Source organism: Dermacentor andersoni, chromosome 6, assembly GCF_023375885.2.
Source record: "Dermacentor andersoni chromosome 6, qqDerAnde1_hic_scaffold, whole genome shotgun sequence".
NCBI classification, from domain to species: domain Eukaryota; kingdom Metazoa; phylum Arthropoda; class Arachnida; order Ixodida; family Ixodidae; genus Dermacentor; species Dermacentor andersoni.
The window spans coordinates 159,269,562-159,846,277 of record NC_092819.1 but is presented as its reverse complement, the minus strand read 5'-3'; the positions used below and the strand labels follow the sequence as shown (position 1 = coordinate 159,846,277).

The 576,716-nt window shown below is 46.8% G+C and overlaps 1 protein-coding gene, 1 long non-coding RNA gene and 1 pseudogene across 2 annotated transcripts; 2 read left to right on the top strand and 1 right to left on the bottom strand.

Moving 5' to 3' along the window:
* The first annotated feature begins 183,537 nt into the window (after positions 1 to 183,537).
* Positions 183,538 to 189,423, top strand: LOC126526685 (uncharacterized; annotated as a pseudogene).
* Positions 189,424 to 303,485: 114,062 nt separating this feature from the next.
* On the top strand, positions 303,486 to 304,603 carry LOC140218843 (uncharacterized). The gene has a single exon (XM_072288566.1). It carries the CDS (start codon positions 303,526 to 303,528, stop codon positions 304,366 to 304,368), a length of 843 nt encoding a protein of 280 aa, XP_072144667.1. The 5' UTR covers positions 303,486 to 303,525; the 3' UTR covers positions 304,369 to 304,603.
* Positions 304,604 to 492,668: 188,065 nt separating this feature from the next.
* LOC140219019 (uncharacterized) lies at positions 492,669 to 502,607 on the bottom strand. Its single transcript, XR_011895305.1, has 3 exons — positions 502,538 to 502,607; positions 501,261 to 501,397; positions 492,669 to 496,188 (listed from the first exon to the last, which is right to left on the bottom strand). It is a non-coding gene; the product is annotated as an uncharacterized lncRNA (long non-coding RNA).
* Between the last annotated feature and the right edge of the window lie 74,109 nt (positions 502,608 to 576,716).

Here is a 576,716-nt window from a genome sequence, read left to right as displayed (position 1 = left end):
GAGGAGGGGCTTATTAGGGAATGCTGAAGCGATTTCCCTGCTTCTCAAGGTGGGTATGATGAAAAATGAAATGATACGCACACTACAAGAGACAGATACACAGCCTACACAAACATATAACAACATGCACGTAAATATCTCATTAGTACGATTGTTTCATACGATTTTTTTAAGTATCTTCGTTGTGCGAGATGCACAAGCGCCTTTACTTAATCGGCTAAGGATGTGTCGTAGCGAAAGGGTTGAAAGCCTATGCTGAATGTTCAATGCAAGAGCTTGGGCTGCTGTTTCTTCCTAACAACCGGCAAGCCCAGATTAAGTGGACTATCTCTTCTCGCACGGTTGCAAGCAAGGAACGATGAAGCTCTTATCTGCTTGGTTTAAAACATGCAGTATTTAGCACTTGGGAAATTTAGCAGAATGCGGTGTGGACGTGCGTGGTCGCGCTTACTGAAACCACCGTGATGGCGCAGTTGAGAGCTGACCTCCGCTGGCGCGGTGGTCTTTCAGATGCGAAATTGATGACTCACCTTTCTCAGGTACTCGTTTCGGAAAGCTGGAGCGCGGAGACCACGTGCACCGCAGTTTTGTGGGTGGAGCTTTTACTGAATTTATAGGTTGTCACCAAAAATAGGGCATCTAAAAACAAATGCAACAATGGTATTGTGGCATCGCAGACGCACGAGGCCATGATCCCAGGGCTTTATTTTTTTCCTTTCTTCAAGTCTAACGAGTTTCCGTTGGGGCGGTAGTAATTTGGTCGAAAGCGTTCTTCAATATTTTCGAGATCAGTCTTGTAACAATAAAGACAATCTCCGAACTTGTTGCCATCCCTATTGCTGCGAATTTCTGTGAAATCAGAATGTAGGGGCAATCACTACAAGAATTGGATGTTTTTATTTTTTAATCGAGGAAATGTGATGTAATTTTACCGCAATTGCCGGGTCAAGCAAATGACGTGCGTAAACTACGAATCCTCAACTATAGGCGCATATATATTGATACATTCATATTGCGTGTTTCTTCCGGCCGATGCACGCGGGCGCCCCGACGAAGACGACGAACGCTCTCGGGCTCTCGAGCTGTCGGCTGAACTGGCCAGAACTGCCGTTACCCTTTGTAAATATACTTTGTAAATAGTCTCCAGGCTTAATTCTTTGTTCGCGTAACAATATAACCGCACGGTGTCTTTGTGCCCCGAAACTCACGAAAGGCGTTGGTATTGTTATTGGAGGCTCCGACATTACTTTCCGCTTTTTCCGGCTATTGATTTAATGAATTGTGAACCCTAGACTGAAGCTCGAGTGCAAATGATGCTGCGCCTGCTTTCGGCTCCGCCTTTCATGCACGAATCGATGCCAATGGCAGTACTTGCGATCTATTTGAAAGAGTATGAAAGGGTAGTTCTGCGTCATTTCACGGTGATAGGCATTTGGCCTTGTAGGAACGTTTCCAGGGTTGACAAACTTGCCGCCAAATGCATTTGTGTTCCGTACAATTTTGAGGTTTTCTTTCTCACGCTCTGCAGAAAATTTATATTAAATGTGCCAACGCAATCCACGGGCTATGGGATACGCCATAGTTTTGCAGTTTGGGGGAAAGAGCTTGGCGAAGGGGGAGAGCTCTGGGCTTGGACATAATGTCGACCACTGAATTTCTTATGTTTGTAACGTGAGCGGGGGGGGGGGGGGGGGGGGGCTAAAGCGAGTTCTATGTAAAGTAAAATTAAAACAGCTTGTTGACTTTCATTTCTGGATAAGGAGAGTACATTCGTACAAAAAGATCGCTGAATCAAATGTTGCTTGCGTAGGGGCCTAAATTAGGTCAATAACTATTCAAGTAGTAATTGTGGTTTTAACCTCTCTACCCAAAGCTTTAGATATGCTAAAATATACAAAAAAGGTAATGCACAGAGCATGAACTTACGGGGAAATTATGCACGCTCACAAGGAACACAATATTACCAATAAATATTTAATAACTACTCGTAGCAAACAAATAAAAAGAACTAATCATAAGGCAACTAATTAGCAGTGTGGAAGATGAGAAATTTTACAGGGTCAGGTTGAGCGGCAATATCAGGATGCAAGCTGTTCCATTCAATGGTGTTGCGGAGTATTAACTAGAGCGCATATTGTAACCTGGAGTGGGGTACGCACTTGATTTTCATATGGTCGTCCCACCTGGGTAAGATACCAGACGAAGACTGAAAGAAATCGCCATAAAGGAAAGTACGATGATCAAGTTTGTGAAACACGTGAAAACGAGCTCATTTGTGGGGAAGTGACAGCGCTTGTATATCGGCACATTCCCTTTAATCATGAAGCGCTAGTGTAAGAAGAATATTCGGTAAAGATGTAGCGAGCATGCCCTGATTCCCAATAGATTCAATGCCACTGACAATGCATGCCTGACTCCGATCTCATATTTGCCGACGCGTACGCGAGCTTCGGACTGATTAGTGTAGTTAAGAAAATTCACGTATGTTAACAGAGCACGTCTTAAGCTGCGTTTGGTGATCGCAAGCGATTATGAGCTGCAAAGGTGTAGTAAAGGCGATGGTTCCAGTTTAAGTCGTGATGCCAATGAACGCTAAGATACTCGTAGGTTGTGACAAGTTCCACAATATAAAGTTTGAAAAGGATACGAAGTGGGGCATCGGGTGCGCCGGTTGGTTAAATGCATAAATTTAGTTTCAGTAAGATTTAGGGCCATTAACCAGTGCATATACCACGTGTCCTTGAGTCTAAATCATTTTGGAGAGTTACTTGATCATTATCACAACCTACGTTACGAGAATGCACACGATCATCGGCAATAAGACAAATGCAGGGATGGAGCACAGGTAAGTCAACAATATAGAAATTAATATATAGAAATTATAATCAATAATTGTGCTATCGGATTATACTTATAACCTGACTGTATAGCTGTCCGGGTTGACGTTAGCATAGCTGCTCAACGAAAAAAAATATTTTACAAACATGGTGCAATATATGATTTCACAACCTATATGTGGTGTTCGGTCACCAGACCATTAACAACGTAACAACGCAGGTCCCAATATTATATCGCGCACCGTGTTTTTCAAGTCTTTATTTTCGTTGAACAGCTTCGCTAACGTTAGCTGGGACATGCGGTATTTTATCGCGCATTTGTTGGCCAGAGATGAAAGTGAAAGTCGGTATAGTATTACTAACTTGTAGTGCGTTCAACTCTCCTGGGTAGACGTTCCTATATTAGGACGCGGACAGTAATTGTTTTGAAGGTAATTTGAGAAGTTCGCCAATTATTGCGCATATATGTTATGATCGGTTGCTAACAAATTGCTACTAAAAAATCACCGCCCAAGCACTCCGTACAGACGGTTAACCAGCGAAACTGAAGCGTGCGGCCCCGGTGTTTATCACTACCTTAAACCCGACGGTTCATTAAACAACGACTTGGTGGGCTCCCGGATCCTCGGCCCGCAGCTGCTGCTTGCGCTTGGCTGCACAGAGTCTGTTCTTGTGTCCTGGCTGCAGCAGCTTAACCGAGCTGCAGACAAGCTTGTTCCCGGTTACGCGCGCGGCGTTGCTGACCGAAAGCTGCCTTGCTTATGACCAGTACGCATGACGCAAGGCCTACCCATTTCGGAGCTGGGGTGCTATGCAGGATGCGCCGAGTTTCTCGTTCACCCGAGTTTTACCCGAGTTTGCTCGACGGCAGTCAGTGAACGGAGATAGCGTGAAACGCGCAAAGGCTGCAGGCAAAAAAATATGTAGACAAAAAGCCGCGTATGACAACATGAGCGCACCCTGCGCGGCACGCTGCTTCCACGTTTCAAGCGCAGACGGCTGCAAAACGAAACTCGCCAGCGCCGCGTATTGTTATCAACGGATTATCGCAACTTAGCGATACCGTGACTGTCCCGCTGTCTGTCTGCAGACTTGCCGTGAGCCGCTTGCCACGCCTTTCCCGGGCGCGTCAAGGGCGTGCCTCCTCTTTCGGCAACTATCTTTATATCCTCGATCGAATGCGAACAGGGTACATGCAGCGCATTCTTGCACCTACGCTTTCGCTCAAACGAATACGTTAAAATACAACAAATAAAATAGCGAACATTTTTATTTCTTTAAGTGTCTGTTTTTCGTTTTGAATGCTAGAAATTTCTGATGACAAACGGAGATCGAGCAAATTATTAAATTTTGCACTTCTTACCGCGAGTGGCGACAGTGAGGCGAAAGCTTAGAAGCGGATACATTGAAGCGGGTCGCACGCACGAGGCAGTTCATACGGTGAGAAGTCGCCTAGCGGCGCTACAGGGCTATTCTCAATAATGTCAGTGATCACCACTCTTTCTCTATTAGGGCAATAGAAACGCAGCGCCGTCGTACGGCTGTTCATCGCAAGCGCCTTAAGGCCCCCGCTTTATCAACTAAACACGATACACTAGTCATAAATACGGGAGCAACGGCTGTCGATGCAAAATGGTGGTCCGTAGTGCCCGTAGTGACGCAGTTTAGTGAAAATGTACCAGTTTATCTTTGTGCGCAAAGGCTCGGCGATGCATTGCGAAGAAGTGCGTGCTTCCCATCGACACAATTCATCGCTTGTCATCGCTTGCCCAGTGAAAGTGCCTCTGAGCGCATGTACGCAGTATTTGAGTGTTTTGTGCGCACCAAGGTGCTTGCGGATTACTTATGCTGGAGCCAGCAGCGATCGCAGAAGGATATCGTAACGACACCGCAGCAATCGCATTTTGGCAGGTGAAGGCTCTTGTGTGCGGCTATGAAATGAGACTTCGAACTGAGGAAGGTGGTGGAACTGTTGAGTGCGCAGTGCTTGTGATGAAGAAATGCCATTGCACTGGGTCTAGAAGAGCGAGCGATTCTCGGACGCTGATCGTGTTTATGACGTTGTGGCTCCGATATATCACCGATGACAGAGCAGCCATCTCAAACGACTGCTGCGATACGCACTCCTCAGCATCGTCGTCACCCTCGGCGCATCGACGCTGTGCAAGCAGCTACAGTGACGTGCCGATAATTATTTACTGTGCGCTACGTCGCCACAATGCAGGCAATGAAACCGTGCTGTGGGGCCATCTCAGCCCGAGAAGCCAGCGACAGTCAACGCTTTGTTTTTGATAGTAGTGCCCAGTACATCACCGATGACAGTGTGTTGTGCGTGTTTTATGTCGGTGGTGAATATTGTTGATGCCTCTCAGCTCGGCACCGCGTCACTGTTGCCAAAAGATAAGTTGGGCGTGGCCCAACCGTGGTGGGTGCGCGCACAAGAGTTACATGCCTCGCGCGGGGCGTGACCTCTGGCTTTGATTGACAGGCGAACTCGTGCTAAACTCGTACATCGCGAAACCCCCTCCGTGTTCAACTCGGGAACATGGCGGCGGCAGCAGCAGCCTGTGTTATTGCAGCCAGCGGCAGCAAGCGTCAGTATGACCGTCTGGACCCGTTCGCGTACATGACCGCCGTGGAGTTTCAGCGTCATTTTGGCCTGTCGAAGCCATCAGTGCGCTGGCTGTGTGACGAGCTAGGCGAAGACTCTCGTCTGTGGAGACAACGTGGCGGGCTTCATTCGCTCACCGTTGAAGAGCAAGTCCTCTGCGCCCTCCGTTTCTACGGGACTGGGAGTTTTCAGGGAAGCGTCGGCGCCGAGCGTTACATTGGACGTCATCAAACTATTGTGAGCCTCTGTGTCAGAGATGTCTGATGCGCTTATTGATGCGGCAGTGCGGAAGCGGTGGCTGCCTTTTCCGAAGACTGCGGCTGAGCGGGCATTTATTAAAAAAAACGCTTCTTCGCGGAAACATTACGAACGTAGTCGGGTGTGTCGACGCAACGTACGTAGGAATTAAGGTGCCTTCAATGTCAGCGTTACTGTGATTAGCATTGAAGCAAAGTCTAGACGCACCATATTGCCAAATTTGTCACTTCTCTGTAGCCGACTTAAATTTTGTGTTTCCGACGTCACACATGCGGCAGCCTATGATACTGACTTTTTCGCTGGTTGCTGACTTTTTACCGATTGTTCTACTTGTCTCAGGGTGCCTTCCAAATGGCTCACTTCTTTGGGGAAAGAGGTTAATGAAGTATAAATAGATAAATGGATGTCACAAATTGTGTGAAGTACCCTGTGAATGCTAATCTCATAAAGAACTTGGGTTTTTTTATGAGATTACTTAGTACTTAGTACAAGTTACTTAGTATGCATAATGCTGAATTTTGGTCGTGCGTCATCTATCGGCCACACCATGAAACAGCAAGGCATTGCACAATTTGTTGCAGTGCGAGATGCGGATGTCGCGCCAAGCCGGTTGTGCCTATGCATTTATGGCAAAATGAAAATGCATTGAGAATCTTTGTGTGCTGGCTTGCATGAAGAAAATACTTCAGAGTGTTTGCTGTGTTCACTGTTGGTGCATGTGCCAGTGGTTCAGTGTATTTCTTTTGGGGGGGGGGGAGCGTTATTCTGTATGGACAAATCGTATATTTTCGTCTCATAATAGGGCTCTAATTCTTCAGCAGTAGAACAATGCAGATCTAATGCTCTGCAGAACTCGGTGTGCGTGAAGATGTTGTGAACCACCAAGGCGAAATTACATATCGGGAGAAATGTGGTGCAGATGCCAATGAAAAGTGGGTCTTTAACCCGCCATGATAAAAATAAAGATTGCAGAGCGAATAGACCTTTTGTACAGCTTTAGAGCAATGATTACACAAACTGTGACATGCTCAAACGTGTAAAAGCTTGCCGCAATGTGAAAGTAGGATGCGCAATATGCAGCATATTTTGGCATTGAACATGTCTTGTAAGTGCTATTTTTATTGTGAGCCTCAAGCCTCGCTGTCACGCCTTTCCCTCCGGCACTCCCTTTACTGAAACGCAGCACTGTCTTTCTATTGGTGTCATGATGATGATGGTAACGGCAGCAGTAAGGCTGGTTAATGCTTGCCCCTTTGATTCCTGCGAGTTGAGTGGTACAGAATATGGCACGTGCATACACCTGTGCAGCAAAATTTTATGCTTGTGGTGATTTGTTGGAAAGCTAATTCGTGTTGGGACATTTCAAAGATGTGCGCCATTGTGGCTTAATAACTAGATCATTGGTGAGGTTGAAGACTCGTTGTATCGGTATAGAACCTTGAAGCTGAATTGCACAATTCGACGGGACACAAAGAAGAGAAATACACACAGCCGAACGCTCTGCTGTGTGTGTTACTCTTCTTTGTGTGCCAACGAATTGTTGCGCGGTCCAACTTCAAGTAGAGCATTGCGCCTCTTTGGTGCAGGACTGAGGAAGAGAAATACACACAGTAGAACGCACTGCTGTGTGTGTTACTCTTCTTTGTGTGCCGTCGAATTGTTGTGCGATCCAACTTCAAATAGAGCATTGGGCCTCTTTGGTGCAGGACCGAGGAAGTGTGAGCTATTCGACACCATGCCAGTGCCTTGCCACACAATTATGGAAGTCTGAAGGTTTGCAAACAAAGCTTTGCTTTCAAATCCACCTGCTCATGTAATACAAGCACTGATTGAAAGAACCATCATACAAAAATAATGGTGAAATGAATGGCCTTTGAAAATTTGTATGTTGACACTAATGACATAATAGGTGCCATAGCAAACTCGACAGTTGTACTGGACAGAGCACTTTGTTTCCTATGTGAAGCACAAGCTTTCATTACATGCTGTGCAGATAACCAAGCTCAGTTTGTTTTAACGTGGTACACAACATTCACTGTAATCTGTTCTTGATTATGGGAATATTTGGTGAGAACTATTTACAGCCCCTCATAGGAAGTGTGGCCAGCCAGCTTTGCTTGGGTGCCTTTATAGATTTCTGTTCTTGATCATTGTGTGCTATCAAGTTACTAAAGTCTATGTATGCAACCAGTGCAAGGCATTACGTGATTCTATAGTCTGATACAACTTTAGGAGGCCGCAGAATCTGCACTTCAACGGCAGGTGAACACAAGCCTGCACCAATGGGCACACACTCTACACTGACGTCATGCCGCTGGACGCACTAATACCCGCTCATTGGAGAGGGACTATTTCTTTAGACGTGGAGGCAATCGGCTGCTGCGCTTTGGTCATCTGAGCGGGGCCTCTCCTGTCTTGTGAAGTTGTATCGGACTAGAGGATGCCGCTTTTCATGCAACACAAAAGGACAAAGTGTGCAATTATTTGGCCTATGAAATGGATACATCACAAGTGAGCTATGCATGCGCTTAAGCTGTGTGAAAATTAGTACATGCAAATATATGACATTGTTAAAGAATATGTGGTATCGAACGTGCATGTAATGGCACGTGTAAATCGGGGAGTGTTGCATTCATGTGCACAGTCTATAGGTGATAGCATTATTAAGGTCATGCCGTTTCCTGTCTTCTCATTGTGAAATACACACACCGTTCATTTTGTGGCTAATCAATACCCACTGTATTCTTGCACATAGAAAGAACAAACAGCACAATGATGTATATGCTGCAGTAGTGTCTTTTTCATTTACACGGTCCAGGTTGTCTTATGTGTTTGCCCATATTGAAGAGACATCAAGTGCATGTTACAAGTGTCCCAATATGCACAGCACAATGTTTACTGCAATAATTTTATTTATGCTCTTGAATAATAAACAAAATAATAAACTGAAAGCTCCTTTATAAGGTGTGTTCTGGGGGCTCGACTGGAAAGCAGTGAGTGCACTGATCCTACTGTTGCAGAGCAGCCCTCTGGACCTTGCCACACTCTCAAGAGCATGTGCCTGGCGCTCGCCTACTGCCACCAGGCGGTTGAGTGCCTCCAGCAGCAGAATGTTTGGCTGCAAAAAAAGTGGATTGTTGGAATGAATCAACCGCATATAAACCATTATTTACAAATAAAAATGCTCATTGCACTATTGGTACTAACTGCCCTTGACTGTGGAAGCCTTTAGTGTATGCATAATAAAACAATTTGTCCGGACAACATTGCTTTATTTTTCATAACGGGTTGTATTTTTCAGAGCCAATTGTAATGTTTATTAGTGTGCCAACAGCTGACGTGTCCTCGAACCTTCACGAGTCTCTACTGTCAGCACCACAAACCTACTTTTGTTCACTTCAAAATCAATGGCGCTCCCTACAATCCCGTCTTATGCGAGCTGATTGCATCCTATGCCTACAAACATCATATTTTTGTCCCATTACGCAATTTTCTACCATCCTCGGCTGCAGTTCTCTCTCCTTGACATCCATTCTGTCACGCTTATGTAATCACCTGTTATAAATTGGCAACAAGTGATTGAAGATGTGCATGGCCTGCCCACCGATTCCATTTTTTTTCTTAATCTCAACTAGCATATCAGTTGCTACGGTTTACTACGCCACTGTCTTCCTGCCTTAATGCTATCTCCAACAATTTTTGTTACTTCGCTTTCTGCACAGTCCTCGACTTCTCAAGTTTCCTTGTTTACCTCCAGGTTTATGTCCGATATTGCATAACCGGTAGAATGCAACGATTCTAAACATTCTTCAAGGATATCGGTAACGTGGCGATCACGATTCGGTAATGCCTCCCATGTGCTGTTCAACCCATGAAATTTTTGTATAAGTTTCCTGCTTTATATCAGTACCTGCGATTGATATTTCACCTGGATAAAGATACTCTTCCATGGATTCTGCGGGCTGAATGTCACTGATGAACTTGTGTTACATCACCAAGTTAGTGAAGGTTACCTTTATCTTTTCCATATTTTCGCGGGCCCACGTACATGTAAAAGCACGAACACTCATTGGCTCTCAATGCCTTTTTTAAACTGGAGAATATTCAGTTCGTTACTACGAAAGTGACTTAATCCGTGCACTATTATTATGCTAAATATGAAACAGTAGAAATATACTTATCTGCAGTTTGTCGATGCCTCCGTCACTGTGTTGGTTGCGAGATCCATCGTCGGCACCACCTCCTTGTCGCATCGTAGCTATATCGGCTGTCTTCCTTTTGCACACACTATGCAATATTCGTGACACTCGCAGTCACGCAGAGTGGAGGAACTCAGCGCACTCACAGAAGCAGCACCGGATAAGTTGTTTGTTCAGGATTGTGCCGTGAACAGTAAGTACGAGTTGCGATCTGTAAAATCGCCTAAGCTATTCGCAGTCTTTCGGGGTGCACGGAAAGATTGCTCACGGAGGAACAGAACTATCCAAGAAATAGTGGTCATCGTCGAGCCTGATGACTACGTTGCGCACTGCACGCTAGTTGTACGAGTTTGTTTGCACTGGGCACGGAGGAAGGAAACTAAGGAGAGGCCCTACCCCCTCCGCGCGCTAGGAGAAAAGTGTGGCGGAAATGACGGAGTAGGTTCTCATTTTTTTGCTGCTTTTTTATTTATGTTTTTGTTGTATGGCCACGCCTTTTGGGCCACAATGGCGGCGTTGTTATGGTTTTGAGCGCTCACACGTGTTGCTCTGGTAGGTTTCGGGCTGTGGCAAAGGCGCTGAGTGGGCGGGTTTGCGTTAGTCACCGTGTCTTGTTGCGCTGTGTTACCTGCACCGTGCTCTGCCAGATGTTGCGCGAGCGCGCGACACCACGCGCAGCGCGGCGTGGTTTCGCGAAAGAGGTAAACAAGAGAGGAGGGTGGCCCAAAAGGCGGAGCATCGCCATGAGCAACGCCAAATTCCGGCTTCACTTTTGCTTCACAAAGAGTGACGTCAGGGCCTCTCCTTAGTTTCCTTCCTCCGTGGCACTGGGCCTCTTCGATGTTTAGCCGCCATGCTCGCCCGATGAATGTATGTGATGACGCCACCACAGCGTTCCCTCGTGGTATAATGTGAAACGTACTAAATTACAAATTAGTCGAATACACATTCAGTGTACATCTTGTAAGCTTTAAATTGCTTTTAAACCACGTTAAACTAACTAATAATATTGTAATAAATTCATTTGTTTTATAACTCACTTGTGCGTGTAATGCACTTGGTGGAACGACAAACAAGTGAAAGAAGGCGCGACCATGCACCGACGGTATGATCACGTGATCCCCAGTTTGTCGACCGCCCAGAAGGCAACGCCCAAGGAATGATAGCCACCCAGAGTGAATCTAGATAAACCAATGAAACTGGAGGCTTCTCGAAAGATAATCTGTGTCTGGGTACCATTTGTGCTTTCATCTTGGGGTGTCGCCAGAGCTCGTGAAGATCCCGAGTTTCGCCAAACTCGGCGCATCCTGCATAGCACCCCTGGAGAGAAATTACTGCGCGCACGCTCATCTTCGACGGAGAGCAATGACGTCACTACTGGCGCAGCTAATCCAACACCACCTAGGTAGCACAAGGCCTTTTCATTCCAACCTATGACGTGATGTTTCTTGGCCCTACCGCTATAGAATCTAATGGGGATGGTCGCGAGCAGGCAGCGCTGATTGTGACGTCACCGCTTTCACCACGCCAGCCTTGTCAATGGAAATTTCGGGCCAGGTATCGCGACGTCATGGATCGGAGTAAACAGGCCTTGTGCCATCTAGGTAGCATTGGCTGATCGCGCGCCTCGCTTTCTCAATTTATTTTCGCGCATGCGCATGGGTTTGCGCCGGATGTGTTTTCCACGTACAGGCGACCGACAGACAGACGAACGGTAGGACGGATGAATCGGCTAGCCATATAGTCACCAAACTGCGAGCTGGGCGAGTTGTCACAGGGAGACGTGCCATACCTTCTGGAGTGTGTGCAAATTAGTTCCTGATTAGCCAGCTTTGCTGTTGCCACGTGTTTGTTACTTTCGTTTTCCCGTGCAAACTTGAGAGGACGGTTGTTTCCTTTCCAGCGTAGTTTTCTACTTATTCTGTTTCTTTGGAAATCAACTGTTAGTTGCGAGTAGCGCGCGTGTTTGTCGCTTCTCTCTTTCTCTTCTGCGTCTTTTTCGCACACTTTTTCGTTAACATAGCCATATACAGCTTCGCTGTAGGAGATAAAAACCGTTAAAATATTCGCTGAAATATTTTATTATGTAGAGCTGCTCCTAGGCTCAATAAGTATATACATCGTAGCTGCTTGTACCATGTTTCATGATGACGTGGTAGAGGCAGTGTTGGTGTCGCATCAGTTGGAGTTAGCCTGAAATGCTTAGGCGGAACTCGTTCTGCCTGGGCATGTGATATGTTCCTTCTGTTCCTACTGAAAATATGTATTCCCCATAACTCCCATATCCAATACCTTGCCGATGACAAATAGTAAAACTGGTTTTTATAAAGCATCCTATATGTTTCATATCGGGTTATTGGATATGAAAGTTTCAGGCAAATGTTTTAACGTGTCACCAGACATTGCTCAACTCCGTGTCTGGAACAAAGGTAATCAACAATCGTAGAACTCAATTATTGATTACTGTGGACCCTTCAAGGTACCCTATATCTTCACAGCTCGCGCGTGTGAAATATTTCTTTCGTAAACTGTGTTGCAGCGCTATTCTGGCCGTTTCAAACTGGGGGCATAAACGGATAAATGGTTTTACTTTGCCGATCTCACCACATGAAGCACAAAGCGGGGAAGCCTATCATCACTAATAAAGAACCAAGTTTCAGTGTAAGCGAAATTAGTGTTAATGCGATATAGCAAGCGAGCTTCTTCGCTAGCAAGTCTTTTAAATCCACAGGCTTGATGTTGAGTTAACGAGGCAGCCGAAAATAATCAGAGTATCACGGCGGTGTACAAAAATACGTTAATGGCAAATAGCAGTCACAAAACTCCACGAGTCGGGAGAAAATGCAGAAATGCTATATTACCCCTGTCACAAACGTCTAACAAGGTATTTATGTATAAATGTTCCATGTATGAACGTGACCCGCTGAACTGTTTATGGAAGCCAATCTTTTATGCCAGCCATATTCACACACAGAAAAGAACTCATGCTTTGGAGGAGCCACCAAAAAACGAACATATTTGCAAATCTTACATGCGCTATGTTTGCTGATTGTTTCGCAACAGCGGTTTTCGACATAACTGATCATTGTCTAACCTCCTTTTGTCGCTGAGCACCTAGGTTTGGTGCGTTTTTAGAGCATGTTTTTATAGCGTCCGCAGAAACAGTCACAATTTATTCGTGTCCTCTGTGAGCACACGTCATGTTCTCCCAGAAGTGTCATTTGTCACGCCCTCCAGGCAGCCTGCGTGGTTTCTTCTTCTACAGAGCAATCGTTCGCATTTGCAGCCAAGCACCACAGCCCTTCATTGCTTCTCTTTGCAGTTTCAGCGGCTCTTTGAGAACAAAACACTGAGATTTGTTGCTATAGTTGTACTTACGGCGTACAACGAAGTACTTCTGCGCAGTAACGAAAGGAGAAAAACGCACAAATTGTATCCCTACAAAAAGATGTAAGCTTGTCTTTCTGTAGCCACCGATTTGTTACTTCGCAAGTAATCTCGATGGTCTAATTTCAGTTTTCACGTCAAGATGACAAGAAGTTAGCGCTATCGCTCCTTTGGTTTACTAAGCACGCTACCCTTCAGTGTACTATGACATAAGAGGTACGTGAAATGCTACACGGCCCGTTCATAAGTTAAATGGGCCAGTGATTGGTCGAGAGCGTCAATCTGCTGATCATCAACATCGACCATTGTGGAGAAACTATTTCGCTCTTGGTACCGTGAGCCCACTCACATTTCACTGCTGGCGGTGGTGCAGAAATCAGCAACTGCAATGCGATAGTTCATAACCTTATAGCGATAAGATTATAGATTATAGAATATAGCGATAAGGAACGGGACTTAGCAAACGTTACTGGCGCGGTTGGTCGGTAAAAGGCTTTGTCTTCAAGCTTTTCTCCACTGAAATCCTAGAGCCAGAGGGAAGGGCGAGTGTGAAAAGCGAAGACAGCCGTCCAATGTGCGTTGGTGGATGGCACAGAACCACCGGTTATAATCAGTAGTTCGCTACAATGTCTCTTATAGCCTGAGTGTTCCTTTAGGAGAGTAAACATATTCAATCAATCAATCAATCAATCAATCAATCAATCAATCAATCAATCAATCAATCAATCAATCAATCAATCAATCAATTAATCAATTGGTCAGTCAATTAGTTGAGTAAACGATAGATCGCACTTGGTAGCGCATGCTTCTTTTCTGTAGGTTTATAGCTCGATCGAATATACGAGGAATTTCATTTCTGGAAAAACCAGAGAGCCCATGAGTTTAGGCACCTTAACCTGCTACTCTAGGCTGATGAAGGAAAATGGGGAAACAGACGGATGAAGGATGTTGATGAAAACAGTGTTGGTGCGATGAATTCTTAAGCCAACACACAGCAGCGTACTTCTATCAAACCACTGAGTACAGTCCTCTGTCGTGTTCAAGTTGCAGCAGGGCTCATAGTGTACAACATGCACGATGAGGTCAAGCACCCGGAATAAAATTCTCTGGGAGTCGTCTTTCATCGACGATTTCGATACAAAAGTCTAAACTGCGTTGTTCAATTGTGTGTGTGTGTGGGCAGACGAAGCATGTATGTTCTGTTATCTCTGGTACACGGTAGTTGTTGCAATTTCCTGCTGCATGTCATGGTGCGAGTGCGCACAGTACCGTGTAAATCCAACACCAGGTCGTATTCTGTGCATCAACCTTGCATCGCAGCGTTTTGTTTAATGTGGGATCAAATTCGTAATCGGCCGTGCGGAACTCAGCAACGATATCATTGTTGTGCGCAATACAGGGAGAAATAGCTCCATGTCACACGTGGAAGAAGACAGTTTGTATAAAGCCAGGTTTAACATACACTGACACTAAATGCGTGTGCCTGTGATCTTTTCGCACATAATTGTTCATTATATCGAGACTTGTCCATCTCCCCACTCCTCCATCAGACCAAAGCCTGCCTTCCGTTTCCGTGCGTTTTCATTCAGTAAATTGCAGTCTAAAGAACGCACCCTTCTGCCTATTCTCATTGTCAACCCTCGTACCTGCTATATTCTTCTCCATTTCCCCTTCCCTTTGAGCCGATGAGTAAGATGAGTACTACTATCTCTGAGCCAGCCTCTATGCTTTTATTGTAATAGATTCGCACGTTCGCCTTCAATGAGTGCATCGCTTAATTGGTTAGCTCGTAATCACAAAATGCCCCCGATATAAAACGAATGACCAATCTCACGTAGCTGGGTTTGCGAGCCATGGGTTCTGCACCCGAGAAGCTTTCTTAAATGAACAGTACAGTAGGACATTGCTTTGCTGTTCGACGTTCCTTGCGATTTCATGCGTCTCGCAGACAGCAGTAGCATGGAGTTGCAAGCATTGAAACGGTATGCGCGACGATAAAGACGCAAGTATTTGTTGAGGCATTTATGGGATGGCACCATGAGTTTCATCGTACGTCCAGCATACGAACTGCTTGCCGCAATGACAAAGAAATGAATGGCAAAATAAGTTACGTGTCTGATGGGGGTATTTGCACCAGATTCCCAAGCGCAACTGCCCGATGCTTTATCCATTAGGCGACACACACTGCAACACACATCCATCTCCGGACAAAATAACGACATGAACATTCCTTCCATCGTGCATGCGATCGCTTTCAGAAGCTTCACACGTGCGTCGCGTCGCAAAGAAATTCGCTTATAACGTGAGAGAGTGATGACTTTAAATTAAACCTCTATTTCTCGCTATGAGCTCAACAACCTTATTCCAGCACATTTTCCTTGAACAGATCCAGCACTCACTGATTGTGTGCCGCGAAACGTTCTTGGTCTTCTGCAGACGTCACTTGGGCCAGCTAGGCCCAACCACAAATAGTTCGGCACAAATAATTTCGGCTCCGGTGAGTACGTTAGCAATTTCGGAACTTGACTTTCCTTGTGCCCTGCAGTGCAAGTGAAAATGATGTTCTAAATGCATTGTCAATTTAGGATTTTCGCTTTGTCTTTGTGTAATGTGTCCAGCTTGATCTGTGGAAATATCTCGCTATAGTGGAAAAATATGAGCGTTGGGTGCAACTATATATAAGTGTAACTTTGTTGGTGTTATTGGTTGTCCTAATACATTGCTTGGGCAACTGTTAGGAGTTTTCTGCCCGCTCTACTGAGGTGGGTGCACATGTTCTCCATAGGAGCAACGATAACATTCTCGCCACGATCCTGGATGGCGATGCGATCGTGAGAGTCACTGAAGTGTGGACTCCATGATCGGGAGTTGTTTGACACCAGAGTACCACAAGGTTGTTAGCATCTGTTCTCTGCTATGTGTCGTCGTTAGATAATACCTTGCGTAACATTGTTTCCCTTGTGGCAAAAAACATGTGTAACTTTTGTGAACGCGTGTAGGCTAATTTATTAGTTCCTAATTAAACTTCCAACACTCGTCAAAGAGAATCTAAGTAATGGAAGATTCTAAAGATAATGTAGTATACAGATTCATCCTAAACGTAAATAACGGGATGATATGTGCGTATTAAACACACTATTAAACACACGCGTATTAAACCTGGGTGCGTCTAGGTTATTGTCCTTACTTCTCTTTCGCTTTTAAAAGTCGACTGTCTGTAAGCTTGATTTCGCTTTCAGTTTTGAAAATCACCGCGGTAACAATGAAGCGAGGAGCGATGCTTCTGTCAAAAGTACTGAAAGCACTAAAGAAATGTGCAGCTGTACGCAAGCAATAGAATGTGTCCTTTATCCGCTGCACCGAGCAGGGTGGCCTACCTGTACTGCGCAATTCTTGGATCTGCAGTGGCGATAAAGATTTGTTTGACGCGTGCATGTGTAACCTCTACCATATTCGGCCGGGAAAATAGTGAACGCGATGCGAAAGGCGACTCTTATCAATACACGTAAAACAGCGAGGAACGAGGAAGCAAAAAGGGCCCGCTAACCATAAACGGTGATTCAATGCCCGATGCGGAAAGTTTTCTTCGCGCAGATTCGGCGACAAACCACCCACTTTGCGACAGGGCCTATTGCGGTTTCCACATCTGTGGCAACGTGGAAACCACGTCCCACAGGCGAAATGTACCTTTCTCTGCGAAGAAAACAACAACATGGCGTCATGCACGCCTTCCTTCTTAGGACTGAATCCTCAGAGAGAGACAAAACGAGTCAGACAAGATCCCCGCCGATGGGGATGGCTTGGCTCTCGCTCCTTGCCTACGCTCCCAATTATTTCTTTTTGCCACCTTCACCATTCCGACTGTATGGATGCTTGCTTGAGCTGGGCGTGGCTTTTAGGTGGCGGACGTGGCGCGTCATAAGTGGTGATCTCACCGAAGCTTCGCCTCTTGAAAAACAAGCGTCATTCGCCCTGCAGCTTTCGTGCCTTGATGCCTTTTTTTTTTTTATTGGCTTCTTGCGCTTTGCAAACCGTGCTCCTTATTATGTGTGAATGGAGCATCTGCAATCGATAATACTTTCTCCTCAACACACATTGGAAACTTTTATTGCCGTAATTCGACATTTCTTTGTTCCTGAAAAGCTTCGAAGTTCACGAACTACAATTTTGATACACGCTACTTCTTTCGTAAACTATTATAATGATTTAGGATAAGCAAATAAAGTGTAATGATAAAACAGCACGGAAACCACTGCAATAGGATGGAAAGGAGGGCTAGTTGGTACATTAATACTGGAAAAACTTCGGGTGCTCTAAACACACAGGATGTAGAAAAGGAACAAACACCACGGACGCTCGGTGTGGTTTATGGTGAGTGTTCCTTTTCTACGTCCTTAGCAAAACGAGAAGAACGTGAAAGCGGAAGCCAACGATTTGACAAGTGGACCTGTGTTTTTTCAAAGCGACATATGCTTTCCTCGGCATAGTATATACAGGGTGTTTCAGCGAACACTTTCAAAAGTTTCTAAAGGTTGCCTGTGGCAGATAGCTCAATTCTAGTTGATGAGCCGGTGTATTCAAAGCGGCGGACACTACGTGCTCAAAAAATTGAAATGCACAATCGACTAATTAACAAGAATTTACTAATTACGTTTTAGCTGATTACCTCACGACCCATATAGCAATTTACAAATTCTAGCAGTGGACTTGGCAAGACGGATCCACTTGGAAAAAATTCTCAGGATGAAACCAGTTTCGAGATATAAATTCCCGAACTTTGCTGCTAAATACATTGGCATTCCCGTTACTTATGAGCTTCAGTGCATGATACGACGTTGTGTTAACGAATTAACTGGAACACCATTTCTATCAAGAAACTGGAGTCATCTTGAAAACTCATTCCAAGTAGATCCGCATTGCGAACTCCACGGCTAGAATTTGTAAACTGCAATATTTGCCATATTATTATTAGTTAAAAACTTAATTAGTGCTTTTTATTAATTAATCGATATCGATATCAATTTATTGTGGAAGTATTTTCCGCCCCTTTGAGTATACCGGCTCATGAACTGGAATTGTGATATCTGTCCCAGGCAACCTTCAAATATTTTGGAAAGTGTTCGCTTGGAACACCCTGTATAGGCAGGGCTCTTCTAAAGACGAGAGGGGCTAAGGCGGGTGGATGCGGCAATGGTTTCCCTGGACTTGTATGTCCTGTGCGTTTAGAGCGGTCAAATTCTTTCTAATAATGAAAACCACATTAGTTCATTTGCCTTTATAATCAGCGGGAATTTCTCACGTGGGCATAAAAAAGTTCACAATGTTTATTCGGAATGTTTTTTCATGGATGTCAGAGAGCCTGCCACGTCTTACAAAATTCATGGAGTGTGAAAATTGCAGGGTCTCAATACCGTGCAGCCGTCAGACTAAGTGCCTATCAAAGCTGGGACCATTAAAATTAGTAGCCTTCTCTCAGCAAGAAGAATAAAGTCAATACCTAGAAGTCGCTTTTAAGATCTTTTTTTCATATTCATGAACTGACGCATCAATCAAATAAATTAAAAGCACGGTTAAGCGCTACTGTTGCTCGTTTAGCCCCTCGTATCCTTTACAGATTGTGGGCTGGATTCTAGAATAATCGCAAGCTGCAATTCAAATGAAGGTCTTACGAGTGACCAGGAAGGACCCTATACTACTCTATGAAAAAAAAACACTAAGATGACAAGAATAACGACAACGACAGGAGAACTGGAAGAGTGCATGCTTCACAGATGTTAGTATCTATGTATGCTGTATACGTAGACTCCGTTTTCTGTGAATGCTATACATGTACAGTTTGTTTTGCGGGTAGATGTAAGAGATTATCACAGTTATGTATGAGTGTGCACAGCAATATATGTGTAAAATGATTACACGATCGAGACAAGAAGTATGCGGCGCCGTATTCATGCGCCAGCATGTTCTTTTCACGATATCAATAACAAATTGTCATATGAACAAAAAAGTCACAATTTCTTTCGAAAGGCGAAGCAATGATTTTGATACCGAATTATTAGACAGATCTAAGAAGTAAAGCTAGTGGGTTTTTTTAGCTGCGTAAACTGCTGTTAACGTTTGCTTCCTAACTAAATTAACAAACACCGCTATGACTGGTGTCAAATAAACCATGAACACATCTCACTCGGTCACTTCGGACAATTGATGTCAGTAAGCTGGCGTGATGAAAAGCGGCAGCAGCGGCGAGCGAATTCCCCCTCCAACTCTCGCTTCAACGCGAGCTAGGAGCGTGAGAACACAGTGCACAGCAATCTATCAGGTATCTCAGGTCGACTAGCCATCGAACCCACTGGAGATTACCTCCACGATATGACGCGCGTGGCCGCATTAATCCGCTGCAGCTGCAGTGGAAGAGATGGGCACTAACCTGCCCCTTTCCCCCTGCTATCGCGCGCACATCTCCCCGCTCTCCTCCTGGCGCACGTGAGAAGACGAGCGCACCCTCCCCGCCTTCCTCCCTTGCGAGCCCGAGAAGGCAGCGCTGCACTAAGCTACCATCCTTCTCGGGTCACCCTCGCAGGCTGTGGCTCGCACCTACAGCATACGGCGCACGGCAGCGATGTTACCACTGTTGGACTTTATACGGAATATCACTGGGACTACGACGGCAAAACTTTGCCTGAAGTTTCCATATAATTTATTTCCCAATCAAAGAAAAGGAAAAGGCTGCTAGGATAAAGACAACAACGTCTGCACAATGAATAATATAAAAAGATTGCCCAGCAAGAATAAAGATCACATGATGGCAGCTCCAAAGCCAACACAAAGACCCACATATGCCTAATGCGGGGCGGAATCATCGTTCAGGATACATAGGAGAGAGTGGTTAAGCCTATTAGTTTCATAACGAACCGCAAAAAGGGAAAAAGAACAAAACTCAATGGAAAGCCTAACATCATATCGCTAATCGTGTTCACATAGCACATCTTTTTTTTTAAAGCAATGCAGCTTAACAGGCTGAATGTATACAGAAGGTGCGCGAGTTCTTTTAAGTCTTATTGGTCTAACCAAGCAAAAGGGATCCCAGAGCTTGTCTCCAAGGGGCCTACACTTCGGGATTTTACAAAATATGCTTCAATTAAATTTGGTGTTCACTACAGCTGTGAAGCAGAGAATTTCATTCGTTCCGTAGTGTTGGCCTATCCTAATCAGTCCTTCCTTTACAGTCAATGACAGGTGGTCGATTGTGGTTCTTCATCAGAACAAGTTCTCATTCCTCTCAACGCGACAGAGGGTCAATTATCTCGAGGCTAATGCAAGATGACTGCCGTTTACAAGTTATCAAGTATGCATGGTGATTACATGTTCATGAAGACTCTATGGGGCCGATCGAATGACGCTGAGGTGTAAAAAAACGCAGAACCCATCTCACGATTACTGTCGACGGTGATGCCTTTGGCATTGAATCAATATAGCGACACAATGTATTGCTACTATGGAAACAAGTTATATACGAGGCACGTACTGCAGCGGGACTCCTCTTTCACACTACCCTAAAAACACTCAGCGCCATCTAGTGCCGCCACCACTACGCCTGCGCATGGCCTCCGAAATGCATGGCGCGCCGATGTGTGCGAACTCTGAGGAATGCGCCATGCGGCCACCGCGCGCCACTGTCGTGCCTCTCTCTGGACACACTAAACCATCTAGTGGCACTCCTGAGAAATCTGCCTGTGGCCTCTAAGAACGGAAACATGGTGCGCCGGTGATTTCGAAAGCTTCGAATTTTTTCCTCGCATGCTCCATCCTCAGTCGCACATACTGAGTGGCCCGAGTTGGGGACAGGTTCATTGCAGAACGGCAATGTACACATTGCATTCATGGGACCACTCGGTAATGCGCTGACGTTAAAGACGTTTGTTGAGACAAGGCTCATAGAACGCGAGCCCTTGCCAGGGTAAAAGCCAGTCTGCTTCATCGCTGCTGCTCGAGAGAGAGACTTCGTCTTCCTCTGTGCAAAGGTGCCACCAAAGGGCAGAGGTGGCACCTTTGCTGAAAAGTTGAGTAGTGGCATGAAGTGCTTGAAGGTGAACGAGGCAAAAGAAGAGGTGTTGCAAAACGATGCAGGTATAGCGCGTTCAAAGAAAGCCGGCTCAAGGCATTTAATATGCAATACATTGTCAGAAGCCTTTACAAACATCGGCAACGTCTTTTCGTTGTGACTTGAGACAAGATTGGCTCTCATGTACTGCGGCTGAAGAGAGCGTCAAGTGGTGCCATACCAGCGCAACACATAGGCCGAGTCTCCGATCGTGGAATTTAAAGAGTGTTTATATTCACGAGCTCTGGTCGGTGTTCCAAGAAAGCTGGAGCGCAGATTGATCAAGTACTGGACGTACTGCTGATGTTTTCAGACGTGGTGATGGGTTTAGGGCAGATGAATTCATCCGTCAGATGCATAGGTATGTCGTATACGATATGGCCAGGAGAGCAGCAGCGGTCTTCCTTGACAGCTGTGCGGAGCCCCAGAAGGATACCAGTAGAGTAGGAGACCCACTGATCAGGAATGCCATGAGCCACGAAGCCAGTGGGCGTTGAGACAGGTCTACCAAGTTATTGCTTTGCAGAAGGTAGGACATGGTCTTGAGATGGACAATGAAGAGACGGCTAGTGAGTTGTTGAAGGAGCTAGGACTCAAATTTCCGACCCTTGCCGATGATTACCTCCGTGAGAATGCCGAAACAGGCAATCCACGTAGAAACGAGGGCCGAAGCGGTGGTCTCGGCAGTAATGTCCTGCAACCACGTCGTCTTGGGCCACCTGGCGAATCTATCTACGATGGTCAGAATGTAGCGGAACCCTTTGATGTCGGCAAGCGTCCTACTATATCGATACGGATGGAGGCAAAACGCGCATCGGGAACAGCTAACCTTACGAACGAGGTTTAAGTGTGCCGATACACTTGGCATTGTGAGACAATTGGTACTGCCAGACAGCCTGACAGTTGCCTAGCCCAATTGCCAACCTAGCCTGTACACTCCTGTATATTCCTGGATAAAAACAACAGACTTGTCTAAGGCCACATGGGACTGTCCTGTGGCTTTAGACAAGTACTGATTTTTTATCCTTAACGCGTTTTGGTAATGTGGGGCGAGAGTATCCGTCATCCACAAGTTATGGTCTGATGGCTCACTGCAATTTTTAGATTTATGCCTGTTCTTAGGTGATCATGTATGTTGGTCGTATAGCCTCAGAGCCTAAAGGCGCTGTTGCCATATGATTCTGCGCAGTCTAAGTTCGTTAAGCGGGGGATCGCTAAACTTTGCCTGGGATCCGCTATCTGGAAATCGTGCCCACATGTAATGCGGAGAAGTTTTAACATTTTGGACACACTTGCGCGGTCTTAAAAGCAATAGCAGAAGGCCTTCTGTGTGAAACAAACCAGCCCGTTCCAAGTTGAACACCGGGTGGCTAAGCAGCCGAAGAGTGTTGCCATATTGCCTCGACTATCCCACCACCTGAAAAAGGCAGCCAGCAGGCACAATGCGCCGACTGTTTCTTCCGCTCCACGCGAGCTGGCTGGACCTTGCCCCAGAATCTCTTCTGAGGAGAAGAAAGGACCCGAAGGTCGCGGAAAAAGCACGTTCGGGAGCATGTAAAATGCGTGGTCGGCGTTGTATACGAAATTCCGCTGCCTTGTGGAAAGTCGTATGTTCCACAAACGGGACGTTGTGTTAACGATCACGCATGGGAACATGAACTATGAATTGAAAGTAAAGGTAATCCGCATTTGCCTGCGCATTGTCAAGCTTGCATGTCTGTTCCAGGCTTCTGGAAAATTAAATCTTGGGTAAAAGCCAAGGTACCACTGTCCAGGAGTTGATGGAAGCTGTCTATATATCTCTTAGAGGGAAGGGCTGCGTAAATGACACACCTATTTTTTTAATGAATAGTGAGAAGTATTTCTTGCGCAGCTCGCTCTAATATGTGGTGGTGACAGTGCGATTACATGTTTCGTGCATGTGCGACTTAAGACATATATTGATGAACGACGAAGAATAAAGTTAGTTGAAAGTTAGCGCTTGTCCGCATCCCATACTACGTCCTTGTCTTGAATTCCGCACAGTCCATTTATTTTCTGCTAGTAATTCAGTGATGGTCGTGACCTTGGAGGGAAGAGAACAGATACCACTGGCATCAGCCAAGGCATTCAAAAACAGCAAGGCTAGAACGCCTAATTCCATTTTGGCTACGTTATTGATCAGGCCATGCAATGTGAGACGCTCAAACAGGAGGTGAAGGTGTAGTAGCTGTTCGGAGGGCTAGGCACTAGCGACCAGGATGTCGTGCTTGTAGGCAAACACGAACAGCAGGGCTCAAAGAATAACATCTATGAAGCGTTGAAAGCTTTTCTCGGAATTTCCAAGGCTGAAGAGTATGTAGCAGAATTCGGAAAGCCCGAATAGGTTGATAATAGCTGTCCTAGGAACATCTTCTGGAGAAAAGAGAATTTGATAGTATCCCTTCTCGAGGTCGAGCTTTGAGAATATTGTGCTTACACAGAAATCCATTGTGAAATCTTATATGATAGGTACATAGTAGTGGCCTGGAACCATTGCCAAGTTTAGCGCACGGTAACCCCCACATGGCGTGCTGCTCGCACTTCTTTTTGTAACCATGTGCAAGGGTGCCAACCAGCTTATTGATGACGGGGGTGCAATTCCGATGTCAACGATGTGCTCGGTCTCCTGAGGTTCAATTAAGAGCTTTCCAGGAGCCAGACGGCGTGGCTTGGCATAGATCGCTTGGTCGTTAGTGACGACACGATGAAGGACGTTATGCTTCACAGGCTTAGTCCAGCCTGGTACAGCGATGATAGACGAAAACTCCCCGAGGAAATCCCCGTATAAAGCTGAAACTGGCCCATGAAGAGTAAAAGCAAACGGGTAAAGGTGAGAAGTACCCGTTATTGAGGGACATGTGCTGCAGTCCAGGATTTCGTTTGGGGCCATGACAAACAGAAGAGAGAAGTGGGAAAGTATTCTGCTAGCGTGGCTGGCGAAGGGGATGAGGAAAATTCAATGCAACGATGGGCGGCGCCGGCCAAGGCTTACAATCAGCGATCTGCGTCGGTACACAGCAATGCTTGCAGAATTCTCCGCTTGAAAATGACAGATGGGGAAAGCGTGCGGTCGACAGAATTTGCGGGCAGGACACTGACCTCGACGCCAGTATCAACAAGTAACTTGAGTACACTGATGGTGTCGGTGACGTAAAATAGGCGACCTGATGTGTCGAGACAACCACTCATCGCTTTTGGTGGTCACTATCGTCACTTTCCGGCCAGGCACACGGGTATGCGAGGGCCGTGAAGAAAGCGAGCGCTGCGTTGAGGGGTGACTGAGCGGTTGGGAAACGGAGAACGAGTGCGACAGATGGTGTGGCAAGTGTAGCATCGCATGGAAGATCCAGAGCACAAATCGCGATCAACATTTTTCTGGTTTGCAGAAGCATAGAAGCACCAAGTTCTCGGCGGCTGCTGATGTCTTGGCGCAGTGAAATAGTCTCATTAGGCGGGTCGGAGGACTAAGAGGGACCGTGCGGCAAAACCACAGAAACTTCAGGTACAAGCACCTATGCAACAACTCATGCGGCAGGAGATGGTCCAACAACTTGCATGATTAGGCAGCTACACAGCAAAATGCGACAGGGAGACGCCTTACGCTGTGGTCTGGCCAATTTGCACGGGCACTGCTAGATGCTGAAAGAAAAACCCCTGTGTGAGCTGCTGGTCAAAGGTTGCTACTCGATATTCAACAGGGCCTCGGAGATAAGCTGTTGCAGACGCTTACGTTCGGGCAGCATTGTGTGCTCGAGGACAATCGCCTTGAGAGTGTCTTACCGTTTGTCATGAGTGGATTGGAAAGGACATAGCAAATTTCCAGCGTGACGTTATTTTGGAGGGAGGACTGGGATGTGGGCAAAGCGAGCTTGTTGAGAGGTGAGCCTGTTGAGAGGTGTGGGTGGGACAGTCATTTAGCTTGCATGAACCAGACTTATGTCGCGTCGAGAGAGGAGGTAGACGAACGATGGCCGCTTTAGGAGTCGGTGGACATGATGTGGGGCTCACGGTTTCTTCGTTGGAGGCGTTGTGTTCAGCGATTCCAGGTCACCATCGTAGATACGAGACTAACAGAACACGAGCCCTTGTGGGCGTTAAAGCCAGTTTGCTTTATTGCTGCTGATAGAGAGACTTCGTCTTCATCTCTCCAAGAGAGCCACCACACACTCATTGAAACGCGGCATATGCCCAGTGCACTTGTGGCTGCAGTCTCATAATACGTGGGGTTGTCGTTCAGGTACTCTTGTGACATGGCTTTGATTCCGCCTAGCATCAGAGAAACTTAAGAGACCTTTTTCGTCATTTTAGAGTAGTACACTTCTAGTGACACACACCTAGTTACCCAAATTGGCTTCAAATGCATTCATTGAAGAGCGGCACACATCTAATGGCACATACGCAGAGACCCAAGTTGGCATCGAAGAGGTTCACTGAAAACCAGCACAGACCGAGTCGCACATACTCAGAACTCTAAGTCAGCGTCACGGAGTCTCTTGGAACAGCGGTATCTACCCAGTTCCGCGTCTATAGTGTCCCATGCCAGCGTGAAAAAGGTTCGTTGAAAAGCGGCAAATTTGTATACGTTGCCACATACTCAGTGACCCAACTTAGTCCGATGGTTAGTTTAGAGCCATGTTGCCTCAGCACAGCAGCGCGATGCGCTGAACATTCGACCACTGATTAGCCATTGATCCAGGCAGGCTGAAGGATGGTTAGATAGAAACCTACAAGCACACATCGTTACATAAATACATAGATACAAACATAGATAGATGCATAGCATCCGTAATGTGCTTGAAGTACCCTAAAAAGGCTAACGCATTAAAAAAGAAACAGCCAGCGGGCACTTAGCTTGTATGGAAGTACGTGAAGCACATCTCATGTCCAAGCGTCATGATCATGCTTCTTTTTAGCCTGCTAGCGGGTGCCGAGAAAGTTGCCGCGACCCATCTGAGCAACCAGCGTGCCACTTGCGAGCACGATGAAATCCACTCGAACCGCAGACTTGAATGAGCGTAATCCAATCCGCCTTGTTAGTCGTCGCAACGAGCAGGAACGCGCCCACCAATCACCGGCCGCTGAACGCCCAGTTTGCTAACCTTGTTTGCGGGCTTGGTCGGCGCCTCAGGGCAACTTCGTTTCATGTCCTTTGCGGCGGCTGCGTTCGTTACATTACAGTGTATGGGGCCAGTGCCTGCTTTAGGCTGCGTTCTCCGCTCTTATCTTTCTCCACCGCCTTCCTTTTGCTTTGCCTTGTTCTTGTCTTGCAGTGTACTTGTTTTTTGTACACTCTACGTCTCTAGCAGTTGGGTAATAAAGAGTTGATCGGCTATCAAAACCAAACAAGTTCTGATAATGTATCACTGTAGCATCACTGCAAAACTGTTCGCACTGAGCTCAAGTTTCGCCACGCCTGCAGATCCTCAAACTATGACGTGATGGAGCACCGGATGCATGGATAAGTATGAGCAGTACGAGCAATTTCATCAAATGAATCGCAACCTAAGAATTCTGTGCAGGCACCGGCACCTACCTGTACATTCTGGACCTCTCCACATTTAATCATAGTAACCCTGAGACTGCTATCCTGCCTAACTAGGCGTTTTCAGGCAGTATTTTACAAGAAGCTTGATATTTTTTCACACTTTATGTTCTTTATCTTCTGTCCTCTGTTTCAGTAAGAAAAATAAATATACAGTATCATATCTCAGAGCACAGAAACACTTGAAGAATTCTTCCAACTTATACTGTGTAGAAACAGAACTGGATCTAACTTCTCAATACAAACATTTCCCACTTACTGCAGTCATTAGAAAGTTAATTATTCAGTTTTATTTATTTTAGCTGTTGACAGCGATAATTATCATATCACTTTGTGTCCCCTGGCCACATAACTTACTTGCGCAGGTGGCCTTCGCGCAGTTCCTAAATTAAAGAAAACCATAAAGTTTAATTTTGGACACCATGTATACTGAAGCAATGTGTGAGACTGGGATGCTTGGTTATTCACTATAAGTACAGTGGAACAGGGGACGGAGAACAGAAATAAGGGATTAACGAGCACAAGCACTGCCTTCCAACTGAGGGTTTAATATTAAAGGGGATATATATATATATATATATATATATATATATATATATATATATATATATATATATATATATATATATATATATATATGTATATATATATATATATGTGTGTGTGTGTGTGTGTGTGTGTGTGTGCGTGTGCGTGTGTGTGTGTGTGTGTGTGTGTGTGTCCTGTTCAAATAAACCCTCAGTTGGAGGTCAACGCACATATTCCTCCTTTCCCGTACTCCGTCCTCTTCTCGCATTACTTAAAATTCATAATATGCAGTGTTGATCTTATCTATATGTTTACAACGGAGCTGTTACACGCTACCTTATGGCGGTTTGTGTGCGTAGGCAAAAATTATTGCGATCACCCCAGAGCAAACAGACCTAAAGCGTACAACCTATCGCCGGATATACCTCAGCTGCGTTTAATCGCGAGAAGTGTCAAAACGTAAAGTGATAAAAAATCTCCTAAGAAAAAAAAGTAACACAGGAATAGACAATATTTAGTATAGATTGCGGTTTGACATCGCGCGCTCTATAGGCAAACCCCGTAACCTTATCTCAGTTCCCTTCCACCCGTGCAATGGGTAGGCCACGTGCAGTGAGGACTCCAGAAAAACAGCGCGCCTACGAAGAACACCTTCGTGAACAGGAGCAGGAATGTGCACGGCAACGGCGGGCGGCGCATAATACAAACGAAGGTCCTGCCGCCAACGCCAAGGCTATGCACCTTTGTTTGGATCACCACCCCCGACTCCACTCCCACCGTAACTGTGTGTGATTTCAGCATAGACTTGTCTCGGCCAGACCGAAAGTGGTTCGTGACGTTTCTCTTGAAAAGGTTCGGCATTCAATGTTACACAAACATGTGTGTGTCCCCGACGTGCTACCGGTTGTGTATAGACCTCACATTGGGCAAGAACGATTCCCGTGTCGCCAAAGAGCAACAGGCCGTATATCATAGCGACCATAAAGCGATATGCAACTCGGTGACCAAATAATAAATCCAAGAAAGCAAACAACGCATGGTTAAAACAAAAAAGAAAGCACTGAGTGCGCAATTTACTAAAGGAACTGAACAATCATGAAAAAACGAAATGTATTATCATATGTGTGTTCTTTTCAATCAACAGATTTATTATCAACATATTTATTACCATATATATAACTCCGCCGGCCATCCCCCTTAACAGAGCGGAATTGCTCGGAATTTTTTCCGTTTAAGATATGCTAGTATTACAAGTCATACTTCAAAACTATAATTCAATTTTTTTAAAACAATATAAGTTTACTAATGAGAAGAGAGTGACATTTCTTTCTTAGTTGTCCATATCCTGCTTCCATGGAAGAGGATTACGAAATAGTGGACGATCCACAAACCATGACAAGGCTTGATTTTTTCCTTCGGTTCAACGAAATAAGTTAAATTAAATATCTGAACATAAGTTGTTGTTGGCCTAGTTGGTTGTTGATGCCTCACAAAGTCACGGTAGAGCTAATAGCAAGTGACTTTAGGCCCCTACAAGGCAACGCGAAACGTTCACTTAAAAGTGCATGGGCACAACTTGAGAGCAAAGCAAAATAAAAGAATGACATCTCGCTTCCAGATAGACAAACAGAAGTAGTATTGACACAATCAAAGGGTCCTTTCGTGATATAGAAAGCTTTCAAAAGCCTAACAAATCATTTGTGAGCGCATCACCACTGGTGTTTGTTCGAGCAACGGTGTAAGCGCAGAAGACGCCGTTGCCCACAAGATGCGGTTCACGCGCGACAGATCCTACATTGGCCGAACAAGCCGATGTTTGCTTGACATTAGAAGGGTGATGATTTGGGCTAGTTGGTTTTCCAGTTTACATCGTGTGGTACAGCGCGAAGAAGGGACAAAGGACGCAAGGACAAGCGCTTGTCCTCGTTTTTTTTTTGCGTCCTCTGTCCATGCTTCGCGCTGTACCACACAATCTAAACTTGCTTGACCGTCTCGGAGAGCATCATGATCATCATCATGATCATCATGATCATCATCATCATCATCATGATCATCATCATCATCATCCTATCATGTGCACCTGCTAAAGGGTTCTGTACCTCTACTCCGTTCCATACATAACAGTCAACGCTGTGGAAACTACGCAAGATGTTGGGTCAGGAAAGTTATCACTCCGCACGTTCCGTTTATGCTCGGCTGCGCGCCAACAGCGTTCGCGCGTGCGAGCACGCGCGTGAGGCTCCTCGCGACGGGTTGCAAATAAAAAACCCGAAAAAAAAACAAAAAAAATCCAACTTATCAAAAACAATGCATTAGCAGCCGTTATACAACAGTGTGATTATTCATCAGGATTAAAACTTGTTTCATTCAATACTGAGCCTATATAAACAACAGTTCCGCACAGTTGTGGTCCAAAAACGTCGAACTATATCCAAGCGCAAAACAAGCCACTGCGAAAAGGCTCTCCAGCCTTCACAGCGTTGACTGCTACGTATGGAACGGAGTATAGCAATTTATCTCAAAATATGCCGTTGTCAATCCATCCTTGATAAGTGCACAATTTGAGAAATATATAAACAGCGAACAGAACGCGTGATACCAGCGAAAAGTACTTCATTCATTACATGGAAACTCCTGCATCGGTGTGCCTTCTGTATCCCTGCATAGCTTTCAGATTAGCTATATGTTAAAAATGCGCAAGCCTTTTACAACGACGCGTGTGATGTGTGTGTCTTTCTCTGCGCCGATGCCATGTTTTTTTTTTTTTTTTTATCTCCTGCGCTGTATCTGACTTTTTCTATATATTTTGCATTCCCTCCAATAGACCACTGGTTGTCTGTCAGCGCCTTGTCTGCTGTGCTGTCACCGCCCCGTATGAAGCGCTGCTCATTGCCATCCTAACTCATCTAGAAGCCAGAGACAGTAGAAGATGTACAACACAAGTTACACGGGCAGAAGGCAAAACGCGTGAAGACCCCAGCTGTCTAATAAGAAACAGATATTGATAACACTACGCTGGCGTTGTCCACGCTTACTGAGGGAATTCGGAATGCCATGTGTGGTGCCGTTTGGAGCCGGGTGACACAACGGTAGCCCCTCGATACTCGCGCTCTTTCTACTACGTTTATTCCTTACAATGGAAGGTAAATCCTCAGAACAGGAAGCGAAGAGGAGGATATTATGCTTGAGACCTGTCGCCAAATCGGCCTCGTGGTCGAGGCGCAGGCATGGCTACAAACTGAACCACATTAGCAATTCAGATGGCGGAGCACCGACGTTTCACCCGATTTCGCACAAAGCTCCTCGGAGGTGGTTCTGCGTTGCCCAATGTTTGGTTGTCTGAAGAATAAAGTTAGGGCATCGGGGCTTGGTATGATCTGCAAGCAGTGTCGCTTTATTTTGTTTGCACATTCTTTGTACTTTCATGTATCATGCCTTCATTCATATCGCTTGTGTTTCAAACCTAGTGCAATATAACAATGCATTCTCATCAGCTTCAACCAGGTTTTAAAAAATGCAACAATTTCCGGCACAGCTGTAAGGCCTCCTTGAACTGACCACAGCGTGTCTTAGATTTGTGCAATTTCTTACTATATATATATATATATATATATATATATATATATATATGTATGGTTGTTTTGTTCTAACATGTTCAGCAATCCCTTCTGAAAAACAGCTACTGTCTTGCCTTTGGACGCAAATTTCTCGAACATATGGACCTCTCCTTCATCAGAAGTCGCAACGTCGAAGTGGCAAATTATAAAGATTCACTAGAACATCGTGTATTGCTCCACGTTGAGCATACTTGTAGGTTGCTAAATCGAAGCATCAGCTTAGCATTAGATCGCTACCAAATTAGAGATGAAATTTCCTGAAACTTGTTAAGAATTTGTTTTGATGTTGCTGTTAAATATTGTCTTACTTTGCGCTCTCTGGTCGGTGTTACCCATTATGTCACCATTGTTACAGTATTTACATCGCACTTTGTATGCGAGCTTCAAGGAACTCAATGAGTGCGGTGGTGACACAGAAAGCACGGGAAGGTGTATAAGTTTACTTTCCCTCACATGTGTGCACATCACTATTGCGCGTGCTTTCCCGTTCAACATGTTCTGCATTCTGCCGCAACTCCCGTAGCATTTCAAGACCAGCATGGTAGTGTACTTATTGACTAGCTTGCGAGAATCATTCAGCACTTAATGAAGCACGCTTCCAATAAAATATATGATCAATTTGTGCACACGGAGCTGTTTCTGAATTATCGTGCTGGTGCTCTGAATTGCTCAGAGAAATCAAGTCAGAGCTCCTGATTGCCTTTCCTATGAACTATGTTATTGTTCCGAAACCCTGCTACCGTGTAATCTGGAATGAGACACACCCAACAACGTTTCGTCACACCATTCTACAATACTCAGACCTTACAAAAGAATTCAATCTGACAATTTCGCGATTGATATTTCGACTCCTGTTTAACGGCGCACGTATATATTTTGCTTAGGTGAATGCAGATAATGTTTTGTGGCATTCTGTATGGAATAAAGGATATTCTTTGTGTAAAAAAGTGGGTCACGTTGATATAAAGGCTGTGCTCGTAACGTAGGGTGATAATATGTAATTGTGGGCCAAATGTGACAAGAATATATGCGTAGGAAAATCAAATATTCGGCATCTGTCAGGTTTCTTTTTTCTCAGTGCTCCGATCGGCGAAATATCGGACATTCATTATGCATCTGGAAGCACACTGTCCGCGTCCGCCATCATCCCTGGGACGTAGTTCGAATGCACCCTGAATGACCTAGTGCGGCTCGGCTCGGCGATATTAAGGATTTTAATATGAAACTGACGCCTTGATCGTCCCGCGAATAATGCAGAACTAACATCACAGTGCACCCACGTATCAGCGAAGCCACACCCGCTGGTCTTCGCCACCTAGATTATTCGTTCCAAGGACATTTCCAAATTTAGTGCTGCTATGAAACCGCGAAACTCTGAAACTATATTACCGTAGCTCTTTTCGCGGTGACGTGCGCTCCGAGATGAAAAAAAAAAAAAGCCAGAATTATCGGTCTTACGCTCCAGAATTTTCTTTCTTTTTTTTTCATGAAGCCTGTAAGACAACCTTGCGTCGCGTTACCATCCTCCAAATTTGTTGAAACCCAGGAAACCACGTCTCATGGAAAACATAGAAGCTCGGGTACAATTGCTGTTCATCGAAGCCGGTAAATCTACATTCCCCTTACTAATGAGCACTGTCGCTGTGTTCACGTTCGATTTGGGCTTCGAGCATATGAACATAAATTCCCCGAGTCGGGCTGCGTATCGGGCGTTGGGCACGTTCACTCTCGCTCACGTTTATTGCGCTGCTTATTTTTCTCGCCAGCTTGTTTTCCTTATTATGGTGCAGGCGCTCAAATATTGAAGCCTCTGCTGTTAACGGGTTCTCCGTTGTCGAGCACAGCACACTCTATAGTCACACTGTATAGCGCAATGTCTAACTACCAGAGCCAAAAAAAAAAGGAAGATACGCACAAAGTAAAGTACGGAAAACGAACGTACGTACCATTGAACAGCGCACTGCGAGGTGAAGCAGCGACAGTTTGAGGATGGGCTGTGTGGGCCTTGTCTATCTCTATGCCGTTAGTGAACTGGTTTGAACAGGTGTAGAGTGATTAGCAGCAACGCGTAACAACGTGTGCTCTAGCATTTCTTTTTCTTGAATGACAATACCTGCTATGATGAACTTTTCTTGTCTGTGTGTACATTTTTCCAGGGAATAAACTAGATTACACACACTGCATCTCCACGCTCAGACAAACTTGCTAAAGCACTTTTTCTTTCAGTAGGAGTCAAAGTTTAAATTTTGTCGTAATCACGCTGTCATCGCAGCAGTTTTGTTACCTTTTTCTTTTTTTTTTTTGAAAAGTGTTTAGAGCGAATTGTGCGCCGGAACCACCAGTGATGTGCTTATTTTTCGCATGCGAGATAATTTTTTCAATCAAGTTGATTTAAAATCCCCACGTTGTGCATAAAACAGCACCGGTTTCAATTAACGTTTGACAAAAAATAGTGGCACCCATATAGACTAAACAGGCATTCCCGTTCCCAGGCAGTTCATACGGTAGCAATCGTTGCCCTCGAGCGCAAATTTAAATAAGGCTGATGGTGACTCATTAGAAAAACAGGCACCAGTCAATGAGATGGAAAACTTCATCAGCATTGGCCGCTGTTTGTCATGCGGAGTTCATTCAATTCGCTAATTATTTTGTGTCAAACGCCAAAAAGAAAAAATTGGAGGACGCTTAAGCTTCGCCTTCAAGAGTGGAACGTGAGAGCGTTCCCGTCGACCCGCCAAGGGGTGTAAGACAATGGGCTACGGCGCAGCGATCACTTACGAGGCGCCCCGCATCGGACGCGGTGAGCGTCGAGCAACGGAGCGTTCGGCGCGGCAACGAAACGTGCGCCTGAGCAAGCGGAACGAACCAAAGAGCTCGGTGTCTCGGAGCCCCGGAGAAACGATGCACGCCAGCCAAACGTCATGATCGGCACGGGCAGAGAGATAGGCAGACAGTGATCTAAAGAATGGAAGGACGCTTGATTCTGCAACCCGTGAGGGAGCAAGGGGAAACGTGGTCAGGGGAGAGGAGTCCGGGACGCGACGCGCCTTGCACCTGTCCCCGCACAACCCCAATGCGCGCGTGGCGCGCCACCTGTCGGGGCAGCGCCGTACATTGAGAGGAGGGGGTCTTCTGTGTTTGCCGCAAAATCGCTCTGCTCAAGATGGCTCCACCGCAAGATGGCTCCACCGGATTAAAAAAAAAATCCGCGTGTTGATAAAATTGCATAAACAGGCCTGGAGTGTGGCCTGATCCCGGTGACCAGAACCGGTAACACACTCCCTCACCAGAGCAGGATTGGCCACCCTGGTGCAGTACTTGGCCACAACGTCCTATATGAACGCAACAATCAAACCCCGGCCCTCAGTCCCCAGCAGCTGCGAAGCAACTGACCACGGCGACGGTCAGACCTGCGACGCTGCAGAGGGTGCTAAGAATCCCTGGCTCCGGACAGGCCACCATTGGAATATCAACCTGGCAACGTTTAACGCTAGAACGTTATCTAGTGAGGCGAGTCTAGCAGTGCTATTGGAGGAATTAGAGGGCAGTAAATGGGATATAATAGGGCTCAGTGAAGTTAGGAGGCCAAAAGAAGCATATACAGTGCTAAAGAGCGGGCACGTCCTGTGCTACCGGGGCTTACCGGAGAGACGAGAACTAGGAGTCGGATTCCTGATTAATAAGAACATAGCTGGTAACATACAGGAATTCTATAGCATTAACGAGAGGGTGGCAGGTCTTGTTGTGAAACTTAATAAGAGGTACAAAATGAAGGTTACACAGGTCTACGCCCCTACATCCAGTCATGATGACCAGGAAGTCGGAAGCTTCTATGAAGACGTGGAATCGGCGATGGGTAAAGTCAAAACAAAATACAGTATACTGATGGGCGACTTCAATGCCAAGGTAGGCAAGAAGCAGGCTGGGGACAAGGCAGTGGGGGAATATGGCATAGGCACTAGGAATAGCAGGCGAGAGTTATTAGCAGAGTTTGCGGAACAGAATAATATGCGGATAATGAATACCTTCTTCCGCAAGCGAGATAGCCGAAAGTGGACGTGGAGGAGCCCGAACGGCGAGACTAGAAATGAAATAGACCTCATACTCTGCGCTATCCCTGGCATCATACAAGATGTGGACGTGCTCAGCAAGGTGCGCTGCAGTGACCATAGGATGGTAAGAACTCGAATTAGCCTAGACCTGAGGAGGGAACGGAAGAAACTGGTGTGAAGTGATCTTAAAGAGAATGGAAGAGAAAAGTGCAGTGCCGTAACTGTCTCTCACAGGAGGACACCTCAACAGCACTGCACGGGGAAAGGGGTGTGGGTAAAAAAAGATGAAGAGAGAGGAAAGGAGAAGGCGGGAGGGGCCAACCCTCGTGTGCTCGGGTACGTGGTGTCGCAACGCACCAAACGCCTGCGGAGGCAGGCGCCCCTGCGGGGTAAGAAACTGGTGCAGAAGAAGCCGATCAATGAGTTAGCGGTGAGAGGGAAAATAGAGGAATTCCAGCTCAAGCTACAGAACAGGTATTCGGCTTTAACTCAGGAAGAGGACCTTAGTGTTGAAGAAATGAACGACAATCTTGTGGGCATCATTAAGGAGTGTGCAATAGAAGTGGGTGGTAACTCCGTTAGACAGGATACCAGTAAGCTATCGCAGGAGACGAAAGATCTGATCAAGAAACGCCAATGTATGAAAGCCTCTAACCCTACAGCTAGAATAGAACTGGCAGAACTTTCGAAGTTAATCAACAAGCGTAAGACAGCTGACATAAGGAAGTATAGTATGGATAGAATTGAACATGCTCTCAGGAACCGAGGAAGCCAAAAAGCAGTGAAGAAGAAACTAGGAATTGGCAAGAATCAGATGTATGCGTTAAGAGACAAAGCCGGCAATATCATTACTAATATGGATGAGATAGTTGAGGAGTTCTATAGAGATTTATACAGTGCCAGTGGCACCCACGACGATAATGGAAGAGAAAATAGTCTAGAGGAATTCGAAATCCCACAGGTAACACCGGAAGAAGTAAAGAAAGCCTTGGGAGCTATGCAAAGGGGGAAGGCAGCTGGGGAGGATCAGGTAACAGCAGATTTGTTGAAGGATGGTGGTCAGATTGTTCTAGAGAAACTGGCTCGAGCTCCTTAACGCTGTCGCGTTAAAAAGAAAACATCAAGCCTAACTTGTTTCAGCGCTGTCATGAACGCCCTCTACCTTAATATAGCAGTGGGAGGCTACAACAGAACAACGGTGAAAGCAGCAGCTATGTGTGGTGCTATGCTGTCGAGCGGACAGTTTCGTTCTCCCGTGCTCTAAACGAGATGGCGGATCGCGCTTTGCTGCAAGTCAATAGATGGCGCTTGACATTTTGAACATCCCCGATTTTCCTACACAATCTACTTGTACCTGTTTTCAAAAACCGATTGATCGGCGAATACGAGAAGCTGACACTCATTACAGCGATAGGCGTAATAATGACAGAATCGACCGTCCCTAAGAAGGCCAGTTGCGAATGGTACTAGGTTGACGTTTTGTGGTTACGGGCTTCAATGCCTGGGCTAATGGCGTGCTCAGTTGCAAGTCGAATTTAGGGCTCGAGAAACTGCTGCACAGGATAACCTGTCGGCGATTTGCGCGGCAGGTCGTCATCTTGGTTTCCGAATTGTGTTAAAGCTACTCTGTGTAGCACCACCATATTACAGCAAAAGACAGAGCCGTATCAAGCATATCAAGTTTGCTGTCCCACAACAGACCAACTAGAATTTCTGGTTCTTCAGTCATGACAGCTCTTTCATCTTCATTTATTTTATGGTACTTAGGAGATGTCGCCTTTAGTTGGCACCCGCTCCTCTTGTTGACAACTGGAATCTAAATTAGAAGAAAGAATTAAGGCATTAAAACTAAAGCTCAACTGAAAATGATATTAACGCAATGTGCATTCACGTAAGTACACTAATTCCACACTAAAACTGAAAGTCAACTTCAAACCCCGCAACACAAAGTCCAGTCACATAGGCGAACATAGGTAAATACAAAGACAGGTCGCATAACTGCACTAAAATCAGCGCACATAAGAAAGTACGGACTAGATTCAAATGAAGGTACATTATTCCATTCATTTAATTGGTAAGAGCCGGGTTTTTCAAGAAATCCCATAGCATGAGGTTATCGCATTTAAACACTCTATCCACTCGTTTCCGAAAATATTGCTCACTTCTAAAAATCTTCGATGGGCCAGTAACGCTCGTTTTGCGATGAGTATGTTGGCCAAGGACCTAAGATCTTACTGCGGATGAAGTGTCTGCGATTTAACGCCACCAAGTGACAGGTAAGCGCCTATGACAATATCTCCTTATCTACGCATTGTTTGCCTTAATTTATACTATATACGATTGACGCCTTCGAGTTGAGTTATTCCTTAACTTCGCATTCGAAGTTGAGGAATAACTTGCAGTAGAGCCCCGCTGGTAGAGCCAATTTAGGGCAAACACCTCCAAGTGGTTCCCCTACATGGCCACTGAGGCATTTTTTCATATTGCTCGGGAATTCAATGTCCATGTATACCCAAAAGAGCCACGAACTTATGTCTGCTCGCACGTCGCCCATCGGACGGCGACGCTCCAGCACTTCCTGTTTGCGTGAGGCCCATGCGCATGCCACTGCAGTGCATTCAGGCTTCGCTAGATTTTACGGTGAAGACTGAACCTTTCATATCGAGTCTAGGAGGAGGAGGAGGAGACAAAGGAGAGGAAAGACAGGAAGGTTAGCCAGTGTAAGTACCGGCTGGCTACCCTGTGCTGGGGAAAGGGGTAAAGGGAATAAAAGGAGAAAGAAGAAGAAGAGGGGAAAAAAATGGAAACCAGAAAATTCACACAGTAACGCGAAACTACGCGCTACAACATTCAAAGGCGGTCGCACAATTCGCATGTCCTTAAGAACTTCAGCAAAGCCCTTAAGGCCTTGAGTGCCGAAGCCCGTCTGGATCAATGTCCTAGAGCTTTTTCCTCTGTAAAGGGGCGATTGTCAAGTTTTTCGAGAGCGGTCACGAGCACTTTTCTTGGCACTTCGTAACGGGGACAGTCACAAATGCATGTCGAGTCTACGTTTACTTAGACACAAGGGTAACACCGAAGGATGGTAACATACAAACACTGACTTGGCTCAGTCGTGTTTTCGTACTTTCGTGTATTATTTTTCTTGTTCCTCTTGTTTACTCAGCATTTCACTTCCCACAAAACCGTGTTCGATGCAGATTCCATGAAATAACGCGATAACTGTTCTCTCATTCGAAATATTGCTTTTCTTCTCTTCTGAACGATCGCTTGTGAAGTAGTCTAGTCTTTAAAGAGTGCAAATAATTATCACTCTCTCCCTTTTTCCTCTTTCTATTCCCCTTTCTCTCATTGTAGGGTAGCAAACCGGGTGCTGTTCTGCTTGACCTTCCTGCCTTTCCTGTCCTTGCTTTCTCTCTAGCACCCCTATTTGCATTCCATATCCTGCGACGAAACTTACGGTCTACCTACAATTAATTTTCAATATTTCAGAGAGTAAAGTTTGAAACAGAGCAGCGTTGCTAATATTAGGGGTCATTATGCTTGTTTATGTATACTATAACAAAAGCATCGCAACAATCAGCCCATTATTTGTTGCCCTAATTGTTGCGTGTAATCATCAATGGCCTCCCGTAATATATTTCGATGTGGCAATCAAAAGGAAATGATAATGAAACGAAAACCTCCCTGCCTCCAATAACTCTCAAATTTGCACACGCATTATTTACTTGCTAAAGCCGCGCCAAAATACAAATATGCAGAGCCGTGATTTCTTGCCTTTTCTCTGCTTGTTGCCAAAAGCACATTCATAGTAAAAAAAGCAAAAGCAAAGAAAATGTGCGACGCTGTGGCTACAGCGTTAGCTTTATCTTAAGCCGTATCGTCGTCAGAGACAAACTGCATGCCGACGTGAGTCCTCTAATTCATCGGACCCCGGCACTGGTGCGAAACACACCACGTAGCTTAAAACTGCGTCACTGGATTTGCCTCGGGAGAGCATCCTCTGAGTGTCATGTCGACGTGCTGTGATTACCCAATGGGTCGGCTCTTAGGAAAGTAGCCTTCGTTTACGCCAGCAGAATACCGTCTTTCTCCGCTATTATGATGCAGTGTATCGCCGTTAGGCTGGCACATCTGTGACCAAATATGCACTTTGAAGTGTGGCCCTTGGGCATTTCTTTGTCGAATGTAGTTCGTGGAAGACAACATTTACATGTTTGCCGCGTTTATCATGAGGCAGTGCTTGACAATGAATCCTTCGCTCGAATTCACTGAACAATTTTAGTCTTGAAGAACAGAAGCAGGAGTAGCGCAATGAAGCTGAACCTGACGAGCAAGCGAGCGTTAAGCGCAAGATATACTCCGGCGTAACGCGCGCGCGCGGCCACGCGCGTCGCGGTTAAGCGACGTCGGTGAAAAACGCGCACTCTACAGTTCGGCGTCACGGCGTAGCCGGCGTGCCCAGGTGCGCTTGGCGAACTCAACGCCGCCGGCGCGGAGATAGAGCGTGTTCTATTTCACGCGGCTGACGCTAGACCAGAATGCACTGCGCGCTGTAGCGGCAGCGAGCAGAAGGCAGAATGGCGGCCTGCGGTGCGCGTACTGACAGTGCGGCTGTGGTTTTTTCAACATCCGTGTCTGATGACAGTGCGAGTGAGGACGCCTGCTTGAAGCGATTCGCAACCATCCATGTGTATACGATGTGATGAAACGCATGGACTACCGCGACACAGAGCGGAAGAACAACGCGTGGGAAGCTATACGAAAGCAGTGTGGTCTCGCCACAGGTAAGCTGCATTTCGCAGCTCCTGTACTAGCTGGTGGTAGTCGCCGAGTTGAGGGCGCTTGTCGAATAGCTTTCGTATGTACATGGTCCGCTTCTGTTTTTGACGTAGCCGACGTACTAGCAATATGAGTGCGATGTTCTGGCTTCCAGGACAAGTTAACGCCATGCCGCAAAAGTTTTCGTTTTATGCGCGAGCCGTGAAGTTGCGCTCCCGGACGCAGAGATGGCGCCAGCCTCGCGCTGCGCGCGCACGCCGAACTGTAGAGGAAGCAAATTTCTTGCACCCCTGGCGTCGCTAGCGCAGCGTATCCGACTTCGCCTGCCGCGGCCTGGCGCGCCGAGAACGTCGGACTATTGGCCTCGAGCTCCACCACTGGAAAAGCTGGCGCCACCGTCGGCGTGACGTGCTAGGAGGGATCACGTGGACATAGCGGCCGCGTCGGCTGCTTCGGGAGCGCCGAAGCGAGCTGAAAACGAGTTTAAATTCCCTCGTACGCTGCGGTCCTCATTTAGAGGCGAAATTTTCCCGCTTCGAGTGCCTCCTTTACAACGCTTGAAAGCACTGCAATAGGTAGTGGCTGCCTTTGAAGGCGCGCAACATGGTAGGCTACTGCTCGGTGCCGCAGGGCCGGACGCACGTAACGGAGGCCGGTGTCAGCCTTATTCACACGTAGCCGCAGGACAAGAAGCTGCGTGAAGCTTGGCTCGCGAAACATAAAACCGGCAAACAGTCATCGGCTACAACTCGGGTATGCAGCAAGCACAGACACGAGGAAGATTTCTGCTACGGCGCCAGGTCTGCGATGTTGGGAAAACGCGCACTGAGACGCTCGCCCGAGTCCGCTGCCCGACTAATGTCATGACGGTTTGGTCTATGAACTTGTCGATGCTATAGATACTGGCAAGTTCAGTGGAGTGGAAAGGCAGCGGTAAGAAGCACATTTAAAAAAAGCATGGCATATGGTCATGTTTGTGTTATGGATTAATGCAATGGATTACGAAAAAGGAGCAGCGGGAAATTGCACGCTGGGAACACCGATAAACATATAGTGCGACGCAACTCGAGAAATAATAGTAAAAGGTCAAAGAATTTAGAAGAAAAAAAAAAAGATTGAATCGTCGCGACGGCACATCGCAGTCCCCGTAGGCGTCGAAGTCTCTACAATGAAATTATTTTTGAACAGCTCTGATAGCGCCCACGCAACAGTGGTTGCTTGTATACTGTCAAATGCTCATATTCTGCGGCCTAAAGCTCATGGCACGGTGCGAAAACGCGCACGCGCGAAAGCGAAACAGTGCGCGGACAAGCATGCAGACGCGCAGTCGGTCGCTGCGAAGCCGTGCGATCGCTGCATTGAGGGTTCATTCTATTACGCACCATTTAGTTATACAAACACTATAAGAACATATTTCACATAGTCTGCTCACAGCGTTTACCTACCTTTCACGCAAGAAGCCGGTTCGGGAGACTCCATCACGGCGACCGCGCGCAGTGGCGTTCACTATACGTATTCGGTAAAGAGATGGCGTCTGTAAACGATTCTGTGCTTTCAGTTTGCCCAAGATTTTTATTTAGACAGTAAAAAAACTTCTCTCGTTTCGAAAGTACTTACAGAAATGTCCGGGAGAGCTCCCGCGTGGTGTTTTCAGAGAGCGCTGACAGCAAAACCTATGAGGAGCGCGCCGCGCGATCCCTCATACTACGCCAGCGAGGCGCTTCCGATAGATGGCGACTCCGTAACTCCTCGGCACCAATATCTTGGCCTTTAGTGTTTCAGCTACTCTACATCTTCACTTAACATTCGCCTGTTCGCGGCACCCAACCTGTACTCACTGCGACTACTTCGCAATCGCGCCCGTCGTAAATGAAGACACATGAGTCGAAAGCTCCCGCGAACTCTCGAGATCAATCTCGAAATATACATCCCCTGTGGCACAATTAGCTAAATTCGCCTTAGTTGCTGCAAACTTGCTTGCGCAAGAAGCACCAAATCAAAAATATCGGCGCTCTAGAAAACATTTACGCATTTTACGGCTCTCATTTCTCCCCTGTGGTGAAACTATTACCCTTAAGGTTGCGGAATTTCGTATCGTACACCATCGTGAGCTGAATGCACGTCTGGTGTGATATATGTCTTACGTGATAACTGTGTAATAATTCTTGCGAGATGCTGCACATGCTCACGTATATGAGAGGAAAATTTCAGCAGCAATAGCTAATAAAGTTAATTTCATGCAGCGTTCGTGCCGTGTGTCGCAGCTATTGTCATATTCACTTGCCAGTTGCCACAGAATGCTGCCAAGAATCAAAACCTCCTTGATCCCCACCAAATGTTTTATATTACCCCTTAAGGGTGAGCACGTCAGCCATAAGATAAAAGAATCACCCATTAAACACACACATATGAGCGAAAAAGTGGTTAATACACTGTAAACGGGTTGCCGTTAAGGCGCAAATTTTCAACTGGATGGTCAGTACATCTATCCTATTTTAAAATATCCACGAGGTGTTCAGAGCTCGTGTCATGACGAATTCCAGTAGCCAGTTTGTTGTGAGTATAGAAACGGCTTTGTCTTGAAATGAGAGCAGGATTAGGATAAACGTGTTCATCATTTTTAGTTGCGTTCCCCGTGAGATCCTTAATGTTGACGCGTATGTTGCAGGCAGTTAGGCGTAGCGCTGATGGAAGGGTCTCGTTTTTATGCGAGGTCATGTCATTTTTCACAACGTTTGAAAACTACTAACCGAGAAATTTTTGAACGATTGCATGGAATAACGTGTTTTATTTGGGCCGCATCGTATCGAGGAAAACTCTGCCTATAAACAGTGAAGCGCGGAACGAGGCAATAAAGGAGAAAAAGAAAAGAACAGCTTACTTGAAAGCCTGAAAGCATGAGAAATCCAGAACAGTCAGGAAAGCCACCCAATCACATATCTCGTTTGCTGATTTGCTGACTTCTTTGTGTAAAAAGGTGAAGATGAACTTGCTTACAATGTGTTGGCCACGGTGGTAAAGTGGAACAGGCGGCCAAACGAGCACCGCCCGCGTGACTCCGCACGTCTGGAGTTTCTCAGGAAGTCGCCAGGTGGCGATGCGGTCTTTTAGGCTTAGAACAGCACATTGGAGGTTTTCGGGTGCGCATTTAAGTACGGTGATTTTTTTTATATCGCTATTTTAGGCATGCAGCCGGCTTTACAAGCAAAATTAAATGCACAACGCCGTACAGAGTTTAGGATTTGTAAAGAGGTGTAGGCGATCGACATGACTCGCATATGTCGCCGATGGGTTGCGACGTGCACCGATTTCTTCCAGAAGCATAAAATATACGTGAGTGTATACACTATGAAAATGTTTAATCCGCAAGTCATTGTGGGCAGTATTATGGTCTTGGAGATAGCTCCCGTAAGCACTTCAAATAATCTGTTCCTTATCCCACGGCAAGCGTTCTATGTTTATGTTGTTGAGCCAGGGTCGCGTAAATTCGTACGCTAACTTTCCGCAACCACTCTAGAACCGTGTCTTCTAAACCCACTCGGTTGTAATGGCCAAAGCACTAATGAAAAGTCGGCGACGGCAGTCAACGCCAGCAGACGTCCATCTGTCCAGACGGCGATGACTAGACAGAGAGGCGTCGCTTTAGACTCGCGGCTGACACTCTGGGGGACTACGATAAAGCACTCCTCCCTACAGTTTTCGGCCAAGCTTTCCGATATTGCTAATTACGAACAAGAAGAAACAACGCGACGCATGCTGAAGGCAAAGCCATGCGTGGCAGTCGTCGTAGCCGTGGCACATTGTCACCCAACGGTGGTTTCGGCTGCGCTTTAGCGACCGCTCGTCAACATTTGCAAAGTTTCTCACACAGCGAGGGGGCATGTGATGTCGGAAGCAAATTCGGCTAACAATGTCACATATGTTCTCCTGCCTGTGAATAAATAATATTCTTTGCAGTCCCGTGCTTTGAAACTGACAATGCGTTCCTGAGCGACTCAGCGTCATTCTTCGAGGGATAATTGATGCATCCGGTTGACACGCACTACAGCGGTAAAATTTGTTCTGGCAAGAAGCGGGCTCTGTGATTGCATCGCAGTCAACTATGTTTGGATGCCTCCTTAACCAGCGTGAATCAAGTGGCCATTCATTTTGTCAATGATCCTTGGGTGGGGCGAAAAGAAAGAAAATTTCTATCACACCCGAAGTAAACTACGCACATAGTAAATGACGCATCTGCAGTCATGCTGTATATGCGAATCCATGCTATCAGTCTGGTTTAGAGGACAAAAGTTATTCCGCGCCATCTAACATTTCTCTGAACCTTGACACGGCGATGTGAACTGCTTTACGAAACAGTGGAGGACCAGACGACGACGAAGTTTCCCTGCTAAGGTGGCTGCTCACCGCTCCTGTGAAAAATCTCGCCTTCCGCGTAAATACGTTCCATACATCAAGAGATTGGACCCCAAGACATCTGAGGACGCCCCGGATGCTCATGCGCAGTCCGGTTTTTTGACATTCAGCGAATGTCACCCCATCGGCCCTGCAGCTGAGTTGTACACTGGGACTAGGCCTAGTGCCTCCGGTGACGCGCTGGCGGCGGTAGATTCGCCGGCGCCGCTCGTCACGACGGCGTTACCGGCCGCACAATTGACACCTGAGCCTGGATCCCAGCTCCTGGTTCCTGCTCCAAGTCCTTCGGCTACAGCCCACCCATCGCCTTCCCAATATGCACATCAGACCGTGAGTGATCTGCCCTCAGGGCGGAGCCCGGCGATGGCTTCCCAGACACCGGTCGGGAATGGGACTCCAGTTGTTGTGCATGATGAAACGAGTACTGCTATGGACTTGTCTTCTGCGCTACCATCTGTGCCGTCGGCCCCCCGTGGTTCTCAGAAGCGTCCTTCGGAGCAATCTGCACCAGATTCGTGTTCGGCCAACAGCGGCTCCCAAGGCAAGCGTTCCTGTCTAACGACTGACCACCCAGTTGTGTCGACACCGGGCTCAGTTTGCTATAAAGCAACCGTTAAAGCTCTGGCCCCCACAAGCCTCACGGAGATTCCGAACAGGATTATTCAGGCGAACCTAGACGCTTGTCTTGGCACCACAGGCTTCCGCGGCTTCACGGCCCGGAAGAAGTCAAATACCATCGCTGTGTGGCTGCCGACATTGGCTGCTGTCGAGCGTTTGCAAAGGCTTCAACGTCTCTCGATAACGAGCGAGGTCACCGTGCCGGTCCAGGTGTACCTGGTAGAGGGCTCGGATCTACAGCGCTGTGTCGTTTACAACGTTGACGTTGGCGAGGACCAAACTGCTCTCCAGCGTGAGCTCTATTGTCCTACTCACCGTGTCATTCAAGCGCGTTACATGGGAAAGGGGCGCTCTTGCATCGTCACCTTGCAGGGCTCACCAACTCCCCCAGCCCGCCTGTACTACTATGGCTGCATTCTACGACCTCGGCCATATAAACCCAGTGTCGTCTATTGTTACAAATGTTTCCGACCGGGCCACATGCGCCGATCCTGTCCATTTACAGCGCCAGATGAAGCTGTATTAGCTGGCGCAGTGTCTTATCGATGTGGACTCTGCAAGACCGACGACCACGAGATCACTTCTCCAACTTGTCCCACAAAGCAAAAGGCCACTCAGAAGGTTCGTCGCGGGATTCCTAAGCAATGGCCTCAGCATGCTGCAACACAACCAGTGCTGACATCTAACAGATTTGCGGCGCTCCAGTGGGATGACGACGACTGGCCAGAGCTTTCCGAGCCCGACCCGCCTGCACCCCATTCCCAACAGACTTACAGTGACAAAGTTCGCAAAGACCGCCGTCGCCCGCTGGTTATACAGAAGCAGAGCGGGCCGGAACATCCGCGTGATGATATGGCAGCAGTTGACAATCAAATTGCCCGCCTTTTAGCGGAGGTATCCAAGCTCCGACAACACCGTGAACTACTTGCGCGTCGGCGACGTGCAGTGGAATCTCACACCACTACAAGTATCGATTCCGCTGCATCATCGTCTCTGTCACGCCCCGCTGTATCGGTCGCAGAGTCTACCAGATCTTCAGCTCCGTTGCCGGATAACTCTACAACATCTCTTTTGCGGTTCATGGTCAGCCAGTTATACAACCTGACATCTGTGATTTTGCAACGTCTGGACTCGTAATCAAAATGGCGGGCACAGGTGTTTGTGGCGTGCTTCAATGGAACTGTAGAGGGCTCTCCACGAAAGTGGGGGAGCTTAAATCCCGTCTACGTAGGAACAAGTTGCAGGTGTGGGCCCTGTTACTACAGGAGACCAACGCCTTGCCTGCCATTCCGGGCTTCAGTGGATACGTGTCTCCTTCGATGAGTGACCATCGCGTGCACACAGCTGCCCCTCCAGGAAAGGCGGCAGTGTATGTGGATACGCGCTATCCCCAGGTCTGCCTTTCTCTTGAAAACTGGTGTAACTCATATCAGGAGGTAGTGGCAGTAGCTGTGAAGTTACCCAAGGCAACTGTTGTGGTAGTGTCATACTACATAAGACCAGCCGGTGGCTCTTCTTCAAGAATTAATCTGGGCTGGTTGGTGAATGTCCGTCGCCAATACCCAGCGTGTCCTATTTTAGTTGGTGGTGATTTTAACGCCCCTCACCCAGATTGGGGGTACCCTACTTCTAGCCCTCGAGGTAGGCGTGTGCGGGACGCCTTCGCGGATGCGTTGTTTGTACTACTGAACCATCCCGATTCAGCAACGCGAGCTGTGGCTCAAGCTCGACGTACAACATACGCACCGGATCTTACGTGGTGGTCGGGTCCCGGCTCTCCCACTTGGCACCTGGAGCCCGACTGCTGGGGTAGTGACCATCACCCTATCATCATCGGCCTTCATCCTTCGCAGGCCCGCCGATTGCGCCGCAAGTGTTCTGTGGTCAACTAGGACAAATTTCGCACCGTTCTCCAAGATACCTCTGTGGACTCGTCACCACTACTTGTTGACCGCATACAAAGCGCGCTCAATGAAGCTACAACCATCAGCTGGGTAGACGTCGATCGACCGGCACCCGATATCGGCCTGCTCAACTTGTGGGCTGCTCGCAGACAAGCTGAGCTGGCAGCATCCCGAGACCCCACTTCTGCACAAGCACGTACAAAACTGAATTTCCTTACTGCTAAGGCCCGCAGATATGAACGCGACCTCTCGCGGAGGCACTGGCATACGTGGTGTGAGCGGTTTTCATCCAAGACATCGAATGCTTCTCTCTGGCGAACCTTCCGTGCCATGGAACACGGTGGCCGCCGTCCAGACGCGGCAGCCACAGCCTGCTTCGCTGCTGGCTTGTCGCCGGATGATTTCGCCAGAGAAGCAGCCCGGAAGTTTTTCCCCCAGTACGACGTGTTGCCTCAAACAGCCAATGGTGCTCCCTTGGCAGGCATTCCGACACATATCGACAGGTTAGCATCTACAGCAGACTCCGAGGGGATTGCAAGCTCTTTCACCATGCCTGAGTTGCTTGCAGCGATAGATGGTACCAGTCGCAAGACAGCACCAGGTCCAGACTCTATAACTTATGAGGCCTACAAGAACCTGAGTTCCGCTGTGCTGCCTCAACTCTTCGACACCATTAACAAGGTATGGCTAGATGGCGTTGTCCCTCCAGGCTGTAAGTCAGCTATTGTGATCCCGATTCCGAAACCAAGCAAGCCGCCGACTGACCTTGGCAACTTCCGACCCATTTCCCTAACATCAACGTTGCGCAAGCTTGCTGAGAAAATGCTGGCCACACGAATGTCGTGGTGGCTAGAGCACCACGGTTTCTACCACCCTGCTCAAATTGGCTTCCGTCCATCCATAGGTACTGAAGATGGGCTGGCTGTCTTGGCATTCTCGGTTTTATCGTCAACTCGTAGCCACAGTGTCCGTACTGTCCTCGCTATGGACGTCGAAAAGGCGTACGATAACATCAGTCATGCTGCCATCTTGGCTTCAATTGACATGCTGCATTTTCCCCCTAGAGTACGGAATTTTGTGAAATCTTTCCTTGAAGACCGACATCTTGCGATTCGCCTCAGTGGTAACGCCGTCGGCTCATTTGTCCCTCTTCGTGGCGTACCCCAGGGATCTGTATTGTCACCTACGTTATTCAATATTGCTTTCATCCCGCTTGCATGGCGCTTGCACGATGTACCCGACATAAAGTTCTTGTTGTACGCTGATGACATCACGGTATGGAGCACTCATCAGGACCTGCAGACTCAAGCCGCTGCCCTTCAATCAGCTTTAGATATCACGGCGACTTACGCCTCTTCGGTCGGCCTTAGGCTTTCCGTCAGCAAATCTGCTTACATGTCAGTCGCCAATCGCTGGGGCCGGCGTAAACTCTCTGGAACACCCATTCGTCTTCATCAATCCGGAACCCCTCTTCTACAATGTTCAACTATAAAAATTCTGGGTCTGATGGTACACGAGTCGGGAACCGGAACTGCTTGGCTCTCCAGCGCTAAAAAGCAGGCAATTCAGACGTTGGGTCTGATTAGGCGCATTGCTCCTAAAATGGGCGGCGCCCGCTCATATGTTGCGCGACAATTGCTGAAGGCGGTAGTGCAACCACGCCTTATTTATCAAGCCCAATTCCAGCATTTGACGAGGGCACAATGGGATCGCCTTGAGGCTGTTAATCGCGAGGCAATGAGGGTCATCACTTGCCTTCCCCGCATCACCCCGATCGTGGCTCTCCAAGAAAATGCACAGCTCAACACACTAGATGAGCTGGTGCAGCAGCGACGTGATGCTCGCAAGCTTAAGACCAGCCTTTCACACGCACCGTGTGCTCTCAGGGCTTACGCTTTCTTGAACTCGCTTCTACCACCACCATCGCCAGTTCTTCCTCCCTGGAGTTTTGTACAACTGAGTGATAACAAGCCAACTGATATACATCGCCCGACATCAACTCACGCGGCGGCGTCGCTTCGTGACCGAATTGTAGCTCAAGATGCCCACCTGCCGCTTGGCTCCATCGTCCTTTACGTGGATGCAAGCATTAAGGGCTGTGAAACAACCACTGCAATTTATTGCCCATGCGCACCTGCCCTTAATAAGACGACCCGGTTTCAAGTCCAAGAACCTCCTTCCTCCTTTTGTGCTGAGCTCCTTGCTATCCGAAAAGCGTTGTGCTCTGTAGCCGCCTTCCCCATGGTCCCCACGGCCCGCATCGTCATCCGCACTGATGCCCTCCAGGCGACGCGGCTTCTGCGACGCGTCAGTCGCAGCCCTGACATATGCCAAGAGATCCATCTTCTGGCGGCACGCATCCCGCAGCCAATATCTGTCGAGTGGATCCCACGCGACCTTCTAAGCTTCCAAAGCCGTGCGGATTCTGCGACCCGTCTAGCGACCTCTCCATCGTCACTGCCTCAACTCTTTCACCTAGATGATGCCACCCTCCTTTTAACAAGAAAGGAGCACCTCCGGCGCCGCACACGTGCTCTCATACCTCCGTGTGCGGTAAACCTCCCCCGCGGTCTTACCCGTGCAGAGGAGGTTGCGCTTCGGAGGATCCGGGTCGGGGTAGCCCTCACTCCTGCCGTGACTAGGAAGTGGCCGCACTTTCGCCCGCTATATCCTCGTCCTGAGTGTCCACTCTGCAAGTCGCGAAATGTTGAAGCCGACATCCACCACCTGCTGTGGGTTTGCCCTGCACTCAAACCGACGAGGCTCCGGCACCTCGCAGCAGCGGGACTCTCGCCGCATAATCTGAGCCATTACACTGCTTGGACGCAGGGACCGCATTATCGGTCCCTCTTGGACTTCATTAAGTCAGCAAATCTTTTTTCATTCATTTAATCATCCTTATTCACCCCCATCACATACCCTTGTATGCCCTGAGGCATTTATCCTCGCATTAAAAAAAAAAAAAAAACAGTGGAGACATAACACTTACTTACGCTGCAGTAAACTCTAACTACCATGCTCCCACCTTGCGTAAACTGGCGGAAATGCAAAAGCTGTCGCGAAATGCTTGGAACATTGATGGATCGGTGCCGTTTGGCTACCTCTCCTATTCTACCACTGTCTTCTTGTCAGTATAAGAACCTGAATTTGAATTAATTTCATTCAAAGAGATAACTCCCCACTGTTCAGATGGAACTACAACTATACAGGTACCCCTTCGAAAGAGTTTAAGGAACCTGTTCAACAACTTGCATAGGCGGAATGTGGAGATTGAGTTCTCGCTATGCTTGCACGTGCCTCAAAGTTACAACCCTATTTTATCGTCGTCGCCAGTTGCTCGAATTCCTCGAATGACAGACCTTGATCTGTTGAATAAGTAAATCCCCGATATATATTTTGCCAATTAAGCGATGCGTATGCGTGTACCCTAGCTCCCAGTTGCAGTCAAGCTGCCCCGCCATTACTGCAGGGCAGCTGAGCGAAGTGAGATCCCTTGCATGATCCGCGGTACGTTTGTGATGTTGCGATACTCAACAATATTTCGGTACGTCTTTGGGTCGTTATTATTGCTTAAATAAACAGTTCAGCCGTTCGAGGGGAAGACTTTGAATAGTTCTGTCGGCCAAACCTATTCCGTGAATTAACGTTTGAGCGATATGCTAACCGGTTGAGGCGTGCCAAATGCCAGACTCTTGGTGTGATGTTGACTGCGCATATCAAGGTGGAATGTCGGACGTTTTGTAGTAATGGTGGCGTGTACGGTAAAGTTAAAAAAATACGCTATGTTACCAGTGAGCCATCAAGCTATAATTAGGGACCCGGATTGGTAAGCCTGCGTCCTGGTAAAAGCACCGCATCAACGCTCTAAAGATTGCAACCGCCGATGCCGCCCAATGACTGATTCGGCAATCTCGTCGCGGTTTTAATCTGCCGGTACCTGTATCGCACAGTTTTAAGCAGTATCGCAGTGTTTTAAGCTGTAGAGCTATGGGGGTCCAAACAAAAAGCGAATTGTCGTCACACTGTGGGACTTGGGCTGCGTTGCACAGCACTAAAGCGACACGCCAGCGGTGCCGCATTACACGAAACTCGGAGTCTTTCTTTTTTGACATGCAAAAGAAGCGTTATACGCCAGATAAAACAACGTGCTGCATGTACTCTAATTCTGCCTCCACGTACCATGCCGTACTCTACCATCTCCAGAGAAATACACTACTTGCACTGCAGTGCATTTGGAGTATGAGTGCAGAACATTTGCAGGCTGTTTCTTTTTCATCATTATGAGCTCTTTCCAGTATCCGCTATCTACTGAGGGCAAGCACTTGCATGCGTGCATTGGCCGCCTCATTCGCGTCGAGCAACTACAAACGAGGGGCCGAGTTTATTCTGAAGAAGAGTACAGCCTCGACGGGTTTGACTGTCACACGTATCTTTATGGTTAGATCACTGTAGCGGCAATTTCGTACCGCATACCCGTACGGCTATTTCTGCGATACATGGGGTACGTATTCGGCGGCCAACGATAAAACCCCTTCAACAGTAGATTTTGGCGCACCTTAAAAATCTTGTTTCCATGCTTTCTTGTCGCTAAAGATGGAGAAGGAGCTGGAGCCTGAACGTCGCAGTCTGTACGTTGAATACGCGTCAGTAAATGAAAGATGTGTTATTGCTACACGTGACCAGATGGGTGTGCGCTAGAGAAGGGTCAATAAGAAGCTACATAAACAACGCAAGCAAAAAAAAGTACCACATGCGCGCCAATAGAGACTCCCTTTCAAACGATACCTCTGCAGAGAGGCGAGAGCGGCCGTGTGCTTGTTTTCCATCAAATTTAGTTGAAGTGGCGGCCACTAGAGGGGCCATTTACTGGAGGGATGTCCACTGGAGGCCGTCTCGCTATTCAAAATGAGCTGCAGGATTGACGGCGCAAGCTTGCTATGCCAGGCTTTCGCAAGTTTTCAGGTGTCTTGCAAGAAATCATCCTTATATTTTTGCAGTGTATACTTCATTTTACTAAATAGGTGCTCTCTATACGGGGAAGAAAAAAAAAGGCCCTCAAGACCGAAAGACGCGATACATGGAAACCTTATTTGGAAAGGGCAATACGAAAGCGCACGCCTCCTCAGTCGACTGTGCGACCCACGAAAGTGCAAGAATGTGATAGATCGCAAGTACGGGTGGGATCGCGGACGAGAACATAATCAAGGTATGGGGATCGAGATCCGACAACGAAGTTTCCTCGCAAGGAAGAGCGTCAACTCCTCGGGCTTACAAACACTGACGGGGGAATGGCGGCATAAAAGCAGCGACACAGACATGGAAAGAGTGACAAATTGAACAGGGGTAAACCCCTTCATGGGGATTCCACCACAGGCCGGGCTGTCACCGACGAAGATGAGCTCATCAGGGCGACACCGTAAGCGCCGGCGTGCCACGTGACTACGACGCCCCAGGGACAGCGGCTCCTTCCTCCGTCGAAGGATCCACGGCGGGAGAAGTGCAGATGTCCCCAAGACGCAGTCGCAAAAGCATCAGCAACGCAATTGTTGCGCATCCGTGCAGGTGGGGAGACGGCTCAGCGATTGGGATGCCTGACCGCCAGCTTTCGCAATAAGTGTGTTTGGAGCGTGTCGCCGGCGTAAAGCCCCGTAACGAGAAACCATAAATGAAGCGACTTTGAGTTTAAATGCGATGCGCAGTAAACTTAGGCTCAGCCTTGAATAATTTCATATGTCTTATTTTTTTTTGCTCTTTTGTTAGTTCGATTTCGATGGCAGAAGCGTTGTATGAACATTCTGGGAATACGCGAAAGGAAACCTTGATGGAAGTTGGGCGAAAGTTGCCGCTGGTTTAATGGCTTCTGACACCTGATGAAGGGATGCGCTGGTTCGGAGAAGTTTCTCGAGATTAAAACCCACACGCGAAATGTCATCTTAGAAGCATAAATCACGATCCGTAAAAAAAATTCTGCGAATGCTCCAGCGTGCTGCATTAGGATGACGGGCGAAAGGACGCATCTATTTTTACTGTTTTTGCAAGCAGAAACTTTCATCTTAACTCAGATACTTTGCTATTATTCATTCCAAGCGGAGAGACGAGCACATAGATGAACTATGTGTGATGTTTTCTTTGTTGGCAAATACCGGATAACTTTTTGTAGCATGTAAGGAATGACATCATTGTTATTTATTGTTTCCTAACCTACTGCTCGTTGTAAACTTCTCATCAATCTAGAAAGAAAAAGAGGGTCTACAGAAAGTTCAGCTTGAGCGCAAATATAGTCTTTCTTGAAACAAAAGAATTATTCACATCTGTTGCGATTGTAACCGATGTGAATTCGGTGGAATGTAGCTTGAAGGGTACCAGTCTCGTACGAAATGGGGCTTGGCCCGTATCATCATCATCATCAGCAGCAGCAGCAGCAGCAGCAGCAGCAGCAGCAGCAGGAGCAGCAGCAGCAGCAGCAGCAGCAGCAGCAGCAGCAGCAGCAGCAGCCTAGTTACGCCCACTGCAGGGCAAAGGCCTCTCCCATACTTCTCCAACTACCCCGGTCATGTACTAATTGTGGCGATGTTGTCCCTGCAAACGTCTTAATGTCATCCGCCCTCCTAACTTTCTGCCGCCCCCTACTACGCTTTCCTTCCCTTGGAATCCAGTCCGTAACCCTTAATGATTTTAATATCGATCTTTTATTGCTTGATTGTAATCAACAAAGAATGCTTGATATTTTTTTCTCGTTTGGTTGTGAAAATGTAATACATATGCCAACTAGAGTGACAGACATGTGCCATACTTTACTAGATGTGTGTTTTACAAGTTACAAAAAAGATGATGTGCAAGCAGGTGTACTAATAGCTAATATTAGTGACCACTTACCTATTTTTATGTTCTTTAAACCCTACTGTACACCACAGAGTCTCTCCAAAACATGTGCACCCATTACATACAGAATCGTTAATGAAGCTAAGACCACAATATTTAGAAACTTAGTAGCAGAAACAAGCTGGGCAGATATTCTTCAACTATCTGACCCCGTCGCAGCATATGACGCCTTTATTAAAACAATTACTGAGCTCTACAATCAAGCCTTCCCTACCGTAGAAATCAAAAAGTGTAAAAAAGCCAGAAAGCCATGGATAAATGCCGACCTTCTAAAAAGAATTAGGGAACGTGACAGACTATTTGCCTCTTTCATCAGAACGAAAAATATGGACTGTTTGACTGAATACAAACAAATTCGTAATAAATTAAGCTCGGATATTAAAAAAGCCAGGACTAGTTATTACGAACATAAGTTTGCTGATATCTGCAACAACCCTAAACAAATATGGAATACAGTAAACCAGCTAATGTCCAACAACAAAAGAGACGGCATCTCTGAACTCGTTATAAATGGAGTGCCTTACACAGGGGCGTCGCTTGCTGACAAACTTAATGAGCACTTTCTTATATCAGGGGCTTCAAGTAAACCTCAGGCAAGTAATTGTGATTTTACAACGTATATCACGTCCAACATCCAAAACTCAATCTTCATGTTTCCCACTACAGAATTAGAAATCTGCACAGTAATCAAAAACCTAAAAAATAACAGTGCATGTGGTGCTGATGATATTAAAGTTCAACCTATAAAATCCATCAGTCACATGATTAATCAGCCACTTATGCATATATGCAACCTGATTTTGAGTACCGGAATATTTCCAGATAAATTAAAAATTGCAAAAATCTCTGTCATACACAAGGGAGGTGATAGAAATGACATAAATAATTATAGGCCAATTTCAGTCCTACCAATCCTCTCGAAAGTAGTTGAACAAGTTATAAACATCAGGCTACTAAACTTCTGCAAGCGAAACGATATCATCGCCGAGCAGCAATACGGATTCCAGAAAGAGAAATCTACTGAAATGGCGCTAATAAAAATTAAGGATAAGATAATAGACAACTTTGAGCAGAAAATATATACAATAGGTGTTTACCTAGACTTTAAAAAGGCATTCGACTCCATTAAGCACCCTGTTTTACTGTACAAGTTATATAAATATGGCATTAGAGGAACGGCTCTCCATTAATAAAGAATTACCTCTTAAATCGTCACCAGTACACGAATATTACGAATGCAAAATCCAGCTTAGGTCAGATACATTATGGAGTTCCACAAGGATCAATCCTCGGGCCGCTGTTATTTCTGCTCTATATAAATGATATAATTAACGTGCCCTCTACACCAGAAATAATAATGTACGCTGATGATACCAATGTATTCTTCTGCGGACAAGACCTAAAAGTCCTCCAAGTAGAAACCAATGTATGGCTGGAAAATTTGTCCACGTGGCTCTACGGTAATGAATTAGAGTTAAACACTAAAAAAACTAAGTACATTATATTCCGCGCTCGTAACAAGTGTATAAAACAAGAAATAGTTATCCAATTTCGTGATGAATTTATCGAACGTGTACCAACACATAAATTTCTTGGTGTCATCTTTCACGAGCACCTTGACTGGTCACCTCACATTGAAAAAGTTCGCACTGGTATATCTAGGTCCATTGGTATCATGTATAAAATAAAGAGCCTTTTGCCCATCTGGCTAAAGAAACAACTATACTACACATTGGTACATTCGCGTTTCCACTATTGTCTTCTTGTCTGGGGCACAGCACCTAAAACAAGCATAGAAAACATATATTTATTACAAAAGAAATTTTTGCGCCTAATAGATAATGCACCATACCTTAGCCACACTGCCCCACTGTTTAGAAAACATCAACTGCTTACACTGTGGAATGTTATAAACAAAAAGATAGCGTTAGCTAGTTACCTACAAATGCATTCCGATCCTACGGCTTTTTTTCAACAATATCTAACGAAAACACACACCTACAACACCCGGCACATATGTTACAATAAGGAAAAAATACGTACAAACTACGGCACCCAGAAACTTAGCTACAGAATTTCCAGTTTTTTAAACGATCACCATCCTGCTGTAAACATTATCCAAGAAAGTAAATCATTCAAAGCTTTAAAAAATAACATCACTATGTATCTATTGTCACTGCAGGCATAACCCCTCCTTTTGTTTTGTTTTTTTCTGTTATCTCTTACATCAATTTTCCCAATTGTACATAAATATTCAATATGAAATAACTCTCGTCTCAATGTTACCGACCACTCTGTATTTCCATCTTGTTTAGTGTTGATTTTATGCGCTGAATGTCTTGTGCTCTCGAATGGGAGCAAGGGCACAGACTCCTTGTCAGGCAACCACTTGCCTTTTGGTCTGCGCCCTAGGCAACTGTACCACGTTGTCTGAATAAACTCTTTGACTCTTTGACTCTTTGACTATCGGTTATCTTCCCTCCTCATTACATGTCCGGCCCATGCCCATTTCTTTTTCTTGATTTCAACTAAGATGTCATTTACCCGCGTTTGTTCCCTCACCCAATCTGCTCTTTTTTTATCCCTTAACGTTACACCTATCATTCTTCTTTCCATGGCTCGTTGCGTCGTCCTCAATTTCAGCAGAACCCTTTTCGTAAGCCTCCAGGTTTCTGCCCCGTAGGTGAGTACTGGTAAGACACAGCTGTTATACACTTTCCCCTTGAGGGATAGTGGCAACCTGCTGTTCATGATTTGAGAATGCCTGCCAAATGCACCCCAGCCCATTCTCATTCTTCTGGTTATTTCAGTCTCATGATCCGGATCCGTGGTCACTACCTGCCCTAAGTAGATGTATTCCCTTACCACTTCCAGTGCCTCGCTACCTATCGTAAACTGCTGTTCTCTTCCGAGACTGTTAAACATTACTTTAGTTTTCTGTAGATTAATTTTCAGACCCACCCTTCTGGTTTGCCTCTCCAGGTCAGTGAGCATGCATTGCAATTGGTCTCCTGAGTTACTAAGCAAGGCAATATCATCAGCGAATCGCAAGTTGCTAAGGTATTCTCCATCAACTTTTATCCCCAATTCTTCCCACTCCAGGTCTCTGAATACCTCCTGTAAACACGCTGTGAATAGCATTGGAGATACCGTATCTCCCTGTCTGACGCCTTTCTTTATTGCGATATTGTTGCTTTCTTTGTGGAGGATTAGGGTGGCTGTGGAACCGCTATAGATAGCTTCCAGTATCTTTACATATGGCTCATCTACACCCTGATTCCGTAGTGCCTCCATGACTGCTGAGGTTTCGACTCAATCAAATGCTTTTTCGTAATCAATGAAGGCTATATATAAGGGTTGGTTATATTCCGCACATTTCTCTATCACCTGATTGATAGTGTGAATATGGTCTATTGTTGAGTAGCCTTTACGGAATCCTGCCTGATCCTTTCGTTGACAGAAGTCTAAGGTATTCCTGATTCTATTTGCGATTACCTTAGTAAATACTTTGTAGGCAACGGACAGTAAGCTGATCGGTCTATAATTTTTCAAGTCTTTGGCGTCCCCTTTCTTATGGATTAGGATTATGTTAGCGTTCTTCCAAGGTTCCGGTACGTTCGAGGTCATGAGGCATTGTGTATATAGGGCGGCCAACCTTTCTTGGAGAGTGTTCCCACCATCCTTCAACAAATCTGCTGTTACCTGATCCTCACCAGCTGCCTTCCCCCTTTGCATAGCTCCCAAGGCGTTCTTTACCTCTTCCGGTGTTACTTGTGGGATTTCAAGTTCCTCTAGACTATTCTCTCTCACCTTATCGTCGTGGGTGTTACTGGTACTGTATAAATCTCTATAAAACTCTTCAGCCACTTGAACTATCTCATCCATATTAGTAACGATATTGCCGGCTTTGTTTCTTAACGCACACATCTGATTCTTGCCTATTCCTAGTTTCTTCTTTACTGCTTTTAGGCTTCCTCCGTTCCTGAGAGCCTGTTCAATTCTATCCATATTATAGTTCCTTATGTCCGCTGTCTTACGCTTGTTGATTAACTTAGAAAGTTCTGCCAGTTCTATTCTAGCTGTAGGGTTAGAGGCTTTCATACATTGGCGTTTCTTGATCAGAGATTTTACACAAAGCGGGAAGGAAGACGAAGTGCTTCTCTTGCGGAACACATCTCGCCCGTCTCTGTGTTTTTCTGGACTTCTTACTGCACCTGTGGGGTCTACCGCCCCCTCCATCGCGGTGATGGATGTACAACACCCCGAGGATCCTCCCGGTTCCCGTTCACCCGTGGACATCGGTTCGAGGAAGCTAGGAAATACGTCGAGTGGTAGCGAGGACACAGAGCTGTACTGCGCATCAGGTGACGAGTCCTCGGAAGACAGCTTTCGACTTGTCCAGTACCGCAAGGCCAAACGAAGAATTATCAACTCATCTTCGGCGTCCAGCTCGAACACTGTGAAAACAGCTCCTCAGCGATGGCCTCACTCCATCCTGTTTGTGCCACAGAACGCTACCGACAACCTGCGCGTCCTCAACAGGCAAGCTCTCTCCGTGTATCTAGAAAACACCGTGCCAAATGAGATCAAGGATGTTAGGATAAGCACTAGGCGAAACATCCTGGCAATCGATGGGATGAACCCGAGTGCACTGACCATACTACAACATGTAACGCAGCTGGGAAACATCAAGGTCCGATCCATCGTGCCAATGAATGGTTCCACAATAACAGGAGTCATCTATGACATTGACAATGAAATATCTAATGCAGACCTCCCAATTCTCATAAAACCAGCAAGCGAACACAACGTGATTGTGCATGTTGGTCGCCTCGGCAACACACGTTGTGTGAGGATAACCTTCAAAGGCGACTGCCTTCCACCCTACGTGAAGGTCGGCCACTTTCGCCACGAGGTTCGACCATTTATTCCAAGACCAATGCAATGCTTCAATTGTCAGAAGATTGGACATGTGAAGGGTGTTTGCAGAAATTCGGCCGTGTGCCGTCGATGTGCCGAACCCCACTCAGAAGACAACTGCAGCGCAACCACGTTGAAGTGTCCTAACTGTCAAGGTGATCACTGCGCCTCTTCCAAAGACTGTCCCCAGATCAAGAAAGAGATCACCATTCATAAACAAATGGTGAGAGACAACTCTACCCACAAAGAGGCCGCTGTGAAAGTACGGCGAAGACGACGTCACCGACGAAGGTCTTCACGGCGCAAAACATCAAGCTTTCAGGAAAAGTCACCTCGTCAAGCATCATCATCAGCGGACGTTTCCAGCACTCCGAACACCGATGTTGGAAGGGAGAAAACTGCCAGATCTCTCTCCACAAAGGAATGGCCGCCACTTCCGCGTACACGACCGCCAGAAGAGCCGCAGAAGAAGCCGCCTCCAGTACAGCAAGGTGCTGTATCCGACGAGTCGCGGAAAACGGATGAGCAAGTGATAGCACTTATCAGGCCTTTAATGAATGCCATTCGCGTGCTGCTAAGCAACATGCACACACCGTCTGCCAGAAGTGCACTTCAAGTACTGGACGCTCTGAGTCCGGTGCTTGCAACCCTTGAGTAGATCATGGCTCCACAGCCACGGTCTTTTAGGGAAGAGGTCCGACAAGCAGCTATTTTTCAGTGGAATGCCCGCGGACTCAGAGCGCGCCTTTCGGATTTCCGTCGCTTCGTGTACCCCAATATGTTTCCCATTATCGTCATTTGCGAGCCGAACTTATCGAACAAAATCAGGCTTTCTGGATATGAATCATTTATGTCGTCAGCTGTTTATGAAAACAGTAAGGTTTTGGTGTTTATTCGCCGTGACCTCACCTACACTCATCAGCCTGTACCACCTAATGACAGTAATCAACATATATGCCTAAACGTAAGGAAAAAGAATCTGGCCTTTACTTTTGTTGGCGCCTACATATCTCCGTCAAGTCGATTTGATTACAAAAGACTACGAGACATCCTTTCCTCAACTTCCATTCCCTGGGTCATCATTGGAGATTTCAACGCCCATCATACCCTCTGGGGAAGTCCGATCATCAACGCAAGAGGCAGAGCTCTGGTATCTTTCGCCTCCAGTAATGAACTTTGGCTGCTGAATGATGGAAGCCCTACGTTCTTACGTGGTTCCACGTACAGCAGCTGTCTTGACTTGGCTTTCGTCTCACGAAGCCTAGTCAGACGTGCAGGTTGGTTTGCGGACATAGAGACGCACGGAAGCGACCATATCCCCACGTACATCAAGATTAGAGGATTGACCGCCTCCAAAATACGGGATACGATCCAAAGAGTGGACTGGCCTAAATTTCAGTCTATTATGGAAGAACGCTGCGACGCCAATCCATCTTTCGACTTGGAAGAGGCAATCAAGAGCGTGGTGCAAGACACTATGCGTACTCTAACATGCTCCTCGAAACCTAATGATTTTGATGTGGAACTAGAACGACTTCGAGCAATCCGACGACGTGCTGAACGAAGATACCGACGTACGAAAACAATGGACGATCTACGGACCGCCAGGCGCACGCAAAAGAAGATACAGCGCCGGTTAGACAAGCTCGAATCGCAACGTTGGGCTGCTTTCTGTGAGTCGCTAGATCCACGCAAGCCTTTATCGCAACTATGGAGAACGGTGCGCGGACTGCGGACACTTCCCGTACAGCGATTCCCATTCAAGGCGCTTGCCCTCTCTCAAAAGAGATCGGAGATTGACGTGGCAGAGGATTTCTGCGCCAGATTATCCGGCCAACTCACAGCTACCAACATTCGATCGCCTTCGAGCAGCTGTCCGCCACCACGTGATCACCGGTTGGATCTACCATTCTCGATCCACGAACTTAAGGCAGCATTAGCTTTGTGTAGCCACACATCAGCGCCAGGACCTGACGGAATTTCCTACCGAGCTCTGTGTCACCTGGGGGAGCGAGCGAGAGGAGTTCTTCTTGAGGTGTACAATGAATCCTGGAGAAATGGCACGCTACCAACAACCTGGAAGACAAGTCGCCTTGTTCCACTACTGAAGCCTGGCAAGTTGCCGTTGGAGCTCTCATCATATCGCCCGATCGCTTTGGCGAGCTGTATAGGCAAAATAATGGAGAGGATGGTCCTAGGACGCCTGGAGTGGTACTTGGAGTACCACAACACCTACCCAGATGCCATGGCGGGCTTCCGACGTGGTCGGTCATCGATCGATAACGTCGTCGACCTGGTGACCTCCATTCAACATGAGAAATGGCGTAAGCGTCTCTGCGCATCCTTATTCCTCGACGTTAAAGGGGCGTATGACAACGTTACGCATGAAGCCATCCTCTCTGCTCTCGCAGAGGTAGGAGTGGGTGGTCGGATGTTTCAATGGATACGGAGCTATCTATCCATGCGATCCTTCTTTGTAAGCACCGAGGAAGGCCATACTTCTCTACATAATAGCTACCGTGGCGTCCCCCAGGGCGGTGTACTTAGCCCCGTGTTATTTAATCTAACACTAATTGCTCTCCTTGAGCACGTGCCAACCACAGTCAGGCTATCAATGTACGCGGATGACATCTGCATATGGACATCTGCAGTAACACGCCTACAGTTGCGAGCGAGAATTCAGAGAGCCGCCACACAAACTGCTATCTAACTCCGTAATCGAGGCCTGGAAATTTCTTCCGACAAATGCGCACTAGTGCCATTTACGCGCAAACCTATGGCAAACTACAGCGTAATGATAAATGGCCAAATAATACGACGGGTCCGATCGTACAAGATTCTAGGTGTCATAATCGACAGGGACTTGTCATGGAGCCCACACATATCATACGTGAAAAAACGGTTGACAGGCTTCTGCTACCTGTTCAAGTTTTTCGCTGGCAAGACCTAGGGAATGTCGCCTAGTGCCATGTTACAACTGTACAGGGTGCTCTTTCTAGGATTTCTGCGATACAGCTTGCCAGCAATAAACAACACAGGCAAAACGAATCTACGCGCAATACAAAGTCTTCAGGGTCAAGTGCTCCGGATCTGTCTAGGCCTGCCTCAGAGTGCTTCAACATTGGCTACGATAGCAATCGCTAGAGACCACCTTGTCAAGACCCACATTGAAATTGAAGTACTCAGGACCCATATGAGGCATCTAGCCAGGACTCCTCGTCACCATTTAGCCTCTCTACCAACGGACAGGCCACACACATCTTTCAGCCAAACGATAACTGCATATGTTGAATCATTGCCAGCGTGTTTCACTCCGGCTGCGAGACCTTCGATCCCTCCATGGTGCCTCGCTCAGCCAAAAATCAACCTCGCAATACCTGGTATCTCGAAAAAAGCTGATCTGTCATCGCCAGCCCTTAGACAGCTCACGCTACTATATTTGTACGAGAACTACCGTGACTCTACGCACTGATGGATCTGTCCTTCCAAGCAGCTCCGCGGCGGCAATCGTCATACCAGCGAAAGCTACAACAATTAAATTTAAGACGACCCACGCGACAACATCGACGACAGCAGAGCTCGCAGCGCTCTTTACTGCCCTTCATCACATTGGTGATGAACCGCCACACAAATGGACAATATTCTGCGATTCGAAGGCAGCCCTGCAGTCTCTACTGTCACCTTTACGACGCGGACCGCACGAACAGCTAATATTCCATATTACAGAGACGTTACACCATATAAGTGATGCAGGCCATGAAGTAACCTTCCAGTGGCTTCCAAGTCACTGCGGGATTATCGGCAATGAACGGGCGGATCATGCTGCCCGCTCAGCCCATACTGAGGAGCGCCACGTCCCAATTCCTGTTTCTAGAACTGACGCGGCACGGAAGCTCCACCTACTTGCTCGGCAGTGCACCGCATCGCAATGGAATGAGCCACATTTAAGAAATACGCGACTGTACTCACTTGATCCAACATTAAGTCTTCGAGCGCCATCACAGCTTCGCCGTAGAGACGCCACGCTTTTATATCGACTTTGGTTGGGCGTTGCCTTCACTAAAGCCTATGCCTTCCGCATAGGGATGACCGACACACCAACCTGTGACCACTGCGGCCAGGAAGAATCAATTGGCCATATTTTGTGCGCCTGCCCGCAGTACAGTCCACAGAGGGCATGCCTTAGCCACGAACTTGACCGACTGGACGACCAACCGCTATCCGAAAAAAGAATTCTAAAACATCGAAAGGACCTACCTTCACAGAAGAAGGCCGTGCAAGCGCTTTTGCGCTTCTTGCAATCTACCGGCCTGTGTGAACGACTTTAACTGGAGCGCCTTTTGTGTGTGTGTCTCCATGTGTGCGCGTTCCTTTTTTTTTATTCTTTTTTTTTCGTTTTCCTCTCTGTCATCTTTCTAACCCCTATCCCCCATCCCCAGTGTAGGGTAGCAAACCGGAGACTCATATCTGGTTAACCTCCCTGCCTTTCCTCTTCATTCTCTCTCGCTCTCTCTCTCTTGATGAGATCTTTCGTCTCCTGCGATAGCTTATTGGTTTCCTGTTTAACAGAGTTACCACCGACTTCTATTGCGCACTCCTTAATGATGCCCATAAGATTGTCGTTCATTGCTTCAACACTATGGTCCTCTTCCTGGGTTAAAGCCGAATACCTGTTCTGTAGCTTGATCCGGAATTCATCTAGTTTCCCTCTTACCGCTAACTCATTGATTGGATTCTTATGTACCAGTTTCTTCCGTTCCCTCCTCAAGTCAAGGCTAATTCGAGTTCTTACCATCCTATGGTCACTGCAGCGCACCTTGCCGAGCACGTCTACATCTTGTATGATGCCAGGGTTCGCGCAGAGTATAAAGTCGATTTCATTTCTAGTCTCACCATTCGGGCTCCTCCACGTCCACTTTCGGCTAACCCGCTTGCGGAAAAAGGTATTCATTATCCGCATATTATTCTGTTCTGCAAACTCTACTAATAACTCTCCTCTGCTATTCCTAGAGCCTATGCCATATTCCCCCACTGACTTGTCTCCGGCCTGCTTCTTGCCTACCCTGGCATTGAAATCGCCCATCAGTATACTGCATTTTGTTTTGACTTTACCCATCGCCGATTCCACGTCTTCGTAGAAGCTTTCGACTTCCTGGTCATCATGACTAGATGTAGGGGCGTAGACCTGTACAACCTTCATTTTGTACCTCTTATTAAGTTTCACAACAAGACATGCCACCCTCTCGTTAATGCTATAGAATTCCTGTATGTTACCAGCTATGTTCTTATTCATCAGGAATCCGACTCCTAGTTCTCGTCTCTCTGCTAAGCCCCGGTAGCACAAGACGTGCCCGCTTTTTAGCACTGTATATGCTTCTTTTGGCCTCCTAACTTCACTGAGCCCTATTATATCCCATTTACTGCCCTCTAATTCCTCCAATAGCACTGCTAGACTCGCCTTACTAGATAACGTTCTAGCGTTAAACGTCGCCAGGTTCATATTCCAATGGCGGCCTGTCCAGAGCCAGGCATTCTTAGCACCCTCTGCAGCGTCGCAGGTCTGACCGCCGCCGTGGTCAGTTGCTTCGCAGCTGCTGGGGACTGAGGGCCGGGGTTTGATTGTTGTGTTCATATAGGAGGTCGTGGCCAGGTACTGCACCAGGGTGGCCAATCCTGCTCTGGTGGGAGAGTGCGTTACCGGTTCTGGTCACCGGGATCAGGCCGCACTCCAGGCCCGTATAGACCAACTTCAATATGTATATATATAGTTGGAAAAGAACAGTTGTTCGCAACTGTACGGAGTTCTAGATGTATATATATATATATATATATATATATATATATATATATATATATATATATATATGCCCAAGACACAGTAGATAACTTTGTCTTGACAGTGCATAAGCGCATCGGGGGCCCCCTATGCCATGTAGGTATTTAAGCAGAACGCCTTACCGCTTCCTTTATTGGCTGACGAAGGCCGGACCCTGGCCGAAATGTAGGAAATAAAGTATCGTTTTTTTTTTTCATACGTGCGTCCTCAACTTATGAGTGCCTGTGAAAGAAGCCCGCGAATACACGCCAAGTCCCTCGAACGGCCAATCAAGCGGAAATTTTGTGTGTATTCGTGGGCTTCTTTCACGATCGGAAAATCACTTTTATGTAACATGTATTGAGATCAAAAATGCTGTATCGAAAGTTTTTCATGTTGGTGTAAAATTTCCTCATTGAAACTCTTGAGCTAATTATTACATTTATTATTTATTATTATTTATTATAACATAATTATTTGGAATAATTATGTAATTAGACGGAGCGCAAAAAATAATCTATCTCCAAGCGACGGCGAACAAGAGAACCTTGGTTCTGTCCAGCTACCCAGCATTTCTAAATTTTTAAGTCTTGGTGCATGATAGTTGTCACACCTTGTATATGTGTGAAAACTGGCTGGCGCAGTGTGAAGTAGCAGGCCAAGGGCATGCTCCTACGGCAACCTCTCCACTTTTCGTCTCATTAAACCTTCTCTCTCTCTCCAGCGCATTAAAACATTTTAACGGATGCATGCCCTAACATGTATTATTTCTAAACATAGAATTTCATACAATTACTAGACGGAACTGTGACGCTAGTGTGCGCGGAAGCTGCAAGCAGGGAAGTTCAACCAGAATGGGGATCACGGATAGTACTTGGATTTCCTTAAACTTCTGGCTTTAAAAGGCTTCGCGACTTTGCAATGTGATCATTTTTAAAAAAGTACTGCGTTATAAATAATTATGTGAACACAATTAAGGTACTCCGACGACAGCATTCGCACACAGGAACCCTAGCACACAAGCCCGATATTGAAACTATTGGTTCACGGACGCATGCATAAGCGAAACCACTAAAATTAGCAGCGTATATGTTTACTTGCAGCGTCTTGTTACCATGTGCATTTAAAAAAGTACAAATTGCTTTGAAATTTGGGCCACTTTAGGCTCAGCTAAAGAGCAATAAACGAAGCAACTTTGAACATCTGAAGCCCCAAGCACGAAGATTCCCATTGTGGCTGAACAATCACAGCAGTAGAGTTCGCTCTAAAAGATGTAGGATACACTATGTTACCTATGGTTTAATAGACACCACCAGAACTGCGACCATTCATACCTTGATACGATTTTTGGCTGACAACGGACCGCGTGGCCTCTTCTTAAATGCGTACGCATTGCCATGCTGACCCAACCAGTAAACCCGTCCGTCCGTCCGTCTGTCACGTAGGACGAACCGCTGTAAAGAAATTTATGTGTAAAACAAAAATTCGAAAGCAAGAGCGTTGGCGGTGGGGAGTTTCGAACATTGGACCCCGCGCTCAGAAGCCGAACGCCTTACCCAGCGGACCAAACCATCTCTTTTTTTTATTTTCAGCTTGGCTAAAAGCCTAAATAGGGTTTTGTGATGGCTGGTCACACTCGTGTTGTATGTGTAAAGCATCCACGATTGACATCGCATCTTCATTACAGTCTTATACATATCACGTACTTTCACGGCTATTTCAAAAAGTATTCATGCACTAATAGGCCTCTCGCATCACAGTGTCTATATGCCAACAGACAACGCCAGTCTGCATGCAGCACGAGTAAAAAGACGACGTCCATCTAATGAAAATCCCGTTCAGGCGGTAACAAATGTATGCCATTTGGAATGAGGGGTAGGCCTATCTTTGGAGTTATCTGTAATATATCCCCAAAGAATATCAACATATTACAATCAATGAAATGATGTTAAATAGATTCACATTTGTTGCACAAAGAGCATCTGCTTCTCCAATCCGACTTTCCTCTAACCTTGAGAGAGAAAAGTCAAAGGAAAGACAGGGAGGTTAACGAGAGATTATCTGCGGTTGGCTACACTGTACTGGAGGAGGGGCAAGGGGATGGGATAGGTGAGAAATAGAAGGATAAAAAAAAACACACACGCACGTACACACGAAATGTTTCTGTGGGCTCTGCCACGCAGCCCGCACAGGCGGTCCTAGTGTTATGCAGTGTCACCGTACAATCCTGCGTCACACAGTGCAGTGACAATTTGTGAGAAAGTCCAGTGTCTTTTAAATACCGCAGCTGATAAGGGTCGCATCGAGTCCGATAACGTTGATAAGTTTCGATAATAATTGATAAGGATCAGATCAGGTCTAGTAAGGTTGATAATGGCCGATAAGGATCGGATCAATTGTGATAACGTTGATAAGAACCGATAAGGGTTGATAAGGTTAGGATCAAGTTCGATAAGGTTGATAACAGCCGATAAGGGTACGATCTAGTCCAAGGTTGCTAATGACCTACCTAATGGGTTGATAAGTGTTTATAATGGTCGGATCAAGTTTATTAAGATTGATAATGACACTGGAGAGCGATGAGATGGGCAAGCGGCACAATGCTTACGCATACTTGGACAACTCCTGCGGGGTTTTCGCGTGAGTTTCTCGCTCGATCACATACGCTCGGTGCAAGAAAGTACGTCGTTAAAGCATCATCTACTTCTATCGGTGTCAACAGAGGTAACATCATTCCTATTTCTTGCATCAGAACGTAACTGCGTGCCTCATCAGTTCTCTCTTTGCTGCGAAAGTAGCTTACCAGGGAAACACAAGAGCCCAACTTTCTTTTAGGCCCTGGGCACTTCGATAAGGTGCCTCCACGTTCCATTCATCTTGTCCATCGGTGCCACCTTAAGGCTATTGGCACTCGACAGATGCCGCTATAGCCATCTTCGCTTCGTGGCAGAAACACTCCTCTCTCAAGGCTCCTCTCTCAGTGCCTATCTCAGGTTCACGCCGCCAGAGGCACGCAGAAAAAGTTGGCCTCTTTCAAAGCCGTAGTCGCAGTGAGCACCGTCTATCGAACAACGCCCCCACAGGGCAGGCCCGCGTTGGCGTTTCGTTGAGCAAAAGGACGCACGGCTCAAAGCGTTGATACGTTTAGCAGAGCACATTTTTATCGCTGGCGCTCTTTTCGTTTGCCGACGCCGCAAATACCCAACCCTACACCCGAGCAGTAGGAGGCCGTGCTGATCAGTTCGGACCCTCGTAACCAGCAGCAACTGGTGCGGCGGGGCGCGGGAGACAGCAAGAGCCGCAGGAGCCCTGGACTAGGTGCGCCTCCCGCACAGGAAGAAAGACACCTGCTTGTGGCTTCTTTTTTTTAATAAATCCTTTTCCTCCTCCTCCTCCTAGAGTTCATGCCCGGCTCTATTGCCTCGAATCAATTGTCTGCTTTCCCACCGGATCGTTGCCGGTTTTTTTTGGCGAGCAGCCATGACAGCTTCCTCCCCTAGGAGTGGCTTCTGATTATTTGTTCAGTCTGCCTGCCTCCCGTGGCACAACCTTCAAATGACGTCCCAAGTTTAATATCCCCACGTTTACCCTGCTGCTGAGCACGATGTTGTGTGTCCGATTCCGCACCACGGCGGCCACATTTCAATGGCGATGCGATCCAGAAGGGCTTTTGTACATATATTTGGACGCGCTAAATAATTCGAAGTATAGCGCTTATAAACAGAAGGCCTCCACTGTATACGGCGAACCTCAAACCCACACTGTTGCATTGTGACGTCAAATCCTACGATGCAATCAACTATGTTAGCCAGCTTCACTGCATTAAGTTCCACAACACTATAACTAAATACTCACTCTCTATTTATATTTCTGTAGCTTAAGTTGTGGGGTTCTACGTGCGAAGACCACGATCTGATTATCAGGCGTCCCGTATTTGGGGACTCCGGAAATTTCGGTTACCTGGGGTTCATTAACCGGCACCTAAATCTAAGTACACGGGCATTTTCGCATTGCGCCCCCATCGAAACAGTTCGAGACAATCTTGATCTGTAATGTAGGCTATTTTCAAAGTTCATAACCGTTGAATAAGTTTGCCTTAATATGATCTATCGGCTACACTAACTTCAGACATCTTGCAGCTCTTATTAACGTTCTGTTACGGCAACCTTGCGCCTTGACATGCGCCTTTTGAGCACCCAGTAGAGATTATTTCATTTTTTTTTAATTTCCCGTTGGCCTCCTAATAAAGGTATTTCCGTGCGAGTAATAGTTTGCACTTTCATGTGAAGAGCCGCACGAGCCATGGAGGTATCTGCTTAATGCGCCATGCGCACCTCCTTGGATAGGCTGTCTGACAAGCACAACGTTAGAGAAAGCTGTTAAGGAATTTACCGGCTTATACCTAGAAAAGCCGTTTACACCAATTTTGGAATACATTACGCGAGCAGTCGGAACTACGTAGAGTAAACTGCAAATTGTTCTTGGAAACTGCCGTGGGATTATCGGGCATGAATGATTCCATTTGCCTTAGAAAACAGGCGGGAATAGCTTGAACAGACGAAACAGAACCAAGAATATCCCCACGCATGAGAGCACCGTCTTCCACAGCAAAATAATCTCGAAATTGGCAACATTGAAAACCACCGAGAACGGGTCACAAAAACCGAGACGGCACTAGAAGAAACTGAATGGTACTCAAACAACGCACCAGTTCGGTCGCTGCTTTTTGCGTGCATTGCTACAGGAAGTACGGATGTTTCCAGCCCAATGCGCAAAGGGCGAAGAGTATGGAAGCATACCCAACAAAAAGCGTAACGATTGCTATCGCGTCCAATTCGAAGAGGGGTGAGGAATCCTCTCCGATCGCATGGCATCGGTTATAACATGTTGCATCTGCTCGCGAGTCGTGAGGAGCTTACCGCATCTCTCACAATATAATCCCAATGGAACGGTGGCTTCACGCCGGTCTTAACACCAGGAAACTCTGAGAGGAAGGTTTGGAATTGGAGTATATGTCCTAAACTTCAGTAAGGCAACGAAGGACGAAGTGTTCATTCTTCTAATAAGGCTCTCGAGGCAGTCATTCAGTGCATTTTCCTTGGCCAAGTAGCCCGGCTAATGCAATGATATCTGCACAGGAAATGAACGGATCAAGTGCATTGTGCGGGCCGTCCCAATTTGTGAACGCAAATTTAAGTACATTTTGCGATGAATGCTATGTTTTAACAGCTTGGACACACACAACTATGCAGAGAAAAGCGACAAACGTACCGTCAAAAGACGGTAGCATTAAACAAATATATTAAACGGCACCAGAGTTATTAAGCAGGAAGGGGAGTTACGCAGAACGCGTAATTTTGTCCGATTTTTGTATAATTTGATGTTGTTAACTAATATTATATTTTAATTATTTTACCGGCCGAATTCATTGGTTTGTTTATATTGACGATACAATAATGAACTTTTCCATTTTTTTATATTTATATTATTCGGATTTATTCAATTTGTGACGTCACCTCAATGTCCGATTTCCGAGAGCGAGTGCATGTGCCACAGTCATTCGCCACTACTAGTAGCACTCGTTCTGCAACAATAACTACTACCGCTAATAAGTAGAGTAGGCAGCAAATAGAAAACTGGAGTATCAGAGAGAAAGAAAAATGTAGAAATACAAGAGTAGCATAGTCTGTGCCAAGGCAGCACAAATGCAGTAGACGGTGTCTCCGAACAAAACCACGAAGCGCATAGTCAACATCCTGGAGTTGAGAGAAGAGTTGTTTCATATCTGCCCTTGCTACACTTTTCCCCTCAAGCTTTTGTTCAAAAAGGAATGGCATTTCACCTAGCAAAGCTCGCAGGCGAATGCCGTAAGACTGCTGTGGATAATAATATAGGGTGGCCGAAATAGGATATTGGAGGACGAAATTCACTGCGCCCCACTCAAGGCAGGAGTGCGCGCGTATACACGTGCGAAACCTCGGTCTTGAGGTGGAGCTAAAAAACTTTCTATATGCTGTTTTATAAAAACGCATGTGACTTGCGACCCCAGTCCACAGAGTGCAAGAAACGTTTCAGTGCCAAAGCAAATCACTCTCCTAAAATTCATCTCTCTGATAGTGTGTATCGTGCTCTTGCGGCCAATACGGCATCACAAATTGTTTTATGCACAGAAGGTCGGTCACATTATCCCTGTGATCCCAGTAAAAAGCTTTGCAGATCATATCAAATGTTCGGCATAATGTAGTGCTGTTTTTAGCGCAGGTAACTCTTCCGCTTATGTTTTCGCTTCTGCGCCTAATGAGTTTAAATATCCTTGAAAGGGTGGCACAGTTTTGAATTGTGTGCCATTGTATAAGCATGACACTATTTATAGAAACAGTAAAAATCATCAACTATAACGGTAGATGTTTCCTCGTAACGTGCCATATTTGTGCAGTATTTGTCGCGGCTGTAAGGAAGAGTGATATAAACAACGTTTATCATGGTCACTGTGTGAACTAGAGAACCAATGCAGATAATGCAAATGACGAGGTAGTGTTGGTTAGAAATTTAGTGGAAAGCATCTCGCAAGAATAGTACAAACAGTCACACGACTGTGTCGTCTTTCTCATAGTTTCTTTCGTCCTTAAGCGCTGCTTTCCTCAGCCTGATGTGGATTTGGGTTTGATTTGTTTGCTTGGCCAGAAAGGCAAGCAAACTTGTGGAAGCAGACCAGCAGTGCCAGACAGATGGGCGCATCTCCAAGAGTCATATTTCGGTTTTTCTATGCTGCATTATCGGAGAATATCTGATGCATTGGAATTTCTTGTTATCTTCTTGCTGCGCGCTCTGCCAATTTGTGACGCATTTTTTTTCTTCTTTCGCCGCACGCTTATTTTAGTCACAAGAAGCGCCAGTCACAAACATATTAATGTACACATGGCATACATTTCTTTGCTATACCGCACAGGTCAGAAGGTACCTTAAAAGGAACTAAAGAGCACAAAAGAGCACAAAAGGATTCTGAATAATCTGACTTGTACAAAACAAAATATGCATTAGTTATATTCGTACGTACCGAATATGCTTTTCTGCTGCGAATGATCGAAGAGCTGACAAAACTGTGAAATGAAGTCCATGGAACTTCGTGCATACGGCAATCACTACTTTCGGCTAAGTCACCGCATCGGCGACGTATTTTGCACAGGAAGTGCGCTGCAGCGGCAGGGGCGAAGTCAGGGGGTGTGCACTTGAGCCGTGAAAGGCATGAAGGCAACAACAGCAGTGATGATCCTAGAACAGGCAACCCAAGACGCCAAAGCGGAAGTGGTTCGGCAGAAGTAATGCACATGACGCATATGCTGCGTTGTACACCCCGGAACGAGAAATGCTGCAAGCCTATCGCGGTTGGCATGACTGCTCTTCGCGGCAGCTGAAGCAAGCCTTCGCGTGTTTCTCGATCCCTATAGTGCAACGTTTCAAGATCCGCAGATCGAGACGAGCCATTAGCTTCATGTAATGGCAGTGAAGGACCCCCGCAAGAAGCGCTTGGCGGCGAAGAAGCCTTCTGTGGCAGGCGCTGGCTGGGAACGCAGTCTTAGAAATGCGGCCATCCGTGATTACAGAAACAGCTCTCTCTTTCCACGCTGCATATAATCCCAGTGAAATAAGAGTGCCGGCGCGTTCATCTGAAAGCCCGCTTGACATGCCGTTGCAAAGAGCGCTTTTTCGTAATGATATTTCGAGAAGCTGCGTTTGCAAGTTTTGTTGTTTCAGATCTTTCCCCGAGAATAAGAACTCGCTCCCTACAGCCTCATCCGCTGCTTTGAGTTTATTCCATATAACAACCAGAGTGTAAATTCGTACAAGCTCGGAAGGAATTGTGGACTGAGAAAAGAAAAAAGAAACATTGGCTGGTAAAAAGAAACAAAATGGCACAACGTGGCAAAGTCACACATATATGGAGCATGTAGACGCCGATAAGTTTAGATAAAATTGCCAATGATGGCAGCTATTGTATCGTGAACGTTAACCAACCTGTGCTCAGCGTTCAACGTTTTTTTTCCCACTTCCACAATCACACAACTCCACTCCAGTGAGGACGATTGGGACATCGCGAGTTAAACAGCTCGATGGCTACTACTTACCTGCGAAATTGTGTCACCAATACGCCATGCGGCATGGACAACTGAACAGCCATTAAAGAATATAAAATACTCACGCTGCCCTGGCAGAGAGGAAAATTGAAAATGTCACCTCTATGTTCTGACTCCGGTGCTTTACCCTTCGAGCCACGATAAAAATGCTCAGTAGAGCAGGAGAAAATGAAATCACATATGATATTTCGAAACCGTGTTCCTTATGCGTTTAGCGGTTATAGCGCAATGATTTAGAGTGCCATGTCGGAATTCGGTCCGTTCGTGCACCGTGGAGCCGATACATCCGCTATATTTTCAAAAGACAGACACCCGATTCGCCACACTACATTCCAATTTAAACATCCGATCTTTCAGTAAATATTAGCTATTCCTGCATTCCTCATTTGCAAACGTTTGCTTGCGACACTACTTTCACATTACATATAAAGCAGCTTGACGCACAGGTATAGTTTCGGATTAAATAAATGCAGTAATTTGACGCTTCCGCTACAGTTAGAACGACTAGAAACACTGGAAAATGTTATGTCCGTGGTCAACCGGTTGCCTGGGACGACTAGAGTAATCAGCGGGCTTTTGTTTGAATACAAAGATGGTAATGTTAGAGGCTGTAGGCGAGTGAACTTTGGTGTGTGTACGTTAACTAAGCGCTTAATAAACATTTTAAATAATTCATTCATAGGGTGCAGTTTAAGGAACCCCAGGTGGTCAAAATTATTCTGCCGTCACAACTGCGGCGTGCCTCATAATAACATATCGTAGTATTGTATCGTGTTTCTGTATGTATCGCGGTAGCGTTTGCGTAATTTGGTTCTGTAGTCTTCGCTTTATTGCGAAGAAAAGTTGTCCGCGAGTATAAGGCCAATGCATGTCGCTGCGACAGGGTTGGACAATCATCGCTCCTAATACTTACCTTCCTCCGTGGCTAAAGCTCTCTATTTTCTATAAAACACTTCCTAGCGGCCTGCTGTCGCTATATGAAACAGTTACAAAGTTTCCCTACTATTCAATCAAAATTAAATATTATATTCCTATTAATATTTTTATTTAGATGAAATGCGAGCCCCGTGTGAGTTATGTGCACTGAAGGTATGAATGTGAAGAAATTTTAACATTTCTAGCCTATAATTATGATCTTTGGAAGTAATTATGTGATGCTGTTTCTGATTTCGTATTTTTTGTGCAAAACTAGGCCCATATTAGTTCGCCCTTGAGTTTGTTGAATAAAAAAAACAAAGTGTTTTCTTCATGTATCGTTGAAATAGACAAGGCACGTTATTAGGAATGTGTAGAGTGTAAAAAAGGGGGAGGGACACTGGCGTTTCCTCTTTCTCGCAAATTCTGGCGTAAAAATCGTAGGGGCTCGCACGATACGCATGCGCAATGTCTCGACTGCTTGCACAGACAAGCTTGAGCTCTGCCGTACGCGCAGCGTAGGAGGCAACACTGGCAACAACGTTTCTAATCTGTATGCGAAAATGTGCGAACTGGAGCGTCCATGCAACGGTTCTAAATATTTCTGTCGTTTCGACATTTCCTAGTTTTTAGTCTCGCGTGTTCTACGTCTTCCGCGCAGCTAATTAATTTTAATTATGGGGTTTTTAACGTGGCAAAACCACTTTCTGATTATGAGGCACGCCGTACTGGAGGACTCCGGAAATTTCGACCACCTGAGGTTCTTTAACGTGCACCTAAATCTAAGTACACGGGTGTTTTCGCATTTCGCCCCCATCGCAATCCGGCCGCCGCGGCCGGGATTCGATCCCGCGACCTAGTGCTCAGTAGCCCAACACCATAGCCACCGAGCAACCACGGCGGGTTCCGCGCAGCTAAAGGGGGTAGGGAGGGTGGAGGGGGAAGGGGCTGCCCTTAACGTTTGATAGTGTTCAAAAATTGTGTTTTCTCAGTAAGCTTCGCGTTAACAACGGTGATAGAAAAACCGACAGCTTGCATCTCGGTAGCCCAGAGCTTCGCTTTCGGAGCCAGTGGCTTTCCGATCTCACTGTCATGTTGCGCAGTAGGGCCCGTGTATCGCGTTACATTTATTTTTTAATTCCAATGAAAATATTTTTCTACGTTAGGCACTTCGAGTCGGTCAGTGGGTCGGTCGCTCAACCCGTCGTGTCATCGTCCTCACACTGTCATTGCACCATCGTCATCATTTCAGGCACGCCATATCATTGTCGTCATACCGTCGTCGTCCTACCACCTTCGGCCTTCTATCCACGTCATTCTACACACAAGTGGTGGTGGCAAAGTGGCTTTGGCGTTGCGATACTGAGCCCCGCGGGGTCATGTCTCAGCCGCGGTGGCTGCATTTAGACGGGTCCGTAATGCAAAAACGCCTGTGCAAAGTGAATTAGGCGCAGGATAAAGAACCTGAGTTGGTAAAAATTAACCCGGAGTCACACAAAATCACACTTGAGTTTGGCGCGTAGAACGACAGGATCTAAGTAATTATTCTTATCGATATCATTCCTGATTTGTCAACCCATCGTCAGCGCTGTGGTCATTGCGTCGCGATTGCGCGGACGTTGTCATTTCATCGTCCACATTTCGCAGTCGTCATACCGCCATCGTCATGCGGTGGTCATACCATACCATTGTAGGGATGCTATGGAGGTGCTTTTGTCCTCATGACTGCAGCTTCCACACTCGATTTCCCTCATAACGTATCGTGACGGCATCGCTACCATACAGTCGTCGTCACGCCATCGCCCCATCGCCTTGTCCTCATGACGTCATAGTCCCGCTGTAGTCGTTACGTTATCGTGATCATTATAGAATCATTGTCCCCTTGTCATCATGCCTTCGTCTTCGTGCCGCCTTCGTTCCTTCATCGACGTCATTCCTTCGTCGGACCACAGAATGTGGGATGCGTCCACAGGACCACAGGATATGGGATGCGTTCGGGCGTTCCCCAAACTGTCGTCAAGGTGGCGGATTTTCAAGTAAGAGCCTGCGGTGGAGTTGCGATCGAGCTGGCATAGCGAGTGTTTCAGTCTGGGCCTGTCGAATCAGTATATCCTGTTCACGGGTGAGCGCATTGCTTAGCGTGAGGAACTTGCGTCTTGCCTCTTGGCAAGGCTGCAGGACTAGGGTAGCCCAACTTTTCGACTGGGATGGTTGCGGAATGTCGGGTGCCTGGCTCAAAGTCCTGCAGGATAGCTGATTAGCTTCTTGATTTTCCCGCCGACCCGTCATGACAAGGTATCCAGATTATTTCGAAAGGACCGTGTAGGTGCTTTTCAATAAGTGTGGAAATGTAGCCCGGGCGATTGTCGTGCAACTATTTCCTGCAAGCCACCATGAAGTCGGGACCGGCTGCGGTCCCTGAACAGTTGAAGGCCTCTGGAGAGGCTTATATCTCTCGATGTGTTGTCGGAGTTGCGTTTTAGCCTTGGGCTTCGGCTTTCGATAGTGACTGTTTTAGTATGCTTGCCGTCATGCCGTTGTTGTAAGCGCATCAGGTAGGCAACCCTCTCAGACCGCTTTATCGGATGCTTGTTGCACTTCTCTTGTTGGGTCATCGGCCTTATGTTCATTGCCGCAATTATGGCAGCCTGGCTTGCAGTCATGATCCTCTATAGGATCCCCGACAGCTTTTCCCACGCGTTGTGCAAAGTCGAATTACATTGTCGCGGCAAACGTCTGATCTCTGGCCTGTAGCAAAGCATGTCGAGCAAAATTCTGCCTTGGGTCTGTGAGGGCTGCAGCAGTATAGACCTCTGCCGCCGAAATTACTTGGTGAGGTACATGCAAGCCCTTGAAAGTTATGATTCTAGTAGCTGTTTTACCCGTCATACGAGCCGCAATTATTTCATAATTGGGGGCTCGGAGTTCTCGCATCAGTTCTACGGCTGGGGAGCTCAATTCCACGTTGAGAATCGCACCTCTACACGAGTTGTTGGGTGATGCGATATAGGCGTGGACAGGGTAAGTTTTTGCCGTTAAGGGGGGTTTCGTTAGTGCGCTGGAACTTTTCTGTCGCCGAGGGGTCATCGCTGGTTATTGTAGCCAAGTGTTCTTTTTTGATGTCTATTGTAGCGGCGTGAGCCTCTGCAGCAGTCACGGCCACCGAGACGCTTAACGCGTCGTGAAGCGTTCGTGGGCTTCACTGGGGTATGAAATCAGGCCAGTTGACGGACGCAAAATGAGCGTTAGGATGTGCGGCGTACCTTGGAAATATTTTGATGCTCTGGTAGTCCATCCATCAGCGTCGGTGACGAATTTCAGGGCCACTGCTGCAGCTGGAGTGCGGGCCTTTGGCGTACTTGACCGTAGGCCTACTCTCCCAGCAATAAGGGCTAACTGGGCGCCCTGCCAAGTCCGTGAGAAAAGCACTCAAACTCACAGCACGCTGGTCCAATCACAACACAAGTTGGCCAGAAGGTTAGGACAATGTACTAAGACGAGCGGAGCTATGCGTGAAGACTGTTCCTTGTCGAATAATTTGGCATTCGCGTCTTTCCTCCGGAGCGATGTGAAAGCACGTATTCTCGGACAGGTGTGACGCTCGCCACCATTTGTGTGAGTCATTCGTGTAGAGTGAGGCAACGTCATAATAACTTCGGAGATTTAAGCAGAAACCTTCGTGGGATACGTTAGTTATTTCTGTAATGTGAGCACCTGTAGCACAGAAATACCTTGCATTTCTGCGAACTGGCGCGATAAGTGTGGGACTTATACTGCGTTTAAGTGCCATGAATCAGTTCATTTGCATATTAGAGCTAAGCTATTAGCCTCTAGTTGGTCGAGATTTTACGTGCCTGCTTGCTGCGGTGCTGACATAAAAATAGGGGCCGACCCCGAGACAACGAAACGAAGCGGGAAGCACACTGTGTGCAACTTCTCAAAGAGGCATCACATGACCTCATCAGGTGACATCTTCACTTGACGAAGACGTAATAGGGTGACATCACTTTTGACCGGATGAAATGATCAGGCGATATCGTCACGTGATGATCCTCCCACATTTGAATTACAAATCCGAAGCTATTATGTCTGAAACTTGTGCGTAAGCCGTGCTTTACGAATTTTCTGACGTAATTTACTTTGAGAAAATTAATTAGTTTAATAACACACCTGCGCTTGGCGGAGGGCCTAGAAGAATGAGGATGTATGCAGCAGTACCGCACACGAACGCGCGCGCGGGAAGCATGTTTGCACACAATGTATCTGTCCTTGCTGCATGGGAGCTCTGCCCGCTGCATATGTCACACAGCATGTGGTGCGACATATGTCATTGACTAAGACTATAATTGACACTATGGCAAAAAGTGTGTGAAAACCGTCTTTCCACCTAGCACTCGCGGCCACTCGGACAGCCCTCAGACGGCAGCCGGAAACAGGCTTTGTCTTTGAGTTTCCGCGTAACACAAATGTGTTTTCTTGAATAATTGAATTGCAGTTGGAAGCTATAATACCTGCAGCTTCTGTGTAAATCGCACTTTTACGACTCCTCTGAAGGAACTTATGTAAAAAATTCAATTAGTTGCAGAAGACAAAAGGTGGGCGCACGTGACGTATGTCGGGGGTGGCGGTGCTTGTTTAACGTCAGCAACAGCTTCACTGTACATCCCCTTCACAGGCTGGAATGAAAGCGGCAGTTTTGTTTTTTCGTTATTTTTTTTTCATTTTATTCGGCCAAACAGCCACTTAGGTACTACATGAGAGGAGAACAATATGTGCAGAAACTTCAATATATCACTACATTATGGACACAACAATGTAAAGTAAAATAGACACTCGAATCAAACTTGTGCGTACAAATAAAGAGAAGTAAATGCCCCGTCCTAAGTGCATAGAAGCAGACACAACTTATGTATGAATACCGTACAAAGCAACAGACAGCACACATGCTTCATCAAGCGTGGCACGTTTGCTTGTTATTGCTAAAAACGTTGTCCAGAAATGCATCATGGTCGTTAAGAGAGGCGGTAGATATTGATATCGCACATTCCCAAAAATTAGACTCGCCATTTGCAGTTCTAGCCTTAAACATATTGACACGTGTACTTGTCTTTATCGGGCGACACGTTTTGCCGCCTAACAAATGTTATCGCACAGCGCGGGACGCGCATGCATGTATCCGAAGTTTCTGGAAAGTTATCGATGCTTCTATCCGCTGTCTGTTGTCGCCAAACCTTGTATTATCTGATTTCATCGCTTGACACGAATGGTGTAGATCTTTGTAGAAGGCATGCGGGTCCCAACGTTTAGTCTGGAACATTCGATGACTGCTCTATAAAAGCCGACGCGCTTGACCCACTGATCAGATTTCGACGATCGCCGACCGTGTTCGCCGCTATCGTTGTGCTATAAGTGTAGCCTCTCTTGTGGGCACAGGTTCGCCCAATGAAAGTTAGTTTTGTGTTCCACAGTATTGCTACTGTGTTCTTTGACGTCACGACCACGTGACATCTGGTGGAGGTGCTTTACCTTCATGTACCGGACGCCCCCGACAAGCCGTAACTCAAGCCCGGACCGCAAAGACAACACCAGCGCCGTCCCGGAACATCGAGCAAGCCGCCGTCTTCAACAGCTGCCCCCGGAGCACGGACTGTTACCTGAGACCAAGAAGATTCTGCCCAAGGCAACTCCAATGGCAGCCCCAGCGTCCCCCATCGTGCTGCAGCAGCCCAGGGAACCACCGACGTTCCGCGGTTCCACATTTGAGGACCCGGAAAGCTGGCTGGAAACGTATGAGAGGGTCGCTAAATTTAACAGCTGGGCAAACGAGGACAAGCTGCGACATGTTTATTTCGCATTGGAGGACGCCGCCAGGACGTGGTTCGAGAACCGAGAAGCCACCTTCACGACGTGGGGCCTCTTCCGAAGCGGCTTTCTGCAAACATTTACAAGCGTTGTGCGAAAAGAGCGAGCCCAAGCTCTACTGGAGACCAGAGCGCAGCTGCCGAATGAGACAATTGCGATCTTCACTGAGGAAATGAACCGTCTGTTCCGCCACGCCGACCCGGAAATATCCGAGGAGAAGAAAGTCCGCCTGCTGATGCGTGGTGTAAAGGAGGAACTTTTCGGCGCAATGATACGAAGCCCACCGACGACCGTAGAAGAGTTCCTTCGCGAGGCCACGAGCATTGAGAAGACACTCGAAATGGGGAACCGGCAATTCAACCGCCGCACGAGCTCGACAAACTACGCCGGAGTTCAGTCACTGGCGACCGACAACCTGCGCGAGACCATCAGGGCAGTCGTATGAGAGGAGCTTCAAAGGATCTTCCCTTCATCGCAACCTCAAGTGGCCACAGTCGCCGAAATTGTCAAAGAAGAAGTTCAGCGATCGCTCGGAGTTCCCGAGTTACAACCACAATCATCGCAGCCCCAGCCAGAAGCGATGACCTACGCCGCCGCCGCCCGCCGTCAAGGTCCCCCTCCACGACCGCGGCAGGGCCCTGCAACGCCGCAATTCCGTCGAACACCGCCGCCGCCGCCAGCGCGCCCACCCGTCGCCCAGCGCACCTACGCGAGGAAGACGGACATTTGGCGAGCCCCCGACCACCGCCCGCTCTGCTATCACTGCGGAGAAGCCGGCCATGTGTATCGCCGATGCCCATACCGCGACTTGGGACTGAGAGGGTTCGCCGTCAACGCGCCGCGTCCACAGCTTGGAGAGCGCCCACGTGACATCGCCGACTACCTCGCCGCTACTCAATGGAGCCCTCGACGACCGTCCCGTTCGCCGTCACCAGGCCGCTACCTGTCGCCGCAGCGCCGACAATACACCGGCCCAGCCCGGGGCCGCTCTGCGAGCCCATATCCGGAAAACTAAAAGCAGCAACCGATGGAGGTGCGGTTGCTGTTCGTCGAACTGACGAAGATCCTCCGCCGCCGACGAAGACGACGAAGAAACCATCTCGACGACCTAATGACGACACGCCGCCGTCCCGAAGAAGTCGGGAAGCCAAGACTACACCGACGAAAGACGACCTGACGACGCGACGTTCCAGCTTCAGTTCAACACGACGCAGCCGTGATCCGACGCCAAGACCCAACTGCAACGCCAGACAAAGAACCACCGACCTCGACGTGCTTCACGACGGCCACGCAGTCACTGCCTTAGTCGACACAGGGGCCGATTACTCCGTAATGAGTGGATACATCGCCGCCCAGTTGAAGAAGGTTAAGACTGCATGGGAGGGTCCCCAAATTCGGACCGCTGGAGGACACCTCATTGCGCCGACTGGAATCTGCACGGCAAGAATTACCGTTCATGACCGGACTTACCCTGCCACCTTCGTTATCCTCCAACAGTGTTCGCGAGACGTCATTCCCGGCATGGACTTCCTGAACCAACACGGCGCAATCATTGACCTGAAGTCGAAGTCCATAACGCTGTCGGAAAATCGAGTGATATCGTCGGAGAGCTCTAGTAGTCACCGTGCCTTAAGTGTGCTCGAAAGTCAAGTCAGCATCCCGCCTCGCTCCAGCATTGTCATTTCCGTAGGCACCAAAACGCCTGCCGACGTAGAAGGCGTCATCGAGGGTGATCAACGTCTACTGCTAGACCGTGAAATTTGCGTCGCAAGAGGGATCGCTCGACTCCATGGAGGAAAAACTGAAGTGTTGCTGACAAACTTCAGCCAGGAGTTCAAGCACATCAACAAGGCCACAACGATCGCGTACATCGAGGAAATTCTGGAAACCAGTAATGCGTTTGTCCTCTCGGATTCCGCCGCATCTACCCCGACGACCATGGTTCCCGAACCAGACTACGACATTAATCCAAGTCTCTCCGTGATTAAGCAACAGCAGCTCAAAAGTCTGCTCCAACGATACAAAGGCTGCTTTTCGACGTCATCGAGGTTTCGACAAACACCAGTCGCCAAGCATCGCATAATAACCGAGGAGAGCGCTCGACCACTCCGCCAGAGCCCTTACCGAGTTTCGCCGCGAGAACGTGAAGCTATAAGACAACAAGTCGACGAAATTCTGCGCGACGACATCATCCAGCCATCGAAAAGCCCGTGGGCATCCCCTGTTGTCGTGGCGAAGAAAAAGGACGGCACCTTACGTTTCTGCGGCGATTATCGTCGACTGAACAAAATCACAAAGAAGGATGTATACCCCCTACCACGGATAGACGACGCATTAGATCGGCTCTGCAACGCAAAATACTTCTCGTCGATGGATCTCAAGTCTGGCTACTGGCAAATAGAAGTCGACGAGAGAGATCGCGAAAAGACCGCCTTCATCCCGCCAGACGGCCTCTACGAGTTCAAGGTCATGCCATTCGGACTCTGCTCGGCGCCTGCAACATTCCAGCGTGTCATGGACACGGTGTTAGCAGGATTGAAGTGGCAAACCTGTCTTGTTTACTTGGATGACGTCGTCCTCTTTGCCGAAAATTTCGACGATCACCTTAGGCGGCTTGCGACAGTACTAGAGGCCATCAAGTCATCAGGGCTCACTCTGAAGCCAGAAAAGTGCCGCTTCGCTTACGATGAGCTTCTGTTCCTAGGCCACGTCATCAGCAAGTCTGGAGTTCGCCCCGACCCGCAGAAGACAGCTGCCATTGCAAAGTTCCCGCAGCCCATCGACAAGAAGGCAGTGCGTAGATTTCTTGGCATGTGTGCCTACTACAGGCGATTTGTCAAGGACTTTTCACGTATCGCTGAGCCGCTGACACAGCTAACTAAATGTGACGTCGAGTTCAAGTGGGAAACGCCGCAGGCCGACGCATTTCAGGAAGTCAAACGAAGCATGCAGTCGCCGCCCGTACTTGCGCACTTCGACGAGCACGCCGATGCCGAAATCCACACTGACGCCAGTAGCCTAGGCCTCGGTGCCGTGCTAGTCCAGAGAAAAGATGGTCATGAACACATGATAGCTTACGCTAGCCGGTCGTTGTCAAAAGCGGAAGGCAATTATTCTACAACCGAAAAGGACTGCCTCGCCATCGTTTGGGCTACAGCGAAATTTCGCCCGTACCTATATGACAGGCCTTCAAAGTCGTCAGCGACCATCACGCTTTGTGTTTGCTAGCGAATTTAAAGGATCCTTCAGGACGGCTGGCGCGGTGGAGCCTAAGACTGCAGGAATATGATATCACTGTAACCTATAAGTCCGGACGAAAACACTCTGATGCCGATTGCCTATCACGCGCCCCCATTGACTCGCCGCCGCAAGATGACGAAGATGACGACGCCTTCCTCGGCATTTTAAGCGCAGAAGACTTCGCTGAACAGCAGCGAGCAGACCCGGAGTTGAAAAACCTCATCGAGTATTTGGAAGGGCACACCGACGTTGTCCCTAGGGCATTTAAGCGAGGATTATCTTCGTTCTCGCTTCGAAACAACCTACTCGTAAAGAATAACTTCTCACCAGTGCGCGCCAACTACCTTCTTGTTGTCCCGTCAGGACTGCGTCCAGAAGTATTGCAGGCCCTACACGACGATCCAACCGCTGGGCACCTTGGATTCTCCCGGACGCTGTCGAGGATACAGGAAAGGTATTATTGGCCGCGCCTGACAGCCGACGTCGCCCGTTATGTCAGAACATGCCGAGACTGTCAGCGACGCAAGACACCGCCGACAAGGCCAGCCGGATTACTACAGCCAATCGAGCCTCCTTGCCGACCATTCCAGCAGATCGGGATGGACCTGTTGGGACCCTTTCCGACGTCAACAAACGGAAATAAGTGGATCGTCGTGGCGACGGACTACCTCACCCGCTTCGCTGAAACTAAAGCGCCGCCGAAAGGTAGCGCCGCCGAAGTAGCGAAATTCTTTGTCGAAAATATCCTGCTGCGACATGGCGCCCCAGAAGTCCTCATCACCGACAGAGGAACGGCCTTTACAGCGGAGCTCACCCAGGCCATTCTGCAATACAGTCAGACAAGGCACAGGAGGACAACTGCCTACCACCCACAGACGAATGGTCTTACGGAGCGGCTGAATAAGACCCTCGCCGACATGCTAGCAATGTACGTCGACGCCGAACACAAGACCTGGGATGCCGTCCTGCCGTACGTAACATTCGCTTACAACACGGCGGTGCAAGAAACAACACAGATCACGCCGTTCAAGTTGGTTTACGGCAGGAACCCGACGACGACGCTCGACGCCATGCTGCCGCACGTAACTGACGAAAAGAATCTTGACGTCGCTACCTATCTCCAGCGCGCCGAAGAAGCCCGACAGCTCGCCCGCCTGCGAATCAAGAACCAGCAGAGGACCGACAGCCGACACTACAACCTCCGACGACGCTTCGTCGAGTACCAGCCCGGCGACCGTGTTTGGGTATGGACCCCGATACGCCGACGAGGACTGAGTGAGAAACTACTGCGACGCTATTCCGCACCCTACGAGGTAATCCGACGTATTGGCGCACTGGACTATGAGGTCGTGCCAGGCGGCATTTCGCATTCACAGCGACGTCGCGCACGACCTGAAGTGGTCCACGTGGTGCGTCTTAAACCGTTTTACGGACGCTAACAAACTTTCCTTATTTTTTTCTTTGCTACGAGTGCTTATTTATTACTTTCGTTTGTTTGCAGCATCGGGTCGATGCTTTTTAAGAGGGGGGTATTGACACGTGTACTTGTCTTTATCGGACGACACGTTTTGCCGCCTAACAAATGTTATCGCACAGCGCGGGACGCGCATGCATGTATCCGAAGTTTCTGGAAAGTTATCGATGTTTCTATCCGCTGTCTGTTGTCGCCGAACCTTGTGTTATCTGATTTCATCGCTTGACACGAATGGTGTAGATCTTTGTAGAAGGCATGCGGGTCCCAACGTTTAGTCTGGAACATTCGATGACTGCTCTATAAAAGCCGACGCGCTTGACCCGCTGATCAGGTTTCGACGATCGCCGACCGTGTTCGCCGCTATCGTTGTGCTATAAGTGTAGCCTCTGTTGTGGGCACAGGTTCGCCCAATAAAAGTTAGTTTTGTGTTCCACAGTATTGCTACTGTGTTCTTTGACGTCACGACCACGTGACAATATTACATTGAGTTTGTGTGCGCTTGGCCAGAAACTCGCAGATAGTTTGAGACTTCTTCACTATGGTAAACTCCCTGTGAGATGCACATTAGGTGAACTCGGAGAAACTGGGATGCTCACTCGAGCTTACCCAAATATTGCCGTCCTTGTGTCCATCCTTGTCTCTTCATCGCTGTTGAGGTTCCGCAGGACAAAAGTGCGGAAGCGTCAGGGTAAATTCTACTGAAGCCAAGCGGCGCTGAGGCGAGCAAAGCTGGCGTGGTGTCATCGAGCCATATCTTGAACAGCCACGTGGAGATTGAGGTAGCCTGAATTTTGATGAGGCACGTGCTAATGGAACTCCAAATGACGCCAGCAAACTGTTGAACGTTTCTGTTCTTATTTCCTCTCGAATTAAGCAGTACTCCCTTGAGCTCAGCTTTTCGCCGCTTTTTTTTTTATAGCGAAGCTATATATGGCAAGCTAATTCGTCCGTCTGTCGATCGCCTGTACGCCAAAAGCTCCTCCGGCGCAACCTTATGCGCACGCGCGATAAAAAGGAGAGAAAGCGAGGCACATGATTAGCCAACACCACCTAGATAGCACGAGGCTTCTTTACTCCAATCCATAACGTCACGCTACCTGGCCCGAAATTTTTATAGAAAAGGCTGGCGTGACGAAAGCGGTGACGCTAAAATCACCGCGGCCTACTCGGGAGCATAGCCATTACTATCTGTGGCAGCCGGGCCAGGTCCTCATGTATCGGAATGAAAAGGCCTTCTGCTATCCGGTGGTGTTGGATTAGCTGCGCCATTAGTGACTTCGTTGCTCTCCGTTGCCCTCCGCCACGCGTCATATGTACTCCTAAGGAGCAGGCAGCTTTCAATCAGCAACACCGCGGGCAAAACCACCGCGGGCCGTGGCATTGCTGCAGCCCGGGCACAAAAACAGGCTCGTGCAGCCGAGTGCAAGCAGCAACTGGGTACCGAGAATCCGACAGCCTACCAAGCCATCGTTTGATGAACCGTCGGGATAAGCCCAGTGATAAACACCAGAGCTGCACGTTCGAGCTTCGCTGGTTGACCCTCTGTAGGGAGTGCTTAGGCGGTGATTCTTTTTTCTCTGCGGCACTTTCACCCTTTCCACATACCTTCGTTCGCTCCCACAATTTCTCCGCTGCAATTTAGTTAGATGGAGACAGCCTCAAAAGTATTTGTGTTGGGCGCTAACAAGAGCCAATGGCTTTCTGTCGGGTTCCACCATAAAGTTTCATGCAATAATTACTAGAGGGGACTTTCGCTCTAGTGCCTGCGGGAGTAGCAATCGGGGTGGCTCAGCCAGCATGGTAATTATGGGAAGTACATGGATGTGCCTAAACTTCGTCCATCTGGTTTCAAATGGCTCCACGAATATGCAAATTTATAATTTTCAACAATGTACTGTGTATTAAATAATTACATAAACGTTATTAAAAACATTGTTGGTTCTCCCTTTATCGACAGTAGATTTAAGCATGATATGGCAACCGGCAAAGCATATCGGTTGGAGATGGTAGTACCCGGGATCCTAAAAGGGGTGTATGCATGTTCGCAACGGCACATCCCACCACACCACACCGCACCATGCCATATTATGCACTGGTCCATACGGACGCCGCCCAGTTGAAGAAGGAAACCCGCTAAGGGCGGCAAGACAGGCAGCGAAAGACGGCCGGGAGACCGAACGCTATGTCCATCTAGGAGAAAAGCGCCTAAAGGTGGCGCGATCAAACGTCTCAGCAAATCTTGATTCTTGCGTCGTGATCTTGACGCAAGAGGTCACGTGTTAGGCCGCCATTGAGCAAAGCGCTGGCTTTACGGCGCCTTCGCTTGCCAAGGCTGGCTGCCTGACATAGTGGTCTGTTCTAACTTTTTCCTTCCTTGATGAAGGCAAACCTGTGCTTTCAGACGCGTCCGGCGCCACGTCACACAAGAGCTCGGCGAGTGCACTAGATCTGCAGCAAATTTCATTTCCACAGAATTGAAGTGTATGGTGCCTTGTATCTGCCTTTTGAACGTCGCTATTGGAAATGAAAAATAAAGCTTCAGCGTAGAAGAAGTTACAGCTTTGAGTAGTATTGTGAACATACATTAGGAAAACTCAGAAGCAATATTTCTTCAGTAATAACCAGCGTACGTAATGCGGTCCTCTACAAAGTGGAGGGATGGGGGGTGGGGGACAAATCTCGCTTTGTCCTCGCAACTTTCCCTGGTTTTCTCCTTTGAGCCCGCTCTGGCTTTTGCCTAAACGTCACTTGAGGTTCGACGACAATGAGAGTTCCAAGTATTTCATGCTTAAAATCGCAGCCATTCCCGTCTGTGAATCTCGGCTACCAGCGAAGCTGTAAAAAAGACAAAGTATACCAGTGAATGTAAAAGGTTACTTAATTTGGGGCTTTTCCCTTCCCCGTCACTACTAACAGCGGCTAGACCTGTCGAGGGCTCCAAATTCAAACGCGCCAGGCGTCTCAAGACGGTGGCTTGTCTGCAAGACGATGAGTAAAACGAGAACGAATTGAAAGCAGGAGCCAACATTTCGACAAGTGGACTTGTCTTCTTCAAGGCGAAACATCAGAAGACAATTCCACTTGTCGAAACGTTGGGTCCTCCTTTGACCTTGCCCTCGTTTTGCTCATCGTCTTGAATTTCCATCTCCCACCTTCACCCTGTTTTCACTGGCTCGTCTGCAAAAAATTCATAATGGGGTTTTATGCAGCTTGTCGATACATGCGCCCGTGACGTTTTAACGTCAGGAACTCTTAGGAAACTCACGTTATCAGTGAAAAATTATGTCCGCTATGCTCAGGAAATAATGTACAGTACCACCGCGTTCGCTACGATCATGGACCTTCTATAAAAGGTCTGTATAGTCCAAAATAAAAACATCCTGCATGTCCTCGTGAATTTAAGTGCTAATTAAAACTGCCGTTGCCTCTCCTGCCTTTTCTCTGTCCATGCACTTACCGACTTCAAGGCACTTATGAAGAGATGCATTTGAGGAGCAATATATTACATTAAAGCAGGATCATGTTCCCAGAAAACTGGTTGGGGCACTTAATATTACACAAAATATTTCATTCCCACAAGAATTTCAAGCAAAAGACTAGTCATATCTTTTACCCTTTTCAGGTTTGCTTCCACTTGAACGTTTCTTCGTTGGTTTTCGCGTTGTCCGGGATAAATGGCCGCACACTCCCGTCCTTCGTAAACTGTGTTGGCCATACCGGTGCTTTGGATCGATATAAAGGCGTGTTTAGTGTCTCTCCTTAATTGGGCACCGAGCGAGCGTGTCCTGATGAATCGCTCGCGGGAAGATTGGACCCGCGAACGTGACACACCCAGAGGAGTTCAGCGCATCGTTATGCTGTCTACGTCCTTCTTCACACGTGCGAACTGCAGCTGCTCCGCATCCTCTATCCAAACCTACGCACCAACGTGCACAGGCACACTGATACACACATAAACAAACAACGAAACATCACGTTTCCTCTGAGTTAGAAAAAGAAGTTGAGGATCGGTATCTACGGGCCGGTACCCTGCCCTCCACTACCTCTTTCAACATTTATTGCTTCTTAATAGAGGAATGCTTAGGCGCAGATGGCTACGAGGCAGATAAAAATCAGCCATATAAAGGCACATCTTCTGTAGCAGGTTGAGATACACCGCGGCTGCTACTCAAAAGAAAAAAAAAAGTTGCAGTCGCAGCTGTAATGCGAAGGATTGACACGAGATAGCTGGTGCGATGTTATGCGCAATGTGCCATGCACTGCCTCGGGCGGTAACGGCTACAAGATATTAAAGGCAGCTGCACAAGAGCAATCCCTTCAGAAAAGGAGAAACCGTTCGTCCCGTGAAGCTTCGAATCCCAGCCCCCCGCGTTGTTGTATAGATGGCGCTGCCGACTGACTGGAAAAGCGGACTGACGAGTCGCCTTCTCCCACCCGTTTCCCAACGTGATTTTCCTCTGGCATATATTATATATCCTCTCACGTCGGTTCTAACACTTGTATATTCTCTCACTATTCAGCCAGCCGTCTTGACGACTGGCTGAACAGACCAGGTAGGCACAGTATTCAATGATGCGCGTCGATGGAGTCAGTGAGAGGTAGCATCTTTGACTGGCTATATGCAAGTCCTAGGTTATAGTGTGTGCGGTATACAGTAATTTTTTTCGTTATTTAATGACAAATATGGCAATAAACACTGTCATTCTAGCGACAGAAACCAGCAGAGATAAATACGACTCGGGGACTATGGCCATAATAGCTACCACTGTAAAAATATAGCATTTAGCATTTCCGAAACACAGGTTTTACATTTCCGTGGTCGTATGAAGTCCAAGAAGCGAGTGCGCTCATAAACTCATTGCATTTAGGTTCCTCTATAAGTGGAAAACTCTGGCAAATATTTTTCGCTTAATAAAGTACAACGCTGAATTCGAACACCGCTGAATTCAATTCAGCAGCACGCATCTGCAAAAACTTGCATTCTACAACGGTTACCTGAATGAAATAAGAATAAGAGTATCGTATCAGCGCGAGATACATTTCCAACAACTGCTTTGCGGGGCGAATGCTTTCGGCAGCTTACGCTTCAACAAATATTGGACGTCAACGTCGCACGTTTACTAGGAAATGTCTGTAAACGGCAGATACCTTGAACGCGTTCTTTATGCGATAGCATCAAATGGCCCATTGAGCGAAACACGCTGGCCTCTGTAGCAGCGAAACGGCACCTCAATTCCCATTGGTTGTGACGCCACGTCGCGAGCGCGCCTCAACAGAGCAGAACGGGCGAAACGAAACACCAGCTGCCGCGATAGCGCGCCAGGTGTTGCGTGAGGGGAGAGGGCTCTCGTAAACCCGCGCGCAGTCCCCATTTCTCCCTCTCACCCCCCTGGGCTCTGCTGCTGCTCGCGCCTGCCGGCCTTTGTGGCCGCGGCTGCATTCCCCGTTTGGCAGCGCGTGTATAGTTTGCGCAACAGAACATGGTTTGCCAACAATATGACCAAGAGACCAGAGAAGACGCATTCGCTCCTGGAACAACACGTCCCAAGACAGAACATCGCGGCAATCCAACTTTATTCCACATGCCTCGCGTCGCTCACTCACGACAAGATACGCAACTTCTCCGCAGCTAACGGTGTACTTCTACGCCCTCAAACCTGCTCATCTCCCTCCACTAAGCCTCGTCAGTGAAATGCCCGTTTCCTCCACGAGTGGCATTCACGTCAAATTCACAAAATTCGCGCCATATCAATCGCGAAACTCGATGACATGCCCCCGTAGCAAAGCGTGAAAACATTACTCGCAGCACAAAACTGGACGATACGGTGATATGACACGTCTAGGTGAGCCCACATTGAGGTGGGCTCTGGTCCTTCGAAAACATCAGTAATTGTTATCTTTCTTTCTCAATTTTTCTTTCTATTTTCTACGTCAAACGAATAAATTTATGGTGCTTTTACTCCGGAATTTGTTGCTAACGCTCCTTTGGTAGATTTGAAAGCCTGCTTAAGTTCATTTCATCTGACATCATCCCCGCCGAAGTGCTGCGCCGCGGAGAGTTCTTCTAGAAGTACACAAACAAAAACAAAACATAAATTTGGAACGGCCAGAACGGGAACACAGCTTTAGCGTTGCGTTAATGCCAACGTTTGGTCTGCAGTATAGACCTCGGAAAGAGGAGCAATGCGTTCGTCCCCGTTGCCTCAGACCTACGCCGCACGCTCGTCACATTAATAGTGAACCGGAGAAAAAAGAACGTCTCTTGATTTCCTTGCGTGAATATCATTTCGTTTTTTCTTACTTCGTAGGCTACATCGAGCAAATAACAGAACATCCTCTAGGGCTTCGATGATGTGCGGAAGCACGACCGGTAATTACAACTTTGGGTAGCGTGATGTCGTTACCGAGGCAACCATCAGAGTCGTTGCAACCGAATTTTCGGCAATCTTAAGGAGCGCTCTTCAAAATCTTTGCTCAGAACTTTCAGGGCGGCTTTTATGGCGCTTAACTTGCCTCTAAGGGTGCGGTGAGCAGGTAAACTGGAGGTAGAGATATTGGGTTGTCTATGAGCAGCCTTTCTTCTAGAATGCGTTCTGGAATAATAGGCAAATCCCTTGATCAAAACTTCAGTTTCGGTGTTCTTTGTGAAACTGGTTGAAGTTGCTGAAAAAGTTGAGCGCTGAGGAAAATAAACTGGAAGAGTATTGACGTTTGGCCACTCACTCGGAATACCTAAATCTTGAAGAAGGTATAAGTTACTGGTGTTAAACCATTATAATGAAAACTCAGAGCGCTAAAAAGACACATGACGTAGAAAAACAGACACACCACACGTGATGTGGTAGGCGTTTCTTTTTCTACGTCCTGTCTATCTTTAGCACCCCTTTGTGTTATGGGAAACTGCTGCTGTAGTGTATCCACATTCAATACCTGCGAATTAACGGTATGTTTATAAATGTTTAAACGTTAACGCCAAATACCAATTCTTGCTAACATTTTCAGTGCAGTCGCAATTTAGGGTGTGCTGCCCCCCCCCCCCCTCCCCGCCTCGAAACACAAAACGAAGGACATGCCTGATTATGTGCTTCATGTTCTTTGCGTATAGGAACAGCAGTTTCTAGACATACGCGGGATATGCATTTCGATTGGAAAGTGTAAAAGCTTGTATATAAACCGCAGTAGCCAGTTTCCAGTCCTAAAGCGCAATCAGTTCTTTCTGGGGAATATTTAAGGTGATCAATCTAATCCGCTACCTTATACTTTACATTCATTGGGGCAAGCACTTTTTTCGAAACTAGCAGCATGAAATGATTGAAGAGTGGCCAGGCGAACATAACCTATCTTCTCATACATGCCTGTGCTGACCAACACCTGCAGAAGTAATATCCGTACACTCGAAAGCGTCCAGGCCCAGGCACTTAGAGTGTGTCTTGGATTGCCGCGGTGTTCGTCAACGGCTGAAACAATTGCCATTGCACACGATTTCCCAGCCAAGACCCATATAGCCATGGAAGCGCTCAGAGCACACGTAAGACACCTTGCTCGAGCCCCTGCCCATCATCTAGCCTCACTGCCAGAGGATCGACCACGTGCTTCCTTTTGTGAAACAGTCCTGCCCTATCGTGCATACCTTCCATCAGGTTATACAGCTCCAGCGAAAGTTCCGTTTCCACCATGGTGCTTGGCTCAAGCAAAGGTTCGACTAATAGTACCAGGAATACGAACAAAAGCCCAACTCTCGTCTCCAGCACTCAAGCAGCTTTCACTGCTCTTGCTGTACGAGGCGTACAACGAGCATCATCATTTGTATACTGACGCTTCAACCACGGTGAATGGGTCTGCAGGATCGGTGATCTTTCCTGCAACACCTTCCACAATAAAGATTCGACTCTCTCACCAGACTACATCGACTGCCGCGGAGCTTGCTGCTATTCGTTGTGCACTTCTTGTAATTTCAGAAGAACTACCCAAGAAATGGAGCGTGTTCAGTGACTCCAAGGCTGCTCTTCATTGTTTGGTTTCTGCCTTACGCCGAGGACCTCACGAACAACTAGTCCTTGAAATCAGACTGCTGCTTCACCACCTCGTCGAGCAAGGACACGACATCACGTTGCAGTGGATTTCAAGCCAATGTGGCATAATAGGCAATGAACATGCCGACGCAGCAGTACGATCTGCACATGAGGAGGGCTTGCAAGACTCCATTCCATTCTCAAGAACAGACGCTGCAACGAAAATTCGTGTGCTTGCAAATGAAGCCATCAAAACTTTATGGAACACACCAAGCTTAAAGCATACACGTCTACACCGACTGGATCCATCCCTTCGACTTCGACCCCCATCTGGACTCTCTCGACTCGAAACAGCAGTACTTTGCCGACTGTGGCTTGGTGTCGCCTACACAAGATTCTTCGCCTTCCGAGTCGGTATGGACGACAGCGCGGCTTGCAGACACTGCGGCGGCGAGGAGACCATCGAACACGTGCTTTGCCACTATCCTCAATACAGCGCGCACCGGCTGTCACTAGCGACCGCGTTGGCACGCCTTGACGACAGGCCACTTTCAGAACAGTCAGTTTTGGAATGCCGACGTGAACTGTCGTCGCAGCAAAAGTCTGTCAAGGCTTTGTTGACTTTTCTACGTGACAGTGGCCTATTAGAAAGACTATAATGACCCCATTTCATCCCTTGTCATATTTTTTTCTCGCGCTTTTATTTTTGTCACGCTCTTCTTTCCGTCTTTACTTCCCCTTTCCCTTCCCCTAGTGCAGGGTAGCAAACCGGAGGTTTTAAGTCTGGTTAACCTCCCTGCCTTTGTCTCATTTGCATCTCTCTCTCCCCTCATACATTGAGAGATTTTCGACTAAGAAGTTAGAATCCCAAAACAACCAGTGTTCGTGCTTTCATTAGGCGATACATAATCGCGCTAGTTGTACATGTTTAGACTTCATGCCCTTTCTTACGGAACAAATCAAATGTGCATAGCCGATTAAATGCGAAACATCAACGACCCTTGCCGGTTCAAACAAAAATGTTGCGATTTTTTTTTTTTGCTTTTTTTGCCTTAGTGTATTAGGCCCTCATCTGTAACTTGGCCCATGGAGAGGCACTTGGAAGTGCTGCTGTCTGTTCAGTGAAAACGCGTTAAGAGAATAAGTTCGCATAGCGCGTAATGAAAATGCTCATTGTGGGATCTATGAATAACAATTGCCTTCATTTAGATATGTTTCATGCCATATAGCACGCGCTGCCAATTGAGGATTTCAAAACGCGAAGTGTTTCATGGCTCAACGAATTTCCAATCTGCAGGTGCAAGATGACCAGTAACTTACGCCGCAAAAGTGATTTCTCACATGCGCAACCGTCATCGCGGAAACATACAGAACGGCGACTTGGTATTTCCTGGACATAGTGACAGATTAGTGATAATGTGAGTGGTAACCCCTCCTCACACGTGATGCCTCCTAGTATTTGAGTGCGAATGCAGAAGGAAGGCACCGTTCATGTTTTCATGCTTTTGCCATGTTGCAGTGACGCCGTATATTGTAAATAATTTCACGCTACTTCTCAAAACCTCCTCCCTGTGTTGTCTAGACTGCTACGACTTTCAACAAAGATCCGTTTCGCGCAGTGGACACAGCGCTTCATTTACGAACGTATACTCTTGCTTCGGGTAAACGTAATCAAAGTAAACCTTGAGAAAGAATTGCGGTTTTTTCACCTTTGTACAACGAGATGCGTTGTATTTCCATAGTCGCTCCTTTTCAAAAGTTGCGCTGCTCCTAATTTGGGATTTTTTTAAGCGGTTGCTTTATTAAGGTGTACCACCTTAATATACCACCGTGTATTATAGTGTCACTAGCATGCTATGGGTAAAAAGTTACAGCGTTTGTTTAGGTAATCAGCTTTCTGCTCAGTTGCCTGTACTTCAGACAAGACGTCATGGATTCATTTATTCATGCGCGAGCATCAAAAGGCCCATCGGGCGACAAAGTAGGCGTCTGTAGCAGCGAAACGGCACCTAAATTCTCATTGGCTGTGAGGTCACGCGACGAGCGCCCCTCGACAGAGCAGAACGGGTGGAATGGAACGCCTGCGGCCGCGCCAGCGTGCCAGGTGTTGCGTGAGGGGAGAGGGCTTTAGGAAGCAGGCGAGCAGTTCGTACTTCTCTCTCTCTCTCCTTCCCTCTCTCTCACTCTCACTCTCTCTCTCTCACACACACACACACCCACTAGACTTAGCTGCTACGCACTTGTCGGCCTTGGTGGCCGCTGCTGCTTCCCCGCACGGCAGCGCACACAGAGAGTCCGACAGATTGCGATTTTCCAACGATATGACCAAGGCACCGGAGAAGACGCATTCCCTCCCGGAACAGCACTTCCCAGGAGAGAACGTCGCGGCATTCCATCTTTATCGCTCATGCCTCGTGTCGCTTCATCGCCGACAACGTACCCAACCTCTACACAATAAACGGGAACTTCTTCGCCCCCCCCCCACACCAAATCTGCTAATCTGGCACAAATGAACCTCGTTAGCGAAATGCTCATTTGCCCACGAGTGCCGCTTCACTCAGGTCGGGAGACAGAGCACGCGGAAGGGAAACCGCGGTTGTCAAATTCTCACTGCACGAGCGCCTGAAAGCGGGACATGGCTTGGGCTTACTACAGTAAACTCTCATTTGTACGAACGTCGGTTTATCGAATATTTCAGAATAACGAACTTATTAAAAATCCCGGGCACTTTTCTTATAGATTCTATGCAAAAATGTTTCACATAAACGAATTTTGGAACAGTCAATATTTCCGTTTAACGAACTCGCTCAGAAAACGAAGGCTTATTTTTACGATCAGTTGGCATGACCTCCGAGATCGCACGCTCAAATCGAGCAAGCATGTAATCTCAGAGATTGTTTCCGGTGTTCGTCCTGAAGAAGAAGAAGAGTGCGACGAAGAAGAGGCAACTGCCGAGCCAGTTTCAAGCCCTATAACTCTTGCTGAGGTTGTAGGGTACATTGGAAAGTTGAGAAACTCTCAACAGCAAGCTGTGCCAGAATAAGTGTACAAAAACTCTTTGAACTCTTTGAACAGTTTTGTTACTTCCTGTGCTTTAAAGGTAAGGTGCAGAAGAAGATTACAGATCGTTTTTTTTCTAAGTGAGAAAGGCAGCATTATAACTGTTATGAGCCTTGTACTTGTTGATATGTACAAATTCCATTTCACAAATTTCTAACACTATGGATGCCATGTCTTTTGCTCCATGAATTGCAGTTCAAACTTTTGACTCTGTATGCCATGTCTTATGTCGGTCTAGTGAATATTCAGTTTAGTGAACTTTCAGTTAAGTGAATTATTTCCTTCGGTCCCTTGAAGTTCACTCAAGTGAGAGTTCACTGTAGTCAGTGGTACGTTCAAGTGGTCGGGCATGTGACGGGTCCGGACATGCAGCCTGAGGTGCACGGCGCAGGAATGCGCATTACGTACTCGTTGAAGGGTGGCGCGGTGGAAAGATTATCGCAGGATGACATCGCAGCCGTATAAGGTACACGTGTATGTAAATTGACTACAGTCGGAAATTTACGGAACAAGTCCCGGTTTCGAAAAGATGACCAAACGATGGGTCAGCCACGTGCAAGCATCTGCACAACTATACTTGCGCCAGGTTTTCGGCAACATTCGTATCCAGAAATGACCAAAATTTCCATTGGGTGCTGCGAAAAACAAGAAATTGTCTGTGTTCTTCGCGTTTTCTCTAATTCTCCGAGTGATTTATTAGGTACGCTTGTACTCACTTTGTCATTTAAGCGCAGCTAATACTTTAGCCTTGGTAGGGAGGACTCTTTTCTTTGCCTATCCGAACACGGCGTCTGAATCACTTGTTTACAAATGGCCACGCAGATTTTCCTGTGGCTAAAGCCCAATAAAAAAGCCCCTAAGGAGAATATATTTCCCATAAAAAAGAAATACCCAATTTTCGGAATGCAAATTCGCACTACTTCCTCCTATTTCTAAATCGGCAGCATGACCAATGTTTTCGGGTTCCTGGCGGGTAGGACACAGAAGAGACGGTGCCAGACTGGACCTGTATACAGCAAAAAATTTAACGGTGGGATGCGGCATCGTAATTTTCTTACGGATGTTTCTAATTTACGGGGGGGGGACAACATTTATTGTCCAGTAAAAAGGACAAATGATTAAATTCCGGCGTTCAGATTTTCGGTTATCTGGAATCTTGGAAAAGGTAAAATTTTGTAAACCTAGCCGCAGTGACATAGGCCTAAGTAGGCAAAATGGACCTAACCGGTTCATTAACAGATATCCGCGCAAGTGTGTCTGCCATTTCATTTAAGAATATACCACCATGGCCTGGAACCCGTACCAACGGCCCCAAGTTTAAATTTGGAGCGTCGACCATTGCACCCGAACGCTCGAACAAAAATCAGTAAATTGTCTTCTTCGTCGAGGCACCCGCGCGCATGGTCCAAGAGACGCGCGCAAAATGCGCGTAAAGATTTAACGCCTATACGTGGCCTCATATTCACGTTTATTATCGTAAAACCTAATGTTAGTAATGCGGTTTTTCTCCCAGGATAAGACACCTCTGGATAATTCTGACCATTATTTTAAGCAACTACTGAAGCCATCTTCTCAATACATGAAGTAACTTGTCAAATCCTGCATATCGGCATTTTAAACCCGAAAACGCACGCGCACACCCCCCACAATGACAGAGGGACTCCTTTTTCTAAGCCCTCCAAAGAAAATATTTAAGAACGATCTCATTCGCAGGGCTATTTTAGCCTAATTTTTACTACTTGAGCAACAAAATTTGGTATAGAAGTCATAGTAATATAACGCTACCTTAACGATCCCCCTAGTAGTATGTTAGATCATCATCATCATCATCATCATCATTAGCCTATTTTATGTCCCCTACAGGACAAGGCCTCTCCCTGAGATCTCCAATTACCCCTGTTCTGCGCCAACCGATTCCAATTAGCACCCGCAAATTTCCTAATTTCTTCGCATCACCTAGTCTTCTGCCGTCCTCTACTGCACTTCCCTTCTCTTGGTACCCATTATGTCGCCCTAATAGTCCAACGGTTATCTAATCTGCGCATTACATGACCTGCCCAGCGTCATTTTTTTCTCTTGATGTCTATTGAAATATAGTCTATACCCGTTTGCTGTGTGGTCCAAGCCGCCCTCTTTCTGTCTCCCAAAGTTATGCCTAGCATTCTTCGTTCCATCGCACTTTGCGCGGTTCTTAACTTGCTCTGAAGCTTCTTTGTCAGTCTCCAAGTCTCTGCCCCACATGTCAGCACCGGCAAAAGTTTAGATAAAATTTACAAATTTACTATTGTATAAAAGCACCCTTTTTAAAACTTAACAAAGTCTGGCAGGAACGCAAGTATAAGCTAACTTCTTTCACTAATCTTCTGATGACTTAGCTCACCCTTTCAAGCTATTCACACTAGAAAGAACAGCCCTATGTCCGCATTCTATATACATCAAAAACTCTATGCCGTGAACTACTACATGTATTACTTGGCTCTCATACTTACGCTAGCCATTAATCTTGAAGAATCAAGGCGCTTTTAACGTTCCACGTAGGCACTGGTGCATACATGAGATATTTGAATTAGTTTCTAGGTTACATGTGTTGGTATGTTTTCATCATGTTTACCATATGCTATATGTACTCTGCTTTTCGGTGTTCATCATACCCATCTGAAGTAGCATGTTATGAATGCCGCCACGCAAACCTCTCCTGGATAAAGTGGAGAGCTCTCTCTGTCTCGCTAATCGTGCTTCGTAAAACCTGCGAAAGCAAGATCTTTCGTTATGACTTAAAGAAGTACTTGTCCATGGATATCCTCGAGGAGCACATTTAAACGTACCAGCTTATTCTTCACTAAACAGAAAAGGTAAAGGTGGGATTTACATCCACGTGGAGTTCATGGAGCATGTGGACTCGTCGACTTCGCTTCGCTGCATGCTGGCTACGCCCTGTACAGAGGCTAATTTATATCAACGGGTACATTGTGATGTTTTTCATATCTAGGCGGCGCTCAGATTAAATAAGTATTACAGCGCATGGGTACGGCTGTCCTTCTTTTCGCACATTCTGTTTGGTCGAAAAGTGGCATTGATGTTATTAAAATTTCCACAAGAGACATCTAATCAACTATAGTGCCAGGCGCTCCGCTGTAACATGACTTCTGGCACTCTAGTTACATGATGCCGGCCGTTGTAAATTTTGCCCTTCTTGACGTAACCCGCGACTTCATAACAACAAAACCTCGATTAAAGCACCGTTATTTATTGTATACAACCATTATATAGCTCTAAGAGTGTCACGTACCGTTAAATTGCGAAAATGAACCTTTATAAAAATTTAACCTACAACGTTATAACTACATTTACCACACGCTATAGGTTACCGTTGCGCTAGAGGTTGCCCCTTTTTCGAAAGGCTTAGCAGTTGCGGCTGCGTCTGTGTGTTGCACGAATCCTAGCTGCCAGACATGCAATTAGGCGATACGTGCACTTCGTGAAAAAACCACGCCCATGGAAGCGCAGCACTTCCTGCAAGAAACACAAGTCGGCGCTGCAGAGGTGTACGAATACGTGACGAGACACGACTTTACGCACGCTAATAGCGTCGTCCTGCGGACGGCATAGCTTTCTGCTGTGCAAGTCATCTCCATTTGAGTGCTTATGCGTGTTCATCAACTTCACTTAAAACCAAAACTGACCTTTGCAGTGTGAGACTCTTTAGCTGGGGCACCAGCAACGATGTTATATATTGCCTCTCCAGTTTGAGACACCCCAGATCCCATCGCTACCCGCCATGAAGTCTGTAAGTTTAAAATTGTCCTGTTGCAACAAACAATATCGCAGCTTCTACACACGGCTGGAGGAGGTCAAATACCCACCGTAAAGCAACCAAACACATAATCTAATCTTGTTTCCTCATAGTTTAACAGTCAAAATCAAACATGGCAAATATCGGCGTGATAATGAGTCCCGATCCCCTCCGAGGTTCGTCGAATAACGGATTGCACAATTCCTTTTTCTTTGTAAATGTAGGCAAGCCAAGTGCTTTATCAGCTGAGCACATCAAGTCTTCTGTGTAGTGTATTAAGTTTCTGTATAATGTTACGTAGATCAAAAAGAATGCGGCCATAAAGCAATAGGTATTGTGGTATTTTTATTCTGCCCTAAATATCCCTTACCTTATTCACTCTCTCATCGCGAGTTGAGCGCGCATTTTGTACGCTTCAGCTTATTATAAAATTTCTAAACCACGAGGTTTCCCCGAATGTACAAATCTTGCTCATCAAGTTAAGCAATTGCGACGTGCTCTTGTGTCTTTAGTGGCCGATAGCTGGAAATAATGCCCGCTTACATGAAGCCGCCAATTTCATGTTCCGCAAATATTTTAGCACATAGCTTTGGTCTCTTATACATACGTACCCGGCCAAGTATGTTCGCTTTCGATAGTCTTCGTTTATACTATTTTATATGTCAGCCTTGGAACTCGTTCAGCAAAGATGCTACGTACCACTCGACAAATCCAGGGCTAAAGTAACTCATACCAGAGAGCCCTCCAAAAATAGCTAGCTCACCTACAACAATATCAGCCACAAATATAAATGGTTCAATCAACTAACGGAGTTTTCCATCCGTTCCTTATACGTACAAGCAGCGTTTATAGGCCTTTATTGTACACTGACTATACCCCGCAAACTTTATGTATAACATAATTTCATACGTTGATTCGTAATTTATACGTCCAACTGTTGCTGCTAGACGTTGAAAGTTAATAATTAAACAATCACACCATCTTCAAATGATAAAAAAAAACACCTTTACGCTTTAGATAATGTGTGTATCGTACTCTATACGATACATATCCAATAACAATGAACATGAAAGCCTTTTTTATGTAGCTTAAATTTGAAAATGAATATGTTACCCTACCTTCCCTAGTTATGCAGGAATACTTCGAATATTTATTCCCATGTACTGTATATTAAACTGAGTTTATTAGTCGACGATGTTAAAGTTGATGCAGTCTGACGAATTATGTGCAGCACGATAGTTTAAAATTGGGTGGGTCTACTGCCCTTCTTTCTTGAATATAGTCTGCCTACCTGAACGCCTTTACGTAATTGTTATCAATGCTTCGAGCGTTATGTGCAGCGATTGTAGTTTCCTTCCGCAAATATTGATTATCCTAAACATTCTTGCCATTCGCCTGGCTAAAGAATTCGCAGTTCTGCCCGAAAAGCGAAACACCAATTGCGGTATAAAATTAGCAGATAGCTGTAGGAAGTAAGGAATGTAGTTTTATCTGTCGTAAAAACTTGTAAAGACTCGCTTACTAACTAAATTAACAATAATAAAATATGTGAGTGGGACTTAACAAGGACGTAGAAAGAAACGGACACACGGAGATAGCGCTGACTCTGCGTTTCTGCTTCTTTCGATGTCCTTGCTCAGTCGCGCTAACCCATTCCATCGTGGATTCAAACCAATTAGCCCATGAACTTGTTTTATCTACATTACCAAGAACGGTGTTACGCGTGCACACGTAAACATGAGAACATCTCGCTCGATGACAGCGGAAACTGTCTGCGAAAACGGTGGAGTTAGGAATCGCGGCAGCAGCTGCGAGCCAATTGACTACCGTTATTCTGTCGCTTCAAGGCAAAGGAAACGTCGAAAGCACAGCGCATACGAAGCTACCGGCACTCGGTGCGCGCCGGTGCGCGCCGGCCCGCACCGGCGCGCACTTTGATTGGGTCGAAGATTGCTTTCAAGACGCACGAGTGCCGGCAACGCGTTTCTGCGGCGTCCGCCAAAGGCGTCTACTACGGCGACCGTGATTCGCGTCGCCAGAGCTGTAGTAGACGCCGCATTGTCTCCACTCTATACAGAGCAGCGGACTAGGAGGGCAGAACTTGTTGCTGAGCGAGTTGGTTGCGATCTAAAGAATACATTGTTGCGCCAAAAAAGGAAAATAAAGACTTGGGAAGGAAGATCTGTCGTTTCGTACTCTTCCTTCCAAAGTCTTTATTTTCCTTTTTTGGCGCAACAATGTATTTAGACTAGGAGGGCATCGAGTCACCCTGGCAGCCGCCGCAAAAGAACGATCCTCCTGTCTGGCCTGACCTCTTTGCCTCGTGCACCACATGGGAGGGCACGCATTCTGGTCGCGTCCTTCGTTCTCGCACGCGACATTCAACCGCGTTCGCAGAGAAAAAAGAATTTCTGTTTTTGCAAATACGAATTTCGAAAAATGGGAACTGCGTTACCTGCGTGTGCTGGGTTAGTTTTCGGAGGTTAATCTGCACAACAAAATTCGGCTACGGCAAACAAAAGAACAGCTGTGAGCGATCGTGAAAACCACATGGCGACGAAGAACGGCTCAAGTCCCCTTCACATAGCTATCGACAGGTATGTGCGCTTGAGTGCCGTCACCAAAAATGCGGTCTGAAATGTGACGCATGCGTCAAATGCACCCGGTGTCGCCCACGGTGCATCATGTGTCATTTGTTCTCAAATGAACCGAATCGGATCGCAACTTTGGCGATGCAGATGAAGGGTCCGAGAAATATGGCAAAAGTCTTCCATGGGGAGCGCGGAGCCGAGCTGCAAGCCGACGTTCGCTAACTCTTCAGCATAATCAAAGCAGCGCAGATGTAGGCTAAATTTCGCATCGTTCGATATGTGTCATATTGTCGACTACATACGGCAGACGAAGCAAGTGGATAGGCTTGCTGTAGGCAATGCATTGTTCGCGTTTGGGAGCCTGGAACACCTGTGCGTTTGCGACTATTTAGAACATTTCTTCCTGAAACTATTTGCCCTTTGCAATATCCTGTTTGACTGTGGGATTCCTAATCTACCGGAACAGATGCAAATTATCACTTGCAATTCCTTCAGACACTGAGGTAAACCAAGACCGATACTCGTATCTCAAATGTTCGACAAAAGGCCACTGAATCTTTAAAGTGAACTTTAGCACAGTGCACATGCCTGAAATATGGAGGAATGTTTATGAAAAGGGAGAATTCTCATCCCTTCGACTACACCACGTAACTAGAAAGGAAATGCCTAGATGTTTTCCTTACCCTTGCACACTTCCGCAGAGCAACACTTCAACGTTCTCTGCCCCTGGTGCTTCTAGAATAGGATAATTTATGTCTCTCTCTGCAATAGGTTAGCCTCCTGGTTAGCTCAAATGTTAGGACGAGTTCTAACACGTTGGTCCGCGATTCGATTTGCCTTCAAGGAATAATTTTCCTTACACCGCAAAACTTTATCTTTTACAATAGAAGCAGTGTCCCAAAGTAATAAACATGACTCGACGTCAGGGCCCAGAGGAGGACGAAGTTACAAGACTTCGTATACAAACTCTAGTCATCAGTGGAGAAGCCTATTGATCTCCTTACCTGTCGCTCACATCCACTGAGCTGGACAGTGCAGACAATGTACTTAGATAACCCGCCGTGGTTGCTCAGTGGCTATGGTGTTAGGCTGCTGAGCACGAGGTCGTGGGATCAAATCCCGGCCACGGCGGCCGCATTTCGATGGGGGCGAAACGCGAAAACACCCGTGTACTTAGATTTAGGTGCACGTTAAAGAACCCCAGGTGGTCGAAATTTCCGGAGTCCTCCACTACGGCGTGCCTCATAATCAGAAAGTGGTTTTGGCACGTAAAACCCCATAATTTTTAATGTACTTAGATAGGCTTTCAAGCAGGCTCTGGCATTGACCCTTCCATTTGCACTCTCTGCTTGAAATATATCGGCGTCTGAAATACTGCTAGAGGGACCATCCAGACACACCTAATCAATCAACGAGAACATCTAGTAATAATCCCGGCAGACCGCGCCATCCTCTACCGCCTAGGGTACCCTGTTGCAGATTTATGCTTCACTAACACCAAAGCACTACCTCCGAAAATCCAGCAGTGCATAACCATCGGGTTGTATGCCAGGAAATAGGCACCCAGATTTTCATGCCTAACATGGTAACACTGGTGCAGACACGCTGCAACAGAAATATCGCGATCAACCCATACAGCATCCCCTATGTAGACAGGGCTGCGCAACTCGGTCGGCACGTCCACATGGTCAGAGTGGTTGACCACACCTTGCAAGAGCTAATGCAGGCCCCGTTTAATCTAACCCCCATTAGTCAAACTGAAGATCCGGCTATTTACCTTGCCATCACTTGTAGAACAAACAGAGAACACGTATCCGTGTACACGTCACCGTGGTGTCTGATTCCCAAGATTCTTATCACAGTTTCATACGAGGCCGACTCCCCGATGTACTCAATCGCATCCTTTGCTATGCTATCATAATACCATCCAGCATCACCATCGTATAAACCCTAGGCCACGATTCCCTCCACGTAAACCAGCGACCCCACGCGGTCGCCCGAGCCTATGTCATCCGGGCGCCACGCCAAATAGATCATTACCCCGAAGTCGAGTCAATACACCGTGCTTATCACACCCTACTTCAGCACAATCGACTGTACCGCCGTCTTTACCCCCTCCTAACGAAACCTTCACGAGAGGAGCAGCTGTTTTGTGGCGGGAGCGACACGCCTTGCCGATTGCACCTAAGCCAATGTCATAGCTACCCTACCCTCTACTCCTACATACGTCCACACAACGGCGAGTACGCAACCTTTATCACTCCACCAAGGCATGCTCATGTAAGCCCACCATTGCTGCATTTCAAGTCCTACCCTCGAAAAGTCGGACGCGATGCTGTTCCGTTGGAACTCGCGTGACCACCAAAAGCTGGTGTGGCGGGCCCAGCGGGTAGCCAAGTCGGTGATGAAACTGCGCTAGGAGGCCCCAGCACTGCAGTAGATCGGAAGCAACATGAAGGTGCCGCACGCCTCCTTGATTTTTCTTAAAGGGACTCCGAACACTGTGAAGGGACTCTTGCTCTTGGTGAAATAACATAGTCCGAGTTTTGTGTTTCAATCACTGAGCACTGTAAATTTCCGACGCTGCATTTCTATTGTCTAACATTATTAAAGGAGCCTTTCATGCGCAAGAGCTTCGTATTCGGTGGGGATGGCTTGTGTTCTCCTCCGGCGCGGCAACGACTCCTGACCTTGCGCTACCAAGGCGAACACTCCGGTTTGCAGTCACCATTTTGGCGTCTTATAAGGGCACCAGTCTCCCTTTTAGGGTATGTTTTCCTTCCTCGCGCTTACTCTCTCTGGTAGTGTCCTGTACATAACTGTTTGCCGTGCATCGCCGGCGAACGCAAACGCACCGGCGTGCTCACACTTGTCACCACCGACGGCTCCTGTCGCGTTAAGCTGTGCGAAATGGACCATGACTGAAGGTTGGGCTACATTCTAAGGCATTCAAAATGACAAAGCGCTGCAATGATAAATATAATTACAATGGTCACAGAACGGGAACTTGCGGACACATGTGTCATCGCCAAAGCAGCTCAAGAGGCAAAAAAAGAAAAGAAACAGTGACACCGTCTCCTTTTTTGTCCATGATTTAAGAGCGCAGGTCTTAGGTGCCCGTTCCTGCATTGATCATCGGCGTAACCGAGCCAACGAGCACCGTGCAGGATGAAAAAGCTAAGGCAGAGCACTGGCGGGGGCATGCAAGACGGCGATCTTGAAGAGAACGCGAGGAGGAAAGCAGAGAAGGAGGGTGCAACGGGACCATGAGTGGAAAGCGGAGGAGGGGGAGGATATGGCTAAATCGTGAGGAGGAAAACGTAGTACCGCCCAAGATGGACTTCGTGGCGGCGACCGCGACGAGATGGCACCACAGTTGCGCGCCGTCTTCCGTTCACCGATGGCCTGCGGAGTGTGCGCTCACCGATACCATAAATGGAAGCAAAAGCCCTGCACGAGCGGAGGTTTTTTCTGCGGCGGCTGCTTGGAGTCGCGCCCACCCATCACCGACGCGCTGTCTCGCGCGATCTTCCGAGAAGTTAGAGCTCCTTGTACCTTATACAGTGACTCGACGATTAGCCAGACAGTAGCGCCACACTTCGCTACATTTTCAACGTGCCGCACGAGACCAATTTCCCGCGCTGAATGAAAACATGAAAGGACTTCGCATTAGAGAGTAGTGCAATCGACGGCGATTTTTTTTGCTCCGGAAAGAAACCATACAGCCTGCGTCGAAGCAGAAGGTGGTACAATGTCTTGCAGCGTGTTCGTAGCGTTGAACTGCGAGGAAAGGACTGTGCAATGAAAGCCAACCGCAACGGGGGGGGGGGGGGGGGGGGGGGGGGGCGCATTGCAGCTTAACACAGCTTCGCACAGCGTTAGCTGCCACAAGGCGAGCATGGGACAAACTGGCACGCTGCTGCTCGTGACGCAAGGAAAAAATCATTAATTCAAGTGGCTGAACGGAAACTAGGGTGCACACAAGTGCTCTAGCTCGTGCAATGTGGGACTTGACGTATACGTGCGAGTCGTACCAAATAAGTGTAACACAGTCAATCGCCTTTATAACGAAGTGCTTGGAGCCTCCGAAATCCTTCGCTATACAGGTCACTTCATTGTAAAGGTCGTGCAGCACGCAGCGCACAAACACACAACAAAAAACGACCAACCCTTCCCCTACCGGGAAAGGGGGGTAAGCGAAGCTTGTCCTGCGTGCACCTGACGTTCATCACGGTTAAGTAAGCCACAGGTAACGGTGCCGGATTGCTTCGGCCTCCCGCTCCGTCAGCTAGCGATCTTCTCGTTGCTGTCGAGTTGCCTAGTGTCGCACGGCTCTAACGGCTGTATCGGCGCACGGATGGCGAGCCATTTAGCGGGCGCGTTCTCGCCGCCGCTCGTCAAACGCTGCACCTTCCTTGAGGAACCCACAATGAATCGCCGGCACATCCGTTTTCCCAGACTAAACTGAGCGGAAACGAAGCCAGCGCAGTGCGCGCGAAACCCTTTCCTTCCATTTCCCTCCCCGGCTAAAGCTAAACCGCTTTGACTGTCTCAGCGCCTGCGGTGCGATCTTGTACGCGTTCCAAAATCGAACGGAGGCGGTCCGTTCCACCGAGCATTACACGATTGGTCAATTTGAACCGTGACGAACGCCATGACGTCAATTGTGACGTGATATCTGCTGTCAATCATTCCGTGTCGTCTGCTATCGGACGAACGCAACGGAACGGACCGCCTCCGTTCGATTTTGGAACGCGCACATGATCGCACCGCTAGTGTCTATACAGCTCGAATCCTTCCTGATGGCTTACACTCAATTCCAAATCATCATACCGCCCTTTCCCGCAGCTTCTCTGCTCTCGGAATGAATGTGTGGATTTATTGGCGGAAAGTCAGGCGTGACAAAAGGGCGCCATGTCAGTTGCTGTGGGAACAACTGGGTTTTTTGCTTGAACTCAACACCACCTAAATTTGAGAGGCAATACAGGCTTCGCTTGAAAACAGGGACAGAGTTAACTCGTCGTACAGGTCACTGTATTCTAGAGGCGTTTACTATAGCCATGGCGTCGCCATGAAGAACAATCGGTTGACTGTTTCAATGGAACCGAACAGCGCATGCACAAGCGTACATGTTATCGCTCATAACCACTGCAGTCTGTCGCCCAATATTTGATGTCTTCGTACGAATATATCGTCATTGTGTGGCTCCTGTGACAAAATCTGTGCAGTCTTCGTAATTTCTTCGGTAGCGGCAAAAGCCTTTTAGCTGAATGTCTCCCAAACAAAGTTCTGAAACAGCAGAAACGCGATATTAAGGATCATATTTGATAAAAAGGCACTTTTTGAGAGCCCCCAAATAAAAGTAACGACGTCGACGCCGACCCTCACTTGCAAGGAAAAAAACTTAAGCCGAGACCACACGTACGCTTGCGGACCCGCGCGAGCTCGAGTCCGCGTGCCTATTGCCTGCCGCGACTCGCGAGTAATGAAGGCTTGGATCCACAAAGGCCTGTGACAGCGCGAGCTCACTGGCCTCACTCACAGACGCCCTTGGCAGGCGCGGGTTTGTACTTTTTATCGACAGTATTTCAAAATGCTTCAACATTTATAAACGTAATCGTTACACTTTCAATGCTGCATTTTCAACGCAAAAAGGAAAGAAGAAGCATATCTTGCATGATAAATCTGCTTCACTGATAGTTGAACGTTCCACGATGTAGCTGCGTAGCCAGGCGCGCCGACGCGAGGAAACCCAAGCGCGCGACAACAGAGAGGAGCAGTTCCCCAAGATCACGCCGCGTTTCGACGCGTACGGGCACAGGCATAGTAGAACTCTTGTTTGTCAGGGATAGTGAGACAAATGGGGTTCACGTGTTTCGTGATGTCTTTTGAAGGGGTAGGCGTAACTGAAGCAGCATGTTCACAAATGTCAGTGATATCCATAAATAATGCCACCGTTTCTCCCATGCGAGATAACAGCCAGTGAATCAGGCGATCAAGGAGCGATTGACCATTCGATGCGCGGTGCAGACGTTTAGTATAATATTCTACTCGAAGGTCTGCTCGCAGCCTCAGGGGTAACAGATGCGCTTCAATGAGTATTGCAGCAATTGCGCTTCACGAGGTAATCCAAGCAATAGGCCAAGGGCAACGCGATGAACTCGTTCTAGTTGGACCATGAAACTAGGTAGTACGCACAGGACTGGTGACATATACATCACGCCTGAGAGTAAAGGTGACTGGTGCGCCTGGAGATCCGTTGTTTGGTCGCAGCCAGCGCCTCCAGCAGTCAAGGCGGCCGCATACTCAAGGAGGGAGTCAGATTTTCGTCGTGCAAGTTTAACAGCAGGATGCCAAGGGATGCGATTATCCACAATTAACCGCAAATAATGGTGTTGTCGCACCCAACTTATAGGCATTTTGTCAAGGTGCAGTCGGCTCATTGTTCTACATGCCCGTTGTTAGGGTGATATGCTATTGCAGCCGGCTTAGCAGGTGATATGTGCAGACCGACTTCACCCAAATACTCCGAAGTCACGTTTAGAGCTTTTTGCAAGCCTGCGCGAAGCCGCGGACCAAGGTGCGAAGGACCGCTAATGCGAATAGCAATGTCATCTGCGTAGACAGCTATGCTCACAGGGAAGTGACTGTCCCCAGGCAAATGACTTGGAATCGCGGCAAATATGGTGTTAAACATAACGGGCGATAAAACGCTGCCCTGTGGGACACCGCACTTCACACTTCGGGATTCACTAGTTATTTATCGGACACGCACTTTCATTCTGCGCTCCGATAGAAAATTGTGCTCAAAGCGGAGCAGACGACCCGAAATTTCTGACGTTATAAGAGCGAAAATAATCGCCTTACGGGGAACTGAGTCGAAAGCTTGCTTTATCTCTAGGAAGAGTATGCAGGGGGAATGCTTGTTTGCTCTTGCAAATTCAAGCGGTGAAACGTTTTGAGTGCTCCGTCCGCCTCAACGCCAGCAGTCAGTCCGGCCACAGCGACTTAAACCACTTCAGTAGGTCTCACAGAAGCGTGTACCACGTAGAAGACGCCCGTAATATTACATAAACTGCACGAGCGCGAAAACAAACGCCAGAAACTACTGCCGCGCATATACCTACCTGCCATGCAAGACGGAGCGCTCGCCCAAGCCAGCACGCCGACTGCCCATAGAAGGCGCCACTGCATAGCAATATGGTGGCGCCCATGGAAAAACGATGTATACGGGGCTGGTATTGGTAGTTGCGGTGGGCTATGTTGCGTAGATAGAGCGGCCGCCGGAGGGCGCCGCCACGAGTCCACTAGCTAAGCGCACGGCAGCTCGTGGAGGGCAACCGCGTTTGGCTTGCGGTTAGCACGTCATAAGCTCCAGAATCGGAAGTCGTGGCGTCTACTTTAACACGCGAACTAAAATTTGAGGTGCGCGCCACGCTGACATTTAGAAGGCAGAGCGTTGTGGACACGCCCCGCTCCACCGTAGCCTTCGCAGTGCATGGCATTGAAGAAGGAACGAGAGCACAGCGGAGGCGGTGTTTAATTACCACTACCTCTGCTTCTGCTGAACAAACTGAAGTACGTTTTTGCGAAGTATTTCCTAAATAGCCTACTTCCATTTTAAGTGATTTCTTTCACTCCGATAAGAAGTGGTTGAGGAGCACTTTGATAAACATTTTTCCTCCTCCTCCTCCTCTGAGAATCTCGTATTGGTACACCATGGTCGAGTTCATTTTTCATGGCGCGCTTGCAACCGTCTCACTTTCATTTATTTCGTTCACAGAAACAGTTCAAAATTGAAATGGGGCACTAGATTTTCCATAAGCACTTTCCAATCTTTCTAAAGCGACCAAGTGATTCTGATTACTTCCGCGTTCCAAGGAGCACATCTGTAGCAGCCAACGACGTCGATAGCCGCTTCGCAGGTCGTACCCGAGTGCGAAGGTGGACCTAAAGGAATCAGCAGGAAGCGAAGTACCTGCACATCGGTCGGCAAGTCTTAGAGCGAAGCAACACCCCACCGCCATCTTGCACGCTTTACGAGTTCCATGCTACACTGTGATGTTCTGTGTCATCGGTTCGCAGCTAAGCTGCTCTTCGAGATACGTAAAGGGGAAAGAAAGCATGTATGATACATGTGCAGTAAATATTTAGAGCAAATTGTCAAGGGGAGTCACGCAATAAAACAGAATCCTAAAGGACAACTAGGCGATCTGATGGCTGTATCTATTGAGTACGTTCACTGTCCTTCGGCCACAGCTTCATGCCTGTGTTATCACCACTTATAATTGACGTAACAGAATCCCGAGCTCTTCTCCAGCCATGACTTAGTTCAAGGTGTCAATTGAGTTTGTTAGCAACGCGAATCTCCTCCGTTTGACTGTGCAAATGTGTAGGTTATTGGGTGCCATTTGCCGGGTTCTTGCACAAAGAAATACGAGCTCGTCGTGGAGTAACGAGTGGGAACAGCGACGTTCGATGTTTTACCGGAAATAGACGATCACTTTATTTCCTTGAGAGGCAAGTAAAAAGTGTGCATACAAATAGACGTTGTTCGGGAAGACTAAGTTGCGTGTGCTGCAGAAACACAAGAACAATTCGGTGTACGCGTAGCACTATACAGGCACGTACTCACGGGTAACGGCTCCATGTAAAGGTATAGAAGCCATTTAAAGGCTGTCCTGATAGGTGACGTTGCCGTGACCGTGAGAAATACGGTACCTAAAAATGTGAGAAGCGAAACTAACCGTTTGCTGGGCGAACTTGCTCTCGTAAGAACAAGTGACACTCAAAAGCACAGCGATGGCGGCGAACACTGTCGGGGGTCGCAGAAATCAGATCCCAGGGCCAAGCGCGTCGTCTAATTTTACGTGACTCGTACAAGATTCCAGCGCAATCGGCGGTGCTCGCGAACCCTCCTGGAACCGGAACGCTATTCGCCTCGTGCACACAATTTGATGGCCCAAAATTTGGCGACAACACGGACAACCGATAGAATCAATGATAAGGTTCGATAAAGAGGCGAAGCATGCAGGCGCGTCTTTCACTGACTGGTAGCTATACGTCGTTACCCGGTAAATAAAGCGGGCCCCCCCAAACAAAGGATCATCTAGGATGTGTGTCAATGTGCAATGGCTTGATGTAACCGGTTAAAGGTCGTGTAAGTGTTGACATGAGTGCCATTTTATTTTGGCAGGTTCATATTTTCACTACACCTATAATGTGCATGCATGCCTGAGGTAAAATGGCTTCCCAGGCTCGAAATCTTTTTTCTTTAATGGTGATGAAAAATTTATCCACCTGAAGTAAAAAAAAAAATGTTTTGGACTTTGTTGGACTTCAAATGAAGTTATCTCTCTGTAACTTTTCCTGCCATAAGAATTTTAATTAGTTTACGCGTTCATTGCCTCTAAGGTATTCCTCAGAGGGAAAGCAAGCATCGCTCTTTTGTTAGTTATCGTCCATGCACAGCTGGTTCTATGCCTTAGACCAGTGAATGGTGAGGCGAAAACTAGTCGCTTAGTAGGCGATTCCTATCTTTCTTCGAAATTGGAGCAAAATAGCTTCCGTTTCGCTAACTCCAAACTTCGCTCAAATGTCACTGGCATGCACATTAAAAAAATCGATAAAGAAGAAGAGCGTGAACAAAACAAGACAGCAGAAGAGAAACAGAAAGGAGGAACACTCTAACAAGTGTGTGTTTATTTCGAAAACATGAATGAAAGAACTGAAGAGCCCTTGCCCTACCGGTACATGATGGTAAGCTAAGCTTGCCCTGCGTACACCTGACCTACATCACGGTAAATAACCCACAAGTTTACAAAACAGTTACTGACACCTTTAACCAACAATCCCTACAAAATAACCTAAATCTGGTACAAAACTGGTGCAACGACTGGCTAATGACACTTAATATAAAGAAATGCAAATATATATCTATCCACCGTCACAGTAATCCTCTCCTGTTTCCCTACACTATCTCTAACGTTCCTATCGACCCTGTCCAATCATATAAATATCTCGATGTTCATCTTAGTCATGATCTTACGTGGAATAGCCACATCGCGAATATTATTTCATCTGCTAACAAAACGCTTGGCTTCTTAAAGCGTCATCTCCACTCTGCCCCCCTGCTAGTTAAGCTACTCGCATACAAATCACTAGTTCGACCAAAGTTAGAATACGCATCGCTCATCTGGCCCCCGAAACAAGTATACCTTGCTAATTCACTTGAATATGTTCAAAACAGGGCAACTAGATTCATTCATTCCTCGTACTCTTTTGATATCAGCATATCATCCCTGAAATTGCAGTCCAACCTCCCTACCTCTTGCACTTCGTCGCCACATTTCTAGTTTGGGCTTATTTCATAAATTCTTTTATTCCGAGCTATCACAGGAACCCTACATCTGCCCTCCTCCACCACGTTTCTCTCTTCGCAGCGGACATCAGCAGCAGGTGTCTCGACCACGAGCACACACAAAAACTTTTGCTTCGTCATTCTTCCCCCGGACTGCTTGCGACTGGAACGGCCTTCCCCAAGAACTTGCTGCCATCACATGCCCATCTATGTTCCTTAACCAAATTACGCGTGCTCTTGCATCACAATAATCATTTTTGTTTGTAAATACTCGTTCAAAATTTTTCTGCATACTGTTATTAACCTCTATGTGTCCCACCCCTTATTTAATACCCTCACATGAGGGTCTTTAAGGAAATAAAGTGAAGTGAAGTGAAGTGAAGTAACGGTGCCTGATTGCTTCAGCCTCCCGCTCCGTCGACTCGGGTTCTTCTCGTTGCTGTCGGATTGTCTAGGCTCGGGCAGCACTAACAGCTGGATTCGCGCACCGACTGCGGGCACTTTCCCGGACGGATTGTCGCCGCCTCACGTAGAAGGCCGCCAGTTCCTCAGGGGAACGCATAACTTGTGGCCGTCCTATCCGTTTACGGAGACTGAACTAAACGGAAATCAAGCCGGCGAGGCAAGCGCGAAATCCTTGCTGGCCCTTTCCCTCCCCGGCGGAAGCAAAACAGCTCCGATTGGTTGCGTGCATGGCGTGATCGTGCGCCTATATGCAGCTGGAATCCTTGCGACTGACTCACGCTGTGGCGCCGGCACAGATGTCAGCTCCTCAAAGCGCCCTTTTCCGCGGCTGCTCTGCTCTGGGAGCAACTGGTTTTTTTGCGTGTCCACAACGCCACCGAAACTTGTGAGCCCATACAAGGCTCGTTTAAAGAAAGCAAAGGTACAGGCACTTAAATATTCAAACACGCCGAAAGATGCTGTCTTCGCAGTCTGACTGTTTACGGCGTCCTCATATAGGCGCCTGCTTGCCCTAATGTCCTTAAATTCACGGTTTCTGAGCTGCTGCAAGTGGAGTAAACAAAGGGAGGAATGTCTTGCTCTACATTGCAATCAATGCAGTTGCGTTTTGCAGATTCGATAAAGATGTGACCATTATAGTCATGCAGGACTCTGATTACATAAGGAGAATTCGGGCCGCTGTAACTATAACCAGGTACAGTGGAGTAAGTAAAATCTCGATTGCCCTCTTTGAAAAATTGTTATCCCTGGGTAAAGCACTATTTCATGCTAATTTTTATGTAATTGGTCTTTATGCATTTGCGTGATTGTATTCACATCGCTGTTGCTTTATTTCTCCACAGGTCGAGTGATATTAGCGGTCACACGTTCACAAATTTGTCTCTTTGTGTGGGAAAAGTAAACCATGAAGCGGAAGTCACCGCTTTTGTTAGTACGTTTTATTTGTACCTCGCCTGCTACGGAGCGCCATCAACTCAAAACCGCAGTGGCCTGCTCATTCACTGGACGTAGATATTTGGTCTCACCGCTCCACTTCGCCGGTTATCTGTCCATCAGTCACTGTACACTCGAGAGTGATGGCCGATTTTCGCGCATATGTTAGTGAACGTCCGATACCCCCACGGCACAAGCTCAATCATTTTAGTCACGTCTTCTGTGCACCAGAATTTGTGACAGCGTTCAAGAAATTTCAGATATTTTGGTTGCGTTTTGCGCCGAGCGAAAACTTAAAATATAGCAATGATTCGGCGAAAGCAAGAAACCCGCATGACACAAGACAAAGACACTTGGCAATGCATAAACGCTGGATATTTTCGTTTCCGGTGCACCATAAATATAAAACCTGACCTTTTTTTCGCACGTTCGAGTGCAATACTCGTACGTCGGCTTACGGTGCAGGCGCTTTTTGGTCGCTTTTACATTATTTTCGCCTCTGTTGCCGTGGTTTGCTACAGTGTAGCATGTGCGACAAAATCTGCGAGTATTTTTGGAGCTGTCGACCTTGGAGTGCTGTCACGCTATAAGCAGCGTCGCAGTACGTGCCTACCGGTGATAACGAGACCCGTTCGATGTGACAGTTTTTGCTGAAGTTTGAGCTGGTAGGGAAAGGGAAATAATTATAAACGCACGCCCAAACGTGACAGTGAAAGCCCGCACCGTCAGCTTCTCTTCTATACAGGACGCGGTACCTCTGTGCGAATACCTGAGATCGAATCGAAACTCTATACAACTTTCGTGTAAATAATGGCTGAAACAGGCTATACGTGGGCTCGTGTCTTCATAAAGCTAACGTTATGCAACAGCACGATAGAAATCACAAAAGGGGAAACGCTGGCCATTACGTTGTCTGCTGTTTTGTGTGCGTTGAAGGTGCCTTGGAGTAATCTATAATTTTACAGAACCAGCTTACACAAATTTGGTACCATTTGCATACCCATGCGGTTTCTCCTAATATCTACAAAGATCTCATCTGATGTCCTCATAAATTTCCTATGACAAAAAGTTAAGCACTCGTTAATACCTCTGTCATAAAATAAAGGTTTCTTGTGTTTGATCTTACTTTGCTATAATTATAGCAGTGTTCTCTTTAACGTCTCCTACCTACTAGGTGTTCTTATATCTCCTACCAACGGACTGTTCTCTGTGGCACTTTTAATGGAGGCGGTATTTCGTTTTCTGCATTTGAGCATCAGAGACAGTTGGATATTTGAAAATGTGCGAACATAATAAACGGTATTCTCTCTTTTTGTGCTCTTCCTTTCTTTGTAAACGAACGCTGCACCATGTCAACACCAATGTCTACAGCATCAGCGATCTTCACTTTCATCAAACAAAGGAAACCATCGCTTTACAATTTACTTCGACAGTCACAAGTGCACATACGCAGTTTTCCTGATTCGTGTTCAATCGACGCAGTAAAAAAAAAATCCCGTACAAATAAACATATCATTCTAGCGTGGAACGTACACGTTTTCTACATAGCCACTGCAGTGTGCATAACTTTGAAGCTACCCGAGTGAACTCTTTCCAGAATAGTCTATTGCAAAATATACATGCTTCTTTCATTCTAATCAATGCCACATAAATACTACGTTTCTTTCACGGTAATTTTAGAGATAACTGCGTGCTTTAGCCTGTACGCTACATGCACGACGGGATATACTAATCAGTCTTTGTCATAGTCTGCAGACAGCTAGATTTGAAGATGGGAATGCCTTAACCGCATGTATTCGGCAGAAGCTGCGTATTGGGCAAAAATTTGACAATGAAGAAAATATGCTCATTAACCGCGCCAATACTCAACCCACTGCCACAAGACTTCGTATAGGTCGAAGGAAAATTCGCTTATCGCCTCGTTTCAGCTAATTTAGTACTGGATTGCTTCCAGCATTATCGACGACAGTCATCATGCGATGAGTTCTGCCGTAGTTCGTTCGAATACGAATACGAATACAAATATAGTAAGCATGGAATACCGAATGGAATATCCAAGGGCCAAACTCGAACGCTTATATTTATTGCAAGGTCAGGTATTTTGACAAAATAAGTACCACACAGAGCTGACTTGCGCAAAAAAGACAGTCGTCAGGAATAAGTCACCCGATTCTTGGCAGCAGTAGGGGCGCGTCGACAAGCGCTAAACCACTGTTCTGCAAATTGGAGGCATCTACGGAGCATCGTTCAAGCGCTACGGAATACCAGAGCAAGCCGCCGTTTTCCAATGACCGCATCATCGGACTGGGAAAAACCTGCTATCTGCTGCAGTATCGTCATGTTCAACCGGGACACGTGTTAAGCCAGCACCGACAGAAGCAACGCCCGGCATTGCACGCTACCGAGTATAACAAGAGCCCCGGAGGCGATGTCCTACCATTCTTGGCAGCAGTGGCGGCGTGTCGACAAGCGCTAAACCTCCGTTCTGCAAATTGCAGGTTAGTTGGAATCAGTTTTCTGCAGGTTGTACTTAGTTGACTCTTGTTCTTGTCGCGACTGCTGCTGCCATTGGTGTATTCCTGTTTTTATTTTTCTGTGGGTGTGTTTTTCTTGTAAGCATGCCACTTTCAGACGACGATGCATATCCGGGTTGTAAGCAAAGTTGTGAAAAAGGACTGGGGTGCGGAGAATGTTCCTCGATGTACCATTTCGGTAACTGCTCAGGGATATCAGAATCAACCTACAAATCAAGAAGCGAAGCATGGCGGAAAGATTGGCATTGCCAACCATGTAAGGTAGCAAAGGTGAGGGGTAGCCAAAGCAGCAAAACAAAGAAAAGAACAAGATGCAGACATAGCGACTGTGCTTCAAGGTATTCATGTAAAACTAGAAAGCCTCATGACACTAAAAGACACAGTAGAAAAAATTGAGCGCGCAGTGGAAGTGATGTCAGAAAAATATGACGAAGTTCTGGTACACATGCGCAATCGCGACAAAGAAATATAGCATCAAAAAAAAAAAAACGAGTCGAATCAATTGAATGTCAAGACCGCGCAACTGAAAAATGACAGATAACTCAAGATCTAAACAACCTAGAATGGCAAAGCACAAAACTAAATCTCGAGTTTCATGGCTCACCCGTCAGAGAAAACGGGCTAATTGTCAAAAATTAATGGAGCTGCTGCGGAGCTTCACATTCCAGAAATAACTAAATACGACATTGTTGCTTTGCACAGGCTTCCAGCACCTAAAGATACCAGGTATCATAGCACATATTGCAAGACAGAATTTGAAGGTTCAGGTTTTAAGAAAAAAAATACAGAACTCAACCAGTCAAAAATTAGCTGCTACATTCAGGAAAATTTGACGAAACACGGCAGGGTATTGATTGAGGTAACCAGGCAATGGGCTAAAGTGCATGATTTCAGATACGTCTGGCATTGGAATGGCAAAGTTTTTGTCCGCCAGAAAGATGGAACAGTACATCATGTAAGATGCAAGGAGGACTTAGCCAATTATAAAAAGACTTAAGTTCCTTTTTCTCCTTATTATGGCCTTATACAAATATTGCACCATCATGGTTTAAAGATTTGTGTGGTCTGGATTATGCCAATTCACTTAAGCTGTTTCATCTCAATGCCCAGTCAGCTAAGAACAAATCCGCGCAGTTCTAAATGTTGTTCAGCAACCTTGATTTCGCTTTTGACATCATGAGGCTTACGGAGACGTGGTACACAGAAGCTAATGCATTATGCTTACCCTCCTAAAACACCTATTTGGTGAACCGAACTACTTCTCGTGGAGGAGGCGTGGCAATGATGGTGAAGAAACATCTTGTCTGCGACCAAGTGCCGAATTTTTCTTGCGTGCATGAAGACTATGAAATCCGGTGTTTGGCGGTCGACAAAAAACTAGTAAGCGTAGTATACCGTCCTCCGAGCGGAAATGTGTAACCTTTTTGGTATTTCTAGGTTCTTTGTTTACTTTTTCAAATGAAGATAAGCTATGTGTGATCATCGGCGGAGATATTAACACTAATATGCTTGGAGATCTGCCCCCGAAACAGGAATTTGAACAAATAATTAAAGCCTATGGCTGTATGAATGTAATTAATAAGCCTACCAGAATTACTCCCACACAGTGGCGTAGCAACAGGGGGGGCCGGGGGGCCGTGGGCCACGGGTGCAAGGGGCCAGTGGGGAGGGGGGTGTCATATACGCCTGAAGACACCCCTCTTTCCACCGGCTTGACTGGGTGCAAATTGCAAAAAATGCTCCGGCGTCCAGTAGCCCGAGCTCATGCACCCGATGCGTTGCGCCGCAGAATTGTCGGCTGCAGATCCATCAACCCCCCCCCCCCCCCCCCCCCGAAATAATTGCACAAATGTGCGGGCTAAAAAAATTGAATTCGCGAAATGGTCGCTAAACTACTCGCCTTAGCGGAACATATCATGTGGGGTGCGCTCGCGCTGTGCGTTCATGCTGGGAGCAGGAGTCACTAAACATACGGTGAGGCGTTCTAAGGCGTTGGGGCTCTTGGGTCCCTCTTCCGTTCAGGACGCGCAGCGAAGACGAACGAAGACAGCAGCAAGAGAGCGTTCAACCAGCGCACCCGGCGCTCGCGTTTACGGCGAAGCGTTCGTTGAGAGCGACGTTGCATAAGTGGGGCCGTCAAAAGTCGTGAATGGGATTCTCTGGATCGTCTTCAGACTCGGTTCGGCCGCAGAGTTGGGCGACGTATGACTCGACAGGCTGTAGTCGCGGGCCCGCCGCGATGTCCGGCTCGCTTTTACTTCCCCTCTCCCGCTCGCTCCGAGAAGCCGCTGCGAAACCTGCAGTTATGTTTCACGCTTTCCTTCTTACCCTCGAAAGTTTCAGAAAACTGTTGTTGTTGTGTGACTTCATGTCACAAGTACAATGTCTGTATCAGCTGCACAGAATTTTACAAAAAAGGTGAATTTTGTAAGGATATTTCCCGATCGGGATTCTATGAAGTTATGTCTTTTTGTGATCACTAGGAACTCGGTAGCGCGAAAAATATGGCAGATAAGTAATAACCACATTCTTAATAATCCCGTAATTAGTACTTATAGAGGAAGCACTTCAATTCGAGAATTGAGGACTCAAAGTTATATTATTAACTCAACAAAAACTTCTTAAACAAAATCGTTTTGGGTGCTACAACCTACAGTACTTTGGCACTGCGGACGGCGCCCAGTATATGGCAGCAGCGAAAAAAATATCAAATAGTGGACCAGTGACGTTGATCCCTTAATCCTCTCCATTGCGAGTGCAGACCAACAGTAGTGCAAGCTTTCGCTGGCACGGGCTTCACCGCGGCCGTTTCTTTCTTTCTTTATGGTGACGCCAAGAATCGACGCGAAGCGTGCTCTATTCTGTTCCCAATCTTGCGGTGGTACCGCAACTCGGATAATGACGTTTGTCCGTATAGCAGCAAATGAAAACAAGGCTTTATTGATCAGAATGGAGAGAACTCGTAATTGTCATAGCATTGGCGCCCGCGCAGCGGCGAGGCAGGTAGCGTTTTCTAATAGGGTGGGGAGATCAGCGTCACTAACAAACAATTTAATTTTCGTTTTCGTTCAGGGCTGCCCACAGACAAAATACTGCGTGCCATAGTACCTACGACGATTTTTGTGAAGTTGTTCTTGGGCAAGATATGAATGTCAGGCTTCAATTTCGCAAAAGCAATATTGCCGCTAAATTTGGTAATTAAAACATTATTATAAAGATATCTTTTGTTACTTGTGACGTGAGCCATATTTTCCACGATGCCGCATTTGTATTGGCTGCCAAGCCTTACACTCTGACAGATGTGCACATGGTCTTATCACACGTTATCCGTGCAGCACCCTGTGTTATTTGGCGCAGGAAAAACAGGGTGTATATTTGCTGCATTCGCGATCTCTGGGAAAGAAAGCGAAGGAGAGGGGGTACTGGAGCTGAAACCCGGAGATTGTCGATATCCTCGTCTTCCTCGACTACATCATAGAGGGGTGACAGAAGACCTATGGGCCCCGGGTGCCAGACGACCTAGCTACGCCACAGCTCCCACATCTTCTTCTCTGCTTGATATGTTTAGAACCAACTTGCATGCATCTAATATGAAGGCTGGCATAATGTACACACATATAAGTGATCACTTCGGCATATATATATATGTGTGTTTACATAAACATATGCGTAAAACGAAACCCACAAAGCAATACTTTCAAGATTTTCTTTAACGAATATGGACATTTTCAAATTACAAATTTCTTGTGTAGATTGGCGTATTGTGTTGAACGAGACAGATGCTGAAAGTGCATTTATGATATTTTTAAGTCTGTTTCTAGATGTATACAATAAATGTTTTCCCAAAAAAGTATTTTCGAAGCCAAAGAAGTACGTAAGCCATTGATTACAAAAGAACATCTCAGACAGACTGACATTAGAGATGAACTGTATGCAAAATTCATGGCCACACGCGACCCAGATAAATTAAAAACAATTAAAGTTTTTCGCAATAAATTAACGAAGGACATTAGAGCTGCCATAAATGATTACATTTGCAATTTTTTTTCAGAGTTCTGCAGGAAAGACAAACGAAATATGGTAACAACTAAATGCAGTTCTAAATCGCCACACAAACTTTAGCTTTGTAACAAAAATTGAGCGTTACAATACAGAGATGAAAGACGCTCGTTTAGCGGATGAATTTCACAAATATTTTGTTGAACTTAAAGTAGAACGTCCGACTGAAGGGGCATTCGATTACATAGAAACTAAAATCCAGGAATCCCTCTTTTTTAGTCCTGTAATAGAGCCTGATGTTACTTCGGCGTTCCAAGGACTAAATAACACTAAAAGCAGCGACGCAGACAGTACAAAAGTTGCACCTGTCGAACGTAGAACTAATTTCACCGTGCCTAACGCACATATTTAATCTGTGTTTTTTACAGGGAGTGTTTCCAAAACGATAGCGGGTTGCTAGGGTGACAGTGCTCTAAAAAAAAAAAAAAAAAGGCGATAAGAACGAAATTGGAAACTAGACCCGTGTCCATACTCCCCATTTTCTCTAAAGGGCTGCAAAAAGTAATTTTCGCCAAAATAATGAATTGCTGTGACAAATACAGTATACTTCCCCGTCAAAATTTGGCTTCCGTAAACACAGGTAGACAAAACAGGCTTTACTGGAGCAGAAAGAATTTATTTTAAACGCCTTTGACAAAAAGAAGGTAGCCTTGGGTGTTGTTGTAGACTTCACAAAAGCGTTTCATTTTCTTAAACATTTGGTCTTACTCAACAAAGTATATACATATGGAATCCGTGGTAATGCACTAGCACTTTCAGCATCTTATTCAGAAAATCGACAACAATATGTCTACCTCCAATGGTTTCTCTTCAGACAAAAAAACAATAACATCAGGAAGACTTCAGCGAAGTATCCTCGGACCAGTTTTATTTAATATCTATTTGAATGACATTATATGTATTAATCCGAACGTTAAACATATCATTTATGCCGATGAGACGGCTGTCCTTTTCTCAGCTGCATGTCCGAATGACTTAATTTCTGAAGCAAATAGCTCACTGTCGCTTTTGTCCTGCCGTACGTAACATTCGCTTACAACACGGCGGTGCAAGAAACAACGCAGATCACGCCATTTAAGCTCGTTTACGGCAGGAACCCGACGACGACGCTCGACGCCATGCTACCGCACGTCACTGACGAGGAAAATCTTGACGTTGCTACCTATCTCCAGCGCGCCGAAGAAGCTCGACAGCTCGCCCGCCTACGGATCAAGAACGAGCAGCGTACCGACAGCCGACACTACAACCTCCGACGACGCTTCGTCGAGTACCAGCCCGGCGACCGTGTTTGGGTATTGACCCTCATACGACGACGAGGACTGAGTGAGAAACTATTGCGACGCTATTTCGCACCCTACATGGTCATCTGACGTATTGGCGCGCTGGACTATGAAGTCGTGCCAGACGGCATTTCGCATTCACAGCGGCGCCGCGCAGGATCTGAAGTGGTCCACGTGGTGCGCCTTAAACCCTTTTACGGACGCTGACGAACTTGCTTATTTTGTTGTTTTCTTTGCTACGAATGCTTTTCTTTATTACTTTCGTTTGTTTGCAGCATCGGGTCGATGCTTTTTAAGAGGGGGGTATTGACACGTGTACTTAACTTTATCGGGCGACCACATTTCGCCGCCTAACAAATGTCATCGCACAGCGCGGGACGCGCCTGAATGTATCCGAAGTTTCTGGAAAGTTATCGACGCTTTTATCCGCTGTCAGGTGTCGCCGAAGTTCGTGGAAGGCACGCTGGTCCCAACGATTAGTCTGGAACATACCCTACATCAGCGGTCAAGCCGACGCGCTTGACCCACTGATGAGATTGTCAACTAACGCCGACCAAGTTCGCCGCTATCGTTGTGCTATAAGTGTAGCCTGTTTTGTGGGCACAGGTTCGCCCAATAAAAGTTAGTTTTGTCGTTCACAGTATTGGTACTGTGTTCTTCAACGTCACCACCCCAGGACAATATGGGTTCAGTTTTGCGCAGTAAGCCTAAATGTGCTTGAAGTGCGTCACAGACAGTCAAAAAAGATTGCTCACCTTGCTGTAGTCCGGTAGTCCAGCGGTGCCGTGTAGACATGCAGAAGGAACACAAGAGAACGCCTGGATTCCAAAACGCGGGCTACATTCAAAACAGACGGGTTGCCTGCACGCGAGCTTCGCATGCGCAGCCGGCCTCGCTCGCTCCTGTGGCTATGCTTACGCGTAAGATAAACAAAAAACTGCTTTTATTGCGATGGCAATTATATGCACAATCCAGGTACATTTCTGCTGTTGGAGAAGCCGTGACGTTCCGAATGAATGAAAATGTGTGAGGATGAGCCAGCGAACGCGGTTCAATCTCGCGTGCACGAGCGAGGAACACGGCCTGGAGGAGTGTGCGCTCCTTTCACGCTCGAGGAAGGGGGTTCAAAGGAGGAAGGAGGGCCTTTCTTCTCCGGCGGCTGCTAGAGTGCAGAATCAAGCGTCATTCCTTTCTTCAGATCACTATCATCATCATCATCATCATCATCATCATCATCCTGGATGACCTCCTCGCCGCGTTGCCTGCGCTCGTGCCTCTTGAAAGGGATCTGCGACGTTGCCAAAGTGCGCGCCCGCGCGGGCCTCACCTTCAAAACGATCTGCGAAGTTTTTTGCCCAGCGCGCGTAGCGCCGGTAGCTTCGTATGCGCTTTGCTTTCGACGTTTCGTTCGCACTGAAGCGAGACCTGCATAAAGATCAGGTTGCTTGCTGCTGCCGCGATTCCTCACTCAAGAATTTTCACAGCGAGTCAGGGCGCGCATAGAGCGAGATGTGTTCAAGTCTACCTAAGCGCGCGTGACGCCGGGGTAGTTAATTTAATTAAAACACGTTGGCGCGTTAGTTGGCTTGAATTCGTGATAGAATGTGTAACCGCGACTGAACAAGGACGTAGAAAGAAGCAGGCACACAGAGACAGCGCTGTCTTTGTGTGCATGTTTCTTTCTACGTCCTCGTTGAGTCCAGAATACACATACTATCATAACTATTTAGTTAGTAAGTGAACCTTTACAAGTTCATACCGCCAACAAAACTACTACCCGTACTCCTTACTACTACCTACTAATTCGCTATCGCAATCGGTGCTTCGCCAATCGGGCGGAACTGCGAATTTTTTTTTACGACCTAACGCCAATATGAACAGTCATATTTCGACCGTGGCTGTCGGTAACGGCTGGTGACCTACATTTTATTTCGTATTAGCCGCGGATGGAACATAATTTTTTCAAGTGTAAGTCAGATAAAAACCTATTGCTACGTCTACAAGTGTGTTGCGCCGCAGCTGATTTTTTTCTTCAATGTATTTGTTAAAAAAATAATCTTACGTAACTTACGTAGATACTGTGAGAAACAAAGTAGGTTATGCGAGCCGGTATCTCGTGGCCCTGCCATAACTGTTGGCTCCAACGACAGTACCATGGCTATGCCTGCAGCGAACAGACTTCTTTCGAATGTTCGAATATCAAACATTTGCCATTCCAATCTTTGAATTAATTTGCCGAAAGACACAACTTCATTCTTATCCATTCAGTATTTTTCAAGCTCACTTCGCCAGTATTTCCTGTACAATTATTTAATTCACAAAAAGTTACTTTTATTTTGTATATTCTTAACGTTTTGCCTTATTTTTTAATGTGCACATTCAATATTGTTACACGGATGTAAATAAAACTATCTATCACAAGGACCCCTTCATCAACAAACTTTCAGTTCTGGAGTCCCAGCTGCATAAATACAGATGCACTCTATTCTATCCCTTTGTGGGAGAGCGGAACAGATATGTTCCACTTTCTGCAGAAAGCTCGTTCTCCGCCAGCGCCCATCGCACCCAGTGCAATACGACGGGGCTGCAAACATAACCTTCGATAATCTAAGCTAAAAAAGCGTTTTAACACGCTTTCAACAGCTGGCGGTAGTGCCATAATTCAGTTAAAATTTGTCCTTTTCTTTAGGAAAGCTTTGGAATTTTCTCCATGTTCGGTACAAAAAAACCTGCCGTTCATAATGCGTTCAAGTTACTCCTTTTGTGGTTTTTAGAAAGGCCATTTTAGCTCCCAACCATAGCGTGTATATTACAAATTTGTGCAGTAACTTGAGCGATAAAAGCATCAAAGCACAGTGCGAAATATTGCGACGTTTCTCGCTAGGCTTATTTGCCATGAATGGTGTAGTGAAATAATGCATGGAAATTTGCAGAAATTCAGGGACAGCAGTAGCACTCGACCCTATCGACAGCAATAAGAAGGGAAAGAAATTGCCAAAATTTGGTTGGTGTATGCGATGAGGTGAGATTCGCAGGAACAGACCACAATGCAATGAAGGCTCCCTAGAGGCGCAGAAGCAGCTGGTGTTCTACTGCTGGGAATGATGTGTGCAAAAAGTTCCTCAGCGCAGCTCGTGAAGTGCCACCCTCAGAAACTTGTTTCGGGCCGTTTCATGCCAAAGACCCCGGCAAAGTGATTCACAAGATGGTGCCGTCACGAGACAGTGGAACAAAGTTTTCCCACTTTTGTAAACACTCTTATGTGTCAGTTAATTGTACTAATTTTTTTCAATAAAGTATGGGCTTCATTTTGATGAAATTTGTTTTACACTATTTCTTAAGTGCTTTATACGTATAAACCACAGCAGCTTTAGATGTCATCATATAATAAATATAAGGACGAACCAGGTGGACAGGCTTGCGGGATTCCTATTGGACAGGCTTGTGGGATTCCTATTCTACCGAAACAGATGTTAATTGTCGCTTGCATTTTTTTCAGGCACGAGGTAAACCAAGTCAGATACTCGTACCACAAATGTTCGACAATAGGCCACGGAATTACTAATGTGGAGTGTGGCGCAGTGCACATGCCTCTAATATGGAGGAAAGTTTATGAAAAGGGATAACTGTCCTCCCATCGAACACACCACGTACCTACAATGGAAACGCCTAAAAGCTCTCCGTAACCTTGCACACTTCCGCAGAACTACATTTCTACGTTCTCTCTCCCTGGTGTCGAGACGACGATTATTTGTCTCTCTCTGCGATATGCTAGCCTCCTGGTTAGCGCAGATCTTATAACGAGCTCGAGAGGCATAGCTACGCGATTCGATTCGCTTTCCCGGAAGAATCTTTCCTTAGACCGCAAAGCTTGATTTCTTACTATAGAACGTACTATCGCAAACTAACAAAGATGACTCGACGGCAGGGCCTGCAGGAGGACGACGTTACAAGGCTTCGCATACAAACTCTGCTCGTCAGCGAAGAAGCCTATTCAGTTACTTGCCTGTAGGGCGCATCAGATAAGGTGGGGAGATCAGGCAAGGTACGTAGGAAAGCTTACAAATATGCTCTAGGCCTTCACCCTTGCACTCTCTGCTTAAAATCTGTAGGTGTCTGCAATACTGCCACAGGGACCATCGAGGCACACATAATCAACTAATGAGAACGCCTAGTAATCACCACAGCAGGCGGCACCGTCATCCACCGCCTAGGGTGCCCTGCTGCAGATTTCGACTTCAACACCAAAGCACTACCTCCAAAAATATTGCATCGCATAATGGTCGCCTGCATGCCACGAAATAAACAACCTAATTTCCACGCCGAAAATCACCGTACGCACACAAGAGCGCTAAACAGCAATATGGCATTCAATCCATACAGCATCACCTATATAGCCACGGCTGCGTACCTCGGTCGGCAAGACAACATGGTCCGAGTGGTCCATCACACCTTGCAAGAGCTAGCGTAATCCCCATTTACAGTAACTCCCATCACTGTAGCAGATGTTGCGTCCATTTACCTTGCCATCCCTCGCAAGTCAAACCAAGAACACGGCACTTTGATTGGTTGATTGATTCTTTATTGGTTTATCACATATACATGAGATGGGAGGCGAAGGGAAAAGCCATTCAAGGATGGCTTGAGGGAGTCCTTCGCCCCCACGCTGGCAAAGACAACAGCAGAGGCACACACGTCCTGTTCACATGGTCGTACACTTTTACAAAACCATCATATTAAGCACAACATTGCCATAAACCTTGACAAAACCATAAAATAAACACATTAGTTACTGTCCTACGTAGGGCATCATTCGTTAACATACTTTACTTCACCTCAGCATCGAATGACAGCACATTTCGTAACATTAATGTACGCTTAGTAATAGTGACATTGAAACAATATAATAAAATAGCAATCGTAAACAGCTCTAGTGGTCAATGTTAGGCTAGAAAGAATGTGTACAAGTCAGATAATGTTGCTTCGCGAATATCGATTTGTTTTTTATTAAAATCATTTAGTAGACGTGGAAGTTTGTTTTGGAGCATTTGCCGACCATAGCCAGTGTGACAATATGGAACATTCCATATTTCCTAGACCTAGACCACGTCAACGTGATATCTGATTCCCGGACTTCTTATCGTAGCTTCATATGAGGCCGACTCCCCACAGCAGCCAATCGCAACCTTTGCCGTGCTACCATAATGCCACCCAGCATCAGCACCGTATCAACCCATGGGCACGATTCCCACCGCCACAAGCAGCGACCCCACTCGGTTGCCCGAGCCTAGGTCATCTGGGAACTGCACCAAGTACACCATGACCGGAAAGTCGAGTTCTTACATCGTACTTATCACCCCCTCCTCCAATGCTATCCACTATAGCGCCGTCTTTACTCCCTGCTAACAAAACCTTCTCGAGAGAAGCAGCTGTTGCATGGCGGCAGCTACAGACCTTCCCGCTCCCACTTAAGTCAATACCATCCTATTCACCCGACATTGTACTGCTACAAACGTCCACACTGCGGGCAGTACGCTACCTTTATCACTCCAGAAAGACATGCTCATATACGCCCACCATCGCCTCATCACAAATGCTACCCTCGAAAATTGAGAGGCCATGCTGTTCAGTTGGAACCCGCGTGACCAGCAACAGCTGCCGTGGCGCACCCAGTAAGTAGCCAAGTCGGTAAGCATCCTGCAGTAAGAAGCACCATCACTGGCGTAGATCGCAAATTGGACGAAGCTGCCCACACGGGTTCCTTAATTTTCTTAAAGGGCTTGTTGAAATAACATTGTCCTAGTTTTGAGCAAAACGTGAACAAGGCGAATGCAGGAGCCAACGTTCCGACAAGTGGACTTGTCTTCTTCAAGGCGACATATGGTAATTATGAAGACAAGTCCACTTGTCGAAACGTTGCCTCCTGCATTCACCTTGTTCACGTTTTGCTCATCGTCTTGAATTTCCATCTCCCGCATTCCCCGTCTTTTCTCTGGATTGTCCTAGTTTTGCGTTTCAGTCATTGAGCACTGTACATTTCTGACGCTCCTGTGTTATTGTCTAGTGGTTATAACATTATTAAAGGCCCTGTTCATAAGCAAGAGATTTCTGTCCCATGGGAATTGTCTTAGCCTACGCAGCTGCAAGAGCTCCGGAGTTTGGGTTACGAAAGCAAACAGTCAGATTTCCAGTCGCCATTTTGTCGTCTTATTATTGCCACAGCCTTCCGTTTAGGGTGTGTTTTCCTTCCTCGCGCTTCCCAAATCTGGTTGCGTCCGGCACATGGTAGTTTGTTGTCCATCCACAGCGAACAGAAAGGCACCCGCGTGTTCACACTCGATGCCACCGACGGCTATTGGCCTACATTCTAAGACATCAGAAATGACGAAGCATTCTAATGATAAATATAATTACAAAGGACACAGAATAGGAGCTTACTGACACATCTGTGATCGGCGAAGCCGCTCAAGAAGAAAAAAAGGGAGACATACGTCTTCATTTTTTGTCCATGCTTTTAGAGCTCGGGTCTCAGAAGCCAGTTCCTCCGTTGAGCGTCATTGTAGCCGAGCGAACTAGCACAAAGAAAGATGAAAGAGCGAAGGCAGAACGCAAGGCAGGGCATGAAAGACGGTGATAGTGAAGAGAGCGCAAATAGGTCAGCAGAGGAGCAGGGTGCAGCGGAACCATGAGCCGGAGAGTGGAGGAGAGGAGAAAAAGGAGAGGAGAGGAGGAGAGTGGAAGCGCGAGGAGAAAAGCGTATTACCGCGCAGGACGGGCTCTGCGACGACGACCGCGACGAGATGGAAACACAGTTTCACCGATGGCAGGCGGAGAGAGCGCCCACCGATACCATATATGGAAACAGAAGCGCTGCATGGGCGGAGGTCTGTCTGCGGCGGCTTCTGTGAATCGCACCCATGCATCGCCCACGCGCTACCTCTCGTGATTACGGGATTAGCGAGGTAGTCGTGCCACACTCACTGCCTTTGCAATGTGTCGCACGTGTGTGATTTTCCGTGCCAGCCAATGTATCGTGAACTGAAAAAACGTATAAACTTCGCATTAGGGAGTAGCGTGATCGACGGCGAATTTTTTACTCCAGAAAGAAACGGTATAACTCGGGTCGAACCCGAAGGCTGTACAGTGTCTTGCAGCGTGTTCGTAACGTTCTGCTTTTAGGAGAGGAGTGGGAAATGAGAGCCGACCACCAAGGCGGGGGTGCAGCTTAACACAGCGTCCCAAAACGTGAGCTGCCACATGGCGAGAACGGGACAGACTGACACGCTCACACTCGGGACTCAAGGAAAAAAGTCATTAATTCTAGTTGCCGAACAGAAGCTGGAGCGCACACAAGTGCTCGAGCTCGTGCTATGTGGGACGTGACGTATACCTGCCAGTCGTGCCAAAGAAGTGTAATACAGGCAACCGCATTGATAGCGAAGTGCTTGGGGCAAGTGAAATACTTCGTTATAAAGGTCACTTCAATGCAAAGGCCACACAGCGCACAGCTCATATAAAAGATGACCAACCTTTCCCCTACATGGGAAATGGGGGTAATCGAAGCTTGTCTTCAGTCAGGGTTAAGTAACCCACGGGTAATGGCGCCGGATCGCTTCAGCCTCCCGCTCCCTCAACTCGGAATCTTCTCGTTGCTGTCGGATTTCCTGGGCTTGTGCGGCTCTAACGGCTGGAATGGCGATCGGCGCCGAGCCGTTTTGCGGGCAAGTTCTTGCTTGCATGCTTGAACGCTTTTATTGAAAACAAAAAGAGAGGTGGAGCCTTTAAGTGGCTCCGCAATGGGTGGAGTCCCTATGCCGGGACTCCATTGATCCCGGAATATGGACTTCACCCATTGCGGAGACGCTCGTCGAACGCTGCCCGTTCCTCGGGGCAACGCACAATGCGTGGCTGTCCCATACATTTTCCGAGAAGAACTGAATGAAAACGAAGCCGTCGCAGGCCGCGAACCCCTTCCCCACCCTTTCCCTCCCTGGCTGAATCCAAACGGCTCTGATTGGTTGGGCGCGTGGAGCGAGTGTGCGCCTATGCAGCTGAAATCCTTGCTAATGACTCCCGCTCCGGCGCCGGCGCAGCTGCCAACTAATCAAACCGCCCTTTCCCGCAGCTGCTCTGCTCTGGGAGCAACTTGGTCTGTTTGCGTAACCACAACACCACTGAAACTTGTGAGCCAATAAAGATTCGCTTAGGACAGAGCTAATGTATATTCAGAGTGCGGTCGTAACGTTAGCTAAGCACGCACCTGTCGTAAAGACCGTATCGCGCGTTACTTGCGTTAAGATCGTTAAGAATGCTGGTCGTGCATATCGTTTGTATACGTTACCCTTCTTAAGACCGGCCTATAGAAACATGAGCCGGCCAATTGTGTCTCAGTGGATTTCAACATGGCATTACCACCAAAACACACTAAGTGAAGGGACCAATTAAATGCGGGTGCCGTTGCAGATCGAAGAAAGCGCATACGAATAGAAAGTAACCGCTTGCGGCCTATTTAATTTAGAATGTGGCAGGGGGAATGCCCTGCGTTCTAAGTGGTTCTGTATTTTACACATTTTTCATACATCGTCAGGGAATGTTTTCTTGCGCGTCCCTCATTAACATGATGAAGTACGCGACAATGTTCACGTGCACAGCAAAATAACACCTGGAATAAAATGCCGCAGCTTCACGTCCTAGCTTACCGCGGTGAGGCCTGTCGGCGGGGTGCGTCTGCATCGCAATTTGCACTTGTTATATGCACTAGTTATACATTACCCGTTGCCATGAATGTCACCTCTCCCGCACAACTGGCGACCATTCTCAGAAGCAGACACAGGAAAATGCGTTATCCGGTACATCAGTCCTTACCCGCAGTGCGTAATCACTGAAAGCACTGCGATCACCTTCGTCCCCGTCGTCTGCTTCACATGCCAGTGCTGACTTCTGCCATTCGCTCTGCTCTGTTCGCCAGCATGTCGCTGACGCGCGATGGCCACCTGATGCTGCAATTGGTAGCTGGGCTGGGCTTCGCTGCGCAGTTGCCGCGGCCACTGCGGGGTGCCGCCACGAGCCCACTAGCTAAGCACACTGCAGTTCGGGGAGGCCCACGGCCTCAGGGGCCCGAGCCACTTCCGGAGTTTTCCGGATGGCTCAGAACACCCCTCCGCCCCTTCCCACGGAGATACCGAAGCATACCTTCAACCCTTTCCCCGCCCCCCGACAAACACCCAAAAACTAATTACCAGTGCTTTGTCTCCCACATTATTTAGCTTTCTTTTGACTTGACTTTTTTTTGTGCGGCTAACAACTTATTGCATTATTGTTGGCGTGGACGTGCAGCTATTCATTCATATTTTCACTTTATTTCCGCAAATCCTGACAATAGGAGGACAAGCGTATTAGAACTACCAGAAGCGGCTGCCTCATCCGTCGTTTCTGACTTCAACATTGTTTTAAATTTCCACTGTAAACACCATGCACATACACAATATACTTAAATATATACAGAGGAAGAAGTTTATTATATTTTTAAAGAGAAAGAGGTAGCCAATGAAAAGTTATTTCTAAAGATATGGATCGCATATGCGCATAGAATCAATATGTTGCTGTATGATCACCTCGCTTCAAATTGCTTTACGCTATTTTCTTACTCTGAAAAAAACCTGCAGGCTTCAGTGACCCTTTAAGCAGAGACTTTTATAAAAGGCCCCTGAAATGGCGCGTGAATGGTGTGTGTCTCAGCATTGCTTCTTTTCCCTGTAAGCAATGTTAACAACTCATGAAAAAAAAGCACGTCTTTATTATCTACAACAATTGTTAGGGATGGAAACATCGTCACTTGCACCCATAGGTCATCAATATGTATAGGGCGTCTCGATTAACTATGCTGCACCCACATTTAGAGAAAAAGCAATTGCGTTACTCAAATAAAACCTAGTACATATTGTTTACGGTACAGTTGAGTAACTGCCAGCAATTTTTTCACTACTGATAGTTAATTAGGTAATGCTAATTAATTATTTAAGTCGAGACGTACTATTCTAATTATGAAGATTTCGAAGAGGCATTTCTTGGCATTGCCAAGGGACATCCAATTGCGGTATTTTCAACGACGTAATAATTGCGTACTAATTTTTGCTCACTGATAGATGTACCCCGCGAAAAAAGAAAAATATCAATGGACTGATCCCCCACCCGTACCATAAAGCCGCGCCCTCGAACAAGCTCCCTCTGGGTTAGCCGGAACGAAATAAGGGAAATAAATACATGGCAATCAAGCTAGTTTATTATCTACCACTCTCCGGCTGAAGTAACAAGTCGCGTTTGGTGTTGGAAACAATCTGTGATAGCCGTTGTCTTACCGTAGATAAAGTCCACAAAGGGATTATTCTGATTTTTTTTTTGGTACAGACCCTATCACCACAAAAGCGTGTAAGCGTTTCGAGGTGCGTTTTGTTTCGTTGCAGTCGCCATCTCTTTCTATAATGAGCAGAAGGAAAACATAATCCTCGCCTTGGGAGCTACAAATGGCAACAAGAGGAATGCCGCCAATATATATCAGTCATTGAAGTGTGACGGTAAACCAAACGCACCGACTATAATCTGCTGTCAACGCCTATGAAATTATGAAATCCGGAAACAAACCTACAGCTTCCAGAAACAATGGCGGAGGACTCCATGTTTTAGTCCTAGCCTATGCAATCATGTTCTAGCATTTTTGGCCGCAAACTCTCATGTCATACAGTACTATACTACCGTACAGTGCATAAGCTGACCAGCCACGCACAGAAGTTCTTGCGCTTACATGGTATGTGCAATGTTTTTATAACCGCGAAATGAAATTTAGCGTTCTATTTGATAACAGAATTTCAGGGGCCCTATACGGTAAAACTATTCCAATGTGTTTTTATTCTAATCTCCTGACGTCAAATTTGCGTAACCACCGACGCAAGCATCGGGCAGTAACCCGCACGTTGTCTGAACAGACCAATCAAACGCCCTCCTTGTTCATAGGAGGTCAGTTTTGTTTGCTTGAAAAACGAATAGCATGGCCTACAGTGAGCGGCTTGTCTTATCTAATTGGCTCACAAGAGGCAAAGAGCACGCTCAAGTGGAGATGGGTACGATGGGGGCGACCCACTGTGCTGAAATTGATAACCGGATGAAGAGGGTGGTGCCGCTGTCTGCGATTGGTCCGCTTTCCGTGACTTAGCTTGTGGTGGCTAGTCGAAAATGGCGGCGGCATGCAACGGAAGCTTAAGAATGGCGCTAAAACGGATCCTCAGCAAGAAGAGTTGGCAGAGCGAGGTCGTAAGCATGCCGAAAGTCCACGAAAACGCAACATGGCCACATATAAAGCTTTATTATACGCAAATAAACCAATGCTTTCCGGCAGGTACGAGTAGGCAGGTGGAGTGGGTGCAGCCCGAAAAGTTTTGACCAATAGCCGTGGGCTAATGACGAAAAGGCGCCGAATGTGAAATAATTAGTTTTATTTTGCTCGCTCCAATCATACATAATCAGTGTGTTCACGTCGTATCAGAAGGAGAGCTATCGCGGTTTTTGTGACGTCACGTGATAGACAGGCGAAGTGGGGGTGGTCGAAAAAAGTTTTTGACCAATCGTGGAGGGCGGATTGCAGAATTGGAATAGAAAAATTTGTAATAGCTTAACGTTATAGCACCCCTGCTCGAAAATACGAAGCTGCTTTAACTGCGCGTGGTGGGTTAGTATTCCGTGTTTAGCCTATACATAAAAATTCGACGACGGCAGACAATAGAGCAGAAGTGAATGAAGGGCACAAGAACATGTTGACGAAGAACAGGGTAGCTCCCCTTCGCAAACTTATGGCGTCCCCAAAAAAAGGTCTGAAATGATGGTGACTCATTTTGAAGACAGGGCAACGCACGCGTCAAAAGCACCAGGTGTCACTGTATGCAGATGATGCAGATGGGCTTATTGTGTCATGCGTTCTCAAAGTAACCGGATCGTATCGCAATTCTTGTGATGCAGTGGTAGGGTACAAGAAATATGGCGAAAGTCTTCCATGGGGAGCGCAGAATCCAGCTTAAAACTGACGTTCGCTAAATATTCAGCATAATTAAAGGCAGCGGGAGATGTAGGCTAAATCTCGCATCGTTCGATATGTGTCATATCATCGACTGCATAAGGCAGATGAAGCAGGTGGATCTGCTTGGTATAGGCAATGCGGCGGTGGCGTTCGCGAGCGGCTGGAACTGCCGCGCATTTGAGCGACTCTTTAGGCCATTTCTTCCTCTATTTGTCCTTTGACTATACTGTTTGACTGTGGGACTAATAATCTACCCAAGCAGATGCAAACCGTCACCTCCAATTCTTTCAGGCATAAGGTAAACCAAGTGACATACTCGCATCACAAATGTTCGGCAAAAGGCCACGCTATCCACGGCAAGGTGCACATGCCCGTAATATGGAGGAAAGTGCATGAAAAGGGAGCATTGTCATACCGTCGACTGCACCACGCAACTACAAAGTAAACCCTTAGAACCCTTCATTACCCTTGCACAGTTCCGCAGAACCACATTTCTGTCTCCCTGGTGCTTTTAGAGGACGATTCATTGTGTGTTTCTCAATAATATGCTAGCTTCCTGGTTAGCTCAGACCTTAGAAGGAGCTCTAAAAGCGTTGGTCCGCGATTCAATTCGCTTTCCAGGAAGAATTTTGCTTGCAGTGTAAAGCTTGACTTCTTACTGTATAACGAGTATCCCACAGTAATAAGGATGACTCGTCGTCAGGGCCTGGAGGAGGACGAAGTTACAAGACTTCGTATACAAATTCTGGTCGTCAGCGGAGAAGTCTATTCATCTCCTTACCTGTCACCAACACCCACTGAGGTGGACCGAGCAGACAAGGTAATTAGGCTCACAAACAGGCTCTAGGCCTAGACCCTTGCACTTGCACACAGTGCTTAAAATCTCTCGGTGTCTGAAATATTGCTACAGGGACCATCATAGCACACATAATAAACCAACGAGAACGTCTAGTAATCACCCTAGGAGACCCCACTGTTTTCTACCGCTTCTGGTACCCTGCTGCAGATTTCGCCTTCACCAACCCCAAATCACTACCTCCAAAAATCTGGCAGTGCATAACGGTCGCCCGCATGCCACGAAATAAGCACTCACATTTCCATGCCTAACATCGCCACACTCGTGCAAACGCGCTACAACAGCAATATCACAATCGCCCCATACAGCATCATATATGTAGACAGGGCTGCGCACCTCGATTTGCAAGTCCACATGATCGCAGTGGTCGACCACACCTTGCTAGAGCTAGTGTAGGCACCGCTTAATCTAGCCCCATCAGTCTATCTGAAGATCCGGCCATTTACCTCGCAATTGCTTGTAGACCAAACAGAGAACCCGTCACCGAGAAAACACCACCATAATCTCTGATTCCCAAGATTCGCATCGCAGCTTCATATGAGGCCGACTCCACACAGCAGCCAATCGCATCCTTTGCCATGCTACTATAATACCATCCAGCATCAGCATCGTATAAACGCGAGGCCAGGATTCCCTACGCAGAAACCAACGACCCCACGCGGTCGCCCAAACCTGTGTCATCCTGTGTAGATGACATGATGTCATCTGATGACATGATGACATGATGTCATCCTGTGTAGATGAATGATGTAGATCATGATCCCAAAGTCGACTCAATACACCGTACTTATCCCACCCTACTTCAGCACAATCGACTATACCACCGGCTTTACGTCTTTCTAACAAAACCTTCATGCGAGAAGCAGCTGCTGAGTGGCGGAAGCAAGAGTCCTTCCCGCGTGCACGTAAGTCAATACCATGCTATTTACCCTAACAACTATGCCTAAAAACGTCCACAGTGCGGCGAGTACGCAACCTTTATCACTCCAGCAGGGCATGTTCATATAAGCCCACCATCGCCGCGGCAAAAATCCTACTCTCGTAAATTGGGACGCCATGCTGTTCATTTGGAACTCGTGTGACCAGAAAGAGCTGGCGTAGCGGGCCCAGCGGGTAGCCAAGACGGTAATGATCCTGCACTAGGAGGCCGCAGCAATGGAGTATATCGGAAGCAACACGAAGCTGCCGACATAGGTCCTTTACTTTTCTTAAACGGACTTTGAACCACCACTTGGGCTTGGTGAAATAACATAGTCCAAGTTTTTAGAGCGCAGCTCTTTGGCGTCCGTTCCTTGGTTTCGCGTCGTCGTCGGCGTTGTCGTCGGCCTCGTAACCAGCTCCGCCCCCCTTTCATCCCCCCAGCGCTAGCAGCGACCGACTGATACCGCTGGATGCCGCTGACGCCGCTAGAGAGTCAAGATAACGTGACTGCGTAGAACACCGTCGCCGCCATGCAGAAAGAGGAGGAAAGGGTCCCCCCCCCCTGTTCTTGTGTGGCGGATAGGGTGCTCTTCAGTTGCCGACGCGCCGGCTATTTCACGTAGGCCCCGGCACGTCGACGAATACGTGACCACCTTCCCACGGCTAGACCTGGTTCTTAGCGCTGCGGAAGCGAGGGTATCATATTGTTTGTGTCGGCATCGGCGGCGTTGTCCCTGAAACCAACTCCGCAGCTGGGGTTGACTCACTATCGGCGTCAGCGGCATCAGTCAGTCGCTGCTATCTCTTCCCTCCTCCCTTTATCGTGTTGTCCGCTTGCTGCGCGCGCTTCTGCCCCCATCGTTTGCCGCTGGGTGTACACGCCGCCCCCCTCCCCCCTCTTCCTGCGAGTCTCCGGTTGTCAAAGCGCCGGCTCGAACTTAATTCCTTTCTTCGACTTCACATTCTACCACGGAAAAGCCAATCCGGACAGAAAGCTAGCCGATGAATTTCGTCGGTTGCAGTCCCACAAACTTGACACCATCACCGCCAAGTGCCTCGCCATGACTGAACAGCCGCACTACTTGTTGATCTCCGCTCTTAACGTACGCTCCCTTGCCGCACATGCCAAGGACGTACACCACGATCACATTCTGCGCCATTCCTCTGTACTTTGCTTTGCTGAAACCTGGATGGATCCCGAAGAGCCTCTCGAAATCATACATTTCCTATACTGCTGTGGTGCTCGCAGAGACCACAACAGAGCGGCGGGAGTCGCTATCTACTTGCGCACAGGTCTCTCTGCAATACCAGTCGAAATGTTTGGCACGTCACATGAAGTTGGCGAACTGTGCGCCGCAAAGTTGCCCAACGGCTTGCTGGTAGTAGCTGCCTACTTCGCCCCTACCGCACTCACGAAAGACGTCGTGCACTTCCTGCAACTCGCATTAACCGTCCATCGATCCACACCGATGTTAGTAGTGGGGGACTTTAATGTTGACATAAAGACAAACAGCAATTTCCTAACAGTTATGCGGGAGAACATCCCGTTCCTCTCGCTCGTAACGCGTCCCACGGCTGTGACAACCTCGCGAGGCACTTGTATAGATCTCGTCTTTGAGAATCAAGCATTGGTGTACCAAGTCGAACATATATCAGTCTATTTCTCCGACCACAAAGCTTCCTTCATGACTGTCAAGAACTGTTAGTGGAGTCTTTGTTAAAGGAATACGTGTGAAAAATAAAAAAAAAAATTATGTGATAGCGCATACATGTGTTGCTCGATTTCTTTCCCTCAATCTATCGAAAAGGTGAAACAGCTTATTTGCTGCGCTCAAATTTCGCATTAGGAAGTAACGTAATCGTCGGTAATTTTTTTTTTGCTTCAATCACTGAGAACTGCACATTTCTGACGCGGCTTTGCTATTGTCTAGCAGATCTAACATTAATAAAGGAGCCGTACATACGAAAAAGCTCCGTGTCCTGTGGGAATTGCTTGTGTTCGCCTCCGCAGCGGCTACGACTCCAACCCTTGGGCTACGAAGGCGAACTCTCAGATTTGCAGCCACCATTTCGGCGTCTTATAAGTGCATCAGTCTCCCTTTTAGGGTCTCTTTTCCTTCCTCGCGCTTCCCATCTCCGGTTGCGCCCTGTTCATAACTCTTCGCCGTGCATCGCCGGCGAACGCAAACGCACCGGCGTGTTCACACTTGCCGCCACGGATGGCACCTGTCTGACTAAGGTGTGCGAAATGGAACATGACTGAAGGTTGGGCTGCATTCTACGACATGAAGAATGACGAAGCCAACAATAATAAATGTAACTACAACTGACAGAGAACATGAACTTACCGATACATGTGTTACCGGCGAAGCAGCTCAAGAACCAAAAAGAAAGAAAACTGACACACGCGTGTCCCTTTTTTGTCCATGATTTAAGAGCGCAGGTCTTAGGCGCCCGTTCCTGCATTGAGTGCCGGCGCAACCGAGCCAACGAGCAAAGTGAAGGATGCAAAAGCGAAGGCGGAGCACTGGCGGGGCATAAAAGATGGCGGTAGTGAAGAGAGCGCGAGGAGGAAAGCATAGAAGGAGGGTGCAGCGAAACCATGAGTGGGAAGCGGAGGAGGAGGAGGGTAATGCGAAACTTTGAGGAGAAAAGTGCAGTACCGTCCAAGAGGGGCTCTGCGGCGACGACCGCGACGAGATGGCACCACAGTAGCGCGCCGTCGTCCTTTCACTGGTCGCATGCGGAGTGTGCGAACACCGATACAATATATGGAAGCAAAATGACAGCATGAACGGAAGTTCTTCTGCGGTGACTGCTCTGCATCGTGCCGACGCATCACCCACGTGGTGCCTCTCGCGATCTTTCGATTAGCTAGAGTTCCCTGTGCGAGAGCCTTATACAGTCGCCCTACAATTAGCCAGGCAGTCCCGCCATACTTCGCTCCAACGGAAACTTGCCGCACGAGACCGATTTTCCGCGCCAGGCACTATATCGCGGAATAAAAACACATATATACTTCGCATTAGGGAGTAGTGCAATTGACGGCGAATTTTTTACTCCATAAAGAAATTGTGCAACCTGGGTCGAAATCGAAGGTAGTACAATGCCTAGCTGCGTGTTCGTAGCGTTCTGCTAGGAGGAAAGCACTGGGAAATCAAAGCCGACCGCGAAGGCGGAGGTACAGCTTAATACAGCGTCCCACACCGTTAGTTGCCACAAGACGAGAATGGGACAAACTGGCACGCTCCTGCTCGTGACGCAAGGAAAAATAGTCATTAATGCTAGTGGCTGAACGGAAACTAGAGTGCACACAACTGCTCTAGCTAGTGCAATGTGGGATGTGACGTATACGTGGCAGTCGTGGCAAAGAAGCGTAACAACCATCCTCATAACATATTGCTTGGGGCCTGCAAGATCACACACACACACACACACACGCACACGCACACACACACACACACACACACACACACACACACACACACACACACACACACACACACACACACACACACATACACACACACACACACACACAAACACACACACACACGCGCACACACACACACGCACGCACCAAAATGACCAACCCTTCCCCTACCCGGAAATGGGCGTAAGCGAAGCTTCATCGACCATCAGCGACCTTCATAACGGTTAAGTAAGCAACAGATAATGGCTCCGGATTGCTTCGGCCTCCCGCTTCCTCAGTTCAGGATCTTCGTCTCGTTGCTGTCTGACTGCCTGTGCTCGGACGACTCTAACGGCTGGATCGGCGCACCGATGGCGAGCCTTTTCACGGGCGCGTTGTCACCGCTGCTCGTGAGAGAATTTCCGAGTCAGCCGAGGTGAACGGACGTGTCGTGAGCGCGCTCCGTAACCACCGAGACTACGCGACCTTCACCGACCGCCCTTGCCCGGGCCGCTATCGTCGGGAGTCATATGGGAAGCGGCCTTCTCGCCGTTTCCCACCGACCACCTTTTTGAAGCGGACTCTGCCTACGCGGGAGCTGGGTTCCGCGCAACGCCTGCTGTCGACGCCGCCCGATTTCGCCGCCTACGTCGATACAGCTCACACGCCGACATGGAATACCAAGTCGCAGGCACATCCATCAGCCCTGCCGAGCTTGAAGCTGACTCACGCTGGGTCCGTGCCGTGAAAGCACGCCGTGCAGCCGCGGCCCACCAACCCGTCGTCTCGCCACCGCCTGCCTCGCCACCATCCAAGACTGCCTGCACTGCCACTCTCCGTCGTCACGCTCCCCTACCTCGCCTCCCAGCGGAGGACTTCAAGATCGTCTACAGACCGGGAGGAGGGCTTGACCTCCGCACAACCACTAACGGAGCCCTGCTCCAAATCCTTTGCACTCGTGCGACCATCGACTACGCCAGCGCACGCACCGCCGACCGTGTACGGATAAATCCGTACAACAATTCCCTTACTGTCAGCACCCCATCTGAGCCGCGCGCTCGCCTCTACCTCCGAGTCTCGGAACTCCACCTGGGTACCATATCTTACCCCCTGCGTGCCTACATGGCCGCACCCGACAACGCCCTCCGCGGTATCATACACAACGCAGTTGACTCCCAAACCCAGGACGAGATCGTCCAAGACCTCCAGTCAATGAACGTGAACACCCCCTACGCCATCGCTGACGCACGCCAGCTGGGGCGCTCCCAATCCATCCTCATCACCTTCGTCGGCACTTCTACTCTTCCCTCCACCATCGTCTTCAACTGCGGGGTCTACCGCTGCCACCCGTTCCGCCCGAGAGCCGAGGCCTGCACGAACTGCTGGGCTCCTGGCCACCGAGCGGATGTCTGCACCAAGCCCAAGTCCGCCCTCTGTCACCGCTGCGGCCAGGCCCACAAGCCAGTCGAGCCCCCGGCCTGCGTCCCCTGCTGCATCCTGTGCAAGGGAGCCCACGTCACAGGCTCGCGCTCGTGCGGGCTCCGGTTCGAGCGGAACGGCCCGTCATCGCCCCCGGCCACCTCCAAGCACCAGCCTCCCCCACCAGCGCCACCCACCGTGCCCATCCTCAAGACGCCCCGGCCTTCCCGTCCCCGCCACCACTCTGTCTCCCATGGTGCCCAGTCTGCCAGCCGCCACCGCTCCGTCTCCTTCCCGCCTCTGCCTAGGTCCGAGGCGTCCACCGCCCCCGCCACCACCACCACATCACCGGTAAGCTGGAAACCGCAGCCTCCCACGTCGGACCCCCAAACCGCGGCCCTCGAGGCCACTATCGCTGCCCAGCAACTCCAAATTCAGGAGCTGTCGCGCCAGCTGCAGGCCGCGCTAGTGCGTCTGTCCTCCCCCGCTCCCCCTCCTACTTCCCCAGCTCCCGCACCTCCACAGCCGCCGTCGCTAGCTGTGGAGCCGATGAATACGGCATCCTCGTCTGCATCATCGCGCGCCTCCTCTCCCAACCGCAGTCCCCCGCTCAAACGCCGATCACCTTCCTCCGACCCCGTCGCGCCCGAGCGTGACGTGATTCGCCAAACAACCTCCTTCTTGGAGGCGTTTGAGAAGCGCGTCATGGCCCGCTTTGCGCGACTTGAGGTGCGCGTCGCCAGTATCGACACCCGTGTGGCGGCCATCGAATCCCACCTTACCGCCCTAGACACCAGGGTCGCGGCCTTAGAGACCCGCCAAAGCGCCACTGAGGCCACCGTCGCACACCTGTCGCTCCCTGCCCCACTCACCCCGGCACCTACCCCAACTCTGTCGGGGGACTCCGCCATCCATCATGGCCAGACACCCCACGCGCCTTAATTTCTGGCAGTGGAACTGTCGGGGGTTCCGCAGCAAGCGGAACACCCTGCAGCTCCACCTCCAGAACATCCCTCGCGACACTCTCCCCTCCGTCCTAGCACTCCAGGAACCCCTAACTCCCGTGAAACTGCGCGACTACACCTCCTTCCAGCCTTCTTCTGAAGCCCACCCAAACGTTGCCACACTGGTGCAGCGAAACCTTGCTGCCGTGCAGCACCAGTTGGACGTTTCGAACTGTGCCCATCTCCTCCTTGAAATCCTTCCTCGCCGTCGCACTGAGACAAGCCTCTTTGTTCTCAATGTGTACAGTCCTCCCAAAGCCCCTTCAGCTCCTCTCCTCCTCGTCCTCCGCCGAGCGCTCTCCTGCGCTGGCCGCAATGCCCTGGTCGTTCTTGGCGACTTCAATGCCCCACATACCAGCTGGGGCTACCTCCAGAACACTCGCAAAGGCCACTCACTCTGGACTTTCATCCACAACGAGTGCCTTTCGGTCCTTAATGACTTCGCTTGCCCCACCAGGATCGGATATAGTGTTCAACGAGACACCAATCCGGACCTTACCCTCGTCAAAAATGTCGCCAATCCGACCTGGACTAATACAGGGGTCTTCCTCGGTAGCGATCACTACGTCCTCTGTACAACTTTCCCACTCCCCTCCCTTGCTCGCGCCTCTACTCGTCTCACCCAGATAGTCGACTGGGACCGCTTTCGCTCCACTCGTCTCTCTACTTCCTCCTCTGCTCCTATCACCGATCTCTCTGTCTGGACCGAGACCCTTTTGGCGGACGTCCACACTGCCACATCCACACTCCCTACAGCACCACACTCCACTACGGCAGACAGCCGTCTGCTGCACCTTTGGGAGGCCTATCACGCTGTCCACCGCCGGTGGCAGGCTCAGAAATACAATCGCCGCCTGCGCCTCCGTTTGGCCCGACTCGCGTTGAACATGGAGGAGCACTGCGCCTCTCTCGTTAGACAACAGTGGGGCCAGACCTGCGACCGCATGGCAGGCAACCTGGGCCTCCGCAACACGTGGTCGCTTCTCAGGGTGCTGCTAGACCCTACACACACTAAAGCTTCCCAGCGCAAGGATATCTCCCATCTCCTTCATTCCTCCCCACTCACCGATACTGATTTCCTGGCGGCCCTCCGGGACCACTACCTCTGCACCGACCTACCTACTCCGCTTCCCACCTACTCCGGCTCCCCAAACCCTGACCTTGAGGCAGACATCTCCGTGGGCGAGGTTCGTGCGGCGCTACTCACACTCCGCACCACCTCGGCACCGGGGGCGGACCGCATCACTAACAAGGTACTCCGCAACCTAGACACCCCCTCCCTCGAAGCCCTTACTGATCTCCTCAATACACATTGGCAGGCTGGCACTCTTCCATCCTCCTGGACCCATGCACGTGTCTCATTCATCCCCAAACCCGGCAAACCTATTGCCCTCGAACACCTCCGCCCCATCTCTCTCACCTCCTGTCTCGGCAAGCTGTTCGAGCATGTCATCCTGGCCCGCCTCCAGACCTATCTGAATGATCATGACTTTTATCCGGACTCCATGTTCGGTTTTCGTCCCCAGCTGTCCACGCAGGATGTCATGCTCCAAATTTCCGAGGATGTCCTACACCCCTCCCACCACAAACGCACTCGAGCTATCCTGGCGCTGGACCTTACTAAAGCATTCGACAATGTACACCACACCGCCATCCTGGACGCTCTCTCCTCCCTCCATGTCGGACCCCGTGTCCATGCTTACGTCACTGCGTTCCTCGTCCACCGCACAGCCGAAATCTCATACGGCCCACTTTCTTCTCCTTCCTTCTCCCTTGGCAACAAGGGTACCCCCCAAGGCTCTGTCTTGTCCCCTCTTCTGTTCAACATCACCCTCTTCCCGCTGGCACGTGCTTTACGAGCTATCCCAGCTCTGTCTCATGCTTTCTACGCCGATGACATCACCCTCTGGGTGACCACCGGCAATCTTGGCGACATGGAGACCGCTCTACAGGCAGGTGTGGACGCGGTAGCAGCTCACGCCCGGGCCATCGGGTTGAGCTGCTCCCCGACCAAATCGGAGCTTTTGCTCCTTCGGCCTGGGAGGATGGCCCCCCTGTCGCCTTCTCCACTCACCGTCTACCTTGACGGCACACACATTCCTCTCGTCTCTACCCTCCGCATCCTCGGACTCTTTCTTCAGTCCAATGGCAAGCACACCACCCTCATCACTCGACTCACAAACACTGTACACCACACTGTCCGCCTCATACGCCGCATTGCAAACCGCCACCACGGCATGCGCGAACACGACCTCCGCCGCCTGGTCCAGGCCTTTGTTCTCAGCCGCTTCATTTATTCTCTTCCGTATCTCTACCTTTCTCGTACCGAGGAAGACAAAGTCAACAGCCTCATTCGCCACGCATATAAGTCAGCCCTGTCCCTTCCCACATCTACGTCGACGGCTCGGTTACTGTCGATGGGCGTCCACAACTCCCTGACGGAGCTGACGGAGGCCCATCGCACGGCCCAGCTCCTCCGTCTCTCCCGCACCCGCCCGGGTCGCGCATTTCTCTCCACCCTTAATCTCTCCCCTCTTATTCCTCTTCCCACATCACTGCCCATCCCTTCCCATGTCTTCCCCCTCCTAACCGTTAATCCCCTCCCTAAAAATATGCATCCCGAACACCACCCCTCCCGTAGAGCAGCGCGAGCCTCCGCGCTCTGGCGTCAGTACGAACGGCAGGCCGCCGTGGCTTACGTAGATGCTGCCCCGTACCGCCGCTACCCAGCACATGCCCTTGCCGTCACTGACAATTCTCTCCGACCCACTCTTACTGCCTCAGTCTACACTTCTACCTCTGTCGAGGCCGAGGAGGCAGCTATTGCCCTTGCCATCACGCAAACCTCTGCGAAGTACATCTTCAGCGACTCCAAACCTGCGGTCCACAACTACGCGGTTGGACGGGTGGCACACCCGGCCATCGGAATCTTGCGTTCCGATACCGTTCCCTCTCGCCCCATCCAAATCATCTGGGTGCCCGCTCACGCGGCCCATCCTGGTAACGAGGCGGCCAATTCCATCGCTCGAGATTCGACTGACCGAGCAAGCCCGTCCCCGCCGGGAATGGATACGCGCGACGCGCTCCTCACGTACCGCGATATCACGCAGCACTATCGCCTCTCTCGTCTCACCTTCCCCCCTCCGCACCAATCCCTTTCCCAGCCCCACCAACACTTATGACGCCACCTTCAGGCCCATACCTATCTTACTCCCGCACGTCTTGCCCTCTTCCACCCCGGGACGCACTCGCCGGCTTGCCGCTTATGTGACGGCTCCCGCGCCGATTACGTTCACGTCCTATTCTCCTGTCCGGCACACTTGCCCCCTGCCTCTTGGCGCCTAAGCAATCTGCAGCAGTGGGAGGCTGCTTTGTCCAGCACCGAGCCGGATATCCAACTCCGGCTGGTGAACTGGGCGGAGGACGTCGCGACTAGGTATGACCTGGACGCCACAACCGGCAGCCTGAAGGCCGCCCACAACGCTGCTTTTTAATTTTTTAATTTGTTTTTACTTTTGGCCTTCTCATCAATAAAAGTTTTTCACCACCACCGCTGCTCGTCAAACGCTGCATAGTCCTCGGGGGAACGCACAACGCGTGAACCTCCCATCCGTTTTCCCAGACGGAACGGAAACGAAGCCGGCGACGTGCTCGCGAAACCCTTTCCTGCCCTTTCCCTTCTCGGCTAAAGCGAAACCGCTCTGATTGTCTGCGCGCGTGGCGACTATGCAGTTCGAACCCTTCCTAATGGCTTACACTGTGGTGCCGTCGCAGCAGCTACCTCATCAAACCGCCCGCTCCCTGCAGTTCCTCAGCTCTGGGAACAACTGGATTTTTTGCGTGACCACAACATCACCGAAACTTGCGAGCTACTGCAAGCTTTGTTTGAAAGCAGGGACAGAATTATTAACTCGTTGTACAGGTCACTCCCTTCTGCAGGCTTTCGTTGAGATGTAATGGGCTGTTTTTGACATCTGCATGAGTTGGCTGCTGCGCCTGCGTCGTAAAAGAATGCTTATGACATACGGCATTTCCCACGGAGCCGAATAATGCTTGCACAAGCCCATATGTTATCGTTCACAACCACTGCAATCACTCTCTCAATCTTTGAAGTTTTCTGACAAATACTTTGTCATTTTAAGTTTGCTGAGAAAAATTGGAGCCCTCTTCGTGAACCATTTCGGCAGCAGCAAGTCTTTTAGCTGAATGTCTCCCATGGAAAGCTCTCAAACAGCAGAAACGCGATGTTAAGGGTCATTTTGATAAGAAGGCATATTTTGAGAGCCGAAAATATTCAAGCCGTCGAGGCCGACCGTAACGTGCCAGAAAAAAATCTTTTTACGTGAATGTCACCGTGTAGGTGTAATATTGCTGTTAAACTTGTAGTACCCAAGTTGACGTCAAAAAAGGTTCACTGAAGAACAGCAGACGCTGCCTCCCACCTGGGGCATATAGGAAGGGACACAACACACCCAGTAGCCCCATGGATACACATTATTAACGCGACAGTGTTAAGGAGCTCGTGTGGCAGAAAAGCCGGTGTCATCGGCAGTGAGTGAAAAATCCCGTTAAGCAATTCATAAATAAAAGCAACTTGCAAGATGGGCTGGGTGGGAATCCAACCAGGGTCTCCGGAGTATGAGACGGAGACGCTACCAAACAGCCATGAGTTTGATCGTTCAAAGCGGGACAAAGGCGCCTCTAGTGAATGCGGGGTTGCCTTAGAAACGTGCCGTAGAAAATTATACAGCGGTGTATATCGGTAACTATAAGCATGTAAATTACAGAAGTCGCAGTTAGACGAGTAGCGAAGTGGGTTTCCGCTACATTTCTGCTGCGCTTGGCGCACACGCAGAGCCATCTTACGGCAAACACAGAAGACCCCATCCTAGCAATCTACGGCGCTGCCCCGACAGATGCGCGCCACTCGCCCGCTTCTCCCCTTCGTCTAGTTTGAGCGCAATGGGACCATGAGGGGACCGATGCGAGGATGTCCCAATGCCCTTGCGTTTAATAAGTTTTCTCGCTCTCTCCCCTTCCAACTTCCAGCGTGTGTTACTCGAACCCTCGTGTTTAGGCGACGCGGCTCCTCTTTCCGCTCACAGCGCGATTCCTAGGTGCAGTGTCCGACGCGGAACGCCTCTGACGTGATCGCTGCGCCGTAGAGCGTCGGGTGGGAAAGCGTCCCCAGCGATGTGTGCCGCGCTGCTCGCAAGGAGTCATGCGTCTGCGCGGTCCTCCCAAGCGAGATAGAGGACGATCTCATCGAGGCGTCAGCCCCATGATCGCGTCTGCCTTCATGGCGCGTCGCTGCCCGGCTGTCTGTGCCGATCACGACGTTTGACTCGCGTAAATCGTTTGTCCCTCCGAGACGCCGACTTCTTTGGTTCGTTCCACTTCCTCTGGGGCACGTTTCGTTGCCGCGCCGAATGCTGCGTTGCTCGGCGCTCACCGCGTGTCTTTGTGTGACTCAAGAGCATGCCGAGCGAATGAGTAGGTGGTGACCAGCCATTACAACATTAAACAGCGTCGGGGAAAAAACACTTCCCTGAGGTACACCTCGCGATACCGCCCTTTCGGTGCTTATGGTACTTCCTAACCGCACTTGAATTTTACGTTCACTGATAAGTGAGTGAATGAATCGCAGAAGATAGCCCTGTACGCCTATGTACATCAAGCGATTTAGTATTGAACTCTGAAGGACGCTATCATAAGCCTTTGATACGTCTAGGAAAGTAGCTAGTGTTGAGAGGCCGAAAGCTCTTTCATGTTCAATGTGTCTTATCAAGTCCAAGACGCTATCTTGCGCGCTTAAACCTGTGCGGAATCCAGTCATGCATGTTGGCAGAGCCCTTCTATCTTCCAACCACCATGATAAACGCTTACTTGCCAGCTTCTCGATGAGCTTAGCCACACACGACGTCAAAGATACAGGACGATACGAGGCCAAGTCTGTCATTTCTTTGCCGGGTTTCAGCACTGGGACAACACAAGCCACCTTCCATGAAGGAGGAACGCTAAAGTGCAAAAACATTGCAGGGATATCCATATGTCGATATATGCGGACGACATTTGCATTTGGTTAAGCGGATATCAACACAAGCGTTTAGCTCTGATAGCACGACAGGCATTACTTTCAGTTCAAGATTACCTTCAAGGTGTAGGGTTGACTCTCTCGGTGGAAAAATCTGGCTTCATCATGTTTCCAGGTAGAGGAAGACGGTATGTGCGGCTGAAGATAGACCTTGATCAATCTTGCCTTTGTCAATTGAAGCACAAGCGCTTTTTAGGCGTCATTATTGACTACCGTCTACAGTGACGACGAGCTGTGGACTCCATTGTGACGTCACTATCTCCGCGTCTCAATGTGATCCGTAGAGTTGCAAGTGAGCAATGGGGAAATCACCCTTCTTCAATAATCAGGCTGCACGATGCACTAGTGACGAGTCGAATAATGTACCAGCTCCTTTTAATTTCCCCCTCAGTATCACAGCTGGAACTACTTGAGGTTTCGCACAGAAAGGGCCTAAGGAGGGCTCTTGGCGTTCCGCAGACTGCTCCTAACAATGCAGTCCTTTATGAGTCTCTATCGAGACCTCTTAGCCTAGTCGCTTCACAAAGGTTATTGATGCAAATTGGCCGCCTCAAACAGACGATAGCTGGTCGAGCCCTTCTACAGAGCCTTCGAAAGAGATCCGAGTCCCGAGCGTACTTGATCCTTAATACTCTTGGTTACCTGGGTCATGACGCTAGAGGTCGAACTAAGAGGTTGAAACCACCTTGGTCTTTCGCGAGCCTCGATTGTTCGTTGACAATTCCTCACGTTCGTGCTAAGCGGAGTTCTCCTTTGGCGGCAACGCATTCGCTCGTACTGGAACACCTTGAAACTGAATTTACACGTCATCTTAAAATTTTTACTGATGGCTCTGTGGACAAGGTCAGAGGATCTAGTGCAGCTGCTTCTCACATTCCCTCTTTGAACTATGATTGGTCGGTTCGCTTCACTGCAGTCGTGTCCTCCACAACGGCCGAAAGCGTTGCCATTGAGGCAGCTCTAAAGAAGCTACGGTTTTGTACGCCTCAACCCGTTGTCATTCTTACAGATTCGAAATCCGCCCTTCAAAGGTTAGAGCATGGGTTCCCTACTGATGCTTTATGTCTAAGCTCCCTACGCTCGGTGCACAATCTCCATATCAAAGGGTTCTCCATACGATTCCAATGGGTGCCCTCGAACATAGGTATCATAGGCAACGAGGTGGCGGACAGCCTCGTCCATAGAGCGCTGTCTGGGAATCCTTTGAGAAAAGTGCCTCAAGAGGACAAGAGACTCTTCAGAGAAGCGGTGTCGCGCCACTTCAGCTCTTTGTGGAGCTCACCTCACAAGCCATGTGTGACTAAGGGTCTCAAAAGAAACCAAGCCACTTTACTGCTCCGCATTCGCACGGGCTCTGCTCGTACCCCTGCGTGGATATGTAAGACTGGCCTGGCGTTGTCTCCATTATGTTCAACGTGTGGTGTGTGCGGTGACATAGTACATTACCTTATGTGCAGTACTCTGTATAACGCGGAAAGGAGCGTGTTATTCGGGTCCCTCAAAAAGGCAGGAATTCCCCACAGTTCTCTTCAGGACATTGTTTTCCCCCGTGGGAACCAGTTAGATAGGAAGGAGGTTTCTCGACTTCTTTTAAATTACCTGCAGGACACGGATTTGGCCTCCACATGGTCACCTTAGAAGTGACTATGTGTAGTTGTGAGGTCTGTGTATGATTTATATGATTTATGTATTTTAGGTGTCGCTACGGTGGAGCAATTGCCGGCAGCTACTGCAAGGCTAATCCCACCAGTAGCCTACAACCACTCAACTCAACTCAACTGGGTGGTGCGAACGGGGTGTGATAACGCTATCGCGTTCCACTCTTGAAGGCAAAGCTTAAGCGTCCTCCAATTTATTATTATTATTATTATTATTATTATTATTATTATTAGGCAGTCAGCGGCAATTCTTTGCCACAAACTGCAGTTTGTCTCTGCCCAGGAAATTCGAAGGACCATGCGTCGTCCAGCCCGGTTCATACAGCCATTTTCCGCCAGCACCCAAGTGCGATAATCGTGGTATCAAGTCTGCGTAGCAAGCTTGCCTCACCCCCCCCCCCCCCCCCCCCCACTCGACAGGCCAGGGCGCCAGAGGGCCGCTAATTGTCTCACCGTCACCTATAAAAGCACGGACTGATCCAGAGCCTTCTGCAGTCGGCGGTAATTATTTGCCACAAACTGACGTTTTTCTCTGCCCAGGTGAGCTAAGGCTCCTATCTGAATTGTTTAATTTCAGCGTGCCGTCGACTGCTCTAGAGGGTTTGATATTTTGTGCAATAGAGTTGGTGTATCCTCCTGTGACAGCGCCGTGCCAATGTCGTCCTGTGCACATTACTCTGATCCTCTTCCTGATGATGATCGTTTCATGTGTTGCAAAGAGTGTAAAAAATCTTTCATTTGCACTCATCATGTTCAGGAATCGCAGAATCAACGTTCATTTCGATGGGTTCATCCAAACGTGGCACATGGAGATGTCGTCATAGTCGACAGGGAGAAAGCCGACCCTCGGCTACAGATGCATCTGTTACTGACGAAGTTGATGCTCTGCAAAGCCGAATATGAGCTGTAAATTAAAAGCTGGACGGTCGCTCTTCCCTTAGACCTGGTATCAATTCATTGTTATCACTTCCTGCTAAAATCGATCAGCTTTTGGTGCTGCCGTCGACTGTCGATACGCTCCAGTCTACCGTGAATGATATTGAAAATTCACTTACGTTCATGTCAACGAAATACGACGATTTTCTGTTTAGAATAGAAGCAAGTGAAAAAGAAATCAAACAAGCCAACTCGGAGGTTTCATCACTCACGCTAAAAGTGCAGGAGCGAGAGATCGAGATCCAGTCTTTGAAAACTGAAATGAACAAACAGGAGCAGTACAGTCGCCGTTTAAGCCTCGAAATCCACGGCATTCCTGCTGCACGTAATGAGAACTTGCGCGCTGTTGCGGCGAATCTTGCCAAAAAAGTGACCATAAATGAGTTCGACAGCTCTGGCATTCTTGCCATCCGTCGCTTACCAAGCAGAAAAAAAGATAAAATGCCAGTCATTCTGGTCAAATTTGCTTCTGTATCTGTGAAGGAAACTTGGATGGCTTGTCGCCATAAACTGCAGAACTTATGCAATTCTGATAATGACCACAAGCTTTATTTTAGTGAGAACCTTACAGTAGCAAACCGGGAACTGTTAGGGCTTACCAGGAATAAGGGAAAGGAAAAGAAATATAAGCATGCTTGGACCAAGGACGGAAACATGTTTGGAAAGAAGGAGGAGGGTGCCTCTTTAATCCGTGTGAACGACGTGAATGATCTGTTGCGCTTAACGTAATTGTTCCGAAGCGGTCTACTATTCACAACGGCGATCTTTTTCAAAACAACCTTATGGCTCTGTGTGAGAGTTTGGTTGACTTTCAAACACTTGATCGTCAGTTTTCCTTTCCATCAACAGTTGCCACAGTTCTTGTTAATATGCGCAGTTTTCGAAAGCGTTGGGAGACCTTTTGTACTTACGTTGATAGGATTTTACATAATGTGCACGCTTTGTTCTTACTGAAATAAATATATGTTCAGCCGAGACTAACCTTTTCACTCTTCCAGGATTCGTTTCCTATAGGTTCACTCGAGACACTCAAAGAGGCGGGGGGACAGCAATTTTCGCACAGGATACTTCCAGTGGGGAATAGGTAGTGGCTAATTTTTCTAGTACGGAATCTTTGGCACTGAAGATTTCAAATCAACTTACCCATATTTCACTCTTGGCAATATGTCGACGACCCTCGATAAGCTGTCCTTGTTTCTCAATGAGCTGGAGGCACATTTATAAAGGACGACGTTAGTTCCTAACATATGCCTAGTAGGCTATTTCAATATAGATATTCTTCATCCCATTGTAACCTCGGTATGCGATTACTTAGAGATCATTGCGAAACATGGCTTTGAAAGTATTGTTGATATTCCAACTAGGGAAGAATTAGTTCTTAATAATTTAGTAAAGTCTTGTATTGACCACTTGAACATCTGCAAGGAGTCTGCTTCAGTTCATGGTGCAGTGTTAAAAAAGAAAGTTGCAGACCATTACTTCATAGCTTGTCAGTTACGCTTTCCTTCTCGGTCGTTATCATGTTCTAGCCCCAACACTTGCCACGCTGTTACCGATACGGCTACTTTTGATAAACTGTTCGCCTTGTTCGACTGGCCAGGCCTGCTTGAAGATACCGACAAGCTTGAGGTATATAATGAATTTTCACGTTCGATGGACATTATATATATATCCAGTGAAAGAACAACTTACGTTCGCCAACACCGCCCGAACCAACCCTGAATGAACAGCGTGACATTATCCGCTATCAAAGAAAAAGACCTTCTTTGGCAATGGTGATTGCATTCTGCGTATAGAATTTAAAACTTCTCGCAATAAAGTAAATGCCCTTATTCGTGCAGCCAAAGGATCAAACAACAGAAACCGCTTTTATGAATCTCGTAGAAATCCTAAGAAAACGTGGTCCCTGATAAACGAGGTGAGAGGATTACCTTCAAATTCGGCTAAAGATATTGAGAATCATTTTCATTCAGATTTATCAACAGTCGCTAAAATTTTAGCCAATCTTTCTCTCAGTTTTCTGGGGTGTCTATGCAATGATGTCACACTGGTAGCACTACTACTCCTGTAATTGAATCCGCTTTCCTACCCACTATCACGGAAGAAGAGCTTTACTCGTTATTGGGCAGCTTCGGCCGGCATCAATCCCCAGGTATCGATAAAATTCGCATGTTTGCTCTTTAGAGCAACTTCGGCGTTCTGAAGAACATCTTGCTAGAAATCCTAAACGGGATAATTACAAGCGGAAGTATTCCTGTGCCGTTAAAAACGGCCGTAGTTCGACCACTTCTAAAAGGTGGTGACGCTAAGTGTGTGCATAATTATCGCCCCATTTCTATCCTGCCTAGTTTAGCAAAAGTTCTAGAAAAACGCATATTCTTTGTAGTGAACAGCTTTAGTAACAAAGCGGGGGGGGGGGGGGGGTTCTCCGACTGTCAATACGGTTTTATTGAAAAAATGGGCACTCAGGCTTTATTAGAAGAAATGAGTGACCATTTGTTTTCTTCGCTTGAAAAATAACTTGTATGTTGCGCACTTTTATTAGATGCGGCAAAAGCCTTTGACAAGGTTTGCCATTCGATTATGCTAGAGAAACTCTACAATTTAGGTTTTCGAGGACCTTTTTTCCGATTGTTACACAATTTGCTGACAGATCGCTCCCTGATTGTTTCCATTTCACACGTTTGCAGTTACCGTATTTTTCTGAAGGTCGGTGTGCCACAAGGTTCCATACTGTCTCCCTTACTTTTTAATGTATACGTTAAGGACCTGTGCAATGTGCTATCTGTCTGCAAGTTATTTCAATATGCAGACGATACTGCACTTTTAGCCACACTTGAAGTTTCCAGCACGCATTCTCAATGCTTCAATATGACGTCGGGAAATTAATGTTTTTTTTTTTGAGCAAATGTAATTGACATCAATCATTCTAAATCAAAGTTGGTTTGCTTCCATAGCCCACTCAAGCGTGTTTCACTTTCTTCTTCACTTTATGTGCACAGCTCTCGACGTCTGAATTGTTCCTGCCCTCCAATAAATTTTTCGGACTCTGTGAAGTATTTCGGCATATGGTTTGATTCTAGTCTTCTTTTTTCTACTCACTTATCTTACATATGTGCCAAACTTCGTAAAATCGTCTGTTTACTCTACCGCATCAAACTGTTTTTACCATTGTCTGTAAGGAAATTCTTGGTACACTCATTAGCTTACAGTGTGCTCAGATATGGGATTACATCATTCGTACATTGTTCTGGTACCTGGCATCAAGGTGTAAATAGGTGCTAAAATGTATGTAAAAAGCGTTACTTATGACGTATACAGAGCACAACAGATGAATCTTTTTCAGATGCTTAAAAATGCCGAACATACGCTGACTGTTTGTTCAAACAGTGGTACTGAAACATCTTTGGGCGGATAACTTAAAGTCCCCACTGTGCCTTGCCGTCTTTTACGTCGTGCACCTGCTTTTTCAGTTCCTCACATACGTACCAGATTTGGCAGATATACCGAGCCTTTTATGTTTCAGATATATTCAATGCTCTTCCTTCTGAAATTTCGTCCTGTAAGTCTGTACGCGACATTAGCAAAAACTTAAAGGCATTGTACACGGAATGATTATAGGCGTCATATTTTTATTTTTCCTGTCATTGTGAAACGTTTTTTCGCTCTTTGGTCGTTTATTTGTTGTTTTTTGTTTTTATTTTATTTTGTTTTTTGTTATTCTCTCTTTTTTTGCCTTGTACTTTATCGCTAGCTACCATAGTTTTCAATATCGTTTTTATTCATTTCTTAAAAAAAAATGAGAAAGGTCAGTTTTTCTGGCTGAGTCTTGTTACTGACTGCCGGGTTTCGCGTGACAAGCCACTGTGATGGCTTAGGCGAACCCGATATCTGTACTTGTACTCACAGATTTGATAATAAATTATTATTATTATTATTATTATTATTATTTGTTCTGAAAACATATATACATTTTAAAGGAAAGGAAAAGCGAGGAGCAGGCTGGAAACTTCGACCAGAAGGGTCACAACGACTGCCTACTCTTCAGAACGGAGGTTACAGCGACACAAAAATGAAAGGTAGGAAGGAGGGGATGAAAGAGGAAAGAAAGCGCAAAAGGAGCAGTCTAAAAGTATAAAGTAGGTCACACAGTACGGATTACACACAGTAGGGCCGGTGACTGAAGGTCACGCAACTACAGTATGGTAAATAGAAGAAATAGTATCGACGCTACAAACGTGAACCTAAGTTAACTCTAGAAAAGTAAGTACAGCGCCATGAGCCTTATCGCATCGAGACGCACAACCACTGGAGTGCAAACATTCGTCGAGTGCCGTACACCGCAGGCCAAGTAGATGATAGTCTCTCACTAGCGACATGCGCTGCGCACTGAAAGCAGGACACTCAAATATGAGGTGCTGAAGTATCTCACAGTAGCCACAAGACTTACCTTACGGACTGGCCGCACGCCCTTGTCTGTATAGACGTTCGCGCACGTTTACGCAGCCAATCCTCAGCTGGAGTAGTTGCGCTTCGCCCGCGAACAAGGGGCGGGGACGCTCCATTTGGAATGCGCTGGCCTGGATCCTGCTTGAATGGGTGGCGACAAATCAGCAGAGCTTGCAGAAAATTTCAGGGCAGGCACAGTTATGAGCGCAAATTTCAGCCAGTCGATCCGCATCTTCATTACCGGCGATTCCTACATTGGAAGGTATCCACTGAGCAACCAGAAATACCCCACGTGATGACATTTTGTTTGCAGCGTCAGTAATCCTTCGCACAACTGGGCAAATAATCTGACTGCATTGTTACCTGCTAAGAGTAGCGCGGGGGTCCGTAAAGATAGCAATCTTTTATGTGGTTAACTCTTCTGGCACGAATTTCAGTGGAACATTAATCACTCCTACGTCCGAAGTTGTTGACGAGGTTGCATGAGGTATTTCAAAGATACGTCCTACTTGAGTTTTAGGGCAGAAAAAAGCTGCAGAGGAGCTTTGACCGTCACTGTGTACAGATGCACATGTGAATACTTGACGATAATCTGGAAATCTTTCAAACGCGTGAGACTGAGCCAATTGGATATTGCCGAAAGACACGTATCAGATTCCTTATTTAGGTCAGGGATTGTGCGGCAAACGGGGAATATGCATGTGCTTCATGATATCTTTTCGAGGGGTGGGCGTAGCTGAAGCAGCATGTTCAGAAATGCCAGTGATGTTCATCAGTAATACCGCCGTTTCTCCCATCTGAGATACCAGCCGGTGAAGGATGCGATCAAGGAGCCATTGGACATTCTATGCGCGGTGCAGACGCTCAATATAATAAAGAGCTCTTTGGTTTGCTGCCAGGCTCAGGGGTAACTGATGCGCTACATTGAGTATCGCAGAAGATTGCGCTTCACGAGGTAATCCAAGCAATAGTCCAAGAGCAACGCGATGATCTCGTTCCATTTGGACCATCAAACTTGTTAGTACGTCGAGACTGCTAACGCATACATCATGACTGAGCGTACAGATGGCTGGTACTCCTGGAGAGCCGTTGTGTGATCGCAGCCAGCAACTCTGGCAGTCAAGGCGGCCCCATGGCATACTTAACGAGGGAGTGACATTTGCGTCTTACAAGTTTAACGGCAGGACACCAAAAGATGCGATTATCCACAATTAACGCCAAGCAACGGTGTGGTCGCACCCAGCTCATAGGCGTTTCGTCAAGGTAAAGTCGGCTCGTTGTTCGCCAAGCACTTTGTTAGGGTGATATGCTATTGCAGCCGCCTTAGCAGGTGATATGTGCAGACCGACTTCGCCCAAATACTTCCAAGTCAGTTTAGAGCTTTTTGCAAGCTTGCACGAAGCCGCGGACCGCGGTGCGATGGGCCGCTTATGAGCAGAGCAATGTCATCTGCGTAGACAGCCATGCTCACAGGGAAGTCACTGTCACAGGCAAACGACTTGGAAACGCGGTGAGTACGGTGTTAAACAAAACGGCTAGAAAACACTGGCCCGTGGGACTGCGCACTTCACATTTCGGGATTAATTAGTTATTCCTTCCTGGCGTTGTAAGAGCGAAAATAATCGCCTTACGGGATGCTGAGTCGAAAGCTTGCTATAACTCTATAAGAAGAGCATGTAGGGGGAATGCTTGTTTGCTCAAGCAAATTCGAGTGCTGAGACAAGGTCTGAGATGCTTTCCAGAGCTGAACGGTGGCGACGAAAGCCGTTCATGACATCTGGGGAAAAATTCAGTTTTTCTTGCCCGACATCTAGGCGAAACAAGACCATTCGCTTCATTAACTTGATGACATTAAAAGTAAGGTGATATTGGCCGGTAGGACTCGAGGTGTTTTGCAGGGCACCCGGGTTTCAAAATTGGGAACACCACGGACGATTTCCATTGAGCAGGGATTACATCGGTTCTCCACTCTTCATTATACTCGTCCAATATAGGGTCATGAAAACTCTTATCAACGGCCCTCAATGCTTGATACATCACACAAATCTTTACGTGGAGGAGTGCGGCGTTTGGAGAGGCTCAGCGCGTGTCGCAGCTCCTCAAGAGGGAAGTCTGCCTCGTCCACCTGGCAGGCTGGACCGTAGGAATACTGGCACTGTGACTTGTCAAAGAAGGAAGGTCGCCATTTGTGGCGTCACTGTATGAAGGAGAGACATACCCAGTGGTATGTATTTTACACATTTTACATACATCGTCAGTGAATTTCTTTTTCTTACACTTCGCCTATTTACATGGTTAAGTATGCGGAAATGTTCCCGCCCACAGAAATATAACATCTGGAATATAAGTGCACCAGCGCCACGTCTCAGCTTACCGTGGTTAGCTGTGTTGGCAGCGTTTTGCATCGCAATTTGCGCTTTAAATTTCCACTTTAAATATTACCTCCAGCCATGAATGTGGCCTGCCTCGTACAATTGGCCGCCTTTCTCAAAAGCATACACAGGAAAATGCGTTTTCCGGTACTACAGGCCTTACCCGCAGTGCGAAATCACTGGAAGCAGCGTAATCGCCTTCGTCCCCGTCGTCTTCTTCACATGCCAGTGCTGACTTCTGCCGTTCGCTACGCTCTTCGCCAGCACGCCGGTGACGCGCTGCTGGCGCCTTACGACGGCCGCCTAATGCCTATACGCGGCTGGTATTGGTAGCTGCGGTGGGCTATGCTGCGCAGATACCGGGCAACTACGAGTCCACTGGCTTAGCGCACTGCTGCTCGGGGGGGCAACTGCGTTTGTCTTAGGTTTAGCACATCGTAGGCGCCAAAATCGGAAGTCCTTGCGTTTACCTTATCATCAAACTGAAATTTGAGGTGCGCGCCAGGGTGACATTTAGAAGATGGAGCGTTGTGGACATGCCGCATACTCCGCCGTGCATTTCGGAGTGCGAGGCATTGAAGGAGGAACAGGTGCACGGGGGAGGACGCGTTTGATTACCAATAATTCTGCTTCTGCTGAACACATTGAAGTACTTTTTAGACGAAGTATTTCTGAAATAGCCTTTGTTTCATTTTAGCTGATTTTCTTCTCTCCGATAAGAAGAGGTTGAGGAGGCACTTATTCAACATTTTTCCTCCCCCTCCTCTGAGAAACCCAAATGCGCACAAAAGGGTCGAGTTCATTTTTCATGGTGCGCTTGCGATCGTCTCACTTTTATTTATTTCGTTCACAGAAACAGTTGAAAATTGAAATGGGGCACTAGATTTTGCAGAAGAACTTTGCAATCTTTCTAAAGCGATCAAGTGATTCTGATATCTTGCGCGTTCGAAGCACAGCTGTAGTAGCCTAAGACGTCGATAGCCCCTTCGCAGGTCATACCCAAGTGCGATGGTGGACCTCAAAGAATCAGCAGGAAGCGAAGAACCTGCATATCGGTCGGCAAGACTTAGAGCGAAGCAACACCCCACCGCCGTCTTGCACGCTTTACGAGTACCATGCTACACAGATATGTTCTGTGTTATCGGTTCGCGGTCAAGCCGCTTTTCCAGATACGTGATGCAGAAAGAAAGCATGCATGATAAATGTGCTGTAAATATTTAGAGCGAATTGTCAAGGCGTGTCAAACAATAAAATAGAAAATTAAAGGACAACTAGACGATCTGATGGCTGTACCTAAAGAAGACCTTCACTGCCCTTCGGTCACAGCTTCAAGGCACTGTTTTCGCAACTTATAGCTGACGCAACAGAATGCCGAGCTCTTCTCCAGCCATGACGTAGTTCAAGGTGTCAATTGAGTTTGTTAGCAACACAAAGCTCCTAGGTTTGACTGTGCGAATGTCTAGGTTATTGGGTGCCATTTGCCGGGTTCTTGCACAAGGAAATATGAGCTCGTGGTGGAGTAACGACGGAAAACCGCGACGTTCGACGTTTTACCGGAAATAGACGATCACTTTATTTCCTTAACAGGCTAGTCAAAACTGTGCATACAAATAGACGCTATTCGGGAAGACGAAGTTGCGTGTGCTGCAGAAACACAAGAACAATTAGGAGTGCGCATTACACTATTCAGGCACGTACTCACGGGTATAACGGCTCCATGTAAAGGTATAGAAGCCGTTTAAAGGCTGTGCTGATATGTGACGTTGCAGTTACCGTGAGAAACACAGTAGCCAAAAGCGTGAGTAGCAAAACTGTTTGCGGGGCGAACTTGCTCTCGTAAGAACAAGCGACACTCGAAAGCACAGCGATGGCGGCGAACACTGTCGGCGATAGTAGAAATCAGATCCGAGGGCCAATCGCGTTGTTTTATTTTATGTGACTCCTCGAAGGTTCCAGCGGAATCGGTGGTGCTCGCGAGTCCTCCAGGAGCCGGAACGTTATTCACCCCACGCATACAATCTGATGACACAAAATTTGGCGACAACACAGAAAACAGATAGCATCAATTATAAGATTCGATAACAATGGGAAGCATGCAGGAGCGTCTTTCACTGACTGGTAGCTTTACGTCGTTACCAGGTAAAGAAAGCCCCCTCCCCTCCCCCCCCTCAAACAAAGGATCATCTAGGATGTGTGTCAGTATGCAACGGCTCGATGTAAAGGAGTAAAGGTCGTGTAAGGATTGACATGAGTGCCATGTATATTTTGGCAGGTTCAAATTTTCACTACACCTATAAGGGACAACGTTAAGGGATAAGAAAAGAGCAGATTGGGTTAGGGAACAAACGCGAGTTAATGACATCTTAGTTGAAATAAAAAAAAATAAATGGGCATGGGCAGGACATGTAATGAGGAGGAAAGATAACCGACGGTCATTAAGGGTTACGTACTGGATTCCAAGGGAAGGGAAGCGTAGCAGGGGGCGGCAGAAAGTTAGGTGGGGGATGAGATTAAGAAGTTTGCAGGGACGGCATGGCCACAATTAGTACATGACCGGGGTTGTTAGAGAAGTATAGGAGAGGCCTTTTCCCTGCAGTGGGCGTAACCAGGCTGATGATGATGGTGATGATGATGATGATGATAATGTGCATTATGTGCACCTATAATGTGCAGGTATAATGGCTTCCTATGCTTGCAATTTTTTTTAATGGTGATGGAGAATTTATCCACCTGGTGTAAAAAATATTCTGGACTTTCTTGGACTTCGAATGGATTTATCTTTCTATACCTTTTTCTTCCATAACAATTTTAATTAGTTTACGCGCTTATTGCCTCTGAGGTATTCCTCAGAGGGAAAGCAAGCATCGCTCTTTTGTTGGTTATCGTCCATGCACAGTTTGTTCTATGCCTTAGAGCAGTGACAGATGAGGCGAAAACTAGTCGCTTAGTTTGCGATTCCTTTCTTCAAAATTAGAGAAAATATCTTCCGTTTCGCTAACTCCAAACTTCGCACAAATGTCATTGGCATGCACATTAAAAAAATCGATAAAGAACAAGAGTGTGAACAAAACAAGACGGCAGAAGAGAAACAGAAAAGAGGAACACTGACTAACAACTAAGTTTATTTCGAAAACGTGAATGAAAAAATGAAGAACCCTTCCCCTAGTGGTACATGAGGGTAAGCGAAGCTTGTCCTGCGTACACCTGACCTTTGTCACGGTCATCTCCATTTGAGTGCTTAGGCGTGTTCATCAACTTCACTTAAAACCAAAACTGACCTTTGCAATGTGAGATTCGTTCGCTGGTGCACCAGCCATGATGTTATATATTGCCTCTCCAGTTTGAGACACCCCAGATCCCATCGCTACCCGCCACGAAGTCTGTAAGTTTAAAATCGTTCTGTTGCAACAAACAATATCGCAGCTTCTACACACGGCTGGAGGAGGTCAAATACCCACGGTAAAGCAACCAAACACATAATCTAATCTTGTTTCCTCATAGTTTAACACTCAGAATCAAACATGGCAAATATCGGCGTGATAATGAGTCCCGATCCCCTCGGAGGTTCGTCGAATTACGGATTGCACATTTTTTTTTTTTTTTTTTGTATATGTAGGCAAGCCACTCGGATGAGCACATCAAGTCTTGTGTGTGGTGTATTAAGTTTCTGTATGCTGTGACGTAGATGAAAGAGAATGCGGCAATAAAGCAATAGGTATCGTGGTATTTGTATTCTGCCTTAAATATCAGTTACCCCATCCCATCCACTCTTTCTCATCGTGAGTCAAGCACGTATTTTGCATGCTTCTGCTTGTTATGGAATTTCTAACCCACGATGTTTCCCCTAATGCACAAATCCTGCTCATCCACTTTAACAATTGCGGCATGCTCTTGCGTCTTAGCGGCCGAGAGCTGGAAATAAGTCTCGCTTATATGAAGCAATGTCACGTTTCGCCAATACTTTAGCACATAGTTTCAATCTCTTATACATACGTACCCGACGAAATACGTTCGCTTCCCATTGTCTTAGTTTATATGGTTTGATAAGCTCAGTCTTGGGACTCGTTCTGCGAGGATGCTAGACAGCATTCGACAAATCCAACGCTAAAGCAAGTCATACCAGATAGGCCTCCGAAATTAGCCCCCTACTGCAATATCAGCCACAAACCTAAATGGTTTAATCTACCAACCGAGCTTTCCGTCCGGTCCTTATACGGACAAGCAGCGTTTATACATCTTTATTGTACACTGACTATAGCCCGCAAACATTATGTATTACATAATTTCAGACGTTGATTGGTAATTTGTACGTTCAACTCTTACTGTTAGACGTTGAACGTCAATAATTAAGCAATCACATCATTTTCATATTATAAAAGAACCTTTAAGCTTAATATTATGTATATATTGAACTCTACACAATACATATACAATAACACTGAACATGAAAGCCTTCATTTATAAAGTTTAAATTTAAAAATGAGTATATTACCCCTAGCTTCCCTAGTTATGCAGGAATACTCCGAATATTTATTCCCATGTACTGTATATTAAACTGAGTTTATTAGTCGACCAAGGTAATGTTGATGCAGTCTCCCAAATTATGCGCAGCACTACAGTTTAACATTCTGTGGGTCTACTGCGCTTCTTCCGTGAAAATAGTCTGCCTACCTGAACACCATTACGTATTTGTTATCAATGCTTCGAGCGTTACCTGCAGCGATTGTAGTTTCATTCCGCATATATTTATAATTCTATACATTCTTCCCATTTGCCTGGCCAAAAAATTTGCAGTTCCGCCCGGAAGGCGAAGCACTGATTGCGGTATAAAATTAGCAGATAGTTCTGCAATGTAAGGACAGTAGTTTTATCGATCGTATAAACTTGTAAACTTTGGCTTACTAACTAAATTAACAATGATACAATATGTGACCGTGACTCAACGAGGACGTCGAAAGAAACGCACACATGGAGACAGCGCTGACTCTGCGTTTCTGCTTCTTTCTAAGTCCTCGTTCAGTCGCGCTTACGCATTCCATCATGGATTGAAACCAACTAGCCCGTGAACGTGTTTTAACTTAATTAACCAGCATGGTGTCACGCGCGCACAAGTAAACATGAACACATCTCGCTCGATGACAGCGGAAACTGTCTGCGAAAACGGTGGAGTCAGGAATCGCGGCAGCAGCTGCGAGCCAATTCACTACCGTGCATCTGGCGCTTGAAGGCGACGGAAACGTCGAAAGCATAGCGCATACGAAGCTACCGGCACTACACGCAATCTGCAAACATTGTAGATCGCTTTGAGGATGAAGCCCACGCCGACGCGCACTTCATTACGTCAAAGATTGCTTTCAAGACGCACGAGCGCCGGCAACGCGTTCCTACGGCGTCCGCCAAAGGCGTCTACTACAGCGACCGGGATTCGCGTGGCCAGCGCCGTAGTAGACGCCGCAATGTCTCCACTCTGTACAGAGCGGCGGACTAGGAGGGCATCGAGTCACCCTGGCGGTCGCCGCAAAAGAACGAGCCTCCTCCCTGGCCTGACCCCTTTGCCTCGTCCACCACAGGGGAGGGCACGCATTCTGGTGGCGTCCCTCGCTCGCGCACGCGATATTCAACCGCCTTCGCAGAGAAAAAAAGAATTTCTGTTTTTCAAAATACGAATTTCGAGAAATGGGAAGCTGCGTTACCTGCGTGTGCTGGGTTAGCTTTCGGTGGTTAGTCTGCACAACAAAATTCGGCGACGGCAAACAAAAGAGGAGCTCTAGCGATCGCGGAAACCACATGGCAACGAAGAACGGCTTAAGTCCCCTTCACAAAGCTATCGACAGGTAGATGCACTTGATTCCCGTCCCCCAAAATGCGGTCTGATATGTGACGCACGCGTCAAATGCACCCGGTGTCACCCACGATGTGTCATGTGTCATGTGTCATTTGTTCTCAATTGAACCGAATCGGATCGCAACTTTGGCGATGCAGATGAAGGGTCCGAGAAATATGGCAACAGTCTTCCATGGGGTGCGCAGAGCCGAGCTGCAAGCTGACGTTCGCTAACTCTTCAGCATAATCAAAGCAGCGCAAATGTAGGCTAAATTTCGCATCGTTCGATATTTGTCATATTGTCGACTACATACGGCAGACGAAGCAAGTGGATGGGCTTGCTATAGGCAATGCATTGTCGGCGTTTGGGAGCCGCTGGAACACCTGTGCGTTTGCGACTGTTTAGAACATTTCTTCCTCAAACTATTTGCCCTTTGAAATATCCTGTTTGACTGTGGGATTCCTAATCTACCGGAACAGATGCAAATTGTCATTTGCAATTCCTTCAGACGCTGAGGTAAACAAAGACCGATACTCATATCTCAAATGTTCGACAAACGGCCACTGAATCTTTAATGTGCACTTTAGCACAGTGCACATGCCTGAAATATGGAGGAATGTTTATGAAAAGGGAAAATTCTCATCCCTTCGACTACACCACGTAACTAGAAAGGAAGTGCTAGATGTTTTCCTTACCCTTGCACACTTCCGCAGAACAACACTTCAACGTTCTCTGCCCCTGGTGCTTCTAGAGTAGAATAATTTATGTCTCTCTCTGGGATATGTTAGCCTCCTGGTTAGCTCAGATGTTAGAACGAGTTCTAACACGTTGGTCCGCGATTCGATTTACCTTCAAGGAAGAATTTTCCTACACCGCAAAACTTTATTTTTTACTATAGAAGCAGTGTCCCAAAGTAATGACGATGACTCGACGTCAGGGCCCAGAGGAGGATGAAGTTACAAGACTTCGTATACAAACTCTGGTCATCATTGAAGAAGCCTATTGATCTCCTTACCTGTCGCTCACATCCACTGAGCTGGACAGTGCAGACAATGTACTTAGGCTTTCCAAGAGGCTCTAGGCATTGACCCTTAAACTTGCACTCTCTGCTTGAAATATATCGGCGTCTGAAATACTGCTAGAGGGACCATCCAGTCACACCTAATCAATCAACGAGAACATCTAATAATAATCCCGGCAGACCGCACAATCCTCTACAACAGGGTACCCTGTTGCAGATTTATGCTTCACTAACACCAAAGCACTACCTCCGAAAATCCGGCAGTGCATAACCCGTCGGGTTGTATGCCAGGAAATATCCACCCAGATTTTCATGCCTAACATGGTCACACTCGTGCAGACACACTACAACAGAAATATCGCGATCAACCCATACAGCTTCAACTATGTAGGCTGCGCAACTCGGTCGGCAAGTCCACATGGTCAGAGTGGTCGACCACACCTTGCAAGAGCTAGTGTAGGCCCCGTTTAATCTAACCTCAATTAGTCAAGCTGAAGATCCGGCCATTTACCTTGCCATCACTTGCAGACAAAACAGAGAACACGTATCCGTGAACACGTCGCCGTGATATCTGGTTCCCAAGATTCTTATCACATTTTCATACGAGGCCGACACGCCAATGTAGTCAATCGCATCCTTTGCCATGCTATCATAATACCATCCAGGATCAGCATCCTACGAACCCAAAGCCACGACTCCCTCCACGGAAACCAGCGACCCCACGCGGTCGCCCGAGCCTATGTCATCCGGGCGCCACGCCAAATAGATCATGACCTCGAAGTCGAGTCAATACACCGTGCTTATCACACCCTACTTCAGCACAATCGACTGTACCGCCGTCTTTACCCCCTCCTAACGAAACCTTCACGAGAGGAGCAGCTGTTTCGTGGCGGAAGCGACAGGCCTTGCCGTTTGCACCTAAGCCAATGCCATAGCTACCCTACCCTCTACACCTACATACGTCCACACAGCGGCGAGTACGCAACCTTTATCACTCCACCAAGGCATGCTCATATTAGCCCACCATTGCTGCATTTCAAATCCTACCCTCGAAAAGTGGGACGCGATGCTGTTCCGTTGTAACTCGCGTGACCACCAAAAGCTGGTGTGGCGGGCCCAGCGGGTAGCCAAGTCGGTGATGAAACTGCGCTAGGAGGCCCCAGCACTGCAGTAGATCTGAAGCAACATGAAGGAGCCGCACGCCTCCTTGATTTTTCCTAAAGGGACTCTGAACACTGTGAAGGGACTCTTGCTCTTGGTGAAATAACATAGCCCGAGTTTTGTGTTTCAATTACTGAGCACTGTAAATTTCCGACGCTGCTTTTCTATTGTCTAACATTAATAAAGGAGCCTTTCATGCGCAAGAGCTTCGTATCCGGTGGGGAACCCTTGTGTTCTCTTCCGGCGCGGCAACGACTCCTGACCTTGCGCTACCAAGGCGAACACTGATTTGCAGTCACCATTTTGGCGTCTTATAAGTGCACCAGTTTCCATTTTAGGGTATGTTTTCCTTCCTCGCGCTTACTATCTCTGGTAGTGTGCTGTACATAACTGTTTGCCGTGCATCGCCGGCGAACGTAAACGCACCGGCGTGCTCACACTTGTCACCATCGACGGCTCCTGTCGCGCTTAAGCTGTGCGAAATGGACCATGACTGAAGTTTGGGCTACATTCTAAGGCATTCATTATTGCGAAGCGCTGCAATGATAAATATGATTACAATGGGCACAGAACGGGAACTTGCGGACACATGTGTTATCGGCAAAGCAGCTCAAGAGCCAAAAAACGAAACGGTGACACCGTCTCCTTTTTTGTCCATAATTTAAGAGCGCAGATCTTAAGCACCCGTTCCTGCATTGAGCATCGGCCTAACCGAGCCAACGAGCACAGTGAAGGATGAAAAAGCTAAAGCAGAGCACTGGCGGGGGCATGAAAGACGGCGACCTTGAAGAGAGCGCGAGGAGGAAAGCAGAGAAGGAGGGTGCTGCGGGACCATGATTGCAAAACGGAGGAGGAGGAGGATGTGGCTAAATAATGAGGAGGAAAACGTAGTACCGCCCAAGATGGGCTTCGCTGCGACGACCGCGACAAGATGGCACCACAGTAGCGCGCCGTCTTCCGTTCACCGATGGCATGCGGAGTGTGCGCTAACCGATACCATAAATGGAAGCAAAAGCCCTGCATGAGCGGAGGTTTTTCTGCGGCGGCTGCTTGGAGTCGCGCCCATGCATCAACCACGCTCTGTCTCGCGCGATCTTCCGAGCAGCTAGAGCTCCTTGTACCTTATACATTGACTCTGTGATTAGCCAGACAGTAGTGCCACACTTCGCTCCATTTGCAATGTGCCGCACGAGGCCGATTTTACGCGCTGAATGAAAACATGAATGGACTTCGCATTAGATAGTAGTGCAATTGACGGCGATTTTTTTTACTCCGGAAAGAAACCGTACAACCTGGGTCAAACCAGAAGGTGGTACAATGTCTCGCACCATGTTAGTAGCGTTGAACTGCGAGGAAAGGACTGGGCAATGAAAGCCAACCGAAAAGGGGGAGGGGGGGTTGCAGCTTAACACAGCTTCCCACAGCGTTAGCTGCCACAAGGCGAGCATGGGACAAACTGGCACGCTGCTGCTCGTGACGCAAAGAAAAAGTCATTAATTCAAGTGGCCGAACGGAAACTAGGGCGCACAGAAGTGCTCTTGCTCGTGCAATGTGGGACTTGACGTATACGTGCGAGTCGTACCAAAGAAGTGTAACACAGTCAATCGCCTTTATAACGAAGAGCTTGGAGCCTCCGAAAGCCTTCGCTATACAGGTCACTTCATTGTAAAGGTCGCGCAGCACGCAGCTCACAAACACACAACAAAAAATGACCAACCCTTCCCCTACCGGGAAATGGGGGTAAGGGAAGCTTGTCCTGCGTGCACCTGACGTTCATCAGGGTTAAGTAAGCCACAGGTAACGGTGCCGGATTGCTTCGGCCTCCCGCTCCGTCAGCTAGGGATCTTATTCTCGTCGCTGTCGGTTTGCCTAGTGTCGCACGGCTCTAACGGCTGTATTGGCGCACGGATGGCGAGCGATTTAGCGGGCGTGTTCTCGCCGCCGCTCGTCAAACGCGGCACGTTCCTCGGGGGAAACCACAATGAATCGCCGGAACATCCGTTTTCCCAGACTAAACTGAACGGAAACGAAGCCGGAGCAGTGTGCGCGAAACCCCTTCCTTCCATTTCCCTCCCCGGCTACAGATAAACCGCTCTGTCTGCGCGCCTGCGGTGCGATCTTGTACGCGTTCCGAAATAGAACGGAGGCGGTCCGTTCCACCGAACCCTACACGATTGGTCAATTTGAACCGTGACGAACCCATGACGTCAATTGTGACGTGATATCTGCTGTCAATCACTCCATGTCGTCTGCTATCGGACGAACGCAACGGAACGGACCGCCTATTTCGTGACGTAATGAACGGACCGCCTCCGTTCGATTTTGGAACGCGCACATGATCGCACCACTGGTGTCTATGCAGCTCGAATCCTTCCTAATGGCTTTCACTCAATGCCAAATCATCAAACTGCCCTTTCCCGCAGCTTCTCTGCTCTCGGAATGAATGTGTGGATTTATTGGCGGAAAGTCAGGCGTCACCAAAGAGCGCCATGTCAGTTGCTGTGGGAACAACTGGGTTTTTTGCTTGAACACAACACCACCCAAATCTGAGAGGCAATACAGGCTTCGCTAGAAAACAGGGACAAAGTTTTCAACTCGTCGGACAGGTCACTGTATTCTAGAGGCGTTTACCATAGCCATGGCGTCACCATGAACAACAATGGGTTTACAGTTTCTATGGGGCGGAATAGTGCATGCGCAAGCGTACGTGTTATCGCTCATAACCACTGCAGTTACTCTCCCAATATCTGATGTTTTTGGACGAATACTTCGTCATTTTCCGATTGCTGTAAAAAAATCTGTGCAGCCTTCGTAATTCTTTCGGTAGCGGCAAAAGCCTTTTAGCTGAATGTCTCCCAAACAAAGTTCTCAAACAGCAGAAACGCGATATTAAGGATCATATTTGATAAGAACGCACTTTTTGAGAGCCCCCAACTAAATGTAACAACGTCGACGCCGACCCTCACTTGCAAGGAAAAAAACTTAAGTCGAGACCAGACGTACGCTTGCGGACCCGCGCAAGCTCGGGTCCGCGCGCCTATTTCCTGCCGTGACTCGCGAGTAATGAAGGTTCGGATCCACAAAGGCCTGCGACAGCGCGCGGTCACTGGGCTCACTCACCGACGCCCTTGGCAGGCGCGGCTTTGTACTTTTTATCGACGGTATTTCAGAATGCTACAACATTTATAAACATAATCGTTTCATTTTCAATGCTGCATTTTCAACGCAAAAAGGAAAGAAGAAGCATTTTCTTGCATGCTAAATCTGCTTCACTGATAGTTGAACGTTCCACGATGTAGCTGCGTAGCCAGGCGCGCGGACGCGAGGCAACCCAAGCGCGCGACAACAGAGAGGAGCAGTTCCCCAAGATCGCGCCGCGTTTCGACGCGTACGGGCACAGGCATAGTAGAACTCTTGTTTGTCAGGGATTGTGAGGCAAATGGGGTTCGCGTGTTTCGTGATGTCTTTTGATGGGGTAGGCGTAACTGAAGCAGCATGTTCACAAATGTCAGTAATATCCATAAATAATACCGCCGTTTCTCCCATGCGAGATAACAGCCAGTGAATCAGGCGATCAAGGAGCGATTGACCATTCGATGCGCGGTGCAGACGTTTAGTATAATATTCTACTCGAAGGTCTGCTCGCAGCCTCAGGGGTAGCTGATGCACTTCAATGAGTGTTGCAACAGATTGCGCTTCACGAGGTAATCCAAGCAATAGGCCAAGGGCAACGCGATGAACTCGTTCTAGTTGGACCATGAAACTAGGTAGTACGCACAGGACTGGTGACATATACATCACGCCTGAGAGTAAAGGTGACTGGTGCACCTGCAGATCCGTTGTTTGGTCGCAGCCAAGGCGGCCGCATACTTAAGGAGGGAGTCAGATTTTCGTCGTGCAAGTTTAACGGCAGGACGCCAAGAGATGCGATTATCCACAATTAACCTCCAATAAGGGCGTTGTCGCACCCAACTTATAGGCATTTTATCTAGGTACAGCCGGCTCATTGTTCGACAAGCACGTTGTTAGGGTGATATGCTATTGCAGCCGGCTTAGCAGGTGATATGTGCAGACCGACTTCACCCAAATACTCCTAAGTCACGTTTAGAGCTTTTTGCAAGCTTGCACGAAGCCGCGGACCGAGGTGCGAAAGACCGCTAATGCGAATAGCAGTGTCATCTGCGTAGACAGCTATGCTCACAGGGAAGTAGCTGTCCCCAGGCAAACGGCTTTGAAGCGCGGCAAATATGGTGTTAAAAAAAACCGGCGATAAAACGCTGCCCTGTGGGACACCGCACTTCACACTTCGGCATTCACTAGTTTTTCCTCGGACATGCACTTTCATCCTGCGCTCCGATAGAAAATTGTGCACAAAGGGGAGCAGACGACCCAAAATTTCTGACGTTATAAGAGCGAAAATAATCGCCTTACGGGGAACTGAGTTGAAAGCTTGCTTTATCTCTAGGGAGAGCATGCAGGGGGAATGGTTGCTTGCTCTTGCAAATTCCAGCGGTGAGATGTTCTGAGTGCTCCGTCCGCCTCAACGCCAGCAGAACGTCCGGCCACAACGACTTAAGCCACTTCAGTAGGTCTCACAGAAGCGTGTACCACGTAGAAGACGCCCGTAATATTAAACAGACTGCACGAGCGCGAAAACAAACGCCAGAAACTACTGCCGCGCGTACACCTGCCATGCAAGACGGAGCGCTCGCCTAAGCCAGCACGCCGACTGCCCATAGAAGGCGCCACTGCATAGCAATATGGCGGCGCCCTTGGAAAAACGATGTATACGCGGTTGGTATGGGTAGTTGCGGTGGGCTATGCTGCGTAGATAGTGCGGCCGCCGGGGGGTGCCGCCACGAGTCCACTAGATAAACGCACGGCGCCTCGTGGAGGGCAACCGCGTTTGGCTTACGGTTAGCGCGTTATAAGCTCCAGAATCGGAAGTCGTGGCGTCTACTTTAACATGCGAACTAAAATTTGAGGTGCGCGCCACGCTGACATTTAGAAGGCAAAGCGTTGTGGACACACCCCGCTCCACCGTAGCCTTCGCAGTGCATGGCATTGAAGAAGGAACGGGAGCACAGCGGAGGCCGTGTTTAATTATCACTACCTATGCTTCTGCTGAACAAACTGAAGTACTTTTTCGCGAAGTATTTCCGAAATAGGCTACGTCTGTTTTAAGTGATTTCCTTCACTCCGATAAGAAGTGGTTCAGGAGCACTTTGATAAACATTTTTCCTCCTCCTCCTCCTCTGAGAAACTCGTGTTGGTACACCATGGTCGAGTTCATTTTTCATTGCGCGCTTGCAACCGTCTCGCTTTCATTTATTTCGTTCACAGAAACAGTTCAAAATTGAAATGGGGCACTACATTTTCCATAAGCACATTTCAATCTTTCTAAAGCGACCAAGTGATTCTCATTGCTTGCGCGTTCCAAGGAGCACATCTGTAGTAGCCAACGACGTCGATAGCCGCTTCGCAGGTCGCACCCGAGTGCCAAGTGTGGACCTCAAGGAAAAAGCAGGAAGCGAAGTACCTGCACATCGGTCGGCAAGACTTAGAGCGAAGCAACACCCCACCGCCGTCTTGCACGCTTTACGAGTACCAGGCTGCACTGTGATGTTCTGTGTCATCGGTGCGCAGCTAAGCTGCTCTTCCATATACGTAAAGGGGAAAGAAAGCAAGTATGATACATGTGCAGTGAATATTTAGAGCAAATTGTCAAGGGATGTCACGCAATAAAATAGAATCTTAAAGGACAACTAGGCGATCTGATGGCTGTGTCTATTGAGTACGTTCACTGTCCTTCGGCCACAGCTTCATGCCTCTGTTTTCGCCACTTATAATTGACGCAACAGAATCCCGAGCTCTTCTCCAGCCATGACGTAGTTCAAGATGTCAACTGAGTTTGTTAGCAACGCAAATGTCCTCCGTTTGACTGTGTGACTGTGTAGGTTATTGGGTACCATTTGCCGGGTTCTTGCACAAAGAAATATGAGCTCGTCGTGGAGTAACAAGTCCGAACCGCGACGTTCGACGTTTTACAGGAAATAGACGATCACTTTATTTCCTTAACAGGCAAGTAAAAAGTGTGCATACGAATAGACGTTGTTCGGGAAGACTATGTTGCGTGTGCTGCAGAAACACAAGAACAATTCGGTGTACGCGTAGCACTATACAGGCCCGTACTCACGGGTAACGGCTCCATGTAAAGGTATAGATGCAGTTTAAAGGCTGTCCTCATAGGTGACGTTGCCGTGACCGTGAGAAACACAGTACCTAAAAATGTGAGAAGCGAGACTAACCGTTTGCTGGGCGAACTTGCTCTCGTAAGAACAAGCGACACTCAAAAGCACAGCGATGGCGGCGAACACTGTCGGGGGTCGCAGAAATCAGATCCCAGGGCCAAGCGCGTCGTCTAATTTTACGTGACTCGTACAAGATTCCAGCGCAATCGGCGGTGCTCGCGAACCCTCCTGGAACTGGAACGCTATTCGCCTCGTGCACACAATTTGATGGCACAAAATTTGGCGACAACAAGGACAACCGATAGAATCCATGATAAGGTTCGATGAAGATGCGAAGCATGCAGGCGCGTCTTTCACTGACTGGTAGCTTTAAGTCGTTACCCGGTAAAGAAAGCTGGCCCCCTAAACAAAGTATCATCTAGGATGTGTATCAATATGCAACGGCTTGATGTAAACGGTTAACGGTCGTGTAAGGGTTGACATGAGTGCCATTTTATTTTGGCAGGTTCATATTTTCACTACACCTATAATATGCATGCTTGCCTCAGGTATGATGGCTTCCCAGGCTCCAAATTTTTTTTCTTTAATGATGATGGAAAATTTATGCACCTGAAGTAAAAAAAATGTTTTGGACTTTCTTGGACTTCAAATGAAGTTATCTCTCTGTAACTTTTCCTTCCATAAAAATTTTTATTAGTTTACGCGTTCATTGTCTCTAAGGTATTCCTAAGAGGGAAAGCAAGCATCGCTCTTTTGTTGGTTATCGTCCATGCAGAGCTGGTTCTATGCCTTAGACCAGTGAGTGGTGTGGCGAAAACTAGTCGCTTAGTTTGCGATTCTTATCTTTCTTCGAAAGTGGAGCAAAATAGCTTCCGTTTCGCTAACTCCAAACTTCGCACAAATGTCACTGGCATGCACATTAAAGAAATCGATAAGGAAGAGCGTCAAGAAAACAAGACGGCAGAAGAAAAACAGAAAGGAAGAACACTGACTAACAAGGGTGTGTTTATTTCGAAAACATGAATGAAAAAATGAAGAACCCTCGCGCTACCGGTACATGAGGGTAAGTGAAGCTTGCCCTGCGTACACCTGACCTACGTCACGGTAAATAACCCACAAGTAACGGTGCCTGATTGCTTCGGCCTCCCGCTCCGTCAGCTCGGGATCTTCTCGTTGCTATCGGATTGTCTAGGCTCAGGCAGCACTAACAGCTGGATTCGCGCGCCGACTGCGGGCACTTTCCCGGACGGGTTGTCACCGCATCTCGTCGAAGGCTGCCAGTTCCTCAGGGGAACGCATAATTGTGGCCGTCCTATCCGTTTAGAGAGACTGAACTCAACTGAAATCAAGCCGGCGTAGCACGTGCGAAATTCTTGCTGGCCCTTTGCCTCCCCGGCGGAAGCAAAACGGCTCCGACTGGTTGCGTGCAAGGCTTGATCATGCGCCTATATGCAGCTCGAATCCTTGCGACTGACTCATGCTGTGGCACCGGCACAGCTGTCAGCTCTTCAAAGCGCCCTTTTCCGCGGCTGCTCTGTTGTGGGTGGAACTGTTTTTTTTTTTTTGCGTGTGCACAACGCCACCGAAACTTGTGAGCCCATACAAGGCTCGTTTGAAGAAAGCAAAGGTACAGGCACTTAAATATTCAAACACGCCGAAAGATGCTGTCTTCGCAGTGTGACTGTTTACGGCGTCCTTTTTGCCCCAATGCCATTAAATTCACGGTTTCTGAGCTGCTGCAAGTGGAGTAAACAAAGGGAGGAATTTCTTGCTCTACATTGCAATCAATGCAGAAGCGTTTTGCAGATTCGATTAAGATGTGACCATTATAGTCATGCAGGACTCTGATTACATAGGGAGAATTCGGGCCGCTGTAACTATAACCAGGTACGGTGGAGTAAGTAGAATCTCGATTGCCCTCTTTGAAAAATAATTGTTCTCCCTGGGTAAAGCGCTATTTCATGCTAATTTTTATGTAATTGGTCTTTCTGCATTTGCGTGATTGTATTCCCATCCCTGTTGCTTTATTTCCCCACAGGTCTAGTGATATTAGCGGTCACGCGTTCACAAATGTGTCTCTTTGTGTGAGAAAAGTAAACCATAAGGCTGAAGTCACCGCTTTTGTTTGTACGTTTTATTTGTACCTCGCCTGCTACGGAGCGCCATCAACCTAAAACCGCAGTGGCCTGCTCATTCACTGGACGTAGATATTTGGTCTCACCGCTCCGCTTCGCCGGTTATCTGTCCATCAGTCACTATACACTCGAGAGCGATGGCCGATTTTCGCGCATATGTTAGTGAACGTCCGATACCACCCACGTCACAAGCTCAATCATTTTAGTCACGTCTTCTGCGCACCAGAATTCGTGAGAGCGTTGAAGAAGTTTCGGATATTTTGGTTGCGTTTTGCGCCGAGCGAAAACTTAAAAAAAAAAGCAATGATTCGGCGAAAGCAAGAAACCCAACCATTCTTTCGCACGTTCGAGTGCAATACTCGTACGTCAGCTTACTGTGCAGGCGCTTTTTGGTCGCTTTTACGTCATTTTCGCCTCTGTTGCCGTGGTTTGCTACAGTGTAGCATGTGCGGCAAATTCCGCGAGTATTTTGGAGCTGTCGACCTTGGAGTGCTGTCACGCAATAAGCAACTTCGCAGCACGTGCCTACCGGTGATAACGAGACCCGTTCGATGTGACAGTTTTTGCTGAAGTTTGAGCTGGTAGGGAAATGGAAAAAATCATAAACGCACGCCCAACCGTGACCGCGAAAGCCCGCCCGGCGCCCTTCTCTTGTATACAGGACGCGGTACCTCTCTGCGAATACCTGAGCTCGAATCGAAACCCTATACCGCTTTCGTGTAATTGATGCCTAGAGAATTCTATGTGAGGGCTCGTGCCTTGATAAAGTTAAATTTCTGCAACAGCACGATAGAAATGACAGAAGGGGAAACGCTGGCCACTAGGTTGTCCGGTGTTTTGTGTGCGTTGAAGGTGCCTTGGAGTAATCTATAATTTTACAGAACCAGTTTACACAAATTTGGTCCCATTTGCATACCTATGCGGTTTCGCCTAATATCTACAAAGATCTCATGAGATGTCCTCTTAAATTTGCGATGACAAAAAGTTGAGCACTCGTGAATACCTCTGTCATAAAATAAAGGTTTCTTGTGTTTGATCTTACTTTGCTATAATTATTGCAGTGTCCTCTTTAATGTCTCCTACCTACTCAGTGTTCTTATATCTCCTACCTACGGACTGTTCTCTGTGGCACTTTTAATGGGGGCGGTATTTCGTTTTCTGCATTCGCGCATCACAGCCAGTTGGATATTTGAAAATGTGCGAACATAATAAACGGTATTCTCTCTTTTTGAGCTCTTCCTTTCTTTGTAAACGAACGCTGCACCGTGTCAACACAAATGTCTTCAGCATCAGCGATCTTCACTTTCATCAAACAAAGGAATCCATCGCTCTACCATTTTATTTAGACAGTCACAAGTGCACATACGCAGTTTTCCTGATTCGTGTTCAATCGACGCAGTGAAAAATAAATCCCGTACAGAGAAACATATCATTCTAGCGTGGAACGCACACGTTTTCTACATAGCCACTACAGTGTGCATAACTTTGAAGCTACCCGAGTCAAATCGTTCCAGAATAGTCTATTGCAAAATATACATGCTTCTTTCATTCTAATCAATGCCACATAATTACTACGTTTCTTTCACGGTAATTTTAGAGATAACTGCGTGCTTTAGCCTGTACACTACATGCACGACTGGATCTACTATGCAGTCTTTGTCATAGTCTGACAGAAAGGTAAATTAGAAGATGGGAATGCCTTAACCGCATGTATTCGGTAGAAGCTGCGTATTGGGCAAAAATTTCACAATGAAGAAAATATGCTCATTAAACGCGCCAATACTGAACTCACTGCCACAAGACTTCGTATAGGTCGAAGGAAAATTCGCTTATCGCCTCGTTTCAGCTAATTTAGTACTGGATTGCTCCCAGCATTATCGACGACAGTCATCGTGCGATGAGTTCTGCCGTAGTTCGTTCGAATACGAATACGAATACAAATATAGTAAGCATGGAATACCGAATGGAATATCCAAAGACCAAGTTCGAACGCTTATATTTATTGCAAGGTCAGGTATTTTGACAAAATAAGTACCACACAGAACTCACTATCGCAAAAAAGACAGTCGTCAGGAATAAGTCACCCGATTCTTGGCAGCAGTAGGGGCGCGTCGACAAGCGCTAAACCACTGTTCTGCAAATTGGAGGCATCTACGGAGCATCGTTCAAGCGCTACGCAATACCAGAGGAAGCCGCCGTTTTCCAATGACCGCATCATCGGACTGGGAAAAACCTGCTATCTGCTGCAGTATCGTCATGTTCAAACGGGACACGTGTTAAGCCAGCACCGACACAAGCAACGCCCGGCATTGGACGCTACCGAGTATAACAAGAGCCCCGGAGGCGATGTCCTACCATTCTTGGCAGCAGTGGCGGCGTGTCGACAAGCGCTAAACCTCCGTTCTGCAAATTGCAGGTTAGTTGGAATCAGTTTTCTGTAGGTTGTACTTAGTTGACTCTTGTTCTTGTCGCGACTGCTGCTGCCATTGCTGTATTCCTGTTTTTATTTTTCTGTGGGTTTGTTTTCCTTGCAAACATGCCACTTTCAGAAGACGATGCATGTGCGGGTTGTAAGCAATGTTGTGAAAAAGGGCTCGTGTGAGGAGAATGTTCCTTGATGTACCATTTCGGTAGCTGCTCAGGGATATCAGAATCAACCTACAAATCAAGAAGCGAAGCATGGCGGAAGGGTTGGCATTGCCAACCATGTGAGATAGCAAAGCCGAGAGGTAGCCAAAGCAGTAAAACAAAAAAAAAAGATCAAGATGCAGGCATAGCGACTTTGCTTCAAGGTATTTATGTAAAACTAGAAAGCGTCATGACACTAAAGGACACAGTAGAAAAAATTGAGCACGCAGTGGAATTGATGTAAAAAAAATATGACGAAATTCTGGTACACATGCGCAATCGCGACAAAGAAATATCGCATCAAAAAAAAAGAACGAGTCGAATCAATTGAATCCCAAAACCGCGCAACTGAAAAACGACAGATAACTAAAGATCTAAACAGCCTTGAATGGCAAAGCAGAAAAATAAATCTCGAGTTCCATGGCATACCCATCAGTGAAAACGAAGATTTATTGTTAAAAATTAATGAAGTGGCAGCGGAGCTTCACATTCAAGAAATAACTAAATGCGACATTGTTGCTTTGCTCAGGCTTGCAGCACCTAAAGATAAGATACCAGGTATAATAGCACATATTGCAAGACAGGATTTGAAGGCTCAGTTTTTAAGAAAAAATAAAACAGAACTCAACCAGTCAAAAATGAGCTGCTACATCCAGGAAAATTTGACGAAACACGGCAGGGTATTGATTGAGGTAACCAGGCAATGGGCTAAAGTGCACGATTTCGAATACGTCTGGCATCGGAACGGCAAAGTTTTTGTCCGCCAGAAAGATGGAACAACAGTACATCATGTAAGATGAAAGGAGGACGTAGCCAAGTATAAATAGACGTAAGTTTCCTTTTTTCATCCTTATTATGGCCTCGTACAGAGATTACACCATCCGAGTTTAAAGATGTTTGTGCTCTGGATCATGCCAATTCACTTAAGCTGTTTCACCTCAATGCCCAGTCAGCTAAGAACAAATCCGCTCAGTTCTAAATGTTGTTCAGCAATCTTGATTTCGCTTTTGAGATCATTATGGTTACACAGACGTGGTACAACAGAAGAAGCTAATGCATTATATGCTTACCCTCCTACAACACCTATTTGGTGAACCGAACTACCTCTCGTGGAGGAGGCGCGGCAATGATGGTGAAGAAACATCTTGTCTGCGACCAAGTGCCCAATTTTTCTTGCGTGCATGAAGACTATGAAATCATGTGTTTGGCGGTCGACAAAAAACTACTAATCGTAGTATACCGGCCTCCCAGCGGAAATGTGCAAAACTCTTTGCTTTTTCTTGATTCTTTGTTTACTTTTTCGCATGAAAATAAGCTATGTGTGATCATCGGTGGAGATTTTAACATTAATATGCTTGGAGATCTGCCCGCAAAAGGGGAATTTGAACAATTAATTAATGCCTATGGATGCATGAATGTAATTATTAAGCCTACCAGAATTACTCACACATCTTCTTCGCTGCTTAATATGTTTATAACCAACTTGCATGCATCTAATATGAAGGCTGGAATAATCTACACACATATAAGTGACCACTTCGGTATATATATGTGTTTAGATAAACATATGCGTAAAACGAAACCCACAAAGGAATACTTTCAAAACCTTTCATTAACGAATATGGACATCTTCAAATTACAAATTTCTAGTGTAGATTGGCGTATTGTGTTGAACGAGACAGATGCTGAAAGTGCATTTAATATATTTTTAAGTCTGTTTCTAGATGTATATAATAAATGTTTTCCCAAAAAAGTGTTTTCGAAGCCAAAGAAGATACGCAAGCCATGGATTACAAAACAACTTCTCCGACAGATTGACATTAGAGATAAACTGTATGCAAAATTCATGGCCACATGCGACCCAGATATATTAAAACATTTAAAGTGTTCCGCAATAAAATAACGAAGGAGATTAGAGCTGCCAGAAATGATTACATTTGCAATTTCTTTCAGAGTTCTGCAGAAAAGACGAACGAAATAAGGGAAACGCTAAATGCAGTTCTAAATCGCCACACAAACTTTAGCTTTGTTACAAAGATTGAGCGTAACAATGAAGAGATCGCAGGCGTTTAGCGGAGTTTAGCTTGCAGTCGTAATATCGGTAAAACGTGGAACTTGGTTAGCACTCTAATAGGGAGACCTGCAAAAAAGGGTATTGATAATACTCGTGCGGACGTCTTTCTCGAGTCACCTGCTGTTCAGATAGCGAATGATTTTAACAAACACTTTATCGAATCAGTAAACAACATCACAAGTGGGTGCATTCCGGCAAATCTCCGAAACAATGTTACGTTCTCTAACATTCATTCTGCTTTTCTGCCTACTGTTGATGAAGCAGAATTGTGGGATATTATACGATCTATGAGTTTAACAAAATCTCCAGGTTTTGATAAAATTAGGATAAGAGATATAGCTGCGAATTTCGATGTGCACAAATCAACACTACTTTACATCCTAAATGAGACATTAAAAACCGGTCAGGTACATGAAAACATGAAAGCTAGCATTGTGAGACCTCTTTATAAGCGAGGATCTCAAAAACTTTACGAGAATTACCGACCAATTTCAATTCTTTCGTCTTTGGCAAGCATATTGGAAAAAATAGTCTATGTTAATATGGCCTCATTCTGTGAAAAGTATAGCCTTATTAACCCAGCGCAGTTTGGCTTTCGCTCAGGACAGAGTACTGTGGGCCTTTTAATGACTATATCTGTAACGAAATCGATAAAAACAATGTTGTTTTGACTCTTTTCGTTGATTTACAACGAGCATTTGACACATTAGATCATGAACAGTTACTATCAAAACTAAGCAGATGTGGTTTCAGAGGCCTGTATTACTCATTTTTTAAAAATTATTTAACAGGCAGACAGCAGTGTGTCTGTGTGGCGGAGTCCTATAGTTCTTTGTTGCGTGTTAAATCAGGGGTGCCGCAAGGGTCCGTATTGGGACCGCTTTTGTTTAACATTTACATGAATGACCTTGCTTGCTTACCACTAAAATCAAAAATTTATTTATGCGCTGATGACACGGCTTTGGTTGTATCGAACAAACTTTCGAACGAAGCCGCTAGAGTGTTACAGTATGATGTCTGTAAACTACAACTACTTGATTGGTTCCTTAACAACAAAATTTTCATTAATAAATCGAAGAATAATATGATATGTTTTCACAGCCCATATAAAGCAGTCTCGGATATTTCCCCTATTTATCTACACACCAGTAGATTCCTTGCAAGCTCATGTCCTCCGGTAACTCTGGTAAATAGCACTAAATACCTGGGGCTACACTTCGACGACATGGAAGAGCTCGCAAGACGCTTACGTGCTCTGTGCGCTCATTTGTATGCCCTAAAATCGTTCTGTTATGTAAATGTTCTTAAAATGGTTTACAAAGCACTTGGGGAATCGATCATAAAGTACGGAATAACAATTTATGGCTTTGCTTCTTCTAGTAGACTTAAGATAATTAACCGCATCCTAAAAAAAATTGCCTAGAGCCTCTCGTCTGGCACACTTCGTCATGTGGAAGATGTCTTGCTGAGCATGTACCAGTCAGACATGTTGATGGTCGAGCGGCAAGTTTTCTTCAACGCCATGTGTAAGAGTTATTTTTCTACTAAATTCGAAAACTTGAACGTGAAATCTCGCAGCTTACGTCAGACAGAAAAATATGTGGTACCTCGTGTGTACACAAACTACGGCAAGAGGACTCGTGCTTTCTACGTGCCGGCTCATTTCAATAAATTGAATGAGAATGATATTGCAGGAACATTTAAACAAATAAAATCACATTCAAGGTCATGGGTGATACGTAATGCCCATGTTGTTTGAAGTTTTCTTCAGGATTTGAAGCATGCGATCCTGATTGTGAAGTCATCTTTAATGTCAATGTGTTTTTTTTTCCTGTTGATGCAATAATATGTTTTGTTCAAATAATATGTTTTGTTCATTTTTTGCGATATCATTATATTTCCTATATTTTTTTTCTTTATTTATTTATTTGTACACATATCAGTATTACCAGCTGACTGCCCAGCCTCGCACACAGGCAGTGTTGCTTATGCGGGCTGGATCTGTAACCATGACATGACTGGATGTAATAAAGATTATTATTATTATTATTATTATTATTATTATTATTATTATTATTATTATATCTCAGCCTTGGAACTCGTTCAGCAAAGATGCTAGGCACCACTCGACAAATCGAGAGCTAAAGCAACTCGTACCAGATAGCCCTCCGAAAATAGCTAGCTCACCTACAACAATATCAGCCACAAATACAAATGGTTCAATCAACTAACGGAGTTTTCCATCCATTCCTTATACGTACAAGCAGCGTTTATAGGCCTTATGTACACTGACTATAGCCCGCAATCTTTATGTATAAAATAATTTCATACGTTGATTCGCAATTTATACGTCAAACTGTTACTGTTAGACGTTGACAGTTAATAATTAAACAATCACACCATTTTCACACGATAAAAAACCTTTACGCTTTAGATAATGTGCGTATCGAACTCTATACGATACATATACAATAACAATGAACATGAAAGCCCTTTTTATGTAGTTTAAATTTGAAAATGAGTATGTTACCCTAGCTTCCCTAGTTATGCAGGAATACTTCGAATATTTATTCCCATGTGCTGTGTATTAAACTGAGTTTATTAGTCGACCAAGGTAAAGTTGATGCAGTCGGACGAATTATGTGCAGCACGAGAGTTTAAAACTCGGTGGGTCTTCTGCCCTTCTTTCTTGAATATAGTCTGCCTACCTAAACGCCTTTACGTAATTGTTATCAATGCTTCGAGCGTTATGTGCAGCAATTGTAGTTTCCTTCCGCATATATTGATCATCCTATACATTCTTGCCAATCGGCTGGCTAAAAAATTCGCAGTTCTGCCCGAAAGGCGAAGCAACAATTCCGGTATAAAATTAGTAGATAGCTGTACGAAGTAAGGACTGTAGTTTTATCGGTCGTAAAAACTTGTAAACATTCGCTTACTAACTAAAGTAACAATAATAAAATATGTGAGCGGGATGTAAAAAGGGGCCTCATAACGTAAAACTATTCCAATATGTTTCTATTCCAATCTCCTGACGTCAAATTTGCGTAACAACCGACGCAAGTACCGGGCGGTCACCCACAGGAGGTCACTTTTGTTTGCTTGAAAAACGAATAACATTGCCTACACTGAGCGACTTGTCGTATATAATTGGCTGACAAGAGGCGAGGAGAACGTTCAAATGGAGAGGGATTCGCTGGGGCAGAGCCAGTGCACTGAAAATCGATAACCGGATGAAGAGGGCGGTGCCGGCGTCTGCGATTGGTCGGCTTTCCCTTACTTATCTTGTGGTGGCTGGTCGAAAATCACAGCGGCATGCCACGGAAGCTTAAGAATGACGCTAAAACTGACCCTCAGCAAAGAAGAGTTGGCAGAATGAGATGGTAAACGTGCCGAAAGTGCTCGAAAACGTTACACGGCCAAGCAAGAAGCTTTATTATACGCAAATACACCCATGCTCACCGCAGCTGCGAGTAGCCAGCGTCTCAGCGATCGGCGGCAGCCATCTTTTATTCCTTTCGGAACGGGGCAGCCTGCGGCTATTCCGAAGAAAATTCAGTTTTGTTCGGCATATTAATGCATCTTTATCGCGTACACGTCACTTTGACGCGGTGAGTTTGTGCGGTTTTGTGACGTCGCGTGACAGGCAGGTGAAGTGGCTGCAGCCCGAAATCTTTTTACCAATCATCATCATCATCATCATCAGCCTGATTACGCCCACTGCAGGGCAAAGGCCTCTCCCATACTTCTCCAACTACCCCGGTCATGTACTAATTGTGGCCATGTTGACCCTCCAAACTTCCTAATCTCATCTGCCCACCTAACTTTCTGTCGCCCCCTGCTACGCTTCCCTTCCCTCGGAATCCAGTCCGTAACCCTTAATGACCATCGGTTATCTTCCCTCCTCATTACATGTCCTGCCCATGCCCATTTCTTTTTCTTGATTTCAACTAAGATGTCATTAACGCGCGTTTGTTCCCTCACCCAATCTGCTCTTTTCTTATCCCTTAACGTTACACCTATCATTTTTCTTTCCATAGCTCGTTGCGTCGTCCTCAATTTAAGTAGAACCCTTTTCGTAAGCCTCCAGGTTTCTGCCCCGTACGTGAGTACTGGTAAGACACAGCTGTTATACACTTTTCTCTTGAGGGATAATGGCAACCTGCTGTTCATGATCTGCGAATGCCTGCCAAACGCACCCCAGCCCATTCTTATTCTTCTGATTATTTCACTCTCATGATCTGGATCAGCAGTCACTACCTGTCCTAAGTAGGTGTATTCTCTTACCACTTCCAGTGCCTCGCTACCTATCGTAAACTGCTGTTCCCTTCCGAGACTGTTAAACATTACTTTAGTTTTCTGCAGATTCATTTTTAGTCCCACCCTTCTGCTCTGCCTCTCCAGATCAGTGAGCATGCATTGCAGTTGGTCCCCTGAGTTACTAAGCAAGGCAATACCAATACCAATAGCCGAGGGCTAATGGCGAAAAGGGGTCGAATCAGAAATAACTGTTTTTCTTTTTTCTGTCAAATCATGCATAATCAGTATGTACACATGATATCAGATGGGGAGCTATCGCGGTTTTCGTGACATGGCGTGACATACAGGTGAAGTGGGGGTGGTCAAAAAAAGTTTTTGACCAATTGTGGAGGGCTGATAGCAGAATAGGAATAGAAAAGTTTCGAATAGTTTTACGTTATAGCGCCCAAGGACGGAAAGAAACGGACACACGGAGACAGCGCTGACTCTGCGTTTCTGCTTCTTTCGAAGTCCTTGTTCAGTCGCGCTAACCCATTCCATCGTGGACTCAAACCAACTAGACGGGGAACTTCTTTTAACTACATTAACCAGCACGGTGTTGCGCGTGCACACGTAAACATGAACACATCTCGATCGATGACAGCGGAAACTGCGAAAACGGTGGAGTCAGGAATCGCGGCAGCAGCTGCGAGCCAATTGACTACCGTGCATCTGTCGCTTCAAGGCAAAAGAAACGTCGAAAGCACAGCACATACGAAGCTACCGGCACCACGCGCACTATGCAAACATCACACATGGCTTTCAAGATGAGGCCGGCACCGGCGCGCACTTTAAGACGCACGAGCGCCGGCAACGCGTTTCTACGGCGTCCGCCAAAGGCGTCTACTACGGCGACCGCGATTCGCGTGGCCAGCGCCGTAGTAGACGCCGCATTGTCTCCACCCTATAGACATTTCCAACGATAACCTCAAACCAGCGACTCGGGAGCCGGCACTTGTCTCCTGGCAACGAGAGTAGTAGGCCTCTGGGCTGTTGCACGGGCGAATTACTTGGTTAGGTGCTGTATAGCGTGTGCGATACGGGCGCTGTATTGGGCTTATTAGTGAATTTTGGAATGTCGTTTAAGAACAGTTTTTCAACAGGGCATCACTGCGCTGTTTACGGTTGTAGCAACAATAAAAAGAAGAGGAATGCTGCAAGAAAACAGCTGTGCGGCAAGCACAACGTGGTGCAGGAGGAGTGCGGCTGCAACATTTATTTGTTACATAGGTTTCCAGCTGATGCGGATTTAAAGAGACAGTGGATCGCAGCAGTGAATAGAACAGATTTCGTCCCTTCGTCATCGTCACGCGTGTGTTCTATGCATTTTGTTGACGGTAAGCGCAGCGATCAAAACCCCGTGCCTATGCTTCGCCTCGGATACGAGAGAAAGGTAAAGCCTGTTGACATGGGTGCCGAAACGTCTCCTGATACAAAATTATTCGTTACAGGTGCTTAAAGGACGACGACGTCTAGTAAAGTACGACAGTGAACAGCCAAAGAAAAAGGTATAATGAGACTTCTTATCGACCGAAACGTAATTGGCGGCGCTTTTTCAGAGGACTGCCGAGAACCTACCACCGACGTCGCTGGCATGTAGCCTCCATCTCGACACGGGGGATACCAATTTTCTGGAAGACGCTTCCGGGGAAAAGGTGCGACTCTTTTTTTTTTCTTTTTTTCTGGTCCACGAGAGCTGTGCAATGCCCGAAACACCGTAATTGCGCGAGGTAACGTTTTCTTATCGCGCGCTTACAGGATGACGCCTCCAGCGAAGGTCTGCGTCTGCTCTGTGCAGCCGCTTCTATGAAGGTATGCATCCTCGAAGTTCAAGAGAACACATTGCTCTTAAGAGGGAAAGCTACTTTCGTGCTAGTGACTAGCGCAGAGCTTCTGCGACTAAACCAACATATGGGTTAGCGTTTTAAGAGAATGATCTCTTCGCTACGTTGCAGTGTGTTCGCGCGTTTACAACTGTATTTCCTATCTCCAGAGAGCTAGCTGCGACACGGAGGCGGTCACTAAAAAGCTGCCGCTCACCCAACCGTGCCGATGGCTGATAAGATAATTGCGCAGTTGTAGTTATCTTGCAGGTACTGCGGGCGTACGCTGCACTTAGGTGCGTACGACACAGCAGGCTTCGCTGGCGACGAGGTTTCACTCACAAATCACTGCCCTCACCACTGCTGTTCAGCGCTTCGATATATTATTTAGCATTATCAGGGACCTTCCCTGTCCTTTGGATGTTTGCATGTCTTACTTTTATTGCACGCACACACACACACACAGTGTGTATGTCACGTCTAAATATACTTGTTTCAGGAACAAGATGAAAATGCTGCAATCGCTGCTGCCAAGGCCATCGTACAGCTTTATCCCATAAAGGTGGGCACACGTGTGCGTATTTAGCACTAAATGTGCTATATTTGCAACTGCAGCACCACGTTCAAGTGGGAGCACTGCAATTAAAAGCACTCTTTTTGTTTTACTACAGAATCATGAGGCAGTTCACGCTGCTCCTTCTGGGGAGCAGGACGCCAGCAGGGAGCAGCAAGACACAGGCAGTAATTCTGGGGAGCAGGACACTGGCAGTGAGCAGCAAGACTTGCAGCACACAGGTGGTGAACAGTCAAAATCGAACAGTCGAAATGCTGCAGCACTGGTATGTCTATGTAATTATTTATTCAAGTACCCTCAAGGCTGCGAAGAGCTACAGGGAGTAGTGGGAGTTTGTAAAACAGTAGAAAAGTAAAGAAAAGCAGATAAACAGTATTTATTTATTTGTGATACCCTCAAGATACATAATTGTACATTGCAGAGGGGAGGGGCGAGAATACATTCCAAGAGTAAAAAATACAGGATTAGTTCTAGGAATTCACAGAAAAGTAACGAAGCAGGTGCACTTTATTACAAAATTTCTACAATTGCACATTTGAAGAATGCAGGGGCTGCAATGTAGGCAGGTCATTCCAGTCGATGCTGGTCCCAAAGACCAGTGCCGACCGCAGTCACCTGCCATATGCAATCTTTATAGCCTTCAGCAAAATTAATATATCTGCCTTCGTAGAACGGTCAAGTACACTACACATAACAGTGTCAGGAAGTCAGGCATGTAAGCAACTGTGGTCAGAAATCATTCTGAAAATGCACGATTATGATTACTTGTGGCAAGATGTATGTTTACATTGTAGGAATGGCAAAACTAAATTGGAAGTACAGGCATATATTCTTTCAAAATGTGAGCAAGGGCCACAATAGGCTGATCAGTTAGGTGCTTGTTTTTTTTTTGCATACCATGGATGTTTTAAAGTAGTCATTGCTGTTGATTTGTGTGCGTAAGTGGTTGCGAAACAAAACAATTTACACAGACTCTGAAGCTGTTGCTTCACACAATCCATATTTCAGAGTGTTGTTTGGTTCGGTGATGCTTACAGCAATGTGCCCACTGGGAGGGAGTGCACAGGATGTGCTATCTGCATTTCTCAGTCTTTGTGCGAGTTGTGATTGTGGTGCCAGCACATGACTGTCCACCGAGCTTAAGCTTGCACTCTGTGTTTCCTTTAAGAATAGTTAACCTTGTAGCTGTGTCCATTGTTCTAAGGGAACACACAAGTGCACGGCCAGCAGTTTTGAGAGTGCTCCAGCTCTGGTAGGCTCAAGCAGCGCCTAAGTACTGTTTAGGCACAAAGTACGGAGCTAAAGAAGCCTGTTTCATAAGCTGCAGGCACACACTGCCAAGCTTGCTACGGCGGTAAATTCGATGCTGGCATAAAAATGTATTGCTTCTTCTAAACACGGGCCAAGCTGTACTTCTAGGCATAAGCAAACAGCACATGCAGATTTTGCTGTGCCAGGAACAAGCTTTTGCACCTTGCCTTCTACGCCAGGTGCAAAACAAACATGCTTGCGTACAAATGTGAAGTGTCTATAATCTGCAGATGCATAATAGTGTGATATCCACTGAGAGTAAAATCTGCATCGTAGCAAAACCTATTCTATGGGGACAAATACCTTTATATTTTGGAGTTGATGCTTACTTATTTCATTTATTTATTGATATTGTGAATCCCATCACGGATTGTAACAGGAAGGGCTGTACGTGATACATAGGAACCTGGTATAAGGTGTTACATACTAAATCTTATACAATAAGGAATTTGGGCATATAACAATTTGATTACATGATTATACAAGGGAATAACAAGAACGAAGAGGATATGACGACAATAATTATAGTTGCAGAAACCAGTTACAGGGTCAGTATTGAGGTAGTAACAGCCAGCAACAATCAAGGTTACAATAATGCCAACAAGAAATATATTGCATCATTGCCGTAATTATACTCAAGCACAAACACCGTTAAAATAACAAGGCAACAAGGAACTACGTAAATAATGAAAAGAATTATTGCTGCTATACGTATAGTTGATCCGTAATCAGGGTACCAAACGTATCTAAGGGTGAGCTGTCAGTGTTAAGATTATTCCATTCGCGTGTCACCCTTGGAAAAAATGAGTATTTGAAAATATCAGTGCGGAATGAGAATTCGCCCAATGTGTGTGCGAGTTTATGACGAGTTAATCTATTTGAGGACGTTGATATGTATTTCATAATAGGCAGTTTGAGTTGATTGTGTATTAACTGATACATGATTTTTAGTCTAGCCAGCTTGGCTCTGTTGTCCATGGTTAGAAGTTCTGCCCATTTCAGCAATGCTGTTGGTGAGTCTGTGATGGAATGTTTATTATATATGTATCTCAGCTCTTTTCGCTGTACCCCTTCAAGTTTTTTAATCATCTTGTTATAAACGGGAACAAAACGGTGTTGGCGTACTCTAGAACCGGTCTTATAAGTGTTTTATATGCGAGTAACTTTGTTTCAGATGGTGCTAGTTTAAGGCGTCTGTTAATGAAGAATAGCAGTCTTATTGCGGTTGATGTGATATTGTTAACGTGAGAATCCCACCTGAAGTCAGATGTTAGTGTCACGCCAAGGTACTTAAGCTCATGAACAGATGCAAGAGGAATGTTGTTCAGGGTGTACTGGAACGCTGATGTGCTTTTTTTCTGGTTATAGATAATAGAACGGACTTTTTTAGATTGATATCCATCTGCCAGTACTTACTTATGTGGTTCATACTAACCATGTACTCAACATAATAAGCCTGCAGGGTTCTGAATGCTTATGTACTTTTGCCCACAGGTGCAAATGTGCGACCGATGGACACAGTGGGAGGACAATTCATATGAAGACCACACATATGTCCAGCACCTCCCCATTGGGTTCAAAGGGAGATAATTTGCTAAATCGCTATCAAGTGACGACATCTTATTTTACACTGGTCAATCCCAGACCGTGTTTGAGAGACTCGTAAGAGCAGTTTCAGTCCTGGCAACGAAGCCAAGTGTTCTAACACGTGCTGACCAGTTATTACTGTGCCTCATGAGGCTTCGCCTTGGAGGACACCTTGCACGGAGTTTTCAAATCTCTGTGTCAAGTGTTAGCAACCACGTGTCATACATACTCAGCCTGCTCTGCAAGATCATGAAGAAGGTTGTAATCTGGCTGCCAAAATCCCACATTCAAAACAGCATGCCAGATTCCTTCATTGAAAATAAGCATGACGACACCACGTGTATTCTTGATTGCACAGAGGTGTTTTTGTAGCCAAAAAGCTAATGGCCAGGGCACAAACATTCAGCAGCTACAAAGCACACAATACCGTGAAGTTTCTTGTAGCAATTGCCCCAAATGGGTTTATAATGTTTGTGTCCAAAGCTTATGGAGGGCATGCCTCGGACAAATTCATTGCCAACAGCAGTGGCATCAGCGACTACCTGGTACATGGCGATGTTGTCATGACAGACAGGGGTTTCGCCCTCACAGATGAGATGCAACTACAAGGCGTTCGATTGAACACACCGGCATTTACGAAAGGTATGGGGTTCTTATTTATCATTGTTGTGGTGCTGTTAATTAGAGCTCTAGTGCTTTGCTGGGTGGAATGAAGCGGTGTTAGTAAAAGTGCAAAGCATTGCGGTTTAAGGTGGGGCCTAACAAAGATGGCGCAGAAAGCTAGGAGCATGTTTTCTTTGCTTCAGGGTCCTTTATCGTCTGAGACTGCAAGTACTGTACCTTATAATGATAAGCTGACCTGCCATTTTTTCAGAACTCTTGACGTGAATGGTTACGGCTTTAATACTATACATATGCATGTGTTTACTAGAATTGCACGAAGCAGCTGCAGCCTTAGTGCACAAGGAAACTGAAGCTTACCTATGTATTATAATGTGTGTCGCTTGTTTTGTACCTCTTACATGCTATATTGTGCTGTTTAAGGTTTTAGTAAAAATATGTCAAGAAATTTGTTTTTAGCTTTCTGTATTGGCGCAATATGTAACACCACAATAACAGGATGTGGTATTTTGGTACCAGTACACATGCCACTAAATTTTAAGAAAATAGGACAAAGCCTTGAATATAGTGTAATGGATTCCAGGCGCTTAAGTAATCACTAGAGCCTGGACGTTCAGGAAAAATTCATATTTTTTCCCCGCCGTCTCTACCCTGCCTACTTAGCTAATATACAGCTTAAGGGTGTGGCACCATTTTATTCAAACATTTAGAAGACCTATAAGTGCCTCGTTAGATTTTTCTGCATATTTTAGCTTTGACACCTAAAATGCCTTTTTTGTGCTTCATCATGGCATAGTTTCATTTAAGCTGTTGACCTGAATGCAGACTAGAACCACTTGTTTATTTGAAGAGTAATGATGAAACATCACTTCATAAGCACAGCAAGCAGAACGTGTTTAGTTTTCTCAGTGAATTGATGCTGCATGGCATGTATGTGAAAACAGCGACAGTGTGGCATCCACATTGCTGAGACTAAGACGTTCTAGCCTCTTGCCCGACAGCATTTTAAAGGTGAGCTTAGGGTTTTGTAGAAAGGAGCAGTGAAAGTCGACTTCGAAGCTAGGCTACATGGGCTACCTTGAAGGAAAGATGGACTGTTTACTTATTACTTTAGAAACAATGAATAAAGGAAAAATCAGACATCCACCCGTTCGTAGCAATTGCTATAAAGGAAACCCATACAGGTTCCTTGAAAGAAAAGCCTCATAGTTGCAGAAAAATTCGTCCCGGACCAGGACGAATTTTTTTTCAACTATGTGGCTTTTCTTGCGAGGAACCCGTATGGGTTTCCTTTGTAGCAATTGCTACGAACAGGTGGATGCCTGATTTTCCCTTTATTCATTACTTCTATCCACCTTGTGGGTTTCCGCAGAACTACTACATCAAATACTTTAGAGACACTATGCGGAGAGAAGGAAACAATAGTAGGTCTTCCTCATGCTTCTGAGTCTGTGGGCCCCTTTCTGCAAGATCACTCGTGCATAAAAATGAGCGCATGTATAAAACTATCATACACTGATTCTAAAAAAATTGAGAACACTGATCCTTGGGCATGCTGCATAAGTGCTAACTTCTGCATTACAATTTCAGGAAAACCACAACTGAGTGACAAAGAGGTGACGAGCACAAGACGCATTGCATCTGTTCGAATTCATGTCTAGCGTGCAATAAACAGGATTAAGACTTACAGGATCTTTAAGCAAGCACTTCCCATACGGTCAAAGAAAAGCATTAGCAACATGGTACTCTGCAACATGAAGTCCGAATTGATCAAGAAGCCAATTACTTAGGAAAATAAACAGACTTGCTTGCATTGGTTTTATGTTATACCTTTGCATCCTATTCTTGTACTCTGTGGTGCAGCAAAAGTGTTGAATGAGATAGAAGAGCACAGTGGAAGTGGATTGCGAATCTCCATGGCTGTATCATTTGCAACATTTCCTATGCCCCATGCTCTTTTTCAAGTACTCCACCTCCAGTGCAGTATTAAAAAGTACTTACACTCATATTTATTTATTTGGCATGGTTTTAAACTTGACAAATTGTTGAGTACTCGTTAGGTATATCTAGACTTCTATCATTGTGCATGTCTACCATGCGTGGAAGCAATTCAGCAAAGTAAAATTTCTTTAGCCGTGGCATATTTTTGGCTATGTAGGCAGGGTCAAAAGGGACATTAATGAGCACATCACTTTGAGTGCTCCATACATAAAAAAAGCAAAGTGGCTTCTCAGTGCACAGCAACTGAAGTTGCACCTGACTGTAATAGCCATTTGGCCCATTTTCAGCTAGGAACAATGTCCCGTCCTGGCTCAGCCTGACATCATACTTTCCGTGCCCAATTAGCTGTGTGATGTCATGCACATATGGGCATTTTATTTCAACAATGGCATTTGGATTGTCAATCATGCCATCAGGGCTAGCCGAAAGCCACGGAAGCTTTTGGTGTACTGACGTACCCACTTCTCTAACTAAAAAACCTGTTTATTTCGAGAATTGCGCGCGGGCAACTGGCTCCATTTGTTTTCCATGTTTTGTGGCTGCATTGCCAGAGAACAGTGGGCAAAGCATTCTTGTTGCAGCTTTTTTTCCTGCGGTTGTTTCCTTTTTTGGCACTTTGGCCACATTTGACGCAGTCAGGCGCAGTCTGCGAGAAACCATCCACAGCTCGGAAGACTGGTTGGCAGTCTTCAAGCTGAGAGTAGCAGCAGCTGCTGTAGATAAGGCTACATACCTATCATAAAACGCACAGCACAATGCACAGCCATTTGGAGCATTGTCCCCTGTGTGGTCACTATGCGTGTTGCGGTCCACGAGAATATCCGCTGCAAGATGCTGTTGCCGTGGAGGCGCGTTCAGTGTTTCGTATAGGAGTGTACCTGCATGAAAACAGTGAAAGATAATGGTACTACGTAACCAACCAACGTCATCCCGTCAATACCACTACACTAACTAGTGAGTTAGGCAAATGTGCCATGCTGTGCAGATTAACAAGGAGCAATACAAAGGAATGACACATTTTTAGGTTATTTCATTTTATCAAGGATATCGCACAACAGCGTTGAAAATTTTTTGCAGAGCCACAGCTTCCTGATGTACAAATTTGATTTTCCAATAAGGTACGCTACTATAAGGTAGTGGTTGTTTGAACAGCTCTATGCTTCATTTCCAAGTTATTGCTGCCCTTTAAAGACCGAAATTGTAGCTGCACTTGTCCATGCAGTGCACTCAATTACAAGATGACCATTTCAAATTATATATTCCAGTCATCACACAAGGGCCATTAAACTCGTCTATCCAAAATAGTGTTCTCAGCAAAACAGAAACGTTGTATGACAGAGCACACAACACATATTCAATACCTCTTTTGCTTTAACAAAACTTCTGGAGCACCGAGATAGCAAGTTTCCTCCTCTGCATCAAAAATGTAATCCCCGCTTAGTACAAGCTATCTTATGATGAAGGCGGTAAATTGCAGACGCATTGCAGTGCTTCATCCAGACACTGGGCTTTTATCGCTGCTTGCGGAACAAAAAACATTTCAGCTATCCACATTCTCTCATCATAGTCGCGTTTACAATAAACACCTGCAATTACAAAATGTCAATACTTTTATGGTAAGTACGAGTATAAGTGCACAGCAAGCTCCTAATAATTTATAAACAGATTAATACTTTCATATCACTGCTGATCACATAATTTGGCTGAAAGCAAAATTTTTTGTCCATGCCTATCCTATATAAAACCAAAGTGCTGCCATTCATGTACTCATTAAATTCCCACTAGTAGTGCATCATATGACAGTAGTGTAGCATCTGAAATACGTACCAGGAATGGTGAAAAGGTCGGGAAATGGCGACTCTTCATGCAGCTTTCGTATGTCTTCTTCTGTTGGTGGCACGAACGTTGGTCTTGAACACCCCGCAGGCTGAGGATCTACAGTGCCTTGCTCCAGATGAAAGTCTATATCTTCAAGCACAGCAGGCTGAACATTTCGCTTTGTGCCTGAGTTACAGGCTGCTGTTTGGTCAGTGCACGTCTTGGTTGTCAACCCTTGACAAACTGCCATATCAATTTTCCATAAAACGGCTCCAACGTGGCTGCAGACTTTACCTCGGCCAGCCATACATGTGCAGCCAGCTGTGATTACCTCCCCACTTTTTTTTGCACAATCCCATGCAGTACGGGGAGTGCCACTGAGAGCTTGCGATGGAGACACTTCCCCTTTCACATAGCTGAGCTCTAGGTCAATGCAGTGGACGAACAGTTTTCCAACCCATCCACTCTGTAAATAGTTGTACGACTCCAGTGATCTGTAACTCCTTACAGCCTGCAGGTCGCATGCCTTGGAATTCAATAGATAAAAAAATTATATCGGCGGCTCTCACAGCAGGCCACTCTCGCATGTCGTCTAGCCATCTCTTCACCAGGTCAGGATGGTCATAACTGCGGCCATCTAGAAATAAAGACAGAACAACAAAATGAAGCTTAAGATAGGTTTGCTGGTGTTCTTAGATGGATAACGATTTGCATTCATTAATTGCACATGACAAATGGTGAAAAATGATGAAGGCAATAACAGCAACGACAGGCTACAACTATATCATAAATCATGACTTACTGCTTGCAACTCTAATGTTGTCGCACGGGCGCTTTGAACGGCGATTTTATTCTATCCAGACCCACACATTCACGATCCATCTATCGCGTTTGAGCCTCTCGATCACGATTGTAGGCTGTCGCCTACCTCCCCTAATTAAGCTGTGAGCTCAACCAACGCGATCCGGAACGTTGCACCGTACGGCAGCAATTCGACGCCGGCAAGAGAGAAAAATCTGACGGCAGATCTCGGTCTCATGCTGGAGCAGATCGCTGGGAGTCAAAAGCGAGCTTTCGTTCATTAGCTTCAATAAACCACCGATTTTGAATGCGTCCGAAAACAGGCGAAGCACGACGTCGTAATGGTAGACCGAACTGATCTCATGAAAAACAGCGAGCGCTCGCTTTGGAATTAAGGCGCTATTGCAGTTCAAGATTTACCAGAGCCAGCGCAAAACTTCTGCACCACCGGCCGGCTCTACAGCGTTGAAGTAGCGGCATTTGGCTATCTGCCCTGGCGCAATGTTGAATTTGCAAGGACACCTAGTGCGAGCATGCCATTTCATCGTGCTCGCTTGGAGAATTGTCAATACGACGCTGTCGTGAACATCAAAGCGGTGAAATAAATCGGGAACATAGTGAGTGGTCTTACCTCCCAAGTCAACGGGTTCCTTAGACGCACCAGCGCAAGGCGTCGCCGACTGTGCAGATGACGGCGCCATCCGGAGCGTGAGCACGCACGTAGAGCGCGCACGGTACGCGCACCCACACCAGAACACACGAAGCACTGGCGATGCTAGCCTTTGTGTCAGTGATCTAGGCCCAGGAGATGCACAAATTAATCAAGCCAACGTTTCCGCAAGGCTTACATAGAACGAAAACGAGAGGTATTAGACACAAGTTACGTTGAGTGTGCGCGGCTAGACCGAAAGCCTGGAGAGCCAACAGCCCAAGATGGCGTCGCCGTCAGACGTCGCTAGCGGCGCAGTATGGCGGAGCCCAAGCGGGCTTCAGTGGAAAGGTGTATACAGAGCGGCGGACTAGGAGGGCATCGAGTCACCCTGGCAGCCGCCGCAAAAGAACGACCCTCCTTCCTGGCCTGACCCCTTTGCCTCGTGCACCCCATGGAAGGGCACGCATTCCGGTCGCGTCCTTCGCTCGCGCACGCGACATTCAACCGCGTTCGCAGAAAAAAAAGAATTTCTGTTTTTGGAAATACGAATTTCGAAAAATGGGAGCTGCGTTACCTGCGTGTGCTGGGTTAGTTTTCGGTGGTTAATCTGCACAACAAAATTCGGCGACGGCAAACAAAAGAGCAGCTGTGAACGATCGTGAAAACCACATGGCGACGAAGAACGGCTCAAGTCCCCTTCACAAACCTATCGACAGGTATGTGCGCTTGAGTGCCGTCACCAAAAATGCGGTCTGAAATGTGACGCACGCGTCAAATGCACCCGGTGTCGCCCACGGTGTGTCATGCGTCATGTGTCATTTGTTCTCAAATGAACCGAATCGGATCGCAACTTTGGCGATGCAGATGAAGGGTCCGACAAATATGGCAAAAGTTTTCCATGAGGAGCGCAGAGCCAAGCTGCCAGCCGACGTTCGCTAACTCTTCAGCACAATCAAAGCAGCGCAAATGTAGGCTAAATTTCGCATCGATCGATATGTGTCATATTGTCGACTACATACGGCAGACGAAACAAGTGGATAGGCTTGCTATAGGCAATGCATTGTTGGCGTTTGGGAGCCGCTGGAACACCTGTGCGTTTGCGACTCTTTAGAACATTTCTTCCTCAAACTATTTGCCCTTTGAAATATCCTGTTTGACTGTGGGATTCCTAATCTACCCGAACAGATGCAAATTGTCACTTGCAATTCCTTCAGGCACGAGGTAAACAAAGTCAGATACTCGTATCACAAATGTTCGACAAAAGGCCACGGAATCCTTAATGTGCCGGGTAGCGCAGTGCACGTGCCTGCAATACGGAGGAACGTTTATGAAAAGGGAGAATTGTCATCCCATTAATTACACCATGTAATTAGAAAAAGAATGCCTAGTTTTTCCTTACCCTTGCACACTTCCGCAGAACTACAGTTACACGTTCACTGTCCCTGGTGCTTCTAGGGTATGATTATTTATGTCTCCTTGTATGATATGTTAGCCTCCTGGTTAGCTCAGATATTAGAACGAGCTCTAGCACGCTGGTCCGCGATTCGATTCGCACGCATTCCAGGAAGAATTTTTCTTAGACAGCAAAGCTTTATTTCTTAGTATAGAACGCAGTATCCCAAAGTAATAAGGATGACTCAACGTCAGGGCCCGGAGGAGGACGAAGTTACAAGACTTCGTATACAAACTCTAGTCGTCAGTGGAGAAGCCTACTGATCGTCTTACCTATCGCTCACACCCACTGAGCTGGACAGTGCAGACAAGGTACTTAGGTAGGTTTACAAACAGGCTCTAGGCATTGACCGTTCCACTTGCACTCTCTGTTTGAAATTCCTCGGCGTCTCAAATACTGCTACAGGGACTTTCGGGGCTCACATAATGAACCAACGAGAACGTCCAGTAATCACACCGGCAGACCGCACCATCCTCCACCACCTAGGGTACCCTGTGGCAGATTTCTACTTCACTAACACCAAAGCTCTACCTCCGAAAATCCGGCAGTGCATAACCGTCGGGCTGTATGCCAGGAAATAGGCACCCAGATTTTCATGCCTAACATCGTCACACCCGTGCAGACACGCTACAACAGCAATATCGGGATCAACACATACAGCATCACCTATGTAGACAGGGCTGCGCAACTCGGTCGGCAAGTGCACATGGTCAGAGTGGTTGACCACACCTTGCAAGAGCTAGTGTAGGCCCCGTTCAATCTAACTTACATTAGTCAAACTGAAGATCCGGCCATTTAGCTTGCCATCACTTGTAGACCAAACAGAGAACACGTATCCGTGAACACGTCACCGTGATGTCTGATTCCCAAAATTCTTATCACAGTTTCATACGAGGCCCACTCCCCAATGTAGTCAATCGCATCCTTTGCCATGCTATCATAATACCACCCAGCATCAGCGTCGTATGAACCCAAGGCCACGATTCCCTCCACGAAAACCAGCGACCCCACGCGGTCGCCCGAGCCTATGTCATCCGGGCGCCACGCCAAATAGATCATGACGCCGAAGTCGAGACAATACACCGTGCTTATCACACCCTACTGCAGCACAATCGACTGTACCGCCGTCTTTACCAACTCCTAACGAAACCTTCACGGAGAAGCAGCTGTTTTGTGGCGGTAGCGACAGACCTTGCCCCTTGCACCTAAGCCAATGCCATGGCTACCCTACCCTCTACTCCTAAAAACGTCCACACTGCGGCGAGTACGCAACTTTTATCACTCCACCAAGGCATGCTCATATAAGCCCACCATTGCCGCTTCACAAATCCTACCCTCGAAAAGTGGGACATGATGCTGTTCCGTTGGAACTCGCGTGACCACCAAAAGCAGCTTGGCGGGCCCAGCGGGTAGCCAAGTCGGTGATGATCCTGCGCTAGGAGGCCCCAGCACTGCAGTAGATCGGAAGCAACATGAAGGTGCCGACACGCCTCCTTTGTTTTTCTTGGGACTCTGAACAACCCCTTGCGCTTGGTGAAATAACATAGTCCGAGTTTTGTTTTTCAATCACTGAGCACTGTAAATTTCCGACGCTGCTTTTCTATTGTCTAACATTAATAAAGGAGCCGTTCATACGCAAGAGCTTCGTGTCCGGTGGGAATTGCTTATGTTCTCCTCCGCAGCGGCAACGACTCCTGACCTTGCGCTACGAAGGCGAATACTCAGATTTGCAGTCACCATCTTGGCGTCTTATAAGTGCACCAGTTTCCATTTTAGGGTATGTTTTCCTTCCTCGCGCCTACTATCTCTGGTAGTGTGCTGTACATAACTGTTTGCCGTGCATCGCCGGCGAACGCAAACGCACCGGCGTGCCCACACTTGTCACCACCGACGGCTCCTGTCGCGCTAAGCTGGGCGAAATGGACCATGAATGAAGGTTGGGCTACATTCTAAGGCATTCAAAATGACGAAGCGCTGCAATGATAAATATAATCACAATGGGCAAAGAACGGGAACTTGCGGACACATGTGTTATCGGCAAAGCAGCTCACGAGGCAAAAAAAAAAAATGAAACGGTGACACCGTCTCCTTTTTTGTCCATGATTTGAGAGCGCAGGTCTTAGGCGCCCGTTCCGGCATTGAGCGTCGGTGCAACCAAGCCAACGAGCACAGTGCAGGATGAAAAAGCTAAGGCAGAGCACTGGCGGCGGCATGCAAGACGGCGATCTTGAAGAGAGCGCGAGGAGGAAAGCAGAGAAGGAGGGTGCAGCGGGACCATGAGTGGAAAGTGGAGGATGAGGAGGATATGGCTAAATCGTGAGGAGGAAAACCTAGTACCGCCCATGATGGGCTTCGCGGCGACGACCGCGACAAGATGGCACCACAGTAGCGCGCCGTCTTCCGTTCACCGATGGCATGCGGAGTGTGCGCTCACCGATACCATAAATGGAAGCAAAAGCCCTGCACGAGCGGAGATTTTTCTGCGGCGGCTGCTTGGAGTCGCGCCCACCCATCACCGACGCGCTGTCTCGCGCGATCTTCCAAGAAGTTAGAGCTCCTTGTACCTTATACAGTGACTCTACGATTAGCCAGACAGTAGCGCCACACTCCGCTACATTTGCAATGTGCCGCACGAGGCCGATTTCCCGCGCTGAATGAAAACATGAATGGACTTCGCATTAGAGAGTAGTGCAATAGACGGCGATTTTTTTACCCCGGAAAGAAACCGTACAACCTGGGTCGAACCAGAAGGTGGTACAATGTCTTGCAGCGTGTTCGTAGCGTTGAACTGCGAGGAAAGGACTGGGCAATGAAAGCCAACCACCACGGCGGGGGGGGGGGGGGGGGGGATTGCAGCTTAACACAGCTTCCCACAGCGTCAGCTGCCACAAGGCGAGCATGGGACAAACTGGCACGCTGCTGCTCGTGACGCAAAAAAAAAGTCATTAATTCAAGTGGCCGAACGGAAACTAGGGTTCACACAAGAGCTCTAGCTCGTGCAATGTGGGACTTGACGTATACGTGCGAGTCGTACCAAAGAAGTGTAACACAGTCAATCGCCTTTATAACGAAGTGCTTGGAGCCTCCGAAGTCCTTCGCTATACAGGTCACTTCATTGTAAAGGTCGCGCAGCACGCAGCTCACAAACACACAACAAAAAATGACCAACCCTTCCCCTACCGGGAAATGGGGGTAAGCGAAGCTTGCCCTGCGTGCACCTGACTTTCATCACGGTTAAGTAAGCCACAGGTAACGGTGCCGGATTGCTTCGGCCTCCCGCTCCGTCAGCTAGCGATCTTCTTCTCGTCGCTGTCGGGTTGCTTAGTGTCGCACGGCTCTAACGGTTGTATCGGCGCACGGATGGCGAGCCATTTAGCGGGTGTGTTCTCGCCGCCGCTCGTCAAACGCTGCACCTTCCTCGGGGGAAACCACACTGCATCGCCGGCCCATACGTTTTCCCAGACTAAAGCGGGAGACACATGGTGCGATTTTCCGTGCGATCTGTTGTACGGCGCGTTGTGTGCGACTTGCCGCATGCGGCGATTCGGGACACATGGTACCAGTGAGCGAGCGGCGGGTAGCTCCACGCAGAACCGGCGCCCCTGCGTGGAAGCTCGGAATGCTGCATAACTTCGAACAGAAAGTGAAAGCAAACGTATTTGCACAGCTCTCTTGTTTGAAAGAAACGATGACAATATAAACACGCCTATAGAAGCACTGTAGACGTGTTTCCGCAAGGCCGCGTTAGCAGTAACGGCTCCTTTGACAGCCGCCGATGGCTATAGGAGCCGGCAGGCATAGCTCGCTCGGCCGTCGAATCCGACACCGGTGGCCCTTGTGACACGATCGCTTGCAGCTCGTATAACGAAGCGCCTATGTTAGTCGGCACAACATGTACACAGTTATCTCACGCTTAGATTGCAGCACATTTGATTTCATTGGCGCCGACGGAACCGAACGAGCATGCCAGGCGAGCTTGCGATCGATGGGAGACTGTGTAGGCCTAGCTCGCCGGCCGCCTATACGAGGCCGAGGGCCCATGCCGATGTGTCCGTAGCTGGTAATAAAGCGCCTAAGTTCATCAGCACAATCAATGTCTGAACATTTATGTTTCTCTTAAGTGAAAATACGGTTAGTTTTCTCGGTGCCCTTAGTAGCGATGAGTAAACACGCCAGTCAGGCGAGCCGCTTCGTATAGACGATTGCTGGCGCGTCTGCGCTGACCGCGTCCGATTAGATATCACGCCAACGATCTGCTATGTCGCACAACATTTTATAACATGCACTCTTTCGAGGCCACTTTATTCCATAAGTTATTTCGTGTCAGAAACAAATTGCAGCTTATTTATGTGCTGCCGTCAGCGGCGAAAGAGGCCTTCGTTCCGACCAGGGAGAAAAAAAAAACAGACATGATCGGAGCGGCGAGGCGCTCGCTCGCCGGCTCCGCCCCTTCGGGTCCACGACGTGGCCGTGACGTTCGCGCTACCGGCGCTGTCATTGGCTGCGGTCGCCCGACCGATGCGGCAGTCGCACGACAATATTCAGCAAGTTGATCGCATGCGCGGCGTGCGATTCGGCGCCGCGTGCGGTGGATTTGGTTGAGAACGTGTTGAGTGCGGTTGCCGATTCGAATGGTCGTACGACAGATCGCACCAAAAATCGCACCATGTGTCTCCCGCTTAAACTGAACGGAAACGAAGCCGGCGCCGTGCGCGCGAAACCGTTCTCTGCCATTTCCCTCCCCTGCTAAAGCTAAACCGCTCTCACTGTCTGCGCGCCTGCTGACTATGCAGCTCGAATCCTTCCTAATGGCTTACACTCCGGGGCCGGCGCAGCTGCCAACTCATCAAACCGCCCTTTCCCGCAACTGCTCTCGGAATGATGAATGTGTGGATTGATTGGCGGAAGAGCCAGGCGTGGCCAAACAGCGCCATGCCAGTTGCTCTGGGAACAACTGGGTTTTTTGCTTGAGCACAACACCACCGAAATTTGCGAGCCAATACAGGATTCGCTTGAAATCAGGGCCAGAATTATTAACTCGTTGTACAGGTCACTCCGTTCTGGAGGCGGTCACTGCGTGCTAATTCACTTTTGGAGTCGGCATGCACAACGTTTTCGTGCCACGGTACCTCCAGCGGAGCCGAGTAATGCATGCGCAAGCGTACGTGTTATCGCTCGTAACCACTGCAGTCACTCTCTCGATCTTTGAAGTTTTCTGACGAATACTTCGTCATTTTCTGTTGCAGAGAAAAATCAGTACAGTCTTCGTGTACTGTTTCGGCAGCGGCAGAAGCCTTTTAGCTGAATGTCTCCCAAACAAAGTTCTCAAACAGCAGAAACGCGGTGTTAAGGATCATATATTTCATAAGAAGGCACTTTTTTGAGAGCGCAAAAAAAAAAAGCCACAACCTCGACTCCGACCCTCACTTGCAAGGAAAAAAACTTAAGGCGAGACCAGACGTATGCTTCCGGACCCGCGCAAGCTCGGCTCCGCGCGCCTAGTGCTTGCCGCGCCTCGCGAGTAATGGTGGTTTGCATCCATAAAGGCCCGCGACAGCGCGCGCTCACTGGGCTCACTCACAGACGCTCTTGGCAGGCGCCGCTTCGTACTTTTTTATCGACAGCATTCCAATATGCTTCAACATATATAAACGTGATTGTTACATTTTTTAATGCTGTTAGATCAACGCAAAAAGGAAACAAGAAGCACTTTCTTGCATGATAAATCTGCTTCAGAGAGTTAAACGTTCCGCGACGTAGCTGCGTAGAGAGGTGCGCCGACGCGAGGCAACCCAAGCGCGCGATAACAGAGAGGAGCTGTTCCCCAAGATCACGCCGCGCTTCGAAGCGCACGGGCATGCCACGCCGTCTGCACATGCGTGGGCGCGTGAACGCGAGCTTGCGCGCGTCCGCAAGCGTCCGTGTGGTCAGGGATTTATTAGGTGAATGTTGCCGTGTATATAGGTGTAGTGTTGCTAAAAAGTTACTGAAGTTAACGTCAAAAAAGGTTCACTGAAGAGTGGCAGACGCCTGCTGGCCGCGGGGACATATACCAAGGGGCACACACCCACCAGCCCCATTGACACACATTATTAATAATAATAATATTATTATTATTATTTGGTTTGAAAACATATATACATTTAACACGGAAGGGAAAGCGAGGAGCAGGCTGGCAACTTCCACCGGAAGGGGCTCAACGGCTGCTTACTCTTCAAAAAGGAGGTGACAGCAGCACAGAAATTGAAGATAGGAAGGAGGGGATGAAAAAGGAAAGAAAGAGCAACGGGAGAAATCTAAAAGAATAAAGTAGAAGACACAGTACATATCACACACAGTAGAGCTGGTGACTAAAGGTCACGCAGCTACACAATGGTAAATTGAAGAAAAACTATCGACGTTGCAGACGCGAACAAAAGTTAGTTCACTCTATAAAAGTAAGTAGAGCGCCATGAGCCTTATCGCGTCGAGGCGCACAGCCACTGGAGTGCAAAGATTCGTGGAGTGCCGTACACTGCAGGCCAAGGAGATGATAATCTCTCACTAGCGACATACGCGGCGCACTGAAAGCGGGACACTCAAATATGAGGTGCTGAAGTATCTCGCAGCAGCCACACGACTTACCTTACGGACTGGCCACACGTCCTTGTCTGCATAGACGTTCGCGCACGTTCAGGCAGCCAATCCTCAGCTTGAGTAGTTGTGCTCTAGCACGACGAGGCAAGCCTGGACCGTGACCACGGGGCGTTAACGTTCCATTTGTGACGCGCTGGTCTGCATGCTGCTTGAATAGGTGGCGAAAAATCAGTAGACGAGGGTCATCAAGCTTGCAAAAAATTTCAGGGCAAGCACAATTATGAGCGCAAATTGAAGCCAGCCGATCCGCATCTTCATTACCGGCGATTCCTATATACGTACGAAGGTATCCACGGAGCAACCTGACATAGCCCACATAATGAAATTTTTTTTGCAGCGTCAGTAATGCTTCGCACAACTGGGCAATCAATCTGACTGCATTGTGACCTGCTAAGGGTAGCGCGGGAGTCCGTAAAGATGGCAATCTTTGATGTGCTTAAATCTTCTTGTACGCATTTCAGTGCAACATTAATCGCTCCTAGCTCCGCAGTTGTTGACGAGGCTGCAAGAGGTATTTGAAAGACACGTCGTACTTGACTCGAAGGGCAAAAAAAAAAAAAAAAAACGCTGCCGAGGCGCTTTGGCCGTCGCTTTGTACAGATGCATCTGCGTATACTTGAAAATAATCTGGAAACCTTTCGAAGGTGCCAGACTGAGCCAATTGGATATTGCCGAAACAGGCATAGCAGAACTCTTGTTTGTCAGGGATTGTGAGGCAAATGGGGAATCTGTGTTTCGTGATTTCTTTTGAAGGGGTAGGCGTACCTGAAGCACCATGTTCACAAATGCCAGTGATATTCATAAATATATACCACCGTTTCTCCCATGCGAGATAACAGCCAGTGAATGAGGCGATCAAGGAGCGATTGACCATTCGATGCGCGGTGCAGACGCTTAATATAATATTCTACTCGAAGATCTGCTCGCAGCGTCAGGGGTAACTGATGCGCTTCAATGAGTGTTGCAACAGATTGCGCTTCACGAGGTAATCCAAGGAATAGCCCAAGGGCAACGCGATGATTTAGTTCAAGTTGGACCATTAAACTAGGTAGTACGTTCAGGACTCGTGACGTATACATCACGCCTGGGAGTGAAGATGACTGGTACTCCTGGAGAGCCGTTGTTTGGTCGCAGCCAGCACCACTAGCAGTCAAGGAGGGAGTGAGACTTGCGTCGTACAAGTTTAACGGCAGGACGCCAAGGGATGCGATTATCCACAATTAACCCCAAATAACGGTGTTGTCGCACCCAGCTTATAGGCGTTTTGTCAAGATACAGTCGGTTCATTGTTCGACAAGCACGTTGTTAGGGTGATATGCTATTGCAGCCGGCTTAGCAGGTGATATGTGCGGACCGACTTCACCCAAATACTCCGAAGTCACGTTTAGAGCTTTTTGCAAGCTTGCACGAAGCCGCGGACCAAGGTGCGAAGGACCGCTAATGCGAATAGCAATGTCATCTGCGTAGACAGCTATGCTCACAGGGAAGTCACTGTCCCCAGGCAACTTGGCAGCGCGGCAAATATGGTGTTAAACAAAACCGGCGATAAAACGCTTCCCTGTGGGACACCGCACTTCACACTTCGGGATTCACTAGTTATTCCTCGGACACGCACTTTCATCCTGCGCTGCGATAGAAAATTGTGCACAAAGCAGAGCAGACGACCCGAAATTTCTGACGTTATAAGAGCGAAAATAATCTCCTTACGGGGAACTGAGCCGAAAGCTTGCTTTTTCTCTAGGAAGTGCATGCAGGGAGAATGCTTGTTTGCTCTTGCAAGTTCAAGCGGTGAGACGTTCTGCGCGCTCCGTTCGCTTCAACACCAGCAGAAAGGCCGGCCATACAGACTTATACCCCTGTCACACGGGGAGATCTGATGTCATTCCAACCGAATGGCATTCGATGAATCGAATGCCATTCGGTCTGTTGCGGTGCTACACAGTAAAATATAATGACATTGACAGGTGATAGCAATGATGATCTGGAACAAAATTTGTGAAATTCAAAGAAATATTGTGGCTATTAAACGCGTTTAAGAACTTTTGCAATTACTTTTAACACGGACGAAAACAGTTTGACGCCAATTATTAACAACTAAAAGCACTTCGATCAACACATCCAGATATGGTGGAGTAAGTAAAATCTCGATTGCCCTCTTTGAAAAATAATTGTTGTCCCTGGGTAAAGCGCTATTTAATGCTCATTTGTATGTAATTTGTCTTTCTACATTTTCGTGATTGTATTCCCATCACGGTTGCTTTATTTCCCACAGGTCTAGGGATATTGACAGTCACGCGTTCACAAATATGTCTCTGTGTGTGGGAAAAGTAAGCCTTAAGTCGGAAGTCACCGCTTTTGTCAGTACGTTTTATTTGTACATCGCCTGCTATGGAGCGCCGTCAACTCAAAACCACAGTGGCCTGCTCAGTCACTGGACGTAGACATTTGGTCTCTCCGTTCCACTTCACCCGTTAGCTGTCCATCAGTCACTGTACACTCGAGAGCGATGGGCGATTTTCGCGCATATGTTAGTGAATGTCCGATACCCCCCACGGCACAAGCTCTATCATTTTAGTCACGTCTTCTGTGCACCAGAATTCGTGACAGCGTTCAAGAAATTTCGGATACTTTGGGTGCATTTTGCGCCGAGCGAAAACTTAAAAAAAATGATTCGGTGAAAGTAAGAAACCCGCATGACACAAGACAAAGACGCTTGGCAATGCATAAACGCTGGATATTTTCGTTTCCGGTGCACGAGAAATATAAAACCTGACCTTCTTTTCGCACGTTCGAGTGCAATACTCGTACATCGGCTTACTGTGCAGGCGCTTTTTGGTCGCTTTTACGTGATTTTCGCCTCTGTTGCCGTGCTTTGCCACAGTGTAGCATGTGCGGCAAATTCTGCGAGTATTTTGGAGCTGGCAACCTTGGAGTGCTGTCACGCAATAAGCAGCTTCGCAGTACGTGCCTACCGGTGATAAAGACACCCGTGGGATGTGACAGTTTTTGCTGAAGTTTGAGCTGGTAGGGAAAGGGAAATAATTATAAATGCACGCCCAAACATGACCGCGAAAGCCCGCCCAGCAACCTTCTCTTGTATACAGGACGCGGTACCTCTCTACGGAATACCTGAGCTCGAATCGAAACGCCATACCCCTTTCGTGTAAATGATGGCTGAAACAGGCTATGCGTGGGCTCGTGTCTTCATAAAGCTAACGTTATGCAACAGCACGATAGAAATGACAGAAGGGGAAAACCTGGCGATTACGTTGTCCGGTGTTTTGTGTGCGTTCAAGGTGCCTTGGAGGAATCTATAATTTTACAGAACCAGCTTACACAAACTTGGTTCCATGTGCATACCTACGCTGTTTCTCCTAATATCTACAAAGATCTCATGAGATGCCCTCATAAATTTCCAATGACAAAAAGTTCAGCACGCGTGAATACCTTTGTCACAAAATAAAGGTTTCTTGTGCTTGATCTTACTTTCGTATATTTAGTGCAGTGTTCTTTTTTACGTTTCCTACCAAGCAGTGTTTTTATTTCTCCTACCTACGGACTGTTCTCTGTGGCACCTTTAGTCGGGGCGGAATTTCGTTTTGTGCATTCGCTCATCACAGCTAGTTTGATATTTCAAAATGTGCGAACATAATAAACGGTATTCTCTCTTTTTGTGCTCTTCCTTTCTTTGTAAACGAACGCTGCACCATGTCACCACCAATGTCTTCAGCATCAGCGATCTTCACTTTCATCAAACAAAGGAGACCATCGCTCTACCATTTTACTTATATAGTCACAAGTGCACATACGCAGTTTTTCTGACTCATGTTCAATCGACGCAGTAAAAATAAATCCCGTATAAACAAACATATCATTCTAGCGCGGAAAGTACACGTTTCCTACATAGCCACTGCAGCGTGCATTACCCGACTCAAATCTTTCCACAAGAGTTTATTGCAAAAATACATGCTTCTTTCATTCTAATCAATTCCACATAAATATTACGTTTCTTTTACGGTAAATTAAGAGATAACTGCGTGCTTTAGTATGTACGCTAGGTACATGACTGGATCTAATACACAATGTCATAGTCTGACAGGCAGCTAGATTAGAAGATGAGAATGGCTTAATTGCGTTTATTCGGTAGAAGCTGCTTATTGGGCAAAAATTTGCCAATGAAGAAAATAGGCGCATTAAACGCGCCAATACTGAACTCACTGCCACAAGACTTCGTATAGGTCGAAGGAAAATTCGCTTATCGCCTCGTTTCAGCTAATTTAGTACTGGATTGCTTCCAGCATTATCGACGACAGTCATCGTGCGATGAGTTCTGCCGTAGTTCGTTCGAATACTAATACGAATACAAATATAGTAAGCATGGAATACCGAATGGAACATCCAAAGACCAAGTTCGAACGCTTATATTTATTGCAAGGTCAGGTATTTTGACAAAATAAGTTCCACACAGAACTGACTAGCGCAAAAAAGACAGTCGTCAGGAATAAATCATCATTATTAAACACAAGATTACAAATCGTCCCTTAAAACAAAAACTGCCGGATTACTATCCGTACTTATTTATCGCCTATCTGTACTTATTTACCACGAGCTTTACAAGAATAAACTGAATGGTGTTTGTCCAAAGAAGACAAAAATTTGTGGGAAAAGATAAAGAAATATATCTGCTTAGTGTCTTGTGCACCATACACAAAGGAAAAAGGACCTGTTGCAAGGAAAACATGATCCATTGTAACCTAAAACATAAAACTGCTGCATGACGTCACTGTGAAAGACACTTCATGAAGGATTAAAAGCAAAAAAAAGAACACAGTTTTCAGTGTGGGCTACCGCTGTGAAAGCGAAAACAGGACTTGTATTATCTGCTTCTTTTCGGCATTGCTTCGCAAACCTTTGTCTACGTTCCACTTCAAATAATTTGCAACACATTCTGTACTGTACAGGTAACAGAAGTCAGACTTTAACGGAATATTGTTGCGAAATATTTCGCTAGTTTCAGTATTAGAAAGTTTCTTTTCGAGCAGGAATACGAATAGTTAGCGTGTAATAGTCGATTCGAATTCCAGATTTTGAGTTTAAGCCCACCCCAAAAATAAGCACAGAGCTGCGAACACATGAGAAGTGGCTAGTGTCCGACGTCAAATTCTGTAGTCACAAGTTATTCGATGCTGACATTTTATTTCTCCTAGTGCCGTGGTGATAAATATATCAACAATGAAAATTGTATCTTCAAGAGTGGCCGTCACAAACGAAATTTTCAGTTTCAGCACAGAATGTAAGCAATCGGATCATGAGCAAAGTAGCAGCCCCACGCAAGATTTCGCATCTGAGGAACCGGCAAAGTAGCTAATTACGGTACAGCTTCCAAGTGAAAAGTCGAGTGTGCATTTTCAGACGTTCGTGTACGATCGTTTTTAAGCGTCACTGGAAATCATATTTAGCCACGAGGAAACACTCCGCTTCAGGAATAAATAAATGGCCTTAAGTGCTTGCTAAAATGTACGAAACGGGCGCTTTCAGTTCCCTAGGACAACGAACACATAATTAACATTTCTTTTCTTTCCACACCAACATTTATCACTGGGCCCACGTAGTCCAACAAAAGACCTTCATTTTTGGCATGCTTATGGGTACGTTGAGACCTATTCCTCTTTGATTTATCAGACAGTCAACAATGAGTTCCACGTCGAGAACGACCCGTGAGAGTTTCCTTTGTAGCAGTTGCTATGAATGGGTGGATGTCTCACTTTCCCTTAATTATTAATAAGTTAAAATGTTAATTCATCAGACTAGCCACTTCCGATGGGACTATGCAATGCTTTATTGATGGTTCGGATCTTGTTTTCAGCTTGCTTTTTTATTGAAACGTATGTTGTTCTGTGTGTTGTATGGGTGATTTCGACGAATGTATAAGCCATTGAATTTTTTGCTGGCTTACGGGGGTTAGGCTATTGATGATGATGATCATTTTTGTCCCACTTGATTAGACGCCGGCTTAAGGAGGTGTGAGCCATTGCAACGAACCATTGAAGGTATTCGCCTTAATAAAAAGAAAAGCGAAACCCTTCTCATTGGTTTCACTGCGTATTCTCGTAACAAAAATATTTTGAACAAGCGTTTTGAAACTGACCAGGCTTCCAGAACCTTTGTCAGTTTCAAAAAGAAGGCGAGACTTTCGAGAAATTCATCGATACCGATATGCCCCCGTAACACAATAAAAAATGGTGATTACGTACAGCGGCAGCACTTTCCAAAAGTCGACAAATTTGCAACTCGATTGCTCACTTTTGTTCGATAAACTATTCGTTGTAGCTTCTTTCGTTTTAATATCTATTAATACATTCCGTGGTAGTTCGGCTGGCTTAGTGTAAGTGGAGAAAGTGCGTTTTGTCCTTACTTTGCGCTTACTACCTTCGATGGTTTGTTTGCAGATTCTACAACTAGTTATTATTTCCCAAGATAGTTTCGTTGTGAATACCAGGGTAAACGCAACCAATTTTATGCGTTGGTGACAATTACCTGCGGTCCGAAGACAGTAGAGCAGCTAACTGTTAAGTATTACTACGTCTAGAAGGTGGTACGTTGCGCAAGCCACGTTCGGAGTCCTGACTGGTTTGGTTAGAACGGTTCTAGTACTTTCTTCCTTCTTTCACCTTTGCATCTCCTGCGACGGCACCAAAGGCAATCAATTCTCGAGACCTGCTTTCTTTAAACTTTTAGCTCTCAAACACCACCCTATGCACCCCCGTCTTCGTTCGCGGCTTAATTAGATTAATGTATAGCAAGGTTCGTCAAATTTCCACATCTGAGGCACAGTAACCAGGAAGATCTACGACGCTCGGATTGGTCATCGCATGTGTGAGAAAAATGCTTCGACATAAAACTCCATAAAAGGCTGCCATAAAACTCAATGAACGAAAGAATATGTCTCATAGATTATTTACTGGTAATTATGAAACCAGTAATACGCGTAACGGCGCGTTGTTCAACCTGCATCATTAATTAATTGAAGATTTCGATTTAATTATAGCTAAACCGAAATCAGAAGTGATAGGGCCTTACATTCCTTGCTGTGCGCTGCACGGCCAACTTCATGACGCCAGCGATAACTGCCTTTCTCTTTTAACGGTCTTAACAGCTTACCGACAGCCGACACTACAACCTCCGATCGACGACGCTTCGTCGAGTACGAGCCCGGCGACCGTGTTTGGGTATTGACCCCGATACGCCGACGAGGACTGAATGAGAAACTATTGCGCCGCTATTTCGGACTCTACATTGTCATCCGACGTACTGGCGCGCTGGACTGTGAGGTCGTGCCAGACGGCATTTCGCATTCACAGTGGCGCCGCGCTCGACCCACGTGGTGTGCCTTAAACCCTTTTACGGACGCTGATGAACTTCTTTATTTTGTTGTTTTCTTTGCTACGAGTGCTTTTCTTTATAACTTTCGTTTGTTTGCGGCATCAGGTCGATGCTTTTTAAGAGGAGGGTATTGACACGTGTACTTAACTTTATCGGGCGACCACGTTTCGCCGCCTAACAAATGTCATCGCACAGCGCGGGACGCACCTGCATGTATCCGAAGCTTCTGGGAAGTTATCGACGCTTATATCCGCTGTATGTTGTCGCCGAACCTTGTGTTATCTGATTTCATCGCGCGACGTGAATGGTATAGAACTTCGTGGAAGGCACGCGGGTCCCAACGATTAGTCTGGAACATTCGCTACATCAGCGGTAAAGCCGACGCGCTTGACCCGCTGATGAGATTTTCAACTAACGCCGACCAAGTCCGCCGCTATCGTTGTGCTATAAGTGTAGCCTGTTTTGTGGGCACAGGTTCGCCCAATAAAAGTTAGTTGTGTCGTTCACAGTATTGCTACTGCGTTCGTCAACGTCGCCACCACAGGAAAATATGGGTTCAATTTTGTGCGGTAAGCCTAAATGTGCTTGAAGTGCGTCGCAGGCAGTCGAACGAAATTTCTCACCTTGCTGTAGTCCGGTAGTGCAGCGGTGCCGTGTCGAAATGCAGAGGGAACACAAGAGAACGCCGGGATCCCAAAACACGGGCTACATCCAAACCAGAAGGGTTGCCGAGCACGCGAGCTTCGCATGCGCAGCCGGCCTCGCTCGCTCCTGCGGCATGTCTGGCGCATGATGTATGCACGCGCGTCTGGCGTGCCGCTAACTTGTTGCTGGGCAACGGAAGAAAAATAAGTCGCAAAGTATCAGTTGATTTACACCCAAAATTTTTAGTTTCAGCGGGAAAGAATAAAATACATAAAACGTTGTCTGTAAGTTCATTTCACATTCTTTTTTTCTGATGCTTGCGTCAACTTACGGATGGAGTTGAAAGTAGGCGTGGCCTGTTTCCTGTTGCCAATTTTTGCCGAGTGTCCCCTCCTGTTGACTTTCTCTATGGAACAAACGGATAACGCCCGAACGCGGCGGCTCTTTTCTCCACCGCTCAGTGCCTTCTTCCTCCGGGTTCGCGTCCTTCGCGGCTTCAAAGATAATATCGACGATTTCAAAGACGGGCCATCTATGCTTACGCGTAAGAGAAACAAAAAACAGCAGAATCAAGCGTCATTTCTTTCTTTAGATCACTATCATCATCATCATCATCATCATCATCATCATCATCATCCTCGATGACCTCGTCGCCGCGTTGCCTGCGCTCGTGCCTCTTGAAAGGGATCTGCGACGTTGCCAAAGTGCGCGCCCGCGCGGGCCTCACCTTCAAAACGATCTGCGAAGTTTTTTGCCCAGCGCGCGTAGTGCCGGTAGCTTCGTATGCGCTTTGCTTTCGACGTTTCGTTCGCACTGAAGCGAGACCTGCATAAAGGTCAGGTTGCTTGCTGCTGCCGCGATTCCTCACTCAAGAATTTTCACAGCGAGTCATCGCGCGCATCAATCGAGATGTGTTCAAATCTGCCTATGCGCGCGTGACGCCGGGGTAGTTAATTTAATTAAAACACGTTGGCGCGTTAGTTGGCTTGAATTCGTGATAGAATGTGTAAGCGCGACTGAACAAGGACGTAGAAAGAAGCAGGCAAACAGAGACAGCACTGTCTTTGTGTGTATGTTTCTTTCTACGTCCTCGTTGAGTCCAGAATACACATACTATCATAATTATTTAGTTAGTAAGTGAACCTTTACAAGTTCATACCGCCAGCAAAACTACTACCCTTACTCCTTACAACTACCTACGAATTCGCTATCGCAATCGGTGCTTCGCCAATCGGGCGGAACTGCGAATTTTTTTTTACGACCTAACGCCAATATGAACAGTCATATTTCGACCGTGGCTGTCGGTAACGGCTGGTGACCTACATTTTATTTCGTATTAGCCGCGGATGGAACATAATTTTTTCAAGTGTAAGTCAGATAAAAACCTATTGCTACGTCTACAAGTGTATTGCGCCGCAGCTGATTTTTTTCTTCAATGTATTTGTTAAAAAAATAATCTTACGTAACTTACGTAGATACTGTGAGAAACAAAGTAGGTTATGCGAGCCGGTATCTCGTGGCCCTGTCATAACGGTTGGCTCCAACGACAGTCTCATGTCTATGCCTGCAGCGAACAGACTTCTTTCGAATGTTCGAATATCAAACATTTGCCATTCCAATCTTTGAATTAATTTGCCGAAAGACACAACTTCATTCTTATCCATTCAGTATTTTTCAAGGTCACTGCGCCAGTATTTCCTGTACATTTCTTTAATTCACAAAAAGTTACTTTTATTTTGTATATTCTTAACGCTTCGCCTTATTTTTTAGTGTGCACATTCAATATTGTTACACGGATGTAAATAAAACTATCATTCACAAGCACCCCTTCATCAAGTAACTTTCAGTTCTGGAGTCCCAGCTGCATAAATACAGATGCACTCTATTCTATCCCTTTGTGGGAGAGCGGAACAGATATGTTCCACTTTCTGCAGAAAGCTCGTTCTCCGCCAGCGCCCATCGCACCCAGTGCAATACGACGGGGCTGCAAACATAACCTTCGATAATCTAAGCTAAAAAAGCGTTTTAACACGCTTTCAACAGCTGGCGGTAGTGCCATAATTCAGTTAAAATTTGTCCTTTTCTTTAGGAAAGCTTTGGAATTTTCTCCATGTTCGGTACAAAAAACCTGCCGTTCATAATGCGTTCAAGTTACTCCTTTTGTGGTTTTTAGAAAGGCCATTTTAGCTCCCAACCATAGCGTGTATATTACAAATTTGTGCAGTAACTTGAGCGATAAAAGCATCAAAGCACAGTGCGCAATATTGCGACGTTTCTCGCTAGGCTTATTTGCCATGAATGGTGTAGTGAAATAATGCATGGAAATTTGCAGAAATTCAGGGACAGCAGTAGCACTCGACCCTATCGACAGCAAAAAGAAGGGAAAAAAATTGCCAAAATTTGGTTGGTGTATGCGATGAGGTGAGATTCGCAGGAACAGACCACAATGCAATGAAGGCTCCCTAGAGGCGCAGAAGCAGCTGGTGTTCTACTGCTGGGAATGATGTGTGCAAAAAGTTCCTCAGCGCAGCTCGTGAAGTGCCACCCTCAGAAACTTGTTTCGGGCCGTTTCATGCCAAAGACCCCGGCAAAGTGATTCACAAGATGGTGCCGTCACGAGACAGTGGAACAAAGTTTTCCCACTTTTGTAAACACTCTTATGTGTCAGTTAATTGTACTAATTTTTTTCAATAAAGTATGGGCTTCATTTTGATGAAATTTGTTTTACACTATTTCTTAAGTGCTTTATACGTATAAACCACAGCAGCTTTAGATGTCATCATATAATAAATATAAGGACGAACCAGGTGGACAGGCTTGCGGGATTCCTATTGGACAGGCTTGTGGGATTCCTATTCTACCGAAACAGATGTTAATTGTCGCTTGCATTTTTTTCAGGCACGAGGTAAACCAAGTCAGATACTCGTACCACAAATGTTCGACAATAGGCCACGGAATTACTAATGTGGAGTGTGGCGCAGTGCACATGCCTCTAATATGGAGGAAAGTTTATGAAAAGGGATAACTGTCCTCCCATCGAACACACCACGTACCTACAATGGAAACGCCTAGAAGCTCTCCGTAACCTTGCACACTTCCGCAGAACTACATTTCTACGTTCTCTCTCCCTGGTGTCGAGACGACGATTATTTGTCTCTCTCTGCGATATGCTAGCCTCCTGGTTAGCGCAGATCTTATAACGAGCTCGAGAGGCATAGCTACGCGATTCGATTCGCTTTCCCGGAAGAATCTTTCCTTAGACCGCAAAGCTTGATTTCTTACTATAGAATGTACTATCGCAAACTAACAAAGATGACTCGACGGCAGGGCCTGCAGGAGGACGACGTTACAAGGCTTCGCATACAAACTCTGCTCGTCAGCGAAGAAGCCTATTCAGTTACTTGCCTGTAGGGCGCATCAAATAAGGTGGGCAGATCAGACAAGGTACGTAGGAAAGCTTACAAATATGCTCTAGGCCTTCACCCTTGCACTCTCTGCTTAAAATCTGTAGGTGTCTGCAATACTGCCACAGGGACCATCGAGGCACACATAATCAACTAATGAGAACGCCTAGTAATCACCACAGCAGGCGGCACCGTCATCCACCGCCTAGGGTGCCCTGCTGCAGATTTCGACTTCAACACCAAAGCACTACCTCCAAAAATATTGCATCGCATAATGGTCGCCTGCATGCCACGAAATAAACAACCTAATTTCCACGCCGAAAATCACCGTACGCACACAAGAGCGCTAAACAGCAATATGGCATTCAATCCATACAGCATCACCTATATAGCCACGGCTGCGTACCTCGGTCGGCAAGACAACATGGTCCGAGTGGTCCATCACACCTTGCAAGAGCTAGCGTAATCCCCATTTACAGTAACTCCCATCACTGTAGCAGATGTTGCGTCCATTTACCTTGCCATCCCTCGCAAGTCAAACCGAGAACACGGCACTTTGATTGGTTGATTGATTCTTTATTGGTTTATCACATATACATGAGATGGGAGGCGAAGGGAAAAGCCATTCAAGGATGGCTTGAGGGAGTCCTTCGCCCCCACGCTGGCAAAGACAACAGCAGAGGCACACGTCCTGTTCACATGGTCGTACACTTTTACAAAACCATCATATTAAGCACAACATTGCCATAAACCTTGACAAAACCATAAAATTAAACACATTAGTTACTGTCCTACGTAGGGCATCATTCGTTAAAATACTTTACTTCACCTCAGCATCGAATGACAGCACATTTCATAACATTAATGTACGCTTAGTAATAGTGACATTGAAACAATATAATAAAATAGCAATCGTAAACAGCTCTAGTGGTCAATGTTAGGCTAGAAAGAATGTGTACAAGTCAGATAATGTTGCTTCGCGAATATCGATTTGTTTTTTATTAAAATCATTTAGTAGACATGGAAGTTTGTTTTGGAGCATTTGCCGACCATAGCCAGTGTGACAATATGGAACATTCCATATTTCCTAGACCTAGACCACGTCAACGTGATATCTGATTCCCGGACTTCTTATCGTAGCTTCATATGAGGCCGACTCCCCACAGCAGCCAATCGCAACCTTTGCCGTGCTACCATAATGCCACCCAGCATCAGCACCGTATCAACCCATGGGCACGATTCCCACCGCCACAAGCAGCGACCCCACTCGGTTGCCCGAGCCTAGGTCATCTGGGAACTGCACCAAGTACACCATGACCGGAAAGTCGAGTTCTTACATCGTACTTATCACCCCCTCCTCCAATGCTATCCACTATAGCGCCGTCTTTACTCCCTGCTAACAAAACCTTCTCGAGAGAAGCAGCTGTTGCATGGCGGCAGCTACAGACCTTCCCGCTCCCACTTAAGTCAATACCATCCTATTCACCCGACATTGTACTGCTACAAACGTCCACACTGCGGGCAGTACGCTACCTTTATCACTCCAGAAAGACATGCTCATATACGCCCACCATCGCCTCATCACAAATGCTACCCTCGAAAATTGAGAGGCCATGCTGTTCAGTTGGAACCCGCGTGACCAGCAACAGCTGCCGTGGCGCACCCAGTAAGTAGCCAAGTCGGTAAGCATCCTGCAGTAAGAAGCACCATCACTGGCGTAGATCGCAAATTGGACGAAGCTGCCCACACGGGTTCCTTAATTTTCTTAAAGGGCTTGTTGAAATAACATTGTCCTAGTTTTGAGCAAAACGTGAACAAGGCGAATGCAGGAGCCAACGTTTCGACAAGTGGACTTGTCTTCTTCAAGGCGACATATGGTAATTATGAAGACAAGTCCACTTGTCGAAACGTTGGCTCCTGCATTCACCTTGTTCACGTTTTGCTCACCGTCTTGAATTTCCATCTCCCGCATTCCCCGTCTTTTCTCTGGATTGTCCTAGTTTTGCGTTTCAGTCATTAAGCACTGTACATTTCTGACGCTCCTGTGTTATTGTCTAGTGGTTATAACATTATTAAAGGCCCTGTTCATAAGCAAGAGATTTCTGTCCCATGGGAATTGTCTTAGCCTACGCAGCTGCAAGAGCTCCGGAGTTTGGGTTACGAAAGCAAACAGTCAGATTTCCAGTCGCCATTTTGTCGTCTTATTATTGCCACAGCCGTCCGTTTAGGGTGTGTTTTCCTTCCTCGCGCTCCCCAAATCTGGTTGCGTCCGGCACATGGTAGTTTGTTGTCCATCCACAGCGAACAGAAAGGCACCCGCGTGTTCACACTCGATGCCACCGACGGCTATTGGCCTACATTCTCAGACATTAGAAATGACGAAGCATTCTAATGATAAATGTAATTACAAAGGACACAGAATAGGAGCTTACTGACACATCTGTGATCGGCGAAGCCGCTCAAGAAGAAAAAAAAGGGAGACATACGTCTTCATTTTTTGTCCATGCTTTTAGAGCTCGGATCTCAGAAGCCAGTTCCTCCGTTGAGCGTCATTGTAGCCGAGCGAACTAGCACAAAGAAAGATGAAAGAGCGAAGGCAGAACGCAAGGCAGGGCATGAAAGACGGTGATAGTGAAGAGAGCGCAAATAGGTCAGCAGAGGAGCAGGGTGCAGCGGAACCATGAGCCGGAGAGTGGAGGAGAGGAGAAAAAGGAGAGGAGAGGAGGAGAGTGGAAGCGCGAGGAGAAAAGCGTATTACCGCGCAGGACGGGCTCTGCGACGACGACCGCGACGAGATGGAAACACAGTTTCACCGATGGCAGGCGGAGAGAGCGCCCACCGATACCATATATGGAAACAGAAGCGCTGCATGGGCGGAGGTCTGTCTGCGGCGGCTTCTGTGAATCGCACCCATGCATCGCCCACGCGCTACCTCTCGTGATTACGGGATTAGCGAGGTAGTCGTGCCACACTCACTGCCTTTGCAATGTGTCGCACGTGTGTGATTTTCCGTGCCAGCCAATGTATCGTGAACTGAAAACACGTATAAACTTCGCATTAGGGAGTAGCGTGATCGACGGCGAATTTTTTACTCCAGAAAGAAACGGTATACCTCGGGTCGAACCCGAAGGCTGTACAGTGTCTTGCAGCGTGTTCGTAACGTTCTGCTTTTAGGAGAGGAGTGGGAAATGAGAGCCGACCACCAAGGCGGGGGTGCAGCTTAACACAGCGTCCCAAAACGTGAGCTGCCACATGGCGAGAACGGGACAGACTGACACGCTCACACTCGGGACTCAAGGAAAAAAGTCATTAATTCTAGTTGCCGAACAGAAGCTGGAGCGCACACAAGTGCTCGAGCTCGTGCTATGTGGGACGTGACGTATACCTGCCAGTCGTGCCAAAGAAGTGTAATACAGGCAACCGCATTGATAGCGAAGTGCTTGGGGCAAGTGAAATACTTCGTTATAAAGGTCACTTCAATGCAAAGGCCACACAGCGCACAGCTCATATAAAAAAATGACCAACCTTTCCCCTACATGGGAAATGGGGGTAATCGAAGCTTGTCTTCAGTCAGGGTTAAGTAACCCACGGGTAATGGCGCCGGATCGCTTCAGCCTCCCGCTCCCTCAACTCGGAATCTTCTCGTTGCTGTCGGATTTCCTGGGCTTGTGCGGCTCTAACGGCTGGAATGGCGATCGGCGCCGAGCCGTTTTGCGGGCAAGTTCTTGCTTGCATGCTTGAACGCTTTTATTGAAAACAAAAAGAGAGGTGGAGCCTTTAAGTGGCTCCGCAATGGGTGGAGTCCCTATGCCGGGACTCCATTGATCCCGGAATATGGACTTCACCCATTGCGGAGACGCTCGTCGAACGCTGCCCGTTCCTCGCGGCAACGCACAATGCGTGGCTGTCGCATACATTTTCCGAGAAGAACTGAATGGAAACGAAGCTGTCGCAGGCCGCGAATCCCTTCCCCACCCTTTCCCTCCCCGGCTGAAGCCAAACGGCTCTGATTGGTTGGGCGCGTGGAGCGAGTGTGCGCCTATGCAGCTGAAATCCTTGCTAATGACTCCCGCTCCGGCGCCGGCGCAGCTGCCAACTAATCAAACCGCCCTTTCCCGCAGCTGCTCTGCTCTGGGAGCAACTTGGTCTGTTTGCGTCACCACAACACCACTGAAACTTGTGAGCCAATAAAGATTCGCTTAGGACAGAGCTAATGTATATTCAGAGTGCGGTCGTAACGTTAGCTAAGCGCGCACCTGTCGTAAAGACCGTATCGCGCGTTACTTGCGTTAAGATCGTTAAGAATGCTGGTCGTGCATATCGTTTGTATACGTTACCCTTCTTAAGACCGGCCTATAGAAACATGAGCCGGCCAATTGTGACTCAGTGGATTTCAACATAGCATTACCACCAAAACACACTAAGCGAAGGGACCAATTAAATGCGGGTGCCGTTGCAGATCGAAGAAAGCGCATACGAATAGAAAGTAACCGCTTGCGGCCTATTTAATTTAGAATGTGGCAGGGGGAATGCCCTGCGTTCTAAGTGGTTCTGTATTTTACACATTTTTCATACATCGTCAGGGAATGTTTTCTTGCGCGTCCCTCATTAACATGATGAAGTACGCGACAATGTTCACGTGCACAGCAAAATAACACCTGGAATAAAATGCCGCAGCTTCACGTCCTAGCTTACCGCGGTGAGGCCTGTCGGCGGGGTGCGTCTGCATCGCAATTTGCACTTGTTATATGCACTAGTTCTACATTACCCGTTGCCATGAATGTCACCTCTCCCGCACAACTGGCGACCATTCTCAGAAGCAGACACAGGAAAATGCGTTATCCGGTACATCAGTCCTTACCCGCAGTGCGTAATCACTGAAAGCACTGCGATCACCTTCGTCCCCGTCGTCTGCTTCACATGCCAGTGCTGACTTCTGCCATTCGCTCTGCTCTGTTCGCCAGCATGTCGCTGACGCGCGATGGCCACCTGATGCTGCAATTGGTAGCTGGGCTGGGCTTCGCTGCGCAGTTGCCGCGGCCACCGCGGGGTACCGCCACGAGCCCACTAGCTAAGCACACTGCAGTTCGGGTGGGCCCACCGCCTCAGGGGTCCCAGCCGCTTGCGGAGTTTTCCGGATGGCTCAGAACACCCCTCCACCCCTTCCCACGGAGATACCGAAGCATACCTTCAACCCTTTCCCCGCCCCCCGACAAACACCCAAAAACTAATTACTAGAGCTTTGTCTCCCACATTATTTAGCTTTCTTTTGACTTGACTTTTTTTTGTGCGGCTAACAGCTTATTGCATTATTGTTGGCGTGGACCTGCAGCTATTCATTCATATTTTCACTTTATTTCCGCAAATCCTGACAATAGGAGGACAAGCGTATTAGAACTACCAGAAGCGGCTGCCACATCCGTCGTTTCTGACTTCAACATTGTTTTAAATTTCCACTGTAAACACCATGCACATACACAATATACTTAAATATATACAGAGGAAGAAGTTTATTATATTTTTAAAGAGAAAGAGGTAGCCACTGAAAAGTTATTTCTAAAGATATGGATCGCATATGCGCAGAGAATCAATATCTTGCTGTATGATCACCTCGCTTCAAATTGCTTTACGCTATTTTCTTACTCTGAAAAAAACCTGCAGGCTTCAGTGACCCTTTAAGCAGAGACTTTTATAAAAGGCCCCTGAAATGGCGCGTGAATGGTGTGTGTCTCAGCATTGCTTCTTTTCCCTGTAAGCAATGTTAACAACTCATGAAAAAAAAAGCACGTCTTTATTATCTACAACAATTGTTAGGGATGGAAACATCGTCACTTGCACCCATAGGTCATCAATATGTATAGGGCGTCTCGATTAACTATGATGCACCCACATTTAGAGAAAAAGCAATTGCGTTACTCAAATAAAACCTAGTACATATTGTTTACGGTACAGTTGAGTAACTGCCAGCAATTTTTTCACTACTGATAGTTAATTAGGTAATGCTAATTAATTATTTAAGTCGAGACGTACTATTCTAATTATGAAGATTTCGAAGAGGCATTTCTTGGCATTGCCAAGGGACATCCAATTGCGGTATTTTCAACGACGTAATAATTGCGTACTATTTTTGCTCACTGATAGGTGTACCCCGCGAAAAAAGAAAAATATCAATGGACTGATCCCCCACCCGTACGATAAAGCCGCGCCCTCGAACAAGCTCCCTCTGGGTTAGCCGGAACGAAATAAGGGAAATAAATACATGGCAATCAAGCTAGTTTATTATCTACCACTCTCCGGCTGAAGTAACAAGTCGCGTTTGGTGTTGGAAACAATCTGTGATAGCCGTTGTCTTACCGTAGATAAAGTCCACAAAGGGATTATTCTGATTTTTTTTTTGGTACAGACCCTATCACCACAAAAGCGTGTAAGCGTTTCGAGGTGCGTTTTGTTTCGTTGCAGTCGCCATCTCTTTCTATAATGAGCAGAAGGAAAACATAATCCTCGCCTTGGGAGCTACAAATGGCAACAAGAGGAATGCCGCCAATATATATCAGTCATTGAAGTGTGACGGTAAACCAAACGCACCGACTATAATCTGCTGTCAACGCCTATGAAATTATGAAATCCGGAAACAAACCTACAGCTTCCAGAAACAATGGCGGAGGACTCCATGTTTTAGTCCTAGCCTATGCAATCATGTTCTAGCATTTTTGGCCGCAAACTCTCATGTCATACAGTACTATACTACCGTACACTGCATAAACTGACCAGCCACGCACAGAAGTTCTTGCGCTTACATGGTATGTGCAATGTTTTTATAACTGCGAAATGAAATTTAGCGTTCTATTTGATAACAGAATTTCAGGGGCCCTATACGGTAAAACTATTCCAATGTGTTTTTATTCTAATCTCCTGACGTCAAATTTGCGTAACCACCGACGCAAGCATCGGGCAGTAACCCGCACGTTGTCTGAACAGACCAATCAAACGCCCTCCTTGTTCATAGGAGGTCAGTTTTGTTTGCTTGAAAAACGAATAGCATGGCCTACAGTGAGCGGCTTGTCTTATCTAATTGGCTCACAAGAGGCAAAGAGCACGCTCAAGTGGAGATGGGTTCGATGGGGGCGACCCACTGTGCTGAAATTGATAACCGGATGAAGAGGGTGGTGCCGCTGTCTGCGATTGGTCCGCTTTCCGTGACTTAGCTTGTGGTGGCTAGTCGAAAATGGCGGCGGCATGCAACGGAAGCTTAAGAATGGCGCTAAAACGGATCCTCAGCAAGAAGAGTTGGCAGAGCGAGGTCGTAAGCATGCCGAAAGTCCACGAAAACGCAACATGGCCACATATAAAGCTTTATTATACGCAAATAAACCAATGCTTTCCGGCAGGTACGAGTAGGCAGGTGGAGTGGGTGCAGCCCGAAAACTTTTGACCAATAGCCGTGGGCTAATGACGAAAAGGCGCCGAATGTGAAATAATTAGTTTTATTTTGCTCGCTCCAATCATACATAATCAGTGTGTTCACGTCATATCAGAAGGAGAGCTATCGCGGTTTTTGTGACGTCACGTGATAGACAGGCGAAGTGGGGGTGGTCGAAAAAAGTTTTTGACCAATCGTGGAGGGCGGATTGCAGAATTGGAATAGAAAAATTTGTAATAGCTTAACGTTATAGCACCCCTGCTCGAAAATACGAAACTGCTTTAACTGCGCGTGGTGGGTTAGTATTCCGTGTTTAGCCTATACATAAAAATTCGACGACGGCAGACAATAGAGCAGAAGTGAATGAAGGGCACAAAAACATGTTGACGAAGAACAGGGTAGCTCCCCTTCGCAAACTTATGGCGTCCCCAAAAATAAGGTCTGAAATGATGGTGACTCATTTTGAAGACAGGGCAACGCACGCGTCAAAAGCACCAGGTGTCACTGTATGCAGATGATGCAGATGGGCTTATTGTGTCATGCGTTCTCAAAGTAACCGGATCGTATCGCAATTCTTGTGATGCAGTGGTAGGGTACAAGAAATATGGCGAAAGTCTTCCATGGGGAGCGCAGAATCCAGCTTAAAACTGACGTTCGCTAAATATTCAGCATAATTAAAGGCAGCGGGAGATGTAGGCTAAATCTCGCATCGTTCGATATGTGTCATATCATCGACTGCATAAGGCAGATGAAGCAGGTGGATCTGCTTGGTATAGGCAATGCGGCGGTGGCGTTCGCGAGCGGCTGGAACTGCCGCGCATTTGAGCGACTCTTTAGGCCATTTCTTCCTCTATTTGTCCCTTGACTATAGTGTTTGACTGTGGGACTAATAATCTACCCAAGCAGATGCAAACCGTCACCTCCAATTCTTTCAGGCATAAGGTAAACCAAGTGACATACTCGCATCACAAATGTTCGGCAAAAGGCCACGCTATCCACGGCAAGGTGCACATGCCCGTAATATGGAGGAAAGTGCATGAAAAGGGAGCATTGTCATACCGTCGACTGCACCACGCAACTACAAAGTAAACCCGTAGAACCCTTCATTACCCTTGCACAGTTCCGCAGAACCACATTTCTGTCTCCCTGGTGCTTTTAGAGGACGATTCATTGTGTGTTTCTCAATAATATGCTAGCTTCCTGGTTAGCTCAGACCTTAGAAGGAGCTCTAAAAGCGTTGGTCCGCGATTCAATTCGCTTTCCAGGAAGAATTTTGCTTGCAGTGTAAAGCTTGACTTCTTACTGTATAACGAGTATCCCACAGTAATAAGGATGACTCGTCGTCAGGGCCTGGAGGAGGACGAAGTTACAAGACTTCGTATACAAATTCTGGTCTTCAGCGGAGAAGTCTATTCATCTCCTTACCTGTCACCAACACCCACTGAGGTGGACCGAGCAGACAAGGTACTTAGGCTCACAAACAGGCTCTAGGCCTAGACCCTTGCACTTGCACACAGTGCTTAAAATCTCTCGGTGTCTGAAATATTGCTACAGGGACCATCATAGCACACATAATAAACCAACGAGAACGTCTAGTAATCACCCTAGGAGACCCCACTGTTTTCTACCGCTTCTGGTACCCTGCTGCAGATTTCGCCTTCACCAACCCCAAATCACTACCTCCAAAAATCTGGCAGTGCATAACGGTCGCCCGCATGCCACGAAATAAGCACTCACATTTCCATGCCTAACATCGCCGCACTCGTGCAAACGCGCTACAACAGCAATATCACAATCGCCCCATACAGCATCATATATGTAGACAGGGCTGCGCACCTCGATTTGCAAGTCCACATGATCGCAGTGGTCGACCACACCTTGCTAGAGCTAGTGTAGGCCCCGCTTAATCTAGCCCCATCAGTCTATCTGAAGATCCGGCCATTTGCCTCGCAATTGCTTGTAGACCAAACAGAGAACCCGTCACCGAGAAAACACCACCATAATCTCTGATTCCCAAGATTCGCATCGCAGCTTCATATGAGGCCGACTCCACACAGCAGCCAATCGCATCCTTTGCCATGCTACTATAATACCATCCAGCATCAGCATCGTATAAACGCGAGGCCAGGATTCCCTACGCAGAAACCAACGACCCCACGCGGTCGCCCAAACCTGTGTCATCCTGTGTCAAGCCTGTGTCATGATGTAGATCATGACCCCAAAGTCGACTCAATACACCGTACTTATCCCACCCTACTTCAGCACAATCGACTATACCACCGGCTTCACGTCTTTCTAACAAAACCTTCATGCGAGAAGCAGCTGCTGAGTGGCGGAAGCAAGAGACCTTCCCGCGTGCACGTAAGTCAATACCATGCTATTTACCCTAACAACTATGCCTAAAAACGTCCACAGTGCGGCGAGTACGCAACCTTTATCACTCCAGCAGGGCATGTTCATATAAGCCCACCATCGCCGCGGCAAAAATCCTACTCTCGTAAATTGGGACGCCATGCTGTTCATTTGGAACTCGTGTGACCAGCAAGAGCTGGCGTAGCGGGCCCAGCGGGTAGCCAAGACGGTAATGATCCTGCACTAGGAGGCCGCAGCAATGGAGTATATCGGAAGCAACACGAAGCTGCCGACATAGGTCCTTTACTTTTCTTAAACGGACTTTGAACCACCACTTGGGCTTGGTGAAATAACATAGTCCAAGTTTTTTTTTGCTTCAATCACTGAGAACTGCACATTTCTGACGCGGCTTTGCTATTGTCTAGCAGTTCTAACATTAATAAAGGAGCCGTACATACGAAAAAGCTCCGTGTCCTGTGGGAATTGCTTGTGTTCGCCTCCGCAGCGGCTACGACTCCAACCCTTGGGCTACGAAGGCGAACTCTCAGATTTGCAGCCACCATTTCGGCGTCTTATAAGTGCATCAGTCTCCCTTTTAGGGTCTCTTTTCCTTCCGCGCGCTTCCCATCTCTGGTTGCGCCCTGTTCATAACTCTTCGCCGTGCATCGCCGGCGAACGCAAACGCACCGGCGTGTTCACACTTGCCGCCACGGATGGCACCTGTCTGACTAAGGTGTGCGAAATGGAACATGACTGAAGGTTGGGCTGCATTCTACGACATGAAGAATGACGAAGCAAACAATAATAAATGTAACTACAACTGACAGAGAACATGAACTTACCGATACATGTGTTACCGGCGAAGCAGCTCAAGAACCAAAAAAAAAAGAAAACTGACACACGCGTGTCCCTTTTTTGTCCATGATTTAAGAGCGCAGGTCTTAGGCGCCCGTTCCTGCATTGAGTGCCGGCGCAAACGAGCCAACGAGCAAAGTGAAGGATGCAAAAGCGAAGGCGGAGCACTGGCGGAGCATAAAAGATGGCGGTAGTGAAGAGAGCGCGAGGAGGAAAGCATAGAAGGAGGGTGCAGCGAAACCATGAGTGGGAAGCGGAGGAGGAGGAGGGTAATGCGAAACTTTGAGGAGAAAAGTGCAGTACCGCCCAAGAGGGGCTCTGCGGCGACGACCACGACGAGATGGCACCACAGTAGCGCGCCGTCGTCCTTTCACTGGTCGCATGCGGAGTGTGCGAACACCGATACAATATATGGAAGCAAAATGACAGCATGAACGGAAGTTCTTCTGCGGTGACTGCTCTGCATCGTGCCGACGCATCACCCACGTGGTGCCTCTCGCGATCTTTCGATTAGCTAGAGTTCCCTGTGCGAGAGCCTTATACAGTCGCCCTACAATTAGCCAGGCAGTCCCGCCATACTTCGCTCCAACGGAAACTTGCCGCACGAGACCGATTTTCCGCGCCAGGCACTATATCGCGGAATAAAAACACATATATACTTCGCATTAGGGAGTAGTGCAATTGACGGCGAATTTTTTACTCCATAAAGAAATTGTGCAACCTGGGTCGAAATCGAAGGTAGTACAATGCCTAGCTGCGTGTTCGTAGCGTTCTGCTAGGAGGAAAGCACTGGGAAATCAAAGCCGACCGCGAAGGCGGAGGTACAGCTTAATACAGCGTCCCACACCGTTAGTTGCCACAAGACGAGAATGGGACAAACTGGCACGCTCCTGCTCGTGACGCAAGGAAAAATAGTCATTAATGCTAGTGGCTGAACGGAAACTAGAGTGCACACAACTGCTCTAGCTAGTGCAATGTGGGATGTGACGTATACGTGGCAGTCGTGGCAAAGAAGCGTAACAACCATCCTCATAACATATTGCTTGGGGCCTGCAAGATCCCACACACACGCACACGCACACACACACACACACACACACACACACACACACACGCACACACACACACACACACACACATTTCTGGCAGTGGAACTGTCGGGGGTTCCGCAGCAAGCGGAACACCCTGCAGCTCCACCTCCAGAACATCCCTCCCGACACTCTCCCCTCCGTCCTAGCACTCCAGGAACCCCCAACTCCCGTGAAACTGCTCGACTACACCTCCTTCCATCCTTCTTCTGAAGCCCACCCAAACGTTGCCACACTGGTGCAGCGAAACCTTGCTGCCGTGCAGCACCAGTTGGACGTTTCGGACTGTGCCCATCTCCTCCTTGAAATCCTTCCTCGCCGTCGCACTGAGACAAGCCTCTTTGTTCTCAATGTGTACAGTCCTCCCAAAGCCCCTTCAGCTCCTCTCCTCCTCGTCCTCCGCCGAGCGCTCTCCAGCGCTGGCCGCAATGCCCTGGTCGTTCTTGGCGACTTCAATGCCCCACATACCAGCTGGGGCTACCTCCAGAACACTCGCAAAGGCCACTCACTCTGGACTTTCATCCACAACGAGTGCCTTTCGGTCCTTAATGACTTCGCTTGCCCCACCAGGATCGGATATAGTGTTCAACGAGACACCAATCCGGACCTTACCCTCGTCAAAAATGCCGCCAATCCGACCTGGACTAATACAGGGGTCTTCCTCGGTAGCGATCACTACGTCCTCTGTACAACTTTCCCACTCCCCTCCCTTGCTCGCGCCTCTACTCGTCTCACCCAGATAGTCGACTGGGACCGCTTTCGCTCCACTCGTCTCTCTACTTCCTCCTCTGCTCCTATCACCGATCTCTCTGCCTGGACCGAGACCCTTTTGGCGGACGTCCACACTGCCACATCCACACTCCCTACAGCACCACACTCCACTACGGCAGACAGCCGTCTGCTGCACCTTTGGGAGGCCTATCACGCTGTCCACCGCCGGTGGCAGGCTCAGAAATACAATCGCCGCCTGCGCCTCCGTTTGGCCCGACTCGCGTTGGACATGGAGGAGCACTGCGCCTCTCTCGTTAGACAACAGTGGGGCCAGACCTGCGACCGCATGGCAGGCAACCTGGGCCTCCGCGACACGTGGTCGCTTCTCAGGGTGCTGCTAGACGCTACACACACTAAAGCTTCCCAGCGCAAGGATATCTCCCATCTCCTTCATTCCTCCCCACTCACCGATACTGATTTCCTGGCGGCCCTCCGGGACCACTACCTCTGCACCGACCTACCTACTCCGCTTCCCACCTACTCCGGCTCCCCAAACCCTGATCTTGAGGCAGACATCTCCGTGGGCGAGGTTCGTGCGGCGCTACTCACACTCCGCACCACCTCGGCACCGGGGGCGGACCGCATCACTAACAAGGTACTCCGCAACCTAGACACCCCCTCCCTCGAAGCCCTTACTGATCTCCTCAATACACATTGGCAGGCTGGCACTCTTCCATCCTCCTGGACCCATGCACGTGTCTCATTCATCCCCAAACCCGGCAAACCTATTGCCCTCGAACACCTCCGCCCCATCTCTCTCACCTCCTGTCTCGGCAAGCTGTTTGAGCATGTCATCCTGGCCCGCCTCCAGACCTATCTGAATGATCATGACTTTTATCCGGACTCCATGTTCGGTTTTCGTCCCCAGCTGTCCACCCAGGATGTCATGCTCCAACTTTCCGAGGATGTCCTACACCCCTCCCACCACAAACGCACTCGAGCTATCCTGGCGCTGGACCTTACTAAAGCATTCGACAATGTATACCACGCCGCCATCCTGGACGCTCTCTCCTCCCTCCATGTCGGACCCCGTGTCCATGCTTACGTCACTGCGTTCCTCGTCCACCGCACAGCCGAAATCTCATACGGCCCACTTTGTTCTCCTTCCTTCTCCCTTGGCAACAAGGGTACCCCCCAAGGCTCTGTCTTGTCCCCTCTTCTGTTCAACATCACCCTCTTCCCGCTGGCACGTGCTTTACGAGCTATCCCAGCTCTGTCTCATGCTTTCTACGCCGATGACATCACCCTCTGGGTGACCACCGGCAATCTTGGCGACATGGAGACCGCTCTACAGGCAGGTGTGGACGCGGTAGCAGCTCACGCCCGGGCCATCGGGTTGAGCTGCTCCCCGACCAAATCGGAGCTTTTGCTCCTTCGGCCTGGGAGGATGGCCCCCCTGTCGCCTTCTCCACTCACCGTCTACCTTGACGGCACACCCATTCCTCTCGTCTCTACCCTCCGCATCCTCGGACTCTTTCTTCAGTCTAATGGCAAGCACACCACCCTCATCACTCGACTCACAAACACTGTACACCACACTGTCCGCCTCATACGCCGCATTGCAAACCGCCACCACGGCATGCGCGAACACGACCTCCGCCGCCTGGTCCAGGCCTTTGTTCTCAGCCGCTTCATTTATTCTCTTCCGTATCTCTACCTTTCTCGTACCGAGGAAGACAAAGTCAACAGCCTCATTCGCCACGCATATAAGTCAGCTCCCTGACGGAGCTGACGGAGGCCCATCGCACGGCCCAGCTCCTCCGTCTCTCCCGCACCCGCCCGGGTCGCGCACTTCTCTCCACCCTTAATCTCTCCCCTCTTATTCCTCTTCCCACATCACTGCCCATCCCTTCCCATGTCTTCCCCCTCCTAACCGTTAATCCCCTCCCTAAAAATATGCATCCCGAACACCACCCCTCCCGTAGAGCAGCGCGAGCCTCCGCGCTCTGGCGTCAGTACGAACGGCAGGCCGCCGTGGCTTACGTAGATGCTGCCCCGTACCGCCGCTACCCAGCACATGCCCTTGCCGTCACTGACAATTCTCTCCGACCCACTCTTACTGCCTCAGTCTACACTTCTACCTCTGTCGAGGCCGAGGAGGCAGCTATTGCCCTTGCCATCACGCAAACCTCCGCGAAGTACATCTTCAGCGACTCCAAACCTCCGGTCCACAACTACGCGGTTGGACGGGTGGCACACCCGGCCATCGGAATCTTGCGTTCCGATACCGTTCCCTCTCGCCCCATCCAAATCATCTGGGTGCCCGCTCACGCGGCCCATCCTGGTAACGAGGCGGCCAATTCCATCGCTCGAGATTCGACTGACCGAGCAAGCCCGTCCCCGCCGGGAATGGATACGCGCGACGCGCTCCTCACGTACCGCGATATCACGCAGCACTATCGCCTCTCTCGTCTCACCTTCCCCCCTCCGCACCAATCCCTTTCCCAGCCCCACCAACACTTATGACGCCACCTTCCGGCCCATACCTATCTTACTCCCGCACGTCTTGCCCTCTTCCACCCCGGGACGCACTCGCCGGCTTGCCGCTTATGTGACGGCTCCCGCGCCGATTACGTTCACGTCCTATTCTCCTGTCCGGCACACTTGCCCCCTGCCTCTTGGCGCCTAAGCAATCTGCAGCAGTGGGAGGCTGCTTTGTCCAGCACCGAGCCGGATATCCAACTCCGGCTGGTGAACTGGGCGGAGGACGTCGCGACTAGGCATGGCCTGGACGCCACAACCGGCAGCCTGAAGGCCGCCCACAACGCTGCTTTTTAATTTTTTAATTTGTTTTTACTTTTGGCCTTCTCATCAATAAAAGTTTTTCACCACCACCGCTGCTCGTCAAACGCTGCATAGTCCTCGGGGGAACGCACAACGCGTGAACCTCCCATCCGTTTTCCCAGACGGAACGGAAACGAAGCCGGCGACGTGCTCGCGAAACCCTTTCCTGCCCTTTCCCTTCTCGCCTAAAGCGAAACCGCTCTGATTGTCTGCGCGCGTGGCGACTATGCAGTTCGAACCCTTCCTAATGGCTTACACTGTGGTGCCGTCGCAGCAGCTACCTCATCAAACCGCCCGCTCCCTGCAGTTCCTCAGCTCTGGGAACAACTTGATTTTTTGCGTGACCACAACATCACCGAAACTTGCGAGCTACTGCAAGCTTTGTTTGAAAGCAGGGACTGAATTATTAACTCGTTGTACAGGTCACTCCCTTCTGCAGGCTTTCGTTGAGATGTAATGGGCTGTTTTTGACATCTGCATGAGTTGGCTGCTGCGCCTGCGTCGTAAAAGAATGCTTATGACATACGGCATTTCCCATGGAGCCGAATAATGCTTGCACAAGCCCATATGTTATCGTTCACAACCACTGCAATCACTCTCTCAATCTTTGAAGTTTTCTGACAAATACTTTGTCATTTTAAGTTTGCTGAGAAAAATTGGAGCCCTCTTCGTGAACCATTTCGGCAGCAGCAAGTCTTTTAGCTGAATGTCTCCTATGGAAAGCTCTCAAACAGCAGAAACGCGATGTTAAGGGTCATTTTGATAAGAAGGCATATTTTGAGAGCCGGAAATATTCAAGCCGTCGAGGCCGACCGTAACGTGCCAGAAAAAAATCTTTTTACGTGAATGTCACCGTGTAGGTGTAATATTGCTGTTAAACTTGTAGTACCCAAGTTGACGTCGAAAAAGGTTCACTGAAGAACAGCAGACGCTGCCTCCCACCTGGGGCATATAGGAAGGGACACAACACACCCAGTAGCCCCATGGATACACATTATTAACGCGACAGTGTTAAGGAGCTCGTGTGGCAGAAAAGCCGGTGTCATCGGCAGTGAGTGAAAAATCCCGTTAAGCAATTCATAAATAAAAGCAACTTGCAAGATGGGCTGGGTGGGAATCGGACCAGGGTCTCCGGAGTATGAGACGGAGACGCTACCAAATAGCCATGAGTTTGATCGTTCAAAGCGGGACAAAGGCGCCTCTAGTGAATGCGGGGTTGCCTTAGAAACGTGCCGTAGAAAATTATACAGCGGTGTATATCGGTAACTATAAGCATGTAAATTACAGAAGTCGCAGTTAGACGAGTAGCGAAGTGGATTTCCGCTACATTTCTGCTGCGCTTGGCGCACACGCAGAGCCATCTTACGGCAAACACAGAAGACCCCATCCTAGCAATCTACGGCGCTGCCCCGACAGATGCGCGCCACTCGCCCGCTTCTCCCCTTCGTCTAGTTTGAGCGCAATGGGACCATGAGGGGACCGATGCGAGGATGTCCCAATACCCTTGCGTTTAATAAGTTTTCTCGCTCTCTCCCCTTCCAACTTCCAGCGTGTGTTACTCGAACCCTCGTGTTCAGGCGACGCGGCTCCTCTTTCCGCTCACAGCGCGATTCCTAGGTGCAGTGTCCGATGCGGAACGCCTCTGACGTGATCGCTGCGCCGTAGAGCGTCGGGTGGGAAAGCGTCCCCAGCGATGTGTGCCGTGCTGCTCGCAAGGAGTCATGCGTCTGCGCGGTCCTCCCAAGCGAGATAGAGGACGATCTCATCGAGGCGTCAGCCCCATGATCGCGTCTGCCTTCATGGCGCGTCGCTGCCGGCTGTCTGTGCCGATCACGACGTTTGACTCGCGTAAATCGTTTGTCCCTCCGAGACGCCGACTTCTTTGGTTCGTTCCACTTCCTCTGGGGCACGTTTCGTTGCCGCGCCGAATGCTGCGTTGCTCGGCGCTCACCGCGTGTCTTTGTGTGACTCAAGAGCATGCCGAGCGAATGAGTGGGTGGTGACCAGCCATTACAACATTAAACAGCGTCGGGGAAAAAACACTTCCCTGAGGTACACCTCGCGATACCGCCCTTTCGGTGCTTATGGTACTTCCTAACCGCACTTGAATTTTACGTTCACTGATAAGTGAGTGAATGAATCGCAGAAGATAGCCCTGTACGCCTATGTACATCAAGCGATTTAGTATTGAACTCTGAAGGACGCTATCATAAGCCTTTGATACGTCTAGGAAAGTAGCTAGTGTTGAGAGGCCGAAAGCTCTTTCATGTTCAATGTGTCTTATCAAGTCCAAGACGCTATCTTGCGCGCTTAAACCTGTGCGGAATCCAGTCATGCATGTTGGCAGAGCCCTTCTATCTTCCAACCACCATGATAAACGCTTACTTGCCAGCTTCTCCATGAGCTTAGCCACACACGACGTCAAAGATACTGGACGATACGAGGCCAAGTCTGTCATTTCTTTGCCGGGTTTCAGCACTGGGACAACACAAGCCACCTTCCATGAAGGAGGAACGCTAAAGTGCAAAAACATTGCAGGGATATCCATATGTCGATATATGCGGACGACATTTGCATTTGGTTAAGCGGATATCAACACAAGCCTTTAGCTCTGATAGCACGACAGGCATTACTTTCAGTTCAAGATTACCTTCAAGGTGTAGGGTTGACTCTCTCGGTGGAAAAATCTGGCTTCATCATGTTTCCAGGTAGAGGAAGACGGTATGTGCGGCTGAAGATAGACCTTGATCAATCTTGCCTTTGTCAATTGAAGCACAAGCGCTTTTTGGGCGTCATTATTGACTACCGTCTACAGTGACGACGAGCTGTGGACTCCATTGTGACGTCACTATCTCCGCGTCTCAATGTGATCCGTAGAGTTGCAAGTGAGCAATGGGGAAATCACCCTCCTTCAATGATCAGGCTGCACGATGCACTAGTGACGAGTCGAATAATGTACCAGCTCCTTTTAATTTCCCCCTCAGTATCACAGCTGGAACTGCTTGAGGTTTCGCACAGAAAGGGCCTAAGGAGGGCTCTTGGCGTTCCGCAGACTGCTCCTAACAATGCAGTCCTTTATGAGTCTCTATCGAGACCTCTTAGCCTAGTCGCTTCACAAAGGTTATTGATGCAAATTGGCCGCCTCAAACAGACGATAGCCGGTCGAGCCCTTCTACAGAGCCTTCGAAAGAGATCCGAGTCCCGAGCGTACTTGATCCTTAATACTCTTGGTTACCTGGGTCATGACGCTAGAGGTCGAACTAAGAGGTTGAAACCACCTTGGTCTTTCGCGAGCCTCGATTGTTCGTTGACAATTCCTCACGTTCGTGCTAAGCGGAGTTCTCCTTTTGGCGGCAACGCATTCGCTCGTACTGGAACACCTTGAAACTGAATATGCACGTCATCTTAAAATTTTTACTGATGGCTCTGTGGACAAGGTCAGAGGATCTAGTGCAGCTGCTTCTCACATTCCCTCTTTGAACTATGATTGGTCGGTTCGCTTCACTGCAGTCGTGTCCTCCACAACGGCCGAAAGCGTTGCCATTGAGGCAGCTCTAAAGAAGCTACGGTTTTGTACGCCTCAACCCGTTGTCATTCTTACAGATTCGAAATCCGCCCTTCAAAGGTTAGAGCATGGGTTCCCTACTGATGCTTTATGTCTAAGCTCCCTACGCTCGGTGCACAATCTCCATATCAAAGGGTTCTCCATACGATTCCAATGGGTGCCCTCGAACATAGGTATCATAGGCAACGAGGTGGCGGACAGCCTCGTCCATAGAGCGCTGTCTGGGAATCCTTTGAGAAAAGTGCCTCAAGAGGACAAGAGACTCTTCAGAGAAGCGGTGTCGCGCCACTTCAGCTCTTTGTGGAGCTCACCTCACAAGCCATGTGTGACTAAGGGTCTCAAAAGAAACCAAGCCACTTTACTGCTCCGCATTCGCACGGGCTCTGCTCGTACCCCTGCGTGGATATGTAAGACTGGCCTGGCGTTGTCTCCATTATGTTCAACGTGTGGTGTGTGCGGTGACATAGTACATTACCTTATGTGCAGTACTCTGTATAACGCGGAAAGGAGCGTGTTATTCGGGTCCCTCAAAAAGGCAGGAATTCCCCACAGTTCTCTTCAGGAAATTGTTTTCCCCCGTGGGAACCAGTTAGATAGGAAGGAGGTTTCTCGACTTCTTTTAAATTACCTGCAGGACACGGATTTGGCCTCCACATGGTCACCTTAGAAGTGACTATGTGTAGTTGTGAGGTCTGTGTATGATTTATATGATTTATGTATTTTAGGTGTCGCTACGGTGGAGCAATTGCCGGCAGCTACTGCAAGGCTAATCGCACCAGTATCCTACAACCACTCAACTCAACTGGGTGGTGCGAACGGGGTGTGATAACGCTATCGCGTTCCACTCTTGAAGGCAAAGCTTAAGCGTCCTCCAATTTATTATTATTATTATTATTATTATTATTAGGCAGTCAGCGGCAATTCTTTGCCACAAACTGAAGTTTGTCTCTGCCCAGGAAATTCGAAGGACCATGCGTCGTCCAGCCCGGTTCATACAGCCATTTTCCGCCAGCACTCAAGTGCGATAATCGTGGTATCAAGTCTGCGTAGCAAGCTTGCCTCACCTCCCCCCCCCCCCCCCACTCGACAGGCCAGGGCACCAGAAGGCCGCTAATTGTCTCACCGTCACCTATAAAAGCACGGACTGATCCAGAGCCTTCTGCAGTCGGCGGTAATTATTTGCCACAAACTGACGTTTTTCTCTGCCCAGGTGAGCTAAGGCTCCTATCTGAATTGTTTAATTTCAGCGTGCCGTCGACTGCTCTAGAGGGTTTGATATTTTGTGCAATAGAGTTGGTGTATCCTCCTGTGACAGCGCCGTGCCAATGTCGTCCTGTGCACATTACTCTGATCCTCTTCCTGATGATGATCGTTTCATGTGTTGCAAAGAGTGTAAAAAATCTTTCATTTGCACTCATCATGTTCAGGAATCGCAGAATCAACGTTCATTTCGATGGGTTCATCCAAACGTGGCACATGGAGATGTCGTCATAGTCGACAGGGAGAAAGCCGACCCTCGGCTACAGATGCATCTGTTACTGATGAAGTTGATGCTCTGCAAAGCCGAATATGAGCTGTAAATTAAAAGCTGGACGGTCGCTCTTCCCTTAGACCTGGTATCAATTCATTGTTATCACTTCCTGCTAAAATCGATCAGCTTTTGGTGCTGCCGTCGACTGTCGATACGCTCCAGTCTACCGTGAATGATATTGAAAATTCACTTACGTTCATGTCAACGAAATACGACGATTTTCTGTTTAGAATAGAAGCAAGTGAAAAAGAAATCAAACAAGCCAACTCGGAGGTTTCATCACTCACGCTAAAAGTGCAGGAGCGAGAGATCGAGATCCAGTCTTTGAAAACTGAAATGAACAAACAGGAGCAGTACAGTCGCCGTTTAAGCCTCGAAATCCACGGCATTCCTGCTGCACGTAATGAGAACTTGCGCGCTGTTGCGGCGAATCTTGCCAAAAAAGTGACCATAAATGAGTTCGACAGCTCTGGCATTCTTGCCATCCGTCGCTTACCAAGCAGAAAAAAAAGATAAAATTCCAGTCATTCTGGTCAAATTTGCTTCTGTATCTGTGAAGGAAACTTGGATGGCTTGTCGCCATAAACTGCAGAACTTATGCAATTCTGATAATGACCACAAGCTTTATTTTAGTGAGAACCTTACAGTAGCAAACCGGGAACTGTTAGGGCTTACCAGGAATAAGGGAAAGGAAAAGAAATATAAGTATGCTTGGACCAAGGACGGAAACATGTTTGGAAAGAAGGAGGAGGGTGCCTCTTTAATCCGTGTGAACGATGTGAATGATCTGTTGCGCTTAACGTAATTGTTCCGAAGCGGTCTATTATTCACAACGGCGATCTTTTTCAAAACAACCTTATGGCTCTGTGTGAGACTTTGGTTGACTTTCAAACACTTGATCGTCAGTTTTCCTTTCCATCAACAGTTGCCACAGTTCTTGTTAGTATGCGCAGTTTTCGAAAGCGTTGGGAGACCTTTTGTACTTACGTTGATAGGATTTTACATAATGTGCACGTTTTGTTCTTACTGAAATAAATATATGCTCAGCCGAGACTAACCTTTTCACTCTTCCAGGATTCGTTTCCTATAGGTTCACTCGAGACACTCAAAGAGGCGGGGGGACAGCAATTTTTGCACAGGATACTTCCAGTGGGGAATAGGTAGTGGCTAATTTTTCTAGTACGGAATTTTTGGCACTGAAGATTTCAAGTCAACTTACCCATATTTCACTCTTGGCAATATGTCGACGACCCTCGATAACCTGTCCTTGTTTCTCAATGAGCTGGAGGCACATTTATAAAGGACGACGTTAGTTCCTAACATATGCCTAGTAGGCTATTTCAATATAGATATTCTTCATCCCATTGTAACCTCGGTATGCGATTACTTGAATATCATTGCGAAACATGGCTTTGAAAGTATTGTTGATATTCCAACTAGGGAAGAATTAGTTCTTAATAATTTAGTAAAGTCTTGTATTGACCACTTGAACATCTGCAAGGAGTCTGCTTCAGTTCATGGTGCAGTGTTACAACAGAAAGTTGCCGACCATTACTTCATAGCTTGTCAGTTACGCTTTCCTTCTCGGTCGTTATCATGTTCTAGCCCCAACACTTGCCACGCTCTTACCGATACGGCTACTTTTGATAAACTGTTCGCCTTGTTCGACTGGCCAGGCCTGCTTGAACATACAGACAAGCTTACCGCCCGAACCAACCCTGAATGAACAGCGTGACATTATCCGCTATCAAAGAAAAAGACCTTCTTTGGCAATGGTGATTGCATTCTGCGTATACAATTTAAAACTTCTCGCAATAAAGTAAATGCCCTTATTCGTGCAGCCAAAGGATCAAACAACAGAAACCGCTTTTATGAATCTCGTAGAAATCCTAAGAAAACGTGGTCCCTGATAAACGAGGTAAGAGAATTACCTTCAAATTCGGCTAAAGATATTCAAAATCATTTTCATTCAGATATATCAACAGTCGTTGAAATTTTAACCAATCTTTCTCTCAGTTTTCTGGGGTGTCCAAGCAATGATGTTACACTGGTAGCACTACTACTCCTGTAATTGAATCCGCTTTCCTACCCACTATCACGGAAGAAGAGCTTTACTCGTTATTGGGCAGCTTCGGCCGGCATCAATCCCCAGGTATCGATAAAATTCGCATGTTTGCTCTTTACAGCAACTTCGGCGTTCTGAAGAACATCTTGCTAGAAATCCTAAACGGGATAATTACAAGCGGAAGTATTCCTATGCGGTTAAAAACGGCCGTAGTTCGACCACTTCTAAAAGGTGGTGACGCTAAGTGTGTGCATAATTATCGCCCCATTTCTATCCTGCCTAGTTTAGCAAAAGTTCTAGAAAAACGTATGTTCTTTGTAGTGAACAGCTTTAGTAACAAAGCCGGGGGAGTGGGGGGGTTCTCCGACTGTCAATACGGTTTTATTGAAAAAAGGGGCACTCAGGCTTTATTAGAAGCAATGAGTGACCATTTATTTTCTTCGCTTGAAAAATAACTTGTATGTTGCGCACTTTTATTAGATGCGGCAAAAGCCTTTGACAAGGTTTGCCATTCGATTATGCTAGAGAAACTCTACAATTTAGGTTTTCGAGGACCTTTTTTCCGATTGTTACACAATTTGCTTACAGATCGCTCCCTGATTGTTTCCATTTCACACGTTCACAGTTACCGTATTTTTCTGAAGGTCGGTGTGCCACAAGGTTCCATACTGTCTCCCTTACTTTTTAATGTATACGTTAAGGACCTGTGCAATGTGCTATCTGTCTGCAAGTTATTTCAATATGCAGACGATACTGCACTTTTAGCCACACTTGAAGTTTCCAGCACGCATTCTCAATGCTTCAATATGACGTCGGGAAATTAATGTTTTTTTTTTTTGGAGCAAATGTAATTGACATCAATCATTCTGAATCAAAGTTGGTTTGCTTCCATAGCCCACTCAAGCGTGTTTCACTTTCTTCTTCACTTTATGTGCACAGCTCTCGATGTCCTAATTGTTCCTGCCCTCCAATAAATTTTCTCGGACTCTGTGAAGTATTGGGCATATGGTTTGATTCTAGCCTTCTTTTTTTCTACAAACTTATCTTACATATGTGCGAAACTTCGTTAAATCGTCTGTTTATTGTACCGTATCAAAGTGTTTTTGCCCTTGTGTGTTAGGAAACTTTTGGTCCACTCATTAGCCTACAGTGTGCCCAGATATGGGATTACAACATTCGTACATTGTTTTGGTACCTGGCATCAAGGTGTAAATAGGTGCTAAAATGTATGTTAAAAGCGTTACTTATGACGTATACAGAGCACAACAGATGAATCTTTTTCAAATGCTTAAAAATGCCGAACATACGCTGACTGTTTGTTCAAACAGTGGTACTGAAACATCTTTGGGCGGATAACTTTAAGGTCCCCACTGTGCCTTGCCGTCTTTTACTTCGTGCACCTGCTTTTTCAGTTCCTCACACACGTACCAGATTTGGCAGATGTACCTAGCCTTTTATGTTCCAGATATATTCAATGCTCTTCCTTCTGAAATTTCGTCCTGTAAGTCTGTACGCGACATTCGCAAAAACTTAAAGGCATTGTACACGGAATGATTATAGGCGTCATATCTTTATTTTTCCTGTCATTGTGAAACGTTTTTTCGCTCTTTGGTCGTTTATTTGTTGTTTTTTGTTTTTATTTTATATTGTTTTTTTGTTATTCTCTCTTTTTTTTCCCTTGTACTTTATCGCTAGCTACCATAGTTTGCAATGTCGGTTTTATTCATTTCTTAAAAAAAAAAGAGAGAAAGGTCAGTTTTTCTGGCTGAGTCTTGTTACTGACTGCCGGGTTTCGCGTGACAAGCCACTGTGATGGCTTAGGCGAACCCGATATCTGTACTTGTACTCACAGATTTGATAATAAATAATAATTATTATTATTATATGATTATTATTATTATTATTATTATTATTATTATTATTATTATTATTATTTGTTCTGAAAACATATTGTACTGAAGGCACTGGGCAGTGGGCATGGTGCTGGTGTGCTGGTGCAAGAGAAGACGACGAGAAGTGCTTGCTTCCCCGTTGCGATATAGCGCCGACCTGTTTACGCCTAGCGCTACAACCTATATCTAGTTACCCTTCTGCTAGGCGAACACCCCCATTGCATTTGGTGGAGGTGCTGGGTTTCTCTTCGACATCCTGGAACTCCGCAGCCGAACGCTACCACCAGCTGTTGCAATGGATGAACCGGGACCGTCCCAGGCTGCTGCTCCCGTGCCCCCCGCCATCGTCTGTTCTGGCGTCATCCGGCAGCGCGATCCGGCTATATTTAGTGGCACAGACGACCACGACGTGGAAGACTGGCTCGCCGAATATGACCGTGTAAGCGCCTATAATAAGTGGGACGACCGCGCCAAGCTCACAAATGTCATCTTTTACTTGACTGACGTGGCAAACCTATGGTTCCGCAATCATGAAGCCGATTTTACCACCTGGTCGGCTTTCACGGCAACTTTGGCAGAGGTCTTCGGCCGTCCCGCCGTTCGCCGGCTTCGCGCTGAGCAGCGCTTGCGTGGTCGAGTTCAACGCCAGGAGGAGACCTTCACTAGTTATATTGAAGACGTGCTCTCGCTATGCAAGCGCGTCAACTCATCTATGGACGAAGCTGACAAGATTAAGCACGTCATGAAAGGCATCGATGACCAAGCCTTCCAGATGCTCGTCGCGAAGAGTCCGCGGACGATTACCGAGGTCGTACAGCTCTGTCAGCACTACGACGAGCTGCGCAAGCAGCGTGCATCAACGCGCGCTGCTCAGCAGGACACCACGGATCTATCTCCGTTGGATTTCGGCCGCGACGCTGCCGATATCTCTGCCTTAATGCCGGAGATAAAGCAGTTCATCCGTCAGGAAGTGGCATGCCAACTCTCTCTGGCGAACAGCACACCCGAGCCGTCGACAACTTTGGCTCCCTCGCTTCGCCACGTCATTCAGACCCAAGTTGCCGCGGCGCTGCCATCTGCCCCTCCTCCGCAGCCTGCAGCTGGACCGCTCACTTACGCTGACGTTGTTGCCCGGCCTTACGCTCCTCCGGCTCCTGATGCCTACCGGGCCACTGGCACCTTCCATGTGCCGCCGCCACCTTCACGCCCGATGGTCGTCCCTTACTCGGCCGCTGGAGCCCCTGTCGTCAACCCGTGGCGTACATCTGACAACCGGCCAATATGCTATTTCTGCCATTTTCCGGGCCACGTAGCACGATTCTGCCGCCGTCGCAGCCCCCGTTTACCTGCCAGTGGGGGCGCCTCAAGCTACAGGCCTGCTCGACTTCCGCGTCAGGACCCATCTAGCCTTCCTCCGGACTCATCTTACAGTCGCCTCCCTTTCGATGCACGCCGGTCACCTTCCCCACGTCGCCGATCCATTTCCCCGATGGTTCGCCGACCCAGCCCAGCCCGTGAGGAAAACTAACAGTCGCAGTTCCAGAGGCAAGAACTGCGTTTACGTCGAACATTTCAAGGCCTCATTCTAACCCGGTGAACGAAATTGAACTGTCCGTAGACGGCGTCACCGTACACGCACTTATCGACACCGGAGCCGCCGTTTCTATTATTAGTGAGAAGCTTTGCCGCAATTTGAACAAAGTGACCATTCCCCTTACCTCTCTTTCTCTGCGTACGGCGACCTCGCATCGCATTCAGCCTTCAGCGTCGTGCACAGCCCGGGTTGTCATTCAAAGCGTTATGTATGTTATAGAATTTGTCGTCCTACCTCTTTCCTCACACGACGTTATTCTTGGATGGAATTTCTTATCTGTCAATCAAGCTCTTATCGACTGCGCTCGTGCCGAACTTACGTTATCCGTGCCGTGCTGCGACCATGACGACCATTCTTCTCCTAAAGTTGTTGCCGCCTCTGACATCGATATCGCACCTTTCTCCGCCGCTCTGGTTCCTGTGTCATGTAACTCTGCTGCGAACTCATCTGTTCTGTTTACACCGTCGGCCACTTGTGCGCGCCGCCGGAGCTTTCTACTTCCGTTTGCTGTCGTCACTTTTTGCGACGGTTCTGCTGCCCTTTACGTGTGCAATCCGTCCGCCTGCCCATCATCCCTACTCCGCGGCGAGTGCCTGGGTACCGCTGAAGCTTTCGATAGCGTTCTCCCGGCCACCATGTTTGGCGACACGGCATCACTTCCGATTTGTTCCGTCACTAATCCTGCCGCGACTGATGCCCCTGTAGACGTCTTCGCTCGCGCCGTCGACGCAGAACTCACACCTGCGCAGCAAACAGAAATCATCAAACTCCTCCAACGTTTTCGTTCCTCATTTGACATTGACCAACCATCCTTGGGTAGAGCGTCCGCAGTCGTTCACCGTATCGACACCGGTAAGCAAACACCATTGCGCCAGCGTCCCTATCGTGTGTCGGCTGCTGAACGCCGTATCATCGACCAGCACGTTGACGACATGCTGGAGCGTGGCATCATCCAGCCCTCTAACAGTGCCTGGGCATCTCCGGTTGTCCTCGTTAAAAAAAAAGATGGCTCCATTCGGTTCTGCGTCGACTATCGCCGCCTTAACCGAATAACGCGCAAAGATGTCTATCCTCTGCCGCGCATCGACGATGCCTTGGACTGTCTGCAGGGAGCGGAATTCTTTTCGTCGCTCGATTTGCGCTCCGGGTACTGGCAAGTGCCAATGGCAGAGGCCGATCGTCAAAAGACAGCCTTCGTAACGCCTGATGGGCTATATGAATTCACTGTCATGCCGTTCGGCCTCTGCAACGCGCCTGCCACTTTCGAGCGAATGATGGACACCATTCTTCGAGGGCTGAAGTGGAAAACATGCCTCTGTTATTTAGATGATATTGTGGTTTTTTCCAACGACTTTGCGTCGCACCTCAACCGCCTCGAGCAGGTACTTGCGTGCCTCTCCACTGCAGGACTGCAACTAAATTTGAAGAAATGCCACTTCGGCGCTCGTACACTTACTATTCTCGGCCATGTAGTTTCAAAAGACGGTATCCTTCCGGACCCCACAAAACTTAGCGCCGTATCCGAGTTCCCTAAACCAACCACCATGAAAGAGCTTCGCAGCTTCATCGGCCTGTGCTCCTATTTCCGACGCTTTGTCCGTAACTTTGCCTCTGTCCTTGCCCCCTTGACGCAGCTTCTCACCGGCCGTTCTGACCTATCAGCCTGGTCCTCGGCGTGCGACGACGCATTCCAAGAACTACGACGCGTTCTCACCTCGCCTCCAGTACTGCGACACTTCGATCCCTCTGCTCCAACTGAGATCCATACGGACGCTAGTGGTGTCGGGCTCGGCGCCGTTCTTGCACAACGCAAGGATGGCTTCGAAGAGTACGTCGTCGCATATGCCAGCCGCACCCTTACCAAAGCCGAGGCGAACTACTCAGTTACTGAGAAGGAATGTCTGGCCATCATTTGGGCTATCGGCAAATTTCGTCCTTATGTGTACGGGCGTCCATTTGACATCGTGACCGACCATCATGCCCTATGCTGGTTATCTTCACTAAAAGATCCAACTGGTCGGCTTGCCCGTTGGGCATTGCGCCTACAAGAGTACGACATCCGCGTTGTTTATCGCTCAGGCCGAAAGCATTCAGACGCAGACGCTCTATCCCGGTCACCCCTGCCCTCTGGCCCTGTCCACTCGTCTATTTCTACCTGCGGTGCCTTCGCCCTCAACATTTCCGACATGCCATCAGAGCAGCGCAAAGACCCATGGATCTCTTCGCTTATTGACTTCCTGTCCAGCCAGTCGCCAGCACCGATCTCTCGGACGCTTCGTCGCCAAGCCACGCACTTCATCATTCGGGATAACCTGCTGTACCGCCGCAACTACAATTCCAGCGGCCGTAAGTGGTTGCTTGTTATACCCCGACACCTACGCTCCGACATCTGCGCCACGTTCCACGACGACCCACAATGCGGCCACGCTGGTGTATTAAAGACATACTCTCGCCTCCAGCTTCGGTACTACTGGCGCGGTATGTACCGTTTCGTTCGCCAGTATGTCCGGTCATGCCACATATGCCAACGACGCAAGACGCCACCTCAACATGCCGCCGGCCCCTTGCAACCTTTACCATGCCCCGCGCGCGCGTTCGACCGCGTCGGCATTGACCTATACGGTCCGCTTCCCAACACTCCAAGCGGCAACCGCTGGGTTATTGTTGCTATCGACCACCTCACGCGGTACGCTGAAACTTCAGCCCTAGCATCTGCCACAGCAAAAGACGTCGCCAGTTTTATCCTTCAAAATCTGATTTTACGCCATGGAGCACCTCGAGAATTACTGAGCGACCGCGGTCGCGTTTTCCTTTCTGACGTCCTTTCAGCATTGCTAAAGGAGTGTCGCATCATTCACCGCACTACCACAGCATACCATCCTCAAACTAATGGGATGACCGAACGTTTCAACCGCACCCTTGGTGACATGATGGCCATGTATGCTTCATCTGACCACTCGAATTGGGATCGCATTCTACCTTTCGTCACCTACGCTTACAATACCGCCACGCAAAGCACCACTGGGTTCTCCCCTTTCTTTCTCCTTTACGGACACGAACCTTCATGCACTATGGACACGATTCTACCTTACCGGCCAGATGCTTCGGAGTGTACGACTGTTTCTAGAGCGGCTGCTTACGCCGAAGAATGTCGCCAGCTCGCTCGTTCGTTCACATCCCAGGACCAGTGGCGCCAAAAGCTTCGCCACGATTCATCCACTACGGCTCCGTGCTTTGCGCCTGGCTCGCTGGTCTGGTTGTGGGTGCCCTCTACTCCTCCAGGCCTTTCCTCCAAGCTGCTCTCCAAGTACCACGGTCCTTATCGGGTACTGAAACAAACATCCGCGGTCAACTACGTCATCGAGCCACTCGAAACGCCTTCCGACCAGCGTCGTCGGGGCCAGGAAATTGTCCACGTCTCCCGGCTCAAGCAGTGCCATGACCCCCCTGTGTTCTCCTGTCCTTAAGTCGCCAGGATGGCTACTCTTTCGGTGGGGAGTGATTGTACTGAAGGCACTGGGCAGTGGGCATGGTGCTGGTGTGCTGGTGCAAGAGAAGACGACGAGAAGTGCTTGCTTCCCCGTTACGATATAGCGCCGACCTGTTTACGCCTAGCGCTGCAACCTATATCTAGTTACCCTTCTGCTAGGCGAACACCCCCATTGCAATATATACATATTAAAGGAAAGGAAAAGCGAGGAGCAGGCTGGAAACTTCCACCAGAAGGGTCACAACAACTGCCTACTCTTCAGAAGGGAGGTTACAGCGACACAAAAATGAAAGGTAGGAAGGAGGGGATGAAAGAGGAAAGAAAGCGCAAAAGGAGCAGTCTAAAAGAATAAAGTAGGTCACACAGTACAGATTACACACAGGTGACTGAAGGTCACGCCACTACAGTATGGTAAATAGAAGAAATAGTATCGACGCTACAAACGTGAACCTAAGTTAGTTAACTCTAGAAAAGTAAGTAGAGCGCCATGAGCCTTATCGCATCGAGACGCAAAACCACTGGAGTGGAAACATTCGTCGAGTGCCGTACACCGCAGGCCAAGTAGATGATAGTCTCTCACTAGCGACATGCGCTGCGCACTGAAAGCGGGACACTCAAATATGAGGTGCTGAAGTATCTCGCAGTAGCCACAAGACTTACCTTACGGACTGGCCGCACGCCCTTGTCTGTATAGACGTTCGCGCACGTTTACGCAGCCAATCCTCAGCTGGAGTAGTTGCGCTTCGCCCGCGAACAAGGGGCGGGGACGCTCCATTTGGAATGCGCTGGCCTGGATCCTGCTTGAATGGGTGGCGACAAATCAGCAGAGCTTGCAGAAAATTTCAGGCCAGGCACAGTTATGAGCGCAAACTGAAGCCAGTCGATCCGCATCTTCATTACCGGCGATTCCTACATAGGAAGGTATCCACTGAGCAACCAGAAATACCCCACGTGATGACATTTTGTTTGTAGCGTCAGTAATCCTTCGCACAACTGGGCAAATAATCTGACTGCATTGTTACCTGCTAAGAGTAGCGCGGGGGTCCGTAAAGATAGAAATCTTTTATGTGGTTAACTCTTCTGGCACGAATTTCAGGGCAACATTAATCACTCCTACGTCCGAAGTTGTTGACGAGGTTGCATGAGGTATTTCAAAGATACGTCCTACTTGAGTTTTTTAGGGCAGAAAAAAGCTGCAGAGGAGCTTTGACCGTCACTGTGTACAGATGCACATGTGAATACTTGACGATAATCTGGAAATCTTTCAAACGCGTGAGACTGAGCCAATTGGATATTGCCGAAAGACACATATCAGATTCCTTATTTAGGTCAGGGATTGTGCGGCAAACGGGGAATATGCATGTGCTTCATGATATCTTTTCGAGGGGTGGGCGTAACTGAAGCAGCATGTTCAGAAATGCCGGTGATGTTCATCAGTAATACCGCCGTTTCTCCCATCTGATATACCAGCCGGTGAAGGATGCGATCAAGGAGCCATTGACCATTCTATGCGCGGTGCAGACGCTCAATATAATAAAGAGCTCTTTGGTTTGCTGGCAGCGTCAGGGGTAACTGATGCGCTACATTGAGTATCGCAGAAGATTGCGCTTCACGAGGTAATCCAAGCAATAGTCCAAGAGCAACGCGATGATCTCGTTCCATTTGGACCATCAAACTAGTTAGTACGTCGAGACTGCTAACGCATACATCATGACTGAGCATACAGATGACTGGTACTCCTGGAGAGCCGTTGTTTGATCGCAGCCAGCACCTCTAGCAGTCAAGGAAGGAGTGAGATTTGCGTCGTACAAGTTTAACGGCAGGACACCAAGAGATGCGATTTTCCACAATTAACCCCAAATAACGGTGTCGTCGCACCCAGCTTATAGGCGTTTCGTCAAGGTACAGTCGACTCGTTGTTCTACAAGCACGTTGTTAGGGTGATATGCTATTGCAGCCGGCTTAGCAGGTGATATGTGTGGACCAACGACACCCAAATACTCCGAAGTCACGTTTAGAGTTTTTTGCAAGCTTGCACGAAGCCGCAGACCAGGGTTCGAAGGACCGCTTATCCGCAGAGCAATGTCATCTGCGTAGACAGCCATGCTCACAGGGAAGTCACTGTCACAGGCAAACGACTTGGAAACGCGGTGAGTACGGTGTTAAACAAAACGGCTAGAAAACACTGGCCCGTGGGACTGCGCACTTCACATTTCGGGATTAATTAGTTATTCCTCGGGAACCCACTTTTATCCGGCACTCCGATAGAAAATTGTGCACAAAGCGGAGCCGACGACCCGAAATTCCTGACGTTGTAAGAGCGAAAATAATCGCCTTACGGGATACTGAGTCGAAAGCTTGCTATAACTCTATAAGAAGAGCATGTAGGGGGAATGCTTGTTTGCTCAAGCAAATTCGAGTGCTGAGACAAGGTCTGAGATGCTTTCCAGAGCTGAACGGTGGCGACGAAAGCCGTTCATGACATCTGGGGAAAAATTCAGTTTTTCTTGCCCGACATCTAGGCGAAACAAGACCATTCGCTCCATTAACTTGATGACATTAAAAGTAAGGGGATATTGGCCGGTAGGACTCGAGGTGTTTTGCAGGGCACCCGGGTTTCAAAATTGGGAACACCACGGACGATTTCCATTGAGCAGGGATTACATCGGTTCTCCACTCTTCATTATACTCGTCCAATATAGGGTCATGAAAACTCTTATCAATGGCCCTCAATGCTTGATACATCACACAAATCTTTACGTGGAGGAGTGCGGCGTTTGGAGAGGCTCAGCGCGTGTCGCAGCTCCTCAAGAGGGAAGTCTGCCTCGTCCACCTGGCAGGCTGGACCGTAGGAATAATGGCACTGTGACTTGTCAAAGAAGGAAGGTCGCCATTTGTGGCGTCACTGTATGAAGGAGAGACATACCCAGTGGTATGTATTTTACACATTTTACATACATCGTCAGTGAATTTCTTTTTCTTACACTTCGCCTATTTACATGGTTAAGTATGCGGAAATGTTCCCGCCCACAGAAATACAACATCTGGAATATAAGTGCACCAGCGCCACGTCTCAGCTTACCGCGGTTAGCTGTGTTGGCAGTGTTTTCCATCGCAATTTGCGCTTCTTTTTCACTTTAAGTATTACCTCCAGCCATGAATGTGGCCTGCCTCGTACAATTGGCCGCCTTTCTCAAAAGCATACACAGGAAAATGCGTTTTCCGGTACTACAGGCCTTACCCGCAGTGTGAAATCACTGGAAGCAGCGTAATCGCCTTCGTCCCCGTCGTCTTCTTCACATGCCAGTGCTGACTTCTGCCGTTCGCTACGCTCTTCGGCAGCACGCCGGTGACGCGCTGCTGGCGCCTTACGACGGCCGCCTAATGCCTATACGCGGCTGGTATTAGTAGCTGCGGTGGGCTATGCTGCGCAGATACCGCGGCAACTACGAGTCCACTGGCTTAGCGCACTGCTGCTCGTGGGGGCAACTGCGTTTGTCTTAGGTTTAGCACATCGTAGGCGCCAAAATCGGAAGTCCTTGCGTTTACCTTATCATCAAACTGAAATTTGAGGTGCGCGCCAGGGTGACATTTAGAAGATGGAGCGTTGTGGACATGCCGCATACTCCGCCGTGCATTTCGGAGTGCGAGGCATTGAAGGAGGAACAGGTGCACGGGGGAGGACGCGTTTGATTACCAATAATTCTGCTTCTGCTGAACACATTGAAGTACTTTTTAGACGAAGTATTTCTGAAATAGCCTTTGTTTCATTTTAGCTGATTTTCTTCTCTCCGATAAGAAGAGGTTGAGGAGGCACTTATTCAACATTTTTCCTCCCCCTCCTCTGAGAAACCCAAATGCGCACAAAAGGGTCGAGTTCATTTTTCATGGTGCGCTTGCGATCGTCTCACTTTTATTTATTTCGTTCACAGAAACAGTTGAAAATTGAAATGGGGCACTAGATTTTGCAGAAGAACTTTGCAATCTTTCTAAAGCGATCAAGTGATTCTGATATCTTGCGCGTTCGAAGCACAGCTGTAGTAGCCTAAGACGTCGATAGCCCCTTCGCAGGTCATACCCAAGTGCGATGGTGGACCTCAAAGAATCAGCAGAAAGCGAAGAACCTGCATATCGGTCGGCAAGACTTAGAGCGAAGCAACACCCCACCGCCGTCTTGCACGCTTTACGAGTACCATGCTACACAGATATGTTCTGTGTTATCGGTTCGCGGTCAAGCCGCTTTTCCAGATACGTGATGCAGAAAGAAAGCATGTATGATAAATGTGCTGTAAATATTTAGAGCGAATTGTCAAGGCGTGTCAAACAATAAAATAGAAAATTAAAGGACAACTAGACGATCTGATGGCTGTACCTAAAGAAGACCTTCACTGCCCTTCGGTCACAGCTTCAAGGCACTGTTTTCGCAACTTATAGCTGACGCAACAGAATGCCGAGCTCTTCTCCAGCCATGACGTAGTTCAAGGTGTCAATTGAGTTTGTTAGCAACACAAAGCTCCTAGGTTTGACTTTGCGAATGTCTAGGTTATTGGGTGCCATTTGCCGGGTTCTTGCACAAGGAAATATGAGCTCGTGGTGGAGTAACGACGGAAAACCGCGACGTTCGACGTTTTACCGGAAATAGACGATCACTTTATTTCCTTAACAGGCTAGTCAAAACTGTGCATACAAATAGACGCTATTCGGGAAGACGAAGTTGCGTGTGCTGCAGAAACACAAGAACAATTAGGAGTGCGCATTACACTATTCAGGCACGTACTCACGGGTATAACGGCTCCATGTAAAGGTATAGAAGCCGTTTAAAGGCTGTGCTGATATGTGACGTTGCAGTTACCGTGAGAAACACAGTAGCCAAAAGCGTGAGTAGCAAAACTGTTTGCGGGGCGAACTTGCTCTCGTAAGAACAAACGACACTCAAAAGCACAGCGATGGCGGCGAACACTGTCGGCGATAGTAGAAATCAGATCCGAGGGCCAATCGCGTTGTTTTATTTTATGTGACTCCTCGAAGGTTCCAGCGGAATCGGTGGTGCTCGCGAGTCCTCCAGGAGCCGGAACGTTATTCACCCCACGCATACAATCTGATGACACAAAATTTGGCGACAACACAGAAAACAGATAGCATCAATTATAAGATTCGATAACAATGGGAAGCATGCAGGAGCGTCTTTCACTGACTGGTAGCTTTACGTCGTTACCAGGTAAAGAAAGCCCCCTCCCCTCCCCCCCCTCAAACAAAGGATCATCTAGGATGTGTGTCAGTATGCAACGGCTCGATGTAAAGGAGTAAAGGTCGTGTAAGGATTGACATGAGTGCCATGTATATTTTGGCAGGTTCAAATTTTCACTACACCTATAAGGGACAACGTTAAGGGATAAGAAAAGAGCAGATTGGGTTAGCGAACAAACGCGAGTTAATGACATCTCAGTTGAAATAAAAAAAAATAAATGGGCATGGGCAGGACATGTAATGAGGAGGAAAGATAACCGACGGTCATTAAGGGTTACGTACTGGATTCCAAGGGAAGGGAAGCGTAGCAGGGGGCGGCAGAAAGTTAGGTGGGCGGATGAGATTAAGAAGTTTGCAGGGACGGCATGGCCACAATTAGTACATGACCGGGGTTGTTAGAGAAGTATAGGAGAGGCCTTTTCCCTGCAGTGGGCGTAACCAGGCTGATGATGATGATGATTATGATGATGATGATGATGATGATAATGTGCATAATGTGCACCTATAATGTGCAGGTATAATGGCTTCCCATGCTTGCAATTTTTTTTTAATGGTGATGGAGAATTTATCCACCTGGTGTAAAAAATATTCTGGACTTTCTTGGACTTCGAATGGATTTATCTTTCTATACCTTTTTCTTCCATAACAATTTTAATTAGTTTACGCGCTTATTGCCTCTGAGGTATTCCTCAGAGGGAAAGCAAGCATCGCTCTTTTGTTGGTTATCGTCCATGCACAGTTTGTTCTATGCCTTAGAGCAGTGACAGATGAGGCGAAAACTAGTCGCTTAGTTTGCGATTCCTTTCTTCAAAATTAGAGAAAATATCTTCCGTTTCGCTAACTCCAAACTTCGCACAAATGTCATTGGCATGCACATTAAAAAAATCGATAAAGAACAAGAGTGTGAACAAAACAAGACGGCAGAAGAGAAACAGAAAAGAGGAACACTGACTAACAACTAAGTTTATTTCGAAAACGTGAATGAAAAAATGAAGAACCCTTCCCCTAGTGGTACATGAGGGTAAGCGAAGCTTGTCCTGCGTACACCTGACCTTTGTCACGGTCATCTCCATTTGAGTGCTTAGGCGTGTTCATCAACTTCACTTAAAACCAAAACTGACCTTTGCAATGTGAGATTCGTTCGCTGGTGCACCAGCCATGATGTTATATATTGCCTCTCCAGTTTGAGACACCCCAGATCCCATCGCTACCCGCCACGAAGTCTGTAAGTTTAAAATAGTTCTGTTGCAACAAACAATATCGCAGCTTCTACACACGGCTGGAGGAGGTCAAATACCCACGGTAAAGCAACCAAACACATAATCTAATCTTGTTTCCTCATAGTTTAACACTCAGAATCAAACATGGCAAATATCGGCGTGATAATGAGTCCCGATCCCCTCGGGGGTTCGTCGAATTACGGATTGCACATTTTTTTTTTTTGTAAATGTAGGCAAGCCACTCGGATGAGCACATCAAGTCTTGTGTGTGGTGTATTAAGTTTCTGTATGCTGTGACGTAGATGAAAGAGAATGCGGCAATAAAGCAATAGGTATCGTGGTATTTGTATTCTGCCTTAAATATCAGTTACCCCATCCCATCCACTCTTTCTCATCGTGAGTCAAGCACGTATTTTGCATGCTTCTGCTTGTTATGGAATTTCTAACCCACGATGTTTCCCCTAATGCACAAATCCTGCTCATCCACTTTAACAATTGCGGCATGCTCTTGCGTCTTAGCGGCCGAGAGCTGGAAATAAGTCTCGCTTATATGAAGCAATGTCACGTTTCGCCAATACTTTAGCACATAGTTTCAATCTCTTATACATACGTACCCGACGAAATACGTTCGCTTCCCATTGTCTTAGTTTATATGGGTTGATAAGCTCAGTCTTGGGACTCGTTCTGCGAGGATGCTAGACAGCATTCGACAAATCCAACGCTAAAGCAAGTCATACCAGATAGGCCTCCGAAATTAGCCCCCTACTGCAATATCAGCCACAAACCTAAATGGTTTAATCTACCAACCGAGCTTTCCGTCCGGTCCTTATACGGACAAGCAGCGTTTATACATCTTTATTGTACACTGACTATAGCCCGCAAACATTATGTATTACATAATTTCAGACGTTGATTGGTAATTTGTACGTTCAACTCTTACTGTTAGACGTTGAACGTCAATAATTAAGCAATCACATCATTTTCATATTATAAAAGAACCTTTAAGCTTAATATTATGTATATATTGAACTCTACACAATACATATACAATAACACTGAACATGAAAGCCTTCATTTATAAAGTTTAAATTTAAAAATGAGTATATTACCCCTAGCTTCCCTAGTTATGCAGGAATACTCCGAATATTTATTCCCATGTACTGTATATTAAACTGAGTTTATTAGTCGACCAAGGTAATGTTGATGCAGTCTCCCAAATTATGCGCAGCACTACAGTTTAACATTCTGTGGGTCTACTGCGCTTCTTCCGTGAAAATAGTCTGCCTACCTGAACACCATTACGTATTTGTTATCAATGCTTCGAGCGTTACCTGCAGCGATTGTAGTTTCATTCCGCATATATTTATCATTCTATACATTCTTCCCATTTGCCTGGCCAAAAAATTTGCAGTTCCGCCCGGAAGGCGAAGCACTGATTGCGGTATAAAATTAGCAGATAGTTCTGCAATGTAAGGACAGTAGTTTTATCGATCGTATAAACTTGTAAACTTTGGCTTACTAACTAAATTAACAATGATACAATATGTGACCGTGACTCAACGAGGACGTCGAAAGAAACGCACACATGGAGACAGCGCTGACTCTGCGTTTCTGCTTCTTTCTAAGTCCTCGTTCAGTCGCGCTTACGCATTCCATCATGGATTGAAACCAACTAGCCCGTGAACGTGTTTTAACTTAATTAACCAGCATGGTGTCACGCGCGCACAAGTAAACATGAACACATCTCGCTCGATGACAGCGGAAACTGTCTGCGAAAACGGTGGAGTCAGGAATCGCGGCAGCAGCTGCGAGCCAATTCACTACCGTGCATCTGGCGCTTGAAGGCGACGGAAACGTCGAAAGCATAGCGCATACGAAGCTACCGGCACTACACGCAATCTGCAAACATTGTAGATCGCTTTGAGGATGAAGCCCACGCCGACGCGCACTTCATTACGTCAAAGATTGCTTTCAAGACGCACGAGCGCCGGCAACGCGTTCCTACGGCGTCCGCCAAAGGCGTCTACTACAGCGACCGGGATTCGCGTGGCCAGCGCCGTAGTAGACGCCGCAATGTCTCCACTCTGTACAGAGCGGCGGACTAGGAGGGCATCGAGTCACCCTGGCGGTCGCCGCAAAAGAACGAGCCTCCTCCCTGGCCTGACCCCTTTGCCTCGTCCACCACAGGGGAGGGCACGCATTCTGGTGGCGTCCCTCGCTCGCGCACGCGATATTCAACCGCCTTCGCAGAGAAAAAAAGAATTTCTGTTTTTCAAAATACGAATTTCGAGAAATGGGAAGCTGCGTTACCTGCGTGTGCTGGGTTAGCTTTCGGTGGTTAGTCTGCACAACAAAATTCGGCGACGGCAAACAAAAGAGGAGCTCTAGCGATCGCGGAAACCACATGGCAACGAAGAACGGCTTAAGTCCCCTTCACAAAGCTATCGACAGGTAGATGCACTTGATTCCCGTCCCCCAAAATGCGGTCTGATATGTGACGCACGCGTCAAATGCACCCGGTGTCACCCACGATGTGTCATGTGTCATGTGTCATTTGTTCTCAATTGAACCGAATCGGATCGCAACTTTGGCGATGCAGATGAAGGGTCCGAGAAATATGGCAACAGTCTTCCATGGGGTGCGCAGAGCTGAGCTGCGAGCTGACGTTCGCTAACTCTTCAGCATAATCAAAGCAGCGCAAATGTAGGCTAAATTTCGCATCGTTCGATATTTGTCATATTGTCGACTACATACGCCAGACGAAGCAAGTGGATAGGCTTGCTGTAGGCAATGCATTGTTGGCGTTTGGGAGCCGCTGGAACACCTGTGCGTTTGCGACTCTTTAGAACCTTTCTTCCTCAAACTATTTGCCCTTTGCAATATCCTGTTGGACTGTGGGATTCCTAATCTACCGGAACACATGCAAATTGTCACTTGCAATTCCTTCAGACGCTGAGGTAAACAAAGACCGATACTCATATCTCAAATGTTCGACAAACGGCCACTGAATCTTTAATGTGCACTTTAGCACAGTGCACATGCCTGAAATATGGAGGAATGTTTATGAAAAGGGAAAATTCTCATCCCTTCGACTACACCACGTAACTAGAAAGGAAGTGCTATATGTTTTCCTTACCCTTGCACCCTTCCGCAGAACAACACTTCAACGTTCTGTGCCCCTGGTGCTTCTAGAGTAGGATAATTTATGTCTCTCTTTGGCATTTGTTAGCCTCCTGGTTAGCTCAGATGTTAGAACGAGTTCTAACACGTTTGTCCGCGATTCGATTTACCTTCAAGGAAGAATTTTCCTACACCGCTAAACTTTATTTTTTACTATAGAAGCAGTGTCCCAAAGTAATGACGATGACTCGACGTCAGGGCCCAGAGGAGGATGAAGTTACAAGACTTCGTATACAAACTCTGGTCATCATTGGAGAAGCCTATTGATCTCCTTACCTGTCGCTCACATCCACTGAGCTGGACAGTGCAGACAATGTACTTAGGCTTTCAAAGAGGCTCTAGGCATTGACCCTCTCACTTGCACTCTCTGCTTTAAATATATCGGCGTCTGAAATACTGCTAGAGGGACCATCCAGACACACCTAATCAATCAACGAGAACATCTAGTAATAATCCCGGCAGACCGCACCATCCTCTACAACAGGGTACCCTGTTGCAGATTTATGCTTCACTAACACCAAAGCACTACCTCCGAAAATCCGGCAGTGCATAACCGTCGGGTTGTATGCCAGGAAATATCCACCCAGATTTTCATGCCTAACATGGTCACACTCGTGCAGACACGCTACAACAGAAATATTGCGATCAACCCATTCAGCTTCACCTATGTAGACAGGGCTGCGCAACTCGGTCGGCAAGTCCACATGGTCAGAGTGGTCGACCACACCTTGCAAGAGCTAGTGTAGGCCCCGTTTAATCTAACCTCCATTAGTCAAGCTGAAGATCCGGCCATTTACCTTGCCATCACTTGTAGACAAAACAGAGAACACGTATCCGTGAACACGCCGCCGTGATGTCTGGTTCCCAAGATTCTTATCACATTTTCATACGAGGCCGACACGCCAATGTAGTCAATCGCATCCTTTGCCATGCTATCATAATACTATCCAGGATCAGCATCCTACGAACCCAAAGCCACGACTCCCTCCACGAAAACCAGCGACCCCACGCGGTCGCCCGAGCCTATGTCATCCGGGCGCCACGCCAAATAGATCATGACCCCGAAGTCGAGTCAATACACCGTGCTTATCACACCCTACTTCAGCACAATCGACTGTACCGCCGTCTTTACCCCCTCCTAACGAAACCTTCACGAGAGGAGCAGCTGTTTCGTGGCGGAAGCGACAGGCCTTGCCGCTTGCACCTAAGCCAATGCCATAGCTACCCTACCCTGTACCCCTACATACGTCCACACAGCGGCGAGTACGAAACCTTTATCACTCCACCAAGGCATGCTCATATAAGCCCACCATTGCTGCATTTCAATTCCTACCCTCGAAAAGTGGGACGCGATGCTGTTCCGTTGGAACTCGCGTGACCACCAAAAGCTGGTGTGGCGGGCCCAGCGGGTAGCCAAGTCGGTGATGAAACTGCGCTAGGAGGCCCCAGCACTGCAGTAGATCGGAAGCAACATGAAGGTGCCGCACGCCTCCTTGATTTTTCCTAAAGGGACTTGAACACTGTGAAGGGACTCTTGCTCTTGGTGAAATAACATAGCCCGAGTATTGTGTTTCAATCACTGAGCACTGTAAATATCCGACGCTGCTTTACTATTGTCTAACATTAATAAAGGAGCCTTTCATGCGCAAGAGCTTCGTATCCGGTGGGGATCGCTTGTGTTCTCCTCCGGCGCGGCAACGACTCCTGACCTTGCGCTACGAAGGCGAACACTCCGATTTGCAGTCACAATTTTGGCGTCTTATAAGTGCACCAGTTTCCCTTTTAGGGTATGTTTTCCTTCCTCGCGCTTACTATCTCTGGTAGTGTCCTGTACATAACTGTTTGCCGTGCATCGCCGGCGAACGCAAAAGCACCGGCGTGCTCACACTTGTCACCACCGACGGCTCCTGTCGCGTTAAGCTGGGCGAAATGGACCATGACTGAAGGTTGGACTACATTCTAAGGCATTCAAAATGCCGAAGCGCTGCAATGATAAATATAATTACAACGGGCACAGAACGGGAACTTGCGGACACATGTGTTATCGGCAAAGCAGCTCAAGAGCCAAAAAACGAAACGGTGACACCGTCTCCTTTTTTGTCCATGATTTAAGAGCGCAGGTCTTAAGCACCCGTTCCTGCATTGAGCATCGGCGTAACGGAGCCAACGAGCACAGTGAAGGATGAAAAAGCTAAGGCAGAGCACTGGCGGGGGCATAAAAGAAAGCGATCTTGAAGAGAGCGCGAGGAGGAAAGCAGAGAATGAGGGTGCTGCGGGACCAAGAGTGGAAAGCGAAGGAGGAGGACGATATGCCCAAATCGTGAGGAGGAAAACGTAGTACCGCCCAAGATGGGCTTCGCGGCGACGACCGCGACAAGATGGCACCACAGTAGCGCGCCGTCTTCCGTTCACCGATGGCATGCGGAGTGTGCGCTCACCGATACCATATATGGAAGCCAAAGCCCTGCATGAGCGGAGGTTTTTCTGCGGCGGCTGCTTGGAGTCGCGCCCATGCATCAACGACGCTCTGTCTCGCGCGATCTTCCGAGCAGCTAGAGTTCCCTGTGCCTTATACAGTGACTCTACGATTAGCGAGACAGTAGTGCCACACTTCGCTCCATTTGCAATGTGCCGCACGAGACCGATTTGCCGCGCTGAATGAAAACACGAATGGACTTCGCATTAGAGAGTAGTGCAATCGACGGCGATTGTTTTATTCCGGAAAGATACCGTACAACTTGGGTCGAACCAGAAGGTGGTACAATGTCTCGCAGCGTGTTCGTAGCGTTAAACTGCGAGGAAAGGACTGGGCAATGAAAGCCAACCGCCACGAGGGGGGGGGGGAGGGGGGGGGGGGATTGCAGCTTAACACAGCTTCCCACAGCGTTAGCTGCCACAAGGCGAGCATGGGACAAACTGGCACGCTGCTGCTAGTGACGCAAAGCAAGAGTCATTAATTCAAGTGGCCGAACGGAAACTAGGGTGCACAGAAGTGCTCTAGCTCGTGCAATGTGGGACTTGACGTATATGTGCGAGTCGTACCAAAGAAGTGTAACACAGTCAATCGCCTTTATAACGAAGTTCTTCGAGCCTCCGAAAGCCTTCGCTATACAGGTCACTTCATTGTAAAGGTCGCGCAGCACGCAGCTCACAAACACACAACAAAAAAATGACCAACCGTTCCCCTACCGGGAAATGGGGGTAAGGGAAGCTTGTCCTGCGTGCACCTGACCTTCATCACGGTTAAGTAAGCCACAGGTAACGGTGCCGGATTGCTTCGGCCTCCCGCTCCGTCAGCTAGGGATCTTATTCTCGTCGCTGTCGGGTTGCCTAGTGTCGCACGGCTCTAACGGCTGTATCGGCGCACGGATGGAGAGCCATTTAGCGGGCGCGTTCTCGCCGCCGCTCGTCAAACGCGGAACCTTCCTCGGGGGAAACCACAATGAATCGCCGGCACATCCGTTTTCCGAGACTAAACTGAACGGAAACGAAGCCGGCGCAGTGCGCGCGATACCCTTTCCTGCCATTTCCCTCCCCGGCTAAAGCTAAATTGCTCTGACTGTCTGCGCGCCTGCGGTGCGATCTTGTACGCGTTCCAAAATAGAACGGAGGCGGTCCGTTCCACCGAACCCTACACGATTGGTCAATTTTAACCGTGACGAACCCATGACGTCAATTGTGACGCGATATCTGCTGTCAATCATTCCGTGTCGTCTGCTATCGGACGAACGCAACGGAACGGACCGCCTATTTGGTGACGTAATGAACGGACCGCCTCCGTTCGATTTTGGAACGCGCACATGATCGCACCGCTGATGTCTATGCAGCTCGAATCCTTCCTAATGGCTTACACTCAATGCCAAATCATGAAACCGCCCTTTCCCGCAGCTTCTCCGCTCTCGGAATGAATGTGTGGATTTATTGGCGGAAAGTCAGGCGTGACCAAAGAGCGCCATGTCAGTTGCTGTGGGAACAACTGGGTTTTTTGCTTGAACACAACACCACCTAAATTTGAGAGCCAATACAGGCTTGGCTTGAAAACAGGGACAGAGTTCTTAACTCGTTGTACAGGTCACTGTATTCTAGAGGCGTTTACTATAGCCATGGCGTCACCATGAAGAACGATGGATTTACAGTTTCTATGGGGCCGAATAGTGCATGCACAAGCGTACGTGTTATCGCACATAACCGCTGCAGTCACTCTCCCAATATTTGATGTCTTCGGACGAATACTTCGTCATTTTCTGATTGCTGTGAAAAAAATCTGTGCAGTCTTCGTAATTCTTTCGGTAGCGGCAAAAGCCTTTTAGCTGAATGTCTCCCAAACAAAGTTCTGAAACAGCAGAAACGCGATATTAAGGATCATATTTGATAAGAAGGCACTTTTTGAGAGCCCCCAAATAAACGTCGACGCCGACCCTCACATGCAAGGAAGAAAACTTAAGCCGAGACCACACGTACGCTTGCGGACCCGCGCGAGCTCGGGTCCGCGCGCCTATTGCCTGCCGCGGCTCGCGAGTAATGAAGGCTTGGATCCACAAAGGCCTGCGACAGTGCGCGCTCACTGGGCTCACTCACAGACGCCCTTGGCAGGCGCGGCTTTGTACTTTTTATCGACGGTATTTCAAAATGCTTCAACATTTATAAACATAATCGTTTCATTTTCAATGCTGCATTTTCAACGCAAAAAACGAAAGAAGAACATTTTTTGCATGGTAAATCTGCTTCAATGATAGTTGAACGTTCCACGATGTAGCTGCGTAGCCAGGCGCGCCGACGCGAGGCAACCCAAGCGCGCGACAACAGAGAGGAGCAGTTCCCCAAGATCACGCCGCGTTTCGACGCGTACGGGCATAGGCATAGTAGAACTCTTGTTTGTCAGGGATTGTGAGGCAAATGGGGTGCACGTGTGTCGTGATGTCTTTTGAAGGGGCAGGCGTAAATGAAGCAGCATGTTCAAAAATGTCAGTGATGTTCATAAATAATGCCACCGTTTCTCCCATGCGAGATAACAGCCAGTTAATCAGGCGATCAAGGAGCGATTGACCATTCGATGCGCGGTGCAGACGCTTACTATAATATTCTACTCGAAGGTCTGCTCGCAGCCTCAGGGGTAACTGATGCGCTTCAATGAGTATTGCAACAGATTGCGCTTCACGAGGTAATCCAAGCAATAGGCCAAGGGCAACGCGATGAACTCGTTCTAGTTGGACCATGAAACTAGGTAGTACGCACAGTACTGGTGACATATACATCACGCCTGAGAGTAAAGGCGACTGGTGCACCTGCAGATCCGTTGTTTGGTCGCAGCCAAGGCGGCCGCATACTCAAGGAGGGAGTCAGATTTTCGTCGTGCAAGTTTAACAACAGGATGCCAGGGGATGCGATTATCCACAATTAACCGCAAATAATGGTGTTGTCGCACCCAACTTATAGGCATTTTGTCAAGGTGCAGTCGGCTCATTGTTCGACAAGCCCGTTGTTAGGGTGATATGCTATTACAGCCGGCTTAGCAGGTGATATGAGCAGACCGACTTCACCCAAATACTCCGAAGTCACGTTTAGAGCTTTTTGCAAGCTTGCACGAAGCCGCGTACCAAGGTGCGAAGGACCGCTAATGCGAATAGCAATGTCATCTGCGTAGACAGCTATGCTCACCGGGAAGTAGCTGTCCCCAGGCAAACGGCTTGGAAGCGCGGCAAATATGGTGTTAAAAAAAACCGGCGATAAAACGCTGCCCTGTGGGACACCGCACTTCACACTTCGGGATTCACTAGTTATTCCTCGGACACGCACTTTCACCCTGCGCTCCGATAGAAAATTCTGCACAAAGGGGAGCAGACGACCCGAAATTTCTGACGTTATAAGAGCGAAAATAATCGCCTTACGGGGAACTGAGTCGAAAGCTTGCTTTTTCTCTAGGGAGAGCATGCAGGGAGAATGCTTCTTTGCTCTTGCAAATTCAATCGGGGAGACGTTCTGCGTGCTCCGTCCACCTCAACGCCACCAGAAAGTCCGGCCATACCGACTTAAACCACTTCAGTAGGTCTCACAGAAGCGTGTACCACGTAAAAGACGCCCGTAATATTAAATAGACTGCACGAGCGCGAAAACAAGCGCCAGAAACTACTGCCGCGCGTATACCTGCCATGCAAGACGGAGCGCTCGCCCAGGCCAGCACGCCGACTGCCTATAGAAGGCGCCACTGCATAACAAAATGGTGGCGCCCATGGAAAAACGGTGTATACGCGGTTGGTATTGGTAGTTGCGGTGGGCTACGCTGCTTAGATAGAGCAGCCGCCGGGGGGTGCCGCCACGAGTCCACTAGATAAACGCACGGCGGCTCGTGGAGGGCAACCGCGTTTGGCTTGCGGTTAGCACGTCGTAAGCTCGAAAACCAGAAGTCGTGGCGTGTACTTTAACATGCAAACTGAAATTTGAGGTGCACACCACGGTAACATTTAGAAGGCAGAGCGTTGTGGACACGCCCCGCTCCGCCGTAGCCTTCGCAGTGCAAGGCACTGAATCAGGAACAGGAGCAGAGCGGAGGCAGTGTTTTATTACAAATACCTCTGCTTCTGCTCAACAAATTGAAGTACTTTTTGCGAAATATTTCCGAAATAGCCTATTTCCATTTTAAGTGATTTCCTTCACTCCGATAAGAAGTGGTTCAGGAGCCCTTTGATAAACATTTTTCCTCCTCCTCCTCTGAGAAACTCGTATTGGTACACAAGGGGACGAGTTCATTTTTATGGTGCGCTTGCGACCATCTCACTTTTATTTATTTCGTTCACAGAAACAGTTAAAAATTGAAATGGGACACTATATTTTGCATAAGCACTTTCCAATCTTTCTGAAGCGATCAAGTGATTCTGCTTGCTTGCACGTTCGGAGGAGCACATCTGTCGAAGCCAACGACGTCGACAGCAGCTTCGCAGGTCGTTCCCAGATGCGAAGGTGGACCTCAAGGAATCAGCAAGAAGCGAAGTACCTGCATATCGGTGGGCAAGTCTTAGAGCGAAGCAACACCCATGCGCCGTCTTCTACGCTTTGCGAGTATCATGCTACACTGTGATGTTCTGTGTCATCAGTTCACAGCTAAGCCGCTCTTCCAGACACGTGATGGAGAAAGAAAGCATGTATGATATATGTGCTGTAAACATTTAGAGCAAATTGTCAAGGGGTGTCACGCAATAAAACCGAATCTTAAAGGACAACTAGGCGATCTGATGGCTGTATCAATTGTGTACGTTCACTGTCCTTCGGCCACAGCTTCAAGCCTCTGTTTTCGCGACTTATAATTGACGCAACAGAATCCCGAGCTCTTCTCCAGCCATGACGTAGTTCAAGATGTCAACTGAGTTTGTTAGCAACGCAAATGTCCTCCGTTTGACTGTGTGACTGTGTAGGTTATTGGGTGCCATTTGCCGGGTTTTTGCACAAAGAAATATGAGCTCGTCGTGGAGTAACGTCGTGAGAACCGCGACGTTCGATGTTTTACCGGAAATAGACGATCACTTTATTTCCTTAACAGGCGAGTAAAAAGTGTGCATACATATAGACGTTGTTCGGGAAGACTAAGTTGCGTGTGCTGCAGAAACACAAGAACAATTCGGTGTACGCGTAGCACTATACAGGCACGTACTCAAGGGTAACGGCTCCATGTAAAGGTATAGAAGCCATTTAAAGGCTGTCATCATAGGTGACGTTGCAGTGACCGTGAGAAACACAGTACCTAAAAATGTGAGAAGCGAAACTAACTGCTTGCTGGGCGAACTTGCTCTCGTACGAACAAGCGACACTCAAAAGCACAGCGATGGCGGCGATCACTGTCGGGGGTCGTAGAAATCAGATCCCAGGGCCAAGCGCGTCGTCTAATTTTACGTGACTCGTACAAGATTCCAGCGCAATCGGCGGTGCTTGCGAGCCCTCCAGCAAAAGGAACGCTATTCACCTCGCGCACACAATCTGATGACACAAAATTTGGCGACAACACAGACAACAGATAGAATCAATGATAAGATTCGATAAAGAGGCGAAGCACGCAGGCGCGTCTTTCACTGACTGGTAGCTTTACGTCGTTACCTGGTAAAGAAAGCGGGCCCCCCAAACAAAAGATCATCTATGATGTGTATCAATATGTGTCGTGTAAGGGTTGACATGAGTGCTATGTTTATTTTGGCAGGTTCATATTTTCACTACACCTATAATGTGCATGCATGTCTGAGGTATAATGGCTTCCCAGGCTTGAAAATTTTTTTCTTTAATGGTGATGGAAAATTTATACACCTGAAGTAAAAAAAGACGTTTTGGACTTTCTTGGACTTCGAATGAATTTATCTCTCTATACCTTTTCCTTCCACAAAACTTTTAATTAGTTTACGTGATTATTTACTCTAAGGTATACCTCAGAGGGAAAGCAAGCATCGCTATTTTGTTGGTTATCGTCCATGCACAGCTGGTGCTATGCCTTAGACCAGTGAGTGGTGAGGCGAAAACTGGTCGCTTAATTTGCGACTCCTATCTGTCTTCGAAAGTGGAGCAAAATAGCTTCCGTTTCACTAACTCCAACTTCGCACAAATGTCACTGGCATGCACATTAATAAAATCGATAAGGAAGAGCGTGAAGAAAACAAGTCCGCAGAAAAAAAAGCAGAAAGAAACAACCCTGACAAACAAGTGTGTGTTTATTTCGAAAACATGAATGAAAAAATGAAGAACCCTTGCCCTACCGGTACATGAGTGTAAGCGAAGCTTGCCGTGCGTACACCTGACCTACGTCACGGTAAATAACCAACAAGTAACGGTGCCTGATTGCTTCGGCCTCCCGCTCCGTCAGCTCGGGTTCTTCTCGTTGCTGTAGGATTGTGTAGGCTCGGGCAGCACTAACAGCTGCATTCGCGCGCCGACGGCGGGCACTTTCCCGGACGGATTGTCGCCGCCTCTCGTCTAAGGCTGCCAGTTCCTCAGGGGAACGCATAACTTGTGGCCGTCCTATCCGTTTGCGGAGACTGAACTGAACGGAAATCAAGCCGGCGCAGCACGCGCGAAACCCTTGCTGGCCCTTTGCCACCCCGGCGGAAGCAAAACGGCTCCGACTGGTTGCGCGCATGGCGTGATCCTGCGCCTATATGCAGCTGGAATCCTTGCGACTGACTGACGCTGTGGCGCCGGCACAGCTGTCAGCTCTTCAAAGCGCCCTTTTCCGCGGCTGCTCTGCTCTGGGAGCAACTGGTTTTTTTTTTTTTGCGTGTACACAACGCCACCGAAACTTGTGAGCCCATACAAGGCTCGTTTGAAGAAAGCAAAGGTACACGCACTTAAATATTCAAACACGCCGAAAGATACTGCCTTCGCAGTGTGACTGTTTACGGAGTCCTCATATATGCGCCTTTTTGCCCTAATGCCCTTGCATTCACGGTTTCTGAGCTGCTGCAAGTGGCGTAAACCAAGTGAGGAATTTCTCGCTCTACATTGCAATCAATGTAGTTGCGCCTTGCAGATTCGATTAAGATACGAACATCATAGTCATGCACGACTCTGATTTCACAGGGAGAATTCGACCAGCTGTAACTATAACCAGATATGGTGCAGTAAGTAAAATCTCGATTGCCCTCTTTGAAAAATAATTGTTGTCCCTGGGTAAAGCGCTATTTAAAGCTCATTTGTATGTAATTGGTCTTTCTGCATTTGCGTGATTGTATTCCCATCACTGTTGCTTTATTTCCCACATGTCTAGCGATATTAGCGGTCACGCGTTCACAAATTTTTCTCTGTGTGTGCGAAAAGTAAGCCTTAAGTCGGAAGTCACCATTTTTGTTAGTATGTTTTATTCGTGCCTCGCCTGCTATGGAGCGGCGTCCACACAAAACCACAGGGGCCTGCTCAGTCACTGGACGTAGACATTTGGTCTCTTCGTTCCACTTCAGTAGTCATCTGTCCATCAGTCATTGCACACTAAAGAGGGATGGCCGATTTTCGCCCATATGTTAGTGAATGTCCGATACCCCCCACGGCACAAGCTCAATCAGTTTAGTCACCTCTTTTGTGCACCAGAATTCGTGAGAGCGTTCAAGAAATTTCGGATATTTTTGGTGCGTCTTGCGCAGAGCGAACACTTAAAAAAATAGCAATGATTTGGCGTAAGCAAGAAACCCGCATGACACAAGACAAAGACGCTTGGCAATGCATAAACGCTGGATATTTTCGTTTCCAGTGCACCATAAATATAGAATCTGACCTTTTTTTCGTACGTTCGAGTGTAATACTCGTACGTCGGCTTACTGTGCAGGCGCTTTTTGGTCGCTTTTACATTATTTTCGCCTCTGTTGCCGTGGTTTTCTACAGTGTAGCATGTGCGACAAAATCTGCGAGTATTTTTGGAGCTGTCGACCTTGGAGTGCTGTCCCGCTGTAAGCAGCTTCGCAGTACGTGCCTACCGGTGATAACGAGACCCTTTCGATGTGACAGTTTTTGCTGAAGTTTGAGCTGGTAGGGAAAGGGAAATAATTATAAACGCACGCCCAAACGTGACAGTGAAAGCCCGCACTGCCAGCTTCTCTTCTATACAGGACGCGGTACCTCTGTGCGAATACCTGAGATCGAATCGAAACTCTATACAACTTTCGTGTAAATAATGGCTGAAACAGGCTATACGTGGGCTCGTGTCTTCATAAAGCTAACGTTCTGTAACAGCACGATAGAAATCACAAAAGGGGAAACACTGGCCATTACGTTGTCCGGTGTTTTGTGTGCGTTCAAGGTGCCTTGGAGGAATCTATAATTTTACAGAACCAGCTTACAGAATTTTGGTCCCATTTGCATACCTATGCGGTTTCTCCTAATATCTACAAAGATCTCATGAGATGTCCTCATAAATTTCCTATGACAAAAAATTAGGCAGGCGTGAATACCTCTGCCATAAAATAAAGGTTTCTTGTGTTTGATCGTACTTTCCTATAATTAGTGCAGTGTTCTCTTTTACGTCTCCTGCGTACTCAGTGTTCTTATATCTCCTACCTACGGACTGTTCTCTGTGGCACTTTTAATGGGGGCGGTATTTCGTTTTCTGCATTCGCGCATCACCGCCACTTTGATATTTCAAGATGTGCGAACATAATGAAGGGTATTCTCTTTTTTTTTTTTTGTGCTCTTCCTGTCTTTTGAAAGCGAACGCTGCACCGTGTGAACAACAATGTCTTCAGCATCAGCGATCTTCACTTTCATCAAACAAAGGAAACCATCGCACTACCGTTTTGCTTAGACAGTCACAAGTGCACGTACGCAATTTTCCTGACTCGTGCTCCAAACGACCCCGTAAAAATGAATCCCGCACAAACAAACATATCATGCTAGCGTGGAACGTACACGTTTTCTACATAGCCACTGCAGTGGGCACAACTTTAAAGCTACCCGACTCAAATCTTTTCAGAATAGTTTGTTGCAAAATGTACATGCTTCTTTCATTCTAATCAATACCACATAAATACTACGGCTCTTTTACGGTAATTTTAGAGATAACTGCGTGCTTTAGCCTGTACGCTACACGCACGACTGGATCAGTCTTTGTCATAGCCTGACAGACAGCTAGATTAGAAGATGGGAATGCCTTAACCGCATGTATTCGGTAGATGCGGCATATTGGGCAAAAATTTGCAAATGAAGAAAATATGCCAAATACATGCGCCAATACTGAACTCACTGGCACAAGACTTCGTATAGGTCGAAAGAAAATTTGCTTATCGCATCGTTTGAGCTAATTTAGTACTCGATTGCTACTCGTGTTATCGACGACACTCATCGTGCCATGAATTCTGCCGTAGTTTGTTCGAATCCGAATCCGAATACAGATATAGTAAGCATGGAATACCGAATAGAATATCGAAGAGCCAAACTCGAACGCTTATATTTACTGCAAGGTCAGGTGTTTTGACAAAATAAGTACCACGCAGAACTGACTGGCGCAAAAAAAAAATAGTCGTCAGGAATAAATCATCATTATTAAACACAAAGCTACCAATTGCGCCTTAAAAAACAAAAGCTGCTGGATTACTATCTCAACTTATTTATTGCCTAGTAGCACACGAGCTTTACAAGAATTAACTGAATGGATGTTTTTCCAAAGAAGACAAGAAGTTGCGGGAAAAGATAAAAAAATATATCTGCTCAACGTCTTGTGCACCATACACAAATGGAAAAGGACCTGTTGCAAGGAAAACATGATCCATTGTAACCTAAAACATAAAACTGCTGCATGACGTCACTGTGAAAGACACTTCATGAAGGATTATAAGCAAAAAAAAAAAGTTAGTTTTCAGCGTGGGCTACCGCTGTGAAAGCGAAAACAGGACTTGCATTATCTGTTTCTTTTCGGCATTGCTTCGCAAACATTTGTCTACGTTCCACTTCAAATAATTTGCAACACATTCTGTACTGTACAGATAACAGAAGTCAGACTTTAACAGAAGATTGTTGCGAAATATTTCGCTATTTTCAGTATTAGAAAGTTTCTTTTCGAAGAGGAATACGAATACTCTGTGTGTAATAATCGATTCGAATTCACATTTTTAGTATAAGCCCACCCCAAAAGCAAGTACAGAGCGGCGTACACATGAGAAGTGGCTAGTGTCTGAGGTCTAATTCTCTAGCCACAATGTATTCAATGCTGACATTTTCTATTTCTCCTAGTGCCTTGGTGATAAATATATCAACACTGAAAATTGTATCTTCAAGAGTGGCCGTCACAAACAAAATTTTCATTTTCAGCACAGAACGAAAGCAATTGAATCATGGGCAAAGCAGCAGCCCCACGCGAGATTTCGCATCTAAGGAACCGGTAAAGTAGCTTACGCTGCAGCTTCCAAGTGAAAAGCCGAGTACGCATTTTCAGACGTTCGTGTGCGATCGTTTTTAAGCGTCACTGGAAACCAAAATTAGCCGCGAAGAAAAACTCCGCTTCAGGAATTAATATATGGCCTTAAGTGCTTGCTAAAACGTACGAAACGGGCGCTTTCAATTCCCTAGGACAAAGAACATCCAATTAAATTTTTTTTTGTTTCCGCACCAACTTTTATCACTGGGCCCACGTACTCCAACACCATACCTAAATTTTTGGTCTGCCTCTGGATTCGTTGAGACGTACCCCTCGTCCATATAGCAGACAGTCAACAATGAGTTCCATGTCGAGAACGACCCGTACGGGTTTCCTTTGTAGCAGTTGCAATGATTGGGTGGATGTTTCATTTTCCCTAAATAATAATGATAAGCTAAATGTTAATTGATCAGACTAGCTACTTCCGATGGGAGTAATGCAATGCTTTATTGATGGTTCGGATGCTTGTTTTCTGCTTGTTTTTTATTGAAACGTATGCTGTTCTGTGGGTTGTATGGGTGATTTCGACGAATGTATAAGCCATACCATTTTTGGCTTGCTTACGGGGGTTAAGCTATCGATGATGATGATAATTTTAGTACCACTCGACTAGACGCCGCCTTAAGGAGGTGCGAGCCATTGACGCGAGCCATTAAAGGATTTCGCCTCAAGAAAGGAAAAAGCAAAACCTCTCTCATTGGTTTTACTGGCTATTCTCGTAACAAAAATTTTTTTAATAAGCGTCTTTCAACTGACCAGACTTCCAGAACCTTTGTCAGTTTCAAAAAGAAGGCAAGACTTTCGAGAAATTCATCGATACCGATATGCCCCTGTAACGCAATAAAAAAATGGTAATTACGTAAAGCGGCAACATTTTCCAAAATTCGATAAATCTACAACTCGCTTGCTCACTGTTGTTTGATAATCTATTCGTTGTATTTCCTTTCGTTTTCATATCTATTAATACATTCCGTGGTAATTCGGCTGCCTTAGCGTATGCGGAGAAAATGCGTTTTGTCCTTATTCTGCGCTTACTTCCGTCGATGGTTTGTTTCCACTTTCTACAACGAGTTATTATTTCCCAAGATAGTTTCTCTGTGAACACCAGGATAAACGCAACCAATTTTATTCGTTGGCGAAAATTACCTGCGGTCCGAAGACAGTAGAGCAGCTAACTGTTAAGTATTACTATGCTTAGAAGGTGGTACGTTGCGCAAACCACGTTCGGAGTCCTGAATAATTTGGTTGGAACGGTTCTAGTTCTTTCTTTATCCTTCACACCCCCCGCGACGGCACCAAAGGCAATCAATTCTCGAGTCCTGCTTTCTTTAAACTTCTAGCACTCAAACACCACGCTATGTACTCCTGTCTTCATTCGTGACTTAATTAGCTTAATCTATAGCAATCTTGGTCAAATTTCCGCAACTGAGGCACTGTAAGGAGGAAGATCTACGAACCTCGGATTGGTCATCGCATGCGTGAGAAAAATGCTTAGACATAAAACTTCATAAAAGGCTGCCATAAAACTCAATCAACAAAAGAATATGGCTTATCGATAATTTACTGCTAATTAAGGAGTCAGTAATAGGCGTAAAACCGCGTTGTTCATCCTGCATCATTAATTAATATAAAATTTCGATTCAATAATAGATAACCCAATCAGCAAGTGATAGGGCCTTAATCGGTTTCCTTGCTGTGCGCTGCACGGCCAACTTAATGACGCCAGCGATAACTGCCTTTCTCTTTTAACGGTGTAAGATTTTCTTGCCTTTAATTGCAGGACATTCGGTCCAGCGGTAGTGCAGTTTCATAAGTACGATATGGGGAGAAGCATGGGATACTTCTAACGCTACAAAAATGCTCGAGACTGTGGATATTACGTGTATAACTATCGCGCAAATTCAGAAAAATGGGAGGTAAATCTAAAAAAAAAAATATGGGCGGTTTCTTCAGGTGGAGTTATTGCAGAAGTGCCGTACAGGGAGCTGTGTGCTGCTTCAAATAATACTGACTGATCGCTACCATCAAAGCGTTAAGGTACCATCAAAGCCTGCGTTGAAATCGAAGGCGAAGTTCAGGAGATGCCGTAAAAGCACTTTTACGAGTTCACGTGGGCACGCTTCCACAACTGCATTCGGTGTAACCCGTTCCGTGTTACCCTGCCTCGAGTATTAAACGAGGTGCAATATCTATTTGATCGGCATTTATTCGCCACTGATCATACGCACATGCTTACACCAAAAAAACAACAGTCGTCACCTTTGATTATGGAGGACAGGGGCCGCTCTAAACCGGAACCCTCTCCTGTCGGCACGATCTTTCCGCAATCTCGTGAGCAAATCTATGGCCTCTAATTACTGAACTATTAACACTGTAGAAAAAAACACTCCCCTTATGGTGCAGGCTGTACAAATAAGGAGTCACGAAAGCTATGGGAAACCAGTCATCTTCGCAGCCAATTCAAACTAAAAAACCGCGTTTACAGGAAATTTATTGAGAACAGAAACCCTAGCAAGTGGGAAGTTTTTACATCGTTTCGAAGTCCCTTTAATGCCAGACCTAAGGGCGCAAAAGAAGAGTGCTTCTACTTGTATCGGTGTCGCGGACAACAATACTGAGCTGCTCAGGAAACGACTCAACACCAAAATTAATGCTAACGCTGACGATACAATTTCAGGTCTGTGCATAAATGGTCGAATGAAAGATGGAACAGGCTTCTCAGATGCACACAATTACAACTTTTTTGCGGTAGGCAAGCGAAATCGTTACAACGTATAGCCGAACCCTTTTCAGGAAACCAGTGGATTTTCTTCCAGTATGATGTTTTTTTCCAACAATAGAGATCAAAGTTGTTCTGATATTTACCAGCCTAAAAAATTCAAGAACACTCGACGCAAACGACATGCAAATTCGCCCCATCAAATATATCAGACATCAATATTCCTATCGTGACGGAAATGTTTAATTTAGTGCTCGAAACTAGCTATATTGCGTAAAAGATGCAAACGGCGAGGGGTAACTTCAATTCTAAAGAGCGGCGATAAAAATGATCTAGAAAATTTTAGGCCAATATCTATACTACGAGTGATATCCAAAGAATTGGAAAAGATTATGCACGTGCGACCTTTTAGATTCCTCAATAAACGCCATCTAATAAACAAGACCCAATACAGTTTTTTTAAAGGCGAATCTACAGAACAAGCTCTTCTTGCTCAAAAAGAATTTATAATTGATGCCTTTGAGGATAAACACCTTGTCTTAGCTGAATGCATTGACTTCTCCGAAAGCTTATGACTGGACGCAACATAATCTAATAATATATAAGCTAGAACTGTATGACGTGCGTGGGAAGTCGAACGACCTTCTGCGTTTATATACACAATACAGATGTCAGTTTGTCCCGAATTGTAATTTCATCTCACACTCTAAAAACACTAACACTGGGCTCCCTCAAGGTAGCGTACTTGGGCCGCTCTTATTCATCATCAATATAAACGTCATTTTGGCTCTCTTACAAATTGTCAATGCGTTGGCGATGCATATGACACAGCACCTTTTTCAAGGGTTTAAATCCCCATAGGATGATGTTTCCAGAAAATGATGCGCTTGCACATGTTGGCCAAGAAGGAATTGCTTTTAAATCAACAACAACAAAAAAGACACAGGGTATATTTTATCGCACTGCGCACACAGTTCTTGAACTGAGAGAAACCTTATATACTGATAATGTTGTAGTTATAGTACTGTTAACGAGGTTAAGGCGTTGGGAGATACATTTTCAGAGACACTATCATGGAACAAGCAAGTGGAAAATATCTCCAAGAGCTTAAATTGTGTCACTGGATTCACTAATAAAAACCGTCAAAGATTACCAGTAAATTTTTAAACATTAGATTTACAATGGATGATTTTCATCAAGACTAAATTATTGCTACCTTGTATGGGGCTATATATATATCATTAGATAGCGTTAAGAAACTCAGTCTATGTCGAAAGCGCGCAGTTGGCGCATTTGCTAACGTTTGAGATGCTATACCTACATCTCCCCATTTTAACGCATTCAAAATAATAAAAGTGGAATTTATCTACGCATTGTGTCTTTCCTGTACTTGTCGCTTCGCCATTAAAGCCAATAACAGTGACTTTACTGGTTCCTTTCGTTTAGCAAAGCGACACTACCTACAGAACACAAAAATTTAGGGTCCTTGCTTTCAGCAATTATGCCGCATAAATTCCGTAAACAGTCGCTATCATTCCAATTAGCTGCGCTCTTGAACAAATATGCCAAACATGGGATAATCGCTGAGACTGCATACACGCGCGCGTTTTGCATCCACCCGCACGCTTTTTCTTGAACTATATTCTTCCAAATTGCATACTGTTTTAGTAGCCTCTTAGCGTTTTTCGATTTCACATGGAAGACGCAATACTGATTTTTCAACGTTATGTATTGCTAGACGTTTTTTCTTCTTTGTTATGTATTATATGTTTGTTCTTATGTGTTTCACAGCTTTGTAATTCGTTCTGATCCTGTATATCTGATATTCCCACGTAGTATGACAATTTAAAACCCACCCTGCTTTATGATTGCGTAGGTTATAGGTTATTTGTATATCTTTTGTCAAACTGCATGCTTTTCCAATAAAAAGGTTTAGTTGTATCCTATTAACATTTATTTAGAACTTCCACCGCGGCTCACTTGCTGCTGGATATTGTAGAGAGCCGTAGCCTTGTCAAGCCGCAGTCAGCGGCTTTTTTCCGTCAACGCCATATTTCGCTTGGAGAAATGAAAGTTCCTTTGATTGATTCATTGGATTTATTGATCTGTAGTTGATCCGCGCGGGTCATACGCACTTGCTTACACACACAAAAAAGAACAGCAGTCGTCACCTCTGGTTATGGCGGAACCCTATCCAGTCTGGAATCCAATCTGGAACCCAATCCAGTCGGCCAGATCACTCCGCTGTCTCCTGAGCATATTTACGGGATCTCAAAGTTTCTACGGGGAATTCAGCGGAATGCCAACGTACAGTTGATACTATTTATTATATCGTCTACTAAAGTTCGCATGGATATGAGTCTGTATTCTCTGAAAATTGTTATTACCTTGCGTTTACTTTCCATTACTCCTACAATGGTGATCACTGATATGGAAAACTGGAAGTTGAAACTACCTAAAGAGAGGGCCTTTCAAAGTTCCGTGACAATTTCATTTTATCTAGGTTAGCGTTCCGCATTTATGTTTCAAAATATATGGTTTTCAGCATACTGGATTTTCACCACTCCCCGTCTCAATTTCCGCAGAATTCAAACGAAAACACTTAAACTTAAGCCTTTGTAGGTGTACAGAACGAACAGTGCCAGGTGTGACCGACCACTCATATTACTAGCAACCTTTTCAAAACCGCCTTCCACGTCATTCATATGTGTGAATGCTTACACCAGGAACATTACTTGTTTGAGAAGGCCTTCGGCTGGATGTTTTGCCAACCTCTCACTTTAACCTCGTATTTCTATTCTTTATTGCAACTTTGCCTATAAATTACAGCGTCAAGTGTGACTTTGAAGCTGCTAATCTTCTCTCTGAGGGGATTCATAACTACGCTGAAGTCCGTACTGAGCTTTCGCCGAAATATAGGATATTATAGGATATATAGGTTTCAAAAACGGTTAGTAAAAAAAGTGCATCCCAAAATTATACAGTGGATTAAAGTGATTTGGATAGCGATTTGGTCAGGTAAGTCCAAGTTTATTACTTTAATGAACCCCGAATATCCCAAGTTCCCAAGTTGGGGCTGCGTCTCTGTGTTGCAGGAATCCTAGCTGCCAGACATGCAATTAGGCGATACGTGCTGTTCGTGAAAAAACCACGCCCATGGGAGCGCAGCACTTCCTGCAAGGAACACAAGTCGGCGCAGCAGAGGTGTACGAATATGTGACGACACGAGACTTTACGGACGTAAATAATGTCGTCCTGAGCACGGCGCAGCTTTCTGCTCTGCAAGTCATCTGCAGTTTAGTGCTTATCAGTGGCATTTGTCGCCTCTGGCAGTGCTTGTGCCTGGCTGTCCATCTCTCGCATCCACTCTTGCCCTACCTCCCATTACCTGGCGCAGTGTCGTTGCGGTGACTCAAAAGAGAGTAATAGCGTTCCGTCCCCTTACTTCTACTTCCCACCCCAACTTTGTGCGGCCACATTGAGGTCTGTCTCTGAGTAAATGAGTGTGTGACCTCTACTCAATACCCCTGTTTACCACCCGTTTTGTCATCGCACCTCAGAGCATTAAATAACAATCCCTAATCTCCTCCCCGCTGTCCGAGTCTGTGACCCACTATAATATGGCGCGATGGCGCGTCGCCAGAGGGCCGGCTCGATAGCGGTGGATCACGGTGCGTGCTGCCCAATCCCAAACGGAGACCCGCCTCCGTTTGGCACTGCATGTTTGGTATGTGGTTGCCTGCTGCTTTAAATAAGGTAGCAGCTGCGCTCAAAGATCGCGTTACCAAGAATCGCAATCATTGACTTTTTTTTTTATGTTGGCTATATATGAGCCGAGTTGAATTTTTTTTTCTTTTGTGGCAGAACGCTCCCTAGAGGACAAGCAACAACTTCCAGCATATAACCGAAATTTGCTATGGGGCCTGATGAGGGGCCCTTTAATCGACAATTTGAGGTACCGAGACTTCCTTTCACACTCATTGTAGCACGAAGCACCGAAGGGAAGCCATACGGGTTTCTCAGAAAGGAGGTTTCGCACTTGAAGAAAAATTAGTCCTGCTCCGGGAGTCGGACCCGATACCAGCGCCTTTTCGGGGTGGTCGCTCTACCATCTGAGCTAACCAGAAGGCTAGCCGATTACGCTGCGTGTGCGAACTGTTCGAAAATACGAGGCACCGGGACTTCCTTTCACCCGCATTCTAGCACGAAACTACATTTTCGAATAAACAAGAAAATGGAAACTAAATAAATAGCAAAACTTATGCATCGGTAAATCCACACTAGCCATAATTCTTAACCAAAGCATGAAACATGAAAGAAGACCGGTGTAGACAAGATAGAGGATTTATGTAACCGTTGATTCGGCCTCATTGTTATCTCGTTATAGCCTTACTGTCACTTCTTGTTCAACCGTAAGTTGCATGTGATCAGAATATTCGTTCCGACCACCAATTACTGTGGAAGGGCCTAGAAACCTGCAAAGCATTAAAACGTCGTTTCCTTAGATGTGTTCGCTTTTACTTCAGGAGTAATGCACCGGTCTATATGGTAGTATAAGGCCATTCAACTTTTAGAGGCTAAACAATAACAATCCTACCAATCAAACAAATATCTGATGACGAATTTGCTTTAATGGGAGCAATGTAGAACCCAAAGGAATGTAAAGAGAAATCATTACACTTGCCCTCATTTTACTGCTCACATAAATGCTAAATCAAAGACCCGCCGTGGTTGCTCAGCGGCTATGGTGTTGGGCTGCTGAGCACGAGGTCGCGGGACCGAATCCCGGCCACGGCGGCCGCATTTCGATGGGGGCGAAAACACCCGTGTGCTTAGATTTAGGTGCACGTTAAAGAACCACTACGGCGTGCCTCATAATCAGAAAGTGGTTTTGGCACGTAAAACCCCAAATATTATTATTATTAAATCAAAGGCGCACACGCTCATGTTACCGCGATATTTAAGAGTGTTCCCGGAATTGAATTATTTGTAAACGTTGTTTTTGAGCAGCTAAAGAAAGAACAGTTGCGATCCAGTTGAAAGTCGCACCCACCTTGCAGATTTCGGCAGAACTTATATGCCAAGATGTGCTCGCATCTGTGAAAATATGCGAACTTTTCGTGTTTAGCGGTTGTGAGTGCCAGTATTTCTTCGCTCTCAAGGATGAAACACTGTAGAATGTTCCAGCACCGGAAGGAACTGGGCGTCGCGTGATGTTTGCTGCGACACTGCTGTTCGCTGCTGGCGTCAAGCAAAGATGGCGACCTTAGCCGAAACCTGTCTGTACAGAATCAGGTTTAATTTTTACTTCACTGTAACTACCCCACCCATAATGAAAACAGTGATAAAGAAAAAACAGAAGCTGGACAGGTCAGCACAACGTCTATATCCTTCGAATAATGAGATCGGCTCCTTCCCCACTCATAAGAGCCCAGATTGAAGTGCGCCAAGAAAAGATCAAGATTTAGAGGGTTTTCGGATCGACTAAGGCACAAACTCATACCGAAACCCTGTTCTTGCTGCTCTTTGAGTTAGTTTGAAGCCTGTTCCTATCTATCTTAGCGCACAGTGAACAATTAGCTGTCCATCAAATATAACATCCAGTGGCGTAAATTGTAGTTCATAACCGATATACATCAAAGAGAAGAGCAAAAACAACATCGCATTATTTTAACTATCACACGAAAAAAAAACAATCATAATGTGTTATTTTTTGTGAAGACAACATATGTCTGAAAATTGAAGCCAATCCTAGGAAATATATTCACCACTAAACCAACTAAAGTTCCTGCGTCGTTTAATAACATTCTTCAGGAGTGTTCTGATCCCTGAATTTCTTAAAAACAGCACAACGGAAATGAGAAGAAAATGGCTTTTGCAACGACAGTAGGAAAAGTAATGGACAAATCAAGAAGCTTCTGAGTTTAGACTTTTAGAGTAATAGAATTCCAAGTTACTGCTTCATTTTGTGAACCATGATTATATTTCTAAAATGGAGACATTTAGAAGGAAAAGAACGAGGGAAAAAAACTGATGACGACGTAGGAAGACATGTCCAATGTCGACAGAAAGGCAACGCAATTTCACCTGTGTACTGCTTCCAGAACCAACAAAATCCACGCGTGAGCATCACCGGACCGATAATAACATCTCTACAACTGCGCTAAATGTCTTAGAAAGTCGTAGATCTGTGATTCGTGTTTCCGACTGCGGAGTGAAGATTTCACGCAGGTACCACAAACGTATTCTGATACCACTACATTCTACCAACCAACCAGAGTAAAACAGATATAGTTAAACATCCTTAAAACAAAATGTTAACAGAAGAGGATATTTTTTCTATGGCGTCAGTGCATCTAAATACAAGTATTTTAGAAAGTAACTAGGTGCACCTCCATTTAGAATTGACTTCACTTATGCACAAATTGGAAACGCAACAGTATCGCAGTGTTCTACGCATCTCCTGATACAAAGAGTGAGTTGCAGGCTACATTCTTTATAATTTAGTGTCCTCACCGTCTTTTCTGTAACCTTATTATTATGTGGAAACGCTGTGCATAAGTCAAATATGGAAGATGCATTTGTTTGAGACGTAATTTTCGTTCCTTCCTTTATATAACGTTTAATCTGCGGCTGTTTAGTTTGCTTACATCAGTTGGTTTATGTTTGAGTCACAATGAAGTGCACATTCAGAGTGGTTCTTCATGGACTTTTCCTCATATGCAGATTAGCACATTCTGCAATAAAAATAATTATTATTCGTGTCTACTAGACGATACAAATTTGCTCTCTATGCAATAGCCTTACATTATTTAAAATCTGCGCTTTCCAAGAGCACGAACGCAACCGAAAAATTCTCGAAGGGGCGGAATATTTGCATGTAGTTTCCTGCTTCTTCGATCCATATCCCGTTTCGCTTATGCAAGCGAGCTGATTACTGTCCTTCCAAGCAAAGCTTTCCAGGAGACACCGACGACTTTCTCGCAACGTGGTGTTTTGCGTATCCGCCGTAAAAGAAAAATACCTGTTTTGTTTCTTGATAAAATGCCTAGTCGTTCGACTGTGATCTCCGTGTAGGCGCGGTCTTTTGATCAATTGTTCTGTGAAATTGCTGCTGCCTAGGCCGTATTATTGCCGCCTCCTTGCAAGTAAAGACAATAACAGTTTCCCCCTTATTTTCAAAGAGGGTTCATAAAATAAGAAAGGCGCGCATGTTGGTATGTTCAACAGAACGTATGGATAAAGACATTCCGGCCGAAGAAGCTACGGGTGTTGGATGCCCCGGTGGGACGGGACCCAGCCTCGAGATGCCGTTTACTGTGAGTTAAGACACCGTTGGGTTAAATGAGGCTGGTTTCAGTGCCTGTTTCAATTCCTGAGTCAACCTGGTTCTTTCTTTTTAATCCCAGCCCTAGGAGAAGAAAGGCTTGAGACGAGGCGGCGCTTTGGTCAGACACCCTTGTACCAAAGTTGGTACAAGCCGAACGCGCATTTGCAATTCATATAAGGTGTAGCTTTGCAATGTTGCAATGCTTTACATTGTTTGCGCAGAGGAGAGTGTAAAGAGGTTGGGGGGGGGGGGGGGAGGTACGAAAGATCGGAGCAACCGCCAGCAAGATCGTAAGACTTCTTTCAGCGTTGGCCGACAGGGGATGGCATTTATTTTAATTTTTCGCCTTTCTCGTGCTTTCAACAATTTCAGCTGCTCTAAATAATCATGCCCGGAAAGTGCGCGGCAATGTTTTGTATTCCTGATTAAGTTGCGAAGCCCCTCTACTTTCACTACTACTTTCTCGATGAAAAATAAAAATTATAGTTCAAGGCTTTCAAGTCAGTTGGCAGTGTGGAGATTCGATGTAAAATGGGAATAATCTGTCACAGCTCCTTCGCTGCTGGAATGTCGCTCATCATAGCGTATAGGAATAGCGTGAACATTCCACTGCATGAACATGGTAATAATAACTATAGACACTGTATTTTGTCAAGAGATATGTTGTTTTCTAATTTGTTGCTGATTGGTGGTACGCATGAACAGTCCGGGCGGCAACAGTGATTCTTCGATGAACGAGCCATTGAGGAACGGTTATGAAAATGGAAAAAGAAAAAATCTGAACTGCACTGCAGCGCAACTTCACCAAAGTGCTTCATGGCCACTTGGCCTAGTGGCACATATACTGGTGCGACATCTTACTAGTCCATCTGGTGAGGTTTGGTTATAGAAATAACGTCCCACTGAAATATCCCAAATATTCGAACGGCTTAGGAACCTAGTACGATAATGTCATGGTGCTCCAACTTGCTAGAGACGTTGCCAAACATGTTTTTTTATTCAAATATCAATGTAACCCGAATTCATATCCATGTTTTCTCTAGACAGTCGATTTTTGTCTGTGGTGCAATTACAGCTACATAGCGCCACGTGGACGCCGGGCGAGAGAGGGCGCTAGACGTCTCGCATGCGGGGTGTCACGTCGTATTGGGCGTGGCCTTCTATTGCAGCTTTTATAAGAGCTCGCTACGTGAGCCTTGTAACAGGCGCTGTCGAAAAGAAGTTGGACAAAGCCGCGAGCGAGTATATGATTCTACTTAATAATTGCATGTTGCGCATTTGTGGGGCATTTGTGGTGCATTCCTGAAAGATTCTCGAAATATCTAAGTTATTTTTTCAAAATGACAGCCAGGAAAAGCCGCAATTAGCTACCACAAAATAAGGCGTAGCAATATCGCAAATTGCTAAACATTATTTGTTATTTCTTATCTATATTAAATATTTGTTCTTTGTGACGTTTGCTACTTTTGTCATTTTTATTTGTGTCGCACTCAGGTTGCTTTAGACGTTTCCTTGCGGCATTGGGTAAGGTGTGCGTACAGCGCTTGAACTGACAAGCCCCCGCACACAAGCGCTTGCGCTTATGCGCCATGTGCAATGCTTTCATAACTCTGAAATGAACTTTAGCGTTCTATTTGAAAAAAAGAATTTCTGTTTTTCGAAACATGAATTTCGAAAAACAGGAAGCTGCGTTACCTGCGTGTGCTGGGTTAGTTTTCTCTGCTTAGTCTGCACAACGAAATTCGGCTACGGCAAACAAAAGAGGAGCAGTGACTGAGCGTGACAACCACACGGCGACGAAGAACGGCTCAAATCCCCTTCGCAATGTTAACGACAGGTTGAAGCACTTAAGTGTCGTCCCCAAAAATCAAGTCTCAAATGTGACGCACGCGTCAAATGCACCCAGTGTCGCCCACGGTGTTCCATGTGTCATGTGTTCTCAATTGAAACGGATAGGATCGCAACTTTGGCGATGCAGTTGGAGGGTTCAAGAAATATGGCAAAAGTCTTCCATGGGGAGCGCAGAGCCGAGCCAACGTTCGATAATTCTACATGTTAATCAAACGCAGCGGCAAATGTAGCATAAATCTCGCATCGTTCGATATGTGCCATAATGTCGACTACATACGGCAGACGAAGCAAGTGGATAGGCTTGCTATAGGCAATGCATTGTTCGCGTTTGGGAGCCGCTGGAACACCTGTGCGTTTGCGACTCTTTAGAACATTTCTTCCTGAAACTATTTGCCCTTTGCAATATCCTGTTTGACTGTGGGATTCCTAATCTACCGGAACTCATGCAACTTGTCACTTGCAATTCCTTCAGACACTGAGGTAAACCAAGACCGATACTCGTGTCTCAAATGTTCGACAAAAGGCCACTGAATCTTTAATGTGCACTTTACCACAGTGCACGTGCCTGAAATATGGAGGAATGTTTATGAAAAGGGAGAATTCTCATCCCTTCGACTACAGCACGTAACTAGAAAGGAAATGCCTAGATGTTTTCCTTACCCTTGCACACTTCCGCAGAACAACACTTCAACGTTCTCTGCACCTGGTTCTTCTAGAGTAGGATAATTTATGTCTCTTTCCAGGAAAGGGTAGCCTCCTGGTTAGCTCAAATGTTAGAACGAGTTCTAACACGTAGGTCCGCGATTCGATTTGCCTTCAAGGAAGAATTTTCCTTACACCGCAACACTTTATTTTTAACTATAGAAGCAGTGTCCCAAAGCAATAACGGTGACTCGACGTCAGGGCCCAAAGGAGGACGAAGTTACAAGACTTCGTATACAAACTCTCGTCATCAGTGGAGAAGCCTATTGATCTTTTTACCTGTCGTTCACATCCTCTGAGCTGGACAGTGCAGACAAGGTACTCAGATAGGCTTTCAAGCAGGCTCTAGGCATTGACCCTTCCACTTGCACTCCCTGCTTGAAATTTATCGGCGTCTGAAATATCAACCAACGAGAAAGTCTAGTAATAATCCCGGCAGACCGCACCATCCTCCACCGCCTAGGGTATCCTGTTCCAGATTTCTACTTCACTAACACCAAAGCACTACCTCCGAAAATCGGGCATTGCACAACCGTCGGGTTGTATGCCAGAAGATAGGCACCCAGATTTTCATGCCTAGCATGGTAACACTGGTGCAGACACTCTACAACAGAAATATCGCGATCAAGCCATACAGCATCCCCTATGTAGACAGGGCTGCGCAACTCGGTCGGCAAGTCCACATGGTGAGAGTGGTCGACCACACCTTGCAAGAGCTAGTGTAGGCCCCGTTTAATGTAACCTCCATTAGTCAAGCTGAAGATCCGGCCATTTACCTTGCCATCACTTGTAGACCAAACAGAGAACACGTATCCGTGAACACGTCGCCCTGATGTCTGATTCCCAAGATTCTTATCACATTTTCATACGAGGCCGACACGCCAATGTAGTCAATCGCATCCTTTGTCATGCTATCATAACACCATCCAGGATCAGCATCGTACGAACCCAAGGCCACGACTCCCTCCACGGAAACCAGCGACCCCACGCGGTCGCCCGAGCCTATGTCATCCGGGCGCCACGCCAAAGAGATCATGACGCCGAAGTCGAGTCAATACACCGTGCTTATCACACCCTACTACAGCACAATCGACTGTACCGCCGTCTTTACCCCTTCCTAACGAAACCTTCACGAGAGGAGCAGCTGTTTCGTGCCGGAAGCGACAGGCCTTGCCGCTTGCGCCTAAGCCAATGCCATAGCTACCCTACCCTCTACGCCTACATACGTCCACACAGCGGCGAGTACGCAACCTTTATCACTCCACCAAGGCATGCTCATATAAGCCCACCATTGCTGCATTTCAAATCCTACCCTCGAAACGTGGGACGCGATGCTGTTCCGTTGTAAGTCGCGTGACCACCAAAAGCTGGTGTGGCGGGCCCAGCGGGTAGCCAAGTCGGTGATGAAACTGCGCTAGGAGGCCCCAGCACTGCAGTAGATCTGAAGCAACATGAAGGAGCCGCACGCCTCCTTGATTTTTCCTAAAGGGACTCTGAACACTGTGAAGGGACTCTTGCTCTTGGTGAAATAACATAGCCCGAGTTTTGTGTTTCAATTACTGAGCACTGTAAATTTCCGACGCTGCTTTTCTATTGTCTAACATTAATAAAGGAGCCTTTCATGCGCAAGAGCTTCGTATCCGGTGGGGAACCCTTGTGTTCTCTTCCGGCGCGGCAATGACTCCTGACCTTGCGCTACCAAGGCGAACACTGATTTGCAGTCACCATTTTGGCGTCTTATAAGTGCACCAGTTTCCATTTTAGGGTATGTTTTCCTTCCTCGCGCTTACTGTCTCTGGTAGTGTGCTGTACATAACTGTTTGCCGTGCATCGCCGGCGAACGCAAACGCACCGGCGTGCTCACACTTGTCACCATCGACGGCTCCTGTCGCGCTTAAGCTGTGCGAAATGGACCATGACTGAAGTTTGGGCTACATTCTAAGGCATTCATTATTGCGAAGCGCTGCAATGATAAATATGATTACAATGGGCACAGAACGGGAACTTGCGGACACATGTGTTATCGGCAAAGCAGCTCAAGAGCCAAAAAACGAAACGGTGACACCGTCTCCTTTTTTGTCCATAATTTAAGAGCGCAGGTCTTAAGCACCCGTTCCTGCATTGAGCATCGGCCTAACCGAGCCAACGAGCACAGTGAAGGATGAAAAAGCTAAAGCAGAGCACTGGCGGGGGCATGAAAGACGGCGACCTTGAAGAGAGCACGAGGAGGAAAGCAGAGAAGGAGGGTGCTGCGGGACCATGATTGCAAAACGGAGGAGGAGGAGGATGTGGCTAAATCATGAGGAGGAAAACGTAGTACCGCCCAAGATGGGCTTCGCTGCGACGACCGCGACAAGATGGCACCACAGTAGCGCGCCGTCTTCCGTTCACCGATGGCATGCGGAGTGTGCGCTAACCGATACCATAAATGGAAGCAAAAGCCCTGCATGAGCGGAGGTTTTTCTGCGGCGGCTGCTTGGAGTCGCGCCCATGCATCAACCACGCTCTGTCTCGCGCGATCTTCCGAGCAGCTAGAGCTCCTTGTACCTTATACATTGACTCTATGATTAGCCAGACAGTAGTGCCACACTTCGCTCCATTTGCAATGTGCCGCACGAGGCCGATTTTACGCGCTGAATGAAAACATGAATGGACTTCGCATTAGATAGTAGTGCAATTGACGGCGATTTTTTTACTCCGGAAAGAAACCGTACAACCTGGGTCAAACCAGAAGGTGGTACAATGTCTCGCACCATGTTAGTAGCGTTGAACTGCGAGGAAAGGACTGGGCAATGAAAGCCAACCGCCACGAGGGGGGGGGGGAGGGGGGGGGGGATTGCAGCTTAACACAGCTTCCCACAGCGTTAGCTGCCACAAGGCGAGCATGGGACAAACTGGCACGCTGCTGCTCGTGACGCAAAGAAAAAGTCATTAATTCAAGTGGCCGAACGGAAACTAGGGTGCACAGAAGTGCTCTAGCTCGTGCAATGTGGGACTTGACGTATACGTGCGAGTCGTACCAAAGAAGTGTAACACAGTCAATCGCCTTTATAACGAAGAGCTTGGAGCCTCCGAAAGCCTTCGCTATACAGGTCATCATCATCATCATCATCATCAGCCTGATTACGCCCACTGCAGGGCAAAGGCCTCTCCCATACTCCTCCAACTACCCCGGTCATGTACTAATTGTGGCCATGTTGATCCTCCAAACTTCCTAATCTCATCTGCCCACCTAACTTTCTGTCGCCCCCTGCTACGCTTCCCTTCCCTCGGAATCCAGTCGGTAACCCTTAATGACCATCGGTTATCTTCCCTCCTCATTACATGTCCTGCCCATGCCCATTTCTTTTTCTTGATTTCAACTAAGATGTCATTAACGCGCGTTTGTTCCCTCACCCAATCTGCTCTTTTCTTATCCCTTAACGTTACACCTATCATTCTTCTTTCCATAGCTCGTTGCGTCGTCCTCAATTTAAGTAGAACCCTTTTCGTAAGCCTCCAGGTTTCTGCCCCGTACGTGAGTACTGGTAAGACACAGCTGTTATACACTTTTCTCTTGAGGGATAATGGCAACCTGCTGTTCATGATCTGCGAATGCCTGCCAAACGCACCCCAGCCCATTCTTATTCTTCTGATTATTTCACTCTCATGATCTGGATCAGCAGTCACTAACTGTCCTAAGTAGATGTATTCTCTTACCACTTCCAGTGCCTCGCTACCTATCGTAAACTGCTGTTCCCTTCCAAGACTGTTAAACATTACTTTAGTTTTCTGCAGATTCATTTTTAGTCCCACCCTTCTGCTCTGCCTCTCCAGATCAGTGAGCATGCATTGCAGTTGGTCCCCTGAGTTACTAAGCAAAGCAATATCATCAGCGAAGCGCAAGTTACTAAGGTATTCTCCATTTACTCTTATCCCCAATTCTTCCCAATCCAGGTCTCTGAATACCTCCTGTAAACACGCTGTGAATAGCATTGGAGAGATCGTATCTCCCTGCCTGACGCCTTTCTTTATTGGGATTTTGTTGCTTTCTTTATGGAGGAGTACAGTGGCTGTGGAACCGCTATAGATATCTTTCAGTATTTTTACATACGGCTCGTCTACACCCTGATTCCGCAATGCCTCCATGACTGCTGAGGTTTCGACTGAATCAAACGCTTTCTCGTAATCAATGAAAGCTATATATAATGGTTGGTTATATTCCGCACATTTCTCTATCACCTGATTGATAGTGTGAATATGATCTATTGTTGAGAAGCCTTTACGGAATCCTGCCTGGTCCTTTGGTTGACGGAAGTCTAAGGTGTTCCGGATTCTATTTGCAATTACCTTTGTAAATACTTTGTAGGCAACAGACAGTAAGCTGATCGGTCTATAATTTTTCAAGTCTTTGGCGTCGCCTTTCTTATGGATTAGGATTATGTTAGCGTTCTTCCAAGATTCCGGTACGCTCGAGGTCTTGAGGCATTGTGTATACAGGGTGGCCAGTTTTTCTAGGACAATCTGCCCACCATCCTTCAGCAAATCTGCTGTTACCTGATCCTCCCCAGCTGCCTTCCCCCTTTGCATAGCTCCCAAGGCTTTCTTTACTTCTTCCGGCGTTACTTCTGGGATATCGAATTCCTCTAGATTATTCTCTCTTCCATTATTATCGTGGGTGCCACTCGTACTGTATAAATCTCTATAGAACTCCTCAGCCACTTGAACTATCTCATCCATATTAGTAATGATATTGCCGGCTTTGTCTCTTAACGCATACATCTGATTCTTGCCAATTCCTAGTTTCTTCTTCACTGCTTTTAGGCTTCCTCCGTTCCTGAGAGCTTGTTCAATTCTATCCATGTTATGCTTCCTTATGTCAGCTGTCTTACGCTTGTTGATTAACTTCGAAAGTTCTGCCAGTTCTATTCTAGCTGTAGGGTTAGAGGCTTTCATACATTGGCGTTTCTTGATCAGATCTTTCGTCTCCTGCGATAGCTTACTGGTATCCTGTCTAACGGAGTTACCACCGACTTCTATTGCACACTCCTTAATGATGCCCACAAGATTGTCGTTCATTGCTTCAACACTAAGGTCCTCTTCGTGACTTAAAGCCGAATACCTGTTCTGTAGCTTGATCTGGAATTCCTCTATTTTCCCTCTTAGCGCTAACTCATTGATCGGCTTCTTATGTACCAGTTTCTTCCGTTCCCTCCTCAGGTCTAGGCTAATCCGAGTTCTTACCATCCTGTGGTCACTGCAGCGCACCTTACCGAGCACGTCCACATCTTGTATGATGCCAGGGTTAGCGCAGAGTATGAAATCTATTTCATTTCTAGTCTCGCCGTTCGGGCTCCTCCATGTCCACTTTCGGCTATACCGCTTGCGGAAGAAGGTATTCATTATCCGCATATTATTCTGTTCCGCAAACTCTACTAATAACTCTCCCCTGCTATTCCTAGTGCCTATGCCATATTCCCCCACTGCCTTGTCTCCAGCATGCTTCTTGCCTACCTTGGCATTGAAATCGCCCATCAGTATAGTGTATTTTGTTTTCACTCTACCCATCGCCGATTCCACGTCTTCATAGAAGCTTTCGACTTCCTGGTCATCATGACTGGATGTAGGGGCGTAGACCTGTACAACCTTCATTTTGTACCTCTTATTAAGTTTCACAACAAGACATGCCACCCTCTCGTTAATGCTATAGAATTCCTGTATGTTACCAGCTATACTCTTATTAATCAGGAATCCGACTCCTAGTTCTCGTCTCTCCGCTAAGCCCCGGTAGCACACGACGTGCCCGCTTCTTAACACTGTATATGCTTCTTTTGACCTCCTAACTTCACTGAGCCCTATTATATCCCATTTACTGCCCTCTAATTCTTCCAATAGCACTGCTAGACTCGCCTCACTAGATAATGTTCTTGCGTTAAACGTTGCCAGGTTCATATTCCAATGGCGGCCTGTCCGGAGCCAGGGATTCTTAGCACCCTCTGCAGCGTCGCAGGTCTGACCGCCGCCGTGGTCAGTTGCTTCGCAGCTGCTGGGGACTGAGGGCCGGGGTTTGATTGTAGTGTTCATATAGGAGGTTGTGGCCAAGTACTGCACCAGGGTGGCCAATCCTGCTCTGGTGAGGGAGTGCGTTACCGGTTCTGGTCACCGGCATCAGGCCACACTCCAGGCCTGTTTATGTAATTTTATCAACACGCGGATTTATTATTATTATTATTATTTTTTTTTTAATTGGAAAATTGCGCGGCACCGGGATTCGAACCACGGACCTCTTGCACGCGAGGCGGGTGTTCTACCTCTACGCCACCGCTGCACAGTTCCTATACAGGTCACTTCATTGTAAAGGTCGCGCAGCACGCAGCTCACAAACACACAACAAAAAATGACCAACCCTTCCCCTACCGGGAAATGGGGGTAAGGGAAGCTTGTCGTGCGTGCACCTGACGTTCATCAGGGTTAAGTAAGCCACAGGTAACGGTGCCGGATTGCTTCGGCCTCCCGCTCCGTCAGCCAGGGATCTTATTCTCGTCGTTGTCGGTTTGCCTAGTGTCGCACGGCTCTAACGGCTGTATTGGCGCACGGATGGCGAGCGATTTAGCGGGCGTGTTCTCGCCGCCGCTCGTCAAACGCGGCACGTTCCTCGGGGGAAACCACAATGAATCGCCGGAACATCCGTTTTCCCAGACTAAACTGAACGGAAACGAAGCCGGAGCAGTGTGCGCGAAACCCCTTCCTTCCATTTCCCTCCCCGGCTACAGATAAACCGCTCTGTCTGCGCGCCTGCGGTGCGATTTTGTACGCGTTCCGAAATAGAACGGAGGCGGTCCGTTCCACCGAACCCTACACGATTGGTCAATTTGAACCGTGACGAACCCATGACGTCAATTGTGACGTGATATCTGCTGTCAATCACTCCATGTCGTCTGCTATCGGACGAACGCAACGGAACGGACCGCCTATTTCGTGACGTAATGAACGGACCGCCTCCGTTCGATTTTGGAACGCGCACATGATCGCACCACTGGTGTCTATGCAGCTCGAATCCTTCCTAATGGCTTTCACTCAATGCCAAATCATCAAACCGCCCTTTCCCGCAGCTTCTCTGCTCTCGGAATGAATGTGTGGATTTATTGGCGGAAAGTCAGGCGTCACCAAAGAGCGCCATGTCAGTTGCTGTGGGAACAACTGGGTTTTTTGCTTGAACACAACACCACCCAAATCTGAGAGGCAATACAGGCTTCGCTAGAAAACAGGGACAAAGTTTTCAACTCGTCGGACAGGTCACTGTATTCTAGAGGCGTTTACCATAGCCATGGCGTCACCATGAACAACAATGGGTTTACAGTTTCTATGGGGCGGAATAGTGCATGCGCAAGCGTACGTGTTATCGCTCATAACCACTGCAGTTACTCTCCCAATATCTGATGTTTTTGGACGAATACTTCGTCATTTTCCGATTGCTGTAAAAAAATCTGTGCAGCCGTCGTAATTCTTTCGCTAGCGGCAAAAGCCTTTTAGCTGAATGTCTCCCAAACAAAGTTCTCAAACAGCAGAAACGCGATATTAAGGATCATATTTGATAAGAACGCACTTTTTGAGAGCCCCCAACTAAATGTAACAACGTCGACGCCGACCCTCACTTGCAAGGAAAAAAACTTAAGTCGAGACCAGACGTACGCTTGCGGACCCGCGCAAGCTCGGGTCCGCGCGCCTATTTCCTGCCGTGACTCGCGAGTAATGAAGGTTCGGATCCACAAAGGCCTGCGACAGCGCGCGCTCACTGGGCTCACTCACCGACGCCCTTGGCAGGCGCGGCTTTGTACTTTTTATCGACGGTATTTCAGAATGCTACAACATTTATAAACATAATCGTTTCGTTTTCAATGCTGCATTTTCAACGCAAAAAGGAAAGAAGAAGCATTTTCTTGCATGCTAAATCTGCTTCACTGATAGTTGAACGTTCCACGATGTAGCTGCGTAGCCAGGCGCGCCGACGCGAGGCAACCCAAGCGCGCGACAACAGACAGGAGCAGTTCCCCAAGATCGCGCCGCGTTTCGACGCGTACGGGCACAGGCATAGTAGAACTCTTGTTTGTCAGGGATTGTGAGGCAAATGGGGTTCGCGTGTTTCGTGATGTCTTTTGATGGGGTAGGCGTAACTGAAGCAGCATGTTCACAAATGTCAGTAATATCCATAAATAATACCGCCGTTTCTCCCATGCGAGATAACAGCCAGTGAATCAGGCGATCAAGGAGCGATTGACCATTCGATGCGCGGTGCAGACGTTTAGTATAATATTCTACTCGAAGGTCTGCTCGCAGCCTCAGGGGTAGCTGATGCACTTCAATGAGTGTTGCAACAGATTGCGCTTCACGAGGTAATCCAAGCAATAGGCCAAGGGCAACGCGATGAACTCGTTCTAGTTGGACCATGAAACTAGGTAGTACGCACAGGACTGGTGACATATACATCACGCCTGAGAGTAAAGGTGACTGGTGCACCTGCAGATCCGTTGTTTGGTCGCAGCCAAGGCGGCCGCATACTTAAGGAGGGAGTCAGATTTTCGTCGTGCAAGTTTAACGGCAGGACGCCAAGAGATGCGATTATCCACAATTAACCTCCAATAAGGGCGTTGTCGCACCCAACTTATAGGCATTTTATCTAGGTACAGCCGGCTCATTGTTCGACAAGCACGTTGTTAGGGTGATATGCTATTGCAGCCGGCTTAGCAGGTGATATCTGCAGACCGACTTCACCCAAATACTCCGAAGTCACGTTTAGAGCTTTTTGCAAGCTTGCACGAAGCCGCGGACCGAGGTGCGAAAGACCGCTAATGCGAATAGCAGTGTCATCTGCGTAGACAGCTATGCTCACAGGGAAGTAGCTGTCCCCAGGCAAACGGCTTGGAAGCGCGGCAAATATGGTGTTAAAAAAAACCGGCGATAAAACGCTGCCCTGTGGGACACCGCACTTCACACTTCGGCATTCACTAGTTTTTCCTCGGACATGCACTTTCATCCTGCGCTCCGATAGAAAATTGTGCACAAAGGGGAGCAGACGACCCAAAATTTCTGACGTTATAAGAGCGAAAATAATCGCCTTACGGGGAACTGAGTTGAAAGCTTGCTTTATCTCTAGGGAGAGCATGCAGGGGGAATGCTTGCTTGCTCTTGCAAATTCCAGCGGTGAGATGTTCTGAGTGCTCCGTCCGCCTCAACGCCAGCAGAACGTCCGGCCACAACGACTTAAGCCACTTCAGTAGGTCTCACAGAAGCGTGTACCACGTAGAAGACGCCCGTAATATTAAACAGACTGCACGAGCGCGAAAACAAACGCCAGAAACTACTGCCGCGCGTACACCTGCCATGCAAGACGGAGCGCTCGCCTAAGCCAGCACGCCGACTGCCCATAGAAGGCGCCACTGCATAGCAATATGGCGGCGCCCTTGGAAAAACGATGTATACGCGGTTGGTATGGGTAGTTGCGGTGGGCTATGCTGCGTAGATAGTGCGGCCGCCGGGGGGTGCCGCCACGAGTCCACTAGATAAACGCACGGCGCCTCGTGGAGGGCAACCGCGTTTGGCTTACGGTTAGCGCGTTATAAGCTCCAGAATCGGAAGTCGTGGCGTCTACTTTAACATGCGAACTAAAATTTGAGGTGCGCGCCACGCTGACATTTAGAAGGCAAAGCGTTGTGGACACACCCCGCTCCACCGTAGCCTTCGCAGTGCATGGCATTGAAGAAGGAACGGGAGCACAGCGGAGGCCGTGTTTAATTATCACTACCTATGCTTCTGCTGAACAAACTGAAGTACTTTTTCGCGAAGTATTTCCGAAATAGGCTACGTCTGTTTTAAGTGATTTCCTTCACTCCGATAAGAAGTGGTTCAGGAGCACTTTGATAAACATTTTTCCTCCTCCTCCTCCTCTGAGAAACTCGTGTTGGTACACCATGGTCGAGTTCATTTTTCATTGCGCGCTTGCAACCGTCTCGCTTTCATTTATTTCGTTCACAGAAACAGTTCAAAATTGAAATGGGGCACTACATTTTCCATAAGCACATTTCAATCTTTCTAAAGCGACCAAGTGATTCTCATTGCTTGCGCGTTCCAAGGAGCACATCTGTAGTAGCCAACGACGTCGATAGCCGCTTCGCAGGTCGCACCCGAGTGCCAAGTGTGGACCTCAAGGAAAAAGCAGGAAGCGAAGTACCTGCACATCGGTCGGCAAGACTTAGAGCGAAGCAACACCCCACCGCCGTCTTGCACGCTTTACGAGTACCAGGCTGCACTGTGATGTTCTGTGTCATCGGTGCGCAGCTAAGCTGCTCTTCCATATACGTAAAGGGGAAAGAAAGCAAGTATGATACATGTGCAGTGAATATTTAGAGCAAATTGTCAAGGGATGTCACGCAATAAAATAGAATCTTAAAGGACAACTAGGCGATCTGATGGCTGTGTCTATTGAGTACGTTCACTGTCCTTCGGCCACAGCTTCATGCCTCTGTTTTCGCCACTTATAATTGACGCAACAGAATCCCGAGCTCTTCTCCAGCCATGACGTAGTTCAAGATGTCAACTGAGTTTGTTAGCAACGCAAATGTCCTCCGTTTGACTGTGTGACTGTGTAGGTTATTGGGTACCATTTGCCGGGTTCTTGCACAAAGAAATATGAGCTCGTCGTGGAGTAACAAGTCCGAACCGCGACGTTCGACGTTTTACAGGAAATAGACGATCACTTTATTTCCTTAACAGGCAAGTAAAAAGTGTGCATACGAATAGACGTTGTTCGGGAAGACTATGTTGCGTGTGCTGCAGAAACACAAGAACAATTCGGTGTACGCGTAGCACTATACAGGCCCGTACTCACGGGTAACGGCTCCATGTAAAGGTATAGATGCAGTTTAAAGGCTGTCCTCATAGGTGACGTTGCCGTGACCGTGAGAAACACAGTACCTAAAAATGTGAGAAGCGAGACTAACCGTTTGCTGGGCGAACTTGCTCTCGTAAGAACAAGCGACACTCAAAAGCACAGCGATGGCGGCGAACACTGTCGGGGGTCGCAGAAATCAGATCCCAGGGCCAAGCGCGTCGTCTAATTTTACGTGACTCGTACAAGATTCCAGCGCAATCGGCGGTGCTCGCGAACCCTCCTGGAACTGGAACGCTATTCGCCTCGTGCACACAATTTGATGGCACAAAATTTGGCGACAACAAGGACAACCGATAGAATCCATGATAAGGTTCGATGAAGATGCGAAGCATGCAGGCGCGTCTTTCACTGACTGGTAGCTTTAAGTCGTTACCCGGTAAAGAAAGCTGGCCCCCTAAACAAAGTATCATCTAGGATGTGTATCAATATGCAACGGCTTGATGTAAACGGTTAACGGTCGTGTAAGGGTTGACATGAGTGCCATTTTATTTTGGCAGGTTCATATTTTCACTACACCTATAATATGCATGCTTGCCTCAGGTATGATGGCTTCCCAGGCTCCAAATTTTTTTTCTTTAATGATGATGGAAAATTTATGCACCTGAAGTAAAAAAAATGTTTTGGACTTTCTTGGACTTCAAATGAAGTTATCTCTCTGTAACTTTTCCTTCCATAAAAATTTTTATTAGTTTACGCGTTCATTGTCTCTAAGGTATTCCTAAGAGGGAAAGCAAGCATCGCTCTTTTGTTGGTTATCGTCCATGCAGAGCTGGTTCTATGCCTTAGACCAGTGAGTGGTGTGGCGAAAACTAGTCGCTTAGTTTGCGATTCTTATCTTTCTTCGAAAGTGGAGCAAAATAGCTTCCGTTTCGCTAACTCCAAACTTCGCACAAATGTCACTGGCATGCACATTAAAGAAATCGATAAGGAAGAGCGTCAAGAAAACAAGACGGCAGAAGAAAAACAGAAAGGAAGAACACTGACTAACAAGGGTGTGTTTATTTCGAAAACATGAATGAAAAAATGAAGAACCCTCGCGCTACCGGTACATGAGGGTAAGTGAAGCTTGCCCTGCGTACACCTGACCTACGTCACGGTAAATAACCCACAAGTAACGGTGCCTGATTGCTTCGGCCTCCCGCTCCGTCAGCTCGGGATCTTCTCGTTGCTATCGGATTGTCTAGGCTCAGGCAGCACTAACAGCTGGATTCGCGCGCCGACTGCGGGCACTTTCCCGGACGGGTTGTCACCGCATCTCGTCGAAGGCTGCCAGTTCCTCAGGGGAACGCATAATTGTGGCCGTCCTATCCGTTTAGAGAGACTGAACTCAACTGAAATCAAGCCGGCGTAGCACGTGCGAAATTCTTGCTGGCCCTTTGCCTCCCCGGCGGAAGCAAAACGGCTCCGACTGGTTGCGTGCAAGGCTTGATCATGCGCCTATATGCAGCTCGAATCCTTGCGACTGACTCATGCTGTGGCACCGGCACAGCTGTCAGCTCTTCAAAGCGCCCTTTTCCGCGGCTGCTCTGTTGTGGGTGGAACTGTTTTTTTTTTTTTGCGTGTGCACAACGCCACCGAAACTTGTGAGCCCATACAAGGCTCGTTTGAAGAAAGCAAAGGTACAGGCACTTAAATATTCAAACACGCCGAAAGATGCTGTCTTCGCAGTGTGACTGTTTACGGCGTCCTTTTTGCCCCAATGCCATTAAATTCACGGTTTCTGAGCTGCTGCAAGTGGAGTAAACAAAGGGAGGAATTTCTTGCTCTACATTGCAATCAATGCAGAAGCGTTTTGCAGATTCGATTAAGATGTGACCATTATAGTCATGCAGGACTCTGATTACATAGGGAGAATTCGGGCCGCTGTAACTATAACCAGGTACGGTGGAGTAAGTAGAATCTCGATTGCCCTCTTTGAAAAATAATTGTTCTCCCTGGGTAAAGCGCTATTTCATGCTAATTTTTATGTAATTGGTCTTTCTGCATTTGCGTGATTGTATTCCCATCCCTGTTGCTTTATTTCCCCACAGGTCGTGATATTAGCGGTCACGCGTTCACAAATGTGTCTCTTTGTGTGAGAAAAGTAAACCATAAGGCTGAAGTCACCGCTTTTGTTTGTACGTTTTATTTGTACCTCGCCTGCTACGGAGCGCCATCAACCTAAAACCGCAGTGGCCTGCTCATTCACTGGACGTAGATATTTGGTCTCACCGCTCCGCTTCGCCGGTTATCTGTCCATCAGTCACTATACACTCGAGAGCGATGGCCGATTTTCGCGCATATGTTAGTGAACGTCCGATACCACCCACGTCACAAGCTCAATCATTTTAGTCACGTCTTCTGCGCACCAGAATTCGTGAGAGCGTTGAAGAAGTTTCGGATATTTTGGTTGCGTTTTGCGCCGAGCGAAAACTTAAAAAAAAAGCAATGATTCGGCGAGAGCAAGAAACCCAACCATTCTTTCGCACGTTCGAGTGCAATACTCGTACGTCAGCTTACTGTGCAGGCGCTTTTTGGTCGCTTTTACGTCATTTTCGCCTCTGTTGCCGTGGTTTTCTACAGTGTAGCATGTGCGACAAAATCTGCGAGTATTTTGGAGCTGTCGACCTTGGAGTGCTGTCACGCAATAAGCAACTTCGCAGCACGTGCCTACCGGTGATAACGAGACCCTTTCGATGTGACAGTTTTTGCTGAAGTTTGAGCTGGTAGGGAAATGGAAAAAATCATAAACGCACGCCCAACCGTGACCGCGAAAGCCCGCCCGGCGCCCTTCTCTTGTATACAGGACGCGGTACCTCTCTGCGAATACCTGAGCTCGAATCGAAACCCTATACCGCTTTCGTGTAATTGATGCCTAGAGAATTCTATGTGAGGGCTCGTGCCTTGATAAAGTTAAATTTCTGCAACAGCACGATAGAAATGACAGAAGGGGAAACGCTGGCCACTAGGTTGTCCGGTGTTTTGTGTGCGTTGAAGGTGCCTTGGAGTAATCTATAATTTTACAGAACCAGTTTACACAAATTTGGTCCCATTTGCATACCTATGCGGTTTCGCCTAATATCTACAAAGATCTCATGAGATGTCCTCTTAAATTTGCGATGACAAAAAGTTGAGCACTCGTGAATACCTCTGTCATAAAATAAAGGTTTCTTGTGTTTGATCTTACTTTGCTATAATTATTGCAGTGTCCTCTTTAATGTCTCCTACCTACTCAGTGTTCTTATATCTCCTACCTACGGACTGTTCTCTGTGGCACTTTTAATGGGGGCGGTATTTCGTTTTCTGCATTCGCGCATCACAGCCAGTTGGATATTTGAAAATGTGCGAACATAATAAACGGTGTTCTCTCTTTTTGAGCTCTTCCTTTCTTTGTAAACGAACGCTGCACCGTGTCAACACAAATGTCTTCAGCATCAGCGATCTTCACTTTCATCAAACAAAGGAATCCATCGCTCTACCATTTTACTTAGACAGTCACAAGTGCACATACGCAGTTTTCCTGATTCGTGTTCAATCGACGCAGTGAAAAATAAATCCCGTACAGAGAAACATATCATTCTAGCGTGGAACGCACACGTTTTCTACATAGCCACTACAGTGTGCATAACTTTGAAGCTACCCGAGTCAAATCTTTCCAGAATAGTCTATTGCAAAATATACATGCTTCTTTCATTCTAATCAATGCCACATAATTACTACGTTTCTTTCACGGTAATTTTAGAGATAACTGCGTGCTTTAGCCTGTACACTACATGCACGACTGGATCTACTATGCAGTCTTTGTCATAGTCTGACAGAAAGGTAAATTAGAAGATGGGAATGCCTTAACCGCATGTATTCGGTAGAAGCTGCGTATTGGGCAAAAATTTCACAATGAAGAAAATATGCTCATTAAACGCGCCAATACTGAACTCACTGCCACAAGACTTCGTATAGGTCGAAGGAAAATTCGCTTATCGCCTCGTTTCAGCTAATTTAGTACTGGATTGCTCCCAGCATTATCGACGACAGTCATCGTGCGATGAGTTCTGCCGTAGTTCGTTCGAATACGAATACGAATACAAATATAGTAAGCATGGAATACCGAATGGAATATCCAAAGACCAAGTTCGAACGCTTATATTTATTGCAAGGTCAGGTATTTTGACAAAATAAGTACCACACAGAACTCACTATCGCAAAAAAGACAGTCGTCAGGAATAAGTCACCCGATTCTTGGCAGCAGTAGGGGCGCGTCGACAAGCGCTAAACCACTGTTCTGCAAATTGGAGGCATCTACGGAGCATCGTTCAAGCGCTACGCAATACCAGAGCAAGCCGCCGTTTTCCAATGACCGCATCATCGGACTGGGAAAAACCTGCTGTCTGCTGCAGTATCGTCATGTTCAAACGGGACACGTGTTAAGCCAGCACCGACAGAAGCGACGCCCGGCATTGCACGCTACCGAGTATAACAAGAGCCCCGGAGGCGATGTCCTACCATTCTTGGCAGCAGTGGCGGCGTGTCGACAAGCGCTAAACCTCCGTTCTGCAAATTGCAGGTTAGTTGGAATCAGTTTTTTGTAGGTTGTACTTAGTTGACTCTTGTTCTTGTCGCGACTGCTGCTGCCATTGCTGTATTCCTGTTTTTATTTTTCTGTGGGTTTGTTTTCCTTGCAAACATGCCACTTTCAGAAGACGATGCATGTGCGGGTTGTAAGCAATGTTGTGAAAAAGGGCTCGTGTGAGGAGAATGTTCCTTGATGTACCATTTCGGTAGCTGCTCAGGGATATCAGAATCAACCTACAAATCAAGAAGCGAAGCATGGCGGAAGGGTTGGCATTGCCAACCATGTGAGATAGCAAAGCCGAGAGGTAGCCAAAGCAGTAAAACAAAAAAAAAAGATCAAGATGCAGGCATAGCGACTGTGCTTCAAGGTATTTATGTAAAACTAGAAAGCGTCATGACACTAAAGGACACAGTAGAAAAAATTGAGCACGCAGTGGAATTGATGTAAAAAAAATATGACGAAATTCTGGTACACGTGCGCAATCGCGACAAAGAAATATCGCATCAAAAAAAAAGAACGAGTCGAATCAATTGAATCCCAAAACCGCGCAACTGAAAAACGACAGATAACTAAAGATCTAAACAGCCTTGAATGGCAAAGCAGAAAAATAAATCTCGAGTTCCATGGCATACCCATCAGTGAAAACGAAGATTTATTGTTAAAAATTAATGAAGTGGCAGCGGAGCTTCACATTCAAGAAATAACTAAATGCGACATTGTTGCTTTGCTCAGGCTTCCAGCACCTAAAGATAAGATACCAGGTATAATAGCACATTTTGCAAGACAGGATTTGAAGGCTCAGTTTTTAAGAAAAAATAAAACAGAACTCAACCAGTCAAAAATGAGCTGCTACATCCAGGAAAATTTGACGAAACACGGCAGGGTATTGATTGAGGTAACCAGGCAATGGGCTAAAGTGCACGATTTCAGATACGTCTGGCATCGGAACGGCAAAGTTTTTGTCCGCCAGAAAGATGGAACAACAGTACATCATGTAAGATGAAAGGAGGACGTAGCCAAGTATAAATAGACGTAAGTTTCCTTTTTTCATCCTTATTATGGCCTCGTACAGAGATTACACCATCCGAGTTTAAAGATGTTTGTGCTCTGGATCATGCCAATTCACTTAAGCTGTTTCACCTCAATGCCCAGTCAGCTAAGAACAAATCCGCTCAGTTCTAAATGTTGTTCAGCAATCTTGATTTTGCTTTTGAGATCATTATGGTTACACAGACGTGGTACAACAGAAGAAGCTAATGCATTATATGCTTACCCTCCTACAACACCTATTTGGTGAACCGAACTACCTCTCGTGGAGGAGGCGCGGCAATGATGGTGAAGAAACATCTTGTCTGCGACCAAGTGCCCAATTTTTCTTGCGTGCATGAAGACTATGAAATCATGTGTTTGGCGGTCGACAAAAAACTACTAATCGTAGTATACCGGCCTCCCAGCGGAAATGTGCAAAACTCTTTGCTTTTTCTTGATTCTTTGTTAACTTTTTCGCATGAAAATAAGCTATGTGTGATCATCGGTGGAGATTTTAACATTAATATGCTTGGAGATCTGCCCGCAAAAGGGGAATTTGAACAATTAATTAATGCCTATGGATGCATGAATGTAATTGTTAAGCCTACCAGAATTACTCACACATCTTCTTCGCTGCTTGATATGTTTATAACCAACTTGCATGCATCTAATATGAAGGCTGGAATAATCTACACACATATAAGTGATCACTTCGGTATATATATGTGTTTAGATAAACATATGCGTAAAACGAAACCCACAAAGGAATACTTTCAAAACTTTTCATTAACGAATATGGACATCTTCAAATTACAAATTTCTTGTGTAGATTGGCGTATTGTGTTGAACGAGACAGATGCTGAAAGTGCATTTAATATATTTTTAAGTCTGTTTCTAGATGTATATAATAAATGTTTTCCCAAAAAAGTGTTTTCGAAGCCAAAGAAAATACGCAAGCCATGGATTACAAAACAACTTCTCCGACAGATTGACATTAGAGATAAACTGTATGCAAAATTCATGGCCACATGCGACCCAGATATATTAAAACATTTAAAGTGTTCCGCAATAATTTAACGAAGGAGATTAGAGCTGCCAGAAATGATTACATTTGCAATTTCTTTCAGAGTTTTGCAGAAAAGACGAACGAAATAAGGGAAAAACTAAATGCAGTTCTAAATCACCACGCAAACTTTAGCTTTGTTACAAAGATTGAGCGTAACAATGAAGAGATCGCAGGCGTTTAGCGGAGTTTAGCTTGCAGTCGTAATATCGGTAAAACGTGGAACTTGGTTAACACTCTAATAGGGAGACCTGCAAAAAAGGGTATTGATAATACTCGTGCGGACGTCTTTCTCGAGTCACCTGCTGTTCAGATAGCGAATGATTTTAACAAACACTTTATCGAATCAGTAAACAACATCACAAGTGGGTGCATTCCGGCAAATCTCCGAAACAATGTTACGTTCTCTAACATTCATTCTGCTTTTCTGCCTACTGTTGATGAAGCAGAATTGTGGGATATTATACGATCCATGAGTTTAACAAAATCTCCAGCTTTTGATAAAATTAGGATAAGAGATATAGCTGCGAATTTCGATGTGCACAAATCAACACTACTTTACATCCTAAATGAGACATTAAAAACCGGTCAGGTACATGAAAACATGAAAGTTAGCATTGTGAGACCTCTTTATAAGCGAGGATCTCAAAAACTTTACGAGAATTACCGACCAATTTCAATTCTTTCGTCTTTGGCAAGCATATTGGAAAAAATAGTCTATGTTAATATGGCCTCATTCTGTGAAAAGTTTAGCCTTATTAACCCAGCGCAGTTTGGCTTTCGCTCCGGACAGAGTACTGTGGGCCTGTTGGAAGATTTTAATGACTATATCTGTAACGAAATCGATAAAAACAATGTTGTTTTGACTCTTTTAGTTGATTTACAACGAGCATTTGACACATTAGATCATGAACAGTTACTATCAAAACTAAGCAGATGTGGTTTCAGAGGCCTGCATTACTCATTTTTTAAAAATTATTTAACAGGCAGACAGCAGTGTGTCTGTGTGGCGGAGTCCTATAGTTCTTTGTTGCGTGTTAAATCAGGGGTGCCGCAAGGGTCCGTATTGGGACCGCTTTTGTTTAACATTTACATGAATGACCTTGCTTGCTTACCACTAAAATCAAAAATTTATTTATACGCTGATGACACGGCTTTGGTTGTATCGAACAAACTTTCGAACGAAGCCGCTAGAGTGTTACAGTATGATGTCTGTAAACTACTTGATTGGTTCCTTAACAACAAAATTTTCGTTAATAAATCGAAAAATAATATGATATGTTTTCACAGCCCATATAAAGCAGTCTCGGATATTTCCCCTATTTATCTACACACCAGTAGATTCCTTGCAAGCTCATGTCCTCCGGTAACTCTGGTAAATAGCACTAAATACCTGGGGCTACACTTCGACGACACGTTGTCATGGAATGTCCACATGGAAGAGCTCGCAAGACGCTTACGTGCTGTGTGCGCTCATTTGTATGCCCTGAAATCGTTCTGTGATGTAAATGTTCTTAAAATGGTTTACAAAGCACTTGGGGAATCGATCATAAAGTACGGAATAACAATTTATGGCTTTGCTTCTTCTAGTAGACTTAAGATAATTAACCGCATCCTAAAAAAAATTGCCTGGAGCCTCTCGTATGGCACACTTGGTCATGGGGAAGATGTCTTGCTGAGCATGTACCAGTCAGACATGTTGTTTTTCGAGCAACAAGTTTTGTTCGACGCCATGTGTAAGAGTTATTTTTCTACTAAATTCAAAAACTTGAACGTGAAATCTCGCAGCTTACGTCAGACAGAAAAATATGTGGTACCTCGTGTGTACACAAACTACGGCAAGAGGACTCGTTCTTTCTACGTGCCGGCTCATTTCAATAAATTGAATGAGAATGATATCGCAGGAACATTTAAACAAATAAAATCACATTCAAGGTCATGGGTGATACGTAATGCCCATGTTGTTTGAAGTTTTCTTCAGGATTTGAAGCATGCGAACCTGATTGTGAAGTCATCTTTAATGTCAATGTGTTTTTTTTTCCTGTTGATGCAATAATATGTTTTGTTCAAATAATATGTTTTGTTCATTTTTTGCGATATCATTATATTTCCTATATTTTTCTTTATTTATTTATTTGTACACATATCAGTATTACCAGCTGACTGCCCAGCCTCGCACACAGGCAGTGTTGCTTATGCGGGCTGGATCTGTAACCATGACATGACTGGATGTAATAAAGATTATTATTATTATTATTATTATTATTATTATTATTATTATTATTATTATTATTATTATTATTATTATTATTATTATTATTATATCTCAGCCTTGGAACTCGTTCAGCAAAGATGCTAGGCACCACTCGACAAATCGAGAGCTAAAGCAACTCGTACCAGATAGCCCTCCGAAAATAGCTAGCTCACCTACAACAATATCAACCACAAATACAAATGGTTCAATCAACTAGCGGAGTTTTCCATCCATTCCTTATACGTACAAGCAGCGTTTATAGGCCTTTATGTACACTGACTATAGCCCGCAATCTTTATGTATAAAATAATTTCATACGTTGATTCGCAATTTATACGTCAAACTGTTACTGTTAGACGTTGACAGGTAATAATTAAACAATCACACCATTTTCACACGATAAAAAACCTTTACGCTTTAGATAATGTGTGTATCCAACTCTATACGATACATATACAATAACAATGAACATGAAAGCCTTTTTTATGTAGTTTAAATTTGAAAATGAGTATATTTATTCCCATGTGCTGTGTATTAAACTGAGTTTATTAGTCGACCAAGGTAAAGTTGATGCAGTCGGACGAATTATGTGCAGCACGAGAGTTTAAAACTCGGTGGGTCTTCTGCCCTTCTTTCTTGAATATAGTCTGCCTACCTAAACGCCTTTACGTAATTGTTATCAATGCTTCGAGCGTTATGTGCAGCAATTGTAGTTTCCTTCCGCATATATTGATCATCCTATACATTCTTGCCATTCGGCTGGCTGAAAAATTCGCAGTTCTGCCCGAAAGGCGAAGCAACAATTGCGGTATAAAATTAGTAGATAGCTGTACGAAGTAAGGACTGTAGATTTATCGGTCGTAAAAACTTGTAAACATTCGCTTACTAACTAAATTAACAATAATAAAATATGTGAGCGGGATGTAAAAAGGGGCCCCATAACGTAAAACTATTCCAATATGTTTCTATTCCAATCTCCTGACGTCAAATTTGCGTAACAACCGACGCAAGTACCGGGCGGTCACCCACAGGGTTGTCTGTACAGACCAATCAAACACTCTCCTCGCTCATAGGAGCTCACTTTTGTTTGCTTGAAAAACGAATAACATTGCCTACACTGAGCGACTTGTCGTATCTAATTGGCTGACAAGAGGCGAGGAGAACGTTCAAATGGAGAGGGATTCGCTGGGGCAGAGCCAGTGCACTGAAAATCGATAACCGGATGAAGAGGGCGGTGCCGGCGTCTGCGATTGGTCGGCTTTCCCTTACTTATCTTGTGGTGGCTGGTCGAAAATCGCGGCGGCATGCCACGGAAGCTTAAGAATGACGCTAAAACTGACCCTCAGCAAAGAAGAGTTGGCAGAATGAGATAGTAAACGTGCCGAAAGTGCTCGAAAACGTTACACGGCCAAGCAAGAAGCTTTATTATACGCAAATACACCCATGCTCACCGGCAGCTGCGAGTAGCCAGCGTCTCAGCGATCGGCGGCAGCCATCTTTTATTCCTTTCGGAACGGGGCAGCCTGCGGCTATTCCGAAGAAAATTCAGTTTTGTTCGGCATATTAATGCATTTTTATCGCGTACACGTCACTTTGACGCGGTGAGTTTGTGCGGTTTTGTGACGTCGCGTGACAGGCAGGTGAAGTGGCTGCAGCCCGAAATCTTTTTACCAATAGCCGAGGGCTAATGGCGAAAAGGCGTCGAATCAGAAATAACTGTTTTTCTTTTTTCTGTCAAATCATGCATAATCAGTGTGTACACATGACATCAGATGGGGAGCTATCGCGGTTTTCGTGACATGGCGTGACATACAGGTGAAGTGGGGGTGGTCAAAAAAAGTTTTTGACCAATTGTGGAGGGCTGATAGCAGAATAGGAATAGAAAAGTTTCGAATAGTTTTACGTTATAGCGCCCAAGGACGGAAAGAAACGGACACACGGAGACAGCGCTGACTCTGCGTTTCTGCTTCTTTCGAAGTCCTTCTTCAGTCGCGCTAACCCATTCCATCGTGGACTCAAACCAACTAGACGGGGAACTTCCTTTAACTACATTAACCAGCACGGTGTTACGCGTGCACACGTAAACATGAACACATCTCGATCGATGACAGCGGAAACTGCGAAAACGGTGGAGTCAGGAATCGCGGCAGCAGCTGCGAGCCAATTGACTACCGTGCATCTGTCGCTTCAAGGCAAAGGAAACGTCGAAAGAACAGCGCATACGAAGCTACCGGCACCACGCGCACTATGCAAACATCACACATGGCTTTCAAGATGAGGCCGGCACCGGCGCGCACTTTGAGACGCACGAGCGCCGGCAACGCGTTTCTACGGCGTCCGCCAAAGGCGTCTACTACGGCGACCGCGATTCGCGTGGCCAGCGCCGTAGTAGACGCCGCATTGTCTCCACCCTATAGACATTTCCAACGATAACCTCAAACCAGCGACTCGGGAGCCGGCACTTGTATCCTGGCAACGAGAGTAGTAGGCCTCTGGGCTGTTGCACGGGCGAATTACTTGGTTAGGTGCTGTATAGCGTGTGTGATACGGGCGCTGTATTGGGCTTATTAGTGAATTTTGGAATGTCGTTTAAGAACAGTTTTTCAACAGGGCATCACTGCGCTATTTACGGTTGTACCAACAATCAAAAGAAGAGGAATGCTGCAAGAAAACAGCTGTGCGGCAAGCACAACGTGTTGCAGGAGGAGTGCGGCTGCAACATTTATTTGTTACATAGGTTTCCAGCTGATGCGGATTTAAAGAGACAGTGGATCGCAGCAGTGAATAGAAAAGATTTCGTCCCTTCGTCATCGTCACGCGTGTGTTCTATGCATTTTGTTGACGGTAAGCGCAGCGATCAAAACCCCGTGCCTATGCTTCGCCTCGGATACGAGAGAAAGGTAAAGCCTGTTGACATGGGTGCCGGAACGTCTCCTGATACAAAATTATTCGTTACAGGTCCTTAAAGGACGATGACGTCTAGTAAAGTACGACAGTGAACAGCCAAAGAAAAAGGTATAATGAGACTTCTTATCGACCGAAACGTAATTGGTGGCGCTTTTTCAGAGGACTGCCGAGAACCTACCACCGACGTCGCTGGCACATAGCCTCCATCTCGACACGGGGGATACCAATTTTCTGGAAGACGCTTCCGGGGAAAAGGTTCGACTCTTTTTTTTTCTTTTTTTCTGGTCCACGAGAGCTGTGCAATGCCCGAAAGACCGTAATTGCGCGAGGTAACGTTTTCTTATCGCGCGCTTACAGGATGACGCCTCCAGTGAAGGTCTGCGTCTGCTCTGTGCTGCCGCTTCTATGAAGGTATGCATCCTCGAAGTTCAAGAGAACACATTGCTCTTAAGAGGGAAAGCTACTTTCGTGCTAGTGACTAGCGCAGAGCTTCTGAGAATAAACCAACGTATGGGTTAGCGTTTTAAGAGAACGTTCTCTTCGCTACGTTGCAGTGTGTTCGCGCGTTTACAACTGTATTTCCTATCTCCAGAGAGCTAGCTGCGACACGGAGGCGGTCACTAAAAAGCTGCCGCTCACCCAACCGTGCCGATGGCTGATAAGATAATTGCGCAGTTGTAGTTATCTTGCAGGTACTGCGGGCGTACACTGCACTTAGGTGCGTATGACACAGCAGGCTTCGCTGGCGACGAGGTTTCACTCACAAATCACTGCCCTCACCACTGCTGTTCAGCGCTTCGATATATTATTTAGCATTATCAGGGACCTTCCCTGTCCTTTGGATGTTTGCATGTCTTACTTTTATTGCACGCACACACGCACACACAGTGTGTATGTCACGTATAAATATACTTGTTTCAGGAACAAGATGAAAATGCTGCAATCGCTGCTGCCAAGGCCATCGTACAGCTTTATCCCATAAAGGTGGGCACACGCGTGCGTATTTAGCACTAAATGTGCTATATTTGCAACTGCAGCACCACGTTCAAGTGGGAGCACTGCAATTAAAAGCACTCTTTTTGTTTTACTACAGAATCATGAGGCAGTTCACGCTGCTCCTTCTGGGGAGCAGGACGCCAGCAGGGAGCAGCAAGACACAGGCAGTAATTCTGGGGAGCAGGACACTGGCAGTGAGCAGCAAGACTTGCAGCACACAGGTGGTGAACAGCCAAAATCGAACAGTCGAAATGCTGCAGCACTGGTATGTCTATGTAATCATTTATTCAAGTACCCTCAAGGCTGCGAAGAGCTACAGGGAGTAGTGGGAGTTTGTAAAACAGTAGAAAAGTAAAGAAAAGCAGATAAACAGTATTTATTTATTTGTGATACCCTCAAGATACATAATTGTACATTGCAGAGGGGAGGGGCGAGAATACATTCCAAGAGTAAAAAATACAGGATTAGTTCTAGGAATTCACAGAAAAGTAACGAAGCAGGTGCACTTTATTACAAAATTTCTACAATTGCACATTTGAAGAATGCAGGGGCTGCAATGTAGGCAGGTCATTCCAGTCGATGCTGGTCCCAAAGACCAGTGCCGACCGCAATCACCTGCCATATGCAATCTTTATAGCCTTCAGCAAAATTAACATATCTGCCTTTGTAGAACGATCAAGTACACTACACATAACAGTGTCAGGAGGTCAGGCATGTAAGCAACTGTGGTCAGAAAGCATTCTGAAAATGCACGATTATGATTACTTGTGGCAAGATGTATGTTTACATTGTAGGAATGGCAAAACTAAATTGGAAGTGCAGGCATATATTCTTTCAAAATGTGAGCAAGGGCCACAATAGGCTGATCAGTTAGGTGCTTGTTTTTTTTTTTTTGCATACCTTGGATATTTTAAAGTAGTCATTGCTGTTGATTTGTGTGCGTAAGTGGTTGCGAAACAAAACAATTTACACAGACTCTGAAGCTGTTGCTTCACACAATCCATATTTCAGAGTTTTGTTTGGTTCGGTGATGCTTACAGCAATGTGCCCACTGGGAGGGAGTGCACAGGATGTGCTATCTGCATTTCTCAGTCTTTGTGCGAGTTGTGATTGTGGTGCCAGCACATGACTGTCCACCGAGCTTAAGCTTGCACTCTGTGTTTCCTTTAAGAATAGTTAACCTTGTAGCTGTGTCCATTGTTCTAAGGGAACACACAAGTGCACGGCCAGCAGTTTTGAGAGTGCTCCAGCTCTGGTAGGCTCAAGCAGCGCCTAAGTACTGTATAGGCACAAAGTACGGAGCTAAAGAAGCCTGTTTCATAAGCTGCAGGCACACACTGCCAAGCTTGCTACGAAGGTAAATTCGATGCTGGCATAAAAATGTATTGCTTCTTCTAAACACGGGCCAAGCTGTACTTCTAGGCATAAGCAAACAGCACATGCAGATTTTGCTGTGCCAGGAACAAGCTTTTGCACCTTGCCTTCTACGCCAGGTGCAAAACAAACATGCTTGCGTACAAATGTGAAGTGTCTATAATCTGCAGATGCATAATAGTGTGATATCCACTGAGAGTAAAATCTGCATCGTAGCAAAACCTATTCTATGGTGACAAATATCTTTATATTTTGGAGTTGATGCTTACTTATTTCATTTATTTATTGATATTGTGAATCCCATCACGGATTGTAACAGGAAGGGCTGTACGTGATACATAGGAACATGGTATAAGGTGTTACATACTAAATCTTATACAATAAAGAATTTGGGCATATAACAATTTGATTACATGATTATACAAGGGAATAACAAGAACGAAGAGGATATGACAACAATAATTATAGTTGCAGAAACCAGTTACAGGGTCAGTATTGAGGGAGTAACAGTCACGCAACAATCAAGGTTACAATAATGCCAACAAGAAATATATTGCATCATTGCCGTAATTATATTCAAGCACAAACACCGTTAAAATAACAAGGCAACAAGGAACTACGTAAATAATGAAAAGAATTATTGCTGCTATACGTATAGTTGATCCGTAATCAGGGTACCAAACGTATCTAAGGATGAGCTGTCAGTGTTAAGATTATTCCATTCGCGTGTCGCCCTTGGAAAAAATGAGTATTTGAAAATGTCAGTGCGGAATGAAAATTCGCTTAATGTGTGTGCGAGTTTATGACGAGTTAATCTATTTGAGGACGTTGATATGTATTTCATAATAGGCAGTTTTAGTTGATTGTGTATTAACTGATACATGATTTTTAGTCTAGCCAGCTTGGCTCTGTTATCCATGGTTAGAAGTTCTGCCCATTTCAGCAATGCTGTTGGTGAGTCTGTGATGGAATGTTTATTATATATGTATCTCAGCTCTTTTCGCTGTACCCCTTCAAGTTTTTTAATCATCTTGTTAGTAAACGGGAACCAAACGGTGTTGGCGTACTCTAGAACCGGTCTTATAAGTGTTTTATATGCGAGTAACTTTGTTTCAGATGGTGCTAGTTTAAGGCGTCTGTTAATGAAGAATAGCAGTCTTATTGCGGTTGATGTGATATTGTTAACGTGAGAATCCCACCTGAAGTCAGATGTTAGTGTCACGCCAAGGTACTTAAGCTCATGAACAGATGCAAGAGGAATGTTGTTCAGGGTGTACTGGAACGCTGATGTGCTTTTTTTCTGGTTATAGATAATAGAACGGACTTTTTTAGATTGATATCCATCTGCCAGTACTTACTTATGTGGTTCATACTAACCATGTACTCAACATAATAAGCCTGCAGGGTTCTGAATGCTTATGTACTTTTGCCCACAGGTGCAAATGTGCGACCGATGGACACAGTGGGAGGACAATTCATATGAAGACCACACATATGTCCAGCACCTCCCCATTGGGTTCAAAGGGAGATCATTTGCTAAATCGCTATCAAGTGACGACATCTTATTTTACACTGGTCAATCCCAGACCGTGTTTGAGAGACTCGTAAGAGCAGTTTCAGTCCTGGCAAAGAAGCCAAGTGTTCTAACACGTGCTGACCAGTTATTACTGTGCCTCATGAGGCTTCGCCTTGGGCTATTGTATGGACACCTTGCACGGATTTTTCAAATCTCTGTGTCAAGTGTTAGCAACCACGTGTCATACATACTCAGCCTGCTCTGCAAGATCATGAAGAAGGTTGTAATCTGGCTGCCAAAATCCCACATTCAAAACAGCATGCCAGATTCCTTCATTGAAAATAAGCATGACGACACCACATGCATTCTTGATTGCACAGAGGTGTTTTTGCAGCGCCCCAAAAAGCTAATGGCCAGGGCACAAACATTCAGCAGCTACAAAGCACACAACACCGTGAAGTTTCTTGTCGCAATTGCCCCAAATGGGTTTATAATGTTTGTGTCCAAAGCTTATGGAGGGCGTGCCTCGGACAAATTCATTACCAACAGCAGTGGCATCAGCGACTACCTGGTACATGGCGATGTTGTCATGGCAGACAGTGGTTTCGCCCTCACAGATGAGATGCAACTACAAGGCGTTCGATTGAGCACACCGGCATTTACGAAAGGTATGGGGCTCTTATTTATCATTGTTGTGGTGCTGTTAATTAGAGCTCTAGTGCTTTGCTGGGTGGAATGAAGCGGTGTTAGTAAAAGTGCAAAGCATTGCGGTTTAAGGTGGGGCCTAACAAAGATGGCGCAGAAAGCTAGGAGCATGTTTTCTTTGCTTCAGGGTCCTTTATCGTCTGAGACTGCAAGTACTGTACCTTATAATGATAAGCTGACCTGCCATTTTTTCAGAACTCTTGACGTGAATGGTTACAGCTTTAATACTATACATATGCATGTGTTTACTAGAATTGCACGAAGCAGCTGCAGCCTTAGTGCACAAGGAAACTGAAGCTTACCTATGTATTATAATGTGTGTCGCTTGTTTTGTACCTCTTACATGCTATATTGTGCTGTTTAAGGTTTTAGTAAAAATATGTCAAGAAATTTATTTTTAGCTTTCTGTATTGGCACAATATGTAACACCACAATAACAGCATGTGGTATTTTGGTACCAGTACACATGCCACAAAATTTTAAGAAAATAGGACAAAGCCTTGAATATAGTGTAATGGATTCCATGCGCTTAAGTAATCACTAGAGCCTGGACGTTCAGGAAAAATTCATATTTTTTCCCCGCCGTCTCTACCCTGCCTACTTAGCTAATATACAGATTAAGGGTGTGGCACCATTTTATTCAAACATTTAGAAGACCTATAAGTGCCTCGTTAGATTTTTCTGGATATTTTAGCTTTGACACCTAAAATGCCTTTTTTCGTGCTTCATCATGGCATAGTTTCATTTAGGCTATTGACCTGGATGCAGACTAGAACCACTTGTTTATTTGAAGAGTAATGATGAAACATCACTTCATAAGCACAGCAAGCAGAACGTGTTTAGTTTTCTCAGTGAATTGATGCTGCATGGCATGTATGTGAAAACAGCGACAGTGTGGCATCCACATTGCTGAGACTAAGACGTTCTAGCCTCTTGCCCGACAGCATTTTAAAGGTGAGCTTAGGGTTTTGTAGAAAGGAGCAGTGAAAGTCGACTTCGAAGCTAGGCTACATGTGCTACCTTGAAGGAAAGATGGACTGTTTACTTATTACTTTAGAGACAATGAATAAAGGGAAAACCAGACATCCACCCGTTCGTGGCAATTGCTATAAAGGAAACCCATACAGGTTCCTTGAAAGAAAAGCCTCATAGTTGAAGAAAAATTCGTCCCGGACCAGGACGAATTTTTTTTCAACTATGTGGCTTTTCTTTCGAGGAACCCGTATGGGTTTCCTTTGTAGCAATTGCTACGAACAGGTGGATGCCTGATTTTCCCTTTATTCATTACTTCTCTCCACCTTGTGGGTTTCCGCAGAACTACTACATCAAATACTTTAGAGACACTATGCGGAGAGAAGGAAACAATAGTAGGTCTTCCTCATGCTTCTGAGTCTGTGGGCCCCTTTCTGCAAGATCACTCGTGCATAAAAATGAGCGCATGTATAAAACTATCATACACTGATTCTAAAAAAATTGAGAACACTGATACTTGGGCATGCTGCATAAGTGCTAACTTCTGCATTACAATTTCAGGAAAACCACAACTGAGTGACAAAGAGGTGATGAGCACAAGACGCATTGCATCTGTTCGAATTCATGTCGAGCGTGCAATAAACAGGATTAAGACTTACAGGATCTTTAAGCAAGCACTTCCCATACGGTCAAACAAAAGCATTAGCAACATGGTATTTGTATGCGCAGGACTCTGCAACATGAAGTCCGAATTGATCAAGAAGCCAAGTGCTTAGGAAAATAAACAGACTTGCTTGCATTGGTTTTATGTTATACCTTTGCATCCTATTCTTGTACTCTGTGGTGCAGCTAAAGTGTTGAATGAGATAGAAGAGCACAGTGGAAGTGGATTGCAAATCTCCATGGCTGTATCATTTGCAACATTTCCTATGCCCCATGCTCTTTTTCAAGTACTCCAGTGCAGTATTAAAAAGTACTTACACTCATATTTATTTATTTGGCATGGTTTTAAACTTGACAAATTGTTGAGTACTCGTTAGGTATATCTAGACTTCCATCATTGTGCATGTCTACCATGCGTGGAAGCAATTCAGCAAAGTAAAATTTCTTTAGCCGTGGCATATTTTTGGCTATGTAGGCAGGGTCAAAAGGGACATTAATGAGCACATCACTTTGAGCGCTCCATACATAAAAAAAGCAAAGTGGCTTCTCAGTGCACAGCAACTGAAGTTGCACCTGACTGTAATAGCCATTTGGCCCATTTTCAGCTAGGAACAATGTCCCGTCCTGGCTCAGCCTGACATCATACTTTCCGTGCCCAATTAGCTGTGTGATGTCTTGCACATATGGGCATTCTATTTCAACAATGGCATTTGGATTGTCAATCATGCCATCAGGGCTAGCCGAAAGCCACGGAAGCTTTTGGTGTACTGACGTACCCACTTCTCCAACTAAAAAACCTGTTTTTTTCGAGAATTGGGCGCGGGCAACTGGCTCCATTTGTTTTCCATGTTTTGTGGCTGCATTGCCAGAGAACACTGGGCAAAGCATTCTTGTTGCAGCTTTTTTTTCCTGCGGTTGTTTCCTTTTTTGGCACTTTGGCCACATTTGACGCAGTCAGGCGCAGTCTGCGAGAAACCATCCACAGCTCGGAAGACTGGTTGGCAGTCTTCAAGCTGAGAGTAGCAGCAGCTGCTGTAGATAAGGCTAGATACTTATCATAAAACGCACAGCACAATGCACAGCCATTTGGAGCATTGTCCCCTGTGTGGTCACCATGCGTGTTGCGGTCCACGAGAATATCCGCTGCAAGATGCTGTTGCCGTGGAGGCGCGTTCAGTGTTTCGTATAGGAGTGTACCTGCATGAAAACAGTGAAAGATAATGGTACTACGTAACCAACCAACGTCATCCCGTCAATACCACTACACTAACTAGTGAGTTAGGCAAATGTGCCATGCTGTGCAGATTAACAAGCAGCAATACAAAGGAATGACAAATTTTTAGGTTATTTCATTTTATCAAGGATATCGCACAACAGCGTTGAAAATTTTTTGCAGAGCCACAGCTTCCTGATGTACAAATTTGATTTTCCAATAAGATACGCTACTATAAGGTAGTGGTTGTTTGAACAGCTCTATGCTTCATTTCCAAGTTATTGCTGCCCTTTAAAGACCGAAATTGTAGCTGCACTTGTCCATGCAGTGCACTCCATTACAAGATGACCATTTCAAATTATATATTCCAGTCATCACACAAGGGCCATTAAACTCGTCTATCCAAAATAGTGCTCTCAGCAAAACAGAAACGTTGTATGACACAGCACACAACACATATTCAATACCTCTTTTGCTTTAACAAAACTTCTGGAGCACTGAGATAGCAAGTATCCTCCTCTGCATCAAAAATGTAATCCCCGCTTAGTACAAGCTATCTTATGATGAAGGCGGTAAATTGCAGACGCATTGCAGTGCTTCATCCAGACACTGGGCTTTTATCGCTGCTTGCGGAACAAAAAACATTTCAGCTATCCACATTCTCTCATCATAGTCGCGTTTACAATAAACACCTGCAATTACAAAATGTCATTACTTTTATGGTAAGTACGAGTATAAGGGCACAGCAAGCTCCTAATAATTTATAAACAGATTAATACTTTCATATCACTGCTGATCACATAATTTGACTGAAGGCAAAATTTTTTGTCCATGCCTATCCTATATAAAACCAAAGTGCTGCCATTCATGTACTCATTAAATTCCCACTAGTAGTGCATCATATGACAGTAGTGTAGCATCTGAAATACGTACCAGGAATGGTGAAAAGGTCGGGAAATGGCGACTCTTCATGCAGCTTTCGTACGTCTTCTTCTGTTGGTGGCACGAACGTTGGTCTTGAACACCCCGCAGGCTGAGGATCTACAGTGCCTTGCTCCAGATGAAAGTCTATATCTTCAAGCACAGCAGGCTGAACATTTCGCTTTGTGCCTGAGTTCCAGGCTGCTGTTTGGTCAGTGCACGTCTTGGTTGTCAACCCTTGACAAACTGCCATATCAATTTTCCATAAAATGGCTCCAACATGGCTGCAGACTTTACCTCGGCCAGCCATACATGTGCAGCCAGCTGTGATTACCTCCCCACTTTTTTTGCACAAACCCATGCAGTACGGGGAGTGCCACTGAGAGCTTGCGATGGAGACACTTCCCCTTTCACATAGCTGAGCTCTAGGTCAATGCAGTGGACGAACAGTTTTCCAACCCATCCACTCTGTAAATAGTTGTACGACTCCAGTGATCTGCAACTCCTTACAGCCTGCAGGTCGCATGCCTTGGAATTCAATAGATAAAAAATTATATCGGGGGCTCTCACAGCAGGCCACTCTCGCATGTCGTCTAGCCATCTCTTCACCAGGTCAGGATGGTCATAACTGCGGCCATCTAGAAATAAAGCCAGAACAACAAAATGAAGCTTACGATAGGTTTGCTGGTGTTCTTAGATGGATAACGATTTGCATTCATTAATTGCACATGACAAATGGTGAAAATAGATGAAGGCAATAACAGCAACGACAGGCTACAACTATGTCATAAATCATTACTTACTGCTTGCAACTCTAATGCTGTCGCACGGGTGCTTTGAACGGCGATTTTATTCTATCCAGATCCACACATTCTATCCAGATCCACACATTCTATCCAGATCCAGCCTCTCGATCACGATTGTAGGCTGTCGCCTACCTCCCCTAATTAAGCTGTGAGCTCAACCAACGCGATCCGGAACGTTGCACCGTACGGCAGCAATTCGACGCCGGCAAGAGAGAAAAATCTGACGGCAGATCTCCGTCTCATGCTGGAGCAGATCGCTGGGAGTCAAAAGCGAGCTTTCGTTCATTAGCTTCAATAAACCACCAATTTTGAATGCGTCCGAAAACAGGCGAAGCACGACGTCGTAACGGTAGACCGAACTGATCTCATGAAAAACAGCGAGCGCTCGCCTTGGAATTAAGGCGCTATTGCAGTTCAAGATTTACCAGAGCCAGCGCAAAACTTCTGCACCACCGGCCGGCTATACAGCGTTGAAGTAGCGGCATTTGGCTATCTGCCCTGGCGCAATGTTGAATTTGCAAGGAGACCTAGTGCGAGCATGCCCTTTCATCGTGCTCGCTTGGAGAATTGTCAATACGACGCTGTCGTGAACATCAAAGCGGTGAAATAAATCGTGAACATAGTGAGTGGTCTTACCTCCCAAGTCAACGGGTTCCTTAGACGCACCAGCGCAAAGCGTCGCCGACTGTGCAGATGACGGCGCCATCCGGAGCGTGAGCACGCACGTAGAGCGCGCACGGTACGTGCACCCACACCAGAACACGCGAAGCACTGGCGATGCTAGCCTTTGTGTCAGTGATCTAGGCCCAGGAGATGCACAAATTAATCAAACCAACGTTTCCGCAAGGCTTACATAGAACGAAAACGAGAGGTATTAGACACACGTTACGTTGAGTGTGCGCGGCTGGACCGAAAGCCTGGAGAGCCAACAGCCCAAGATGGCGTCGCCGTCAGACGTCGCTAGCGGCGCAGTATGGCGGAGCCCAAGCGGGCTTCAGTGGAAAGGTGTATGCAGAGCGGCGGACTAGGAGGGCATCGAGTCACCCTGGCAGCCGCCGCAAACGAACGACCCTCCTTCCTGGCCTGACCCCTTTTCCTCGTGCACCACATGGGAGGGCACGCATTCGGGTCGCGTCCTTCGCTCGCGCACGCGACATTCAACCGCGTTCGCAGAAAAAAAAAGAATTTCTGTTTTTGGAAATACGAATTTCGAAAAATGGGAGCTGCGTTACCTGCGTGTGCTGGGTTAGTTTTCGGTGGTTAATCTGCACAACAAAATTCGGCGACGGCAAACAAAAGAGCAGCTGTGAGCGATCGTGAAAACCACATGGCGACGAAGAACGGCTCAAGTCCCCTTCACAAACCTATCGACAGGTATGTGCGCTTGAGTGCCGTCACCAAAAATGCGGTCTGAAATGTGACGCACGCGTGAAATGCACCCGGCGTCGCCCACGGTGTGTCATGCGTCATGTGTCATTTGTTCTCAAAAGAACCGAATCTGATCGCAACTTTGGCGATGCAGATGACGGGTCCGAGAAATATGGCAAAAGTCTTCCATGAGGAGCGCAGAGCCAAGCTGCCCGCCGACGTTCGCTAACTCTTCAGCACAATCAAAGCAGCGCAAATGTAGGCTAAAGTTCGCATCGTTCGATATGTGCCATATTGTCGACTACATACGGCAGACGAAGCAAGTGGATAGGCTTGCTGTAGGCAATGCATTGTTGGCGTTTGGGAGCCTCTGGAACACCTGTGCGTTTGCGACTCTTTAGAACATTTCTTCCTGAAACTATTTGCCCTTTGCAATATCCTGTTTGACTGTGGGATTCCTAATCTACCGAAACAGATGCAAATTGTCCCTCGCAATTCCTTCAGGCACGAGGTAAACAAAGTCAGATACTCGTATCACAAATGTTCGACAACAGGCCACGGAATCCTTAATGTGCCGGGTAGCGCAGTGCACGTGCCTGCAATATGGAGGAACCTTTATGAAAAGGGAGAATTGTCATCCCATCAATTACACCATGTAATTAGAAAAAAAATGCCTAGAAGTTTTCCTTACCCTTGCACACTTCCGCAGAACTACAGTTACACGTTCACTGTCCCTGGTGCTTCTAGAGTATGATTATTTATGTCTCTCTGTATGATATGTTAGCCTCCTGGTTAGCTTAGATATTAGAACGAGCTCTAGCACGCTGGTCCGCGATTCGATTCGCACGCATTCCAGGAAGAATTTTTCTTAGACAGCAAAGCCTTATTTCTTACTATAGAACGCAGTATCCCAAAGTAATAAGGATGACTCAACGTCAGGGCCCGGAGGAGGACGAAGTTACAAGACTTCGTATACAAACTCTAGTCGTCAGTGGAGAAGCCTATTGATCGTTTTACCTATCGCTCACACCCACTGAGCTGGACAGTGCAGACAAGGTACTTAGGTAGGTTTACAAACAGGCTCTAGGCATTGACCGTTCCACTTGCACTCTCTGTTTGAAATTCCTCGGCGTCTCAAATACTGCTACAGGGACCTTCGGGGCTCACATAATGAACCAACGAGAACGTCCAGTAATCACACCGGCAGACCTCACCATCCTCCACCACCTAGGGTACCCTGTGGCAGATTTCTACTTCACTAACACCAAAGCTCTACCTCCGAAAATCCGGCGGTGCATACCCGTCGGGCTGTATACCAGGAAATAGGCACCCAGGTTTTCATGCCTAACATCGTCACACCCGTGCAGACACGCTACAACAGCAATATCGCGATCAACACATACAGCATCACCTATGTAGACAGGGCTGCGCAACTCGGTCGGCAAGTCCACATGGTCAGAATGGTTGACCACACCTTCCAAGAGCTAGTGTAGGCCCCGTTGAATCTAACTTACATTAGTCAAACTGAAGATCCGGCCATTTAGCTTGCCATCACTTGTAGACCAAACAGAGAACACGTATCCGTGAACACGTCACCGTGATGTCTGATTCCCAAGATTCCTATCACAGTTTCATACGAGGCCCACTCCCCAATGTAGTCAATCGCATCCTTTGCCATGCTATCATAATATCACCCAGCATCAGCATCGTATGAACCCAAGGCCACGATTCCCTCCACGAAAACTAGCGACCCCACGCGGTCGCCCGAGCCTATGTCATCCGGGCGCCACGCCAAATAGATCATGACGCCGAAGTCGAGACAATACACCGTGCTTATCACACCCTACTGCAGCACAATCGACTGTACCGCCGTCTTTACCCCCTCCTAACGAAACCTTCACGAGAGGAGCAGCTGTTTCGTGGCGGGAGCGACACGCCTTGCCGATTGCACCTAAGCCAATGTCATAGCTACCCTACCCTCTACTCCTACATACGTCCACACAACGGCGAGTACGCAACCTTTATCACTCCACCAAGGCATGCTCATATAAGCCCACCATTGCTGCATTTCAAATCCTACCCTCGAAAAGTCGGACGCGATGCTGTTCCGTTGGAACTCGCGTGACCACCAAAAGCTGGTGTGGCGGGCCCAGCGGGTAGCCAAGTCGGTGATGAAACTGCGCTAGGAGGCCCCAGCACTGCAGTAGATCGGAAGCAACATGAAGGTGCCGCACGCCTCCTTGATTTTTCTTAAAGGGACTCCGAACACTGTGAAGGGACTCTTGCTCTTGGTGAAATAACATAGTCCGAGTTTTGTGTTTCAATCACTAGAGCACTGTAAATTTCCGACGCTGCTTTTCTATTGTCTAACATTAATAAAGGAGCCTTTCATGCGCAAGAGCTTCGTATTCGGTGGGGATGGCTTGTGTTCTCTTCCGGCGCGGCAACGACTCCTGACCTTGCGCTACCAAGGCGAACACTGATTTGCAGTCACCATTTTGGCGTCTTATAAGTGCACCAGTTTCCATTTTAGGGTATGTTTTCCTTCCTCGCGCTTACTATCTCTGGTAGTGTGCTGTACATAACTGTTTGCCGTGCATCGCCGGCGAACGCAAACGCACCGGCGTGCTCACACTTGTCACCATCGACGGCTCCTGTCGCGCTTAAGCTGTGCGAAATGGACCATGACTGAAGTTTGGGCTACATTCTAAGGCATTCATTATTGCGAAGCGCTGCAATGATAAATATGATTACAATGGGCACAGAACGGGAACTTGCGGACACATGTGTTATCGGCAAAGCAGCTCAAGAGCCAAAAAACGAAACGGTGACACCGTCTCCTTTTTTGTCCACAATTTAAGAGCGCAGGTCTTAAGCACCCGTTCCTGCATTGAGCATCGGCCTAACCGAGCCAACGAGCACAGTGAAGGATGAAAAAGCTAAAGCAGAGCACTGGCGGGGGCATGAAAGACGGCGACCTTGAAGAGAGCGCGAGGAGGAAAGCAGAGAAGGAGGGTGCTGCGGGACCATGATTGCAAAACGGAGGAGGAGGAGGATGTGGCTAAATCATGAGGAGGAAAACGTAGTACCGCCCAAGATGGGCTTCGCTGCGACGACCGCGACAAGATGGCACCACAGTAGCGCGCCGTCTTCCGTTCACCGATGGCATGCGGAATGTGCGCTCACCGATACCATAAATGGAAGCAAAACCCCTGCACGAGCGGAGGTTTTTCTGCGGCGGCTGCTTGGAGTCGCGCCCACCCATCACCGACGCGCTGTCTCGCGCGATCTTCCGAGAAGCTAGAGCTCCTTGTACCTTATACAGTGACTCTACGATTAGCCAGACAGTAGCGCCACACTCCGCTACATTTGCAATGTGCCGCACGAGGCCGATTTCCCGCGCTGAATGAAAACATGACTGGACTTCGCATTAGAGAGTAGTGCAATCGACGGCGATTTTTTTACCCCGGAAAGAAACCGTACAACCTGGGTCGAACCAGAAGGTGGTACAATGTCTTGCAGCGTGTTCGTAGCGTTGAACTGCGAGGAAAGGACTGGGCAATGGAAGCCAACCACCACGGCGGGGGGGGGGGGGGGGGGGGGATTGCAGCTTAACACAGCTTCCCGCAGCGTTAGCTGCCACAAGGCGAGCATGGGACAAACTGGCACGCTGCTGCTCGTGACGAAAAAAAAAAAGTCATTAATTCAAGTGGCCGAACGGAAACTAGGGTGCACACAAGAGCTCTAGCTCGTGCAATGTGGGACTTGACGTATACGTGCGAGTCGTACCAAAGAAGTGTAACACAGTCAATCGCCTTTATAACGAAGTGCTTGGAGCCTCCGAAGTCCTTCGCTATACAGGTCACTTCATTGTAAAGGTCGCGCAGCACGCAGCTCACAAACACACAACAAAAAATGACCAACCCTTCCCCTACCGGGAAATGGGGGTAAGCGAAGCTTGTCCTGCGTGCACCTGACCTTCATCACGGTTAAGTAAGCCACAGGTAACGGTGCCGGATTGCTTCGGCCTCCCGCTCCGTCAGCTAGCGATCTTCTTCTCGTCGCTGTCGGGTTGCTTAGTGTCGCACGGCTCTAACGGCTGTATCGGCGCATGGATGGCGAGCCATTTAGCGGGCGTGTTCTCGCCGCCGCTCGTCAAACGCTGCACCTTCCTCGGGGGAAACCACACTGCATCGCCGGCCCATACGTTTTCCCAGACTAAAGCGGGAGACACATGGTGCGATTTTCCGTGCGATCTCTTGTACGGCGCGTTGTGTGCGACTTGCCGCATGCGGCGATTCGGGACACATGGTACCACTGAGCGAGCGGCGGGTAGCTCCACCCAGAACCGGCGCCCCTGCGTGGAAGCTCGGAATGCTGCATAACTTCGAACAGAAAGTGAAAGCAAACGTATTTGCACAGCTCTCTTGTTTGAAACAAACGATGACAATATAAACACGCCTATAGAAGCACTGTAGACGTGTTTCCGCAAGGCCGCGTTAGCAGTAACGGCTCCTTTGACAGCCGCCGATGGCTATAGGAGCCGGCAGGCATAGCTCGCTCGGCCGTCGAATCCGACACCGGTGGCGCTTGTGACACGATCGCTTGCAGCTCGTATAACGAAGCGCCTATGTTAGTCGGCACAACATGTACACAGTTATCTCACGCTTAAATTGCAGCACATTTGATTTCATTGGCGCCGACGGAACCGAACGAGCATGCCAGGCGAGCTTGCGATCGATGGGAGACTGTGTAGGCCTAGCTCGCCGGCCGCCTATACGAGGCCGAGGGCCCATGCCGATGCGTCCGTAGCTCGTAATAAAGCGCCTAAGTTCATCAGTACAATCAATGTCTGAACATTTATGTTTCTCTTAAGTGAAAATACGGTTAGTTTTCTCGGTGCCCTTAGTAGCGATGAGTAAACACGCCAGTCAGGCGAGCCGCTTCGTATAGACGATTGCTGGCGCGTCTGCGCTGACCGCGTCCGATTAGATATCACGCCAACGATCTACTATGTCGCACAACGTTTTATAACATGCACTCTTTCGAGGCCACTTTATTCCATAAGTTATTTCGTGTCAGAAACAAATTGCAGCTTATTTATGTGCTGCCGTCAGCGGCGAAAGAGGCCTTCGTTCCGACCAGGGAGAAAAAAACAAAAAACAGACATGATCGGAGCGGCGAGGCGCTCGCTCGCCGGCTCCGCCCCGTCCGGTAAACGACGTGGCCGTGACGTTCGCGCTACCGGCGCTGTCATTGGCTGCGGTCGCCCGACCGATGCGGCAGTCGCACGACAATATTCAGCAAGTTGATCGCATGCGCGGCGTGCGATTCGGCGCCGCGTGCGGTGGATTTGGTTGAGAACGTGTTGAGTGCGGTTGCCGATTCGAATGGTCGTACGACAGATCGCACCAAAAATCGCACCATGTGTCTCCCGCTTAAACTGAACGGAAACGAAGCCGGCGGCGTGCGCGCGAAACCGTTCTCTGCCATTTCCCTCCCCTGCTAAAGCTAAATCGCTCTCACTGTCTGCGCGCCTGCTGACTATGCAGCTCGAATCCTTCCTAATGGCTTACACTCCGGGGCCGGCGCAGCTGCCAACTCATCAAACCGCCCTTTCCCGCAACTGCTCTCGGAATGATGAATGTGTGGATTTATTGGCGGAAGAGCCAGGCGTGGCCAAACAGCGCCATGCCAGTTGCTCTGGGAACAACTGGGTTTTTTGCTTGAGCACAACACCACCGAAATTTGCGAGCCAATGCAGGATTCGCTTGAAATCAGGGCCAGAATTATTAACTCGTTGTACAGGTCACTCCGTTCTGGAGGCGTTCACTGCGTGCTAATTCACTGTTGGAGTCGGCATGCACAACGTTTCGGCCACAGTACTTCCAACGGAGCCGAATAATGCATGCGCAAGCGTACGTGTTATCGTTCGTAACCACTGCAGTCACTCTCCCGATCTTTGAAGTTTTCTGACGAATACTTCGTCATTTCCTGTTGCAGCGAAAAATCAGTACAGTCTTCGTGCGCTCTTTCGGCAGCGGCAGAAGCCTTTTAGCTGAATGTCTCCCAAACAAAGTTCTCAAACAGCAGAAACGCGGTGTTAAGGATCATATTTGATAAGAAGGCACTTTTTTGAGAGCGCAAAAAAAAAGAAAGCCACAACCTCGACTCCGACCCTCACTTGCAAGGAAAAAAACTTAAGGCGAGACCAGACGTACGCTTCCGGACCCGCGCAAGCTCGGCTCCGCGCGCCTAGCGCTTGCCGCGCCTCGCGAGTAATGGTGGTTTGCATCCATACAGGCCCGCGACAGCGCGCGCTCACTGGGCTCACTCACAGGCGCTCTTGGCAGGCGCCGCTTCGTACTTTTTTATCGACAGCATTCCAATATGCTTCAACATATATAAACGTAATTGTTACATTTTTTAATGCTGTTCGATCAACGCAAAAAGGAAAGAAGAAGCACTTTCTTGCATGATAAATCTGCTTCAGAGTTAAACGTTCCGCGACGTAGCTGCGTAGAGAGGTGCGCCGACGCGAGGCAACCCAAGCGCGCGATAACAGAGAGGAGCTGTTCCCCAAGATCACGCCGCGTTTCGAAGCGCACGGGCATGCCACGCCGTCTGCACATGCGTGGGCGCGTGAACGCGAGCTTGCGCGCGTCCGCAAGCGTCCGTGTGGTCAGGGCTTTATAAGGTGAATGTTGCCGTGTATATAGGTGTACTGTTGCTAAAAAGTTACTGAAGTTAACGTCAAAAAAGGTTCACTGAAGAGTGGCAGACGCCTGCTGGCCGCGGGGACATATACCAAGGGGCACACACCCACCAGCCCCATTGACAGACATTATTAATAATAATAATATTATTATTATTTGGTTTGAAAACATATATACATTTAACACGGAAGGGAAAGCGAGGAGCAGGCTGGCAACTTCCACCGGAAGGGGCTCAACGGCTGCTTACTCTTCAAAAAGGAGGTGACAGATGCACAGAAATTGAAGATAGGAAGGAGGGGATGAAAGAGGAAAGAAAGAGCAACGGGAGAAATCCAAAAGAATAAAGTAGAAGACACAGTACATATCACACACAGTAGAGCCGGTGACTAAAGGTCACGCAGCTACACAATGGTAAATTGAAGAAAAACTATCGACGTTGCAGACGCGAACAAAAGTTAGTTCACTCTATAAAAGCAAGTAGAGCGCCATGAGCCTTATCGCGTCGAGGCGCACAGCCACTGGAGTGCAAAGATTCGTGGAGTGCCGTACACCGCAGGCCAAGGAGATGATAATCTCTCACTAGCGACATACGCGGCGCACTAACAGCGGGACACTCAAATATGAGGTGCTGAAGTATCTCGCAGCAGCCACACGACTTACCTTACGGACTGACCACACGTTCTTGTCTGTATAGACGTTCGCGCACGTTCAGGCAGCCAATCCTCAGCTTGAGTAGTTGTGCTCTAGCACGACGAGGCAAGCCTGGACCGTGACCACGGGGCGTTAACGTTCCATTTCTGACGCGCTGGTCTGCATGCTGCTTGAATAGGTGGCGAAAAATCAGTAGACGAGGGTCATCAAGCTTGCAGAAAATTTCAGGGCAAGCACAATTATGAGCGCAAATTGAAGCCAGCCGATCCGCATCTTCATTACCGGCGATTCCTATATACGTACGAAGGTATCCACGGAGCAACCTGACATAGCCTACATAATGAAATTTTGTTTGCAGCGTCAGTAATCCTTCGCACAACTGGGCAATCAATCTGACTGCATTGTGACCTGCTAAGGGTAGCGCGGGAGTCCGTAAAAAGGGCAATCTTTGATGTGCTTAAGTCTTCTTGTACGCATTTCAGTGCAACATTAATCGCTCCTAGCTCCGCAGTTGTTGACGAGGCTGCAAGAGGTATTTGAAAGACACGTCGTACTTGACTCGAAGGGCAAAAAAAAAAAAAATAAAGCTGCCGAGGCGCTTTGGCCGTCGCTTTGTACAGATGCATCTGCGTATACTTGAAAATAATCTGGAAACCTTTCGAAGGTGCCAGACTGAGCCAATTGGATATTGCCGAAACAGGCATAGCAGAACTCTTGTTTGTCAGGGATTGTGAGGCAAATGGGGAATCTGTGTTTCGTGATATCTTTTGAAGGGGTAGGCGTACCTGAAGCACCATGTTCACAAATGCCAGTGATATTCATAAATATATACCACCGTTTCTCCCATGCGAGATAACAGCCAGTGAATGAGGCGATCAAGGAGCGATTGACCATTCAATGCGCGGTGCAGACGCTTAGTATAATATTCTACTCGAAGATCTGCTCGCAGCGTCAGGGGTAACTCATGCGCTTCAATGAGTATTGCAGCAATTGCGCTTCACGAGGTAATTCAAGCAATAGACCAAGGGCAACGCGATGAACTCGTTCTAGTTGGACCATGAAACTAGGTAGTACGCACAGGACTGGTAACGTATACATCACGCCTGGGAGTAAAGATGACTGGTACTCCTGGAGAGCCGTTGTTTGGTCGCAGCCAGCACCACTAGCAGTCAAGGAGGGAGGGAGATTTGCGTCGTACAAGTTTAACGGCAGGACGCCAAGGGATGCCATTATCCACAATTAACCCCAAATAACGGTGTTGTCGCACCCAGCTTATAGGCGTTTTGTCAAGATACAGTCGGTTCATTGCTTGACAAGCACGTTGTTAGGGTGATATGCTATTGCAGCCGGCTTAGCAGGTGATATGTGCGGACCGACTTCATCCAAATGCTCCGAAGTCACGTTTAGAGCTTTTTGCAAGCTTGCACGAAGCCGCGGACCAAGGTGCGAAGCACCGCTAATGCGAATAGCAATGTCATCTGCGTAAACAGCTATGCTCACAGGGAAGTCACTGTCCCCAGGCAACTTGGCAGCGCGGCAAATATGGTGTTAAACAAAACCGGCGATAAAACGCTGCCCTGTTGGACACCGCACTTCACACTTCGGGATTCACTAGTTATTCCTCGGACACGCACTTTCATCCTGCCCTGCGATGGAAAATTGTGCACAAAGCAGAGCAGACGACCCGAAATTTCTGACGTTATAAGAGCGAAAATAATCTCCTTACGGGGAACTGAGTCGAAAGCTTGCTTTATCTCTAGGAAGAGCATGCAGGGAGAATGCTTGTTTGCTCTTGCAAGTTCAAGCGGTGAGACGTTCTGCGCGCTCCGTTCGCTTCAACACCAGCAGAAAGTCCGGCCATACAGACTTATACCCCTGTCACACGGGAAGATTTGGTGTCATTCTAACCGAATGGCATTCGATGAATCGAATGCCATTCGGTCTGTTGCGGTGCTACACAGTAAAATATAATGACATTGACAGGTGATAGCAATGATGATCTGGAACAAAATTTGTGAAATTCAAAGAAATATTGTGGCTATTAAACGCGTTTAAGAACTTTTGCAATTACTTTTAACACGGGCGAAAACAGGTTCACGCCAATTATTAACAACTAAAAGCACTTCGATCAACACATCCAGATATGGTGGAGTAAGTAAAATCTCGATTGCCCTCTTTGAAAAATAATTGTTGTCCCGGGGTAAAGCGCTATTTAATGCTCAGTTGTATGTAATTTGTCTTTCTACATTTTCGTGATTGTATTCCCATCACGGTTGCTTTATTTCCCACAGGTCTAGGGATATTGACAGTCACGCGTTCACAAATATGTCTCTGTGTGTGGGAAAAGTAAGCCTTAAGTCGGAAGTCGCCGCTTTTGTCAGTACGTTTTATTTGTACATCGCCTGCTATGGAGCGCCGTCAACTCAAAAACACAGTGGCCTGCTCAGTCACTGGACGTAGACATTTGGTCTCTCCGTTCCACTTCACCCGTTAGCTGTCCATCAGTCACTGTACACTCGAGAGCGATGGGCGATTTTCGCGCATATGTTAGTGAATGTCCGATACCCCCCACGGCACAAGCTCTATCATTTTAGTCACGTCTTCTGTGCACCAGAATTCGTGACAGCGTTCAAGAAATTTCGGATACTTTGGGTGCATTTTGCGCCGAGCGAAAACTTAAAAAAAAATGATTCGGTGAAAGTAAGAAACCCGCATGACACAAGACAAAGACGCTTGGCAATGCATAAACGCTGGATATTTTCGTTTCCGGTGCACGAGAAATATAAAACCTGACCTTCTTTTCGCACGTTCGAGTGCAATACTCGTACATCGGCTTACTGTGCAGGCGCTTTTTGGTCGCTTTTACGTGATTTTCGCCTCTGTTGCCGTGCTTTGCCACAGTGTAGCATGTGCGGCAAATTCTGCGAGTATTTTGGAGCTGGCAACCTTGGAGTGCTGTCACGCAATAAGCAGCTTCGCAGCACGTGCCTACCGGTGATAACGACACCCGTGGGATGTGACAGTTTTTGCTGAAGTTTGAGCTTGTAGGGAAAGGGAAATAATTATAAACGCACGCCCAAACATGACCGCGAAAGCCCGCCCAGCAACCTTCCCTTGTATACAGGACGCGGTACCTCTCTCCGGAATACCTGAGCTCGAGTCGAAACGCCATACCGCTTTCGTGTAAATGATGGCTGAAACAGGCTATGCGTGGGCTCGTGTCTTCATAAAGCTAACGTTATGCAACAGCACGATAGAAATGACAAAAGGGGAAACGCTGGCCATTACGTTGTCCGGTGTTTTGTGTGCGTTCAAGGTGCCTTGGAGGAATCTATAATTTTACAGAACCAGCTTACACAAACTTGGTTCCATGTGCATACCTACGCTGTTTCTCCTAATATCTACAAAGATCTCATGAGATGCCCTCATAAATTTCCAATGACAAAAAGTTCAGCACGCGTGAATACCTCTGTCACAAAATAAAGGTTTCTTGTGCTTGATCTTACTTTCGTATAATTAGTGCAGTGTTCTTTTTTACGTTTCCTACCAAGCAGTGTTTTTATTTGTCCTACCTACGGACTGTTCTCTGTGGCACCTTTAGTCGGGGCGGAATTTCGTTTTGTGCATTCGCGCATCACAGCCAGTTTGATATTTCAAAATGTGCGAACATAACAAACGGTATTCCCTTTTTTTGTGCTCTTCCTTTCTTTGTAAACGAACGCTGCACCATGTCACCACCAATGTCTTAGGCATCAGCGATCTTCACTTTCATCAAACAAAGGAGACCATCGCTCTACCATTTTACTTATATAGTCACAAGTGCACATACGCAGTTTTTCTGACTCGTGTTCAATCGACGCAGTAAAAATAAATCCCGTATAAACAAACATATCATTCTAGCGCGGAAAGTACACGTTTCCTACATAGCCACTGCAGTGTGCATTACCCGACTCAAATCTTTCCAGAAGAGTTTATTGCAAAAATACATGCTTCTTTCATTCTAATCAATTCCACATAAATATTACGTTTCTTTTACGGTAAATTAAGAGATAACTGCGTGCTTTAGTATGTACGCTACGTGCATGACTGGATCTAATACACAATGTCATAGTCTGACAGGCAGCTAGATTAGAAGATGAGAATGACTTAATTGCGTTTATTCGGTAGAAGCTGCGTATTGGGCAAAAATTTGCCAATGAAGAAAATAGGCGCATTAAACGCGCCAATACTGAACTCACTGCCACAAGACTTCGTATAGGTCGAAGGAAAATTTGCTTATCGCCTCGTTTCAGCTAATTTAGTACTCGATTGCCTCTCGCATTATAGACGACAGTCATCGTGTGATGAATTCTGCCGTAGTTCATTCGAATACGAATACGAATACGAATACAAATATAGTATGCATGGAATACCGAATGGAATATCGAAGAGCCAAACTGGATCGCTTATTTACTGCAAGGTCAGGTGTTTTGACAGAATAAGTACCACACAGAAGTGACTAGCGCAAAAAAGACAGTCGTCAGGAATAAATCATCATTATTAAACACAAGAATACAAATCGTCCCTTAAAACAAAAACTGCAGGATTATTATCTGTACTTATTTATCGCCTATCTGTACTTATTTACCACGAGCTTTACAAGAATAAACTGAATGGTGTTTGTCCAAAGAAGACAAAAATTTGTGGGAAAAGATATATCTGCTTAGTGTCTTGTGCACCATACACAAAGGAAAAAGGACCTGTTGCAAGGAAAACATGATCCATTGTAACCTAAAACATAAAACTGCTGCATGACGTCACTGTGAAAGACACTTCATGAAGGATTACATGCAAAAAAAAAGCACACAGTTTTCAGTGTGGGCTAGCGCTGTGAAAGCGAAAACAGGACTTGTATTATCTGCTTCTTTTCGGCATTGCTTCGCAAACCTTTGTCTACGTTCCACTTCAAATAATTTGCAACACTTTCTGTACTGTACAGGTAACAGAAGTCCGACTTTAACGGAATATTGTTGCGAAATATTTCGCTAGTTTCAGTATTAGAAAGTTTGTTTTCGAGCAGGAATACGAATAGTTAGCGTGTGTGACGACCCCAAATGTGGGGGCGAGAGGTTCGTGTTCTCAATGTTTTAATGGTTCTCTTAGGCGGAGCCTCCGAGAACCCAATTGAGGACAAAGCCGTTGGTTTGAACACACACACAAAGACTTTAATCAAAAATAAAAAGGCAAAAAGCAAATAGAACGAAACAGAAAGCATGCATAAAATAAACATTCAAGAAAACATAGCAGTAAGGAACACACTTAGGGCTTTAGCGAGGGCGCGAGTCCGGGCTTGCCCCGAGGGCGGGGACGCGTCGCAGTCTCGACGCGGCAACGCGGCGACGAGCTGGCAGAAGGAGAGGCGCCGGTCTCACCAAAGGTCGTGGCGTAGGTTGACCGACCGGGCGCCGGGAGCGCGCCAGCCCTGGCGAGGCGAGGTAACGCTGGCGGCTGGGTGGACGGCGGCGGCGTTCTGGCCGGGCAGAGAGCTCGGGCCCGTAGCCCGACTGCTCCCCTCTCGCCCACGGCGCGGAAGTTCGAACGCCGGCCTCGGGCAGCAGGCGGCACGGCAGACGGGGGTGGCGTTCTGGCCGGGCAGCTGTCGTAGAACTCGGGCCCGAAGCCCGACTGTTCTCGTCCTGCCCCCTGGTGCAAAAGCTCACCGGCCTTGAGGAGCTGACGGCACGCTCAGGTAGACGGGCGACGCACACGAACAGGTTGGCAGGAGGCCCCGGGCGGGTGAAGTCCTGGTGGGCTCGGGTCCGGAACCCGACGGCCCGTCTTCAACGCCCGCTCCGGTGGTTGACCTCCTCCTGCCGTTGCTTCCTGGGACTCTCCTGGCGTCTCCCCGGCGTCTCCCTGCGTGTCCTCTTGCGTGTCGCCCCCCGATCTGCCAGCGCACCACGCTTTTTCTTGTGGTATGGCCGATTTGGCATTTACTGATTGGCTGCCCGACGCCCCGTGGTCTTTTCTAATTGGTTGCTTTTTCTCTTGCGCCGCGCGTTCACGTGCCGGGCGCTCTTCGGCGTCGTCGTTTTCCTCCTTCCAGCTCGGCGCGCGTGCACTCGGCGTCGTCTGCTCTCGACCGTCCCGAGCCCCGCACCACGTCGCGCACCACACATCACATATAAGCCCCTTTTTTAAACAAGTTTTTCTGAAGAAAAACTGCCGCTCAGTGCGCGACATAGTTCACAACAGTACATTCATGGTCTGTCCACGATATTGCGCACAACACTATAGTCATGTTCTACCCACGAGATTGCGCACAACACTACAGTCATTATCTTCGCTCGAGATTGCGCTGTATGGTTTAAACGCACAGTGCACAGAGTGGCACAGTTCACTGAGCATACAGATATAAGACATTACAGGAAAACACAATTCAAAGAAAGCATACCAAGGAAGAAAAAAAACCAAAGAAACTAGCATCAAACACTAACAGCGTAGCATTACGATGACATAACCTTGCTAGGGTAACAATAACATCTAGAGGCGTAGGGTTGTAGTTTCCCCTGTATCCTACTCATATAGTCCGCCCCACGACGTTTCGCACGTTGACCTTCTTGAAGGTCATCGCCAAGCTTAATTGCTTCTGTACCCGGGCCCTCATTTGTTGTGAAGGTAGGTATAGGGGTGTCTGTCTCGCCCTCCTCCACCACGATGCATGATGCTGACTGTGGGGAACTCCCCGGTTCACGCTCTTCATAGCGCTTCAGCATGTTAATATGGAACAGTTTTGTGGTATGTCCCAAGTCCAGCCAGTAATGAAAGTTACTTTTCTTTCCTGTGACCAAGAAAGGCCCCTTCCATTGCATCGACCGTTTGTTGGCCGTCGTTGGAAGCAGGATAAGGGCACGGTCACCAACTTTCAGCTGGCGTATCTTGCTCTTAAGATACGTTCGCTGGCAAGTGTCACAACAGCGTACGTATCTTCTCACTGCTTCTTGGACTCCTGGCCAGTAGAAGGATTCTCGAACACGATCGATCGTTCTCTTGATTCCTTGGTGTCCTGCCATCAGGCTTTCGTGCGCCCAAGTGAACACTTGGCCATGCAATTTTTGGGGCACTACCACTTGTTGGATCGTTTTGCCCGAGGACAGCCGGCAACAACGATATAGCACTCCCTTTACTACTTCGAATGAGTAGGATGCCAATCGTTTGCCCTGGAACACTTGACCCACTTTGTTCCTGCAAGACTTTAAGGTCTTATCTTCGTTCTGGGCCGTGGTAAGGTCCTGCCTGGTTATTTTCAAGGCGCTGATATTGATAGTGGATGTTTTCGGCTGTTGGTCTCGGCCCTTGTTGCCGACCAGCAAAGCATCCGGGGAATGGTCTTCTCCCTTCGTTCTTTCCCCACTTACTATACCATCTTCGATGGGCTTCTTCAGTCTCTTTGTCCAGCTTTTATCTGGATCGTGAGGTTCTCGTGAGCCTGGTACATTTCCGATAATGACATCGTATAGAGGAGCTGTCATACACTTTACAATCGCTGTACGAGAAAAATAAGGTGAATTAATTTCAACCTTGGCCTCGGGAATTTCGATGCTGCTGCCATCCGCCAGGACCAGCTTAGCGGTGGTACCTGTCAGAGCCTTGTCTGGTACGAGGGAACGACGCACAACCAGCGTGTTGCTTCCCGTATCTCGCAAGACTGACGCGGTCTGTCCGAAGACGAAGCCCTTTAGCACTGGCATCTTGCGCGCCACATTCCTCGTGGGAGTCTTCACCGTGCTAACTACGTCTTGTTCAACGACTACTACGTTTGACTCTTCCAGGCGCTCTTCTGGCGACAATAGGCAAGACGTCCTAGGTGGATCATTTTTCTTGGTGCAGGCTTTGACATCATGCCCGGGCTTACGGCAATACCCGCAGTACGGTTGCTTGTGCTTAGATCGGCAGTCTGATGACCCGTGACCCAGTTTTCCACATACGAAGCATCGCATTGGAACTCTCTCAGATGGGCTTCCGGTTTTCTCCGTAGGGTTACTGCCTTCCGATTTCTGCCGGAACACTAACAAATTGGGCTGTCTCTGAGCCTCTAGGAAATTATCGGCAGCTTCGGCCATGTCATCTAGCTGGCGGTAGCTCTTCTCGCGCAGGAAGAGTCCTAACCGATGATGACAGTTGTTCAGAAACTGTTCCGTCACCACCAGGTTGCGAAGTGCCAAATACTCTTTTTCGGTTTTGGACATTTCCACCCACCGATCAAAGAAACTCAGTAGCCTAGTTGCGTACTGCTTTCCAATTTCGCCATCTTGGGGTTTGCTCTGTCGGAACTTCTCCCGATAGCCTTCCGCCGTAAACCGAAAACGCTGGAGCAACGCCAACTTGGCTTTATCGTAGTCGAGGGAGTCTTCCGGAGAGAGACGTCCAAAGACTTTCAGAGCTTCTCCGCTCAAGCATAAACTTAGAGCCGTGGCCCATTTGTCTCTAGGCCATTCTTGTCCGGTGGCGACGCTCTCGAACCTTTTTAAATAGGCATCCAAGTCGTCCCGGCTTTCGTTGAATCCCGGCATCAAACTGTGAGGATTCACGCTGAATGGGGCACTCCCTCCTGGCCCTCGGTCAGCTGTCCTTGCAGCGTCCGTTGCCGCCATTTGGAGGCGCAACTGAAGCGTTCGCTCCTCCAATTCTAGCTGCCGTTGGCTCGTCTCGCCACGATTGCCCTCAGCTTCCGCGACTTTAAGTCGTAACTGTAAATTTTTCTCCTCTAATACAAGTTCCTGCCTTTTAGCCTCGCGCTCCGCTGCTCGCTCTTCTCGCGCCGCAGCCCGCTCTTCTCGCTCCGCTGCCCGCTCTTCTCGCGCACGCTCTTCCTGTTCGTTCAACCATGCCCTCAACTCCGCACCTTCTAGGCCCATGCGTTCGGCTAGCGCTAACAAGTCACTTGTGTTAGCCATAGTTCCTAACTGCTAGAAAAAAGATCCAAACGAACGGCTTTGTCCTGTCGCGGACGCCAATTTGTGACGACCCCTAATATGGGGTGCAAAGGTTCGTGTTCTCAATGTTTTAATGGTTCTCTTAGGCGGAGCCTCCGAGAACCCAATTGGGGACAAAGCCGTTGGTTTGAACACACACACAAAGACTTTTAATCAAAAATAAAAAAGGCGTAAAGCAAATAGAACGAAACGGAAAGCATGCATAAAATAAACATTCAAGAAAACATAGCGGTAAGGAACACACTTGGGGCTTTAGCGAGGGCGCGAGTCCGGGCTTGCCCCGAGGGCGGGGACGCGTCGCAGTCTCGACGCGGCAACGCGGCGACGAGCTGGCAGAAGGAGAGGCGCCGGTCTCACCAAAGGTCGTGGCGTAGGTTGACCGACCGGGCGCCGGGAGCGCGCCAGCTCTGGAGAGGCGAGGTAACGCTGGCGGCTGGGTGGACGGCGGCGGCGTTCTGGCCGGGCAGAGAGCTCGGGCCCGTAGCCCGACTGCTCCCCTCTCGCCCACGGCGCGGAAGTTCGAACGCCGGCCTCGGGCAGCAGGCGGCACGGCAGACGGGGGTGGCGTTCTGGCCGGGCAGCTGTCGTAGAACTCGGGCCCGAAGCCCGACTGTTCTCGTCCTGCCTACTGGTGCAAAAGCTCACCGGCCTTGAGGAGCTGACGGCACGCTCAGGTAGACGGGCGACGCACAGGAACAGGTTGGCAGGAGGCCCCGGGCGGGTGAAGTCCTGGTGGGCTCGGGTCCGGAACCCGACGGCCCGTCTTCAACGCCCGCTCCGGTGGTTGACCTCCTCCTGCCGTTGCTTCCTGGGACTCTCCTGGCGTCTCCCCGGCGTCTCCCTGCGTGTCCTCTTGCGTGTCGCCCCCCGATCTGCCAGCGCACCACGCTTTTTCTTGTGGTATGGCCGATTTGGCATTTACTGATTGGCTGCCCGACGCCCCGTGGTCTTTTCTAATCGGTTGCTTTTTCTCTTGCGCCGCGCGTTCACGTGCCGGGCGCTCTTCGGCGTCGTCGTTTTCCTCCTTCCAGCTCGGCGCGCGTGCACTCGGCGTCGTCTGCTCTCGACCGTCCCGAGCCCCGCACCACGTCGCGCACCACACATCACAGCGTGTAATAGTCGATTCGAATTCCAGGTTTTGAGTATAAGCCCACCCCAAAAATAAGCACAGAGCTGCGAACACATGAGAAGTGGCTAGTGTCCGACGTCAAATTCTGTAGTCACAAGTTATTCGATGCTGACATTTTATTTCTCCTAGTGCCGTGGTGATAAATATATCAACAATGAAAATTGTATCTTCAAGAGTGGCCGTCACAAACGAAATTTTCAGTTTCAGCACAGAATGTAAGCAATCGGATCATGAGCAAAGTAGCAGCCCCACGCAAGATTTCGCATCTGAGGAACCGGCAAAGTAGCTAATTACGGTACAGCTTCCAAGTGAAAAGTCGAGTGTGCATTTTCAGACGGTCGTGTACGATCGTTTTTAAGCGTCACTGGAAATCATATTTAGCCACGAGGAAACACTCCGCTTCAGGAATAAATATATGGCCTTAAGTGCTTGCTAAAATGTACGAAACGGGCGCTTTCAATTGCCTAGGACAACGAACACATAATTAACATTTCTTTTCTTTCCACACCAACATTTATCACTGGGCCCATGTAGTCCAACAAAAGACTTTAATTTTTGGCATGCTTATGGGTACGTTGAGACCTATTCCTCTTTGATTTAGCAGACAGTCAACAATGAGTTCCACGTCGAGAACGACCCGTGAGAGTTTCCTTTGTAGCAGTTGCTATGAATGGGTGGATGTCTCACTTTCCCTTAATTATTATTAAGTTAAAATGTTAATTCATCAGACTAGCTACTTCCGATGGGACTATGCAATGCTTTATTGATGGTTCGGATCTTGTTTTCAGCTTGCTTTTTTATTGAAACGTATGTTGTTCTGTGTGTTGTATGGGTGATTTCGACGAATGTATAAGCCATTGAATTTTTTGCTGGCTTACGGGGGTTGGGCTATTGATGATGATGATAATTTTTGTCCCACTTGATTAGACGCCGGCTTAAGGAGGTGTGAGCCATTGCAACGAACCATTGAAGGTATTCGCCTTAATAAAAAGAAAAGCGAAACCCTTCTCATTGGTTTCACTGCGTATTCTCGTAACAAAAATATTTTGAACAAGCGTTTTGAAACTGACCATGCTTCCAGAACCTTTGTCAGTTTCAAAAAGAAGGCGAGACTTTCGATAAATTCATCGATACCGATATGCTCCCGTAACACAATAAAAAATGGTGATTGCGTACAGCGGCAGCACTTTCCAAAAGTCGACAAATTTGCAACTCGATTGCTCACTTTTGTTCGATAAACTATTCGTTGTAGCTTCTTTCGTTTTAATATCTATTAATACATTCCGTGGTAGTTCGGCTGCCTTAGTGTAAGTGGAGAAAGTGCGTTTTGTCCTTATTTTGCGCTTACTACCTTCGATGGTTTGTTTGCAGATTCTACAACTAGTTATTATTTCCCAAGATAGTTTCGCTGTGAATACCAGGGTAAACGCAACCAATTTTATGCGTTCGTGACAATTACCTGCGGTCCGAAGACAGTAGAGCAGCTAACTGTTAAGTATTACTACGTCTAGAAGGTGGTACGTTGCGCAAGCCACGTTCGGAGTCCTGACTAGTTTGGTTAGAACGGTTCTAGTACTTTCTTTTTTCTTTCACCTTTGCATCTCTTGCGACGGCACCAAAGGCAGTCAATTCTAGAGACCTGCTTTCTTTAAACTTTTAGCTCTCAAACACCACCCTATGCACCCCCGTCATCGTTCGCGGCTTAATTAGATTAATGTATAGCAAGGTTCGTCAAATTTCCACATCTGAGCCACAGTAACCAGGAAGATCTACGACCCTCGGATTGGTCATCGCATGTGTGAGAAAAATGCTTCGACATAAAACTCCATAAAAGGCTGCCATAAAACTCAATGAACTAAAGAATATGTCTTATCGATTTTTTACTGGTAATTATGAAACCAGTAATACGCGTAACGGCGCGTTGTTCAACCTGCATCATTAATTAATTGAAGATTTCGATTTAATTATAGCTAAACCGAATACAGAAGTGATAGGGCCTTACATTCCTTGCTGTGCGCTGCACGGCCAACTTCATGACGCCAGCGATAACTGCCTTTCTCTTTTAACGGTCTTAACAGCTTACCGACAGCCGACACTACAACCTCCGATCGACGACGCTTCGTCGAGTACGAGCCCGGCGACCGTGTTTGGGTATTGACCCCGATACGCCGACGAGGACTGAGTGAGAAACTATTGCGCCGCTATTTCGGACTCTACATGGTCATCCGACATATTGGCGCGCTGGACTATGAGGTCGTGCCAGACGGCATTTCGCATTCACAGTGGCGCCGCGCTCGACCCACGTGGTGTGCCTTAAACCCTTTTACGGACGCTGACGAACTTCTTTATTTTGTTGTTTTCTTTGCTACGAGTGCTTTTCTTTATTACTTTCGTTTGTTTGCGGCATCAGGTCGATGCTTTTTAAGAGGGGGGTATTGACACGTGTACTTAACTTTATCGGGCGACCACGTTTCGCCGCCTAACAAATGTCATCGCACAGCGCTGGACGCGCCTGCATGTATCCGAAGCTTCTGGAATGTTATCGACGCTTTTATCCGCTCTCTGTTGTCGCCGAACCTTGTGTTATCTGATTTCATCGCGCGACGTGAATGGTATAGAACTCCGTGGAAGGCACGCGGGTCCCAACGATTAGTATGGAACATTCGCTACATCAGCGGTAAAGCCGACGCGCTTGACCCGCTGATGAGATTTTCAACTAACGCCGACCAAGTCCGCCGCTATCGTTGTGCTATAAGTGTAGCCTGTTTTGTGGGCACAGGTTCGCCCAATAAAAGTTAGTTGTGTCGTTCACAGTATTGCTACTGCGTTCGTCAACGTCGCCACCACAGGAAAATATGGGTTCAATTTTGTGCGGTAAGCCTAAATGTGCTTGAAGTGCGTCACAGGCAGTCGTACGAAATTTCTCACCTTGCTGTAGTCCGGTAGTGCAGCGGTGCCGTGTCGAAATGCAGAGGGAACACAAGAGAACGCCGGGATCCCAAAACACGGGCTACATCCAAACCAGAAGGGTTGCCGAGCACGCGAGCTTCGCATGCGCAGCCGGCCTCGCTCGCTCCTGCGGCATGTCTGGCGCATGATGTATGCACGCGCGTCTGGCGTGCCGCTAACTTGTTGCTGGGCAACGGAAGAAAAATAAGTCGCAAAGTATCAGTTGATTGACACCCAAAATTTTTAGTTTTAGCGGGAAGGAATAAAATACATAAAACGTTGTCTGTAAGTTCATTTCACATTCTTTTTTTCTGATGCTTGCGTCAACTTACGGATGGAGTTGAAAGTAGGCGTGGCCTGTTTCCTGTTGCCAATTTTTGCCGAGTGTCCCCTCCTGTTGACTTTCTCTATGGAACAAACGGATAACGCCCGAACGCGGCGGCTCTTTTCTCCACCGCTCAGTGCCTTCTTCCTCCGGGTTCGCGTCCTTCGCGGCTTCAAAGATAATATCGACGATTTCAAAGACGGGCCATCTATGCTTACGCGTAAGAGAAACAAAAAACAGCTTTTATTGCGATGGCAATTATATGCACAATTCAGGTACATTTCTGCTGTTGGCGTCGGCGTCGCCGTGACGTTCCGAATGAATGAACATGTGTGAGGATGAGCCAGCGAATGCGGTTCAAGTGAGGAACACGGCCTGGACGAGTGTGCGCTCCTTTCACGCTCGAAGCAGGGGGTTCAAACGAGGAAGGAGGGCCTTTCTTCTCCGGCGGCTGCTAGAGTGCAGAATCAAACGTCATTCCTTTCTTTAGATCACTATCATCATCATCATCATCATCATCATCATCATCATCATCCTCGATGACCTCGTCGCCGCGTTGCCTGCGCTCGTGCCTCTTGAAAGGGATCTGCGACGTTGCCAAAGTGCGCGCCCGCGCGGGCCTCACCTTCAAAACGATCTGCGAAGTTTTTTGCCCAGCGCGCGTAGTGCCGGTAGCTTCGTATGCGCTTTGCTTTCGACGTTTCGTTCGCACTGAAGCGAGACCTGCATAAAGGTCAGGTTGCTTGCTGCTGCCGCTATTCCTCACTCAAGAATTTTCACAGCGAGTCATCGCGCGCATCAATCGAGATGTGTTCAAATCTGCCTATGCGCGCGTGACGCTGGGGTAGTTAAATTAATTAAAACACGTTGGCGCTTTAGTTGGTTTGCATTGGTGATAGAATGTGTAAGCGTGACTGAACAAGGACGTAGAAAGAAGCAGGCACACAGAGACAGCACTGTCTTTGTGTGTATGTTTCTTTCTACGTCCTCGTTGAGTCCAGAATACACATACTATCATAATTATTTAGTTAGTAAGTGAACCTTTACAAGTTCATACCGCCAGCAAAACTACTACCCTTACTCCTTACAACTACCTACCAATTCGCTATCGCAATCGGTGCTTCGCCAATCGGGCGGAACTGCGAATTTTTTTTACCACCTAACGCCAATATGAAGTCATATTTCGACCGTGGCTCACGGTAACGGCTGGTGACCTATATTTTATTTTGTATTAGCCGCGGACGGAACATAATTTTTTCAAGAGTAAGTCAGATAAAAACCTATTGCTACGTCTACAAGTGTATTGCGCCACAGCTGATTTTTTTCCTGAATATATTAGTTAAAAAAATAATGTTACGTAACTTACGCAGGCACTCTGAGACACAAAGTAGGTTATGCGAGCCGGTATCTCGTGGCCCTGTCATATCTGTTGGCTCCAACGAGAGTGCACTGCGTCTGCTTGCAGCGAACAGACTTCTGTCGAATGTTCGAATATCAAACATTTGCCATTCCAATCTTTGAAATAACTTTCCGGAAGACACAACTTCATTCTTATCCATTCAGTATTTTTCAAGCTCACTGCGCCAGTATTTCCTGTACAATTATTTAATTCACAAAAAGTTACTTTTTTTTGTATATTCTTAACGTTTTGCCTTATTTTTTAATGTGCACATTCAATATTGTTACACGGATGTAAATAAAACTATCTATCACAAGGACCCCTTCATCAACAAACTTTCAGTTCTGGAGCCCAGCTGCATAAATACAGATGCACTCTATTCTATCCCTTTGTGGGAGAGCGGAACAGATATGTTCCACTTTCTGCAGAAAGCTCGTTCTCCGCCAGCGCACATCGCAACCAGTGCAATACGACGGGGCTGCAAACATAACCTTCGATAATCTAAGCTAAAAAAGCGTTTTAACACGCTTTCAACAGCTGGCGGTAGTGCCATAATTCAGTTAAAATTTGTCCTTTTCTTTAGGAAAGCTTTGGAATTTTCTCCATGTTCGGTTTAAAAAACCTGTCGTTCATAATGCGTTCAAGTTACTCCTGTTGTGGTTTTTAAAAAGGCCATATTAGCTCCCAACCATAATGTGTATATTACAAATTTGTGCAGTAACTTGAGCGATAAAGGCATCAAAGCACAGTCCGCAATATTGCGACGTTTCTCGCTAAGCTTATTCGCCATGAACGGTGTATTGAAATATTGCATTCAAATTGGCAGAAATTCAGGGACAGCAGCAACACTCGAGCCTATCGACAGCAAAAAGAAGGAAAGAAATGGCCAAAATTTGGTTGGTGTATGCGATGAGGTGAGATTCGCAGGAACAGACCACAATGCAATGAAGGCTCCCTAGATGCGCAGAAGCAGGTGGTGTTCTACTGCTGGGAATGAGGTGCGGAAAAAGTTCCTCAGCGCAGCTCGTGGAGTGCCACACTCAGAAACTTGTTTCGGGCCGTTTCATGCCAAAAACCGGGCAAAGTGATTGACAAGATGGTGCCGTCACGAGACAGCGGAACAAAGTCTTCCCACTTTTGTAAACTCTGTCCTGTGTCAGAGGGACATAATTCTTCTAATTTTTTTAAAATAAAGTATGGGCTTGATTTTGATGCATTTGTTTTACACTATTTCTAAATACTTTATACGTATAAACCACAGCCGCTTTAGATGTCATCAAATAATAAATATAAAGACGAAGCAGGTGGACAGGCTTGCTATAGGTAATGCAGCGGTAGCGTTTGGGAGCCGCTGGAACAGCTGTAGATTTGGCTACTCTTTAGACCATTTCTTCCGCAAACGGTTTGCCCTTTGCAATATCCTGTTTGACTGTCGGATTCGTATTCTACCGAAACAGATGCTTATCGTCGCTTGCATTTTTTTTCAGGCATGAGGTAAACCAAGTCAGATACTCGTATCACAAATGTTCGACAATAGGCCACGGAATCCCTAATGTGCAGTGTAGCGCATTGCCACATGCCTCTAATATGAAGGAAAGTTTATGAAAAGGGATAATTGTCCTCCCATCGACAACCCCCCATACCTACAATGGAAACGCTTAGAAGCGTTTAACCTTGCCCACTTCCGCAGAGTTACATATCTACGTTGTCTGTCCCTGGTGCTTCTAGACGACGATTGTTTGTCTCTCTCTGTGATATACTAGCCTCCTGCTTACCTCAGTCCTTAGAACGAGCTCGAAAGGCGTAGGTCCGCGATTCGATTCCCTTTCCAGGAAGTATCTTTCCTCAGACCGCAAAGCTTGATTTCTTACTATAGAACGTAGTGTCGCAAACTAACAAGGTTGACTCGACGTCAGGGCCTGCAGGAGGACGAAGTTACAAGGATTCGCATACAAACTCTGCTCGTCAGCGAAGAAGCCTATTCAGTTACTTGCCTGTAGCTCCCATCAAATAAGGTGGGCAGAACAGACAAGGTACAAGGAAGGCTTACAAACATGCTCTAGGCCTTCATCCTTGCACTCTCTGCTTAAAATCTGCAGGTGTCTGTAATACTGCCACAGGGACCATCGAGGCACACATAATCAACTAATGAGAACGCCTAGTAATCACCACAGCAGGCTGCACCGTCGTCCACCGCCTAGGGTGCCCTGCTGCAGATTTCGACTTCAACACCAAAGCACTACCTTCACAAATTTCGCATAGCATAATGGTCGCCTGCATGCCACGAAATAAACAACCTGATTTCCACGCCGAACATCACCGTACTCACACAAGGGCGCTAAACAGCAATATGGCATTCAATCCATATAGCATCATCTATATAGACACGGCTGCATACCTCGGTCGGCAAGACAACATGGTCCGAGTGGTCGATCACACCTTGCAAGAGCTAGCGTGATCCCCATTTACAGCAACTCCCATCACTATAGCAGATGTTGCGTTCATTTACCTTGCCATCCCTCGCAAATCAAACAGAGAACACGGCACCTAGAACACGTCAACGTGATATCTGATTCCCGGACTTCTTATCGTAGCTTCATATGAGGCCGACTCCCCACAGCAGCCAATCGCATCCCTTTGCCGCGCTACCATAATGCCACCCAGCATCAGCAACGTATCAACCCAAGGGCACGATTCTCACGCCACAAGCAGCGACACCACTCGGTCGCCCGAGCCTATGTAATCTGGGAGCTGCACCAAGTACACCATGACCGGAAAGCCGAGTTCTTACATTGTACTTATCACCCCCTCCTCCAATGCTATCCACTATAGCGCAGTCTTTACTCCCTGCTAACAAAACCTTCTCGAGAGAAGCAGCTGTTACATGGCGGCAGCTACAGACCTTGCCTCGCGCACTTAAGTCAATACCATCCTATTCACCCTACACTCTACTGCTACAAACGTCCACACTGCGGGGAGTACGCAACCTTTATCACTCCAGAAAGACATGCTCATATACGCCCACCATCGCCTCATCACAAATGCTACCCTCGAAAATTGAGAGGCCATGCTGTTCAGTTGGAACCCGCGTGACCAGTACTTACTGGCGTGGCGCACCCAGTAAGTAGCCAATTCGGTAAGCATCCTGCAGTAAGAAGCACCAGCACTGGTGTAGATAGGAAACTGGATGAAGCTGCCGACACGAGTTCCTTATTTTTCTTAAAGGGCTTGTTGAAATAACATTGTCCTAGTTTTGCGTTTCAGTCATTGAGCACTGTACATTTCTGACGCTCCTGTGCTATTGTCTAGTAGTTCCAACATCAATAAAGGAGCTGTTCATAAGCAAGAGATTTGTGTCCCATGGGAGTCTTGTCTTCGCCTCCGCAACTGCAAGACCTCGGCGCCAGTCACCATTTTATCGTTTTATTAGTTCATCAGCCTTCCGTTCAGGGTATGTTTTCCTTTCTTGCACTTCCCAATTCTGTTTGCGTCCGGCACATGACAGTTTGCTGTTCATCCACTGCGAACACAAACGCTCCGGCGTATTCACACTTACCGCCACCGACGGCTATTGGGATACATTCTAAAACATTAAGAATGACGAATAACTGCAATGATAAATATAGTTACAACGGACACAGAACAAGAGCTTACTGACACATCTGTGATCCGCGAAGCCGCTCAAGAAGAAAAAAAAAGGGAGACATACGTCTTGATTTTTTGTCCATGCTTTTAGAGGGCAGGTCTCAGAAGCCAGTTCCTCCGTTGAGCGTCGGCGTAGCCGAGCGACCTAGCAAAGAGAAAGATGAAAGAGCGAAGGCAGAGCGCAAGGCAGGGCATGAAAGACGGTGATAGTGAAAAGGGCTCAAAGAGGACCGCAGAGGAGGATGGTGCAGCGGAACCATGAGCCGGAGAGTGGAGGAGAGGAGAAAAAGGAGAGGAGAGGAGGAGAGTGGAAGCGCGAGGAGAAAAGCGTATTACCGCGCAGGACGGGCTCTGCGACGACGACCACGACGAGATGGAAACAAAGTTTCACCGATGGCAGGCGGAGAGCGCGCCCACCGATGCCATATATGGTAACAGAAGCGCTGCATGAGCGGAGGTCTGTCTGCGGCGGCTTCCGTGAATCGCGCCCATGCATCGCCCACGCGCTACCTCTCGTGGGGCGCGATAACGTAAAACTATTCCAAACTTTTCTATTCCAATTCTGCTATCAGCCCTCCACGATTGGTCAAAAACTTTTTTCGACCACCCCCACTTCGCCTGTCTGTCACGCGACGTCACGAAAACCGCGATACCTCCCCATCTGGTATGATGTGTACACACTGATTATGCATGATTTGACAGAAGAAAGAAAAACAGTTATTTCTTATTCGATCCCTTTTCGCCATTAGCCCTTAGCTATTGGTAAAAAGTTTTCGGGCTGCACCCACTTCACCTGCCTGTCACGCGACGTCACAAAACCGCAAGAACTCACCGCGTCAAAGCGACGTGTATGCGATAAAGATGTATTAATATGCCGAACAAAACTGAATTTTCTTCGGAATAGCCGCAGGCTGCCCCGTTCCGAAAGGAATAGAAGACGGCTGCCGCCGATCGCTCAGACGCTGGCTACTCGCACCTGCCGGAGAGCATGGGTGTATTTGCGTATAGTAAACCTTCTTACGTGGCCGTGTAACGTTTTCGAGCATTTTCGGCACGTTTACCCCCTCATTCTGCCAACTCTTATTTGCTGAGGGTCCGTTTTAGCGTCATTCTTGAGCTTCCGTTGCATGCCGCCGCGATTTTCGACCAGCCACCGCAAGCTAAGTAAGGGAAAGCCGACCAATCGTAGCCGCTGGCACCACCCTCTTCATCCGGTTACGACTTTCAGTGCAGTGGCTCAGCCCCATCGAATCCCTCTCCACTTGAGCGTTCTCCTCGCCTCTTGTCAGCCAATTAGATACGACAAGCCGCTCAGTGTAGGCAATGTTATTCGTTTTTCAAGCAAACAAAAGTGACCTCCTATGAACGAGGAGAGCGTTTGTTTAGTCTGTTCAGACAACCCTGTGGTTGACCGCCCGGTGCTTGCGTCGGTGGTTACGCAAATTTGACGTCAGGAAATTGGAATAGAAACATATTGGAATAGTTTTACGTTATAGGGCCCGTGATTACCGGATTAGCGAGGTAGTCGTGCCACACTCACTGCCTTTGCAATGTGTCGCACGTGCGTGATTTTCCGTGCCAGCCAATATATCGTGAACTGAAAACGCGTATAAACTTCGCATTAGGGAGTAGCGTGATCGACGGCGAATTTTTTACTCCAGAAAGAAACGGTATAACCCGGGTCGAACCCGAAGGCTGTACAGTGTCTTGCAGCGTGTTCGTAACGTTCTGCTTTCAGGAGAGATGTGGGAAATGAGAGCCGACCACCAAGGCGGGGGTGTAGCTTAACACAGCGTCCCAAAACGTGAGCTGCCACATGGCGAGAACGGGGCAGACTGACACGCTCACACTCGGGACTCAAGGAAAAAAAGTCATTAATTCCAGTGGCCGAACAGAAGCTGCAGCGCACACAAGTGCTCGAGCTCGTGCTGTGTGGGACGTGAAGTATACGTGCAAGTCGTGCCAAAGAAGTGTAATACAGGCAACCGCATTGATAGCGAAGTGCTTGGGGCAAGTGAAACACTTCGTTATAAAGGTCATTTCAATGTAAAGGCCACACAGCGCACAGCTCATATAAAAAAAATGACGAACCTTTCCCCTACATGGGAAATGGGGGTAATCAGAGCTTGTCTTGAGTCACGGTTAGGTAACCCACGGGTAATGGCGCCGGATCGCTTCAGCCTCCCGCTCCCTCAACTCGGAATCTTCTCGTTGCTGTCGGATTTCCTGGGCTTGTGCGGCTCTAACGGCTGGAATGGCGATCGGCGCCGAGCCGTTTTGCGGGCAAGTTCTTGCTTGCTTGCTTGAACGCTTTTATTGAAAACAAAAAGAGAGGTGGAGCCTTTAAGTGGCTCCGCAATGGGTGGAGTCCCTATGCCGGGACTCCATTGATCCCGGAATATGGACTTCACCCATTGCGGAGACGCTCGTCGAGCGCTGCCCGTTCCTCGGGGCAACGCACAATGCGTGGCTGTCGCATACATTTTCCGAGAAGAACTGAATGGAAACGAAGCTGTCGCAGGCCGCGAATCCCTTCCCCACCCTTTCCCTCCCTGGCTGAAGCCAAACGGCTCTGATTGGTTGGGCGCCTGGAGCGTGTGTGCGCCTATGCAGCTGAAATCCTTGCTAATGACTCCCGCTCCGGCGCCGGCGCAGCTGCCAACTAATCAAACCGCCCTTTCCCGCAGCTGCTCTGCTCTGGGAGCAACTTGGTCTGTTTGCGTCACCACAACGCCACTGAAACTTGTGAGCCAATAAAGATTCGCTTGAAAATAAGGACAGAGCTAATGTATATTCAGACTGCGGTCGTAACGTTAGCTAAGCGTGCACCTGTCGTAAAGCCCGTATCGCGCGTTACTTGGGTTAAGATCGTTAAGAATGCCGGTCGTGCATATTGTGTGTATACGTTACGCTTCTTAAGACCGGCCTATAGAAACATGAGCCGGCCAGTTGCGTCTCAGTGGATTTCAACATGGCGTTACCACCAAAACACACTAAGCGAAGGGACCAATGAAATGCGGGTGCCGTTGCAGCTAGACGAAAGCGCATACGAATACAATGTAACCGCCTCCGGCCTATTTAATTTAGAATGTGGCATGGGGAATGCCCTGCGCCCTAAGTGGTATGCATTTTACACACATTTCATACATCGTCAGGGATTTTTTCTTGCGCTTCCCCCATTAACATGACTAAGTACGCGACAATGTTCACGTGCACGGCAAAATAACACCTAGAATAAAATGCCGCAGCTTCACGTCCTAGCTTAACGCGGTGAGGCCTCTCGGCGGGGTGCGTCTGCATCGCAATTAGCACTAGTTATACGCACTAGTTATACATTACCCGGTGCCGTGCTATTACCCGGTGCCGTGCAAAATGCGTTATTCGGTACGTTAGTCCTTACCCGCAGTGCGTAATCACTGAAAGCACCGCGATCGCCTTCGTCCCCGTCGTCTGCTTCACATGCCAGTGCTGACTTCTGCCACTCGCTCTGCTCTGTTCGCCAGCATGTCGCCGACGCGCGATGGCCACCTGATGCTGCAATTGGTAGCTGGGCTGGGCTTCGCTGCGCAGTTGCCGCGGCCACTGCGGGGTGCCGCCACGAGCCCACTAGCTAAGCACACTGCAGTTCGGGTGGGCCCACCGCCTCAGGGGTCCGAGCCGCTTGCGGAGTTTTCCGTATGGCTCAGAACACCCCTCCGCCCCTTCCCACGGAGATACCGAAGCATACCTCCAACCCTTCCCCCGCCAGCCGACAAACACCCAAAAAACTAATTACCACATTATTTAGCTTTCTTTTGACTTGACTTTTTTTTGTGCGGCTAACAGGTTATTGCATCATTGTTGGCGTGGACGTGCAGCTATTCATTCATATTTTCACTTTATTTCCGCAAATCCTGACAATAGGAGGACAAGCGTATTAGAACTACCAGAAGCGGCTGCCTCATCCGTCTTTTCTCACTTAAACATTCTTTTAAATTTCCACTGTAAACACCATGCACATACACAATATACTTAAAAATATACAGAGGAAGAAGTTTATTATAGTTTTAAAGAGAAAGAGGTAGGCAATGAAAAGTTATTTCTAAAGATATGGATCGCATATGCGCAGAGAATCAATATGTTGCTGTATGATCACCTCGCTTCAAATTGCTTAACGCTATTTTCTTACTCTGAAAAAAACCTGCAGGCTTCAGTGACCCTTTAAGCAGAGACTTTTATAAAAGGCCCCTGAAATGGCGCGTGAATGGTGTGTGTCTCAGCATTGCTTCTTTTCCCTGTAAGCAATGTTAACAACTCATGAAAAAAAAGCACGTCTTTATTATCTACAACAATTGTTAGGGATGGAAACATCGTCACTTGCACCCAGAGGTCATCAATATGTATAGGGCGTCTCGATTAACTATGATGCACCCACATTTAGAGAAAAAGCAATTGTGTTACTCAAATAAAACCTATAATATTGTTTACGGTACAGTTGAGTAACTGCCAGTAATTTTTCCCACTACTGAAAGGTAATTAGGTAATGCTAATTAATTATTTAAGTTGAGACGTACTATTCTAATTATGAAGATTTCGAAGAGGCATTTCTTGGCATTGCCAAGGGACATCCAATTGCGGTATCTTCAACGATGTAATAATTGCGTACTAATTTTTGCTCACTGATAGATGTACCCCGCGAAAAAAGAAAAATATCAATGGACTGATCCCCCACCCGTACCATAAAGCCGCGCCCTCGAAAAAGCTCCCTCTGGGTTAGCCGGAACGAAATAAGGGAAATAAATACATGGCAATCAAGCTAATTTATTATCTACCACTCTCCGGCTGAAGTAACAAGTCGCGTTTGGTGTTGGAAACAATCTGTGATAGCCGTTGTCTTACCGTAGATAAAGTCCACAAAGGGATTATTCTGATTTTTTTTTTTTTTTTTGGTACAAACCCTATCACCACAGAAGCGTGTAAGCGTTTCGAGGTGCATTTTGTTTCGTTGCAGTCGCCATCTCTTTCTATAATGAGCGGAAGGAAAACATGATCCTCGCCTTGGGAGCTACAAATGGCAACAAGAGGAATGCCGCCAATATATATCAGTCATTGAAGTGTGACGGTAAACCAAACGCACCAACTATATATATATAATCTGCTGTCAACGCCTATGAAATTATGAAATCTGGAAACAAACCTACAGCTTCCAGAAACAATGGCGGAGGACTCAATTTTTTAGTCCTAGCCTATGCAATCATGTTCTAGCATTTTTGGCCGCAAACTCTCATGCCATACAGTACTATACTACCGTACAGTGCATAAACTGACCAGCCACGCACAGAAGTGCTTGCGCTTACATGGTATGTGCAATGTTTTTATAACTGCGAAATGAAATTTAGCGTTCTATTTGATAACAGAATTTCAGGGGCCCTATACGGTAAAACTATTCCAATGTGTTTTTATTCTAATCTCCTGACGTCAAATTTGCGCAACCACCGACGCAAGCATCGGGCAGTAACCCGCACGTTGTCTGAACAGACCAATCAAACGCCCTCCTTGTTCATAGGAGGTCAGTTTTGTTTGCTTGAAAAACGAATAGCATGGCCTACAGTGAGCGGCTTGTCTTATCTAATTGGCTCACAAGAGGCAAAGAGCACGCTCAAGTGGAGATGGGTTCGATGGGGGCGACCCACTGTGCTGAAATTGATAACCGGATGAAGAGGGTGGTGCCGCTGTCTGCGATTGATCCGCTTTCCGTTACTTAGCTTGTGGTGGCTAGTCGAAAATGGCGGCGGCATGCAACGGAAGCTTAAGAATGGCGCTAAAACGGATCCTCAGCAAGAAGAGCTGGCAGAGCGAGGTCGTAAGCGTGCCGAAAGTCCACGAAAACGCAACATGGCCACATATAAAGCTTTATTATACTCAAATAAACCAATGCTTTCCGGCAGGTACGAGTAGGCAGGTGGAGTGGGTGCAGCCCGAAAACTTTTGACCAATAGCCGTGGGCTAATGACGAAAAGGCGCCGAATGTGAAATAATTAGTTTTATTTTGCTCGCTCCAATCATACATAATCAGTGTGTTCACGTCATATCAGAAGGAGAGCTATCGCGGTTTTTGTGACGTCACGTGATAGTCAGGCGAAGTGGGGGTGCTCGAAAAAAGTTTTTGACCAATCGTGGAGGGCGGATTGCAGAATTGGAATAGAAAAATTTGTAATAGCTTTACGTTATAGCACCCCTGCTCGAAAATACGAAGCTGCTTTAACTGCGCGTGGTGGGTTAGTATTCCGTGTTTAGCCTATACATAAAAATTCGACGACGGCAGACAATAGAGCAGAAGTGAATGAAGGGGACAAGAACATGTTGACGAAGAACAGGGTAGCTCCCCTTCGCAAACTTATGCCGTCCCCAAAAATGAGGTCTGAAATGATGGTGACTCATTTTGAAGACACGGCGACGCACGCGTCAAAAGCACCAGGTGTCACTGTATGCAGATGATGCAGATGGGCTTATTGTGTCATGCGTTCTCAAAGTAACCGGATCGTATCGCAATTCTTGTGATGCAGTGGTAGGGTACAAGAAATATGGCGAAAGTCTTCCATGGGGAGCGCAGAATCCAGCTTAAAACCGACGTTCGCTAAATATTCAGCATAATTAAAGGCAGCGGGGGATGTAGGCTAAATCTCGCATCGTTCGATATGTGTCATATCATCGACTGCATAAGGCAGATGAAGCAGGTGGATCAGCTTGGTATCGGCAATGCGGCGGTGGCGTTCGCGAGCGGCTGGAACTGCCGCGCATTTGAGCGACTCTTTAGACCATTTCTTTCTCTATTTGCCCTCTGCATTATCCTGTTTGGCTGTAGGATTAATAGTTTACCGAACCAGATGCAAATCGTCGCCTCCAATTCCTTCAGGCATAAGGTAAACCCAGTCAGGTACTCGTATCACAATTGTTCGGCAAAAGGCCGCGGCATCCACGGCACAGTGCACATGCCTGTAATATGGAGGAAAGGTCATGAAAAGGGAGAATTGTCATACCGTCGACTACACCACGCAACTACAAAGGAAACCCGTAGAACCCTTCTTTATCCTTGCACAGTTCCGCAGAACCATATTTACACGTTCTGTCTCCCTGGTGCTTCTAGAGGACGATTCATTGTGTGTTTCTCAATGGTATTGACACGCGTACTTATCTTTATCGGGAAACCACGTTTCGCCGCCTAACAAATGTACTCGCACAACGTGGGACGCGCCTGCATGTATCCGACGTTTCTGGAAAGTTATCGATGCTTCTATCCGCTGTCTGTTGTCGCCGAACCTTACGTTATCTGACTTCATCACCTGACGCGAATGGTGTAGAACTTTGTGGAAGGCACGCGGGTCCGAACGATTAGTCTGGAACATTCGACGACTGTTCTTTAAAAGCCGACGCGCTTGACCCGCTGATCAGATTTCCGACGATCGCCGACCATGTTCGCCGCTATCGTTGTGCTATAAGTGTTGTCTGTTTTTGTGGGCACAGGTTCGCCCAATAAAAGTTAGTTTTGTATTTCACCGTATTGCTGCTTTCTTCACCGTCACTACCACGTGACATCTGGTGGAGGTGCTTGTGCGTTCATGTACCGAACGCCCGCACAAAGCCGCGATCCAAGCCCGAAGCCCGAGGACCGAACCAACATCGCCCAAGACCAGCGTGCTAGCCGCAGACTGCAAGGACTGCCCCCAGAGCACGGACTTCTACCTGAGACGACAAAGAAGATCGTGGTCAAGACAACCCCAATGGCTGCCCCAGCGTCCCCTGTTATCCTACAACAACCTCGGGACCCACCAATCTTCGATGGTGCAGCGACTGAAGACCCGGAATCATGGCTGGAGACCTACGAACGAATCGCGACATTCAACAACTGGGACTCCGACGACAAGCTGCGGCATGTCTACTTCGTCTTAGAAGACGCCGCCAGAACGTGGTATGAGAACAGGGAGTCGACCTTTACCACGTGGGACCTGTTCCGTAGCGGCTTCCTGCGCACCTTTACAAGCGTCGTGCGCAAGGAAAGGGCCGAAGCTATGCTGGACGCCCGAGTGCAGCTACCAAAGGAGAACGTTGCCATCTTTACGGAAGAAATGAGCCGTTTGTTCCGCCACGCCGACCCGGATATGGCCGAGGAGAAGAAAGTCCGCCTACTGATGCGTGGTGTAAAGGAGGAACTTTTCGCCGGTCGAAGAGTTTCTTCGTGAGGCGACGAACATTGAGAAGACACTCGAGATCCGAAACCGGCAATTCGATCGCCGCACGAACTCTACAAACTACGCCGGTGTTCAATCACTGGCTACCGACGATCTACGCGAGACTATCAGAGTGGTCGTACGGGAGGAGCTGCAGAAGTTCTAGCCAAGGTCGCAGTCCCAAGTGGATCGAATCGCTGATATCGTCAAAGAAGAGGTTCAGCGATCGCTTGGAGTCCCTGAGGTGCAACCACGATCACCGCAACCTCAGCCGGAAGCGATGACCTACGCCGCCGTCGCCCGCCGTCAAGCTCTCCCTCCGCGACAACGCCAGGGCGCTGTAACGCCGCAATTCCGTCGTCCACCGCCGCCGCCGCCAGCACGCCCACCCGTCGCCCAGCGCAGCTACGCGAGGAAGACGGACATTTGGCGAGCCCCCGACCACCGACCGCTCTGCCCCCACTGCGGCGAAGCCGGCCATGTGTACCGCCGATGCCCATACCGCGACCTGGGATTGCGAGGGTTCGCCGTCGATGCACCGCGCCCTCGGGAAGGTGAACGCCCTCGCGGCGTCGCCAACTACCTCGCCGCCACTCAGTGGAACCCTGGACGACCGTCCCGTTCGCCGTCACCAGGCCGCTACCTGTCGCCGCAGCGCCGACCATACACCGGCCCAGCCCGGGGCCGCTCTGCGAGCCCATATCCGGAAAACTAAAAGCAGCAACCGATGGAGGTGCGGTTGCTGTTCGTCGAACTGACGAAGATCCTCCGCCACCGACGAAGACGACGAAGAGACCATCTCGATGACATAATAACGACACGCCGCCGTCCCGACGAAGTCTGGAAGCCAAGGCTACACCGACGAAAGACGACTTGACGACGCGACGTTCCAACTTCAGTTCAACACGACGCAGCCGTGATCCAACGCCAAGACCTAACTGAAATGCCAGACAAAGAACAAGCGACCTCGACGTGCTTCTCAACGGCCACGCAGTTACCGCCTTAATGGACACAGGGGCCGTTTACTTCGTAATGAGTGGACATATCTCCGCCCAGTTGAAGAAAGTTAAGACCGCATGGGAAGGCCCTCAAATTCGCACCGCTGGAGGACATCTCATCACGCCGACTGGGATCTGCAAGGCAAGAATAACCATTCATGACCGGACTTACCCTGCCACCTTCGTTATCCTTCAACAGTGTTCACGAGACGTCATTCTCGGTATGGACTTCCTGGACCAACACGGCGCCATCATCAACCTGAAGTCGAAGTCAATAACGCTGTCGGAAGATAAAGCAATGCCGCCGGAGAGCCCTCGTAGTCACCACGCCTTGAGTGTGCTCGAAGATCAAGTGAGCATGCCGCCTCGCTCCAGCATTGTTATTTCGGTCAGCACCGAAACACCCGCTGACGTAGAAGGCGTCATCGAAGGCGACCAACGTCTTCTGCTAGACCGTGAAATTTGCGTCGCAAGAGGGATCGCTCGACTGCATGGAGGGAAAACCGAAGTGTTGCTGACAAACTTCAGCCGGGAGTTCAAGCACATACACAAGGGCACGACGATCGCGTACATCGAGGAAATTCTGGAAACCAGTAACGCGTTTGTCCTCTCGGATTCCGCCGCATCTACCCCGACGACCATGGTTCCCGAACCAGACTACGACATTAATCCAAGTCTCCCCATGATTAAGCAACAGCAGCTGAGAAGTCTGCTCCGACGATACAAAGGCTGTTTTTCGACGTCACCGAGGATTCGACAAACACCAGTCGCCAAGCATCGCATCATCACCGAGGAGTGCGCTCGACCACTCCGCCAGAGCCCTTACCGAGTTTCGCCGCGAGAACGTAAAGCTATAAGAGAACAAGTCGACGAAATGCTGCGCGACGACATCATCCAGCCGTCGAAAAGCCCGTTAGCATCTCCTGTTGTCCTGGTGAAGAAAAAGGACGGAACTCTACGTTTCTGCGTCGATTATCGTCGTCTGAACAAGATCACGAAGAAGGACGTATACCCCCTCCCACGGATAGACGACGCATTGGATCGGCTCTGCAACGCTAAATACTTCTCGTCAATGGACCTCAAGTCTGGCTATTGGCAAATAGAAGTCGACGAAAGAGATCGCGAAAAGACGGCCTTCATCACCCCAGACGGCCTCTACGGGTTCAAGGTTATGCCATTCGGACTGTGCTCGGCGCCTGCAACGTTCCAGCGCGTGATGGACACGGTTTTAGCAAGATTGAAGTGGCAGACCTGTCTCGTTTGCTTGGATGACGTCGTCGTCTTCGCCGGAAATTTCGACGATCACCTTAAGCGGCTTGCGACAGTATTAGAGGCCATCAAGTCACCAGGGCTCACTCTGAAGCCGGAAAAGTGTCGCTTCGCTTACGATGAGCTTCTATTCCTAGGCCACGTCATCAGCAAATCTGGGGTACGCCCTGACCCGCAGAAGACAGCTGCCATCGCAATGTTCCCGAAGCCAATCGACAAGAAGGCAGTGCGCAGGTTCCTTGGCATGTGTGCCTACTATAGGCGCTTTGTCAAGGACTTTTCACTCATCGCAGAGCCGCTGACAAAGCTAACTGAATGTGACGTCGAGTTCAAGTGGGAAACTCCGCAGGCCGACGCATTTCAAGAACTCAAACGACGCATGCAGTCGCCGCCCGTACTTGCGCACTTCGACGAGCACGCCCATACCGAAATACACGCTGACGCCAGTAGCCTAGGCTTCGGTGCCGTCCTAGTCCAGAGATAAGATGGACATGAACACGTGATAGCTTACGCTAGCCGGTCGTTGTCAAAAGCGGAAGGCAATTATTCTACAACCGAAAAGGAATGCCTCGCCATCGTTTGGGCTACAGCGAAATTTCGCCCTTACCTCTATGGCAGGCCATTCAAAGTGGTCAGCGACCATCACGCGTTGTGTTGGCTTGCTAACTTAAAGGACCCTTCAGGACGGCTGGCGCGGTGGAGCCTCAGACTACAAGAATACGACATCACTGTAACATACAAGTCCGGACGAAAACACTCAATGCGGATTGCTTATCACGCGCCCCCACGGACCCACCGCCGCAAGGGGACGAGGATGACGACGCCTTCCTTGGCATAATAAGCGCGGAAGACTTCGCCGAACGACAACGAGGGGACCCGGAGCTAAAAGCCCTAGTCGAGTATTTGGAAGGGCACACCGACGTTGTCCCTGGGGCATTTAAGCGTGGATTATCTTCGTTCACGCTTCAAAACAACCTACTCGTGAAGAACTTCTCACCAGTCCGCGCCAACTACCTTCTTGTTGTTCCGTCGGCGCTGCGTCCAGAAGTACTGCACGCCCTACATGACGATCCGACTGCTGGGCACCTCGGTTTCTCCCGGACGCTATCGAGGATACAAGACAGGTATTACTGGCCGCACGTAACCGCCGATGTCACCCGTTACGTCAAGACATGCCGAGACTGTCAGCGACGCAAGACACCACCGACAAGGCCAGCGGGATTACTACAGCCAATCGAGCCTCCTTACCGACTATTCCAGCAGATCGGGATGGACTTGTTAGGACCGTTTCCGACATCAACATCCGGAAGTAAGTGGATCGTTGTGGCGATGGACTATCTCAGCCGCTTCGCTGAAACTAAAGCTCTACCGAAAGGCAGTGCAGGCGAAGTGGCGAAATTTTTCGTCGAGAACATCCTGCTGCGACATGGTGCTCCAGAAGTCCTCATCACCGACAGAGGAACGGCTTTTACAGCAGAGCTCACGCAAGCCATTCTGCAATACAGCCAGACAAGTCACAGGAGGACAACTGCCTACCATCCGCAGACGAATGGTCTCACGGAGCGGCTGAACAAGACCCTCGCCGACATGCTAGCAATGTACGTCGACGTCGAGGTTAACACGTGGGATGCGGTCCTGCCATACGTAACATTCGCTTACAACACGGCGGTGCAAGAAACAACACAGATCACGCCATTTAAGCTGGTTTACGGCAGGAACCCCACTACGACGCTCGACGCCGTGCTGCCGCACGTCACTGACGAGGAAAATCTTGACGTCGCTACCTATCTCCAGTGCGCCGAAGAAGACCGACAGCTCGCCCGCCTGCGAATCAAGAACCAGCAGAGGACCAACAGCCGACACTACAACCTCCGACGACGCTTCGTCGAGTACCAGCCCGGTGACCGTGTTTGGGTTTGGACCCCTATACGCCGACGAGGACTGAGCGAGAAGCTTTTGCGTCGCTATTTCGGACCGTACAAGATCATCCGACGTATTGGCGCACTGGACTATGAGGTCGTGCCAGACGGCATTTCGCTATCACAGCGGCGCCACTCACAACCTGAAATAGTCCACGTTGTGCGACTCAAGCCGTACTACCTGCGTTAATGAACTTTGGGGCTTCGCGTAACTGACTTTTGGACTTTGTTTCTTTTCGTTGTTTTGGTACTTATGTTTAATAAGTGTCATTTTGTGTTTCACTCTCTTATATTTGTAGCATCGGGACGATGCTCTTTAAGAGGGGGATATTGACACGTGTACTTATCTTTATTGGGCAACCACGTTTCGCCGCCTAACAAATGTAATCGCACAGCGTGGGACGCGCCTGCATGTATCCGACGTTTCTGGAAAGTTATCGATGCTTCTATCTGCTGTCTGTTGTCGCCGAACCTTACGTTATCTGATTTCATCTCCTGACGCGAATGGTGTAGAACTTTGTGGAAGGCACGCGGGTCCGAACGATTAGTCTGGAACATTCGACGACTGTTCTTTAAAAGCCGACGCGCTTGACCCGCTGATCAGATTTCCGACGATCGCCGACCATGTTCGCCGCTATCGTTGTGCTATAAGTGTAGTCTGTTTTTGTGGGCACAGGTTCACCCAATAAAAGTTAGTTTTGTATTTCACCGTATTGCTGCTTTCTTCACCGTCACTATCACGTGACAGTATGCTAGCTTCCGGGTTAGCTCAGACGTTAGAACGAGCTCTAAAAGCGTTGGTCCACGATTCAATTCGCTTTCCAGGAAGAATTTGACTTGACTTCTTACTGTAGAACAAGTATCCCACAGTAATAAGGATGACTCGTCGTCAGGGCCTGGAGGAGGACGAAGTTACAAGACTTCGTATACAAAATCTGGTCGTCAGCGGAGAAGTCTTATCATCTCCTTACCTGTCTTCCACACCCACTGAGGTGGACCGAGCAGACAAGGTACTTAGGAAGGCTCACAAAGAGGGTCTAGGCCTTCACCCTTGCACTTGCACACTGTGCTTAAAATCTCTCAGTGTCTGAAATAATGCTACAGGGACTATCATAGCACACATAAAAAAAACTAACGGGAACGTCTAGTAATCACCCCAGCAGACCCCACTGTTTTCTACCGCTTCTGGTACCCTGTTGCAGATTTCGCCTTCACCAACCCCAAAGCACTACCTGCAAAAATCTGGCAGTGCATAACGGTCGCCCGCATGCCACGAAATAAGCAGTCGCATTTCCATACCTAACATCGCCACACTCGTGCAAACACGCTACAACAGCAATATCACAATCACCCTATACAGCATTATACATGTAGACAGGGCTGCGCACCTGGGTCGGCAAGTCGACATGATCACAGTGGTCGACCACACCTTGCAAGAGCTAGTGTAGGCCCCGTTTAAACTAGCCCCATCAGTCGAGCTGAAGATCCGGCCATTTACCTTGCCATTGCTTGTAGACCAAACAGAGGACACGTCACTGAGAACACGCCACCATGATCTCTGATTCCAAAGATTCTCATCGCAGCTTCATATGAGGCCGACTCCATGCCGCAGCCAATCGCATCCTTTGCCGTGCTACCACAATACCACTCAACATCAGCATCGCATAAACCCTAGGCCAGGATTCCCTCCGCAGAAACCAGCGACTCCACGCGGTTGCCCAAGCCTGTGTCATCCGGGCGCCACACCATGTAGATCATGACCCCGAAGTAAACTCAGTACACCGTACTTATCCCACCCTATTTCAGCACAATCGACTATACCACCGTCTTTACCCCTTTCTAACAAAACCTTCACCTGAGAAGCAGCTGCTGCGTGGCGGAAGCAAGAGACCTTCCCGCGTGCACCTAAGCCAATACCATCCTATTCAACGTAACCACTATGCCTAAAAACGTCCACAGTGCGGCGAGTACGCAACCTTTTTCACTCCAGCAGGGCATGCTCATATACGCGTAAGCCCACCATCACCGCGCCAAAAATCCTACCCTCGTAAATTGGGAAACCATACTGTTCATTTGGAACTCGTGTGACCAGAAAGAGCTGGCGTAGCGGGCCCAGCGGGTAGCCAAGTCGGTAATGATCCTGCACTAGGAGGCCACAGCAATGGAGTACATCGGAAGCAACACGAAGCTGCCGACAATGGTCCTTTACTTTTCTTAAACGGACCTTGAACCACCCCTTAAGCTTATTGAAATAACGTAGTCCTTGTTTTTTTTTTGTTTGTTTCAGTCACTAAGAACTGCACATTTCTGACGCGGTTTCGCTATTGTCTAGCAGTTCTAACATTAATAAAGGAGCCGTACATACGCAAGAGCTTCGTGTCCTGTGGGAATTGCTTGTGTTCGCCTCTGCAGCGGCAACGACTCCGACCCTTGGGCTACGAAGGCGAACTCTCAGATTTGGAGCCACCATTTCGGCGTCTTATAAGTGCATCAGTCTCCCTTTTAGGGTCTCTTTTCCTTCCTCGCGCTTCCCATCTCTGGTTGCGCCCTGTACATGACTGTTTGCCGTGCATCGCCGGTAAACGCACACGCACCGGCGTGTTCACACTTACCGCCACTGATGGCGCCTGTCTCACTAAGGTGTGCGAAATGGAATATGACTGAAGGTAGGGCTACATTCTATGACATGAAGAATGACGAGGCAAACAATAATAAATGTAATTACAACTAACAGAGAACACGAACTTACCGATATATGTGTTACCGGCAAAGCAGCTCAAGAACCCCCCCCCCAAAAAAAAGAAAAAGGACACACACGTCCCCTTTTTTTTGTCCATGATTAAAGAGCGCAGGTCTTAGGCGCCCGTTCCTGCATTCAGTGTCGGTGCAACGAGCCAATGAGCAAAGTGAAGGATGGAAAAAGCGAAGGCGGAACACAGGCTGGGCATGAAAGATGGCGGTAGTGAAGAGAGCGCGAGGAGGAAAGCATACAAGGAAGGGTGCTGCGGAATCATGAGTGGGAAGCGTAGGAAGAGGAGGGTAATGCGAAATTTTGAGGAGAAAAGCGCAGTACCGCCCAAGAGGGGCTCTGCGGCGACGACCGCGACGAGATGGCACCACAGTAGGGCGCCGTCGTCCTTTCACTGGTCGCATGCGGAGTGTGCGAACACCGATACCATATATGGAAGCAAAATCACAGCATGAACGGACGTTCTTCTGCGGTGACTGCTCTGCATCGTGCCGATGCATCACCCACGTGGTGCCTCTCGCGATCTTTCGATTAGCTAGAGTTCCCTGTGCGAGAGCCTTATACAGTCGCCCTGCAATTAGCCAGGCAGTCGCGCCATACTTCGCTCCAACGGAAACTTGCCGCACGAGACCGATTTTCCGCGCCAGGCACTATATCGCGGAATAAAAAGACATATATACTTCGCATTAGGGAGTAGTGCAATTGACGGCGAATTTTTTACTCTAGAAAGAAATTGTACAGCCTGGGTCAAAATCGAAGGTAGTACAATGTCTAGCTGCGTGTTCGTAGCGTTCTGCTAGGAGGAAAGCACTGGGAAATCAAAGCCGACCGCGAAGGCGGAGGTACAGCTTAATACAGCGTCCCACACCGTTAGCTGCCACAAGACGAGAATGGGACAAACTGGCACGCTCCTGCTCGTGACGCAAGGAAAAATAGTCAGTAATGCTAGTGGCTGAACGGAAACTAGAGTGCGCACAACTGCTCTAGCTAGTGCAATGTGGGATGTGAGGTATACGTGACAGTCGTGGCAAAGAAGCGTAACACAGTCAACCATCCTCATAACATATTGCTTGGGGCCTGCAAGATCACACACACACACACAAACACACACACACACACACACACACGCACACACACGCACACACACACACACACACACACACACGCACGCACGCACGCACACGCACGCACGCGCACGCACACACACACACACACACACACACACACACACACACACACACACACACACACACACACAAATGACCAACCCTTCCCCTACCCGGAAATGGGCGTAAGCGAAGCTTCATCGACCATCAGCGACATTCATAACGGTTAAGTAAACAACAGGTAATGGCTCCGGATTGCTTCGGCCTCCCGCTCCCTCAGATCGGGATCTTCGTCTCGTTGCTGTCGACTGCCTGTGCTCGGACGGCTCAAACGGCTGGATCGGCGCACCGATGGCGAGCCTTTTCACGGGCGTGCTGTCGCCGCTGCTCGTCAAACGCTGCACGGTCCTCGGGGGAACGCACAACGCGTGAACCTCCCATCCGTTTTCCCAGAGGGAACGGAAACGAAGCCGGCGACGTACTCGCGAAACCCTTTCCTGCCCTTTCCCTTCTCGGCTAAAGCGAAACCGCTCTGATTGTCTGCGCGCGTGGCGACTATGCAGCTCGAATCGTTCCTAATGACTTAAGGCCGGAATACATGGAGCGAATATGCGACGAATAGTCGGCGTTCGACGCCCGGCGGCGTACGCGCGACGCGCGGCGGCGGAGAAAACGTCGTTCGCCGCCGCGTGCGTCTATTTGTCGTACAAAAATCCCTCACGTGACCTGATCCTAGGTGCCTAGGGACAGCATCATTTAGGGATTTTTGAGAAGGCGCGATGCTGGCGCCGAGCGACGCCGTGGCGTGTTCGTCCTCGGCGTGATCGTTCTCTGGACCGCGCATTGTTCAACATTGCTCATGTAATCGTGCGTGCGTTGCTTGTAGGTTCTGTGTTACTTGGCGGAAAGCCGTGAGTAGTGGCGGTCCGGCAATGCGGCTTTGGCCTCGATGAGCTCTGGCACTACAGAATCTGCGTTGTTTGACCCGTGCTTTCTTGAGAACCCGGCGGTGGTGAAAATTGAAATATCGAAGTTATCTAGCCACCATATCGAAGTGGCCTAGCGCCTCGGCAGCGAAGTTCTGCGAACCGCGATGTGGCGTCGCCGTGTCCGACTTTGCTTAACGGACATCGAGGGATGTGCTGCTCGCTGCAAGTCATGTAAATGCAACTGCGTCGACCGCCCGCTGTTCAGCGCTGAATGTGTGTTTGGTGCGCTGTGCATGAAACGATTGATGCAGCCGTGCAGCCGGGGTGGCGGAGGAGCAGAGTGGCTTAGGGTTTGCGCGTTCACAGACATGTGCTCCCGTCTTGGTCTCATTAGTGGCTGTCGCGGGATTGTGTTGTGCTAGCTCCTTGCCTAGTATGAAGTTTACGACGCTAACACACAGCATGTTCACGTTTTTCCTCGCTATATGTCATTTGTATGACGGCCGAGTTGAAAACGAGACATATAGTGTTCTTTGCGTTTGTGTGTTGTAAATTACTTTCTATTGTGGAAGTTCTGGAAGTCTTATTACGCAAGGAGTGCGAACGTAAACATAAACACATATGTGTGTCTGAAATTTTTGAATTACCCATAATGCCCTTTACGACTGATAAGTGGGCTACACGGCCTGTGTGAATCAGCTACCGTATGTTGCGACGCTCTTTCGTGTGGTAGAATGATGCATGGTGCGCGTTTATTTCTGTACTGTTGTAAAAATCATTTGTTTATTCACTCAATACAAATGTACGGCCTCTTCGCCGCAGTACAGCTTAGTTGTGCGGCGAAGCATACTAAATGTGGGAGGGGGCCGCTATCAGCCAGCATAGTATGTCCACTTAGGCGACCTCAGAGGCGGCGGGTGCGCGAGTGTATAATTTAAGAAGTCTTATTATGTCCAGTGACAGTGGAGATCATTAACTGTAGCACCAAAGTAGTGGACCACTACCAGAAGAGAGGCATGTAGTATGCCCATCTCAATTCCTGTGCTTATGCCAGTCTTCTTTTTTACAGCAATAGCTGCTATGGGCTAACTCCCCTGGTTGTTCCGATGTCTACTGGTGTTGTCACTGGAATTCCCGAATTTCTTGCTAGAATATTGCAAATAAAGTTCTCATTGTGCTGCGAGGATTCAAACATACGATCAAAAGAGTGGCAGTCCACAATTCTACATTTCAGCCACTCTGCTGAAGGTACAATCGTGGTGAATACTGATACCGGAGAGCGTGATATAGCCAACAGGTGCCTAGATTGGCTAACACCTGCTCAATGTCTGCGTACTGTATATAGAGCTGGCATCCACACCTTCAAGTTCTTACACATCACCGTCCCACTTGTGAAGGCAGTCCTATGTTAAGTTTTCTTCTTGCATGTGATAACAATGATTCAGTGCATCTGCTTCATTAATCTTCTTCTAGTGCTTGGCTTCTCAGATTTACTGGATGGAGCTGTTTGTGTCTTGTTTTCCTCAAGCAAAGCGAGAGGCCTAGCAATGGGTAGCAGAAATATAGATTTGAGAAAACCAAAACGAATTCAGCAGTAAGAAGCTAAAGGGTTGTTTTGGTGTGGATCAGTGGCTAAGTCCGGATATGAAAGAGGAGGAAGAAAAGCCAAGCATTTCCACTTCAACACTGAGGCACAACTCCCACAAATAAATACGACTCTTACTTATTTTACTTTTTTAAGGAGATTACCGACTTGCATTGGCAAGTGTTCACTTCAACAAACACTGCATGAAGTAAGCTTCCTGCGCATATTTCACCAGCTACTGCATCATTGTTTCACATTATGAGTGAAACTGCAAATTTCTTTATGCCACAACTTGCATAATTTTGTGTTTTGCAGTAGGATGTTAGCAGTGCTATTAAGGCACTTAAATACTCATGAATAGTAGTACAGAGAAAATAAAGTAAGAAAGCAGTGGCTTTTTGTGCGTAGACTATGCATACACCTGGTGTTCTTATGGTCATTTTTCCCTATCCGCTAAACCATTATAAACAAGAAAAGTTTATACACAATTAGTTTATACACAGACCACAACTAAACCACGGGTATCGTTGGTAAGCAAAGTATATTTATTCGGTGACATTTTCTGCAGCCCTGCTATTGGGCTTTCCTTCCTTCCTTTTCAGCTGTGCAGGTTCATTAAGAAGTGATGATACAGTTTGACAATTTTAATCATTGAAAGACTTAGCGAAACCTTTTTCGGGTTGTTTTTTCTTGGTTTCAGACTCTTCACATTGCATTTTAAGGCGTTCTTTCTGTGTTTGTTGCTTTTTCTTTACGGGTAGGGCATGTCAACATATTTTACACCATTTGAAGTATGTGGTACCATAGACTGTTCTTAGATGGAGTCTTGCCCTTTCATTCTGTACAATATGATGTCGGTTTTTTGTGTCCAAGGCCGTTTTACAGCGTGATTGTAGCATTTTGCTAAGTTTTTCCTCTGTCATCCAAGCTTGAAAGATTGCTACCCACTGGTGGTGGCATGACACATGTCGCGTTTCTTCTTCAATAAAAGGAAGTCTATCACTTATCCTGTGCACTTGTTGTCTTTTGTGTCTTTGAATTGCAATTTGTTGCCTATATTTGCTCTTTTGTTGCATTTCAGATTAGGAATGGCTATCATAATTGACATTTAACCATATTGCACACAATGTGGATATGTAATTGCAATATATGGCCACCATAAATATTACAGAAGTTAATAATTCAAGAATAGTGCCTTTGCATGGTGGTGCAGCCATGAATTGTGGCTATAAGGTACCAGCGCTGCAGATAGCACTGCTTGTGCAGAATGTAGTTCAACTCTACTACTTTCAAACATCATTGTTTTTATCTGCATTTGTATAGCTCCAGTTTCTGTGAACAACACACATCTGGTGGAAGAGTGGCTTGCACCTGCAGTTGGGTCCAATGAATAGCCGAATTTCTGCCTGTTTTCATGTTATTAGCATATTAGTAAAGGCAGTCGTTTTTATAGTAGCCTGTTTGCCCAGTGTAGAAGCCGCTACAGGGTGTCAGGATCTCATACACATCTTCAGCTTTGCAGGGGACACAGCATCTGGCACATAGTTTGTCACAGGCCATGTATTCGGGGCAAGTTGAGTTCACTCACTAGCAAAGGGAGAACCAAGCTTCTCGGATATGAAGTAAACCGCCTGTATACTTAGTGGCCTTCATTTCGTGTGACATATGTGCTTATAGCGACCCTTGTTTTAAGCACTTCTTGTCCAGCAGCGGTCGTTTGCTTTTGAAACACTCAGGATAGCTTTCAGCAAGCTGGACAGGAATAACACTGAAAAACCAGCAGATGTTAATTGTCGCACTTATCATGCGAAGCTTCGTACAGTATGATGAGGGCGTAAATAAATGAGGGTGTTCCTCAAGGCCTTGTAGCACATGTCACGAGTTTGGAGCAACATGATGTATAGCACTTTTTTGATCGCATGCTATAGGTTTAGCAGGTGTGGCCATGGTTGAAGTGCAGTGCAAGGTCCAGAAAACAGATATCTATGAGCAGCACCCTGGTAAAGGAGACTCTGGGAAAACTAGTGGGAAGCCTGTTGAACATCTGGTTGACCCACTTGCTGGCTCCATCAGGCAAAGTATGATAAAGAAAAGGGAGTCATCAACACATCAGAAAGTTTTTACATATAAACACTGCTAAGGTCATAACATGCCAACAAGTCTTAGTGCGCAGGCTATGCATGACCAACTACATATGCCTTCTGTTCGGACATTGCTCACTGTAACTAACAAGGATGGAGTGGACAAAAAAAGAACAGCAGCTCCATTAATTTGGTTTCACTGGTATCAACAGTGTTTTGTAAGTGTACATTGCCATACTCCCCAATGCCTTCTTGGGTGACATCAGCAAAGACCAGCTTGAGGCAAGGGGTTAATAGACGTCTTTACAAGCTAAAAATGCATGCATGCATGGAGAGCACATTGTGTCCAAAAAGTAGGCACTTCACAGGGGCACTGGAGAAGGAACAGGTTATTAACAGTGGGCAAAGACAAGCTACTAAACACCCAACACTGTTGCCATGTAACAACCTCTGAAACAATCCCTCTTAAAGAGGAAATCATCTTTGTGTATCCATAAAGAGGGCAGATGGGCAAAGCCACTTCAGTAATGCTGCCAGCTTCAAAAGCCCACTGAATGCTTCCTTCTTAAGACTTTGCTGGGTGCAAGCATTCTACTGTCCAAAAGCTCTCATTGAGAGCACTGTTGGTTTGGTGGCAATAAAGTTCAGAAGCAATTGCAACAAACCTCCCTTCTTAGTTGGCCTGGATGCTCACGGTGCTTATGAAGCAGCACCATGAGGCAAGCAAGGTGAACCGATGCCTCCAAGCCCTTGTTCGTTTATCACACTGTTCTGTTAGTAACAACCATGAGACTTGAAACCAACAAGCTCAAGCTCAGCACTCGCATGCTTACGGCGGAGGATCCATAAAAAGCACAAAAACAGAAAGAAAACTCAAGGGAAAGGATAAAGCACCATTTAACACTTAGTATTGCTACAGCCCACCCCCTTCTTTCATTTTGTCTGGTCGTGCTACATCTTTTTACTATATATAGGCATGAACTTAGGTGATATTCCCAATCAGTGTCCAATTTTTATATACATTATGTGCTGGTTCAAAGAGGTTCGAAACACTGCAATGGAAGCTTCAAGTAGAAAATGTGCCTGGAAGAAAAAAAAAGCTGTGCTGCAACCATCTCGGCAACATCTTGTCCCTTTAATAAAAATTGTGCTTCCATATTAATTTGAGCCCTCCAGTTTAGAGTAAAGTACCAGTGCACTTATGAACAATGAATCAATTCTCAATGAGCATGTGCAGTCCAGCCAAAAGCAGGGGCAAGAATCCGCATTGTGCTCCTGCATTGAAGGTGAATAACACGTACCATAATGGCGAATGTGCTTTAGTAAGCTTCCCTGCAATATGAATTTGTGATGTACAAAGAATTGTCAATGAAGCTTACCACGAGCACAGATGCACTTGCAAATGATGTCACAATTGAAAATAACGAGCACAGTGCCCTTTCCACTCTTAGTATGCTTTACTGCATGACGCTAATTTTCACCCTTGTATTGCGGTGTAGCATGCTACAATAGAAACTTTGCATAATTAGGCTTTTTAGGATTATCTTTCTCGCAATACACTAATATTTCGCGGTGAAGCCTAAGCAATGTACGGTGAAGCATACTAAAAGTGAAAAGGGGCCACTGTCACTGGACATAATAAGAGTTCTTTAATCATCCGCTCGCGAACCCGCCGCCTCTCAGGTCGCCTAAGTGGACATACTATGCTGGCTGATAGTGGCCCCCTCCCACTTTTAGTATGCTTCACCGCGTAACTAAAATGTACTGCGGCGAAGAAGCCGTACATTTGTATTGAGTGAATAAACAAATCGTTTTTACAACAGTACAGAAATAAACGCGCACCATGCATCAGTCTACCACATGGAAGAGTGTCGCAACATACGGTAGCTGATTCACACAGGCCGTGTAGCCCACTTATCAGTCGTAAAGGGTACTATACGTAATTCAAAATTTTAGACACACATATATGTGTTTATGTTTACGTTCGCACACCTTGCGTAATAAGACTTCCAGAACTTCCACAATAGAAAGTAATTTTATATGTCTCGTTTTCAACTCGGCCGTCATGCAAATGACATATAGCGCGGAAAAACGTGAACATGCTGTGTGTTAGCGTCGTAAACTTCATACTAGGCAAGGAGCTAGCACACGACAGTCCCGCGACAGGCGCTAATGAGACCAAGACGGGACATGTCTGTGAACGCGCAAACGGAGCCCATAAGCCACTCTGCTCCTCTGCCACCCCCGCTGCACGGCTGCACCACTCGTTTCAAGCACAGCACACCAAACACACATTCAGCGCTGAACAGTGGGCGGTCGACGCAGTTGCATTTACATGACTTGCAGCGAGCAGCACATCCCTCGATGTCCGTTAAGCAAAGTCGGACACGGCGACGCCACATCGCGGTTCGCAGAACTTCGCTGCCGAGGCGCTAGGCCACTTCGATATTTCAATTGTCACCACCGCCGGGTTCTCAAGAAAGCACGGGTCACACAACGTAGATTCTGTAGTGCCAGGGCTCATCGAGGCCAAAGCCGCACTGCCGCACCGCCACTACTCACGGCTTTCCGCCAATTAACACAGAACCTACAACCAACACACAAGCACCGCATGCACGATTACATGAGCAATGTTGAACAACGCGCGGTCCAGAGAACGATCACGCCGAGGACGAACTCGCCACGGCGTCGCTCGGCGCCAGCATCGCACCTTCTGAAAAATCCCTAAATGATGCTGTCCCTAGGCACCTAGGATCAGGTCACGTGAGGGATTTTTGTACGACAAATAGACGCACGCTTCGCCGCCGATCCAGCTGGCGCAGAAAGTTCGTCGGGCGGCGACGATACCGGAAGCGGCAAACGAGTGGCGCCCCAAAGCGAGCCAATGAGGTCTCACTATCCGCCGCAACTTCCGGCTACGCTTCCCCGCTTGTCCGTGTATCCCGATCCCGCTCTATCGTTCACGCCGGTCTCCCGCTTTTCGTATTCATGGCATCCAAAGCGGCGCGGCTGGAATTTAACAAGTTAATAACAGCCATGGTTAGACAAGCTCGCGTGCGCTACTTTCGGGTCTGCTTGCTTCGGCCGCGCGCGCGTTGAGCCACAGAACAGAACCGCGGTGTCGAAGGAGCCGAAAGTTGTTTACCCACCCAGTGTTGCCACAACGCATAGCATCGCCGCTTTCTTTAAACTATATCGGCACATGAATGTCTCAAACACATAAAGAAGACTAGAAATCATTTCTGAACAAAATATTATGAGTTTTTAGTGTTCCGTAATTCAAAAGCGATAATAATTGTCGTTAAAGTTTTTTTTTTTGTCATGTGTTTCACGACAGCGCATTTGCCTCGTCTAGCCACACTGATAACAACGCAGCGACTCGCCGGCGGCGGCCGGCTTGTCTTCGCTCCATGTAGCGCAGCCCAACGAACATGCGGCGTCGCGCCGCGGCAGATTTTCTGCCGCCCGAACTTCGTCGTGAAAGTTCGCTCCATGTATTCTGGCCTTTACACTGCGGTGCCGTCGCAGCAGCTACCTCATCAAACCGCCCGCTCCCTGCAGTTCCTCAGCTCCGGGAACAACTGAATTTTTTGCGTGACCACAACACCACCGAAACTTGCGAGCTACTGCAAGCTTTGTTTGAAAGCAGGGACAGAATTATTAACTCGCTGTACAGGTCACTCCCTTCTGCAGGCTTTCGTTGTGATGTAATGGGTTGTTTTTGACATCTGCACGAGTTGGCTGCTGCGCCTGCGTCGTAAGAGAATGCTTAGGCCCTGCGATATTTCCAATGGAGCCGAATAATGCTTGCAGAAGCCCACATGTTATCGTTCATAACCACTGCAATCACTCTCACAATCTTTGAAGTTTTCTGACAAATACTTTGTCATTTTAAGTTTGCCGTGAAAAATTGGAGCCCTCTTCGTGAACCATTTCAGCAGCAGCAAGAGTCTCTTAGCTGAATGTCTCCCATGGAAAGCTCTCAAACAGCAGAAACGCGATGTTAAGGGTCATTTTGATAAGAAGGCATTTTTGGAGAGCCGGAAATATCCAAGCTGTCGAGGCCGACCGTAACGTGCCAGATAAAAATCTTTTTACGTGAATGTCACCGTGTAGGTGTAATATTGCTGTTAAACTTGTAATACCCAAGTTGACGTCGAAAAAGGTTCACTGAAGAACAGCAGACGCTGCCTCCCACCCGGGGCATATACCAAGGGACACAACACACCCAGTAGCCCCATGGATACACATTATTAACGCGACAGTGTTAAGGAGCTCGTGTGGCAGAAAAGCCGGTGTCGTCGGCAGTGAGCGAAAAATCCCGTTAAGCAATTGATGAATAAAAACAACTTGCAAGATGGGCTGGGTGGGAATCGAACCAGGGTCTCCGGAATATTACACGGAGACGCTACCACACAGCCATCAGTTTGATCGTTTAAAGCGGGACAAAGGAGCCTCTAGTGAATGCAGTGTTGCCTTAGAAACGTACCGTAGAAAATTATACAGCGGTGTATATCGGTAACTATAAGCAGGTAAATTACAGAGGCCGCAGTTAGACGAGTAGCGAAGTGCGTTTCCGCTACATTTCTGCTGCGCTTGGCGCACACGCAGAGCCATCTTACGGCAAACACAGAAGACCCCATCCTAGCAATCTGCGGCGCTGCCCCGACAGATGCGCGCCACTCGCCCGCTTCTCCCCTTCGTCTAGATTGAGCGGAATGGGACCGTGAGGGGACCGATGCGAGGATCTCCCAAAACCCTTGCGTTTAATAATTTTTCTCGCTCTCTCCCCTTCCAACTTCCAGCGTGTGTCACTGGAACCCTCGTGTTCAGGCGACGCGGCTCCTCTTTCCGCTCACAGCGCGATTCCTACGTGCAGCGTCCGATGCGGAACGCCTCTGACGTGATCGCTGCGCCGTAGCGCGTCTGGTGGGAAAGCGTCCCCAGCGATGTGTGCCGTGCTGCTCGCAAAGAGTCGTGTAGTCTGCGTGGTCCTCCCATGCGAGATAGAGGACAATCTCACCGAGGCGTCAGCCCCATGATCGCGTCCGCCTTCATGGCGCGTCGCTGCCCGGCTGTCCGTGCCGATCACGACGTTTGGCTCGCGTAAATCGTTTCTCCCTCCGAGACACCGACTTCTTTGGTTCGTTCCGCTTCCTCGTGGGGCACGTTTCGTTGCCGCGCCGAATGCTGCGTTGCTCGGCGCTCACCGCGTGTCTTTGTGTGACTCAAGAGCATGCCGTGCGAATTAATGGGTGGTGACCAGCCATTACAACATTAAACAGCGTCGGGGAAAGAACACTTCCCCGAAGTACACCTCGCGATACCGCCCTTTCGGTGCTTATGGTACTTCCTAACCGCACTTGAATTTTACGTTCACTGATAAATGAGTGAATGAATCGCAGAAGATAGCCCTATACGCATATTTCCATCAAGCTATTTAGTATTTAACTCTGAAGGACGCTATCATAAGCCTTTGATACGTCTAGGAAAATAGCTAGTGTTGAGAGGCCGAAAGCTCTTTGATGTTCAATGTGGCTTATCAAGTCGAAGACGCTATCTTGCGCGCTTAAACCTGTGCGGAATCCAGTCATGCATGTTGGCAGAGCCCTTCTATCTTCCAGCCACCATGATAAACCCTTACTTGCCAGCTTCTCCATGAGCTTAGCCACACACGACGTCAATGATACAGGACGATACGAGGCGAAGTCTGTCATTTCTTTGCCGGGTTTCAGCACTGGGACAACACAAGCCACCTTCCATGAAGGAGGAACGCTAAAGTGCAAAAACATTGCAGGCATATCCATATGCCGATATATGCGGACGACATTTGTATTTGGTTAAGCGGATAACAACACAAGCGTTTAGCTCTGATAGCTTGACAGGCATTACTTTCAGTTCAAAATTACCTTCAAGGTGTAGGGTTGACTCTCTCGGTGGAACAATCTGCCTTCATCATGTTTCCAGGTAGAGGAAGACGGTATGCGCGGCTGAAGATAGACCTTGATCAATCTTGCCTTCGTCAATTGAAGCACAAGCGCTTTTTGGGCGTCATTATTGACTACCGTCTACAGTGGCGACGAGCTGTGGACTCTATTGTGACATCACTATCTCCGCGTCTCAATGTGATCTGTAGAGTTGCAAGTGAGCAATGGGGAAATCACCCTTCTTCAATGATCAGGCTGCACGATGCACTAGTGACGAGTCGAATAATGTGCCAGCTCCCATTAATTTCCTCCTCACTATCACAGCTGGAACGACTTGAGGTTTTGCACAGAAAGTGCCTAAGGAGGGCTCTTGGCGTTCCGCAGACTGCTCCTAACAATGCAGTACTTTATGAGTCTCTATCGAGACGTCTTAGCCTAGTCGCTTCACAAAGGTTATTGATGCAAATTGGCCGCCTCAAACAGACGATAGCCGGTCGAGGCCTTCTACAGAGCCTTCGAAAGGGATCCGAGTCCCGAGCGTACTTGACCCTTGATACTCTTGGTTACATGGGTCTTGACGCTAGAGGTCGAACTAAGAGGTTGAAACCACCTTGGTCTTTCGCGAGCCTCGATTGTTTGTTGCAAATTCCTCACGTTCGTGCTAAGCGGAGTTCTCCTTTGGCGGCAACGCGTTCGCTCGTACTGAAACATCTTGAAACTGAATATGCACGTCATCTTCAAATTTTTACTGATGGCTCTGTGGACAAGGTCAGAGGATCTAGTGCAGCTGCTTCTCACATTCCCTCTTTGAACTATGATTGGTCGGTTCGCTTCACTGCAGTCGTGTCCTCCACAACGGCCGAAAGCGTTGCCATTGAGGCAGCTCTAAAGAAGCTACGGTTTTGTACGCCTCAACCCGTTGTCATTCTTACAGATTCGAAATCCGCCCTTCAAAGGTTAGAGCATGGGTTCCCTACTGATGCTTTATGTCTAAGCTCCCTACGCTCGGTGCACAATCTCTATATCAAAGGGTTCTCCATACTATTCCAATGGGTGCCCTCGCACATAGGTATCATATGCAACGAGATGGCGGACAGCCTCGCCCATAGAGCACTGTCTGGGAATCCTTTGAGAAAAGTGCCTCAAGAGGACAAGACTCTTGAGAGAAGCGGTGTCGTGCCACTTCAGCTCTTTGTGGAGCTCACCTCACAAGCCATGTGTGACTAAGGGTCTCAAAAGAAACCAAGCCACTTTACTGCTCCGCATTCGCACGGGCTCTGCTCGTACCCCTGCGTGGATGTGTAAGACTGGCCTGGCGTTGTCTCCTTTATGTTCAACGTGTGGTGTGTGCGGTGACATGGAACATTACCTTATGTGCTGTACTCTGCATAACGTGGAAATGAGCGTGTTATTCGGGTCCCTCAAAAAGACAGGAATTTCCCACAGTTCTCTTCAGGACATTGTTTTCCCGCGCGGGAACCAGTTAGATAGGAAGAGGTTTCTCGACTTCTTTTAAATTACCTGCAGGACACGGGTTTGGCCTCCACATGGTCACCTTAGGAGTGACTATGTGTAGTTCTGAGGTCTGTGTCTTATTTATATGATTTATGTATTTTAGGGGTCGATACAGTGGAGCAATTGCCGGCAGCTACTGCAAGGCTAATCCCACCAGTAGCCTACAACCACTCAACTCAACTCAACTCAACTGGGTTGTGCGAACGGGGTGTGATAACGCTATCGCGTTCCACTCTTGAAGGCGAAGCTTAAGCGTCCTCCAATTTATTATTATTATTATTAATATTAATATTATTATTATTATTATTATCATTATCATTACCATTATTATTAGGCAGTCAGCGGCAATTCTTTGCCACAAGCTGAAGTTTGTCTCTGCCCAGGAAATTCGAAGGACCATGCGTCGTCCAGTCCGGTTCATACAGCCATCTTCCGCCAGCGCCCAAGTGCGATAATCGTGGTATCAAGCCTGCGTAGCAAGATTGCCTGCCCCCCCCCCCCCCCCCACCCCTCAGGCCAGGGCACCAGAGAGCCGCTAATCGTCTCACCGTCACCTATAAAAGCACAGACTGATCCCCAGCCTTCTGCAGTCGGCGGTAGCTCTTTGCCACAAACTGACGTTTTTCTCTGCGCAGGTGAGCTAAGGCTCCTATCTCAATTGTTTAATTTCAGCGTGCCGCCGACTGCTCTAGAGGGTCTGATATTTTGTGCATTAGAGTTGGTGTATCCTCCTGTGACAGCGCCGTGCCAATGTCGTCCTGTGCACATTACTCTGATCCTCTTCCTGATGATGGTCGTTTCATGTGTTGCAAAGAGTGTAAAAAACCTTTCATTTGCACTCATCATGTTCAGGAATCGCAGAATCAACGTTCATTTCGATGGGTTCATCCAAACGTGACACATGGAGATGTCGTCATTGTCGACAGGGAAAAAGCCGACCCTCGGCTACAGATGCATCTGTTACTGACGAACTTGATGCACTGCAAAGCCAAATATGAGCTGTAAATTAAAAGCTGGACGGTCTATCTTCCCTTAGACCTGGTATCAATTCATTGTTATCACTTCCTGCTAAAATCGATCAGCTTTTGGTGCTGCCGTCGACTGTCGATACGCTCCAGTCTACCGTGAATGAGATTGAAAATTCACCTACGTTCATGTCAACGAAATACGACGATTTTCTGGTTAGAATAGAAGCAAGAGAAAAAGAAATCAAACAAGCCAACTTGGAGGTTTCATCACTTATGCTAAAAGTGCAGGAGCAAGAGATCGAGATCCAGTCTTTGAAAACTGAAATGAACAAACAGGAGCAGTACAGTCCCCGTTTAAACCTCGAAATCCACGGCATTCCTGCTGCACATAATGAGAACTTGGGCGCTGTTGCGGCGAATCTTGCCAAAAAAGTGACCATAAATGACTTCGACAGCTCTGGCATTCTTGCCATCCATCACTTACCAAGCGAAAGAAAGATAAAATTCCAGTGATTCTGGTCAAATTTGCTTCTGTATCTGTGAAGGAAACTTGGATGGCCTGTCGCCATAAACTGATGAACTTATGCAATTCTGATAATGACCACAAGCTTTATTTTAATGAGAACCTCACAGTAGCAAACCGGGAACTGTTAGGGCTTACCAGGATAAAGGGAAAGGAAAAGAAATATAAGTATGCTTGGACCAAGGACGGAAACATGTTTGCAAAGAAGGAGGAGGGTGCCTCTTTAATCCGTGTGAACGACGTGAATGATCTGTTGCGCTTAACATAATTGTTTCGAAGCGGTCTATCATTCACAACGGCCATCTTTTTCAAAACAACATTATGGCTCTGTGTGAGAGTTTCGTTGACTTTCAAGCACTTGATCGTCAGTTTTCCTTTCCATCAACAGTAGCCACACTTCTTGTTAATATCCGCAGTTTGCGAAAGCATTGGGAGACCTTTTGTACTTACCTTGATAGGATTTTACATAATGTGCACGTTTTTGTTCTTACTGAAACAAGTATATGCTCGGCCGAGACTAACCTTCTCACTCTTCCAGGATTCGTTTCCTATTGGTTCACTCGAGACACTAAAAGAGGAGGGGGGGATAGCAATTTTCGCACAGGATACTTGAAGTGAGGAATAGGTAGTGGCTAATTTTTCTAGTGCGGAATCTTTGGCACTGAAGATTTCAAATCAACTTACCCATATTTCACTCTTGGTAATATATAGACGACCCTCAATAACCTGTCCTTGTTTCTCAATAAGCTGGAGGCACATTTACAAAGGACGACATTAGTTCCTAACATATGCCTAGTAGGCGATTTCAATATAGATATTCTTAATCCCATTGTAACCTCGGTATGCGATTACTTAGATATAATTGCGAAACATGGGCTTTGAAAGCATTATTGATATTCCAACTAGAGAAGAATTAGTTCTTAATAATTTAGTAAAGTCTTGTATTGACCACTTCAACATCCGCACGGAGTCTGCTTCAGTTCATGGTGCAGCGTTACAACAGAAAGTTGCCGACCATTACTTCATAGCTTGAGAGTTACGCTTCCCTTCTCGGTCGTTATCATGTTCTAATTCAATTCAATGATGGGGTTTTACGTGCCAAAACCACTTCTGATTATGAGGCACGCCGTAGTGGAGGACTCCGGAAATTTTGACCACCTGGGGTTCTTCAACGTGCACCTAAATCTTATCATGTTCTCGCCCCAACACTTGGCACGCTGTTACCGATACGGCTACTTTTGATAAACTGGTCGCCTTGTTCGACTGGCCAGGCCTGCTTGAATATAGCGACAGGCTGGAGCTCTATAATGAATTTTCACGTTCGATGGACATTATATGGAAATCCAGTGAAAGGACAATTTACGTTCGCCAACACCGCCCGAACCAGCCCTGGATGAACAGCGTGACATTATCCGCTATCAAAGAAAAATACCTTCTTTGGCAACGGTGCAGACGTTCGCCTAGTGATTCCATTCTGCGTACACAACTTAAAACTTCTTGAAATAAAGTAAATGCCCTTATTCGTGCAGCCAAGCGTTCATACAACAGAAACCGCTTTTATGAATCTCGTAGAAATCCTAAGAAAACGTGGTCTCTGATAAGCGAGGTGAGAAGATTACCTTCAAATTCGGCAAAAGATTTTCAGAATGAATTTGATTCAGATTTATCAACAGTCGTTGACAATTTAAACCAATCTTTCTCTCAGTTTTCTGGGGTGTCCAAGCAATGATGTTACACTGGTAGCACTACTACTCCTGTAATTGAATCCGCTTTCCTACCCACTATCACGGAAGAAGAGCTTTACTCGTTATTGGGCAGCTTCGGCCGGCATCAATCCCCAGGTATCGATAAAATTCGCATGTTTGCTCTTTACAGCAACTTCGGCGTTCTGAAGAACATCGTGCTAGAAATCCTAAACGGGATAATTACAAGCGGAAGTATTCCTATGTGGTTATAAACGGCCGTAGTTCGACCACTTCTAAAAGGTGGTGACGCTAAGTGTGTGCATAATTATCGCCCCATTTCTATCCTGCCTAGTTTAGCAAAAGTTCTAGAAAAACGTTTATTCTCAGTAGTGAACAGCTTTAGTAACAAAGCGGGGGGGGGGGGGGGGGGGTTCTCCGACTATCAATACGGTTTTATTGAAAAAAGGGGCACTCAGGCTTTATTAGAAGAAATGAGTGACCATTTATTTTCTTCGCTTGAAAAATAACTTGTATGTTGCGCACTTTTATTAGATGCGGCAAAAGCCTTTGACAAGGTTTGCCATTCGATTATGCTAGAGAAACTCTACAATTTAGGTTTTCGAGGACCTTTTTTCGGATTGTTACACAATTTGCTTACAGATCGCTCCTTGATTGTTTCCATTTCACACGTTTGCAGCTACCGTATTTTTCTGAAGGTCGGTGTGCCACAAGGTTCCATACTGTCTCCCTTACTGTTTAATGTATACGTTAAGGACCTGTGCTATGTGCTATCTGCCTGCAAGTTATTTCAATATGCAGATGATACTGCACTTTTAGCCACACGTGAATTTTTCGGACGCATTCTCAATGCTTCAAAATGACGTCGGGAAATTAATGGATTATTTTGGTGCAAATGTAATTGACAACAATCATTCTAAATCAAAGTTCGTTTGCTTCCATAGCCCACTCAAGCGTGTTTCACTTTCTTCTTCATTTTATGTGCACAGCTCTCGATGTCTTAATTGTTCCTGCCCTCCAATAAACTTTTTCGGACTCTGTGAAGTATTTGGGCATATGGTTTGATTCTAGTCTTCTTTTTTCTACAAACTTATCTTACATATGTGCCAAACTTCGTTAAATCGTCTGTTTACTGTACCGTATCAAAGTCTTTTTGCCCTTGTGTGTTAGGAAACTTTTGGTCCACTCATTAGCCTATAGTGTGCTAAGATATGGGATTACAACATCCATATATTGGGTGGGGGGGGGGGGGGGGGTTCTGGTACCTGCCATCAACGTGTAAATAGTTGCTAATGTGTATGTTAAAAAGTGTTACTTATGACGTATACAGGCCACAAGAGATGAACTTTTTCAGATGCTAAAAATGCCGAACATGCGCTCACTGTTTGTTCAAACAGTAGAATTGAAACATTTCTGGACGGATACTTTTAAAGTCCCCACTGTCCCTTGCCGTCCTCTACGTCGTGCACCTGCTTTTTCAGTTGCTCACACACGTACCAGGTTTGGCAGATATACCGAGCCTTTTATGTTCCAGATATATTCTATGCACTTCCTTCTGAAATTTCTTCTTGTAAGTTTGTACTCGACATTAGCAAAAATTTAAAGGCATTGTGCACGAAATGATTATAGGCGTCATATTTTTATTTTTCCTGTCATTGTGAAACGTTTTTTCGCTCTTTGGTCGTTTATTTGTTGTTTTTTGTTTTTATTTTATTTTGTCTTTTGTTATTCTCTCTCTTTTTTTGCCATGTACTTTATCGCTAGCTACCATAGATTTCAATGTCGTTTTTATTCATTGCGTAAAAAAAGAAAGAGAGAAAGGTCAGTTTTTCTGGCTGAGTCTTGTTACTGACTGCCGGGTTTCGCGTGACAAGCCACTGTGATGGCTTAGGCGAACCAGATTTCTGTACTTGTACTCGCAGATTTGATAATAAATAATTATTATTATTATTATTATTATTATTTGTTTTGAAAACATATATACATTTTAAATGAAAGGGAAAGCAAGGAGCAGGCTGGCAACTTCCACCGGAAGGGTCACAACGACTACCTAGTCTTCAGAAAGGAGGGGACAGCGACACAAAAATGAAAGGTAGGAAGGAGGGGACGAAAGCAATTGGAAAACAAGCAATTGGAAAATATCTCCTAGTACTTAAATTGCGTAACTGGATTCATTAATAAAAACCGCCGAATATTGACAGTAAATTTCTAACTATATGATTTACAATGGATTATTTTTAGCAACACTAAATTACTGCCGTTTTGTATGGTGCTATACATCATTAGATAACATTAAGAATCACAGTCCATGTCAACAGCACACAGTTCGCGCAATTGCTAACGTTTCATATGCTATTCATACATCTCCCTATTTTAGCGCATTCGATATACTAAAAGTGGTATTTGTCTACGCATTCCGTCTTTCCTGTACTTATCGGTTCGCTATTAAAGACAATAACAGTGACGTTACCGGTTCCTTTTATTTAGCAAAGCGACACTACCAACACAACACAAGTATTCAGGATCCTTGATGCCTGCGACTTTGCCACACAAATTACGGAAATCAGTGGCTATCATTCAAGCTAGCTGCGCTCTTAAACAAATATGTCAAACATTGGATAATCCCTGAGACTGCATCCACACGAACGTTTCATTTGTTTTTATCAGGTCAAGATATGATTTAGTCCACGTACTCATGAACCCGTTTTGCCGGCTGCTGCTTCGTTAATTTCAGCAACACCGCGTATTATTTATCGCAGCAGCCGCAGAAAGCTGCCAACTGTATACTCGTAGCGCACGTATTTCTCAATGACTGTCTCATTCCTTTTTCTTCAAGGCTGTTGTTTTAGGTTGTCGTGGCACTAATTTTTTCTATGCGTCACAAATTTTTCTTTTTGTGTCTTTTTGCCTTTTTCTTGAACTCTATTCTTGCAAATGGCAAACTGTTTTCGTTGCCTCTTTCCGTTTTTAGATTTCACACGCTCGATACGACACTGATTTTTCAACGTCATATATAGCGAGACACTTCTTTTCTCCTTTTGAATTTATTATATGTTTGTTTTTATTTCAGAGCTTTGTAATCCGTGCTGATCGTGTATTTCTGATATTCCCACGTTGAATAACAAATTAAAACCAATGTGCTCTTTGTTTGCGTAAATTATAGGTTATTTGTATATCTTTTGTCAAAGTGTATCTTTTTTCAATAAGCATGTTTAGTTGTTTCCCATTCACATTGATTTAGAAGGGAAACCGCGGCTCAAATGCTGCTGGACTTTGTAGGGGACCGGAGCCTTGTCAAGCTGCAGTCAGCGGCTTTTTTTCCATCACCCCCATATTTCTCTCGGAGAAATAAAAGTCCGTTTGATTGATTTAATTGACTGATACGTATTTGATCGCTACAGGTTATCCGCACATGCTTACACACACAAAAAAAAGAACACTCGTCACATCTGGTTATGGAGGACAGTGGCCGCTCTAAACTGGAACCGTCTCCAGTCGGCCAGATCGCTCCGCAGTTTCCTGAACAAATCTACGGGATGTCAAAGTTTCTACGGGGAATTCAGCCGAGCGCCAACGTACAGGCGATACTGTTTATTATCTGGTCTACTAAAGTTTGCATTGATCTGAGAGTGTCTTGTTTAAATATTGTTACTACTTTGAGTTTCGTTTCCATTGTTATCACCGATTTGGAAAACAGGAAGTTGAAGCTACCCAAAAAGAGGGCCTTTCAAATTTCCGTGACAATTTTGTCTATGTTACCTATCCGCATTTATTTTTGAAAACCTGTCGTTTCCAGCGTCCAGGATTTTCACCCATCCCTGTCTCAATTTCCGCAGGGTTCGAACGAAAACACTTAAACTTAAGCCTTTGCGGGTGTACACCAGGAACAGTGCCAGATGTGAGCGACCACTAATATTCCCAACAAGATTTACAAGGCCGCCCTTCAGGTCACTCATATATGCGAATGCTTACGCGAGGAACATTAGATATATGAGAAAGCCCTCGGCTGGTTGCTTTGCCAACCACTCCCTATACCCTCGCACTTCATCTTCATTGCAACTTTGCCGATAAATTACATCGTCAAGTGTGACTTTGAAGCTCCTAATGTTCTCTCTGAGGGGATGCTTCGTGACTACGCTGAAGTCCGGACTGAGCTTTCACAGAAATATATGTTTCGAAAACGGGTGGTAAAAAAGTGCATACCAAAACTATGCACTTGGTTAGAGTGATTTGGCTAGCGATTTGGTCGAGTTAGTCAAAGTTCATTACTTTAATGAACCGCAAATCACCCAAGTTCGGTAGAAAATACATGTGGTCAGCGTAAAGACGTGCAAGCAGAAGCAATGTACGTTTGCTTTCTTTTTTTTGGGGGGGGGGGGGGCGAAATGCGAAAACACCCGTGTGCTTAGATTTACGTGCCCGTTAAAGAATCCCAAGTGGTCGAAATTTCCGGAGTCCTCCACTACGGCGTGCCTCATAATCAGAAAGTGGTATTGGTACGTAAAACACCATAATTTAATTTTTAAATTCTTTGTCTTTTTTATGTTTTTCGCTAAGCACGCACTTCATGCACTTCTGTGCTTTTCACTAATTTCCCATTGTCAAGGACGCCGTAGAGCCCATGATAACGCCAAATATTTTGGAGGATGCCTCCGAGGGTTGCACAGTCATAGTGGAAGACTACATTGTCATGCCTGTATAATTTTCAATATTTTTCATTCCCTATCTCCCAAGACTGACAAATATTTCTTCGGATGTAGCTTTTAGAACGAAGCTCTTAGGGATCCGTTCCTGCATTGAGCGTCGGCGATGGTGTCCCTCGGCGTAACCGTGCGAACGAGCACTGCGAAGGATGAAAGAGCGAACGCGGAGCTCAGTGGGGCATGAAAGACGGCGAGAGCGAAGAAAGCGTGAGGAGAGCGAAGGACGAGGGTGCAGGCGGAAGCATGAGGAGGAAAGCGGAGTGCCGCATGGCACGTGTTCTATGGCGCCGACGAGGCATGTGGCGAGCGCGTCCACCGATACCATGTATGGACACAAAAGCTGGCGTGGGCGTCGATCCTAGGGCGCATGCTCTGCATCGCTCATGGCAACGGCGCTAGATAATGCGCTCGGCGCGTGCGACCTGTTCCCGTGTCCATCCTTTCTTTCTGAAAAATGATCGACGCAATCGGTGTAAGTGCTTCGTCTGTGGCTGGTGATAAACGAGCTGCCCGAGCAGAGGCTCAGCGACGCCGCTCAGAGGACCCTGTCGCTCAGAATCAAATTCTTTGACACAATATATAGCGAATTGAAAACATCTAAACAGCTGCACTCAAAGCTCACGCTCGAGAGTACCGTTATTGTCGGTGAATGTTTCCTTCGGATGAATACCTACAAAGGGGGCCAATCAACAAAAAGTTACAGTGATGTTTCACTTCAGGAACTCGAGTTACCCGCAAGTGTACGGACACCGCGTACGTGCCCAGCGGGCATCACTGCGTCGTAGCCCGAATGGAAAGTGCGCGAACCCGTTAGCGGACGCGACATCAACCTCGACCATGCAACGCCTGCTGTGCCACACCGAATGTTCTTATTGATCTCATACTTCAGGCAACGGTAAAGGACAAGGTTGAATGCCTCAGAAGACCATCATACAAGGCAGCCCTTCATCTCCCTTAGTATACATCAACAGAAAGGCTGGTAATTTTAGGCATACACAACACGTTTCCCGAGCTAGTCGAGGCGCACAGAATCGCACAGAGCGAAAGGCTAACAAAGACGCCCATGGGAAGACGCATTCTAAGGACCTTGTATATCAGGCAAGAATGAATTGGGACGGATGCCGTTCGCAAGTATCTGAGAATAGATCAAATACCGAAAAACATGCATCCCGAACACCATGCAGAAAGGACGAAGGCGAGAGCCAAAGCCCTCCACAGGCAATATTCAAACCATAGGGAGGCAGTCTGTACGGACATTGCAGAGCTCCGTGGTCTCGACGCTTTTTCGATAGCCGTCGTGGGCACGGAGCTAGAACCAATCTCCGCCGCCTCCGTACGGAGCAATAGAGGCACACGAGGCGGAGTAAGCGGCCATCACCCTAGCCATTATCAGCGCTGAAGCCGACACGATCTTTAGCGACTCGAAGACAGCCGTTTGAGACTATGCAAAAGGGAGGGTCCACAAATCCGACAAACAAATCCTAAAACGGCAAAAATTCAACGCCAGACCGATTAGAATCATATGGGTTCCAGCCCACGCCTCGCATCCTAGGAACGAGGCGGCCCACAACTTTGCCCGAGGTTTCGTCAACCGGGCAGTGGGCGAGCCGATCCTGAGGTCGGCCAGAGAGACCTTGACCCCCTACCACGAGACAACGTTATAATATTATTACGATATGATTCGGCGAGAGACGAGCCGCCGCGAGAACGACGAAGAAGTTGGTCGGTGCCCTCGGCACGAGCGAGTGTCAGCCTGGCTGCCTGGCTCCAGTGTTAATAGCGTGTAAATAGCATCTCTAGTCTGTGTCTTTCCACACGTAACATTTCTGGTGGAGGTCAGCGATCCCCGTCCTCACCACGGAACTCCGAAGTGGTCGGCACACAGAGCTTGTCACCATGCCTCCCGGTGACGAACCCGCCTCCGCAACGGCTTCGGCTTGTCCGACTGCTCCAGTCGCCACGGTTGCCCCACATCGTGACCCAGGTGTGTTCTCTGGCCTGGAGGGACAGGATGTCGACGACTGGATCAAGCTCTATGAACATGCCAGCGCTAATAACAGGTGGGACCCAACGATTATGCTCGCCAATGTCATCTTTTATCTCGGCGGCACCCCACGCGTGTGGCACCAAACACATGATGACGAAATAACCAGTTGGGACAATTTCAAAGAAAAACTGCGGGAACTGTTCGGCGACCGCATTGGGCGCAAGGCTGCCGCGAGAAAGGCTCTTGCGTCTCGTGTTCAGTCACCTACAGAGCCATACGTTTCCTACATCCTCGACGTCTTGGCTCTATGCCGTAAAGCTGACGATCATATGTCCGAAGGAGATAAAGTGGCACATGTGCTAAAAGGCATCGCCGACGACGCTTTCAATTTGCTTGTTTTCGGCAACGTGTCGACTATCGATGCTATTATAAAAGAATGCCGTCGCCTTGAACAGGCTAAGAGCCGCCGTATCTCAAACCACATTGCGCGCCTACCCAACACTGCTGCTACGTCGACATGTGAGGGTCGACCACGTCAGACCACCACCTGTGACGACGTCACCCGTATTGTTCGCCGCGAACTCGAGGCCGCTTCTTTACCAGCCTTCTCCACGCCGCATCCCGATCCGCCAGCAACCCCCATTGCGCTGATTCAGGCTGTCGTCAGACAGGAATTTGAAAACATGGCTCTGAACACCGTGTGTTCCACGTCTCGACCCAGCGTTCCCCAGTTATCTAGCGGCCCTCCTCGTCCCCGGCAGTCCTTTTCTGCCACATCTCGCCGCAACCCGTCCGAATGGCATACACCTGATGACAGGCCGATCTGCTTCCACTGCTGTCGCATCGGCCACGTCGCCCGTCACTGCCGCAACCGATGGCCACCACCTCCTCGGACTTACGCCCCCACTTATTCCCGCACCTTTGGACCTTCTGTACCCTGTGCCACCCGCCATGAACCTACTACCGCTGATGTCCCTGCTCCGAACCTTCGCTACAGCCGCTCGCCCTCACCTCGACGCCACCAGTCTCGTTCGCCCCAACCCCGCCACTTTTCTTCGCCGCCTATCGCCTCCCGCACCCAGCCGGAAAACTAGGCACTGCAGCTTCTGGAGGTGAAGCTGCGTTGTCGACCCTGCCCTCAAATCCTCTGCTCACGTTACCTACTAACCGAAACCTTCTCGACGTTGACGTTGACGGCTATCCTGTCACGGCACTCATCGATACAGGAGCACATCTTTCTATTATGAGTGCTGCCTTCCGACGACGACTGAACAAGCTCCTCACCCCAGCGTCGGCACGCGTCGTCCGCGTTGCGGATGGCGGTACTGTGCCTATCATCGGCATGTGTACGGCACGTGTCAGCATCGCCGGCCGCCACACTCCTGTACTCTTCACCGTAATTGCTCATTGCCCCCACGACCTTATTCTCGGCCTCGATTTTCTCTCCGCCCATTCTGCCCTAATTGACTGCTCTTCCAGTACCCTTCGCCTCGAGTTGCCGATGCTCGCAGAACCTTCTGACGCACCCCACTGCCGCTTACGCTCCACCAGCTTTCTTCGCCTGCCGCCAAAGTCCATAGCCTACATTGAACTGTTGTCTTTCCCACCAGTTCCTGATGGCGAGTACCTCGTCACTCCTCTGCCCGACATCCCAATACAGTTTGACGTCACCGTGCCTCACAGTACAGTTACTATTACTGCGAACCACACTCGCATGCCTGTCAGTAACTTTGGATTGGCAAAGCAAATTCTACCGCAAGGTATTTGCCTTGCCACCATTGATTGTCTCGGCGACCAATACGTGGCAGCGTTATCGACCGATGGTTCTCGCGACCTTAGCATGCCCATCGCGCCAGCCTCGGGCGTCGATCCCAACATAAAGAAAATGGTTGCGACGGACCTGTCCTCTACGCAGGCTGAAGACCTTTGCGAAGTATTATCGTCCTACCGCGATATTTTCGACTTCGACGATCGCCCTTTAGGCCAGACGCTCGCGGTCAAGCATCCCATTCTTACTGGCGATGCTGTGCCTATTCACCGACGACCGTATCGAGTTTCTGTGTCGGAACGCCGAGTAATTCAAGATGAAGTGAACAAAATGCTCGATAAAAACATCATTGAGCCTTCATCGAGTCCCTGGGCGTCACCTGTGGTGTTGGTTAAGAAGAAGGACGGCACGTGGCGCTTCTGTGTTGATTACCGTCACCTGAACAGCATTACAAAAAAGGACGTCTACCCGCTCCCACGTATAGACGACGCCCTTGATTCCGTGCACGGTTCCAGATATTTCTCGTCTATTGATCTTCGTTTGGGATATTGGCAGATTGCTGTTGACGATATGGACAAAGAAAAAACCGCGTTCATCACACCTGATGGCCTATACCAATTTAAAGTAATGCCGTTTGGATTATGCAACGCCCCTGCAACCTTTGAGCGTATGATGGACTCCTTGCTCCAAGGTTTCAAATGGTCCACATGCCTCTGCTACCTCGACGACGTCATCGTCTTCTCGCCAACGTTCGACACTCACCTTGAGCGTCTCACAACTATACTTGATGTATTTCGAAAGGCGAAGCTGCAACTTAACTCATCCAAATGTCGTTTTGGCCACCGACAAATCACTCTTCTGGGCCATCTAGTTGACGCTTCCGGAGTACAGCCTGACCCCGACAAAACTCGCGCTGTCCGAGAGTTTCCGGTTCCGAAGACAGCCGCAGACGTTCGAAGTTTTGTAGGGCTGTGCTCGTACTTTCGTCGTTTTGTTCCAGATTTTGCGACAATTGCTAGGCCCCTATTTTTTTTAAGAAAGGCGTACAATTCTCGTGGGGTACTGCAGAAGCCGCCGCCTTCTCTCGTCTCGTCACTCTTCTAACCTCACCACCCATTCTCGCCCACTTCGACCCTGATGCCCCTACAGAATTACGTACAGATGCCAGCGGTCATGGCGTAGGTGCCGTCTTAGCCCAGCGTCAGCGTGGCAAGGATCGCGTTATTGCTTATGCGAGCCGCCTCCTAGCACCATCGGAGCGCAACTATTCCATTACGGAACGCGAATGCCTTGCTGTTGTCTGGGCGGTTGCAAAGTTTCGTCCTTACCTTTACGGTCGCCCTTTTTCCGTAGTCACGGACCATCATGCTCTTTGCTGGCTCTCATCGCTAAAAGATCCTACAGGCCGGCTTGGTCGATGGGCTTTGAGGCTACAGGAATTTTCATATTCCGTGGTGTACAAGTCTGGCCGCCTGCAGCAAGACGCTGACAGTTTGTCGCGTTACCCTGTTGACGACTCTGACTCCTCCAATATTGCCAGTGCTTCTTGCGTATTCTCGGTATCCCAGCTGCTTCATTTCGCCGACGAGCAACGCCGTGACGCCTACATCAGAGCACTCATCGACCGTTTTGAACACTCTCCGGCCGATGCTACTCTACGCCTCTTCGTCCTCCGCGACGGTACTCTGTACCGTCGTAACCTTCATCCAGACGGCTCTGAGTTCCTGCTTGTAGTACCTAAACACCTCCGCTCCACCGTTCTAGAAGAGCTTCACGACGCACCAACGGCAGGACACCTCGGCGTATCTCGAACCTATGACCGTGTACGTCGCCGTTTTTTCTGGCCGGGCCTTGCCCGTTCCGTACGACGTTACGTCGCCGCTTGTGAACTTTGCCAACGACGCAAGAAGCCTTCCCAGCTCCCCGCTGGTTACCTGCAGCCGCTCGACATCCCTGCCGAGCCCTTCCATCGTGTCGGCTTGGACCTTCTAGGCCCATTTCCGGAATCTACATCAGGAAACAAGTGGGTTGCGGTCGCGGTGGACTACGCGACCCGCTACGCCGTAACCCGTGCTCTTCCGACCAGTTGTGCAAATGATGTTGCGGACTTCCTGCTACATGATATCATATTGATGCATGGTTCTCCGCGTCAATTGCTTACAGACCGCGGCCGCACCTTTTTGGCCAAAGTCATTGACGACATCATGCGTGCCTGCTCAATACAGCATAAATTTACCACCTCCTACCACCCCCAAACGAACGGCCTCACTGAGCGTTTGAACCGCACCCTTACAGACATGCTATCCAAATACGTTTCAGACGACCACCGTGACTGGGACCTGGCTCTACCTTACATTACCTTTGCATATAACTCTTCCCGTCTCGAAACTGCTGGCTTTTCCCCGTTTTACCTCTTGTATGGCCGCGAACCAACGCTACCACTGGACACTGTGCTTCCGTCCGCCACAGCTTCAACTAGCGATTATGCCCGTGATGCAATCGCCCATGCTGACCATGCTCGCCAACTTGCGCGCGCTCGTCTACAAGTGTCTCAAGACAAGCAAAAACAACGCTACGACCTCCGTCACCGTGATGTCCATTTTGTGCCCGGAGCCCTCGTGTTGCTTTGGTCACCATCGCGTAAAGTCGGCCTTTGTGAAAAACTGCTTTTCTGTTACACAGGCCCATATCGCGTGATACGCAAAGTGACCGATGTCACCTATGAAATCGTTCTAGCCACGCCCACGACGTCCTCCGCTGTGACAACCAGTGACATCGTCCACGTTGCCCGACTCAAGCCCTACAACTCTCCATGCCCCTTGGATATTTAACAGCACCGTGACGGTGCTTTTGCCGCCGGGGGGTAATATTACGATATGATTCGGCGAGAGACGAGCCGCCGCGAGAACGACGAAGAAGTTGGTCGGTGCCCTCGGCACGAGCGAGTGTCAGCCTGGCTGCCTGGCTCCAGTGTAAATAGCGTGTAAATAGCATCTCTAGTCTGTGTCTTTCCACACGTAACAATATAGAAATAATAGAAGGAGGCTCCCACAGCCGGACAAAAGCCTTAATAAACATCAAGTGGAATGGCGGAAGCTAAAAACTAACACCTTCTCCAACCCCTATATATACTCGAAGGCCTACCCAGGAGTCTACACTCCAGAATGTGAGCTCTGCGCGGTCACAAGGACAGATTTAAAACACATTTTATTCGAATGCGACCATTAAAAACCGAAAAGGGAATCGCAAATCTCTAACGAGCAAGGGTGGGAGGACGCGGTGTCTAGCTCGGACCCGGCGGTTCAACTGCAGGCCGTCAGCTGGGCTTTGGAAGTCGCCGACAGACAGGGCCTCACGACCATCACAGGTGGCACTAGAGGAACTGATCAGATGGCCACCTCACACACCCTGGAAGCCCACTATAGTCAACCAAATCCTTTCTGCTGACGAAATAAAGTTTTTGCACCTATTGCTACATAAGCAAAGAAAGAGGCCGCTAAAATGCACAGCGAGCAACGCGGCATCGAAGCACAAACGGATAACGCGGCGACTCATTCCTCCACTGCTCAGGGCCTTCCTCCTCAAGGCGCTCGCTTCCCTCGCGGCTTCAAACAGAATATCGACGATTTCACAGACGGGCCAGCTACGCTTACGCATACGAGAAACAAAACACCGCTTTTATTGCGATAGCACTTACATGGACACTCCAAGTACATTTCTGCTGTCGGCGCCGCCGTCGCCGTGATGTACCGCATGAACGAAAATGTGTGATGGTGAGCCAGCGTACGCGCTTCAATATCGCGTGCACGAGCGATGAACATGGCTTGGACCAGTTCCCGCTCCTGTCACGCTCGAGGTAGGGGGTTCAAGCGAGGGAGGAGGGCCGTTCTTCTCCAGCGGCTGTTAGGGTGCAGAATCAAGCGCCTTTCCTTTCTTTAGAACCCTATCATCATCATCCTCCTCATCGATGATCTCCTCCATGCGTTGCCGGTACTCCAGTGATTTGAAAGCGATTTGCGATGTTGCCAAAGTGCGCACCCGCGCCGGCCTCACCTTCAAACTGATCTGCGTCGTTTGCCGAGCGCGCGCAGTGCCGGTAGCTTCGTATGTGCTTTGCTTTCGACATTTCGTTCGCATTGAAGCGAGACATGCATGAAGGTCAATTCGCTTGCTGCTGCCGCGATTCCTCACTCCTTCACTCCAGAATTTTGACAGCGAGTTAGCGCGCGCATCGAGCGAGATGTGTTCAAGTCTACCTGCGCGCGCGCTACACCCTGCTGGTTAATTTAGTTAAAACACGTTGGCGGGTTGGTTTGAATTCGTGACAGAATGTGTAAGCGCGAGTGAGCAAGGACGTAGAAAGAAGCAGGCACACAGAGACAGCGCTGTCCTTGTTTGTATGTTTCTTTCTACGTCCGCGTTGAGTCCGCCTTACACATCCTATCATAATTATTTAGTTAGTAAGCGAACGTTTACAAGGTTATACGGCCGACAAAACTACTGCCCTTACTTCTTACAACTATCTACTAATATTTTCGCTATCGCAATCGGTGCTTCCTTCGCCTTTCGGCCGGAACTGCGAATTTATTTTTACGACCTAACGCAAAGAAGGAGTCATATTTCGACAATGGCTGTTTTACGACGGTGACCTTCATTTTATTTTGTATTAGCACTAAACGGTACATACTTTTTTTTTCAAGCGCAAGTTAGATAAAATGTTAGTGCTACGTCGACAACTGTAGTGTGTCACATCTGCTTTTTTTTTTTTCAAGATGATAAGTTTAAAAAATATTCTGAAGCAACTTACGTAGTTACCTTGAGGAGCTATGTAGGTTATAGAAAGTGGTATCTCGTGGTCCTGCCATAGCCCTTCGCTCCGAACAGTTTTATCCATGCAGGCAGTGCTAACAGATATTTTTTCCGGTGTTAACAATTTCATGTAATGCCCTATGCTCCGTTTGATATATCAGGCGCAACACTGTGGAAGATACGCACGTAGTGGGGCCGCGCGTTCCGTCTATGCTTCGCTAGGTGCCAGCGGCGTTTGGTCGCGCGAGTATGCACGTGTGGCTGCCGCGACGGGATGCAAATAAAAAGAACCAAAAGCATATTGATGTAAAACAACGTATTAGCAGCCAAATAAGCGCACGGTTTGTCTGTTTATAAGGATAAATTCTTATTTTTATTCAGAACTGTTTCATATGAAGAACATTTTCACAAAAAGCGATCAAAAGACGCCGAACTATATCTAAGCGCGAACGCGGCCGCTGCAAAAAGCATCTCTAGCCTCCACAACGTTGCACTTGATATTTGAAACGGAGTATAACTATGGAACATTTGCCTTTACAAATACTGGAGCCAGTCTTTGAAATACCTTTCCTAAAGACATAACTTCATCCTTATCCATTCAGTATTTTTCAAGCTCACTGCGTCAGTATTTCCTGTACAATTATTAAATTCCTAAAAGTTACTTTTCTTTTGTGTATGGTATAACGTTTTCCTTATTTTTTAATGTTTACATCCAATGTTGTTACACGGATGCAAATAATACTATCTATCATAGGGACCCCTTCATAAACTCACTTTGAGTTCTGGAGTCCCAGCTGCATAAATACGATGCGTTCTATTCTACGCCTTTGTGGGACAGCGGGACAGATGAAACGCCTGCTGTGCCGCACCGAATGTTCTTATTGCTACGCATGGACAGAAAAGACGCCGCGAACACGCACAGCGAGCGACGCGGCATCGAAGCACAAACGGATAAGGCGCGAACGCGGCGACTGATCAGGCGCCACCGACCATGTACGGATTCCGGAGGCACCTGAGCACGCAATACGTCTTGTGCAACTACACGAGCTGGTTATCGAACAAGCGAGGACTCCTACGCCAAGACCTATCCTGGCGTTCGATCTCAAGGGGGCCTTCGGTAACATCACAAGCGAAAGTATTCTCCATAACCTGCGCCAAAGGGGTGCGGAAAGAAACATTCAAGTATGTGCAGGATTTCTTAGGCAACAGAACAGCAACGATCGAAATTGGAGAAGAGAATTCGAATCCGATAGGATCGGTTCTTTCGTCGCTTCTCTTCAACCTGGCACTCCTCCCTCTCCCGGCTTTGCTTCAAGACATAGCGGGCATAGATCACGCTCTCTATGCAGATGATATCACTATGTGGACATCGAGGGCAGGGTCAGAGAGTTGGACGGAGGACACCCTTCAGAGAGTGCCAAAGACCGTGCACGAATTAGCTAAATCGTGGGGTCTCAGTTGCTCGCCACCGAAGTTAGTTACTCGTCATCAAGCCAAGAAGAAAGAACGGAGACCAAGAGAACGTACGCATCACCATCGACGGGACGACCATAACGCCAACCACGCAAGCACATATCCTGGATGTCATCTTCCAGAACAATGGCAAGGCCGGGGCGTTGATCGACAAAGTCAAGGTTTCAACGGAACAAATTTCGAACATAATCAGAAGACTCACAAACAGACAAAGAGGATTGAAGGAGGACGATGCACTGACGCTCGTACAGGCCTTCGTGACGTCGCGCATCGTTTATGCGGTGCCGTACCTCAAGTTACTCAAGAAAGACAGGGATCAGTTGAAGGTCATTGCACGCAAGGCAACCAAGATGGCACTGGGCATGCCGAAGCATTTTTCGACCGACAAGATTCTCGGCATGGCCAAGCACAACGTCGTTGAAGAGTTAATAGAAGCTCATCTGTCTAATGAAAGAGTTCGACTAAGTCAAACTTCGGCGGCACGTCGCGTTCTTGACAAGTCGGGCAGGCAAGAGGCAGAACGGAAGGAAACGGGGCCGTTACCCAGGTTGGGGGCTCATAAAATCAACAGTAAGTCGCTGCCTCGAAACATGAGGTCGGATCGTAACGACGGCCGCAGAGCGGCTCGTATAGCGGCCTTGACGGATACTTTAGGTCAAATAGTAGAAGAGGAAGAGGTGGTCACTCTCTTCACAGGCGATTCGTTACCCAAATTTTGATCGAAAGCCACGCTGGCAGTTACGACGCGGGATGTGCTGATAACCTGCGCCTCCATCAAGACGTCTTTTCGGGAGGTAGCAGAAGAGGCCGCGATAGCTCTAGCACTCGCGCAGCCAAAGGTGGGAACACTTGTTACTGACTCGCAAAAGGCGTATAACAGCTACAGAAAGGGGTGGGTGTCTGTTGCGGCACTAAATATTCTCAAGAGTAAACGCGACGTACCTGAAAGGAAGGTTGAGTTTATATGGACACCGGCTCACTCTGGGCTGGATGGCAACGAACTTGCCCACCAGTTCGCCAGAGAGATGGAACACCGGGTACAGGAAGGTGAACCACAGTCCATAATTAGTTGTAGGGACATTACGAACCATTACAAGACGGAGAGGCGCCGTTACCCCAATCCTCACAAATCGCTTAGCAGAGAACAGCAAGTGATCTACAGGCACATACAGACGGGATCCTTCCCGCACCCTTACCTTCAGAACAAGATGTACCCGGAAAGGAACGAGAAGGAATGTAATTTCTGCAAGACTCAGTTAAGCACGCTCCAACACGTCATAGGAGTATGCGATTTCGTCAAGGCAATCCTCCTACCTCTTACCTGCCCCACTACCCTACCCCATCCCTCGTCTATCGTTACCGAGCGATGGGAGACTTTGCTAACCAGCCCCGCCCTGGAAGACCAGCTCGTCCTGATCTCAGGGGCCAGGCGGTTACGGACGCATATGAGTCCCATGAAGAAGGAATTACGTCCATGCATGGCGTCTAAGAAGATGTCGAGCTCAGCTCAATAAAGTTGTTCCTCTCTCTCTCTCTCTCTCTCTCTCTCAGTGCCTTCGTCCTCAGGCGCTCGCTTCACTCGCGGCTTTAAACATAATATCGACGATTTCACAGACGGGCCATCTACGCTTAAGCATAAAAGAAACAAAACACTCCTTTTGTTGCGATAGCAATTATGTGGATACTCCAGGTACATTTCGGCTGCCGACGTCGGCGTCGCTGTGATCATCCGTGCACACGAGTGAACGCGGCACGAGCGTGCACGAGCGAGGAACGCGGCCTGGACGAGTCCCCGCTCCTGTCGCCCTCGATGCAGTGGCTTCAAGCGAGGGAGGAGGGCCGTTCTTCTCCGGCGTCTGCTAGGGTGCAGAATCAAGCGTCTTTCCTTTCTTTAGATCACTATCAACATCATCCTTCTCGATGACCTCCTCGCCGCGTTGCCTTCGCTCGTGTGTCTTGAAAGCGATCTGCGATGTTTGCCGAGTGCGCGTAGTGCCGATAGCTTCGTATGCGCTTCGCTTTCGACGTTTCGTTCGCATTGCAGCGAGACATGCGGGAACGTGAATTCGCTTGCTGCCTCCGCGATTCCTCACTCCAGAATTTTGACAGCGAGTTTCCGCGTTTATCGAGTGAGATGTGTTCAAGTTTACTTGCGCGCGCGTCACTCCGTGCTGGTGGGTAATTTAGTTAAGACACGTGGGCGGGTGAGTCGGTTTGAATTCGTGATAGAATGTGTAAGCGCGAGTGAACAAGGACGTCGAAAGAAGCAGGCACACAGAGACAGCGCTCTCTTTGTATGTTTCTTTCTACGTCCTGGTTGAGTCCAGCTGACACATTCTATCATAATTATTTAGTTAGTAAGCGAGCATTTACAAGTTTATACGCCCGACGAAGCTACTACATTCACTTCTTACATCTGTCTGCTAATTTGCTATCGCAATCGGTGCTTCGCTTTTCGGGCGGTACAGCGAATTTTTTTTACGACCTAACGCAAATATGAAGGCATATTTCGACCATGGCTGCCGGTAGTGGCTGGTGACCTTTATTTTATTTTGTATTAGCCGCAGATGGAACATAATTTTTTCAAGCGTAGGTTAGATAAAAACTTAATGCTACATCTACAAGTGTATTGTGCCAAATCCGCTTTTTTTCTTCCAGGTATAGAGTAAAAAAATATTATGTAAATTAGGTAGGTAGCTTGCGAAACAAAGTGGGTTATGCAAAGGGGTATCTCGTGGCCCTGCCGTAACTATCGGCTCCAACGACAACGCGTACGCCAGCTGTGCTTCTACATATTAAATAAGTAACTTACGTAGGCACCTTGAGAAACAAAGCAGGTTATGCGAAGGGTTATTTCGTAACCTCTGCCACGAAAGACATAGCTTCATTTTTATCCATTCAGCATTTTTCAAGCTCACTGCGCCTGTACTTTCTGTACAATTTTTAAATGCACAAGTTAGTTTTCTTTTGTGTATTGTATAACGTTTTCCCATACTTTTTAATGCGTACACGCAATACAGTTACACGGATTTAAATAACACTATCTTTCATAGGGAACCCTTCAACAACTCACTTTGAGCTATGGAGTCCGAGCAGCAAAAATATAAATGCACTCTATTATATCCGTTTGTGGGACAGCGATGCAGATACGTTTCACTTTCTGCAGAAAACTTGTTCTCCGCCAGCGCCCATCGCAACCAGCGCAATAAGACGCAGCTGAATATATAACCTACGACAATCTGAGCTAAAAAAACGTTTTAGCGCGCTTTCGACAGGTGCGGTAGTGCAATAATTCTGTTAAAATTTGTTCTGTTCTTTAGGAAAGCTTCTGAATTTTCGCCATGTTTGAATAAAAAAACCTGCCTTTCATATTGCGGTCGCATCACTCCCTTTGTGGTTTTTTAATCAGGCAATTTTGGCTCCCAACCTTCGTGTGTATTTTATAAATGTGTGCAGTAAATTGTGCGACAAAGGCATCGAAGCACAGTCGTCCGCAACATTGCGTCGTCTCTCACTATGCTTATTTGTGGTGAAGGGTTCATGGAAATATTGCATGAAAATGGACAGACATTTAGGCACAGCAGAACTCGACCCTATCGACAGCAAAAGAAAGGAAAAAATGGCCAAAAGATGATTGACGTATCAGATGAGGTGAGATTCGCTGGAACAAGACCACAATCACATGAAGGTTCCCAGGAGGCGCAGAAGCAGGTGGTGTCGTACTGCTGGGAATTACGTGCGCACAACGTTCTCCGCGTAACTCGTCATGTGCCACTCGGAGCCACTTGTGTCGAGGCGCTTCATGCCAAAAACCCGGCAAGGTGATTCACGAGCTGTTGCCGTCATGAGACAGTGGAACTATGTTTCCCCACTTTTGTAAACTCTCTTATGGGTCAACGGGACATAAGTGCCCCAATTTTTAAAATAAGGTATTGGCTTAATTTTGATAAAATTTGTTTCAGAATATTTAAGAGTGCTTTATACGTATAAACCACAGCCGGGTTTGATATCATCATACAATAAATACAGATGAACCTACAAAGGGCTATTTTATTACGAATGATAAACTGATTGAAACATATCTATGACAGTTATGAGTACAAAACATCGGAAGAGCCACTTAAGATTGCTTACGTGCGGCATTGCGAAAGCATTTATTACCTTTGGTTACACGTTTTAGAGCGCAGCTCTCAGGCGCCGGTTCCTGCGGCCAGCTCCAGCGTAGGCGTCCTGCCGCGTAAAAGAACGAACGAGAACCGTGAAAGATGAGAGCGAGATCGTAGTGCAGCGGAGTCCTAGCCTATTCACGCATGTTCTAGCATTTGTGGCCTTAAACTCTCATGCCGTACACAGCCATACTATCCACGCAGTGCTAAAACTGATGAGCCGCGCACACAAGTATACTTCCGCTTGGGTGGTATGTGTAATGTTTTCATAACTACGAAATGAAATTTATCGTTCTATTTGAAAACACAATTTCTGGTCGACAATACGAAGCACGTTACCTGCGTGTGCTGGGTTAGTTTCCCGTGGTTAGTCTACACAACGAAATTCCGCGACGTCAAACAATAGAGCAGCAGTGAGCGAAGGTGACAACCACATTGCGACGAGGAAAGGCTTAAGTCCTCTTCGCAAAGTTATAGAGAGGCTGGTGCACCTGAGTGCCGTCCCCAAAAATGAGGTCTGAAATGTTGGTGACTCATATTGAAGACAGGGTGACGCACGCGTCAAATATATCAGGTGTAACTGAATGCAGTTGATGCAGATGGGCTTATTGTGTCATGTGTCCTCAATGTAACCGGATCAGATCGCAACTTTGGTGACGCAGATAGAGGGTCCGAGAAATATGGTGGATGTCTTCTATGGGGAGTGCCGAGACGAGCTGAAAACCGACGTTCGCTAATTCTTCAGCATAATCAAACGCAGCGGGAAATGTAGGCTAAATCTCGGATCGTTCTATATCTGTCATATCGTCGAATACATACGGCAGATGAGGCAAGTGGATAGGCTTGCTATAGGCAATGCAGCGGTGGTGTTTGGGAGTCGCTGGAACAGCTGAGCATTTGGCGACTCTTTAGACCATTTCTTCCTGAAACGATTTGTCCTCTGCAATATCCTGTTTGACTGTGGGATTTCTAATGTACCGAAACAGATGCAAATTGTCACTTGCAATTTCTTCAGCCACAAGGTAAACAAAGTCAGATGCTCGTATCACAAATGTTCGACAATAGGGCACGGAATCCTAATGTGCACTGTAGCGCAGTGCACACGCCTCCAATATGAAGGGAAGTTTATGAAAAGGGATAATTGTCCCCCCATCGACTACACCGCGTAACCACAAAGGGAACGCCTAGAAGTTTTCCTTACTCTTGCACGCTTCCGCAGAACTACATTTACACGTTGTCTGTCCCTGATGCTTCAAACCGGCTATTATTTGTCTCTCTCTATGATATGCTAGCCTCCTGGTTAGCTCACATATTAGGAGCTCGAAAGGCGTAGGTCCGCGATCCGATTAGCTTTCCCGGACGCCAGGATTAGCTTTCCAGTATATTTCCTTATACTTTAAAGCTTGATTTCTTGCTCTAGAACGCACTATCCCAAACTAACAAGGATGACTCGACGTCAGGGCCTGGAGGAAGACGAAGTTACAAGACTTCATGTGCAATCTCTGGTCGTCAGCGAAAAGCCTACTCATCTCCTTACCTGTCACTCACATCGACTAAGCTGGGCGAACAGACAATGTGCTTAGGAAGGCTTAGAAACATACTTTAGGCCTTCACAATTGCACTCTTTGCTTAATATCTCTACGCGTCTGCAATGCTGCCACAACGACCACCAAGGCATACATAATCAACTAACGAGAACACCTAGTAATCTCCCCTGCAGGCCCCGCAGCGTCGTCCACCGCCTAGGGTACCCTGCAGCAGATTTCGTCTTCAACAGCAAAGCACTACCTCCAAAAATCTGGCAGTGCATAATGGTCGCCTCTCTACTTTGTTATCACTTTACCTACGCTCCACTCTCTCCCCACCATAGGGTAGCAAACCGGATCTACCCCTCTTGTTAACCTCCCTGTCTTTCCCCTTTCCTCTGTCTTTCTCTCGGCATGCCACGAAATAAGAACCCAGATTTCCACGCCGAACATCGCCGCACTCGTCCAAGTGCACTACAACAGCAATATCGCGGCCAATTCACACAGCACATCTATGTAGACACGGCTGCGCAACTAGGTCGGCAAGACCACATGGTCCGAGTGGTCGACCACACCTTGCAAGAGCTAGCGTAGGCCCCGTTTAAAGTAACTCCCATCATTGTAGCAGAAGTTCTGGCTATTTACATTTTCCATTCCTCGCAAACCAAACAGAGAACACGTCACCGAGAACATGTCATAGGGATCTGATTCCTTGACATCTCATCGTAGCTTCATATTAGGCCGACTCCCCACAGCAGCCAATCGCATCCTTTGCCGTGCTACCATAATGCCACCCAGCATCAGCATCATATCAACCCAAGGGCACGATTCCCACCGCAACATGCAGCAACCCCACGTGGTCGCCCGAGCCTATCTTATTCCGGAGCTGCACCAAGTAGACCATGACCGCGAAGTCGAGTCCATACACCGTACTTATCACGCCCTCCTCTCAGACTATCGACTATACCGTAGTCTTTACCCCCTGCTAGCAAAACCTTCACGATACAAGCAGCTGTTGCGTGGCGGCAGCTACAGACCTTACCGCGCGCACTTAAGCCGATACCATGCTATTCACCCTACAATCTGCTCCAACAAACGTGCATACTGCGGCGAGTACGCAACCTTTTTCACTCCAGCAGAGCATGCTCATATACGCCCACCATCGCAGCATCACAGATCCTATCGGCGTAAAGTGAGAGGCCATGCTGTTCAGTTGGAACCCGTGTGACCAGCAACAGTAGGCGTGGCGGGCCCAGTTAGTAGCCAAGTTGGTAAGCATCCTGCAATAAGAAGCCCTAGCACTGGCATAGATCGGATGCAACATGAAGCTGCTGACACGCGTTCTTTAATTTTCTTAAAGGGCTTGGTGAAATGACATAAGCCGAGTTTTGTGTTTCAATCATTGAGCACTGTACATTTTGGACGCTGCTTTGGTATTGTCTAGTAGTTCCAACATCATTAAAGGAGCCGTTCATAAGAATAGATTTATGTCCCATGGGAGTTGCTTGTCTTCACCTCCGCAGCTGCAAGGCCTCAGCGCCAGTCGCCATTTTGTCGTCTTTTTAGTTCATCAGCCTTCCGTTCAGGGTATGTTTTCCTTCTCGCGCTTCCCAATTCTGTTTGTGTCCGGCAGATGACAGTTCACTGTCCATCCACGGCGAACACAAACGCACCGGCGTGTTCACACTTTCCGCCACCGACGACTATTGGGATGCATTCTAACACATTAAGAATGACGAAGAACTGCAATGATAAATATAATTACAACAGACACAGAACCGGAACTTACCGACACATGTGTGATCGGGGAAGCCGCTCAAGAACCAAAAGAAAGGGAGACATACGTCTTCTTTTTTTGTCCATGCTTTCAGCACGCAGGTCTTAAAAGCCCGTTCCTGCGTTGAGCGTTGACGTAACCAAGCGAACTAGGGCAGAGAAAGAGCGAAGGCAGAGCGCAGCGGAGCATGAAAGATGGCAATAGTGAAGAGAGCACGAGGAGGACAACAGAGGAGGAGGATGGAGCGGAAGCATGAGCCGGAGAGCGGAGGAGGAGGTTATGGCGAAAAGGTGAGCAAAAAAGCGTATTACCGCGCATGACGGGCTGTGCGACGACGACCGCGACGAGATGGCACCACAGTAGCGCGCCGTCGTCTGTTCACCGATGGCATGCGGAGAGCGCGCCCACCAATACCATACATGGAAACAAAAGCGGTGCTTAAGCGGAGCTCTGTCTGCGGTAGCTGCTTTGAATCGCGCCCACACATCCCCCACGCGCTGCCTCTCGTGATTTGTCAATTAGCGAGGTAGTCGCGCCACACTTGGCTCCATTTGCAATGTGACGCACAAAACCGACTTTCCGCGCCAGGCAATATTTGCGGAATAAAAACACGTGTAGACGTCGCATAGTAGAGTAGGGTAATCGACGGCGAATTTTTTGCTCCAGAAAGAAACCGTGCAACCTGGGTCGAGCCCGAAGGCGGTACAATGTCTCGCAGCGTGTTCGTAGCCTCCTCCTTCTAGGAGAGGACTGGTGAATGAGAGCCGACTGCCAAGGCGGGAATAGAGCTTAACACAACGTCCCAAAGCGTTATCTGCCACGTGGAGAGAACGGAACAAACAGGCACGCTCCTGCTGGTGAGGCAAGGAAAAAAGGCATCAATTCTAGTGGCCGAAGTGAAGCTGGAGCGCACACAAGTGCTCTAGCTCGTGCAATGTGGGACGTGACGTATACGATCCAGTTGTGCCAGATAAGTGTAACGTAGTCCACCGCCTTTATAACAAAGCGCTTGGGGCGTGCGAAATCTCTAGTTACACCGGTCACTTATTGTAAAGGTCACGGAGCACAAAACTCGCGCACACACGCACAATAAAATATGACCATGCAACCCTTCCCCTACCAGGAAAGGGGGGTAAGCCAGGCTTGTGCTACGTCCACCTGACCTTCGTCACAGTTAAATAAGCCACAAGTAAGGGTGCCGGATTGCTTCGGGCTCCCGCTTCCCCAGCGCAGGATCTTCTTGTTGGTGTCGGATTGCCTGGTATCGGACGGCTTTAACGGCTATATCGGCGCACCGACTGCTATTCCATTCACGGGCGCGCTCTCTCTGCCGCTCGTTGAACGCTGCTCATTCCTCGGCGAAACGCAAAACGCGTGGCCATCCCATTCGTTTTCCTAGACTGAGCTGAACAGAAACGAAGCCGGCGAAGCGCTCGCGAGACCCTTCCCTGGCCGTTCCCTCCCCGCCTAAAGCGAAACCGCTCTGATTGGCTGCGCACGTGGCGCCTATGCAGCTCGAATCCTTCTTAATGGCTCACACTCCGGGGCCGGCGCAGCTGCCAACTCATCAAACCAATTTTTCCTCGCAGCTGCTCTGCTCTGGGAGAAACTGGGTTTTTTTTTTCATGACCACAACGCCACCGAAACTTTCGAGCTAATACAAGCTTCGCTTGAAAACAGGGACAGAGTTATTGATTCGTTGTACAGGTCATTGCGTTCTAGAGGCGTTCGCTGTGAGATATTTGACTGTTGTCGGTGTCGACATGAGTTAACTGCTGTGCCTGCAACGTCAGACGATATTGTTAAGCGAAAGCTTTACTGGTCGCGAACTTGCGATTTCGCCGTGGCTGTGCTCTGTGGAGGCACATGACGTCACACGTCGTTCCTCGTCACACCGCGTTCCTTGTCATTCCGTTCATCTCTGCTCGTTTCGCCAGCTGCGTCGCATGCCTGATAACATTTCGGAGGATTGAAAAGGAGAGCTCGCGTGCGCCGCAACCACAGTTGAGGCGGCAGTATGGATGGGGACAATTCGGATAAACAGGAGGAGGCCTGGAAACGACTTCACAACGAGATGAAGAGGAAACGAATCGCCCACAAAACAGACGAACCGCGCACCGAACGACTAGCTAACCACCGCAACATAGCTAGACAACCAGACTAACCTAGACTTGCAATGCTAACCATGTTATGCCTTCGCTTTCGCTACGTATATCCTGGTATAGCCGAGCTAAGCCACTAGTACAGTTGAACGACAACACCGCTGCAATGGAGCCGAGTAATGCATACGCAAGCCTGCATGTTATCGCTCATAATCACTGCAGTTACTCTCGCAATCTATTTAGTTTTCTGACAAATATTTCGTCATTTTACGATTGCTGAGAAAAATCAGAACAGTCTTCGTGAACCGTTTAGGCAGCAGCAAAAGCCTCTTAGCTGAATGTCTGCATGCACAGCCCTTTTGAAGGCCATATTTGATAACAACGCACTTTTTGAGAGCCTTAAAAAGCCAAGTCGTCGACGCCGACCCTGAATTGCAAGAAAATAATCTTTTGACGTGAATGGCACCCTGTAGGCGTAATATTGCTGTGATACTTGCGGTTGCCCAAGTTGACAACGAAAAAGGTTCACTGAAGAGCTGCAGACGCCGGCTGGCCTCAGGGGCATATACCAAGGGACACACACCTACACCTAGCAACCCCATGGATAAACACTATTATTATTATTATTATTATTATTATTATTATTATTATTATTATTATTATTATTATTACTGTTATTATTATTATTTTAAACATATTTATTTCACAGGAAATGTAAAGCGAGGAGCGGGCTGGCAACTTCCATCGGAAGGGGCACAACGGCTGCTTACTCTTCAAAAGAGAGGTGACAGCAACACAGAAATAGTAGACAGGAAAGAAGGGATGAAAGAAGAAACAGCAACAGGAGAAATCTATAAATACAGATCAGATCACACACTCTAGGGCCGGTGACTGAAGGTCAGGCAGCTACAGAATGGTAAGTAGAAGAAATAGTATCAACGCTACAAACGTGAACCTAAATTAGTCAACTGTAGAAATGTAAGTAGAGCTCCATGAGCCTGATCACGTCGAGACGCACTACCACTGTGGTAGAAACATTCGTCGAGTGTCGTACACCACCGGCCAAGGAGATGACAGTCTCTCACTAGCGGCATGCGCTGCCCACTGAAAGCTGGACACTAAAAAATCAGGTGCTGAAGTGGCTTGCAGCAGCCACAAGACGTACATAACGGACTGACCACACGTCCTTGTCAGTATAAACGTTCGCGCACGTTCACGCAGCCAGCCCTCAGCTTGAGTAGTTTCGCTCGAGCGTGACGAGGAAAGCCTAGACCGCGAACACAGGGCGGGAATGTTCCATTTGCGATATGCTTGCCTGGATGCTGCTTGAATAGGTGGCGACCAATCAGCAGGCGAGCGTCATCAAGCTTGCAGAAAATTTCAGGGCAGGCACAGTTATGAGCGCAAATTGAAGCCAGTCGATCAGCCGCTTCATTACCGGCGATTCCTACGTGCGAATGTATCCATTGAGCAACGAGAGATACCCCACCTGATGAAATTGCGTTTGCTGAGTCAGTAATCCTTCGCACAACTGGGCGATTAATCTCACTTCATTGTAACTTGCTAAGGGCAGCGCGGAAGTCTGTAATTATGCAATATTTGATGTGCTTAACTCTTCTTGCACGTATTTCAGGCTTCGCGGAGGACGACGACGACGACAAAGTTATTGTGCTCGCTTGCTGGTTTTCTTCTGGTGCTGCAGTCTTTCTCTATTTATACTACTTTCGTGCATCAGTAAGAGGCAACGACGTTTGTGCTGAACCTTGAAGACTCCTACTCTGCTGGGAGATCACCTCCACGGAGCTTGCCATAGAAGATATGGTCTTGGACTCGTCTGGCGCTCACCATAGACTGCCCGCAGCACGGAAGCGGCTCAATTCAGCAGTAGGATCTGACGCTGGTTTTTCCGAGCTTTCTGACTCAAGATCGGAAGATTCGGATGCTTTTGTACTTGTCAAGCACCGCCGTCCAAGACGGACGTCTCTGGCATCGTCCTTAAGTGAAGGAACTATCATACACAGCACCATCAAGACAACGACAGTAGCTTCCATGCCCGTCGACGCGATGGTAAGCATGAATGCTATCTCTCGACAGAAACTCAACGATTTCTATTTAAAGCTTGCCCCTAGAATAATCCAAGAGGTTCGCATGAACCCCTGGAAAAATGTCATTGCTGTTGACACAACTGATGACAAGATGGTGCAAACTCTACTTGGTTTGTCTGATATCTGTGGGGTCCACACATATCGGTGCATATCGGTGCCCTAACTGTAATGGTGAACATTTGGCAACGGATAAAGGATGTCTCTCCTTGAAGAAGGAACTAAAGGCACTAAAAGAGAAAACCAAACAGAAGGCAGCAGGAGATGAAAGCTCCCGTCGCCGTAGGGCTGCCCGAGCGACTGGAAAAGCAGCGCGTTCAAAGAATGACAAAGACACAACGCATCGGAAAGTAGGTGGGCGGACCTTCTGCCTTTCAGACACATTGTGGCCAGCGCTGCCTTTGAAATCGTCGGAACAAATGTCTACAAACACTTCGACCACAGTGGAAAGCACTGCAAACACAGTACCTAAACCAGCATCCGCCAACGACGATGTGCAACTTGTTAATCTTCTGAAGATGGTTGTCAAGGTGATCAGATCTGTAATCGCCGGTCGCCTGACACCAGCAGCGTCAGCAGCAGAGCAACTTTTGGAGGCCCTCGTTTCAGTCCTCGACGGCGTTCACTAGACGTTTTACCGGAAACAATGTGAACAGTTGTCAGCAGCCTCGCCCCTTTGTGCTACAATGGAATGTCAGGTCGATGCGACCGCGGCACGCTGACCTAGTCCTTAGACTCATCGCTATGAAGACTCCACGAGACGTTATAGCGATTCAGGAAACTAACGTAGCGAAAGACGAATATCAATTGCCAGGCTTCGTGGGTTTCCATAGTAACACTCGACGCGCGGAACCAGCTTGTGCCTCTTTCCAGTGTCTGGACGCAGCGCATACGCACAATGCTTCAAAAGCATCAGTGCACGTGCGTGCTCACTTGGACTTCACGGTTCTTGACACAGACGGCATCTGTGACGATGAGTTTGAGTTTGTGCAGCTCTTACTGTGAGCCTCAGAGCTGTGTCTACGACGGTGGCAAGCATATCCAAAAGGCCTACACGTTCTTCCGATACCGCACTACTTGAGTGCTTAGTGTCTCGGTGTGGTGCAACGTTTGTGTTATGCAGAGATTTTAATGCCCACCACCCACGATGGTGTGGCCGTCCCCAAGACAATCGTGGAGCAGAGATTAACGAGTTCATTATCAACAACGATCTCCAAATACTGAATGACGGTTCACCTACTTTTATTGGTAGAGGAAAGGAGCATTCCACTATAAACCTTGCGATAACAACGAGAGATGTGTGCTTAGCCTGGTCATGTGAACCTGACCCGTGGGGCTCAGGTCACCTACCCATTTGGTTAATACTAACACATACTGCGGGTCGCCAGGCTGTCCTGTATACAGTGACTAACTCGGACAAGTTCCGTCAGCTAATGTCAGAGGCACCATCTCAAGACAGCCTGTTTAAACTGATGAGTGAGTGCTTACGAGAAGCTACAGTACAACGACGACGGAGTATTGGCAAATTAAACCCCGATCTAAAGCTATTGCGGCTCTGTGCATGTCGACAGCGTGCATATAGGCGGGCACAGCGCTCTAAACAACGCACCGACTGGACAATGTAGAATCGCATTGATGTAGCCATACGGCGGCATACAAAACAGCTTCGTCGCAAGAGCTGGCAAGAATTCTGTAGTTCGTTGCATAATGGCGATGGTTTTAGAAGTGTATGGCGCATACTAAAGGCTCTCCGCACTCCTGAATATATGCAAGAATCCTATGGCTGCATTGAGCATAGCGGCTGGCCAGTCACCAAAAGTTATAGTGGAAGTATTTGCATACCTTTTCGTCTGTCCTGCATCCAGTGACACCACAAATGGCGACCTTCCTTCTTTGACAACTGACAGCACCATAACCGCTTCCTACGGTCCAGCCTGTCAGATGCACGAGGCAGATTTCACTCTTGAGGAGCTGCGACACGCGCTGAGCCTCTCCAAACGCCGCACTCCTCCAGGTGAAGATCTGTGTGATGTATCAAGCATTGCGGTATGTTGATAAGAGTTTTCATGACCTTATATAGGACGAGTATAATGAAATATGGAGAACAGCTGTAAACCCTGCTGAATAGAATTCGTCCATGGTGATACCAATTTTGAAGCCCGGGTGCCCTGCAAAACACCTCGAGTCCTACCGGTCAATATCCCCTTACTTCTAAAGTCATCAAGTTAATGGAGCGAATGGTCTTGTTTCCCCTGGATGTCGGGCAAGAGGAGCTGAATTCTTTCCCTGGTGTCATGAGTGGCTTTCGTCGCCGCCGTTCAGCTCTGGGCAGCATCTCAGACCTTGTCTCAGCACTCGAATTTGCTTGAGCAAACAAGCATTCCCCCTATACATGCTCTTCCTAGACATACAGCAAGCTTTCAATTCTGTTCCGCATAACGCGATTATTTTCGCTCTTGCAAACGCGTGAATTTCGGGTCGTCTGCTCCACTTCGTGCATAATTTTCTATCGGAGCGCCGGATGAAAGTGCGTGTCGGAGGAGTAACTAGTGAATACCGAAATGTGAAGTGTGGTGTCCCACAGGGCAGCGTATTATTGCCGCTTTTGTTTAACACCGTACTCACCGCACTTCCAAGTCGTTTGCCTCGGGACCGTGACTTCCCTGTGAGCATAGTTGTCTACGCAGATGACATTGCTCTGCGGATAAGCGGCCTTTCGCACCTTGGTCCGCGGCTTCGTGCAAGCCTGCAAAGGGCTCTAAAGGCTAATTCGGAGTGCTTGGTTGAAGTTGCCCTGCTGATCATCATCATCATCATCATCATCAGCCTGATTACGCCCACTGCAGGGCAAAGGCCTCTCCCATACTTCTCCAACTACCCCGGTCATGTACTAATTGTGGCCATGTTGACCCTCCAAACTTCCTAATCTCATCTGCCCACCTAACTTTCTGTCGCCCCCTGCTACGCTTCCCTTCCCTCGGAATCCAGTCCGTAACCCTTAATGACCATCGGTTATCTTCCCTCCTCATTACATGTCCTGCCCATGCCCATTTCTTTTTCTTGATTGCCCTGCTGATATCCCCTGCTAAGTCTGCTGCAATAGCATATCACCCTAAACAACGCTCTCGTCGAACAATGAGCCCACTGTACCTTGACAAAACGCCTATAAACTTGGTGCGACAACGCCGTTATTTGGGATTAATTTTGGGTCATCGCATCTCTTGGCGTCATGCCGTTAAATCGGTACGACACAAATCGCACTCCCTCCTTATGTGGCTGCCTTGACTGCTAGTGGTGCTGGCTGCGACCAAACAATGGCTCTCCAGGTGCACCAGTCATCTTTACTCTCAGGCGTGATGTATACGTTGCCAGTCTTGAACGTAGTTTGATGGTCCAACTGGAGCGAGATCATCGCGTTGCCCTTGGGCAATTGCTTGGATTACCTCGTGAAGCGCAATCTGTTGCAATACTCATTAAAGCGCATCAGTTGCCATTGAGGCTGTGAGTACACCAGCGAGCTCTAAATTATATTAAGTGTCTGCACCGCGCATCGAACAGTCATTCGCTCCTTGATCGCCTCATTCACCGCCCGTTATCTCGCATTTGAAAAATGGCGGCATTATTTATGAATATCACTGACATTTCTGAACATGCTGCTTCAGTTAGGCCACCGCCTTTAAAAGATGTTACGAAACACACATTCCCCATTTACCTCACAATCCCTGACATGCACAAAAAGTCTGATATGCCTGTTTCGGCAATATTCCCACTGGCTCAGTCTAACGTGTTTGAAAAATTTCCAGATTATCTTCAAGTATTCACAGATGCACCTGTACATAGCGACGGTCAAGGGACCGGTGCAGCCTTTTTTCTGCCCTTCGACTCAAGTACGGCGTATCTTTCAAATACCTCATCGAACTTCGTCAACAGCTGCTGAGCTAGCAGCAATTAATGTTGCATTGAAATACGTGCAAGAGGAATTAACTACATCGAAAATTTCCATCATTGCGGACTCCCGCGCTGCCCGTAGCAGGTTACAACGCGGTGAGATTGATTGTCTACTTGTGCGCAGCATTAGTGGCTCTGCGAGCAAAATTTCATCACGTGGGGTATCTCTCGTTGCTCAGTGGATACCTTCCCACGTAGGAATCGCCGGAAATGGAGAGGCTGATCGGATTGTTTCAACTTGCGCTCATAACAACTGTGACTGCCCAAAAATTTTGTGAAAGCTTGGTTACACTAGTCTGCTGATTCGTCGCCACCTACTGAAGCAGCATCCAGACCAGCGCGTCGCAAATGGAACGTTACTGTCCCGGTTTCATGGTTGAGGCTTGCCTCGTCACGCTACAGCACGACTACTCACGCTGGGAGTTCGCTGCGCGAACGTGGACGAACGCTTATACAGACAAGGACATGTGGTCAGTCCATTATGTACGTCTTGTGGCTGCTGCGAGATGGTTCAGCACCTTATATTTGAGTGGCCCACTTTAAGTACGCAGCGCATGTCGCTAGTAAGAGACTATCATCTTCTTAGCTGCGGTTTACGACACTCGGTGAATGTTTGTACCCCTGTGGTTGCGCGTCTAAACGTGATCAGGCTCATCGCGCTCTACTTACTTTTCTAGAGTTAACTTAGGTTCCCGTTTGTAGCGTCGAAACTATTGTATTGAAAATTCTGTAGTAGCCTGACCTTCAGTGACCGTCCCTACTCTGTTGGATCTGTACTGTGTGTTCTACTTTAATTTTTAGATTTGTCCTGCTGCTCTTCCTTTCCTCTTTCCTCCCCTCCTTCCTGCCTTCCATTTCTGTGTTGCTGTCACCTCACGTCTGAAGAGTAGGCAGGCGTTGTGCCCCTTTCGGTGGCAGTTGCCAGCCTGCTCTTCGCTTTCCCTTTCCTGTTAATTGTATATATGTGTTCAAAACAAATGATAATCACAATAATAAAAATTCGGAATTGTAAATTTTTGTACTGTTAGCAAAAAGCTCGCATTATTTCGTTGGCGCGAGCGTCCTCGGCTTTATATTAATTTACATTTTCGCCCAAGGCAGGGATAATTGCTAATAGAAGTACTGCTAACAATAATTGCTACCTTTGCCTTTGGCGGCTTACTCATACGCATTTTTCATTGCGATAGCAGTTATAAGGACCTTTAAGTCAAATGTTCGCCGTCGCCGTGATGTCCCAAATGAAAGCAAAGTTCGATGACAATCGACCGCCAACGCACTGTAAGCTCATCGTGCAAGGCAAGCCTTTGAAGGGCGAACCGAAAATAGAGTAGGATGTGAGGGCTGGGGAAAAAAATCGAAGTACTCAGCTCTTTCTTTTTCTCTATTTTTTTCAGTGCGTAAAAAGCGGTAAAAAATTACCAAGAGGCCCAAATTTAGGCGATAAAATCGAGTGCAATAATGTAAATTATGATAAAGTTGGGTTGGTTGCACTTTGTGACACACGACTGTCACCCCAATTGTTTATATTACTCTTCTCCTACTACCCTCAAGATGGAAGCTTCGAGTTCTCTATCTGCCTCAACACTTTCGATGTAAGGATGTTTAGGCGAAGCTCTTTAGGAGGTTTGCGAGGCGGCTTTTGTGCGGCGGCTTCTGCGCCGCGGTGTGCCATGGCGTGGTCTATATCAAATGTAGATGAAACGCAACGGTGTAGGATCACCGAAATTGGTTTGCTATGTATGATCAATCAGTATGAAATTAAATGTGATGTTCGCATATCACATTCGAATAACCAATTCATATACGTGTTGTTTTTTTAGACAAATCATAATGGATAGATATCTTCAAGCGCACCAGCTACACACATAAGAAAAGTAATAAAAATAAACAATGAAAACTCACTAAAACGCGGTCCTGTCTGCTTTCTTGTTCTCTCTTTACTGTGTGCTGCTGCCACTTCTCTTCAAGTTCTGTTCATTGTGAACACCGACCAACTACCTAACTCGCGATCTTGTTGTTGTTTCCTTTTTTTAACCGCAATCCTTAATTTGTGCTTGTCAGGTCGCCTTATATGGTCCACAGAATAGAAAAAACAAATCTCAACTAACTCAGCCTCACTAGCAAGTTAAAATTTTTGCTGGAGTTCACTCTGACTTAGACTCATCGAAATTACACTCAGCCGAGCCCTTATTGCGACTCAGTCTGTACAATATTTCTTGACAGATGAGCTCATTCAGCCTAAAACTCATGGGTCGGTTTCAACCGGAGGGAATGTAACTGAGTCGACTCGTGAGCGACTTATGCCGATCTAGACTTACATCTGGTTACAGCTTTCCGTCTCTTCTGTTTGATGCAGTGCCGAACTTGGCTTGCTCTCAATTGTGGCGGTCCAATATGATTTTTCTGTATTTTTTATGTTTTTTTTATACTTTTTCTCACGCCCTTGGGCAGAATCATCTGTAGTCATCGCACTCTAAATTAGATTGTAGTATTGCCCATATACACTCCCGTCATAAGCCACTGAAATTCTGAAGCTCAGTAGCGGACCATTTATTCGACTTCTTTTACAAATATGTGCACAACTCCATTAGACAGAAAACATTCTTAAAGCTTTTTAATGCTAGCGGGTCGTGCTTTGGCATTTATTTTCTTCTCCTTTGCTCAAGGTGTATTGACCAGTTCTCACTTACCGATTAGTTACGGTTCTAGCACTTTCTGACCTGTTTTCCCATTATTGCATAGGCAAATGATTCTATCTTCCGTTGTTGCAACAAGCATTGTCTCTTTGCATACTGTAGAAAGATTGGCGTTGTCTGTATTCCTCTTACGTGAGCTTTTTATAAACATTTGAAGTGTAAGTTCTCATGAGTCATCGCTAGAAACGCACCGGACAAAGTCATAAAAAAATATTTTTTTCGAGAATTCTGGCTATATGAGGCAGGATATTAAAAATATATAATTATGAATTGTAACTTTCTTAACCTGCACAAGTGCAGTGGTATATGAGGGACGCTTAGTCGAGGACTCTGTAATAAATAAGACCGCCTAGCTTCCTGTAACTGGCACCCAAATCTTCCTTCCTTTCTTTCCATCGTGAAATCTTGCCACTGCGGCCGGGTATCTTTCGGCGATGTCGCGCAGTATGGCATATTTTAGAAAAAACGCACGAAGACGTTGAAATGTCATTTAAGTACTTGGCCTGCGGAAGAGCTCAGGACATTTCTGCGCTATGGGTTGTTAAGACAAACTTTCGTACGCAGATATGTAACACTACATGACCGCAGCACATTGTCGAACTCAACAATGATGATCAGTTACACTCATTACTCTTTCTGACAACGATACGATAAGATTACGTCTCTATTTCCAGAACCAGAAAATACCTAAGTTTCCTCGGCGACCAGCGAGAAGACGTAGTAATGCCTGACATAGCGCCCATTAATTTTGCATTCACATCGTATCTAGCTTTTCTGGACACAAGGGTTTAGTTCGCGTGAGTGCCACCACGTGGCGTACTGACCCCTTCAACTTTTCAAACTTCCCGCGGTGACGCATGATGACGTCATCCAAACAAAAATAAAAAAAAAGCTATCCCTGCGCATTGAACTTCGCCACAATGCTTGTCCCGCCGGCGTTATCAGTGTTCTTGATAAAGTGTATTCGCTCGTCGCCTGGAAATTACTCGTCATCCTAAGAGCGTTTAGTCGCGACGAGCAATGGTTGATTCTGGGCTTTTGATGCGGTTCTTTTTTTTTCTTGTTTTTTTTATATTTTCCTTTTCTTTTTCTTTTTTTTTTTTCATTCTACGGAGTAAAGCTAGCCTAACCGTCAGAAGCACTTCGGGACAGCCTTTCTTCTGTCGGCACACATTGTTAACGTCCGAACATCGCACAGCATCTACTAGAGACGTCGTCGTGGACGGATTTTGATTTTGCCCTATCGAATTCGTTCAGGCGCACACAATTATTTCACTAACGACTTTTCAATGCGCACTCATGGGCTACCGCCGCAGCTGCAAATCTAGATGTGCTTAAGTATTAAGACATATGCATGGATATGTTGGTTTTTACCTTGACACAAAAGTCACGGCACAAGAGTTGAGCAAACTGTTTCTGTGTCGTGGCAGGGTGTGAGACCGGGCTAGTTGGTATTCCATGCTAAAGTGACTCGCGCAATAGTGGACACACGACACTAAAGAGGCGACAAGGATAAGCGCAAACTTCCAACTGGGCGCTTGTCCTTGTAGCGTCTTTAGTGTCCCCTGCCTCTTGCGCTAGTCACTTCAGTCTGTGTCGTCGTCCGTTAGCATGCTATGGCCGAAGCTGCTCGCAATATTACGTCACATTTACTGGCCACCAGGCAAGGTACACCCTTGGGTACGACATATACAGTACTTGCAGTTAGTTCCCAAAGTCGTCTCCTATGGCGACTATCCACGTGCGTGAAGCAAGAACGCTATTTAAAGTTATTGTGCAGTATTATATGCGGGATTTGTATATTCTCCACATTCTCTACCATGTTGCCATTCCGCCTTTATTATATAGCCGCAATATAGACTAGCAGCTATCGAACGCCATAAAGGCTATCCACATACTCAAAGACCTCGCGCACAGCTCCTGACACTTAATTATATTCAAGAGTTGTGCGTCTGTCCAGGACATCCTTAACGAATGTGACATAACACATTATGAGGTTTTACTTGCCAAAACCACGATTTCGTTTTGAGGCAGGCACGCCGTAGTGGAGGATTCGGGAATAATTTAGACCACTTGGGATTTTTTAACGTGCGCCTAACCCTAAGTACGCGGGTTTTCGCATTTCACACCCATTTAAATACGGCTGCCGTGGTTGGGATTTGATCCCGAGACCTCGTGATTAGTAGCCGAACCCAATAAAAGCTAAGCAACTACGGAGGGGAAGGAATGTTGGCAGTAGGAGGAAGGTGACAGCCGGCACGTGAGAGAATTTGTTCCCACCCTCATTGCGCGAGAATCGGTACCATCTGTCGAAGAATGACACCATAGAATGCACTGTGTTCAATGTGATGGAGTCCGCATCCTATATTTCAGACTCGAATCCTACTGTAACTATACTGACGACTAGGCATCTCGCTAATACGTGCAGTCGCTTGACAGCTGCCGAGCGCTAGCGTCGGCCACAGGACCTACTTGACCTTTGTTCAACACTTGCCGACATTCTCGCCTTATTTCGCACCATTGCGTTTCAGCTGAACTGCTTCAACAGCCAATTTATTTGTGCCAAAATTTGGCCACCCTGTCAACGTTATGGTTTCGTATTTTTTAGTCATCTTCTATATTTAGGCTAATGCTGTGATGAAATTTGCAGCGGTTTCACCTTTCCCAAAATGCCCGCATTTTTTGAGGATACTTAATAGACGTGGAAACCATTGCGTGGCCCCATGACCAAGCTGCTCAAAAAGTCATTTTATATCCCTGAGGTCTTGTGCAAGCTTCTGCCTTCTTGCCGTTCATCAACCTCCTGATTTCCCTGTTAAGTGTATCCCATTTTCACGACTCCAAACCCACGGAAGTTGGCAATGATATAATGTGCATGGGATTAAAGCCATTTAAATAAATTCTACTGTGGATACGACAGCCGCTTTTGCTCACTGTGAATGGAAATATTGCGTTAATGAGCGCCATTCTTAAGCATTTATATTGACAGTCACAAAATTATGCGGATCCCATGTATGTGCGACTCGATGTAAGGAAAGCTTTCTGTGTTTGTTGTCATTGTCATACGTAATCTCCACAGACTAGACAGGCACTCTCTAATGAAATGCTGTCAATGTTTGCCTGATTACGCCTGCCATTGTGATGCAAATAAACGGAACTTCAACTCATTTTCTCAGAAATAAACGCTGAATGAAATGCTGACGTCATCCTAAGCAAGATCAACAAGCGCCGTAGTGCTCGGTCTTATGATGTGCCTATTCGTAAGCTTATATTCGCGATTTACATTTTTTTTTTTTTTGGGGGGGGGGGGGGGGGGGCGATGTGCTCTTGTACCCTAGAAATGTCCCTCGGATGTGTCTGATGAGCTCGGTTTTATTCTCAAGTGCCCAACGAAAACTCTCATCGCTGCAACTTCATGATGTCCTGGTGGGAGGCCACCATGGCGTGTCGCGCAAGTATGACCACACTGATTCATTTGGGCTGACATATACTATTTTGTGCGTCACACTTCGCCACACTCATTTTTAAAACTATGGCAGAGATCGAAAAAGGCGGCCAACTCACTACGTCCCTTTCCTCTGTTTACTTCCGCAAAGTGTGTGTTTATCGCTGTGGGTACCAAATACGCCCAGTGGTATGCTACCACTCAAGCCTTTCTGGCGGCTGAACAAATAAAGTCGCAGGCTTTATTCAACATGGCGTCGACGTTCATTATGGCTATCCTCAATTACTTTTCGCAGACTTCGCTCACCGCCGTCTCTCCCAGTGTCATCTCTTACACTACTCGCTCCTGCTAGACACAACACAAACACGCAGCGACCTTAATGAAGTATCACTTACACGCTAGTTGACACGCTGTCTATGTATATTTCCGCTGAGCAACGGGATTGGAGCGTGGTCCTGTCTGTGGTGACATTATCCGTCTACAGCCTCGCTCATCAACACCGCTCGTTACTCGTCACGTTTTTTTTTTCTTTGTCGGCGAGAGCATAGTGTATTTCCTCTGAATGTGCTTTCGGCTTTAGGTGTGACCTTGCACGCACGCTTATTCTGTTACGTTGACGGCGACCGTTGTCGTCAGGCTGCCGCCTCATTCTGAGCTTCGCAGTCACCAGAGAGCACAGAAAGCTGTCTTCACAAACAAACCACCAGGATTCGAGCCCATCTCCCAAATGCACCATCTTGCATTTGGGAGATGGGCACGCTAACCATTACACTACCACCTGCCTCCACCAATTTCTGTTTATCTGCCTTCCCACTTCACGTTTTTGCCTCAGACGCAGGCAGAACGGATGCAGAACGAAAAAGAAGTAAAGATTGCTTGATCCGCCAGCTGACACATGACCTTAACTTTGACAGGTTATTGTCATTGGAGCGCATGTAGGCTTGCGGATGCGCGCAGATTGTGGGTCGCCTTAGCTTTATTGTAAATTTGCTTTCACCGGCTCTTTTCAGCTAGAACTGAAATGCCGGACAAAAATGAGACCTACCGTTGAATATTTTTTTCTTGTTTTCTAGGTTTAAACCAAAAACTCTCATTTACTCAAATAGTGATTTTTTTAAGAAATGACACAAGGATACTACATTTCGAGGTCATGTCGTTGTGTCAATACGGGCCCGCACCACGTATCGACGAAAGCGCATTACAGTGCCGATGCACGCGGCAGGTTACTGAATGAAAAAAACAGGAAACGACTGTGTTTCAGTTTTCGCAACATATTGTACACTGAACACAAGGCACCCACCACCATGGCATTTTATTTTTGACAACAGCGGCACACAGTGGCGCACTGATATACTTCCTTAAGGGGTTTCATTTTATTTTTCCATCGCAGAACCGCAAGCGCAGGTTGCGTCGCGCGTATACCACAGCCACGTACTGTGGCCGCGCTCCTTTTTCTCTAACAATGTGGCCCCCGGCGGCTTCACGCGCTCCCGTAGGTGGCGGATTGGACTGTCACTCCAGAAGTTTAAATAGATCACCTCTTTGCATAGAAACGACGGCATAATTGTTAACATATTGTTGGCTTTGATATGTCTGGCACGACGCCCAAGACCCTGTCTTCAAACGCGTTCTTATGCTCGCGTCTCTGTCTTGAAGGGACGCGCACCCTCACTTGCTGCAGTGGTGCTTGCGTTGAGCGTATGTAAGGCGAAAAACGCGGTTCTAAAATGTCTGTTCACTAACTTGTGCAGTAAACCCATGTTTACAGTATTCGCGCAGTATAGTAGTAGTATAGTAAGAGTCACGAGTCTGGCATCCGTAACCGCAAGCGTCATGTTATAGTCGTAACTTGTCGGGACAGCGTAGTTGTAATCCACAGGCCCTGCCACTAAGGAATACGTGGCTAGGCATGGCTGATGAATAAGTAATTGCGAAGATTGGTTTTCAGTAAAGGTTTGTTACCAAGAACGGCGGGAGCTTATACTGCCGCAAAGGACGGATGCTGGGCGGTGACTCCAATCATTTACTCGGCACATCACACATCTACACTGGAATTCAACTGATTTCACCAACTCTTGCTTATATTCTCTCGCCCCTAAGCTGCGACTTCGCCTGCAACCCGGGCGTCAGCTTTTCCCCTTTGTCCCCCGCTTCTTTCCCAATCTGCTAAGACGTGCTTCCACTGATGCTTGCTCCTCCTTTTTCTCAATAAATGAAGGCATTCATTCATGCATTCCTAAGTTACTGCAGAAAATAGCGTGTCTCCATAACCACCCTGTCTCTCACCTGGACTCTCTCATCGCAAAACAAAGTTGCTGTGTTGCAAATGCCTGGGCGTCACATATACAATTTTCTAGGAATGGCCAGTAGCACGGCGGGCAATTTTAGGCGGGTGACGAGACAGTATATAGAACACCTTCTCTGCTATATCCACACTCAGTGCTCTGCTTCGTGAGCTACTATTAGCCGCTACGACGAAGTACGAAATGAAAGAAACCTAGCTGGGCTGGTCGCGGGCAGCTCTTTTTGTATTCGTGATGCGTCGATTTGAAATATATATATTTCTTATCTAAGCCTAAATGACAGCGATATAGGCGAGGTGAGTTACGGTAGCTCGTTGGCCTGGACTAACGACGCTCTTCACGCAGCACTTTCGTCTTATGTGTGTTTGCGAACGGGAATGAAAGACAGGAGGGTAACACGCCTTCCTGAAATGAAACATTCGGAATAACCCTTTGTTTGGAGGTTAGACATATGTCGAGGGTCCCCGATACGAACCACCTGCAATTCTGTATGACCTTGCCAAGGGGAACTCAGATGAAACGTTGTCAAACGTATATGCTTTTAATTATCATGAGTATGTCTTTATATAAATTCGTTACCATGAGGTGAAAGCGACTAATAAGCATTTAAATTTTCTGTTTTAAATAAACATCGTGTTAATAAAAGGTTGCTGTGCTTTACAGCCCCCCAAATTAAAAAGTAAGTTATGAAAAATAAATTGGTGCGGTAAATGTGCAAACGCAGGCGCAAGAAAAGGCTATAGTCCGTTTCCCAGTATTCACTCAATGAAGATGGAGCACCTCTATACTCTCACGTTGGAGTAATGTCAAGAACAAAACACTTCCGAAAGAGTCAGTCACGAATGTTACTCATTATAAGATGAGCTTGCGCTGGAAAAGAAAATAACACTCATACATAACGATGGCTGCGCGCAAAGTGCTTCCTCTGATTCCGATCTACGGATCAAGGCGTCGGTTCGTCAGATTGGAATGCTCGTACATTGCAGCGCAATCTCGGGTCGTCAAATGTGATGGAGAATGTACGCCAGTATTCGCTTCACGCGCGCGATGTGATAAGATAACGCTCTTTCGCTATTGAATCCGTGACAACATACTGGATATTAGAAACACATGCAGGCGCATCTTGAACTAACTGATAACTTTGGAACTGTGGTTAGACGCTAAAAAAAGCCCCCCCTCCCTTAAAAAAAAAGAGTACAGTTGCTTTCAATATTAGCTGAAACATAATGCTTGTGGTTTAAAAAGGGCCCCCAACACCGCACAGCGACGCCGACATACAGGAAATTCAAGAGCGAACACTTTCCAATTACTGGTATTTATCAAACCAGCATATCGTGGTTCAATGTAGCACTGTAGTCCAGGGGCCAGTTCCACCAGGGTACTGTGTCGGAGCTCATGTTTCATGTCAGCCTTAACTGTCACAAAATCACAGTATTTTTTTCTTTAGATCTTATCATTAGACAGCTAAAATACATCCAGCGAAACCCTCACCTTAATATTTCAGTACTTTTCGTTCTAACGTACATATCCGTGCTTATCCAAATGTTACAAAGTACTGAAAATGTACCCAATGCTTTCCTCCAGGAAGCTGTTTTTATTCTTAATGATGCCAGGAAACCGAGCCTGATGCCACCAACGCTCAGAAACCTAATCGGGAGCGCGCACAATGTTCTCGCACACCTTGTGGGATGTGCCGTAGCGCTGAGGTGCATCTTGTATAATGTATGAGAATCGGTTGTAAAGACAGACGTGCAAGGTTGGGCCATGTGCTTAAGCTCATGAAGTTGATTTGTGCCAAGATAACCTGTCCAAGCTTTCACACTTACTTTATGAGAAGTCTACAGCACCATCAATATGCCGGCTGCTTTTTACTGCACGAAACAAAACTATTGAAACGATACAAACAATGTTAACACCATTTTATCATTCGAGTATTCAGATTGGTAATCTCTAGATGGGCGGTGTAAGTTGAGAAGTTGTTTGCGTAATTAACAAAGCTACGTTAATTAAATTTTTAGTAATGGTTCTTATGTGGCTAAAGAAAATGAGCAGTTTGGAGCCCGTCCTCGAGATTATGCAGCCAAGCGAAAAACTTTCGACTAAACATGCTTCTGTAAGAGCCATGCGAAAAAAAAATTTCCAAGTAAACACTCTTGGAAGGCGTAATTGACGCAGGAAAAGAACATCTGTAAAGCCACAGAAAGAACAGCAGTTCACGACGGGACACAATGGAGGAAACACACACAAACTGCGCTAACTTTAGGCGCTGTTCTTTATGAGATAATGTAGCAACTAGCCCGTCAGTCATTGCTTCCAAACCTGTAAAGTCAACCTGACCACATCTAGCCTTTTGTGATGCTGTCATCAATAGTCTGGCCCCGTGAACATGTTCCCCGTGGCCACATAGTCGCATTCCATTTTTATTCATGCTGCTTTCTCGAAGGCAAGCATTTTAAAGTTTTGGTGTCAATGCGGCAGTGTACGTGTGCCGCCGAAAGCTTGCTTGGTCGCAGAAGCGATGCATGACGGAATGATGGTGCAGATTTAGCGCGTCGCTGGCATCAAGACAATGCGCGGCTGCCAAGGGATGGAAGATAACGAAAGTAAACAGCTTGGTAGCTGCTCACGGAGCCGTGCCGATGGTGATGGTGCCATCATGACGAAATCTGAGGCGGCGATATTGATGGCTGCAACGGTTTTTTTTTTTGTTCTTTTATTCTTTTTTTTACAGCGAAGTCGTTAGGAGGGAGCTTTAACACGGGCCCTACTCCGACTCGGCCTATTCAAATAGATGTAAAACGCCGAAACGCTTTTCTTAGATAACCCCTGGACCGATTTTAATGAAATTTGTTTTATTCGGGACAGAAAGGTAAATTCTAGTGACTATTGGAAGCGGAATTTGTATTTAGGGCTTGAATTTTTGTAAAAGATATTCAAAAATTCGGAAGTGCGAAAAGTACACAAGCACGAAGTTTACAAATTATTAACTCCGCATCAGGAACTGATATCGCGGTTCTGTAAACAGCATCCATTAGACAATTCAAAGCGGACAAATCCAATATGCCGATTTATATCTTACGTGAAGTCGTCACGTTGTGAACAAGGGTTGTGGAAAAGCTGTATTTCCATATCATTAAATTTTTTGAGATTCATGCGTAATATATCAATTTTGTCTGCTTTAGATGTGCTGTTAGATACAATGTACATAATTGCGACATCAGTTTTCATTGCCGAAAGAGAGTTGTAAACTTGATGGTTTCGTTTTCTTAAAATTTGCGATTTTTGACAATATTGAATAAACAAATGATGACCTAAATCAAGAATTCGAAACCAACAGACACTAGATTTTAAGTTTTTGTTTTAAATGCAGCAAACCTTGTCAAATTAGATGCAGTGGCTGTCGAGAAAAACGAATTCAACTTTTACATTTATTTAGATAGGACCACCAGAGCTAAAGCTTCCTCTTAAGGGCTACTTTCCCCACTATCGCGTCCGCGTGTAGAGCCAAATCCCGAAGATAGCGTAATACCGGCCCGACCCGCAGCGGTGGTGAAGCATGCGTTCAGCGCTCCCCATACGTAGGCTGATCTCGAATGTAACGCCATGCCGGGGAGACCCGCGGCGGAGATGAAGCAGGCGTTAAGCACTCCCCATACGTGGGCCGATCCCGAAGACAACGCAATGCGGGGCTGACATACGGTGGAGGTGCAATTCGCCATTAAGGGGCCCACATACACAGCTTTGCAGGTCATGTTTCTTCACAGAGTGGAAGGGCACTGAGATTTTTTAGTTATCCGCGTTTATCCTGCATGCGTCTGCGATCAAAACAAGAAGCAGGTATGCCTGGAATATCTAAGGTGGTGGAAGCAGGTGGTAGCGGAGAAGTTAGCATACCCCGGCCCTGCACGTACTTATATCTGCATTGACATGGGTTCGTGGTAGTGATAGCGACCAAAGCTCTACTTTTTCTGCGTACTCTAGTCATTGTGAAACTAAGGATGTGGTTAGCATGCCCAGCCACTGAATGCGAATTGCAGCAGTGGCGAGTGGTGGAATCCCGCTGGGGCTGATTGTGAAGAAAGCTTCCTTTCTCTGTCCACTCTCGTAATGGTGAAGCTAAAGATGAGGAGGAGGCCTGACGGACACAACGTTGATCGTCACCATAACAGAATGGATGGACGATCTGCGGAAAGGACAAGGCACACCAAGTTTTTAGCACTTAACTTGTCCTACAGTAAAGCGCTACAATGGTAAGTATGCCCTCATGGGAATGGTAGACCGAACTGCTTCTCACTGCTAACACTGGACTGATACTAAGAAAATACTCCGTCCGCCGGCACCACGCTACACTGAAATTAGCAAAACAATGTCAGTTTATAAACTGATATTGCCAATTATCTGGTGTCCTCCTTGTGTGTGTGGAGGGCATAAAGGTCCTGGCAATGAAATGGCAGTATCTTCGTTTTTGCTGCAGTTGCACACAAACAAAATTCTTTGAAGTGATCGGACAGCGATCTACCGGTGGAGAGGACCAACCCACAAATTAACATAATTGCTGGTTTCAGATCTTCCAATGTACTTTACGCTTAGCTACCATCTGTTATATTTTTCTTTTTGGGCTCTTATAAAGAAGAAAACTCCACATTACTACAATATCAACAACCCTACACAAAATAGACTGGCTTTGAAGCTGTGACCACGCACCGCACTTTTGTACATTTAGCACATGTAGTATTGGGGCAACACGTTTGATCAATATGGTTAGGTTTTCGGTCAAATCACTGTGACAGGTGGGAAAAACTCGTTGTCATGCCTGGTCGAAATAATACCATCTGAAATCTTATTTACTTATATTCATTTTTGAAAAATCACTATAACCGTTTATACATTTGCTTCGTATGAGTTATATACTAGCTTGCCTCGTCAATCTCAAAAATGTATTCCCTTTTCGGGAGACGGCCTTCGTGAAAAACGACGCAACATGACAGTAAAACATCCAGCAAGGTTCTCTCCAATGATGGGCGAAATTGTGCACTGAGAGCGTGTCGACTAGCGTGCGAGTGAAAGTTGAATTATGATCGTTGTAAGCTTGTGTTGCCTCTAGCACGAGCGAGTAGTGTTAGCGATGACATTGGTGTGAAAACGGTCAGCTCGGTCTGCGATTTGTTCTTGTGATCTCCACATTGAAAGTCGCAGTTGTCACGGTGAGAGTACTTCTGTGACATTATTAGCCCAGTGGGCTGGGAAGGCTCGAGTGGTAGCTCACCTTGAGGAGTATTAAGTAACAATTATTAATGTACGTACTTTTGCGATAATGAAAAAGATGCAGAAACACTACTGGTGTTGTCTAACTATTCGTAAACGGGCCCCCAAATTTCAATTGGCCCACCCCCAAACATTATATAGGCCCACCCCTAAATTTCAAGTTGGCACACCCTCAAATTTAAATTGGCCCACCCCCAAATTTAAAGTTGGCCACGCCCGATTTTCTTTTCTCCCAGCCTTAAACTTGGCCCAATCCCCAATTTCAATTGGGCCACCCCTAATTTTCAAGTTGGTCCACCCACGAATTTCCATAAATCGTCCCCCAAATTTCCAGTCGACGCACCCCAAAATTTAGGTTGGCCCACCCCCATATCGCCCCCAAATACAGATTGGCCCGCCTCCACAACACCACCAAATTTATATTGGCCCACTCCAATACCACCTGCAAATCGAGGTTGACCCACCCCCATATCAGCCCCAAACTAACGCTGGCCCACCCCTCGATCACCTCAAATTTAGGATGGCCCACTGCAAATCATCCCCCAATATAGGTTAGTCCACCCATCACCCCCCCCCTATTCAGCTTGGCCCAGCCAAACATCACCCCCATGGTTAGGTTAGCCCGTCCCCATGTTACCTCCAAATTTAGGTTGGCCCACCCCCATATCATCCCCAAATCCAGGTTGGCCCACCCCCATATCAGCCCCAAACTTAGCCTGGCTCACCCCTCTATCACCTCAAATTTAGGATGGCCCACCGGATATCACTCCCAAATTTAGGTTAGCCCCCCTACCCCCCCCCCCCCGATTCAGCTTGATCCAGCCCCATATCACGCCCATGGTTAGGGTGGCCCACCCCCCATATCACCCCCAAATTTAGGTTCTCCCACTCCCATATCATCCCTAAATCCATGCTGGCCAACCCCCAATATTCCCCCAAACTTAGGCTCACCCACCCCTATATCACCTCAAATTTAGGTGGGGCCACCTCCATATCAGCCTCAAATTCAGCTTGGCTCACTAACATTTCACCCCAAATTTAGGTAGGGCCACTCCCATGTCACAACCAAATTCAGCTTGGCCCATCTCTGTATCACGCCCAAATTTATGCTGATGCCACTTCCAATTTCAAGTTGGCCACCCCAACCTTTTTTTTTTATATTTATATGGGAAATGCGTCAAGCTTTTGGCGTTACAGACACGATTTTGCACGATTTTGCTACCAAATTGCTGGGGTACTTGCCAAAGAATGCTGCGCATTAAAAGCAAATGCACCGAACGAAGGACACCATATGTTGATCCTAAATGCTGACGGCTAGCCAAGCTAGCTTCTCTGTAGAGAGACCGGGGCAGACACAGCACGGGACTATTTATTCAAATGGTTTTTTACGGCCACACCTACGGATTGATACCACTTGGCTGTAGGGAACACATTAACAGTAGCTACTAATCCAGACGCGGCACATCTTCTCCTAGTTGGTGCATTTCTTATTGCGATGAATCTTTAGAAATAATTAACGTTCGGGCAGCGACTCAGCCTAGCAGACCCTTTGTTCCACACGAATGTTGCATAGGATTGGCACTGGCCACCGGGTGGCATTGGGGCACAGGTGGACGTGATTCGCTCGGAGTGTGTGCCATTAAGGACAGCCGAAAGTCGAAGAAAACGGACCTTCCAGAAGCACACAATAAGAATAGCCATTTTGTTCTCCCACGTTCCACGCTACAAAGCACGAAAGTTTTTTTTTTCGTAACACAAAGCCATGCGCAAGCTTCTAGTTAAGATGTCCAATGAATAAAATCTTCATAAAACCGATGACTTAATGAACACGATACTGCTACGTTTTATGAAGGAAAAATAGAAAGCATAATATTTCAACAGCACCACTGGAAAACCAGAACCGAAAGCAAATCTTGAGTTTTTTGTTTCTGCCATTTGATAGGAGATTATAAAACTAAGTCCTATGCGGCTTTTAAAAAATGCGCTGCGGAAAAACCAAAACCGAAAGCAAATCTTGGGTTTTGCGATCCTGCCATCTAGTGAGAGACTACAAAACTATACCCTATGCGGCTTAAAAAAAAAGTGCGAAGCGGGAATCGAACCACGGCAACCGCGACGGGATAAGAAGGGAGTGCGCGATTCTATAACTCGGCCACGGCTTCCTAGGGTTCGCTCAGTGGTACGCTCATGTTTTTATAGATACCACGTGAATTTTCACGACAGTGTTACAAAAAACGCTTTTGGGAACAGTGTTGCGCCATGTGTGGAGAGTCGAGATAGGCATCAATCGAAAGCTAAGTCTCCGGACTACATACGCTGCACTGCGTATTACGATAGACGTCGTAGGTTAATTACAGGCACCGTTCGTGCCTCGAAAATCGAGTACAAATTTTCGTCGTTTCCATAGGCTTCCATTGCTACACCTTTCACCGCTGTGGGAACAAAATTCTTACGTGCCATAGCGTGATCACTGCATTTGGATCGTGTGGATTGTCTTCCAGAACACGTCTGTCGCCTGCGTTTTGCGATAATCGACCTGCAGCTTTTGTTATTCGCGAAAAACCCACTCGTTCCATTGAAAACGCGCTAGCTTCGTGCCGGGGCCGCTTGGGGCGCTAGTTGGTACGTGTCCACTAAAGCTGGATATGTCGGGTCATGCCACTGTCGAAGCCGATTACGCAAATTCAGTGCCCCAGAATTGTCGAAAGCAGGTGTAGAACGTGTTACATTAATAATTGTTTCGCGAATAAGAGCGACGAAACAATTCTACAGCCGAGAACACGTTTTCCAACCACAACTGAAACGTAGCGCCCTCTATTGTTGCTCCTCGTAAGCTATTCGTCAACCCAATAACACTATCGGTAGAGGTCACTACGCGGCCACTGATACTAAAATCCCCCATAGTCTTAATGTAGAGAAAGGTTTTGATCCAGCCGACTACGCCAGCGATAGGCTGATCGGTGACACGTGACCTTGCTCCGCCCCTTTGCCGCCAGGAAAGTTCCTGCGCACCGGGCGAAGTGCGCGCGTTTCGCCTATTGTGCTGTGCATATTGCTGCGATAATTTCGTTCAGGCAGGGCCGAAATGCCTTGGCCGAAACCGGACGAAGGATGGCACGAAGTTATTTTGCATCCCGCGCGGAAACCAGAAGCTAACCAAAAGAAAAGTATCGTTGCATAGAATTGGACAAAAGGACTGAACCGTCGGTAACTGCACGACTATGCGAGGAAAGTATACATCTGTTTGTACAGAGCTGCGATAGTATTTCATTCGCGCACATGAATGTTGACGGCCAAAATTTGTGGAGATTATTGATTTTAGTTTATTATGCACCCGTTGACTTAGCAAGTGCAGTATGACCTAACATGCAAGTAAATAGTGGGGAAAAAGCGCATTAACTCGCTGACAAATATCCGCCTTGCATTACGTGCGACAAAAAATCACAAATTTCAGCAGCGAATTCTACTTTTACACTTTCCTGTATTTGTGCGCGCGTTGTTAACTGCGCTTTGCAATATGTACAAAAGGTAATTTCCAACTTTGCATATCCGAATCCTATTTTGTGGATTGCATATGTGAATAAATATATTCCTAAGTGTCTGAATTACTCTGCTTTTGAAAACAAATACTGCATAGCCACTGATACTGGCCACCAAATAATCAAGTATAATACAATATATTGTCACGTGGTAGTGACGCCAAAGAACACAGTAGCAGTACTGTGAAAGACAAAACTAGCTTTTATTGGGCGAACCTGTGCCCACAAAACAGGCTACACTTAAAGCACAACGATAGCGGCGAACACAGTCGGCGATCGTCGAAAATCTGCTCAGCGGGTCAAGTGCGTCGGTTTTTATACAGCAGCCATCGAATGTTCCAGACTAATCGCTGGGACCCGCATGCCTTCCACAAAGTTCTACAACATTCGAGTCACGCGATGAAATCGGATAACACAAGGTTCGGCGACAACAAACAGCGGATAGAAGCATCGATAACTTTCCAGAAACTTCGGATACATGCAGACGCGTCCAGCGCTGTGCGATAACATTTGTTAGCCGGCGAATGTGGTTGCCCGTTAAATATAAGTACACGTGTCAATACCCCCCCTCTTAAAAAGCATCGACCCGATGCCGCAAACAAGCGAAAGTAATAAAAGAAAAGCACTCCTAGCAAAGAAAACAACAAAATAAGGAAGTTCGTCAGCGTCCGTAAAAGGGTTTAAGACGCACCACGTGGACCACTTCAGATCGTGCGCGGCGTCGCTGTGAATGCGAAATGCCGTCTCGCACGACCTCATAGTCCAGCGCGCCAATACGTCGGATGACCTTGTAGGGTCCGAAATATCGTCGCAGTAGTTTTTCACTGAGTCCTCGTCGGCGTATCGGGGTCCACACCCAAACACGGTCGCCGGGCTGGTACTCGACGAAGCGTCGTCGGAGGTTGTAGTGTCGGCTGTCGGTCCTCTGCTGGTTCTTGATCCGTAGGCGGGCGAGCTGTCGGGCTTCTTCGGCGCGCTGGAGATAGGTAGCGACGTCAAGATTCTCCTCGTCAGTGACGTGCGGCAGCATGGCGTCGAGCGTCGTCGTCGGGTTTCTGCCGTAAACCAGCTTAAACGGCGTGAGCTCTGTCGTTTCTTGCACCGCCGTGTTGTAAGCGAAGGTTACATACGGCAGGACCGCGTCCCACGTCTTGTGCTCGACGTCGACGTACATTGCTAGCATGTCGGCGAGGGTCTTGTTCAGGCGCTCGGTGAGACCATTCGTTTGCGGATGGTAGGAAGTTGTCCTCCTGTGGCTTGTCTGGCTGTATTGCAGAATGGCTTGTGTGAGCTCTGCTGTAAAAGCCGTTCCTCTATCAGTGATGAGGACTTCTGGGGCACCATGTCGCAGCAGGATGGTCTCGACAAAAAATTTCGCCACTTCGGCTGCGCTGCCTTTTGGGAGAGCTTTAGTTTCAGCGAAGCGGGTGAGATAGTCCGTCGCGACGACGATCCACTTATTCCCGGATGTTGACGTCGGAAACGGCCCCAACAAATCCATCCCAATCTGCTGGAATGGTCGGCGAGGAGGTTCGATTGGCTGTAGTAATCCTGCTGGCCTTGTTGGTGGTGTCTTGCGTCGCTGACAGTCCCGACATGTCTTGACGTAACGGGCAACGTCAGCGGTCAGACGCGGCCAGTAATACCTTTCCTGTATCCTCGACAGCGTCCGGGAGAATCCGAGGTGCCCAGCGGTTGGATCGTCGTGTAGGGCGTGCAGTACTTCTGGACGCAGCGCTGACGGTACAACAAGAAGGTAACTGGCGCGGACTGGTGAAAAGTTCTTCACGAGCAGGTTGTTTTGTATTGTGAACGAAGACAACCCACGCCTAAATGCCTTAGGGGCAACGTCGGTGTTCCCTTCCAAATACTCGATGAGGCCTTTTAGCTCCGGGTCTGCTCGTTGCTGTTCGGCGAAGTCTTCCGCGCTTATTATTTTATTCCAAGGAAGGCGTCGTCGTCCTCGTCGTCTTGCGGCGGGGGATCGATGGGGGCGCGTGACAGGCAGTCGGCGTCAGAGTGTTTTCTTCCGGACTTGTATATTACGGTGACGTCATATTCCTGCAGTCTGAGGCTCCACCGCGCCAGCCGTCCTGAAGGGTCCTTTAAGTTAGCTTGCCAACACAACGCGTGATGGTCGCTGACCACTTTGAATGGTCTCCCATATAGGTAAGGGCGGAACTTTCCTGTAGCCCAAATGATGGCGAGGCATTCCTTTTCGGTTGTAGAATAATTGCCTTCCGCTTTTGACAGCGACCGGCTAGCATACGATATCACCCGTTCAAGTCCATCTTTCCTCTGGACTAGGACGGCACCGAGGCCTAGGCTACTGGCGTCAGTGTGGATTTCGGTATCGGCGTTCTCGTCGAAGTGTGCAAGTACCGGCGGCGACTGCATGCGTCGTTTGAGTTCTTGAAATGCATCGGCCTGCGGCGTTTCCCACTTGAACTCGACATCACCTTTGGTTAGATGCGTAAGCGGCTCCGCGATGCGTGAAAAATCCTTGACAAAGTGCCTGTAGTAGGCACACATGCCAAGGAATCTACGCACTGCCTTCTTGTCGATGGGCTGCGGGAACTTTGCGATGGCAGCTGTCTTCTGTGGGTCGGGACGTACTCCTGATTTGCTGATCACGTGGCCTAAGAACAAAAGCTCATCGTAAGCGAAGCGGCACTTTTCCGGCTTCAGAGTGAGCCCTGATGACTTGATGGCTTCTAACACTGTCGCAAGCCGCCTAAGGTGATCGTCGAAATTTCCGGCGAAGACAACGACGTCATCCAGGTAAACAAGGCACGTCTGCCACTTCAGTCCGGCTAACACCGTGTCCATGACGCGCTGAAACGTTGCAGGCGCCGAGCACAGTCCGAATGGCATAACCTTGAACTCGTAGAGGCCGTCTGGGGTGATAAAGGCGGTCTTTTCGCGATCTCTTTCGTCGACTTCTATTTGCCAATAGCCAGACTTGAGGTCCATCGACGAGAAGTATTTAGCGTTGCAGAGCCGATCCAATGCGTCGTCTATCCGTGGGAGGGGGTATACGTCCTTCTTCGTGATCTTGTTCAGACGACGATAATCAACGCAAAAACGTAGGGTTCCGTCCCTTTTCTTTACCAAGACTACAGGAGATGCCCACGGGCTTTTTGACGGCTGGATGATGTCGTCGCGCAGCATTTCGTCGACTTGGTGCCGTATAGCTTCACGTTCTCGCGTAGAAACTCGATAAGGGCTCTGGCGGAGTGGTCGAGCACACTCTTCGGTTATAATGCGATGCTTTGCGACTGGTGTTTGTCGAATCCTTGATGACGTCGAGAAGCACCCTTTGTATCGTCGAAGTAGACTTCTGAGCTGTTGTTGCTTAAGCGTGGGGAGGCTTGGATTAATGTCGAAGTCTGGTTCGGGGACTGCGGTCATCGGGGTAGATGCGGCAGAATCCGAGAGGACAAACGCATTGCTGGTTTTCAGAATTTCCTCGATGTATGCGATCGTCGTGCCCTTGTTGATGTGCTTGAACTCCTGGCTGAAGTTTGTCAGCAACACTTCAGTTTTCCCTCCATGCAGTCGAGCGATGCCTCTTGCGAAGCAAATTTCACGGTCTAGTAGTAGACGTTGGTCACCCTCGATGACGCCTTCTACGTCGGCAGTTGTTTTGGCGCCGACGGAAATGACAATGCTGGAGCGAGGCGGGATGCTGACTTGAGTTTTGAGCACGCTTAAGGCATGGTGACGACGAGAGCTCTCCGGTGGTATCGCTTGATCTTCAGACAGGGTTATCGACTTCGACTTCAGGTCGATGACTGCGCCGTGTTGGTTTAGGAAGTCCATGCCGAGAATGACGTCGCGTGAACATTGTTGGAGGATAACGAAGGTGGCAGGGTAAGTCCGGTCATGAACGGTAATTCTTGCCGTGCAGATTCCAGTCGGCGTAATCAGGTGTCCTCCAGCGGTCCGAATTTGAGGGCCTTCCCATGCAGTCTTAACCTTCTTCAACTGGGTGGCGATGTGTCCACTCATGACGGAGTAATCGGCCCCTGTGTCGACTAAGGCGGTGACTGCGTGGCCGTCGAGAAGCACGTCGAGGTCGGTGGTTCTTTGTCTTGCGTTACAGTTAGGTCGTGGCGTCGGATCACGGCTGTGTCGCGTTGACCTGTGGCTGATATGGGGCGTTGGCAGGTCGTTTTCCGTCGTCGTATTTTTTGCTTTCACATTTCGTCGGGACGGCGGCGTGTCGTTATGTCGTCGAGGTAGTTTCTTCGGCATCTTCGTCGGCGGCGGAGGATCTTCGTCTGCGGCGTAGGTCATTGCTTCTGGCTGAGGTTGCGGTGATCATGGTTGCACCTCAGGCACTCCAAGCGATCGCTGAACCTCTTCTTTGACGATTTCAGTGATTGGATCCACTTGGAACTGCGACCTTGGGTAGAACTTCTGCAGCTCCTCCCGTACGACCGCTCTGATAGTCTCTCGTAGATCGTCGGTAGCCAGTGATTGAACCCCGGCGTAGGTTGTAGAGTTCGTGCGGCGATCGAATTGCCGGTTTCGCATCTCGAGTGTCTTCTCGATGCTGGTGGCCTCGCGAAGAAACTCGTCGACGGTCTTCGGTGGGCTTCGTACCATTCCGGCAAAACGTTCCTCTTTCACACCACGCATGAGTAGGCGGACTTTCTTCTCTTCGGGCATTTCGGGGTCAGCGTGACGGAATAGACGGCTCATTTCCTCCGTGAAGATCGCGGTTGTCTCATTAGGTAGCTGCACCCGGGATTCTAATAGCGCTTGGGCTCGTTCTCGGCGTACGACGTTTGCGAATGTCTGCAGGAAGCCGCTTCGGAACAGGTCCCAGGTCGTCAAGGTGGCTTCGCGGTTCTCGAACCACGTCCTGGCAGCGTCTTCCAATGCGAAGAAGACATATCGCAGTTTGTCGTCATTGTTCCAGCTATTAAACGTAGCGACCCTCTCATATGTTTCCAGCCAGCTTTCCGGGTCCTCAAATGTGGAACCGCGGAACGTCGGTGGTTCCCTGGGCTGCTGCAGCACGATGGGGGACGCTGGGGCTGCCATTGGGGTTGCTTTGGCCACAATCTTCTTGGTCTTCTCAAGTAGAAGTCCGTGCTCCGGGGGTAGCTGTTGAAGACGGTGGCTTGCTCGATGGTCCGGGACTACGTTGGTGTCCTTTTTGCAGTCCGGGCTTGGATCACGGCTTGTCGGGGGCGTCCGGTATATGGACAAAAAGCACCTCCACCAGATGTCACGTGGTAGTGACGCCAAAGAACACAGTAGCAGTACTGTGAAAGACAAAACTAGCTTTTATTGGGCGAACCTGCCCCCACAAAACAGGCTACACTTAAAGCACAACGATAGCGGCGAACATAGTCGGCGATCGTCGAAAATCTGCTCAGCGGGTCAAGTGCGTCGGTTTTTATACAGCAGCCATCGAATGTTCCAGACTAATCGCTGGGACCCGCATGCCTTCCACAAAGTTCTACAACATTCGAGTCACGCGATGAAATCAGATAACACAAGGTTCGGCGACAACAAACAGCGGATAGAAGCATCGATAACTTTCCAGAAACTTCGGATACATGCAGACGCGTCCAGCGCTGTGCGATAACATTTGTTAGCCGGCGAATGTGGTTGCCCGTTAAATATAAGTACACGTAGTACATTACATACACCTGCGAGCTCGTTCCTTCCAGATTTCCCTTACACTAGAAGATGTTTCAGTAATGGGCGATGCCATTTTACTGATGAAAAAATTACCGACGATTACGTTACTTCCTAATGCGAAATTTGAGCGCAGCAAATAAGTCTCGACGGCGGCGATGAGCCTCCGCTTCGGCGGCGCGAACTGCAGGGTCTTCTCGGCGGCGGCGATGAGCTTCTGCTTCAGCCTCGCTTACTGCTGGTTGCTCTCGACGGCGGCGATGAGCCTCCGCTTCGGCGGCGCGAACGGCAGGGTCTTCTCGGCGGCGGCGCTTAGCCTCTGCTTCGGCGACGCGTACTCCTGGATCATCTCGACGGCGGCGACGGTAAGCTTCTGCTTCGGCGGCACGCACCTCTGGATTCTGACGGCGACGGCGCTGGGCCTCTGCTCTGGCAGCTCGTTTAGCAGCAGCAGCAGCAGCAGCAGCAGCAGACGGAGGACTTCCATCGGTCGTCTCGCTCATGGCTCAGAAAGAACTGGCAGATAATTTCGCAGTGGCGAACGGCAGCGGCAATTTCGGCTCGGGCGGTGCACATATACAGATCCGCCGCCACCGATCTGGCTCTCTGATTGCCACCGCACAGGGGTTGCATTGGAGGAGGAGCGAAGAAAGGAATTAAGTTCGAGCCGGCGCTTTGACAACCGGAGACTCGCAGGAAGAGGGGGGAGGGGGGCGGCGTGTACACCCAGCGGCAAACGATGGGGGCAGAAGCGCGTGCAGCAAGCGGACAACACGATAAAGGGAGGAGGGAAGAGATAGCAGCGACTGACTGATGCCGCTGACGCCGATAGTGAGTCAACCCCAGCTGCGGAGTTGGTTTCAGGGACAACGCCGCCGATGCCGACACAAACAATATGATACCCTCGCTTCCGCAGCGCTAAGAACCAGGTCTAGCCGTGGGAAGGTGGTCACGTATTCGTCGACGTGCCGGGGCCTACGTGAAATAACCGGCGCGTCGGCAACTGAAGAGCACCCTATCCGCCACACAAGAACAGGAGGGGGGGGGGGGACCCTTTCCTCCTCTTTCTGCATGGCGGCGACGGTGTTCTATGCAGTCACGTTATCTTGACTCTCTAGCGGCGTCAGCGGCATCCAGCGGTATCAGTCGGTCGCTGCTAGCGCTGGGGGGATGAAAGGGGGGCGGAGCTGGTTACGAGGCCGACGACAACGCCGACGACGACGCGAAACCCAGGAACGGACGCCAAAGAGCTGCGCTCTAAAACACACAACTGCAAATAAACAAAAGAAAAACGCCAGAAGCGATACGCGGATCGCCAGCAAAACACAGTGCAGTAATAGCTAAACCAATCCGCGTGCGTTTCATATAAGGGCCCTCAATTCTTATGGTGTTTTAGTGGTGCACGGATGAGAAAACGCATAAACACAACAATGCGCGTCATGATTCAAGTCTACGTGGCGACGTTGCACGGTTCACGAGAACAGTCAACTGCTTTCTCACACGCGCACACACTACTCTCGATGTCGGTGTGCCGCAAGATTAGATCGCGCTGGTAGCCCGAACACGATCGAGGAGACTCGCTGACACAATCCATACCGCCGCTTCAGAATGCCACGACAGTTGCACTGGCTCGTAGCCCTGAACCACAAAGCGCAGCAGTCGTTGTGTAATCGCTACACGACAGACACACTCAGCAGGAAGAAGTCTGTTGGCGCACTCGTTTCCACACACACACAGGATCTTGTTTAGTTGCCGTGAGGGTAAGATGGCAAGATGTACTTACTGTGTCCGGATATGTCTGAGGGCTGACGTGGATTCTCTTGAGAAAATCCTTGTCTAATCATACTGTAATCTGTGTACCACGATACAAGTATAATAGTGGAATAACTTGAACCGGGGTTGCCGGTTTCGATTACCAATGGCCGTGCTCGACACTTTTGTTATGCCTTTAGGGTTCCTTGTGCTTCTCGGGACAAGGCATCCCAATAAAAAGTTAAATATCTGACACACATCTTTCGCAATGTTCGGTTGTCTCAAATCAGTGTCACTTTAGGTAGTCATATAATGTTTTAATGGTCCCAATGTACACATGATTACATCCAAGATTTTCGAATAAGTTGGCACAGTTATTCTTTTTGTAGGCATGATAGAAAAACCACTCTGTCAACGTTATGCATATTAACCTGCCAGGACAACCTTAGCGAGCTTAAGGAACGCCGAACTTTTGCGATTCCCGGCGAACATAATGCTTTTGTTTTAGAGCAAGCGATAAAAAATAGTTTTGACAGTGTCCTTTCTAGCGGTCGTTCCACGATGAGGAAAAGTATGTCCAGTCTTTTTTTTTTTGCTTGAAACGCTGTAGCTATGAGACGTGTACTAATAATCTACAAAAGCGTCCTACGATCATTATGCAGAGTTAGGTCTACCTGATCCTTACTTGCAAGCGTCACACAATTTTATGCTATGCCCTTACTAAACGATATGCATCGATGCTTTGCAGACAACGACTTCCTCTTGAACAGACACCGCAGCCCCCGTGGCCACACGGAGGCCTCCAGTGTGCCAGATACCTTAAGATATTCACCAAGTCACTTAGAGCCATCGAATAATGCGAGAAGCTCGGGAATAGGAAGGCATATGTTTGCATACTATGTACAAAGCGACGTCTTTTCAACGACGAATAATTTCTTCCGTACGTGCGCGCAGATACAAAAACAATTTCCAATATATGCGCTTTCATGCATAATATTGCAGTTCAAGTACGGTTCTCGAGAAAAGGAGAAATCCACCTCAGCGCTATGCAAACACGCAGGAGGCAGTTTGTTCTACCTAGTAGTTCTGTGCAGTGCTCTGAAATAGTGACGTTTCAGACGGCGTGTGCTTTGAGAGGTGTAGTCAGGAGGGTGCCTCAAAAGTTTGTCTTGTCCTCGCGAAGTTATTTTGTTACCTATCCAACAGGCCAGAAGCCTGGTTGAACATATATTCAAAGTATTCATGCTAGTGCTGCTGTATCGAAGCAGATACAACTGTCTAGCTCTTCGCACCGTATTTAAGCGGAATACTTGGTCCCCAATCTGGCCGTCGACATTTATGTAAGCAGTAGCAGTGGAAGTAAGAATTTGGGGAGAACTGAAACGCGAAAAGGGCGTTTCGAAATGTTTTGCTGTAGAATGTTTCAAACGTTCATGATGTCGCTGACATTGTGAACTCATTGATAACATCCGGTGCTTACAGAATAGGATGACATGCGCCTGTGCATTTTGGTTTGGCGTATTCACTGAAACTTATCTAAAGAAAACTTGCGGGGGGGTGGGGAGGAGACATTCGCCAGCAATGTAGAAAAAAAAAAATCGGTGTTCGAACTGCATAGAACGTTGTCGTTCTACGTAGGCTCCACCATCTCTCGCTATAGTTTCTTCCTATTTGTGTGTGTGTAGGTAGGCCTGTCTGCGTGCTTGTGCGTACACGGTACCGTAGGTAGCGTTGCACTTATTTAAAGTGGTTCGGTATATGCTCAGGGACAGTGGCATAGCATAAGTGACTGTATATGTAGTCGTTCCACGTACGAGCATGACGAAGGAAATGGCACTGTAGCACATACAGGTAAAATACTTGCATTGCTTTCTTATACTACATTTTTTCAAAACGTTTGAACTCATCTCTGATGTGCATTTCTTTCCCATACGAAAAACTGAAAGACGTAGGTATATCACATTATGGAGACGTACCGACGATCGGTAGCTGAAGCCACCTTAAATAAAGGAAAGAACACTTATTTCAAGATATCTGGTTAAATATGCCTCATGTAAAAGCCTTCTAGCTTACTAGTCTGCTCAGCCCGAACTTGAGATGGGAAAAACAGACACGTAAGGTGTTTAAAAGGGGATCACGATAAGATTTGTGATTGGACGGGCGCGTTGACCACTATATCTGAGATCCCATGTTGCTGAGGAACTCAAGCAGTACACACAAAGCTTTCCTCGCCTATATAGTGTCCGGCCAAGAACCCAGTATGACGTCTTTCGATATTTACTTGTTCACGACTGGCGCCTGCAAAATTCTGCCGCTGGCAGTGATATAGGGCGAGTAACTTGTATGTAGCCCAATATCTCGGGTAACTCGCACAGACCCGAGGGGTGTGATCAATCATGGAATACCGCGCGTACCTCGTCATGAATGGTGATGCCTAGTCACAGACCGTGATGTCCTTGAGCGGAATAAGGGCTCGAAAAACGATGTGGGCCGGACAGATGCGCTCAAGGAGCGTCTGTCCTGTCCGCATTGTTTCTTCATTACAATAGCGATGACGTCGAAGAACTCCTTCGGAAATTTATTCCCAGGCTGCTGTGTGTTCAGGAAACACACCTCAAGCATGCGCAAAAATGAATTCTCCAATAATATGTTGTTTCTCGTAAATACCACGATGACAGTGTCGTATCATCCAGTTCTGGGGCTATCATAGTCTACAGAGGTGCCGCCTGCCGGGAACTATCAGCTTTATATACATGCCTCGCAATTATCAAATTCGTAAAACCAATTCATAAATCTATATAGGTGAACTTTCGGAGCGATATACAGTTGTCGGAGTTTTAAAAGCAGATAAGTTTGTGGGGAGACTCCCGTTGCGATGGAAGAGGGCGTTTAATAGGATATTTCCTCTTTTCATCTCATACATGTTTATTAAATAAGGAGCCAACGTATTAAAAAAAACGAAAAAAAACTAAGACTAAGAGGAAACTACAAAGGCCGTCGCATGCGCCTTTGCCCTTGCTAAATACACAAGTTGGGAGACTGGACGATCAGGCACACTTTCTGGGTGAACATTTTGAATATATCTCAAGTGCATCGCACTACCCCGAACACCTCTTGAAGTCCAAAGGACGCACAGAGCGACAATCCCTAGAACGCAAAATGTGCCCGAAACGAAGCACACAATCGACCATTTCGTCTCGCCGAACTTGCGGCATCTCTCAACTGTTGCAAGAACTCCGCATCCTGTGGCGATGCTTTAGTGTACGAAATGATTAGGCGCCTACACGCTGAAGCACTAAAAACACTCTTCGACATTTTCAGTGCCATGTGGGCAGCTGGCTACATTGCATTCTCTTGGAAGGAAAGTATTATCAGCCCCATACTAAAAAAGGCAGGGACCTATCATTAGCCACTACTTATAGGCCAACAGCATTGACAAGCTGTATTTGCAAACGATTCGTAAAAAAAAAAAGTTAAACTGGCGCTTGATCTGTTTTACGGAACGCAACAAAATTCTAGACCCCCTCCTATGGGATTTCAGCGGAGGTACGTCCACATCAGACCCCCTTGTTCGCATTGAGTGACGTAACTGAGATGTTTTAATAAAAAAGTAGTTCTTACTCTCAGTATTTTTAGCCCACGAGAAGGCTGACGATAGGACATGACGCTTCTCCATGATCTTTTGGCGATTGGTGTCCGTGGCAACATGTTAAACACAATCTAAAGTTACCACTCTAATGGCACATTCCGCGTAAGAGTGGGTAACGCTTTGCCTTGACTTTTCCCCAAAGAGATTAGTTGGGCATGACGGGGCGTGCTTAGTAGTATCTATTTATTGTAAAAAATGAATTCCCTGCATACGTTCATTGCACGCACAATGTTTTATTTTGCTTATTTATCTTCATCTGCGTTTTATCTGCTGGCGACAAGTGTCGCTTGGAATATAAATATTGTCCAAACGGGCGAATGAAAATGGGGTTAAAAGAAGCACACAGAAAGGTACTTGAGTACTCTTCTCAAAATGGAGGGGTCTAACACCAATGTAAAGTACTGGGCTCAAGAGAGATGAACTCTCTGTAAGCAACGAGCATAAATCCTTCGGAATCATTCTAAGCTCGAAGCTTACGTTTATTCCCCCATATAAAATACCTGTGGACAAAATGTCTTAAAACAATCAACCTTTGAAAGCTTCTGTCGCGCCCAACATCTGTTAGTGATCGAAAATTCCTCCCGAACATGTACAGGAGCCTTGTACGCTCTCGCCTTGACTATATTGCTTGACTATATCTATCACTCTGCAACGCCAAGCGCGCTAAATATAGTCTCCATTCACCTTTTTTTAAGTATCGGCCATGCGACAGGTACTTTCAGGATAAGCCCCGTAGAAAGCCTCTACGCAGAACCAAATGACTGTTCACTCCGTCTGCAGAGGTCACATTCCAGCTTCACGTATTATTTGAAAGCAAATTCGAACCCTCAACATCCTTGTTACACAACTGTAAAACGATGAGTCCTGTGCCAACCTTTTCAATAATTGGCACCAGAGCGAGGGAGCCCTTCTCACTGCATGTGCGGAAGGTCAGCGAAGAAATGTGTGTCCCACTTCTGGAATACCATCTCATGCTTCCAGCAAAGCTGTCACCGCCGTGGCAGTGGCAGCTCGTCGAATGTGACATATCATTTCTTGAAGTCACTAACCGTACTCCTGAGATGCACATTTGAATGTATTTCCTTTATTTTTTTTTTACGCTGATGCATCAAAATCACATGCTGGAGTGTCCTTTGCTGCAGCGTCGGTCTGTTCTCTTAGTAGTTCAGCATTCTGCGCAAATAAGTATCTGTACGGGTGAAGCACATGCACTATTATTTGCTGTGAAGCAAATCAAACAATTATATCTAGAAAATCCAAACATATTTACAGACTCTCGAAGCGTTTTCGAGGTTTTAGTGTCGCTAAAAAAGCATAAAAGCCTGTAATTATTGGTCTTTATACACTCCGTCGGACTGTTTATGCGTGTAATCAACATGTCATGACATTCAGGGTGCCTGAGCACGTCTCAGCACCGAGGAATCGAAGGTAGTGTGCTCGCCCGTGAAATCGCCACACCCAAAGCAACAAAAGATTTCAAGTCTTTCATAGCGGTCTCCGTCATAGATTTGAAACCTTTGATTCAGAGAAAAAATTAAGAGATTATTGGCAGTGCTTGTGGGACTTCTCAATTTCGAATAAACTTCGTCTTATTAGGCCACAGTTAAGCATTTCCCAATCAATAATAAAATCTCGACGAACCAATGTCCTGTTCTGTCGACTAAGTACCGGGCACACATACGGTACACACTACTTCTCGTCAACTGGTGATGAACGTTTTACATGTGGTAGATGGGGTGAAAGGTTGAACCTCAGCGACGCCCTTGTGGAGTGTCGGGAAGCAGAAATTGAGAGGAAAAAAATCAATTTTTCTGAGGATATTGGCTGCGTATCCCATTACAACCAGCAGTTTCTTGGCACACATCTATTATTCGACAACAAATGTATTTAAATTATTTTAAAAGACATTGCTACCCTGCACATTATCAGACGAAAAGTTACGCAGCGCAGCCTTTTAAGAGAGTGTGGTCTGCGTTGATTACATCTAGAGTAGTACGTCTCACCAGGGCCTTGCATTCAAGGACCCCGATGTGGCATTAGTGTACAAATTCTTAGTACATCACGTTTTCAAATTACGTGTTTTATGTTCATATTACACCTCACCGCTGATTTTCACTATTTTACTACGCGTGTGCTTAACGCAGTTTACAGCGACTGTTTTTACGCCCCTTTACGGCCAAGTCACCTCCGCCATTCGTAATTAATCGCTTTATTGCGAACTAATTACCGCTGACTTGGCGTTCCATGGCAATAGTTGGCATTTGTGCCACAAAACATCACATTCATCATCAGAACTAAAAGCTATAGGCCAGCGGTCCCAATGAACATCCGCGCAGAAGGCCTTTCTCGCGCTACTATGGTTCCTGGCGTTTGCGGGCCTTCACGACATATCTTCAGAACGCCACCTCCTACCTCTTTATAGTCTACGCAGTTTGTTCTTGCTCGTCTCTCTTTCTCTCTCTATCCCCCTTCCGCCCTCTTTCTCCTTTTGTCCCCTACTATTTCTCCCGGTGCAGGGTAGCCAACCGAAACTACCTCTGGTTAACCTTCCTGCCTTGCTATTTATCTATTCTCGCTCTCGGTGCTACTGCAAGGATTATCGATGCTGCTTGCTTTTATTTTATCAAACCTCACCAGTTTCGGGCGTCAATTTCATATTTCATGTCTCTTTGGCTGAGCAAAGACAATGTTATAATGTATATATATATATATATATATATATATATATACATAGTCGGCGTGGATTCTCGTACAGGATAGCAAATGAAACAAATGATATCACCATCGAATCACTACCGATTTCAGTATGTGGCGACACACTATCAATGAAACTGCCAGATAGCTATACTCGCGGACAACTTTTCCTGGCTATGAAGCGAAAGCTATGGGGGCGGAACTTCTGCACATGACTGTATTCGTCCGCAATGTAGTCCGGGCGCGCTCGGCACCGGTTTCGATTTCGCCAACGTCGCACAACCTCTTTACTTTAATCAAGGCAGATACAATTAACTGGGCGTGAATAAATGTTTATTCGCATACCAAGTTTTGAACAGCGAGCATCGCAGCCTGAGTCGGAGCTCCGAAGAAGCCGTATGGCGTCGATTAGGACTTGGACGCGCAACTGACGCTGCCGTCGGTAGAGCCACCACAGGAGTCAGCTCGCTCACTTGTTTGTACATGCCGATGGTTGCGATTCCCATATGGGTTCGCTTGGTTTCCGCGCAGACGCTGGACAAACTTTTTTGTGTGCTTCAACAGTCTTTTGTTGCTAAAGTTGGCCACCGGCCTCTCAGGAGAGTTGATTAGCGGGAGAGCAAGCGACAAACACTCGCCAGAAGACACGGGCGGTCTTTTGCGTTTGATGAATATGCAAAACGTGCGACACTGTCGGGGGTGCGAAAACTTGAAAGAGCGAAGTCGAAATGCTATAAGGTACCAATAGCTGACTGGTGAATGTTACGTATCATTTCAAATTAGGGGCTGCAAAAAACAAAAAAAGTATTGTTTTCCCTTTCCCACGTAAGAAACGAGAGCAAAACTGCAGGCCTACCTTCAGCAGGCGTGAAAGAGGCGCGCTTACTTTCCGTAGCCTTCGCTTCATAGCCAAGAAAAGTTGTCCGCGAGTATATGCCAAAGCCTTCTTCGTGTCTTCACTACGGGACTAGAAAGTTATCAACGTAGTCATTTAGTTAGTGAATTCATTGCTTTTGGTTTATGTGCAAACGATGTCTGCCTGAACTGAAAGTTGTTCTGCCCTTACGTCATCAGAGTAAATTTTGTAAGCGTTTTAAAGAACCATCATCATAAGCCTGGTTACGCCCACTGCAGGGCAAAGGCCTCTCCCATACTTCTCCAACAACCCCGGTCATGTACTAATTGTGGCCATGTCGTCCCTGCAAACTTCTTAATCTCATCCACCCACCTAACTTTCTGCCGCCCCCTGCTACGCTTCCCTTCCCTTGGAATCCAGTCCGTAACCCTTAATGACCATCGGTTATCTTCCCTCCTCATTACATGTCCTGCCCATGCCCATTTCTTTTTCTTGATTTGAACTAAGATGTCAATAACTCGCGTTTGTTCCCTCACCTAGTCTGCTCTTTTCTAAATGTCTAAAAGAATAAATGTGTTTAAAATTTAAAAAGACAATATATATCTTGAGCGTGAACACAACGCTATTTAAGGGGGCTTATTTCGCTTTGTCACCTTTACTGCTGCAAGATGAAAACCCTTGCTGCGTGCGCAGCGGTGACCTGCTGCTGAATCGGCGAGAAATGTGCTGCTGCGGGACCAGGCTTCAATACAGAGATGCAGCGCAATCACCAATGAGGTCGGCACTATTTACGGTGGCAATATTTTGAAAACGCAGCAGGTGTATGTTTTAATGCCCAGGTATTTGAATTCGTTGCATAGGCTAAAACAAATGTTGAACAATTCACCGCAGGAAGGGCAGATGTGTCAGATGAAGCGTACTGCCATTAGTGAGGCCAAACCAGACCTCGTTATGATAGGCAACTACTGTGTAAGTTACGCTGATCACACTGAAACGAAACGTGAACGCTGCGTTTTTATCTAAATAACTTTTGCTTCACTTATCCCCACATGTAAACGTTGAAAGAATGAAAAGTAAAAGCAGTCATTTGCAAAAGAAGCAAGAAAGCAAGATATGCACCAGCAGCTGTACAGGCAATAATGTCATGCGTCCGTGATCTAAAGAATCGGAATCTATAAAAAAAAAAAAACGAGCTCATTGACTGCGAGCAGTGTAGACACCGTGCTCACGCACAAATGACCGCACGGTAAAGAACCCCAGGTGTTCCGAATTATTCCGGAGTTCCCCACTACGGCGGGCCTCACAATCAGATCATGTTTCTGGCACGTAAAACGGCATAATCTATTGTTTTTACACACAAATGACGGAGCGACGTGACCTCTTTAGCGTCCATATTTTCCGAAGTGCACCGTTGCTTGTGCACCGTTTCTCGCCGACGTGTTCAGTGTCGTTTGCTGCACTGATCGTCTGCCGTCCATTAGCGCTTTAACCTCACTCGAACGATTCATCTCATTACCAGCGCTACGGTTTTGCATAATTTCAGCACCTTCCTGTCTCACGTTCACCATAGAATATACAAATAAGAGAACGGCGAGCGTTTGCCAAAGCACCTGTCATTATAAAACATTATGTTAGACATGCACCCACACTGTCGTTTTTTTTTTAACAACGTGTAACCCAGTATGCGCAGTATGACGGATAATTGCATTTTGATGCAAGACAGCACATTGGAACGCCATCGTTTGTTACAAAATTTTCCGATAAACATTTCTAGAGGAGCGATTGTTTCTTTGAATGGCCCAACAATATAACTCAATGGTGCTTTCGGAGATCGCAGGGTCATAACTATAGGTAATGGAGACTTTGCACGAGACTACAAGTGGAAGCGCGCTAACCTTTTTTTGCTCATGTGCATTCTACTAGTGCAGATATGGCGCGGCTCCCCAAGTTTACTATACACGGGATGTGCTTGAACCGTGAACGCGCATTCTTCGGGGCTTTAAGCCTCTGTGCCTCCTTCATAATGTGCTAATCTTCTCTGGAGTGAATGCAGCTTCGTGTAGAGGCATGAAAGCCTTGCTCGGAATATCCGTGCAACTACTCTGACCGAGGTTGAACCTGTCGTTGCGTGAGGAATGCGATTTCTTGAGGTGCTTAGATAAATGTCGCTTTATTACAGCTCGACAGTGTCTAAGTGCGGGGAAGGCTACAGAGTCTTGAGTGCATTTCTTTTCGCTACGTTCAGCGTTCCTTTCTTCTTTTTTCTTTTGGAAAAGTTCCTCGAGGCTTCACCTTTCCTGTGCAATGGTATGGTATTCAACCCGCTGTTATTCTCTTACTTAGATTAATTGCGGTGTATAGAAAATTAATATGCGGATGTAGTCCAGTTGCTATTGTATTTCGTGTGGCTCTAATTAGAATGCAAATTTAAAATAATGCATTGTGTTACTGATTACACAGAGGAACTGGTCGATGCGTCTAAATCAATGAAGCGCATCGCTGGAAGCCTTTGTGCACCTAAGGCATGTCAAGAATCCTGTACGCTTTCCGGTCAGTGAGTCTTCAGACCCAGTACACCACGATAACAGTGTAAAAAGTAGTGGAAAGCCCTATAGCTGTATTCAAAGGTTATCGAGCCGAACTAAATGCACACTCTAAACACAGTTGCACCTTTAGAGATGTATATTTACCACCAATAATCGTCATTTGTCTTGCCCGCATGTCCTTTCTTTAACGCTGCGAGCCCGGTACTTCCAAGTCGCGAACAGCATGCACCTTATCAGCATGACAGAGCATTCTCGACAGGAAAGTAACGAGCGCAGCGTTTTCAAGAACGGAAACACAAGCAAGACAGATAACCATTATTGTTTTGTGGCCAATATACACCACGAAGGGTGTAACTGTTTTTAGAGTGCAAACAACATACAAAAATTGTTTTGATATAACATAGCTCGATTATGGACTGCAGTGCCTGTCACGAAGACAATATCATGCGGAGGCTTAGCTAGGGATTTGAAGAAGCTAGAGCACCTGGCATTATCGCCAGCCTCAAACTTCTTCTACTGGGATCATGGGTGTCATGTCCGGCTGGTCGCTATAAACCGGGGCGCCAATGTTCTCCATCCCCGGGACGGTACCGCATGTAAAGCAAGTTGAAAATAACTCAGCTTACTTACCTTGCAAAAGATATAAACTTGGTGTGAACTAGACTACGAAATGCTTGAACTCATGTGTTATCGACCCCAGGCAAGAAAAGAAAAAAAGAAGAAACAGTGTAGTGACATTTTTATTGTCATAACTCTAGTTACGGCGTGCCTCAGTTGTTCCAAGGACAACGTGGCGCCTCTTCATCCTCAAATCGGATAACGAGTGCATTTCTGACAGCTTTAGTTTTGTTTGACTTATTCAACTAAATAGCAATGATTTAGTTGCGAGGGACGCTGTCGGAGTTAAACTCCGACATATCACGTCATATACAGGGTGCTTCAGCGAACACTTTCAAAAATCTTTAAATGTTGCCTGTGGCAGATATCACAATTCCAGTTGATGAGCTGGTGTACTCGAAGCGGCGCACAATGCTATCTCGAAAAATTGAGATCCAAGATCAACTAATTAACAAGAAATCACAAATTAATTTTTAACTAATAACATTATGGCCCATATTGCAATTTACAAACTCTAGCCGTAGAGATCGGAAGGCGGATCCACTTGGAGCGAATTCTCAGGACGACACCAGTTTCGAGATATAAATTCCCGAACTTTGTGGAGAAATGCATTAGCGTTCCAGTTAATTTGTTAACAAAACGCCGTTTCGTGCACTGAAGCACACAAGTAACTGGAATGCCAATGCATTTCTCCACAATGTTCGGGAGTTTATATCTCTAAACTGGTGTCATCCTGAGAATTCGCTCCAAGTGGATCCGCCTTGCCTAGTCCACTACACGAAAATGTAAAGTGCAATATGGGTCATACGATAATTAGCTACAAAGTTAATTTGTAAAGTATTGTTAATTAGTCGACTTTGTATTTCAATTTCTTGTGCAAGTAGTGTCCACCGCTTCGAGTAGACCGGCTCATCAACTAGAATTGAGCTATCTGCCACAGGCAACCTTTAAAAAATTTTGAAAGCGTTCGCTGAAACAACCTGTATGTGCTGCCCCCCTAGTCGAGGACGGACACGTTTAACCATTTACTTAGCTTTCAGCTGTTACGTTTCGCCTACGACGCGCGGTATAGCCGGCGCGGATGCAACGGACGCCGGGGCTTCGTTCAAAGCGGCGGACATTTTGGCCCGTTCGGAGCGGCCGCAAAGCCTCCCCGCCAAGCGCGTCCAGGCGTGTTTCAGTGCCACGTGCCTTCGTGTGTGCGTGTGTGTGTGTGTGCCACGCTTGTCAAAGCGCAGCAGCCGGGGAGAGGAGCTCCCCAAGTATGAAGCGAGGAGGTCTGATCGGCGCCGGCTAGGCGATGCGTCACTACACTCGTCTCAACATGTATCTCAGCTGGTCCGTGCCCCGCCGTCACGTGGTCTCATCCCGTGACCTTCCTTCTTGCCCGCGACGCCGAGAGTATAAGAGCAGCTGCCCCCGGACGCCAGGAGAGAGGCTCCGATTTCTTCTGTCGAGTTACGTGCTCTCCCGTCTCTCACTTCGGTCGACCTGACCGCCCGCTCTTTTGCGATGTTAGAATAAACCAGTTGTTCTGTTACCAGTCGACTCATGCTTTGCCGGGACCTTCGGATTCTTCCAGTGCCCCAGGCCGCCAGGCCAACGCTACCCTTGGGGCTTGCGACCCATTTGCAACAACGGGCGTCAGCACTGAGGTTCCAACAACTCGTGCCAGCGGTGCGATTACAACAGCTGGTTGCCAGCGGTGAGATCGCGACAACGGAGGCCAGCAGCGAAGAGATGCGGTTGACTGTATGCTGAGCAGCACAACGACCATCCGGGAGCAGTGCAACGAGCCCTGTGTGATGACTGGTTGCCTGCAGCGGAACGACTGCGCTGAATTCTTGGCTGCGAGGTTTGGTGAGTGCGGGACTTTCTTCTTCTGAGTTTTGCCAGGCTTTTGTTAGTGTCAGAAACAGAGCTGGTAATTGTGGTTGTCGTTGCTGCCGGGTTAGTTTGCGGCAAGACAATAGTAGGCAGTAGAGAAAGCAGCATTCAGAGCAGCCATGGATTTGAAGTCATTGCGCAAACCGAAATTGCTGGAGCTTGCAAGAGAGTTGGGTCTGGATGTCTCAGACAAACTCAGAAAACCGGAACTGCTAAGGGCTATTCTTGAGTTAGAAGCTGAGGATGACGAGCTGTCGGAATGCCTTGAGACCATTGAGGAGCGGGCAAAAAAACAGGAGCGCGAACTTAAAGAGCAAAAAGAAAGACATGAGCGCGAACTTCAAGAGCAAAAAGAGAAACAGGAGCGCGAACTTAAAGAACAGAAACAGGAGCGCGAACGAAAAGAACAAAAAGAAAAAGAAGAGCGCGACCGTCAACACGCTTTGGAAATGAAGCGTCTCGAGGTAGAGATGGAACGCGCTCGTAATGGAAGTCAGGCACACGGTGCAGGAGAACGAGTATCGTTCAAAATGACTGACCTGATGCGGCCGTTTAAGCTTGGAGAGGACATTGGTTTGTTCCTGGTTAACTTTGAGCGAACGTGCGAGAAGCAGGGGTTCTCTCGGGAAACGTGGCCACAGCGCTTGCTCACTTTGTTACCCGGCGAGGCGGCCGACGTAGTCGCTCGCTTGAAGAGAGAGGAGGCAGAGGATTTCGACCAAGTGAAATCGAGTCTGCTAAAAAAGTACAGGCTGTCAGCGGAGGCGTTCCGTCGGAAGTTTCGGGAAAATGAGAAAGGCAGAAGTGAGTCATATACAGAGTTTGCCTACAGGCTAATGTCAAACATGCAGGAGTGGCTCAAAGAAGAGAAAGCGTTTGGTGACCACGAGAAAGTTCTGCAGTGTTTCGGGCTAGAACAGTTTTATAGTCGGTTACCTGAGAACGTGCGGTACTGGGTCTTGGATAGGCCAGACGTTAGTACGGTGGCTCGAGCCGCTGAGCTAGCCGAGGAGTTTGTGACGCGTCGGGCTCGCGGAGCTAAGGACGGTCAAAAGGGTGAATTTGGCTCCAAGTGTGAGAGGCCAAAGTTCACGCCCATGAGAGCAAAGGGGGACACACGTAGTGCGGATGCGAGTGAAAGCAGTCCGACCGAACGTAAGGAGACGGCGGCAACCGAAGCCGAACGCAGAAAGCGGTTCGAGACGAGGCAAGCGCGCGTTTGTTATACGTGCCAGAAGCCGGGTCACTTTTCGGCGCAGTGTCCAGAAACAAAAACAAAAGTCGTGTTTTTGTCTTTATGCAGCACTGACGAGAACATGAAGCTTCTCGAGCCTTACATGCGAGACCTCCTCGTGAACGGGAAAGAGTGCCGAGTGCTTCGCGATTCCGCAGCTACAATGGATGTAGTTCACCCCTCTTACGTAGAACCCGATATGTTCACGGGCGAGTGTGCATGGATCAAGCAAGCCGTGGAAGCTCATAGCGTGTGTCTGCCCGTAGCAAAAGTGCTTATTGAAGGACCTTTCGGAGCACTTGAGACGGAGGCCGCAGTGTCATCTATGCTGCCCCCCCAGTACCCGTACCTATTTTCGAACAGGTCCGATCACCTCCTGCGCGAGAAGGGGCTTTTGTTTGGTGAGGCTAGCGTTCAGGCCTTAACCAGATCGAAGGTTCGGGAGCTCACTGCAAAGGCGGTGGTTGCGGGGCCGACGTTGTCGAACGATGAGAAAGGGTCAGAGGCGCAGCAAGCTGATATTCAGAGCACGCCCGAACTGAATGAAATTGAGCCTGTAGCGTTAAAGGCACCAGATACTGGAGAGGAAATGCCCGACACGGGAAAGTTAGATGAGCTATCTGCAGATTTGCTCATCGCGCCTACGTCAGATGGACTTAACAGGTTGCTAAAAGTCAGCCGGTCGGCTTTGATAGCCGAGCAAAAGAAGGATAGCAGCCTAGAAAACATACGCTGCGTTGTCAAGGAAGGTATCGCCAAGAAAAATGCTCGCATTGTGGAAAGAGGTGGGGTCCTGTACCGGAAGTATCTAGACCGCAGGGGAGTGGAGTTCGATCAGCTGATCGTGCCTCAATGCTATCGTCAGGATCTGTTGCGCTTGTCGCATGGGGGTTCGTGGTCCGGACACCTAGGAGTTAAGAAAACTAAGGACCGTCTCTTGCAAGAGTACTATTGGCCAGGGTGTTTTCGGGACGCAGACCACTTTGTGAAGACATGTGACACCTGTCAGCGGGTGGGCAAACCAGGGGACAAATCGAGGGCGCCGTTGAAATTGGTACCTATCATTACGGAGCCTTTCAGACGGCTCGTTATTGATACAGTGGGACCTCTGCCGGTAACAGCCACGGGGTACAGACACATTTTGACTGTGATCTGCCCAGCGACAAAGTTCCCTGAAGCAGTGCCGCTTAAAGAACTCAGCTCTGTTGAGATAGTCAATGCACTACTGTCCATATTTGCGCGAGTTGGTTTTCCTGCGGAAATCCAATCAGATCAGGGCACAGTGTTTACTAGCGCTTTGACGACAGCCTTTCTCGAAAGGTGCGGGGTAAAGCTGTTACACAGCTCAGTGCACCACCCCCAGTCGAATTCCGTTGAGAAGCTCCACTCCGTCATGAAGCGCGTGTTGAGAGCATTGTGTTTTGAACATCAAACTGACTGGGAGCTGTGTCTGCCTGGGGTGATGTTGGCATTAAAGACCGCGCCGCATGCGGCTACGGGGTTTTCGCCAGCTGAGCTAGTGTACGGTCGCTCGCTGCGATCTCCGCTTCGCATGCTTCGAGATGGATCACTGCCCTCTCCAATGGCTGCAGACCATCTCTTCCACAAATGGCCGCCTCCTGCGCTGGAGCCTCGCTTTGCAACAATATTCCTTTGAGGTGCGTTACAAAAAGGGGAGTCTCAACGGTAACGCCGATGGCTTAAGTCGAAGCCCCTAACGTGGGAATCAGCCTCAAAATTGTTTGTTACTGATGTTTTTCTTCCTGAGGCAGGATTTTTAACATATTGCTTTTGTGTAGTGTTTCAAAGTGATGATGTGCTTTCTAGTGCAATTTTCCGATTTGTGGACGCGTTCTGAGTACTGCTAAACTACTGTAAGGAACTAGGCAGTAGTATAAAAGGGGAAAGAGCCTGGCAGGGCTTAGTGAGGGTTGTGCCGTGCTTGCTGACTGAGCGGTTGAGTTTCGGCGTAGTTCTAACGCTTGCCGGGAACGAGAACAAAAATGTCAACTCTCCCGAAGTCACTTTGCAGTGTCCTGTGTGAACCTGAACGAGAGAACGAGGCCTTCTCTGTGCGCTGCGCTCAAGAAACGCCGAAGGACGACCGACTTCGGTTATGAGCATCATCAAGCGACATCCCTCCGGACAGCGGATGCAGTCCCCTGACCATCGGGATCTCCTTCCCCCGGCGGGGCGGTCTGTTACGTTTCGCCTACGACGCGCGGTATAGCCGGCGCGGATGCAACGGACGCCGGGGCTTCGTTCAAAGCGGCGGACATTTTGGCCCGTTCGGAGCGGCCGCAAAGCCTCCCCGCCAAGCGCGTCCAGGCGTGTTTCAGTGCCACGTGTCTTCGTGTGTGCGTGTGTGTGTGTGTGCCACGCTTGCCAAAGCGCAGCAGCCGGGGAGAGGAGCTCCCCAAGTGTGAAGCGAGGAGGTCTGATCGGCGCCGGCTAGGCGATGCGTCACTACACTCGTCTCAACATGTATCTCAGCTCGTCCGTGCCCCGCCGTCACGTGGTCTCATCCCGTGACCTTCCTTCTTGCCCGCGACGCCGAGAGTATAAGAGCAGCTGCCCCCGGACGCTAGGAGAGAGGCTCCGATTTCTTCTGTCGAGTTACGTGCTCTCCCGTCTCTCACTTCGGTCGACCTGACCGCCCGCTCTTTTGCGATGTTAGAATAAACCAGTTGTTCTGTTACCAGTCGACTCATGCTTTGCCGGGACCTTCGGATTCTTCCAGTGCCCCAGGCCGCCAGGCCAACGCTACCCTTGGGGCTTGCGACCCATTTGCAATAACGGGCGTCAGCACTGAGGTTCCAACAAATCGTGCCAGCGGTGCGATTTGCAACACAGCCCATTGACCGCTGGTTCAATTTCTCCCGACACGTTTTCTGTGTTTCACAATAAAATTACGCAGATCCCGCACGTCTCGGAATCTATGTGAAGCGAAGGTTTCGTCCGGCGGAAATGAAATGTTTTGCCTATTTCAATCATGCGTGCTTAGCGTAAACAGAACTGCCGTTCGCACATGTCATCTAGCACGCCCGTGCTACGTGAAGTGGCAACTCGAATACTGCCTTGTTTTTCTTACTTTATTATTTATTTTGAACGGACCGGTTGCTTCATGGCAAATACCTCATTTTAACTTTATGTGCAGTGGTATGAAAAGCAGCGTCTTCAACAGCACTGGGCAATCATTTCAAAGAGGTAATTGGCGTTTTTGTGGTAGAAGTACATGCGCCACTGTGACCTAATGGTTAGGAGAGGAGACATAGAAATGTAAGAAAGGTTTTGTTGATTAAAAGAATTGTGCTCTTGATGACGTATATTTGTTGGCAATGAGTATTTAGGTATAATTTTCTTTATCGTTGTGTAATTCCATAGAATGCAAGGCCGGAAGCCTGGACACTTATAAGCTTAGTAAGGATGGTAGTGCTGTCCTGCGGGCGAGCTAGTCAGCAGGACAGGAGCAGCCACAGCAGCAACCACCAACCCAGAAGGCACGGTCAGGAATTTCTGGTTACGGTTAGCGAGGAAGGTTCGCGTTGAAAGTTATTTTGAATTCATGCGTGCAAATGGACATGTTGAGCCCATCTGCTCTTCAGCAAGTGCTGTTACCAGTTGAAAAGCAGTAAGCGAGCTCTATTATAGAATACCAGCCATTTCTCTAATCGCTAAAGCGACTAATGTGACCGGTGATGGAATACAACCAGGAGCTTAACAACAAAGAAGCTCATGCTATGTTATTTTTTATCCGGCTTTCGCCATCTCAATGCCTCGATTCATGTATCTACATTACAACCTAATCCGTGCTTTCTTATGTGCTTCCTTAGTCTAGTCATATAAGCGGGCTTTGTATTTACTTTAGTACACCTATGTGATTGGACTTTGTGTTGCTGTGTTTCTGCGACGACCTTTAGTTTTAGTGTGGAATTATTGTAGATATGTGACTGGACATTGTGTTATTATGATTTTGTTATTTTTATTACAATTGTTTAATCTCTATGTGAAAACAAATATCCGGTGCAAATTAAAGGCGACATCTCCTAAGTACCAAATAATTAAAGAAAGAAAGAGAAAGGAGGCTCATTCGTATGCGTTCCATTGCGTGCATAATCAAGGAAACGTAGAAGTCCGTGGCACATTTCCAGCAACAAGCTGTAACATAGCAGCGGCAGCGTAGCTGCCGTCATGTAAGAAGGGAGACGTTGACGACCCAGTGGTTAGCCGAGAACAACGCACAAGTATTTAATGCACGTATATATAAAGCAAAAGGGGAAAGGGAAAAGGAGGAGTGAATATAGAAAAAGAACTTGGCGCCTGCGCATTGACAGCGCGCACATGACGCGGCGGTTTGATACCACATTTTACAACATTTCTTCCCTCTTAAAAACGCTGCACTGGTTTGCGGGATCTTGTGGAGCGTCGAACAGGTTGCATGGGTACTTGGTCTGCCCCGGATGGCACGAGTGTTGGAACAGGTATCTGGTGGTCCAGGTCTCGAAACGCTTCTTGGGGTGAAGATTCTCCCGCGTCGTCGGGGCTCGCGGATGGCTCTTGGCAGAGTGGCGGTGCGCTCTGAGTACGGTCTCTGCTGATCGAGCCTGGGTCGGTTCCTGGTGGTTCATCTGGAGAAGATTCAGTGCGGTTGCGCACTTGGTCGATGTGACGCCGCACGATTGCTTGAGGAGTCTCCACTGTGACCATCCGTCCTCCCGATGTCGCTGTTACCCGTCCTGGTATCCATTTACCATTTGACCCGTAGTTGCGGACATGTACACTACAGTCCGTTGGAGGCAACCACTCGTCGTTTTCCTTTTTAGAATTATACACAGTCGCCACAGGGAAGCAGGTGTCCAGGCGCGATCGTATCTGGTACCCCAGCAGCATTTCCGATGGAGACTTTCCGGTTTTCTGGGGAGTCCTTCTGTAATTAAGCAAAACACCTGTAAGGTTATGCTCCAGCTTTCCGCGTCGCATCTTCCGGAGACCATCCTTGATTGTCCGTACTGCCCTCTCCGCCGCTCCGTTTGATTGCGGGTGATAGGGGGCGGTTCTTAGGTGAGTAATGTTGTTCCTGTCAGCAAACGTTGCAAATTCCTGGCTGGTGAACTGAGTTCCATTGTCGGATACGAGGGTTCTTGGTACCCCGAAATGGCTAAATATATCGCGTAGGCAGTCAATGGTGGTTGCCGATGTAGCCTGGTTCAGCGGCACTGCTTCTATCCACTTAGTGTGGGAATCTACTACCACGAGAACCATTTTACCTTCTATTGGTCCTGCAAAGTCGACGTGAACCCGCGACCATCTCTCCTGCGTTTGAGGCCAATTTAACGGCGGGGCCGCTAGTGGCATAGGCAAATTGGCAATGCAGTTCTCGCATTCAGCTGCCGTGAGCTCTACTTCGCGGTCTATTCCTGGCCACCAAAACAAGGACCGCGCAACTTTTTTCATTGCCGAGGACCCCTGATGCGTTTCATGCAATAATTGTAGCAAGCGCTGACGCGCTGCGACAGGTATGACGACACGGTGTCCCCAATAGACGAGATCGTGTGCCAGAGATAGCTCCAACTTGCGATCAGCAAAGGGGGCCAAGGAAGGGTCAAGTCGTTCTGCGCCTTTCGGCCACCCGTGTAACACGTTTTGCTTTACGCGAGCTAAGGTTGAGTCATTGGCGGTCAGCTCCTTCAGCTCACGTGTTGTGAGTATCCCTTCATCCAGGCTTTTCAAACAAAATACGTACTCTTCAGGGTCAGGTTCCGTGACGGGATCGGAGCCCTGCAGAGGCAGTCTGCTCAGTGCATCCGCATTCAGTAGCAGCCTTCCCGGAGCATATTCCAGCTTGTAACGGTAGCCTCCCAGGTAGAGGGCCCAGCGTTGGATGCGAGCTGAAGCCATGGCAGGTGTCTGGCGGTCGGACCTCAGCAGTCCTAGAAGTGGCTGGTGGTCGCTAACGAGGACGAACTCTCGACCTAAAAGGTAATCCCGGAACTTAGTCACCCCAAAAACAAGTGCCAGTGCTTCACGCTCTAATTGAGAATAATTTCTTTCGGCTTTTGTCAGGGTTCGGGAACGGAACCCGACTGGTCTGTTGGTGCTTCCAATTGTGTGAAAAAGAACAGCGCCTATACCACGAGCGGATACGTCACATTCCAACTTCAGTTTCCTCGATGGATCAAAATGCACAAGGACCTCGGCGTCCTTAAGATGCTGTTTTGCCTTCCGAAATGCAGATTCCTGCGATAACTTCCACTGCCAGCGTGCGTTTTTTTCTAGCAACTGGTACAGTGGGAACAATGTATCTGACATATTCGGCAAAAACTTTGAATAGAACGAGATCATACCAAGGAACGAACGCAGCTCACTTAGGTTTTGGGGACTAGGGGCATTCATGAGAGCATCTACATTCTTCTCAGTTGGGTGAAGGCCGGTACGATGAATACGATGCCCGAGATAAGCGACAGATGGCTGGCTAAATTTACACTTATCGTATCTGAGCTTCACACCGTGTTCTCTGAACCGTTCTAACACCATTTGCAATCGAGCTCCGCAGTCTTCAACCCTTTCCGCGACTAGAACGTCATCCAAGTAAGCCTGAACGCCAGGTAACCCAGATAGTATGGTATCAAGTTTTCTTTGGAAAATTGCGGGAGCCGAGGAAATGCCGAACGGAAGCCTATTGTAACAAAACAGGCCTTTGTGAGTGTTGATAACGCAAAGCTTCCGAGAGTCCTCGTCCAAAAGCACCTGGTTATAAGCATCCCGCAAGTCGAGCGTACTGCTCCGTGGCGCAAGCAGGATTTAGAGTAGCTTTAAAATCACCGCAAATTCTGACCGAGCCATCTTTCTTCAGAACGGGTACAATGGGCGTCGCCCAATTCGAATGCTTGACTGGCGATATTACACCCAGCGACACTAACCGCTCAAGTTCTTGCGATACCTTGTCACGTAGAGCATATGGAATAGGTCTCGCCTTACAGAATTTGGGAACAGCGTCGCCCTTCAGCAGGAGGCTGGCTGGTGGTCCCTTGATCAACCCCAAGGTTTCCGAGAAAACGTCCTGGTATGTGTCGCAGATGGCATGGATCCTGTGACAGTCCACTTGATTCGCCGTTGCCTCGCCTTCACCCGTCACTTGTAGTACCGGAACGCCCGCTTGTTCCAGGAGCATTAGCAGATCTCGGCCGCACAAGCTTGGTCCGGGGCAGTCTAGCACTACAAGGGCACAGTTAACAGAAATATCGCGGTATTTCACACAAAGTTGAAGCTCGCCCACCACCGGCAATCTTCCATTGTAGCAGGATAGCTTCACGTGTGAAGGTTTCAAGCTTGGCCAGCATTTGTGATGTTTATCAAAAAGCTGTCGCGATATTACGCACACCGGTGAACCAGTATCTACTTCCATGGGTAAATCCACGCCTCCACAACTAAACGTTCGCCTAATTGGTGGCTGAAGAGCATTCTTTCGTGCTGACGCCAACGTCCAGATGTGCGCACTATCGCTGTTGTCCTCTTCTGAAACGGAGTCTTCCACCGCCAAGGCTTTCGCGTGATGGACTCTCCGATTGCTGGGAACACCGTTACCATTGCGGCTGCGACACATTTTTGCCAAGTGACCCCTCTGACCACAAGAGTAACATAGGGCTTTAGCCCATCGACAGCTGTTGCTGTCGTGTCTAAAACTGCCACACCTTCCGCACTCCAGTCGCCCTGCGCTTTCCGTGCTTGATCTCGATGGTAGCTTGCGATGTGCTTCCACTTTAAGCACAGGCGGTACGTCTACAGACATTGTCCTGGCGTCTTTTTCGGCAGTTTCAGCGGCTATTGCTATCGACTCCGCTTCCTCCAGCGTTAATTCCTTCTTTGACAGAAGTTGCTTTTGCACGGCCTTTGAACGCACGCCACAGACAATTCTGTCACAAAGTAGCCTGCTCAGCGAGTCGCCAAAATTACAATTGTCTGCTATGCGCCGAATTGCAACGAAAAAAATCATGAATGGATTCATTCTCCTGCTGACAGCGGTTGAAAAACTGGAAACTTTCAGCGATTTCGTTGCGTTTTGGGTCGTAGTGGTCATTTAACACCCTGACTACTTCGTCATAGCTTAGGGCATTGGGCTTTGCAGGTGCTATCCTTCCCATTAGGATTTGGATCGTCGACGTGCTAAGTGCAGCCACTAGAAGTGCCCTCTTCTTAGTAGAATCCGAAATGGCATTAGCTTCAAAATACGCTTCCACTTTGATGAGGTAAGGCTTCCACTTATCTGCGACGTCGTCGAAGTTCGGAAGCATGTAGGAGGCCATCGTGGTCAGCGGTACGGCTGTCTGCGGGTACTTAGCGTCGGGTTCTACCTTGACTGCGTGGGTGTCTTCCTGGCTCGTCGCCACTGTAACATAGCAGCGGCAGCGTAGCTGCCGTCATGTAAGAAGGGAGACGTTGACGACCCAGTGGTTAGCCGAGAACAACGCACAAGTATTTAATGCACGTATATATAAAGCAAAAGGGGAAAGGGAAAAGGAGGAGTGAATATGGAAAAAGAACTTGGCGCCTGCGCATTGACAGCGCGCACATGACGCGGCGGTTTGATACCACATTTTACAACACAAGCCTATATGTACGCTGCGAGCGTAAGCACACGCACAAATAAACACGCACAAACACGCACGCACAGACAGACAGACCAAAAACACGAAAACAAAGCGAGCGAAAATGCGACCTTTGAAGATTCTGCAGCACGACTTTCAAAAGGTGAAGCGCCCATAGTGACGGCACACAAGAAGAAATACAGACAGGAAGCGCCTTGTCCTGTCTGTATTTCTTCTTGTGTGCCGTCACTATTGTCGTTTCACCTTTTGAAAGCTATGCACCAACTAGCCCCACAACGTGTTTTACTGCTGCAGCACGACGTTATGTCCAAAACTCTTTGGACGATAACCCTTAAAAGCTACAGTGAAGAGAGCTTGTTGACGTTGCAGCAGCATATAGGCGCAAGTAAAAATGTACCACTGAACTCTCTTGTACCGAAATGCGGTCTTTGCAAAAGTATCCGCGGATTCAGGCTGGTATACGAGAAGCCACTCGTTTCGAGAACACGGCGCGGCTTTTCCTCATACACCCGGGAAGTGTGGCGCGGCACAGCTATCACGCGTGGCCGCTTTCGAAAAAAGTTTCTCGACAATGAAATCCGCGAAGTTTCAGCGCAGGCATCCCCGAATCGCTGCTCCGAAGCAACTTCATCGGCCGCACAGTAGCAGTATCCTGTACGCTCGATCCCCTGGAAGCAGTTCGCTTTCCTATTTTTCTTTTCCGGCTGCGCGGATCAAGAGCTCTCTGGAACTGATACTTTTCCCGTGAGCTCCAGAGACTGGCAGCCAAGCCTAGGTCCCCGATAGTTGTATTTTTTTCTTTTGTTTTCGCATTTCCCGCATTACTCCACCACATCGGAACACGCTCTGCCCGCATCCGTTCGGCTGATGCGCGCTCGTAGGTGCCGCGTCGGCCACACACTGCTTCGCTTCTATTTGTCTTCGTATCGGTTCGGTCTGTTCAACAAATCGTTCATCTTTCGGGTGGTTTCTTTTCCTCTCGCAGTGGTTCACTTGCTTGCAGCCTGCAGGTAAGTTCGGGCTGGTCGCAATTAACGCAAGTGCAGCAGTGCTATGCATCTCATTCCTGCAAGACGCCAACCGTTTGCACGCGTTTCATGAATGTACAGCTTCAAGAGGTGTAGAGCAAAACAGGTCCGGTCGTTACCTCGCTAGAATATATGAACTGGAACTCGGCTCGAAAGAAACTGACGCCTCCACCTAGAGGTTCTTTTGATGCAACTGCGTCGTTTGGTCGTCTTCCTTTGTTTATTTCGATGACTGTAGTAACAAATTAAGGTTTTCGTATTCGTGTGTATGTTGGCTGTCCCCGTAACATTATATTTCAAGCGAGAAATGAATTGTTGACCGTGGCGAACCACAGTTGTTATTATACCGATGTTATAACGTATGGTAGCTATATGTAAACCATTTACGTAAGGGACCTCTGCATTAATGCATTCTTCATGCAAAACGTGAACTGTCACAACGTACTTAAAATGATGATGAAAGAAATGCGTCAGAATGTTAAAGGCAGTAGAAACCTCAGCTCCAAGTGTTGTGAGGTGTTGCAAGCTAATTTGCAGTGAAATCCCGAGGCAGCCGTCCACGCATGCTTTAACTGGATTGTCACCTCCTTTTGTAATGTCTTGAGAGAATGCTTATTATTTTCGTGCGCTACATATTCTACCTAAAAAGTTCTGCGAAATACAGTTACGTTCGCAACCAGCCAGTTTGCGCGCACTAAAGCAAATACGGAAAGCAAGCAACAATGTTTACCTTGAGGTCTCATCATAGTTTGTCTTCTTGCACTGCATCTCGCAATGAAATAATTGCGCGTAGCTTCAATAAATAAATAATAGCACACATGTTATGACCTAAGGGCGCAGGTACCCTTTGCGCGATCTTATTCTTTCTATGAAGCGGCGTATCAACTAACAAGATGTCCAACTTTTTTATTCTTTTTATTCGTACAATAACATTTCCTGTTCTGAATATTACTATACCCTACAGAACGTTCGACGAAAATAAAACCTTTTTCAGTGCCTGCAACATAAAATCAAAGAAAGCGGTACGTTTTTCAAAGAATGCATCACGTGTTGATTCGCAACTTTTGAACCCTGGTGGCGTCATTTGACATCATATCCAAAAATTTCGTAAAAATTGTAAAATATAATTTTTTGATTTTTGTCTCATGCTTCTGGTAGGATAAAAGCGCCCATGGGAATACTGATGGATGAGTGGGTGCGTGAATTCTCGATTTATATTACCGCTGCAGTATAATACGGGAGGGGAGCAGCGTCCGTGGAGTCTTCATATTTGGCCCCGTTGTTTTGTAAGCTGCTACTCTCAATAGCCATTGAGAAATGTAGAATTTCTCCGGTTATGAAACTCTACGGCCTATTCCTTCAAGATTTGGGCTAATGCCGAAGGTATTGCAATGGGTAAACGTGGGTCTGATCTCTAAGGCTCAACGATGTCGCATAGCGTCTTGAAGCTGTATCTGCCGCAAAGAAACGATGTTAGTAACTGGCTTGGGCTCTCGCATTTACAATGAAATTGATGTTATGCCACGTAATGGATTAGCCAACCGTCTCAAACAGCCTGCTTCCACAAGAACATCAGAATAGTGAAGTGGGCATACGCCGAAGTCATGAATGCGTTTGTGGCATCAATTTGACTTTTACGAGCCCTGCTGCCATATCCTATGTCAAATTTCTGTTGTGCTTGTATAAAAAGCTGCTTTGCATGCATGTTCTCAAAAGAAGAAAAATATTCCGGAAGTTGATGATGCCGCCAAATGTCGCTCACTGTATGAAGGAATTATGAGGTCTTACGGGCCAAAACCCCAATTCTAACTGACATCAAGAGAAAAAAAATGGTGCTGGGCAGGTCACGTAATGCGCAGGGTAGATACCCATTCAACCACTAGGGTTACAGAATGGGTACCAAGAGAAGGGAAGCGCATTAGAAGATGGCAGAAGACTAGGTGGTGCGATGAAATTAGAAAATTTGTGGGTGCTAGCTCTAATCGGTTGGCACAGGACAGGGGTAATTGGAGATTACAGGGAGAGGCCTTCGTCCTGCGGTGGACATAAAATAGGACGATGATGATTATGACAATGATGATAATGATGACGAGCAATAACCACGATTTCATTATGAGGCAGACCATAGGGGAAACTCCGGATTAATTTTGACCACCTGGGGATCTTTAACGTGCGCCCAAGGCACGGGACACGAACGTTTCAGAGCGAAGCTATTAGGCGCCCGTTCCTGCGGCAAGCGTCGGCGGCGTCGGTGGCGTAGGCGAGCGAACGAGCACAGCGAAAGATGAAAGAGCGAACGCGGAGCGTGAGATGATAGAAGCGAGCTAAAACGCCGTTATAAGAACGAAACCATTTTATAAAGCCCTCCCCCCATACATCATTGCAGCATAGGGCGACGAAGATAAATGTCAACAGAACTGCAGTGTGTGTGTGTGTGTGTGTGTGCGTGTGCGTGTGCGTGTGCGTGTGCGTGTGCGTGTGCGTTTGTGTGTGTGTGTGTGTGTGTGTGTGTGTCGTGACGGCGTGCATCCGTCCGGTTATAAAAGCGTAATCGAAAGCCCGGAATACAAATCCCTAAATATGAAAATAATAATGGTACAGCAGCAGTATTCCCGTATTTTTTTGTTTTACATTTTTCAAATATTCGCGAGCTGCAAGTTGTACTTTGCACAAACCTCTTATTCCTTGAAAGTGCAACGCGTGCGACGGCGGTTTGTTTCATGCTGCGTTTGCTGTTATTACGTTTTAACAAGAGGAACCAATGGGGTCGTAAAAAAATTACACAGCATACTAGATAATGCAATGCACGAAAGATGCAGCAATAAAGAGATATGAAGCCGTGAGGTAGCGTACGAGTTTTTCTTGGCCACTTGCGTTCTCCTAAAGTGACGTGCTACATCGGCGCCTGCGGTCGAAAGGACATTCTATATCTGCTGCCTTGGCCATGAATGGCGCTCGCTAACACTAGGCAGGACAAATGTTTTACGAATGCACAAGTCAAATAAAATGGACGGAAGAGAAGCAGCATTGGTAGCCTACTTTGTTAAGAACACCGCTCACGTAATGTGGAAGATGTGAGTTCAGCTCCCACGGGCGACCAGGCGCTTTTCGTACACTCTCTTCATTTTCTTGATCTTCGCCTGAGCTTCCAGGACAGCCACACGTGTTGGTCGTATCAGCCACGAGCCAACAAGCCACTTCGACCGTATTCGTTCGCACATTCTAAGCTTGTTAACCGGGCCATTATCAGTTTGTGCTTCAAGAAGGACCTTAGCAAGTCTTGCTGTCATGAAGTGGACGTCAGCTTTGAAAAGCAAACTCGACGTTTATCCTTGGCTGGATATCCTAGGGTGGTGCTAGTGTCTGTCGCGGAACGCATTTTAAGAGAAGCGCGTTCCAGCACGCAGAAGTCAGTTGCCGATGCCCGTCCCGGCATACGCCCTAACGTAAGTGTTACACTCTAAAAACTAAGGGAGTGCCGGGCACTCTCTTTGAGGGAGTAGCTGCTTGTCCCATATTTCACTCTCTTTTCGAGAGTAGATCGACCCTCTTTGAGAGAGAGTAGGTCAACTCCTCCTGACAGAGTTTTGTTACTCCACCGCAAGGGATTGCTAGTACTCTTCCGCAGAGTGATAATACTCTTCCCACAGGGAGTGCTAGTACTCTTCCGCAGAATGCTAATACTCTCCCCGCAGGGTTAATAGTACACCGCCAGACCGAGTACTTCTACTCCCCCAAACAGAGTGCTTGTACTCCTTCAGAACAGAGTGCTAGTACTCTTCCCAATACCCTCTTAGCCAAGTCCTGATCACGCATGCAGGCAGGAAATCAGATCAAATTAGGGCCGCTGATATACTGTTCCCTAGGCGGCTCCTCAGAGACACTGGCCCGATTCCAAGCGACCTTCAGAATAGGCGTGAGCAAAGTTATGCAGGATTTTAAAGTCATTTTTTCCTGGCTATTTGCTGCCTACCGTGAGGCGTGACTGCTCTGAAGCGGCCGATGCGTATGCGTCACGAACGCCACTAAGGAGGAAAAAAAAGCGATTTAACACTTAATCTGCAAATATCTTCGCAAATTTCACAATCAGGAGTCACACAATCTAATTAGAATACAATTTTCAAGGGAATCACATACTTATCAAGAATCACAATGCTCTATACATCATGTGAATTCGAACCCGCGTACACTCGCATTGGTACAATTCAAAACACACATCATAACCATTACACCACAGCGCCGCCACGCCCAGTCGTGTTCTTTTAGAGCTTATATATATACCAAACGTATTTGATGAATCGGCTGTGGTGGGTGGGGTTTCTCTGCAGTGTGCTGTGCTGTTGTGTACTGGAATACGTGTGCGTTTGCATCATTTCCATTCCTTGCTACGACTAACGAAGGAAGACAACGTAGACGACAACGTGAGAACTATTCACGGCTTGTCGTCACCGCAGGAAAATAACAAATGTGCCGTTCAGCTCATGATCGAGTGCTTCTCCAGTACATGTTCTCCAAAATACGCGGATACAAAGTATTGCGCCAACCATCCACGTATGTGAAATTAATTCGCGCGTATACTGGTGAGCAACTGCGACGCCAGTACCAGGCATTTCGACGTGCCTCACGCTGCCGTGTAGGCGTTCTTTTCAAGTGCATTAGTTTAGAGTTTGGTTCAGTCCGCTGTGAGCTGTTGTCCTGCATTAGCAGCGGATCGTTAGCGTTTTGAAGCGCATGCATTCCAGCATTTGGAGACTGCTTATGCCGATAGCCGCGTCAAATGCATTGGCACGCATGTTTAAATGACTAATGTGTCCACTTGTTACGCGTGCACTGCTCGTATGCTGTGGCAGTGCTCGTTCTAAAAGCTTCGAAGACCATCTACACTCATGCGTGTGTTCAATTTATATATGCACAGGATGGACTTGCCGGCTAATTGGTTGAGCATTTTAGAAGAAACAGCGCAACACAAGGACGACGCAAAAACATGCCACACCACGAAGCGCTGGTGTGGTTGATGCTTTTTTTCGTCCTTGTGTTTGCGCTGTTTCTTCTTCCACGATACACGCACACCACAGGTACGCGAAAGTTTAGGAGCATAAGTGGTTAACTCTGTTTTCCCCGTTTTCTCTCAGTGTCAATGGCACAGTGCGTTGCCCGGAATTGTGCACGCTTACCCCCATATGCAGAAATGCATCATAACTTGAAGCCCATGCTTGACTTGATCTAAACGACGCAAGTCGTGAACGCACCAAAAGAAAGGCAGTGAGCGTCTTGGGGGACGTTCGCACCAGGCGTCGTTTATATCAAGTCAAGCATGAGCTTTGTATTAAGATACATTTCTGAATACGGGGGCTAGACATCTGCTTCTTCCAGAAAATGTCGAAAAAACGCCCGCCAAAACCAGGCACATTCGTAAACTTAACTAGGCAATACGAAGCTCCATAGAAAAAAAGAAGAGTGGTATTAAAAGCTTTCAGTATTTTTCTTTACTCCAAAATAGTTGCGCTCTCGTGGCTTCACTGTACAGAGATAGTGCAGCGTTAGCTAGAAAGCATGAATTTCCTAACTCCATGCCAAAATAAGTTTGTAAAATTATTTAGGTGCTAGAATCCAGGGTTTGTAGCGATCCTTGAAAATCTTTTATTTCTAAAATGCCATTTTCAAGGCATTGAAAACCCTTGAATTTTTAGAAGTACTGGAAAGTCCTTAAACTTGTACACTTGGCTAGACTTAGCAGACATTGCCAAGCGCTTTTTTTCCCTTCTGTGACACTCTTTCGCATGTCACAGAAAATTGTCTCTGGAGGTAATAGAAGGAAAGCGACATCCTTAAAGTTGAAATTACAAAGGAGCTGCAGATACCAGTTTTATGCACATGGAACCGGCGACAAATGTGCTTGGAGGAGCAGAAGCAGGAAGCTCAACAGTTGAGGCATTCGAAGAGAAGCCGTGAAAAGTAAATTGAGAGCGACAGACACAATAAAAAGAAATTAGAAATGACTATTGCTTATTTGATGGTGAAAAAAGCTGAGGCAACAGATGACATCACATACACTGTCAAACCAAACAGTATTCAAAAACTGCAAATGTTGCAGGTCCAAGTAGTTAATTGTGCTATTGCAGAAAAACTTTGAGCGCTTTCTTGAAATGCTTCCTTGTGTGCGTTTAGTGGTGGGCAGTGAAAGGCAAATTAGCAGTCTTTCAAATGCTTGAAATCACTGAAATGCGATTTGTTTTGTTTTCTTTTGTTTGCATTAAAGTTAACGGTGTTCTTGAACAAGTTATTGCCTGTCCAAACTACTACACACATTGCACGAGGTCCTTGAAGTTACTGTGTCGGGGCCTCGAAAGTCCTTGAAAACCATTTAATTTTTTTCTTCAATATTGCTACGAACCCAGTAGAACAACTGTCATGGAGTAAAAACCTTGGCTGAACAGGGGCTTATACGCAGAGCACAGGAAGACTAGAAATGCAGTAGTAGGCATGGAGGGCCCTGAAAAAAATGTGCCACATCCGCTCGTCTGCCTTATGTTTCTGCACTGACTGTCGCATTTTTAATAGAAGTGCACTTTCTGTTCTACTCCAATAAACGCAACATTACGAACTCCAGTGCGGGGCAGTCCTTCAGCCAGTGCAGAACTTTTTCTGTGCATCCGAGTAAGCTCTGTCATTTTTCCAGCATTGTAGTACAAGATTTGTTAAACTGGTTTAGCAGAATATGAGCAGTATACTCTTAAATTAGCTGTTTATTTGTATGCACAAGTGCAGGTCCTCAGTTTGGTTGCATGACAAATTGCCATACCTCAATAGATACAAGAAACAATTTTATTACAGTTTAATAAAATCCAAACAGTAATAATCACAACAATATAATGACATACATTTCTTTTGGTACGTATACAGACCATGTCTTGGCAGTGTATAAATTCAACTATACACCGCAAGTACTGTGTCCTGACCACTATTATTCACATGTGTAAAACCATCACAGCAATTCAACAAATATCACAGTAATTAGTGACATACACTTTGTAACTGCTTTACATGAGCATAATGTATACAAATGGTCCCTGTGTACCTACACATGACTAGTGCCACACGAGTACTATTACTCACAGGTGTAAAACCAACAAAGCAGTTCTTTAAAAAATATCACAGCGCTTAGTGACGTACATGCTGTAACTCCCTTGTAGAAACTTAATACAAACACGTGAGGACACAGAAAGCTAGCAGTGGGCATACATGGGAATACCACCGCCTCAATACTAATTCACAAGTGTAAAACCAACCAAGCAGTTCTTTAAAGAATATCACAATGCTTAGTGACATACATTTTCTAACTAGCTTATATAAGCTTTATACAAACATGAGAACATACACAAAGCTAGCGGTGCACCCGCATAGAAGTGCGGCCATCTGAACACGATTATTTGCAAGTGTAAGCTCAACAGAACAGTTCGTTATAGTGCCGCACATTTTGTAACTGCCTTATACAAGCTTAGTGCAAGCACAAGAATGCAGAAAAATATAAATTAAAAACTTGCTCTATGCATACACAAACAGATCAACACAAATGGTAAACACCGCTTTGAAGACAAATGTGACTGTGGCAAAGCGCAGTGCTGTGCCGGTTGAAATTGCCACCCACAAAAGTATTGAGCAATGCTTAAACCACAGGCAATAAAGTGCTGAAAGACTGCGTCTCTAACGTAACTATTTTATTTCAAATTTCTTGAATATAGGGCTCGCTTGCAGATAAGGCATCTGATCCAACTGACCTGATTTTACACCTGCTACATGCATACAATGCACTCAGATATAACTGGTAATAATAATTATAAAAGGCATTTAAAAACTTGATAGTATGATGAAGATGCATGACTAGAAAGTTCTGTCCCCCTCGTACTTGTTAAAAAGGTGTAAGTACGACACATGTTCTTTTTTTCCTCAATTTTTGCATTAATGGACAGCCGGGAACCTCGAACCGACACAAAAAAAAAGATACTGCTATGTTAATGGTGTTATGAATAATTTTTTGTGAAAGCTTTTTTACAGACAACTTGCAGTCTCGTTTCTGGAGGTTGAGCTGTATCTTGCAAAATAACTTGAAAAGTGGTCACATGGGAGCATGACACTATATCATAATGTTAGTTTCAGTTGACTCTCTTGCCCTACAAGTCGCTGCTCACTGTGGCCAGTGATGCAACAGCAGTGTCTGTGTGATTTTCATCACACTTCTGTCCTATGCCATTCTTACCAGAGTTGGCGGCACATAGATACCCAAATTTTCATAGTGTTGCTTTCTCAGGTGGTTGCTTTTGATTTGCTCAATATCAGTTGGCACTTCAGCTGCATCAAACTTCTTTTTTACCTCTTCAACAACAACATCAACAACAATCTTATGACACCTGTGTTGTCCTAGTTGCCTACAAAGACCAGTTAATCTAACAACAACACTGACAGTCTCTACTATCTTCTAATGGAGAAGATGTGTGTCCCACCATGTGTTCAACATTGTTGTGGCTATGTGGGCTGGCTGGGGAGGCAACAACTGTAATATGTTTTCATATGTTAAAGTGATGCTTGTACTGTGCTATAACACTTAACTTAGTCTTGCACTTGCTGCACAATAACACTGGCTCACAGTCGTGGTGAAAAGCTTTTGTATGTTGAGCAAATGAGTTGTATCCACTACAAAAAAAGTCAGTGATAGCACACATGTTGCTCTACCAGGCCTGGTGTGGTTCCTTCTGACACTGCTGCTGACGCGCTGCTGCTTGCCTCGTACACTGTTGCAGCTGCAGTAGACGTGGCAGTCTCTGTATCTATTGCTGCCGTGTCATCTGTCATGGTAACTTCCAAGTGGTACCGGGCTCACTTCTGCAACAGAGATGTTGTTTGCCCCTTGAGGGCTCTCATGATCAGGGCCAATAATTTCGTAGGCATTGTCTCCTGCATCGAAGAACCAATAAGAACAGCATGAATTAATAAACATAGCTCTAAAAAGTACGGACATCAAGACTTAACCACAAACTTTGCACATAAGCGACCGGGCTTAATGAATAATACTTGCAGGAGGAGTTACACAATTGTTTGTGTATATTACAGTAAAGCCTCATCAGAAGATATTCAAGAGGCACGGGAAACATGTCTCTCGAAACCAAAAATTTTGAGACACTGAGGAGCCAGACTAGATCACTTTATTATGCATCATCACTAAAGTATGTTTTGATATATCTGAAGGAATAAATGCTCAGGGTGGCTTAAAGGGCTCCTAAACCACTTCTCGACATTTTTTGAACATTTTAAGTAAACACGCGTATCGAAATCGGAATGCCGTCACGATCGACGAAGCCAAATGCCAGAGTGCGTAGCACTGCCGGAGCACCACAATATGAAGAAAATGACCCCGTGCGCCTCTCTGGACCTATCCTGCACCCCCCAGTTTGTCCTGACGTCACCAGGCTGTCTCTGATGATGTCACCAGTTTCCGGTGCTGTTGATTGGTCGAACGAAAGTGTACGACTGCTGGCAAGGCCTGCAAGCAAATACACACACTCCTTCTTCCTCGTCGCGTTGCGCGCGATGCCATTGTGGGCAGCCAATGGGGGCAAAGAAGAGAAACGCCAACAGAAGGGTCTCCCTATGAGGCTCTTCAACGCGAGTCACCATACAGTTCCGTTGTATTAGCGCCACCCCTCGCAGGACGACGGGCCAGCGCGGCAGCAACTGAGCTCGTTGGTGTTGGCCTGTCCCGTAACATTTGGAGGTGTACTAGGCAAGGAAAAGACGATACTGTCCATATGGCGTGTACCAGATGAAAGAGTAAAATGAGTGGGGACTACTTTTCGATAATCAAACACACGTAGCTCCACTATTACTGCACCGTTTCGAAAAATTCTTGTGGCTACCTGTTCATTGCCTTATTGTGTAGAACTGCAACACCGCAACTAAATTTCAACCTCGGTGGTTTAGGGGCCCTTTAAAGAAGACATTCACAGCTTTTTAGTGACTGTAGATTGTGTTAGCTTCCTTCCCAACTTCTGGAATTTAAACACTTCACTTTGCAAGCCTTGTTGCTCGCAGTACCTTTGAGGTGCTCTTAGACGCTCGTCAGCTTCAACTGCCGACACTTTCTGCCCTGCACTGTCCTCGTTGCCCTCCTTTTCTGGTTCATGCTAAAAGAGACATGCGCGATTGACTTGTGTAAGGATTGCGTGATCTTTACGCCCTTCGGAGCACACAAGGTGCACAAAGCGAATGTGTGTGGGTTGTGTCCCTTCGAAGTAGTGAATACTTAAAAAGTCATCCTTAGTAACAAAGGTGTCTCTTGTATACAGTATTGTTAACGTGGCAAACATCGGAAAACCAACAAAACCATTTTCAGATGTCTCTTACAACCAAGTGCATCTTGTAATGAGATTCTACTGTACTGAATATTTTTCAGCTATGGATCATCTGCATGTACATATAGTCACAAAGACATGTGTGGAATGGCGAATCGGGAAACAGTACGTACTCTTACTTTTTGTCCCTAACATAAGCAGCTGATAACAATATGATAAAAAAGCAGGCAATGAGGCTAGAATGGAACATAATCCTTCAGCTCTAAACAGTTTTTTGGGCCCACATCATTCCCTCATATGACATAAGGAAACAACTTGATTGCAGTAATGGCTGCATGTGATCTGAGTTGATTGAAACAAACTATACGTAAGGTTGTCCTGTATGTAATTTTATCAGAGTGCTTTTTAGATGTCCTGCTGGTGATCCTGGCTGCGCGATGCTTCTCATGCTTTTTGGCACGATTCCTTTTTTTCCACTCCACTTTTTTTTCAGATTCTCTCCCCTTTCCCTTCCCCCTTCTGTAAAATAGCGCACTTGAAGTATCAAATCTGTTGAACTAACGTGTGTATCAAACCTGTTAACATGTGTGCTTCTCTGTGGTCTGTGTTGTATTTTTGCGCTGCACAATTCAATTCAAGATGAAAGATGGAACGTCCCTGCCTTTAGTTTAATTGTGTGTGTGTGTGTGTGTGTGTGTGTGTGTGTGTATATGTCTCTCTCATGTTTTGAAATATATGTACATTCAGGAGTGCCTGCATGCCCTTCTCTCCTGCTCCTGTGACGAAAAGGAGAGCCTGTTTATGTACCATAGTAAAAAATTCAAAGGTTTTCGCTATGCCCATTACATCCCTTATCATATGGATATGTCACAATACAGAGTAGCAGTGGTCCATAATACTAGCCCATCCCAACATAATTATAAATTAACACATACCGACATGCTGCGAAACAGCTGTTGCAAAGCCGCTGGTGAAGGCAATTTCCGCTGCACTGCAGTGGTACAGCCGAGTTCCACCTGTATAGTGACAAATCCATATGCGTGTTAGCAACTCAGTAGTTGCTGATGGTTTCATAAGCTTTACACTACACAATAAAGTAATCTAGACAACTTTGTTGGAACAAATGCACATAATTAGGACACCACTTAAATACTAACACGATTAATTGCCCCCAATCTCTCACTCACTAAGGGATAATATTACTGAAACATCGGTGGAGAGCTCAGATTAACACAGCCCATAAAGGACAAGCGTTCTTTGAGGAAAACAGCTATAACAGCGGTTAGTTTTCTTGATCATTTTATGTGGTAGCTTTGATTTAAATGTCATGCAGTACTATAAAATACGAAGTGCCGCATTTCTAGCAGCAGAAGGCGTCGTCAGGCTCGTGGTACAACAGATTTTTGCACTGTTTGTCAGTGAGCCGACACATACAAAGAAAACCGAATTCACACATACATATACAGTGTCAAGTGCACTTCTCCTTCTGAAAACGCAGCCACCAGTTCCAATGGTGCTGAAAGGAAAGGTTATATAAAGTGTGAGACTGCATGGAACTGCCACTTATGACTGTAAATGTATGGTCTGCTGATTGCAGAGGTAGTCACATGCTATTTCTAGTCTCTTTTAGAAGCATTACTAAAGAACAAATTAAAATCTATTCATAAGTCACGAATTCCATGCATCCACAGTTTGGCTAAATAACCTGTGAGAAAAAGACATGTTTACCTGGAATAGCAACCTTTTTTCCTGCTGCAAAACTTTCCTTCGAATTAATGAAATAACTTTACAGCGTCATAATGCGTTTCTCGCAACTACTTGCCGGCAGTGGCGAGTTAGTGTTTATATCCGACTCATTGGGCGACAATACTGCCAAACACAAATGCTTCACGAACACGAGAACACGTCCCTCGCAGAGAATAGCAACCATATATGCCTCTGTGAGACATGATCGCACCTTTGTGGTCAAAATGTACATTAGAACGACATCACCAACTCATTAAAAAAAAAAGCCTCCGTACAAGGCAGCTGCCAACTGCATAATGTGAAATTGCAACTGATGTCCACTTACTGGTGGCCTGTGTTTGAGTCACTTTTGGCAGTTGACTGGGTGCTGAGAAATGCATGTCCTGGGTTGTCCCTGCAAAACATACAGGGTTATGTCATATGTTGAAAATATATATATGCCGGCATTTCATCAGTCGCAAAACAAACGAGTAAACTAATAAACAACTGTAATGTAAACAGAGTACACATCATAAGATAGGCTGTCAACTGTTAATGCATTACGCAAAAAACCTAATGCATAGGGAAGACTATATGTATACACACGAAGCTGACACACAATTTAATTCGCTCTAGGTTTTTCCGTGCAGTATATTCAAATTATTATGTATCGTGGTTAGAGCAAAATTAGTGTAAATTACGAACTAAATTATCTACCCTGGAAACTTTTCTTCAATATGCACCTGTGCGCGCTTCGAACGAGTAGCGTTGTAAAATTTACGTACATGGCATTTAACATAGTTGCTGAACACGGATTTCCTTTGCCCTGTATCGTGTACAGTGGGCTACATATATCTGCCCCCCCCCCTTTTTGTACTAGCCATACTGCGTGCCACTGCACCTATACGCACGTCAATAAACCTCACGATACAGAAATAAAAAAAGCGCCAATCACCCATGCCTGCATGTTGTAGTGGGCCTAACCTAACCAAGCATGGGCTGTTGCTTTCTATAGTAAACACAGGCACCGTGCTCATTGCAAGTATGTATCATGTCGCTAAGCAAATATGCAATTTCATTGTACCACTATTTTTTTATCACATGGATATATGTGTTGAGAGGCAAGACAAAAAGCAGTCACTTCTCAGAACTAATCAGCTTTCTTAAAACACATTTTTAACTTTTCAATGACACTTGCTGCTATGTGTTTGTCTCCAGTGAGCATACTTGATTTGACTTTCCAATCAGAGACATTACATAAATATACCATGTTAAGATGACTGCCTGGAGCACGTGAGAATTTTCATCTTCGTGTAACATACTGTATCTTGATTTTGTTGACATTTGGTCAAATGGTACACCCAATATACCCACATACTAGTTTTCTTGTCCAAATAACATGCCAATGTATTTTGATTTTTTGGTATTGGCTCCTCTACACTAGGTGAAGTCGCGCTGCACTGGCTCTTTCACATCCTCGTGTCCTTGCAGCTGCCTTCTTGCGTTATATAAAGCGGGTGCCTGAAAAATATCGTATGCAAAAGTCAACACAAGGACATGGTGCAAAACAACATCAAGACAGTCAAGGCAATGGCAATAAAAAGTCTTAGCTCTTAGTCTTCCTAGTGAAATGCATGCAAAACATCCAAATGACTGCAACAGTCAACTGCTAAACTAACTTCAATTTTTAGATTTAAGCAAAAAAACAAACCACAGTTCATCCTTGTTTTTCATGAATATTAGAATACTCCTGCTAATGAATAGAATATTGGTCATTTTCAGACGTCATAGGTCTGTCAAGAGTCTGGTGTATCGCAAACACCACTTGTGACACATCCTAAGCACGTGCCCAGTGTGCCCCCCCCACCCCCCCGCACCATGCCTGGTTGTGCCACTGCTGAAGCCATAATTTGAGGATTATAGCTGCAAACATGATGCTCAGTAGGGATGAAAATATTGTCCTTCAGCTCAATGGATATATGGATGTGCCTGTAAAAAAGGGCAACAAGGCTTGTTATGGCAAGCTTACCCACATTTCAATACTAACAAGTTCACTGCGGCCTGCATCTAAGCTTACTAAAAGGCATGAACTTATTTTCATGCATGAGGTGCGCAGTGGAGTTCATTTTTGACAGACCCGACTACTGCTGCAGTTTGAAATCTAGCATTTTAGATTCTTGTAGGCATGTAAAAGTTGCAGTTAAACCGCAGGTATTAGTTTATTACACCATCCTATTGTTCTGTGTACGACAGAATGGTAACACGGAATTAAAGCAACATTTTATTTTGATATTTTATTTCTCTACTAAAAATATTCAAGCGATAAACACATCATAATCTGCCATGCTATAGCAAAATGCACACATTACGCTTGTAACACCCAGAGGAAGGCTGATTTAGCTGTTCATATGACATAACTCTGACACGCCAACTCATATTAGCAAATGCACAGGCATGTCCAAAACAATAAGCGTATGCAAAGCGTCCCTGCAATTGTAATTCCACACAGCAGCCGTTATATTCGATGCCGATGCGTAACTAGCTGCTCGACAATTCACCGAGTTCGTAGACATAAGCATCCTTTCAGTTTCGCACCGTGCACGAAAACCGCAACAGGAGACAAAACCAGACCTATAATCACACCATTTCAACATGAGCAAAAACAGTTCAGTCTTAGGGATAAACACTGTGAGAGCGATTTAGTGCGCGACGGCGACGAGCGACAAAACGGGCCGTCGCTTGAACAGATGGCTCGGTTCTGGAAATCTAGAAATCGTCGCTCGTCGCCCAGAAGTGCTATGAGCGACTAGCCAATAGCGCGAAGCCGGAACTGGATGTACATACATCGCTCAAATACTACCGATTGTCGCGCGGAACGAGCAAATGATTCAATTTTTATACGTGCAAGGATAAGAACGTACTGCAAGACCTCCGGAAATATTTTATGCTACTTTTTATAGTAAAATACATCAACGTAAATTACTAAAGCACGCGTCACGCGTGACTGCAGCCCTCATGCCGGCAACACCGGGGAGGCGTCGCTCAAAATCGTCGCTCGCACGGAGTACGACTTGTAGGCGACGAGCGAACGCGACAGCCATCTCCGTCGCGTCGCTTGTAGCTGCCGCGCGCAAGATCGCTTATATGGGGTTTATACTTTTTCCATCATAAAACATGGATTCCTCATGCGTTTTCAGTAAGTTCAAGATAACGCGCCCAACTGACCTCTTGCAGCATGCAGCTGAATGCCTGCGGCAAAGTTTCTAACTAGCACTGGTGCTGCACGTAACTTCAGTGGTCGCAGATTCCCCCTGCGCGAGACACCGTCAAGCGCGCGGTTTATTTATAAAAAAAAAGCATGCTGCCAGCAAAATGACGGCTTCTGTTATGTGATTCCTTAGTTCAACAGCGTTCCGTACACAGTAGACTGCCAAACTGAATAAATTCAAACACGCAAAACGCACGCTAATCACGCTCCGCATAGGCTCGGAATCACGGGCTGGTGAACTAACCATTTTAAGCGTCCTCTCGCCTGGCGTCTTATTGAACATACCATAGTTCTGGCAGCGTTTGCGATCTTTAAAGCTCTTACGGACAACGGCAAAGTGATAAAATCAGATGCAGTTATCGGGACGACTGGCTTTTTCGATTGACATCGAGAGACACAGCGCGTACGCCTAGTCCTTTGTCAATCGCGTCGGCTAAGCGCAGCGACGACTTCCTGGCGATAGCATGACATATACGGACAATGTGCACCTAAGTTAGAATTCACTTACCGTGGAGGATTTGCTGTTATATCCAAGGCATGACGAACGACTGTCGTGTTTTCGTGGCGACGCGAGATGGCTGCCACACGATCTCCCTCGGCTGGCCTTTGCTCGCTGGATGGATCCAGTGTTGCCAGGTCGGACAACGCGGCGTAGCCCAAAGCTAGAGAAACTGTAGCCCAAATGTAGCCAAACATGAAAAAGAGCAAAACAAATTTGTAGCCAAATATAGCCATTGTTATTTTCAGTTTTATCTGTATATAAATTTTTACATTATACCACGGTAATTTCTTATTGTACAACCCGTCGTAAAAAATGTCCGTGATGCCGTGATGGTCGACGCTTTCAATTTGCAACAGCTACATGATGCTTGCACAAAAAAAAAATTAAATTATGGGGTTTTACGTGCCAAAACCACTTTCTGATTATGAGGCACGCCGTAGTGGAGGACTCCGGAAATTTCGACCACCTGGGGTGCTTTAACGTGCACCTAAATCTAAGTACACGGGTGTTTTCGCATTTCGCCCCATTGAAATGCGGCCGCCGTGGCCGGCAATCGATCCCGTGACCTCGTGCTCAGCAGCCCAACACTATAGCCACTGAGCAGATGCTTGCACAACGAAAACTTTTTTGTTGGCCCCGGAAACTCAAGTTCCAGCGAATCGCTGCTGAGGGAGAACCTATTGAGATGAATCTAAAATGTAAGCACGAACAAAAAAAACTCCGAGGATGCTTGAGGACAACTGGCCAGAAAGTGTTGTGAGATGTTGATGGAAATGAACTGATCATGATTTATGGTGATAGAAATAGGCACGTTGTTCGGGATTGAAGTAGGGATTATAATTTTAAATTGGCAGAGAAAATCTCAAAGGCCAGTAAGTGGCGAGGCCTGGCAATGAAATCTTAGTAGTTCGGATGTAGTCTATGAGATTACTGTAAGTCGGCTGTTATTAAGTACAAGAGAATTATTGCTTAAATTGCAGTTGCTATAATATTAGACACTTGCGCTTCATTCTATGCTTCGGAAAGCAAAAGCACACGCATGGCTACGGCAACACGCTGAACTGCGTATCACGTGTAAAATCGTCGTTTCATTTTCAATCCGATTGGTTTCGATTCGACTGTTTAAATACCAAAGCGGTTGGACAGGAAACAATGAAAACACGTAGCTATTACCATAGAAGTACTTAACAATTCGGAAAACATGAATCGCAGGAACGTCGAATCGCTAGACAAAATACTTTGTCACAATTACGGCCGCACTTGTCTGCCTCCCACTAATGCCGGCGTAGAATCACTATCGCGCTCACCTATCACCGCATTCAGCAAACTGAGAGTGAAAGACTACATCCTCACTGCAGATAAAAACATTCTGATAAAAATGTTCCACGGTGTTTTCCGCGTTACCACTTCTTGATAACACACTCTGACCGGTGAACTTTCCATTGTATTAAAAAATAGGCACCATGAAAATTGGTTCTCAGCTCTTTAATATTCACATTTAAGAGTGGAACGTGATAGCACTCAAAGATCCCTGACTGCTTCTGACGCTTCCCGGCAACTGCAGCTTATGCAACCATAATGTTTACCTGCAAACGCTGAAGGAGAACAATATGCACGAAGGCAAGCTTTCTGGTTCTTTTTTTTTCATTCCATTCGCACGGCAGGCGCCGCCGCTGCCACGGAGGCGAGTGCCATCTGGATGGTGTTGCATGGAACCGAGGGGGGCGCGCCGCTCCTACTTGGCAGTAACCGCTTGTCCTCGTTTTTTCCTGTGTCCCCTTTCCCGCTTCGCGCTGCACGACACATTCTCATGGAAAACCAACTAGCCCACATGATCACCCTCCTACTAAGACGTCGAACGGCAGCTGGAAAAGGGGTTTGTGTTCGAGGTTCCTCGTAACAAAAATATGTTTTCTCGTATATTCAAATTACAATTCGACGCTACCATGTCTGTAGGTTGAGTGTAGGTCGTACTTTACGAATTTTCTTACGCGTTTTACTTTGAGAAAATCAATTATTTCAGTAATGCATATGCGCCATGCAGCCAAAGGCCTACGTAGTTCGGGATCATTTTTCCCACACGGACAACGGCGCCGACGCCAGATTTTTTGCGACACGGGGCCCTTAACGCTATCGCGTTAAAGTTCATTTCGCACGCAAAGGAAAATAGCAGTATAAAGCTTACCGTGAGATACGCGGACTAGATCGAAAGCTGTGCCCAGCGCGATACTTCGACGAGACGCCTTCGCCATGGACACACTGGAGCGTGTCATCTACCCGTGCTTCCCTTCATTCATGCCGGCGCTACGATCGCCCAACCTTATTGCTCTCCGTTTCTGAGCTTAACCATGTTAGTACAGTGTACTGTGGAACATCCTCCACTCCCAGGCTCATCCCGATGCCCGGTGATTGGGTGTCGGGATAAGACGAAGATGAAACGGCATTGCTGGCGAAAATGTTAGCATGGTGAAGTGTGGTGTAAATTTAAGTGCGTCAAGGATAGAACCATCGGCTCAGAGAACGATACACTGAGGGGGAGGGGGGCATTTCGCGCACACACACAAAGACGCGCTGCCGGCTCGGCCAGCTAAAACATAGCCTTCGAGATTTGTTTTCCTGTATGAGAGTCACCTCTCGACCGTGGATTAAGGCGCCACTCATAGCCCAAACAAAGCCAAGTCGCAGATTTTCAGTAGCCCAAATATAGCCACGTAGCCAACTCGCCCAAGTCGACGCCAAAATTTTTTTTCTGTAGCCCAATTTGGCTATATATAGCCAAACCTGGCAACACTGGATGGATCTACTTTCTCCGGTGCTGTGTTGTTCCGCGATCTTGAGCGCGCGCGCGCGCGGTGGAGCCACTCCGAGTGAAAAAGTAGAGCGCTCGCTACGCGTTCCTTTGAACTGCGGCGGCCTGTTCTCTTAGAAGCAAAACGATGTGTTCTTTGCTCAGCGTGCACGAATGATACATTGCCATGTTCGGGGCCAGCCACCTACAGTTGAAGCAGAAGATTACTCTACGTTTTGTTTTCTATTGCCGCAAGAGTCTCTCTTTTCTATTGTCGCAAGAGTCTTTTCACTCTCTCTCTCTGAAGGGGAGAGTGAAAAGCACATTTCACTCTCTCCTTGGTGACAGAGTGAACAATGCATTTCACTCTCCTCGACATTTTGCGAGAGTAAAACGACGCTTTGAAGAGTGAACCGGCAGCTTCACTCCTGCGATACCCTTCCTAGTTTTTAGAGTGTATACCTTACATGCACGGGATATCCCATAACTTGAAAAAGATGGCCCAAAGGGCGAATGTAAGATTTTTTTCTGCCCCCAACAAGCTCGACAGGCTTTGCAGCTTGACGCATCCAAATGTCGTTCCTTCCGATAAGTGCAGAAAGCATCACCGCAAAAAGTTCGACGAGTGTGTTCACCGGGTGGTTTACGACCTCCCGCTTTCATGTGGGAAACAATATACCGGACAAACTGGGCGTTGCCTCAACAATCAGCTCCGCGAACACAGCAACAATGTAAAAAAGGCTGCGGTGGTTTCTTGGCAATCCATTGTCGCGATCATGGCTGCAAACCTCTTGAGGACCAATGCACGATGGTTTCTCGTGGCAGTACGCAGCTCATCCGCGAAATATCTGAAGCGCAGATGATCGCGAAATTGGGTGACAAGTGTGTTAGCTTCCCTGTTCTGGCTCTCACAGAAAAAGAACTAAGTTTCTTGGACGCGGCATCACATGACTAACATGACTATGTTACATGAATGCGCAGTTCATTTTCATGTAAGCGCATGCACGGTCTACACTGCTTCACATGTATAAAATCGGTTTCAGTGGTACAATAAACGGTTGAAAGTTTGCGCTTGGTGTGCCGTCCTCTCACGTCCGTGTCGTTTTTTGTTGCGCAATATTGTTTGAGTAATGGATTACCAACTTGCCCGGAATGCTACTCTCATTAAGATCATGCATTCCCTTCTATTAAAGCGGTCCGAAGTTTGGCGATGCCGGAAATATCTACCCATCTATACTTATACCGCCTTTACGCAAAGTGCGTAGAATTCAGGCAAAGAAGCAATCGCATTAAAAAAAAGACGATCGGTGATTGTTTAGAAAGGGCTTCAATAAGATGCACATTCCAACTCGTTTATTGTGTAAGTCTTTTGATTTATCAGCAAGTTCAGCAATGTGGTATTCTCTTAGCGAAAACTGATCAACACTGTCTTGTTTGGGTTGAAGTGTACGAGATTAGTTGACGCGATTGGCTTGTTGTGCACAATCTGATTATATTTTCAAACTCAATAGCTTCTGTAACTTAGCATTTTTGGCAAGCAACAGGCAATTAATATGATGGGCGCGTTCGTTATACCAATTATGAATGGTGGAACAACGCTTGAGCATCGAACCGCCCAAAGCACCGCTCAAAGTCATCTTCTTTCTTCACCTGGCTGACCAGTATGGTGAAGCAATGCTTATTTCTGCTTAGTACAACATATTCATGTGGAATGAGTTTTTAATGCAAGTAATTCATATTTAACAGAAAAGGCAATATCAAATGCCTTGCTTTACACCTAAATTAATAGTCTTAGAGTTCCAAAGACAGCCCAAAATTCATCCCTTCACTTCTTACCTTTTTTTTATTCTTGTGAGTTTTAATTGAGCTTGGTGTTTTCTGTCATGATTGCAGTTCATATAAGGCAGCCAAGCTGCGATTTCAGGTGCGCAAGCTGTATTTTGCGCGTAACTGTTCTGCGTAACTTTTTCGTACGGTTCCAGACCTTCCTTCTCCGCCGTCGTCGCTTTATTGCTTCTGAGTGATTAAACCACAATTAGTACGGCATCGAGACGTGCTGTCGCGCTGGCAGTTACGTGCAGTGAGGCTATGTTCAGCAAGTCAGAGAAACGTAACTCAGTTGCTGGAAGGACGTTGGCAGGAACTATGGAAAGAAACGCTGTAGTCTGCACCACTGCGTAAATAACATTGTCCGCTAATACGCAGCTCACATCGGCTCGTTCCAGGAAAAGTTGTGTGTTTGTTCCTCGACAACAACTCTTCGCCAGATGTCGGTAATAGTGGTAAGAACCTGCATTTTTTTTCTGGGCCCCACTGTCCACATACCAAGGAGAATACGTGCAGGCCCGTGTACCGTTTTATATCAAGCTGCCCTTTATTTATTACCGTGAGCCTGGTGATATCAAACGAACGAATCTAGAAGAGATTGGCGATGATTGACGTAAGCCTGCCATACGGAAATCCATGCACCGAGTTTCGGCGGTACTCGCCTTAGTAGGAAGCCACCAGCTGGTATTGCTCTAGCGGCAATGAAAGAGGAAGGCGTGGCCGAGGCGTCCTTTTTTTCTGTGATTGTGTTTGTCTGTATACTCAGCTGTCGCACTCGTAAATGATCCGAAACTTTATTGTTCATTGACGCTGCTTGTGTAACCGCTTGGAAACTTATTTTGCCCGGAACCGCGTGACTGGGAGGACATGCCCGTGGTGGAACTTTTATGCTCCAGTATTGTCTTCCTGGATACTATAAAGTGGGGAAAAAATTGGAATGCCATGGTCATACGTGCTCCTTCTGTACTGATTCTATCGGTAGCTGAGCTTTTGGTGCGTAATGTCTTCCGAGGGCGAACATTTTGTCCCAAGCACAGCTTTTCGTTGCCGAGCAGGACACAGCCATAAGTTATAGTACCTGCTCCAGATGGTGTATCACTACAGCTGCTCTATGGGAAGACCGTTTGAGCGCAATCATTTCCGTGTGCTTTGAGACGACCTACCACGAATTGAAACTCCTCAAAATTGTAGCTCAGCTACCGTGTGCTGACGGGCCATGCCGCATCACCTTGCGGTAATTCTCCTCCTACACAGTGGCTTTTCCAGCATTTCATGGCCCGCGCCAAGCGTGAGGAAATTTTTTGTGCAGTTATTAAAAAAAGAACAAAAAAGGAAAACTAAGCTTCTTTAGAAAGGAGTTCTACGATATTAGAATACCAGCTCGTAACTGGGCTAATGTACAAATGTATAGACTGAAAATACATTTTAAAAGATGGACGAATTTAGGAAAAGAAGCAAAAAAAAAACTGACAAACATGGAGCAATAAGGAGCAGGCGCGCTGACTTGCAGTATGTTGTCTAGAAACGATGCCACGAACCCGTTAAAGTAAGACCTACGCTTACGCCACTCTAACATACCTTCAGTAATGAAAGAAGCGAAGGCGAATAACGACCAGAAATTTTGGGTGCACTCACTTGGTTCAAAGAATCACGGCGGGAAATTTCGTAGTCAATTTATTCTAGTTTTGGAAAGCGATAGAGGATCTGAGCTCGCGCAAATCGCTTCTATGTAGATATATGTGTCGCTTGTGCAGAAACATAAGCGATACATATCGTATCCTATTCTAGTCGAAGATATAATCGAAGGGGATACTATTTCATTCATTATTCGAAAGTTTCGAATATTCACACACCCTTAATTAACAGCGCCACTAAAGACAGTTCATCAGACACATGTCAGAGTTGCATTGCCGTTGAGTAACTTGCTCGTGAAACCTTGTAACGGCGTAGTAAAAACAGCACTTACTATAAGTCTCACTTATTAAGGGAAGCAAACAGCTAGTAAAATGAAAAATTTATGGACTGCAGGCTTTACTAGCATTCTGCTGGTTCTTTTATTTTGGAGGGGGGGGGGGGGTCTAAGAGTATAAAAGATACTTTACGTCGAGCACGTGTAGCTGACAGCCCAAAGTTAGTTGAAGCTTACTGCGAAAATCGAAGCTGAAGCTTGTTGGAAAGAAAAGCTGCAGTAGGCCTAATCTTTTTTTTCTTTTCCATTTACCTTTTTTTTTGCAAGCGTAAATTTGATGAAGCGGGTGCAACGGTAATAGCTTCGACGGGCACACACGTCTCGAAGGCAACAGCAGATGATTTGCTTTCTGAGATGCAGGTGCCATTGAGAGGTCTGCTTTTTTTTTTTTGGCTTAAAGTCACTGGAAGCTGGAAAGTACAGCAACCGTCGGAGCGCGAGGAGGCAACAGTGGACGTTTCTTGCGAGATTTGGTTACGAGATTTGGTCAAACGTGTCTCTCCGGCGGCAGCAGTTCAGTTGTGTAGCTTGGCTTACCGCGGTATATATATAGTGGGAATCGCAATTTCTTTCTCTTTCCATCAAAAAGATGAGCTGCTGAATCTACGCTGCCGCCCTGTCGCATGAAACGAGACGGCCGATAACACATGCGCTTCAATGCATGTGCTATGGAAGTTTCGACTCGAAGTCGAGCTTATCTAACTCTCCGATAAGTTATGTGGGCCTTCCAAAAGTATAACAGCTTGGTTCGAAATTGCTCAACACTGCGTTTAATTAGGAAACGTGTTTCAATAATTTGTACGTTGCCGGCCAACGGGCATCTCGCACTTATCAAAAAACATTGACCGGGTTACTCTTGCTGGCTCGTAGCTTCTCGATATGATGCAAAAATTGCTAAGATCGCTTGAGCTAGAAAAAAAAAAGAAATAGCTGTCGCCGAAGGGGCATTAAAATGCACACACGAACACGAACCTAATTCTTGTGTCACACATCCATCTTTTAGGTAATAAGAATCAAGCGTTGCTGTACATACTTTTAAACCGTGGCTTTGATTATATTGCTGTACTCGCTCTCGATAAACGCCTAATACCAATGGACGTGAACGAAGAACAAAAAACGCGAGTGCGGCTGTAGTAAATCTAACGCATGCGCAATGGCCATGGGGGCTACGATCGCCTTATTTGAAATCAAAGTACAAAAAAAAAACAAAAAAAAAAAACTGCACCGAAACACTCCTGTAATAAAATCGCACGGTAGATGCGACTCGCGATGATTGACATAAGAATTTCCCTTCCATGGTGCGTAACCAAATGGGACGCTTTTCTTTTTTTTCAAACGCTTCTCAGACGCTTGCTTCCAGAAGAGAGCTGTGTCGGTGGTTTGAGTGAATTTTTCTCGATTTACCTCGCGCAACCGTATTTCGCAGCGCTTGCTGTCGTTCTTATAACCGTTTGATATTTACTGAAATCTCGCGAGTTGGTGTTCGAAAAAAGTGCTTTCCTGGGTTACCGGCGGTATATAGCCGCATCCGAAAGCGTATGCTAGGGTATTTCCGTTCTTTTTCTTTTTTTAATTGCAAGAAAGCTTTCTTGTCCTATAATACTTAAAGTACAAAATCCATCCACGTCAATTACTGGCATTGCACGGCGATGGCGAGCGACTGCTTGATCTACGCGTCCTCTCCGTAGACGTGGGCTCATTTATTACGGAAATTGATCGCATGACCGCGACTGGCCAATCGGCGGCGTCGGGGCCAACAGAGAACGTTTGTCGTGCTTTACCAGTCCCAGCGACCTTACGTTGGCGGTAACCTTCCCCGGAATGTTACAAATAAGCCACCAAAAAAAAATACTTAGCGAATGCCTACGCTACCTCCACGAAGGGCACCCGGAGCAAGAAGCAGAAATATTAAACTTTATTTTAAAGGAAAAGCTGTATCAGCGGGGTAGAGTACTGATAATCAGCTTTCACCTTCAAAACAATGGCACTAATATCGCCCTGCGAATTGTGACATGGCTCTTGTTTCTTTTAATATTTTTTTGTTGAATCACTATAAAGAAATAGCTTTTAAGACAGAATAAATTCGAAAGGAAAAACGCTGGCGGTGATGAGTTTCGAACCTACGACCCCATGGCTCAGAAGCCTAGTGTCTCACCCACTGGATTAAAAGCACTTTTTTTTCCCTTTCTTGCACGGAAAACAAAACTGAATATACGTTACAGAACGAACATCGCTACACGCTCAAAACTCTTGCAAACACACATGCGTGCCGCAAGTGTATCCAGTCAAGCGGAACTTACTGCACCCAGCAATTGCAGAAGGTGAGCGTATATTTGAACCATAATATCAATGGGTTGTACCGTTGTTACAAAGCAAACCTCCAAGGTGAACAGTTTCTATGAGGGATTTGTTTAAAGATTTGGTGATGGCGGGATAACACGCATGTCTGGTACCCCAAGTAGAGATTACTTGGAGTATTGTAGAATCAGGAAAATCTAGATTTGGAAAAAATTTTATGCCAAGCGTGCAAAATCCCCCATGCGTTTCGGTGGTCGAGGGATGGGCCTCCCGTTGAGGTGTTCGTTCCCCGACCGAAATGTCCCCTGTCTGTAAAGACTCTTGCGCTTACGTCGTGCAACACGGACGGATAAGCAGTCAATGAGTTGATAAGGATGACAAGGAGTGATGAGGGGCCATATGGTTATCGTCATGCTTAATAACGATTCCACGCGGATCGATACGGTGCTGAAGAGCGATAAGGGCTAATTATTGTCGGAGCTATTCTGATAAGCCTAATAAGCACCGATAAGAGCTGAAAAAGGTCGGATCAAGTTCGATAAGGTTGATAAGGACCGAGAAAAGTTGATAAGGGTCGGATCATGTGCGATAAGATTGATAAGGATCAGATCGAGTCCAATAGGGTTGGTGACAACCGATCAGGGTTAATAAGAGTAAGATGTGGCCCGATAAGCATTGATAAGGGTTTATACAGGTCGGATCAAGTTTCTTAACATTGAGGTTGACACCGTGCTCCGTGGTCATGAGCAAGTGGCACAATGCTTACACGTACTGGGACAACTCCCAGAGGCGTTTCTGCGAGAAATCTTTAGTTGCTATTTTGTACAAATTAAATATATTGTGCGTATCATAAGAATTGATATATCATCGAAAATTAGCACATTGCAAGTATCATGATTTGCTAAAATTGTAATATAATGCCAAAGTGTTAAAGCTTTGTAGACACTGATGCAGTGGTTTGCTTCGACAGAAGTTGCGCGCGGAAAGCCTTCCATTCATGGCGTTACTATGACGAACAACATAGTGGTCATCGATGCTATCGAGCTACAATGACGACGCCGCTTCATAATGAGTACGAAAAAAAATGGCAGTCCCTTTAGCACGCGCAAGAAAGGGTGAAGACCGAAAGTCTTCGTGCTGAAGAGACATTCCTTAAATTATTTGACATTGTCATTCGAATGCGTTGTTACTTCTTATTACTTGTTTTCTCCCACCAAAGGTCGTGGGTTCCAGTGCCCCAATGGATGGTACCTTAATTAACTATGCCTTAATTAGCACTGCCCTAATTGACCCCAAGCTATGGTCAGTGGGGTAACGAATGAGACAAAATAAACAACCAGAAAGTTATGTGTATGTGTCTTTATTCAATCAATATAGCAATAACCACATATATGAGTGTATAGTTCTCAACATAGTCATCCCAATACAGCTTCGCTGGTTATCCTTCTTGGCAGAGTGGAATGGCACAAAATTTTTTTTATACCCCGCTGTGAAGTAGCAACACGGACGTTCTCCCAGCTGATGTCCCAGCCTTTCGCATCCTTTATTTCTCTTTCTCACCTCACTGAGATTGTTACTGATCAGACAAGGCGAAAAAGTCACTGGTTGACATAGACGAGATGATCACCTAAGCGTGAATCGAAGAAGCCTCAATCTGAAGCCAACATTTCGACGAGAGGACTTTTACAAACTATTTCGAGAAGGACGTTGCGCTGACGAAACGTTCTTTTCAAACATCAGTTTCTGGCAGATGTTTTCAGTTTTTAGATGCTGCTTATTATTTTCGCCATTACTCTCTCTCTCTCTCTCTCATCTTTCAGAAGTTCAACAGAGCTCACTACGAGCTTTAATCGAGCCGAATGTGTAACTTTGGAAATGAACGCTGATTGTCATGCTGTGCATGCAAGTTATGCCTCAGGTGGCGTGACCTCTAAAACAAAATCGCTGCTAAATTTCCTTTCTCTTCAAAGTCGATCTGGCAAGCCGGAACCCAGCATAGATCTTTTCCCTCACTTCCTTTCGGGCTGCAGAGCACGCTTCAGCGATGCCGTCACAGATAAGGCTACGGTCAACTTCGTAGAAAAATACGACGCTCGGTATCAGCAGGCATCGCTAAGAGGTGGAGGAATGGAAGATTGTGTCCGAGGATGGAGCAATCGACCAGGAGCGAGCTTGAGTGCCTATCGACCCCCAGGACCCGCACGACCCCTGACGCCTAACGATAGTCCTGCCCATAGGGTTTTACACCTTGGTGAAACTGCGGAAAACGTAACAGAGTCCCTAAGGTAGTCCTAAGGTAGTCACGCGGGAGACGTTTACGAGACGGAACTGGCAGCGGTGCTGCAGAAGCTTGAAAGAGGGTGGAGTGGTACGGGATCGATGGGCGTTACTTATGGTACCCTTTCAATGAGAGCTGTATCGCAGCATTGAATAAAAGAGACCGTAGAAGAAAAGGCTCAGAAGAAAAGCTGATTAGGGCCTACGTAAGTTATGAGGACGGCTTTGCACAGGCTGCTTCCGTCGAATAAAGGAGTTAGCCAACACGATTAGGACTCGCTGCTTGGAAGTGTCACTGCCTTTCAGGACCACACATTCTTTTCCTATCTCGTCTCGCTCGACGTTCAGCGGTGCATTATCCTTCGTCTGTTTGCAGTCTCAGACAGCGATGCAATTTTTTTTCCTGCAGTCCTGTTTTATAACGTAGATTTGATTTGTTTGTTAATTTTTTTCTTTGTTCCACTCGGGGCCTTTGATTTACGCAGGCACTGTTTTTTCGGCATCTTTTCTTTTTTGACCGGCATTAGAATTAAGAAAACGATTCAAGGAAGGTGTGGTGTTCGCCAATGAATTATATAGATAATATTTTACAAACAATTGGTGATGTTATGTAAACTTTGGAAGTTGAGACGTAAGGTCGTGTTAATCATGGACAGAAAGTAGAACCTCCTTGTCGCTACGGTCTACATCTCAGTAATTTATCCTTACCGATGAGAACGAGTGCGAAAATTCGCACTCCTGCTCCGTAGACGTCATAAATGCTTCTACAATATTCTACATTGGCTCTTTCGTAAGCTGCTCCCCATTTCGCTTTCAGTTATTCAATATACTCTCTGCAGCACAAAAATATACACATTGTTATTTATTCGAATTGTGATTGGTTATTCTGATTGCTCACGTGCGCAGGTGACGAGGTGATCCGCGGTTTTCGATATAAACCTAAAATTGTTCGGAGTGGACCGTTTTTTTTTTTGTTAAGCTAGGCAGCGTTATCAGGCTTTTGAGAACCACACTACCACAAAAAAAAAAAAAAAATGCGAAAAGAACGCAATCACCGCAATTGAGACAAGGGAAGTGGAATCGCCAGAGTAAACTTTCGCTTTCCCTAACTTTGCCAATGACCCACAATTGCTAACTAACGGAAGTACGACAAGCCGCTAATAATGGCAATGTGAAAAGAGACAGGCTGTATGTAATCACTCTTCGCTGGGAGCAGGATTGCAGTGAACAGTTATGACGTCGATAAAGAAATCAATTAGAATTTACCTCGGCGAATACGCTATAATGCGAAGACAGCGATGTACCATACGTATGATGCATTTGTTAACGCAGTACTATGAACATGCGCGCATACTCGGCCACGTATGCGTGTAGCCATTGTTTTTCTCACTTCGGTCGATCCATCTGCACATGCGGTGCTGCGCAAGCATTTGAATTTTCGCACATGTACGAACATCGGCGTCCGTTAATTGCAGTACCAGTGCGAGCCAGGTTTTATTGTAATGAACCTGGTGGTCAGACGCGGCTGTAGTGAAGTGTTCAGTAACGTATAGAATTATCCTAGTAGTTAAATGCTCGTGGTATGCATGGTAAATCATATAACAAAAGGTCAAAGACTCCTGAGGGAGTTTTTCACCATGCACTTGATAATAAATTACGCTCTTCAATATAATAATGATGATGATGTTATGGTAGAGAACTTACGCAACTGTTCCAAATATTCCAGCATACAGTATACTCTACAAAATATATACTATGGACAATCTCTTCATGTGTGTAGCAGTGATGCATCAAGGCGAGCGTTAGCTACGTGGCTGACATTCCCAGTGAAGCGGCAAACATGATGCAGATGCAAATGTTGAGATAAATCTGAAGTGAAGAATAAGGGAAGCAGCTAATTAAAACTATATGATTATATCTGATGCGCACAATCGAGGGGGAGCGAGACAAAGTTGTGTAAATTGTGATAATTGTACGAGCGTAAATGTAGGCGCGCACGTGCACTCTGCACGAGGAAGGGGACAGAAACACCCTGCGAAGATGAGGACGGAAAGGGAAGAAAAAGAAATATAGGCACACTTAAGCCCCGTTGACATCTACGTAAATCGAAGCACTCCTGGTGTGATTGCCTCATTTAACATTTGTGTGGTTTTTGGGGTATAAGGGCAACAAGCTATACGAATAAATTTTTTTTTTATTTTGCGTAATAGTTGTGCGAAAGCCCGCAAGGTGGAGAGAAGTAATTAATAAAGGGAAAGTTAGACGTCCACCCAATCGTAGCAGTTGCTGCGAAGCAAACCCATACGGGTTCCTCGAAAGAAAAGCCACGCAGTTGAAGAAAAATTCGTCCTGGTCTGGGACTCGAACCCGGGACTACCGCCTTTCAGGGGCAGCCGCTCTACGATCTGAGCTAACCAGGCTCAGATGGCAGGGCAAATTCGTACTTGTCAACAACACAAAGCGAAGGCGAGAGTTTGACGTAATAGTTTTGCGGAAATACGCAAGGTGGAGAGAAGGTTGAGAGGCTGCCCTGGAAAGGTGGAGGTTCCGGGTTCGCGTCATAGACCAGGACGAATTTTTCTTCAACAGCGAGGCTTTTCTGTCGAGGAACCCGTATGGGTTTCCTTTGTAGCAATTGCTACGAGTGGGTTGACGTCTCATTTTTTCTTTAATAATGATTTTGTTTGCACAGAATTTTAAACAGGCTGGATATATGCTCATAAATTTTCAGCGGTGCCTTTAGCGTCGTGTTACTTTCGTAGTGTTTCTGATGCGTCTGTCTCTTCTATCGCAAATGTGGATCGAAACGCCCTGAGCGTCTCAACGCGCTGCCCTGTCTGCGAGAAAGGGTGTTGCTCTAAGCCGCTTGTCGACGCACGTGTCCCTGGGGTAATGCTTTGAATACCAGGCTTGTGATCCTGCGCTCGATTCCTGCCATCAGACAAGTTTACGAATGATCATTTAATTACTTACAACGCCGTACTTCGTTGAATGTGATGTGTTAGCAAAGTGGCAACGCCGTTTGAAGCCAAAAGGACGAAGTTTATGCCAATCCATGTGCTAACACACCAATTCCATGCTGGCTGAATAAGCCTGTTTGCAGCCTCCCGTAGACAGTAGCGGCACAGTTCCTTCTAGTAACTAATGCACGAAACTATGCTTGAAACGGAAAACTCGCAAACTTCTTCCCTGCAGCGTTCCTAGAAGGCGAGCGACATCCCGTTAACCCCTTCAGCCACGGCGTACATATTTGTGGACGCAACTTATTTTAGCGATTTCTGTGCAGTGGTTGCAAGGAATAGACAACGAGCATTAAGCCTTGAGTAAATTGAATATTATGCTTTCCTAAAGTACACCCACTTGAATTCTTAGTGAAATTTGTCACTCAGGAGACTGCTTTGGTGAAGGCACTGCCGTGTTTCACGGGATGTTTGAAGTGGGGAGTTTGCGTAGTAATTGCGAGATATTTTTTTTTTGCTTCTCTCGTTGTAATGCTTGCACCCAATAATTAACTATGCATGTAATCCGAGCAGACGATTCAAAATTGTTAATGAAAAAACCTAACATGACTGACTCTACATTAAATGCGTATTTAATTAATATGTAATTATGATGGGTCATTACATAGAATGCACAGAGACATTCTCCCACTTTGTCTTGCTTTCTGTGTAGTCTTCAGCACCTTCGCATAGGAATATGTAAATTTCACAGTTTTATCGGCAGTCGATGGCAATTCGTGACTGAAGGGGTTAAACACGTTCGGCATTAGAGGATAATTACGTACGAAAAAGCGCATGGAACTTGGCAAGAAACTTTTGCTTTAAAGAAGGCAAACAGTGATGATGTCTATAGAAACAGGTGATAGGTTGTCAATTAAGCAAGGGTCTTGAAGTAATGTCTTCCCGTTGTAGTAACATGCGGACTATTATTTAAACAACAGACGACTGAGGCTGGCCGCTATGGTCGTGCTTAACTGTAACTTGTGGCACTGAAGATAACTAAAATAATTTCGTCAGAGAACTTGGAAGGTGAATAACGGTCACCTGAAAAAGATAAGCAATCTGAGTGTGTCAGTGAGGAAACTAAGAGAAAACTTGAAGTTGCTGTAGACAACTGCGCAAAATTGGGTTCGCAGTTTTATCGGCCGTGTGAAATGTAGTAAAATTCTGTAATGTAGTAAATTTGTTTAAGTAAATGTTACGCGCACACAGGTCAACATCAGCAGATCTTATCGATGAACGCGATCACTCACTGTTACAGCACTGGCGTGATGAAGATCGGCGGCCTCCCGGAGCGAACGCTCAATGCGGCCTCATACTTCAACACCTCTCCGTAACTTGAGATTACGTGACCTTTAATGCTAATCTAAGACATTCCACATGAAGTGACCAGCCATCTGGGCTCACCCAGGCTTTTTACACTCCACACAATCCCTCGAAGGCAGGACGCGCATGCGCAAACAGCCGTGCGCAGCCCCAGCCTGGCTACAGGAAGATCCGCACGCTCACCTGCCCTCGCTAGCGCGCGCTTGATCACGTTACCGTGCGCCAAACTTTCCCGCCCTTCCCACCTTTACGCGCGCTCGATCATGTGACCTCCGAAAAAGTGCGTACGGGAAGACGGCGCGCATCAAGCCACCATCTTTCGCAACTGATCCTCGCAGGCTTTCCATGGAACCCACAGCATACAGCGCACTGGGTGCTGCACTATATACGGAACCTCACGGCGGCGCCAACGGTGACCATGGCGTCTAAATTTCGCCTGAAGGCTCCATATAAGAGTTATCGCAAAATTAAGAAGCCTTCTCGTGTCTGAAGCTTTGACATTTCAAAGAAATATATCGTACGTATTCTAACACGCGACAGTTCTCACAGTAAGGGTTAGAGGTCAGTCGAAGCTGCCACAGGTAGATCATGGTGAATGCGACGTTCTGACGTAGTCGGTGACACATGGTCTAAAGACGGCTTGGAAGCTGATATAGAAGCCTTGATTTTCGGACAGGGGCAACTGAGTGGATAATTTGATGCTGATGAAGCGAAAGACTCCACATTCGATTATATTGCACGTTGGCGGGGGCCTTTGCAATTTGCGTTTATGTTTATTTGAATACTATGTAAAGCGTCATGTTACGCAATGTTCGTGCGCATATATACGCCGCACAGGTGACAAATTCATCGTCATGTAACGTTTATGTTTAAGCACTACAGCGTTTACAAGCAATGCCAAAACTGCCAACACCAAGTCAGGAGGATACACTGTGTGTGACGTATAAGCAGTGGCTTCAGGGTGATCAACATTATGTTTGATGCTCACGGAAAGAAGCGCTATTAGAGTTCTATGCATAGAGAAGTACAAGATGTATATAAATATATTTAGGACTATAACCAGCCGTGTAGCACTATCGCAGTGTTGGCAAAGAAAGCTCCGCTTTAAAGTCGTATGTTACACATCGTTCTGTCCCATTCTTTTGTTTTTCAGGGGAATTCCTTAAAGAGCCATATTTTTCCTGTATGAGAAGTCTTAATGTGAACGCAGCTGAACAAGGATGTTACCTAATTTGCCTGTATACTTTTGCCTTTAGGGCACATGTGATTTGGAGATGCAAGCAGAGTAGTATAGTGAAATCGTTGCCGCCTTGCACAAAATCTAAACACTTGCATCGCATAACGATTCCCGGAAGGTGTCTCTTCAGCTCCCACCACCAGTAAGTACTTTTTTGTCCACTTTTGTTTCCTTTTACCACACAATTTCTTTAAAACAACCAATAGTGTAAGGTATGCCTTCCTTGGCATCATTGTTTGTTGCCTTCACATGGTTGTCATTAAAAAAGACCAGGCCCCCTGGTTTCTGTTCTTCTCGGCCGTCGTTTATGTGGGTAACGCAAGACGTTGGCTCTCCAATAAAGAGCCTTGTTAAGGCGTCACTAGCATTTTGGAGCAATCTCAAGCTAGAACGACTTCGCAGTAGCTGCCTATAGGACGCCGTTTGTAGTGCAGCCAAGACCTGCTCCTGCGATACATCAACCTGAAAGGGCAGAATTTAGGGGAGCGTGATAAAAAAGAAACAAACTGAAGCAAATCAGACAAGAAGAAAAAAAAATGTGCATGATCCATTGCAAATGTAAAGCGAAGCTTTGTGAAGCGGTTAATGAAACGTTACAAAATTTGTCCACTTCATTCCTGCATCTTTGGTCTAAAAGGAAACTGGCGCGGGCGTGTGATCTCTCGTACCCGCGCAGCGAAATGGGACAAATCTTTTTATAGGCTTCCACCGACAGGCGCCGGGGTTCGAACCTCACTGCTGGATGCACGTGCATTGGATCTGCATAACTGCTTCACGCGAACGCAAATCTACTTGGTGAAAACCCGACCGGGCGTCCGACCCAGCTGAAACCATGGAATGACAGACAAAGAGAGCCCAAGTTCTAGTGCCTACTAAAGGCGCAGGTGGGTGATGCCACCGCATACATTTATACAAAAATTGCGTATTTACTGAAGATTATAGGCGTCAAGCGAATAATGTCACTGTAGATTTTCTGAAAATATATATAAAATAATTTAACCGACGTACGACGCAGCAGAGCGTTTTGAGTTATACTGTTGAGTGTAATCTGGTATACCATCATTGTCTACCTTTCCTGTTTCTCTTCTTTATCTCTACGCTGAACAGCTCTATCACAATGTTTGTTCTGGCCGACCTCCTCGTTATTCCCTTACAATAAAGCTCTATTTGAGATCGAAAAAAGCCCGCCACTGTAAGCAGACCACCGAGCACGTGGCCAATATTTCATTACCTTTTATTTATTTATTTTTAAATTCGTTATTTCGTGATTTGTTAGGTATTTCTTTGTTCCTTTGTATGTATACTTGCGCACTTTGCAACCACAGACAGTAGAACCAGGTGCAAGATCAATAGTCACGCATGTTTTGAACTACACCGAAATCTTTCTTACGCAAAAACAGCCAATGAGTTTGACACCGTCTTCAAGTGGTCGTCTTCAGGTCTCTACCGCTCTATTGTAAACTTGAAAAACTGTATCTGGCAGCAGCAACACTGGACAATGAAATGATTGCAAATTACATCTTTCAATTCTTTCTCGGCCCTCATACACTTTCTCACTGTCGGGAAATTTCGATTTTCTCTCCTTCGAAGCCTGAAGTACTCAGTACGGCTTTGTCCATTTCCTTTCCGCAATGAAAAAAAAAAAGGGGGGGGACGACGACACTGTTATCTGGAGTGGTTTCACGTACGTCACAAACGTTCGAGCGTCTTTGAAAACGGCAATGTCTTGAGAAGTGAGGTAGGCAAGCCTCTCCAAGGAGGACGGCACAAAACGGCACAAAACGAAAATGAAATTCTCGAGAAAGGTGTTTCGCGCAACTGCATTCGTGCCAAGCTAAGGAATTCAAGCTGCCACAGCCGACTGGTTTTGAGGCGCGTTCACAAAGGAAGCCACCTCACCCCCACCGCAACGTGCCCATTCTTTTCCCTGGACTTCGTGACACTCGAGGATTGTCCGCAGCTGCGCTGAAAGTTTGAGACGCTGCGACGTATCGATCGGACGGCTGGCTCTTACGAAGCATAGAACGCGGAGCGCATTAGCAATTCAGATTGGGGAAAGCGGGCGCACCACTGGCCCTTTTCACGGGTGGTTCCTAAAGGTGACAAGATAGTTGGCCCAAACCTCTCTAGCTATGGCAGAGATCACGAAGGTTCTGCATTTTTATGATTGTCTCACCTGAGGACAACCGGCAATTTTATTGTGTCACACTTGTTATTGATGCCTTTTGGAGAGGGCTCAAGCAGAGCGCAGTTGAAGCTTCCTGTTCTCCTTTGCATATTTTGACAAGTTCAGGCGCGTTTTGTTTTTCTAAAGACAATTAGGTGACACAGACGTGTTTTTTACATCGCAATGACCACGCTAGAAATATTTTACTTTGCGTTTTACGTTGTGCGATTCATATTTGGTGGCCATTGTAAAGGGGAGGGGGGCTAAATTTCTTGAATAAGTAAATTGTGCGTTGTATAACGCGGGACAACTTCGGCGTTTGGAAATCTCCCGCTGACATTATTGGCTGACATTTCTAACTTCCTGCGTGATTGATGTCTTGGAGGAAAAGTTGCTCTAATGTTCACCTTTTTTTTTAAATTCGCCTAAAGCTTTCGACACTGCCCCCCATCACCTCTAATAGGCGACGTACATGTCCACGGCTTTCGCAGTCGTTTTCTTTCCAGTCCTCTAAAACCCTCTTTGAGGCCGCCATAAAATTGGGGTATATGTGAGCTGCATTGTACCTGTAAAAAAAAAGACATCGTATCCTTTCAACTGCTGCAGAATAATTGTGAGTCCAACATTTTTGTGGATTCAAAAAGTTCTAGCCACAAGTAAGGCGCGCATCACAGTTCTATAAAGCTTTATTCGCCCTTTATATTTCCAGAAGGCCGCGACGTATTCAAATCCCATCTCAAAGCTGATGAGGGCACGACGATGTGGAGCAGGCGACGACATCACGTTCGCCGCGTAGAGCTCAGACCAATGTCGAACCGTTTGAAAGCTCGTTAGCTGACTGCAGGCACAGGTGGAACTAATGCGTGGGGCGGAGAAAGGAAATGGGGAAGCCGTGGTTCTCATTGTCTTCAAATCTGCCATCGGGTGGCTATTGCGGATGCGATGGGCTCGTTGAAGTGCACGGCTTTGTGCCGGGGGAAGCTTCTGAAAGAGCGTGCACCCTTTCAGCACCTGGCTCATTTAGAGACGCTTAGTTTATTTCTTTATTTCTTTTATAGTGAAAGCGTAGGCGCTCTAACGTAGTAAAAAGGCCTGCACTTCTAAACGTCGCCTGACTCACAAGAAATCGAGCGGTGCTGTTCTTTTGCAAGCTCAGTTGTTGTTGTTTTTTCTCTATTCAGGCAAGTAGACAACTGCTACAAAGTATTTGTGCTTTACCACGTAGTCTCTGAAATTATAGTGCTCTGCTTTACATTAGAAAAGTCGCTGGTATCTGCTTATAAACTGATTGAGTACCATACTAAGTGATTTATTTACATAACAATGTCTTGCACTAAAGACAGAGAGAAATAAGACATGAAGGGCAGAGAGGTTAACTGGAAACAAACATGCAGTTTGCTACTTGCTCTCCTGCACTGGGAACGGGGTAAGCGGAGACAGAAAGATGAACCGTAAAAGTTAAATGTACTGCAAGAGTAGACTAAGCATGGCACCCAAGGAAGGCTCGAAGTGCCCATCGTCGGCTCACAGTGGCAATCTTGAACGGTCCTCTGAATAACGTTGTGAACAAAGTCGGTCACGATAACTTCGGTAAGCGCTTCCGAAAGTGCCATCAACTTTACTCTCCTGCCATCGAAGCAGCCAGTAAGACTTTCGACCTAAAGGAAATCATAAGTAACGCCCACCTAGCCCTCTGCACGTTAACGTCCTCGGACTTGCCCAACGCAGCCGGCAGTGTTGTATCGTAAACTTTTTTTACAGGAACTGTCAGCGAGGTTCTAGCATTTCACGCCCTAGCTCGAAGGTGTAAAACTTGAGGGGCAGGACTTTCGTTAGCCGGCAGCGGTAATATGGCTACCGTGGGTCGATAGACACTCGACCAGTGCTCCGGGTGGATTGTTCGTATCCGGGATGCATTAGAAGTTCTTTCTTGTTGCTTTTGAGGGATGCCGGTATTTTTCCTTTCTTCTGCTCATCGACCATCAGTGAGGGTGGCTTTATATGAATCGACAGCGGCTATCTACGCCTAAGGCAATGGCGGACAGGGCGTGAAGTTCAGACAGGCTTACGGAGGTCAAGTTTCAAGAAAAAAGAAAACGTTACGTGCGCGTTTCATTTTGAGTACTACATTTAACGTCTCATATACGCCATGAACAGCAGAACTGACTTTGGGATTTCAGAAGCAGAATGTGCAAGGCCGTAACTTCGCAATGGGTTCAAAAATGGCATTTCCAAAGAAACGGTATTGATGAAGGCGCGGCACAGTAAACATAAGTGCATAACAAAGGTGTAAAATATTGTCCCTTAGCTACTCCCCCTAGTTTAGCCTCGTTGAAGTGTCGCTTTTGAGCAAACTGTTGAAATACTTTTTGGTGTGCAATCATCCTTCTACCGATCTTACTATACCATCTTCTTGGTCCGAGAGGCAGTGTCTGTGCTGCGTAGTACTGCAAATTGTTTCGTTGCTAATACAAATGCACGTAAGTATATGTTGCAGACAATGACATAACAGCTCAAGGTTCGGAGATGCGTTGAAATCTGTGCATCATTTCGTGTGGCGTTATCAGCAAAGAGTCATGATACGAATGGTGTCCACAAAGGGACTTGTCAATTTTATTTTGTGTCAGAGTACGTCAAGGCTCATAGGGGTGCCTTTGACGCATGTCAGCTCTTTTATTACATCCTCTGAAACAGGATTTATAAGTTTCTGTTTCTTTAGTAGGAAAAACGCCGTGCTCCCTCACACGCTGCAGTCAGCAAACGTATTTCCCCAGGGAAATGTGTCACCGAGAAAAGCAGCGCGCGAGAGGCTGATACACGTAGCAGTTCCGTCTCCTTCAAGACTACATAAGGCGGACTCAAATATAATACTAACTTTTCACAAGTCTGCTTGCTTTTGCCACGTGCTTCCCAGAAAGATATTATTGGGTGTCGTTACGGACGCCATGTCGCAACGGTGAGACACCAGTGCGCGGTTATTGGTGCAACAGCTGTAGGCGTCTCAATGAAAGGACAGGGCCCCGTCGCTATACTTATGGTAAGTACGCAGGCGGCAGCTGGTTGCTTCATACAAGGGGTTCGGGAATAAGGACCGTCTGGATTACATTCCTTATTGCCGTATCACTGAAGCATTGTTACCTTCCCGGACAACAACTTGCGTAGCAACGAAATTTCTGAACAATGAATCTGGCGAAGTAGTTTCATACATGTAGGTATGGCAGGCCTACATAAACTCTTTCACCATACTACACCATAGACAAGGCCTAGCTCGGGCGTATATATACATAATCGATATAGTTAAACGCGTCCCCTCCAAGTAACTCGTCCATAGCTGTCGCAGCGTTCAGTCCTATCGTGTACGTCCACTGCCACAGGTATTCTGCGGTGACGCCGCTTTGAATCAGGACATAATGCAAAGGAAAACATATTTGAAACGTGTTTTCGGCATCGCTTCCTTCTATCTTGGCGTGTTTTAGACGAGCCCAGTTCAATATAACTCTACCCGCCGTGGTTGCTCAGAGGCTATGGCGTCGGGCTGCTGAGCACAAGGTCGCGGGATCGTATCCCGGCCACGTCGGCCTCATTTCGACGGTGTTGAAATGCGAAAACACCCTTGTGCTTAGATATAGGTGTACGCTAAAGAATCCCTGGTTGTCGAAATTTCCAGAGTCCTCCACTACGGCGTGCCTCATAATCAGAAAGTGGCTTTGGCACCTAAAAGCCCAGAACTTTTTAATATAACGCTACCCATATGGCTGAAATATAAAGCCTCGGCTTTCATTTCAACATCACCATCCCCGTAGCCCTTGCTTGACTGCAACCGATAGCCATCCAAAAGTGAGGAATTCTGTGCAGAATAGTAAACTTGACAAATTGCCGCGACGCATTGTATCGAAGGGGCCAATAGGTTCTAAACAATACACAGAGCGTTTATTTTGCTACTATGTCATTGAAGATCGTTTCCTATAGGTATGCTTAAACATTCGGAAGGAAAGCCTGGTTGTTTAAAATCACATTTCCATTGGAACTACGTTGAAGTTAAAGATGCTACAGTTCTACCTAAGGGAAAGACTTAAATAGGTCTTTTTTACCTCTTGGCTTTGTTATGCACCCTATGGCTTACGTCAGCCGCTAAAGACGACGTAAAGAGCAATTCCCTGTTAACAGGAGTGCCTAGCCAGCAATGAGGCCAATATAACTCGAACATTTATCTACTTTCGTCGGAAAATGAAGCACGCTGACGTGATCCGTCGCGCGTACATTTACACATCGAGCATTAGTTTGTGCGTTGTGGTATCGTGCCCCAAGGATAATCAAATGATACTAAGTACTTATTTTCTTTAACAGGTGGATCGCTTCCTGCCTGTTACCAAAAACTTTGCGTCACGGAGACCCCTAAAAATATTATCGTTGCAGTGAGCAAGTTTTGAAACTCACGGCACAGGCTGTTTAACCAGAATTAGTCATAAACTTTGACAGCATTTGGTTAGCACATTCGATATCTTTCGTCCGCGCTATACACAATCAAATATCGAAACAAGAAGAGCAACTGATAAATACACCCGATATAAAGACCCAAGGTTGTCTCATCTGACTTTATGATCAGTGCATCCCCGAGCTGCCTCTCTGGCAGGCCTCTTTCGGGAAACCTCAAGGATGCGTCGAGCCTATGTTCTCGTTCTCTAGGCTACGCCCACCAATATGAATCGCTCCCCAACACGGCCACATCCGAGAGCGGCCCCGCTCCCGTCCATCTTTTATTCTTCTCGCCCTCGTCTCCGTCTATTCATTGTGATCCTTGCGCGCAATTCGCTCCCCAGATGGCGCCACGTCCCCGATACCGGTCCCGATGCGAGCAAAGCGGTGTTGTAGCGGTGGCAGTGAGATCCTGTGGGACGCCACGTCCCTCTTCGTTCGCCCGGCTTGAGCTGAAATACAAGGCGCAAGCACAAAGCAAGCGCCTGCTTCTTTTGCGCGCACTGGCCTTCCGCTTGGTACGCGAGTGGCGCTTCCAGCCATCCTTGCGAAATGCACACAGACGCACGAAAGGGCCTATCCGTAAAAAAGGATTTTTTTATTCGTCATTTCTTTATTACGTCGTCGCGATTCAAATTACATCGCAAAGGAATTGTAGGTCAAGCGAGAGACTCGTGTGAGCGCCTTGCTGAGGCCTGACCCGCCGTGGTTGCTCAGTGGCTATGGTGTTAGGCTGCTGAGCACAAGGTTGCGGGATCGAATCCCGGCCACGGCGGCCGCATTTCGATGGGGGCGAAATGCGAAAACACCCGTCTACTTAGATTTAGGTGCACGTTAAAGAACCCCAGGTGGTCCAAATTTCCGGAGTCCTCCACTACGGCTTGCCTCATAATCAGGAAGTGGCTTTGGCACGTAAAACCCCATAATTTAATTTTTAATTTTTGGTGAAGCCTGGCTTTGATTTCAACAGAAATGCATAGAAAATCTCGAGACCAAATGTACGCCGCTTAAAAACAAAGAGTAATGGGTTAACGTCATCTCCTTTAGTACTGAGAGAGAACGTAACGGTTATCTTTAATATTCGTCGCTGAAGCTTTCTGTTGAGAGAGAAATTAATTACGGTGCCAAAATCTTTATTAGTCGACACTGTATGATTGAGCTTTTGGAAACTAAATTTGTGCTGCCATGTTGTGTATCTACAATTGCCACGAGGCATTTGTAGATACACATTCCTGTATGATGGAATGTTTTCAGTCATTTTACGTGAACGCATCTATTTATGTGCTTATGTATGCGCTTTTAACTTCAGACTTCGTGACGACCCCAAGTGAAGCTCGAGTTTTTTAGGTATAACATTAGTTTTTGATCAATTTATGCACAGATATATGCTTTTCGCTTCAGTTGTTGGCATACGCGGGAAGCATTAAGCAGCTGCGTTCAAAGCACAGTTCTGTCGTACTATCAGCAATTGGTACTAGGGTCGAGTTCTTGGCTGCGCCAGTGAAAACCGTGCAATACTGTAGAACTTTAATTTTGTCACCTTGACACGATAACCAGAGTCCTTCTTAAAAATGGGGATCACCCATCTCGCCAATTAGAAATATATTCTTTGATGTTTCAATCTGAGAAGCCATCTTCAAACGCCAGAAGCATTCGCCGCGGACTTGTACACGTTACAGAAAAAAAGTAACCTATTATAAATACAATTCGTTCTTCGAAAAAATGTAGTTTGTTACGGTTAACAATTACTGCCCCACAAAGGTAATTTAGTAATTACTGAAAGGCAATCGATTACAATAATGTTACTTTTCTTCCTATTTTATTAACATTGCACAAACGAAGTAAAGAGAACGAGCTGGACTGCCTCTTGTGTCCTCTGTAGCCCTTTAAACGTTGTTTATCTTCACTAATAATTGCTTTTCAAAATTTTCTTCAACAACATTCTCTTTTCTTGTGAAGACATCTGCAGGAACACTAAATGCTCCCTCAGTGTATGCTCAGGGGAGAAGGGCTGTGTTGAAACGTACGAACAACTTGCTTACAACATTTTGGTTACTCAATGTTGCGAGTTCAGGAATATAGCTCCTGTATGAAGTGAAGCTATTAGTAGAAAGTGCTCCCGAAAGAGCCAGCGAAAAACTAAAAAAATAAAAATCGCCTATAAGTTATTCCCTAGAATCAACGTCCGAAGTGATCATACCGTTTCGAATTTTGATTTGTTTGTATTTGTCGGCCGATATCTGGCGTATCTCACTGATGCATTAGTCATTGAGGCTTGAAGGACTAATTGTAGCAGGTGATAGGGAACATTCACGTTGCTTGAGAAATTTTGCCAAATCTGCAATTAATTTGTTACAATAAAGCTGCATAATATTAAGCCCTAAGATATCGTTCGCGTATTGCAATCGCAAAAATAGGTATATATGAATCACTTATGTTCATGAAACAGATCGAAACAGAATTTTTAACAGCCATGTAGTTCTGGGCAGATCAGAGAAATCATATATTGGACTATACGAAGAATTCAGTAGCAGCTCTTACAATTTGCGAAGGCTGCTTAAATGTGCTTGCAGGAGAGAGGATGAGACATAGAATTCTTCTAAAAGAACAGTTCAGAGGTCAGATGTGCAATAGTGGGGTGCAAATTTACAACCCTGAAATTTATGTGATCAAGGCGTAGCTTCAGGAAAAGGAGGAAAGAAAGAGAGAAGGCGGCGATCTTAACCGCAAATGCGTCGGGCTCCTTGTACTTTTGTTTTTGTGTGCACAATTTTCTACGGCGTTTAATGAACGTTGACTCCTTGACTTCAAAAATAGCACCAGGAGAAAAGCGTTATTCATAAAGAAACTTTGTCCATCACTCTCTCAAGATAAACATTTTAATATGACAATGTCCTGCCTTGCATAATTTTTATCATAATTTGATTACGGCTAGTGAAATTCGTAACGACTCTCGTTTCAACCCAAAATGACAAGCGTAAGGGAATGACACTGCTTAAAAATGGCTGTTATTGACATGCCTACCGGAATGAAGATTGTTTACGATTATGAACTCCTTGTATTACGGACGACTTTACTTTTAAATAGCAATAAAGAGAGTATGGGTATTGGGGACTTCACATGAGATAAACAAAAAGGAAGTCGTAGCTTTCCTTTTATTTTCGCTTCTACTCAGTCTTTTACCGATGAGTGAAAGAAACTAAAGATTGGAAAGAATAATTCACGAGTTTTAGCTTTGTTTGTATTTTTCTTTAGCGTCGCTTAAAGAAGCATGCTGTATAAATCAAATCCCTTCCCCGCTCGTTTTAATTGCTTTAATTAATCATGTATATCGTGTCTTTATTTCTTCTCATCTGTTATGCACTTGTGATAAGGTGATGTACAACTTCCCTTAGACGTATTAAGCGCTCCTTGCAAAGTGGCGGTGGTAAATGTCCAGCAGGCGCTATTTCTGTAGAGAGACAAGGCACACCTAAAAACAACGCGTGCAAAGCACTAAAATGGACGTCACACACGACTTTGACGTGATGTCGTTACATAAAAAGCCGAAAATCATGTCTCACGCGGGAAAGCAATTAAGGGCGTCACCTAGTGCGCGCGGGATTCCCCGTACAACAAAGAATAAGACCCAACCACAAAATGAGAACAAAAAAAAGAAACTGTCAACAGCGTCCCGAATAACACGGAGTGGAACAGCAAACGGGAGGGCACCACTTCAAGAGAGGCAACACGAACAGAAAAATGTGCAGCCGGAAACGACAACTCTCCGAATGCGGGGAGGAAGGGGATGGGGGGGGGGGATGCGACGGGTGCCGGGAGGGAGTTTGTGGGATCGGTGCCTCAATCCCGTTTATGATGCGTCGCATTTTGTGTGTACCGTGTTTTCCTGCCTATAGGGAGAGCCTTACAACGGCTGAGCGTTAACAGCGAACCGAGCGGATTTTTTATTCCTGAAAGCTGAGGAAATGCACTGTGATTGAAAAGAAAAGAATATTCATTACACTTATGAAAGGAAAGTATAGGATTTGTACATTGTTACGTAGAAATACGCCCGGAATGAACAGCCCGCGCCATGTATAGCAACGTAGTTCTCATCGTCTTTTCATTCATGAAATAGGCCTGCTCTAGATCAATTAATAAATTGTTACAAGCAATATACAAAGCACGGTTCATTTAAACGTTGCTTTACTCGAAGCTTCGGGGCCGGTGGACCAGTGTTTTTCAGGAGGGTGTATTCAGTTTCCTTGAGAGGTTTACTTTGTTGCGTTAGCTGTGGATGGACCCCAGACGCGCACAGCTGTGCATGATATATATATATATATATATATATATATATATATAAATCATGCACAGCAGGTTGCCACTATCCCTCAAGAGGAAAGTGTATAACAGTTGTGTTTTACCAGTACTCACCTACGGGGCAGAAACCTGGAGGCTTACGAAAAGGGTTCTACTTAAATTGAGGACGATGTAACGCGCTATGGAAAGAAGAATGATGGGTGTAACGTTAAGGGATAAGAAAAGAGCAGATTGGGCGAAGGAACAAACGCGAGTTAATGACATCATAGTTGAAAGGAAGGAAAAGAAATGGAATGGGCAGGGCATGTAATAAGGATGGAAGATAACCGATGGTCATTAAGGATTACGAACTGGATTCCAAGGGAAAGGAGGCGTAGCAGGGGGCGACACAAAGTTCGGTGGGCGGATGGGATTAAGAAGTTTGCAGGGATAACATGGCCACAATTAGCACATGACCCTGGTAGTTGGAGAAGTATGGGAGAGGCCTTTGCCCTGCAGTGGGCGTAGCCAGGCTGATGATGATATTGACACGCACAAACACACACACACGCACATATATATATATATACATATGTATATATCTGTGTGTGTGTGTGTTTGTGTGTGTGTGTAAAGTGCGAGTCCGCCGTTATCCGGTAGTTCAACTGGCTCGTATAGATTTAGGACGCACGTACGAAACAAACGATGCTTAATTTCCTACGTTTCGGCAGAGGTCCGGCATTTGTCAGGAAGTACATGACACGATAAGGCATTGCACCTAAATACATGCAATTGCATAAGGGGGCCCCTCGAAGCAGTGCTGTGCGTTCATCGAGTGGTCGTAAAAGACGGCACCAATATTTCTGCTATCATAAATTCCGCACCTCATATTAAATGACCACTGGTACTGGCGGTGGGATTGTGCCAAGCAGTGCGGGTTCTCCTCGCTCCAATAATGGGCGTTATAGAGATTGACCTGTGCCTCTATAGAAATGTTTGCTTCGTCTGTCCACAGAACGCTGTTGAGGAAGGCTGGCTCGTCGTCGTACTTGATCAAATTCCGGTTGCTGAAGTCCAGTTGAATTTGGAAATGATTCTCCTCAAACTTATCGTAGAGTTGAAATGATACGGATGAAGCGTCGCCTTCTTCGTGATCCTCCAGAGAGTTAATTTTGACACCAGTACGTCAGCACTCACGTTACGAACGCTAACGAGAGGTCAGCAACCGTGAACGCCAAGATGTCTTCACCCATAGTAGAAGTCCTGTGCCTTGTCTTCTTAAACGTCACCGTCGGCCTTAGCGTCTGGTAAGTCTTCATTACAGTGGATGCAGTTGGTCTCCCTCCACGGTGCTAAGGCGGGTAAAAGATTGAGGCCGTTCTGCATCTCCCGCCCGCCGTTTCCAAGGCAAGCACCGTATTTGCGCCTTGCTCATTTGTGAAGCGCATTCTTCTCGACTCGAAAAGACAAAATGAATACATTCCGTAGTGTCAGCATTTTATTTGCATTCTGTTTTCGAGACTCACTCGCGTGCCACCTCACGATGGGCCGGATAGAGCGAGCGGCGGGGAATTAAGGAGTGGCGCGCTTTCTCTGGGGTCATATAAGTTATGTGTGAAGTGCTTCCTCTAAAAGGATGTAACTCACCAAAATACACCTTCTTGTGCCTAAGAATGTCGCAACTGAAATTCTTCGGGGTGATCAATAACACGCTGAGAAGTAAACTTTTCTTTTTGCTTTTGTTTTTGTCTCAGAGTCAATAAATTACTTCTCGCAATAAAGGCACACCAACGAAACCAGAAAGCAGAATAACAGAGAATGGTCGCCATCCTGCTACACATCGCGTGACGTCGCGGCACGCAGATTTCTTGCCGACACCTTTTTTTTCACACTTCCGTGCTCTGCGAGAGGAATGAATCAGCCGCTTAGTCGCGAGGTGTAAAGCCTCGCCTAATATGAATTGCTAGTGCAAATCCCGCTTGCACGCTTTCTCGCGCAACGGTAGGTGCTTGATATGGCGCCCCTTTTCGCGCGCTTCCCCTCACTGCGTTGGGATTCAGCATAGTCAAATGAGAGCGCTGAGAACGAAGTTCACTGGTGGCATCCTCTTCAGGTACCTCGGGGCATGAAGTCGGCCAGCTAGCGTCAAGCGATGGCTTCGCCGCGACGATTTGTATTGCACTGTGAAGAACCAAATGGCAGGGGGAAAGAAGACGCTCGTGAGTTTTTTTTTCAACATCTTTTTTGTCTCTTTTCGCCCCTTCTTCGTGCACTCTAAAAATTTTAACACCCTTAAGGGTGTAAATGACTTGTCCCATGGGTGACACCCTTTTTGGGTGTATTGCTACACCCCAAGCAAAGGGATGCAAATTAACACCCCACAAAAGAAGGGGTGTTAATATGACGTCACCTTGCCTATGGGTGTAAAACAAACGACACCCTTTCTATATGGGGTGTAACACAGACACCACCCTTTCAATATGGGTGTAGCATGGACAACACCCTTCCGAAAGGGTGTTATCCCTGCAAGTATTTTAGCGTTCACTACAGCCATGTAGTTAATGGGCAGACTAGCTGTTGTGAATGCTGCCTAGCCTTAGCTATGGTACTACCTTGTTCAGTATGAGCCAGAATCTGTGAGGCGTCGTCATATTGCGCTTCTGGTCCGTCATGTGGTAGCATAACGTGCGACCCTTTCAGGCAAAAAATTTAAGTTTCATGATCGCAGAAATGCACACATCCTATGCTTTTCGTAATCTTCCTCTGCAGTGCTAGTACACTGCCGACAGGATGCAGAGCGCAATAACAACGCGCGCTGCACAAAGGACACAGGATCTCCCGCACCTTGGTGCGCCAGTACTTATCACTCCGTGGAAACAGCACACAGCCAAAAGCATGGTTGCATGCATTTCAGAAATAATTAAAAACCTCCACTTGGTCAAAAATTTTCGCAACACCACCTCGACCAGGAGGGAAAGACACCACAGCTCGTTGTCGTAGCTCATATTGAATGCAATAGAGCGCAAGCAATGCATGGATTGGCGACGGTAACAAGTGCAGTACTACAGAAGCATACGTTTGCCTGTGAAGCAGTTTTTTGCCGTTTTAAGCACACATTTTATACCTCTATTCATCAAAGTTGTCATTTATCTCCACGGGATGCTTCTACTAGTACTTTCACATATATGACTTAAAGGTAGCAGTGAAAGCCAAAGAACAGAGTGCAACAAAGCGCTTCCACTTCGAATATTGTTTCAGCATTTACGAACAAAACAGCATGTGTAGCTGTGCATGCTGTTCAATATATAAGCATGCACTATTTCCTGAAATATATGTATGCTCCATTTACTGCCAGTGACCTGCTTATACCCAACAATTTAGTTTATTTTTCACCATGTGCTTGCATTGAATATCCCACAGGCATAGTAAGTTAAGCTATCAGAATAACAATCAGCTAGTCTAAGCTTACCTAATTGAACAAAATCATTGTAAAATTTGTGACGAAATGTCATAAGAAAAGTATTTATTATTTCATTAAAGAGAAATGCTTACATAATAATGTTTGCACATTTTAAAAGTAAAAAGAAAGATAAGGAGTAAAACCATACCAATACAAAGACATAAGCACCGAATAATGGCACAGGCTTGTTCAAATAAATTGTAAGCAGAAAAGTTCTTTTTAAATAATCTCACTACGAACTATCACATGTTTTCATTCGAAAAGCACTGCATCTTACTATAAAGTACAAAAATAACCGGTCACATAAGTAAGAACAAGTCTGAGTGTGTCTATGTTAATACAAGGATAGAAAGTTGGGCGAGTTGGTACAGTAACATGATCTTGGATTGTAGCGCGAAGTGACACGTACACACACTAGAAGCAGACCAGGATGAGCGCTAACTCTCAACTAAATTTTTATTGAAACGAAGAACATATATATATAGGTGACTGCAAAAAACCGCAGCGTAAGAACATGACAAGGTATGAAGACATCAGTTAAACATATCAGGAAGTAAGGAAGTAAAAAAGGAAACAACAAAAAGACTACTTCAGATTAACACACGTGTTCTGAAGATACTGAAATTCGCATCCTAACAGAGACAAAGATGCATGGCTAATGTAAGTCTCTCCCAATCTTTTAATGTCGAATGCCTCTCTATCTATTTGTTGTGAAAAACTTTGTTTCATATTGTGTGGACATTAGTAATGGCAAACTTAAGAGCTGAGTAAGCTAGTCATGTCCACACAATATGAAACAGTTTTTCACAACAAATAGGCTCGAAAAGGCTAGTTATCCTGTGCATTTATTATCACTAACCTGCAAAAAGCTTTTAAAATGGGTAAAAGGCCAGGCTAAGAAACAAGAAAAACAGAAAAAGAAGGTTTGCTGTGGTGCCCTATATACATAGATTATCAGATGGTTTATGGAACGTGGCCAATACATATGATGTGGATAAAGTTTTCTCGGCCCCGCAAGTTGTCTATCATGTGCCTATGATAAATAGGAAACTTGAACAGGGTGGCAAAACAGAAAAGATAATTGCGGCGTTAGACATGTGTCCCTTTTTGTGCCTTGTAACACTGGTATAGTTTATCAGTATCCTCTCAAGTGCGGGAAGACTTACATTGTACAGAGTGGCAGGTGCATTAATATTAGACTAAAAGAAAACAAACATTCGCTTTACAACCCTTATGCTTCACATCTAGCATCACATTGTTTCAACTGCGGTTGTAAACCTTTGTTTGAAGACACAAAAATTCTTTCGAGACAAATGTCAAACCACACGGGAAATAATCAAGGCATTCCACATTAAAAGATTAGGAGAGACTTGCATTAGCCATGCATCTTTGTCTGTTAGAATGCGAATTTCAGTATCTTCACAACATGTGTGTTAATCTGAAGTAGTGTCTTTTTGTTGTTTCCTTTTTTGACTTCCCTACTTCCTGATATGCTTAACTGATTTCTTCATACCTTGTCATGTTCTTATGCTGCGGTTTTCTGCAATCACTTTATATATATATATATATATATATATATATATATATATATATATATATGTTCTTCGTTTCAAGAAATATTTAGTTGAGAGTTAGCGCTCGTCCTGTCTGCTTGTAGTCTGTGTCCGTGTCACTTCGCGCAACAATCCAAGAGCATGTGTGAACGAAACATGGCTAGTAATAACTAGTGAGCACTGCACAAAAGTTGAACATGAAAACTAGTAATAGTAAAGACATATACTTGCATAGACAATATATAATACTATAGACAATATTTTGCAGCTAAACTGCAAAATATTGCAAATATCACAAGAGCAGCATAAAAACTGGGCAGGACAGAGCACTGACTGTTAGTTATAGTTGCAATATGCACACCAAATCTAGACATAAGAAGGCAAAACTAAACTGCCGGAAATGGTCATCTCTCCAAGAGACCACTGAGGAACGAAAGGTACACTTTTTATAATTCCATCTCATAGATTACTGATCTAATTAAGCTTGACACATGACCCCTTGTGTGTAACAAATGCCCTGTTCTCATTACATATGCATGATTACCAGCCTTGGTGAAAGAATGACTTGCACTAATGTTTGAACCCTGGTAAAAATGCTGCTTGTTCTCAACTTTCTGTTCCGACAGCACACTTGTGGGCAGTTGTGAACGTAGTTGCCTATAGGGCTCAAACACCATGTTTTGGCTGCACAGGTACTGTCTACCGAACACCTGGTTCAAGATAGCTTGCATCTCGGAATGTGCAGCCACACTGGTGGCACAGCATTCTTTCAACTTGCCAGTTGATAAAGCCTCAGCAGCTGCAATCACCTGCGATTGCTCGTAAAGGTGCCATAAGGTCAGGCAGCAAACACAGATACCACGTAGCAAAACTTTCAGAGTGCATTGTGTGAGTCGAGGTGTGTAATTTGTGCTTAAGTTTGGCAGCACTGCCACATTCACAACTATTCATTGCAGCTCCTACATTTCAACATCAACAAAATTAGGACAGTTCCTTCAGTATGGTGGCAGATGCTCAGCTGCAGGCTTTCTAGAACCATGCATTATCTTCAGACAGTGCCAGTACAGCCCGTAGCACATCTATCAAGCACTCCAGACAAGTACACCGATTACACTGTACACAGAGCATCTGGTATCCATTTACCTATAGAGGCAAGGTAGCCCCTAGAACACGTTTTGTGACAGGCATGCTGGGCACTTTGTCCCCTGAAATGCAAGTGCCATTTGGCACTTCAGTGCCTCTAGTGTCCTTTACATCTAAATGAATATTGAATACAGAGTAGTAACATGAAGACGACAAACAAAAGCTATCAGCCATCAACTGTGTGGCAAATCTGGGTGCAAGCTATTCTCTTATCAAGTATACCTGTAGGCATTGTGACCAATGTGCTCCCAAGATGTATGAGGCATTATCATTGCAGAGTTGTAAGGACATGACAATCCTAGGATGATTATGTTCTTCAGGTTTTTTTCCCCACTTTCCATCTTTTGAAACGTGTATACTATAGTCATGAAAACAAAAATGCTACAACTGGCGTGTGATAAGTTTTGCGACTTTTTTCCTAGCAGCTCATTGAAACGAGCCACGATGACAAATTCAAATGCTGTTACCTCATCAGACATACAAATTTCTTAAACACTAACAAAACCAGATAGGCATTAGAGTGAGCATCACTTAAATACATTACACTGGTTTAAAGTTATTGCACCACTTTGTGCCAGGTAAAAATGTTATAAGCATCAAAAATTTTAAGATTCTACGGCCAACTGTGAAAACTAAATAAAAAAATCATTAAGCTTTCTTAAACGGGTACAGGAGCTTTACAACTGGCCGTCTTGGTGATGGACACGCAGATAGATGAGCAGCCATTCCACTGAGACGAGAATGTTGAGGACTTCGCATGGAAGTCTGCGAGACACTGCAGAGTAGTTCTTGGTCCACATGAAGGAGATTGCTTGCATACACGTCTGGGCCACCATACTGAATGCATGGTGTTACCGGAACCTTTTCCCCCTGCATTGTGGTAAAAAAGAGGTGAGGCATGCAGACAGGACACGAGAGTAGAGAAGTGAACACGAACGCGAAAAAGATGAAAAATTTCATTAAATTGTTTTAATAGATAAAATTTTTATACTATGTGTCATTCATTATGAGGGTTCATAACCGCAACATATTTCATATATAAGCAGGTAGAATTATCAGCTTGGTCAGTTTGTACAAGCTCGTTTGAGGCAAGAAATCGAGTTTCACAAACACAACCTCAACATTCTTGATTGAAAAAGGAACACCTCAGATGACATGCAGTCCTCTGAGTGGGAAATGCACAGTTCAAGAAAAACAAATTAAAACTCACACACCAATCCCGAAAAAGGAATAAGCACCTGCTACTGCAAAAAGCTAATTGATAGGTTTTAGTAGCACAAGGTCATATTTGGCCAAAGAGCACCAAGTCTATATTGCAAAAGATAAACTTAGCGCATCTTTACAAAGCAAATATATAAAGATGACTAATGCCTCTCTGCGCTAGTTGCTTTGCTCTAGCGTGAAGTCATTTTAATGCATGCACACGTACATACACACGATACACCCAAGTGTAACAGCTGCAGAATTAAAATTGGGCAGCAACGAAGTCGCAACCTTTAACCCTTGATCCAAAGCTGTACTAGTGACTGCAGGTAGTACCAATATCGCCAATGACGAGTCGCACTCTTTCTGCCCGATGTTATGCTGCTGTTATTGTCAAAGATGAGTTACAGTCGGCATTGAGGGAAAGCTGCCCTCAAGAGCAGCTCTTATTTTTGTTATTTCTAACCAAAGACCAATGAAGTAATTATTTTTAGAATGAGAATGACACCGAAAAATTGAGTACGTAAAAAATTTGGAAAATTTTGTACATTTTTCCGGAATTAATTAGGGGGTTAATTCCGGATTAAACTAGAACAAGTTTTGACATGTTTGCTACCAGTGAATGCTAGAAAAAATGTTGGCATTCTGTAGTTTTGTCCAACAATGGAAAATGGATTCTTAATAACTGAGGAAATAAATGGAAAAGTATCATGAAGTATATTTCGTGAATGTAATGCAGAATCACTCAACTTCTGTTACTATATAATCTCCACTTGATTAACCTGCACTTCCTGAACTAGTTCAGGAGGTGCTGCATTTCAATACTCATTCCACCAGTTCAACGTGACAGCAACTGCACGCTGTGATTTGTTTTACTTAGTGCAGGCTTTGTACAGGGCGAGTTCACAGCATTCCCTGCACTTGGACGAAAGGTAGTGCATATTTACGCAGCAGGTGTGGTGCCGCTTCTGCAAGAGTGAGGTGCAGAAATCAGTTTCATACAATAATTACTAGAGGGAACTCTGACATTAGTGTCTACAGGAGATCAAACAAGAACGGCTGTACCAGCATGGAAATTATGGGAAGTACATGGATTTGCCTAAACTTCGTCTGTTTGGCTTCAAGCGGCTTTGTGACTTTGTAAACTAGTCATTTTCAACAATATACTGTGTAATAAATAAAGAAACATTAAAATCGTCCGACTACAGGATTCAAACACAGGAACTCTAGAGCAGAAGTCTGATATTGAAACCATTAAGCCACGGAGGCATGTAACGACAAGCGAGTGCAACGCCCTGATGAAGTTATCGCGGGCATACCAGTGCCTTGAGATGCTTGGCGCCTTTCGATTTGGCCACCTGGACAAGCTCAATCGTTGCAATTAATAGCAATTGTGCATGTTGGTGCCGTCTTCTGCACTTCGAAGAGTATAGACTGCGCTGAAATTTACGACAATAAGATTTATATAGCGTATAACATATGAAGCCACAAGAACGTCTGAATTCACAAGCACGAATATCAGACAAATCCATGTGCTTCCCATCATTCCCATGGTGGTACGACTGGAGCGCCAGAGTTCCCTCTAGTAATTACTGTAAGAAACTCTATGGCAGAAATAACCGAAGTGCCTGGCATTTTGTTCTGGAGTAATAAACACAAGTTTTGCTGTCCCATAAATCCTACTGGTCATTAATTCCAAGTTTTAGTGCAGTCACATGTCTAGTAGGCAATTGCGGTATTTTGCATAAACATTGCAAAGCCAACTGTGATGAATGTTCACTCTGGTAAATTGTTTATGATCAAGTAGCATAGACTACTGAAGCAATCTCTGGAAGGCAAGTGAAGTAATTTTCTTATTAGCAGCCTTTAAACAGCATTCGAGCATATGACACATGCACCTCAGATATGCAGATATTTCCTTGACTCAGCAAGAAGCGATGCTTCATGTTCCACGAGGCTACTTCAACCAAAGCAGTATTGGTGCTCTCTAAAAACAATACCAATGCAGATGATCCAAATATTTTTCAGGGGCAACAGTTGTACCTGAAGTCATGCTAGATTAGTTTTTTTACACACATGATCAGACCATGTTAGAAGTGCTTCTTAAAATCCTCCTATTTATTAGACTAGTCATATATCTGAACACAAAGGCTACTAATTAGGTCCCATGCTATATCATCATCTTAACAAAAACTTCACTTAGTAATACACATGCTGTGATAAGATTTGAGACCACATTGAGATGCTGAACAAAGTGAACTCATTATTTTTAAAATGAAGCTCCTGTTCTTCCAAATGAGAAGAAAGGATACTGAGGGTCAAACTTTTTCTGAATCACAGCTGGAAGATGCCAGGGAAGGCACGTGGAAACTTATTTGTAATTTTCTATTTAAATGTAGAAATGATAAAGGGAAATGAAAATGGTAAAAACAGGCATGGGGGGAGAACGAACCTACAGCATTTGCATTAGGCATGCGATGCACTAACCACTGTGCCACCGAGGCAGCATTCAACCGTCCACAATGGCCCCTCAGATTGTCGACGCTCGAACACGGCCGTAGTACCACAGTGGTTAGTATATCACATGCGTAATGTGAAGGTTATGGGTCCGTTCCTCACCCACAGGTGGATATCTTTTAATCCACTTTCATTTACTTAGAATTTATCATTTCTATACTTCATATAAAAAACTTAAAACATGTTCCTGTATGCTTTCCTTGGCCTCATTATCTGCTGGCTTCTTCCAGTTCTGTTACTTCCAACACTTATACATATTCTAATCTGGTAAGTAAACAGCTTTTGCATGATGCTGGAATGCAATATAAAACATTATTGCAGGGCCGTGTTATGTAGAATGCCTTACATTGCCCAGGCAAGGTGTATTAATGTCAATCTAAAAAAAAAAAATTCCCACTCTAGGCAGAAATGCTGTGTACTGCTGTGTGCAACAGGGTTTAACGAAAACAACTTGTTCAGAAATAAAGCCACCAAACAACGAGGAAATATGAAAACTAGATGAAAATTTGTGCAGTTGCATGTTAAAAATTTAGCACAGCAACAGATGAAGACATAATGAAGGAAGCGCGAGTATGGTTTATTTTGGACACATGAGGGAATATACTTGAAAGATGCATATGAGCTTACACGTGGAGAAATATTGTTTATGTAGCAGCTAAACTACGAACAGGCCTAGAACCCACTGATACAAGGTGTCGAGCATGTAAATCTTATCATGCCCTTAAGTCAAAGAAACATGGCCGTTTCGCATGATTCGCTACACATGGCTGGCTCACACAACTTAGCCACTGCTATATATGCCTTGTAATTACCAGGTGGTCTGTCTGACATGTGCAAGCTTTAAATATGTAAAAGTGCCACATAGCTGGACAGCACCAAGGTAATGTGGTTTGCCATTGTTTTGAGGAAGTGAAACCAATTCTTGCATTTTTCCTAATTAGGTAATTAGTTATTAACGATTATTTAACTGCTCAAATATTATATTCAAAGCAAGAGTGTCAGTGCAAAAATTGTAGAGCATCCTGAAAAATTACCAATCCAGCTTTCTACTGCTCAATAGGTGCAACAAGTTCTTTTTTCAAGCTTGAAAGAAGCCAGTGAATACATGCGAAAAGTGCCATGCAACTAACCACTCGTGCACCTGAACACCATTTGGCTCCTCCTTTCATGCTTGAAAAAAACTTTTTGAAAAGAATATTTTAGAAATTGATTAATTATTATTGACTATGTTTTAGGCAAAATGCATGAAATAGTGTGACTGCCACCTCCATTTTCGGTGACATGAATTGACTCCATTTTCATGTCCAAATCCAGCTATACATGGTGCGTGTTTTGAGCTGGTTCTGTAATTTAGGCTGGTTTTGACTAATTGAAGCTTCGCACCCTAATAACAGAGTCAGCCTAAAAAGAAATTGGTACATAAGTGGTCGCTGTCAGTACTCCATACTCCTTTAACTCAGTGCAAAGTGCTTGTGAGCCAAGAAGTTGGTAGTTCTAAGCAGTATTTCTCATTTTGACCTGGCGTTATAGCCCACTTACTATGATGCCATGCTGCTCAGTCATGCTGGTCCTAACTTCAATGTAGGCCATGGCAGCTGCCCTCCAATGGGGGTAAAATGCAATAACGCTTATGCACTTAGATTCGGGTGTACATTAAAGAAGGCCAGGTTCCCAAAACTTCAGGTTGTGACTTTGGAATGTAAAAGCCCATAATTTAATTTTCAAATCTAAAGGTGCTTTATTAGGAGCATGGGCATCATTTTGAGCTTTTACTGCACTGCCACGGCACCAAGAAGCTCCGAGTAAGTAAAAACAATTTCTTAGACAACGTACATATCTTGCAAACATTTACAAACACTTCTCTGCATGCACCTCTGTTGCTGTTATATTTAGATCCGTATGCCAAGGCGGGTTATGATGTTAGATTATGTTTCAAACTTGTTTTTTTTACCGCTTTAATGTTATTGGTTATTTTGCATCTCATTGTGTGTCGAACGCACATTTCAGTGCACCAATTTCTTCAGAAAGTGCACTCCTCTTTATTTATTTGTGCATGCAGAAAGGGTTCAGAAGAACTGCTTTCTGAAGATCTGTATAACAAGCAAAAAACAATTCTATGTAGGCTGCACAAAGAGAAAAGATGGGTTTGTAAAGATGTTATTTAGTTCTTAAAGAAAGAGGCAGCTGTCAGTATTCTGTTCCAAAGTAAAAATTGCCCCTACCTGGCTCTGTTTCATTTTCCGATGTTGATGGTCCATTCGGGGGCACTCAACTGATAGGCTGCACTTTGGCCATGTCGGGTGTGCTGTCACCAGGCCCAAGGTCGATCGACATCCTCACCAAAAGTCGAGTCCAAACGCTATAAAAGAAATATCTCATCATTTTGCTATCAGTTTTGTCATCTTGCGTGTTTCACACACGGCCGTAAGTGAAATATTTCGTCACTTGGATACTGAAAAAAATTCAAGCATTTTCTGGCAGCCAAGCTGAATACACATAAATGGAGAACATTAAAGAGCAAATGCAGTTGTCACATTAGATTGATCAAGTACAGCAGAAATGGAAATAAATCAGTGATACTGTGTCTGTTGGCTTTGAATGCAAGAAACGTAAAAACAGGAACTTGCAGCCACGCCACTTTGAATTTCCCGCGTTTGCTACACCTCACAACAAGTTTGGCGTCGTCCGGTACTCGGGGATAGTAATCGCTTAAAATCAAGATGAACGAGCGTCGGCATAAATTAACAGGATACTTAACCGGGCAATATTGGCGCATAAAACAACTCACGTAGCGAAGCTACTGTCAATTACCCGATGACTCATCTGCGGGCGGTGCGGCTTGGGCGAACAATTCAAAAAGGAATGAGTGTTTCACTTGTTTCACGCCTACTAAGCTAAGACAGAATTTGAGTTTCTTACTAAACTATACTGGACATTTACGCTCCGAATAAAACGCTGGAAATTTTGTTACGTCACATTGCACACGTATGAAAGTGAGGAAATTGCTTTTATTGTATTCTGCCCAGACGGCATGCAGCAGCTACCACTCTCATGCAACAAAAGCATGAAAGTGTTACTCGCGGCACGGAAAACAAACATATACAGCGCCAACGTTACGCCCCTTAGAGTTGGAACTAAGCACGATCAAGCCAGTTAGTTTTCTAGCTTTCATAACGCCATGAACACGACCAAACATCGCGCGAAACAACTGTCTGCTCTCGAAAATTATTACCGCTTCCATTTATATACCTATCGCTGCCACAAGCAAAAGTCAATGGGCTAGCTGTCCACAAGCCGCAGATTAGACAGACAGCAACATATTACGGTAACGTAAAACAATTTCAACGCTGACTTAGCAGCCGCGGTGTGCTCTAAGTGCCACAGTTCTCGTTTGCCGCTCGAAATTCACACCATGATGACGGGCACTGCATCTTTCACATGAAATATTGCACGCTTTGCTCCGGAGCTCAATAGGAGGGCGAAACGCATTTGCACGTACCTGAAATCCGCATGCCGGAAACCCGTCGACGATTCCGAGAACGGGGCACACAGCCGTACACCCGTACGGCTTGACTTGGACGTGAGGCACTTCTATCAAATATTTCACATGCGACATGTTTCACACCGATTGCGCGAACACGAGAAAATGCCGCAGGTCGCAATGCGACGCCGTGCACCCGTGCAGCTACCGATGAGCTGCGTGCGCGGACTTGCAGAAAAACAAAACTATGACAACACGGCCGGCGCGAAAGGATGGCGGCTCTCGTTGCGGAGACGAAGCGGACAATGAAGCGCGAATGAATGTTGCCAACTGTTGGTTCCGCGTTATGCCGGCGGTGGTGGCTTTAGTGGCGTGTGTTGCGGCTGTCTAATTTTTTTATTTCTTTTCCCCAAACAGTATAGCGAAGATCAGTTCTTTGTTTGCATTTTTACTGTGTCGTTTGGTATTATCTTTTTGTCCTTTAATGCTATTAAGCAGCCAATTATGGCCCCCCAGGTTCGCGCGCGCCAGCTTTGCGCGCAAATCTCGGAGGCCATAAGACAACGCGTTAGAAGATGCCGTTCTTGTCGTTAACGTGTCATCATCGTTTCTTCAACTGAGGTAGAAGCGTAGTGTCCCTTTTCCCGGGGTGGGGAGGGGGCGATCAAGACGGAGTTGGTTGTTATCGCGACATCCGCGAACCCTGCGATTTTTTTTATAACGTAAGCATTTCTATAATTACCCACAAATAAAAACCATCCGTCCGTCAGTCCGTACCGCACGATACCTTTCAAAATAGAACCCGCAGCAGCGAGTGAATTCACCTTCGTGCTAGCTCTCGCTTCAACGCGACTGAAGCGGCGAGAACACAGCGCTCACGAAGCTCTCAGCTTATGCCGCACTATGCTCTTTTCGCAGATCACTTTCAAGATAGGTGTACGCGCGTCTGTTTTCAAAGCGAAGTAAACGGTGAGAACACAGCGCGTGAAGTTTTCAGCAGTGGGCACACTCTGTCCAAATTGCAGTTCGCTTTCCAGATACGGTTCGCGCGGCCGTGCCACAAGCAGCCGCCGCCGCCGGAGAACGGTTGATAATGGTTCGACGCGGTTGAGAAGTGCTAAAGAGCGATAACGGCTCAAAACGAACGTAACGTCACAGCGCACCTGGCCCCGCCACCTGCAGTACTTTGCTTGCGCCGTTCACTTCGCGCCGCCGACCACAGCAGCTCGTGTCGCCGCAGCGCTGTCGCTTATACTCGTCGGATCAAGTCTCATAACATTGATAACGACATGGACTGCATGTGGATGAAGAAGAGTCACAATGCTTACGCATACTTAGACAAATCCGAGAGGAGTTCCTGTGTGATTTTTTTTACCGGAAATGTGCAGTCAGCGGTGACCCAGAGTTGACAATGCATGTAAGAGGGGTGCCAAGCTTTTTTTTTTTTTATGAGAGTCTTGCCCAGCTCCCAAAGATCTGCTCAAGCTAAGACTTGCTGATGGCTGTATGTGTTTTTTTATTGTCGCATGGGGGCCCTCGAACCGGCACGAATCCTACAGTGTAATGACATTAGAGCAGTATTCACGTCCAAAGGGAAATGCAGCCGGTAATTGGGCTGCCTAAGGCTTGCGGCCCGGTGGCAGCGGCCCAACCCTCCCCCGTTTCCGTTGACAAGTTAGGGGGAGGGGTCTGGAGCAATCTTACACCCCCCTCCCCACAGTGGTGTAGCCAGAAATTTTTTTTCGTGTGAGGGGGGGTGGGGTCCCAATTGACCGTGGAGGGGGAAGGAGCGGGGCCATTGCCATAGTAGCAAAAAATTTACTGTTAGTGAGCGTTACAAGTGCCCGGCGTGCCCCACTTGGCTACGCCGCTACTAGCCCCCCCTCCCACCCCGCAATCGACGCAAATCGAGCTATCAAAACGTGCATGACACGCATGCATGTCATAACATGAATGACATGCCGCGAAGCTGGCATGGATGTCGTCACATCATCATCATCATCATCAGCTTATATTGACGTCAATCGCAGGACGAAAGCTTCTCCAGCGATCTCCAATACCCCTGTCTTGTGCTAACTGGTTCCATGTGTCTTCAAGTTTCCCAATTCCATCACGTCCACATTATTCTCTGCCGTCTTCGACTGTGCTTCCCTTCCCTTAGCACCCATTCTGCAACTCCAATAGACCAGCAGTTCTCTCCCTTACGCATTGCAATGTCTGCCAAGCACGACTTCTTCCTCTTAATGTCAACCAGAATATCAGCTATCCCCGTTCGCTCTCTAATCCACATCGCTGTCCTCCAGTCTATTATCGTCATGCCTAATAACTTTCATTCCATCGCTCGTTGCGCGGTCCTCAACGTCTTCCCAAGCTTCTTTGGTAACTTCCAAGTTTCGGCCCCATAAGTTAGTAACGGTACAAAGCAATGATTAGCAGTAAGCTCCCTGGTCATGATTTAGTAATGCCTGCCGTAAGCTCTCCAGCTAATTTTTTATTTTTGTTAATTTCCTTGATCAGAGGCCCCTGCGAGTAATTAACCTCAATAAATGTATTTCTGCGCAGGTTCTAGAGGCTGACTGCCGACCATGACATTCGTTCTCTCGCCAGGCTGCGGAACATTACTTTTCTCTTCTGCATACTAACTCTCAATCAGACTTACACTTTCTTCGCCAAGGTCCTCAAACGTTTGTTGCAAATAGTCTGCAGCTTTGCTGAGTATGCCAATGTCATCTACAAACCGTAAGTTGGTGAGCTATTTACCGTTAGCCCTCACTCCTAACAATTCCCAGTCTAACTGGCTGCACACCTTTAAGTATTCAGTGATAGCATTGTAAATATTTTGCCATTGATCATATCAAGCCTTTTGCAGATATCTGGCTATGCAAAGTCTGCGCGTTAGTGGCATCCGTTCGATATCAACATTAGTGGGAAGCTTCATTTTTGACCGCTGTTCGGAGCCAGCGCGCTGCTGCCTGGATGCCCCGATCTAATCATTCCAGCTACCTGATTCAAGCGCAGGTAGCGCGCGTTTCATGTAAAGACAATATCAACGCCTTAATTGGCAATGTTCATTTATCATATACTGTAAGCTTGTTCACTTACTCCCTTATAATTAGGGTGTATATTAGAAAGACTGGGGTGTTCCAAGGGTGCTTTCTTGTTGAACACCCTTTTCCATTAAAAAAGGGTGTTTCAAGGGTGTTTACAAGGGTGAAAAGATGAATACACCCGTATTACACCCATAAGGGTGTGAAAATTTTTAGAGTGTGGGGTTAGGTGGTGGTCTGATATTGACCGCCTTTACGAAGTCGCTGATGCAAAGGGCACGAGCTCTCGCACAACCGAGCTGCGTGATGGTTTTGTCACCGAACTGCAACTATTATAGCTCTTTGAAAACTACGCGCCGTAGTGCGGGAGCTGTATCTGTCGAAAGGAGCTGTATCTGTCTAAAAAAAATGGGGGCGGGGAGGTATTTATATCCTATTGTGGAGAGCTCCGGGAGAACAGCGCTCCTCTTCTCTGCGCTCTCTCGCCCCTTTGGCGGCTGCGGGGAAGGGAACTGCCACTGGAAGAGGAGGAGCAGTGCAGTCAGCTTCCGTTGCTGATTATCAAGGCCTAGATAGTTAGCAGCCTGTCGCGGTGCCTCATCTAGCTGCTATTGTGTAGCGCTACTAAAGACCAGGTTATAGGTTTGAACCCCGGTATATGCGGGCGCATATTTGTTGAGGCGAAATGCAGGAACGCTCGTGCACCCTGCATTGAATGCACCTCACAATTATTCACGAGTACCATATTGCACCGCGCCCTCTACTCAGAATCGTGGTTCGTAAGAAAGAAAAGTAAGATTCATCAATTTAAATAATGTCTCGAAAGATATTTAGCAACAACCATATGAAGCCAAATATACAACAAGAAGAAAGTTACGTTTATTCTCACAAATTGCACACGCACATACACTCTACACATACACGCGCGTGCACAAGTTCACAGAAAAAAAATTATTGAACAAAGCCGAAGCGTTAAAAGCAAACTCAATATCGAACAGCTACGTCAAGAAACTCGCCGTTGTATTGTGTGGCAGAAGGAGCACTTGATACTTGTGTGATCTTTCCTTCTAATTTGAAATAAAAGATTGTTTCCGTGAGCCCCCGATGTCATCGTGTCCGAGCTGAGTCCGAGGATGCAAATGTCGTAACACAGGTATACATAATCAATTGCATCAGTCGAAGAGCTACTTGAGGGTCAGCTGATTCCACGTGAGCGACGCAGCCACCTGTCCCCTCTTCCGCATCCTTGGGTATTTACGAGCACGTGTTTACAACAAAACTATGGAACTGTTAGCCAGTGCCACTAGGGGCAGTAATGGAGGGTGTGCTACCAGCATCCATTAATTAAAAGCAGGTGTGATGTAGTACTCGACACTACGGAAGAGCAGGCGACAAGCGTAGGTGGTGGCCTCGGACCATTGAAGACCGGCGACAGTTGGCGTGAAGAACGCTGGAAAGCGAGAAGAATTACGGAATCCGAGAGGTTCGGACTTTAGTAACGATCGTATCACAGCAAATGAACATTGAGGAGGGCAAATTAAAGTGAGAAAGAGGTGAGTTCTTTTTTTTAAATGTACGTTTATTTTCAGATGCTCAATACAAATTGATAGGCACACTTTACATAGGAGAAAAATCTCATTGCAAAAGGAAGGGAGGAGATTTCGTGCTTGTCAACCCTGCCATGGTCTATCGCATAAAAGGCAATGTACAAATGCTCAAAGAAACGACGGCTTCGCAGCCGCAATCGTACCTCATTTGTGTGGGGCAGCCGCACTCCTCTGCCTGCCGTCGTCGTGTGTTGGTCTTCTCGCTCACCTACCATCAACCTATCTCGGCGGTCGTCCTGCATAACGCTTTCTATGGCATTTATCTGTTTGCATACAACAGCCGTGTGAGGTTTAGCGAGCATCACCTTCGGCCCTGGCGGCAGAGAGCAGCGCACGCTTAATGAGGAGGCTTTGGATTCGGCTTCCATCTGCGTCCGAATGTCCTTTCGTCCATTTTTTCGTTTTCCTTTCTCCGATAATTTGCACATTTCAAATAAGAAACAAAGCAGTACTTCTTTTCCTCTATGCTATCACTATCTTAGTCGCTTTCTGTGTAGGGCCGCGACAGTGTTTCCTTCAACTATCTATACAATGCAGATGGCGAAACAAAGCTAAGACTCGTCTTTCGCTAACCATGTTCATAGTTCAAACCAATTGCACTGTGAAAAACCCCATAAAGAAGACCCATAAAGAAGACCTGACTGGAGATGTTTTTTTTTTTTCACAGCGAACAGCTTTTTGCTTCTTTTATCCCCGTTTTCGTGGGGCTCGGTGGCTGTCAGATATTGACCGCCGACACGAAGTCGCTGATGCAAAGGGCACGAGCTCTCGCACAGCCGAGTTGCATGGTGGTTTCGTCTCCAAACTGCAACTATTATAGCTCTTTTAAAAGCACGCGCAGTAGGGTGAAAGCTTGGATCTCTCTAAAAAATAAAAATAGTGTTATATTCTATTGTAGAGAACTCCGGGAGAACAGTGCTCTTCCTCTCCCGGTGCTCCCTGTCTCTCCCTTTGGCAGTTGCGGGGAACGGAACTGGCACTGACAGAGGAGGAGGAGGGTAGTCACCGTCCGCGCCGGCGCTTGCGCTGCTGGTCGCTATACCCGTCTATAAAAAAAAGTCCTACGTGTATAGCCACCTATACAATCACTACATATGCGCTGGTTGATGGCTCGGTTCTCGACGGATTTATGGGACGAAATCATAACTAAAACAATACCCTCGCTGCAACAAACGTACTTCCGTGAGGCGCATAACTCCTTTCGTAAAGCGAGTAGCTTTCTAGAAGCGTTCGGCTATTCATTTTCAACGACAGTCATCGTCAATGGTTTCTGAACAATTTATTCTACCACATCGGGTGCGCACCGTTCCTAAAAGCGAAATTGTCGCATGCGTATTTCTTATTCAAAATCTGCAGCCTGCAATAGGCCAGAGCCTTCAAAGAGTGGGATGGGCACTCCCGTTCTCTGAAAGAAAACTTATTGCTAGAGAATACCGGAGCATTACTGAGGCACACAAGAAAGATATTAAAAAAGTTAAGGAACAAGAAATAGGATTTTGACTAGATTACAAATTGCAAGAGTCGTTTTTTGAAACTGACAAATTTTAAAATAAATATGAAAAGTAGGAAAACAAGGAACGCATGTATTGCAGAGACAGTTCATACACAATAAATTGCACAGCGAATGGCTGGAAATCTAAACGAAGATGTATTTTAATCTCCTATACAAAGAATAAATGAGGCAGCGCTGTTTTGGTGCTCGTCTACCGTGATTGCAGTCGGCACTATAGCAACGGTCAAAAATAAAAATAAATACGTTCTTTTAGAAAAAGAAGTAAGACACATTAGGGCTTCCAGTTCCAGTTGGAACTGCAATCTATTTTGGTTGTGCATTTCAAAAGTTCTTGCTCAAACAGCCTTCGCATTTCTCTAAACTTCTCTTTCCTTCAGCCTTTAAGTCAAGAAATCGCTCTGTGCGCAGGTAGCGGAATGATATCTCTCTAGCTGTTCAAAGTACTTCCGGTTCTTTCGACGAAATCGTTCGTCATACCTTCAACGTGCAAGCGGCACTCGCGGTTTTGCTCGAAGAGGCAACGCAGCGAAGCGTTTTTCATCTAAAGCTTTAGTGGCATCCTCGTTTTCCTATGTTTCCGACGAAGCCCCAGTTATCTTTCCATCCTTTCCCGCGCGTCTTTATTTTATATTTGGCGTGAGACGTTTCAAGCGAAAACTGCACGAAGGCCCATAGCTCATTGGCCGTGAAGCCGTCGCGATGAAAAGATATGAGTGGCTTTAACTTTTCATACTTGAGCGGTGCGCGTTTGATGCTAGACTGCACTGAATGCGGTGAGCAAACGTCGATATTCCGGTTAATGAAGTGAGGGGAAACTTAGTATTCTATTGTACTGAATATATTTAAGATAAGCGACTCCATTCTAAAAGCTTTACTATAACTTACTGCAAAAGAAAAAAAAAAGAGAAGTGTTCACTGACCATGTGGAAGCCATATGGCATTCCCATTCTTTTGTTTTTCCCTCTCTCTCTCGCTGTTTATTTTTATGTAAGCAGAAGGCGTTTTTGACATGGAACTCACCGCTCACTTTCTTCCCCAAATCAAGAGAAATAGCTCTGAACGTACCCATAAGCCCGCCAAAATTATGGTCTTTGAGTACGCAGACCTCGAGGATTTTTGCTGCTATACACGAAAAATGTTGAATGTGAATGCTAGAGAAGTGAAAGCGAGTGCTTTTCTGCGCAGGTTCTTGTGACTTCCAGCGATTGTGAAAGCTGACGAAGAATAACGACCGGACGTGCAAACATTGCTTCCTACTTGGACATCGCACAGTAATTTTCGCTACCAGCTCCTTAGTCGCAAACTTCAGCTTTTTGCTGCGACATTTCTTGTTTCCATTTCTTATGTTTTGTACTGAAGAAGCATCGGTATCAGATTGTCGCTCAGTAAGATGAAATTCCTGCCTGTCATATATTCACCACGAAAAAAAAATAAAGACAAAACAAAACCAGTTTAGTCAGGTAACGCTAGAAAAGCTGTCGTCGATCCGCTGGCGACTAATTTGTTTGACCTTAGCGTTTATTTCACTTTATTGGTAGAACTAGCTGTTCACAACTTCGTATCTTTCATCTTCGAGCGTAAGGTGGGCTTATGTTCATAACATCGGCTAAAGCATAATGCCAGGCCACATTTTCGTCCCTGGCCATGATAAAAGTGATCAAACTGTCTCATAGTGACGAATAGCCGAAGGTTAGTGCGCTGACACGAGGCTATAGATGTAATCACCTTCACATTTCACTAGCGTAGCAGCCGAATGTTGAAACCTGAGGTCAAAGGTTGCTCGCGTGCCACTCTATAATGCCCGTCGACACAACGTTCGTTAGCTTTGTGAAGAGACGAGGCCTCGTCCAGCGTATTCCAGAGAGTGGGACATCAATTGCGGGAAAAGATTACAGCGTTTCGAATCAAGCTCAGTTTATCCAACAGAGAACTACCAGGTCCTCTGCACAAGAAAAGGTCACCGCGCGGGCTCGCGTGGTCACGTACGGGCGACCCCCTTTCCGTGCCACGTGAATTTCTCACACAAAAGAAAAAAAGCTGTCAAATCCCGTGGGAGCTATTTCCACCAGAAGGCACGTACGGCGCCGCGGTTTGTAACGTGCGCAGAGTTACGAGGTTGAAAGCTCCCAAAAGTAACCCAGGAGTTTACCACACTTTTCCCAGCATGGTCAACAGCGACCACAGAGCCCCCCCCCCCCCCCAAAAAAAAAATAAAAAAAATAAAGCCACATCAAAGTAGCTAAGAAGCGGTTGAACGGTCAGTCCACGTACGAGACGTCTATTCGAATGACAAGAACAGTAAAGTCGTGGGTTGGACCTGTGGGGTTCATTAATGTCGAAATGTCAATAGGAATCCAACTTAGAGATATGGCTGGTTTGCCCGTAGTTCCAAGTTCCGGTCAGTCCACGTACGAGACGTCTATTCGAATGACAAGAACAGTAAAGTCGCCTATTTCCCGAGGATCGGAACCGAAGGGGCTGTTTGCGTATTGTCACATGACGCCGCTTCGTTTTCGCAGGGAAACTGTTAAAAATGCTTGCAAAACCGTGTTTTTGTGAGGCGACGGTGAAAGTTGACGGTACCATGCTCGGCAACGAAAATTTCGGCCAGCCACACAGCCCACGTTGCGGTTTCAAATTTCTACGTTGAAATGTAATTATCGATAATTATAAACTAACGCTTACCTTGCGCGTTCCTCAGTTGAATGGACATCAACTTCGCTGCTAGATTTTTTGAGCCAGTAATTTGTTTCTTTTTTTCTCCCGTCGCGTTCCAGAGTCATCATGTTGGTAGGCAGCTACGAGTTGGAACGGCTGCAGCGATAAAAGCACAAGGGCCAGTTCACAGAGCAAGAATGGCGAGTTCCTGGAATGCAGGGGTTTACACTCTCCCAGAAGGTCGTGGGTACGAGTGCCTTACCTCTACCCTAATTAACGGTGCCTTAATTACCTTTGCCTTAATGAACCCCACAGGTCGTGGGTTGGACCTGTGGGGTTCATTAATGTCGAAATGTCAATAGGAATCCAACTTAGAGATATGGCTGGTTTGCCCGTAGTTCCAAGTGTGTTCCACTCCCACCAAAGGTTGAGGGTTTGAATACGTATGAATTTCGGTGCCACAAGGCCGGTCGGCGTAACACCGGACATAGGATTTTTCGTCCCATGAGCCATTTGAGGTTCTCGCCTTAATAGCATCAAATGATGTTAACGCGCACAGCAAAGTAAGAAACTGCTGGAGTTCCAGCTCCCAGCTCGTCACGTCGAGCTTTATTTGTGGGCTGCACATTCATCGCGATTTGAAATCGCTTTCCGCTTTTATACACTATTCGATGCCATGAATGTGGCCTACCTCATACAGACAGTGGCCTATCTTAAGATCAGACGCACGAAACCGCGTTGTTGGATTGCTCAGGGGCTGAAAATTAACCTCAGTTCAAAGTCACTGCAAGCGCCACGCGTGCGCAGTCGCACCGCCGCCTGCATCACGCGTCATTGCTGTTAGCACTGCCATTGGCCATGCTGCTCACCAGCACGCTTTAGCGCCCTACGATCGCCGTTGCTCGTAGGGGTGCTTGTGTTCCCGTTGTAGCACGTTTATCGCGCAGTACCTTGCACGCGTAGAAGCGCGCATACTTCCTGGTGTTTTCCAGTACAGCCTCTATGGTGGCGAGCTCATAAATTGTCACTAACTCAATACATATGTAGCTTCTAGTAATAAGTTTATTTTGACGCGCACAAATGCGTGACCATTTGTAAATGTCTTGCAGTCTAAGTGCCCCTACGTATACCTGTGGCTCGAGGGAACACACGTAAATGTTTGTGCCATTGCCTTGCAGAGGTGTCGCAATTTGAGCAGCAGTACACACGGCCAATACAATCCGCGCCAGTCCGAAGCTGGTTGAGCGGCCCTGTGGATGTTTTAACAATGCTCCCGCACGCAAATCTTTACCAGCGTGGGACTTCAGCGACGAAGAGAATCGTCTATGTAGCCGCTGACGTCATTTGCTGCAGTCTGTTCTGCCACTTTCGATGTAAATGTGTCGTCCTGCGTCACCTCCCGTCTCCGTTGGAGGCACCACAGGTGCCGTGGGCGCCACCGCTAAGAAGCCAAAGCAGAAGTTCACATCAAGATTCATCAAGTTCACCGCTGGCACTGCTTAAATTATATTACACGTCAGCTAGCAAAACTAAAGCAAGTAATTCGTTATATATGTTGCGTAAAGTTATTAGAGTAAAGGTGTTAACCTTGCCTCCGATTGGGGGTGCTGCCGCAGTTAGATCGTAGCGCCGCGTCTGCTGCGTGGCCCACTGACCGAATCGAAGGCACACCCGCTCGCCAGAGCAATCGGAGGCCAGAAGAGGAAACGCTGCAGACAAACGAAGCTCGTCCGATTCAGATGAGTGGAACTCATCTGCGATTGCGGTCCCGCTCAGAGGTCGAAGGAAGGAGTGGCTCCGAGTGCTCTGAGCTACAGAGCGAAGTGCTCTGAAAGAACCAGGCCGAATATGTTCAAATAACTTGATTTCGACTAGCATAAGGTAACTCGTGCAGCCAGAACAAACTTCAGAAGCACAGAACGACCATGCGAATGTATCATAAGTGGTCATATATGCTCGGAGGAGAGTATCTCTGGGCGCCTTGAGTGCACGCATGCGGCTAATGTGTTTGCGTAACAATGCGATATCGGTCAGTATACAACATTTAAAACACTAACATTTAACAATAGGGGCACGTTGAATGCAGTTAACGTTCAGTTAATAAGAACAGCGAATGAGTTCAACGCGAATGGCGGTGACGCAAGAGGGTGCCGCATAGCATTGCTTGGGCCATGCAGAGATCAACAGTGCTCTTTGTGCGGGACGCGAGCATTGCTTGTATCTCCACAGTTATAAATTCAGTGTTATCTACCTCTTTGCTTTCATTTCTAGCCGTGTTAACAGAGCGGTTACTGCCTGGTGCTGATAAACACGTGTTCCCGGGTTCGATTCCCGACATTCGACGAGACAAAACCCAAAAAAAAGAAACGGTCGTGTGCCGCCGTGCATTGGGTGCGTGTTAAAGAAGCGCAGCTGTGCAAAGTAGTCCGGAGTGCCACATGGCAGCTTGTCTCATAACCATATTGTGGTTTGCACGTAAAGTAAAACCATAAAATTAATTTTATTTTAGTTTCTTTTGATTCCTTACCTCTTTTCCACCTACTTAGGCCACCAATCTGCAGGCTGCCCCATCCACTTCCTTGACTTTCATTGAGATCTCTCTTTGTCCTCGTAATGCGTCATTCTGTGACTGAAAAGAAAAAAAAAACGTGATGCAGTGGATGAAAACGAACCCGGAGTGCTTCGCTACGCACCCCTCGTAACCCACTGGACAGTTTTAGAGCGTTGAACCTCACAATTGATTTAACTTAACAATTGTGACGAACAAACCAATTCGACTTCCTCATTTCCTAAGGGTTAACTGTTGTTTGCAGTTATAAATGTCACTCAGAAGAAAATAGGTGGGCGTTGTGACAGTTCTTCGAAGGGGAAAATGCAACCAGAAATAGAAACTACTGCCTCACACGCCACGCCACAACATCCTAAAGGATAAGTGTAGGACGAAGCCTTTTGTCCCTAGATGACTCTCCAGCCTGATTAACGCAGCCGTGATCCGCCCCGTCTGGCAAGAGTGGTTGTGCACTCTGCAATAATTCTCCGCAAAAGAGGGATAGCCCAACGTCACCGGCCTCCCTTTTTTTTTTTTTTTTTTGTGTGTGTGTGTGGGTGTGGAAAAATTGGTGAGAAAGTGTTTTCTCGGAACAGGCGCCGGCACCGTAGCGTGACGGGAGAGACGACAGTGTAAAAGGCGTGGAGATTCTTGCGTCTCAAGGCGGCTGACAACGCAGCGGATTGGGCAGACGAGGAAACCTCTCTTGCATATGCCGCACACGAGAGCGAAGTAGTGGCCCTGTATAAACTACTAATGGGAGCCGAGTTGCGCCTACCTTTTCCTCTCGCCGCTCGCGCCGCTACTCGCCGAGCACCATCACGTGGTCTAGAATGACGTAACAAGTTCCGCCGCGTTGCAGAGAAGCCAGCTTCATGGACGCAACGCCGTCTTTTAAATGCGCAAGCATTCCTTTCTCTACCCAATGAGAAAACCCGTCCGTCCGTTCGTCCGTCCATCTGTCCGTCCGTCCGTTTTCAGAAACAACGTTGAAACTCGGTTTGTTGTTAAGAAATAAGTTCATTATTCCAGAGCGCAGTACAGAATAAGCTGCTCGCATGAGCTATAGTATGTTTTACCTTGGATATATGTGATAGCAGGACCCATAGATGTATCTGAGCACCGCAAGCTAGACGCGAAAGCGGTAAAAAAAATGATATCGCATAGATACGGGATAAGAACGGCAGAAAGTTCCGTTCGCTGGTAACGACGCTGATGGCAGCCTCAGTAATGGCATCACGGTACCCAAAGTTGTGATTACCGGTGGTCCTTTCGCCCGTCTGCGAAGCCCTAGAGGCTGTTCTGCAATTTGCTCGACTCGAAAAAAAAAAAAAAAACAGAATTCGCGCAAGGAAATCAACAGAGGTTGCACTTCTCTTTTTCCTTTTTTTTTGTCTCCGAGCCCCTAATCAAGGGATGTGTGCGAAGAGTAGCCTGGGGCAACGGCCCCGAGCGGACTGGGCCTCTTTTCGAGATCTACTGCAAAGCAAACGTCACTGATAACGCAAAGCTAAAGAGCTGGGTTAACGTTTTCGCAATCCCAAATTGATTTTTTTGACGTGCGCTTGTAAAGGAACGGCCGGTGGCGGATCTGCTCGGTGGGGATGATGCCTGATGACCTGTAGTTAAACAGGCTGCGAAATTGACCAGAGACACGTTAGCAAGAAATTGAGAGAGAAGGAAAATACGGAAAATGTGTCAGGTAGGCGAACAAAAGAACTAGAAAGAAGTTAAAATTAAAAAGAAAGATGGCGATCAACGATGCCTTCGAATGACCTGAGCCTATCTCTCTGTCGTTTGCTTCGGTACGTGTCGTATATGCCCAATTTTAGACACTGTACCTCAGTTCTCTCTTACTGTAATCTAATTTCCTTGCGCTCATTCCGCGATACATTAATTTTCTTTTTCAGAACGTTTGTAATCAATTGTTGAACCATTATTTTCATATTTATAATTTTGTTTCCATGTATGCGTAATCTTTACTATGCGCAGTCGGTTTAACTGGTACTTTTGCAGGGACTTTCAGGGACTTGCAGGGGCTTTCTTTTTTGCGTGTGCGTGTACGTATGTGCATTGTCAGCTCCTATGATTGCCTTGATTCTTATCTCCTTTCTTTTTTTGTTAGTTCGGCGCTTTCGATTAGTTGGCAGATGTTTGATACGCATCCCACATTAAATGGTTGCTTGCCTATTTCGAAACTCAGCATATCCAGCGGTAGCACTCTGAGTTAAGCTCTTCGGACTTTCATGAAGTGGAGTAAACACAGCACTATGGTAATAGCGAGAACGGCGTGAACTGGTTTCAGTGCATAACTGTAATTAAACGGGGAAAAAACAGAAAAAGACGGGAGAGATCGGACTTACACGTGCGCATTACAAACTGCAACTTTACTGTTAACATGCTCACAATCTTATTGACGAGCCTAGGTCGCATTATTTGGCAGCGGGTCAACATCGCCATGATGACGACCAGAATAGGAAGGCAAAATAACCTGTATAACAAAACATTATTCACAGTCGTTCACAGCCCGAAGATTCTAAATGAAAATCAAATCCATTCTTATAGAGTGGTACAAACGAAGCGCTGGTGCAACGGCCGGGCAAGCGCTGTATATGGAATATGCCCTAGCAATGTTCGCCTGGGAACTTACCCCTGTAGTAATTTATCGCGGTAATATACTTAAGCTCATGAAAACAGGTGCGTACGTGCCTTGTATCGAACGTCATTTACAATTATGTAATGAATGTGCTAAATTATAGGTCGCCAAAAACATATTAATCGCAGCACCTCCTTCCGGCCAAACTAATCTTTCCACTTGCACTATAGTCATGTCATCTATGAAGTGCCGTCTTATTGGGAAGATTACTTTGGACATCTGCGGCAGGCCTTGAATGAGCGTGCAAGACAAGACAAAGGCAGCGTGAAAAATGCTTACAGCAGCCGTTTGTCGTTGCATCATAAAACCTGGTCGCATCATCGTATGGACGAACAGAAAACACAGTTCTAAACAATGCCAAAACATAAATAAAACGTTAATAATCAAAGCAATCTATCTTTAACGGGCGCTAAATGCGCAAATTGGCCAATAATGACGCTTTCAGATGAGGAATACGGTTCTCTATTGCGGCCAATAGAGAACTGAGGGAGCCTAATAGGACAATAGCGAGCGCTCGTGGTATCGTTTATGTGTTATTTTTGTCAGAAATTATTTTGCGGTGTCATTGCGCTTTGCCGTGTTCGTCTCTAATAAGCGTTTCTGATAGCAGATTTTATTCTTGCTCCTCGAAATTGTGTTTTCCAGGTCTTCCTTACGTATTTATTTCTTTGCCTCTCTCTTTTTTTCTTTATCTTAAATTATGTCTTTTATTTCGGGAGGATTCACCTCCAGGCTATACGGGGAATACGAGAAAATCTAATAAAATCTTGTAACTCTTCATCGTACCGGAACTGCAGCCATGTCTCTGCAGACGTATCGTATGTCGCCAAACCGGCGAGCTTATTAGGTTCACCTGGCTTAAGCGCATCCATTATTAGTATCTTAAGTCTCATGATCTTAAGGGCATAGCCAAAGTAGATGTAAAGTATTTGAACTGGCCACAGGAGCCGAGGATGTTGGAACTCACTCCTTGATCGGTAGAGATTTGCTGATCCCTAAGGCAAGATCATGGATCGTGTTAGGACTACCAGAACATTTGCGAATATCTTGTGCTGAGTCTCTGCGTATAATCACATATTCACGAGCACTTCAATTTATTGGTGGTCATTCCTAATACAATTACACTGCGACATTCTTTACTTGCAAGCAAATCCTGCAAAAGTTTCCATTAGACGTTCACAAGGGTTCTGTACGCACTCTTCTCTAAAATCAATCGGTTGTCTACAGACAGTTAAGTCACGGGAGTCCTCTTCTAATGCGATTAATATTTTTAGGAAAATTCACGCACTTGCCGGTGTCTGTCTGACTACATCTCTAAGCGTTTTCCCGCTAACTCGGTTCCTTGGATAGCTCGTGGTCTAATGGTTAGTGCACCGGACTGCTGTGCTGAGAGAACGCTGTTTGAAACCAACACATGGGTCAGCTTGGGGTCACACAGTATGTGACACTGCGTGGGTGCAGCCCTCCGATGAACCTCTTTCACGGCCACTCGGATCACTGTGCATGTATCAGTGGGTATGCGCCACTCTTCGTAGAGCTTCTTTGACGTCAGATTTGGTCACTTGGTGTGTGTGGTACGTGTCATCGCGCATGTGCCGCTGTTATGAACTTGGTTCACGCCACCGTGGGTCACAGGGCATGTCCCAGTGAGTATGGGTGCACTCTTTAGTGAAAACAAAACAAAAAGAAAAACACAAAAGGTCGCCGGTGATAGGCGGAATGGAACAAGCCTCATGTATATTTAGACAGTCTTAGACCTCCCTCGCCTTCCTGTCCTTGCTATCTCTCTCTCTTATCATACATTAAGACAATGTGCGAACTTCGCAGCGCCACCACTGGATGACTCAACATGCCCATAGCGATGCGTGACAGAGGAGTCCGGTTGCAGTACCCGCCTCATACTCAACGCGTTTCGCTGGTGCCACTGAGGTGTGTCCCTGAATTCTATCGATGCTAATTGCACCGACGTCCACAGTCATCGTGAGATCGGTCTGCAGGAATTTTCGAGCACTAATTTATAGGACTGGGCTTTCACCGACAAAGATTTGCAAGTCTACGTAAGCCTATGGACTAATAGAGATGGACTTGCTAACGAGTTTTGTTCGCACAGCTTTTGTAAACTTGGCATATCCAAAAGGACCACTGTTTAGAAGAAAAAACGAGGTGTACAAAATTTCTCTGAGCATTCTATATTTTCTATGCATGTTCTAAAAAAATATGGCCTCAATCTTTATGGAGTAATTTTCAACAATAAAATAAAAGCGCAGTGTTAGCTCTCATACTGGCGCTTCTATTGCTTCTGATGCTTGATATCCACCTAAAATTGCTGTTTAATCTATTATGTAGCACATTTGTTGTCTGAGTTTTCTGGTGTTCGCAAACTATGGAATTCTGTGCAGCCACATCATTTCTTTTTATTTGCGCCTTCACGGTCGATCATAGCTTACTTCCTAGAGTTTTGAACGAATATCAGTGGCATCCCCGGTGTACCCTCAGCAGGTAAAGGCTACGGTATCAGCAAAAACAAAATGGAATTAAGCAGTAAAATTGGACCCGCAAACATTCCACGCCCACAGTTATAGTTTATCCCATCGATTTACTTCCAAGACAATACCCGTTTATAGCATAAGTATAGAGCGAATATATATGGCGCAACTGATGTGCTCTCTGAAAGCCACGGCATAGGAAAATTAGAATGGAATCCCATCGGAAGATTGGTTTCCGCGAACATTATATGCTCACAGTAGTTTAATCACTTGCTCCATTCTTCTTGCCCGTGCGATTGCAGTTTCTGCGCACAGTCTTTATAAACCTTCAAATGTACACCCGTGAGCAAAAGTATGCGGACCACGGAAGCGCGTGCATATTTACATCGGCGCGCCCCTTTCCGGGGCGGTGCTTCCTGTCGAGAGTGGCGCTGGGGCAACGGGGAGCACGTGCAGAGCATGATATGTCATGCTCCGCCATGTTGCTTTCCTTGATCATATAGGCTACCCCGCCGTCGTTTGCTTAGTGGCTATAGTGCGGGGCTGCTAAGCACCAGGTAGCGGGATTGAATCCCGCCCACGGCGGCCGCCTTTCTATGGGGGCGAAATGCGAAAAACTGCCGCGTACTTAGATTTAGGTAAATGTCGATCAGAACTCCACGTGGTCGAAATTAATCCGGAGTCCCCCACTACGGCATCCCCCACTACTCCATAATTTAATTTAAGCTATGCAGGCTGCTTGTCGACTAAACGTTCGGCCGGCAGTGATCTGTGCCGCCTCTACTGCTCCGTTATATTTGCGCCGCTGTTTCGCTGAGCGAATGCGGCAAAGTTGGCTCGCGCTTCTTTCGTGCATCTCATTTTTTCGGTTAACGCGCTGTCCCCGTCTTCCTCCCGCGTCTTTCGATGACGAGCGCACGCGGACATAGCGCGTGCTTCCTTCTGGGACACTGGGGCTATCGGGAGCGCTTCCCAGTATTGGCTGCCCAGAGGCTGCTGCGACTCTGCTATAGATTAAAGTGTGGGTCCACTGCTGCCATCCTTCTGCGCGACGAAGGCGACCGGTTGGGACACCATGCTTGAGCAATTAGGAACAAAATATTTGGAAGCGCTTCCGATAACATAGGGTCCCAGCACCGCACTAAGCTGCAAAGCATTTCTGTGCCAGTCATCAAGAGGCGCGAGAAAAGCCAGTACTGCTTACCAATCGAAGAAATGCGATGCGCGATGGAGCCCCGATCCAGCTCTAACGTAGTCGCTCAATCAAATAGTCACACCGATGGACCGGGGCAGAGTACGTAGCACAGACGGCTACACGTTCAATATGAAGTCGGCGGACAGCGCAGCTCGTTTAGAAAGACAATCTGATAAGCCGGCATATATACGATGGGACGCGCATGCGTACTGTCACTCGGGCGCTAGTGTCGGCAACATGCAGCACGCCGGAAGACAAGGCCTCGATGCAATTTCACCCGTGCTTCCCCGGATGGTTCACTCTTGCCAGCAGAAACACACAGAGACACACAAAGAATCTGAAATAGAGCTTATGTTCTCTTTGGTTAAGAAAGTCGCTCATCACAGTCCACTGCCAGGTACCTTTAGCTTCACTATTTCTGTAAGATTTTCTTGTTTTTCAATAGATAAATGTTTCGTATAAGTTTCTCCATCGAAAAACGGGAGATGAAAACTTCACGTGAACTTTACACGTGCAAAATCGCAACATTATTCCACATTGCCAAGTGTCATTTCGTGAGTGCAATGCGTTGATCGAACAGGCGTACTTAAACCGTAGAGCTTGGTTTCAGCCTGCATGCCAAGGGTATACGAAATAAAAAAAAATCAAGTTTCCAGGTTTATGCCGTTTCTGTATTTTTCCTCCCGAATTTGCAATGTTGATGCCAAACATAATGAGGAAGGAGTGACGGAAGGCAGTTGCTGCACATATTTGTGGCAGTTAATGACTCCTGCGTTCCTATTATGCACTCATAAAATTTAAACAAATATGTTTCACTACCATAAATAAAGTAGTGTTCCCTTAAGGTGGGTGGAAATACTTTCGGTAACTTTCTAACTAAAGCAGGAACATAAGTTTACGAAGAATTAGAGCATTCTACGCGCGTTGGCTTCGTAAACGTTAGCCTGCATTGCAGAACTGCGTGTCTCTTTATTTTACAGCGATAGCTGTTATATAAATTGACGCACTCCCCTGATCGTTCTTATCTCCACCGGCATGCGTCACTAAAATTCCAGGCCGATTCGCAATAATTTCATTAAACATATCCAGGAAGAAGTTACGATTTACCGGGAGGACGATGACCGCGGGCTCGTAAAGTAACTAGTCTCAGGCTACCTTATGTGTCACTGCACCCATTATGCGGCAATCAGTACTGCACCCAGACAATAATAGTTGGTCAGGCCGGTTTAGCGCGCATTAAAAATGACCGGTTCGCGCCAGGCTCTCCTGCTTACCCAAAAACGAAAGCCCACTTGAAAGAATATGAACTCTGCCAGTAAGAAGAAGTGAAAAATTGGGTTATATATCTGAAACAGATTAAAGAGAGCGTCGTGTCTGTCCGATTCGCCTACCAGCGGAGAACACTGCCTAAGTATACACAAGCGAAGGCGGCTCGCAATAGAAGCATCGCTGACTAAACCTTTCCTCTTCTCGAAAGAACATTGCTTGCGTGGGTCAGCTGTCATTAACTAGGAGCGATGCCGCACGAGGCGGTGCCAGACATCACGCATAATATTGCTTCAGCTATAGCGTTATACTCATTTGCATTATGAGAAAAGCTCCAACTTGCTTCACTCGTGCAAGCAGGCGCGCTGTTTCTCACCCATACTACGGTGGACGCGGCCAGATTACGCGGGCGTTGTCTCGTCTTCGTAGCCTTCTGCACGTAAGCATTTCTCTATTCAGAAAAAAAAACAAAAAAAAAACAGGGATCACGGAGGCGAAAGTACCAGCCCCTGGGTTGTGTTCACCAGCTTTGTTTTTTTAAACTAAGAGTACACAAGCTCGGGTTGTTACTGCTTTCTTCGTGCTTCAGTGTGCCTTCGCAGGGTCGTCCGGAGGTTTGGAAAGAAGATTCGAATAAACTGCAATCGCCCGAGGAAACAAGGACGTAGACGGTGAACCGGTGGCCTAAACTACTCGTGGCGGCTCACGTTCGCGGATCCAATCGCCCGGCGAGCAATCCATCGGGACACGCTCGCTTGGCGCCACGCGGGACCCACTGAACGCGCCGCTATATCGATTCCTCCTCGCCGGCGTGTGCAACGCAGTTTGCGCAGGACATGAGAGCGGAGCCAATTTCCCTAGACAAGCACCGCGAAACAAGCGTAGCAAAATTCTGATGATGCAGGAAAACAGTGTGGCGTATGGTAAGTCATTCTCTCGAAGTCCCCGCAGGATTATTAGTTTTCGTGAAATAGTAAGTCGGCTTCAATTTTTTTTTTCTCGGAACGTGATGCCGCTTTGAACTGGTGCATGGCTCTTCGAGTGCAACTCTTGGTAGAATATGTTCAAGCGGGTAAGAAGAAGGACGCAGAAAAGAAAGAAAAAGGCAGCGGCAGTTTCTGTAAAAGCTCTACACAAACTTTACAAGATCGTATAGATAACTGTTACACGAAAAGAAGATCACTAGTCCACAGCAACAAAGCAAAAGGTTGAGCACAGGCTTAACGCGGACATGCAATTCCATCGCGTCACCAGCGAAAATTCCGGATCAGAAGTATGGCTATATAGAATTGGCGACAACATTCACGAAAAGTTTCGTATAGTAAGCGCGTCTCGCGTGAGAGCTACCATCCAATAAGATCAACTGTTCAGTGAAAGCAGTCTCCGGCAAACGAATTAAAAATTAAAAAATAAATAAAATAAAAAAATAAAAGAAATCAGAAAATTGAAGCATGGCAATGGCTTAGGTTGAGTGGTGCAAATAGCGATGTGAACTCGCTTTCTGCAAACTTCCGGGTGTTACAGACCATTCCATCGGGCGAGGAGGAAAGGGCGCGCCGCGTGCTTTTCCTTCTCTCTGACTAGTGCGAGCTGGTGCGCGCTTCTTCTGCCATCTAATGCTGCGTAATGATTTGGAGACACTTTAGCTCGTTCTTGGTAATTATTAATAATGTGGGTTTACGCAATGTCATCGGAAGAACAGTGTGCAGTCCTTGGGTGCGGCACTAAATAAAGTATGCTGCAACGTTGACTGGTTGCATCACCATGCTAAGTGCGTTATCAGCCGCAGTATGCGCACGTGTATAACAATCTTGGCTGTATGCATATCCACTCAACGAAGAGCAGCGGCGTCGGGGATTTCAAAGCTAGAACTGGAAAATGTGCTCCCTGTGTGATCGGTTGGCGTATATAGCATACAACACAACAACACGGAGCGGCCGCCCAATCCAGCCTAGCAATGGCTCATAGATGTCGCCACGGCCAGTGCAAGATTTCTGCGTCCATAGAAAGAGATCTGAAGAGAGCGCTTGCCCGCTGTAGTCGGAGAGAGGGATGGACGAAAAGGAAAGGCAGGGAGGTTCATAAAACTCGTGCCCGGTTGGTCACCCTACCCGTGGGGCATAGGAAAAAGGGAGAGAAAGATAAGAAGTAGAAAAGTAGGAAGGGAGTCTTTATTCGTGCACCCGTAGGAAAATATTCACTCCCGTATGCAACCACAGCATTTGTCTAGTTCCGTTAACGTCAAAAAACGCATCACCGTTTTGCTGGCCTTGCGAATGCTAGAGGTCTCCGGCCAAGGTACGAGGACCTACGCTACGAGAAGCGGCCGTCGTCTAACCGGCTGACACTTGAACGCAAAGCATGCCATCGAGACTCGTAGGTTTTGGAGGGGCACATGACGTGTTCGATAGTTTGATCACATCCGCATGGGTGACATGCGCCCCTGCTGGCCTAGCGATTAAGCGTTGGCGAGCACGACGCCGAACCACAGGCGCGACACTTGAGTTGTTTCAGGACTGGAGTTGTTTCAGGAATTCGCAAGTCAGGGGCCAGTATATGCAATCTTGAGGTGGTGAAATCAGGCGCATTCTAATGGGTTGAAGTGCAATTCAGCGAGCACGAGCACATGAGTCCTCAGGCCAGTGAGAATGTCACCGACTCCACGTTTGGTGAGAATTGGGGAGTGCGATTTGTACGATGTGGCATGCAACGTTTACTGTGTAGAATCGTTGACTGTTTGACCAGTTGGTCCATCACGTTGTATCGTTCAATGTGTGCGCATTGTATAAGTACGGCGACTTCGAAACGTCTTACGTACCTCTTCCCACTGTCCCTAGAGGTGGAAATGTGACGCGCATATTAAATTAGGACGAACAAGATTTCGCCTAACGGGTAATATGCGGGCACCATGTTGAAGTGTGTTGTTTACTTAAAGGCATGTCAAACTGTTACCCATTTAACTGTCAACTCTACAGTATAGTGGACGTAACAAAAACATTTACAAAACTTGACATACCTAAACATTAGTCGGTGCCTATCAATATATCTTTAACCTGAGTGTACGGAAGTATTATACACAGAAATGCCGACAGCGACCAACACCGCACGTTTTGCTGACAAAACTCGTAGGCTTCCTCGTGCTCTATATCCTCACGTGATGCGAATATTCTCTCCAGGGTGAAAACTTTTTCTCTTAATTAAAAAGGCTCAGATTTCTTGTGCTCGATAGACGTGCATGTCAAGAATACACACTGGCCTTGTCAAATCAAGTACCAAACACCATACTCGGGCCATACATTCACCATTTAACTGACCGCTCAACGGTATATTGGACCTACAGAATAGCTCACTTTATAATTTGGTGAACGCTTTCATATTTCACTTGGTATGTTTCTTTTGCAACATGTAGAAAAAATAAAGCGGTGAGAAAATCCAAGACCAAGTCATTTGTGTCTTCCCAGTTCAAGGCTAAACGCAACTGCCGGAGTGAAAATTCGACCATGATTCTACGAAGTTGCATATCTTATTTGTATTTATTCAACTAGGGGTGCTATACCGTGAAACTATTTTAATCTCTTTTTATTTCCTTTCCTTCGCTAGTGCTCTGTGATTAGCAAAATATTTTGAGGCCAGCCGCAGCTCACCTGTTCGTCACTAGACGTCACGAAAACTGCAAAAACGCCCTATCTCAAGCTGGTGTGCACATACTAGTTACGCATGATAAGGCAGAAAAAAAAACATTTATTTTTATTTCTACACCTTTGTCACCGTTAGCGTTCGACCATGGGTGAAAATATTTTCTGGCCACACCGAGATCTCCTGTCACACGAAATCACAAAACCGAAGAAGCGCACCACACCAAAGGGACGTGAACGCACAAAACACGCCATTAATATGTCGAATAAAACTGATATTTTCTAAAAATAACCGGAGAAAAGGAGCCCCCGTTCTGGAAGGAATAGGAAATAACTGTCCACTTATTGCTTTGGGGCTGGCTACTCGGAACTCACGGCAAGAGTATACTTTTTTGCCTATAATAAAAATGTTGCATGGCCGCCAAACGTTGCCGAGTGTTTTCTCCACGTATACGACATATAGAACCGCAAAGTATAAGCTGAGCATCCGTTTTTCCGGCTTTTTTTTAGCGCCACTTTCTACACCGCCGCAATCGTCGACGAGCCATCACAAACTAAGCAAGGGGAAACGGACCAATCGGAGACACTGCCACCACTCCTCTTCGCCGCTTATTAACTTTCACGGTGCTATCTCGGCCGCCCCAAAACCCTCTCCTTTTCTGCGCACTCTTCGCCTCTCGTCAGCCTGTCAGATAAGAAAAAATATCTCTCAGTAGGCAATGCTATACGCTTTGAAACCAAATTAAATTGACCTCTTATAAACGAGGAGAGCATTTGGTTGGGCTTTGAGGAGGAGGAGGAGGAAAAACGTTTATGTAGCTCTAGAAAATTCTATGAATTTCGCGGAGTCAGATGGTGTCTTCCATCTTCTTGGCAATGGCCGTCTGCCCCTAGTCCAGGGCTCCGCTGGATGCCGCTGCCAGCTGGGCCCGTCGGATCAGCCCTAGTTGGACGTCCTGACGGTCGCTGGAGAGCATTCCTTCCCATTGCTCCGCACTCGGGTTTGGTATTATTGGTGCCGCATTTGTTTTCTGGCAGGCCCACGTTATATGGTAGAGCGTGGGTGTGTCCTGGCACCATGGGCATTTGTCACTGTATTGTGTGGGTTGTATTTTGCTGAGGGTGTTTAAGTTCGGATATGCACCCGTCTGTAGCAGCCTCCAAGCTACGGAGTCCTCTCTAGTGAGAGACCTATGCGGCGAGGGGTACCGCTTCCTGCTGCCCTTATAGTGATTCAGGATAGCCGAGTATTCTCTGGGGACTGGCTCGGTTTCCTCGAGGTCATTGGCGGAGGGTGCTCGGTATGCAGTGTATCCTCGGGCTACCCTGTCGACCTCACGGTTGCCTTCCACGTCCGTGTGACCCGGCGTCCACATTATCGTGTGTCTAATTGGTTGTTCTCTTTCTGGGTTTTTTGTGTGGGGATCTTCCGAGCGGAGTATGCGGAGCGCTCTGTGACCTATTCTGCCGAACATGTAGTTTCGGCATGCTGTTTGGGAGTCGGTTAGTATTGTTAAGGACCGCCTAGTCCGATAGCCCTCCGCTGCCGCTAGAGCGACGGCCGCTTCTTCAGCCTCGACTACCGTGCAGTCCCGTAGAGATGCGCTGACGATTTCTCGCATATCCGAGTTTATCACCACCGCTACTGCGTTGGGGTTGGTCTGTCTCGCCCTTCTGGTGTATGTGGCTGCGTCCACGTATACCGTTGTTGCCTGGGAAGCTAGGGACTTTTGGATGTATTCGGCTCTCGCCTTCCTGCGTTCTTCGTGTAGGTTGGGGTCCATGTTCTTGGGAATGGGAGCCACCTTGATTGTTTTTCGTATATTGTCCGGGATAGTCGCGGTTCTTTGGGTTTCTTGTATCTGTTCGCTGCATCCCAACTTCTGCAGAAGTTCCCTGCCAGACGGAGTCTGTTGAAGTCTGCGCAGCTGAGCAACATGTTGTGCCTCTCTGAGTTCTTCGAATGTGTTATGAATTCCTAGTGCCAAGAGCTTCTCCGTGGATGTGCATTGTGGTAGGTGGAGCGCGGTTTTGTATGATTTGCGTATGATCGCGTCTATCTGCTGAACCTCGCTCTTGATTGGGTTGTAGTACGGGAGACTGTAGGTAACCCGGCTGATCACCAGACTCCTAACCAGCTTTAGCGTGTCTTCCTCTCGTATGCCTGAGCGTCTGTGGGAGACGCGCGTTATCATGCGAGCGACTTGAAGAGTTGATGTCTTGAGTAGAGCGAGAATGTGTGAGCAGCGTTGATTCGACTGTATCCACATGCCCAAAATTCTTATGAGCGTTTTCTCCGGTATTAGTTTTCCCTCGAGGTAGACGCCAAGCTTGAGCTCGTCGCTAGTCGGGACCGTGCGATTCTGTTTCCCTCTCCAGACTCTGAGCAGCTCAGATTTCTCGGTGGAGCAGGCTAGCCCTCTTGCCCTCACGTAGTTCTCCACGCAGGTCGCAGCCTCTTGCAGTCTTTCTTCTTTTTCTTTAAGTGATCCCGTGTTGGTCCAAATGGTTATGTCGTCGGCGTACATGGCATGGTGTATGCCCTCGATCTCTTTGAGTTGTTTCGCAAGGCCGATCATTGCTATGTTAAATAGCGTTCGTGAAATGGCCGATCCCTGGGGGGTTCCTTTGTTGGGGGTATGGAACTTCTCCGAGCGGAGTTCTCCTAGCCCTATCGTGGCTGTTCTGTTGGACAGGAAAGCTTTGACGTAGCCGAAAACCCTCCTGCCGCAGTTCAAGTCGTCCAGGCCCGCTAGGATGGCTTCATGGCTCACGTTGTCAAAGGCTCCTTTAATGTCCAATGCCATTATCACGTTCTCTCCGTTCCTGGGAACGTTGCTTAAGACTTCTTCCTTGATTTGTAATAGTACGTCTTGGGTCGACAGCTTCGCCCTGAATCCGAACATACTGTGGGGGTATAATTCGTGATCCTCTATGTAATGTTGTAGCCTTATCGTGACCACTCTCTCGTACAACTTGCCAAGGCATGATGTGAGGGAGATGGGTCTTAGGTTTTCGATTTGTAGCTTTTTGCCCGGTTTTGGTATCATAACTACCTCTGCATGTTTCCAATCATCGGGGACGGTCTCCGCTGCCCAGTGCTTATTGAGAAAGTCGGTTAGTTCTGCGACTAGCTCGTCACTGAGATTGCGGATGAGTGCGTTGTTGATTTTGTCCGCACCTGTTGCTGTGTTTCTAGTTGTGCTTCTGATTGCTGCATAGACCTCTTCGCGAGTGATGGGTCTGTCTAAGCTTGGATTTTCTCTTCCCCGGTAATCCCCTGTATATGCCGCCGGGTTCGTGTCCCCGAAGCATTTGACACGCACTTTGTCCAAGAGTTCCTCGTCGGTTCCCTTGAATTGGTGGATTAGCCGGTATATTGATTTGTTATTCTCTGCCTTGGTTTTAGTCGGATCGATGAGCGCTTTCAGGATATGCCACGTCCTAGCTGTGCTCAGGGTTCCGTTCAGGGAGTCGCTGAAGTGTTGCCAGTTCGTTCTCGCCAACTGTGCTGCGTACTCCTCTGCTTTCGTTGTAATTTCTGCTATTTTAAGTCTGAGCTTCCTGTTGTGTTTCTGCCTTTTCCACCTCTTGATTAAGCCGCGTCTTGCTTCCCATAGCCTAAGAAGCCTGGCATCCACCTCGGGTGTCTGCGTTGTTCTTTTGACCTCTTTGGTGTGCTCGCCTTCTCTCTGCTTGAGTATGTTTCCCCATTCTTCAATTGATTGGATTCCTCCCTCGCTGAGGTGTCTGTCACATGCGTTCCTAAATGCGTTTCAATCAGTGATTTTGACTGTTCCTAGCTGCCGTCTAAGCCTGTCTGAAGTCACTTGGGTTTTGAGTATGTAGTGGTCGCTCCCCAGATTTTCCATCAGGTTTTCCCATTGCGCCTGCCATGGTCCTTTGATGAAGGTGAGGTCCGGACAAGTGTCGGTACAGACGCTGTTGCCTATTCTGGTCGGAGTTTCCGGGTCTGTGAGGAGGATGTAGCCTGCATTCTCTGCCGCTTCCGCTAGTGTCTTTCCTTTAACGTTGAAATTCTTGTATCCCCAGCTCTTGTCCCTGGCATTAAAATCGCCTAAGACGACTAGCGTGTTGCCCTATGCCAGTTTGCTGGCGCCTTGGAAGAGCTCTTGGAATTTGGCTTTCTTTTGTTTCGGCGGGCTGTAGGTATTTACGATGAAGATGCTGCCCATTTTCTTCTTTTTCTTTGGGATAATTTCTACGATCACGTGCTCTATGTCTGTTTCGGCTATCCTATTGTGGCTTATGGCTATGATCGCTTTGCTGACTAAGATTGCCGTCCTTCCTTTTTCCTGGGTTTCGTAGCACGTGTATCCTCCTAGGCTTGGTGTGGTGCCCGTTTCCTGAAGCGCAATAATGTCGGGTACCGTTTGTTGTGTGTGAATATATTGTTGAAGTAGGCCCTGCTTCCTTCGGTAGCCTCTGCAGTTCCATTGCCATATGTCTAGATGTTCTTGTTTGCTTAAGGTTTTTCTGGCCATGTTAAGCTTCTGTGTTAGTCGTGGTCGCGTTGGCGAGGGCTGTCAGTGCAGGACGGTGGTATGCCTTCTCTCTGATGTTTTCGGTGAATTTTTGTTTGCGGATCGAGCTGCGTAATTCCGTTATTTGCGCTTGCGTTTGTTGTGTTGTTTGTTGAATCGTCTGTTGCATCTGCTGCATCATCTGCTGCATTTCGGCTTTAAATTTGTTAAAGTTCTCGTTGCTTGCCTGCGACGAGTACGGCGGTTGGGTTAGGTCGGGTTGCGGCTGCGGAGGGCTGCTCGGTCTCTGGTCCCTAACTGCCTTCGTGAGCTCAGCCACCTGGCGTTCTAGCTCGCTCTGTCTGACGCGGGCAAGTTCTAGTTCGCGTCTTAGGGCTGCGATTACTTTGTTCGCATCTTCCTGATGTTTAGGCGCGTTGTTGGTATTTGTGTTTGTGTCCTTTTTAACCTCCCCTCCCGAGTGCGGAGCAAACCAGGGATTTCCTGCTCCCCAGCTCACCTTGACTCCGGTCTTCCTTGCGGGTGTCTTCTGCTTTTTCTGCTGCTGCTGCTGGCCGTCCAGGGGCACCAGGGGCGGGAAGGACCGTGAACGGCTCCTCGACCGGCTCCGTGAAGCCCGGGATCTCGAACGGCTCCGCGAGGTCTCCCCCTCAGAGCTGAACCACCGCAGCTTCTCACCGCGGTCGTCCCGGCTGCGGCGTCTGCTGTCGTGGCTGCCGCCTCCCCTGCCGCCGTGGTTGCTGCGCAGCTCCCTGGCTTTCTTTAACTTGTCTTGGCATTCTTTGGACCCGGTGACGTGGCCTCCGCCGCAGATCAGGCATTTGGGTGTGCATTGGTGGCCCTCCGCCGGGTTTTGCGTACCGCACTGCTTGCACGCCCTGGCTTCAGGATTGGGGCACACGTCCGACCGATGACCTTGTTGACAGCAGATATAACATACCTGCCTCGTGGGACGATACGCGTAGCACCACATTTCGCCTCCGTAATAAATGACTTGTTTCGGGACTATGGGGCCGTCGAAGGTGATGACAGCCGACTTGGATTTTCCCAGCATTCGGGCGCTGTGAATCTTGACCCCCTGAGTCCGCACCCGCAGGTTGGCTTTCAGTTCTTCCGGCGAAGTCCCGGGGTCCACTCCGTGAATCACGCCGCGGCGGGTGTCTTCCGGAGCTGCCACGTAAGCATTGACATCGTACGAGCGTTCCCCGAACGTGAGGTTGGAAATGCGTCTCACGTGTTGGGCGGCCGTCTCGCTTGCCGTGCTCACTATTATGATGTTTGATCCCGTGCGAAGTCTGATGATCAGTTCTTCTCCTTTACATTGGTGGTTGCACGCTGCCGCTACGGCGCGGGCTACTTGGTGGGTCTGGAGCGATCTGATTACGAGTCCTTTCGGCCGCAATATGATTTTGAAATCGTCCTTGGGGAGCGGGGGCAGCCGTGGCCTGGGTCGCCGCATCGCTCCTCTCTTGACGCTATTCGAGGCGGCGGCGGCTGGCGCGCCAGCTGCCGGCGGAGCAGTGGCCGGAGTTTTTCCGCTGGGGTCACCTTGAGTGGTGGACGGAAAATTCCCGGGAGCGTTGAGTTCCATCTTCTTTTGTCGCTTCTTGTGGCGTTTGGACAGGGCCAATTTCCAGTTCGATTCGTCTTCTCTCTGGGGTTCGTGCTGCTGCTCTCGCATGGCGGCATCCTCGATCGCCCCGTCTACCGAGTTCTCGGAGTCGGTGGTGCCGAGGTAGTCCTCGTCCATCTCCTGGGCTTCCAATAAATTCTGGGGTAGTCCGCTCGTTGTTGGGTCAAAACTTGGATAATTCGTAGGGCGGGGGTCCGTACCGGGCTGCATCATCGCCTCGAAGCGAGCTGGGGTACCCGCGAGCGCCCGTAGTTGAGCTAAGCCCGGTTAGGCTTAGCGCCCGCGCGGCCACGCGGAATCTTCCAAGTGCGGTAAAAAGCCCAAAATTGGTCCTACCGTCTTGAATTCGGTATCCAGGTGGTCCAGCTTGTGTGTCCTCTAAGCTCCAAACAAAATTTGGGGGCCCAGTGGATTGAGAACGTCTGGGGGGGTCAGAATGGTCAGAGCCCATTCGACGCACGTCCGCACTTCTCCGTCTTCTTTGAAGAACTTTTCGGGTCACCGCCCGTGCTTGCACTGGTACTTAAGTAAATTTGACGTCGCAAGAATGGAATAAAGTCAGAATAGAATGCATTTACCTAATATCACCCTAGGTTTACGTACATAAAACATTTATATCCAAGAAACGGTGCGTAATGCATACTGGTTGTCTAGACTAATAATACATATAATAGCGTAGTAGTGCCTATATTTAGTTTTCTTCCCTAGAATAACTAGCAATTCTAAGGGTCTCAACATGTTATAATAAACAATACGATATGAGACGAAGCATTATCTTGTGAAGGACATGACATTATGTGGCATTAAGTGGCACATCGATCAGCTAGCGCATATTTGCAAATTGAGCCTAACAACAGAAGCAAGCACTACATTGCACAAACGAATAATCCAAAGATTACTTTAGGTGAACAGATTATTGCCTTTCTTGGCGCAGAGCGGAGCATGAAGGCAGAAACGTCAGACATTTCCTTTTCTCTTTTTTGTTTACCTTGTTTTTCTCGTCATTTGCGCTCACCATTCTTGATTCTATCATCGAATCAACAACTCGGACGCCTTATACTTGCTACTGCGGAAAATTATTTTCTCCATTACTTGCAGATGATTGTCGTAGAAGACTGGTAGCTTTGCGTGTCACGCTGAAAGCAACCGAACCAGGCGAAGTCAGAATCTTCTGCCCGACAGGCTGCTTACAAAAGCGTTCCAACGTTGGATTTATGCGATAGCCCGCTGTCCGTCTGCCATCTGTCGTGACGGTCGATGAAACGTAAACGAAGCGTCTGCAAACTGAGAATCCTCATCTAGCTCTAATGCAAATTTAGCTCGTAAAAGGCGCACCGAGCTTCGTCAGTTAGAGCACTGTAGCAATGAATAACAGTCACTTTGTTTCTTTACCACTTTTGTTTCCTAAAGTGGAAAGTTTATCGCCTTACTTCATGTTCAGCGCCATAGCATATTACTCATGGCCAGACATCTCGTTTTCATATTTTCTTTCTGAATTCAGCATTTCCAAATCGTCAACAGCCCTATACGAATATATAGTACATTTGAGATGAGCCGAACTGTGTCATTGCATATCAGCAGGCAGCATCTTGAATAAACGTATTCGAATAATACAAGGAAAACAAACAGTTGAGCGTCGGGATCACTTAGTGTTGCCGTATATAACGGCTATCCTAAAGCTAATGACATTTCTGCTCACGGATTCTTTCCCTTTTTCCTAAACTTATTATATTATACTTTCCTTCCGACGAAGATAACCGAATAGTGGACCGGAGAACATGCAAGAAGCCAAATTACGGCGTCATCATTGACTGCATTACGTTTGCGATAAAACAGCTAGGAAGTTTTCAACTAAATTATAATTTCCCTGATTCCAGTCGGCCTTTAAAATTTTGATTCAGTCATTGAGATTGGTAGCTATAGCCTCTTTACGATAGCATATACAAATCCCTAGGGCATCCTTAATACTTCACGGTGGTAGTTGTACCTTTCTCCGACAGAGCTAGCATGTTATTTTGCAATATGAAGACACATTTAAAGGTATGACCTCTCTGATCGCGCGTGAGGTGAAGTCAGCTGTATTATCTTCTGTATCAGCGCCCATGGGAGCCAGGGGGCGACCACGTCAAGGGGCTTGCATAAACGGCTGGGAATGATCGTCGGGGGCTCTTTTGTCTGCCCTGGAATTGGCCGTCACCTGCGTGATCATTCATCGACGAAACCTTGGTGGCTTGGTCACGGTGGCATGCAGCCATACGACATTGTGTCACGAAGATAACCGTATGGACCGATAAATTTGTAACGTAAGCATAAATAAAAAAGCAGAACCAACATCACGATGACTGTCGACGTCCTAGAGAGGAGTTCTTATGCGCCCGTTCCTGCGGCGAGCGTCGGCGTCCGAGTCGTCGGCGGGGGCGTAACCAAGGGAACGAGCGCAGCGAAAGATAAAAATGTGAAAAGCTGCCCGAGCGGAGTGGCACAAGTAGGAAGGCGGAGGAGGGTACGGCGAAAGGGTGAGAAGAAAAGCGTAGTGCTGCAACGATGGCTACGAGATGGCGCCATAGTAGCCCGCGTCACCTGGGAGGTCTGTCGGCTACGGCAGCTGTGAATAGCGCTCACGCGTCACCCACGCACTGGCTCTCGCGATCTCATGATTAGCGAAGCAATCGTGCCACACCTCGCTCTGTTTGCGACGCGCCGCAGGAGACAGCATTTTCCACGCCAGCCAATATATCGCGAAATGAAAATACGTATACAGCTGAGCTACAGTTTCGCATTAGGGAGTATCGTCAGTAATTTTTTCGCACTTTTCATTGAAGCGATGCAGTAAGACAACGTATTGCCACCTTCTAAACACCTTTTGTGTGAGGCACGTACTGCACCGGGACTCATATATCGGGCTCCCCAGCGAACACGCCTCTGAGTGGCCTTCGAAATGAATGGCGGCCTGGTGCCTGCGCTGACAAACGCACCACGAGGCTTGCGGGCTCCTGTCTCGCGTTTCCTTCTGGCCAAGCTGCTCCATCTGCTGGCGCTGCCGAGGAGTCCGCTCGTAGCCTATGAGATGATCGATATGCGTCAGGTGCCGGTGTCTGCGAATGCTGAGAATTGTTCCCTCGTTGGCCGCACACTCAGTAGCACATACTCAGTGACCCTAGTTGGCAGGAGGTTCATTGGACAGCGGCGCGCACCCAGTGCATTCGTAGAGCAGCTCTGCTGAAGCATTGGCGTGATAGACGTCAATTTAAAAGCGGTCCATACCTATTGAATTTCTAGCGCAGCGTGCTAAAGCGTCGGGCCACTGTACGTCCTGCTGCCCCATGCGAATTTGGTTTGATGCCGTACCAGCACAGGATAAGTTTTGAAGCTTTTCTTATGTTAAATTCATCATCGTCATCATCAGCCTATTTTTATGTCCACTGCCAGAACGAAGGCCTCTACTTGCGATCTCCAATTACTCCTGTCCTTAGTCAATTGATTCCAACTTGCGCAAGCGAATTTCCTAATTCCATCACGCCACCAATTTCCTGTCGTCCTCGACAGCGCTTCCTTTCTCTTGGCACGCTTCTGTAACTCCAATGCTCAACCGGTTACCCACCCTACGCCATTACATGACCTGCTCAATTACATTTCTTTCTCTTAATGTCAATTAGAATATCGGCTATCCCCGTCATCTCGCTGATCCGTACCATTATTTTCATGTATCTTAACCTTACGCCTAACATTCTTCGTTCCATCGCTCTTTGCGCGCTCCTAACTTGTTCTGGAGCTTCTTTGTCAGCCTCCAAGTTTCTGCCCTATATGTTAGCACCGGTAGAATTACCGCATTGATTGTACATCTTTCTTTTCAAAGATAGGGGTAATCGGCCACTCAGGATCTGGCAATGCCTGCCGATTGCATTCCAACCCATGTTATTCTTCTCTAAATTTTATTGTCATGATCAGGATCCCCGGTGAATAATTAACCTAGATAAACGTACTCCTTTACTGAATCTAGATAGAGGCTTGCTGGCGATCCTGAAGTTTCCTTTCCTTGCAAGCCTATTGAACATTGTTTGTCTTCTGCATAATAATTTTCGACCCCTCTCTTATACTTTCGCTGTTAAGGACCTGAATCATTTGTTGTAATTCGTGCCGAGTGTTGCTGAACAAGATAATGTCATCTGCAAACCAAAGGTTGCTGAGGTATTCGACGTTGACCCTCACTCCTAAGCCTTCCAAGTTTAGTACCTTGAATACTTCGTACAAGCAGGCAGTGAACAGCACTGTAGAAATTGTGTCTCCTTGCCTGACTCCTTCCTTGATAGGTAACTTTGTACTTGTGCACAACCAAGGTAGCTGTGGAATCTTTGGAGATATTTGCTAAAATATTGAAGTATGCTCAGTGTACGCCTTGATTACGTAATGCCTGTATGACTGCTGGTATCTCTACTGAACGAAATGCATTTTCATAATATGTGAAAATCATATAGAGAGGTTGATTGCACTCTGCAGATTTCTTGATTACCTGATTGGTGGTATGGATGTGACCCATTGTCGAATATCTTCCAGAAGCCAGCCTGTTGTCTTGGTTGGCTGAAATGTTGCCCCTACTCTATTGGAAATAGGTGAATATTTTATACAATACTGAAAGTAAGCTAATCGGCCTATTATTTTTCAATTCCTTACCGTCTCCCTTCTTGTGTGCTAGTATAATGATGACATTTTTCCAGTTCTCTGGTACACTTGAAGTTGTGAGACACTGCGATTAAAGGGCCGCAATCTTTTCGAGCAGGTATGCCATACATGTTTTCATTACAGCAACATTTATACATCTCAATAACCTTCCTCTAGACTTCTCTATTGACCTTGTGCCGCTAGCTATACAACTGTTACAGGGCGTGCGACCTGGTGCAATAACATGTAACTACAATGCAAAGGGCATACGTATAGATTTGGCGTGGCCCACATTTCCCATCGCAGGACGAATGACACGATAAGATGCTAATCGTGATGATGATCATTTTATTGGCATTGCTTTGGAAACACGGCGGTGACATAGAGCCAGCCTAATTTAGTAAGGCGGACAATATATATATATATATATATATATATATATATATATATATATATATATATATATATATTTCAAGCATTTTCTATACATTGCCTTAAACCTTAAACTTGTTTTTCGTCCTCAAAACTTCTCTCACTAACTTTTACCGATATCTATGCGTGTTTTACATGGCGTGCCACCTGGTGCAATAACATGCAAGTACAATGCCAAACGTGCACGTATCCATACTACGAGGTATGCATGTCACACCGCGTGTCTTCTCGCGCGGTAGTACGCGTTTATAGGGCCTTTTTCCGTTGCAAGCTAGCAAGCTCTGGCGTTCATCAATGGTGGAGTAATAGCTGACACCCGCACTGTGGGCCCGGCTTCAGTCCCGATGGAAACTTGCTTTTTTTCTGTCTCATTCCCTGCGATAGCTGTGGAGGATACAGGACAGCGGCGGCGAACACCATCACCTGATACGGCTATTGGAAAGAGCCTAGAACAGCTTACCCTGGAAAAAAGGCAAATGCATACTAAGTATTAATGCAAATGTAATAGCACTATCATTAAAGCAGGTTATGGAAGCTTTTAGTCCTGGTTCCTGGTCACTATGATGATGCGTTACCACATGGTCTCGCATTTTGTTGATGGTAGAAAGGAAGATTAGCAAGGGGAGTCAGTCAATTCGGTTATTTCGTGTAGGTCATCAATTCTCTGTAAATGCTTGCAGAAAAAAATAGCAGACCACCTTTCAACCTTAAGGCAGCGTATTTTTTTTTATTTCGCCTTTAATAAACGATTGGAAATATCCATTACAGTTGCGTCAGCCAAACTACACCAGTAGAAAACGCCGGTGATGAGGCGCGTTCACTTTTCAGTTTTAGCATGCGATAACATGCACAGTATATTTCCCACAGCCGTTGCGAACTCGTATACTTCACAGCATTGAGCACTGCCACCTAATGACGATGCGAGAATCATTAAAACCACGTGTAATTCATACAATAAAGCCACAAATAGATAATACAGTTTTAACAATCTGATTTGCATGGGCATTGAAGAGCAAATTCCAGTTCACAGAGACTCCCATATCGCGTGTGTTCCTTAATATTGCCGCCAGCATTGCAAGAAAAAGACGACCGACATATCCCAACTGCGTAGCCGCCACACCGCGAGCGTCAAGCAAAGCACCGCAAGGCAACGCTCGGCCGGTGCTGACAGGCCGGTGGCTCGTGCGCGAGAATCGGACGATTGGCACGCGACAGGAGGCGACAAAGAGGAGGACGACGTTCGAAGGAGCGAAGCTCGAGGGACGCTTTTGTTGTTGTTGAGTGCTCAGTCGGTTTTTGTTGACGGGCACAGGTTCGCCCAGCATAAATCAGTTTTCGGAGAAACGGCTGTTGTAACTGTTGGTTACATATCTGGTGGAGGTGCGGGGTATGATTCCAAGCCCCACACACGCCAGGGAAGGTAGCCCGGATCCCCGAAGTTTGGAGCCAACAGAATTAACGCCTGTCCACCAACGCACGAGTCGCCGCATACGAGGTGAGGCCCCCGAGTTTGGTCCTCTCGCCAATTCACCAAGGGCAGCGGCGGCAGCCAGCCGAGGTACCAGTGCGATGGCTACTCAAGTAACCCCTTCTCACGTCGTCGTTGACTCACCCCGGACGCCAGAATCCTTCTACGGAGACACATTCGAGGATGCCGAGGACTGGCTCGAAAACTTCGAGCGTGTCGCCAGGTGTAACGGTTGGGACGAGACAAAGAAACTCCGGTATGTGTACTTCGCGCTGGAGGAATCTGCACGCACGTGGTTTCAAAACCACGAAGCGTCGTTATCATTGTGGAACGACTTCCGACGAGAGCTGCTAGCTACGTACCCGAGCACGGACCGCAGAGAGAGGGCAGAAGCCGCTCTTCAGGCGAGGAACCAGCGGAATAATGAAAGTGTGACCATGTACATTGAAGACATGACCCACCTCTTCCGCCGAGCCGACCCAAACATGGCTGAGGACAAAAAATTGCGGCACCTAATGCGCGGTGTGAAACAAGAACTCTTTGCCGGCCTGGTTCGTAATCCGCCCCGCTCTGTAGCCGAATTTCGATCAGAGGCGACGACGATGGAGAAGACGCTGCAGCAGCGTGCGCGGCAGTACAACAGAGATGTATGCGTCGCATCATTTGGCGCTGGGTCAGGAGCCCTCCCCAACAACATGGATATCCTACGCGAAATGGTGAGGTCCGTCGTAAGGGAAGAGCTGCAGAAACTGCAGCTGGCCCACAGCCCTCCTACGTTGTCCTCACTTGCTGATGTCTTACGCGAAGAAGTCCGGCAAGTAATTTTTGAGCGAGAGCCTCAGGTACGGCCCCACGCACAGCCAGAGCGTCAGCCGCGGATATCGTACGCCCAAGCTTTACGTCAGGACCTAGGACGCGCCGACTTTGAACGAAGGGCCACAATACCCCAGGTACTTCCTCGCAATGTGCAGCCCATGCCAGAAGGAAGCCCACGTAAAAGCGATGTATGGCGCACTGCAGACCGGCGTCCCCTCTGCTACCACTGTGGAGAGGCTGGTCACCTATACCGGGAATGCCAGTATCGCCGAGTAGGACTGCGTGGCTTCTTTGTGAATGCGCCTTGCCCTCGAAACGGTGAGCGTCCTTATGAGATTGAGGCATTTTTATCTACGCGCCAAACTGTTCGGAACCCTCAGCAACATGAACCTCGATCAGCAGCGCCTATGCGTTATAGGTCACCCAGTCCGCGTCCCGCTTCCATTTCACCGAGGCGTCGCTCCCAAAGTCCGCGACGGGAAAACTAGAGCCAGCGACCTGTGGAGGCAAGGCCGCTGACGCCCGGAACACCGAAGGCCCTCCATCGCCAATCCGACAAGACGACGGCAGTGACGAAACGACGGACAAGTGCAGTGATGACACCGTTACTTCCGAGTTGCGCGTCATCATCGACGACTTCGAAGTGACTGCGTTGGTAGACACTGGTGCGGACTATTCAGTTATTAGCAGTGTACTCGCCAGAAAATTGAAAAAGGTATTGACCCATTGGACCGGATCTCCAATACGTACAGCGGGGGGACACTTAGTGGACCCCGTAGGAATGTGCACAGCAAGAATCGGAATAAGAGGCTTTACATACGTCTGCAGCTTTATTGTTATCCCTGAGTGTTCCCGTGATCTGATACTGGGCATGGACTTTTTGCGAACGAATGGCGCAATTATCGACTTGCAAGAATCACGCGTGTTGTTTTCCACAGAAAATGCTGTTACCATTTCTGATACAGAACAGCCACATATTTTCTCTCTCCGTATTGTGGATGAAGACGTGACGGTGCCGGCACGGTGCAGTATGACTGTCGTTGTAAGGAGCGACATGTTTCGTGACTATGAGGGACTTGCAGACGGAAATATCAGGCTGCTACTAGAAAAGCAAATATGCGTGGCAAGAGGCCTAGTTCACCTGCGTAATGGGTATGCGGACGTCCTTTTGACTAACTTCGGCAATGAGGCACAACAAGTGGCGAAGGGAACAGCCATAGCGTCTCTTCATGACTATACACAATTTGCGGATGTGTCAACCCTCGATGCAGCATCACCAGCTTCTGCCACCTTAGACAGTGTCCTTACCTCTATCGACATTGACCGAGAGCTGTCATCACTACAAAGAGATGAGATTGTGAACTTGGTCACAGAGTTTGCGGAATGCTTTTCGACTTCATTGAAAGTCCGTCGTACTCCCGTCGCAAAACACCGCATTGTGGTCGAAGAACCTGCAAGACCAGTTCGCCAACACCCGTACCGAGTAGCTCCAAAGGAAAGAGAAGCGATAAGAAGTCAAGTACAGGAAATGCTCAAGGACGATGTGATACAGCCATCCAATAGTCCGTGGGCATCTCCGGTAGTCCTAGTCAAAAAGAAGGATAACACCCTACGATTTTGTGTTGATTACAGGAAACTCAACCTCGTCACGAAGCGGGATGTTTATCCACTCCCCCGCATCGACGACACCTTGGACAAACTACGCAATGCTTACTTCTTCTCTTCTCTGGATCTCAAAAGCGGATACTGGCAGATAGAAGTGGACAAGCGAGATCGCGAAAAAACGGCATTTGTGACACCGGATGGTTTATACGAGTTTAAGGTGCTTCCATTTGGTCTGTGTTCTGCGCCAGCCACATTCCAGCGGATGATGGACACTGTTCTCTCCGGACTGAAATGGCAGTCGTGCCTCGTCTACCTTGATGATGTGGTGGTCTTCTCTACTACATTCGAGCAGCACGTGCAGCGACTGAGAGCAGTTCTGGATGCTATTCGCACGGCGGGATTGACCATAAAACCCGAAAAATGCCACTTCGGCTTTCGCGAGCTCCGCTTTCTCGGACACATTGTCAGTGCTGAAGGCGTCCGCCCCGATCCTGAGAAGATCACTGCAGTAGAAATGTTTCCGAAGCCAAGAGACAAAAAAGCTATTAGACGTTTCCTGGGACTGTGTGCCTACTACAGGCGTTTCGTAGAAAATTTTCCTAAGATTGCCGAACCACTCACGCGACTGACAAAAGAAGATGTCCCTTTTGTGTGGGAGAAAGAACAAGAAGACGCCTTCTCTGAACTACGACGGCGTTTGCAGAGTCCTCCTATACTCACCCATTTTGATGAAAATGCCGAAACGGACATCCACACCGACGCGAGTAACGTCGGTCTCGGTGCCATACTTATTCAGTGGCAGAATGGAGAAGAAAAAGTCATTGCATACGCAAGCCGTACCTTATCGAAAGCCGAGACAAATTACTCAGCTACAGAAAAGGAATGCCTGGCGGTTATATGGGCCATCAGTAAGTTCCGGCCATACTTATATGGCAGACCGTTTCGAGCCATAAGCGACCATCACTCATTGTGCTGGCTGGCGAACCTCAAGGACCCTTCTGGAAGACTCGCTAGATGGAGTTTGCGTCTACAGGAGTATGACATCACGGTCGTTTACAAGTCCGGTCTCAAACACAATGATGCTGACTGCTTATCACGCGCACCAATCGAAGCTACGTCACCTGAATACGAGCAAGATTTCCCATTTCTTGGAGCTGTGAACACGACGGAAATGGCTCATCATCAGCGTACTGATCCGGAATTACTCGTGCTCATCGAGTACTGGAGGGTGTACAAGTGAAAGTGCCTCGAGTTTTCGTTCGCGGATTGTGTTCGTATGCCCTCCGGAACAACGTCCTCTACAAACGAAACTTCGAGCACAGTGGTGAGACGTTTCTACTTCTCGTACCATCATCGCTGCGAGCTGAAATCTTAGAAGCTTGCCATGATGACCCTGCAGCTGGCCACTTAGGCGTTAGTAGGACTCTGGCGAGAATCCGCCAGAAATATTACTGGCCGAAGTTAATGAATTCAGTGCAGCACTATGTCAAATCGTGCCGAGATTGTCAAAGACGCAAAACACCGCCACTCAAACCAGCAGGTTTTCTGCAACCGATACAGCCACCAACAGCGCCATTTGAACAAATAGGAGTGGATTTACTTGGACCATTTCCTGTTTCAACCTCAGGAAAGCGGTGGATTGTGGTAGCAACCGATTATCTGACCCGGTATGCTGAGACCTCTTCTCTTACAAAAGGAACCGCCATTGAAGTGGCTCAGTTTTTTGTCACACACATAGTATTACGACATGGCGCACCTAAGGTACTCATAACTGACAAAGGAACAGCTTTTGTGGCCCGTTTGATGCAGTCTGTTATGAAACTAACACATACTGCTCATAGAAAAACCACAGCGTACCATCCACAAACAAACGGCCTGACTGAACGGCTCAATAGAACGCTCGCTGACATGATCTCAATGTATGTGGACGTCGAGCATCGGACTTGGGACAGTATTCTACCATATGCCACCTTTGCGTATAATACTGCAGTACAAGAAACGGCACATTTCTCGCCATTTGAACTTGTTTACGGTCGGACAGTAACAACGACACTAGACGCGATGTTACCAGTAGAGAACAGCACCAAAGACGACCCTGGCGTTAGGGAGTACATGGAAAGGGCAGAAGAAGCACGGCAGTTGGCAAGGCACCGTATCATACAACAGCAATACGTGGACGCAAACCGGTACAACCTAGGGCGAAGAGAGGTACAGTACAACCCCGGAGACAAAGTCTGGGTATGGACGCCTATACGTACGCCCGGTCTTTCGGAGAAGTTACTGCGCCGTTACTTTGGCCCCTACAAAGTACTTCGCCGGTTAAGTCCCTTAAACTACGAGGTAACTCCTGAAGGCCAAGTCTGCTCCACACGACGCAGGACTCGCCCAGAGGTCGTACACGTAGTACGAATGAAGCCATACTATGAAAGACATTGATTAACAGAAGTTGCACATACGATCAAGCCTAGCACCGGCCATCCTCTGACCACTGTCCTTCTAAAGCAGTTGGCCTCTCTAGGCCTTTCCTACGCATCGGGACGATGCTTCTTCGGAGGGGGCTAATGCCGCCAGCATTGCAAGAAAAAGACGACCGACATATCCCAACTGCGTAGCCGCCACACCGCGAGCGTCAAGCAAAGCACCGCAAGGCAACGCTCGGCCGGTGCTGACAGGCCGGTGGCTCGTGCGCGAGAAACGGACGATTGGCACGCGACAGGAGGCGACAAAGAGGAGGACGACGTTCGAAGGAGCGAAGCTCGAGGGACGCTTTTGTTGTTGTTGAGTGCTCAGTCGGTTTTTGTTGACGGGCATAGGTTCGCCCAGCATAAATCAGTTTTCGGAGAAACGGCTGTTGTAACTGTTGGTTACAATATCTTCAAAATGACACCGTCAAGTGGCAGAGTTATCTCGCGAGTTGCGTTCGTAGGGCTCGTGGTTCTTTAGTCGAATAACTTGTATCACCTTTTTTTTGTGACCTGTGCCACACACATCTCACGATATGTCCACATATCATCTCATCGGAAGTCATCTCACCAACTCATCTTGTGAGACTAATTTTCTCCTCGCATCCCTCCTTCTAATTCTTCGCAGCATATTAGCTCGTTCACCTGCCTTCTGGGTGAGTCTGAATCGATTCGTCTTTGGACAGAAGCCCGACAACAAAGGTAATGTAGCAAGCACCCGCATGGACACATCGCTTCTTACAACTGAGATAAACTTATCACGCGCTTTTATTCGGATATTCCACCTACCACGCTCACCTTAGTTTGATAGTAATTATGCTACTCGTGTTGTTTAGTTTCAATCTCTATCTTCATATCTGCTACACTGCTGTACCATTGGAGGCTTTTAGTTGTACTAGTAGCAGTACAGCTAAAGAATGAGAAATGAAAGGCACGAAGGTGCTAGAGAGGGCTGAGCACAGTTTGCAACCCTAAATTTGGGGGAGGGGACAGGGCAGGAAAAGATTAAAGGATAGAAAGATCGGACTCAATGTCGCCGACAAAGAGACCATTTCAGCGCTCTATTACCAATGGTGGCTGAATCAGGTTGTGTTCAGGAATCGCAGTTGTGTTTTTGTGGCCTTCTACAGCTGTAATATGCCAGGCCGTGGTCTCATAATATTGTCCAACAATAAGGGTCTTCCGTTTAGGTGGTTGAAAGCGCTGTCCAGCGCAAACCTTTGAAGAACAAAGGAAGGGCAGTAATACAGAAGGTGTTCAGCCGTCTCTTCGCCACTAAAGGCTTTCGATTTGGTGCTATCGGTCATTTCAATAAAAAATCAGTGCAGCGCCAAGGTGTGAGCAGAAATGAGTGTTTCTTTAGATGCGGAAACACCAGGGAGACGGCTTGCAAGAACATTCAATAATGAAAATAACAAATTTATGAACGCGTTCTTGTGCGGAATAGGCGTTGTCTATAGAACATTTGAGAATGCGCTTTTAAATTCGTTATTATTTTCGTTATTAAATGTTCGCGCAAGCCTCTTCAGGTAGAAGGCGCAGTTGCGTGAAAGGGTCGAGTGAATGCCACGATTAGTGAATAAATTGAGGTATGTGCCCCCTTCCGTAATGTGAAATTATGCGCCAACTTTCCTAAGATCTTGGCGATGTCAGTCCTCGATAAAGGTATATAAAATAAACTAGTTCCGTCGTGTGCTTTTTGAGCAGCTTTGTCAGTGAAGTCCCTGAGCAGTAATTATATTTTTAGTTCAGAATACTGTTTTGGCACAAGCACTTTCTGGGAGTACGTTTAAGTAAATAATTAAACCAAGTTGTATATCAAAATATTTGTGTTAACCCTACAAAATTCGAAAATAATTTCACTTCATAGAAAATTCTAACATCTTGTTCAATGTACTGGTTATTATCGGCACTGTGAAGTGTGGAAGAGGAAGACAACGAACAAGTAATGCATGCTCGATCGTTGTCCAGCTGCGACTGCCCCGTTTTACTGGTGTTCTGTGGGGCTGCCTGCAGATATTACTTGCAAGAACGTCCTGCCCTTTCTGGCCAACGGGAGTGCGTGTACTGTTACGAAGCAAACAGTGAAATGATCATTGAATTCACATCAATTAGTACGGCAATTGATTAATTAGTTATTTATTTGCTCCAGCTTGCCATAACTCAAAACTCCCGTCAGCATACCAAAAAAGCTAGTACAGGCTCTAGATTGGGCTTCCAGGACCTAAATTCGAGTTTTAAGCATCACTATCAGCGTGTCAAATATGCTATCTTGGGCTTTGTAAGGTTAAAAAGAAAATATTGAATGTAATGATCGAGTTAAAAGAACAACATGAAGCTATAAAAAAAACAAATTGAACAAACTACAGGAACTGCCAAAGTTCACTTCCTCTCCGTTATCCTAAACGGTTATGATCTAAAATTGTTTAATATGTTGATACGGATTAGTGCCCTCTACTATGGTTATCATTATCGCTTTTATTTCTGTAGCTCAGTGAGATACTTAGCTGTTGAAATGCTGCATTCATAAATCCCGTCGATTCCGACCTCGGCGGATTGGCTCCACTACTGATGAGGCGGACCTCAATCACAGTTCCATCGGTAGTCTGTTCAGTCTACCGCAGGGTGCCTGAACGGTTGGCTGGCCAAAGAAAATAGAAACCCGGCATTTGTGTTACACTCATATATTTTCTTCTCGAGAATGCACACATGCTACCGTTGCTGAATTCCGAGTGTGAGCCAACTAGACATGATAAGACTCTTTTGTTTTTCCTGTGCAGGCATCTCCGCCGTGATGCATGACGCCATGATTACTTGACCAAGGTCCGTGCACTCGTTCAGTGGTTCGGCAGGCTCACTCTCAATACACAGGTAAGTCTTCAGCCTTCCCTTCAGCTTTCCTGATCTTAATCCTGACTTAAAACCCACCATTTCTTCGGCGTCATATTGCAAGAGATGCGGTAAGCTGTCCTCTGCTTGTAAGCGGATGCAACGCGTACTGCCGGTGCTTTGCTATCCCGGACGATTTTCCGCCCCTTTTCAAATTTAATGCAGGGAGAACGATTGCTACGCCTTTTCCGATTCTCTTCCGGAGGTGACCTGCGCAGTCGGCTTCGCCTGCCATGTATTTGATCAGGAGCGGAAACTCCAACGGCAATTCCAATATCTTCATTAGTTGCGCAGTCGGTAGTAAACACTCATGTTTTCTGTCGTAATGCGCGCGAGGAGGAGCAACTGAACTGTTGCATTGTTTAAGCCCCGTTCAACTTCTTCCAGCATATGTAGCTTTGTTTGGGCCAGTCTTCGCGGATTTTAGGCATAACCAATCGAGAAATGCTTTTTGCTACGCGCAACGACGTGTTCTTTATCTTAGTTGTTCAGAAAACATGCTGGATCGGCCTATTTTTTAAAAGAAAGAACAAATGTATGCACTATCACTGCATAGATGATCCAAGATGAATCGGATTCGACTCCTCTCAATTCTCCTCACGAACTGCTGGAATAAGGTGCTCCGTAATTTGTAGGTAGTGTTTGTTCGAATGTGAGCGCGTGGTATCCTCCCCTGTTTTTTTGTTTTTTGTTATGATGTACTTTTCAGACATGTTATCTAACCTGGCACGGACGTCTAGCTAGGCAGCTACCTTCATGCAATGAGCTATACTACAAAGGAAGCTACGAAATCCTACGTGCACGAAAGGAGATTTTCTGCGAGACCAACGGGAAATTACGAAACTACGCGGTCAGCCTAAAAGCGCTTTCCAAAGTGCGGACTTCTGAGAAAGAACGTTGCCTAGAGGTACAGAATGACAGTAATTACAGTGGTGGATAAATAATACCAGAGGAGAAATAGTGAAGCGTCACATGCTCACTTCACTGGAGCTTGAATACAGTGCATGCTGGAGTACTGCGCGAAACTGATTTTTCTTTCCAGGCCCGACCCGGGCTCGCTTCATTAAGCCGGGTCCGCTGCGGGCCCGTGTTGCTAAGCACGGGCCCCGGCCGGGCCCGGGTGTTCATTACTAGCTTAGCCAGGGCGCGCGTGAGCACGACCAAGATCGGCCTGTAAGAAAAAACAAAATATTTTTAGTTACAAATTGAACCGTATGTGTCAGCCTCGCCTTTTCGGGGTCTATCAACTGCCATACATATGCAGTAAAAGATCGACATATTTGTTTTCTCCCATGGGAACGTCTGTGATCTGGGCGATTGCCTTTGCTACTATATTTCCTCTGGTGAGCATGCATTTACCATGATCGTACGATGTGGTCCTTTGAGCCTATATATATATAGATATATAGGCTCAAAGGACGTCCTATATATATATATATATATATATATATATACAAACAGGCGTATTCACGAGCATGCAGCATAAAATAAACGCACAAATAGAAAGTGACGCCCCTTGCGTTAGGGTTAAGAAATATAATGTTATCGACAGTTGTAGTAGTGCAATCTCAAAAGCTGTAGCAGAGAAATGGTTTGAACAGCGGTGTTTTGTATTTTTTATGTTTCCTTGCCCGGAAACAACGTTCGTTTTTCTGGAAAAGAAAAAAAATTTGGAACTTCATTTGTTTTTCCTTTTTCTTTGCTGAAGTATACTAAGAACCAGCTCTTTGCAGGTGTCAGCTCAGCTTGGCACAGAATACCTTGGACCATGCAATGCATAATTTCTGTGCTCGATGACACAACTTAGGCCCTCTAATGAGCGGGACCGAATCCGGCCAGGGCCCGTCGAAAACCGCTTGGGATGGGTCGGGCCCGTGCAATGCTCTAGTGAATACGGCTGATGAGTATTGTCTCGAATGACAAATAGAGAGAAACAGGATACAACACGCTATTATGTTGACGGTTAAAATGGCTGAAGGAGTCGATTTAATTGTAGGTTTTAACGTCCCAAACCAACACCATGTATATGAGATACGCCAAAGCGAAGGGGTCCAATTTTTAATAGTTGCTTGGGATTATTTAATGAGCACCGAAACATAAATACACCATTGCCTTTTTTGCGTTTAAGTTTTCCATTTTTTCGCTTGATGTTTAAGTTCTGAGGTCTTACGCGCCAACACCAGGATATGATTATGAGCTACGCTGTAGTGGGGCCTCCTATGTAATTCTGACCAACTGGGAGTTCTATGACGTGCATCCTAAACGGGCGTTTTTTGCATTTCGTCCCCATCGAATGGAGACCACCGCGGCCGGGCATTTTTGCGTTTTGCCCCCATCCGAACGCGACCGCCACGAATTGAACGTGGAACCTCGATGTCAGCAGCATAAAATTAGTTACGGAAAACACCCGATATTCTCTTAAAGACATGTCCCGAGAAACAGAGAATCTGGTCAAAAAGAATCAGGAGCCAATCCTGCGGGAAGCCGCTCTCATGGCTGCTGGTTCAATGGCCGCCAATCGGCAATGTTCAAAATACGTAGAATGCGACCGCCCCAGGGCAATCCTACAAGGCGGGAGCTACAGGCGACAGCAAAAGAGAGAAAAAAAAAAGGAAAGACGCCAGCGACCGCGACGCGTCTTCCTAAACTTATCAACGCCCTGGGAGCCGTGCGACAGTGAGGCCTTTCGCTCCGCGGTAACGCCAATGAGGGTTTGCCCTGCGGTGGCACGGTTCGTTAGGCTGCGTTCACCGCGACCGTGGCCTCGTACGAAGCCAACTTATCCTCACCTCTGGCAGCGTGCACCTGAGCAAGGCAATGAGAGAGGTAGTGGGCGCGTTTTTTTGCCACGAAGTGATGATGGCTATGGTGGGTCCTGCCGTGGCGTGCGCTAAGGTGGTTCTGGTGAGCAAGATGGGTGGAACGTGGATGTGCCCTAACGAGGTGCCGAGGGCGTAAAAGAAATTTGGGCCGTGAGTTCCACTCGCAAGCCGGCTACGCCGCAAGGAGAGAAGCGTAATGACGAGGCAGGCAGTTACACTCAGCTGCAAGAAATAGGAAGTACGCCGCATCGGCTGGCGCTGTGATAGAAGCGGACGAAATGCAGACGGCGTGCCTCATTGCAAGAGTTTATGGGATTGAGCATGAAAGAGGCAGCTTGATGCGTTTCTTTAGCCACGAAATATGCATAATTATGGAAGGTCGCACTTGCGACTGTATACTTACGCGGTACGAATACGTAACATTTAAGCACGCATCCGCAAGAAGGCATTTATGAGCAAGTGTTCACACATACATCGTTATTTCGCATCAGAGGCTCTGCTTTACATCTGGAGTTTGTCTTTTGGGCTTAGTGTCCAGTGTGGACGTACAGTGGCGCTGCTGCACAACAATGCTAGCGAGGGATGAGGAGGGGATGCTACAAGATTTTTAAAATTTACGGTATTGTTACGTAGTTATCACAGCCTAATTGGACACTCCAGATCGCGCTTTCTTTCTTAGTAAGCTTGAGTTGCACAGATGGAAAAATATAGTGCTGTTCTTGCGTCCCTAAGCAAACGCACAAAAATTTATACATATATGATAGTGAACATTGCGCGTGCATGGAGTGGCGGTATTCTCAACAAAGCGCACATTCGGTGCCCCTTTTCTTAATCGCATACTTCTGGGGGAGAGAGAGAGAGTGAGAAAATAGATCAAAGACTGAGAGGCGCAGGTCGGTACACTATTAGAGGGAACACACAAGCGCTTGGCCCATGCTCATGGCAGCGCCAGTTGCAAGAAGCCGTGAACGCCAAGCACATGCGCGGAGCACCGCAAGAATGGTGCGTGCCACACGTGATCTGCTACCAAACCATCCCTTCGTTTCGCCCGCGCGGCTCTTGTTCCATCTCTTCAGATGAAGAGGATTTAGAGGGTATTGTTGCTCGTCAGTAGCCAGCGAAGCAATCAGTTTCTAGAACAGTCTTAACCACACCATGCTGTCTTGCTTTGCGTTTGTATGATGTGAATCGGCAGGTCAGAATGTGTTCAATTCGCGGATTGAGCTTGGCGTAACCCAATGCAAATGGGTCGCACCTCGACCAATTTGTTTTTAGAACTCTTACGCACGGCATGACCTCGGTGATGCCGGGCCACTTCGTGGTCGGTACGTGGAATGAGTGGATGATCTGATGCGTTTTGTATATCTGCCTCTGGCGAACATGAAAGGAAAATTACGCAAAAAAAAATGCTTTGCTGAGGCTTTTTCGAATTCCTCGCCATTTTGGTAGTAAAATGCTTGCTTTGGCTAGTTGGTTCATGATTGAATGAGTCAAGAGCAAGGCGCAATAGACCAGGACAGAAGAGGAACGCAAACCACCCGTGGGCTTGATAATGACTGTGATCGATGAATTGCCTCCTGTGCTGCTCCGCGTGTTGATCTTGTTTGCTGATTTGATCTATTGTGCGAGATATGATTCCTGAGTGGTCGATGTATTGCTGTATTTTACTTCTGATGTTTCGTGTGTGATTCGCCTTTGTTGACCTAAATAAGGCAATGCTTGTTCCGGAAATAAACATAGTTGTGAGTAGATGCCCGGTCCTGTCGTTTGTGTTCTTCTTCTGTCCTGGTCTATTGCGCTTTGCTCTTTACTCATTCAACCATTCTGGTAGAATTGGCTGTAATTTATGCTTTGTACGTCTGGGGGTTGTCAGCGGGCGAAATCTAACCTTCCCTACGCGTGTTGTACAGGACGGGTGATCTCACGTCCAGACGGCTACCCGGTGGGGAAGAGATGCGGTGGTTCGGGGTAGCAGACGACACGCGGCATGCCCCGCCTTTTTCGACTTTTCGCGCCTGCACTCCGTTGCCGCCGCTTCCTACGCCTGGGACTGCACTGAGCGTAAGCCGCATGCTCGCGCGTTTACGCTAACAGTGGGCCGACCTGCACATTTCTTACATCGAGCAAACAATTTACCGTCGAAGCGTGTGAGTCCACCATAAGCGCATGCTTTTCACCAGTTCGCGTTAGCAGAACTGTCATCGAAGGTCATGAGAACAGTGGTAGTTCATTGCCTGATATGCGGAGCGAACCCACTACGATGGCTTTGACTAGCAGCTCTTTATCAGAACAGCAGATGGGCACAATCGCTCGTGCACCTACATTTGGGTGTGTGCCTAAATATTCAAGTTGGTCATGACATACCTTTGACACGTGAAATTCCATTTATCAACCGAATCATAATGCGTGATTTGCACTTCGCATGGCATTGATTTTGAAATTATATGCTATGTAAGTATCCTCTCCGGCATTGCTTAGTGAAGCTTCATATTGCGGCAGGAAAAATATAGGTCTTAGCATGACAAGTCTGACGAGGGTTTATGTGGATTTAGCTCAAAATATTGTGTCACTAGAGGAAATATTTTCTTTAACATACCGCGCTTAAATTCGGTAAAGTCTATAGAAGAACATTTAGCATGTTAAGATTGGCTTCTCTGTGCCTGCTTCGAAACAATCGTAAGCGAAAATTTACGTTCTCGAGCTACGTAGGTTACTTGTTTCAGCACTAAAATTACGTCGTCGAAGCAACGTTGCCTGTATGGTTGCTCTGTATATCTTTGAACGTAGCAAGATACCGTTATTTTGTACATATGTTTAACCCGTGGCTAGGCTCGTAGGCAATTTCGTACTGAACGCATGCTCTTTCAGCTACAACCCATGGATACACGTCATCCAAGGACGATTCCAAAGGGCGTGCGCAGTTTCATTGTTCTAAGAGAAAATACTTGTGCTCAAGCTTACTTTTCCGTAGACATTATTAAGATGATTGTCACACTTACAGTGATAAATAGTTTATGGGAGAAGTTAATTACAAACATCTCGTTCATAAAACGCTACAGAAAGTTGGCCCTCATCGGCCTACAAAGAAAACAACACGAATTGTTCGCCGATGGGGTCGTCCCTCCACCAGGAGCAATAGCCGAGTACTTGAGTTAAGAACAAAATTTTGGTTACTAGACCATCAAAACTAAATGCGTCCTTTCGTCATTCATACTGATCCGCCATACATGAGCGGTCGCCTAATTTTCTACCTACCGTGGGTAACGTGCCTGGGGTTCGCATTTCGCGCGCTGGTTTTCTTCGCTAGAAAACTCTTTTAGTTGGTGCCACTTTCGCCGCACGTCAAAAGTGATTAAACCAGCTGGAACTTCGACGCAAGTTCCATTAAGGTTGCCTCCTGTGTGTCCTCATAATGTTCTTGCAACCCTTCGCCCATCAAAGTTGAAGCAACGAAAACACTAAAAATAATAACGTTTCAAATTCTTCATCCGTGAGCCTCAGTTTATTGCGCGTCGCCTTTTAAACCCAAGCTCCCTTCATTCATAGTTCCACGTCACGGGTCTTTACGCCGGCGACACGCTCGAACCCACACGCATCCCGAAAGCTCGCGGTAAGCTGTCGAAATCGCTGCGCCGTCTCCCACGTGTACCGATGAGCCACGGCACCGCCGAAGCTTTTGCGATTGCCTCCTGGCGACGTCACACGTCACAGGCCATGGTTATTTCCAGGGACGAGGCAGCCGCATTCCCTAGGGCGTGGCCATCAGGCGCGTAAACGCTGGCACGTGGGGTGTTGCACTAATGGGCTCATACCCGTCGGTGACAGCGCGGCACATGTCGGCATCCCCGCGAAGGGGTTCTCTTCCAGCTCGACGTGTTGCTCTTTCGATTGCTGCGTCACTTTACTTTCATTCTTTATACACCTGGGGATTCGATACTTTTCCTTGCGAAGAAGCTTCATTGTCGGATTCCCTGCACTCTGATTATCGTCTCATTCGCAGTTCCATGGAAGTTTAGAATCTATCGCATGGCCATACAGGTCATCGCTGTTTGTTTTATTTTTTACGTTCATGGATCGCATGGTCAAGTGCGGAGGCTTCTCATCTCAGACTGCGCAGTCCAAATAACGTTTTCTCTTTTTACGTCCGGCAAAATGCAGGGGTGTTTAAGTCTTTCTTGCTCCCTGTTTAGTCAGCACAGTACTGAGTAAAAAAGACGATACGATGCAATAATTCAAGAATGATCTATTCCTCGACACTTGAAAGCTTCCGAAAGCTCGCATGTGCAACTTGAATATCAATACTGACGCTTATTTGGCCACTCGGAGTGTTTTCGATGAAGTGTTTTCTTATAAGTCATGCTTTTGGGGCTTCGATTCAAAGAGTTTGAGCGGTCGTTGATGCTAATGGGGTGGAGTTCTGATGGTGAGCCATGTGCAAGCCTAGCGATTAGTTTCTGTTGCCCAACCTTCTGTTGCCCAACCTTCTTAAACTGTTCCGACAGTGTCCATGCTTACACTGCTTTACGTGAACAAACACTAGAATTCTTAATGTTCTGGATCAGTTGAACTCGTTTTTCTTCGTACCTCTAAACAAGAGGAAACGCATTGAACATCACCTTTTCCCACACACAAGTCAGTCGAAGGGGTGGTTCTTCTGTGTGGTCGAGCGGTTTTTGAGACAGCTCTGCACCTCTCATGCTCTAAATGTTTCATTTGTTTGCTCTCATTATTTTGGTTATTTTTGGCATCTCATTGCATTTCATTTTACAGCGAAACTGTATTTGGGTAGGGTCCCGTGCATTCTTCCTGTGCGTCAACAAATCTATCATCATAAATGGCTTACACCCCCTACGCACTCCTAACCCCGTACACAATAAAAAAACAAATGGCTTATAGCCCCGTAAAGCAGAGGCTAGAAGCACTCACCAAAGTGAAGCGAACAGTGCTTACATTCTTTCTAATCGCGCATACAACAAACAGAACAGCATGTCGAAAACTTTCATCATCAATGGCTTACATCCGCGTAAGCAACGGGTTATAGATCTGTAAGCAACGGCTCATATATCTGTAAACAACGACTCATACCTCCTTAAGTAATGGATACCCCCGAGCAGCATATTTTCTATGTGTTTTGCAGCTCCTAGGGGAATACCACGTGTTCACTACCATATTCAGCACCCAAGCGGTGCTTACATATTGTTAATCAGGAAAGCTGAAAGGTGCGGCACCGGTACCCCCTTTAACGATGACTCATAGCCTCGTAAACGCGGCCTCCCAATTAGGACGACAGAAGAGAAGTGAAATTCCACGCTGGAATGATGAACGACAACGAAGTCAGCTGGCCAGCTGTCGAGGAAGACGACGAGGATGAACGCGGGAGCAGCATGATCGCTTTCGCACGGTTGAACCGAGGGGCGCCAACGAAATAGCTGTAGAAGAAGACGACGACGCTCGAGCCATCGCTGGTGATGATAGTTTTCCGTACACAGGCGCGGAGAGACGGGTTTTCATTTCGCCTAACCATACAAAGCTTCGCTTTAAAATCATGAGCCGTTCCGCTATGTTATAACTTGGCGGTGTGCGACCACCCTCGGGCATGTCTACGCGCGCACTGCCCGTCACTTTGTCCGCGCTCCGATCATGTTCGCGGCTAGTTTCCTCCGGATGCCTGATGTAGTCGTCAACGCTGGAGGACATAGATTAATAAAACCAGCAGCTGCCGAGTACCGTGTTCCATTTGTGTTCTGCAGTTGCTATGTCAAGGCCACGTACTGTTAGGACTCTCGAAGAGCAACGTGCCTACCAGGAAAGACGAAGGGAACAGCAACAGGAATGTCAACCGCGCCGACGGGCGGCAAACGTCACGGCAGATCGGGCAGAAATCACCAAGCGCAGGCGCCACACAAGACGATGCATCGTTCGCGAAGCGTAGAATGCGGCATAAAGACGGAGGTATGACGCGGCTCCAGGGGAAGTTTTTAAAGACGATAAATCTGTGTGCGTACCTTTCGTCCCAATGACCACCGATCAAGGCAATAAAGGAGTTCGCACCTTTCTTTAAAATTTTATGTCTCCTCTGGGTCGTGGGCTAAACAGCTTCGCCTATCATCCACCTTCACAGTGTGAAATGGCTCAATATTTTCTTGTCTGTACTTTCCTTAGACATGCAGAATGAGAAAATTGCATAAAGGAATACAACGTTTTCCTGAGTGTTTGGCGTAGGTTTGCCGATGCCACCTGTGCAGACATCGCACGCGTGACCTGTAATGGCCTAAAATATGAACTAAATATGTATCATAGGTGTGCCATCTTTCCGAGACGGAATATTCTATCGTCACAATAAAATAGCCTTCTTCGGAGAAAATGTGTCGCAATAACAGCTGTTATTGCTCTTGCTTTGAGGCACTTTGTTCCGAGTAGAGGATCAGCTACTGTGCTACTTAAATCGACCACGGCAGAATCGTACTCTAAAGATACGACAATTGACTATGTCAGTCCAGATGTTAGAAATTTTCATATTTACAGGTAAACATTTTGTACGTTGATTTGCGGCTTGGTGCAGCTCATCTATAATACATACATTCAAGAATATTTCTTAGCTGCACCTCGACCGAAGTGTCAGTAAGCTTATCACTGCTGTAGGAACGGCGACCTCACAATGTATAGATGCGTTTATTTCCGCTATTCACCTTCCACAACTTTTTTCAGAGGTGGTATTTGTTAATTTTGGTGTATCGACTCTTAGTGAAGCGTTTCTATGCCAGTATTACATTAGCGTTTACTTTTATGTTACCGTAGTTGAATTATGACTCTTTCCATAATTACGTGCATATATAGCTGTCGCAGGGGGTATAAAATTGTTTCAAACAAAAAAGGAGGCGTACTCTGGACAAAGATGCTATGCAATTCTGTCGTAATACTGAGGTAAGATACCGATCGAATAAGTGTTAGAGATACCGATGCAAGATACTAGTGAAATTATTGTATCCAATATGATAATTGCTGTATGTGTCTTTAGACATTTCGATACATCAGTTAAGCCCTCGATTTAGCTCCACTGTGTGTTCCGGTCTAAGCTTATACGAGTGCTTACCTGCAACTTTCATACCTCCGGCCAGTAGACCATGTTCCACTAAAATTTCCTCTACTATTACTTATAGTTTTTTGTCTACGTTCTAAGAAACTACAATGTCGTCATTGAGCAACAGATTATGAGGCCTACTAGACTTTGGTCAGATAAACACAATCACGCGATGCAATGATTTTTTTTTTCCATGCTGCCGTTATGTACCGCACGATGTATGGCGTTCCTATCATAAAGCATGCCAGCGCCTTATTTTGCTACATGTTCGTTTCTATACTTTTTATTTTTTTTATTTAACATACTGTTAGTGCCACTGGGACTGTTACAGGAATGGATTTATCACCAAGATACAGGAATACAGTATACAGTACAGTACAGTAATACTCCAGTTACACATCAAGCGGGCAACAATACAAACAGTATACAGTAGAGTACAGTAATACGCCAGTTACACACCGAGTGGGCAACACAAAATCAATACAGTCTGAACGTGATTATCAGGTCTGGATTGTTGACAAGACTGACGAGGCTGCGAGCTCAGCGAACTTTTTCAAGGAATCCTGCGCAGTTATAGATTTATCTAGGCCATTCCATTCTCTTATGGCTCGATGGAAGAAGGAAAAGTAATATGTGTTGTTAGAATAAGAGTATTCATTAATCGTAAGGTCATGCTTGTGACGTGTTTCTCTAGAACGATTAAAACTAATGTAAGTAGCAGGATCCATGTTAAATGCGTTATGAATTAATTGATAAAGAAACTTGAGTCTATGGAGCGTGACGCGGCTTGATAAGGTAGCTAGGCTTGCGTAGGAAAGCAGCTCTGTGGGAGAATCAGTGCGCCGGTATCTATGGTAGATAAAACGAACAGCTTTTCGTTGGACTGATTCGAGCATGTGTACATCTTTTTGCCTATATGGAAACCAGACGACGTTTGTATATTCTAAGATTGGACGGATAAGGACTTTATATGCGAGTAACTTGGTATCTGAAGTCGCAAAGCGCAAGGTGCGCTTAAGGAAGTATAAACTGTTCATTGCTTTTTTCGTAATGTTCTGTACTTGGGTTTTAGAGCTGAGATTATCAGAAATAATCACACCAAGGTATTTCTTTTCAGTTACTGTTCTGAGAAGGCCGTTGCCAGTACCGTAAGGAAATTTAAGTTTTGTTTTCTTATTTGTGACAGACATCACTACAGTTTTTTCCATATTGATTGCCATTTGCCATGTATTGCACCACTTTATGACGTTGCCCAAAGCTGTGTTTAACCTTATTTGGTCTGCATGAGTGTTTATTTTTTGGTATAGCACGCAGTCATCCGCAAAGAGACGCACCTTCACATCAACGTGGTATGTTATGTCGTTTATGTATAAAATGAACAAAAATGGCGCTAGCACAGAGCCCTGCGGCACGCCAGAAATGACCGGAACGATATTAGAAGCATGGTCATTGTATTGCACATATTGTCGGCGTTCCGATAAGTAGCTGGCTATCCACATCGTAACGGGACCATCGCCAAGTATTTTGTTTAGTTTGAAATTCAGTTTAGCATGGGCCATGCGATCAAAAGCCTTTGAGTAATCAAGGAAAATTATATCAGTTTGACTTTGATGATTGATTCCCTCTGCGAGGTCATGAAAGATTTCTGTCAGTTGGGTAACAGTGGACAACCCTGCTCTGAAGCCATGCTGGTTTTGGTGAATGATGTTTTTAGTCTCAGTATGTATACATTTATGTATACAGTCTCAGGATACATCCCAGGATATACAGGATGTATACAGTCTCAGTATACATTTGTAATTATCAAGCAATAAGCTTCAATGAATAATCTTCATATTACACAATGAAAAAGTTGCACACCTTCGTGCACATAACAATGTTTCAAAAATAATAGTGCGCAATACGCTGTTCCTATTAGGAATAAATAATCAACAGTATATGTAGCCTAAGGCGTAAAAGTATATAATATGCCAGAAGACAAAAATAATGTCGACATAACGGATCTCACGGTGGCTTTCTACGGCAATGAGTGTAGCGTTTAACCAATACAGAGGCACGGCGCATCGCTACCTTTGAAATGAGTTATGTATGTGGCGTGTACTGCTGCGGAACTCCTCTTTCGTGCTTCCTGAACAACACTAGGTGCCATCTAGCGTCGCCGCCGCGAAGTGTGCGCATGCCCTCCGAAATTCACGCCACGCGGTGCGTCCAAAAGCTGAGAAACGTGCCATGCGGCAGCTGGGTTCCTCTCTGGCGCTTCTCTCTAAATACGCTGCGCCATCTAGTGGCGCTGTCGAGAAGTCCAGGCATGGCCTTTGAGACGAGATACGTGGCATCATGCGAGCACTGAGTATTGTTCCCTCGATTACCCCACACGCTGGCAAATCCTCTGCGGCTTAAGTTGAGTGCACATACCTTGTGCATTCATGGCGCAGCTCGATTAAACGTTGCCGTGAAAGACGTTCACTTAAAAGCGGCACATACCCAGTGCAGTTGTGGCACAGCATGCTAAATTGTCGTATTGCTGTTCTTGAGGAATCCGTCTGAAGAGTGTTTTAATTTTGCCGTGCACTGGAGAGATTTAATGGATCTTTTTGTTATTGTAGAGCTGAACACAACTATTGACACATGCCCAGTAACCCAACTTGGCATCAAAGCGCTTCGTTGAAGACAAAAGGTTGATTGATTGGCACATACCTAGTGCTCCAAGACGATGCTTTGTTACAAATAGTTTTATTAAACAGCGGTACTTACCCAGTACGGCGTCTACAGATGCTACGATGCATCTACAGATGCTATGACCCATGGCGGCTGGAAATAGGTTCTTTGATGAGCGGCATGTATGGTGCTGCTCTTCAGTGAGCGTTACCGTGAGCGTTACCGTGAATAATTACAGTGAGCGTTACCGAGCCACCAAAGGAATCTTTAAATTACAAAATGACTAAAGAAAGGCAAATGAATATACCAATTTATTAAATGCAATTTTTTACGTAGAAGTCTGGTTGAAAGGTATACTTTTTCAGAACAATTCTTGATCTTGCGCGAGAATGTGTATTTGCAATATGGTGGCGCTAATGGATTGCACATTATTGAATGCATCTTTGAAGTTGAAATGTAGCCCTAGGAGCTTGTTACTCACGTGGCTTCTTATACGATATTGAAAGTTGAAAGGTATTGACAGCGGCCACAGGTATATGCTTCACCTATGCTAATGTTATCTGAAGCAATAGCGTAAAAGAGACACTAATACAAAGTTCAGTGAAAAGAAAAGAACCCGACATGCAGCATTTCTTCATTTGAAGCTAATATTTGCTATTGCATTTGATATACGTTCCTACTAATACGTAATCTATGATCTCGATGCCTAGTTTATTATAGTCGCAGGGTTCATTTTGAGGTTACCATTGATCCACAATTTTTGACATATGAATGTAAATGTATGAAGCCTTTTAACAATGAACTTGCTGCTGTTGGCGACGACCTACTAGCACTGCGCCACATTAGCCGAGAAGTACGGTATTGTTTGCGGACACTCGCAGGGCACTTCGCTAATACACAGTGCATTCGGTAATCACAGCACGCCACTCAGAACTAAGGGCAAGCTCGCCCGAGGCAAATCCAGTGACTACAAGTGGTCTCTCTGAACGGTGCCATGATCCAATGAATCAGAGGGCCCACGCCTGTGCACGCTTTGTCTCTAACGACCCTGGGGCTTAAGATAGGTTAGTGTCAGTGTCCGACAGTCGCGTGATATTTTTCGTTTTCTTTTTTTTTCGTTCACCTATGTGCTTCGTTTGGTAGCATGCAGTGGAAGGGCATGCAAAAATAACGCAATCAACGGAGACACAGTGCTTAGTTCTGCATTCATCGTCGCGACACTAAAAAATGCAGCTTTCAAAGTGCCTATACATATTGGAAGAAGGGCTAATCTTTCTTTTTCGAAGTTGAATGAAATTTGAGAGAAGGCTAGCCAGAAACTGCAACGTTTTTAAAATACATATGTAGAAAGTGTCGACACCTTTAAGTGGCACTGGTTACTCCTTTCCACATAATCATCTAATAGAATGCAAAATAACGTACTGTTATCAAAAATAAAGACCATAGAAAGAATTGTATAAAACCAGTCAATGAGCAAGTTAGTCGTTTGAACGCACATAAAACAGGTAAGAAAGAACCGAGACGTACGTGTTCGTTGAAATTCGCTTACTGCAACAGCAGTAAATAGGTTTTGGCAGCAGACATTGTCATCTTCTCAAGAAAAACGTTTTTTTTTTTTTCGATGCAAGCTTTTTGAAACATTTTGGCACTAATATCCTTTACATTGCACGCTTACGTTGCACGGCTACATCGCTTTGGCCTCTGTGAAGCGAAATAAAAGCACGTAGTGCTTCGATAACAGGGCCAGGTTGTTTTGTTTTACAGTCAGCCTGATCTAGGATACAAAGTAAAAGAGCAGGCATCGTACTCTGAGTGGTGTGAAACGGAAATGGTGTGCTTGTGAGACAGGAAACTTCCGAGAGGTCCACGCGATACAGATAACGACGCGCTGTGTCGGGCGTTTATAGCAGTGGAACGCAGTAGAACTCGCCTTTCGTCCACTCTAGCTCGCTTTTCGCAAAAGTTGTATTTGAGAACTATCTCCTGCTAAAAATGTTTTTGAGGAGTCTACACTATTGTTCTCTTAATGATGCGCTATATGATCCGTGCACTTCGCAGATGACCGTCAATTCTAGCTTTCGCTCATATTATCCCGTGAAATTATGGATGTAAAATTTCCATACGAACATTGTTTTTCCTATTTCTAGACATGTAGCGTGAAACACGAGCAGATACTGAGGCGTTACCACACAGTGCAGAGAAGCACATTCTTGAGGGTCAGCACTGAATAATGTACCTGCAGTGGCTGTCGGTGGCCTGGAAGGCGGTACCACTCTCTGTATTTGCTGTAACTTTTCGCCGCAATGTGACAACGCGTCGTCACTGGCGCAGAACGAGGATATTTGTCACAAGCGCTCGTGTGGGCTCTTCCACAAAACTTTCCATTGTGCATTAGTATATGTGCGAGATCATTTGGGTGCATGGACCTGCCTGCTTTTCAGTTTCTGTTGGTGTCCCAGTTAAGTCACGCTGGTACACTTTGAATCATGCAGTGCCAACTAGCTGGCGCTACATGATTATTCAGCATTGCATGTGGGTACTGCGTTCAGTGAGAAGTTAGTAATAACTTGCGAAACCTTAACGTTAGCGAGAGACAGGCACGAGTATTGCTAGGCTTAGGATATTGTGTTTTGAAGAAGAAAACGTTTCCAAATATGAGAATATAACTTTTTGTGTAGCTCCATAACAGAGCAAAAAACCGCGACAACAGAATGTCAACGATTCTGCATTCAGTACACAGCTGAAATATGCACATTGCCCAAAGAAATATGCACCTATGTTTAGCGAGAAAATATTCAAATAGCGCAGCCACTTGTGAGCCAGTGAGGCAGTTGCAGATTTCTGAAGCACTGCCTTTCCAGGAAATCAACATTTTATCAAGCAGTATTGCCGTAAAGTACATAAAAAATGATCAATACATGATTTCATGGGATGATGGGTGTTTCTCCCTTTTTTTTTTGAAACCACAGAAAAGGACGTCTCTTTCACTGCACAGAACAGAGAACACAACCATCATCTGATTGTAAATTATCCACATTCATTGGAAACCAGAAACATTTTGGGGGCTGATGGTTCGTCGCTGTCAGCGGTACGTGCGTAGCCATCACTTAGTTAAATTGATCTATCGCATGCACTGCAAAGTTTCTTCGAAATGTACCTAAACTATCCCTGATGTTGTTGCAACTTGTCGCTTAATTTTGCATATGTTGTATTGTTGACTGCGCTTTCTTGAACTACATGTGAACTGCACATGACTGTGCTATATCTTTGCCTCTGTTTTTCTACGACCTGTCATGGCAATGTGAAAATTGAGTGTGTTGCGCCGTTCACTATGATAAATAGAAATTTCTGTGAACTGATCGCTGGCTCGTTTCGAGTTTTATTAGCAGTTTGTTTTCTTTGCTTTCTAGTATGTCTTTCTGTTTTATTTGGCTAACTTATTCTCGCTTTGTACTGTCCAACTAAGTGAAAAGGGTTGTTATGGCATCACCATCAATAGTTTGGCGCCATCTTATTATCTTTTGAGCCATGGAGACCAATATCTATTATTTATTTATTTATTTATTTATTTATTTATTTATTTATTTATTTATTTATTCATTCATTTGTGATAACCTCAAGGTACATAGTTGTACACTGTAAAGGCGAGGGGCGAGGATACATTCCAAGAGTAAAAAATATAGCATTAGTTCATAATGCAAGAAAGAGGTCAGGCGTGCAGACAGGACACAAGTGTAGAGAAGTGGACAACACGAACGCCGTGTTGTCCACTTCTCTACTCTTGACTTCTTGTGTTCATGACTTCTCTACTCTCTACTCTCCACGGCTCACCTCTTTTTTCCACTATGAATCCTTAACAAATAGCTCAGCTTTCTGTCGTTCTAAGGATTAATTCTAGGAATTCATAGTTCAGGGAACAAAAGAAATATGACGTTTTTGTCGTTATCATCATGATGATCGTTTATTTTGCCTTCAAGGGCCCCAACAGGGTTATTAAGTACAGGAGGAGCAGTTAGAGAAAACAAAAGCGAACATTTCTGTTTGTATAAAGCTATGTAAGTTTAGAATTGTGCAACGGCACAAGCAATGAAATACGAACACAAAAGCGTTTCTAGAACTGTTTATATCGCAGTCAAATGAACACTCACGAAAGCATTAAAAATAAGCTTACAGAAAAGAAAATAAACAAACATAGACAGAAATTTTGACACAAGTGTACAATTAGTTGTATGACATTTTTCACCATCACTATCAGAGGCAATCCTGTTTGGTAGGTTGTTCGATATTTCGATGGCATGAAGAAAGAACGATTTTTCAAACGTGTTGGTTTTGCCATAAAAGCGCTGAAGGTTTATTGAATTAAAGATGCGACAAGATGTGCGTGTGGGTGGAGCTGGTATTGAGCCATGCAGCCGATGAATATTATCATACAGTTTATTAATGAAATAAGAGAAAGAACGTTCTGACATTTTCCATCTGAGAGTTAAAGACTGGGGCCCCAGAAATGATTTAATTTCACTCTCAGTGTAGTTACTCCTATAATGTGACGGGATAAATCTTGCTGCGCGTTTGTAAACTGATTGTAGAGCATTAACCAGGTAAACTTGATGCGGATTACATATGCACGGTTTTTACTCGCATTTGGTACAAATCAAGGCTTCACATGCGTCTACAAACTGATGAAGGGAAAAATAATTATATTCTTCGGAAGTAGCCAATTGATTTTGAAACATCTACTGTAAGCTTCAATATAATTGGCCTATGCTCATTTACTTGTGATTACTATTACGAGGCATCCGTACGATCAGAATTCGCATATGAATAATGAATTAGGGAAGCACTGAAACGCGACGAGATACCGTCGACGCAATGCATGCATGAATGTGCACTTTGAAACATCTCAGGAGCAAAATTAGCTATTTAAGTCAAAATCGGGGATATTTACATGATATGTATGTACAGAAGGAGGTCCCATAGTTAGAAACTGAAACGAGACCTCATGTGCATGATGAGAATAGTTATACAAACAATGGCAACATATAAAATTTACAATAATAAAGGCTGTTAGGAGACGAGACATAACGGAACAAAAAATACGCAGTTGAATGCATTAAACAATAACAAGGCTGGGGATTAGTCAACAATAGGTAAAATTACAGACACTTTTCAAAAATGAAAAAGAAAGGATAAAAGAGAGGGAAATCAATTTAAACTGAAAAAGTGGAGGCGAAGGAAGCTAAACGGGCATAGATTCTGTATGAAGCCTGCGAGCTTTCGGCAGTTTTAAAGGAAATGGTAATGTATTCCTAAGAGATAAGGCTGAAAAATTAATGAGTGTTTGCCGTAGTTGTAGCAAATACTGGGTAAAATGAAGATCATATTCTCAGCAAATCTGGTATAATTTGCATGAATAAGTAATGTCTTTGGTAGGATGGTTACTGGAATGTTATTGCCCTAAATAGAAGCATGGGAGGTTATGATTAACAAAATCAGTCACACGCAAAGTATTATGTGCATGTAATAACTGATTAGCGCTAATCATCATCATCATCATCAGCCTAGTTACGCCCACTGCAGGGCAAAGGCCTCTCCCATACTTCTCCAACTACCCCGGTCATGTACTAATTGTGGCCATGTTGTCCCTGCAAACGTCTTAATGTCATCCGCCCACCTAACTTTCTGCCGCCCCCTACTACGCTTCCCTTTCCTTGGAATCCAGTCCGTAACCCTTAATGACCATCGGTTATCTTCCCTCCTCATTACATGTCCGGCCCATGCCCATTTCTTTTTCTTGATTTCAACTAAGATGTCATTTACCCGCGTTTGTCCCCTCACCCAATCTGCTCTTTTCTTATCCCTTAACGTTACACCTATCATTCTTCTTTCCATAGCTCGTTGCGTCGTCCTCAATTTCAGCAGAACCCTTTTCGTAAGCCTCCAGGTTTCTGCCCCGTAGGTGAGTACTGGTAAGACACAGCTGTTATACACTTTCCTCTTGAGGGATAGTGGGAACTTGCTGTTCTTGATTTGAGAATGCCTGCCAAACGCACCCCAGCCCATTCTTATTCTTCTGGTTATTTCAATCTCATGATCCGGATCCGTGGTCACTACCTGCCCTAAGTAGATGTATTCCCTTACCACTTCTAGTGCCTCGCTACCTATCGTAAACTGCTGTTCTCTTCCGAGACTGTTAAACATTACTTTAGTTTTCTGTAGATTAATTTTCAGACCCACCCTTCTGCTTTGCCTCTCCAGGTCAGTGAGCATGCATTGCAATTGGTCTCCTGAGTTACTAAGCAAGGCAATATCATCAGCGAATCGCAAGTTGCTAAGGTATTCTCCATCAACTTTTATCCCCAATTCTTCCCACTCCAGGTCTCTGAATACATCCTGTAAACATGCTGTGAATAGCATTGGAGATATCGTATCTCCCTCTCTGACGCCTTTCTTTACTTGGATTTTGCTGCTTTCTTTGTGGAGGATTACGGTGGCTGTGGAAACGCTATAGACATCTTTCAGTATATTTACATACGGCTCGTCTACACCCTTAGCTGGGTAACCCTTAGTATAGGTGCACAAATTCGCATTTATAAGGTACATTGTAACTAATATATTATAAGTTACATTGTAACTAATACAAAATATAAGGTACATTGTAACCAATAGAAAATAAAAGTTACATTGTTACCCTTGAAAAATATGCACCTTTAGAGGTTACGCTGTACACCCTTAGCTGGGTAACCCTCAGTATAGGTGCACAAATTCGCATTTATAAGGTACATTGTAACTAATATATTATAAGTTACATTGTAACTAATACAAAATATAAGGTACGTTGTAACCATTATATTACAAGGTACATTGTAACCAATATAAAATAAAATGTACAGTGTTACCCTCGAAAAATATGCAGCTTTAGAGGTTACGCTGTAGTCCTTTATTTTCTTAAAGCAAATGTAACCTCTAAAGATGTGTTAAATTTAGGGGTTACTTCAGTAACTTATACGGATATTTTCTTCTTGATTGCATTCTATTTTTATAGCCAAACTAGAAAATTTGCACTGTTCCACAACAAGATATTGCCATATCGAATTGGGGCGATATTGTCATGCCTGCCAGCTGGCTATGTTCTCACCTCAGATTATAGTTATGCTGGTGTTTAAACTGTGGGACTATAAAAGAAGAGACTTTCACTGTCAATGCATTTCATTAAAGCTTTAAAGAGAGCATGTAATTTGCTCGGGTTGGTATCGACCCAAACATTTTTCTTTCAGTCCCATAATTCAAACTTCTACATGACAATCTGTGGCGAGAAGAAATCAGAGGCAACTGACAGGCATCACAATGTTGGCCCCATTCGAGATGCAGAACATTTTCAATCATGACGCCATGGTAGATTTTATAGATTAGCTATAACAATACAGCGCAATTACAATAAAGACATCTGAATAAATAGCCGAAGTAACCCCTAAATTTGACATAGCCTTTGGGGGTCAGTTCCTGCTTGAGTGCCAATATAACTTAGCTGTAAGTTTCTAACATATACTGCCTCTGAGTTAATGTCCCTCTAAAATATGTGGAAGCCAAAAATACCTTCAGTTCCTAGAGTTTTACATACTTGTGCAGAAAAGCCACTATTTATTAAAAATCCATCTTCCAAAGGCACAAAATTACTTGAAGTACACTCAATGAAGAAAAACACTTGGGGAAGCGACATATGCGTGAGTATTGTAGATTGGCCATAATAATTTAGTTCAGGTGAGCAAAAGCATACTGCAAAGCGCTGCTGGCAATAATATTGTGACAATGAGTTGTTTTAATGTAGCTGAAGGCAATGTCATTATTTCACTTCCTAACTATGCACCTAGCCTTTGTAATAAGCTGTTCCGTTTAATATTCTGTGAATGTTCTCGAAAAATAGGTTGGAGTACTCTCTCAGGTACGAAATTCTTTATTACAAGTTTATTGTTCAACAAGGTCTGATACAAAAATACCATCCATGAGACCTCCCATATACCGTCATTGAAACACAACTGTGCGAAATGACAAACATCAGAATTGATGCTATTTAATAACTGCAATACTAGATTTCTGCACAGGCACAGAGATATATACCGATCTGCTCATTGAGCAAAGAGCAAATAGAGTGCATTACATTTTGCAAAACAACCATCTACGTGGGTGAGTTAAATGCTTAAGCTATGTTTATAAGAAATTCTGAGGCCTATGAACACACAAATGAAATGAAATTAACCAGCCTTCACCACAAGGGAGAGGAACAAATGACTAGAGCAAGTAAATGCACTGCTTGTGACTAGAAGTAAACAATGTATGACGTGAAAAAAACAGCTGCTTATGGTGTAAGCCTCTCCCACCTTTGGAGCTAACCAACCGCATTGAAGTAAATCACACACTATGTTGTTTTTTTTTCTTTCACTTCAGAGTTGGTGAAAAACATGGAAAGCAGCGCGAACAGCACTACTTTCTAGATTACCTTTTTACTGCTTAGGAGCGCAAAGAGACGTTTCAGACGGGTAGAAAGCAGTCCTTTCACTAGCTTGTCTCCTGGCAGCACAATCTTTTTGCACGAGAGCAAGCATTTGGTAAAATGCAAATGGATATTCTAGGTTCTTAACATAATATGCCAAAAGGCAAAAAATAAGTGCCCGTTGTATTTCAGACGTGGAGACAGTGATGACTTCGGCTTGGCTGCCAGCAAAAATACATATCTTGTCAGGAGCGCTGTAAATGTGAGGTGCTGTTACTTGGAGCTCATCAGCTGGCAATGCCATCTATCAAAAGAAATTAAAGATGACATAAACCACTGCCCGAAATTTATTTATGTAGTTTAGAGCACGGCATGCATGTCGCATTTTCCCACATAATAAAACAAAGAGATGTACGAACAAAGGCAAAAGGAGAGAAGTCAGCTAGGAAAGCTGGCACTAGTAAACCGGGCAGGTGTGTTACTCACAGTCAACATGGATTGACTGTGCCTTAGTAGTTTGGATTTCCTAACTCACTGAAAACAACTAACGCTCAAAACTCGCATCTCTAGCCTAGTGTAGGTTGAGCCAGTTCCCCTGCGTTGTTTTCTTTATTGTTCGCATCTCATACCAAAGTTTTCGTGGAAGAAATATCTCCACAAAAAGAATGAATAAATTGCCCTCCTATCTGTTTAAAAAATTTTATTCAGCCCAGGATATAAGCAGAACTTATTTATCGTCTGACATCTGTAGCCCATTATTTTAATGCTCGTAAATGAAAGGCAAGAAGAGGTCGCACAACAAGCAAGACAATGCACAAGACCTTCTCCCACGGCATAGATGTAAACCACATATCGGCACCATCAATGGCATATTAACCAATATATATATATATATATATATATATATATATCGGGCTGGTACTGGTAGTATAAAAAAGAAAAAAGATGGTACGCCACACACTGTTATTGCACAGTACATTTTCCGAACGTTTAGCTTTGACAAAGGCTAGTCCACCAGTCAAAAAATGTACGTCGCACTTTTTTTTTCTTTATACGCACTCATGTTCACTATACTGACGTCACTACATATAAACGATCTGTCCAGACCAACATTACTTGCAAGAAAACCTAAGCAACCACTACTACTATTAGAGCCAATTAGATCAATTTCATTTTATACACATTAGGACACATGATTGTATATGAAAGCTGATGAGAATCGTCGTAAAAAAGCAGGGCTGTTCAAGCAGCAGTACTTTCATATCGAATTCAAATATAATAGAAAGATGAGCCCTGAATATAGAATCAAATCCATTATATATGCATGAACTAAAGTACAGTGCGTAAATTGAGATTTTCTGTCATTTGGTTTCAAAGTTGTTGCAGTTGTCAGGATGACAAGCAACTTCAGAGAGAGGCACTAACTCAAATTCCTTTCATTTCTCAGGACACCTGCACTGTACCAGCATACCTCAGCTTATTCTGGAATATTGTGGTCACTTTGGTGTACATCTGCATTCTTTTCAGCAAAGATGCATCCCAACGACACCACACTAGCGGTAAATATCCCTGAACGGCAAACCGGCCTCCAGTGACGTAGAACGTCTACCGCGCGAGAGGTGTCTAATGTAGACGGAAATTCGGCCGGCGCACCGCCCGCCGCCAAAGCCACCTTGCCGCCTCACGTCCGACGGGCCAATCGACGACCGCGAAGCTGCGCGCCTCCGCCAGCGGCAACGCAAACATCGGCTGCAGCTTCTGTTCCACGCAAATCCCCGCAAAATAATTTCTACTACATGAAGTGATGCGTACATTGTACATGTTACGCAAAACAATATCCACTGTCAAACGTTAAACACGAACGAGAGCACGGATACCTGTCCAGCTCCGCTGCACTGCATGGCTCCCGACGGCAGACGACGGGCGCGGCTGTGCTCGCATCACTGCCAACGGCGCCGCTAATATTAGCGTATTTTCTGCATTGTGTATAATCATTGCGAAGAGCGACAGCAACGGTATGAAATATTGCGGCTTGTGAGCGTCGGTGATTCATTCCGAAGCGCCATAAGCCTTCGCTTCGACGTGAACCGGAAAAGGCCTAGCGACGATATCGGCGCCGCCGATATCGATGAGGGGCGGTAAGGCTGCCGACGTTGCCAGAACGACCACTCCTCGGTCGCTACTTCGCTGTACGGATGCGACACAAATGGGTCCCGGCAACATCATAATATCACATCCTATCTACGGCAAGTAAATCTCGCCGTTCGCGAGGAAAGCCGCCGTCGAACGGCGGCCCGCGAACGGCGCGCGGCGGCCTGCCGTGCCGGTAACGTGGACGTGTGTCGTTTTTGAGCGTGGAAGAAACACGGATGCATTTCCGCGCATATCGCTGCTTACCCCTTTGCTTTCTCTCTCTCTTTTTTTTCTGCACTTCCCTGACCTAGAATGAAAGAAAAGCTGCAGCCTAGCTATATGCTGAATACAGACAAACCAGTACAATGCAAGTACACTTACCAAGTTCGTCTATTTTCCCATGCGATCCGGGGCTGTCGTCGCAGTAGTCACAGCGAAGGTTCGCCGAAATGAGGACACTGAAGCGCTCACAGTCACAAAATGGCTCTTTGCAGCGGCCGCGCATTATCCCAAACAAGTCTCTGTTCGTCACTGCCATTGCCACTGACAAAATTGGCGCCGAGACTATAGCAACAAAACACACATACACAACTCACAACGCCATGTTTGCAACTACTTCCCGTCATGCAATGCTAAAGATATATACGGAAACGCGGAGAGATGACATAAGAACATGGCCGCTGCTTCTGTACTGAAATACAGTAACTGAAGCACGATTCGGACATTCTGATCCGGCTGCACATATTCAAACGAAAACATGTTCGTTGAGAGTAAAACGAAAACACAAACTTATGGACATAGTGCGCTCTTGGAAACAATGCTGCTGCATTGAACAGAATTATTCTTTATAGCTATCATGGTGGTAGAACTTCAGCCAACATTACTTTTCATCTGTCTACACGGCTCCGTGGTAATGGAGTGGCTGTATGCGGCTTTTCCGTGCTGGGTTTGCTGCGCTGACATGCATTGGCGCGTTGCATCAACCGTGTTGCTGCTGTACAATATAGGGAAATGTGGCGTGTTGCAGACGTTGACTCGTACCGTTGCTGAGGGCACAAAAAATAATGGGAGAAACGTGCCAAGCGTTTTAATGATTGCATTTTGTTTGCTCCGAATTCGCACCTCGGCTGCAGAGATACTTTGCTAAAATGCTCATTTAATATATCTTCCGTTGGGGCAACACTCATTAATTTCTTTGGACGCTTTCTAGGCAACGACGCATTGCGCTGGATGGCTGTAATATGAGGAAAACGTTCGTACATCAGTCTGCGATTGAGCTTGCTCCATGAATGCACCCAACCAAATTCGCACTGAGTAAACACGGCAAAAGGCCCTTCCAGGTTCCTACAATATAATAATAATAACCATGCTTCTTTTTTCTCGCCTCATGAAGAAGGCAGAAGTGCGAGAGGAGCATTATTTTATGATGTTATAAGCTAAACGTATGTCAAAAGGGCTCCCCAATCCGTGAATGTGAGACCCATAAGAAACAACAAAAACACTTGCGGCGGCATGTGTCGGCAGCGGCATGCGACGGCAACGAGATAGATTTCTGCAGGACACATGTAGGGTCTGTGAAAAGCGCTAATTGTATATAATATTTGCTCAGTCGATGGTTGTACTTCCGGCAAGAATCGTCATTAGTCTTGCAGAGCGTTCTTTTCCCGTGGCCTACTTCCGATATGCGGCTCTGCCGGTTCGATGAGTAATTTGCTCTCAGTCAAAATTTGCGACTGAACACCCGCACAAGTGCTCATCAAGTGGATCAACCATGTGTGCACGCAGGTAACTTATCCTTCGCTTTGTTAATGTGTAAATTGCGAACTTCCCCTCCCTATATAATGTCTTCGTGGGGTCTCGGTTAAAGGTTACTAAAATTCTATAGGTTACAATATAGAGGTTACATGCTGGCAGCAGATCAATGTAACTAATAAGCAGCACCCGTCTCACTCAGTTTCGTCATTGTAACCCTTAGCATGAGCAATATAATGAAAACATCAAAAGGACGGGCGAAGTAACCGTTATTTTATTCGTTACTCACGTTTATAGGTATACTTATAGGTTACCAAGATTAGAGTGTACACCCTGATTCTGTAATGCCTCCATGCCTGCTGAGGTTTCAACTGAATCAAATGCTTTTTCGTACTCAAGGAAGGCTATATATAAGGGTTGGTTACATTCTGCACATTTCTCTATCACCTGATTGATAGCGTGAATATGGTCTATTGTTGAGTAGCCTTTACGGAATCCTGCCTGGTCCTTTGGTTGACAGAAATCTAAGGTATTCCTGATTCTATTTGCGATTACCTTAGTAAATACTTTGTAGGCAACGGACAGTAAGCTGATCAGTCTATATTTTTTCAAGTCTTTGGCGTCCCCTTTCTTATGGATTAGGATAATGTTAGCGTTCTTCCAAGATTCCGGTACGTTCGAGGTCATGAGGCATTGTGTATATAGGGCGGCCAATCTTTCTAGGACAGTGTTCCCACCATCCTTCAACAAATCTGCTGTTACCTGATCCTCCCCAGCTGCCTTCCCCCTTTGCATAGCTCCCAAGGCGTTCTTTACCTCTTCCGGTGTTACTTGTGGGATTTCAAGTTCCTCTAGCCTATTCTCTCTCACCTTATCGTCATGGGTGTTACTGGTACTGTATAAATCTCTATAAAACTCTTCAGCCACTTGAACTATCTCATCCATATTAGTAACGATATTGCCGGCTTTGTCTTTTGACGCACACATCTGATTCTTGCCTATTCCTAGTTTCTTCTTCACTGCTTTTAGGCATCCTCCATTCCTGAGAGCCTCTTCAATTCTATCCATATTATAGTTCCTTATGTCCGCTTTCTTCCGCTTGTTGCTTAACTTAGAAAGTTCTGCCAGTTCTGTTCTAGCTATAGGGTTAGAGGCTTTGATACATTGGCGTTTCTTGATCAGATCTTTCGTCTCCTGCGATAGCTTACTGGTATTCTGTCTACCGGAGTTACCACCGACTTCTATTGCACACTCCTTAATAATGCCCATAAGATTGTCGTTCATATCTTCAACACTAAGGTCCCCTTCCTGAGTTAAGGCCGAATACCTGTTCTGTAGCTTGATCTGGAATTCCTCTTGTTGCTCTTACCGATAACTCATTGATCGGCTTCTTATGTACCAGTTTCTTCCGGTCCCTCCTCAGGTCTAGGCTAATTCGAGTTCTTACCATCCTGTGGTCACTGCTGCGTACCTTGCCGAGCACGTCTACATCTTGTATGATGCCAGGGTTCACGCAGAGTATGAAGTCGATTTCATTTCTAGTCTCACCATTCGGGCTCCTCCATGTCCACTTTCGGCCAACCCGCTTGCGGAATAAGGTATTCATTATCCGCATATTATTCTGTTCTGCAAACTCTACTAATAACTCTCCTCTTCCTAGAGCCTATGCCATATTCCCCCGCTGACTTGTCTCCGGCCTGCTTCTTGCCTACCCTGACATTGAAATCGCCCATCAATATACTGTATTTTGTTTTGACTTTACCCATCGCCGATTCCACGTCTTCATAGAAGCTTTCGACTTCCTGGTCATCATGACTAGATGTAGGGGCGTAGACCTGTACAACCTTCATTTTGTACCTCTTATTAAGTTTCACAACAAGACATGCCACCCTCTCGTTAATGCTTTAGAATTCCTGTATGCTACCAGCTATGTTCTTATTAATCAGGAATCCGACTCCTAGTTCTCGTCTCTCTGCTAAGCCCCGGTAGCACAGGACGTGCCCGCTTTTTAGCACTGTATATGCTTCTTTTGGCCTCCTAACTTCACTGAGCCTTATTATATCCCATTTACTGCTCTCTAATTCCTCCAATAGCACTGCTAGACTCGCCTCACTAGATAACGTTCTAGCGTTACACGTTGCCAGCTTCATATTCTAATGGCGGCCTGTCTCCGGACATGGCCCTGGCTCCGGACAGGCGCTAATGCTACGAGACAAAAAAGTTAATAGACGAATAGTTCGTTTTTGAATCATTTGCAATTACGTTGGGTGACTGTTGTGGTTCCATATGAATCAGTGTTACAGTTAATGTGAGAATGAACAAACACATAATAAGGCAGCACGAGAGTAGAATATTAGAAATATTGTCATGCTTTAATTAGAACGCGTCTTCCGTATGCTATTTTCATTTTTACGTTAGCTGTGTCAAGTTGAAATTTAAGCTGCTGGGAAAATTCCACACCTGAATAGGAATAATGATCAAGTGCTGTAGTTAGGTGATTTTTAATGGAAATCAATTAAAGATGCTGCGACAATCGCTGACGCGAGGTAAAGACGACAAAATTGCTAATAATATTGGTAAATGAGTAATAATTTTACTTTCAATAAACAGCATGAATGCCAGTTTTTGATCTGTTGATCATACTCAGAATTCGAAATTCGGCGGTACCGGATTGAATTGCCTGCTAAAAGCCGAATAGCCGATGATATACGCAAAGGCAGATTATCTCTAAATATTGCATAATTAATTTACATTAATTATCAAGCAAAGGAGCCATAATGCCAAAGTATAAATTTCAGGATAACGCACAGAAATAGTACATACTAATTATTAAAACTCTTTTTCCAACAAAATATAAGAAATATATATAATTAAATAGCTGAAGCCAAACCCACGTGTATCGGTCTCATTATACACTGCCTAATAATGAATTACAAAGTGCTCACCCAATTTATATATCTTGCAACCTACACGAGCTCGCGACCAAAGCCAAGAACTGAGAGTTTGTCCAATTGTGTGGTGAGATAATCAGCAGGCGCCCATTGGTATTCGTAACTAGTCGACTTCTGACCCCCTTCGCAGCAGGCGCGTGCTGAGGAGTGTGCCAAAACGCTGAACCGTAATGGTCCACCTCGCCTGGCGTTAATGGGACCCGGCAGTCAACACCGCTTTGTCCTAATGGCACACGCCACCCAGAGCAGCTGTAGATATGTGTTGCCTTGCATTTGCGCTGATCTCATTTTTTCGAGGCAAAGATAACATGAGTGCTATCCTGTTTTTTGTTTACGTGAGCGTAATCAAAAGTCCTAAAGTCTCATTCGGAAGCACTGTTCACTGAGGAACAGACCTCACAAACGTGTCAATCACAAACTCCGAGAAATAAGAGGGGAACTAAGCTAGACGTAAGCTACATTACACTGCTATATTATAGAAGGGTAGCGCTTCGTCACCGCAAAGTAACTAAGTATAAAGAAATTGTATTGTTACCGAGTATCTCACCAACTAGATGCTTATCCACCTTTACATTAGATGTTGTTTCGGTCGCGGTAGTTCTAAATTCGACAGTGGGATTGACTTCTAAGAGATATAATCAGCCTAAAAAAGGGAGTGTGTGAAGCAGAACCAACGTAATGCCGACGAAACAAAATTTTGAGTACTAATACTTCTATAATGATGTCAGATTATTTACCATTTTTGCGTTTTTCACATCATCGCCATTACTGCAGTCTTTTTGACCGTAAGCCCTCGACTCTGCAGTGCCCCATAGTAGCTTTATAAAAAATATAAAAATTTAAAAAATTATACCAGATATTTGAAGACTTTCTCTTTTAAAGCGTTTTTTCAAGTGACTCCTCTCCAGAAGTTACACGCCAATATTTCATGCAGTTTCCAGCGCTTTCGCTTAGTCCGCAGTTTAGCAAAGAGCTGCGTGTCCCCTTGTATGGCCCGGCATTGGATGCACTGACTGTCGGCGCAGCTGAACGGGTATGCGGCGCACCCGCCCTATCTTGCATGTACTCTGCGGCGGGTGCATAGGCGGGGCAGGTTGAGATGGCTGGTGGCTTCATATCCGCCGTCTTCTTGCGCGCGCACCTGGTGCTGGGGGACGTCATGTGGTGAAGTTTCGCGAATGCGTTGAGCAAGAGGCATAAGGAAGTATTCGCACGCCTATGCCTGCATTTTTTCCTCACGCCAGTGTTATTACAGCAAGTGTTCGCGGTGATCGAGTATTATCTGCTTGTTTGCCTGTACGCAGGTGAGAAAATTGTTGTTATTTGAACCGTAAGCAAATGTTTCCGGTGATTATACGGCCGATAAAGCTACAAACCTTCCTTCGTGTAGTTGTCTAATACTTTGTTATTGCTGCTGATGCTCCCCCTCGGCCAACGCTGCCGTTTCCATGTATCTAAATTTCTGCTTCCCTCATTTATTAACAAGTTCCTGCTGCATTTCTTCTCAAGAGGTATTTGGTTGTGCACTTCAGACGACACTGCAGCCCCGAAACTTTAGTTCCTCTAAGCAAACGTGGTATACTGCGTTTCAGATTTCGCGGCACGACTCAACGTAGTAACAGTACACTTATAAACAGAGACGCTATGAAAAAACATTGTTGTACTGCATTGCCCTAATGGCCTTTCGCGAGTGCTGTTATTTAGAATACATGGAGTATTAGCTTCAAGAATCTTCCCACATATGTGCTGAAACGATGTGCCGTTTGAGGTGCGAGAATGTGGAGCCGTATAAATTCAGCTCACGAACTCAAGAAAGAACACACATTTACCTGGTCTGTTGCTGAACTAGGACTGATATCCATTCAAGTCGACTTAACATGACGATGCAGTCTCACGAATTTGCCAACCTCAAAGCAGCAAGTTGTAAGTGCTAATATTTTACTCTGCGTTGTGCACGCTCCGTGATTTCGATTACAATATCAGATTAATTAAAGTGGCATTATTAACAATACTACCAGTGCTTGGCGTAGCGAATGCACATTACATATCATGACTCCTGTTAAACATTGTACAAATCACGTAGACGTGAATACACTGAATTTTTGATGAGATATGTATGCGCATAAATAAACAGAAACAGGGTAAAACTCAATTTTTCCAGTTACAGGGCATCTAAACATGACACAATAGACGAGAGTGTCTGACTGGTGACCGTCAGGAGGTTTAGCGTCAGTCACAATATGTGGTTAGCTAATTCCGGCAGAAACCATACCAAGATGAATGTCGACATTTGTGCGATTAGCATTCGAACATTGCAGCGACACATCTTTGTGAATGCACCTATATTTAGAAATAGGAGTGGCTATGCTGGCATTTCTATTGCTTCGGATATATGAGAAATACACTGCATCCGTGAACAGCTCACTTTGCTATTGTATTGAACTTGCTTGCCAGGATCGGACATCAACATGATTGTATGACGACTTTATGATGACAACATTGCTACGACGATAGAACAATGAAAGTGGTATGACGACGTTGGCAGGATGACAATGAAATGACGATCCTCTAATAATGGTGATGGCGTGACAACAGTATCAGGATAATTGGATGGCGATCTACTGCATGAAGGCAGTGGCGGGATGATGACTGTGTCATGACAATTGCGTCACTACGGTGGCGTGATAAGGACGGTACGACAACAATCCGATGAGGACAGTGGAATGACTTCCATAGAATGACCACGATGGTTCGACGACGATGATGCATACCGAAAATGCATCATGAAGAGTGTATGTGGACGTGATGAGGACGACGGCTCGACAACGGTAGCATATTCACGCAGTAAAAGAAATATGTATACAATAGAATGATGAACAGGGAAGGTCGATGAAATTACAAATGTGGTACGACGACAACGGCATGACGACAGTGGGATGAGGCTTCTGAAATGATGACCATGGTAAGACGACAGCGTGACGATGACGACGATGGGAAGACGATGACTGTATATTGATAATTACGTGACGACGATGGCGTGATGGTCGTTTGAGGACAAATTTAGAATAAGAACTATGGGATGACCACGAAGGAATCACGACAACGGTATGAACGACGGCGCAATGATGATGATGACCTTACGATGACATGAAGACCGTGGGGTGACGACGAATACGACGTCCCGACTGTATGGGGGATAGCGTGACGATGGCATGACAAGAATTGGAACGGG

What these genes read in the sequence shown, in the direction of transcription:
- LOC140218843 (XM_072288566.1), top strand. Translation starts at nt 303,526, where the DNA reads ATGCTTATGTACTTTTGCCCACAGGTGCAAATGTGCGACCGATGGACA.